This window comes from Pongo pygmaeus, chromosome 15 (assembly GCF_028885625.2).
Source record: "Pongo pygmaeus isolate AG05252 chromosome 15, NHGRI_mPonPyg2-v2.0_pri, whole genome shotgun sequence".
Taxonomy (NCBI): domain Eukaryota; kingdom Metazoa; phylum Chordata; class Mammalia; order Primates; family Hominidae; genus Pongo; species Pongo pygmaeus.
In genome coordinates, this window is record NC_072388.2 from 70,183,741 (window position 1) to 70,760,456 (window position 576,716).

A 576,716-nucleotide genomic window follows, 5' to 3' on the forward strand; every position below is an offset into this window, starting at 1 on the left:
ACACTTTTAAACAACCAGATCTCAGAAGAACTCACTATCACAACAACAGCACCATAGGGGAAATCTGCCCCCACGATCCAAGCACCTCCCACCAGGCCCCACCTTCAACATTGAGGATTACAACTGAACATGATATTTGGGTGGGGACACAGATCCAAACCATGTCATTCAGCCTCCTCAATTTCTCCTTACCCTAGAGTCATGAACTCTAAGGTCGCCACCTGTGGATTCAGAGAGAATGAATCAGCACCCCTGACTAGATATCCCAGCCCCTGAGGATGGAGCATAATTCCCCAACCCCAGAAGAAAGTCAGTTTATTTTCTAAAGCAGATCAGCCTTCCTCACTCCTGATTTACTTGGGATAGTAACTGGATATGACCCCCTGTTTTGATTAAGACATTGGGTGTTGGTTTCTGGTTGTTTATTCCACAAATTACCCTCTTCTGGAGGCTTGACCCATCGTAGGCAGGCCAGATACTGACCAATCTGTTCTAATGGAACTAATACTCATAAATTCTCTCCCTTTCCAGCTCTTACCCAACTGTTGAATGAGCCAGAGAAAAAGTATTTTAATTGGATTCCTGATTTGATAAGATTTCATGTGTTCCCTTTGAACACATAAAGAACTTCCTCTACTTCCTCTCCCCCTGCTTTCCCACCTTGTACCAAAAAAAAAAAAAAAAAAAAGAGAAAGAAAGAAAGAAAGAAAAGGAAATCATTTTGGAGGAGGGGGTCAGGAGAAGGAGACTGTTCTTTCAACCAGAAATGTCTCAGCACCTGTGAGTTAATTTAGAAATGTATAGGTAATTTCAGAGAGGAGAAGACTTAGTACAAATTATATTTCTTCTAAAAGCAACAATTGCTTTTATTTAATGGATATGAGGAAGAACTTTTTGTTATCTGTGCCTGGAGTTATTTGCTTCAATTATCTTGCTGGTTTTCAATTGTCCCTCCTCCTCCTCCTTTGAAAGAACATTGAAAAAGGAAACCTAGTTCTCTCCTAATGTGTCAGATGCCTGTAATGTCACAAAAGAAAGGCATCTAAAAACTGTTCCTCTGTGGGAGTGGATATAGGATCCTTGCTCAAATAAGCTTATTGGGTGCTAGCATCACACCTGAAAAGGCACAGGCTTGAGCATCACACCTTTAGAGAAGTGGTTCTCAACCCAATTTGCACATTTAAATCACCTGGGGAGTGTGTGCGTGTAGACACACACACACACGCACACACTTATTTCCTGGGCCCCACTCTAGAGAATCTAATTCAATTAGTCTGAAGTAGGGCCCAGGCATTGGTAGGTTTTTTGTTTGTGTGTTTGTTTTTGAGACGGAGTCTCACTCTGTCACCCAGGCTGGAGTGCAGTGGCGTGATCTCGGCTCACTGCAACCTCCGCCTCCTGGGTTCAAGCGATTCTCCTGCCTCAGCCTCCAAAGTAGCTGGGACCACCGGCATGTGCCACCACACCCAGGTAGGTTTTTTTTTTTTTTTTTTTTCATATTTTAGTAGAGATGGGGTCTCTCCATGTTGGCCAGGCTGGCCTTAAGTGATCCACTCACCTCTGCCTCCCAAAGTGCTAAGATTACAGGTGTGAGCCACCATGCCCAGCCTCTAGTGATTCTTATGTGCATCCAGATTGAGAAACGCTGCTTAGAGCTTCAAGAAGTTTGCCCATACTTATCTTCATTACCCTGTGACCCAGTTAATTTTCTTCTGAAATTCAAAAGGGGATCCTTGAAGCTAGTTGGCTATTTGCAGCAGATGACACTCAGCTGCAAAGAAAAAAGGAAATGCAAAGAATAAAGAAAATGAAACCTGTAAGGGCCAAAGTTCTTAGATGCAAAATGTTCCAATCAGAACAATGGGTGAACTGCAGTCTGGGTACGCTGGTTCACGCCTGTAATTCCAGCACTTTGGGAGGCCAAGGCAGGTGGATCACTTGAGGTCAGGAGTTCGAGGCCAGCCTGGCCAACATGGTGAAACTACATCTCTACTAAAAATACAAAAATTAGATGGGCACTGTGATGGGTGCCTGTAATCCCAGCTACTTGGAAGGCTGAGGCAGGAGAATCACTTGAGCCCAGGAGGTGGAGGCTGCAGTGAGCCAAGATCAAGCCACTGCACTCCAGCCTGGGTGATAGAGCATGACTCCATCTCAAAAACAAAAAAACAAAAAAAGAAAGGACGTTAGGTGGGGGAACTGTGATGATGTGATGCTGCTTCCTCTCTCTTATCCTCTACACACACACACGAGAATGCTCATGTCGGCACACATGCTGCACGTGCACACACACACACACACACACACACACACACACACAGAGTGACATGATACAGCTCTACACACAAACTCCAGATTTGTCCCACCTGGCACAAAGCTCTGAAGCAGTTGACGTCTGTTTGTCAAAATGGTCTTCTTGCACTTACTGGGCTACAGGTGGTCTCAATGCAGCAAAAGGTTGTATTTCATCTTAAGTTACTCGTTTGGAATTCCAATATGTGTTTTCGTAAATAAATGGTGTAATCATGGTGATAAATTTCCATAGTACAACTGAAGTACACAATGTATTCTAGAATAATTACGGTGGAGTTAGAGCACTAACAACATAGGTTCGCCTCACTGGATTCCTATGACACCCAGGTATTCTGTACAATAACCATTGCAGAGGCAGGAAGAGTGACATGCATGTGGCACTACTACTGAATGGCAGTAATAGAGGGCAAGGGAAAGGCATGAACAAGCTCAAGGGTGAGAGCTGAGTGAGGCTTTGTAGACCAAAGATAGGAAGCATAAGAGCTGAGTTTTAAGATCCAGGTTATAGAATGGGTTTCTGTGACTGGGGTGAGATAAGATGGGGGCTGCCTGTTTAGGAGATCATAAACATATACCAGGGGATATTTGGAGATCTTAGTGAACCTCCAAATTTATAATGGGGAGCTGTCTGTGGAGGCTCCTAACTGTCTTCCAAGTCACATGTCCATAGAGAGTTTTATCTGATTTTTGTGCAGATCCTGGTATCCCTGGACCGTGTTTTTCAATTTAAAGAGAAAGTTTAATCTCAAATGTCATTTTTCACAAAGAGATAAAGTGTTTATTACCAGGAAGTGGTGAAGACTGCAGTGAACTAGAAGAAGATACCCCGCTTAAAAAGGGTAATCATTGCTCAATTCTAGCCAAAGGCTGCCAAGATGGGCTGCATGCCCAGTTCTCTAATTTTTTTCCTAAGACAAGCCAGAAATATAGATCTTAATATTTTATTTTTATTTTATCCTGGAAGTCCTAGCTAATGCAATAGGACAAGAAAAGGAAATAATGCAGCACTATTCACAATAGCCAAGATTTGAAAGCAATCTGTGTCCATTAATAGACAAATAAAAAAAGAAAATGTGGTACATATACACAATGGAGTACTATTCAGCCATAATAAAGAATGAGATCTTGTCATTTGCAACAACATGGGTGGAACTGGAGGTCAGTATGTTAAGCGAAATAAGCCAGGCACAGAAAGGCAAACATGGCATGTTCTCAGGTATCTGTGGGAGCTAAAAATGGAAACAATTGAACTCATGAGGATAGAGAGTAGAAGGATGGTTACCAGAGGCTGGGAAGGGTGGTGGGGGGTGGGGATGGTTAATGGGTCCAAAAAAATAGTTAGAAAGAATAAATAAAACCTAATATTTGTTAGCATAATAGGGTGACTATAGTAAAAAATAATTTAATTGTTCATTTAAAAATAACTAAAAGAAGGCCGGGTGCGGTGGCTCACACCTGTAATCCCAGCACTTTGGGAGGCCGAGAAGGGCAGATCACGAGGTCAGGAGATCGAGACCATCCTGGCTAACATTGTGAAACCCTGTCTCTACTAAAAATACAAAAAATTAGCCAGGTGTGGTGGCGGGTGCCTGTAGTCCCAGCTACAGGGAGGCTGAGGCAGGAGAATGGCATGAACCCGGGAGGCAGAGCTTGCAGTGAACTGATATCACATCACTGCACTCCAACCTGGGCAACAGAGGAGACTCCGTCTCAAAAAAAAAAACAAAAAAACCCCAAAAACTAAAAGTATAATTGCATTGTTTAAAACACAAAAGATAAATGCTTGAGGGGATGGTTACTCTATTTACCTTGATGTGCTTATTACACATTGCATGGCTGCATCAAAGTATCCCATGTAACTCATAAATATATACACCTACTATGTACCCACAAAACTTAAAAAAATTTTTAAAACAAAACAAAATGTATACAGATTGGGAAGAAATAAATAAAACTGTTTACAGATTACATGTTAACTTGCCTATGTAGAAAATTCAAAAAATTTCCTGAGGCCGGGTTTGGTGGCTCACGCCTGTAATCCCAGCACTTTGGGAGGCCAAGGCGGGTGGATCATGAGGTCAGGAGATCCAGACCATCCTGACCAACACGGTGAAACCCCGTCTCTACTAAAAATACAAAAACAAAATTAGCCGGGCATGGTGGCGGGCACCTGTAATCCCAGCTACTCGGGAGGCTGAGGCAGGAGAATGATGTGAACCTGGGAGGCGGAGCTTGCAGTGAGCCGAGATCGCGCCACTGCACTCCAGCCTGGGCGATAGAGCAAGACTCTGTCTCAAAAAAAAAAAAAAATTTCCTGAAATGAATAAATAATTATAACGAGGTTGCAAGACATAAGGTTAATATACAGAAGTCAATTGCTTTCTTATTTGCCAGCAATGAACAACTGGAATTTGAAATTGAAAACACAATACCATTTACATTAGTGCCAAAAAAAGAAATACTTAGGTATAAAACTAACAAAATATGTATAAGACTAGCAAAATATGTATAAGAGCTATATGAGAAAAACTATAAAATTCTGATGAAAGAAATCAATTAAGATATAAATAAATGGATAGATATTTGATGTTCATGGATAGAAAAACTCATTATTGTTAAGATATCAGTTCTTCCCAACCTGATATATATTGTGTTGTGATTCAACACAATCCCAATCAAAATTCCAGCAAGTTATTTTAAACTGATTCTAAAATTTATATGAAAAGGCAAATGACCTAGAACAGCTAACATAATATAAAAGAAGAACAGGCTAGGTGTGGTAGCCTGTGATCCCAACACCTGTGATCCCAACACTTTGGGAAGTTGAGGCAGAAATACATTTGAGGCCAGGAGTTCAAGATCAGCCTGAGCAACATAGCAAGAACCCATCTCTACAAAACTGGTTTTAAAAAATTAGTTGGGTGTGGTGGTGTGTGCCTATAGTCCTAGCTACTTGAGAGGCTGAGGTGGGAAGATTGCCTGATAGCCCGGGTGACAGAGCAAAACGCTATCGCAAACAAACAAACAAACAAACAAAAACCAACAACAACAAAGCCAGAAGGCTAACACTACTTAACTTCAAGGCTTACTATAAAGCTACAATAATCAAGACAGTGTGATACCAGTAGAAAAATAGAAAAATAGATCAGTGGAACAGAGCCTAAAACTATATCCATAAAAATTTAGTCAAGTGATCTTTGACAAAAGAGTAAAGGCAATTCAATGGAGCAAGGATAGTCTATTCAAAAAATGGTGCTGAAACAACTGAATGTGTACATGCAAAACAAAACATAAAACAAGCATAGACACAGATCTTACACCTTTCACAAATATTAACTCACAGTAGATCACAGAACTAAATGTAAAACACATAACTATAAAAGTTTTAGAAGATAATATAGAAGAAAATCCAAATGACCTTGGGCTTGGTGATGACTTTTTAGATACAACACCAAAAGCATAATCCATGAAAGAAAAAAAATGATCAATTGAACTTTATTAAATTAAAAACTTACGTTCTTTGAAAGATATTGTTAAGAAAATGAAAAAGACAAGCTGTAGACTAGAAGAAAATATTTGCAAAATACATATCTGATATAGGATTTGTAATCCAAAATTTACGAAGAACTTTTAGAACTTGACAATAAGAAAATGAACAACTTCATTTTAAAATCTCAGCAAAAGATCTGAACAGCTACTTCATCAAAGATTATATACAGATGGCAATTAAGCATATGAAAAAGGCTCATATGCCTTTTGGTATTGTCCAAAACACAGTGTTTTTGGTATTGTCCAAAACACTGACAATACCAAATGCTGGCCAAGATGTGGAGCAACAGGAACTCTCATTTATTGATGTTGGGAATGCAAAATGACACAGCCATTTTGAAAGACAGTTTGACAGTTCCTTAAAAAACTAAACATTGACTTACCATATTGAGAGGTGACAGCGTGCTGGCCGTCCTCACAGCCCTCGCTTGCTCTCGGCGCCTCCTCTGCCTGGGCTCCCACTTTGGCGGCACTTGAGGAGCCCTTCAGCCCACCACTGCGCTGTGGGAGCCCCTTTCTGGGCTGGCCAAGGCCGGAGCCCGCTCCCTCAGCTTGCAGGGAGGTGTGGAGGGAGAGGCGCCAGCGGGAACTGGGGCTGCGCGCGGCACTTGCGGGCCAGCTGGAGTTCCGGGTGGGCGTGGGCTTGGCGGGCCCTGTGCTCGGAGCAGCCGGCCGGCCCTGCCGGCCCCAGGCAATGAGGGGCTTAGCACCCGGGCCAGTGGCTGCGGAGGGTGTACTGGGTCCCCCAGCAGTGCCAGCCCACCGGCGCTGCGCTCGATTTCTCGCCTGGCCTTAGCTGCCTTCCCGCGGGGTAGGGCTTGGGACCTGCAGCCGGCCATGCCTGAGCCTCCCACCCGCTCCGTGGGCTCCTGTGCGGCCGGAGCCTCCTCGACAAGCACCACCCCCTGCTCCACGGCGCCCAGTCCCATCGACCACCCAAGGGCTGAGGAGTGTGGGCGCACCGTGTGAGAGTGGCAGGCAGCTCCATCTGCAGCCCCAGTGCAGGATCCACTGGGTGAAGCCAGCTGGGCTCCTGAGTCTGGTGGGGAGGTGGAGAACCTTTATGTCTAGCTCAGGGATTGTAAATACAGCAATCGGCACTCTGTCTCTAGCTCAAGGTTTGTAAACACACCAATCAGCACCCTGTGTCTAGCTCAGGGTTTGTGAATGCACCAATCCACACTCTGTATCTAGCTACTCTGGTGGGGACTTGGAAAACCTTTGTGTGGACACTTTATATCTAGCTACTCTGGTGGGGATGTGGAGAACCTTTGTGTCTAGCTCAGGGATTGTAAACGCACCACTCAGCACCCTGTCAAAACAAACCACTCGGCTCTCTGTAAAATGGACCAATCAGCAGGATGTGGATGGGGCCAGATAAGAGAATAAAAGCAGGCTGCTCCAGCCAGCAGTGGTAACCCGCTTGGGTCCCCTTCCACACTATGGAAGCTTTGTTCTTTCGCTCTTTGCAATAAATCTTGCTACTACTCACTTTTTGGGTCCACACTGCTTTTATGAGCTGTAACACTCACCGTGAAGTTCTGCAGCTTCACTCCTGAAGCCAGCGAGACCACGAGCCCACCGGGAAGAAGGAACAACTCCAGACTCGCCGCCTTAAGAGCTGTGACACTCACCGCGAAGGTCTGCAGCTTCACTCCTGAGCCAGCGAGACCACGAACCCACCAGAAGGAAGAAACTCCGAACACATCCGAACATCAGAAGGAACAAACTCCAGACGCGCCACCTTAAGAGCTGTAACACTCACCGCGAGGGTGGGCAGCTTCATTCTTGAAGTCAGTGAGACTAAGAACCCACCAATTCCGGACACAATATGATCCAGCAAGCAACACCTAGGTGTTTCTCCAAAGGAAGTTAAAACATTATGTCCACACAAAAACCTAAACACAAATGCTGTAGCAGCTTTATTCTTTTGTTTTTTTTTTTAGATAGGGTTTAAATCTCACCCAGGCTGGAGTGCAGTAGCTTAATCATGGCTCAGTGTGGCCTCAACCTCCCCAGGCTCAGGTGAGCCTCCCACCTCAGCCCCCCAGGTAGCTAGCTGAGATTACAGGTGAGCACCACCACACCGGCTAATTTTTTTATTTTTTTGTAGAGATGGAGTTTTGCCATGTTGCCCAGGCTGGTCTTGAAGCAGCTTTATTCTTAGCTGCCCAAAACTAGAAACAACCAAAATGTCCTTAAATAGGTGAATGATAAACTGTGTTACAGCTATACAATGGAATATTATTCAACAATAGAAAGAAATGAGCTATTCAGCCCCAAAAAGACAAGGAGGAAGCTTAAATGCATATTGTTAAGTGAACGAAGCCAATCTAAAAAGCCTACATACTTTATGATTCCAACTTCATAACTTTCAAGGAAAGACAAAAATATAGAGACAGTACAAAGATCAGGAAAAGGCAAAACTATAGAGACAGGGATTCTGGGGCAGGGAGGAAGGGCTGAACAGGCAGAGCATAGAGCATTCTTAGCGCAGTGAAACTATTCCGTATGATGCTGTAATGGTGGGTCCGTGACATTTTGCATTTGTGAAAACCCATAGAATATACAACACAAAGAGTGAATGCTAAGGTAAACTGTGGATTAGTTAATGCAAATGTATCCCAAAAATGTTGATAACTGGCCGGGCGCAGTGGCTCACACCTGTAATCCCAGCACTTTGGGAGGCTGAGGTGGGCGGGTCACCTGAGGTCAGGAGTTCGAGACCAGCCTGACCAACATGGAGAAACCCCATCTCTACTAAAAAAAATACAAAATTAGCCAGGCATGGTGGTGCATGCCTGTAGTCCCAGCTACTTGGGAGGCTGAGGCAGGAGAATCGCTTGAACATGGGAGGCGGAGGTTGTGCTGAGCCAAGATCACACCATTGCCCACTCCAGCCTGGGCAACAAGAGCGAAACTCCATCTCAAAAAAAAAAAATGCTGGTAACTAATGTATTTTTCTAAATATGATGTAAGCCAACAGTGGAGCCAAACAAACTTATCTAAGGTCATTAATTCTCTGAGACTTTAGGCTTTCACTCCTGTGTGACTGATTCTAGAGAGAATAGCAAACAAGGCTGTGTTGAGATGTGTTAGGATGTCAGCTAGTTACCCTCATCTACAAATGACACTCCTGTACCCCAGGAAGCTCTTACAAATTCATGTCTCAGGAAGATTATAAGTTACAGCATGTCATCAATTTCCTAGGCCACTTGTGAATGATTAAAACCATGGGTGAGAACAGTCAGCTATGTTGGTACACCAGGTTAAATGTATGTTTGAAGATGAGCTATTGGCAGTAAGAGATGGAGGTTGAATTGTTCATGGGACCAAGAAGACCAGCAGATAGAAAAGGAAGTCGATTTGCCTGACAAAGAGTGTCTTCAAAGTTTTAAAATAGAGTGAGAGATGATTTTTTAGAAGGAAAGCACTCCAGTAAGGTATCTATCAGTTCACTGCAATGAACTAAATGCTTTTCACCTACCTTATCCAATAAATGTCTTGGGCATTGATCTGCATTTTGGGACTCTGCTCCAGGAAATTGAAAGAGACAGAAAAGCAAGTGACATTTGCAGTTGAATAAAAGGAATCAAGTACACAAATAACTAGACTTGAAGATAAAAGTCACAAAAGCATATTCTCTACAAAGGGGCAGAACCAGGCATCCATCGAAGGAAAAAGAAAAAAGCCTTCAAGGAAGTAGGGCGTTTTGAAAGAGCCTTGAAGGGTTGGTAGGATTTTTATAGAAGGAGACCAGACAAGATGACAGTCCAGGTCAACAGGACATTGTTGGAAATGATCCAGATCAGTGAGGACAAATATTAAGTGATGCAGTACACACAGGGGGTAATGGAAAGTGTGGCTGATGGGTGAGATTTGGACATTATGGAGAGAGTTTTGAATGCAGGCTAAAGCATTTGCACTTAATTTGGTAGGCACTTAGCAGGCATCAAGCACTAGATGGGACTCAAACTTTCCTTTTCTCTGTCCTTGGGCCTGATGGTGATGGAAAATGCCCATTCTTCCCATATGGATCTTTGTTATCTTGTCTTCTACTCTTGCCACCCTTCTTATCCCCTTGCTTCCACTTTCTCACTCTATGCCTGACAAATTTCAGATCTCTTTCTAGCCTTCTCCTCTCTTCTAGGCAAGGAATAATGGCTGTGGCCTAATCTAATTTCATTCTCCTTTGCCCTGTTTTTAAGGATTCTCTGGGATGTTCCTAATATCCCAACCTAAGCCACCAAATAAACCATTCTCTGATCTCTGACTTAAAATATATATATATTCCCTAACAAGTTAACAGTACCATCAAGAGATGAAAAAAGCATTTGCTATGTGGTTGAGATGACAGATAGTGCTGGTAGGCCCATGATGGAGGGCTTCCTGTCATTAGCTAGAGGGTAATAGTTGACGCAAACCTAGGAATGAAACACAGTCAGCCAGCCTCAGGTGCAGCCCTCTTCCAAAAGCAAACAACCTCTTAGAAGGTGTGCCATAATCCCTATTTTATGCATTTTATATGCATTTATTGAGTGTGTAATCTGTACCAATTACTGTGTAAGTTTAGGGGATGGAGTTATAAAAGACAACGTGTCTATGTAGCTCACAGCCTAGAAGGGGAAAAAATGAAAATATCGCAACAGTGTGGTAGGTAGTGTGATGATGTCTAGAGCTATGCTTCTTAAATTTAATGTGTATGCAGAATCACCTGTGCATCTTGCTAAAAGCGCATTCTCCTTCAGTAGGCCAGCCTGCATGTCTAACCTGAGGCACTCAGATAATGCTTAATCTGCAGGTGCTGGACCACATTCAAAGAAGCAAGGATCTAGAAAAGTTCCCAAAGAACAAGGGAACTTCATGATCATATGTGATCATAGCAACAGATGAGTTTTCTTTTTTAATGTGAATTCTCCAAAATAAAAAGAATTATTTGGGAGGGGGATACGTAATATGAACCTACCCAAATATAAGAGGACAAAAGACAACATAGGATAAGGTAAGTCTCCCTCCTACTTTTTGCTCCTAGCCAGGCAGTTCCCCTTCCCAGAAACAGCCACCATAACCAATCTTTTTTCTACCCTTCCAGAGTTAATTTTTTTAAATATACAAGCATATACAAATATCCTTTTTTAAAAAATCACTAGACCCAGATTTACTAATATGTACTTTATCAAGTTAAAAAATATATTTATTGGCCAGGCCTGAGGGCTCACACCTGTAATACCAGCACTTTGGGAGGCCAAAGCCAGTGGACCGCTTGAGACCAGGAGTTTGAGACAAGCCTGGGCAACATAGTGAAACCCCATCTCTACCAAAAATACAAAAATCAGCCAATCTCATAACCCAGACCAGCCTGGGCAACATAGAGAGACCCCCATCTCTACAACAACAACAACAACAACAACAACAACAAATTAGCTGGACATGGTGGTGTGCCTATAGTTCAAGCTACTCAGAATCCTGAGGCAGGAGGATCTCTTGAGCTCAGGAGTTTGAGGCTACACTGAGCTATGATCACACCACTGCACTTCAGCCTGGGTGACAAAGCGAGATCCTGTCTCTAAAAAGAAAAAAAGTAAATAAATAATGAGGGCTAGAGTCAATTGAACATTTCGAAAGCTGAAGGAAGAAAAAAAAAAAAAATCTCCTGCCAACCCAGAATTTTATATCCAGCAAAAATATCCTTCAAAAATGGAGGTGAATTCTGAAGACATTCAGATTTGTTTTTAATGAGAAAAGTTGTTAACAACAGAACTGCACTATGAGAAAGGTATTTCTTCAGATTACAAAAAACAAACAAAGAAACAAAAAACACATGCTGGAAGAGCACCAGAAATAGTAAATATATGAATATGTATAACAGACTTACATCAGTTCAGGTCCTCCAAAAGGCAGATGCCAAGATGGACCTAGATGTGCATGAGATTTACTGAGGGAAAACCTGTGAAGGATAAAAGGAAGTGGAAGGAGGAATAGGGAGAACCTCAGATGGCAATGTAAGTTTGACATCTGAAAAGTGAAAGGGAAGGAAGGAAGATTGTGTAGAAGTCTTACTGCAGTGCAGCTCTGAGAAAATCTTTTCCAGCCAATCAGAATCTCTGGAGTAAAGAATACCCATGAGAGGAGTCCCACATCAGCCAAGAATGGCCTGGCTCTAGTACCTCTGCTATGCTCAATCACTGGCTGGGGCATAGTATGGCTTTGGCATGAATGCCCCAGCAGACCTGCAAGCACAGCAACTGTAAAATATCCACCAGCTGCTCTCCTCACAGCAGGGTTCTTGAAGGGAAGTCTGAGCGACACTTTCATGGCTGCCACTAGACTAGGATTAATTTTTTTCTTATCTTATTTTTTAAAAGTCATATGACTCTGTAAAGTAGAAGTTAAATCACTGTATTGTGGGGTTTATCATGTAAGTAGATAAAATATATAGAATAATAAAATGAAGGATGGGGAGGCAAATGGAACTATAGTGTTGAGGAATTATATGTTACATGAAGTAGTACAATATTAACTCTAAGTAGGTTGTGATAAGTTAAAGATACATATTTGTAGCCCAAAAAAAACCACTATAAAAAGTAATACAAAGAAGCATAGCTAAAAAGTCAATGTGGGAATTAAACTGGAAATGTATATATTTCCTTAGCCCAGAAAGACAGGAAAGGAAGAACAAAAGGACAAAAACAGATTAGGCAAGTGAAAAGCAAATAGCAATTGTTAGACCTATATTTGATCATATCCATAAATGCATTCAGCATTAATAGACTAAATACTCCAACTAAAAGAGACAGTCAGACTGGATAAAAAAATGAAGACCCACCCCTATAGTGTCTATAAGAGACAGACCTTACATGTAAAGACTCAGATTTAAAGTAACAAGCTAGATAAAGCTTTTTCTTGCAAATAGTGATGTTACTCATGTACATATTTATGGATAAAGTCCCAGCAATGAAATGACTGAATCCAGAGAATGTGCACTTGTAATTTTGATCATGTCACCATAAATAGCATATCAACTTATCTTTCCACTCGGTGTATGGATAGCATACCTGTCTCCACATACTCTTACCAACAACATTTTCAGATTTTTAAGTCTTTGCTAATCTGAGTGATGAAAAAAAAAATCACGGCCAGGCGCAGTGGCTCATGCCTGTAATCCCAGCACTTTGGGAGGCCCAGGCGGGCTGATCACAAGGTTGGGAGTTTGAGACCAGCCTGGCCAATATGGTGAAACCCCATCTCTACTAAAAATACAAAAATTAGCCGGGTGTGGTGGCGGGCGCCTGTAGTCCCAGCTACTCAGGAGGCTGAGGCAGGAGAATCGCTTGAACCTGGGAGGTGGAGGTTGTAGTCAGCCGAGATTTTGCCACTGCACTCCAGCCTGGGCAACAAAGCGAGACTCCATCTCAAAAAAAAAAAAACAATATCATTGCAGTTTTAATTAGCACCTCTCTTATCATTAATAAATTTTACAATAATGTTTACTTTTTTCATTTGGTTAAAAGCCATATGTAACTCTTTATGCATACAGTTTATATTCTTTGCCCATTTTCATATATGTGTTTGTTTTCTTATTGTTGTGTAGGGACTCTTTATGTGAGACATATTTCAAATTTTTCTCATTTATCATTTGTATTTAGATTTTATTAATTATGTTTTTTGACACGGAGAATTCAAAAATTTTCACATGATTGTATTTAATAGTCTTTCTAAAATGGCTTCAGTGTTTTATGTCATGTATACAAAGACCTTCCCTAGTCCATACGATTTTTTAAACCTCTGATCTTTTGGTTGCAGTGCTGTGTGGATTCAGGCAGGAATCCAACTTCTTTTTCTCCCCCTCAGACCTGATAGGTCACCAAAAGTTCTTTTTCTAGAATGCTTGTGTAATGGCCACAGATGATGAGGTGCTGTAAAGAGCCCTGGCTGAGCCGTAAGGGGAAATGGAGGCTTCCTTAAAAGGCTATATCTGATCTGAGTCTTGAAGAATATGTAGGAGTTAGCCAGACAAATGAGGACTGGAGAAATGAGTCATTCAATCCAGCTAAAGACTGGAGTTTGAGGGAGGAACAGCAGGAGAAAACTTCAAGAGATGAGCACGGTGGCCTTGGATGCCATGCTTAGAAACTTGAACTTTATTTTTTAAATGAAGGGATACCATTGAATAATTTTTTAAAGGCAGAGAAGGTAACATGCTTGGATTTGTATCTTAGAAAGATGATTCTGGAGCTGAGTGCAGTGGCATGTGCTTTGTAAGACCCACTACTCAAAGGCTGAGGTGGGAGGATCACTAGAAACCAAATGTTCAAGACCAGCCTGAGCAACATACACACCATTTAAAAAAAAAAATGTGTGGCTGGGCACTGCGGCTCACACCTGTAATCCCAGCACTTTGAGAGCCCAAGGTGGGGGGCTCACCTGAGGTCAGGAGTTCAAGACCAGCCTGACCAACATGGTGAAACCCCATCTCTACTAAAAATACAAAAATTAGCCAGGCACGGTGGTGTGCGCCTGTAATCCCAGCTACTTGGGAGGCTGAGGCAGGAGAATCGCTTGAACCCAGGAGGAGGAGGTTGCAGTGGGCCGAGATCGCGCCATTGCACTCCAGCCTAGGTGACAAGAGCAAAACTCCATCTCAAAAAAATAAAAATAAAAATAATGTGTAAAAGAAAAAAAAAAGAAAGATTATTCTGGTAGCAATGTGGAAAATGTACTGGAATGGGGCAAACCTAAAGGCCTACAGAGCCCTTTTAAGTGAAAGTAGCTCCTTGTGAAGGTAGCCTGCCCTATATCTCTTGGCTGATAAGTGGTTGAACTGGGCCTGAAACCAAGTAACTGACTTTGAATTATTTCTCCATAGTTTAGACAAAACAACAGACAATTTTAAGACAAGGGTAAAACCTGTCAATGAGTGGTTTAAAGTGTGCCTATTTTAAAGCTCAAATCTAGTGTACTTGAACTCCAGCAAACTCATCTGAAACCTGAGTGTACAGCAATTTCTAAGTCAGTTCAACTATAGGATCTCTTAGTTGGAAGGAAGCCCAGAGGTCCCTCTCCCACCCAGGACAGGAATCCCTTCTAAAACACACCCAACAGATGGCTTAAGGCGCCCTGTGTGAACACTCTTCACCTTCAAAGGGGAGCTCATAGGCCTCCCGTTCCTCTGCTGGTCAGATCTAAACTTAGAAAATTCTTTCTCATGTTGAGCCAAATTCCTTCTCTCTGTAACTTTTACCCATCAGTCAGCAATGTCTTCTGAGTCCTCATTCCTCAAGGGAAAACCATTAGGTTCAGAGACAGTAGGCAGTAGGAAATGCTATGGTGGGGCTATGATAAAAGTTTACAACGTTTAAAACATGCCAATGGATGCCCAACAACATGAATGTACTTAATGCCATTGAACACTTAAAAATGTTTACAATGGTAAAGTTTATGCTATGCATATTTTGCCACAATTAAAAATTTAAAAAAATACTTTTCAAATATACTAGAATGATATGCTGACCAATTAAAATAACATGGCAAGATGCTTTGAATGTTAAATGTCTGTAGCTCTTCAGAATGACACTGGGTTTTTATGTTGCTTCCTCTAATTCATTCTTGTTTTTCATCTCATAACATTTTCATAGTTTACTCCCATCCCTTCTGTCTTTCAGCCAGGGTCTCAGTCTACCTTTGAGAGCCAGGTTGTTTTTCTCTTTTTGGCTGCCTCTAAATCAATCTTTCTTTTCCTTCCTTCCTTCCCTTCCCTTCCCCTCCCTTCCCTTTCCTTTTCTTCCTTCCTTCCTTCCTTTTTTTTTTTTTAAATTTGACAGCGTCTCGCTCTGTTGCCCAGGCTGGAGTGCAGTGGCACGATCTCAGCTTGCTGCAACCTCTGCCTCCCAAGATCAAGCGATTCTTTTGTCTCAGCCTCCTGAGTAGCTGGGAATACAGACATGCACCGACATGCACCACAATTCCCGGCTAATTTTTGTACTTTTAGTAGAGATGGGGTTTCACCATATTGGCCAGGCTGGTCTTGAACTCCTGACCACGTGATTTGCCCACCTTGGCCTCCCAAAGTGCTGAGATTACAGGAGGGAGCCACCACGCCTGGCTTCTTCCTTTCTTCCCTTTTTTTTTTTTTTTGGTCTCACTCTGTCACCCAGGCTGGAGTGCAGTGATGCAATCTCAGCTCACTGCAGCCTCAACCTCCTGGGCTCAATTGATCCTCCCACCTCAGCCTCCTAACTGCCTACACTATGGGCATGCCCCACCACATCTGGCTAATTTTTTTATTTTATGTAGAGACAGGGTTTCATCATGTTTCCAGGCTGGTCTCAAACTCCTGAGTTCAAGCAATCCACCTGCCTCAGCCTCCCAAAGTGCTGGGATTACAGGTGTGTGCCACCACAGCACCTGGCCTCCCTCTAAATCTTGATGGTTTGTTGGATCATCTGAACTTGCTTTTTTAAAAAAAATCTAAATTGGGATCATTAGCTCAGTTATTTCAGGGCAAAAATTATGGCACTTTGAACCCAATAGTCCCATGTTGCCAGTTCCACAGTTCTAGAGAAGCAAAGATTTTTTTTTTTTAATTTCTATTCTTAAGATCTTAATCTTTGTTGGAAGAAGCCCCAAAATCTTAAGATCTTAATCTTCATTGGAAGAAGTCCATTTTTAAAACAGGAATCTGAGAGAACACTCATAACCCAAAGCAATCAATGATAATAATGACATTTTTAACTGGCTCATCTTATTAATCCATTAACCAATTACCTGGTTGTAAGACTAGCTTCATTTATGTGACTTTAAAATTTTTGGGCTACATAAGACATTTTACTGTAAAATTCTTGCAATGAGTTCATCTGAGTTTTTCTGTGGGGACAAAATCAGTCATGACCTCTGCTCATCAAACAGCATAATCCTTGCTGTGCTGCTGCTCCTCCCAGCAGTTGGGACCTCAAGTCTGTGGGATTGCTTTGTGCCCCAGCCATCCTCAGCCTCATTAGCTCTGTGGCAGCTACTGTAGCCACAGCCTCAGGGATGTTTGTTTGTCATTTACAGAGATAGATAATTTGAGCGACACAGGATTAACTAGCAGACATTTAACATAACAATTGACCTTCATTTGGCAGAATATGTCAAAAATTTAAAACTTTAAATTGCATGCAAAATGTAACAACATCTTCAATGTTAAATAACGTTTTCTATGAAAAATACCAAATTTGTATTTGAATAGTTCTACTGCTTATTCCTTCCTCAGCTTTCTTTCCCTTTTAAAAACTAACATAGGTACCTAAGGGAGATAAAGGTGATTTTCTGTAATTTCTATTTCTCAAATTATTATAATATTTTTGGTAAACCTTGATTCTTTCTGAAACCGTATTTTTAGAATATACCGTAAGATAGATCCTTGTATATCTTCCCTATAAGGTCTTGTTAAGTAGTATGTTTTTTTGAAAATTGTTTAAAAATGACTTTCAACTTCTGGTAATGGCAGAACAGCTTGGTTGGACTAACCCTCCTATAAAAAACAGTTATAAAACCTGGAAAAAATGTTTAGAAAAAAAGAACAATTTCAATATACTGGAGATTTATCCAAAACAAAGTGGCAAGAAGTTCACCTTTAAAGGCAAAATATATGTTGTGAGATTTGCAAGTCTGCAACTTTTTTACCTGTGTGCACTCACTAATCCATTGTCTTGAGTTGTCATGGAATCAGATTGGCTAGAATTAAGGGGTAAATCCTAGAAGGGAATTACTGCAGGCACTGTAAGACCCAAAATCTATCTTTAAAAAATCCACCCAACTTCTTGACTGGTCCAGAAATAGAAAAAGAGAAAGAGTGAAACAAAAAAGTAGCAGCTGGAAGCTGACCTGAGCAGAGAATTCAACTGCTGCTGACTGCAGGGAGACAAAGTTTGGAATTTGAGTCCAGCCAAGTTGAGAAGATTACTCTTCAAAGGAACATAATGGAACTCAGAGTTTCTATATTGTAGTATCCATTATAACCAGCATTCAACTAAAAATCACAGAATGTGCAAGGTAACAAGAAAAATGTGACACATACTCAGGGGAAAAAAAGGAACCAGAGATGACCTAGATGTTGCTATAATAAATAGACAAGACTTTAAGGCAGTCGTTATAAATATGTTCAAGAATTTAGGAAAAATTTGGTCATAGCAAATAAACCTGGTGGGGGAATCACAGAGGAGAAATAGATACTATTTAAATAGAAGCAAATGGAAATTTTATAGCTGAAAAGTACAGTAAGTGAAATGGAAAATTCATTAGATGCTCTTAACAACATCTTGGAGGCAGCTGGAGAAAGAGTGAATGTGAGGGTAGATTGATAGAGATTATTCAATCTGCAGGATATAGAAAAAAGTCCCAAATATTTGGAAATTAATCAATATGTTTATTTTTTAAATCCATGATTTATTTCACAAGGGAAACTAGAAAATATTTTGAATGGAATTATCATTAAAATACAAGATAGCAGAGCTGTATGATGCAGGTAAAGGAGTGCTCAGAGGAAATGTTATACTTTTAAGTGTCTATATTAGAAATGAAGAAAAACTTAAAATCAACCATTTATTCATCAATTGATGAATGAGTACATAAAATGTGCTAGGTCCATACAATGGAATATTAATCAGCAATAAAAAGGAATGAAGTACCAACACATACTGTAACATAAATGAACCTTGAAAACATTATGCTAAATAAAATAAGTCGGTCACAGAAGACCACATATTATGGGATTCCATTTATAGAAAATGTCCAGAATAAACAAATCTATGGAGACGAGAATTAGATTAGTGGTTGTTCAGAGCTGAGGGATGGGTGGAGTGATTGAAAAGAATATACGGTTTCTTTTTGGGATGATGAAAATGTTCTAAAAACTATTTGATATTGGTTGCACAACCCCATGAATGTACTTAAAATTGTTTAATTGTATACTTTAAATGGGTGAATTGTATGGTATATGAATTATATCTCAATAATGCTGTTATCCCCCAAAATTATCTAAATTTTTAACATAATAAACTAGAAAGAAAGTGAGCAAATTAAACCCAAAATAAGTAAAAATTAGGAAATAATAAAGATAAGAGCACAAGTCAATGAACTAAAAAACAGATGAAAAATAAGAGAATATAAATCAAAAGTTAATTCTTTGAAATGATTAATAAAAGTAGTAAACACCTAGCAAGACTGATAAAGAAAAAAGAGAAAATATAAATTACCAATAACAGAAATTAAATAGAAGATTTCAGAAAAAATCCTAAAAACATTGTGGTGATTGCATGACTGTGTAGATGTTGCAAAACTCATTAAATTGCACATCTAATGTGAGTGAATTTGGTTGTATAGAAGTTACACCTCAATAAAGCTATAAAAGAATAAATCAGTGTAATTCATTTGATTAATAGAATAAAGAAGAAAAACTATATGATTATATCAGTTGCTGCCAGGTCTCTAGGCTTCAAGAGAGAGGACTCTCTAATGGATTAAATCAGTTTATTTCAGACTGATCTAAGTCTCTGTCTCAATCACTGGTTGATAAGAGCACCCCTGTGTTTCTCCACAACATGAGATCGTACCTCTTTCAAGGGCCAACTTACCACATCCCATCAAGTTTCCCCATACTCTGTAATGACCACTTCAGCCCTGCCCTTACCCAATTTTCTTAGTCATTTTAAAAGGCCCAGATGAACCTCAAGATTTTCTTGTGTGGGCAATTTCTGTCTTAGCAGGGTTCTAAGAACTAGTCAATGACTAATAGCTACTGCAGTTTGTTGACCTTGTTCCAGCAAAATCTATACTATAAGCACAGGTCATTCCATTCAGGGGATTATTTTTCTCCTGCAGTGGTTATGTGTTATGACAAAATGAAGTTCAATAGCTAATTGTGCGACTGGGCAAATATCCAAGAAGCATCAAATAGGCATAGACTAGGACCTGTGGGAACCTTGCCTCGGGTCCATGACAAAGAACAAGAAAAGCCTGAGATTGTCTTTAAAAATGCAACCTGAAGACACAGTTAGTTCTTACTTAGCAAAGGAAAGAAAGGTGAAAATAAATTACCTTTGCTTCTGTGTTATTCACACTGCTGGAAACCATAAAAAGGAGGCTTCATTATAATTCTTGAAGGTTCTATTAATATTAGTGGATAATATAGTTTTGTGGCTTTCTAGTGCTCCAAGCTTATTATTCTGAGCAATACTGCCCCCAACCAATTTCCGGCACTCGCAATGTTAGGGCTTCTGAGCAGAATCTTGAGGCAAGATAGAAAAGTTTTTCCATGTGTCTCCATGTGGGTTAAAGACCCAGTGAGAATACATAGAAAAGCAGTAGAGTACAGGGTTTAAGAAGATAGATTTGATATCAGGCAAACCTAGATTCCAGTTTCAGTTCTGCCAATAATTAAACATGTGGCTTTGGAAAAGCTGTTTAACCCTTCCAAGACAGTTTCTTCATCTCTAGGATGGGCATAATACTACCACCTACTTTACAGGGTAGTCAGAATTACATAAAATAATTATTGTAAAGGGCATTTGACAGTATCTGACAAAGAGTGAAAGAACTCATACTACTATTTATTTCTTCATATTTACATATATTTTATGCTAGGGAAATTGGCACTCAGGTATGTTGCCAGTGAGAATATAAATTGGTACAGTTTCTTTGGAGGTTAATTTGTTAGTTTATGTTAAATTTTTAAAATCCCATAGGCTTTGATATGATTTGGCTGTATCCCCATCCAAACCTCACCTTGAATTGTGGTTCTCATAATCCCCACATGTCATGGGAGGGACCTCGTGGGAGGTAATTGAATCATGGGGCTGGTTACCTTCATGCTATTCTCATGATAGTGAGTGAGTTCTCACAAAATCTGGTAGTTTTATAAGATGCTTTTCCCCCCACTTCGCTCATACTTCTTGCTGACGCCATGTGAGGGACACGTTTGCTTCCCCTTCCGCTGTGATTGTAAGTTTCCTGAGGCTTCCCTAGCCATGCTAAAGTGTGAGTCAATTAAACCTCTTTCCTTTATAAATTACCCAGTCTTGGGCACTTCTTTATAGGCAGTGTGAGAACGGACTAATACAGTAAATTGGTAGCACAGTGAGTGGGGTGCTGCTGTAAAGTCACCAAAAAATGTGGAAGCAACTTTGGAACTGGGTAACACACAGAGGTGGAGACAGTTTAGAGGGCTCAGAAGACAGGAAAATGCAGGAAAGTTTGGAACTTTCTTTTGGAACTTCCTGGAGACTTGTTGAATGGCTTTGACCAAAATGCCGATAGTGTTATGGACAATGAAGTCCAGGCTGAGGTAGTCTCAGATTGAGATGAGGAACTTATTGGGAACTGGAATAAAGTTGATTCTTCCTATGCTTTAGCAAAGAGATTGATGGCATTTTGCTCCTGGCTTAGAGATCTGTGGAACTTCAAGTTTGAGAGAGACAATTTAGGGTAGCTGGTGGAAGAAATTTCTAAGCGGCAAAGTGTTCAAGAGGAAGCAGAGCATAAAAGTTTGGAAAATTTGCAGCCTGACAATATGATAGAAAAGAAAAACCCATTTTCTGGGGAGAAATTCAAGCTGGCTGCAGAAATTTACAAAGTAACAAGGAGCTGAATGTTAGTCATCAAGACAATGGGGAAAATTCTCCAGGGCATGTCAGAGGCCTTCGCAGCAGCCCCTCCCATCACAGGCCCAGAGGCCTAGGAGGGAAAAATGGTTTTGTGGGCCAGGCCCAGTGTCCCCCTTCTCTATGCAGCCTCAGTACATGATGCCCTGAGTCCCAGTTGCTTCAGCTCCAGCCATGTCTAAAAGAGGCCAAGATACAACTCAGGCCATTGCTTCAGAGAGTACGAGCCCCAAGCCTTGGTGGCTTACACATGGTATTTGGCCTGTGAGTGCACAGAAGTCAAGAACTGATGTTTCAGAACCTCCGCCTAGATTTCAGAAGATGTACGGAAATGCCTGGATGTCCAGGCAGAAGTCTATTGCAGGGGCAGAGCTCTCATGGAGAACCTCTGCTAGGGTGGTGCAGAAGAGAAATGTGGGGTTGGAGTCCCCACACAAAGTCCCCACTGGAGCACTGCCTAGTGGAGCTGTGAGAAGAGGATCACCATCCTCCAGACCCCAGAATGGTAGATCCACCGACAGCTTGCACTGTACACCTGGAAAAGCCATAAACACTCAAGATCAGCCATGAAAGCAGCCGGGAGGTGGGCTGTACCCTGCAAAGCCACAGGGGCAGAGTTGCCCCAGGCTGTGGAGCCCACCTCAAGCATCAGCATGACCTGGATATGAGACATGGAGTCAAAGGAGATCACTTTGGAACTTTAAGGTTTAATGACTGCCCTATTGGATTTTGGATTTGCCTGAGGCCTGTAGCCCCTTTGTTTTGGCTAACCTCTGACATTTGGAATGGGTATATTTACCCAATGCCTGTCCCCCACTTATATCTAGGAAGTAACTAATTTGCTTTTGAGTTTACAGGCTCATAGGTGGAAGAGACTTGCCCTGTTTCAGAGGAAACTTTGGACTTGGACTTTTGAGTTAATACTGGAATGAGTTAATACTTTGGGGGCCTGTTGGAAGAGCATGATTGTGTTTTGAAATGTGAGGACATGAGGCTTGGGAGGGGCTGGGGGGGACTGATATGGTTTGGCTGTGGGCCCACCCAAATCTCATCTTGAATTGTAGATCCCATAATCTCCACATATCTTGGGAGGGACCTTGTGGGAGGTAATTGAACCATGGGGATTGTTACCCTCATGCTGTTCTCATGAGAGTGAGTGAGTTCTCATGAGATCTGATGGTTTTATGAGGGGATTTCCCCAGCTTTGCTCGTACTTCTCCTTGCTGCCACCATGTGAAGAAGAACATGTCTGCCTTCCCTTCCACCATGATTGTAATTTTCCTGAGGCCTCCCCAGCCTTGCTGAACTGTAAGTCAATTAAACCTCTTTCCTTTATAAATAACCACATCTCAGACAGTTCTTCATAGCAGCGTGAGAATGGACTAATATAGGCTTCAACCCTGCAATTTCACTTCTAGTTGTCCATATCAAAGAAGTGTTCATAAGTGTATATTTAACTCTAAAAAACTTGGATTTGGTACACTGATAAGCTTAACAAACATACCTATAGACAACATTTCCCCTGTGTCCTGTACCATGCCAGTACGAACTGGAAGAGTAGCTTTATTAAAAAATCATTAGCAGCAGGTTTCTTAAACTTCCAAGACAGTCAGTCATTGTTCCCTGCTATTTTAAAAATGCATATTATGTAAGCCTTAGATTGTAGAATAAGGAATCTTAGAAATAATGTAGTTTGACTAGCTGCTCTTATGGATCAGAAAACTTTAGGCCCACTGAGGTAAAGCAACCACCTCTGGTTACCCAACTAGAAGATGACAGAGCCCCATATGTCTCCAAACCATACTGTGTCCTTTATACTGTCCACAATTTCATTCTTCCTTGTTTTCAGTGTGGCAGGCATAGCTAGTTGTTTATCCAATATCTATTCTTCATTTTTTCCTTCCTAAGAGTAAAAAATAATAGCTTACCAAAATGCTCTTGTAGCCAGACCTAGTTCTGGCCAATGAAATGTAATTGGAAGCCTATTGGGTGGGGCCTTTCAGGAAAGCTATATTTTCCTGATTTAAAAAGAGAAGGATCTTACTGGCATGCAATTTCTATCCCCTTCTCCATGTTTTCTCTTGAAATGAAGACATGATATGTGGCATGTCAGCAGCCATATTGTCCCTATGATGACAAAGCCACACACTAAATGCTAGTAAGGCAGAAATATAGGAGTCTAGGGCACTGACGACATTACACGGCCCCTGCATCAGCCTTGACTGGCTACCTCTTGTCACTTTTTGTTATGCTGAAAACATAAGCCCCTTTTTGGTTAAGCCACTGTAATTCTGTTTTCACTTTCCCTTTATTTCCCAAGGAGGATGGAGGCTGTGGGGTATCAACTCTGCTATATCTAAATTCATGTTGCCTTATTCATTCCTGTTTCAGAGGAAGAAGAAATCATCATTCCCCCTACCCCAATTTAACAATTTCCATCTCTTTCTGCTTCTTTCCATTTCCTTCTTTACTTAACTCACTCTATCTTTTCATACCCTACTCCTAGCTCTAAAAACATCCTCTGACTTTGCCTTCAGTTTTCCCTCCCTTACGAAATACCATTCCTTTGTTTCACTTCACATCTAAAATTCTTGGCAGAAGAGACTCCAGAAGCCTGCCATTTCTATTGTAAAAAAATGAATTATGGGCCAGGCGTGGTGGCTGCTCACACCTATAATCCCAGCACTTTGGGAGGCTGAGGCAGGTGGGTCACCTGAGGTCAGGAGTTCAAGACCAGCCTGGCCAACATGGTGAGACTCTATCCCTACTAAAAATACAAAAATTAGCCGGGTGTGGTGGTGCATGCCTGTAGTCCCAGCTACTCAGGAGGATGAGGCAGAAGAATCGCTTGAACCCAGGAGGCAAAGGTTGCTGTGAGTTGAGATTACACCAGTGCACTCCAGCCTGGGCAACAGAGCCAGACTTCATCTCAAAAAAACAAAAAAATTATGAATGCCCTAACCTAAGGTCTACTCCACTACTCATTTCATCTGAACTTTTGGAGCCTTTGCCATTGTTGACCCACCTTTCCCCTCTTAAACTCTGACCTCTCTTGTCTTCATGACACCATTTTCTCTTACCTTCCCAACCTCTGACCCAGGCTCCTTCTGTGGCTCCTCTTTACCTGCCTTTCCTTAGGTGCTAGGGTCCTCAGGTGTCCTCCTAGACTCTCACCTTCTCATTCTATGCCCCTCTGAAGGAAGCTTCTTTCACTCTCATGGCTCCAATTACCTTGTATTTGCTAATTTTCTCTAAAACTATTTATGTATCTCCTGCTGTTGTTGGCTTTTTTTCCCCCTGAACTTCGGATCAATATTTTTAATCACCTTGTAGATACTCTCCGACTTCTCCTGAAACTTCAAACTCAGCACATTCAAAGCCGCAATCTTCCCATCCTTGACCAAACCTGTCACTGCTGTATTTCCTGTCTCAGAAACTGATCATTGTGCTTCCAAGCATCCAAACCACTACAATCAACACACATATTCCTAAAAATCAGTGTATTTGACAAACTTGATCAATAAAAAGCACAGGATATATGGGAAAAATGGGCATAACACTCAAAAACATCATCAATGGCACTTAAAAGTGGTGGAACCTAATGAAAACAGTAGGATGGTCTTACACATGTTAAATGGTTAATAAAATAATAAAATACATAAATAACACAATAAACATGGCACTGTAAAAAGACCTGAAGTTTGCCTGTGGAAGAGGGCATCAGAAGAGCTGCAGTTTGTGGATTATTGTGAATTAGTGGAAGGAGGATTACCAGAAATCAGGCTAAAAGTTGTAACGTCAGATGTGGATGGATGTAGCTCCTGACACACACGGTGAACTGAGGTAACTGCTAGATGTTTGTTTGAGGTGTGTGCACTGTGTGTGTTCTGTGTATTTTTAAACTGGGTGCAGTTTTCTTCATACACTTAGTGTTTCTTGAAGGACGAACATATGCATAAGTATTCTGAAGTTCAGATTTCACTCAAATTTTTCTCTAATATATCAGTAGGACTGGAGCAAATTTAAACTTGCAAAACAAGCTTTATAGTCGAACTGATGGTATCTTGGAAAACTCAATTGGTTCATCCACAACAGGCACTTGGTCACTAATTCCCATGATTTTTGCTCCTATTAATGTGTTTCTTCTCCATTCCTGCCATTGCTGCTCCAGTCTAGATGCTCACTACCTCCTTTCTGTACTATTGCAACAACCACTTCATGCTCTTTCCACTACAGTGCCTTGTCTTACCCACGTTGGTCAGGGGCTTGGGAACGCCACACCTGTAGCAGTGTCCTGGGCCAGCACCAATCAGTAAGGGCTTCTATTGTTTGACCAAGCTATGATACACGATTCCTGAGCCATTTGCTCATTGTAAGATGGGCAATTGTAGCCTCATAAAGGATTGTTGTGATGATTAAAGAGAGAATCTGTGGCAACCATCCACATGGCTTCTAGCACATAGTAGACATTCGATAATGGTTGTTCTTGTTCCCCCTTCCTATTTGTTGCTCAACTAAAAATATGATTTAAAAACATTAAAAATATAAACAGTGACTCTGTATTTCCTGTAGGATTAAGCCAAATCATTTGAGAAAGGCTTCTAAGACCCTCTCAATCTGCATTGAACATGGTTTTCAGCCTCATGCTCTTTATCCCCAGCGCAAGTCACTTAATTTTTGTTACCTTCCCAACTGTTGCCTCCCTCCCTCACCCATAAAAAACAAACAAACAAACAAACAAACAAAAACCTTCGGTACACCCTCTGAACTTCCACCATGTAATGTACAAATACCTCTCATACAGCATTTCCCAGTCCTGTGTAGCAGACTATTTGCTGCCCAGCAAACACCCAGGGCCCCCAACCCATTCTCCTTTACTAATATAACTCAGTTTTTTTCCAGGTGTCCATTGCTTCCCCATGAGACTCAGGAATGGTGACATCGTTCCCCACATTAGAGGCAAATCCTAACTAGTATGAGCCAATCAAAATTATCTCATTCCCCTTGCCAGTGATGAATTTTGGAATAAGCATGTCAACCACTATTTCTTGGAAATAAGACATTAGGGTATGTCTGCTGTGGAACTGGTGAGAAAAGCTCCCTTTCGTCTAAGAAAGAGATACAGGACAAAATGGTTATATTTCTTGCTTTACATGTTGTGATGTTGGATGTGATAGCTGGAACTGCAGCAGCTCTAGCCTGGATTAGATGCCAGTACACACAGAGCAGGACAAATCCAAGACTATTACAGAGAAGAAGAACTGGAACTTTATGTAATGCACATGATACCTGCCCTACCTCTGAACTAATTTATATTTTATACAATAAATATCTTGTTGTTCAGGCCACTTTGACCTAGGTTTTCTGTCACCTGCAGTGGAAAACTGGTATTAGATTTATTTATAAGTCTCACTCCCTGGTAATGTTGAGAACCCCAGAGGTCTTCAATTTTATATCCTCAGCACTAAGAAGTACATGACACATACTAGATGGTCAGAAAATATTTTATGGATGGATGGATCAGTGGATGGATGAGTGGGTGGGTGGATGAATCTTCTGGCATTCTGCCTATTGTACTTTCCAGTGTTTACCTCCTTCTCAAATATCCTGCTAACCATGGAATCTTAGCATTAGATAAGAAATAAAGGGAAGGCAAGGTGTCTAGACAAGAAGTCCAGAAAGCAATAAAATAGAAAAGCAGCCAAGAATTTATACTGGGAGTGCCTTAAGGTATCAAGGGAAAGAACATGAGCCTTTTCCTGGGGACTTTATTGCAGGGATGTGGAGGGGGGATGTTTCTATTGGCCACCCAACCCTCCTTCTTTAGCCAATTTCCCCTTTCACCAGAGCCTCAACACCAACACTTCAAGCACAGTTGTATATTCCACAGGTGAAGGGAGGAAGTGGGAATCCACTAAACCAACAAAATCTGGAGGTATAGCCTTCTGATGAACTAGCCAGATACAAGGAGAGAGCATAATCACGATATGGAACTGCTACGGCTTGAATATATCCTCTCCAAAATTAAGGTGTGCCCAATGTGATGGGATTAAGCAGTGGGGCCTTTAAGAGGTGATTGAGGTCATGAGAATTCCTCCCTTGTGAATGGGATTAAGGCCCTCATAAAAGAGACTTCATGCAACATTCAGCTAGCTTGCTCTTCTGTTCTCTGCCATGTGAGAACATGGCATCCCTTCCCTTCAGACGATGCAGCCCTCAACAGACAAGTGAACCTGCTGGCACCTTGATCTTGGATTTCCTGGCCTCCAGAACTGTGAGAAATAAATTCCTCTTGATTATAAATGGATATAAACAGGTATTCTCTTATAGCAGCATAAAATGGACTAAGACACTTCTATAGAGTAGTTGCTATACATAAGGCATTCTCTCAATTTGCCTGCATCATCTCATTTGGTCCTCACTGCCACCCAGTAAAATAGGAGCTATGACTTGCCCCACTTAACAGATGAGAAAATTGGAGCTTCAAGTTTAGATCGTGTACCCATGGCTAGTAATTGGTAAATGTAACTCCAGAGCCTAGCTATATACTGCTCAGAGAAATGGATGCAAAGCTGCCTTCCAAGTATCTTCCTCAAATATTTTTAATCTGTTTCCTGCTGCTATAACAGAATACTAAAGACTGAATAATTATAAAGACAAGAAGTGTATTTAGCTCATAACTCTGGAGGCTGGGAAGTCCAAGGGCATGGTGCCAGCATCTGGTGAGGGTCTTTTTGCTATGTCATAGTATGAAGGAGGGCATCACATGGTGAGAGGGAAGGAGCAAGAGAGATGGAGAAAACTCGCTTTTATAACAAAGCCACTACCTCAATAACAAACCCCCTCCTATGATATTGACATTAATCCATGAGGGCAGATGATTAAGTTTCCAATATATGAACTTTTGAGATACACATTCAAACAATAGCAAATTTAAATTGGTTAGAAGTCCATTTTGCTTTGATTTTGAACTAGAATTTATTGAGCAGTGATATGGTTTGGATCTCCATCCCCACCCAAATCTCACTGTAATCCCAATGTTAGAGGTGGGGCCTCGTGGGAGGCGATTGAATCATGGGGGAGGATCCTTCATGAATGGTTTAGCACCATCCCCTCTGTGCTATTCTCATGATAGTGAGTGAATTATTGTGAGATCTGGTTGTTTAAAAGTGTGTAGCACCTCCCCTCTCTTTCTCCTGTTCCAGCCATGTCTTACTTGCCTGCTTCTCCTTTGCCTTCCACCGCGATTGTAACTTTCCTGAGAACTCCCAGAAGCGGAAGCAGCTATGATTCCTGTATAACCTGCAGAACCAAGAGCCAATTAAACCTCATTTCTTCATAAATTACCCACTCTTAGGTATTCTTTTAATTGCAGTGCAAGAATGGACCAATACAAGCAGCTACTAATGTGTTTGACCTTCTATATACCTTATTTCATATATCCTTTAGACCTAAGTGTTATCCACTGAGAACATGGTGATCCAGAGGGGTTTAGAAACCATACCAATGTCATCCAACTAGTAAGTGACAGAGTTGCAATATGAACCCTGGCCCACCTAAATTCAGCATTCTTTCCAGTGTCCCACAGCTGCTTCCATTGTCAACTCTGGCCTGAAGACGACAAGCTGTACATAGGAAGGCACCTATGCATTCTATGCAATCCAAGTAACAGGGCCCACATTTTATAAGAAAATTGGAGAATAATGACTTGTATTCCTAACTCACTGAAGGGCCGGCCAACCAGTCACTGAGGAGCCCAAAACCAGGGTCAAATTTTCCCTAGAGACAGTGGTGTGCTCTAAACCGGTTCCCCTCTGGTTTTAAGTGTCTCCTCTACTACTCAACCCTTAAGTCTCAATTTAATGCCATTTTCCCCAGGAAGCCTCCCCTGGGTCCACAGACTAGGTCACACCTGTTACAGATTTCTAAACACTGGGCACTTCACTTTCCAATTATTACCCATACATCACCTGCCTTCTCCACTAGGCTGTCAGCTTTCTCACTCCTTATGGTGAAGGATAGTATTCTCCACACAGCAGCCAGAGCAATCCTTCTAAAAGGCAAGTCAGTTCTTACCACTTCTCAGCTCCAAACCTTGAAAGGCTGCCCAACCCTGTCAGATAAACTTCTAAGTTTATTCTCTCTTCCACCACTCTCCCCACTCTTACTCCACTGTTGCCACACTGGCTTCCCTGCTTTTCCTTTGATATGGCAAACACAGCCCTGCCTCAGACCATTGCAGGTGCTGGTTCCTCTTCTGGGTAAACCACAAGATCCACTCCCTTACTTTCACCGGGTCTCTGTTTAGATGTTACCTTTTCAGTCTGGGCACAGTGACTCACGCCTGTAATCCCAGCACTTTGGGAGGCCAAGGAGGGCAGATCACTTGAGCTCAGGAGTCCAAGACCAGCCTGGCCAACATGGTGAAGCCCCGTCTCTAATAAAAATACAAAAATTACCCAGGTGTGGTGGTGTGTGCCTGTAGTCCCAGCTACTTGGGGAGGCTGAGGCAGGAGAATCACTTAAACCCTGGAGGCAGAGGTTGCAGTGAGCGGAGATCGTGCCTCTCCAGCCTGGGTGATGGAGTGAGACTATGTCACACAATCAATCAATAATCATAAAAATATAAATGTTTGTTACCTTTTCAGAAAGCCCTTCACTGCTCACCTTATCAAACAAAACCCTCATCCCTCCAGTGTCTCTCCCCCTTACACTGCTCTATTACTCTTCTTAGCCCCCATGACCACATGACAAACTTTAAACTTCTTGGTTTATTGGTTTATCCTCTGCTCTCCCTCTAGCAGGTGGGCTCCTTGAGAGAAGAGTCTTCATCTATTTTGATGGCTGTTATGCCCCGGCCACCAAGAACAGCACCTGGTTTACTAGTGCTTCCTTCCTAAAAACGTATTCAAATACTAAATCCTAGAAAGATTCATGGAAGAATCTTGAAATGGTTCCGGTACACTGCTTTTTTATTTTTAGTGACATTGCCTCAGGGTGATACATTTACTTTTATTTTCTGGTAATATCTTTCTAGCATTGGTCATCCTACTTTTTCACTAATTCACCTTTTTGAGGAGAAAATAGTCCCCTGGGCCATAGTGCCAGCACTTATAAAGTATAGTTCACAGCAGCTTTTGAGAAACCTGTAAATCTGCCTGTGCTTTGCCACATGCTGAGGAAACATAAAGGCATTTTAATATCAAAGGTCAGAGGCACTGTTTCTTTTCTCTTTTCCTCAGAAGAAATTACTTTTAGTTTAAAGAACATACCCAAGTAATTTCCATCTGTAAACAAATGGAGTTTGAAAGTGAATGTATTCACATACCCATATTTGCTTAGTACAAGCCAATACAATTTTTTTTCTCTGTTCTTTCTTGTCTTACTTAAGTAATGGATAGTAGCAGGGAGTCAAGGAAGGGGGAGCTTTCTGGGATTCCTGGCACTTGGATATGATTCCAAATAATATAAATCAAGCATGGCCAGGCACGGTCGCTCACGCCTGTAATCCTAACACTTTGGGAGGCTGAGGCAGGTGGATCTCTTCGGGTCAGAGAGTTTGAGACTAGCCTGGCCAACATGGTGAAACTCCATCTCTATAAACAAACAAAAAAAATTAGCCAGGCTTGGTGGTGGGCGCCTGTAGTCCCAGTTACTCAGGAGGCTCAGGCAGGAGAATCGCTTGAACCTGGGAGGCGAAGGTTGCAGTGATCCGAGATCATACCACTGCACTCCAGCCTGGAAGACAGAACGAAGACTCCGTCTCAAAAAAAAAAAAAAAAAAAAAAGATCAGGCTTGAGTATGTGCATGTGGTGACGGTGGTGGGGTTGGGGCAGGAGGGATGGAGTTCACATACCTGAGAAAGGGAGAAGAAAAGAGAGGAAGGAGGTAAAGAGGAAAGGAAGGAGGGAGGGCAGCTGATTCCTAACATGCCATGAGGAATGCCGTCTCAACGTTAGGATAGAACCAGGCCCACTTCCCACCATAGCAGCTGACCAACTATTTCATGGGCCATCTCTCCTTCGCCCTGTCTTCAGTTCTGCCATGACTTGCTGAGTCTGCTTGGAGTTCTTTAAGTTTTTCATGGCTCTGCTTCCTTACTGTAAAATGAAGTCTGTGCCCCTGGATAACATGATGATTAAGTGCGCAGGACGTAGAGCTAGCTGGGTTCTAATCCTGGCGCCTTAACGCACCAGCTTTCTGATGTGGGGCAAATTATTTAATCTTTCTTAGTCCAAGCTCTCTCATTCGTAAAACGGGGGAATCATGGTACCCAACTTTGAAGATTGTCATGAGGATGAAGTGAAGGTTTAAAAGTGTTTGCCACATAGTGAACATTCAGCGTTATCTACTATTATTATCCTTTTAGGAGCTAGGATGCTTTTGGCTGCAAGAAACAGAAAATAGAACTAGAAGTGATTTAAATAAGTGGTTTCCAAATTTTTGTGATCACTAAAAATATTTTTTCTAACCTGCTCTCTAATAAATGCATGTTTTAAAATTATGTCCTTAAATAATTATATTAATATTTACATATATAATAAAAATTTTAAAAGAAAAATATTTATTTATTTATTTATTTATTTTTGAGATGGAGTCTCGTGCTATCACCCAGGTTGGAGTGTGGTGGCATGGTCTCAGCTCACTGCAACCTCCACCTCTCGGGTTCAAGCAATTATCCTGCCTCAGCCTCCCAAGTAGCTGGGACTACAGGCATGTGCCATCACACCCAGCTAATTTTTGTATTTTTATTAGAGACGGGGTTTTGCCATGTTGGCCAGGCTGGTCTTGAACTCCTGACCTCAAGTGATCCACCTGCCTTGCCTCCCAAAGTGCTGGGATTATAGGCGTGAGCCACTGCACCCGGCCCCTAGTAGGGGTTTTTAACCTGCCAGCTATAGTGACAGAGGCCAGCACGCTCATTTCTTCTTTCCATAGAAATACCATTTTCCTTGAACACAGTACATCATACTCAGTTCCCGTGGCCCTAGTTCACCATGCCCTCTGGGAGGGACACACCTATCATGCTGATGGACTCCGGGCTCTACTCTCTGCCCTGTGATCAGCCCCTGCCATTTTGTAACATCCAGAGTTTCTGCTTTATTCATGAGACACATAGCATTTTCCTATTAAACCCACTAGCTTTTTTCCCTCCTCTTTCCTTTGTTTTCCATTCACATTTTCCAGACCTTGTCCAATCAGTAAGGCCAGCTTTTTGCCATCACTCCAGGCATAGTCTTCAGAGAGATAGAGAATGCGTATTGATGCAATATGACACATGACAGAGTTTGCTATCTTCTTCTCTTGTCTCTCCAAAGTGCACATACCCTACTTAGAGTCTGTGAGTCTTTCATCTCTGACATGTTGATGGCTCCTGAAATCATTGTATGGTGACACTGCTGTGGTCCCCAAGCCTGGACTGAATAGTCAGTGCAGGGCAAAGGGTCGGCATTCACATCATTGCCAGCCTCTTTGTCATTGCCTGCACCAGCCCTTGCCACTCTTCCTGATTCATCCCCACATTGGCAAGCCTCTGAATAGGTGCGAGTTCTCAGCCAAGCTGCATTTAGAAGGGTCTAAAAAATACAGACCCAGGGAAGAAGAGGCACGGAAGGGTCAAAGGCACCATTTCAAAGAAGGGGAATTTTGTAACATAATGCAGTGGAAAGCCAAACTTGAACATGAGTCCCAATTTCATGATTCATAGCTATGTGACCTTACGGTTCTCTAAACCTGAATTTTATCACTTGAAAAATGAAGGTTATGATATCTCCTTTTGGGTAATTGTGAAAAATAAGTAAGATAAAGTATGTTAGCAGGCCCAGCCTAATGTTTAGCATGCATTAGGCACTTAATACATGCCAGCCCTCTTTCTCTTTCCAGTCTTTAATATAAACCGATTGCCCAGGTTTCGATCAGTATAGAGTCATATTCTTTCACAGCTGGCAAATATGATTAGTTGCCCAAGAGTTATTCCATGGTCTCAGACTATAAAACGAAAGTGGCTCAAAAGAGAGGGAAAATATCAGAAATGGGAATGTGACAAAGCAGTCATTGTATTGCAACTGCCTGTTCATTTGTCGATACCCTTCAGCTCCTTGGGAATGGAAGCCAGGTATCCCCAAGGCTTAGGCCCTGCCCCTGTTTAGCACACAGCTAAGCCCTGACAAATCTTTTCTCCTTTCTTTTTCGAGGCAGGGTCTCTGTTGCCCAGGTTGGAGTGCAGTGGTGCAATCATGGCTCACTGCAGCCTTGAACTCCTAGGCTCAAGCGATTCTCCTATCTCATTCTCCTGAGCAGCTAGGACTACAGGCACATATCACCACGTCTGCCTAATTTTTAAAATTATTTGTAAAGATGGAGTCTTGATATCTTGCCTAGGCTGGTCTCAAATTATTGGCCTCAAGTGATCCTCCCACTTTGGCCTCCCAAAGTTCTGGGATTGCAGGCAAGAGCCCCTGTGTCCAGTCAATATTTTCTAAATGCATGAAGGAGACTGGTGAGGAAAAATGGGGGAGAAAACAAAAAAATTAAATGTGATTACGCGGGCAGCATTATGAGAAACTTAGGTATAAAAACTAAACAATATTAGACAAGGAACAGAACTAAGTCTAAAAGCCCAAAGAGAATTAGAAAAGATTAGCACACATACTTGGGGGCGGGGAGGGTATGTTTAAAAACAACAAGAGAAAAGAGTAAAAGTATAAATGCATGAGAGAGAGAGAGAGAGAGAGATTAAGAGAGGGGAGTGATATTCACAACTTGGAAAAGCCACAGGAACTCTAAAACCTAGATACCTGATAGGGCAAGTCCAAGCACTTTGAGAGGCCAAGGCCGGAAGATTGCTTGGGCCCAGGAGTTTGAGACCAGCCTGGGTACTATAGTGAAAACCCATCTCTACAAAAAATTAAAAAATTAGCCGAGTGTGATGGCACATGCCTGTAGTCCCAGCTACTCCCAAGGTTAATGTGGGAAGGTCACTTGAGCCCAGGAGGTTGAGACTGCAGTGACCCATAATCGTACCACTGCACTCCAGCCTGGGTGACAAATGAGACCCTGTCTCAAAAATACTAACAAATCAACAAAATGTAGCCTGCATCTACGTATGGGACCCAAATACAGAAAACTGGTCAAAGTAAAGATGCTCTGGGTATCACAGAGGTGACAAGGCCTCCTGCATCCTACCTCCCTCTCTTCCCCAGGATGGGGCACTGTGTTGAACCCTATTGTGGAAACCACCTGAAATGGTTTGGCTCTGTATCCCTACCTAAATCTCATCTTGAATTGTAATCCCCAAGAGTTGAGGGAGGAATCTGGTGGGAGGTGATTGGATTATGGGGGTGGTTTCACCCATGCTGTTCTCGTGATAATGAGGGAGTTCTCATGAGGTCTGATGGTTTGAAAGTGGCAGCTTCCCTTGCAAGCTCTCTCTCCCCTGCCACCTTGTGAAGAAGGTCCTTGCTTCTCCTTTGCCTGCTGCCATGATTGTAAGTTTCCTGAGGTCTACCCAGCCAAGTAGAACTATGAGTCAATTAAACCTCTTTAGTTAATTACTCACTGTTACCTGTGAGTCAATTAAAACTCTTTACTTAATTACCCACTCTTAGCAGTGTGAGAATGGACTACTATACAACCTCTATAGGTTACTGAGGTGGACATCTGCTGAGTAAATCACTCATTAGCTCCTATAAAGGGAAGCAGTGAACCCCAGAGATCAGCAAGCAAGGGTTCCCCAGGAGAGAGCAAGGCCAGATCAACCTTGTTTCCTTTTCTGTAGGCTGTTGATGGAATGCTACAGTAGAGTTCACCTGCATTTTAGCTACATATTTGTCACATCTCTCATTATAACCTTGCAAACAAAATGAATGTTCTTTAATGATGCCATTAATAGATGCAAAACTGTTAAGACCATCCCCAAAGGTTGTTGGTTATAGAGTTAATGCAAACCTTGGGGGAATTTCTAAGGGCCTGCCAAGGGGCTCTTCAGTTCCTTTTTAGCATTTTAATCAATAATGCTAACAATAATTACTTTTTATTAAGTGCCTAACATATGCTAAGCACTTTAATTCTATAAAGTAGGTATTATTTTTTATCACCACTTCATAAATGAGAAAACTGAGGCTTGGAAAGAACAATTAGCTTGTTCGACATCACATAACTACTAAGTAGAGGAACCAGAACTTAAACCTACGCCTGATGGACTCCAAAACTGTTACAACTAGCTAGATGAGGACACTGGTGATGCTCTTATGACATGAAGCTATAACCAATGCATCAGATAATAACATTATTATCCAAAATAGCCACAGTCCAGAATGATAGACAGAATTTAAAATAATGAACTTAAGTGGAAAGAATAACTGAAGGTCTAAAAACAAAACAACAAACAACAAGGGAATAAAAGTAGCTACACAAATACCAGATGGGAGTAAGACAGCTTAACAGCAACACATATTAAAAAAAAAAAAAAGGCTTAGCAGTTTTAGTTACAGAATAATGGGTAAATGGTGAAATACAGCTGTCAAAAACATTAACATGAGCTTGAGCCATATTAATGAAAAGAGGGTCCAAAACAAAGGAAGGCCAGGACCTGCTGGGCCCTGCTTTAATGAGACCGTAGCTGCAGTGTTCTGTGCAGGGAATCGCATTTTAAGAGGAATGGTGATAAATAGAAATGATGAAGATGGAGACAGTGTGGAAAGGATCTGGAAACACTTAGCTTCAAAACGTGAAGACAGTGGAAACAGGAGAGATATTTTCAGACATATAAGGGCCATTTCTCAAGTTGCTACTTGCAATAGGAGCGTATTCTGTACTAGCTGAGAGAAGCAGCCTGTAGGGACATTCTGGCTTTGTGCGTCTTCAACATTTATGACCAAGAGGAGCCCCAGGACCTGGCTACCAAATGAAGCTTCTAACATTAATCTTCCAAACGAGTCCTTGAAGAGGTTCAGATAAAGACAAGAAGAACTGGTTTCCAGATTAATATGCAAATAATAAAACTTGCCCTCTCTAAAACAAAAGAAACACATTTAAAAAAAAACTTACCAATCAACATACAGTTTTCATTAGCAGCAACCAAACAAGGAGAAAAATACAATTTCTTGCCAGAAATTTTGAAAAGGCTCAAGAATAGAATCCAGTCAGCCAGGCAATGAGTGGGTAAACTATGGTTGAAAGTGGGGGCTGGGGGGAGGGAGGAAGAAAGGAGTGTAGGGGAAGAACAAAAGAAAGAGAAAGGAAACTGTCACAATGCTTAATCCTAGATGACAGTGAAAAAAATATTTACCAAGTTCAGAGGGAAAGACTTGTGACTTTAGAATTTTATCCAGATTACCAGTATGAAGATTATCAGTATGAAGGCTACAGGTGGAGAGTCTCAAGCATGCAAGAATTCAGGGAATACATTACCATGCACCATTCTTGAAAAAATGCCTTGTTGATAAAGTTGTAATGCAGTCAACTAGGAGATGAATCAAAATAAAGAAGTAAGAAATGGAAATGCCAGGGTAAAAGAATATGAAATTATCATTAAATCACATGGGATTTATGCTATAGAAGTGAACGCAATGCAAATATTAAAACTTTAAGAAGGTAAAATTAATATGGTCAAAATTGAGTAGTATTAGGAGAAGGGGTGGGAACAAGTTATGAATGTATACTATGAAGTCCAAATATCTAAAATTGAAACGTGTTTATGAACACTCCAACCTATTATGTTTTGTCTTTTTTAAAAATAATGTTTTCTGGCCAAGCGCGGTCGCTCATGCCTGTAATCCCAACACTTTGGGAGACCAAGGCAGGTGGATCACTTGCGGTCAGGAGTTCCAGACCAGCCTGGCCAACATGGTGAAACCTCATCTCTACTAAAATACAAAAATTAGCTGGGCGTGATGGTGCGCACTTGTAATCCTAGCTACTGGGGAGGCTGAGGCAGGAGAACTGCTTTAACTCAGGAGGCAGAGGTTGCAGTGAGACGAGATCATGACACTGCACTCCAGCCTGGGTGACAGAGCAAGACTCCAGCTCAAAAAAGAAAAAAAAAAAAGTTTTCTCCTTAATTGTAAGGAACTCTTAGGAAGTAATATATTTGAGTGGTAAAGATATATTTATCTGAAGTTTGGCTCTTTTCTATTTCACCTTAATTTCTTCTTTCTTTTTTAAGTAGTAGTAAATTTAATAGTTTACTAAAAATAGCATGTATCTTACAGTAGATGCAATTGATTGGATTATTTAACATCTCTTCTATCCTTAGTCTACTGTGTTTTCCTGTGTCTGTATTTCCAGACTCCCTTGCAGCTTTTATTTCAAAGAGATTCAGTAGTCACCAGTCAGATGCACTTTTGTGAGACTAGAATTCAGCAGTTCAGTGAAGAAAAGATGATGGCAAGCGAGACATCGGTGCTGGAGCTCCAAGAGTTACGCCATGGCTCTGGAGCCCATAGTTCTAGTGGGGCTTCTTGACTCCTGGATTGAAGCTAAGGTAACCCCATGGTTCCCGGAGCCATCACTGAAGTGGTGGCTTCCTTGTGCCCGGATCACACTGAGGTGGTGTATTCATTACCTACAGCTGTTGAAACAAATGACCATATATTTGGTGGCTTTAATTTATTCTCTTACAGTTCTGGAGACCAAACATCCAAAATCAGTATCCCTGGGCTGAAACTAAGGTGGCAGCCAGGCCAGGCTCCCTCCAGAGGTTCTAGGGGAAAATCCATTCCTTGCTTCTTCCATCTTCTTGTGGCTACCAGCACCCCTTGGTTTGCAGCCACATCACTCTCCCTCCATCTTCAATCACCTTCTCCTTTTCTATCAGTGTTTTTTTTGTTTGTTTGTTTTTGGTTTTTATTTGTTTGGGTTTTTTTTTAGACAGTCTTGCTCTGTCGCTCAGGCTGGAGTGCAATAGCCTGATCTCGGCTCACTGCAGCTTTTGCCTCCTGGGTTCAAGTGATTCTCGTGCCTCAGTCTCCTGAGTAGCTGAGATTACGGGCACCCACCAACACATCCAGCTAATATTTGTATTTTTAGTAGAGACAGGGTTTCTCCATATTGGCCAGGCTGGTCTCAAACTCCTGGCCTCAAGTGATCCACCAGCCTCAGCATCCCAATGTGCTACGATTACAGGCATGAGCCACTGCACCCAGCCTCCTTTTCTATCAGTGTTAAACATGTCTCTGCCTCCTTTTTATAAGATACATGTGATTGCATTTAGGACCCACTATGATAATCCAGGATAATCCTATGTCAAGATTCTCAATTTAATCACATCTGCAAAGACCCTGTTTATGCACAATGTAATATTTGCAGGTTCTAGGAATCAAAAAATAGGTATCTTTTGGAGGGCTGTTCTTGGCCTACCACAATGGCATAATCCTAGAGGCTGAATTTGGGACAGTAGCTTCCTGTTCCACAGATTCCTGACTGTGGCACAGGTAGACACTGCCTGACACACCAGTTCTGCAGGGTTATTCTGGGAGTCATTTCTAAAAGCCCAAGCCTGAAGCCTACTCCCCCAACCCTTCCATAATTGCATTTGTACCCAATGCCCTGCCTACTTAAACTACAAGAGTGCTTCTGTTATGTGCAACCCTGATGGATATAGACAATATGATCACATGTTGATACAATTGTTTATATTTCTCTATATATACTGTACCTGTATATACGTATAACTGGGCTACACATCTACTATGCTAATATATACAAAGAACAAACACTGTCTTTTTCAAATTCTGTTAGAAAAATAATTTTTATGTGATGCAGAATCAAGGAAAAATAAATAAATGAATGTTCTGATATTCCTTACAAGCTCCTTCAGCCATGCAGCAATGGTTGTTTTGGTGGCTGGAATACAAGGCAAAAGGGGGCCAAATTTTATGGCAATTTGTTAAAGTTAATGGAATGAAGTCAGGAGTTCATTGAGGTAAGTTTTCAGTCCCTTGAATGTCCTCTCCTTCTCCTTGCTCCTGTCCTAGGTATAGTCTGCCTTTATAGGGTAAGGTGGATTATATGACATCATAGCAGCATCAGTGGGGACAGGAAGACAAGGTCCTCAAATCCATGCTCAATCCTCCCAACATCATTGATCTCTGCTGTGAACTGGCTGCTCTAGGCAGTGTCCTGGATTGATGGCTTCTGAGATACCTGCCACTGGAGTTTATGGTCCTGCCCATTCATCTCTACATTCAGGCTTCTGCCTGTCCACCAACCCTATCGACATCTCTGCATTCTCTGCCCTCAGACATGCAAGAGCTTCTGGGTCCTCTGAAGGCCACATACAAGCCATGGGGGGATAAGAAACACTACCTCAGGTTAAATGATCTACATATTTGTAGATAGTTCAGTTACCTACAGATAGTTCGTTTAGTTATCTGTAGATAGTTAATGCTGCTGCACTATTATCTTGTGCCACGTTGAAGGTGGGTGAGTGCAGGGCTATGCTAGAGACTGATACCTCCTTGCAGTGTTTTGGGGGAAGCCCTGGAGTTCCGAGTTCCTGCACTTCCTTTAGCTATCTGGATGCTTTAAGACTCCCTTCCCTGGCTCACACCTGTAATCCCAGCACTTGGAGAGGCTGAGGCAAGTGAATCCCTTGAGTCCAGGAGTTCAAGACCAGCCTGGGCAACATGGCAAAACCCCATCTCTACAAAAAAATACAAAAATTAGCTGGGCTTGGTGGTGTGCACCTAGTAGTCCCAGCTACTCAGGAGGCTGAGGCAGGAGGATCATTTGAGCCCAGGAAGTTGAATGAACTGTGATCACACCACTGCATCCCAGCTGGGGAGAAAGGACCCTGTTAAAGAAAGAAAGAAAGAAAGACTCTCTTTCCTCCTTTCCTGCAACCAAGTTCGGTTCTAAGGGAGGTCAAAAACCAGAACCTTGTGTCTAAGCTCCTCAATCCATGTCTGATTCTTCCATTTCTGCAGCCAGAAGGGGCAGGTGTGGGGTTTCCATTTCATCTGTAGCACATCCTTCTTCTGACATGCTCTTCCTAGAGGAGCCAGCCTCGTGGCATGAGCCGTGCAGGAGGGAGGTCCACTCTATGCTAGAGAAGAAACTGGTCAGAGCCCTCCAGGGCTAGTCCTGATGATAAAGGGGAAGATAATGTAGCTTAAGCATTCTTTTCTCACTTGAGCATGTCTGTCTTTCATGAAGATTTTCTTGTTTGAAATTAAGACGTCAAGGAAGTTAGCTGTGATCAATGTTCCCTGTTCCAAGTAGTACCTGTTCTTTACCAGAACAATAAGTCTCATAACTCAGTAAGTCAACCCTAAGGGTGGAAGGCTACTGAGGAACCAATTAAGAAAGAAATTAGAATGAATCAATTTAATACTTAAAAATATTATCTGTTAACTTATGTATTAAAAGATATCTGAAATGATATTAACCAAATTTTCATCATGGTTACTTTTGGATTCAGGCAATTTTGGTGTATTACTTAATTCTTTGTACTTTTGGTTGCTGCTTGAATTTTTAAAAAAATAAGAACTAGGCTAGCAAAAATGTCCTCAAAAATTTGATTTGAATCTTTTTTCTATGCAACTCCTTCTCCCTCACCCCCAAATCAACAACTAGAAGGCAGGTATGGTGACGTGATCCTGTAGACCCAGCCACTCAGGAGGCTGAGGCTGGAGGATCACTTGAGCCCAGGAATTCAAGACCAGCCAGAGCAACATAATGAGACTCCATCTCTAATTTTTTTTTTTTTAAAGAACTAGCATAATACAGACTCTCCATGATTCTACATTCACTCATTCACTAATTTATTGGGCAACGATCTACTGTGCTCCAGGTCATCTGTTAGGTATTAAGGATTCAGAAATAAATGAATGTCATATTTGCCTTTTAGGAAACCACAATTTAGCGGAGAATACTAAGCACACAACTCTAACACATTCTGGCAAGTATGATTTGTGAACCCCAAATATCTAAGACAGGTCTCAGTCAATTTAGGAAGTTTGTTTTGCCAAAGTTAAGGAGGCGTGCCCATGACATAACCTCAGGAAGTCCTGACTACATGTGTCCAAGGTGGCCGGGGCACAGCTTGGTTTTCTGCATTTTAGGAAGACATGAGATCAATATATGTAAGATGCGCATCAGTTCCATCCAGAAAGGCGGGACAACTCAAAGCAGGGAGGGGGCTTCCAGGTCATAGGTAAGAGACAAACAGTTGCATTCTTTCAAGTTGCTGATTAGCCTTTCCAAGGGAGGCAACCAGATATGCATTTATTTCAGTGAGCAGAGGTGTGACTTTGAGTTCTCTCTGTCCTTTCTCTTCAAGGAAATTCCTTGTGAGAGAGGTATGTAGCTTTTAAAAAATCTTAGTAGCTATCTTTTTTAGGAATAGAATGGAGGGTAAGTTTGTCCTAAGCAGTTCCCAGCTTGACTTTTCCCTTTGGCTTAGTGAATTTGGGTTCCAATATTTATTTTTCTTTCACAGATTACATGATTTTATGACTTTACCTTCGTGAAGTATTGCCTCAATTTCACAACATACCTTTCTTAAGCATCCACATGTGAGCCAGGCCCTAGGCTAGGTCCTGCAGACAGAAACACACCAGGGCACTGGCAGGACTCTCAAGCCAGCATGACAAACTTCCCCCAAAGACCGCAGGACAGAGTTTACGAGTTTCACCTTCCACCTCCACCCAGTTGGTCCACTTGCAGGAAGTGAAGCTGTTCTAAAAAGTCAGAAGTGACAGATCCTGTGTCATAGGACAAAGAAAATGCAGGTGACAGGATAGGCAGTTGCATAAAGCTTGGCTGGGTGTTACCAGAAAGGTGTCCCCATCCAGACCCCAAGAGAGGGTTCTTGGACCTCAGGCAAGAAAGGATTCAGGGCAAGTCCATAAAATGAAAGCAAGTTTACTAAGAAAGTCAAGAAATAAGCCAGGCGAGGTAGTTCACACCTATAATCCCAGCACTTTGGGAGGCCGAGACGGGCGGATCACCTGAGGTCAGGAGTTCCAGACCAGCCTGGCCAACATGGTGAAACCCCGTCTCTACTAAAAATACAACAATTAGCTGGGTGTGGTGGCATATGCCTGTAATCCCAGCTACTCAGGAGGCTGAGGTAGGAGAATCGCTTGAACCCAGGAGGTGGAGGTTGCAGTGAGCCGAGATCGCACCACTGCACTCAGCCTGGAAGACAGAGTGAGACTCCATCTCAAAAAAAAAAAGAAAAAGAAAAAAGAAAGGAAAAAAAGTAAAGGAATAAAAGAATGGCTACTCCACAGGCAGAGCAGCAGCATGGGCTGTTCAACGGAGTATATTTAAAGTTATTTCTTGATTAAATGCTAAACAAAGGATGGATTATTCGTGTGTTTTCTTGGAAAGAGGCAGAGATTTCCTGGGACTGAGGATCCCTCCCCTTTTTATATAGAGTAATTTTCAGATGTTGCCATGGCATTTGTAAACTGTCATGGTGCCAGTGGGAGTGTCTTTTAGCATGCGAATGCATTATAAATTGGCATATAATGAGCAGTGAGGACGACCAGAGGTCACTTTCGTTACCACCTTAGTTTTGGTGGGTTTTGGCCGGCTTCTTTACCACAACGTGTTTTAACAGCAGGGTCTTTGTGACCTGTGTCTTTTTTTTTTCCTTTTCTTTTTTTTGAGATGGAGTTTCGCTCTGTTGCCCAGGCTGGAGAGCAATGGTGCAATCTTGGCTCACTGCAACCTCCACCTCCAGAGTTTAAGTGATTCTCTTGCCTCAGCCTCCCGAATAGCTGGGATTACAGGTGTGTGCCACCACACCCGGCCAATTTTTGTATTTTTAGTAGAGACGGAGTTTCACCATGTTGGCCAGGCTGGTATTGAACTCCTGACCTCAAGTGATCTGCACCCGCCTCAGCCTCCCAAAGTGCTGAGATTACAGGTGTGAGCCACAGCGTCCAGGCTGTGACTTGTATCTTGTGACCTCCTGTCTCATCTTGTGACTAAGAATGCCAAACCTCCTGGGATTGCAGTCCAGCAGGTCTCAGCCTTATTTTACCCAGCCCCTATTCAAGACGGAGTCACTCTGGTTTAAATGCCTCTGACAATGGCTCTCCAGCCACAAAGGAGGAAGTGATTAAAGCATGGAGTCAGAGTTTTTCTGCACTGTTCCACACAGAAGGGCTCTCTTCAAACACAGTTTCCACGTTGAGCTGACTCACTGGCTTCCTCCTCCTACAGTGTCATAGTTACCTCTCTTCCAACTGCACTGCTGAGCAAGTGCAGAGATTGCTTGTTTCAAGGTAGATTGTTGAAACTTTCTTTCGTTTCTCATTTCTATTTCTAGGCATGTCACTGACTTGCTGAGTCATATTTGGCAAGCTCAGGATCTCTTTTTTCCTTGTTTTTCCATCTGGATAATATGATTTATAAAAAGCTCTAAGGCATTTTATTTGGAAAAACGCATAAACATATAAAAATAATAGTGTTGTTTACCAAAAGACTTTTATCCATACATAGTTCAATTAAAACATTATCTGGCCAGGCATGGTGGCTCACGCCTGTAATCCCAACACTGTGGGAGGCCAAGGCAGGAACATTGCTTGAATCTAGGAGTTTGAGACCAGCCTGGGCAAAATGGCAAACCCCTGTCTCCACAAAAAAATTACAAAATTAGCTGGGCATGGTGGTGCACAGCTATACTCTCAGCTACTCAGGAGGCTGAGGTGGGAGGATCACCTGAGCTGGGGAGGTCAAGGCTGCAGTGAGTGTGACTGCACCACTGCACTCCAGCCTGGGCTACAGAAAAAGACCTTGTCTCAAAAAAAAAAAATTATCTCATCATAATAAAATATTTTTGTCTAATTTGTTCTTCACTGAGTGTGAAAGCTCCTGGAAAACAGATACAACTTGTTTCCATATTTCTATTCCCAACACTCCGCATGGTATGATATAACGAAACTGGATATTCTCTAACTGGTCCTTGAGCCCAAGGGGAAATGCATGCATGTTGGCAAACAGCTTAGAAATGTCATGAAGTTTTGTGGGTGCATTGGGGCATCTTTTGAGTTTCAAGTCTATATCTCTCCTCTGATTTCCCAAACGTGTGATCCAAAAAAATTGTTAAAAACCGTAAAGGATGTCCTTAGTATATAAACTGTCAATTCCTGGTCACTCCTTGGAGGTACTGGCATTCTGGAGGCATCTACACAATTTCACAACAATTGTATTGTCCATGTAATACCAACTTCAAAGAGAAGAAATTCAAAGAAAATGAAAAGCTGAACACTGTGATCATCTTGCTGACACTGAAGTAGGAGAGAGGCAAGAGATAGGAAAATTATCACTTAATATTAACATTATGCCCCTTAGCCACATGGCAATATGGCTGGGTTATTTATTTTAATTTAATAACAATCAAGCGATTGTAAAACCCTCAATACAGTATCTTGCAAAGAGAAGATACTGAATAAATATTTGATGGTAATACGAAGGAAGCAAGATGAAACAAAAATAAGATACTGTAAAGATGTTATCATAAAGACTTAGCCAGAACTTTTTTCATAAATATTTTAAGAATATTTTTGGACTTAGGTTATAAATATGACTTCCAAATTGATAATCTTATAAATTTTTAAAATAAAATATATGGAAGAGAGCAACAGAAAGTATATCAACTTTGCTACTTTTATGTAACTTTATTTGTAGCTTTTAAAATAATCCACTTCTTCCCATTAAACCAAAAGTGCCTTGAGATTGGATCCACATTTTGTTTTTTTCTTTCTAACTTCCAACATTTCATATTGAGCACAGGACTTCAGGACTTCATTTTCATTGGTGCTTCAGCAACGTCACTTATTGGTAAAGATAAATGAGAAGTATTCAGTTATGAATAAGTTGTCAGAGATGTCTCTCATGTGTGAGACTGTTCCATTTCCCAAGGATTTCTCTCATTTCTGTAGTAGGGTGTATGACAGCCCATATGGAGTCTACAACTAGAATCCAGACTGTGTATGCAATACGGAGATAGATGTCCCACACCTACTTCCTGGTTTTGGAACATGAGGAAGCCACTCAATTGGACTGTAAAAATTTAAATCTATATTTGTTTAATCATGCAGAATATTTATTTTTAATCTTATTATTTAAAAAATAAAACAGATACAAAAGGCCAGGCACGGTGGCTCACACCTGTAATCCCAGCACTTTGGGAGGCCGAGGTGGGTGGATCACCTGAGGTCAGGAGTTCAAGACCAGCCTGGGCAACATGGTGAAACCCCGTCTCTACTAAAAATACAAAAATTAGCTGGGCGTGGTGGCACGTGCCTGTAATCCCAGCTACTCAGGAGGCTGAGGCAGGAGAATTGTTTGAGCCCGGGAGGCGGAGGTTGCAGTGAGCTGAGATTGTACCATTGCACTTCAGGCTGGGTGACAGAGTGAGACTGTCTAAAACAAACAAACAGAAAAAACAGATACAAAAGACACATGAAACAAATGTATAGCCTAATGAATTATTATATGTCCAACTTTCTTATAACCAACACCAAAGTCAAGAAATAGAACTAGGACAGCTATCCCGGAAACCCCTCCACATATCCTGTCTCAATTACAGTCCCTCCCTCCATCCTTATCCTCCTATCCCAAGAAATCACTATCCCGATTTTTATAGCAGTGGTTCTCAAAGTGTCTAGAATCTTGATAGAAAAGCAAATTATTGGGCCCCATCACAGACCTAAGAAATAAAAAACTCTTGGAGTGGAGCCCAGCAATCCATGTTTTAAATTTTTTTCCAGGTGATTCTCATGAAAACTTGAAGCTTGAGAACCACTGTTTTATAGGAATCACTTCCTTCTGTTTCTTTGTCATTTTATCACTAAAGTATGCACTCTTAAACACTGTAGCTTATTCCTGCCCATTTTTAAAATTTCATTTCTTTTAAGTCTCTTTCAATATAAAGTTTTCCCCTTCAGCCCCTTCTTTTCCTTACAATTTACCTGTTAAAGAATCCAGGCTGTTTGACCTGTATCGTTTTCCACAGTTTGGCCTTTGCTGAGTGTATACTCATGGTGCAGTTCAATAGATGCTTCTCTCCTCTATTTCCTGCAAATTGGCAGCTGGATCCAGAGGTTAATTGGATTTCAGTTTGATCTCACTGGCAAGACTACAGGTGATGTTCTGTTTTTTCAATCAGGAGGCACATGTTTGTCTGTCTGTGATGTTAGAAACTGTTGATAATGCCTAAATCCATTAATTCATTGGGGGTTTACAAAGTGGTGATGTTCTAATTCTATCATTTCTTTTTCATTTTTCATTTATTAGCTAAAATCGTTTTTTGTCGGGGTTTTTTTTTTTTTGGTTTTTTTTTTTTTGAGACAGAGTCTTGCTCTGTTGCCCAGGCTGGAGTGCAGCAGTGGCACAATCTTGGCTCACTGCAACCTTTGCCTCCTGGGTTCAAGTAATTCTCCTGCCTCAGCCTCCAGTAGCTGGGATTATAGGCACCTGTCACCATGCCCAGCTAATTTTTGTATTTTTAGTAGAGATGGGGTTTTACCATGTTGGCCAGGCTGGTGTTGAACTCCTGAGCTCAAGCGATCCACCAGCCTTGGCCCCCCAAAGTGCTGGCATTACAGGCATGAGCCACAGCACCTGGCCTAAAATACTTTTATAAAGAGATGTTTCCTTCATCTACTAATCCAGTGGTACAATTTATATAGAAAATGCCAGTAAATGCTTGATTCCTATTTTTTTAACCAGTTTTCAAGATAATCAATTAGTTCCCCATCAACCTCCAAAGGTGACCAATTATTTTTAAATAGCATTTTGGACTCATGAATTTAAACATATTTGGCAGGATTTCAATCCACTGCAGTTATTGTCATTATTGAAGCTCAAATCCTGCCATCTTGGACTAATAGATGCCACTTCAAGTTGGTTCCTGGGTCCTTTTGCGAGAACTATTTGGAATAATAATACATTCCAGGTTCATTTGGTACATTTCCTACCCTAAGTCACTTCTTTAAGAAGGCCTGGCTTCTTTCAGAGTGAATAGACATTTCAAGACCATTATCTAAACTCTAATGGAGCCCATTTTGACAGGGTAGGACATTGTTGTTAGGCCTTTTCAATTAACAAAGTTATAAGTGTGTGTGTGTTAGTTATTTAGTGCTGTGTAACAAATTATCTCAAAACATAGCTTCTTAAAACAACAATAAAATTTATTACCTCCAACAGTTTCTGTGGGTCAGGAATCCAAGAGTGGCTTACATGGACGGTTCTGAAGTCATCTGAAGGCTTGACTGGACTGGAAGATTCACTTCCAAGGTGGTATACTCCAAACCTGGCACGTTGGTGCTGGCTCTTGGCAAGGCCCTCAGTGGCTCACCATGTGGACCTCTCCTCAGGGCTGCCTGAATGCCCTAATGTCCCCAGAAGCAAGTGATCAAAAAGAACAACGCAGAAGCCACAATGTTTTTTATGATCTAGCATGGGAAGTCACACCCTGTCAATCCCATGATGTCCTATTGCTTACACAGGTTGGGGGAGGGGAAGGAAACTACATAAGGACATGAATGTGAAAAGGAGAGAAACATTAGGGACCATCCTGGAGGCTGGTTGATATTTAAAGATAAAATACTAGCAGAGTGTCATGGCTCACGCCTGTAATCCCAACACTTCGGGAGGCCAAGGCAGGAAGGTCACTTGAGGCCAGGAGTTTGAGAACAGCCTGGGCAACATATCATATTACAAAAAATAAAAAATAAAAATAGCTGGGTGTGGTGGTACATGTGTAGTCCTAGCTACTTGGGAGGCGGAAGGCAGGAGGATCACTTGAGCCCAGGAGGTCGAGGCTGCAGTGAGCCATGACCGTGCCACTGCACTCCAGCCTGAGCAACAGAGTAAGACCCTATCTCAAAAAACAAATAAACAAACAAACAAACTCATAAATTCATGCTGCTCCTTCCAAGTCACATTCAGGACTTACTTAACTTATTCCACATTATAGGTATAACTCTTTTCATACTGAGAATCCTAGCAATTAGAACATCTCATAATTGCCAATCTATTTTTATGTTGCTTTGGGTATTTGAAGAGGCAAACACCAAGATGGGATTAACCATGCAAGAGCTTTTGGTAGGGAAATGTCTGGAAAGGGCAAAGGGAAGGAAACAAGAATAGCAGAGATGCAATGCAAGTCTAACACTGAGAAAGGGACCAAAGAAGGGAAGCAGATGGATAGGAAGAGCCTAGACTGCAGTTCAGTTCTAAGAAACCTTTGGCCAGGCAGAGGGGAACTCCTGCAGCCACAGTCACCTGCTGCAGAAGTCCTGCCTCCGGTAGGAGCAGATCCGCACTAATGTACTGCTCTGCTCATTCAATGGCTGGGAGCAGCCCTGGGGGCATGGCCCCAGTGCCAACTCAGTAGGTGGAGGGGGTGGTTCCAGAACATGGAAGCTGGGGCTATCACTCAACTATGTTCCCAAAGGCAGCATATTTGAGCCGTGCATTTCCCAGGGTGCTACTGCCTCATCCCACCTTATACACAACAGACTCAGTGTAACAATACCAATCCCACTGCCACCAAGATGATCCCTGAAAAGAGTTAAAATGCTTTTGTACATGCTCTCTCCATACCCTACTCCCCTGCCTTGTAAAAATATTTCCACATATTTAAGGTTGCAGAATATGGCCATCGCATACATATTATTTCCCCTTTAACCCTCATTTTGTGATGTCTGAATTTTTTTATTATTTATTTATTTATTTATTTATTTATTTTTTATTTTTTTTTTCCTTTTATTATTATTATTATTATTATTATTATTATACTTTAGGTTTTATGGTACATGTGCACAATGTGCAGGTAAGTTACATATGTATACATGTGCCATGCTGGTGCGCTGCACCCACCAACTCGTCATCTAGCATTAGGTATATCTCCCAATGCTATCCCTCCCCCCTCCCCCCACCCCACAACAGTCCCCAGCGTATAATGTTCCCCTTCCTGTGTCCATGTGTTCTCATTGTTCAATTCCCACCTATGAGTGAGAATATGCGGTGTTTGGTTTTTTGTTCTTGCGATAGTTTACTGAGAATGTCTTGCTCTGTTGCCCAGGTTTGAGTGCAGTGGTGCGATCTTGGCTCACCGCAACCTCCGCCTCCCAGGTTCAAGCGATTCTCCTGCCTCAGCCTTCTGAGTAGTTGGGACTACAGGCACCCGTCACCAGGCCCGACTAATTTTTGTATTTTTAGTAGAGGCGGGGTTTCACCATGTTGGCCAGGCTGGTCTCAAACTCCTGAGCTCAAATGACCCACCCACCTCGGCCTCCCAAAGTGCTGGGATTACAGGCGCGAGCCACCGCACCAGGCCTGACATCTGAATTTTTACAAATCCTTCTGTCAGGCTAAAGTTATACACATGCTCTCCCTCTACCCTTACCATAATCAGTAGAACTTACACTGATTTCAGCGTACCTGTTCATATTTGAGAAAGGATCTGTAGTTTATAATTCTGATGGTAACAGTCCAGTTACTTTTACTGCTGTAAGTAAATGTAATAGACCTATGACCCTGAGACATTTGGCCTCACATGTGACCTCAAAGCTAGAGTTAGATGATACAGAGTTAATCTGACAGCTCAGTTGGTGGAAGCTCAACCTGTGACCATCTTCCTGTGCTAGGGTAACTCACACTCCAAGGCCCAAAGCAGGGATGCAATATCTATGCGAATTTTTTAGCTAAAATAGAAGACTTGGAGGAGGATATGTCGTGGATTTCCTTCCATGACCCACAGACATCAGGAGAGTGGGAGGGCCAGGGGCAGAGTGTGGTTCAACCCTTCTGCTGCATTAGAAGTACCTCAATGGAAAAGTTTGAGAAGCACTGATCTATATATGGCTCAGGTATTAGACAGAGCTTTTCAGGTTTTTAATCATTATTTAAATAACAATAAGTGAAGATTCATAAAGAAGCCAACGCCACAGAGCAATTATTAGAGGACCCCAGGCTTTAGTCTGGGATTGTCTTCCCCCTCCTTCCCTATTCATGACCCCAGAGTTTTCACAACACAAAATGGCTCCATGAATCAGTTAAGTACACAGAGACAAATCCAGGCAAACTCAAATGAGTGAGAAGAATCCCATTAAGATTCCCAAGATGAGAACCCTCTGTGAGAAAGTGTCATTGAATTTTTTGATAATTCCCCCCTCGGATGAATACGTGGAAAAATTACAAAGGATTTCTTTGGCTTCTGGTATGAGAATTTCTGATTACCCTTTTCCTCTCATTTCCTTGATCTTTACCAAAACACGAATGATGCTGGCCTTGCAGATGCTGGTGATTTGGTTCAGCATGCCAAGCAGGCTGCGGTGGAGACCACTGTGGGGAGTCTTGGAGGGCAAGGCAACGCTCTCCTGGCATAGGAGTGACAACTACCCAGACAGAAATCTTCAGTCAGTGCAATCATGTCCACTCCTGGTCTAAGTCCCATCTTGCCCCTTAGATTGAAGAACAAGAAGGAAAAGGATAAAATAGCAAATGGGCTTCTAGCTTTGGCTCTTAGTCTCTCCTCTGGGCGATACTCTTCCCACTCAAATCAGACACTTCCCACCTGCCAAGAAAACTCTGGTGCTAAAATATAATCAGATTTGTAAAAAACAGAACATGGGGTGATTATTTTAATTACAAAAATCTTTCATTTTCCAAGAAGAACATTTGACAGTAGATTCCTTTAAATAACCAAGTCCCTTGGCATATTTAAAAGGAGATACAAGGCCAGGTGCAGTGGCTCATGCCTGTAATCCCAGCACTTTGGGAGGCCGAGGTGGGCGGATCACCTGAGGTCAGGAGTTCAAGACCAGCCTGGCCAACATGGTGAAACCCCGTCTCTACTGAAAATACAAAAATTAGCTGGGCTTGGCGGCAGGTGTCTGTAATCCCAGCTACTCGGGCGGCTGAGGCAGGAGAATCGCTTGAACCTGGGAGGCGGAGGTTGCAGTGAGCCGAGATTGCGCCATTGCACTCCAGCCTAGGGGACAAGAGCGAGACTTCATTTCAAAAAAAAAAAAATAATAATAATAATAAAAGGAGATATGACTGACAATGCATGACATGTGTGGAGCTTTTTTGGAAGCAGATCCCATACAGGTCATTGGGGTGGCCTTGCCATGTAAGGACAACCCTGTTTCACCATGTTGGCCAGGCTGGTCTCGAACTCTAGGTGAACCAAGATGGTATTAAAATAGCATTTCTAGAATCAAAGTGGAGAGAAATTGTCTTTGAACATCCAATGTCTGATTCAAGCGTTATGAAAACAAGGCTCTGCTCTTTAACCAATGCTTGTTTAATTCAATGTGGCCTGCAGTTACAATCTTGTGCAAGGCCTAGGAGTTTAAGCCCTGGAGGTGGACTGCCTGGATTTAAGTCTCAGTTATGCCAGTTACAAGTTCTATGACCTCGAGGAAGTTATTTAACCTTTTTGAGCCTGTTTTCTTACGTGGAGAATGAATTGATATGAACATTAAATGTGGTGATATAGTAAATGTGATGACATATGTAAAACTCCATCTGCTTGTCATGCACTAAGTTATTAACTATGTTAACGCCTGTTAGATGAGCAGGATGCCATCCTAAAGGCCCAGCAAATAGGAGGACAGATGTCCTCTTGTGTACTGATTACAGGATCCATGCACCAGGGGAGGGCTTGCAATGCAGCTTTTCTTGTTATCTAATTGGCACTGAGAGTGCTATTCTATATTAGTTAGACTAAACTCCAAATTGATGTTTTTAGCTAACATCTCCTTAAACTTCAAATGATCAATATCAAACAACTCATCTAGAACATCAATTTCTATAGGACACTAACACTTCCAAGTGACTCCGTGGAGATGTTTGTTAATTAAAATCAGAAAATCCTCATGTGATATATCAAGGCTTTTCTATGACTAGAGCAATTGGAAACATTTGTTAAAAATTCTTTTTAAAATGCCCTGGTTAAAATGATTTCTGCTGTAACCTACAGCAGTGGTTCTCAAAATGCGGTTCCTGGAGCAGACTCACCTGGGAACCAGTTAGAAATGCAAATTCTTAGGTCCCACCCCAGACTTATTAAAATATGGCAATCTGTGGTTTCATAAGCTCTCAGAGGTGACACTGATCCATAGCACTGATGGCATAAGGATCCATGCTTCCCACTGCACACCCTCGCTCCATTCCTGAGAGATCCCATTCATGAAGTGGAGCATCTTTCCCATTGAGTCTGGATGAAATCTCAGAACGCTTTTCAACACAGTGCCAAAAGTTGCTACAAATCAATCAAAGTTTGCATGTCTGGTCAGGCTGTGGTGCTCTGAGATCTCAATGAAGCATTCATTCAACTACTTGACTTTCTCCTAGAGGAAAATTATGGCCCTACCGAAATAGGTTAGGAGACCCCCTCAAGACAATAAGAAAGCAAGTTGGATTTCTGAACATTTATAACCAAATAACACCCCTAACATATGCACACCCAGTCACTACAGCATATGAAAATTTCCTCAACTAGCAACATAGGCACAATGTCTATAGTGCAGGCTCTTTCCAGACAGCTCAATCTCGATGTAATTGCCATCGTCAAACCTTGTTAAACATCCAATCGTGGAGTATGAAAGACACATGCTATCTACCTATTTATCTGCTTCTAGTTATTCGAATATGCTATCTTTTATAAAAAACTAGATCACAAAAAATTGAACTTCATCCCCCTTGGGCTGTTCCTCTCACCAAATAAAACTACCTTTTGAAAAAAAGACTTTGAGATGGCTTTCAGTTGTACACATATGCAATAAGCCAATTAAAGAAAAAAATAGAAAATCAAAAGTTGGCAGAATTACAGAGATACATGTATACCAGGACTCTCGGGGAATGTGGTTATTGTGGTTAAACATTCTTCTTAGCTCTAAGCTATAGAGATATATGATGGGTTAAATAAAATTATCAGGGTTATGAAATGTATTTACACTCCTCTGATGAGACTTTTTTTTCTGAATATAGATACCAAGAGTCATACATGCTGTTGCCATATTTGCTTTCCTGTTATTCTGTAAGCCTTATGAATTTCTCCTTCTGCTTACTTTATCTGAAACCTCAGTCATCAATATTCAGTGTAAATGGGCCATAGAGCACGAGATCAACCCGTATTTAGACTTGTCCTATTTTATCACTGTCTGTTTGTTGCGGTGGTTCATTATTTGATGTATGGAACTTTCAAAAGTTTCTTTTTAAAAAATGAAACTTCATTTATCTTTGACCATATTGACTAATACATTGGAATTAGCTTGCTACAAATCTTCATTGAATGAGGTTACTTCTTTAATAGCATTTCTGACAGATGGCCATTGCTGTTAGTAACAGCAGTTGACATCCTGGGAATTTAAATATTCAAACCAATTCAACAAGAATTTATTTAGTAATCTATTATGTGTCATAAATGGTGTGGCTTGAGCTTCAAGGCATGCTGGGAGGTCCTAGTTGCAAAAAGAACTTGAACGAAAGCCAGCCAGGACCACAACCCCAGCCAGGCCAAAGTCTAAAACCAAGAAGTCTGATCTGGTAGAATGGGACACGATGCAGGGCTTCTGAGCAACAAACAGCACTCGTTCTTAGGGGTCAAGTCTGAGTCCAAGAACAGAGATAACTATTCTGATTGCTGGAAGTTATGATTGAGAAAAAGACTGGCAGAAACTAGGTGAATTCATGGCTTCTATTCATGGCTGGACTTCAGTTCTACTGGGAATCTGGAATGGATACCAGCTGGTTGAGGCTATGGAGGAAGGCTTTAATGGGATGTATACGTTGCTGCCCAAAGACTAATTTCCTCCTCAAGCAAATTAGACATTGAGTATAACGGCTACAGATTACTTCCATGATCCACTGTGGCATACACCATTATCTACCCTCCAGCATCCAGGACTTCTTTACTTTTCCTTGTTCTGGCCAGCAGTGTGTCCTACCCCAGGCAATGAGTTATGAAAGGACTAAAGTATACTCATGGCAGTCCTGTTCCCTGACTTCTTAGCCTCCCTTGCAGCAGGCGGTGCCACATGACCCAGCTGTAACCAGGGAGACAGAGGAGAACTTGGCTGGAGATACTTTGGGGAAAGCTTTTGTTTTTCTGTTAAAAGAAACAGGACTGGCCCAGCCCTTCACCCTTTCTTTATGACTTTCCTACAAGCTTGTAACCAGCAAGAAAAGGCCAAGTAAATCACAGAGATGCCTGCTCTACCATCAGTGAACCACTACCATCAGTGAACCACTAAACTAATGTCAGCAGCCACGTGTGTCCTGACTGCTGCTACGTAAGAATTATAAGCCCATTTGTTTAAGCCATCAATAGATACACTGGTATTCATAATGGAAAGCATTCCTAATACCCCCACTTCCTATGAAGATGGAAATCCTGACCTCCATCACCTTTGGAGACCATGTGGCAGAAGATGGGAATGGACATGACACTCTGTGCTAGGGGCTGAAGGCATGGAAATGTGGGTGGCAGAGATCCTGGCCTAAGGACCTTGTAATTTCATTTGAGAGGGCAAACTTAGGGTAGGGTCTCATCACACCCCACACAAGTCGTTTGCTCTAGCCCAGCAGACCATATTTTAAGATAAACCTTATTTGAGATAAGCCTAGGACAGTTAAGATACTGGAAAACTGTTATGGAAGAAATGGTTGAAGTAAGAGAATTCTAGCAATGAGAATGTGGTATAGAGAAGGCATTCCTACATTAGGAATGCCTTCATTATATACTTTACCCTCACTATACTAAATGGCAGTTTAGTGGGACAGAGTCGTAGCTGGTCCCAATCTGTGTTCTAGCCCCTGTTAGCTATCTGTTCTTGACAAACCCATTAAACCTCACTACCTCTCAATTTCTTCATTATCTTTTTTTTTTTTTTTTTTTTTTTGAGATGGAGTTTCACTCTGTCACCCAGGCTCGAGGGCAGTGGTGCGATCTCGACTCACTGCAACCTTTGCTTCCCAGGTTCAAGCAATTCTCCCACCTTAGCCTCCCAAGAAGTTGGGACTTCAGGTGTGTGCCACCACACCAAATGAATTTTTGTATTTTTAGTAGAGATGGGGTTTCACCATGTTGGCCAGGCTGGTCTCAAACTCCTGACCTCAAGTGATCCTCCCACCTCAGCTTCCCAAAGTGGGATTACAGGTGTGAGCCACCATACCTGGCCAGTTTCTTTATTCTTAAAATGGGGACAATAATAGTATTTACCATATATATATAAAATAAATGAAATAATCCATGTAATGCATTCAACTCAATGCCTGGAACACACTAAATAATCAATAAATAATAATCAATAAATGCTATTTATATTATTTTGAGAAGTAGCTAAGTACATGGACTCTGGGGTCTGAATACCTGGGTTTAAATCTTGCATTCACTACTTACTGCCTATATAATCTTGATTAAGTCTCAGTTTTCTCATCTGTAAAGGGGGAGTAATGATAGCACTGACAGGATAGTTGTGAGAATTAATTCAAATAGTGCATGTAAAGCACTTGGCATGGTTAAATACCCAGTAAATGTTGGCTATTATTAGCTACACTGTGAGCAATATAAAAGATGTATAGGACCTACTTCTTGTTTGCAAAATGCTTATTATGTTAGTTTCTAAGAAGTAATGAGAGGCAGGGTTCAGTGGCTCACACCTGTAATTCCAACACTTTGGGAGGCTGAGATGGGAGGATTGCTTGAGCCCAGGAGTTTGAGACCAGCCCGGACAACATTGTGAGACCCCATATCTAAAAAGAAAAAAATCATGGTGGCACATGCCTATAGTCCCAGCTACTCAGGAGGTTGAGGTGGGAGGGTCACTTGAGCCCAGGAGGTAAAGGCTGCAGTAAGCTGTGATTGTGCCATTGCACTCCAGCCTGAGCAACAAAGCAAGACCCTGTCTCAAAAAGAGTAATGATAATTAAATAATGATGTATAAGCATGAGGAAATCAGGGAGGGGAATAATCACTGAGGATGGAAAGGTTAGGAATAATACCGTGGAGGAAGCTGGATTTAAGGTGGGCCTTATGTGATAGGTAGAGTGGAGATACTTGAAGAAATGGAGAGAGGATACGGGATTATTATATTTTTCTTCAATTTTTAGGAGACTGCTTTACACATGTCATTTATTCTTCTTTCTTCTAGCCTCATCTTCCTGGAGTAAAGTGAATATTTTAATAATGTGATTTAGGAAAACACAACATGTGAAATAGGGTAGCCCTAATTTCATAATTGCTCATCCAAACAAATCTAATGATATTTTAAAGATCATTTGTACAATATGCAGTTGAGACCATGTCTATAGCAAAAAAAATAAATAAAAATGAAAAGTAAAAGAGTACAGGGACTGGTATCAAGAACTACTAGGCATATGATCCTGTATATAAATTATGTTTAGCAACGATGACAACAGAGACATATGTAGCATACAGGTACTGGGTTTTTTTCTGTGAAATACGGATTCTGCTTTTGGAAGGAAATCTATCAAGAGTTCTCTGAAACAGGCTGGGTACAGTGGCTCATGCCTGTAATCCCAGCACTTTGGGAGGCTGACGCAAGTGGATCACCTGAGGTCAGGAGTTCGAGACCAGCCTGGCCAACATGGTGAAACCCTGTCTCTACTAAAAATACAAAAATTAGCCAGGTTTGATGGTGTGTGCCTGTAGTCCCAGCTACTCGGGAGGCTGAAGTAGGAGAATTGCTTGAACCCAGGAAGCGGAGGTTGCAGTAAGCTGAGATCACGCCATTGCACTCTAGCCTACACAACAGAACGAGACTCCATCTTAAAACAAAACAAAACGAAAACAAAAACAAAACAAAAAAGGGAGTTCTCTGAAATAAACAGACATTTCTATTTCTAGAATGAGGAATACTGGCTTCAAAGACTTCGGTAGAGGACTCAAGACTTTTCCTAACTTACCCATCCCAATGTTGCTAACTGTATCTCCTAACATTCTTCACACACCCACGGATTGTGGCACTAGGCCAGTCTCCTTGAGGTCTCCCGAATGCATCCCGCTCTCTTACTGGGCTTGTTACCAGCCAGTGCCTGCCATAGAGTAGGTGCTCCAGAACCACTGGCCAGAACCACATCCATTTCTTACATGTGCTGTTTTGCCAGCCTGGAATCCTTTTCTTTGTCATCTCTGTTTAGCTAAAGCTTGTGCATGCTACATGAGGCCTTTTCCTACCACGTGAGTCCTCACTTATCCTTCCCTTCTCTAAACCACAGCAGTTGTCATTTGCATCACTGATGGGAACAACTATGTGGCTTCCAACTACTGGGCTCCTGCAGCCATTTCTCTGGTCCCAACCACCTCTCAAGTTTTCCTTTCCCTTTTCCAGTATGATCTAGGTTTTCCAGGCAAAGAGAGCAAAATGAGCAAAGCCCAGAGACCCAAGAGAACATGAAATTCAGGGAACAGTTTGTAGGTTAGTGATCTTGATGGCCATGCCCCTACGAAAACATGCCTAAAAAGAACCGAAAAGTTTCTCCATAGACAAAATCTCTTTATGATATTTTTGCTTCAAGAACACAGTAGTCTATTACAGTATGACCATACTCTCTGGAACACTTGCTGAAAATCTGAAACCTTAAACAATTGTGACGTATCAGTCTATTAAGCTAAGTGGCTTTCTACCTAACACCTCTGCTTCAGGGCTAAGCAACATCCCAGCTAGAAGCCTGCTGAACTAGAAACATTAATTTTCCTTTTCTCCCAAGAAGATGATACATGAATGCTGTGCCCTTACTTCATGATCCTAACATTCTGCTACAAGGGTGAGCTTTCTCTGATTTGTGATTGACAAGTTTGCCAGGGGTGATAACTGGCCTAATCACTTGCCTTATAGATGAGAACTGAAGCCATTTGGAATTTATCCCTCTATCACTAAGCTCTGACTACAGTTTCTTCTTCGCATGCACAAGAGCTATTCCTCAAAGACGTTATCTTTGCCATTTATTTTGCCCTCTAACACTTCAAGCTTCAATGCGACATCACAATTTATTTGCATGCCAGGTGTTGTTAGGTAAACAGACATTTGAATTACGAGCAACTGGAGACTATTAGACAGTGAGTTTTCTCTCTTTTTCATTTAAATTCTCTCTTTCTAAAATTTATTCTAGGTTTTGCTGACATGTTTTGTTGGAGAATTACTGAAAGGTTGTGAATAGGAACTACACAACATACTGGCTTTGCCTCTACGCTATAGGAGTGTGTTAACTTTCCTCTGTATTCCCAGAGTCTTACACTGAGCCTGGTCCTTACTACATCTTCTATTAAATGTTTAGTGAATAAATTCTGTGATGGATTAAAGATGGCTACATATTCTTTACTACATAAGCAGGTGATGTAATTGGATCAACAGAATATGGCAGAAGTGATGTTGTGGCAGTTTTTGGGCACTGGAAGCTTCTACTTTCTGTCCTTCAGAACACTTTCTCTGGAAGCCCTGCCATGTAAGTCTGAATACCCTGAGACTGTTTTGCTGGAGAAGCCAGTTAACAGTCCCAGCAGAGTTCAGCCTTCCATACATCTGTCCAGGTGCAGAGGGGTGACTGGAGCCTGCAGACTGTTAGCAGAATACCACTTGGAACAGAAGAATCACCTGGCTGGGCCCTGCCAGAATTCCCTGACCCGCAAAATCTGTGATATAATAAAATTATTGGTTTTTTAGTCACTTAAGGTTTAGATTACTTTGTTATATAACCATAAATAACCACAACAAAATCCTGAGGGGGGCTCCATGTATACTATTCAGCACCCCAGAGATCAACTCATGTATTCATAGCTACTGTTCACCCGACTAGAGCAGGATGGTACACACATGAGGAGAGTTGGGCTGATTTACCACAACTAGTGGTGGCTAGTAAGGGCTGTTTCTCATTTTGTGAGTTCTTGGGCAGCATAGACCAGGGAACCTGACCAACCTCAGGACACAGATTTCAAATAGGATTCTATCTAGCACTTTAGACCCAGGACGACTGAGCCCTCATAATTCTTTCTGCTGATTATTGGAAGAGTTAATCACTCGATAGAACTAACATTTCTAATAGAATGAGATTAGATGGAAATTAGATATAAGACCAAAAGACTCTTCATGGTGATGATGGAGTGAGAACCACTAGATTAAATGAACATAAAGACAGAGGGCAGATGCATTTCCTTTCTCACCCAAATGGTAGGTCCTGAGAAATACTGTTGCAAAAAAACCCAGAAGTACAGATGGCATGAAGAATAAGAGAAATCTGAGCACACAGGGGAGGAGGGTCAGTGAAAATTCATTCTGTGTGTACTTGAAATTTCTGATTCAAGGGACCAGAACACATGTTATTAGCATTTTCAATTTTTCTGAAAATTGAAGAGAACAAAAACTGAAGAGAATAACTCAGAAATAAAATGATGACAAGATAATTGTTTAATATGAAAATCCTTGGGTGGAGTACTAAGAGACTTTCATTTCAGTCCCAACACCTGGCAATTGATTGGACTTATTCTTAACTCAGTTTTCTTGTTGTAAAACGACACCACTCCGCTTTCTTCATGGAAATTATGTGGGTTGGATTGCAGGAGAGAAGATAAAAAGTGGCTTAGAAGGAAAAATAAAGAATATGCAATTAGTAAATAGTACCAGTTCTTCAGAAGTTTGGAATAAAAACATTTTCCTCTTCAAACACATAACCTCTTTTTTTAGATTAAAGTAAACAAATCACTCTTTTACTATTACACAACTGCTGATTATTAAGTTTATATAAAAATTAACTATAATTATATAATGAAAGACAAGTAAATGAATCAGCAAGACATGAACAGCAACATTGTCTGAGAAGAATTCACCATCTAGACTGATTCTGTTGCATCTTGGGCTGGGTGTAATCCTGTAAAAACACACAGGATGTGAGATGAAGGCCAAATCAGCTGGTAATCAAGTGGCACCTCTTCGGGCTGAGAGTACAAAGGAATCCCTGGAAGAGGCACTGGCAAATTGGTGGACTTGGTGGCAATGGCTGATAGCAGCTCTCTTGGGCCATCGGGGGGACTTCATAGTCTGGTAGTTAGTTGTTTTACCCAGCAAACACATACCCCAAAAGAGAAGCCTTTTCTTTTGTCTAATTAATAGGTAGTGCCAATGGAGATACTAATGTTTCTCAAGCTGTCCTCTGCAGACCCCCTGCCCCTAGAGGGCTTATTAAGGTTCAATCCTGGGACCTATCCCAGATCAACGAAATCAGAACCTCTGCACCAGGGGTGAGGAATCTATATTTTAATAGGTACCCAGGGTGCTTTCACTGAAAATCTCATAGTTTAAGGACTGCTGCACTCTCTTGCACAATGTGACTGTCCACAAATATGCCATGTTCACCTCATCTTCAGTTCCTTTGCTTTTTCTCCCTCCAGGAACACTCCTCCCTTCTCTACTTTCTTCACCCCATGGGCTAAGATCCACTGGCTTCCTGGGGCTGTCCCCAACTTCTTGATCTCTTTTTCATGGACTCTAACTATGCTACTTAATCCTGTCTTATCCTACTTTGTAACCTCTTTCATGGGTATAGTAAATCCCCCTTCATTCCATTAATTCCATTAATTCCTGCCCAGGGCAGAAAGATCCCGCTTTAAATGGTTTCCTTCTCTGACAAGACCTGTCTCCTAGCCACTTTTTTATTTTTAAATAAATGCTTTTGCTTCCTGAATTTCAGTACAATAGAAGGAGTGGGTCTTAGAGCTCCATAAGAGCAGAAAGTCCTGAGGAGCAGATGTCTTCCAGAGAAAACGGGAAAAGTTCTCACTCCACCCCCACCACTGCACTGTTGAGCTTCACTGATTGGATCTCAAGAGATACAAGATTTTTTCTATCACTATTGATTCTTTTGGTTTTTCCCTACATTAACCCCCTCAGCATCAAAATAAATTTAAACTGAAGACAGTGTTTGTGCCTTTTCCCCAACTATATTATAATCTTAAGGGCTGAAACCTAGTCTTAATGCTTCTTATATAATTCCTCCACCCTAGACATTTATTATTGTCTGTCCGCCCTCTTCCCTGGGAACTGCCACCCCCTCAGTCTTGTCATGATTCCTCCATGACATTTTATGCAATGTGCCTCCAGGCTCCTGGTCACAGCTGATTGGTCTAGAGGTGGGCACCTGATTTAAAGCTGTGTCAGTCAGTTCCTTTTCTCCCCAGGTATTTTGAAAACTGGGGAGATGTTTGAATTCAGATTGAGCCCAGGAGATATTTTCCCTATGTGGACCAGAAAAATGGAGGAAACTATTCTTTAGAAAGAGAGAAGAATGCTGTACATAGAGGCAGATGCAGAGAGGAGCACATGAGTGATTGAGGGGGTTTAGATGGGACTGTATTTCTATCACTGGGTATCTTTTGGAACTCACAGTTTTCAGAATAAAGCCCCCATTTTATGTTAAGCTAGTTCTGGAGACTTCAGGGAAGACTCAAAGGGCAAGGGAAAAGGGAGCTGTGGATAGCCTCTAGATAGCCAGTCCACAGGATCTAAGGAAACACGTATGATCTCGTGTAATCCTCAAAAAATCATGTGTTTTTACGAAGCAATCATTATTATTCCCACTTGAAAAATAAGAAACGAAGGCTTAGAGGAGTTAAGTAACTTTTCCTAAAACCACTCTGTTACTAAGCTGGAGGTGGGCGTGGGACTTGAGGCCAGCTCCATCTGACTGCACCATGCTGAACTGTCCTCAAGTGAAGGCCAATGGGTGTGATGCTGAGGGCTCTATTCATTCTTATTTTATATATATTTTGAGACAGAATCTCACTCTGTCACCCAGGCTAGAGTGCAGTGGAATAATCTTGGTCATTGCAACCTCTAACCCCTGTGTTCAAGCAATTCTCTTGCCTCAGTGTCCCGAGTTGCTGGGATTACAGGTGTGTGCCACCACCCTTGGCTAATTTTTGTATTTTTAGTGGAGACGGGGTTTCACCATGTTACCTAGGCTGGTCTCAAACTCCTGGCCTCAAGATACCCACCTGCCTCAGCCTCCCGAAGTGCAGGGATTCCAGGTGTGAGCCACCGTGCCTAGCCTATTCATTCTTGCTCCTATACTCTCATGCCAAGCTAGGGTAATTTGAAAAAATTCTACAAGCCAATCCTGAGTCCTGGTGTTGATCCCAACTCCATATGCTTGGCAGAGACTGTGATTTGTGCTGCCCTCTATAGGAAGTATGGAATGCGTAAATGAACTGCCCAGCAGCTCAGAGACCTAGAAGCTGGTTGTTCTAAGAGGTTGTAAGAGGAAGCAGCTGGGAGCAGCAGTCCTAAAAATTCCACTGCCAACAAGAACAGCTGGTATGGGCTGGCCATGCCAGAAACAATGATCAAGATCCACTCTAGCAGTGCCAGTCACAGCCAGCACCAGATAACAGGAGGTGTCTGTGAGAATTGCTCAGAAGTCTTTATCCCTCTCCATCCTACCAGTGAGTTATGGTCACCCTTGATATTTCAGATGGGGTTGTAGAACGGGGTGTGGTAGGGACAGAAGAGGGGAGAAGAAGGTAGAGATCATCCTAAGAAGAGTAAAACAAACGGGAAGGGAGAGAGGTTCAGCAACTTTGAGCAAAAGTCTAGACCTCAGATTCTTGACCAAGAGCAAACAGACCCCCGAAGGATTCCTGACCAGAAGCAAACTGACTCTTGAAAGAGGATAACACATCAACACACAAACTTTTAGTCTGGAGGGATGGCCTCTTAGCCCTCTCCTTTTGTATTTAAAGAAAGAGAAGTCCAATTAGCCAGGTGGGTGGTGCGCAACCTGTAATCCCAGCTACTTGTGAGACTGAGGCTGGAAAATCACTTGAAACCGGGAGGCGGAGGCTGCAGTAAGGTGAGATCGTGCCACTGCACTCCAGTCTGGGCAACAGAGTGAGACTAGTCTAAAAAAAAAAGAAAGAAAGAGAAGTGAGAAGTCCAGAAAATTAAATAATTTATCTGACTCAGCTAGGTAAAGATAGAGTCTGAATTAGCGTACAGAATAGAATTCAAGCCGGGCTTGAGGTCTAGTAGATTTTCCTCTACAACACTCGGTGCTATTTTCTTTGTGTAGCTATAGGATAACTAAAAAATTACGTGGAGTGGCCTTGGCCATTTCTCATACTTGAGTAGATATACTCATCACTTTTCCCCACGTGAAAAGAACAAATAAAATTCCTTTAAAAGGCTTTTAAAAACTTCATCTCTGGAAAGCTATTTGTAAAAATCTAGGATGAGTGCTGAGCTGCTGAAGGTCCTAAATATCTCTGAACTATCAGCATACTCATTCTTGTCCTCGTTTCCCTTAAATAAAGGCTGTGATGACTTTAATATTCCAGTCGTTCTCCTTGGCATGCCCGCAAACAAAAACCCTCATTACACATGTTTCCTGTACTCAAGAACATGCAAAGCGTGATTTCTCCTGCGGAATCTCACCGCGCGCTCCTTGGATGCCACAAGGCAGCTGTAGCTCACGCGCCCCTGCAGCTCCTGGGTTCGTGTGAATGTCGCCTCCACTCTGGCTGGCAATGGAACAAGCCAGATGGTCTTGGGAGGCCTCAGCCCACCGCTTCCAAGTCATGAGCAAGCCTCTTTTCATTTCTAGGGATTTTAAAAAGACAAGAGAGTAGAGAGAGGACTTTTAAAATTCACCTTCCTTCCTTGACACCTTCTCTACTGTGAAATCTGATGAAAGGAATAAAGGGGAAAGGGCTGTTTGGAAGGGAACTTCTGGCTCCTAAGAGAATATTGAAGTTATTTTAAATGGTTCAAACAGCTTCCTAAAAGGAAATATTAATAGTAGGATGAATAAAAAATCTTGAAATGGTTCAGAGACAATTAAAAAATATATATATGTAACTGGGGTGGTTGCAGTGGCTCATGCCTGTAATCCCAGCACTTTGGGAGGCCGAGGTGGGTGGATCACCTGAGGTCAGGAGTTCGAGACCACACTGGCAAACATGGTGAGACCTGTCTCTACTAAAAATACAAAAATTAGCCAGGCATGGTGGTATGCACCTGTAATCCCAGTTACTTGGGAGGCTGAGGAAGGAGAATTGCTTGAACCCAGGAGCTGAGATTGAGCCACTGCACTCCAGCCTGGGTGATAGAGCAAACTCTGTCTAAAAAAAAAAATAAAATTATAAGTGTAATAGCTTGTGTTGATGTCTATAATATAGAGGAAAAGGTCAAAAGTATTGGTGGGCCAGAACTTTTCATCCTTTTTGGGATTTTTATTTCATTTTATTTTATCCATGTTTATAAGAAAATTGCCTGAAAACCCAGGAAGGGCATGAGTAGCTCAATGGAAAATGTTTCAAAAGAAAATGCCTATGACAAGGAAAGAAAGTTCGTGAGGGTGCATTTTAATTAAAATGTTATCTAGGCAGGGCACAGTGGCTCACGCCTGTAATCCCAGCACTTTGGGAGGCTGAGGCGGGCAGATCACTTGAGGTCAGGAGTTCGAGACCAGCCTGACCAACAATGGAGAAACCCCATCTCTACTAAAAATGCAAAAAAAAATACAAAAAAAAAAAAAAAAATTAGCCAGGCATGGTGACAGGCGTCTGTAATCCAAGCTACTTTGGAGGCTGACGCAGAAGAATCGCTTGAATCCAGGAGGCAGAGGTTGCAGTGAGCTGAGATTGTGCTACTGCAGTCCAGCCTGGGCAACAAGAATGAAACTCCTTCTCAAAAAAAAAAAAAAATTATCTAAATGCATCATATTAGCAATTATAAGCTACTGCTTGCCAAATTTGTGATTGCAGTTCTAATCTCTTCTCCAACCCATGGATTTCTAAATCTCATGCTTCTAATATTCTATGCATCGTAAATGCAAATTTGAATGTTTCCACCCTTGCTAAAAATCCTTCAATGTCTCCCTATTGCCTACAGAATAAAGCCCAAGTCCTGAATATATCACACAAGGCCCTTGTGACTTGTCCTCATTCTCTCTAGCTGACATTGGTGCATAAGACCTGGATTGCCTCTATCCTATACCCCTATAACTTCACGGCTCAAAAGGCTCACAAAGGCTTCCTAATATCAAGGTGCTTTCTGAGCCAGAAAGCCAGGTAAGGGATTTTCCACTCCATCAGAATGGGAGCCCTGATTCTGTTTTGCTGTTAAACTTCATTCTTTCATTGCACATTTATGGAGTGTCTATTTTTGTCAGGAACTGTATTAAATTATAGGGATTTAAGAGCAAACAAGACACATATTATGACTACAAAGAGCTTACATACCTGATTAAACACTATTAGTTTCCTATTACTGCTATAACAAATTATCACGAATTTGTAACTTAAAACACCACCATTTTATTACCTTAATTTCTGGAGGTCAGCAGTCTGAAATGAGTTTCACTTGGATAAAATCAAGATACTGGCAGGGCTGCATTCCTTATGAAAGCTATAGGGGAGAATCTGTTTCTCTTGCCTTTCCAGCTTCTAGAGGTTGTCTACATGCCTTGGCTTATGGTCTCTTCCTCCACTGTCAAAGCCAGTAATGTAGCATCTTCAGATCTCTTTCTGACTCTGTTTCTGTGGTCACATCTCCATGTCTAACTCTGACCCTCCTACTTCCCTCTTATGAAAACCTTGTGGTTACATTGAGCCCACTTAGATAATCCAGGATAATCTCTCTATCTCAAGATCCTTAACTTAATCATATCTTTATAAAATCTCTTTTGCCACATAAGGTAACATATTCACAGGTTTTGGTGATTAGGATGTGGACATCTTGGAGGGTAGGGGTGTTCTCTTTACCACACCCTGCTAGCAGTTTTATTTTGTCTGAATGAGCACTATTGGCTTATATGAAAAACATGTGTTGAGTGCCTACTATGTGCCAGGCACTGTTCTAGGTGCTAGGAATCCAGCAGTGAATAAAGCAGACATAGAGTTCCTGCCCTCAGGGATCTTACCTTCTAGATGAAAGACAGACAATAAACCAACAAACAATTAGATAATATGTCAGGGAGTGATAGACTTCAGAGAGCAATAGAACTGTGTGGGGAGTATGAGATTGGGGTGATTGCTATTTTGTAAAGGGTGACTGTAACAATCAAGGTCTAGTTAGGAGAATGGAAGCTGTTCTTGATCATTCAAAAAGAGGGAATTTTTATTTTTATTTTATTTTTATTTATTTTTTTTTGCGACAGGGTGTCTCTCTGTCACCCAGGTTGGAATGAAGTGGTGCAGTCTTGGCTCACTGCAGCCTCCACCTCCTGGGCTCAAACGATCCTCCCACCTCAGCCTCCAGCTAATGTTTTTATATTTTTAGTAGAGACGGAGTTTGGCCATGTTGCCCAGGCTGGTCTCAAACTCCTGGCTTCAAGTGATCCGCCCTCCTCAGCCTCCCGAAGTGCTGGAATTACTGGCATGAGCCATCGTGCCTGGCCAAAATGAGAGAATTTTTATACAGGGGAACTACACGGTGGATGGAAGAGCTGATAAATCAACCAGGGTGATGAGGGAACCCAGAGTTCGTTTTTTTTTTTTTTTTTTTTTTTTTTTTTTTGAGATGGAGTTTTGCTCTTGTTGCCCGGGCTGGAGGGCAATGGCTCAATCTCGGCTCACCACAACCTCTACCTCCCGGGTTCAAGCGATTCTCCTGCCTCAGCCTCCCCAGTAGCTGGGATCACAGGCATGCGCCACCACGCCTGGCTAATTTTGTATTTTTAGTAGAGACTGGGTCTTTCCACATTGGTCTGGCTGGTCTCCGACTCTCGACCTTAGGTGATCTGCTTGCCTCGGCCTCCCAAAGTGCTGGGATTACAGGCTGGGCCACCATGCTCAGCTGGAAACCCACAGATTCTTAACACCAGAAAGCTACTATCACCCTCCAGCTGAAATTATATCAGAGCCTGGGGATGGTTCTCACCCGGTGGAACCTGGGGCCATGGAGGAGATGCACTTGCTACTAAAACTCTGCCTGAAGCAGACAGAGAGAGGAGCGGAATGGCTTTCACTTGTCTATTCCATCTGTCCAAATTTCTGTTATGCATCCTGATGGCTGAACCCAGCTGGAAGCCCCTGACAAGGCGTGCTTGAAAACATGGCCCATGGGGTTCAGCCCTACTGCAAGGTAGAGCAGGACAAGAGAGAGCACCCAAGAGCAAGCAGGCAGATTACTAACAGTTACCTCTGTACAGACATCTAAACAGACCCAGAAAGTGCATCATCCACATATTTGGGGAAAGAGCTCTCCAGGCAGAGGAAAGACCAAATGCAAGGCCTGGAGGCAGTAGAGCACCAAGTATAGTCAATGAACAGCAGGAATGCCAGTGTGGCTGGGGTAGAAAGAGGGAGGGGAGAGAGGGAGGGATTGGTGGTCAGAGAATATACAGTTCCTGGGCCAGAACATGAACCGGGGCTTTTTCTCCGAGTGAGGTGAGAGGTCCTGGAAGCTTTGTTAGCAGAGAAGTGACAAGATTAGACTTACTCATGCTCCACACTTTGGATCCTGTGTGTAGAACAAATTATTGGAGGGGAAATGCAGGAGTAGGGAAACCGACTAGGAGACCAGTAGAGAGACAATTGTGATAATCCAGGTGAGAAATGGCTTGAATCAGAGAGGTGGAGCTGCAGTGGGTGGAAGTGGTTGGATTCTACACATATTTTGAAGAAAGGACCATCAGAATTTGTTGATGGTATGGATGTAAGAGAAATAGAGGAGTCAAGGATGATTCCAAGACTTTTGCTCTGAACAAAACCTCTGAACTTCTGGGGAGATATCCTTAACAGAGTTGGGGAAGACTGCTGGAGGAAACTGTTTTTTTTTTTTTTTTGACACAGTCTTGCTGTGTCGCCAGGTTGGAGTGCAGTGGCGCGATCTCGGCTCACTGCAACCTCCGTCTCCCAGGTTCAAGTGATTTTCCTGCCTCAGCCTTCTGAGTAGCTGCAACTACAGGCACGCGCCACCATGCCCAGCTAATTTTTGTATTTTTAGTAGAGATGGGGTTTCACCATGTTGGCCAGGATGGTCTCGATCTCTTGACATCATGATCCACCTACCTCGGCCTCCCAGAGGGAACTGGTTTTGAGAGGGATATCTGGAGTTCAGGAGGGCACTGGTTTTTGGGGGAATACTTGGAGCTCATCAGTTTTAAACATGTGAAGTTTGAAATACCTAGGACATAATCAATTGCAGATGTCGAGTAGCAGATGGATGTACAAATCTGGAGATGGGGGAGATGACTAGCCTGGAGGTGTAAATTTGGGAGTATTTAATGTATAGATGGTATTTAAAACTATCAGACTGGTGAGCTCACCACAGAGTGAAAAGAGACCATAAAGAGATGTCTGAAGTCTGAGTCCTGGAGCCTCCTATGTTGAGAGGTTCAAGACTAAAAAGACCAGAAAGGTAGGACAAGAACTAGGATAGACTCTGGCTCAGAAGCCAAGGGAAGAAAACATTTCAAGAACCAGCATGGTTGACCTCTTCCCTGCTGCTGAGGCCTCCAGCCAGGTGAGCTTGGAAGTTGAGCACCAGATTTAGCAATAAGACAGTCACTGATGCCCCTGAGAAGACCTGTTGCTGTGGAGTAGTGGGGGCGAAAGGCTGCTCAGAGTGGATTCAAGGGAAGGGAAGGATAGGAATTGAAGACATCAAGCATGGAAGAGCCTTTTGAAGATTCCAGTTATAAAGTGAAGCAGGGGGAGACATAAAATTTAGGAAGCATTTTAGTTTTTACCACGGCAGATATTCCAGTATGCTTGTAAGCCCTTAGAAGCGAAGCAGTAGAGAAGGAAAATTTGCTGATTCAAGAGACAGTGGGGACAGTTGCTGATTCAATGTCCCTGAGTTAGAGGCGATGGCACTAATGCACAGACCGAGAGGCTAATCTTGGCTAAGAGCACCAAGAGTTCATAAGTGACAGGAAGGACAGAGGAGTATATGCAGACAGATGCAGGTAGGCTGGTAGACAGAGTGGTAGAGAGGGTATGTGTGTTCAGTTCTCTTCTGATTATTTCTATTTTACCAACAAAAGAGGGAGCAAGGCCATTAGCTGGAATTACTAGGCAGAGGTTTCATTAAGGAGGAGAAAGTGTGAAACAGTCCTTTAAAGAGGAGGGAAGAGTACAGAGAAGTATAGTAGTTTTGCTGTTAATTGATTAACAGAATGTTAATTGGTTATGAAGTAGTTGGTGTTTTAAACTTGTAACGAATACTACTATGTAAATGAGAGAAGGGACATTTGCTAACAAATCCAGTATTCACATAAACAGAGTTACACCAATAAGGCTAAAACAATAACACCCTAAAATTAAAACAACATGGGATATCATTTAATCCTGAATAATTTTGAGGGCACTTTGGACCTTTGTAATGATTTAGAGTAATCTTTCTAAATATCACTTAGAATAACGCCCTGTAGATGTACAGCTACTGGAGTTCTGAATAGGCCAGTTAAATCAGATTTTAAATGTAAAACATGCAAATGTGAGTCTGTGTTTATAACATTAAAAAATACATAGAATTTGTTTGTATGGTAGGCCTCTGTGTCAAAATTCATTCTATATTTGGTATACTCTATACATTGGGGTGTTTTGTTGAGTAGAATAACCAGAGAGAAATGAATTCACCTGGGTTTTAACGAACTGAGAAGCAAATAGGGAGGGAACAACATAGCAAATGACTAGATGGTCTTATCATTAGAAAGGTTACATATCCTTTCTGTTGGAGGGCAAAGGGAAGGGGTTGAGCAGAGATGGGTAGAGGAGCCAAGGGAGTGGACAGGAAGTGGACTGAGATCTAGTCTGTGCTCTTGGCAAACTCTCCATTCCCCATTTCTCTCTTCTGCTGCCTGACATCTGCTATTTTGAAACGTAGGAAGGTCAGGAGGATACAGCAGGAGTGATTGACCTAGAGAATGTGCAGTTGGAAACTAGGCTTTGGTAGCTTTCACTTTTTATCTCCTTTAGAAACACGGATGAAAGTTCTGCCATCAGTGAGAGATAAATAGTAGCCCAGGGCCTTGAAAAAGCAGTTTTAGATCCTGGGACAATTTCTACTATTTTACTATGTCTGAAGATTAGGGAGGTTATTTTTGTAATTTGAGGCCAACACCCATCTCTTGAGCCTTATAAGAAGCACTGAAGAATGTTAATAGATTTGGCTAGCATTTGGGTCAATTATTTCAAATGGCTATCTGGGAGTCACAAAACAGATGGCCCTGAAATTGTACTGTGTTGGTGGATGTAGATTGGCAGCCATCCTTTAAGGGCAAAATTATGTTAAAAGCTAAGCCAGAACAAATGAGCAACAACTGATTTATAATATTTTGCAATGTTATGAAAAATGGTTCCTTAAAACAGATTCACAGGACTGATGGTGATGTTCCATTGTGTTTCTTTGTGAAAATGTGATATTAAACATACCAGTAAATGAATCTGAGGCCCTCCCTCCTTCCCCCCCTTCCTTCCTTCCTGCCTTCCTTCCACAGATCTAGTCTTCCCTCCTTCCTTCCTTCCTTTCCTTCCTCCCTCCCTCCCTCTTTCCTTATAGTAGTTATTTTGGGAGTATGGATGTATTTAGTTTGGGTCTTTGGTTTTAATTAGAATATTTATTAAATAACAAGGAATCTGCTTTGAGTTAGTGTAAAAGCAAATCATGAACTATAGATTACCTTTGAAATTACTGTAACATGGTCAATTTTTTGTTGTTTTTGTAGTTGGGACAAGATGAATTTTAAAATAAAATTGTCAACATTTAAAGAAAATTGTCAACATGTAGCTACTCTTTGTGAAACTGACCTACTATACGATGAAACTTTTTTTATCATTTGCTGTAAAAGGAAAATTCGTTATTTATTGGAAAATTTTATAGGTCTAAGAGCTCTTATATGAAATATACATATACACACACACACACACACACACACATATACATATGTGTATATATATTTAGATACAGGATCTCACTGTGTTGCTCAGGCTGGAGTGCAGTGGTGTGATCAGAGGTCACTGCAGCCTTTAACTCCTGGGCTCAAGTGATTCTCAAGCCTCAGCCTCCTGAATAGCTGGGACTACAGGTGCATGTCAATATAACTAGCTAATATTTTTTATTTTTGTAGAGACAGGGTCTCTCTATGTTGCCCAGGATAGTCTCAAACTCCTGGCTTCAAGCAGTCTTCCCACCTGGGCCTCCCAAAGTGCTGGGATTACGCATGTGAGCCACCATGCCGGCCAGCTATAGAATTTTAAAGCTGTAATAACCCAACATGTGGGGTACCCCCCACAGATGAAGAATCAGAGAGATTAAATAACTTCTCAAGGAGACTCAATTATTAGTGGCACAGAAAAACGTAAACCCTAGTTTCCTGACTTTGTCTAGTATCACTTAGGTTTCTAATACACCAACTTTCATTGACAGGATTTAAACTTGCAAGTGATTTAAAAGTTTTGACTGTCTAGTCCTCATATGCTTAGGTTCATGCTTTAGGTTTCTAGTTCTGCAGGACTGAGTTAAATAATGGTTTCCCCATGTTCATGGATAGGAATTTTAAAAATTGAGATATAATCCATATACAATGAAATCTATTTTTACTCATTCATTTTGAAATCTAAAGTTTAACTTCTATTCACAATATCCATTTTACTTAGGCAGTGAGTATATAATAACCCTCACCTCAGAAAAGTTTCTACAGTTAAAAGACACAGGCCTGAGGAGAGTTCACCTTCATCCTTAACAGCATTTTGGAGTACGTATAAAGGCGTCTGAGGATGCCTAATAATTAAAAAAAAGTTCCCCTCCCCATGGTGAATAGGGTTTTTACGAGAAAAATATGGAGAAAGCAGAGATTATTACCATTGAAAAAGACAAGGTGTTAACAGAAATGGGAGGGTAGCTTAATAGAGTCCAAACTTGACTGTACTCTTTAGGGTAGGGCCAAAGGCAAGTACCGAGGACAGGTATGGACTGTTGCGTTCAACTTTTTAAAAAAGTAGCCAATACCTAGTATGGACCAAGCCTATGGAGGCGCTGAGAATACAGAGATGAATGAGCCAGTTCCTGAAGGAGCCCAGTCTGCGTGTGTGTACGAGTTGAGAAGAGGAAGAGGGAGGGAGCATGGGGGGTGTGGGGATGGAGGAATGAGATTGAAAGAAAAGGCCAAAAAACTGAATATATGGTAGAAATTTGGGGTGCAGATATGTGCTGGCTTCTAGGCAGAAACCTGTCCCAGAACCTCTTAATACATTAGTCTCACTTGCCAAATTTGGCCAGATATCATGACCGTGGTCTTCCAGATATGCCCTCTTGAATCGGTTTAAAAATTATCCTTCCGCAACCACCCCTAGCTTTCCCCACCGCCAGTGCGCTGGGCAGGTTGAAAACTGCACCCACGTTTGCAGCCTCTGCTCTCCGCAGGAGACAGGAATCCAGGGCTTTGCCGTCGTCATAGCAACCAGAAGTTCCGCGGTCCCCTACCCTCCCGCGACTTCTTCCACTTCCTCCACCCGCAGGGCCCAGCCACCGCTTCTCTCGCGAGACTTGTGCGCCGCGCTGAGCCGCTCCGTGGTGATCTCACCCGAGACTTGGGGGAGAGGGAGGAGTGAAGGAGGGGAAGGAATGGGGCGGGAGGCGGGGCGGGGAAGGGCGAGTGAGGCGCCGCCACTGCCGGCAACTTTGTGAGTGAGTTCAGTGCGTGCGTGTGCGAGTGAGCGAAAAGTCAGTGCAGCGCCGAGTCCCCGGCTGGAGGGTCCCCGGGGAGGGCCAGGTCTGGGCCCCAGAGGCCGCCCCCGCAGCCACTCCATCCCCTCCCGCCTCTGTGGCTCCCTCCCCATTTCCTCCCCCACTGGCCCTTGGGGCCTTCCCGCCCCCGTCGGCACTTACCTGTCCCCTCCCCCACGCGGTACGCACCTCCTCATTCCCCCCCCCGCCCTCCGCAACCTCGCGCCCACCTCGGACCTTCGGAGCCCGGACCCCCGCACTTGCTCCCGTACTGGCCGCCCCCTCGGTTCTTTCTCCTGCTGGCGGGCGGGATGGGGGGCGCTGAGCCTCGGGGACGCGAGCGGGGGCCCGGGCGCCTAGACAATAGTTGATGCCCGAGGACGGGGGCACCTCCGTCTTCCCCTCCTCCGGGAGCTCGGCCCCCGCCGGCCGCCCGCCAGCCTGCATTCCGCGTCTCCCTCGGAGCCAGGCTCGGGAATTAGGCTAATTCCACCCCCGCCTCCCTCGGGCCCCCCTCCGCTCCGCGCTCGGCGCCCGCCCCGGGCCGGCCTCGCCGCTCTCCGCAGAGGAGGCGGCGAGTGAGCGCGCGCCGGCCGTCTACACGGTTTCTCTTTCTCCCCAGGGAGAGCGCGCGGCGGACGTGCCCGAGACGCGCGGCGGCACCGGGAGGCCGGGCCGAGCGGTAAGTGGTCCCCGCGCCCGGGTCCTGGGGGGAGCGGGGGTGCAGGACGGCTGACAGCCCCCTGCCCTGTTTCTGGCCGGGGTTGGGGTGCAGGGCCCGGAGCAGGACCCCAGGAGACTGGTTAAAGTTTGATTTTCGATTTGGTGGCTTGCTGGTAGCTTAGCCCGGCGGGGGCGAGTCCGGCTCCACCGCGACCGGCGCGCGCGCACGCTCCCCAGAACCCGAATCTGCACAACTACCGGGCAGGCACCTCTGCGGGAGGCCAGGAGACCCGCGTCCCGGTCCGGGCGGTTGCATCCATCCCGCTGAGCTGGTCGCCACCTGGCGACCCTTCCCCTCCAGTCACCTGGGTGAGCGCTTTGCAGCCTCAGCTGGAGTAGGCAGGCCGAGTTGGTTGAGTTGTGGGAAATGGAGACGAACAGCTCGGTGCCCGAGGGTGGTTAATTTCCCCTTTGGGGGTCTTGGGGACATGAAATTTTGGGATGCTCTAACCTGCTTTCCAGGGAGCGAGTAAACCGCGAAAGGGCTGGGAAGGCGTGAGGGTGCCGCAAAAAGAACTTTTCCTCCTTCGCCCCATCTGTTACCAGCTTCTCTCCTGACCTTAAAGGAAATTTCCGAGGCTCTTAAATCGCTCCACGGCATTTCTAGGTGGACCAGTAACCGTGTTGGGCAGGTTGAAATTTCATCGCGGTTTGGAGAACAGAGAGACATGGGCAATGGCTCACTTCCAAGGAAGATGTTTAGCTAAATTGTTGGCATTCGTTTTCTAAGGGAAGTATTTGGGGATTGATGGCTCCTAGACTACGTTTACCTTATAGATTTTATTTTTCCTGACGGGTAGTTTAGAGGCAGCATTCGCTGAAATGCATACTACCTGTGAAACGATCATGTTTCTAAACTGGAGCCAGCGATGTGATGCAAATTTCAGAATAAAGGTGTCGACTTTCATCAGGTTCCAGGTTTATCTGGATGGACTGGGATTGGCGTTTCCTCTATAAAGCAAACCTTTCATGTTGAAACTCTGAGTCAGACTCTTAAAGCCATTGTTTTTATGCCGGTACTCTGTGGGAGTTAAGTGTCAACTTTCTCCTGTTTTCTCCTATGGAGTATCCGTCCAAGGCAAAGATTCTCTGACTGAATCTTTTGGAAACGTGCAAGGTTAGATCATACTGAATTCTGCAGCCAGTTTAGTAACAATATTAATTTTCTATATAATCCTGATTTAACGACTTTCATTTTTCTCTTCGTTTTTTGAAAGCTGCAATTAAGCTACCTTTACCACGATTTAAAAAAGAGGATAATATGGAACAGTGGTAATAACAGTAGGTCTCAGCTAATTTATTATGGCCACTGATGTGTCCAACTATTAGATGACGTCCCAGTTATTAACTACAATATTAATATTAAAACATTTTTCCCATGGAATCAATTATGCTAAAGCATTAACAACAGTGCATTTAAAATGATGAGTGATTGTTTCCACATAAATGGTTAGAGGCAAAATAAGAGATTTGGGGGATGAATGGCTTTATGTCTCTGACAACTAATTTTCTTATTAATGCTTAAGTAAAGGACTCTTGAAGTTGACTGTCATTTGATTTTTCTAGTTGACTGAGTGAACAAGTTTGGTGAGTGGCTTGAGACAGTAGGTGTTGCTGTTGTTAGCTTCTCTGCAGTTCCTGCTTCTGCTCCTCGAGTTTGAAATTGCAATTCTGGTACAGTGAACTTCTAAAATCTGAAGTATCAGTCAGTGATAGTTGTGATTTCATTGGAGGATTCTATGGCAAGGTTGACTTAAACTCCAGGTAATAATTGCAAAGCACCTCTCTGATACTTTGTATTGAGATTCATTTAACTCTTCTTTTGTCTCTGTCCTTACACTAGTATTTTCAGGCTTCTGCATTTGCTTTGCTTTTGCTTTGAAGTATGTGTGTAATTTTGGTATAGTGCCCCCACCTTGATTGTTTAGGAACTTAAAAAACACCTTCTAGTGAGTTTATTGAAGTCATAGATTGAAGATTGCTTGAGATTAGCAGTTTTGTAGACTTTGGGGGGATCTTGGTTGAGTTGTGATGTATATATGTTCTATCTTAAGTTGCAATCTGAATTTTTAGATAAATGACTGTTTTTCTTATTTTAAAAATCTCTTTGAGCTGTGAAATGGGAGGATAAGGAGAGCTGAAATGGTATGAGAGTGGAATTTGATGGAAAGTTTGTCATGATTAGTAATATGACTGTGTGCCTCTTATCAGTCCTTACCATTGTATTATCATTGTTATTGGTCCGTATCAGTGCACAAATGAAGTATGAATATCCTGAAGATTTTTTGTTGACATCTCAGATTTGAGCCTTTTGGTTCACTGACCGTATTAGATTTTCTCTATGGAAGACAAATAGACTCATTCTCATAATAAAGAACTAGAGCGCTGATAGAGCACGCTTTTTTTTTTCCCCTTTGGATCAAATCATGGAAGTTCAAATCTGAAAATAAATTCAGAAATTTCTTTTTTTCCCCATGGCATCCTTATATTCCTAACCTTTTGAGTGGTGAGTCAAGCAATATTTATTGAGTGCCGCTATCTGGCAGGTGCACTTCTGGTTTCTGTGATTACAGTGATGAACGAGAGTGTACCTGGCCGCATGGAACTTGTAGTCCAGTGGGACCGTTTGTAGTAATATTTCCTGGTTTGGAGTTATGATACCTTGATGCCCCCGTAAAGGTTATACATAATAGGCAATTGTTTTTGAATTTTAATATATTTTAACATTTTGAAATAATGTAGCCTAGTATTTGTCCTCAGAAGGTCTGGGTTTCAAATACCTGCCCTGCCATTTTCATTGTGAGATATTGAAAAATAATTGAACTTCTTTCTGAACTTTACTGTTGTTTCCTGCAGAGATGGGCTCAAGACTTGCTTCACAGATGAGCTACAAAAATTAATGAGAATATATGAATGAAAGTACTTTGTAAACTATACAGTCTTATTTGTAATAGGGTTTTCTTACTTTTTGTTGGACAGATGGATTGTTGGAACTAGGAGGGATTTTGACTCATTTGGCTCATGTTTCCCATTTTACGTATGAGGAAACTGAAGCCCAGAAAGTTGAAGTGATTTGTTGAAGGTTATAGAACTGGTTAATGACTAGGCAGTGGTTGGAAGACAGGTGTCCATATTTAATTGTACTCGTTTCTTTTCTTTTTTTTCCTACCTTAGAGCCTGTTACCTTAAAATTTTACTACTTTCTCCCCCCACTTAAGAGTTCAGTATTTATTAAATATCCAAAATGAGGAGATGCAAAACTTAAGGAAACGAACGATCTGTGGTAAGGTTGTAAAGCTATGAAAACAACATTGGTAACCGAGCTTCATAGTTAAATGACAAAGTTACGGAAAAAGAAAATATGAGTTAAAGTTTCTACGTAGTAGAGCCTGTAGGCTTTTTTGTTTTGTTTCATTTTTAAAGAAATCTTTATTAGCTCAGAGCATAATGTACCCTTTAGCTCTTTAGAAAAGCTAAACTCAGTTTATTTTGGTTCATCTTTTTCTTCTCTTTTTAAACTCATTTCCATTTGCGGAAGAAATTAGGTGTACCATCCTTGTTTCTGGACCATGGCCAACTAAATTTTAGACCTTTTTTCTCAGTGACATGTAAGGGTAACCAGAGATTGGGGCTGGGGGTGTTAGGTGGAGAGATAAAACAGGACATAAAACAGGAACATGTAGGAGCTTCCTGTTGAAAATGGGAGTGATTTATGTTGTGCCACCCTATCTTCCAGTGGAGTAATCTGAGCCAGCAGAGAAGAAACTTCCTTGCTGGTTGGGTGAATGCCCTTGAGGTGAGGGGGCTTTCTTCTTCCGGGAGGGATAAGCATTGTGGTATTCTGCCATTGCTCACACAGAAGTTTGGGTCTTATTCTACAGACAGACGCAGTAAAATAAGGGTGTTCCACTATCCCTTAAGACTGACAATCCGACCTTCTATCTGCTGCACTTCTACTTTTTTGGTATGGGAAATAAATTGGCCTCACTGAATTTTTGCTTTTAGTTTTTTTCTCTGCCTAGCTAATCAAAAACAAAAACAAAACCCACATGCTTTGATGACACCTTGCTTTCAAAGGTTATATTTAAATTAATTATTCTTAAATGATAGCTCATTTATTTTTATTCAGTGGACTGTTGATGAGCTCTGGAGTGAGTCTTAGCATGGGAAAGATTTGTGGCTTCTGGGTCTTTTAAACATGAATGATTTGCATAAAGGACAGAGCAACACAGTGATTTGGTTTGTGATCGTGAGGGTACAAAAAACCATCAGGGCAGATCTTTTAATGGTAGGTAATGTTCACCAGACAACAACCATTTTCTCCTTTTATTCTGGCCCGGAGAGAGTAAGATAACCCCATTTGCAAATAGAACAGAGTGTTTTCTTAAAGGCGTAGAGAGATGACACCAAAATGACATGGAGGGATGTCAGGAGCTTCTTTAGCTGGCCCGTAGTAAGTAGTAGTGCATTGGTGGGTGTGCCACAAAATCAGGTGAAGCCATTTCTCTTTGCCTCTGGAGTCTGGGATGAGAAATTTCAACCTGTAGATTTCCAATTTGTTGCTTGTCATGTTGCACTAAGTTCTCCCTCTAATTAGGGTTTAGTATGCCTAAGCTTAAATTGCGGGAAGCAGGCAATTTCATAATGTTAGATTTCCTTTTTTCCAATTCAGGAGAGGCAGGAGAATGTGTGCTTGTTACGAATGCCAGCTTGGGGAGGGAGAATTGCTGGTTCACACAAACTCAGGGGTCACTCAAAGGCATCTTGAGCAGAACTGACAGCCAGTGCTGCTGCCATTGGATTCCTTTTTTCCTCTTTCCTCCCACAGAGCAGGTCTAGGTTAAATGAATTTCACAGATATGAAAGTTAATTGTGGTTATTTCTTTTCTCTTTCTACTTTTTCCACAAAGCCTTTTACCAAAGCTATGAACAGGTATAGTCATTGATGGTTTTGTGGTTCAGCAACTTGCTTTTTTTTTTTTTGAGATGGAGTCTCTCTGTGTCACCCAGGTTGGAGTGCAGTGGCACGACCTCGGCTCACTACAACGTCTGCCTCCTGGGTTCAAGCGATTCTCCTGCCTCAGCCTCCCGAGTAGCTGGGATTACAGGCATATGCTGCCACGCCTGGCTAATTTTTATATTTTTAGTAGAGACAGGGTTTCGCCATGTTGGCCAGGCTGGTCTCAAACTCCTGACCTTGGGTGATCCGCCTGCCTCAGCCTCCCAAAGTGCTGGGATTACAGGCAGGAGCCACCGCACCTGGCCGACTTGCTTCTTTTTATAATGAGTTCTGAACTGCTCAGAAAAAAGCTATTGAGAAAGAAAAGCAACGGGCTGTGTGCCAAACGATCATGTTCCTATAATCAAGACTTGACTATGGTCGGTGTCGTTTACTCTGGCCTCCATGTTATCTTTCTGTAATTCATTTTCTTCATATTGTAAATTATTTATCTAGATAGGAAATCTAATTTGCTTTTTTTTTTTTTTTTTTTTTTTTGATGGAGTCTGTCACCCAGGCTGGTGTGCAATGACACCATCTCTGCTCACTGCAACCTTTGCCTCCTGGGTTCAAGCGATTCTCCTGCCTCAGCCTCCCAAGTAGCTGGGATTACAGGCGTGTGCCACCACACCCAGCTAATTTTTGTTTTTTTAGTAAAGACGGTTTTGCCATGTTGGCCAGGCTGGTCTAGAACTCCTGACTTCCAGGGATCCTCCCGCCTTGGCCTCCCAAAGTGCTGGTATTACAGATGTGAGCCATTGCGCCTGGCCTAATTTGGTATTTTTTGGGCTCATTGCCTTTCCTTTAATAGTCTCTAGCTCCCAGAATTGATTGAACCTTTGGTTTTTTGTTTTTTTTTTGAGACAGAGTTTTTGCTCTTGTCATGCAGGCTGGAGTGCAGTGGTGCGATTTCGGCTCACTGCAACTTCTGCCTCCCGGGTTCAAGCGATTCTCCTGCAACAGCCTCCTGAGTAGCTGGAACTACAGGCACGTGCCACCATGCCCAGCTAATTTTTTGTATTTTTAGTAGAGATGGGGTTTCACCATATTGGCCAGGCTGGTCTTGAACTCCTGACTTCAGGTGATCCGCCTGCCTCGGCCTCCCAATGTGCTGGGATTACAGGCATGAGCGCCCGGCCTGAACCTCTATTTTTACATTTCTTTTCTATTTTACGTTTCTTTTCAGTTCTTGATGCTCATTATCAGTTGTTGATGCTCTGAGCTACTAACTGGGCTGTGGTATCCCATGTCTTCAGGAAGAGAGAGTCTGCTTATTAGGAGGTGCTTATAAGATATAGAAATATAAATTAATAGGATGTCCTAAAATTTTCACCAAATTTGACTTTTATTGCTTGCTTCACCTGTATATACCTAGGAATAAAAATGGAGTCAGTTTTTTTCCATATTCTTGCAAGAAGCGTGGGGCTGTGGCTCTGAACCATACTGCTTGACTTTTAAAGACTTTTCAAAAACACATGTTCTTGAAATGTGGGTTAAATGTGTAGTTGATTTAACTCTTCCCTTTTCCCTAACCATACTTGTAGCTGCTCCACTGAAGACCTCAGAAGCTTCTGCCAGTACGCTTTCCCAGAGCCTAACTTCTTAGTAGCTGGTATTTGACAAACGAAGAGAGTGCTCTGTATGCGTACGTGTGCGTGCTTGTATGTTTGTTTGTGTAGTGGGGGGCAGGTTTGACTCCTAGCTCAGAATGTGCTCTTGTGAAACATGTTAGGAGGCCTGAATATGGTTCCTAAACCATGTCTCTTTTCCAGTTTGAGAAATGCCTGTGGTTCTTCAAAGAGTCTCAGTGTTGTTTTATTTTTTAAACTAGGATCTTAATGATGATCCTTTGTAACAGCAAGCAAGGTATAGTAAATTGCATAACAAAATAATGTTTCAGTAGATAAATGGTAGGTTACAGAGAGCTGTAGGATTCACAGAAAAGGCTTATTAAAAGTTCAGAAACCTCAGCCTAATAATTGCTTTGGGTAAGATTGTTCTGAAGGCCATTTTCAAGGTGGTGGTTAAAAGTAGTGATTTTCTGTGGTTTGGGTGGGATGTGTGTTTGGGGAAGCAGTGAGTGCTTGGGTAGAGAATCACAGTGAACCTTGAGGCTTTTCTCCTGGGGGAGAATGCTAGATATTGAGGTTGATGGGTGATTTGAAGAAGCTCAGTAGGTGATTCTGTTATGCTTCTCACCCACCCAGTTGAAAACACAGTGGCTTTTATATAATTTTTAGATCTCTGCTTGACAATAAGGTAAATAAGTAGTGGACTTAAACCAGAATGCAGCCAACTGGGGATTGCAGAAACTTCATTTTGGATGGGTAAAAAGGAGAGCCTCTGGATCTTTTGTAGAGGCCCATTGATTCAAAAAGATAACTTGGAATAACTCCTCAAATGACTGCTAACAGTTTAAAGGGTCAGGCTGCTTAGACTCCTGCAGTGGAGATGGGACATGTACATGCAATTTGATAATTGTATGTTGGTACTTCTTTTAAAAAAATTGTGGTAGAAACACAAAAAGTTGACCATTTCAACCATTTTTAAGTATATAGTTCAGTAGTATTAAGTATATTCACCTTGTCGTGAAACAGATTTCCAGGACTTTTTCATCTTGCGAATCTGAAACTCTGTAAGCATTAAACATTAGCCCCCATTTCCACCTCCCACAGACTCTGGCAACCATCATTCTTTCTGTTTCTATGAATCTGGCTACTTTAGGTAACCTCATATAAGTGGAATCGTAGTATTTGTCTGTGTCTGTATTATTTGACTTAGCATAAAATTCTCAAGGTTCATCAGTGTTGTAGCATGTGACAGGATTTCTGTCTTTTTAAAGGTTTAATAGTATTCCATTGTATGGGTATACTACATTTTGTTTATCCATTTATCTGTGGATAGATATTTGGGTTACTTCTACTTCTTGGCAGTTGTGATTGTTGCTATGAACATGAGTGTGCAGATATCTCTTCAAGACCCTGCTTTTAATTATTTTGTGTATATACCCAGAAGTGGGATTGCTGGATCATATGATAGTTTTATTTTTAATTTTTTGAGGAACCTCCATACTGTTTTTCATAGTTGTACCATTTTACAATCTCATCAACAGTTCATAAGGGTTCTAACTGCTCCACATCCTTACCAATACTTATTTTCTGTTTTTTTAAAAAAATTAATTAATAAAAAATTTTTCGAGACAGGATCTCCCTCTGCCACTCAGGTTGGAGTGCAGTGGTGCGATCTCAGCTCACTGCAATGTCCACCTCCCGGGCTTAAGCGATCCTCCTGCCTCAGCCTCCCGAGTAGCTGGGACTAATGGTGCACACCACCACACCCAGAGCTAATTAAAAAAACAATTTAAATAGGAACCATCTTAATGGATGCAAGGTAGTATCTCATTATGGTTTTGATATATGTTTCTCTGATGATTGATGAGGTTGATTGTATTTTCATATTCTTGTTGGCCATTTGTATATTATCTCTGCATACATGTCTGTTCAAGCCCTCTGCCCAGTTTTAAATTGGGTTATTTGATTTTTTTTGTTGTTGTTGAGTTGTAGGAGTTCTTTATATATTCTGGATATATATTTTTTTCCTTCAGCATTGTGTTTTACTTTTTTGGGGAGAGGCTAGGAGGAGGAAGGGGTGAAAACGGTCTCATTGGAGTCTCCAAAGGGTATGAAACCTCTGGTAGTACAAGGATGGGGTGAGATGGCCAGGCAGGTCAGATGGAAAATCCCCAAGATTCTTTTGGCTACTTATTTCTATAATTAAAATATGACAGGTGGAAAGGACTAGTACATGGAATTCAATAAATGTCAGTTGTCTTTCCTAACTAGGTTCCTCATGGGCTAGGTTATGCCTAGATATCATCATCCTTCTCTGAATGAAGCTCACCTAGAAAACTAGGGAACTAAAAGTGCAATACAGTTTGGGTAATGCAGTTGGTTAGCTGTCTCCCCATCCTCCCTACTCCACTATTCCAGGGAGGGGCTGAAAGTAGAAGTGGCTCCCCTGAAGTCTAGTTAGCATGTCGTGGGAGAGTCCACATGAAGGGCTGTGGGCTGTAACTCTCTAGTGCACAGTCCTCTCTTTTTGGCGATGATAATTGTAGGGAAAGAAGCGGACATGCATGCTGATTTCACCAGCTGTCTTCAGGATCTCAGCAGCCTTGCTGTGCTCAATATCTTGGAAATCCACATCATTCACAGCTAGAACTTGGTCCCCTTCCTGAAGTCCTGCTCTATCTGCATCAGGGTCAGGAATCACCTTGGAGATGAAGATGCCTAGCTGGGAGGCCTTTCCTCCTCAGATATTAAATCCCAACTGAGCTCCAGGAGGCTTCTTCAGTGTGATGGTTTGGGGTGGAAACTGGGTCAACTCGTTGTAGTCTGGGTGGGGTACCCTCTCATGAGGAGGAATCCGTCCTGGAGGATTGTCATAGGCAGGCAGGAAAACCACCCGGTAGTCATCATAAGGAATCTGGCTGTCCATCTTGGGCAAGGCCCAGTGGGCAGTCCCTGGCGACCTCAGGCTTCACTCCATATTGTAGATATTAACACCTTATGAGATAGATTATTCGCAAATATTTTTTTCCACTCCAGGTTGCTTTTTTGCTCTGCTGATTGTATCCTTTGTTTGATGCACAAAAATTTTTTAGTTTGATGTAGTCCCACTTGGCTAATTTTGCTTTTGGCCATATCTAAGAAGTAACTGCGAAGTCCAAAGTAATGAAGCTTTTTCTTTATGTTTTCTTCTGGAAGTTTTATAATTTAGGTCTTAAATTTAGGTCTTTAGTCCATTTTGGGTTCATTTTTATGTATAGTATAAGGGTCCAACTTTTATTCGTTTGCATGTGGGTATCTTATTTTTTCCAACACCATTTGTTGAGGAGACTGTCCTTTCCTTATTGAGTGGTCTTGGCACCCTTGCCAGAAATCATTTGACTATATATGTGGGTTTATTTCTGGGCTGTCTATTCTATTGGTCTCTTTGTCTGTTTTTATGCCATTATCACAGTTTTGATTGGTAATATGTTCTGAAATCAGGAGGTGTAAATGGCACTTTTAAGTTATGCTGTTCTAGATATTGAATAATAAAAAAATGACATTAAACAATTCAAAGAATTTTTCCTGTCTTTGAAGGATCGAGACACACTTAGAGAATGAGGTAAGATGATTTTAATGGCAGAATGTGTGAGGCTACCAATTGGCAAGGAGCATAGTAAAAGCTGTGTGTCTAGCACTTCCGGTTTGCAAAGTACTTTCACAGATATAGAGTCCAGTGGCTTGGGAAAGCTTCAAAAAGGCAATGAATCTTGAATTATCACAACAGTCAGATGTGTACCTTAGTGGGTATTCATACCCAACACTCTGTGTCAGTTGCATCACAGTGATAGAGAGAAATTATTATAAGAACTGTCACTTGCGGTAATTTTTTCCTTGATGCTGTGTTGTCTTTCCTTTTCCAAGCCAGTAGTTTCAGATTTCCTGTATCTGCTTGTTGAATAGCAGTGGGCCCCATATGAAGGTAGAATACTTAACCACAGCACTGTTTTATATTTTGGATGTGTTAAAAAACGAAAACAAAAACAAAAACAAAAAAACAGAAAACTGATCTGGCTGGGTTGTACAGGATGAATTGAAGGCAAAAGATTGAAGCCAGAACAGCAAATTTAGTGGCTGCTATAGTAACTAATTTCGGCTACTTAAGAAATATTTTCTCATCATCTTAATACAAGGATGGGGATAATTTTGGTTGAGTATATTATTTGAAGGGACATTTGGTAGAATTTCCATGGAGGAAAAATGTAGTATGCTTGTATGTAGTAGGCCTATCATAAAGATTTGTTTATTAGTGACCAAATGAATTTGTATCTGCAAGGTATTTGAATGGTGACCAAATGAATTTTTGTTTGCATAGGTGGGTCTCTAAGGAGTAATTTATTCACTTTTCCTGTAAGTGTTTATTGAATCCCATTATATGCCAGGCACTGGTGGCTGCTGCTGGTAAACAGGATACATGGTTCCTGTTCTTGTATAGCTGATACTCTTCTAGTGACTTATGTGGCCCTTGTCAATGTTCTGTTCCTCTCCTCTGGTTGGATTTTTCTTTTAGTCAAAGGCCACCTGTTTTGGTGCAAAAACAATTGCAGTTGTTTATGGTCCTATATTAAATATTATTTATATGTATATAGATAAATAAACAGTCAACTGCATTTTGGTTTCCAAGGAGATATATCTTGGCAAAATTTATTTTATCAAGTGCTTTTCTAAGGAAGAGTACCAAAGGAAACTGGCTGTAATGCCTTTTGGTTAAGATTTTCCTGAGGACCCAGATAGGGTTTTTAAATCTTGGTTTCTTCTACTCCCACACCCACTCCAAAAGAATCTGGAAAGCTAGTTATGACTAATCCTGGATTTGATATTGATTGTTGGAGCTTTGAAGAGTCATGTAACCCTTCTGGATCTTCATTCATTCATTCATTTCTTCATTCACTTAATAAGTCTTCATTGTTTACCTGTTATGTGTCAAGTAATCCTTCTTGGTAAAAGGGAGAAAATTGAGGGTTGAATTCAGTTTTCTTTAAGACCTACTGTAAAAATTCTATAAATTTATTACTATGATTTAGTAAGATTTAGGCCTTTTTATAGATAGTAGAAATATTTTTGAAAGAACTGAAGAAAGAAATTTAGAGTTTTTGTTTTTAACTCTAAAATATTTTAGTGAGAAAATTCTATAATGGTGGATAATTTTAGTGTTAGTTCATTCTGAGCTGAAACCAATCAACATTTAAACTCAGCTCAGAGTTTTTCTTTTTAATTTTGGTAGTAGACAATTCTGAATCTAACCTTTCTGTTGTTATGGGTAGCACCATGGAAACTTAATGCCTGTTTCAGATGATTGATATAATGTGTGTGTAGGAGATTTGGAAATGCTTGTTACCTCTTCTAGGTGCTTGGTTCTGAATCTTTTAGACTATGGTCATCTTTATGTGTAGTCGTCTTGGGATAATGGTAACATCATGTCACTGAATGCAGAACAGTCACACTGAAGATCTGAGTGCCATTACTGTGATAATTAAGCAGCTATTGCTCATGCTGCCAAAAAAGTAATATTCAGAGTTCCTAGTGTGAGATTTCATGGCTTTATAAAGTGATATTTTCATTTTAACTTGTTGGAAATTCAACATAGTATTGACTATACATGAAAAGATTCAGTTATGCAAAGTAAAATGTAAGAATTTCCTCCCATGTGGATTGTTGCTTTTCGTAAATCTGGTTTCAGTGTTACCAAAGAACAGTGGAAGATTTGTTCTAGTCCTGGCTTTACTACATGCTAGTTGTGTGACTTTGGCTGTCTTTCATTTACTAATCAGCAGTATCATTATGCGCTTTGTAGATGGCAGATAACGTTCTCATACTAAGGATACATCAATAAACAACTCTGAGTGCGATGGGAAGCCACTGGAGGGTTTTGTACAAAGGGTTTTGGTCTGACATCTTTAAAGAGTGACACTCTGTTGTGTAGGGGAATAGAATGGGGAGGAGTGCAAAGGTGGAAATAGGGGGATGTTAGAGGTTTCTAGCAATGCTCTATAGGTGAGATAATGATAGCAGCTGTGGAGGTGATGAGAAGTGAGTGGTTTCTGGATATATCTCAAATGGGGCTAAAGTGATTCACTGGTGGGTGAGATGATGTGGAGTGTGACAAAGAGTGTCCTCAAGGATGACACCGAGGTGTTTAGCCTGAGCAACTGGAATAATGGGAATGCCATTTATTGAAATGGAGATGCCTGGAGGAGCAAGTTTGGGTGTGGTATTAAGAGTTGATCTGTGCATGTTGGGTATGAGATGCAAGTTGACTTGCCAAGTGGAGCAGTCAGGTAGGCAGCTGGGCAGGTCTGTCAGTCTTCGTGAGCTTTAGTTTTCTCATCTGTGAAGTGGGGAAAGTGTCTGCCCTTCTCAGAATTCTTGAGATCAAATGAGAAAAAAAAGTTAAAACTTGTAAAGCTGTGTCTTATATTATTTCTGGAAAGTAGACTGGCTACCATCTTGTGTCGTTTGTGGTCTCTTTTGCACTGTTTAACTCATAGGCCACATTGTATTGTGGAAAGTTAGCATATGCCCTCCAAAGCCTGGTTTCTGTCCCAGTAGATGTGAAAGCTTTCTCTTTGATCCCTCATGCAATTCCTGGGCAGCTTCTGGGAGAACTTGGTATGTATGTATTTCAGTTATCTCCAGGGTGTCAGAGGGCTTCATTTTGTGTAGAGCCACTACTTGAGAGTGTGGTACCAGACTTGCCTCTTAATAAACATAGCTTTGGGCCAAAGTAATTTTTTTAGGTGGGAGGGTGTTGTAGTAGAAAAATGGCTCTTATCTTTCTCAAATTCTTTATTTTAGGCTTTTTCCATAACTTGAATCCATTAACAGATAGGGTCTAATAGGTCTGATGATTTAGGGAGACCACTCTTCATGTTTCTTGATTCAGAATACTTATATATTCTAGTTTTTTTGACTGCTTTACATTTTTTTTGTAGGCAGGTGAAATACATTAAGTCTGTATTTGAATCTATTGAATTAAAATTCGCTTAGGATCCACCATGTTGAAAGCATCAGTCTTGTATTTTTATCAGTGGCATTTTGAATTTATTAAATGTCTGTCATTAGAGGTAGTAGTAAATAGTTATATATTTGAAATGTAGTACTTTTATAATCTATACTTTCCCACCAGTTGATTGTTCCTTTAAGAATGTCTTGGCTGGGCGTGGTGGCTCACGCCTGTAATCCCAGTGCTTTGGGAGGCTGAGGTGGGCGGATCACGAACTCAGGAGATCGAGACCATCCTGGCTAACATGGAGAAACCCCATCTCTACCAAAAATACAAAAAATTAGCCGGGCGTGGTGGTGGGCGCCTGTAGTTCCAGCTACTTGGCAGGCTGAGGTAGGAGAATGGAGTGAACCCAGGAGGTGGAGCTTGCAGTGGGCCGAGATCGTGCCACTGCACTCTACCCTGGGCAACAGAGTGAGACTCTGTCTCAAAAGAAAAAAAAGATGTCTTTAGCCAACAGATGTGATGGTTTTGGGTTCTTCTAATCCACAAGCAGTTTTGAACAGAAACACTGTCACTCTTCACTGCTGTCCTCATTTGATTATCAGTCAGCAAGGTTCCACTGGGCATCAGCAGTGTGTGCCCATTGCAGGTCCTCTGATTTAGAAAGGTCTTGACACATGCAGTGAATATAACTTGATGACTGCCATCTAAGTAAGTATGGTAACCATTGGAATACCATCTAAGTAAGCATTCTAAGTGTTCAGTGGAAAGAGAATGGTAATCGCTTTAATAATGAAGGCCTCAGGGAGTTAGGAACCATGTTTTTCAGGAGATATCATGGGGGCAGAAGTTATTTTGGATAGTTTTCTTATATGTTTTGAGCAAAAGGACCTCTCTCTACATGAGGGTTTTTGTTAGGTCTTCAGATTTATAAAATAGGTTTACCCATCCGCTCAGTATTTGTTAAGTTACGTAGTCTTTTGCTTTTCATTGAATTGGCTTACTGTATATTATTTTGTTTCAGCCTCTAAGAAACTGAACCATAGGCACACAGTATATTACTTGACATAATTGTTCATAATTGTTGAAGAGAAACCTCAAACCTTGTCTTTCCTTTTTAAGTACATATTAGAAAATTTTGGTCAATTGTAAGAACTAATTTAAAGGGGATCTATATGTTTAAATCTGTATCTTTTTCATGCTTAATTTTTCCCCCTAGAAGGAACATGACTGTCTTAGTCTTCCTAAAGTATCTTTTAGGCTTTCCAAATTGTCTGATGGCTTTTTATTTGAACTTAAGTGCAATAGTTGCTTTTATTGGAGAGATGCTGAGCGTCTGAAGTCGCAGTAATTATTTATGTACTCCTAAAGTTTTTTTAAATAACAACTTTATTGAGTTATAATTCTGTATTTAAATTAAAAAGTCAGTAGTTGTTAGTATATTCATACAGTTCTGCAGCTATCTCTATAAACAATTTTAGAACATTTTCATTACCCCACAAAGAAACTACAAACCCATTTGCAGTCACTCCCCATTTCTTTCCAGCCGCACCCCTCCTCCCTGACCCTAGCCCTAGGCTACCACTAACCTACTTTCTGTCTTTATAGATTTGCCTCTTCTGTGTGTTTCATATAAATGGGATCATATAATATTTTGTATTTTGTGACTGGCTTCTTTCACCTAGCTCTGTCAAAGCACATTTTTTGCAAGCGCTTTAACTTTGGTGGTAATGTTACAGATTAAGGATTCAAAACCAAATATTCCCTGTCTGCTGACACAGAAACTACAACCTGTGCTGGGACTAGAGAAAATAGCAAAACGACCAGTTACTATGTGTGTTTGTAGAACAGGGAGTGAACTTTGAAGCTTTCATAAAATAAAACCACCCTAGTACTAATCCACCAGTGCATTCAGTACATGTGATTGCGTAATTGTTTTACCGCACCTTTCCAGAGTATTATCCTGTTTTTCCCTCGAATTTCTTGCAGCTCTTAGAAGTCATTTCTGATTCTTCCCTTTGTTTTACTTTTGCTCTGATCTGTGACCAAGCTTTATCATTTTTTTCCCTTTGAATTGATTTTATTTTTCAGCTTTTGCTCTTAGTTTTATTGTCACCGTCTTAGAGTGGACCTTGATCCCTGTATCTAAGCAGCTGTATCTAAGCCTCCTTTCTGACCCCTTTGACTCCCGCTGTCCCATTCTCCAGGCCATCTTGTCTAATCATTCTTTCTAAGGGACCACTTAGTTACATGTGCCACCCTGGAGGAACTCAAGGGGCTCTAATACTTTGCTACATCAAAGTCATACTTTCCTGCTTGCTTTTACGACATTCCTGTTTGGTCTCTCCGTTTTTGGCCTCTACCAGACTATGTCTTTGCCTTCCTATGCTAGGACTTTGCTTTGTCCTCTTCTGTCCTATTCTGATTTTTGAAAAATCTTTAGTTCGTTTTCGGTTTTAGTTATATTTAATTCAAAAAGTATGGAGGCCAGGTGCGGTGGTTCACACTTGTAATCTCAGCACTTGGGGAGGCTGTATCAGTCTCTTCTCACACTGCTAATAAAGGCATACTTGAGACTGGGTAATTTATAAAGGAAAGAGGCTTAATGGACTCACAGTTCCACATGGCTGGGGAGGCCTCACAATCATGGCAGAAGGCAAATGAGTAGCAAAGTTATGTCTTACATGGCAGCAGGCAAGAGAGCATGTCCAGGAGAACTCCCCTTTATAAAACCATCAGATCTCATGAGACTTATTCACTATCACAAGAACAGCATGGAAAAGACCAGCCTCCATGATTCAATTGTCTCCCACCGGCTCCCTCCCATGACACGTGGGAATTATGGGAGCTACAATTCAAGATGAGATTTGGGTGGGGACACAGCCAAACCATATCAGAGGCTGAGATGGATGGTTCACTTGAGCCTAGGAGTTTGAGACCAGCCTGGTCAACATGGTGAAATCCTGTCTTTACAAAAAATACAAAAAAATTAGCTAGGCATGGTGATGCATGCCTGTAGTCCAAGCTGTTCAGGAGGCTGAGATGGGAGGATTGCATGAGGCTAGGAGGTTGAGGCTGCAGTGAGCAGAGATAGTGCCACTGCACTCCAGCCTGGGCAGCAGAGTGAGACCATGTCTCAAAAAAAAAAAAAAAAAAGTATGTGAAACCTACTAATTTCCTCATTTGTTGCTTTATCACTCTTATACCCTTCCCTGCATATGGTACTCCTTACCAGTATCTTGTCTCCCTTTTCCCTCTGAGCACCAGCCCCTGAACACTAGTTTTATCCCTGTCTTTCTCATCCTTCAAGACCCACCTTCTTCATTGAAGTCTTGTTGGTTACCATAACACAGCCTGATTTCTCCCTTCTCTGACATGTTGTTGTATTGTGTTGCGTACTTAAAGAGCCTAGCACTTAATGATTAATGCATAGTTCATCAAGAGTGTTTAGCCTGGAGAAAACTCAGAGGGGCGTCATCCTTTGTCGCAGGAGTCAAAAGTCCATCATGTGGAAGGAGGAGAGGTTACTTTTTGTCTTCTCAGGCCTCACAGGACAGAACCAATGAGTAGAGTAAATACAGATATTTGAGTAAACATTAGAAAGGACTTTGCTGGTCCAGGTGCTTGCAGTTGTGATAGGCTGTGTTCCCATCGTTGGAGGCCCTCACGCATAAGGCTGGATCATTTCTGGACAGGGTCGTTGTAAAGGGCGTTCAGATGATTCACATGGGCTCAGTTACACTAGTGATTATCACAGTCATCGAGTATCACAGTCATCCGGGGGCATTTTAAATACACAGATTCTCAGTCTCCACCTTGAGAGTTTAGGTTGAGCAGTCTGTGAAGCCAGGCTTGGAAAGTTTTGAATTAGGTGGCTCTTTTAGTCCTGAGATCCTAAGAGGCTCATTTGGTTACCAGATTTTTATTTATTTTATTTTTATTTATTATTATTATTTTTTGAGACAGAGTCTCACTCTGTTGCCTAGGCTAGAGTGCAATGGTGTGATCTCAGCTCACTGCAACCTCCGCCTCCTGGGTTCAAGCAATTCTCCTTCCTCAGCTTCCCAATTAGCTAGGATTACAGGTGTGTACCACCACGCCCGGCTTATTTTTGTATTTTTGGCAGAGATGGGGTTTCACCATGTTGGCCAGGCTGGTCTTGAACTCCCAACCTCAAGTGATCTGCCTGCCTTGGCCTCCCAAAGTGCTGGGATTACAGTCGTGAGCCACTCTACATAGCCAGATTACCAGATATTTATTGAGTGCCTGTATTATATGGCAATATAAAGTTTTTAGTTTTTGCCTTCATGGAGCATAGAGTCAAGGGAGTAATGCAGACAGAGAGCTGAAACCATGTGATTTCTCCTCAGGTAGGTATAGATTCTCTGAGGATAGAGACCATTTCTCTTTTTTTCATGGTTCTTTGTTTTCCCCAGAGGAATGGGCACTTTGGGATTCCTTCTTGACTGGCAAGATGATTAACCTGATGTTTACTGACAAGCCTTCCTTGTGGTAGGGCTTAGTACTATGTTCTTTATCCAAATGTTTTCTTTTCTTTTTTTTTTTTTTTTTTTTGGGGGGGAGGTACAAAGTCTCACTCCGTAGCCCAGGCTGGAGTGTGGTGGCATGATCTCGGCTCACCGCAACCTCCGCCTCCCAGGTTCAAACGATTCTCCTGCCTCAGCCTCCTGAGTAGCTGGGATTACAGGCACTCACCACTTCACCTGGCTCATTTTTTGTATTTTTAGTAGAGACAGGGTTTCACCATGTTGGCCAGGCTGGTCTTGAACTCCCGACCTCAGGTAATCCACCTGCCTCGGCCTCTAGAAGTGCTGGGATTATAGGCGTGAGCCACCGTGCCCGGCCTATCCAAGTGTTTTCATACAACTTAATGTCTTGGTTGAGAAGGAGCCACTCTATCATTTGTTTCATGGCAGGTTCTGGCTTTAGATTTTGTTGCTTCCGGTAATTAATATCAGCTATCATTTATTGAGTAACCACTGTGTCAGGCACTTTGTGTCACATTATTGCTAATCTTTATAAACAAGCCTATAAGATAGACATTAGGACTCTGTGGGAGCCAGGATATTGAGTTCCTGTTACAGAATTTCTGCTTCTCTTAACATAGATTGTAGCAGCTACTGAGTTGAGGCGTTATCTAATGCAGTCATCTGTTGGGACCAGAGTAATTGCAGTCATATTTTGGCTGTGTGCATAAAGCGTATTTTGTTGGGAATGCCAGAAAGCCTGTCTGCTTATAATAGGTAGCTATGACCACCACCCTGTTAAACTTATAATTCGTTTTAAACACTATGCTGCACTGATAATAAAAGATCATCTGTTTCTCCAGTGAAAGGCTGATCTTGCTACTATAGTTTTAAGCATGGTATATGGTTTATTATTCATTCATGTTGTGCCCAAATGGAAAGTCAGGGACAGTTTTTTTTTTTTTTTTTTTCGTATCTTTAACAATGATCTGGATTTCACAGTTAGTGTGTTACCCATTTGGTGGTTTCTTTTTCTTAATCTGTTGTAGGACTTTGGCCTGTCACGGTGTCGGCCCTAGTGCCCAGTTAATAATGATCATAAATATCTTTTGCTGAACACCACCAGTGAATTCATTCTGTGTTAGGTTCTTTACTTATTCCATCTCATTTTATCCTCATGAAATTCCTGAAAAATAGGTATTATCAACATTTAACAGATGTAAGGAAACTGAGAAAGGCTAAATAACTTGTCTAGCTTTCAGTTGCTTCCCTAGCTTTCCGGTGCTCCCCTAGTTTTCCGATGCTCACCTTACTTTCTGATGCTCTCCTGTTTGCCTGAGGAGACTCAGACATGGTTTGCATAAGAGTTAATACCATTTCTTTTTCTTTCCCTCATTTCCTCCTATTGTAGGCTTTACTGAGAAAAATTTGATGTTACCTGAGGTCAGGAGTTACCATCCTGGCCAACATGGCAAAACCGCATCTCTACTAAAAAACCACAAAAAAATTAGCCAGGCATGGTGGTGCATGCCCATAGTCCCAGCTATTCGGGAGGCTGAGGCAGGAGACTTGCTTGAACCCAGGAGGTGGAGGTTGCAGTGAGCTGTGGTTGCACCACTGCACTCCAGCCTGGATGACAGAGCGAGACTCCGTCTCAAAAAAAAAAAAGAAAAATTAAGTGGTAGATGAATGAACTTTTAGGAGGTGAAGATGTACTAGTATCTCAGACACCTAGAGAAAAGTCATGGATAGTGTATTTAAAGTAGTGCTTGTCACTGAATGTCCTTTCTGGCCAACAGAACTTACTGAGATGTGGGGAGCAACTTCCACAGTGGGCTGACACCTGCCGAGGGAAGTGCAAGGCCCAGGATTGCAGATGCTTTTAATATGAATAGCTAGGTGAAATGTAAATATATATAGTTTGGTGAAATAAATGCAAATCTTCACTAAGTTTGTAATAAACACAGAGTTTTTTCTGGTAAGAACACCTTCACGTTACTTCCCAACTTGAGCAAGACAGGAAGCTTGAGACATTTATTTTTTGGGGTGAAATGCTTTCTTTCTCATCTTGCAGCATGGATTGTGTTGTGCAATTGTCATCTTGTCATTGACTTCTGCCTATTGCCCTAAAATTATCGGGCTGTCATCAAGTCAGCATCTGCTTTGTTTTGAAATACATGTCTTTTAAGAGCCTGGAGGCATGTTAGAAATATACAGATTTTTTTCTCCCCAACTTTTGTTTTAGATTCAGGGGTACAGGTGCAGGTTTGTTACATGGGTATGTTGTGTGATGCTGAGGTTTGGGCTTCTAATAATCCCGTTATGCAGGTACTGAGCTTAGTACCCAACAGTTAGTTTTTCAACTCATCCCTCTCTCTCTCCCTCCCCTCTCTAGTAGTTCCAGTGTCTATTATTGCCATTCTTATGTCCGTGAGTACCCAGTGTTTAGCTCCCAATTGTAAGTGAGAACGTGTGGTATTTGCTTTTCTTTTCCTGCTTTAATTTGCTTAGAATAATGGCCTCCAGCTGTATCCATGTTGATGCACAGGACATGATTTTACTCTTTTTTTTGTGGCTGCGTAGTGTTCTATGGTGTATATATACCATATTTTCTTTATCCAACCCATCGTTGATGAACACCTCAGTTGATTCCGTGTCTTTGCTGTTGTGAATAGTGTTGTGAGGAACATGTGAGTGTATGTGTCTTTTCAGTAGAATGACTTGCTCTTCTCTTCTTTTTTTTTGGAGACAGGGTCTCACTTTGTTGCCCAGGCTGGAGTGCAGTAGTACCATCTCTGCTTACTGCAACCTCTGCCTCCTGGGTTAAAGTGATTCTCCCATTTCAGCCTCCCGAGTAGCTAGAACTGTTGTTGTGCCCCACCATACCTGGCTAATTTTTATATTTTTTGTAGAGATAGGGTTTTGCCTTGTTGCCCAGGCTGATCTCAAACTTCTGGACTCAAATGATCCACCTGCATTTTTGGGGGACATTTTTTGTCCCCCAAAGTGCTGGGATTAGAGATGTGAGCCACCGTACCTGGCCTGTTTTCCTTTGGGTATATACCTAGTAATGGGATTGCTGGGTTGAATGGTAGCTCTGTTTTAAACTCTTTGAGAAATCTCCAAACTGCTTTCCACAGTGGCTGAACTAATACATTCCCACCAACAGTGTATAAGAGTCCCCTAGAAATATACAGATTTTTAAAGAGATGTTGATGGAAGTGAAGTTAATTGAAAATACAGAGAGTACAAGTGTAAGTTCAGTCTTGGCTTTTCCAAGTATTCATCTAGGAAACTGTTCAGTTGATCAGACAGAAATGAAATTGCTGGTAAAGTTCTTGTAGTTAACTTAGATTATGATGGGAAAGGAGTACATTTTTTTATACCTGAACTTTTCTATTGAGTTTTGGACTGTGTATGTTTTTTGAATTCAGTATACCCACTTTAAACCTTACGTACAGCTCATTTCTCCAAACCAAATATTTGAGATTTCTCTTTCATGTTTATAAATCCTCAAGATTTTTGCTTTGGTTTATTAGATAAGGATTTTTGGTGGTGTAATAACTAGGTTGGGTGGTTTTATCTTAATCTCTCATTTGCTTTAGTATTTAGTTTTATTTAATCTCCTAAGAACGAAGATTAATTTTAAAAAGGATTGTTAAACTTTGGTAGCCAAAGAAGGCCACGATGTGCGTTCTAAATGGCAGAGAGCTCCAAAGTTATTTAATGAATTCCACTCCTGGCGCACTCATTTATAGCAAGATGTGCAAGGACCTTAGCCTATTTATCATCCTGTTCTTGGTTACCATTGCAGCAGTAAATCACCTTGATTGGTTCACCTTGTCTTCACATTACAGACTTTTCATGTTGAACTGCTTAAGAGTGTTTGAAAGCTACCTTTTAAATAATGTCCTATAACCACAATAATCCAACAATATTGAGGACATGCCACCCTCAAAACCTTGGTCCACCCACCATCAATCCACAAAGTCCATTTCTAAATATTACCTAATATTCATCATCCACTCAGCAAATACTTTTTGAGCTGTTTCGTGTCAGGCGCTGGCTGTGGATGAACTATGTGTTTCGTAGATAACACTGCAGTTCTCTTCTCAGGATGCTTCCAGCTAGTTGGGAATTCAGGAAGAATAGAGAAAAATATCTTATCAGGAGATGAAGGAAATAATTTAAATGTACCATCTTTGATTTTTTTCTCTTTATATTATGGAAGCAGTACATAAGACTTTGTGGAAAATTTGGAAAATACAGGAAAGTATGGAGAAGAAAAATGTCATCCATCATTCTGCCACCCAAGAATAACCACTGTTACTACTTTCATGTTTCTTGTCTTTAAAAAATGGCTTCTAAAAACAAGCAGAACAGAGCTCTGTCCAGTAAAAGGCTTTAAGGTGAAATTTGATAAGGGAAAGGAAAAAAGGCCCCCAGAAATGTTTCTGCTGTTGTGGGGGACCATGATGTGGAAGCAGCATCTTGGGGAAGGGATGTCTGGGAGTTCTCAGGAAGAAAGTATCAGGGAACAAAACCAAGAACAGTGTTTACCTTAGATTTCTTTGTGAATAATTTCCAAGTTACAAGTGTGTTGTGTTCTAAAACTTGATGAGGTGGTAATTGGCATTCCAGATGCTTTTCTCAGATACTAATCTATGCTAGATGAGTAAATGGAGTTTTCCCTCTAGGACAGAATATGCGAGATGGTTTTTAGATTGCAGTGTCCACTGCGTGTCCATGGTTTAAGGTTGGGAGAATTTATAATAGGAGGAGCAAGGAAAAAAACTTTTTTTTAAAAGGGTCTCTTAGGTACTAGCACTTTTTTTTGAAGTCAGTGTTTCATTTAATGTTCATAGCAAACATTTGAAGGAAGCATTTCCCTCATTTTTGTAGTTTAGATTTAGGAAATGGATTTAATTGCTTGTTTACAGTCATAGTGTTTCATATTAAGTGGTAGGGGCACATGCAGGCTTTGGAACCAGAGACCTGGGTTCCGCCCTACCACAGTGATCTCAGACAATTCCTCAACCTCTTTCTTAATTTTTAAAAGGAAAAGATGATGATGCTTAACTCAAGGTTATTATAAAGATGAAATGAGACAATGTATATAGCACCCTTCCCACAGTTTAGATTTAGGATCAATGAGTGAGAGCTTTTAGGATGTCACTTGTAAGGCAGCAGGCCCAGTGCCTGACATATAGTAGATGTCCAGTAGATGTTGGACCCAGGGCTTCTTACAAGCCCTCCCAACTTCTCAGGTTTTTAAAAATTTCTGTCTGTCTGTCTGTCTATCGAGAGAGATGGGGTCTCACTCTGTTGCCCAGGCTGGAATGCTGTGGCGTAATCTTGGCTCACTGCAACCGCTGCCTCCTGGGCTCAAGTGATCCTCCCACTTCAGCTTCCTGAGTAGCTGGGACCATAGGTGTGCGCCACTATGCCCAGCTAATTTTTTGTATTTTTTGGTAGAGACGGGGTTTTGCCACGTTACACAGGCTGCTCTCCAACTTCTGAGCTCAAGTGATCCGCCAGCTTCAGTCTCCCAAACTGCTAGGAGGTGGCGTGAGCCACTGTGCCTGGCATGCCACCTTTTCAATTTTTTCTAGTGTCTTTCTCTTGGATTTTGAAGGACCTTAATGGAAAGATATATTTCATTTGAATTATCATGGTGGATTCTTGGATTTGTAAAATAAATGTCATCTGCACTGCACAGGAAAATTCCATCTCATCAGTAGTTTTCTTTGAAAGGTCATCCTGAACATTTTCCCCTGAGTGTCAGTGGGGAAGGCTAGGGGTAGGAAAGCTAAGAGCTCAGGTGGGAGTGGGGGAGAAGGAGAGCAGGAGGAGTCAGTTTCCTGGCATAGTTTGCTACCTACCCGCCTTAGTAAGGACTATACTATGGCCATGTGTGACTGGGATTGTAACTGAGCAGAGGTTAAGAGGGCACTGTGTGGGAGACGGGTACTATGTGGAAGATATTTGGTTCTCCATGCATACTCATGCTCTTTCATGCACTTATTCAGTCATCAGACAGTTGTTGATGCTTTCCTATATGCAGTGCACTGTGCCAGTCCTTTGGGATTCAAAGGATGTCCTCGCCTCTGTAGGATTAAGCCAAGGTGATAGACAAGTAACAGAAAGTTAGAGCTCAGTTTTAAGTGCCAAGTCAGAGGGAAGCTAGGGAGCTTTGCCAAAGTATATTAAAATTATTTTTCTGTATTTGCTTCATTAGACCTTGAAGGCCAGGACTATGTCTTTGCAACTTGATTTTTCCCAGAACTTACTCTTTTTTTTTTTTTTTTTTGAGATGGAGTCTTGCTCTGTTGCCCAGGCTGGAGTGCAGTGGCGCGATCTCAGCTCACTGCAAGCTCTGCCTCCCGAGTTCACGCCATTCTCTTGCCTCAGCCTCCTGAGTAGCTGGGACTACAAGTGCCCGCCATCACTCCTGGCTAATTGTTTTGTATTTTTAGTAGAGACGGGGTTTCACCGTGCTAGCCAGGATGGTCTCCGTCTCCTGACCTTGTGATCCGCCTGCCTCGGCCTACTAAAGTGTTGGGATTGCAGGCGTGAGCCACCGCGCCTGGCACCCAGAGCTTACTCTTACATGCATCCCTGAATAAATTTGTATAATTTATTATTATTTTTTTTGAGATGGAATCTCTCTCTGTTGCCAGGCTGGAGTGCAGTGGCGCGATCTTGGTTCACTGCAGCCTCCGCTTCCCGGGTTCAAGCAATTCTCCTGTCTCAGCCTCCCGAGTAGCTGGGGACTACAGGCGCTTGCCACCACGCCCAGCTAATTTTTGTATTCTTAGTAGAGATGGGGTTTCACCATGTTGGCCAGGATGAACTCGATCTCTTGACCTCATGATCTGCCTGCCTCGGCCTCCCAAAGTGCTGGGATTATATAGGTGTGAGCCACCACGCCCAGCCAAATTTGTATAATTTTTAACCTGACACAGAGACAAGGTAGTTTATAAATGGTGTGTTTAAACTATATGTGTGGAAATCTCAACCCTGTGACTGGAGACATCTGATAAGTCTTAGACTTACCGGTAATTTCATTTTTAGAAGCTGGAGGTGGAAATTTGACTAGTTAATTCATGCTGAGAACTTTGGGTGAAACTGGCTATTTTATTTTTGGGGTTTCGTCCTGATAGAAGTTGTGCAAGACCCTCTTGCACATGAGATTTTTAGAAAGGTGTCTCATGAAGCTCAGAGCAAAGATGGTATTACCTCCAAGGCCAGCAGAACTGTAGAAAAGAGTATGGTTTCATCGAGATGTGTGGGGAGCACCAAGAAACAAAAATTGTGATTGTATGATTGCAAGTCATGATGGTAAGCAAAAGTGGGGATGGCTTCTAAAGAAGTCAACAAAGTGTTCAGGGTCATTGGAAAAGAAGCCAGATTTTAAAAAAGGTTATTGAGATATAATCCACACATTATACAGTTAGCCCATTTAAAGTGTACAATTGAGTGGCTTTTAATGTATTCACAGCTGTGTGTAACCATCACCACAATTTTAGAACATTTTCATTACCTCAAAAATAAATTTCATGCACGTTAACTATCACCCTCCTGCCTATCTTTCTATCTCCCTAGCCCTAAGCAACCACTAATCTACTTTCGGTCTCTATTGATTTGTCTATTCTGGATGTTTCATGTAAATTTAAGCAATATGTAGTCTTTTTTTTTGAGACAGTCTTGCTCTGTTGCCCAGGCTGGAGTGCAGTGGTGTGATCTCGGCTCACTGCAACCTCTGCCTCCCAGGTTCAGGCGATTCTCCTGCCTCAGCCTCCCGAGTAGCTGCGATTACAGGCACACGCCACCACGCCTGGGTAATTTTATTTATTTATTTATTTTTTTGTATTTTTAGTAGAGATGGGGTATCACCGTGTTGGCCGGGCTGGTCTTGAACTCCTGACCTCAAGTAATCCACCTGCCTTAGTCTCCCAAAGTGCTGGGGTTACAGGCATGAGCCACCATGCCCAGCCAAAATGTAGTATTTTGTGACTGGCTTCTAATAATGTTTTCAAGGTTTGTACATGTTGTAGCATGTATCATACTTTATTTCTTTGTATTGTCAAGTAATATTCTATTCTAATAACATTTTGTTTTTTTCTTTTCATCAGTTGATGGACACTTGGGTTTTTCTACTTTTTGGCTATTAAGAATAATGCTGCTTTGCAGGTGTAAGTTTTAATGTGCACATATGTTTCCATTTTTTCTTGGATATATACCTAGGAGTCGAATTGTTGACTTATATAGTAACTCTATGCTTAGTAACTCTAAACAATCAAGCCTTTTGAGGAAGTGCCGGACTGTTTTCCAAGGTGGCTGTACCATTGTCCATTTCCACGAGCAGTGTATTAAGGTCCCAGTTTCTCCACATCTTTGCCAACACTTGTTACTGTATGGCTTTTCTTTTTCTTTTTGCTGTCATAATAGGTGTGAATGACTTTTATTTCCTTAATGACTGATGATGGTGAGCATCTTTTTATGTGTTTGCTGGCCGTTTGTAGATCTTTGGAGAAATGTCTGTTTACATTTTTTGCCCATTTTAAAGTTAAGGTTTTTGTCTTTTTTTGTTGAGTTGAAAATATTCCTTATATATTTTAGACACAGATCTTTTATTAGATTTGCAAAATGTTTCACTCTGTGGGTTGTCTTTCTATTCAGGAGGCCAGACTTTAAGTGGAATACAAAAGAGAAAAGGGCATATAGTAAGCATGAAAACAAAAGAATAGGCTGAACTGCTACAAATATTTTAGACAGAGTATACCTAGGGTGACCAGTGGCTTGCAGGAAAAAAATTTGAAATTACCACAGTGATTTAAAAAAATTTTTGGAAGTATAATCCACATCAAGTACGCAAACTGTAAAGGTACAGCTTGATAAATGATCAGAAAATGCATACACACATGTAACCATCATACAGGGTCAACAGAGACTATTACCAGCGCCCCTAAGAGCCATCTTCTGCACCTTTGCAATCATTAGCCCTCCTGCACCCCAAAGATAACAGCTCTTTTGACTTCTGTCACCATTGATTAGTTTTTATATATTTTTTGAAATTTGTAGAAATGGGATTTTACAGCATGTTTTCTTTTGTGCCTGGTTTATCTTGCCTAACATGTAAAATTTATCCATGTATTTCCTGTAGTTCATTTTCTTTAGTCAGTAGTTTTCCGTTGTATCAATATCCAACTCTTTATACTGTCTTCTCTTGATGGATGTTTGAGTTTCAGTTTTCAACTTCTGGTCATTAGGCCCTTTCTTGCATGCATGTTGAGGTGCACAGGGGGCATGCCTTCCCATTAGGTATATGTCTAAGAGTGGACTTGCTGTATCATAAAGTGTATTTGTGTTCCGCTTTATTAAAGTGTATGCAAATTAGTTTTTAAGCTTTAAAACAAAGTGATAACTAAAAAGAGGCTAAACCCACTGTTTAATTTTAACAAAAGGGATTTCAGAGTAATCACTCCTTTTTCTTAGTATCTTTTATGGTAGGAAAGTATTTTTCAGACAGAGAAGGTTAGAATATGAAAGATGAGAGTAAAGCAAACAAGTTCTTACTCACTTAAAATAACTAAGAATCTCCAGGCTGAAATGGATTCTTCCCCAGGATACTGAAAACTCTACCATTAATTTGAGGAACCGCAGTTGGGAAACTTCGAGAACTGATAAGGTGAGAGAAGCTCTTACAGGGGCAAAAAGATGATACCTTTTCCTCATCCATCACAAGGGTTGTGGTCAACACTCCTGTTAGCAAAAGACAGGTTAGCAAGAAAGAAAGCATGACAGATTTGTTTAACAAAATTATATATGACATGGGAGCTTTCAGAAATGAAGACTCAAAGACCCAGGGAAAACTGTTTCTATGCTTAGATTTGGTAGAGAATCATGGCCATGTAGTAATGTGATTGCACAAACAGGGAATGATCTAATGGTAATAAACTGAGAGGGGAACCCAGCAAGGCCTGTCCAGATTCTTCTCAGCCTCTCTGTGTTGAGCATTACTTTTCTGCTGGGTGTAGGGCAGAACCCTTCTGGAATAAGGGTCTTATGATCTATTTTCAGGTAAGATGGGTTAGAGAATTCCTTTATGACCATACTTCACATAGAAGGCAGGGGAAGTGACCTTGTTTCTGGGGCCCCTCCAGTTTCCTTCAGTTCAGAATCCTTTGGGGTAATGTATTCTGAGCCCTGACACTCCTGAAATCTGAAGGTTTACATCAGTGTTTTCATTTTTTTTCCCTAAAGAAAGGAAAATATATTTTTTTTCCTAAAGAAAGGAAACTAGAAAAAGTTTCATGTGACTTTCTGACAGAATTTTAGTATAGGTTTAAACAGGTGATTTGATAGCACGAGAGAAAAAGGTAGTGGTTACCAGGAGCCAGGATGGTTTCAATATTACAAAAAATTCACTGGGTTTCTAATTACTGTGGGTTCCTGGTACTCCTGCTGCGGGGGGAACAAAGGTGAATGTGAAGTTCTAAATTTAGGAGGTTAGCTTGTAGCTAGTATCCTTAGTGCATTTCCTTGCACATATTTTTTGATGGCCCAAGAGTGGGGGAAGCAGACGCATTAGTAAGTAATCCCCAAATACAGGCAGAGTGCCTAGGAAGCTGGTTAAGGAGTGCTCTTGTGACACTGGGGAGGATGTGGAGAATAGGACATCTTTTGAAGAGGTGATACTGCTTCTAAAATCTGAAGAGACTAAGGGAAGATAGAGTAGGGTGGGGAGGGCGGGCAGGTGCTGAGGCTTGGTTATAAGAGCATTTCTGCTAGATGGAGTAAAGTGATTATGAAAAAACTTTTCAGAAGTGGGAGGTCTCGAACACCTATTCGTGATCACAGACTTCGTGATCTGCCTGCCTTGGCCTCCTAAAGTGCTGAGCCACTGCGCCTGGTTAATATGGTGAAACCCCGTCTACACACACACACACACACACACACACACACACACACACACACACACACACACACACACACACACACACACACACACACACACACACACACACACACACACACACACACACACACACACACACACACACACACACACACACACACACTCTTAGCTGGGCATGGTGGTATGTGCCTGTAATCCCAGCTACTTGGGTGGCTGAGGCAGGAGAATTGCTTGAACCTGGGAGGTGGAGGTTGTAGTGAGCTGAGATCGCACCACTGCACTGCAGCCTGGGCGACAGAGCAAGACTCTCAAGACAAAACAAAAAAAAGTGGGAGGTATTGCCACTGATTGGCTTTACCCGATTGGCCACTGATTGGCAAAACCTAGTGAGGTTTTGCCTATTATGCTAAGGACTTGGGGCTTTTATAGGCCTAGGGGAGCCCTGGAAAGATTTGAAATATCCAGGGAGCAGAATGATCAGATTTGCATTGAAAAAGTTTGCTCATAATGTGGAAAATGTACTGATCTGGTTCCAGGGACATAGGAAACTCTTACAAGAGTGAAGTTAGGGATTGCAGTGGTCCTAAGTCCCCCAGAGGGACTTAGGAGAGACTAAAATAAGTCATTCTGTGCTAATCTTGTTTTCTTTTAAAAATAGATTCTGAAAAGTTTAAATAGGTTGTTAGTTAAGGGAATGCTGTCTTTTGATTTCAACAGAATATTTAGTTTAACAAAAGGCTGTTCTTATGAACAAGATGGGAAAATATGATATGGGTATTAGGTGGATTTGTAGCTTGTTGAATAGTAGATTTGATGGATCTGCACAAGCTGGGAGAGAAGCATTTTGTCCTGTGCTGTTGCACTCTATATTTGATTTCTGTGAGTTACAGCTTTGATCTTTGAAATAGTTTTATTGTTAACAAATTTACATGTGAAGTAAAGTTAGAAAGGTAAGGTAGTAGTTGACAAATTACTCTCCAAGTTTAAAATATGCCTTTATAAAATTTCAAAGAGGTGAAATTGGTTGTAGGGGTTGTGGGGGCAGAAATGCTACTCTTTAGGTTGCAAGTACAGTATAATTACATAAACAGATAAACAGTTTATCTGTGATACTAAAATTTCATGGGAGAGGGTGATTAAGAAAAAAATGCCTAAAAAGTCTCTTTAGGGGTGCAGTGATGGAAAAAAGTTGAGAACCACAGCTTTAAAAGAAAGCTGTTGAAATGGCTAGCCAAAACTTGGAATAGATGGAGATAGTTGAAAATTTCTACATTTAGGACTCGACACTAAAGGTACCATGATAGGTTAGGAATATTTCATGATTTATGTTTATGTGAAGAAAAAAAATGGAATTAAATCCCTTTGTTACTTTTATTTGCTTCTAAACAGTATGAGTCAGTAGGGTGGATGTGACTGAGAGAAAGGTTAATGCAGCCTTAGCTTTCATTTATAAAGTTCGGTGTGAATAGAATTCAGAGTGTAAGAGTTTCCTATATGGTTTCCTAATATGGTTTATTATACCATAAACTGATCAGAACCTGATCTGGAACTTGGAAGATGAGAAGTCTCAAAACCATGTTGAGAAGAGTTATTCAGACAGAACAACAACCAACTTATTGTTTAAATATAACAAGACAACTATAAGAATTTATGGCTTGAATCCACAAACATAATTAAACAATTGGGCAATGCTGTATAATTAATAGATTAATTAAATCTATATCGAGTGCCTACTATCTTCCAGGTGTTATTCTAGCTACTGGGGACTCTGTACTCAGCCAACTGGACAAAATGTCTGTGTTCATGGAACTCACAGGTTAGTGGATGGAGCCAGACAGTAAACAACATAAGCTTGTAAAACATATCTAGTATGTGAGATAGTGTGCTAGGTATTAACAAATGTGCCAGAGGAAAAATAAGTAGAAAAGGAGTATGATGAACAATGGGACTGGTGGAAATATTAGAGTGGCCAGAGAAGGCCTCATTGAAAAGGTGGTTTTTTTTTTTTTAAAAAAAAACAAACCTTATATTGTAGTGTAACAAATACAGAAAAGTGCAGAAAGCACAAATGTACCATGGGATGAATTTTCTGTCTTTTTCTTTTTGAGACAGTCTCACTCTGTTACCCAGGTTGGAGTGCAGTGTTGTGATCATGGCTCACTGCAGCCTCCCTGGGCTCAGGTGATCCTCCCACCTCAGCTTCCTGAGTAGCTGGGAGGGTTGAATTTCTGCAAAGTGAATACACTTGTGTAATCAGCACTCAAATTAAGAAACAGAATTTTAACTGCCCCTTAGGAGGTCTGGTTACCCCCGCTCCCAGCTGAAGCCTTGCCTCCTGAGGACTCACACCATAGGTTACTGTTGCTGGTTTGTGAGCTTTATATTAATGTCATAATGTATAATATAGTCATTTGTTTCTGGCTTCTTTTACTCAACATTGATTTGGTGAGATCCATCTATGCTCTTACAAGTATTTGTAGTTTATTCATTTTTGTTGCTGTAGAGTATTAAATTGTATCATGATACCACAGTTTACTGTCTTCTATCTCTAGCTAATGAGTAGTCCTGCAGCAAACATGCTTGTATATTTCTTTTTAGTGATGCCATCTACAGGGGATATAATTAGAAGTGGAATTGCCAGGTTATAGGATATGTGTACATTCACTTTGGTAGATACTGATAAACAGTTTTCTAAAGTGATTATATTGATTTGTATACCTATTAATGGCACGTGAGAGCTCCACAGACATGTCAAGATTTGGCATCTCCTGCCATTTAACTTTAGCTGTTCCGGTAGTTGTGTAGAGATGTTCCATTGTGGAAGACTAATGCATTTAAGCACCTTTTCATATTTATTGGCCATTTTGAACCACTTTTTGATGTGATAGAAATGTTCTGTATTTTCATTGTGTTGTGGTTAAATGACCATATACATTTGTGGAAACCCACAGAAAAACTGTACACTAAAAAGAGTGACTTTCACCATATGCAAATTATATGTCAATAAATAAAATGACTAAATACCACGTTCATTATTGATTTATAGGAATTTTAAAAATATATTCTGGATGAGTTCTCCATTGTATATGTGTATTGCACATCTGTTCTTCCACTTGCTGGCTTGCCTTTTCAGCTCTCTTAATGGTGTCCTGTTTTAAGAAATTTTAGTTTATCTCAAGGTCACAAAGATAAGGATGAATTTCAAGTAACCACTTGAAGAAGTAAGGTCACTAATCATACAGGTGTCTGACCTGGGGGAGACATTTTAGACCAAAGAGGCAGCAGGTGTGAAGAACACAAGGCCAGGTGCCTAGAAGGGCATGGCTAGTAATGGAGGAGCGGAGATGAGCTGAGAGAGGCATTGAGACAGCAGGTGGGGCTTGCTGAAGAATTTCCTCTCACTGAGTTGGCACTCCTGAAGGGTTTTAAGCAGAGCATTGACATGGTCCTACCTAGGTTTTAACAGAGTCGCTAGGCTGCTGTGTTGAGAATAGCCTTCTGGGAGTGGGGCTGAAGTAGGGAGCCAGTTAAGAGGCAGTGGTGGTGGTCTGAGGGAGTGATTATGATGACTAGACCTGGTGGTGGCAATAAATGGGATAGTTGACTGTTGGTGGGTTTTCATTGTGAAGCTGAAGGATATGCTCATGGTCTGGAACTGGAATGTGGAAGAAAGGAGAATGGCACTAGGTCTTATTTTAGTATTTTTATTTTTTGCCTGAGCAACTGGAAAGAGGGGAATTGGGAAGTTGGAGATGGGGAGAAGGTGCAGAAGATGTGGAGTAGTGCCAGCCATCTGCTTGTATTTTACAGATGTAATCTTAATTTTTTTCAGCATTTTATAAAGAAAGGCCATTCGAATACCAAAAGAATAGGAAAGACACAATTTCAAAATAAAAATCAACCATTTAAATTGGATAAATTTAGCCTTATGAAATACTCAGACAATTTTTTTTTTTCCCATTTCTCTGAGGACCTACAGATGCAGGTATTGTTTTGCAAACCAGCTTTGGGAATCACTGATTTGTGGTATTATGCGTGTATCCTTTGATGTTGATACTATTAACAAATGAGCATCATATCCTTAATCTTGCAATAAGATTATGATTAGAGTCTAAACATGATAAAAAATTAAAGTAGGCCATGTGTCATTTCTGGCCTAGAGATAACTTCATTTCTTTTTTTTGAGATGGAGTCACCCTCTGTTGCCCACGCTGGAGTGCAGTGGCCATCTTGGCTCACTGGAATCTCTGCCTCCCAGGTTCAAGTGATTTTCCCGCCTCAGCCTCCTGAGTTGCTGGGATTACAGGCGCCCGTCACCACACCTGGCTAATTTTCCTATTTTTGTAGAGGGGGGGTTTCACCATGTTGGCCAGGCTTGTCTCGAATTCCTAACCTCAAGCAATCCACCCGCCTTGGCCTCCCAAAGTGCTGTGATTACAGGCGTGAGCCACCGCGCCTGGCCCGATACTTCATTTCTTAAAAAAAAAGAGTGTGTGTGCCAGGTGCAACCAGAGGACACATATGGTACATGTGTAGTCGTAGTAAAGCTTGAGAGTCATCGTAGTAACTACTTTGCAGACATTCCCTATGAAATTTTAACATGTTTTTGAAGTAGCCAAGCTCTAAGTTTTCCTAAGCAAGTTGATTTGCTTTGTTCTTAGGGAAGAATATAGTTTATGTTTTAACTTTTGCATATTCCCATTCTCCCCACCATCAGTGCTAAAGCTAAGTGCACTATAAATTGTTTGATAAAAGCCATTCAGGGAGCAGGAGGCAAGATGGGGTACTGCGATGACAAAGGGAGAGCTTGCTGAGTGCCTGGAGACCCAGGGCCTGGGGGGCACTAACATTAGTGAGACTTGTCTTGAATCACTGTGCCGAGATGATGCATACTTGTGCTTTGGCAGAGCCTTGAGATGCACTGAATCATTATCAGTGTCATTAAGGGCCTTCAGAATTGTGTAAGCGATCTTTATAAAGTTTTGCCTTTGAGTATTACCTGAAAAGTACCTTGTGTAGTTTGACAGTATTAGTCAAAGATATCAAATGTCCTTTGTAAGATTCTGTTGCCACTTTAAGGACCAGTATTATTAACAGCTGATTACTTTTTCCATCTTTGCCAAGTAATTGTATAGGACTTAATCTTTATACCAAGAAGAGAATTTTAACATGCCTAATCACTTCTCAGTGCTTCCAGTCTGCTTTTAGTATTAGATAATAGTGTCCTGTTTTAGTTGCCTGATGTGTCTGTGGTTTTAATGTGATTATCTTACCCTGAGGGATGGAGAAAATCAGTGAAAAGTTCACTGCTGCTTTGTGAATTAAGTTATGCCTTGGCACGAAGTACTGATCATTTTGGCATTCAAATACAGCATTAGATCACCTTGCCTGCAGTAGGGGAATGTTCTGAAAGTGCTACCTAACACTGCAGGATTCTCCATAAACTTGAGCTGGTATAGAAAATGATGTTTGTTGTATCCTCTTCTCAAATATCTTGCCAAGTTACTGTCATCAGACTATTGATAGAAAATTAGTTAGGCAACCATTTTCTTCTCCTTGCATGGCAGAGGTGATGAAATTTATGAGAAAGTACATATAAGGGAAGGTTCGAAGTGTTGATTGTGAATATAAGCCCTGGCTTGAAACAAAGAATTCTTGGCTTATATGGTGGAATGTTCTGTGTGTTGTTTTCTTTTCAATCTCAGCTCTTGTATGTGGAAATAATGAAATGAATATTTGCTATGAGTGTTAGTTGGGGTTTTTTGTTACAGATACTAAGAGTTATTCTAGTAGTATAAGCAGCAAGTGATTTATTAAGGGTGATAGCTAGTTTAGCAGATTGGGCAGACTGACAGAAGAGACTGTACTCTGAGTTTCTGGGAATGGTTGCCAGTTCTGCACTGTGGAACAAGCCTACTGAGGAGCTGCTGCTCCTGTTAAAGTCAGGGTGCTGCAAACCAGGAACCCAAGCAAGACTCACCCCCCTTCTTCCACTTTCCCTACGTAACTCCGTTCTGAAGGAGCCCCATGTGGTATGTCTGGTTGGTGGAACCTAATTAGCATGTCTGCTTGTATACCCCCAATTTGCTTATTTGCTTTCTTTTTTTAAATTCTATATTGGGAAGTGAGGTTTACACAGTAAGGAAGTAGTGAAAACATAACAAAGATGATTTGGGGCTCCATGAATAACAGATACTTATTACAGTACCAATTTAAAATAATATAATGTTAATTATAATTATAAGCAGTATAATAGTAATCAATAATATAAGCTTTTAAGTGAAACTTTTAAGGAAATCTACTATTTAAAAACGTACTTTTTGGGCGAGGCACGGTGGCTCATGCCTGTGATACCAGCACTTTGGGAGGCTGTGGCAGGAGGGTTACTTAAGGCCAGGAGCTCAAGAACGGCCTGGGCAACATAGGAACTATGACTTTGTCTCTACAAAAAAAAAAAAAAAAAAAAAGCACACCTGTTGTCCTAGCTACCAGGGAGGCTGAGGCAGGAGGATCACTTGAGCCCAGTTCAAGGCTGCACTGAACTATGATGGTGCCACTGTACTCCAGCCTGGGCAATAGAGTGAGACCATGTCTCTACAAAATACAGCAACAACAAATACTATTTCACTGAGGGGATATATAAAGAATATTTTATGGTTGTGTTACTTTAAAATTCTATTTAAGCTAGCAGGGGTATGTTGATAGGAAAGCCAAAGACAGAGAAATTCCAGGGTTTTTTTTTTTAATCCTTGGTGAATACCACTGCAAGTCAAGACCCATTCTTGTGAATTTGTTTTTCTGATCAGAGAGAGTTGAGACTTTATGAATCAGTCAGTATAAATTCATTAGTTATTTGAAGAATATTGAAGAATGAAATTAATATGAATCTGATGGTGGGTTAGCAGAATTACAAATCATAACATTATTATAATTTAAAAAAAATTTATGTTTTAGAGACAGGGTCTTACTCTGGTCTCCTAGGGGGAAGTGCAGTGGCGTGATCATAGCTCACAGCAGTCTGAAACTCCTATGCTCAAGCTTAGGTGATCCTCCCCCTCAGCCTCCCGAGTAGCTGGGACTGTGTGTCACCGTGCTTGGCTAATGTTATAATTTTTAATAGATGGCTATTTATCTGAAGTTTTTTTGTGTGTGTGTGTGAAAGAGAGTTAGTCCTAAAAGGGACTTCGAAATCACATGGTCCAACACCCTGATTTTTATAGTTGAGGAAACCAAAGCCCAGGGCCTGAAGTGATTTGCTCAAGACTATATAGCTGGTTGGTGGTAAGGCCGCCTGATTTCATAGCCTATTCATTTCCCACTAAACTCTCTAGGAAAGCACAGGTTTCTCCACACTGGGAAAAGCTCCTGGATTCCCCGTACTGGGATTTGAGCCCTGACGTAGTAGTCAGGATGTCTTAGTGGAGTTGTTGGTTGATAATACTAGTGCTCTTTTGTTTTTTTGAGACAGAGTCTCACTCTGTCACCCAGGCTGGAGTGCAGTGGCATGATCTCCGCTCACTGCAATCTCTGCTTCCTGGGCTCAGTGATTCTCTAGCCTCAGCCTGCCAAGTAGTTGGTGCTGTAGGCATGAGCCATCAATGCCCGGCTAATTTTTGTTGTTGTTGCTGTTGAGACACAGTTTTACTCTGTCACCTAGGCTGCAGTGCAGTGGTGCCATCTTGGCTCACTGCAACCTCTGCTTCCTGGGCTCAAGCAGTTCTCGTGCCTCAGCCTCCCAAGTAGATGGGATTACAGGTGTACACCACCATGCCCAGCTAATTTTTTTTTTGTGTTATTAGTAGAGATGAGGTTTTGTCATGTTGGCCAGGTTGGTCTCGAACTCCTGACCTCAAGTGAGTGGTCCACCTTGGCCTCCCAAAGTACTGGGCCATAAGCCACCGTGCCTGGCCTCTATTTTTTGTATTTTTGTAGAGACGGGTTTTGCCATGTTGCCCAGGCTGGTCTTGAACTACTGAACTCAAGGTGATCTACCTGCCTGGACCTCCCAAAGTGCTGGGATTACAGGCATGAGCCACTGTGCCCGGCCAACACTGGTGCTCTTTTATGTTTCAAATGAATAGTGGGACATTTATTTTTGAATTTTGAGGAAAATGAATCAGAGAAGTAAGAATTTTGTTCAAAACAACACTTAGGGTAAAAACACACTAAGCATACCTAATTGAAGTTGTAAGTTTCACTTGGTAAAATAAGCTGCAAAAACGAAGGGGGTTTACACACAGTTCTCTTCTATTTTAGTCTTCTGGGTTGTTTATAAATTTGCTCATACATAACTCTTTTGCTAAAGCATTTGCCATTACGTGTATAGTCGGTACAAGTTAAGAATTACTAGGAAACTTCAGTCTGGCTCACTTCATCATCTCCTTCATGTCTTTGCTCAGACACTGCCTTTGTAGTGAGTCTTACCCTGACCCCATCCTGTTTAAGACTGAGCCCACCTGCCCTCCATTCATTCCTGAATCCCTTTTTCTTAACAGCCTGTCCTTTTTGTTTGCAATAGCACTGTATTAGTCAATTCTTGCACTAGTATAAATAAATACTTGAGACTGGGTTATTTATAAAGAAAGAGATTTAATTGATTCATGGTTCCACAGGCTGTACAGGAAGCATGACAGCTTCTGGGGAGGCCTCAGGAAACTTTTAGTCATGGCAGAGGGAAGCAGGCACGTCTTGCATGGCTGGAGCAGGAGGAAGAGAGAGAGTGGGAAAGTGCTATACACTTTTAGATAACCAGATCTCGTGAGAACTTGAGAACAGCACCAAAGGGATGGTGCTAAATCATTCATGAAGGATCTACCCCTAAAATCCAGTCACCTTCCACCAGGCCCCACCTCTATCACTGGGAATTAAAATTGAACTTGAGATTTGGGTGGGGACACAGATCTAAACCATATCAAGCACGTATCCCCTCTGACCTTATGGTATGGTTTGGTTGTGTACCCACCCAAATCTCATCTTGAATTGAGATTCCAATATTCCCCACGTATTGTGGGAGGGACCCAGTGGGAGGTAACTGAATCATTGTGGCAGGTTTTTCCTGTGCTGTTCTCATGATAGTGAATAAGTCTCACTGATGGTTTTATAAAGGGCAGTTCCCCTGCACATGCTCTCTTGCCTGCTGCCATGTAAGATGTCACTTTGCTCTTCCTTCACCTTCTGCCATGATTGTGTGGCCTCTCCAGCCATGTGGAACTGTGAATCTACTAAACCTCTTTTTCTTTATAAATTACCTAGTCTTGAGTATGTCATTATTAGCAGCATGAGAACAGACTAATACACCTTATATGTACATCTCCTCCATATAATTTGTCTATTATGGTTTCTATTTATGGTGTGCCATCTTCTTCAGTAGAGCATATGAAGGCAGGGACTTTTGTCTGTTTATATATCCCCAGGACGAAAAATAAAAAGTGCCTGCCACATAGTAGATAATAAATGTGTTGAATGAATGAACTTGGCAAAAGCAGCTACTTTCTGGGATTCCTACTGGTAAAATGACAGATTCTCAGTCCTACTGGTTGTTTTTTTAATTGACTTAATTGAGGATGGCAAAATCATCAGTTGGTATATAAAGAAAATAAGTGCATGAGTTGTGTTGTATACAGTTTTCTGGAACCTCCTTGCTTGTTTGGCAATAAACAGGGAACTCAGATTCAGATGATGAGTCATGAGATTATGCAGATATTATCAATGGAATTGGTTCTTTAGATATTAAAATCGAGAGTACTAAATGATAAAAATGCATACAGAGATTCTCAGATACAGACTTGGACATGTAGCTGGTTTTTAACATAAGTGGTTTAAAAGGTTTTTGTTGTCAACATTATGGCCCAAAAAGTTGAGTTTCAGGGTATGAGGGTACTGTGGTGATGGAGGATGGATGAGGAAGGAAGTGAAGGCATCAAGATCTCCCATCTTGCGAGAGTTGAATGGTGCTTTGGGGTCATCTAGATGTGAGAGTACATTTCTACTAATCTAAACTTTTTACAAAATGCTAAAACATGAGACAAAGCGATAACATTTAATGAAGATAAAGCTTATAATGTTCTAAAGGTTTCAGATAAGCTGATGGTAGTCTTCTCTTGAGTTCTAGGGTGTAAGGTAGTTTATGAATGGTTATTTTTATTATCTAAAGATATATTTGACCTTTAGAATTCAGTGACAATAAAGATGATAGATAATGTGTTAGGAAGATATTAAGAAACCTAGAAAATACTATAGAAATCAGATATGCCAACTTTTTATATGAGCCTAAGTCCAAAGCTTACATGACCTGCCCAGTGTCTATCACACAGCTAGTTAACGGCAGAGTTGGGATGAATTTTTGTCACAGATTTTCACTGAAGTATCAGTAGGAGATGAATGTACAAGCCTCTCTTTGGAGATAACCCAGGGAGCAATTATGAACTTGTTTTGAGGTCTGCATTTTATCTTAAAAATTTCAAAAGTCACGCAGTTATTTCATCCTATACAAAGTATTTATGTCTTTCTCTTTTTATGTGTGTAAGTATGTGCATTATTTTAGTCTTGCAAAAATGTGCTTACTTGAGGAATTGCCTTTTGGAAGTTGAGAAAATGAACAGAATGGGAGATCATTGTTGATTATTGTCTTAGAAGAAGTGTCAGCAAATCAAAGTTTTAAAGAAACTGAAATGAAGAAATGTATCTACTTGATCTGTTCTAAAATTACATTAGAGGAAATTAATGATAGCACAGTGAAAATAACTTAGAAGATATTTTAAACCTTAAGAAAGGATTGTTATTTATGCCATTCTTTGTAAGGGTAGTAAGACATCATATTTTGTGTCTTTTTGCTAGATGTACTGCTTTTGGCAGCAGTTTTTGAAAAGAGAGATGATTTGTATATATAGTTTATATATATTTTTTTTTCCTGAGGATAAAATTATACTGGTATGGAGAAAGACAGCAAACCTCACTGTACCCTTCCCCCTTCACTAGGGATATGATAAAGGTTTTTACTTCTTAATCTTTTATGTAAATTATGCTTTTGCAGCACATGGTTAAATGAGATATTGATCATGCAACTGAGTTGTAACTCAATTTTAGTATACTCCAAAATGTAGTTTTTACAGTTGATAAGAAAGCAGGTGTACTATTAGGAGCACTGGGCTGGCAGTCAGGAAGTTTTGACTTAATTTTATTGGTAAAATTAAGAGTATTACAGTGGTATGGGGTATTGGGTCTTTTTTGGCTCTACAAGCTTATGGTCTGTATTTGTTCATGATATGCTTAGTGCTTCCATACAGATACTTTCTAAAATTCACATTTACAAATAGTGTGTGTGTATTTCACATTTCAGTGGCTCCATGTAACAACAGTTCCCTTGAGATGACTGTCTGAGAACCTGGGCCCCTCACTTTATGCTGGTCAACGGGTTTTCCCATGTGACTACCAGATAAGTCATTACGTAAGAACTTGCTGTGCAGTCACTGGTGGCCTGTCAAGGGCCTTTTTCTACTACACGGGGTGAACTGTATGAGCCTTTTAGCAGTTTTTGAGAAAAAAGCCTCCTGAGACCTGAGGATTTTTAAGTGGGCCTGGAATCTTTAGGAACTGGACAGTAGCTACCCCTGAGCAGTTTGCCATGTGGGGTCCTTACATCACCATTGGAAGCAGCTGCCTGAATTTTTATTGTCTCGCACTAGCAGGTTTTCCAGTGCTTTAAGGATTTAAGATTCAGTTGGGCAGCAGTGAATGCACAATTGTTTTACCATGCTAGTATCATGTACTAGTGGTCTTTTCTCACTGAAGGCATACTGTTGTGTGTGATATTTTCAGTTAAATGTGTCACACTAGCTAATTTAGTAGCTTTAGGTGGATATGCAGACATACCCTATAGAAATATTGGATTCATACTCCATTCTGGCAGAGTCACATGTTTAGAAGTTCAAATGTGGTCTCTGTTGGCAGCCCGTCATGGCAAATGGTGAGTGCCGTGTGGCTGGGGAAGAGATGCCGCTGTGGTCAAGGTAATGCCTGGAGCCGGCATGTGTGTTGCCACTGGAGTTTCGTACTTGAGAGATGAGTTTGCTGTTTTTTTAGAAATCAGCTGCACAGTCAGAGATAGCTTTAATGTCCTTGAATTATTTTGTGATTTAGCTCTTACTATTTTTCACATCTTTTGGATTTGAAGTTTTAAAAAATGGGCAGTTTGATCAAGTATGGTGTAGATAGAATAAACCAAAGGTTCCCTGTGAAAGACTTCCTTTGAGGCTAGAGAAAGCCTTTATTCCTCTTTCATTCCACTAAGGTATGGCAGTGTTAAAGCAGATGGAAGGCTGGGGTTTGAGCTGAAGTTGTGTGAAAGCTTCACCAGCCAATTGGCTGACTCTAATGGTGAGACAGGAAGAACCACCCACGTTTTCCATTTTGGATTTGAGTCACAGAAAACAGGTTTCCTGCAGAAACCATTTGGCTTTAACAAATTTACGGAAATTTCATCTTTGATCAAATTGATATTTTTATCTGCATTGTACATGTATCTCAAATTAATTATTTCCCCTTTTCAATCTTTGCATGTATTTCAGATTAATTATTCCCCCTTTTCAATCTTTAGGTGAAATTTCCAATTGAAATATCCTGTAGTGTTGACTGTAGTCTAATTTCCAAGATTTTTATGAAAAGTAGAATCAAAGGACTGTACTTTCAGGTAAAGATGTAGTTTCACTTTATCTTAATAATTCACAGATACTTTTGCAGGAGTCTGGAGTTTCTCAGGCTTCTGTAATGGAAGTATCGGTGAATTGTTTGAAAGGTGGCAAGTTGAATTCTCCAGACAGATTTCTATGTGTTTGGTATTAGCTGAGGTGTTAGTGGGGTTGGTTACTTAAAACAATTAGAGAAGCAATATGTAATGGCAGTTACGCACACACGCACGCACGTGCGCGCACACACGCACACACACACACACACAGTCTCACTCATTTAAAATGGCTTATAAAACTGTATTTACCTTTTTTAGGAAAGGGATTATCCTTTCTTCTAATACTTATTACCTTCATCCCGTGATTGATTGATCAAGCTGTCATCAGTCAATCTGTTTTCTGTTTGCTTAAAGCTTAAAGACATGGATGGTTTTAAGAATAATTTCTCTACCTCTCTGTGGCATACCAAAGTACTATAATAGTTCTGGGTATGAGAAGACTGTAGAAAAAGATCTGTACTTGAAATAATTTGGAATTTACAGAGCTTGTATTTAGAAATGAGTTTTCCCCAGGAGGAAAGGGAACTATGCCAAACAAAGACAGAAACAACGTAATCACCCTCCCCTCCCATCCAGAAAACCACATTGCATAGAAAAAATTGTGCTGAGTTGAGATTGTCATAATGTTTCTGGATACAAGTGAAAACATATTTTAGAGAAGTAACACATTGGCTTTTTAAACAACTACCTAATTTGCCTAATTGATCATGAGGTACTGAATCACTTGTAAGTTAGTTTTTGAGCCTCTTTAGTATGCTTAATTTTCAAGCTCAAAATGTGTAAAGGTCAATTTTAAATGATTGTCATCTTTTGAAGAGGGACATTGGCAACTGAGTAAATAATCCACAAATCACTGATTAATAATGTGTTGTAGGATGACTCCTATAGCAGATTTAATTTCCTAACTATATTACCAGTTAACAGAAATTAGTCTGCAAAACTTGAATGCACCAGCAAAGTGTCAGCCCAGAAACGGGCTTGGGATTTATAGCAAGGTACAGATGATGTGTGGACCTATTTTCTTTCTAGTCCCGGGATCAGCCTTAATCAGATCCTGTAATTACTTCTTTAATAGTTTCCCTCCATCAATTCTTCTTTCCTGTTTCCCTTGCTAGAACACTTCAGGGCCTCCTCCTTATCTACAGCAGTGGTTCCGAAACTCTCTTGGTCTCAGAAACCTTTTACGCTGTTAAAAAATTATTGGGGACTCAGGAGAGTTTTCGTTTATGTCTGTTACATTCATGACTGTTTACTGTATTAGAAGTATTAAAATGGAGAAAATGTAAAACCTAAGAATATACAAGCACACATTCCTTAGTTGCAGAATGATGGCATCATCACAGTCATGTGGCTTCTGGCAAACACTGTACTCTTACGGGAGTGAAAAAGGCAAATGACGTTATTTTTGAAAGTTAGATTTATCAAGGTTTAATTCATATTCTGGGAAATCCACCCTTTTTAATGTAAACACATATGGTTGTAAATACAGTGCAGATATGAAACATTTCCATCTTTCCCAAATGTTCCCCTCCCCAACCCCTGCACCCTCTGACCTATTTTCTCTTCCCACCCTTAGTCTGGCCGTTTCATGACTGTCGTATAAATGGAATTATACAGTATATAGCCTTTTGAATCTGGCTACTTTCATTTAACATAAGACATTTGAGATTCAGTTGTGTTCTGTGTGTCACTAATTTATTTTTATTGCTGAGTCCTGTCCCAGTATATGAATATATCACAGTTTATGCACTTACCAGTTAAAGGATATTTGGGTTGTTTCTAATTTTTGGTGATTATGTGTCTTGGTTTTATTATTAAAATAATTATGACCTTGCAGACTCCTCAGAGCCCTGAGACCTCTTGCTGAGAACCTCTGGCCTACAGCACATCATCTGCATATTCCAGCAGAACATCAATTTTTTTTTTTTTTGAGACAGAGTCTCACTCTGTAGCCCAGGCTGGAGTGCAGTAGTGCGATCTTGGCTCACTGCAACCTCTGCCTCCTGGGCTGAAGCGATTCTCGTGCCTCAGCCTCCCCAGTAGCCAGGACTACAGGTGCATGCCACCACGCCCAGCTAATTTTTGTATTTTTAGTAGTGGATGGGTTTCACCCATGTTGGCCAGGCTGGTCTCGAATTCCTGGCTTCAAGTGATCCACCTGCCTTAGCTTCCCAAAGTGCTGAGATAACAGACTTGAGCCACCATGCTAGGCCAATTTTTTTTTTCTTGTTGCCCAGGCTGGAGTGTAGTAGCGCGATCACGGCTCACTGCAGCGTTGACCTTTTGGGCTCAAGTCATCCTCCCATCTCAGCCTCCTGAGTAGCTGGGACCACATCACATGCCTTGCTAATTTATTTTTTTGTAGAAACAGGGTCTCACCATGTTGCACAGGCTAGTCTCGAACTCCTGGGCTCAAGCAATCCTCTTGCCTCAGCCTCCCAAAGTGCCCCAGCTCATCCCATTACAGGCATGAGCCACCCTGCTGGGCCCAGAACATCTTGAATTACTTGCCTACGTGTGCTGTGGCCCACTGTCGATAATGCCAAAATCTAGCTCAAGAGTCTCCTCTGCACGGCCTTTTCGAAGCCTTCTTTCCACTATTGCCCATAGGCACTTTGAGACCCTGAGGTTATTAGTCATGACTGCCTTTGCGTCATCTTTGTGCCTTTTCTCACTGCTCAGTAGTTGTTTGATGACATGGTAGTTTCTCAGCTTCTCTCTATCCCAGTGGAGCATACAAGTTTAGTACATGTTTGAATTAATAAATAATAATTCCTTTGCATTTCTAAGGCATTTTGTTGTTTATATATTATTGCATTCTTCCTTCATTTCAACTATGTGAAGTATGTAGCACACATGGTTTTTAACATCTTTTATTTTTATCAGGCAAGGATATTAAGTATTTTTTTTTTTTTTTTGGCAGGGTCTGGCTCTGTTGCCCAGGCTGTCGTGCAGTGCTGAGATCTTGGCTCACTGCAACCTCTACCTCCCTGGCTCAAGCCATCCTCCTACCTCAGCCTCCTGAGTAGCTGGGACTACAGTTGTCTGCCAACATGCCTGGTTAATTTTTTTTTTTTTGTGGAGATAGGGTTTTGCCATCTCGCCCAGGCTGGTCTTGAACTCTTGGGCTCAAGCCATCCTCCTGCCTCTGCCTTCCAAAGTGCTGGGATTACAGGCATGAGCCACTGTGCCTGGCCAAGGCTACTAAGTCTTAAAGCTGTGGTTCTTGAATAACCTGGAGAGCTTTTAATGGAAGTCCTGATAGCCCAGACCAATTAAGTCTTAGTCTCTAGAGGTCAGGCCTGGGTAGTTAGTATTTTTTAAAAGTGTCACTGTTGAATCTGTTGTGCAGCTACAGATAATTACTGTTGTGGAGTTTGACTTATCATGAAGTGTTAGTGGTGGTGTAGTGAAGACTAGAATCCAGGTCTTTTGATCCTGTTCTACTGCCTTTTCCTCTGCACTTTGAACTTTCACAGGAACCAGAAGCACTGCAGAGAGAGAGAATGCCTTGGTATAGATGCCAGTGTTTGCAGTTTTTGGAGGTGCTGTAGTATAAACACTGAATTTAGAGTCAGGACCATGTTTCTGTTTTGGCTCTGCATTTATTATTTTATTTTATTTTATTTTTTGAGATGGAGTCTCGCTCTGACGCCCAGGCTGGAGTGCAGTGGCGTGATCTCTCACTGCAAGCTCCGTCTCCTGGGTTCACATCATTCTCCTGCCTCAGCCTCCCGAGTAGCTGGGACTACAGGCGCCCACCACCATGCCCGGCTAATTTTGTTTTTGTATTTTTAGTAGAGATGGGTTTCACCGTGTTAGCCAAGATGGTATTGATCTCCTGACCTCGTGATCCACCCGCCTCGGCCTCCCAAAGTGCTGGGATTACAGGCTTGTGGCTCTGCATTTATTAACTGTGGATTAATAACTACTTGAGTGTGTTCTCTCTTTAAAAGTAAGGACACTACTGTAATTTCTAAAGCTTATTGTGGGGATCAAGTTAAGTAATATGTTAAAGGATTTTTGTAAAGTATAAAGTGCTTTTTAAAACTTACTTTTACTCAGTTTTAACCTAGTGTGTTTATTGGTTTACTTTCCTTGGGATCTATAAGTTACACAAGAAATATATAAATATGGTCTCACTGAAATCATCAAATAACACAGAATTATGCAGAATAATGCCCAGAGGTCACTGTTAGTTGCATACTTTGAATCCTTTGGTATGCATTTAAGTGCATAAATATGTATGTATGTGACATACATTTTTTTGGTTGTCTTAACATAAATAGTAATACTTTGTGTGTTTGTGCCTTTTTATTTTAGACTTAACAGCATGTCTTTGATCATTCCATGTAAGGATATGTAAACTTCTCTCATTCTTTTAATAGCTGTATACATTTTTTCATATATTCCCATTGGATGGACGTTTAGCCTGTTTCTAATTTTTCACTTTTATAAAAAAGCTAATAAACATTCGTTGCTTTTTTTTTTAGATGGAGTCTCGCTCTGTCTCCCAGGCTGGAGTGCAGTGGCGCCATCTCTGCTGACTGCAAACTCCGCCTCCAGGGTTCCCGCCATTCTCCTGCCTCAGCCTCTCAAGTAGCTGGGACTACAGGCGCCCGCCACCACGCCCGGCTAATTTTTTTTATTTTTTAGTAGAGACGGGGTTTCACCGTGTTAGCCAGGCTGGTCTCGATCTCCTGACCTCGTGATCTGCCCACCTCGGCCTCCCAAAGTGCTGGGATTACAGGCATGAGCCACTGCGCCCGGCCTTTTTTTTTTTTTTTTTTTGAGACAGTTTCACTCTTGTTTCTCAGGCTGGCGTGCAGTGGCGCCATCTTGGCTCACTGCAACGTCTGTCTCCGGGGTTCAGGCAATTCTCCTGCCTCAGCCTCCTGAGTAGCTGGGATTACAGGTGCCCACCACCACATCTGGCTAATTTTTGTGTTTTTAGTAGAGACGGAGTTTCACCATATTGGCCAAGTTGGTCTCGAACTCCTCACCTCAGGTGCCCCCTCCCCCCCTCCCCCCGCCTCGGCCTCCGAAAGTGCTGGGACTACAGGCATGAGCCAGCGCGCTGGCCTTGCTTTTTTTTTTTTTTTAAATTAAAACATTAGTTAATTCTTATTAAAAGATTTATTTCCAGGGTATTGGGGGTTAAGTAGTAAATGTCTTCTGTGTGAAATCTTAAACCTTTTTTACTCAAGTCAGAATAGAACTTAGACTTTTTCGTTGTTAGAAAATACACTAGACCTTTTCTGGGACAGCTTTTATGTTTTTTGTATATTTTGTTTGTTTTATTTTTGTGGTACTCTCGTTTCACTATTGGGATAGACTTTTAAAGACAGGTGTGTGCATTGCTTAGGTGTAACTCCTTTAGCGTGACTGCTGTATAATTGCCCTTCAATAGTAACACCAACACAAGAGTAAGGGGCAGTACTTATTTATGGTGGCTACTAAGAGCTTATTATACATATATGTACTAAGAGCATACATTATCTCATTTCTTCATGCGGGTGTTACTCAGGTGAAGTTGAAGCGTTTAGAAATGGAGAATCAGAAAGGCCAACTTGCTTGCCCAAGGTCAGTTATGAATCTAGGATTCAAAGGTCTTGCTTCCAACTGTGATGCTCAACAGTCTCCCAGGATTTTGCCAAATGAGAAATTGTACCTTGTGTCTGTGACATCACAGTTTAGTTTCTATGTTCTTTATATTTGTATATCTTGTTTTTAAATAGTAATAATTTAACATAAGCAGAAATAGTCCAGGCTCTGCAGTATCTATTCTATAGAAAGTACTTATAATAAAAGCGATATACATTAATACTATAATATAAAGGCAAATACTTAATGAATTTAATAATAAGAATGGTATTTTGGAGTGAAAGAGGCCACTAAATGGGGGAAGTTGATCTTTAATTCTATTTATTAAATAACAGGATGACCTTGATAAATAATGCTGTTTTCTCATTGGTGACATACTATTAGACTAAGTAGTTCACTTTATATTTAATCAGCCATTATCCTAAGTATTATTAGTGTGAATAAGAAATACTTGTTAGAACATTGGGCAGTGGTAATCAAAATGAATTTCGAAGTGGAATTGTAGTAATGCTTGCCTTACCTTGAGTAATGATAAGGAGAATATTTCTGTAATGGATTGTTTATTCATGAAAGATGAAAGATTAAAATGATCTGTCTGTACTGATGAAAGTAACAGAAGGCAGCCTCCAAGTTTATTTTTATTTTTATTTTTTTAGAGACATAGTCTTGCTTTGTCACCCAGGCTGGAGTGCAGTGGTGTGATCTCAGCTCACTGCGTCCTCGACCTCCCTGGCTCAAGTGATCCTCCCACCTCAGCCTCCCGAGTAGCTAGGACTACAGGCATGTGTCGCTACGCCTGGCTAATTTTTGTTTTGTTTTGTTTTGGCTGGGACAGGGTTTCACCCTTTTGTCCAGGCTGGTCTTCAGCTCCTGAGCTCAAGTGATCCACCTACCTTTGCCTCCCAAAGTGCTGGGATTACAGATCTGCAACACCGTGCCTGGCCAGAGTCTTCAAAGCATATTAAAATATCTATTATTATTTTATTATCGGCATAATTGAGTGTTTTAAGGAGCTATGGATGGTTGTTTCTCAATAATGTTCACTATAATTGGAGTTTAAGCAAAGGTATGGTTTCACATGTATTCTTTGTATACTCTTGTGTCACATTTCACTTGAGTGGTAAAATAAAACAGTTCTAAGTGGCATAGTCTAGAGGTCAGGTGATGGCGTCAGCCTCTTAACCCTTACTTGATCTCCTTAATGCATCTTAAGTTTAACATGATTGCTGAATGGTTGAAACAAATCTGTTGATGAACTCTGAGACTTATTTGCTGAACCCTTTATTGTATTAAGAGGTTAGAAAATATGAGAAACCACAGTTCAGATATTATGATACTGTCTCGTTCATGGTTTTAATTTTTTAAAGGACATGTTTTTGGTCAGTATATACTGGGTGATTGCCTGACAGAAGAGAATGAGTATGCTGGCTAACCTTCCTGTGTAGACTTGTGCACTCAGAATTAGTCTGCTTCCAGGAAGCAATTGGGTGGTAATGACTTTTAGTTGCTATCAGTATGCATAGATTCAAATAAAACCTTGGGCATTCTGCTCTAAACAATACATTTAAACAGAATTCTTAATTTCTTCTTTTTCTCCCATATCCAGATTAATTTACTTGAATAGATTCAGAAACAACATTATACTTTATTGCCATCTACAAGGAGCTGTTTTTTGAGATGACATTCCTCTTAGAGGAATTTACTTCTTTTTCCAAAATTTACAATTCGCTATTTCTGTCTGTGTTCTACATTTAAATTTTCAGTACGTAGAATTTAAATATTCATGTACATTCTGTCCTAGTGACTAAGGAGCATTATGTAAGGAATTTTTCTTCCTCTTTCAGTATATTGACATCACATTCCTTGGCCTGGTATTCATTTTGCGTTTGTATTTCAGTGTAATCCTAACAAGTCCATTCAAGCAGTAGTTGAACTGAGGTCAAGTGGTATTATGGTTGTTTGGCAGGATATAGCCATAAACACTTATTTTTAAACACAGCATGGCCTGGGGTGTCTGTAATATTCAGTTGCATAATCACAGATTATGCTTTACAAACACAGGAATAAGTACCTGGGTCACATAAATCTTCAGTGAGAAATTGCTCCAGAGGATGGAGCCTACATCTGTAGAGTTCCCTTGAGTGTTTTCTTAGGGGTATTAACATTTTTCATTTAATTGAAATGTTTCTGATTGGATGTAACTGTGGATAGTATTTTAGAATTTCCAGATAATCTCCTGCCAAACATCTAAAGGAGTGGGTTGAAATGTTACCAGTGTTGGGCCGGGTGCAGTGGCTTACGCCTGTAATCCCAGCACTTTGGGAGGCCGAGACAGGCGGATCACGAGGTCAGGAGATATCAAGACCATCCTGGCTAACATGGTGAAACCCCGTGTCTACTAAAAATATAAAAAATTAGCCAGGCGTGGTGGCATGTGCCTGTAATCCCAGCTACTCAGGAGGCTGAGGCAGGAGAATCACTTGAACCCGGGAGGTGGAGGTTGCAGTGAGCTGAGATGGTGCCACTGCACTCCAGCCTGTGCGACAGAGCAAGACTCCGTCTCCAAAAAAAAAAAAAAAAGTTACCAGTATTGGACGGGTGCGGTAGCTCACACCTGTAATTCTAGGACTTTGGGAGGCCGAGGTGGGCGGATCACTTGAGGTCAGGAGTTTGACACTAGCCTGGCCAACATGGTGAAATCCCGCTTCTACTAAAAATGTAAGCAAATTAGCTGGATGTGGTGGCTGGCGCCTGTAATCTCAGCTACCTGGGAGGCTGAGGTGGGAGAATTGCTTGAACCCAGGAGGCTGAGGCAGGAAAATTGCTTGAACCCAGGAGGCAGAGGTTGCAGTGAGCTGAGATCACATCACTGGACTCCACCTTGGGTGACAGAGTGAGACTCTGTCTCCAAAAAAAAAAAAAAAAAAAGTTACCAGTATTTAAAAATGTATATACTTTTCAAAATGTTATATTTTTTCTCCTCTCTTCTTCCTTCCTGATACCTTTGTGATTTGAAAGCTATTTAAAATGAAACCCTGGTTGGGCTCAGTGGCTCATGCCTGTAATCCTAGCACTTTGGGAGGCTGAGGCAGGAGGATTGCTTGAGGCCAGGAGTTCAAGACCAGCCAGGGCAACATAATGAAATGTCCCTACAAAAAGTTAAAAAAAAATCCTTAGACTCAGTTCACCCTCTGCACACTGGCTGGAGTGGAGTTTAGAGTCATTCTGTTTTAAATGACTGGTGAAGTGTCCATTCAGGGCAGCTCTGCTATGAACGCAAGGAAGTGGTCTTTGGAGCTCTTGTGTAGTATTTGAAAGTACTTCGTGTTACTGCAGACAGCCAAAGAACTGAAATAGAATGCCTGTGATCATGTTTAGAAGATCCCATGGGCATATTGTATATTCTTTAGAATGCTGTCAGTATTTTTGACAAAATTTTTTTACTTAACTGCCGTTTGCAGTATTTATCAGGAAACAGGAGATATTTGATATAGGACTGTTTTTGTAGTCTTTTAATAAATGCTTTTATTGAACGATTCATTCTTCAATTTATAAGAGTTTTAATTTTTTGTAATTATTTATATACTCTTACATGTTTTATTCCAACTAATTTTGTCGGTAAACTCATTTGGAGAAACCGTATTCAGTTAAAAGTATTTTCTTGATAGAGCCTTCAAGGTTGCACGCTAGAGATTTTTATTTATAGTATTTATTATTATTTTTTATAAATCTATAGTTTTATTAGGACAGAAACTGACAATGTGGTATGAAGTTTACATTTAAACAAAGTTTTCACAGAAATCTAAAGTATATTATTTTTAATTTTTACTTTTAGTAAAGTGGTCATGCCTAGTTTAAATTGTAAATAAATAGTAATACAAGGCTTGGAAAGAAAAATTCCTATGCTGTATGCTTCCTGCTTCTCTCTCTGAGGCAACCGTTTCGAAAGTTTTTTTTTTTTTTTTTTTTTTTTTTTTTTTGCTGTTTCTAGTGGCATTCAGTGCCATATATCTAAATAATATATTTTCACTCCTATAGCCTGTAGTTTTTAATTGCAAACATTACATTTTGACTTCTTCCTATACAAGATAAGGATTTGGCTCCTCCTACTTCCCTTTCCCCATCCTCTCAATGATAATTTTACCTAAGTTTTGGTCAAGCCATCATTCAGTATTTACAGTATTATCATTTGAATGTTGATGACAGTGGCCACAGAGTTTTCAGTGATCATAATTTATTTCTCCAACCTTTTCTCCAATAGAGACAGACCATTTTATTTGCTTAGCTTTCTATTTATCAAACAATAATTTTGTTCTAAATATTCTTATAGAACTATAACAACTCAAAGGGTAAAACAGATTAGAGAATTCTTCAGTTCTGGTTCTCTTGGCACTGTCTCTTTCGGGGTTCTGTGTCCTGTTGGTTCTGAGCTGGTTGCTTTCTACCCTCTGGGGAGCTGCCATTTTGGGACTTCTTTTTACCACCGTCTTGGGGATTCTCTTGGGCTTTTTCCTTTGGTGGACCTTCTATTTCCTAGATTCTATGTGGTCATCTTTCTTTATTTTCCCATTTTGGTGGGAAAGAGATATATAAGTATTAATATATACCAATATCCATCTGCCCATGAGTGGGATTTAAAGCAAACTTTTATTTCCTATTGTCTGCTGCTAATAAGTAAGAATATACTTGATTTTTTTTTACATCAGCTTTGTATCCTGCAATCTTGTTAAATTCATTTCTTCTAATAGTGTAGTTGTTTCTTAGATTCTGGAATTTTCTACACAAATGATCATGTTCCACAAATAAGAGATTTTACTTCTTTATTTCTGATCTTTATGCTTTACGCCTCTTTTTGTTGCTTTATTCCAGTATAGTGTTGACTAGAAAGTGGTGATATCAAGCATTCTTGCCTTACTCTTCTCAGGAGAAAATAATTCAGTCTTTTGCCTTTAAGTATTAAATTAGTTTTAGCTTTTTGTATTTGTCCTCAGTTATTTGATAAAGTTCTTTACTCTTCTAGTGTGTGGAGAATTTTTATCATGAATGTCTATTGGATTTTGTCAGATACCTTTTCTGTGTCTATTGGACTGATCCTGAGCATTTTCTTCTTTAATCTGTTAATATGATGTATTACATGGATTGATTTTTAAATGTTAAACCAAAAATGCATTATTGTGATAAACTATGGTATACCTTTTTATATAGTATTGGATTTAATTTGCTAAAATTTTGTTAAAGATTTTTGTGCCTCAGTTAATGGTCTGTGATTTTTATTTTTTGTTCAGTGTCAGCATTATGCTAGCCTTATAAAATGAGTTGGGCTTTGATCCCTTTTCTGTTTTCTGAAAAAGTGTATGTAGAATTGGTTTAATCTTTTTCTTGAATGTTTCATAGAATTTGCCAGTGAAATCATATGGACTTAGAATTTCCATTTTCGAAATATTTTAAATAACAGATTTGATGTCTTTAAAAAATATGTGGCTACTTAGACTTTTTCTTTCTTGTGTCATTTTTGATAGGGTCAATTTTCCAAGAAATTTGTCCATTTCATGTAAGTCGTTGAGTTTGTTGGCATAGTTAAACATTGTGTTCTCTTATAATCTTCTTAAATGTCTATAGGATCTCTGGTTTTTTGGTTTTGTATTTCCATTTCTGATACTGATGATTTGTGTGTTGTCTCTTTTTTTGTTGATCACTCTAACTAAAAGTTTGTAGGTTTTGTTGATATAGTACTTTTAAAGACTCAGCTTTTGGCTGTGTTAATTTTTTCTGTTGTCTTCTTTTCATTTCAGTGACTTCTGTTTTCTGTTATTTTCTTCTTTCTATTTTGGGTTCAGTTTGCTCTTTTTCTTGTTTCTTAAGGTGGAACCTTAGGTAACTGTGGTAGATCTTTCTTATTTTCTTTTATTAAGCATTTAAAATAAGACGTGTTTTCTATTTGTTGCCATTTGGTTCATATGTTTTCTGATTTCCTTTTTGGTTTCATTTTTGACCTATGAGCTCTGGAGGTGTGTTGTTCCATACATTGGGGATTTTCTTAGATATCCTGTTGTTATTGAGTTCTAATTTAATTCTGTTGTGGTCAGAGAATATTTGTGGAATTTCAATCCTTTTTTTGAGAGCCCACCATATGATATGATCTGTCTTGATAAATGTACCATGTGCGTTTGAAAGGAATGTGTCTTTTTCAATTGCCACATTTTCTGTGAATGTTAATTAGGTTGATAGTGTTTTTCAGATCTTCTAGGTCATTCCTGATTTTTTTTTTTGTCTAATTGTTCTATCACTTACTGAGTGATACATTGAAAATCTATGATGATTTTGTCATTGTCCTTTTTTTATTGATATGTCTGTTGTTGCTTCATTTATTTTGAGATGTGTATACATTCATAATTGGATGTCTTCATGAATTGTCTCCTTTATAATTATGAAATGTTGCTTTTCATAATTATACTCTTGATGGTAATACTCTTTATTTAAAAGTTGATTAGAGTGTGTGGTGAGGCTGGCATTCCTTTGCCTCTGGATGATCTGTTTGGGCCCTGCCATTTCAATGGGAGTCCCCTTATTGATCTAGTTCTTCTCGTTTTCAGCCTCACCGCTTAGTACCTCAGTTTCTTAGCCGTTCTGAAGTTCTATATCATGAATAGTTTGCTTCCTCCTGGTGACTTCCTCACACTTTGTTTTCAGCTTTCTCCAGTTTGCTAAATCAATTGCCAGTTATTTGTTGGTTTTCCATCTGTCAGAATTTTGTTGACATCTCATATACTGTTGCCTTTTTTTCATATTTTTCTGTCATGTTCTTTGTTGTCGTTTCTGGAGGGAATGGAGGTAAGCGTCATCCACTTACTTACATTACATTAAGACTTTCTTTCTTTTCTTCTTTTTTTTTTTTTTTTTTCTGTAAGAGACTGGGTCTCACTCTGTTGCTCAGGCTAGAATACAGTGGCCTGATTATTGCTCACTGCAGCTTCAAACTCCTGGGCCTAAGCAATCTTCCCACCTCACCCTCCCAAGTAGCTATGACTACAGGTGCAGGCCACCGTGCCTGGCTAATTAAATTTTTTTTTTTTTTTTTTTTAAAGAAATGTGGTCTCGCTATGTTGCCCAGTACTGGCCTCAAGCGAGTCTCCTACCTCAGCCTTCCAAAGTGTTGGGATTATAGGCGTGAGCCACTGCACCTGGCACAGTAAGGCTTTTAATTGACATACATTGTTGTTAACCTGATCTTTAAAATATAAAACAGTAATTCAGTGTTATCTTTTGCCATGTAAGGAAAAAAGTGCATGTGTGTGCGCGCGCGTATGGTGTCTATTTCAGTGATTTGAAAACTAATGTATTTCTTGCTGTAGATTTCGTTTACATTAGAAAGTATTAGTGTTGTTTACTTTCTTTGTGCTTCGTTTGGTAGGCATTGAGCAGTATTTTATACATTTTCCATTTTACAATTTTAATACTGTCTTTTTTTTGTTATGGGGCTATCACATAAAATGTTCTTGTAAATGATTAGCAATTTTTTGTGTTTTGATAATTTGTTATTGCCATATTCTTTCAAGTGCCTTCTTTTTGAAAAGAAGACCTATTATATAGAATACAGGTTTCTTTGACCTAGGATTTGAAAGTCACAGAGTTGCCATTTTAATCTAAGTCATGTAAATATACTGCTAGTTTCTTCATCCAGAAATGTAAACTTCACAGTCGTTAAGGGTATCTTACTTGTAAGGTAATAGACAGAAAAGGGTTTAAAAACATACCTAATGTGGGTAAAATTGTGTATGGAATAATTAACATACTTTTGGATAGTTAGGAATTAAATTATTTGTGTTTATGTCCTTTGATAATTGAATGCTTCTTGTAGATAACTTTTAGTTGAATATCCTTTGTGGTGTAAAACTTGTCCCATGCTTTGTAAAATGACACTGGTCTTAGAACTTCTTTATATCCCAGATACAGTCCTGCATGAAGGTAGACAGCTGCCCAAATGTGGTACTTAAATGCTCAAGAACTTACAGGCCTCTAAATTGCTCCATGTTCAGTCTGGTACTTTGCGATGCATTCCAAAGATTCCTGTTAATTGCCCGTTGTTACTGAAGAAGTTGTATCCTGGGATGTTATCTGCCTTTGGCCTCTGGACAAAAATTTGATTTTATCTGGAGAACAAGACTTTAAGAGAATAGGATACAGGACTGTTAAGTTTTTTGGATAGCAGGGTAGAAGAAATCTAAAATCTATGCAATGTCAGGGTTGGTAGGCCTTGATAGAGAGCCATAGCTCTTAGCCTTGGGAAGCAGGGAAATGATTCCAAGTAGAGTAGGGATACAATATCTATTTTTCAGGCCTTTTAGATCCAACCCTGTCTGATCTCTTAATCATCATAATACTTACGTAGTTATTGTCATGTTTGAGTATAAAATCCATGCACTTGAAGACCAAAGATCCAAGTACTAGCAGCTTAGCAACACTTATATGCTGCCCATGTAAGCCTCTGAAAGCATATTTCACAAGTGAGGAAAAGTAGAAGTTTCCCACCCTTAATGGGAAGAAATGAAGGAAAAAAGGAATATTAATAATTGACTATTACCCCCATAGTGCAATTGGCATTTGGACAAAATGTAAGACATTCATTGATATGACTTATTTTATTTTTATTTTTTTTTTGAGACGGAGTCTGGCACTGTCGCCTGGACTGGAGTCCAGTGGCGTGATCTCGGCTCACTGCAACCTCCGCCTCCCGGGTTCAAGTGATTCTCCTGCCTCAGCCTTCCGAGTAGCTGGGATTACAGGCACCCACCACGGTGCCCGGCTAATTTTTTGTATTTTCAGTAGAGATGGAGTTTCACTGTGTTAGCCAGGATGGTCTCGATCTCCTGACCTCGTGATCCGCCCGCCTTTTCCTCCCAAAGTGCTGGGATTACAGGCATGAGTCACCACGCCTGGCCCCAATATGACTTATTTAATGAGTTTGGAATCCCCCTCACCCCGCCCTTCATATTCATATATTTGAAAGAAGCTAGATTATAGAGGAAAAGGTAAATTTATAATGATTTTGCTAATTTTGTGATAATGGTGATGGGTATATTAAAAATAGTTTAAAAATGGAAAACAGAGTTATGTAACTGAATGTTTGTATTTGTTGACATAAAGTATAAACAGCTTTAGCGCTTGAAAAATCGGGTGGATTCTTGTTTTAGAAGCTATTCCAGTGAATTCCCTTTCATTATGATCTTTTAGTCCTAGAAATATTCAAAATAATCTTTATCATAAAGTAACATTATTATTGAATTGAACAGACTTACTTTGGTACTTTGTTGGCAGCTGCATTGTGGTGATTTTCTATATTTCTGATAGACTGTGTGTGCTGGTCAGGTTGTTACTTCTTGGTGCCCTCTTCTCTGTGAATATATTTCTGGTATGATAACCTTACTATCTTTCTATGCCTAATTCCTTTTTGAATCCATGATACCCATTGTAATATTATGAAAATAACTGCATTTACGTATTTTAGAGACGGGGTAGTACTGTTTGAGTTCTGCTTTATCCTATTTTCTCTTTTTTTGTTTAAATTTTTGAGGTTCTTTTTAAAAGTCATCAGTACTGCATAGTAAATGAAGAATGTCTTTGAATTCCTTGAGTGTGCTTAAATGTGAGAATGTTTCTACTTGTAAGAGGAAGCCAATCCAAGTTAACATTTTTTTCTGCTAATTAAAGTTTAGAATTTTAATCAAGTAATACTTAGCAATAATTATGCTGTCTAGTTAGAATAGTGTTAGAGGACAGTGGTAATTTCTGGATTAGGTGCTCTTCCCCTCTGCTTTCACTAGGGAGAAAGGCGCTAAGCTAAGAGTTCTGTGCAGTTTGATGCTGACATTATTATTGCATAAGCCAAGTGTTTGGGGTGGTTCTAGACTAGCTTTTCTTTACTTGGGTGGTAGAAAACATAACCAGATGAAATAGGCTTTAGAATCTGGATAAGCAATGAATGTGATATGGAAACTTTGTCCCACCTTTTGTAAATACATAACAGAAAGATAGCAAAAGCCTAAACAAATTTACATTAGAACTTGTTCAGAGAATTTAAGAAGGAAGGAGAGAGATTCGTTTAGCCAGTAGCAGTCCAAAGGTGACTCCATTTTGGCAGTTGTCGGTCACTTTAAGAACACCATCTTGTTCTTGACTTTTCTGCAGGAGTCACTAACGACTGAGCTGTGTAGAATTGCTCTCAGGGTTTCTCCCTTGGTAAGGGTTTTTTTTTTTTTTTTTTGTAATTAGGATGAATCGCTTGATAGACATTATAGCACTTTTAAAAGCACCAGTCTGTTCTTAATTAAAGGAGAGAGTATTTTTATTTGTTCAACAGCAAATATTGAGTGCCCATATGTGAAAGATCAGTTCTCTGGGGAAGACCAAGATCAGTAAGATATAGTTTCTGCTCTTAAAGAGTTGTAGCCTTGTCGAGGAAATCAGAAGTGACCATAATCATAATACAGTGATGGGTGCCCCAGAGAGGCCCAGCAGAATATTCTGGGAGTTTAAAGGATGGAGAAACACCGATTTCCCCAATGAATGGAGGGAGTGAAGGCTTCATGTGGGAGGTAGTATTTAAGCAGTGTCTTACTAGGTGGGACTTGAACCTATGAAGAGTTTTTCAGATTGAGGCATGTGTTGAGGATAACAGCTTCAGATTGCTACATCATCTAGTGAGGAAAATAAATGATAATAATGCTAGTGTTTATTGAATGTTTAACTTGTGCTGTTTTAAGTGTTCTTATATTATCATTTCCTCATAACAATAACATAGTAACCCTATGAGATAGGTATTATTGTCATCCCATTTTGCAGATGAAGAAATTGAGGTTAAGAAACTTGAAACTCTGACCCTAGACTGGTCCTGGAGAGTTCACTCTTACTTGCTATGTTATACTTTGGTAAATGTAGCAAAGCTGGATGGGGTTCCATTTATATAGAGTCTCAAATGCCCAGATGAATAATTTAATATATTGGAAGATATTTTTAAAATGGTTCTGTGTGAAGGTTTTAAGCACATCCTCTCATTTCTCTTAATATACCATGCGTTACTGCCTTTGAAATGCCTTCTTCACTGTGTTAGTTTATTTTTGCATTGCTATAAATATCCAAGACTGGGTAATTTATAAAGAAAAGGGGCTTAATTAGCTCATGGTTCTGCAGGCTGTACTAGCATGGCACAATCATTTACTCAGCTTCTGGCGAGGGCCTCTGGAAGCTTACAATCATGATGAAAGGGAGAGGGAGGAGAAGGGGTGGTGGGGGTAAGACAGAGGGGGGAGGTGCCACACACTTTTAAACAACCAGATCTCAGGTGAACTAACTGAGCCAGAACTCACTTATTACCAAGGGGATGGTGCTAATCCATCATGAGGGATCCGCCTCCATGATCTAGTACCTCCAAGCAGGCCCCACCTTCCACACTGGGGAACACATTTCAACAGGAGATTTGGAAGGCATGAATATCCAAACCATATCACCCACTTTTCCTTATGAATTTCTACTTATTCTTAACTTGTTTGCTTGTTTATTACCTATTCTATGGGGCTTTTTCAATCACTCAGGAGGACGGGCCTTTCCGTGGGCTCAGGTGGCACTTTGCTGGTTCTTTTCATATAGGGTTTGTTAGGTGGCAGGGTCATTATGTGCTTGTTTTTTTTCTCAGCCAGACTGCGAATTACTTGAATTCTGCCTGTACATCCTTTTCATGTCCCTGGTGTTAGGCACAGCATTATTGCTGAATAAAGATAAGATACATCCAACAGATTGAAAGGGAAGGTGATGAATTTTCAGATGTCATGCTGACTTTTTTCTTTGCTTTCTTTCTGAGTTGCAGGTGTTTAAAATCCCTAGGGAAGAGATAAAGTGATTTATGTTCAATACATTGGTTCCTTTCAGAATGAAGGAGGGAGATTATGCTGGGTTTGTGTGGGGCCTGGGTTTGGGGCTTGGCCTTGAAGGCCTAACATTTGAGTTGGCAGAAGGTACAGGGGCACACCCAGCCGAGAGAACAGCATGAGTGGTGCACGGGAATGGGTTCAACATGAAACGACACCACCCGCCTTGAAACTGGAGCTTCTGGACTTTTCTGCTACACCCGATAGAGCCTTTTATGGCATAGAGAATCTCTCAAAAGCCTTGATTTGTTTGTAGTCAGCCAGAAAGATGTATGGGCCAGCAAAACATTTGTCATGTTGTGGTTTGAATTTAAGGTAAGTTTCTAACACATGGAATATGAAATTCAAATACTTAACATGCCTTTTTTGGTGGTAAACTGCTATTGAAATATGGGCCCATTTGGTCTAAATTAAACTCATTCTTTAGATATTCTCTAAAATCTTAAAACTGCCAGTAATCTCACATTTAACTGGCCTGTCTTCTGTAGTCAGCCTGACCCACGTTTCCTTTGACTGTCTCCTTCAGATCAGTAGGGACTTTCAGCATTGCTGTAATGGACTTGTGTTGTTTAATTCAGCTTTTTGCTCTTTATCTGGAAGCACTCTGGCTGTGATATGGGGAATGAAAGGTATTGAGGAGAGTCAGGGTTAATCGGACTTGTGGAGAGGACAGCGATAAAGGACTCTTGTAATAAAGGAGAATGTTAGAATCCAGGAGAGGGTGTCATTGTTAAGACACATCTTTCAACAGTTGGAAACCTTTTAAAATATTTTTAAGGCACAACCCAGAGTACTAAAAAAGGATGCCTTGAAACTACTGATGCCCCAGATTAAAAGCTTTCTCGCTCAGAAGTTCTGATTAAAATTGGTCGTGTTCTCAGAAGTGCCCAACAGGGTAGAGACAGTCTTCCTCAACATGGTCAAGGTCATAACTCACAATTTTACTGACTCTGATTATTCTGGGGACCATAGGCCCTGCCTTTGGTGGAGTAAGGACTAAAGGAAAGTAGGTAGGTGTGGGTATGGCCTCCATCCCAGAGTCTTCTCTACAACAGTTGCTGGTTTTTAGTTTTTGCTGCTGATTATTGTAGAATTTAGTGCTATAGATGTTGAAACAAAAGCTCCTCGAGGGTAGGGACTTGGTTTTGTTCCCTAATAAAACCTCAGGGTGTAGAATAGCTCTATCCAATAGATGTACGCTGTGCCTTTATTATATTTAAATATTTCTAGTTGCATTAAGACAAAGTAAAAAGAAAAGTGAATTTAATTTTAATAATATATTTTATTTCATCTGATTTATGTAAAATATTATCTCAACATATAATGCATATAAAAAATTATAGAGATACTTGACTTTCTTTTCTACATTCTTTTTTTTTTTTTTTTTTTTTTTGAAACAAGTATTGCTCTGTTGCCCGGGCTGGAGTGCAGTGGCGCAATCTCGGCTCACTGCAACCTCTGACTCCCTGGTTCAAGTGATTCTGCTGCCTCAGCCTCCCGAGTAGCTGGGATTACAGGCATGTGCCACCACGCCCAGCTAATTTTTGTATTTTTAGTAGAGGCAGGATTTCGCCATGTTGTCCAGGATGGTCTTGATCTCCTGACCTCGTGATCCGCCCACCTCAGCCTCCCAAAGTGCTGGGATTACAAGCGTGTGCCATCGTACCCGGCCTGCACATTCTTTTGTTTTCAGAATCTAGTGTATATCTTATGCTTACTGTATATCTCAATTTGTGCTAGTGCCATTTCAAATTCTCAATGGCCACGTGTGACTACTGCTTATCATATTGGACAGTGTGGTGACTATATTAGTCAGGATTCTCTAGAGGGACAGAACTAATAGGATAGATGTATATATAAAGGAGAGTTTGTAGGTCCCACAATAGACCGTCTGTAAGCTGAGGAGCAAGGAAGCCAGTCCAAGTCCCAAAGCTGAAGAACTTGGATTCCAGTGTTCGAGAGCAGGAGACATCCAGCACAGGAGAAAGATGTAGGCTGGGAGACTCAGCCAGTCTAGTTTCTTCACGTTCTTCTGCTTGCTTTTATTCTGGCTGTGCTGGCAGCTCATTAGATGGTGCCCACCCAGATTGAGGTTGAGTCTGCCTTTCCCAGTCCACTGATTCCAGTGTTAATCTCCTTTGGCAACACCTTCACAGACACACCCAGGAACAATACTTTGCATCCTTCAATCCAGTCAAGTTGACACTGAATATTAACCATCACAGTGACTATATCTGGTATATGGTAGATGCACAGTAAATATCTGTAAAATGAAGAAAGGAAGAAACAAAGGGAGAAGGAAAGGGAAGGGAAGAAGAAAATGGTAACATTTCAAAGATGAATAAACAGATGAACACTGTTTTACTTGTTTTGGTGTGTCCTGGCAGCTCTTGACTAGAAGATAACTGAATGATCCTTTTATTTTTAGTTTAAAATCATTTTCAAATGTATTATCTCATTAATACATACCTTCAGTACCATTGATTTAGACAGACCAAGTTGATCTGCTGAGGCTGTGTAAGGTTTAACCAGTATCCAAACTTGAGTACTTTCTTCTCGTTACTGTGAATTTTCTCATTGGTTTGTGTTAAAAATCTTCCCTATGAACAGTAGCTGGCCCTTAGTTACGGATAGATATTAAAAGAAAGACTGTGGCCGGGCGCAGTGGCTCACGCCTGTAATCCCAGCACTTTGGGAGGCCGAGGCAGGCGGATCACCTGAGGTCAGGAGTTTGAGACCGGCCTGACCAACATGGAGAAACCCTGTCTCTATTAAAATTACAAAATTAGCTGGGCATGGTGGCGCATGCCTGTAATCCCAGCTACTCGGGAGGCTGAGGCAGAAGAATTGCTTGAACCAGGGAGGCGGAGGTTGCAGTGAGCTGAGATCGCGCCATTGCACTCCAGCCTGGGCAACAAGAGTGAAATTCTGTCTCAAAAAAAAAAAAAAAAAAAAAGACTGAGTAAATATTGTTAATATAGAACTATTTAAAAATAATTGACTAGGCCAGGTGTGCTGGTACGTGCCTGTAGTCCCATCTCCTCAGAAGGCTGAGGTGGGAGGATCCCTTGAGCACAGGAGTTCAAGGCTGCAGTGAGCTATGATCATGCCACCCTGTCTAAGGAACAAAAGAAAAAAATAGCTAAAGGTCACATCTTAAAGTTTGTCTTTAATTCAGTAATCAAAGACATGATTACTGTAGCCAAGAAAGGTGTGTGTGTGGCTTCTGTAGGTGTTAACACAGGCTGTCTGAATAACAGAAGGCACATAAAAATTTGTTAAATAAAAAGACTTTATGAAAAGGTATGCATACATATGTTTCAAACTATTCTTCTAGATAACCATTTCACCTCTGCAGAAGTTGTTCTCTAGCAGGAATGTGTTACGGTTTCTGTTCTACACGTGGAGAATTGTCTTTTATATAGAGGAAACTACTTAACCAGCATCGTAACCCTTCGTTGCTGAAGTTATTGGATTTCTTGTTTCTTGAGCCATTAAAATGGTTGGTTTTACTGTGCTTAACATTTAAATAAAAACCTAAGGCAGATGCTTTTGGTATGATTCAATTTGTTATGCTAACGATGAATCCAAGTTAATTTCTAGAGTATCGGTATGATACGAAGACATTGCATTTCATCTTCCTTTTGGATAAAAGCCAAGACAGATCACTCTGCAGAGCAAGGTGTGTTGTTAACTGAGATATCAGTGCACAGCACATACTTCATACAAGGTGTTCAAATATTTGAATTTGTGAGAAATGACTCTAGTGTGCAGAAAATGGCATTTATTGAGAAGGCCTAAAATATGATTTTTAATTTTCCCTAAGTCAGTAGATACTGCAAAATACTTTGTTCATTATTGTTCATTTTAGGATAATGTACCACAAGTGTGAAAAAGTAATGCAAAAATTATTCAATAAAAGATACAGACGCAGGTTTTTGTCAAAGCAGAATCTACCACCTAGACTTTAATTAACCCAAGCTACAAACAAAGAAGTTAAGTCTAATTTATCTTACGTATTTGGGAGATCATTCACAAGGAATTATCTACAAAATCACACGAATATTATTATCTACTGTGTACATTAAGGATTTAAGAGTGCATAGCTTCTACACATACTTTAGCTTTTCTTTTCATAGCCTGGGGAAATGCTATGAATGCACCTGAGATTTTAACATAATTGAAGCTTACCCTTTCTGTGTCAAATTCCAGACTCTAGAGGCACTTTGTTGGCCCACACGTCACATGTGCTCTTCTTTTTTAATAGGATAACTTAGGATCCGCATGGATAGAGAGAATGAGAGGCTAAAGATATTTCCTGCAGAAGATGGTAGAAGCTTAAATACACGATTACATGAGTGACAGTCTGAAAGTCTCTGAAAGTGGTTCTCAGCCCTGGCTGAACATCAGAATCATCTGTGGAGCTTTAGGATCTTAAAGCTGGCCAGATTTATTTGTTTTTAAATCAAAACCCTCCCTAGTGCTACCTACATTTTAGCCAGGATTCAAATTCTTCATTGAAGAGCTTTCTGAGGTTTCTTGATTCTGTAGTGAGGTTTCTTGATTCTGTAGTCATAGTGTGTCATACGTATTTTTTACTACCTTACCTATATAAATAGGTTTTTAGTTTTTGTTGTTGTTTGGTAGAGATAGGGTCTTGCTATGTTGCCCAGGCTGGTCTCGAACTCCTAGGCTCAAACATTCCTTCTAGCTCAACCTCTCAAAGTGCTGGGATTACAGGCATGAGCCACCGTGCCTGACCTGTTTATTAGAATTGATTTCTGATGAATCACCAAAGATTTGTCTGATTGTTTCAAAGATAGGAAGACTTGATAAAGGGTGAGATAGGGCTGGTTCCTCTGCAGGAAGTCCTGAGGGAAACAGACCCCTAGGAGATGGGTAGATAGTTGTAACTGGAGGGAAGAAGGACCAGTGGGTCAAAGCTTAGGGCTTTTAAGAGGAAAGAAAAATAAGTTGTACAAGGCATCTGTCTAGATGGCTCAGTGGGTAATAGATTTAACTAACTGGAAACTGTGCATTCCTTCATAGTTTCTATGTTTCCCTTTTGCCACCTTTGACTAGTTAAGGAAGATACATGATTGATGATCATTGCTCAGAAAATCTTTTACTTCTATTTGGATTTCTAAGATAGTACCATTTGTAGGAAATCTGACATCTACTTAAAGTGGTAGTTTTTTCCACTACTGTTTTTTATATTTTGTGTAGTCTTAGACATAGAAGGGCACTTTAATCTCCCATTTCAGATTTCCTATAGATTGCAGGGGACAAGTGAGATGTTTCATGTTTAGGAATATTGAGTGTATTTTTCTTCATTTCTTTGGTAATAGGCAGTGTTTTGTGGCATACTTCTCAACTTTTTAATCAATTGGACTAAAGTGTGTAGCAATGTAGGTAATAGGTCTTTGTGTTCCTCACATTTAATAGAGACTCGTCGTCAGGAGCCCACCCTTTCCTCGGTCTGACATGCTGACTGTCAGTGTGGTGCTGTGTTTCATCATCTGAAGGGCTCGGAGGAGAGTGGGAAAGGGAACAGTTAATATTCACCAGACAAGTGCATTCGCTGGTACTGGTTTCTGATTTTCTAGTATTACCTGTAAACATAAGTCCTTTGTCACATGTTGTCAAGATTTCCATCTTTCCAAAAAGGAGATTAGAGAGTAAATGCAATTTATGAAGATTGGGGTAGGATGATAATTTGTAATTTTCTTTGGGACTGAAATTTCTTATCCAGCATTCCTTATGCTTATACCATTCAAATAAAGTATGACAGTGAAAAAATGGTCCAGAAACCTGTTTGATAAAACCTAAAGACTTAAAATGATACGGCTGTTTCATCCTAAATGAGTTAAGCAATCCAAATATTTTCCCCTCTGATTATAAAAATCTTTATTATAGAAAAATTGGAAAGTACAATAAAGCATGAAGAAGAAAATAAAAATCACCAGTAATCCCACAACTCAGCAGCAACTGCTATTAATATTCAAACTATTTCCTTTCAGGGTTTTTTGGAGGGAGAGGCAGCCATACTCTTGTATCGTGTTTATGAACTTAATATTATGAGCATTTTCCCATGTACATAGCTATTCTTCAAAAACACGGTTTTTATTGGTTGTTTTGGTGCCCAAATATTTTTCTTTAGTTTCAATGTTATTTAAAACACCATTCATAATCCCAGCACTTTGGGAGGCCAAGGGAGGTGGATCATTTGAGCTCAGGAGTTTGAGACCAGAGCCTGGACAACATGGTGAAGCCCTGTCTCTACCAAAAAAAGAAGAAAAAAAAAATTAGCCGTGCATGGTGGCATGTGCCTGTGGTTCCAGCTACTTGGGAGGCAGGAATGGGAGGATCACTGGAGCCCGGGAGATGGAGGTTGCAGTGAGCTAAGATCGCACCACTACCCTCCAGCCTGGGTGACAGAATGAGATCCCATCTCAAAAAAACAAAAGCAAAAACAAAAACCCCACCATTCAGGAATCTGCTTGCGTGTCCCTTCCTCCACAACACCTTTTCTCCACAGAGGAAGTGAAAAAAATCTCCACTGGCCTTCTATAGAATGTTGATTTTGTTGCTGCGGTGACAATATATCTTGCTTCATGTAATTTTTAAATATGTGTGTCTAATTCTTCATCTGACATTTATTGAACCCTTCCTTAGGAATAGACACTATACTAAGACTTCACAGGACAATGACAATGGAAAGGAAATTGGGGGAAAAAAAAAAAAAGCCAACAAAAATTAGTTTTGTGCCTGTATTCAGTATCTCTTTTTTTTTTTTTGAGACAGAGTCTTGCTCTGTTGCCCAGGCTGGAGTGCAGTGGCCTGATCTTGGCTCACTGCAAGCTCTGCCTCCCAGGTTCATGCCATTCTCCTGCCTCAGCCTCCCGAGTAGCTGGGACTACAGGCGCCCGCCACACGCCCGGCTAATTTTTTGTGTTTTTAGTAGAGATGGGGTTTCACCATGTTAGCCAGGATGGTCTCGATCTCTTGACCTCGTGATCCGCCCGCCTCGGCCTCCCAAAGTGCTGGGATTACAGGCATGAGACACCGCGCCCAGCCGCATTCAGTATTCTTAGTCTATAGGCTGGGAATGTAGACATTACTTAAATAATCACACATATAAATGTTAAATTATAACTGTGATACGTGATTTGAAGGACAAGTAAATGCTGCCTGTGAGAACAGTTCATATGAACAAGGATTAGGTGTTTTATTTGACAACAGATTTAAAATGATCCAGGTCCTGTACTTCTGTAAAGGTCAGTGCTAGCCAAGAAATAGCATGTTCTGCTCCGAGAACTTAATGTGCCTATGATACTCTACCATGATTAGAGAACATGGGGGTTCTTTTTGTCTTCTTCTGACCAACTAGAGTACATTCTAAAGAGTGACTCTCTAAGGAGAGTACATTTAAGGCGAGAGGGAGACAGTTTCAGACAGGAATTCAAGTGATGCCAGGTTGGGAGGACTGTAGCAAGTGATTCTGAGGAAAGAAGGCACAGGGAGGACATTGTCGTTGTCCAGTGTGTAGCAGTAGATCAAGGTGTATTGAGCAGATTCTTGCAGAGGTGAGAAGTAGACTGCTGTACTGCTTCTCTTTCCATTCTAAGATTCCACGCTGTTAAAGATTATCTGAAACCATTCAGCATCAGGTGGGTAGAAGAGGACACTGAGGATGATTTTCAGCCTATGTCCATTTAGATTTGGAGGAAGAGTATCCACTCATTCTCCCTGCCCTCAAGTCTCAACTGTCCAAGCAAGAGGAAGCCAGAGAGGCTTGGGAAGTGCAGGAAAGCTACAACTCCCAATACCCATTATCTTCTGAGGACAGACATGCTCTGGTGCAGGCAGATGCTTCAGGAGTTCCCCATAATCTGTAGGATGGAAGCTGAGTGCCTTAATATGGCAGAGGCCCTCTGGATGTGGCTTCTGCCTTCCCTGTTGATCTCTTTCTTCTCACTCACCTGTCACTGAGCCTTGTTTGTTCTAGTGGTAGTGAAGTCCTTGCATAATGTGATTTCTTGCCTTTCAGTGCCCTTGCTGTTTCTTCTCCTTAAACATTCCTCTGATTTGCTGAATACATTCTTATTTTCCTCTCAGGACTAGCTTAAAAGTTAACATCTGTAGAGTTTTTCTGCTTTACTCGAGTTGGTTACTTCATAACACTTACCTCTGTTACAGTACTATTGAAACTTTTTTTTTTGAGACGGAGTCTTGCTCTGTCACCCAGGCTGGAGTGCAGTGGCGCAATCTCGGCTCACTGCAAGCCCCGCCTCCTGGCTTCACACCATTCTCCTGCCTCAGCCTCTCGAGTAGCTGGGACTACAGGCGCCTGCCACCACGCCCGGCTAATTTTTTGTATTTTTTTTTTAGTAGAGACGGAGTTTCACTGTGTTAACCAGGATGGTCTCGATCTCCTGACCTCGTGATCTGCCCGCCTCGGCCTCCCAAAGTGCAGGCGTGAGCCACCGCGCCTGGCCGAAACTTTTTATTTAGCTTACTCCCCTAGACCATAAAATCCTTGAATACAGGGACTATGTATCCTGTTTAACTTTTCAGTGCCTGAAAGCTCTCAATAAATGGCCCATTCTGGGCATTCAGTAATTTTTTAGTGAATGAATATAATTCTCACTTGCCTTACCATATTGATACTTTATTGTGGCTGTGGCTTTGGAATTTAACATCATGAGATATAATAAATACATAGTTGAACTTACCGATTGGTTGATTTAAACCTTTGAAGTTTGTAAGAGTGTACTTCTCTTGACTCCCTTATTAAATATTCCAATAGGATATCAATATATGGAGGGGCATTCCTAGTTTCTAGCAAGACCACGTTGTATTTTGGATTACCTTCTTTTAATAGTACTCCTTAAAAATTGTCAAGTTATTATAATATTTTCAATAATAAACACATCTTAGGTCTAAAAAAGGGTAAAATGAGGCTAAGGAAAATTTAAAATAAGTAATTGTGTAAAGAAAGATGATATTAATATGCATTTGAAAGTGCAGGAAATCTGGTAAGAAATGTTCCAAATTAAATTGGGTGTACACTGTGGACAATTAAAGAACAGATTGTCTTCTGATATGTTGTGGAGCTCATAGTTTGCCAAAGCCGATTTGTAAAATCCTATTGGACCACACTCATGCTAGCAGGACTTGATTTAGTAATAGCTTTGTGGCTGGGCGTGGAGGCTCATGTCTGTAATCCCAGCACTTTGGGAGGCTGAGGCAGGAGGATCAGATGAGGCCAGAAGTTCAAGACCAGCTTGGGCAACATAGCAAAACCCAGTCTCTATCTTCCCCACACCCGACCAGAAAAAACTTTAGCCAGGATTGGTGGCATATACCTGAAGTCTCAGCTACTTGGGAGGCAGAGATGGGAGGATCACTTGAGTCTGTGAGGTCAAGATTGCAGTGAGCCATGATCATGCTACTGCATTCAAGCCTGGGTGATACAGTAAGACCCCATCTCTAAAAAAATAAAAAATAATAGCTTTGTAGTTGAGTAACACCAGTGGTCTGGTTATCCAGGGCTGATCAGATCCTGGAAAATCTGATATGCTTAAACAGAAGTTTTAGAGTATTGATGTCTACTAGAAAGTCACTTGTTAACAAGCAATGAGAGGTAAATTTTCAGGCAGACAAGTATTTGATAGTAGAATAAGCAAACCCTGTTCCTAGCTGGCTAGATTGCTAGGGCAGCATCGTTATCTTCAGAAAGCTTCTGGGAAGTATGCGCTATCAAAGCCAGCAAGGGCGGAGGAAGGTGTTGACTTGCTACCCACATTTTCTTCTTTATCCCCTGCCAGCATATCAGCCTAGATCTCTTCAGAGAGTTGTTCTACTGGGCACTCATCCTTTCTCCCATAGCTTCTGGCTGATTCTAATCAAAATAGGGTGTGCCTCCCCTATTACCTTAAATAGTTTAAATTTCTCCATTCACCACTTAATTATACAGCATTAATTTCCAAATGTCCATTCATTAACTGGAAGCCTCTATTACTATTATTTTGTAGCTAGAAAATGGTTTGTAAAATGGTTTGAAGTTACCAGAATATTATGTCATTCATCTCCTGTTGCATTTATGTATTATTCTCTAGACTTCATGAATGATACTCAGATCTTGTTCATAAGAGAGAACTATCTTGCTTGAGAAATGTCTCTGGTGTGACCGTCTTCCTCTGTTCAGACCTTTTCACCTATTCTCCAGCCTCTCCTGCTATATACATCCATTGTAATAATGTTTATTTAAAATCAGCAGTGAATAAAATGACCTCATCCAAAAACAAACTGTTTAACTGTGTATTTGAGTTTAGTGATCTGGAATCATGTTTGAATTAAGTGATGTGGATTCCTATTGCAAAAAGCATTGTAGATACTCCTGAAGTTTGTAGTTGAATAATGTGCCCAAGGTACCATCTAAAGTTAAGATAAACTTAAGGTGACCTGCTACTGACTTCACCTGATGGATAAGCAGTAAGGAGAAGGATAGTTAAAATAATTTGTATGATTCATTTTAATACTAACTCAAAAGAAGAAGCTATATTAGAGCTTGTTAAAAAATTATTTTCATCATTTCAATTATGGATAAAAAATTTGGGTGTTATTGTCATGTTTAATAATGGGGCTGCATTATATAATATGATGCAATTGAAATAAGAAAGAGAAAATGTATAAAGGCATAATTATAGCCAAATGTGCAGTTATTTTGGTCTCTTAGTTTGGAGAGGGCCCTTAGGAAATTTTTCTTAAAAAGAGTTTGTAATGATTCATAATTTCATCAGATCTGCAAAATACACTTCAGATACTTTCAAGAAAGAAGCTTTGACATAATAACGAAGAAAAATATGCATAATTTTGGCAAGTGTGCAATTGTCAGCCACAGAGCATGTGTTGTTTTGTTTTGCGTTTCACTGGACTGGCAGAGTCCAGTTTCCTTTTTGAGTTGTACATAGGCTCATACTATGACTGTTTATGCTGCTAACATAATATGATGAGTGAGGCTTTGGGATTGATGGTTAAAAATGACTCAAAGCCTGAGTGTGGTGGCCATGTCTGTAAATCCTAGCATTTTGGGAGGCTGAGGTAGGAGGATCATTTGAGGCCAGAAGTGTCAGACCAGCCAGGGCAACATAGCAAGACCCTGTCTCTACAAAAGATAAAAAACAATTAGCTGGGGGCAGTAGGGCTTGCCTGTAGTCCCAGCTACTGGGGAGGCTGAGGTGCGAGGATCACTTGAGTCCAGGAGTTTGAGGCCGCAGTGAGTTATGATTGCACTGCTTTGCTCCAGCCTGGGTGGCAGAGCAAGATCCTGTCTCTTGAAAACTCAAGAGCTGGTCCTGCTGTAGACCACACTAGGATTCCTTTCACTGAGACTCCTCTTGTGGGCTTGAAGACCAGGACTGTGTCAGCACCAGTGTTGTTTCCCTTGGCCCAGTATATGGAGGGATTTACATTTATTAAGTATGAAAACTATGCGCCAGGTACTTGCTAGAAACTCTATATATGTTATTTTAGTTAAGGCTTTTTACAACTTCAAGATTAAGGAATTAGTCTACATATTTCAGCCACCGAGTAGTAACTTGCCCAGGGACAAAGTAAGGGTAAGTCTGAAACTTGGCTTCCCATCCAGGTCTGATGATGGAGCTCATGCCTTTTACATTCCACTGTGATGTCCTGTGCTCCTTAGAGAAGGGAACATAGTAGCTTGGAGAATATTTGTTGTCGTCTCTTGCTTAAGGTGTCAGGATCTCCTTCTGTATGCATGGTCCAGATCATTTAAAAAAAAAAAAAATCCTTCACCCATCTAGCCACTTACCCATTTATGCATGCATCTAGTAGATATTTATTGAGGACTTATTCTGTGCCAGGTGCTGTTCTAGATCCCGTAAATATGCTGGTTACCAAGCCTTCTCTGCCCTCTTGAAGTTTATACCCAATTATCTAAAGACTTATTATATAGTGATTTTGGGGAAGAGGGGAGTGTCTGGGTTCTGAAATCAGTTCACTTGGGTTTCTCAGCCCAGTGCCAAACTTTTAGCAGACCTTCAAAATATATTAGTTTCTTTTGCCTCACTTATTTTTACCTAATTTTTATGCTCCTGGCCAACTATTGTCCCCTGTTTGTTCATTTACCCTTGTACTTTGACTTGTTGACTTGGGTTTGTGTGTTTTTTCTCAGTTCAAGATCAGTCTGTTAATCTTTAGAAACGAGCATGTCCTGCAAAGCAGTTTGGTCCAAGTGGTCAGTTATCTGAGGTTGAATATTAAGAAGGTGGTATGGTAAAACTGATACAATTTTTTGGTAAAAATTTTTTTTTGCTCTTAGGCATTCACCCTAATTACATTGTGTATCTATAATTTTATGTTGTTTTGAGTAGCGTTGTTAGTAGTTTATCATATGTTATATTATGCTATATGTGTCATTTAAAAAGGTTTACTATATTTAAAAATGCCATGTAATCAGTTAATGCTAAAACTCATTAACAAGAGCATTAAAATTAGATTCTATTATAAAATTCATTGAGGAAATGCTATTCATTATGGAGAATCTTGAGTTCCATTTGTGGAATGTTTCTTCTGTAGAATATCTTATATTTTTTGATAAATTTAAATTATTTACTGACGTTTTTTAAGGTAAACTAAATGGACAAATTTCAAAATGCCCATTTGGAGCTGAGTCTCTTTCTAGGACTGGCCTCTGTGTGGCTAATGGATGATTCTGACTGTTGAAGATAACTATTAATAACTTCAAAGGTCAGTCAATTGTAATCTTGATAGAAATACTGTTTTTGAGAATAGTGTATTTATTTTATGATGGTGCAGTTTCTTTCTTTGGACAACAGTATAGCCATCTTCTCCAGTCCTTCAAGCCAAGGATTTTAGTTGACTTTGGTCCGATTTTTCCTCCATCATGACATATAATTGTTTTCCGTGTGTTGTCAGTTTTCTCTCTTAAGTCTCTCTTACATTCATTTCTTTCTTTATTCCCACTACCCCAGTTCAGATCCCAGTCATGTCTCACCTCAAAAATTGCAGCAATCTTATTACTAGTATTTCTTTATATATATAGTAGTATCTTATTACTAGTATTTCTTTATTCAGTATTTTTCCTCTTTCAGGCTGTCTTTCACAATACTATTGAAATTTTTTTGGGGGGTGGGCGGGGAATGTGTGTGTGTGTGTGTGTGTGTGTGTGTGCGCACATACAGGCACATATGGTTTTGATTGTGACAATTTCTAATAAACCTTCCGGTAGCTGCTCACTGCCTGCAGGCTAAGTTAAGCTCCTGAGCAGGTCATTTAAAAACTTCCTGGAATCCTTCCAGCCTTCCAGTGCCAATGCCTCAGTCTCTCTCCTTGCCTTTCTAGTTGCTTCCAGCAAATGAATTATTTTCTTTGCAGTTTGGTTGTTAGTGGAGTAGTGCTTTGTTAGTATTATTTGCCAAGTATTCAGACTTTCTTTTGTTCAGGCAGCCTTTTAATCATAAAAGCCACTATTTCATCTTGTTTGTACATCTTATGTAAGTACACAGTGAGGCATTTTTAGTATCTTAGGTGGCAAAGTTTGTATTCTTCTTTTAATTGACCTTTATAAGATGTGACAAATTCTCACATAGAGTTTCTTTTTTTCTTGAAAGGTTGATGGCCTAACTGGAATTAAATAACCAAAAAAAATATATATATTTTTTTTGAGACGGAGTCTCGCTCTTTTGCTCAGGCCAGACTGCAGTGGCGCTGTCTCTGCTCACTGCAACCTCTGCCTCCCGGGTTCACGCCATTCTCCTGCCTCAGCCTCCCGAGTGGCTGAGACTACAGGTGCCTGCCGCCGCACCCGGCTAATTTTTTGTATTTTTAGTAGAGACGGGGTTTCACCGTGTTAGCATAAATAACCAAAATTTAATTGCATTTCTTTAGACTAATTTTCAAAGGTTATTATGTTCCAGGTATTACTTGAAAGTTCTGAACTATTTTTATGCATAAGATTATGTTTTCACTACAATCATGGCAATATTTTTTGTCAACAGCAATTCACCTAGTGAATGTTGATACTTTGGGTCTGAGTGAAAATGAATTGTAGCATTTTCTTTTACATTAATAAATACCATCCTCACTTAAACTACCTGATAGAATTACAAGTCCTCCAAGTTTCATTCAGATTAATGTATTCCCTGTATTTAAAAGTGGATAGTTACACATGAGCAGTGACTCCGAGTGACACGCCTTGTGTGACTGACACTCTTGGGATGCTGAGATTTGATGATCATCTTAGTAATCTCGTAATGATTGATAGCACACAAGTTCATGGATGCCAGAAATGATGTAGAAGTAGGCACCTGAGTTCCCTGGCTTTCTGAAGGGTGAGGCCAAAGCTAGATGACAGACACCAGATGGATAGTAAGGACAAAGTAGAACTTCGTGGTCTTTTGCTGTCCTTGAAGTGGTACCTATTTACACTTTGTGTCCTTGCTGCTTTTACATATCCTTCTCTGTGAATTAGGTTGTGAACTTTTCAAAAGGAAGTTCAAGATCATCATGATGTTTGGAGCTCCACAGCTTTTTGCGCAGAACCTTATACCCAATAGATGTTTCATAAGTGTTTGAATTAAAGTAAATACATAATCTTAAATAAAGTAATAATTGCACTTTAATTAAAATCTAATCTGTTTGGCTGGTGAGGGTGGAGATAGATCTCAGCTTTCATTGAGGAGTGGCAAGTAAGTTTAGCACTTATTTTTGAGAATAAGGAAATGTACAGCTGAAATCATGTCATTTAGGACTGACCACTATGATGCTCATAACATGTTCCTTGATGCATATTCAAGTCCTGTTTCAGCTGTGAACTTCTGCTTTTCAAGTTTTTGTTTTGTCACTAACCGAATGTTTCTTAAATTCTAGTGAAGGGAAGAGGGAGGCAGTTGATGATGTTTTTATTATTCACCCCATCTGTTTCCTATAAATGAGAGCAGTTTCCACGTAGTGCCTTTTGCCTGTGTAGTCAAAAGCACCATACAAATGTGGGCTCTGGTTCTTTCAGTGAGAAGAGAGTTAAGAATGCACTTTTGTTGTTGTTGTTGTTTTTGAAACAGGGTCTTGCTCTGTTGCCTAGGCTGGAGTGCAGTGGTACTATCGTAGCTCACTATAACCCTGAACCCCTGGGCTTAAGTAATCTTGACATCTTAGCCTTCTGAGTAGCTTGGACCACAGGTGCACACCACCATACCTGGCTAGGTTTTAGAATTTTATTTTGTAGAGATAGGGCCTTGCTATGTTGCCTAGGCTGTTCTTGAATCCCTGGCCTCAAACCATCCTCTCTTCTCTGCTCCCAAAGTGCTGGGATTACAGGTGCAGGTATAAACCACCACACCTTTTATTATTATTATTATTTATTTATTTTGTTTGAGATGCTTGCTCTGTCACCCAGGCTGGAGTGCAGTGGTGCAGTCTCGACTCACTGCAACCTCCACCTCCCGGATTCAAGCGATTCTCCTCCCTCAGCCTCCCGAGTAGCTGGGATTACAGGTGTGTACCATGACACCTGGCTGATTTTTGTATTTTTAGTAGAGACGGGGTTTCACCATGTTGGCTAGCCTAATATCTAACTCCTGACCCCAAGTGATCCACCCGCCTCGGCCTCACAAAGTGTATTTTTTGTATTTTTTTTTAAGAGTTGGGATTTCACCATGTTGCCCAGGCTGATCTCAAACTCCTGGGCTCAGTCTCCCTGCCTGCCTTCACCTCCCAAAGTGCTGAGATTACAGGCATCAGCTGAGCTACCAGACCCAGCCCAAGAACTCACATTTTAAAGGTCTGAGCTTGCCATTAATATATCTTCTTGTCATCTTAATACCAAAAGTGACTTTTCTGGTGTGAAAAGTAGGTGGCATACTTTGTAAGGTGCCTTGAGAACCGGTGCTTTTCTCAGGGGGATTAGGACTATCTGTTCTGGAATTGTGCCATTTCAAGAAGTAAACCTACTTATTTTCACTTTAAAAATGGATTGAAGGCATCCACATAAACCATCTCAGGGGACTTAAGACTATTTTGGCATCATTACATAAAGCATTTTTTATTTTTTTATCCTATCATATGGCACTTTTTATGAATTCATGCTTTGCAAAGGAGCAAATTGAATCTTAGGGAATGTTTGGTATTCACGTCAGCAGTGGCTGCCTTGGGTGGTCAAGTGGCACAGATAAGGCTGGAGGAATGTTGAGATTGTATGTATGTGTTTTAATTGATTCAAATATACTAGGAGGAATGAGTGTTGTATTAACCTGTATAATATATACATATATATGTTAATATATGTTATATATGTTAATATGTATATATGTTAATATATACATATTAAACATTACTGTTTTTAATTTTAAAATATTTCAAACAAACTGGAAAGGATAAGGAATGATACAATGCCTTCAGTTTCATCAGATCTTAATGTTTTATCATATTTGCTTCAGGTCTTAAAACATGTTGGAAAAAGTTGAAGCTCCCCTTTTCTACCCTCCTGATCCTGTGCTTCTATTGGAGTGCATATCACTTGATGGCTTCTAAGACAAATGTTAAATTCTTGTCAGATTACGCAGTGAGTAGTAGAGTGGTAGTTTCCTTTAGGGAAATGAAATTTATGTACCTCCCATTTTCAGGTTGCACTTGCTGCAGCAGCCTCCACAACGAAGGAGCAGTGCTTCCAAAGAGGTTTAGTGAGCATGATATGGGGTCATTGAGCAAAATGAGAAGAGTATGTATTTTTAAAAGTAAATTTGATTGCTTGTGGGTATTCATCTTCTGATTTGTTGTTTAGCTTAAGCAACATTTCAGAGCCACTAAGTAGTTTGTTCAGATTACTGTTAATCAGCTCAAATGCCCAAAGAGTCACTAAAACTGATGTTTTTCCAAGATGATTTTGTGCTGTAGTTTCCAAGGGTGTTCTTCTCAAGTTACACCGACTTGGCTGGTTTTAGTAATTTTCCTTGAACATTGCCTCCAAGTTATGGGATTCTGAATACCTCTCTTTTACTTTCTTTATTCTTTTTTGGATAAATATAAAATAAAAAGGCTGCTTTTTTTTTAGTGTTACTTAAAAGCTGTCTGATTTAATTGTATGACATATTTTTCTCTGTTGTTCGTCTGTTTGTTCAACTCTGCAGTTATATTAAACTTTATCATGTTTTACAATCAGCATTTAGTTTTGATAGGTTCTAGAAAACAGAAAGAAACATACCTGTCCTGAAATGTAGCTTTTTTGTTTGTGCTCTAAAACATTTTTCTTTATGTTACTTTCCTCAGTTAGTGTTCCCATTTAACCCAATATTTTTTAGCAAAAGTTATATTTAATTAAGGCAGATAGGCATAACTAAAAATATAAAATGTTAAATGAATGCTAAGAAAAAAATTAACCTTTGGTAAGTTATATATCATAATTAAGGAAAAACCAGAAAAATAGAAATAAAAAAATTTACCAGTAATCTTATCACTCATAAATATAAGATTTTTTACTTGTGTGTTTTTCCAGTTTTTTTCTGAAAAAATATAAAATACGCATTTTAACAGTTTGTTGTTAATAACATGCATTTTTATATAACATTGTCAACAGTAAACTTATAATTTATAAATTATGCCTAAATTACAATTATTGTAAATAATATAAGGTGGAGGCTGCATAATACAATGGTAGAAGCTTAGGCTTTGTATCAAGCGACTTAGGGTGGGATCCCTGCTTGTCCCGTTATTAAGTTAGCTGTATGACGTTGGCCAAGTTACTTAACTGTTAGGAGTCTTTTCTCAAATCAAAAAAAAATATGGGTAATAATTACCTTGCAAGACTATTATAGGAATTAGATGAAATAATGAGTCTCATTCATTCATATAGTGCTGAGAACAGACTGAAAATTAACTTATTATTGAGAGGCAATATATTGATGGCATTGTATAAAAAAGGCAAGGATTTGGAATAGGATTGTCTTGGGTTTAAATAACAGTGCCACCACTTCTTAATTTATCTTGGGTAAGTTTGTTTTTTTTTTTTTTTGAGACAAGTTTTCTCTCTGTCTCCCAGGATGGAGTGCAGTGGTGTGACCTCAGCTCGCTGTAACCTCCGCCTCCCGGGTTCAAGTGATTCTCTTGCCTCAGCCTCCTGAGTAAGCCATCACACCTGGCCAATTTTTGTATTTTTAGTAGAGACAGGGTTTCACCATATTGGCCAGGCTGGTCTTGAATTCTTGGCCTCATGTGATCTGCCTGCCTTGGCCTCTCAAAGTGCTGGGATTACAGGCATGAGCCACCGTTCCTGGCCTTGGGTAAGATTTAAAACTTCACTGATTATTATACTCCTTCCTAAAATAGAGATAATGCCCATGTCCTAGGATTGTTATATTGATTATATGAGGTAAAGAATATGTGCCTGGCATATTGGAGACACTATCATTATTATTTATTTATAAGGGAAGTTACTTAATTGGAAGACAATTAGATATTTGCTATTTAAATTAATATCAAGGAGGAAGCTTCTAGATATCCTAGATTTTATTTTTACTATTATAATAGTATTTATGGTTATTGAGGACTGTGTGAATAGTTTTATAACTGCTGCTGTCCCCCTCTCCCTCCACATTTGGAATAGGTAGCCATCTTTAAAATAACATGTAAAGATGCATGTTTTTGAGAGACCTTCACATGAATAATGAAAAGCTTCTGAATATAATTATATATATTGAAATATGTGCCCCTATTAATGCCACTCATATGTTCATTGTAGATCATCTGTCTCCATTCTTCTTAAACTGGGTATCTTTCATAGCAGTGCCAAACAGACTTTTCATGTACTTCTCTGCCTCAATATTTTCTTTTTGAGTTTAAGTTTTAGAAGTACCAATTCATATTCCTTCTTTTTGCTAGCACAGTGTACCTATTAGTTATTTACATATATGTATAATGAGTTTGAAAAATGTTATATAAAAAGAATCTTGGCCTGGCGCGGTGGCTCACGCCTGTAATCCCAGCACTTTGGGAGGCCAAGGCTGGTGGATCACGAGGTCGGGAGTTTAAGACCAACCTGGCTAAGATGGTGAAACCCCGTCTCTACTAAAAATACAAAAAAATTAGCTGGGCGTGGTGGCAGGCACCTGTAATCCCTGCTACTCAGGAGGCCGAGGCAGGAGAATCGCTTGAACCCAGGCGGCAGAGGTTGCAGTAAGCCGAGATTGCACCACTGCACTGCAGCCTGGGCGACAGGCTGAGACTCTGTCTCAAAAAAAAAAAAAAAAAAAAATCCTTAATCATACTGTTTTCACAGTCTACTTTTTAAAAATGGCTGTCCTTTTTATCGGTTTATACTTCAGTGTTAGATCATAGAAGCAGTACCCTCCAAAATTAAATTCTGAGTAATTTTATTGTGAGGTTATAGAAAATGAGCTTGTGGATGGGTGAGCTCAAGCCAGCTGTGCAGCTTGTCTGAGTTGATGGTCTGGTTTGTAGTCTAGTTGCCAGTCCCAGTCCTCTGCTCACACTTCAGTATGATCACTGTATTTCTTCCTGTAGGCCACCTGGTGCCTTGCCTCTGAAACTACTGTTTTATATCTATTATAGGATGAAGCTTACTTTCCGTTGACTACACACACACACCCACCCACCCACCCACCCACCCACCCACATCACAGTGAAGAGACTGTTTTGGCTTCAGTTAAAGTCAGTAAATTAATACTTAAAATTTATAGATTCATGACTTTTGCCAGAAAGCTAAAAATTCTGTTTTGAAGGTTGGCACTCAGGGTTGTAACTATAGTCAACTTTTTCTAAATTTGCATTGGATTGGCTTGCTTAAAAATAACTTTGGTAACCAAAAAGCATTCTTTTAGTATTTTAGGATCAAGATCAGGTAAAGGCAACTCACCTTTTATCTAAAAATTTTAAAAGCATGTCTGGGCCAGGCGCCGTGCCTCCTACCTGTAATCCCAGCACTTTGTGGGCAGATCATGTGAGGTCAGGAGCTCGAGACCAACCTGGCCAACATGGTGAAACCCCGTCTCTACTAAAAATACAAAAATTAGCTGGACTTGATGGCAGGTGCCTGTAATCCCAGCTACTCAGGAGGCTGAGGTAGGAGAATCGCTTGAACCCAGGAGGTGGAGGTTGCAGTGAGAAGAGATTGCACCACTGCACTGCACTCCAGCCTGGGCTACAGAGCCCAAGGTTCTGGGGGGAAGAACCATTTTTCCCTTTCAAGTTTATTAAAGGACAAAATGTTTTCTGATTTCACTTAAGTTATACATTTTTATTGTAAGTTTCACTACTAGGACCAGCCTCACAGTAGGCATGTATTAACTATTAACTTGTTACAGGTCTTGAATTACATTTAGCATTGCAAGGGCGTCCATTTAAATTCTGTTATTTGATCCTAACAATAATTTTGTGAGTTAGCTAGGAAAGGACTTCATTTTACAAAGAACTTAGTAGAATTCCTTGGGCACCATTAAATGATGATTCTGGGGTTTGAATTTAGGATGTCTAGCTCCAATTCCATACTTCTTGTGCAGTGTCATGCTGCTTTCCCATACCGATCTGCAAATGTTTTGGTTCTTGGTATTGTAATAGTTCATTTATTCAACAGAGTTTTAATGAATGTACAATTTTAAGCTCTAGGCATTTAAGGATGAATAAAAAGACAAGGTTTCCACCTTGAGGAAGACTCAGTAAATAAATAAACAAGTATCAAAAGTAATTATTGTGCCTATGGTAACAATGATTGGTACATAGTAGGTGCTCAGTAAATGCTTATTGCACAAATGAATGAGTGAGCAAAGTGGTAAAAAGGTAATAACAAGTGAGGGTAGCTGCTTAAGTAGATAGATTGACCAGGAAAGGTCCTTCTGAGGAAGTGACACCTAAGCTAGGCAAAGAGCGTTTTTGACAAAAGGACCAGTGCAGGCTGAGGACCTGAGGCAGGAAAGAACTTGGCTCATTGGAAGGCATCAAAGATGGCCAGTGGAACTAAAGTGAGTATGCTGGGGAGACAGAGGTTCCAGATGAAATTGAAGAGAAAGAACTAATCATGTAGGTCCTTATAGACAATAGCAAGAAACTTGGCTCCTACTCTAATGTTGGGGGACAGTTCTCCACTTGTCTCTTGTGTTTGTACATTGACTATCTTTCTTCTGGATCATCTTTTCAAGGATGATTTGTATAGTGAATGGCCTTGGAAGAGAAAGAGAATGTCCCTTCTGGGGTAAAGGCCAGGCAAGCTTACTGCCCATTACAAAAGATTTCAGTTCACTAAGCTCAGAGTTACTCTACTGTGACACAACCTGCTGTTGTGCTGAGGTCATCTTATTCTCTTTGTGTCACCTGCTGGGAATTGAGGCTTAAGGGACTAGCACCAAAAAATACTGATACTTTGGCCACTGCTACTGCTGTAATGATGTCCTTTGTCTCTGACCCTGGAGTCTCATTTCTTCCGCAGGCATCTATATAGTTATGTGGCAGGCTAACTTGTTATCTCACATGTAGGGCAGAATTTTTACATTCTTCACATTTCTTGATATCTGAGGCCATGGGAAGACGTTAGAGGCTTTTAAGCAGGGGAGTAATAAGATGTAGTTTACTAACCTTTTAACAAGTCAGTCTGACTACTCTGTGGAAAATGATCATGGGCAGAAAGAAGATTAATGAGGAATGGGGGGTAGCTGTCTAGTTGAGAGATAACAGTGGCTTCAACCAATGTGAAGACAGTGGAGATGGAGAGAAGTAAAGGAGTTAAGATGCTCTTTGGGAGGTAGAATTTATAAGTCTTCACAGAATGGATGTGGGGTGTGAAAGAAGAGTGTAAATGAATTGAAGGTTTTTGGCTTGAGTAACTGGGAAGATGAACTTCTGCTGAGATGGAGAAGCCTCAAAAATGAAGATAACTAACCTATAAAAATTTCTAATATGCTGTATATATTGCAAGGTTATAATGATTATATGGGTGCCACCGACATCTTTGTCATCACTTCTTTGGCTTTTTTTTCAGCCATTTCATTTGCTTGTCTCTGTCTTTGCAGAAATTTTATGTTTAGAATTGCAGGGACAGGAAGAATAAGAATAATTTTTATGACTTGGGGTCAAAGAACCATTGTGATGTGCTTTTCTGGGAAGAACACCTTTCTTGTGTCTTCATGGGTTGTCAAATCAATATTTAAGATAAGAAATACAATTCTTGTGGTCCCTTGATAAGAGGGTTGCCTCAATAACAGTAAATTAGATTACCTTGGGGGGATTTATTTTTTAATAAGCCACATTGATTTTTACCCAAAATTCATTATCTAGGAGTTTACAAAGAAATTCTTCAGTATGTTTCAGGATTTTCCCATTTTTGAAGTTGAAGTAATATGTTTTTTCTTTTCTTTTTAGATTTTAAGTTTGTTTTAAAGCTGGGCTATTCTCCTTTAATTTTCAAGGATAATTGTTAGTTGTGTTGTGACCACTTAAGCTTAATGCAGTAGGATGAACGAAACAAGTGCCTGTGGATGAATTTATTCAGCATTCTTCATCGAGATATTCTTTGGGATAACTTCTTATCTTTATAATGCCAGATGCTGATTTCATTAGCACCTGATCACTTTTCATAAAGAAAGTAACTAAAGTAGCTGGGCGCGGTGGCTCATACCTGTAATCCCAACACTTTGGGAGGCCAAGGCAGGCAGATCACCTGAGGTCAGGAGTTCAAGACCAGCCTGGCCAACATGGAGAAACCCCGCCTCTACTAAAAATTAAAAAAATTGGCTGGGTGTGGTGGCGTGTGCCTGTAATCCCAGCTACTCAGGTGGCTGAGGCAGTAGAATTGCTCAAATCTGGGAGGTGGTAGAAAGTAACTAAAATGCTTTTAATAAAAAATACTCCTCACCTTGTACGATTGTCTGTTAAATGCTTTCCATTTTTATCTAGTGAGATTTATTTTTGATTTTGCTTCTCACCTGCTTATTGTATTTAGAGGATGAATTTACATGCCTTTGCTTTGATATACTGTAGACGGTTTTAGGCTGCATCACGAAGTTTGCATGAGTTTTGAATTTTCTTTTCTTTTCTTTCTTTCTCTTTTCCTTCCTTCCTTCCTTCCTTCCTTCCTTCCTTCCTTCCTTCCTTCCTTCCTTCCTTCCTTCCTCCCTCCCTCCCTCCCTCCCTCCCTCCCTCCGTCCTTCCCTCCCTCCTTCCCTTCCTTCTCTCCCTCCCTCCTCACCTCCCTTCCCTCCCCTCCCTCCCTTCCTTCCCTCCCTTCCTTCCCTCCCTTCCCTCCCCTCCCTTCCTTCCCTCCCTTCGCTCCCTTCCCTCCCTCCCGGGGGTCTCACTTTGTTGCCCAGTTTGGAGTAGCGGCATGATCAGGGCTGACTGAAGCCTGGAACACCTGGGCCCCAATGATCCTCCCATCTCAGCCTCCCAAGTAGCTGAGACTACAGGCGTGTGCCACCACACCTGCCTGAGTTATGTTTTTTGTAGAGACAAGGTTTCGCCATATTGTCCAGGCTGGTGAATTATTTTTATGCCATTTTGTATGTCCTTTTATTTCTTTTATTCTGTAGCATTTTCTTTGGTGTGTGGCCTTGTTTCTAGACTTTTTCTTTTTAGAAAGGAAAGGTTGATAGCAGGGGGAAATGGAGCTTAGCAGGATTTTTTGTTTTGTTTTTTTGGTAGGCGAGGCTAGGCTTAAAATTATCTTGGATTCAATTATATTCCACCAATGATGGAAAGTCAACAATGGAAAGACTTGATTCCCTTTTAAATATAGTCTTAGAAAGGATGAACTAAGATTACAAAATCATCAGTGCTGATCATGAGATTTTTCCAGGTGATGTGAGTTGTTATTAATGACTTTGGTGGGTTCTGGAGATACCTCTACCAGAAATGCAGTTAGAATGCAGTTATTTCTGATGTTTTGAGAAGACAGTAATTTTTTTTTTGCTTCTGTTATCTTTTTATATAGTTCCATCTTTTTAGTTTTTAGAAATCAGTTTTAAAACATCCTCAGATAGTAGAGTGGTATTTAAGCTTCCCAAGTGTCTGGTCTTTGCTACAGAGCAGCATTGTTCTGCTTTCGTATTCCTTTATATGAATTCTTCAAAGAGACTCAAATTTTGTCACTAATTTCATGTTTCATGCTGTGGGCTAAGCAGTTTATAGTTTTACCATATTTAGGCTAGGTTTAGAATTTTACGAATGGTTTGCTGGTCTTCTCTCTCCTGTCCCCCAATTTCAGAATAAAAGAAAACAAAAACAACTAGTAATAAGATTTTCCCAGGGCCTTTACTTAGTAACTGAATTGGGCCTGACTTGGTAGCCTGTGGAATGTGATGGGGACTCTCGCTCGAGGATTGTTAACATTGCTCTTGCAGTGCCAAGCAGAGCCCAGGTTTGTGCCTCCACCCCCTTTCCCCTTTCCTTGCTTTCAGGAAGATTTTTTTCCCCCCTGGTTTTGGAACTACACTTGCCCTTACTCACAACTCTCTGGGAAGTGGTTTAGAAGTGCAGTAGGAATCTCTTCCTTAGAAGCCACCAGTTGGTTCAGAATCACAGCTGCATTTCTCCTGCCTGTGTTTTCTCTGTGTTGAGGAAGGGAGTGAGCCGGAAGAGGCTGGAGTCAGACAGCTGTGGGCTTGCATCTGAGCACTTGCTTATTAGTTGTGTGACCACAGGCAATGGGCTTAACCTTTTTAGCCCTCAAATCTCTGATGTAAAATCGGGATCCTCCTAAAGACTTCCTCATGGTTTGGTGAGGCTCAAATCTTGTATGTCGAGGAACTCGTGCTTAGCATTTGCAGGTTTTACTTTGAAGCTACTGTGTGTTCCCCTGTGATCCCCTCATCCTCTTTCCCTCTGGAAATAATACTGTCCTGAACGCAGGTTCAACATTCTGTTGCTTTTTAAAGTGAGTGTATCTATAAGTAATATAGTCTTAGTTTTGCCCATTTGGGCTCTGTAAAAATGGTATCTTCTTACATGTAGTCTATAAATAAGGGTGCCTCATTGGAACTAGGTGAGTGTAGAACTCTGGGCTCTCCACTTGGCCTTTGATGATGGGATGTGGGTGTGGGGTTGAAGATTTTTTTTCTGTGGTGTGGCTAGAGTAGAGTGGTTTTTGTCTAAAACTTTTTGTTTTGCCAGGCCACCCCCTTGTGGGTCCTTTGGTTAGAGAGACTGGCTCTTTCTGATACGGGATCACAGGTGGGGAAGGCATTATATGACATGTGGTGTGAGGGATAAATCCAATAAATAAACATTGAAGTTAATGGGAGCCAGATTTACTACTCTTACAGGGAAGGGAAAGGTGAAAACTAGGTTTCACCTTTAGTAAAAGGATTGGGTCCTTTTGGAGAAAGGACCTTTTAGTAAAAGTCCTTTTTAGTAAAAGGATTGGGCTACTTGGAGAAAGTCAAATCTGGTCTGTAAAGTAGATGACTATATAACATCAGTGTTAATTTCTGGTTTTTGATGGTCATCATTGTAGTTTTGTAGGAGAATGCCCTTGTTTATAGAAATTACTCACTAAACTCTGGGAGTGATAGGCTATCACATTGGCTACTTAGTCTCAAATAGTTCAGGGAAAAAAAAAGTTACCTGTAGTGTTCTTACAACATTTTTGTAGGTTGGTCTGAAGTTATAAAGTAAAACAAAACAAAACTTTTCATAATTGACTTAGTAACAGAATTGTTAGCTTATCAAAGTCATTTATAAGGTTTACGGGGCTTGCTTTTTGGGCTGCTTTGTCTTGAAACTACCCGATCATGGTGGCCTTCCTGTTATTATACTTCTTGATTTGTCTTTCGGTATGCGGTTTTTTAATATTTATAATCATCACATTAATACATTCTTGGCTCATTATTTATTTCCTTCATCTGTTTTGCCTTTGTGCCAAACTGCTTCTTTGAATGGAAAGTGTAGTTTACAAAAATATGGCACCTCATTGTATTCAATGACAATGCTGTATTTAATTTTAACTTACTTTGTGTATGCTATTCTTTTCTTCTCAATCCGCTGGTGAGCCATTAAAGCAATTTCTTTCTTATTTCATCACACTATGTCTACCTTAGTACTAAGCATATTTCAGTAGGCTTTTAGTTTACTTTTCAGAGTGCTAGGCTGTTGATTGCCTGTCTTAGAATTTCAAATTTTCTGAAAGTATGAGCAGGGTGAGGGGCATTTGGTAGAGTGGTGGATGTGATGCTCTAGCTAATTCATAATCTAGTCAGCTCACATACATATTTGTGAATGGTTGGCCCCTAAACGTTTAGGGTTAAACATATGGGTTGAGTTTTCCTTATCCAAAATGCTTGGGACCAGAAGTGTTTAGGATTTTTTATTTTTTTGGATTTTGGAATATTTGTAGTATACTTACTAGTTCAGCATCCCTGATCGGAAAACCTGAAATCTGAAATGCTCCAATGAGCATTTCCTTTGAGCACTAAAAGTCACGTTGGCACTAAAAACGTTTCAGATTTTGGAGTATTTCCGATTTCATGTTTTCAGATTAAGAATACTCAGCTTTGGATGAAGATGGTTCTACTCCACAAAATTGTGTGAGTCAGCGTGGCGGGTAAGGGTAGCTATAGGGAGAAGGTTCATTGTCAGAATACTGTTCTTTCTGTGATAACATTACATGCAGATTGTCTCTTTGGCAGAATCTCCCCTTTTCCTTTGGTACAGAGAACCATAGGTTAAATACATAGAATTCCTTCCCCCCTCCCTCCATACCTGTCTTTCTTTGAGGCGACTTAGATCCATCATAGGGCTTGTTTTCCTTAAATAGGCTGGAGGTCAAACTTCTCTTTAGCAGTTATACTAATTTTCATATTTCTCAGAATGATCAGGGAAAAGAACTTTTGAAAACTCAGGGTGGTAGTTACATTGCACTTTGTATACGCCCACGCATCAGACTTTTCTTTAGCATTTTGTTTTTTTTTCTTGCTGCTTTTACAGTGTAGGTGGCCTTCTCCTGATTGCTTTTGACAGGAAATTGAGCAACCTTTCTTTTTTGGAACTGAATATATTTTACTGCTAAGAGAGGGAAAAAATGTTTATGTTTTGAAACTTTATTATGAGTTTTTATTTAAAGACTAACTTAAATCTAGAAAAAGGGGGTAGAGGTTAAATTTCATATCATGCACTACAACTTCTGAACCTTCCTAGTAATTTCTGGGCTTTCCTTTCTTTGTAGCATTGCTTTGTTCTCTTAGCCACTGATGGATATTGAAAAGTTGTCCTTGAACATGTCATTATTTTTCTAGCTCTTAACTGGGGCTGCCTTCCTCAGTTGTCTTCTCTCTGTAGTGGAGGTGTGGTAGTCTCTACACTGATTTCACAGGCACCTTGAATCTAGAACATATGTTAGCCTCTTCTACTCCATTTCAGCTTTGGATAAGCACAGCATTCAGCAAAGCTTCCCAAGGAGTTGGCTGGGCCAGAGGTTGCAATGAGTGGGAGCTCCTGATTGGAGTCCTGCCTCTGGCACAGATTCTACCTGGACTGCCAGACCTTCTGGTGCTTTGGGGTATGAGCACTGGTCTTTGCCCCACTACCCACAGCCCCTGGCCCGCTTGCTGCTTCGAGTTACTGTGGTTGAGCCTGTGTAGACTGAGGATTCAGAAGACAAACTCAGACTTTAATTAGAATAAGCCCATTTGCCACATATGGAAATCTTGTTCAATTAGAATGGAGTAATTCTGATGGAATCTTTCTAAGTGTGTTCATAAATCCTGTCCTTTTGCTTGAGTTTAAAATTTGCATGTTTATTCATGTTCCTAAGTGGATTACTACTGCATATCAGCTGCTAGGCATGTCTTATTTATATAATTAGTTATAGCTCATTGGTTAAAGATTAACAAAACGAAGTATGTATTTTGAGTGTTATAGATTTCTTCACCTATTCTATGGGTGCAAGCTGCAGGCCAGTTGTGTAAAAACAGCAAGTTTTGTTATCTTAGATATCTGACTCTCAGAATATCTTTTAGAGCAAGCTTGTCCATCCTGCAGCCCACGAGCCACATGTGGTACAGGATGGCTTTGAATGCAGCCCAACACAAACTTGTAAACTTTCTTAAAACATTATGAGACTTTGTTGCAATTTTTTTAAAGCTCATCAGCTATCGTTAGTGTATTTTATGTGTGGCTTAAGACAATTCTTCTTCCACTGTGGCCCAGGGAAGCCAAAAGATTGGACATTCCTTCTTTAGAGGTTTATTTTACCCACGGTTTTCTTCTGATATTTGTATGATTTGGTTGTGGTAGTGTAGGAAAGGCCTGTTGTGGGGTCTTACCAAGCTCTGTTCTACCGTATTACATGAGATCATAGTGTGAGGGTGTGATAAGTCCTTGGTAAGTCTTGTTTGAAGTGCTTTTTTATTTAGCTGAATAAAAGGTGGGAGGCCTAATGTCCAGGGTGATAGGCTGGGAAGAGGAACTTCCCCTTTTGTCTTCAGTAGGAATTGGGAATATCTGTGAGTGAAACTAAGTTCTCATTATTTTTATTCTTCTTAGCTTCTATTTTATGTGATTGGGAACAGAGTTTGGCAATTACATGGTTTGAAATAGTGTTTAAAATTATTTATTGGAAGCTCTTATGGACGTGTCTAACTTATTTAATACATTTTAGAAATTGCTACATGTGCTGTAGATGATTACTATTGGGCATGTATTGGGCATGGGTATTCTTTTAACCAATAAGCTTAGCATTCATAGGAAATACAACTATGGTGGGAGCTTAGTAGGTGATCTGAAATGAGCAGTGTGAGAATTGTGGAATTTCCAAATATGTAGTGTTTGGTTTCTTCGGAACAGGGTTTCTAAACCTCACCAGTATTTTCGTTTTAGGCAGGCTAATTCTTTGTTGGAGGGGACTGTCCTGTGCGTTGTATGATGTTTAGCGACTTCCCTGGTTTCTGTGTATTACATGCCAATAGTGTGCCCACCCCCCCTTCACTTGTGATGACCAAAAATGTTACCACATGTTGCAAGATGTCCCCTGTGGGTACAAAATTGCTCCCTGTAGAGAACTAGTATTTTGGAATAGTGATTCCCATAGGCATGTGATGGACCAACTCATCAAAATCACTTTGTTGTTGTTGTTGTTTTTTCTTTTATACATACAGCTTCCAGGGTGAGATCTTTGAGTAGCAGTCTGTGGACAGACTGAATGAATAGCCAAGCAAGAATTTGTTGTTTAAGTGGGAATGGCTGTTGGTTGGCTTAAATTTAAATATGTGTTGAGGCGGGGCATAGTGCAGTGGCTCACGCCTGTAATCCCAGCATTTTGGGAGGCTGAGGCGGGTGGATCACCTGAGGTGAGGAGTTCAAGATTAGCCTGGCTAACATGGTGAAACCCCGTCTCTGCTAAAAACACAAAAATTAGCCGGTGTGGTGGTGCACACCTGTAATCCCAGCTACTCAGGAGGCTGAGGCAGGAGAATTGCTTGAACCCAGGAGGCGGAGGTTTCAGTGAGCTGAGATCTTGCCACTGTACTCCAGCCTGGGTGACAAGAGCAAAACACTGTCTAAAAAACAAAAGCCCAATAAATGTGTATTGAGCTGCACATAAAGATATTACCAATTAAAGAAGGTTTTAGAGACAAAGTATAAAATTTCACAGTTGTGATTTGATTAGTAGTGGTGATTTTTTTTCCCCTTTTACTTACTATGAGTTATAGTTGTGTGTTTTTCAAAATTTGGAAATAACTACTAATAAAGTTCATAATTATTTTAATCTAGGTTTTGAGAGATTACCTGAAGTTGCACTCAAAAGCAAGATATACTACTAGCTTTGAAATGGAATAAGGTGAGTTGGTGAATTAGTTCCAAAGTCACATTGCGGGGAGGAAATGTCACTCAAACTGTCATTCTTAGAAGACCTGCTATTTGGCCAGGTGCTGTGGCTCACGCCTGTAATCCCAGCACTTTGGGAGGCTGAGGCGGATGGATCACCTGAGGTCAGGAGTTTGAGAAGAGTCTGACCAACATGGTGAAACCCTGTCTCTACTAAAAATACAAAAATTAGCTGGGTGTGGTGGCACACACCTGTAATCCCAGCTACTTGGGAGGCTGAGGCAGGAGAATCGCTAGAACCCAGGAGGTAGAGATTGCAGTGAGCCGAGATTGTGCCATTGCACTCCAGCCTGGGGGACAGGGCCAAACTCCGTCTCAGGGAAAGAAACAAAAACAAAAACAAAAAACCCTGCTATTTATAGCAGAGTTTTGATTTCTCAAATGTCCAGTATTTTCTGCCCACTGGCTTTTCCCTTTTTGAAGTGGAAAAGGAAAATATGGGAAATGCTTGTGCAGTTTTAGTCATTGATTTCTGAATTCAGTGTTGTCATATTCGCAGATGAAATAGTTTGGATAATTTTCTGGCTACTTAAGAAGGTTTTCTGTTACATATTTATGTTTTCCCTCCATAGTGAATGCATTAAAAATCTTCTCTATGTTTCTTGAAATTTGATGAGAGCTTATACTTCAACCCATGTTCTAAGAATCTTGTTAACTCTAATGCATTGGTATATAGTTTGGGGTGCCAAGCTTTTCCTGAATAATTGAGAAATGATCAGATGATCTACCCTTTGACTGACGTATACTGGTATATGCATTACTATTGCTGTTCGAGCGACTGTACTGGCTTACTCATTTCTTAAACATTTTAAACAATTACAAAAGGATATTCTTTTATTGAGAAAAACAACAGCTTAATGCAGATTAAGGGAGACGCATTTTGTACAGGCCAAAAATACTGTCATATGTTAAATTCTGGGGTTGTGTAGGTTTCATTATACTTAGCCTTGATCTCAGCCAGATGCTGAAACAAAGACCTTGGAGTTTTTCTCTTTTGTTGCTTTGTCAGAAGAAAATTTCCTAAGGAGTCAGCTTTTCTGGAGTGACTGCATCCTATAATGGATGGTCAAGTTATCTGAGCATCTCCCCTCCATAAACCTTTGTGCAGAGCTTAGGGGATGGGTAATTGGAGCACTGCTTTTAAAGTGGCTTGCTATTTGTGACCTTCCTTGACTTTCAGTAAGGGAAATTTGGGAATCATTATCTCTGAAAATGTTTTTAAAGTACATTAGGGCACTTTTCTGGGTTACATTTATTTGACTGTTCCCAGCATCATTCTTCTTTAATAGAGGTGGAATCTAAGATTTTTAGATATCTGTAATTTTTAGCCATTTGAAAAATCCAGGCTTTTAATAGCAACACAACTGAAAAACTGTCTTTGAAAACATAACGTCTTTGGAACTGTCAAGAATTGATTAATGGTGAAGCAAGCAGCCTGCAGGAATGCTCTGTGAATGTAGCTCTGCTCAGGTACTTTGAGAGGGAAGAAAAATCAGTACATATTATTGAGTGCCCTGTGATTTTTACCTCAATCTTGGAAGCTGTTTTTCTAGATATACTTTTTTTTCCCTCCAGAATAGGTAGATGTTATTGAAATGTGCACCTTCAGTGCAGTTGTCAAATGTCTTAATTTTTTTTTTTTTTTTTGAGATGGGCTCTCACTCTGTCTCCCAGACTGGAGTGCAATGGCATGATCTCGGCTCACTGCAACCTCTACTTCCCAGGTTCAAGTGATTCTCCCGCCTTAGCCTCCCAAGTAGCTGGGATTACAGGCGTGTGCCTCCACACCCAGCTAATTTTTGTATTTTTAGTAGAGATGAGGTTTTGCCATGTTGGCCAGGCTGGTCTTGAACTCTTGACCTCAGGTGATCGGCCTGCCTCGGCTTCCCAGAGTGCTAGAATTACAGGCGTGAGCCACCATGCCCGGATGTATTAATGGTATTTTAATAATAACTCTTGGTTGATAAACTTGAATATGACTTTTTTGAGCAGGCACCTTAAGTTCTATATACTACCGTGAGGCCAGGCACTTGTTTAGCTTCTGTGTCATATAGCTACACCTTGTATTTTGTTCTTTTTTTTAGTGTAATAAATCTATAGTTTTATTAACACAAAAACTGACAGTGTGGTATGAGGTTTACATTTAAACAAAGTTTTCACAGAAATCTAACACATGCCTAAAAAGATTTTACAATGTAGCTCTAGATGCAAGTCCAGGCAATATCAAGAACTGATAGATCTCATGACTCAAGACAGAGCATTTTGGGTTTCAGTTACTTGTTAGGATTTCATAAAAATGGTTTTTTTTTTTTTTGTGGGTTTTAATACACCTTGTCTTTTCAATTGAGTTGCTTTGTTTGATAACTTGAACCTCTGGGCACTGAAATATCTTCTTTTAATAGAAGTGATATCTGGTAATGCTGGTACAGTATCTCTAATAGGTCAGGTGGGAGATTCTTCTGTTATACATCCATTCTTACTCAGGTCTCCTCAGGCAACACAGGAGGAGGCCATGACTCAACAGTTCTCCCAACCTGTTGGTGACATGACTCTTGGCCTTCTAAATGTATACTTCCTTCCTAAGTGCTATTTCTCTACTTAAGGGATATCTAAAACAATTTCTATACTCTAAAAGAAAGAAAAATCTACACACACATACACACACACATGCATGCACACACACACAACCTTATATATATGTAGTTTTATGTGTACCTTATTAAATCCATCATTCTTTTTTAAATTATTTTTTGAGCAGCATTATTCTAGAATATAAACACTGAATTGAATAAGCATACTTTTTTCTTTCCCTTTAAACACAATTTTAAAATACAGTTTTTAAAATTAAATAGAGACATGGTCTCACTGTGTTGCCCAGGCTGGTCTGGAACTCCTGACCTCAAGTGATCCTTCTCCGTTGGCCTCCTGAAGCGCTTGGAATAAAGGCATGAGCCACCGTGCCTGGCCTGCATGTAACTTTTGACTCCTCCAGAACTTAACTAGTAATAGCCTACTGTTGACCAGAAGCCTTACCAATAACATAAACAGTTGAATAATGTGCCTTTTGTATGTTATATGTATTATATACTGTGTTCTTACAATAACGTAAGCTAGAGAGAAGAAAATGTTATTAAGAAAATCCTAAAGAAGAGAAAATATATTTGCTATTCATTAATGGAAGTGGATCATAAAGGTCTTCATCCTCATTGTCTTTGCATTGGGTAAGCTGATGAGGAGGAGGGAAAGAAGAGATTGGTCTTGCTGTCTCTAGTGGCAGAGGTGGAGGAGGAGGAAGGGGAGGCAGGAGAGGCAGGCACACTTTTGGTGTAACTGTTATTGAAAAAATCCACTTTTAAGTGGACATGCACAGTTGAAACCCATATTGTTGAAGGGTCAGCAGTGCTAGACAGTTTTATTTTCTAAATGCTAACTATAATATAGTATAAAAATATTAAAAATGTATAGTAGCTAGGGGATGATTATAGAATCTTCCTTTCATCTTTGGCTGTGACTAGTTTGAATTGAGTTTGACATGGCCTGAGGTCACTTCAGAATTATTTTGTTACGCGTTTTTATTATCCAAAGCCCATTTCTTTGTTCTTAAAGAAGAAAATGATATGAAATCCTTTAGCCTAACAAACATTTTTATCAGCCAATAGAACGGTGATTTGACTCTTTCGTATTTACTAATGCTATTGTACCCTTTTTCTCTTCAGTAGGAACAACTTATTCTCACTCATCTCTTATTTTTATGTTCTCCAGAACATAAGAGAGCAGCTGCCCATGCCAAATAGTTACCTCTTTTAAACTCATTCTAGTGGAGCAAATGGTAAGAGGTATTTGAATTAAGTTGTCTTTGGAGGGGTGTGCGTTATTTCTTAATACCTGATTATTTTTTTGGGCCCAGATCTGCATGGGTATGATTGTCTGTAGTAGTATATTGTAATTTTATAACGGTACCATGTTGCCCACTTTCTTGACTGTCTCATATATTTAAAATTTGCTAATAGTGGATTTGAACAAAAGTCTAAAGGAAGGAATCAGAAAATAAAGAAGAGAGAACATGAACTGTGTGGATGTAGTTGGAGGTCAGGGTAGGAATTGTGCAGAGCTCAGCCCTACCCACTACTGCCCCTATTTGCCTTAAAAAGTTCGGTGGTGTGAGCATTTTTGAAGACCTGGCTTCTGAGACAGCAGGTCACAGGGCAGAACTGGAGAAGAAGCTTGGGAGAAGCTTGCATTTGCCAGTTGATCATGAATTGCTAATGTTTCTCAAAGGGCTTAGGAAACAGTGATGGGGATTTTATTTTAAAACCTGGACTTTATTTTAATGTTTGTCAATCCCTAAGCATATTTTATATATAAAAGGAAGTTGTAAATGTCTTCACTAGTATTTAAGTGCCTTTCCCCAAAACCATGTATGGAAAATTAAGGCCATATGGTGGGTAAAGTCTTACATGTGGGGAAGTTCAGCATGCCACGTTCTGAAGCTTTTGGTGCTCCTGCGGGGAGGGCTTTATTGTATCTTCTTGGAAAAGATTTTTAATAAGCAAGAGAATGTAGCGTTGAATGTCCTTGGCTTGAAGGCCATTACTACTCACATCTGCACAAAATGGGCCAAGGTCTTCAGTGAGTAGATGATAAGGGAAACACAGTGGTATGGGTGGGCAGCCCTTCTGCGTGATATCAGCCTCTCAGAGCAGGGGTGTTTCCTGAACCGTTGCTGTCTCAGCACATGACTAGCCTTGAGTTCTGCCTGTAATAGTTTCCTTAATTAAAATGGTCTGATTGGCACTCTGGATGAGCATTCAGTAGATTAAATAGTGAATGGTTGCTGAAGAGCTGACGGACTTTGTTTTCTTTCAGGGTTTTTTTTTTTTTTTTTAAGTCTGTAACTTAATTCAGTAACTGACCCTTGTCTGCTACCGACCAGTGTTTTTTTCCAGTCAACTGAAAAGTAAATGTTTTGAGAAATTGACTAGGTAACATTTGATAAACATCTGTCTTTGTGTAGGGACTTTCAGGGCTGTTCTGGCCTGAAATGAAAGCTTTTGGGCCAGGGGTGATGGCCCACACCTGTAATCCTGTAATTTGGAAGGCTCAAGGAGGATCTCTTGAGACAAAGAGTTCAAAACTAACCTGGGCAACATAGTGAGACCCCATCTCTGAAAAAAAAAAAAATTATCTGGACATGGTGGCATGCACCTGTAGTCCCAGCTACTTGGAAGGCTGAGGTGGGAGGATTGCTTGAGCTTGGGAAGTTGAGGGTGCAATGGGCCATGATCACACCACTGCACTCCAGCCAGGGTGACAAAGCAAGACCCTGTCTCAAAAAAACAAAACAAAACAAAAACCTTAAAGCTTTTGTAGTTTTAAGGTAGATATTCTGCATCTGTTGACATTGTTTCTTCCCTGGATTTATTAGTGGAAAAATTAATTAAGCAAATAATTATTTTATATCTATTATGTAGAGAACATCTTGCTTAGTATTAGCCAGGATAGAAATATGAAAAAGAAATGCCTCCTTGTAATCAAGTTATTTTTCTAGAGGAGAGTTAGACATAGTTGGAAATGGTCATAATAAATGACCAAACATAATAAGGCCTTTAGTAGAAATATAGGTAAATGCATTGAGGCATTTATAGAGGGAGGATTGAATCCATGAAGGTGGCATTATTTGAACAGGGCATTGAAAGCCCATCTAACTGTCTGTCTGCCTATCTACCCATCTATCTGTCTACTAAAGGAGTAACATTTGGTTTTTTAGGTAGCCAAAGCAACTCATCTTTGTTGTGTAAAATCTTGGATGTTATTAATGGCACACAGATCAAAGTAAAAATCACCTAATTCCCACCAGATCATTCAGTCTTCACCACCCAGAAGTAACTATCTCTGCTATCACTTTTACTTATTATCTATGGAATTTTCCAAACATACATAGAGGTAGAGAGAAAAGTGCAGTGAGCCCGCATGTACTTATCATCTAGCTTCCACAGTCATGGACAGGGACATTTTGCCTTTCTGTCTGTCTTTCTCCTGCTTTTGTGTTTTTTTTTTTGTTGGAGTTTCAGATATTATACTATTTAACTTATAAATACTTCAGTCATTTTTTGTTGACAGAGAAGCATTTAAAAAAATAGCAATGTCATCACCATTAACAAACTTACTATGTACACTAGCTAGTCATGTAAGCCCTAGTCCATGTTTTTCTTCATTGTTTCAAAATTGTCAGTTTACCGTTGGTTTGTGGGAATCAAGATCCAAGCAGCCTTCACACATCGCACGTGTCTCTTTTAAGTCTTTCTTAATGTGTAGCATTTTCCCTTCTCTCCCTTTTTTCATGTAATTTGTTGTGGAAGAAATGGGGTCATTTGTCCTGTGTCACTTTAATAGTTTTCTTTCATTTTTGTTCTTCTTTGTGATCAAAGATATGTTTTAAAAACAAAATTAAGATCATATTGCGCATACTGTTTTATGAGCTACTTTTTATACTTAACGATTGAATGAGGACATTTTTCTATTATTTACTCTTCTTCAATAAGTTTTTATTTTCTGTTAAATCTTATGGAATAATAGTAACTAAAATGAGAAAGATGTAGTTGATTATATTTAAAGTAAATCTGGCCAGGCTCACGCCTGTAACCCCAGTGCTTTGGGAGGCTGAGGCAGGAGGATTGCTTGAGGCCAGGGGTTTGAGACCAGCCTGGGCAACATAGTAAGACCCCCATCTCTACAAAAACGAGAAAAAAAAAAGTAGGCAGGTATGGTGGTGTTTGCTTGTAGTCTCAGCTTCTTGGGAGCCTAAGGTGGGAGGATGGCTTGAGCCCAGGAGTTGGAGGCTGAAGTGAGCTATAATCACACTACTGTACTCAATCCTGGGTGACAGAGTGAGACCTTATCTCTTAAAAAAATTATAAAATAAAATAATAAAATAGGTAAAGCTTACATTAATGATATGTATTATAACAACAAATTGGTTATTTCTTTCCTCCTTGACTCCCTCCCTCCCTTTCTTCCTTTCTTTTTTATTCCAGTAGCTGTTACGGTTGGATATAATATTGGAGATGCAATTCCCTGGATTGAAAGTCCATTTTGTTTTTCCTGGGGAATGTAGAAGACGGTTGTGTAAAAGACAGCCTGCCTGACGGTTCCTTGACAGGTCTGAAAGTAGAGGGAGGTAAATGGTGCTCACCTAGGCCCTGATTTTCTGGAGATTTACCGCAAGAAGGGGACCCTTATAATTATTGTTGCTGAACTTTATTAAAATGTTAAGCTTACCTTCTCATATAAACTAGGCCACTGTAATCCCAGCACAGTGGGAAAGGATTCTTAGTCATTAAAATGGAGTATGACATTTTTATTTAGTGATGCTAACATTTTTAACAGTTGTATATGAGGACATCTTTCAGTTATTGTGAAAGTTTTAGCCTGGGAAAGAGATATGTGTGTTGGCTCATACCAATAATAATTATACCAGCTGAAGCTTCATGTGGCCATTTAAGTAGACAGAGTCAGCTTCATTTATGATGTTATAATTGTTCCTATGGTAGTTTGTCTTCTTCCATTTGATTAGACCTTTTGTAGTTATTTTAACTTTTGTTTGTTGTTGCTTTTTCCTTTTTTAAAAATGTGAAACAATACATATAACATCTTAACCATTTTCACCGTACAGTTCATTGGTATTAAATACATTAATAATGTTATCCAGCCGTCACCACCATCCATCTTCATAACTCTTTTCATTTCAGTAAAACTGAAATTCTGTACTCATTAAACAGTAACTCCCCATTCCTACCACTGCCCAGGCCCTGGTGTCCATCATTCTGCTTTCTGTCTCTATGATTTAGGCTACTCGAAGCACTTCATATAAGTGAAATCATCATACATCATTTGTCTTTTTGGTGACTGGCTCATTTCACTTACCATAATGTCTGAAGATTCATCTGTGTTGTAGCATGTGTAAGAATTTCCTTCTTTATAAAGCGGAATAATATTCCGTTGTATGTGTATACCACATTTTGCTTATCCATTCATCCATCGATGGACACTTGGGTGGCTTCTGCCTTTTAGCTATTGTGAAGAATGTTGCTGTGAAAATGACTGTACAAAAATCTCTTTGAGACTCTGCTTTGAATTTTATTGGTAAATACCCAGAAGTAGAATCATTGGATCATCTGGTAATTCTATTAAAAAATTTTCACGAACTGCCATAATCTTTTCTTCACAGTGGCTGTACCATTTTACATTCCTACCAACAGTGCACAAAGATTCCAGTTTCTTCACATTCTTGCCAATACGTATTTTCTGGTTTTTTGATAGTTGCCATTGTAATGGGTATGAGGTGGCACCTCGTAATTTTGATTTGTATTTCCCTAATGCTTAGTGATGTTGAACATTTTTTTATGTGCTTATTGGCCATTTTAATATCTTGTTTGGAGAAATGTTTATTCAAGATCTTTGACCATTTTTGAATCAAGTTGTTTGTTTTGTTGTTGAGTTATAGTTCTTTATATAGTTGTGATGTTAATCTCTTGTCAGATATATGAATATGATTTGCAAATATTTTCTCCCATTCTGTGTGTTGCCTTTTTTAGTCTGTTGATAGTGTCTTTTGATGCACAAAATTTTAAAATTTTCATGAAGTCCAATTTGTCTATTTTTTTATTTTGTTATATATGCCTTTAATGTCATATCTAAGAAAACATTGCCAAAGCCAGTGCTGTATAGCTTCTACCTTATGTTTTCCTCTGAGAGCTTTATAGTTTTAGGTCTTACATTTAAGTTTTTCATTCATTTGAGTTAATTTTTGTAAGCAGTGTTCACCTAACTGTATTCTTTTGCATACGCAGTTTTCCCAGCACCATTTGTTGAAAGGACTGTCCTTTCCCCATTGAATGGTCTTGGCCCTCTTGTCAAAAATCATTTCACCATATATGCAAAAGCTTATTCTGGGCTCTGTATTCTATTCCATTGGTCTCTAAGTCTGTCTTTATGCCAGTACCATATTGTTTTGATTACCATAGCATTGTAGTAAGTTTTGAAATCCGAAAGTATGAGTCTTCCTGCTTTGTTCTTTTTCAGGATCATTGTGGCTATTTGGGTCCCCTAACATTTCATGTAAATTTTAGAATTGTTTTTCTTATTTATGCAAACATATTATTGGGATTTTGATAGGGATTGTATTACATCTGTAGGTTGTTTGGGGTAATATTGCTATCTTAATAACAAGCCTTTCAGTCCTTGAACATGGAAAGTGTTTCTATTTATTTCTCTTTTAACTTCTTTCAGCAGTGTTTTGTAGTTTTCATTGTACAAGTCTTTCACTTCCTTGTTTAATTCCTAAGTATTTTATTCTTTTGATGTGTTTTTGTAATGTCCTTTTCAGATTGTCCATTGATAAATATATAGAAATGCAACTGATTTTTGTGTGTAGACTTTGTCTCCTGCTATGTTGCTGAATTCATTTATTAGTTCTAACAGTTTTTTGTGGAACCTTTTGGGTTTTCCACATGTAAGATTATATCACCTGTGAACAGAAGTAATTTTACTTCTTTTCCAGTTAGAATGCCTTTTATTTCTCTTTCTTGCCTAAATGCTCTGGTGGAACTTCCTGTACTAGGTTGAATAGAAGTGATGAAAGCATGCATTCTTGCCTTGTTCCTGATGTTAGAGGAAAAACTTTTATTTTAGTCTTTCATTATAGACATGATGTTTGCAACTGGTTTTTCATATATTGCTTTTATTTTATTGAGGTAGTTTCTTTCTATTCCTAGTTTATTGAATGTTTTTATCATGAAAGGGTGTTGAATTTTGACAGATGCTTTTTCTGCATCAATTCAGATGGTCATGTGGGGTATTTCTTCTCTTCATTCTGTTAATGTGGTGTATGATCTTTGTATGTTGAGCCATCCTTGTATTCCAGGAATAGATCCCACTTGGTCATGGTGTATAATCCTTTTACTATGCTGCTGAATTCAGTTTGCCAATATTTTGTTGAGGATTTTTGCATCGGTATTCATTAGAGATAATGGTCTCCAGTTTTCTTGTAGTATCTTCATCTGGTTTTGGTCTTAGGGTAATACTGGCATCAGAGAATGAGTTAAGAAGTGTTCCCTCCTCTTCAACTATGTGGAAATTTGAGAGGGATTGGTGTTAGTTCTTTATTTGTTTGGTAAAATTTACTAGTGAAGCCGTCAGGTTCAGAACTTTTCTTTTTTGAGAGATTTTTTTAATTACTGATTTAATCTCTGTACTAGTTATATGTCTTAGGTTTTCTGTTTCTTCATGATTTAATGTTGGTACATTTTGTATTTCTAGGAATCCAGTTTATCTAGGTTATCCAGTTTTTTGGCATACAGTTCTTCATAGTGCACTCTTATAAGCCTTTTTATTTCTGTAGAATCAGTAGTAATGTCCCCACTTTCATTTTTGATTTTAGTAATTTGAATCTTCCCTTTTTGTGTGTGTGAGTACATCTCAGTAAATATTTGTCAATTTTGTTGATATTTCCAAAGAACCAACTTTTGTTTCCTTAATTTTCTCTGTTGTTTTTCTTTTGTTTAGTTTATCTCTACTCCTTCTTTCTGTGAGCTTTGGATTTAGTTTGTTCTTAAAGTTAGGTTTTTGGCTTGAGATTTTGTCTTTTAATGTAAACATTTATAGCTGTGAATTTTCCTCTCAGCACTGCCTTTGCTGTGTCCCGTAAGTTTTGGCATTTGTGTTTTCATTTTCGTTCATGTCTAAGTATTTTCTAATTTCCTCTGTGATTTCTCCTTTGATCTATTGGTTAAGAATATGTTGTTCAGTATCCTACAGTTTTGTGTTTTATGGAAATAGTTTTACTTCGTATTAATTTCTAACTTCATTGTGTTGTAATTGCAGAAGACATTTTATGTGGCATCTTTGAAAATCTGTTGAGACTTAATTTGTGGCTTAGTATATGGCTTGTCCTGGAAAATATCCCATATGCATTTAAGAAGAATGTGTATACTGTTCTTGGAGTGTTTTGTATATACCTGTTAGTTTAGTTGGTTTCTTGTGTTTTTTGAGTCCTCTGTTTCCTTATATCCAGTCCAGTTGTTCCATCCATTATTGAGAATGGGGTATTGATGTCTCCAGCTATTATTGTAGAATGGTCTATTTCTCTCTTTGGTTTATCAGATTTATTTTAGATATTTTTATAGTCAGGTGAATAAATTTTTATAATGGTTGTATCTTCTTGCTATATTGTATGTTTTGTTAATATATAATGTCCTTTTTTTGTTTAATGTAAGTGTTTTTGACCTAACAACTATTTTGTTAGGTATTAGTATAACCATCCTTGCTTTCTTTTGGTGACTATTTGCATGAAATAATCGTTTTATTACTGCACTTAGAATCTGTTTGTCTTTGGATCTAAAGTGAGCCTCTTGTAGATAGCATATAGTTGGATCATGTTTTTAAATTTTTTAATCTTTAAACACGTGTCCTTTGTCTGTCAGAGGTTGTTTTTATCTGTTCTACCATTCTCTGTCTTTTGATTAGAGAGTTTAATCCATTTACATTTAAAGTAATGACTGATAAGGAGGCACTTTTGTCATGTTGCTGTTTGTTTTCTACATGCCTTGTAGCTTTTTGGTTCCTTATTTCTAGCATTAACTGTCGACCTTTGGGGTGTTTTTTTTTTTTTTTTTAGTGAAACCTTAAAAAATTTTTTTTCTTGTATGTATTCTGTAGGTATTTTCTTTGTGGTTATCATAGGAATTACATTTAACATTCTAAAGTCATAATACCCTAATTTGAATTTTTTTTTTTCCCCCCAAAAACAGAGTCTCACTCTGTTGCCTAGGCTGGAGTGCAAGTGGTATGAACTTGCCTTACTGCAACCTCTGCCTCCCAGGTTCAAGCGATTCTCCTGCCTCAGCCTCCTGAGTAGCTGGGATTATAGGCGTGCACCACCACGCCCAGCTAATTTTTTTGTATTTTTAGTACAGACGGGGTTTCACCATGTTGGCCAAGCTGGTCTCAAACTCTTGACCTCAAATGATCCGCCTGCCCTGGCCTCCCAAAGTGCTGGGATTACAGTTGTGAACCACTGCACCCGGCCTGAATTTATACCAGCTTAACTACATAAACTCTCTTCCTCTAATAGTTCAGGCACCACCTTTTTCACTGTTGATGTCACAGAATTACATCTTTATACCTTGTGTGCTCAAAAACATAAAGTAATAATGAACTAATAAGAGATTAGTGCATTCGTTTCTTAAACCATGTAGAAAACAAAATGTGGCATTATAACTAATAGTACTACCTTTTAGACTAAATTTTTAAAGAAATTTAGTCTCTTAAATCACATAGCGAACAAAAAATGCAGTTACAGACTGTTTTTACAATGATACTTTCATAATTGCTCATGCATTTACTTTTATTGAAGTCTGTCTTTATATGGCTGCAAGTTACTTTTTAGTGTCCTTTTATTTTTATCCTGCAGGGACTTCTTTTATCATTTCTTGCAAGACGGGTCTAATGGTAGTAAACTTTCTCAGCTTTTTTTTTTTGTCTGAGAATGTCTTCATTTTGCACCCACTTTTGAAGGACAGTTTTGACAGAATAACATTCTGGTTGATAGGTTTGTTTGTTTTTTGCACTTTGAATATATCTTCCTACTGCCTTTTGCCCTCCAAAGTTTCTGATGAGAAAACTGCTAATAATCTTAGGAGGATCCTTTGTATGTGATGAGTTACTTTTCTCCTGCTGCTTTCAAGATTCCATCTTTGTCTTTAGAAAGATATTATAATGTGTATCAATGGGGGTCTCTTTGAGTTCTCTTGTCTCCTTTTGGAACTCTCACAATGCATGTGTTGCTTAGCTTGATGGTGTCCCATAGGTCCCCTGGCTCTGCTCACTGCAGTCTTCTTCCTGTTTCATTTTCATTGGCCTATCTTCAGGTTCACTGATTCTTTCTTCTGCATCCTCAAATCTGCCTTCGATTCCCTCAGTGGATTTTTCATTTCTATTGTTGTGCATTTCAACTTCAAAATTTTTTTTCTAGATTTTGCATCTCTTTATGAATATTTTCATTTTGCTTATGAATTTTTTTTTTAAGTTTCTCCACGTCTTCCTTTAGTTCTTTGTTTATCTTTAACCTGGTTGTTTTTGTCTAGTAGATCTGCCAACAGGTATTTTTCAGGGTCAGTTTTTAATTTATTTTTTCCTTTGAACGGGCAGTATTTTCCTGTTTGTGTTTCCTGTGATTTTGTTGTTGTTGTTGAAAACTGGACACTTTGTTTTTTTATTTTTATTTTTTTTGAGATGGAGTTTCATTTTTTTTTGAGATGGAGTGCGGTGGTGCGATCTCGACTTACTGCAGCCTCCGCCTCCCAGATTCAAGCGATTCTCCTGCCTCAGCCTCCCAAGTAGCTGGGACTATAGCTGTGTGCCACTGTGCCTGCTAATTTTTGTATTTTTAGTAGTGATGGGGTTTTGCCATGTTGGCCAGGCTGGTCTCGAACTCCTGACCTCAGGTGATTCCCCCCACCTCAGCCTCCCAAAATGCTGGAATTACAGGCATGAGCAACCATGCCTGGCTGAAAACTGGACATTTTAATCTCATAATGTGCCAACTCTGGAAATCAGATTCTCCCCCTTCCTTATGATTTGCGGTTTTTTTTTTCTTTTTTACTGGTTTTATTTTTATTTTTATTGTAGGCTGGTCTCTGTGCTGAGGATCAATCTGATGTGTAAATTTAAGGTCTTTTCCGATATTTTCTGAGTCTGCACCTTTCCCTGGCCATGCATGGTCACGTTCTAATTTTCCCCACATATATGGTTGCTTTTGAATGGCCTAGTCTTTAATGCCTGGTCCTTGAAAGGGGTAAAGAGAAAATTGAATGGGGGTTGGGGAGAAGGGCTCTGGCCTGTTAAATGCCCTGAAGTCCCTTTGGCCAAAAAGGAGGGGCTTACTGCAAGAGGGTAGGTTCAACAACAGTGGCCTCTTTGCACTTTTGTGATCAGAAGCAGGAGTCAGCCATTAGAGCACAGATCCCTGATATTTAGAGGGCAGGGTCCTTTTCGCCCATCCTGGCTCTTGCCAGCTGTGTGCAGACTGCTCTAGGAAATGTGTGCCCAGCTACCTGCCCCAGGACTTGGGGTAGATGATGGGTAGCTGCAACTACGATAAGAGCCAAAATTAAATGAAAATAACCTCAATGAACTGTGGAAGCCTTCCCCTAGAAGTTGCAAGTTTTCCATAGATTCCACAGCTCCAAAATAATTATTTTGGATAGATTCTGCCAGTGCATCTATTGTCTGGGCGGGAAGACAGATTCCTGATACTTGCTACTGTGTGATCATCCCAGAACCTGCTCCTCAATTTCATTTTAATTTAGTAATAGTTACTGAGATATTATTTTTATTTCACCATATTATTTAATCCCAAGTCACTTGATAACATTATGTTTTTGTGAGACATTTTTTCAAAATTAATTTTTTAATAGAAGTAATAAATGAGTCCATTTATAAGGTTTGAGTGCGTGTTTCCTCCCCACTTCCCTCGTCCTGGTTCTCTGGCTTGCTGTCCACTGGTAAATAGTTTGTTGATTTGGTACTTTTATTTTTATTTATAATATAAAAGCATTGTATTTTTGTATTTTAGAAACTTCACATAATTGCCATTGTATTTAATATCTGTAATTTTTTTTTTTTGTTCAACAACTTGCTTTGGATAGCTGTTCATGTGGATTCATATAATCCCAGTTCATCCTTTTTAACTGCTGCCTAGTCATGGGGATTGATTTGTTTTCTTTTTTTTTTCCTTCATTTTTCCCATTGCTGAACTTTTAGGTTGTTTCTGATAGTTCCTGATTATAAACAAGGCTGCAGGCAACATCCTTGTCCTTGGCTCTGTGTATATGGGCATGTTTCTCTATGCAGTTGTCAGGTCATGGGATATTGTAATAGACACTCTCGAATTGTTTTATCTAAGTGGCTTCCATCAGCAGAGGATAGGTTCTTTAATCCTATATGTTTATATGTGGAGAAATGGTACAGGGTAGGATCTGTGTTTGAAGACCTGACGTATATTTACACATAGGTAGATCTCATTAGCTTTATAACATTTGGCTTTGAAGTTTAAGGCTAGTTTTATTCATTGCACTGTATTTTGCTATCAGATGTGAATTTATTTAGAAATAAAGAATTCTGCTGTTGAATAACTGCAGGTAAATTACTATAATTACCATTAAGCTTTTATGTAAAAGTAACACCTTGTTTTAGAATCTGTGCATTGGGGGTAAAGCTAGGTGTGAGGGTTGTCTTAAGTGCTTCTGAAGTTTAGAAGACTTCTTCAGTTAACTGCTAGTCTGTTTTCTAATGGCTGAGGGATGTGTTGTATATTCAGCATCACACCTACCTCATTATGGACACCACAGGCAGAGGGAATACATAATTAAATGAGAGCTACTGCTGGGCAGAAATAGGCTCACCACCTCCTCTAGTTTCCCTTAAAGGACTGTTGGTTTCAAAGTAAGGAATGGTATTTATTCTTTTCCTTTTTTTTTTTTTTGCATAGTTGTCTGGTATGATGGGGAATATTTCTTTCTTCCTTTTGATCTTTTAAGAAAATAAAAAACTGTAATACTTATTTTATCAATAAATTATTTTCAGAAGGTTTGGTTTTTGAAGTTATCAGTCTTCATATGCCACTTCTTTCTCCACAACAGTTGTGTCTATTCCATTTTATCTCTAAAATCCTCTAGCTGGAGATCTCATCAGTATTCTGAGCCTCACTCTATTCATCTAACAAATGGGGCTAATAAGCCAGGAGCCCAGCAGGGTTTTTGGGAGCATCAGGTTGTCAGTGCAGTGCCTCATAGGAAACAAGCTGCGCAGGACCAGCAAAATCACTTAATCCAGCCTTCTCCTATAACAGATGAGAAAACTGAGGCTGAGTGTCACATAATGTGTAGCTTCTCTCCCTTTTGTTTGTACTTAACTAATACCTTTCTCAGTTGTGGGATTGCTTTGCGACTCTGCTTCTTGAGAAACCACAGGGGCAGCTTTTGCACAGGCATTTTCCTTGCTTGCAATTTCTCTTTCTTTTCACCACCTGTCAAGTCACCTTGCCCTCCCTTTGAAACACATTCAAATTCATTTCTTCAGGGAGGCTTTTCTAGTTCATCCTTAAAGATGGGTATTATTTCAAATCCTGATCAACTCAGTTTTATCCTTCACTGTGGAAATGTGGAGGACCTATTATTGATATTATTATAAAGGTCCTATATAGATATACGTATACACTTATATGATATTTTTTGTTATTTAGGGAAAAAAAACTTCTTGAGAACAAATTTGTTAGCAGCCCAGTGTTATTTGTGTATTTTGAAAGGGACAGTTTCAGTTGATGAGATAATTAAATGCACAATATGCATTTAGCATGTTAACTCCTACTCACAGATCCTTGTTCTGCTTTTCATACAATCAGCTTTCAAGCTAGTAGTCCAGAGCTAAGGATTATGTTAAATAAGTTAGAAGAAAACCACCCACTGCTAATTCACGTCTTTTCATATGGGTGAATATTCTTGCAACTTTCCCCTTGTGTGCTTTCTTCCACACTATGAAAAGAGGCAAATAAAGTAAAAATGTCAAGTAGCAGTATACACTCCTAAAGATAACTCACAGAAGTAGTTATATGTGGACTAACTAGTACATAAAAGATTACATGAGCCTGGGTGTGGTGGCTCTCAGCTGTAATATCAGCACTTGGGAGGCTGAGGCAGGAGAATCGTGTGAGTCCAGGAGTTCGGGACCAGCCTGGGCAACATAGTGAGACCTAGTCTCTACAAAAAAATACGAAAATTAGCTAGGTATGGTGGAGCATGCCTGTACTTCCAGCTACTTGGGAGTCTGAGGTGGGAGGATTGCTTGAATCTGGGAGGTCAAGGCTGCAGTGAGCTGTGATTGCACCACTGTACTCCAGCCTGGGCAACAGAGGCAAGACAGTGTCTAAAAAATAAATGAATAAATAAATAAATAAAAATAAATCACATGAAAGCCAAGTTGAACTTCATAATCCTTAACATGAATGAACTATAAGGGCCAAGGGAGGGCTCCTCTTGGCCCCTCTGAAGGTTTGATAGAAAATCAACTCAGAAAAGGCAGATTAATTGGAGAAAAGGCATGCAAATTTATTTAATATGTGTACACAGAAGCTTTCAAAATGAAAACCCAAAGATACAGGGAAATTGTCTATTTTTATGCTTAGGTTCAACAGAGTATAGACAGCCATGTAGAAATAGGATTTCACAAAAAGGAGGTGATTAAATGGTAATCAGTTGAGTGGGGAAACTCAGCAGGGCCAGCTAGGTGGTGCTTCTTGCTTTCTTTCTTCTTTTTTTTAATTTTTGAGAAAAGGTCTTGTCTCTGTATCCCAGGCTAGAGTACGTTGGCATGATCACAGCTCACTGCAGCCTCAAACTCTTGGGCGCAAGCAATCCACCTATTTCAGCCTCCTGAGTAGCTGGGACTATAACCTGTGCCACCTCGCCTGACTAATTTTTTATTTTTTGTAGAGATGAGGCCTTACTATGTTGCCAGGTTGGTCTTGGAACTCCTGGGCTCAAGCAATCCTCCTGCCTCAGCCTCCCAGATTGTTGAGATTACAAGCGTGACCCACTGTGCCTGGCCTGCCTGTCTAGATTCTTGTTGGCCTCTCTGAGCATGAATTCCTTCCCTCGGGGTCTGAGGCACAACCTTCTCTAGAATGGGGGCCTTACAACCTACAATCACACAAGGTAGTCAGATAATTTCTTTATGGCCAGTATTTACACAGAAAGGTGGAGGGAAAGTTACAGTAATGTATTTATGTTTTATGACTAGCTCTGAGGAAAGGGGTTTCTGGTTTCTATGACCTGCCTTGGGAAAGAGGGATTCCAGTTTCTATGGCCAGCCTCAGCAGAGAGTGGGACTGAGAGACAGGAGGGCAGGAGAAGGTCAGAGAAAAGCGTTTGCTTCTGAGACCTTCATTTTGGGGTATGGTTTTCTGTACCCCAACAGAATGAACAATCAAATGAATGTTTGATTGTACAACATGCACATTTTTATTTAATTTCATAGTACTGAATAAATCCTTTTCCCATTCATTTGCGAACTGCTTTTGTATGCCCCCGATTTGTAATCAAATACTATTTTGTTTTTGTGGCTGGGCTGCTATGGAAATAGGAAGTAAACGTTACAGGTAGCTCTTCCACTGAACATGCACAAATGCATGTGTTGATGTGTGTTTATATGAAAGGATTATAAGATCTTTTGCTTAGGGTGTGAATGGAAAGGGGTATAATAGAGTTTTATACCTGGAAAGAACCTTATTTGTTATCTGTTTGTAGGTGAGAATGGATATTTACAGAGATCAGGTGGTTTGACAAGGTTATTCTGCTGTATAGTGTTAGAGCTAAGGCTTAGAACTCTGAGTTTCTGGAGTTAGAGAGCACTCTTAATGCTTTGGGAGAAACTTAGCAGTATTCTTTTTACCTATTCAGGGAACTCAGAGTCTATTTCCTGAATTATCTTTTGGATTTTAGATATTTGGAAGATTAGATTATCAATGGAGTTTGAAGGTAGACTCTTGTCTGGATATTATTATTATTTGAGGTAGTGCCTCGTTCTCTTTTCCGGACTGGAATGCAGTAGTGCAGTCACAGTTCACCGTGGCCTCAACCTCTCGGGCTCAAGCAGTCTTCCCACCTTAGCTTCCTGAGTAGCTGGGACTATGGGTGTGCGCCACCTCGCCCACCTAATTTTTGTACTTTTTGTAGTGACGGGGCTTCACCATGTTGCCTCGGCTGGTCTCAAACTCTTGAGCTCAAGGGATCCTGCCACCTCAGCCTCTCAAAGTGCTGGGATTACAGGCGTAAGCCACTGCACCTAGCGCTTGTCTGGACATTCATAAGCATGCTGTCCATGAGTTTTTTTTTCCTGAGAAAAGATCATCGAAGACCAAAACTTTGTCAAAATCGGAGTTTTATCACATTCTTACATTGCAAAATAAGGCACTTTTCATTGAAAAGGATTTTAATACCTTCCATGGAAAACATTCTTGAAAATCCAACGCAATTTCATAGTTTCACCTTTTCAAATATTGACTTTAAATGAATTATGCCCAACCTTTATTGTAAGGATTATATCTTATCTATCTTTATATTCTCTACAACCCCTAGCACAGAGCAAAATGTCTAGAAAGTTGGAAGGTAGTATATTTAAAATGCCTCTCTATTTTCCCACTTAAATTCTTAGTGAGAATTACTTCACTTCTCTTTGTCCTTTGCTTTTCTCTTCCATGTCATTGTGACTAAGGATCAAAGGAAACCCTTAGAATTGTTGAGACATTTGGAATACAAAATTTCTCACTAATTAAAAATTGGATCACTGGACCAGAACCTATTAATTTTGGCTTTCATTTGTTGAACTCTTTCTGTGTGGTAAATATTTTTCAGATTCTTTGAGTACAGAGATGAGTTTGACAGCCTCTACTGTTAAGGACCTGAAATCTAGTAGATGAGACAGATCTCCTGTATGTTTAGGTGCAGTAATGGATATATTTTAAAAGTGTTGAAGCAATACATATACTCTTGATGTTTCTTATTAGCAATATGTAGAAGGATATGAGTATCACAGATGAAGTAAGTTTAATCACAAAGTAATTAGATTTTTAAAAAGCTAAATTTTATGTTTTCATATGGATGTTACAAGCCCATGGAATAATATTCCAAGGTAATACAGTGAAACTAAACTGTATAAATTTTATTCAGATTTCACCTGTTTTTCTGTTCCTGTCCTTTTTCTTTTCCAGGATCTAATCGAGAAATGCCACATTTCATTTATATGTGTGCTCTTTTTTTTGTTTGGTTTTGTTTGAGACAGGGTCTTGCCTTGTTGCCCAGGCTGGAGTGCAGTGGGACAGTCATAGCTCACTGTGGCCTTGAACTCCTGGGCTCAAGCGATCCTCCCACCTCAGCCTCCTCAGTAGCTGGGACAACACGTGTGCACCACCATGCCCAGCTAACTTACTATTTTTTTTGTAAAGTCAGAGTCTCCCTATGTTGTCCAGGCTGGTTTTAAACTCCTGGGTTCAAGTGATCCTCCCACCTTGGCCTCCCAAAGTCCTGGGATTACAGGTATGAGCCACTGTGCCCAGCAATATGTATGCTTCATAGAAATTTATTTTTACACAAATGGTAGCATACTGTACTATGCTTTCCTTCTGTTTTATTCCAGTTTTTACCTAGTCTCTTAATTTGTTTCTCTTAATTGACTTTAAGTTGTTTCCAATCTTTTGATATTATTAACAGTGCTGCAGTGGCTATCCTTGAGCTTGCAAGTATGCAGTTTATATGGAGGCATTTCTGGGTGGAAGAATATATTCGTATCTTTATTGCTAAACTGCCTTCTTTAAACATTGTATACATTTACACTCCTCTCAGCAATGTATGTGTTTTTCTTTTTTCTTTTTTTTTAAATTATACTTTAAGTTCTAGGGTACATGTGCACAATGTGCAGGTTTGTTACATATGTATACATGCGCCATGTTGGTGTGCTGCACCCATTAATTCATCATTTACATTAGGTATATCTCCTAATGCTATCCCTCCTCCCTGCCCCCACTTCACGACAGGCCCCGGTGTGTGATGTTCCCCTTCCTGTGTCCAAGTGTTCTCATTGTTCAATTCCCACCTATGAGTGAGAACATGTGGTGTTTGGTTTTTTGTCCTTGTGATAGTTTGCTAAGAATGATGGTTTCCAGCTTCATCCATGTCCCTACAAAGGACATGAACTCATCATTTTTTATGGCTGCATAGTATTCCATGGTGTATATGTGCCACATTTTCTTAATCCAGTCTATCATTGATGGACATTTGGGTTGGTTCCAAGTCTTTGCTATTGTGAATAGTGCCGCAATAAACATACGTGTGCATGTGTCTTTATAGCAGCATGATTTATAATCCTTTGGGTATATACCCACTAATGGGATTGCTGGGTCAAATGGTATTTCTAGTTCTAGATCCTCGAGGAATTGCCACACTGTCTTCCACAATGGTTGAACTAGTTTACAGTCCCACCAACAGTGAGAAAGTGTTCTGTTTCTCCACATCCTCTCCAGCACCTGTTGTTTCCTAACTTTTTAATGGTCGCCATTCTAACTGGAGTGAGATGGTATCTCATTGTGGTTTTGATTTGCATTTCTCTGATGGCCAGTGATGATGAGCATTTTTTCATGTGTCTGTTGGCTTCAGCAATGTATGTGTTTTACCTCTCCCTTGCAGGTAGTGTGTGATTTAATAATTCCATTTTACAAATTTCATAGGTGAAAAAATGGAATTTTATCACTGTTTTTCTGTGCATTTCTCTTGTTATAAGTGAGGTTGAACATGTTATCGTGTGCTTAACAACAATTTCCCTTTCTGTGAATTGACTCTGCCAATTTATCTATGGGAATAATCTTTTTATATAAAAAGGAAATTAGCACTTTGTGATAGGGGCTGCTAGTTTTTTCCAGTGGGTTTGTATTTTGTCATTTATGGTAATTTTTGCTATATCTGAATTTATTTTTGGATCATCAGGTTTATTACTACTCTACTTCATGGTTTTGGGATTTTATGTCTTACTTAGGTCTTAGGCTCTTCAAGATTATGAAAAAATCTCTTGCTTTTAATACTTTGTGGGTTTTTTTTTTTATGTTTAAGACTTTAAATCAATTTGGGATTTATTTTAGTGTTAGTTGGTATCCTATCCTCTTTTTCATGTGGCTGTATAGTTGTACCAGCACCATTTATTGAACAATTTATCTTTTCTACACTGATGTCACATTTTATCTTATCAAATTCCTGAAGTCTTTTTAGAATGTTTGTTGTATCCATTGATTTGATGGCTTGTTCATGAACCAGTTTTAGACCCTTTAAATTATTATATATTTATAACATATTTTATACTATCTGGCAAATATTAAAGCTGGTCTTCCTTATTACTCTTCTTTTTTATAATTGCCCTCATTGTTCTTGTTTATTTTCCATATAAACTACAGACATAGCTTCTGAATTTTTTTTTTTGAGACAGAGTCTAGCTCTGTCACCCAGGCTGGAGTGCAGTGGCGCGATCTCGGCTCACTGCAGCCTCCATCTCCCGGGTTCAAGCGATTCTCCTGCCTCAGTCTCTGGAGTAGCTGGGACTACAGGTGCGTGCCACCATGCCTGGCTAATTTTTTGTATTTTTAGTAGAGACGGGGTTTCACCATCTTAGCCAGGATGGTCTCAATCTCTTGATCTCGTGATCTGCCTGCCTCGGCCTCCCAAAGTGCTGGGATTACGGGCATGAGCTGCTGCGCCCGGCCAGCTTTTGAATTTCTAAAAGAATATCCTGATAATCTTATTGGGATTCCGTTAAATTTACTTATTAATTTAAAATTTTTAAAGCCTTGATACTCTAAGAATTTGTTTTGTATAGCTCAAATATTTCTCATCTGCTTTTTAAAAAAAGTTGATTTTACAAAATTTGCTGGGAGTGGTAGGGGCGGCTCATGCCTGTAATCTTAACACTTTTGGAGGCCGAGGCAGGAGCATTGTTTGAGCCCAGGAGTTCGAAACCAGCCTGGGCGATAGTGAGACCCTGTCTGTTAGAAACTACATATATATTTTACAAATTTATTTTTCTTTGAGACAGAGTCTCGTTCTGTCACCCAGGCTGGAGTCCAGTAGCATGATCTCGACTTGTTGCAACGTCTGCCTCTCTGGTTCGAGGTATTTCGGGGTGCCTCAGCCACTTAAGTAGCTGGGATTACAGGTGTGTTTCACTGCACCTAGCAAATTTTTGTATTTTTAGCAGTTTCACCATGTTGGCCAGGCTGATCTCGAACTCCTAGCCTCAAGTGATCTGCCTGCCTGGACTTCCCAAAGTGCTGGGATTCCAGGCGTAAGACACCGCGCCCGGCTTATTTTACAAGTATTTCATTACTGATACTACAGAGAGCAGTTACTCATCATACTACCTCCATCACAACAAACATTTCTGTTTTCCCTTTACTTTTAGTGATGCTGAATCATATTTTGGGGGCTTTATTATTATATATTCTGTAATTAGCAAGGCGTGATGCATACAGTAGGTAAAAGTTTAGAGAGCTTGTCCATACCACTGTGGGATCCTCAATAGGAAGTAATTTGGAAGTATCTATTGAAATTTAAAATGTACACATGCATGCACTGTAACTCTTTAGTTGTTTACTCAGCATCTATCCTAAAGAAAACATGGGCGGTGACTCACATACTGTTTTTTTCAGTACCTTCTGTCACCCTTGTTATCTCCTTACATTTTAGCCATTAAATTCTGTTAAAGAAGATGTGAAACCTTTCAGAAGTGGTTCATAGCCCATGCTGTGCACTTTTAATTTGATTCTCTACCTTACTTTTTAGTTAAAAAAAATAAAAAACAAAACTCTTGTCACCATAGTGATTCTTTAGATGTTAGAATCAGCTAGGTATGCTTTTTTTCTCTCAAACTTCTTTAATCATCACCCACATTTCGCCCCAGTTCCAATAATTTCCTCTTTCCCTGTTGAAAATCACCGTAATGAGCCTTGGCCCCCGATTGCATGTCCTTGATGAGTGTGTTGGGGACAAAAGTACTCTCAATCCCCTGTGGCCTTCCTGCTCTTGTTCCCACTCCTGACCAGCCCACATAATGAATCCTGTTCTCAAAGCTAAGATCATCTCTACCCACGTCAGCAGCATCTTTTGTTCTTCATTCCTTTTTCATCCTTATTCCCAGATCTCAAAATATTGCTCCCAATATCTTTGCAGTCTTTTACTTTCATTCCAGAGGTTTCAACAGTATACATTTATGCACATGTGGTAAAAGGACCACGGTTGCTTTGGTGCCAAACAGACATGAACAAAAATTGCACCAGAAAACAGAAAAATTGTTTGTGCAGAATTCTAGAAAAAAATCCTCTTCCCTGTCTCCGCATCAGGTTGAAGGGGAAGAGGAGAGGGCCATCTGGGAATCTGGGAATTAAGGAAGTAAGGAGGTAGAATTGGAATGTTTAAGCCACCAAGTAACTATTAGATTGGTGTCTGGGTTTTGGGTCATGCTCTCATGTGCTTCTGCCTGCAGCTTACTTGCCTCCCTTTTGGGCTGCTTGGAAAGCCGTGGGCTGGTTACTATGGGAATTGATGGGTGCTGCTGGCAGTGAGAGAAGGAAAGTACTTGGAATTGATACAGAAATACTAGGAGAGCAGGTTTTTTTTTTGCCCTCTGCTTTCCTGCTTACTGTTTTTTGATTTGATTTAACTAATGTGGTTTTAGCTGAAGAGAGCCTTTCTAAGAGCTCACCTGTGGTACCCTAAGGAGGAGTTGAGCTGTCATTACTCTAACCCAGGAAGACCTCATGGAGAGGAGGGCAACACAAAGGATGGCTAGTTTCTTAAATGAATTTCTGTTTCAGCAACTGGCTTCTCAGGCTTCATTGAACTCAAAATTAAACCCAAGCCTCTTTTTATACTGTTAAGAAATGTGCTGCAGACGGGGGCGGGGGAAGTCAGTATTTAATTATCTCTTCTTCACTACCGTCTTCTTTACTACCACTCCTCTCCCTCTTCTTCACTGCCACCACCCCTTGCAAGGAAAAGGTAGGTGGAGCATTCTGTGTTTGTCATAAATTTAATGATTCTGAAATGTTGGAGATAGAAAACAGATGTTTTAATGGGGTGATACCCACATTGAAAAGCATCAAGGTCAAAATATATTTTATGAGTCAACTTTAATTTGTTTAATCTAATAACTTAAAACCTTCTACCATAGTATATGCTACTTTATTTTCATAACTACTCATGAGTATGGAATGGAAAACATTAATTTATCTTTCTAAGAAAAGTATTTGGCTGGAGGAGAAAAGAATATTAAAGTGTCATGGACATTATAAAATTTGGTAGCACAGTCTTTTTCCCCTACATTTTTAGTTTCAGTTCACTGTTTTCTATTGTTTCTGAATATTTTACCACTAATGAAAACCTTATTTAGGTAAAACATTTTCTTTTGATTTGAAAGATTTTTGTTGAATTCCTTGTCCAGATGTGAGAGAAGTGTCTACATCTATTCAAACTTTAACTTTGGGTCTTAGAGGTGATGAATCACTTGGCAGAAGAACCATGAGATGTTGAATAATCTCATGATTTAGTTGACTTATTTTTAGAAACCACTCCCTATTAACTCATTTAATTCCTGTTATATGGGAAGAGGGACAGGGAAAGGATTGGAAGAAGAGGTCAGTCATATACAGGCCTTGCCCTCCTAAAGCTTCTGAACTTATTTTTTGTTTGTTTGTTTTTTGAGACAGAGTCTTACTGTGTTGCCTAGGCTGGAGTGGCGCCATCTCAGCTCACTGCAACCTCTGCCTCCCAGGTTCAAGCGATTTTCATGCCTCAGTCTCCTGAGTAGCTGGGACTACAGGCGTGCATCACCATTCCTGGCGAATTTTTTTCTATTTTAGTAGAGATGGGGTTTCACCATGTTGCCTAGGCTGGTCTTGAACTCCTGAGCTCAGGCAGTCTGCCTGCCTCCACCTCCCAAAGTGCTAGGATTACAGGCATGAGCCACCGCCTAAAGCTTCTAAACTTGTAGCATAAGTAAGATGATGAAAAAAAATAAAATATGTCCAGGTACAGTGGCTCATGCTTGTAATCTCAGCATTTTGGGCAGCCGAGGCAGGCCGACTACTTGAGTCTAGGAGTTTGCGACCAGTCTGGGCAACATGGTGAAACCCTGTCTACAAAAAATACAAACACTAACTGGGCATGGGTGGGTGCCTGTAGTCCTAGCTACTCAGGAGGCTGAGCGGGGAGGATAGCTGGAGCCTGGGAGGTCGAGGCTGCAGTGAGCTGAGATCACACCACTGCACTTCAGCTTGGGTGACAGTGAGAACCCATCTCAAAAAAAAAGGAAAAGTAAAGAAAAAGAAAAATCTGAAGTGAAGAGTATATTCAGATAAGAAAGAATAGTTCAGTTTCCACGGAGTGGTGTATATGTGGAGTGGTATACAGAGAAATGGATTTGAAAATTTAGGTTGGAATTGACTTGTCTAGGACTTGGATTGCCTAATCAAATAATTTTTACCCTTTTTATGTAGGTATTGAGAAACCATTGATGGTTTTGGGGTAGGTGAAGGTGCGTGATACCTCTTTTTTCATACTGAACTTGAATTTTGTCTTTAGCTATATCTTTGCATAAAACTGAAATTGTTTCTAAGTTCTTTAAAAGATATCACTAAGGAAAGTTAAGATTCAGTGTAAAAAAACAAATTTTAGACTTACTATTTGGGAAAGATCATTAAATCTAGTTGTTTGTTTAATGAATTATAATTCTGATGGTATGAATTTTCAGCATCTTGTTACCTTGGTGAGTTCATGGCTTTGAGATGACTGGAAACATGGTGTTGTCTGTTTGAATAATGGAATTTCTGCAACTTATTTTACATACACAGCCTCTAAGTCTGCCACTGATGGAGGTTATTTATGGATCTGTTTCTGATCCAAAGTCTTGCAGAGGGAGATTTTCCCATGGAACATAGGCTGGCCAAAACATTTAGATGGGACCCGGTGTGGCCTTCCCTAGGCTGGCTTCCTTAGTCCCAGAAAAGAGCCAGCTTCCTAGTGGCCTCTGTCCTTGTATTGCTGCCCAGCAGTTCCCAAAGGATCTTGGGTTGAACCTTTAGCCATCTAGATTATTTATAAAAACATAGCCATCATACTGCTATTTGGAAAGGATTATACTTTTATGCTTCTTTTGAGCTTAAAGTGGTGGCATGGAGGGACATAGTCTCTAAGATTCCTGCATTCAGGTACCACATCTGTCATGCTCATTATTGCCTCTCCATGGCAGAGTATAGTGCTTGGGACAAGTAAGTACTAAATAAATGCTTGTTGAACGAACATTGGATAAATCTCGGATAATTGTTCCTATACAGTAACTACTGTAGTGGATGGAAAGACTGGCCAAGTTTTTGATTAACACTCCTTTCTCCTAGTTCCTTAGGTTTTAGTTAGTGATAAAGATTAAAACTTTTTTTGATATGTTGCTTTAAAATGTTAGTAACACTTTAAAATCCTTTTTAGATAATAAAATAACCATGTAGATCAGGAGTAACTTAAAATGTATGGCCAGGTGTGGTGGCTCCTGCCTGTAATCCCAGCACTTTGGGAGGCCAAGGCAGGCAGATAACCTGAGGTCAGGAGTTCGAGACTAGCCTGGCCAACAGGGTGAAACCTTGTCTTCACTAAAAATACAAAAAATTAGGTAGGCATGGTGGTGCATACCTGTAGTCCCAGCTACTTAGGAGGCTGAGGCAGGAGAATGGCTTGAACCTGGGAGGCTGAGGTTGCAGTGAGCTGAGATCGCGTCACTGTACTCTAGCCTGGGTGACAGAGCAAGACTCTGTCTAAAAAAGAAGTAACTTAAACTGTAAAATCTTGTGGGCTAATTTAAAAAATTCAGAACATATAGTATTGACGTTCTCTTCCTTTTGCATTAGAAAGGGTCAGTATCCCAAATTATTTAATAATGTATCTCCTTTCCAGCCAAGATTTCATTTACTTGATTCAAAGCCCAGAGTATAGATGGAAGTATGAGAAGGTTTGCCAAAGCATGGAAGAGTAATGAGATTTTTCCCCTGGCAACTTGGAATTTATTTTTTTTAATTATAGTAATTAACATGAAAAATGTTATTTTGTTAACATCTAATGAAGAGAAAGTTGAAATAAATGGAGAAATTTCTATAAATTTTTTTCTTTGTGTTGTACTTTTTTTCTTTTGTCTATAAATATTAAGTTTTTTTTTTTTCTGATAGGGCAAAATAGGAAAATATGAGAAAAAAGTGATTGTTTAAAGATTTGATAATTGGCTAAGTGTGGTGGCTCATGCCTGTAATCCCCGCACTTTGGGAGGCCGAGGTGGGAGGATTGCATAAGCTTAGGACTTTGAGACCAGCCTGGGCAACATAGTGAGACCTTGTCTCTATAAAAAAATGATAAAATAAAAATTAGCCAGGCATGATGGCATTTGCCTGTGGTCCTAGCCACTTGGGAGGCTGAGATGGGAAGATCACTTGAGCCCAGGAGGTCAAGGCTGCTGTGAGCTATAATTATGCCATTCTGCTCCAGCCTGGGTAACAAAACAAGACTGTGTCTCTTAAAACAAACAAAAAGATTTGATAATCATAAAAGAGCCTATGTTTTTGTGACTTCTTACATTTTCTTAAGGATAATGTATGGCATGTTGCACATTGAGATGGTTATTGGAATATCATTTAGAAACCTCTGGACATAATTCATGTTGGAACCAGTTTACAGGAGTAAGTAGGGAGGTAAACTTTGTGCTTACAGCGCTTGTGTTCAAAATGTCCTGAGATTTGGTTTTTATTCTGTAAGAAATTTCAGTGTTACTCTGTCTGAAAATATTTAGCCTTTCAGAATTCCATTTTATAATTTTGTAGTCCAGTATCTAGTGTGAAGGAGGTAATTGTTGCATCATACACAAGACTTTAGTGGTATTGTAGGTACTTGTCTGTTGCTGATCATATTTTTTATAAAAGTAATTTTTGGGGCTAATCAATACATGAATTCTGGAAACTGGTAACATTTAATCATTGATAAAGAATTTTATCTTTTTGTACTTGTTTGTATTTATAGTTCCTTGTAATCCTTTTTATGGGCTTTTGAATAAATATAAAATGAAATTGGTTTCCAAATGGAAGCCACTTATCAAGTTGAAGCAGAGATGTTGCCAGTATTTAATGTACTTGAGATGACATGCAATAAGACCTTTGGAAAACCAACAAGTGTGCTTCCAGGAGCCCTTCCCTAATAATCTCTGTCTTGATGGAATTATTTTTCTTGATGGTAATGAGCTTGTGTTATGCTAAGCAGGTTAAGCAGAATAATTTCTACTCTGTAGAATTTAGACTTTTAAAACCCAGACTCACAGTATTAGATGGCATACACATATATCTGCAACCATAGTTGCAGCAACACTTTTCTGAGAAATAAAGGAAATCACTAGGGATAGCTTCTGTAACAGAGGTGCCACACTGTCCCCCACTGGGGACCCACTGTCATCCTCTTGCTGCAAATAACTTGCATAGGAATCCCCCTCTCCACAGGTCTGTGGAGTACATTCCTTGGCACCTGCCTAGGTAGGAGGGAGAAGAGCCTAGAGTCACACATGTTGTATCTTGGACCCATAGGAGATAAATAATATGTGAAGTCCAGACAGTCTTGTTTTTCTTCATTTATTAGTTTCTGTCCAGGCAGTCCTATCACAGCCACTAAAGCAAAGCAGAACAAAACATTTGTGAAGGTTAGATGTCAGTGGTGTTAGGATGTTCCATGTCTTATGTTCAGTTACCCTGAAGTCTAGTTTCTGCATATACCTAGCAAGTACATTAGCCAATTCACGTTCTCGAAAGTAATACCGATTGTTGCCTCTTAGGTGCTCAGAGCCTTTACAAATAGCACGGAGCTACAGCCCTTCCCACCTCTCTGTGAACACAAAGAATGATTTCATTTACTTCAATGAGAACACTATAAAATTCTCAATCAAATTAGCATTCACTCTCAAAAAATAAAAGTATTCCATTCAGTACTTTTTTGGGGCGTTATAGGATAGTGTTTTGAAATCAGAGCAACTTCAGAAGAAGGTAAAAAGTTCCCAGACTCTCTTAATTCATGGTTCTCAGAATAGGGAATGAATATCCACCGAATTTTGCAATGCCTGAGACCATTTCCTATCTACCGTTCCCAGATTGGCATTTCTTTTGCTCATCCTGGGAGCTTGGTTGTGGTTTACTTTTTTGTAAAGACAGTAAGTGTTCTCAGTGTGACTGTGAAAAGCAAGACTGACCTCTTTCCCTTTGGTTCCTGGAGAATGGTGTCATGAGGTGTTTTTGAGCCAGGCCCAGGTAGGTGTCTGCTGCTCCCTCTTGGCACTGAGAGAACATAGTTGGAGTCTTTAGACTTTGTACCCGCATGCTGTTGAGTTGGAGTTTTTGTATTATGGGAAGGAGTCACAAAGGATACTTTCAGCTTTGGAATGTTATAAAGAAGCTGATGAAGTGCTCTTTGCCACTAAAGCCTGTATAGGGAGCTACTAGCTAGTGCTTGTTCTGTGCCTAGAAGAGACAGTTCCTAAACATGGGAAGATACCTCCACCCCAGGACCAGGTGGTTCCAGGCTGAGCAAAAGCTAACAGATTCCACATTTAAGTATAAAATATTTGTGATATGAACTTTAGAAGCATTTTATTTGGAGAAAGAAAACATGTTCATATGAAATAATTATAGTTAGTGGAAGACAACATGCAATCTAATTGCTTCATTGACAGTTTCTACTTATCCTGGCATAAGAAAAAAATCCATTTATTAAGCTGAAAATCTTCTGATGTCATGGAAAGAAGGAAAACTTTGTTCTTTCAAAATTGTGACCTCCTGTATATTTCCTGATATGTAGAGAATTCTCAATTGTCTGAGGCCTTGGTGAGAGTGTAGGATTAGAATCAGAATTCACTTTTTTTGTCTTAAGATGAGAGAAGTCATCAGCTGGAGCTCAAATTTAATCTTGTTTAGCTACACAGATCACTGTTTCTTTCTCGGGAATTTTATTTTGAAATAAAGTCTAAGTTTGTTTTTTTTTTTAATTCTTGTATCTAGAAACAAAGTCTGATTTTAGCCTGGCAGAATTTGTCTGTACTAATTTTAGTTTTTAGATGTGCATGGGAAGAGAGACTGGATAATCTCTCTCACATCGGTTGTACTGGTGGTTCACTTAAGTGCATATGTACTAGATGGAGTCATGCATTTGATATTAGTATTACTTACCCAATTATCTCTCTGAAATGTAAAACACTCTTAGTGTAAATATTTTCAAGATTTGTTGATTGTAACATTTGGATGACAAATATTTCTTACTCGAATTACTACTTTTGCAAAATACATCTCTTTCAGTTATTGTTGTTGTACCAAAGTAAGTAATTTAGATATTAGGTAACTTAACAGAATTGTTAATTGAAACCAAATTGTTATGTTTATTTTATTATTTATTTATTTTATTTTTTATGGAGACAGAGCGTTGCTCTGTCGCTCAGGTTGGAGTGCAGTGGCCCAGTCATAGCTCACTGCAGCCATGACCTCTTTGGGCTGGAGTGCTCTTTCATCTCGGCCCCCTGAGCAGCTGGGACTACAGGCATTTGCCACCATGCCCAACTGATTTTGTTATTTTTGTAAAAGATGGAATCTCACTGTGTTGCCCAGGCTGATCTTGGACTTCTGGGCTAAAGTGATCCTTCTACTTTGGCCTCACAAAGTGTTGGGATTATAGGCGTGAGACACCATGCCTGGCTCACACTTTTTGTTTATTTTAAAGGAATTGTTTTTTACCAACTAAGTAAGTAAAAGAAGCTGATTTTAGCTAATTCAGAAAATAGAAAGGGATCAAAAAACCATGATCATTTGGGTTTCTAATATTTTTTTCTTATATTTCTTTTACTCTTTTTCTGTGCATATGTATTTTCTAAAACAAAATTGGAATTCTATCGTATATATGTTTTGTATTCTGCTTTTTATGTTTAGCATACCTTTTGAATTTTTTATCTTATTTAAATAATTTTTAGAGGCTGGATATGGTGGCTCACACCTGTAATCCCAGCTCTTTGTGAGGCTGAGGCAGGAGGATCGCTTGAGCCCAGGAGTTCCAGGCTGCAGCTGAGTTATGATCATGCCACTGCACTTCAGCTTGGGCGACAGAGCGAGACCCTGTCTCTAAAAATATAAAGAAAGAAAGAATTTACTATTTCATCTTGTTATATATTTGTGTAATCACTTGTTACAAATCAATCTTCAGTGTTTTTTTGTGTGCGTGCATTTTTATATAAATACTTGATGGTTTTCCTAGGATAATTATCTAGAATAAGAATTATTAGGTCAGAGTGTCTGAATGACTTTTTCTGTTGCAGTCCCAAATTCTCTTTCTGAAACAATAAGGGGTGAAACTCTTGCCTTTTCTTCATCTCTTCTTGACAAATCATATTTGAAAATACATTGCCAATTGAGTTAAGTAGATCCTGCAAATAAAGTGAGATGGGCTCTGTTTTTTTTTTTTTTTTTTTTTTTTTTTTTGAGACAGGCCCTTGCTTTGTTTCCCAGGCTGGAGTGCAGTGGCATGATCATGGCTCACTGCAACCTTGACCTCCCAGGCTCAAGTGATTCTCCTATCTCGGCCCCCTGAGTAGCTGGGACGATAGGCATGCACCACCATGCTCAGCTAATTACATTTTTTTTTTTTTTTGGTAGAGATAGGGTCTCACTGTGTTTCCCAGGCTGGTCTTGAACTCCTGGGCAAGTGATCCTCCTGCCTTAGCCTCCCAAAGTGTTGGCATTACAGGCATGAGCCACCACACTTATCCTCTGTTAGCTTTTATGTTAGTATTGTAGTGAAAGGAAAATTTGTAGGATATAATAAAGAACAAAGCTTGAAAATCACTTTATTCAAATGTTCATAGCCTAAATAAGAGGCAGTTTAGGTCTACTCAGCTGGATTTGCTGTGGGACCCCTAACAAGCCTATGGTGCTATGGTGTACTTGGGTTTCTCAGCTCACTTTAGGGTTGCCTTTTAAAATTGATGGCAGATGCTTCCTAAGAGTTCTGATTATTCTGCCAGTGCAAAATTATGGGGATGCTATTTGGTGTCACTAGGTAGTGGATACTTTACTATGGTTTACTTAATCTGAGTTTTTAAAAGCATGTACTGCTGATTTTTTTTTTTTTTTTTTTGAGACAGGGTCTCACTCTGTTGCCCAGGCTGGAATGCAGGGGCATGATCTCTGCTGACTGCAGCCTCTGTCTTCTGTGCTTAAGTGATTTTAGTGCCTCAGGCTCCTAAGTAGCTGGGACTACAGGTGTGTGCCACCACACCTGGCTAATTTTTTTTGTATTTTTTTTGTAGAGACGGGATTTTACCATGTTGCTCAGGCTGGTCTCGAACTCCTGAGCTCTGGCAACCCGCCTGCCTCTGCCTCCCAAAGTGCTACGATTACAGGTGTGAGCCACCATGCCTGGCCTACTATTGATTTTTTTGTTAGAGTGGTATCCAGAGTATTCATTTAATGTGCATAGTTATTTGACTAATGGCTCATTGTGAAAGTTCATGGTTTTCCAAGGTTTGTTGAGCCCCTCTATTCAGTGACAATGCAAGACATTTAGCTTTGTGTTCTGTGGCCAGAGATATTTTCTTGTGGCCTCCAGAACAGTCCTGTGAGGAGGGTGATGGAGCAAGTGGATGTCATCTCTGTTTTGTAGATGAGGAAACTGAAGGAACTTGTCTAATGCCCCTTGGCTATTACATGGCAGCTGCCATTCTTCTTTCTCTTAGTTCTCTTTCCTTTATTTTGCACTTTTTTTTTTTCCTACACTTCCATCGCTTTCTTGGTTGTCTTTCTGGTAGTAATAACATCATCCACACCAATGATTATAGTAATAACTGACCTTTATTGATCAATCAGTTGCCATGTGCCACAGAGTTTCCTAAGTGCTCTCATGTATTGACCCTCACCTCAATCCTATGGAGTAGGTATTATCCTCTTTTTAGAGCTGAAGAAACTGAGGCCCAGAGAGGTTAAGCAACTTGCCCAAGGTTTATGGGGCTAGTTGTGTTCCCAGGCTTCTAACTCTAGCCACTGGAATTCTATATTCTGAAAACCCTTTGACATTTATAACAAGTATAACATGAATTTTCAAGTTGGAATAAAGAGGACATTTCTGAAATGGGCTGAAATAAGTGGAATTGGGGAAAGCTGAAGATGTTTTGCATTAATGTGTTATGTTTCCCGTGAACTGTAGCCAAGAGACTCTTCATAACAGCCTGAATTTCAAGTCCACTTGTAAGCCAGGTGTTGTGGTACAAGCCTGTAGTCCTAGCAACCCAGGAGGCTGAGGCAGGAGGATTGTTTAAACCCAGGAGTTATAAGCTGTAGTGCTCTATGCCAGTTGAGTGTCCCTACTAAGTTCAGTATTTCCTGGGAGTGGTGGACCACCAGATTGCCTAAGGGAGGGGTCAGCTGGCCCAGGTTGGAAACTCCTGTGCTGATCAGTAGTGGAATTGTGCCTGTGAATAGCCACTACACTCCAGCCTGGGCAACATAGCAAGACCCCATCTCTTTAAAAGAATTGTTTAAAAAAATGACAACAGTGTTAATAGAGCTGTTTACTCTCTTAGTTTTCACATTTATAAAGTTAGGCCTGGAGAATAAAGTCATTACAATGAGAGACAGGTGTTTGCTCTTTGAGTCAGCCTGCTTCTCCAAAGTAGGAGAGCTGGTTGATGGCAGGACTGGGTGACCTTCATGGTGATTAAAGCCAGAGGGACAGCAAAAGGCTGCTGCTTTTTCAGGTTTCCTCTTTGGTTTGCCAAGGCCCTGTTTTAAATTACCTAATTAGTAAGACTACTTTTCAAGGAAGGAATCAGGAAATTTAAACTCTAGTTATGGTTTTAGTTCAGCTTTGTGTGGTTGGCTTGATAGCTGGGAGAATAAACCAGATTGGGCTTTTGTTTTTTTCTCTGAACAAATGAAGTTCTCTGGGGAAGAGTAATTGAGACAAGGGGCAGAATTCTACCTGGTGAGTAATTTACTACTGAGCTCCTAGGGAGCTGAATTCACCTTTTCCCTTTTCTTGTCTTTAAGATACAGCTAACATTAGTCACAAGGCTACACCTCTGGTGACAGGGATGCCTCTAGGTCCTTATTTTTGTTCGGATAATGGAGCACCTGGAAGTTATGTGATTTTTAATAGAAAATCAGGAAATATTGGTATACTTAATTCTATCTTAGGAACGAAGAATGATTTTACTGGCAGAAAAATGAACACAGTTTTATGTACGTAACATAAAATCACAACTGCTGGCTCAGGGTTGGAGGTGAGGTGGAGGGACTGTCTCAGTTAAGCATGATTTATTAATGTTATTATGAATTCTTTTAGATCCAGTTTTCTGCTACTGTTCTATTTGTTCTGCTATATGAGCTTTGTTGGTATTTGCTTGTAGGTATACTTTGGCAGATGCCAGAAGGCTAACATTGGGAGAAAGATCTTAAAATTGAGAAAATTCTCCCACTAATTTGTTCTGTGAATCAGGAAGAAAACACACATTGACTCATTTTTTTGAACAGGAACTGTCTTTTTCTCAGATCTTTTAGCTTATTTTTTAACCTTAAAAATGATATATGTTCATTTTAACAATGCAAACAGTAAAATAAAACTTAAAGAATAAAGTAAAAATTATCCCAAATCCTAAACCCAGAGATATATCTAATATTTTTGCTAAATATGTATTTATATAATTTTTCTATTACGATTATTTACATTCTTGATAATGTGTTTATGTGTTAATATACAGATATGCCAGAAATAAATATATATAACTTTATATTTAGATTTATATTCTGTCATATTTCTATTTGGAGGCCTTACTGATTTTCTCATCACCCTTGTACTGATAAAATAGATTTAATTTACTTCCTAAGGTGTCAGTTTATAGCTCGATAGTGTGTTCTCTAAGACTGTACTCATTTATATAAAAGGATTTAAAATCTTTGTAATAAACCTATTCATTAAACAAAACTTAACAGAAATGAGTCATTCTGGGTAGCCAAATTTTCTATATCATTAAGTGTTCAGCTAGTTAATGAATAACAAAGATATCTTGACTATTGTTGATGAAAACTTTTCTAGATTACAGACTTTTAATTTATGGCTCTGTCTAGTACTGCATTCAACTTCGGAGCCATAAAAAGTTTTATTCTAAAATATTTGAGAAATTATCAGAGAGATGTAAATTAAAGCTGCAATGAACCTCACACTTGTTAGAATGGCTATTATTAAAAAAGACAAAAATATAGCAGGTGTTTTGAGAGGATGGGGGAAAAGGGAACCCTTGCATACTGTTGGTGGGAATCTAAGTTGGAATAGCCATTATGCAAAACAATACGGAGGTTCCTTAAATTATTAAAAATAGAACTACCATGTGATCCAGCAGTTCCACTACTGGGTATATATCCAAAGGAATTGAAATCAGTGTTTGAAGAAGTATCAGAATTCCCATGTTTATTGTGGCATTATTCATGATAGCCAAGATATGGAATCAATCTAAGTGTCTAATAACTGATCTGTGGGTAAAGAAAATACGGTATATATACACATTGGAATACTGTATAGCCGTAAAAAAGAAGGAAATGCTTTCATTTACAATAACATGGATGAACCTGGAGGACTTTATGTTAGTGAGATAAGCAGACCCCTATGCCAGCAGAACATAATGTTGCGGGAACAGGAAGCAAAGCTTTTGCTAGTGGATCACTAGGGATGATGGTGAGTGGTACCTCTTCCACTTCCACCCCTTGATTCCTGGACCTGTGAATCCTGACTGTAGGAGAAACAGTACCATATATTATTGGACACTGATTCAGAGCATACATGGCCTTCTGGAGAACTTTGCCCCACCTCTACAAAGTATTGTCAGCTAGTTGGCATTGTAATTGTGACTTCAAAAGGCCATTCCACCGTTCTATCAATCCAGCTGCTTCAGGATGATTGGGAACATGGTAAGACCAGTGAATTCCATGAGCATGAGCCCACTGTCGCACTTCGTTAGCTGTAAAGTTAGTGCCTTGGTCAGAGGCAATGGTGTGTGGAATACCATGTTGGTAGATAAGGCATTCCATGAATCCACTGATGGTAGTCTTGGCAGAAGCGTTGCATGCAGGATAGGCAAACCCATATCGGAGTTAAGTGTCTATTCCAGTGAGGACGAACCTCTGCCCTTTCCATGATGGAAGAGGTCCAGTATAATCAACCTGCCACTAGGTGGCTGGCTGATCACCCTGAGGAATGGTGCCATATCAAGGACTCAGTGTTGGTCTCTGCTGCTGGCAAATTGGGCACTCAGAAGTGGTCGTAGCCAGGACAGCCTTGGTGAGTGGAAGTCCATGTTGCTGAGCTCATATGTAACCTCCATCTCTGCCACCATGGTCGTTTTGTTCATGGGCCCATTGGGCGATGACAGGGGTGGCTGGGGAAAGAGGCTGAGTAGTATCCACAGAATGGGTCATTTTATTCACTTGATTATTAAAATCCTCCTCTGCTGAGGTCACCTGTTGGTGAGCACTCTCATGGGATACAAATAACTTCACAGTTTTTGACCATTCAGAGGGGTCCATCCACATCTTTCCCAAATTTCTTTCATCCAGTTTTCCAATCATCCTTCATCCAAGTCCCTGACCATCCAGCCAAACTATTGGCTACAACCCATGAATCAGTATATAATTGCACATCTGGCCACTTCTCCTTCCATGCAAAGTGCACAACCAGGTGCACTGCTCGAAGTTCTGCCCACTGGGAAGATTTCCTTTCACCTCTGTCCTTCAGAGATGTCCTAGGAAAGGGCTGTAGTGCTACAGCTGTCCACTTTTGGGTAGTGCCTATATATCATGCAGAACCATCTGTGAATAGGCCCTAGTCTTCTCTTCCTCTGTCAACTGATGATAGGGAACTCCCCATGAGGCCATGGGTGCAGGCTAGGGGAGAGAAGGCAGGGTGGCAGGAGAGGAGCCCATCGACATTTGAGCCACTTGCTCATGTAACTTACTTGTGCCTACAGGATGTGCTCCAGCGCAATCACGTATATACCACTTCCATTTGATGATAGAATGCTGCTGTGCGTGACCCACTTTATAGCTAGATTGGTTAGAAGGCACCCAGTTCATGATAGGCAGTTCAGGTTGCATGGTGACTTGATGACCCATAGTCAAATGTTCAGTTTCCAACAAAGCCCAATAACAGACCAAGAGCTGTCTCTCAAAAGAAGAGTAGTTACCTGCAGAAGATGGCAGGGCCTTGCTCCAAAATCCTAGAGGCCTCTTCTGTGATTCACCTATGGGGCCTGCTGAAGGCTCCAAACAGCATCCACCTCAAGCACTATTGGATCTGCTGGGTCATATGGCCCAAGTGGCAGAGCAGCTTGCACAGCAGCCTGGACCTGTTGCAGAGCCTTCTCCTGTTCTGGACCCCACTCAAAACTGGCAGCCTTTCGGGTCACTTGATAAATGGGCCAGAGTAACACACCCACCTGAGGAATGTGTTGCCTCTGAAATCCAAATAGGTCCACTAGGCATTGTGCCTCTTTCTTGGTTGTAGGAGGAGCCAAATGCAGCAACTTTTCCTTTACCTTAGAAGGAATATCTCGACAGGCCCCATACCACTGGATCCCTAGAAATTTTACTGAAGTGGAAGATCCCTGAATTTTGGTTGGATTTATTTCCCATCCTCTGGCATGCAAATATCTCCCCAATAAGTCCAATGTCTTGCTCACTAGATCCATTCAGCATAATGTCATCAACCTAATGGACCAGTGTGATATCTTGTGGAAATGAAAAGTGATCAAGGTCTCTCCGAATAAATTATGATACAAAGCTGGAGAGTTGATATACCTCTGAGGCAGGACAGTAAATGTATATTGCTGGCCTTGCCAGCTGAAGGCAAATTGCTTCAGATGGGCCATATGGACAGGAATGGAGAAAAAGGCATTTGCCAAGTCCATGGCTGCATACCAGGTACGAGGAGATATGTTAATTTGCTCAAGCAGTGAAACTACATCTGGTACAGCAGCTGCAATTGGAGTCACCGGTTGGTTAAGCTTACAGTAATCCACTGTCATTCTCCAAGATCCATGTCTTCTGCACAGGCTAAATGGGATCACCATCCCTGCGTCTTTCAAGTCCTTGATGGTGGCATTAATTTCTGCAGTCTCTCTAGGCATGCAGTATTGTTTTTGATTTACTATTTTTCTAGGTAGGGGCAGCTCTAATGGCTTCCATTTGGGCTTTCCCTCCATAATAGCCCTCACCCTACCAGTCAGGGAGCCAGTCTGGGGGTTCTACCAGCTCTTAAGTATGCCTATGCCAATTACACATTCTGGCACTGGGGAAATGACCACAGGATGAGTCCGGGGACCCACTGGACCCCACTGTAAGTCGCACCTGAGCTAAAACTCCATTAATTACCTGACCTCCATAAGCCCCTACTTTAACTGGAGGACTACAGTGACATTTTGGGTGCCCTGGAATCAGCATCGGCTCAGAGCCAGTGTCCTGTAGTCCCTGAAATGTCTGATCATTTCCCTTTCCCCAGTGCACAGTTACCCTGGTAAAAGGCCAGAGGTCTCCTTGGGGAAGGATGGGAGAAAGATTCACTGCATAAATTGTTGGTAATGTAGTGGGGTCCTTCCTCAAGGGGACCCGGCCTCCCCTTCATTCAAGGGGTTCTGGGTCTGTAAACTGGCTCAAGTCTGGAAATTGATTGAGGGGCCATAATTCTCTGTTTTTAGGATTCAACTTAGTCTTTTGTCCATTTGACCTAGAAGTTTTCTGCTGATATAAATTAAGTAGAAATGCGGTAGGCTTCCTATCAATTTCACTTTTAGGAACACCATGATTAATTAGCAAATGCCAGAGCTTTACGGGAGTCAGATTATTCTGATTGCCACTTTGCCTCTGCTGCCCATTGTGGTAGCTATGCCCGCTTGCCTTTGATGGTTGAGTGCTGCCACTTACTTGGCCCCTGCCACTTCGCAATCCAGTTATTCCCATTGTAGTTAAATTTAGTAGTTGAGTGACTATGCTTCCCACCATGAGATCTGACATACAGAGAAGAGCGATTACAGTGCTTTTCACAGATGCAGGTGCTGCCCTCAGCAATCTGTTTCACAAGGCATTGGTCAAGGGTATATCTTCTGGACCTTCCCAGCTGGGATGAGTAGGTCTAAACGGACTAATCCACTCCACCATCCCAATCTCCCTAAGCTTTTGGATCCATTCCTCTACATCAAACCAAGGGAGATCAGGCATTTCCAGGTTGCTCACAGTGGGCCATCTTTTAATCCATATTTCAGGTAACCACGCAAATAAACTATTAGAACCTTTCTTAACTCCCCGAGCTGCAACATTAAAAGCAGAGTCCCGGCCAGGCATGGCAGCTCACGCCTGTAATCCCAGCACTTTGGGTCGCCAAGGTGGGCGGATCACAAGGTCAGGACTTCGAGACCAGCCTGACCAACGTGGTGAGACCCTGTCTCTTCTAAAAATACAAAAATTAGCCAGGCCTGGTGGCACACGTCTGGAATTCCAGCTACTTAGGAGGCTGAGGCAGAAGAATCTCTTGAACCCAGGAGGCGGAGGTTGCAGTGAGCTGAAATCATGCCACTGCACTCCAGCCTGGGTGACAGAGGGAGACTCTATCTCAAAAAAAAAAAACAAAAAAACAACAACAAAAAAACCAGAGTCCCTACTTAGTGGGCCCAATTCATTAAATTCAGCCTGATCCAACTCTGTGCTCCTTCCACTATTATTCCTTACTCTCAATATCCACTCCCATGCCTGTTCTCCAGATTTCTGTTGATATAAATTAGAAAACTCAAACAGTTCTTTTCAAGTGTAGCGCACCCTGTCATGGGTCACACTCTCAGCCTCACCTCTAGGGGCCTGCCGGGACTTTAGTTATAGGTCTAGAAGCAAACAGGGGTGTTGGGGGTGGCTCCTGAGGAGAATCAACATTATTTTTCCTGGCAACTGCCTTAGGGGAAGCCATCACTGTTGCCTCCGGCCGCTCAGGGTTTATCTCCTCAGACAAAGGTGGAAAGGCTGATGGCAGCGTGGGTCAAGGTGGGGATGTTGGCACTACTGGAGATGGGGAAGCTGTTGCTTCTGGCAAAAAAGTTTCCTCAGAGTTCACAAACTTAGTGTCCCCATTCCAAGTTGCAGGATCCCATTCTTTTCCAATCAATGTCCTCACTTATACGGTGGACACCTGATGAGGCTGTATATGCAGCTTTTGTTGCAGGTCAGCCATTTACATGATAAGAGATTGTTTCTGTTTTCCACAATTTCAGCTCTTTCTCTACAGCAGATAAGACTCCCACTCAGGGCAATCTTAGCAGATTTGAGGCTCAGTATCTGCTTCTGAAGCCAGGAGACAGAATCCCTGAGTTCATCATTTTCCTTCATCACTTTGTCCACCGAACTTAGGAGCAACCAACCAGCTTCATTATGTTCCTTGGTTCTCCACATATGGTATTATGTAGTCACCAAACTCCTTGCTACTCACAGTGGTGAATCAGTAGTGTCAAATGCATTTATTTTGCATAACTCTAAACAGTTCGTGCCAAGGACTCTCAGTGTTATCTGTACTGTTAGAAGTAGAGTCTTTAGCATTTTCATATTAAGCAGCCAACTCTAGAAACCCCGAAACCAATGAAAGAACTCCATCCTTAACATTCTGTTTCTCTAGAACCACTCTTGGTACCAAAATCTGTATTAGGGTTCTCTAGAGGGACAGAACTAAGGGGAGTTTATTAAGTATTAACTTACACGATCACAAGGTTCCACAATAGGCTGTCTGCAAGCTTGAGGAGCAAGGAGAGCCAGTCAGAGTCCCAAAACTGAAGAAGTTGGAGTCCGAAGTTCAAGGGCAGGAAGCATCCAGCATGGGAGAAAGATGTTGGCTGGGAGGCTAGGCCAGTCTCGCCTTTTCACATTCTTCTGCCTGCTTATATTCACTGACAGCTGATTAGATTGTGCCCACCAGATTAAAGGTGGGCCTGCCTTCCCCAGCGCACTGACTTAAATGTTAATCTTTTTTGGCAACACCCTTACAGACACGCCCAGGATCAATATTTCACATCCTTCAATCAAGTTGACACTCAGTATTAACCATCACAGGGCTTCATATATTGAATGAGATCATGTCCAAGTCAGTGTACTTTAGGGGTGTTTTGAGCAGGGCAGAAAGAAAGCTAATGCTACCACCAAAGAGAGCTCTGCTTTGTTACTGGACTGCCATCCACTAGAATTTATGATTAAACTCATTCCTACCTGCTGTTTTCTAGGGGAAAGACTGTTGTTTATTTTTGGCAGAGCATACGAACACAGTGAGGACTACTGGGAGACTCACTTGAAGACAGGCGGATTGCATCTGAGAGGTGGTGTTGCCCACACTGCAAATTGTGCTTGTGTCTGTGTAAACAGCAACGAAAACTGGCCAGGTTCATAGTACCCTTTCAAAGTGGAGTTCTCTAAAGAAACATTAGCTTCAGTTGATAACTCTCAAAGAAACTAGGACAGTTCCCAGGCTGCTCTGTATTTGTGTAGATAAACAACAGGCATTAATAGAGCCATACTGAAAAAAAAAAAAAAAAACTGTAATAAAATTCACTGTGTTCTAATTGTGTCCTCGTAGCAGCGTTATGTTTTTTAACCCCAAAATGGTACCTAAAGTGGAGATTTGTATGCATTATGAACTAAATACATTTTCTTAAGTAGTATTTGTTGTGTTTAGGGTTTGCCACTATTTCTGACTAAAATGGATGTTCATGGTCTCAAGCACATTGACCAGTTATCTTTTAATAAACTATGTTTTATTGTGCACAGAACCAATGTAATGGCATTAGTTATTTGTTCTTTCAGTTTATTTTGATAACAATTTTCTCTTTCATAGTAGTTCTCTCCATTTAATTGAATTTGGGCATGTTATGTGAGTGCTTTTGATCTATAAATTAGTCATTAATAGATGTAGTACTGAAATGATTTTAGGGATATAACACAAACTATTCTATCTCATAACTCTGACACAGTTTTCAACATTTCTAGAGAGAAATTTTCCTGCCTGCTTGGAACAACACTTTCAATTGTCATGTGAAAGCAATTCCATTGCCATTTCAGTGTCCAGATTTATGTCAGCATTAATTACTGTCGCTGGGGGATTCTGTGAGCCAACATTGTATGTGTGTGGATATTTACAAATGCACCGTTGGATTCTTTGTCGTTCAAGTGAATGTTGACTATTTACAGGTAAAGAACTCTCTTGTCTTTGTAGATATCAGGTTATTTGAATCAAGTAATATTTGCCTATCTATTTATACATTAATATGTTTAAAAAGAAATTTCTCCAAGAAGAAGCATTCGTCATTCACTATTTGTTTGATGAGATGACACTTACATTCTTATTGTGTAATCATAAAATAGCTAATTTTGTTGTGTTTAATGCCAAGAGCAGATGCACTTTCTAATAAAAACAACATGCAAAGCCCAAATCTAAGCACTATGTAGAAGCCTATTAAAATCTTGGAGTATTTTTTTGTAATTTAAAAATGTAATTGTGGTTTGCATTGTGCCCAGTTTTCAAAAAAGTATGTGATTGGTGCCACAGCTTAAAAACCGAAGAAGCAAAAATTGTCCCTTACGTTTTTAAGTATAATGTGTCATTTGAGAGACAATATCATGCCTAGAGGTTTAGTGCATACCTCTGGCACCAGACTGTCTGGATTCAAATCTTGACCAGGCATGGTGGCTTATGCCTGTTATCCTAGCCCTCTGGGAGGATGAGGTGGGAGGATTGCTTGAGGCCAGCAGTTCAGGACCAACCTGGCAAACATAACTAGACCCCCATCTCTTAAAAAAGGAAAAAAAAAATCTTGGCTTCTATCATTTACCAGCTTTGTGACCTTGGGGTGTGTGTGTGTCTGTCTGTCTGTCTGTTACAGGGGCTTCTCCTATAATCAGTTGCAGTTTTTAAAAATTGGGTCTTTTATTTCCTGATCTGTCAATGACTTTCGTAGAGTAACTTTCTTGAGTATTGTTCTAGACCCTCTAAGGCAGACAGAAGAAGTAAAAGGCATTGTCTCTACTTTGAAATCTAGAGTCATATTTAAATAAGTACCCAAATGGAGACAGATACTGTTAGTTCATTCTTGCGTTGCTATAAAGAAATACCTGAGACTGGTTAATTTACAAAGAAAAGAGGTTTAATTGGCTTACAGTTCTGCATGCTGTACAAGCATGGTGCCGGCATCTGCCCAGCTTCTGGGGAGGCCTCAGGAAGCTTACAATCATGGTGGAAGGCAAAGACAGGGTGGTGGTTTCTCACATGGTGAGAATGAGAGCAAGAGAGAGATTGGCAGGGGTGGGTGCCACACACTTGGGAAAAAAACAGATGTTATGAGAGCCCACTCACTCCAAGGGGATGGTTTTAAGCCCCCATGATCCAAACACCTCCCACCAGGCCCCACCTCTTAACACTGGGGCTTACATTTCAACATGAGATTGGGACAGGGGCACATATCCAAACCATGTCACATACAGTTCAAAGAATTATAGCAATGTGTAAGTAAAAAGATCTTAATCTTTTGCAGTAAAAACAGAATGAAGAAGTATAAATGGTGAATTTTCATCTTGGAGGACAGGAGCTATAAAAAGCCATCATGAAAAGTCTCAGCTTTGTATCTGGGAGAAACACATGATGAAAACGAGCTTGTTATGTTCTTTGTTCTCTTGTAGGCCTAGTCATTCATTTTGGATGAGTTCTAAGCCCTGGTTAACAATCTCCCTTGTTTTCATCTGTAGCTCTTATTATACCACACTAGAAAGCAAGTACTCTAGCCCAGTTCCCTTACTTTCCAAGTCTTTTTCCATTTTCAAGCCATTTGTGTTATGTGCTGATTTTGGAATGGTCTGGAATGCTCTCTTCTTAACCTCAGCCTCTCTGAGACCTTACCCATCCGCAGAGTCCACTGGAGTCTCACCTCTAAGATACCTTCCCCAGCCACCTAAACCAAGCCCCAGCATCCCCAGCATCACTTTAGTGCTGAGTTATTATTCGGAGATGGGGTGAGGGGTTGCTAAATCCACATGAAAACTCTACATACTGTGAAGTGCAGTACAGATGTGAGAGGGCAACACTGTTTTCCTTGCATTATTATTTTTGTTTTACCTGTTATGTGTTTGTTCTGTCATCCCCTTCCCCCACATTATGACCCTCCTAGAGGTCAAAAGCTTTATGTTTCTTAACCCATCCCCAAGTGCAAAAAATAAAAAAAAAATCAAAGCAGTACAGAGCTGGAATGAATGAGTGAGTGAACTGAATGATGCTCTCTCTGCCAATCGTAGCGAAGATATCTAATGTGCATGCTGTTAATGTTGGCAAAAGAGCAAGGGTTTTGTTCTGGAGGACTTTGGTGCAGGTCTGGACTTTACTACAGTGTGGCATTGGTCCCCCTTTCATCCATATTCTCGTGAAAAATGAGGAAGGTGATGTTGCTGTATACCTCATAGGGCAGTGTTTATGAGGAGTAAAGTGACATTTGTGGAAAAACTATTCTGTTGCTTTTCAAGTGCTTATTAGTTATTTCCAATAAAAACAAACATGAGGCAGAACTTCGGTCAAGCGTTGGAGAATTCATAAGTCATGCTCCGTCATAACCAGGAGGATGGTGTGGTCATGTGAGTGGGATGGGAACTGAAGGGAGACCTGACTCTGTCTTCTGCAGCCTGGCCAGTCCTGAGCCTGGGGCAGCAGCATTAGTTCGGGTTGGGGCTGGTGGTGCTTGGCAGACCCTTTAACTGTGTCAAGGGAGCTTGATGAAGAAATTCTAGGAGCTTTGTAAATACTTGGGTATTCAGATTGAGACAGGGAAATGATTAAATCTGTAAGGTAACATTTCTTCACACCAAGTGAGGAGCTTTTGGGTAGGGCCTTATGTTATGAAGAACCTTTGAATGTAAATGTGAAACTGGATGACAGTTACCAAATTACAGCCACCCAGCTACTTTCTCTCTCTGTACTAGAAATTTATAGTAGATCCTGATAAGGACATGTTTGTAAAAGAAAGAAGTAAAGTTAGCAGCAATAGCTTGCTCTAGTGACTTTGGGATTTTGAATCTGGACAACCTCATTTTTAATTCCTGTCTGCTGTGAATTGCTATCTGGCACTTCAGCAGTGCCCAAACTTTTTAAGTGACTGTGTAACTGGGGGCATTGCAAGAAGCCACCTGCAGAATGATTTCTTACATGCCCCCAATGAAAAAATATACATATCTAATGTTAATTCAATCCAGTTTTCCAACTACTTGCAAGAGTTGTATATAACAAAGGGAGTGGGGACTTAGTGGGTGATCACCTGGCGGAGCTGCTTGTAGGTCATTGGATGTTTGCATTAGGAGCTCTGGGTTCTCATGATCTGGGGTAAATGATGTAAACTTTCTGTACCTTAGGGCCCATATTTATAAAATGAGAGTGTTGGGGCAGTAGTCTGTTCCCAAGCTGTCACTATTATATAGTTTAATAGGGGTTGGAAGATTTTCTCCTACTCTTCTAATTATATATGGAAAACTTCCCAGAGGACTCAGAGTTTTTTTTTTTTTTTTTTTTGAGACAGAATCCTTGCCCAGGCTGGAGTGCAGTGGCGTGATCATGGCTTGCTGCAAGCTCCGCCTCCTGGGTTCACGCCATTCTCCTGCCTCAGCCTCCCAAGTAGCTGGGACTACAGGTGCCTGCCACCACGCCCAGCAAATTTTTTTGTATTTTTTTAAATAGAGACGGGGTTTCACTGTATTAGCCAGGATGGTCTCTATCTCCTGATTTTGTGATCCACCCGCCTGGGTCTCCCAAAGTGCTGGGATTACAGGCGTGAGCCTCCGCACCCAGCCTCTGAGGTTTTTTTTAGAAGTGTTTTCCACTTAATAGTGTGAATTGGGCCAGGTGCATTGGCTCATGCCTGTAATCCCAGGACTTTGGGAGGCTGAGGCGGGCAGATCACGAGGTCAAGAGTTCTAGACCAGCCTGGCCAACATGGTGAAACTCTGTCTCTACTAAGAATACAAAAGTTAGTCGGGCATGGTGGCATGTGCCTGTAATCCCAGCTTCTCGGGAGGCTGAGGCAGGAGAACTGCTTGAACCCAAGAGGCGGAGGTTGCAGTGAGCCGAGATTGTACCACTGCACTCCAGCCTGGGCAACAAAGCAAGACTCCGTCTCGGGGGAAAAAAAATAGTGTGAATTAAGGACTTGCTGTGTGTCAGGGACTGTTTTGGGGGCTGGAGGCACATCCTTGAACAAGACAGGGTCCTTTCCCTCTAGATGCTTACATTTTAAGGACAGAAGACAGGGAAACACTCAAACAGAGAGAGGTGACAGGAATTACTGTTAGATTGGATATGGAGTTACAAATGGGAAAGCCAAGGACAACTTACTCATTTGGCCTGAGTGGCTGTGTGGATGGTAGTAGTGGTTATTGGTCTGGTGGACAGAACAGGGTGGGAGTTGGATGATCCACATTCTGTTAAGTTTGACATGCTTGGGAGAGATGCTGTCTAGAGTTTTACATTTCAAAGTCTTCAGTCTGTAGATGGCATTTAAATCTTTGGGACTGGGTGAGGTCAGCTAATTATTGAAATTAGATAGAAAAGATAGGAGTGCTCTCTGTTTGTCTGTTATTGGTGTATAAGAATGCTTGTAATTTTTGTACATTGATTTTGTATCCTGAGACTTTGCCGAAGTTGCTTATCAGCTTAAGGAGATTTTTGGGCTGAGACAATGGGGTTTTCTAGATGCACAATCATGTCATCTGCAAACAGGGACAATTTGACTTCCTCTTTTCCTAATTGAATACCCTTTATTTCCTTCTCCTGTCTAATTGCCCTGGCCAGAACTTCCAACACTATGTTGAATAGGAGTGGTGAGAAAGCGCATCCCTGTCTTGTGCCAGTTTTCAAAAGGAATGCTTCCAGTTTTTGCCCATTCAGTATGATATTGGCAGTGGGTTTGTCATAGATAGCTCATACTATTTTGAGATACGTCCCATCAATACCTAATTTATTGAGAGTTTTTAGCATGAAGCGTTGTTGAATTTTGTCAGAGGCCTTTTCTGCATCTATTGAGATAATCATGTGGTTTTTGTCTTTGGTTCTGTTTATATGAGGGATTACATTTATTGATTTGCGTATATTGAACCAGCCTTGCATCCCAGGGATGAAGCCCACTTAATCATGGTGGATAAGCTTTTTGATGTGCTGCTGGATTCGGTTTGCCAGTATTTAATTGAAGATTTTTGCATCAATGTTCATCAAGGATATTAGTCTAAAATTCTCTTTTTTGGTTGTGTCTCTGCCTGGCCTTGGTATGAGGATGATGCTGGCCTCATAAAATGCGTGAGGGAGGAGTCCCTCTTTTTCTATTGAATGGAATCGTTTCAGAAGGAAACTCCTTGTACCTCTGGTAGAATTCGGCTGTGAATCCATCTGGTAGTTCCTCCTTGTACCTCTGGTAGAATTTGGCTGTGAATCCATCTGGTCCTAGACTCTTTTTGGTTGGTAAGCAAGCAATGGGGAAAGGATTCCCTATTTAATAAATGGTGCTGGGAAAACTGGCTAGCCATATGTAGAAAGCTGAAACTGGATCCCTTCCTTACACCTTATACAAAAATTAATTCAAGATGGATTAAAGACTTAAACGTTAGACCTAAAACCATAAAAACCCTAGAAGAAAACCTAGGCATTACCATTCAGGACATAGGCATGGGCAAGGATTTTATGTCTAAAACACCAAAAACAATGGCAACAAAAGCCAAAATTGACAAATGGGATCTAATGAAACTAAAGAGCTTCTGCACAGCAAAAGAAACTACCATCAGAGTGAACAGGAAACCTACAAAATGGGAGAAAATTTTCGCAATCTACTCATCTGACAAAGGGCTAATATCCAGAATCTACAATGAACTCAAACAAATTTACAAGAAAAAAACAACCCCATCAAAAAGTGGGCAAAGGACATGAACAGACACTTCTCAAAAGAAGACATTTATGCAGCCAAAAAACACATGAAAAAATGCTCACCATCACTGGCCATCAGAGAAATGCAAATCAAAACCACAATGAGATACCATCTCACACCAGTTAGAATGGCAGTCATTAAAAAGTCAGGAAACAACAGGTGCTGGAGAGGATGTGGAGAAATAGGAACACTTTTACACTGTTGGTGGGATTGTAAACTAGTTCAACCCTTGTGGAAGTCAGTGTGGCGATTCCTCAAGGATCTAGAACTAGAAATACCATTTGACCCAGCAATCCCATTACTGGGTATATACCCAAAGGACTCTAAATCATGCTGCTATAAAGACACATGCACATGTATGTTTATTGTGGCACTATTCACAATAGCAAAGACTTGGAACCAACCCAAATGTCCAACAACGATAGACTGGATTAAGAAAATGTGGCACATATACACCATGGAATACTATGCAGCCATAAAAAATGATGAGTTCATGTCCTTTGTAGGGACATGGATGAAATCGGAAATCATCATTCTCAGTAAACTATCGCAAGAACAAAAAACCAAACACCACATATTCTCACTCATAGGTGGGAATTGAACAATGAGAACACATGGACACAGGAAGGGGAACATCACACTCTGGGGACTGTTGTGGGGTGGGGGGAGTGGGGAGGGATAGCATTAGGAGATATATCTAATGCTAAATGACGAGTAATGGGTGCAGCACACCAGCATGGCACATGTATACATATGTAACTAACCTGCACGTTGTGCACATGTACCCTAAAACTTTAAGTATAATAATAATAATAATAATAATAATAATAATAATAATAAAAGAAAAGACAGGAGTGCTGGAGACCAGGCCTACCTGACTCCAAGCCCTGGGGCCCAACATTTGGAGGCTGGGTAGAGGAGGAAGGTAGAAGCAGTTCAGGGCCTCTTGTGTTTATATCGCATCTTCATACACGTAAGGGTTAATAAATATCTTTTAAAATAATGCTAAGTGCCTGGTGCTGAGAGATGAGAGCACTCTTCAGGGACCACCTCCTCCTGCGAAGTGCATGGATGCCCGCCACCCTAACTGCTTTGGGTCAGGCAGCCTCCATCTGGACTTTCACGTCCTTCTGTGTCAGCTGGCTGACTTGAATATTGATCAAGAGTCAATTTTGTTTGTAGCAAACCCTGTTGTGGTCAGTAGGACTTGTTGTAATTGTGTAATTAAAGTGTTATGTTATCTGATTAAATCAGTATTATTTTTCTACAAAAATATGTTAAACACTTTGGAAAGCTTCCAAAGGCAAGCCTCAAAAAACAAACAAACAAACAAAAAACCCGAAAACCCACAAACTCAAAGCTCCTATTATAATATGTTACTTGTGGTCATGATGACTATAAAAGATTGGGGGGAATAATTAAACTACTCTAAGCATTCTCAGATTGCTTCTTGAGAGCTTTGAGTTTGTGCTGTACTTTAATAAAAAGGGAAATTGAAAGTTGTCATGATGCTTTTTTGGGTGGTTTGTATAAGAATGACTAGACTAACAGTCATTCAGGAGACTGATTATTCTTAGAAAAGGCCTTGTCCTTACATTACAAAGTTGGTTAATGAATGTATAACATGTTCAGTTTAAATAAAATGTCTGAGATATATAGTGTTTCTCAGTTTCCAAACCAAGTATCATCCTATTATCTTGGTTAAGTGAGTTTTTACTATATGAACTTTGTAAAAAATAATCATCTAGTACGTGCCAAGAGCCCTAAAAATGGTTGTCTTGCTAATATCACTTCTGGGACTTTATTCTATGAAAACTTAAAAAAAAAGCAGGGTCTTACTTGGTCACCCAGGCTGGAGTGCAGTAGTGTGATAATAGCTCACCGAAGCCTAACACTCCTGGGCTCAAACGATCGTCCCACCTTAGCTTTCTGAGTAGCTGGGACTATAGGTGTTAGCCACAGCACCTGGCTTAATTTTCCACTTTAAATGGGTGTTATTTCTCTAATTACATGATAATTATATTACAATAATGGATGACATGAAACTTTAAAGAGAGGCTTTTTAAATTTGGTTGCTGTTGAGTGTTGGTGCTTCACAGAATGACTAAGAGAGACCATGAATGAAAACAGTACACATTACTTTCAGCTTTCATATATAAGTGTAATAAGATATAAACAAAATTACCTTTAATTAAATGTACATATAAAAATAAAATTGCTTTTATCTGTACAATAATTATAATATATAATTAATATATAACTAAGTCTAGAAATAAAATTACTTTTAATCTTCATAATCATTGTTCATCATTTATAATAGTTATTACCCTTTATAATAATGAAGATAGTGGAACAAAGTGGAATTTTCCTTAGTTTAGAAGTAGTCTCAGAAAGGTTTGTTCCCCCACCTCCTTTACACAGCTAGTACTGGCATAATTTGAGCCCAGATTTTCTGATCCAAATTTATTGGTCTTTTCATTTCTAGCACTGCTCTTTGGTTTTTTCTTTCATAAAGTTAGGTGCGAAAAGGAGGAGTAGTGGGGATCTGCCTTAAAAATCCTATATGTGGAACTACTCATGGATAGAAAATAAAAGGTTAAACTGGATGAGATACAAGTCTGTCTTTGAAACAGGGAGGTCATTCTGGGCTTTTTCTTTTATATAATGGTACTTTAAAAATGCTGAGGAAGGATTTGGGTGATGTGGTCAAAGTGATGGGGGAAAAATAACTTGAGAACAGAAATGTTCTCAGAAGGAGTCTAGAACTGTGTTTTCCCAATAAGTGCATTTGCTGAAGGATGGGAAGAAAATATTAGAGCTGTCATTAAGCTGTTCTAAGAAATAAGCTAAAATGTACTAATATTTAATATTTGGTTGAAACTGGGAACCTTGCTCATGTCATCTGTCAGATGACAAGTGTCCTATTTTGAATGCAGCTGTCCTGGGATTATGTGGAACTTCCATAGTGCAAAGGGTCCTGCATTCCCTTGTTTGCTTTCAGCCTTGTGACGTGCTACATTTACTCATCAGACTTACAGATTATGTTAACCAGTTTTAATTAAAGCAACAGCTACAAAACTGACACTTGGCTTATGAAGATTCCTACAGAGAATTATGGGTTGAAGGTAACGTAGATAATGCAAATACAAATGAGCCGTAAATAGTTGGCAGAGCTGAGACTTCTCCCAGTACAAGCTATGATCAACTATGAAGTTAGCTGGAAAGTGAATTTTGTCTAAGAAAATTTAGTTATTTTACATGGAATTGTCAGGCACTTACAAAAATCCTCCAAACTCACGGTGATTCTGCTGTTGGCCAACTGGGAGTGTGCCGAGTGCTTCAGTGGACCAGTGGATAATGCCCACTGGGAGATACTGTCCTTTGCATGTAATTAACTTTCTTTTCTAATTCATTCTATTCTGCAGCTGTTTGAGTATCTCTTAGGTCCAGGCACCATGCCAGGGTGATAAAGAAGACAAAGCCTATAAGGAGATCACAATATAAAAAGGTTTCAATCTTGTGCCAAAATTATAGAATGGCAGTTATTTAGTTGTGAGGGATTTGTGGAGTAATCTCAGTTCAGCCCTGTCATTGTTTAGGTGAGGACATCTCTGCTGTGCACCACACTGCTGATCAGTCCCTCCTATCAGTACGTAGGACCCATCAGAATCCCTCCCCTGATTGGTATCTCCGGGCTTCACATAATAGCTTCCAGTTTTTCCTCTCTTCATTTGGCTATTTATAGTTGATTCTTAATTCTGATTTTCTAACTTGCATTTTTGCCAGTAGGCATTGCTAATATATTCCAGCCTGAAAAGAAACCCTTAAATTTCAGGCTCTAAATCATGTAAAATGAATGAGTTTTCTTAAGAACATTTTGTGTGTGTAGGTGTGTGTGCATGTGTGAAATTCTGACTGTCAATTTTCTTTTGAATGTAGAATGTCTTTGCTGGCCACTCAGACTAATAGAAATAATAGCATCTTAGGCAACAGAAAGGAAAGCACTGCTGCGAAGGTGTCACTTGACATCCCTGTTCATTGTTGACATGTAATAAAAAACAGTGTTCCTTGTGCATGTGAGCCAAGGTTTGGTCATGTGCAACCAGGTGATTATTTTTAAGTGTATGTCTGACAGAACACCAAGAAGTACCAGTCTTTAAAGGATGCTATAGCATATACTTCAGGCTTGAAATATTGTAATAAAAGCAGGTTTGTTAAATGCTCATCTGTTCCTGCATACTGTTCTCTAGCAAGCTAAACACATCAAGAAGCAGTCTCTCCCATTTAGAAATAACTAGACTTTCCTTATGTTTGTAACTGAATTTTTTTTATTAATTGGTGAGAACAATGTTGTTGGAAAGTTTAGTGTACCTTTCCCCCTCCTCCTTTTTGTGGTGATGGTGGTGGGGGATTAGGCAATACCTTCAAACAGTAGGATTTTTCCTTGTATTGGAAAACCAATACAAGTCACTGTCATAATTTTTGGCAAATTATGTCAGGAGTAGAGGAAAGGGAATTCTTCACCTATCTTGATGTTTCAGTATTGGGAACATTTGAAAAATAGAGAAAATTAGAAAGAAAAAAATTATCCATAGATTCTCCATTAAAACAAAAATTCTGCTTTCAAAATGTCTTCCAAAGTAACACATTTGTGGTTGTTTTATGAATTGAATGGCCAGAGCTATGTACATAGGACACAGCTGAAAAAGGGAAGATGCAGCCAGTGAAAGTGGAATGAGGGGCAACATCTGAATTGCCCTTTTATTGGTTATTATTATGTTTGTTTGAAAAAGGCAAAAATGCCTCCAGTGGAAGACTAATAGTATTTGGACAGAGAGAGTGCAGAGTTAAGAAATTATTTTATCATAGCGTTTTGAACCTAGGCTGGATCATTTTTGTTTAACAGTGTAATTGAGAGCTGTTCCTCCCTTTCACTTACTCCATTGAGGAAAGCATCATTTCTAGCAGGAGGTTTACAGTGGGGTAGGTCAAATTCGGGCATGTTGTAGAGGCACCGCAGTTGTGGTGGTCTTGATGACACAGTGCAAATGCTTCTGATGAAACTAGTTTCTGTGACCTTTTCCTTTTATGTACACACTGTTCAAGTTTTAAAACAAACTGTATGTGTATTGGGTGCTTCCTGTTGAGGAAATGGAGGAGGTATGTATAACCCGGTGGGGGTAGAGATGGGCCTGGATTGTAGTGGACAAATTTTGGATGACTCCGAGTTCATGCATCTGTTTCCCGGATGTTTCACCTGCTTTGTAACATCAACATCTCAAAAGCCAGAAGCCAAATGGCAGGAACTGTTGGGCTCTGTTGAACATTAGCGTTCTTGCTGTTAAACAGTCATATTTTTGTGGCTGAACAGTTAACTTGGAAAGAAATGGTTTTGTGGTATCTCTAAAAATATTTTATAAGTACACTGGTTTAAATAACACTTAATACTACATTGTTCCATTGTCTTTAAAACTCATTTCTGTGGCAGTTTTCAGTACCATATTTACGTAAGTTAGTCATAAAATATGTTTTTGTAAATTTGAGGTATTTTAATGTTTTTTTTTAAACTTTTTTGTGCCTCTGAATAACAAATCTGTCAATTTGTTGGTTTTATTTATTTATTTATTTATTTATTTATTTTTTGAGATGGAGTCTAGATCTGTCACCCAGGCTGGAGTGAGTGGTGTGATCTCAGCTCACTGCAAGCTCCGCCTTGCGAGTTCACACCATTCCCCTGTCTCAGCCTCCCAAGTAGCTGGGACTACAGGCGCCTGCCACCACGCCTGGCTAATTTTTTGTATTTTTTTTAATAGAGACGGGTTTTCACTGTGTTAGCCAGGATGGTATCAATCTTAACACGTATAGACATGTGTAACTACCTCATAACTCTTCTACCCCGCTCAAAAAGTTTCTTTGTGGGCCGGGCATAGTGGCTCACACCTATAATCCCAGCACTTTGGGAGGCCAAGGCAGGTGGATCATTTGAGGTCAGGAGTTTGAGACCAGCCTGGCCAACATGGTGAAACCCCATCTCTAAAAATACAAAAATTATCCAGGTGTTGTGGTGTGCGCCTGTAATCTCAGCTACTCGGGAGGCTGAGGCAGGAGAGTTGGTTGAACCTGGGAGGTGGAGGTTGCAGTGAGCTGAGATGGTGCTACTGCACTCCAGCCTGGGCAACAGAGCAAGACTCTTTAAAACAAGAACAAAGAAGTTCTTTTATGTTATACTGTCTCCCCACCTTTACCTCCCATCTAACACTGATCTGTTCCCCATCTCCATAGTTTTCTCTTTAGGAAAAAAAAAAAAAGACGGGTCTCACTGTGTTGCCCCGGCTGTTCTCCGATAGTGTTCTCTCTGGGATGGTGTCATTTATGTGGAAGTATAGGGTAGACCATCTCTAATTAATTAATTAATTATTTTAACAGATGGGGTCTCACTGTGTTGCCCAGGCTGGTCTCAAATTCCTGGGCTCAAATGATCCACTCACCTCAGCCTCCCAAAGTGCTAGGACCTAGATCATCTTTTGAAGCTGACTTCTTTCCCTGAATATAATGCCTTGGAGGTTCATACAATTTGTTGTGGATAGTATAGATACTTGGTTCCTTTTAATAGCTGAGTAGAATCCCTTTGTATGAAGGTACTGCAATTTATTTATCCAGTGTCCTATTGAAGGACATTTGGTTTTGTTCTACTTTGGAGGTATTAAAAAAAAAAAAAGCTACTGTGAACATTTGTGTTTTAGTGTTTGTGTGAACATAGGCTTTCCTTTCCCTTGGGTAAATTCCTAGGAGTGGGATTGCTGGATTACATGGTAGGGGTATGTTTAACTTTCTGAGGAACTTTGAAATTATTTTCCAGAGTATTTGTGTCATTTTGCATTTACACCAGCAATGTATAAAAGTTTCAGATGCATGGCATCCTTGACAGCATTTCCTGTTATCAAGGTATTATCAGTATTTTTTATTTTACTCATTTGAATGGATGTGTAGTGGTGTGTCATTATGGTGTTAACCTGCATTTCTCTAGTGGCTAATGAGGTTGAACATTTTTTCATGTGCTTACTTGCCATTTGTATATTTTTTTTGATGAAGCATCTGTTCAAGTTTTTAAATAACCACTTTTTAAATTGCGTTTTTCTTGGTTGAGTTTTCAGTTTTATTTTGTTTTTATGTATTCTGGATACAAATTATTTGTTGCATATGCGATTTGCAAATTTTTTTCCAAGTCTATACCTTATTTTTTCATTTGCTTAGTAGTGTATTTCTCTGAACAAGAATTTTTAATTTTGAAGAAGTACAGTTTATCATTTTTTTTAAAGTACAGTGGGGGTGATTTCCAAGAACTCTTTGACTAACTAAAGGTTATAAAGATTTTATGTTTTCTCTTAAAAGTTTTATAGTTTTACATTTAGATATATATGGTTTATTTTGAATTAATATTTGTGTAAGATCTGTTTTAGGTCGGGTTTCCTTTTTTGGATATGGATATCTAATTATTCCAGCACCTTTGTTGAAAAGACAATCTTTCTCCATTGAATTGCCTTTGCACCTTTACCAAGAATCAATTGGTTATATTCGTGTGAGTCGATTTCTCCATGACTTCCTCCTTCCCTGGGATTCCCCTTTTTACTTTTCCAGCCACAGAGATGAGACATTAGAATAGGACAGTGTACTTCCTGTGACTGCTTGCATTTCGGGCCAAGAGGCAGGAAGATAGAGGAAAAAAGCAGCAGATGTTTGCTCCTACATCTTGAGATCATAGCTCCTCTGATCAGAGAGGAAGGTTCCTTTCCCTCAGAGTTTATGTGACTGTTGTCCCCGCTGTCCGCCACCACCAGGAATTGCCTTGGATTGGGAAGCAAGAGAATTAAAAAAAAAAAAAGAAAGAAAAATGGAGTGTTTCCCCCATTCTCTCCAGATTTAGGAATTCCCTTTTCTGCTCCTCTAGCTAAAACTCAGTTTGTTCTGTCTGTCCACATCCTGGTATGCCATGTCTAGCTGCCTTGAGTCCAGGCTGATGATTTCTTAGGGAAAAAATGGGAAGCTCATTGCCAGTTTGGTAGTACCTTGAGATTCATTCTTTTTCCCTAATCAGCCTGCTATCATTTACTTTTCAGACCCCTCAAATAGCTGCTTATAATCTTTCCAGGTATTATAACTGCATTCAGTAGAGAAATGAGATGCAGTGTCCTTCCTTCATCCTACCCAGGACCAGTACCCCTCTTTTTCTATGTATGTATATATGTATGTATGTATGTATGTATGTATGTATGTGTATATATGTATGTATGTATTCATTCATTCATTCATTCATTCATTTCTAGAGACAGGGTCTTGCTCTGTCACCCAGGCTGGAGTGTAGTGGCACAATTATAGCTAACTGGAGCCTCAACCTTCTGGGTTCAAGTGATCCTCTTGCCTCAGCCTCCTGAGTAGCTGGGACTACAGGCATGTGCCACGATGCGGGGCCAATTTTTTTTTTTTTTTTTTTTTTTAAATAGAGACAAGGTCTCACTATATTGCCCTGGCTTGTCTTGAACTCTTGAGCTCATGCATTCCTCCTGCCTGGGCCTCCCAAAGTTAGGATATTACAGACATGAACCAACACACCTGTCTAAACCCCTGTTTTGTTTTGTTTTGCTTTGCTTTGTTTTAAGACAGGGTCTCCCTCTGTCACCCAGGCTGGAGTGCCGTGGTGTGATCATGATTTACTGCAGCCTTGACCTCCCATACTAAAGATATCCTCTTGTCTCAGCCTCCCTAGTAGCTGGGACTACAGGTATATGCTACCATGCTGGACTAATTATTTTTTTTTTAATTTTTATTTTTAGTGGAGACAAGCCCTCACTATATTGTCCAGGGTGATCTTGAACTCCTGGGCTCAAGGGATCCTCCAGCCTCAGCCTCCAAAAACGCTGGGATTACAGGCATGAGCCATTGCGTGCAGTCCTCCTCTGTTTTTAAATACAAAGTTTAGACAAGTGTTTTTTTTGTTTTTTGTTTTTTTTTTGAGACGCAGTCTTGCTCTGTTGCCCAGGCTAGAGTGCAGTTGTGTGATCTTGGCTCACTGCAACGTTCACCTGCCAGGTTCCAGCGATTCTTCTGCCTCAGCCTCCCAAGTAGCTGGGATTACAGGCGTTTGCCACCATGCCCAGCTAATTTTTTTGTATTTTTAGTAGAGACGGGTTTTTGCCATGTTGGCCAGGCCAGTCTTGAACTCCTGAGTCACCTCAGGTGATCTGCCCACCTCGGCCTCCCAAAGTGTTGGGATTACAGGTGTGAGCCACTGTGCCCGGCCAGACTAGTGTTTTTCACAAATTGCACACATCTTAAAATAATAGACATTCTGTTTCTCTTAGTCTTTTTTTTTTTTTTTTTTTTTTCTTAAGAAGTCGGCTGTGCACAGTGGCTCACGCCTGTAATCCCAGCATTTTGGGAGGCCTAGTTGGGCGGAACACCTGAGGTCAGGAGTTTGAAACCAGCCTGGCCAACATGGTGAGACCCCGTCTCTGCTAAAAATACAAAAATTAGCTGGGCTTGGTGGTGGGTGCCTGTAATCCCAGCTACTCAGGATGCTGAGGCAGGAGAATCACTTGAACCCAGGAGGCGGAGTTTGAAGTGAGCCAAGATTGCACCACTGCATTCCAGCCTGGGCGACAGAGCAAGACTCCGTTTCCAAAACAAAAAAACAAACAAAAAAACAAAGGTCATTTTATCTTGGCTGAATTAATATATATTGTGTAAAATACAAGAACAAAGTAGAAACCTTTCAGTTTTGTGGAAATTCTGTGCTAGGATCACAGTGGACTCTTTTCTTGCTTTTCCTCTCTACTAAAAAAATTAACAATTTAAAGTGAGCATTTTAATACCATATGTAAATTTACATTTAGTGCTATTTGATTTATGGTGCAGAAATGCACCCAGGACACCTGTAGTCATTCACTATCCTATTTACCTTGTGGTTCTCACCTTTTGTTACTTTAAAAAATTTCTAATTTTAAGTCTTTTATATCCAATTATTGAGTTGCCTTTGAGATGTGAGTTGATATGTTTTCATTCTGAACCCCTTGCATAAGTTAAGGCGAATTAGAGAATATAGGGAATTCCGGGCTGGGAGTGGTGGCTCACGCCTGTAACCCTAGCACTTTGAGAACCTGAGGTGAGTAGATAGCTTGAGCTCACGAGTCAGAGACCAGCCTGGGCAACATGGCAAAACTCTATCTGTACAAAAAATACAAAAATCAGCCAGACATGGTAGTGCATGCTTGTGATCCCAGCTACTTGGGAGGCTGAGGTGGGAGGATGGCTTCGGCCTGGGAGGCAGAGGTTGCAGTGAGCTGAGATGGCTCCATTGCACACCAGTTGCACTCTAGCCTGGGTGATAGCCAGACCTTCTGTAAAACAAACAAACAAACAACAACAACAACAATAGCAAAAAAAACATAAATCCAAAAAAAAAAAAAAAAGAGAGGCTAATGATTAACATATTCATTCTCTACTGACTTTTTAAAAACATGGACTAAATATAATTATCCAGACAGCTGGTGAAAAACAAATATAGTTCAGTGGATTCCTAGTGAAAACAACTACATGGTCTAAAAATTAGCTAATTTATTTTAAGTCATTATTTATCAGTAGAAAACCATTAAAAATTAGTGAGGGGGAAACTAACTGTAGGTGATCATAAATCTCTTGAAGTCCACCCCAGGAGGCCATGTTAATGGAGTCACAGCAGGATATAGGAGTAGACAATTAAGAAGGTGAAGTTTAAGGTAATTAAGAATAACTCACATGGCATTTTAATTATAGAAAACGATAATAAAATACAAAGATGGAAGATAGTTGGATAATCCTATGACATCCCTTTATAGATATATAAAAATGGTAACTGATTGGTCTTTTTATGCTTTTAGTATTTATTTGCCACAAAATGGCAAGTGTCACAGGGCTTGGACGCTGCCCTCCTAAGTGTTTGCCATGCTTTTGTTACTTAAGACTAATGAGACCATTGGGACCCTTTATGGAGCTCTGTGCCAGGCCCTGTACTGAGCAGCTCACATAGGTTATGCCATGTCATCCTCAGGAGAACCCTGGGAAGCTGGTCCTGATGGGCAGGAGAAGAAACAGGCACAGAGAGTAGGTAAGTGCTAAGGATTCGAATCTACAGGGTCTGGTTATAGAGCCTTTGCTCTTCAGCTTTTAGCTATAAGATCCCCTAGTTAAATGGGGTGAAAGACTGAGAGGGAAGGGATTGGGAAGACCAAATGAAACAGTGAAGGGTATTTTGACCAGAGGTGTAGAAGCTTCAAAATCAAGTCCTGGGTTTAGCGATTACCCAGTCTCAACCCAGGAAAGAATGGGAACAGTCTCAGTTCGAGGATTCATTATGCCACCAGAACATTTCTTATGCCAATTTTTCCCAAGTCAGTGTGGTATAAGTAGCCACTTTTTGTTGCCACTTTTTCCCTGAGTACATCTCTCTCAGTAAAAGTGTGTGGAAATGCACCTCATTAAATCTGTGCCGGGGACCAAATCCAAAGAAAGACTTAGACAGGATTAGAGAGGAGAGAAGAATTTAGTACTTTTTTCATAGGGATGAATTAGGGCTCTGATGTATTTAACCTCTTAAGCTTTCTGAATGATCTTATGGAGATGAGTCCTTGTCTGGGTTCAAAGAATTGACTCCTCTCCATCTTCTCTCCCTCTCACCCAAATTGAAGTGCTTTTAGCCAGCTGGTAGATTTTATACTTCTGGAAAAGAATAGGACCCGTAAGGAATTGAGGAATGGTGTTAACATCCTGTCCAGATGGATATTTGTGCCTAGATGTTCATGTTTATACACATTTTTGTGTGTGTGTGAATGCACAGGCAGCAGCCAACTCATAGTCAGCCAGACAACTTGTGTGGTATTCTTCTTTTTTACGAACAATTTCAGCCGACAGCTAAGCACAGATATAATCCTTTATGATATCCAGAGATTTGTTTTACTCTCTTTGATAAGAGACTTCATACTTGCAGGCCAAAGACATTCAAGTCTTTGGAGGGAAAAGTCTTAAAAGTGGTCAGAATTTGAGGGCTATTAAAAGTTTATTCTTTACCTAAACCTAAATATTTGTTTTAGATGGTAGTTTACCCACACCATGCAGAAAAATTATAGATGTTTGGGGTACAGTTTTTCTTTCTATTAATAACAGATGATTATAATTAGAGGCATTTGAGCATGAAACTGGTAGTGGGGAACGTGCTCTGTGGTATTTTAGGGTGAAGTTGCACATTGCTCTTTGTGCGCACATTGCTCTTTGTGAAAATGTCTCCTAATTCATCTTTCAGATACAGTGTTGCTTACAACATTGTATCATGCATTCATTGTGAGACTTCAAAACCAGACCACTTGATTCTATTCTTCTGGAGCCATTGATAATTATTGGGAGACTACATTTGTATAAAACCTCTGCAGAAATCAAGAGAGGCCCAGCTTTATTGTAATTTTAACAGTTTGGGCAAGTTTAAAATGTGAGTTATGTTTCTGTAGCCTTATTCTTGCTCACCTAGACTACTGATTTACCATCCCATCCCACCCCTGCACCCATTTCATTTTCTGCATTGCCACCAGAGTTTCTGTACAAAAAGCATGTCTAACCATGTCACTCTCCTGCTTAAAACATTTCCAAGGCTCCTCACAGCTCACTGGAGAAAGTTCAGGAGTCTTCATTTGGCCTTCAAGCCTTGTGATGGGAACCTTGCTCAGCCATATCATCTATCACTTCCTGCTTGGAACTAGGCCCTTCTGATACACTATGCTCTCTGTCACCTGTAAGATTTTACTCCTTCCCTCTGACATCGCTAGGTTGGGCTGCATGCCCCACCTGTGCACTCCGTAGCACCCTGTGTTCGCCTCTTTGGTTGCTCATGTCTGTACGATGTTTGTCTGTTCATATGAGGAAGCTGTGGATTCCTCAAAAGCAGGGGGCTGTGTCCTCATTATTTGTGTTCCTCTAGCCTGCTGCAGAAACGGACACATATAATAGACACTATCCTCAGTATGTCTTAATGCAGCCTTGAATGAATGGTGGAGTTGCTCTTTGAGGTTGTGAGTTCTCATCACTACAGGTGTTTCATGTAGCAGCTGAGAGGACACTGTTGCTTAGAAGTCACTCTGCCTCTCATTTTATTTGTTATTTTGTTTGATGCTTTTAGTTGGACAACTTTTTTTTTTTTTAACTTTCTCATCTTTTTTTTTTCCTTCTTAAACTTTCTCATCTTTTATCTTTGATACTCAAATAAGTAATCTAGCTACTTAAATATTTAAAACCCTTTAAGTAATTCGCATCATATTAATAATTATAAAATGCCCATTATTTGTCAAACATTTTGCTAGGTTCTTTATATATATTAGCACTAATTTTTCCAACAATGTTAGAAGGGGAATGATTTCATAGTGTATCAGAAGGGCCAAGCGTTATTTTCATTTTATGATTTTTAGGAACTGAGGCCAGAGAGAGGGAAATTAATCTGCAAGGTTTTACCTGCAGTTGGTGATTATTAGAATCAGGATTGAAATCTAGGTTTGAATCTGGACGTGATACTCATTTTGCTATCCCAGAAAACTGATGTTTATGTAACAACTTACCGTACAGTAGGAATTCAACAGTTGTCAGGTAGTAGAGACTTGACAGTAGGCTTATTGTTAGTTTGGCAACCAATATTTGAAATAGAGAGGAATAATCATTTGTTTTAAAAAGTGAACAGAGCTAAAAATGGAAATGGAATTACTTTGCTTAATGCCTCCATTTGGATTTTGTTCCTAGCTTTAAACAAAACCTATGCTTAGAGTTAAGTTAGAGTAGGGAACATGATCCTGACTCTTCTGCAGTCAGTAGACTTCCGATTCTGCACAAAGACAGGAGTTCCCTCCCCTTACTCCATCCCAGCCCTGTGGAATTACTGTGTTTAGATGAGTGTAATTCATTGCCCATGATCCTTTAGCTATTTTGGAGGGTGGGAATAGAGAAGAGGTACAATAACGTTACCACAAAAACCAAATGAAATGTGTCTCACTTATCAGGTGAGTTGCCATAAAGCAGCTCTACCTTTTAAAAATAAAATGACAGGATATCAATAGCAGAAGAATGCTACTACAGTTAAGTCCATGAAATCCTGTGATGATGGGCAGTGGCAACCAGGTATTCATTGAGAGAAGGGGTCTCCAACCCCTGGACCACAGACCAGTACCAGTCTGTGGCCTGTTAGGAACTGGGCTGCGTAGCAGGAGGTGAGCAGTGAGCAGGCGAGTGAAGCTTCATCTATATTTACAGCTGCTCCCCATTGCCCATTACCACCTGAGCTCCGCCTCTTGTCAGATCAGTGGTGGCATTAGATTCTTATAGGAGTGCAAACCCTATTGTGAACTGTGCATGTGAGGGATCTAGGTTACGTGCTCCTTATGAGAATCTAATGCCTGGTGATCTGTCACTGTCTCCCGTCACCCCCAGAAGGGACCATCCAGTTGCAGGAAAACCTGCTTAGGGCTCCCACTGACTCTACATTGTGGTAAGTTGTATAATTATTTTATTATGTATTATAATGTAATAATAATAAAAATAAAGTGCATGATAAATGTAATATACTTGAATCATCCTGAAACCATTCCCTACTGCCCCCAGTGTGTGGAAAAATTGTCTTCCACAAAACCAGTCTCTGGTGCCAAAAAGATTGGGGACCGCTGGTTTAGGGCATAGACCCCCAAATTGATTCTTATCTAACAATTCACCTGGCTTGTAAAACACAAGGAAGCTTTTGTAAATTGCTTGCATTTGTTGTTGTTGATGTTTAACTTCCATTTCCCCCCCCACATTGCCTATACACCCTCTTTCCAGAGATCTTTCTGTTGGCCCTACTCACTCTCCCTAATTCAGCACCCAGAGTAGATCAGATGTTTCAAGAACTGGGTGTCTTTCCTGCCCAAAGAAAACATTGGAAAACATTTATTTTGATTTAAAAAGATGTTTCATAATCATACGGATGTGCGATTTAGACAGAAAAAGATAGTGAATCATGAAATATTTTTAATACCCTAAATGTATTTGCAACTGTTTTTTGCCAAATCTTACCATGTGTACTTTAAATATTCTCCAGCATCTGCAATGAAATTTCTGTGTGACTAGTAGAAACAGGTATCTGACTATACAGGGTTCGATTTTCTGTGGGGAAACCACTTGGGGTGGTGGTTCTATCAAGTCATCAGGAAGGGACACAGGCTCCTGGCTTTCAGCCTTTTTGGTGTAAGGCCTTTGTCCCCAAATCCACAGGAGCTCCAGCCTAGTTGTCTGCAAGAGGAGGGGAAAGGAAAACAGGCAAATGAGACTTTCTGGAATCTCTACCCGTTGACTTCTACTTGAAACTCCTTGGCCACTGCTATCTTCAAGGGAGGCTCAAGTGTGATGTTTAAATGGGCACTTTGCCAGCCCAAATAAAGTGATACTTCTATTGCTAAAGAAAGGAAGCGGAGTGGAAATTGAGTTTGAAAAAGTTGACTTTCTGCCATCAAATACAACTTTTATTTTTTAAGTCATGAATCTCCCTAACCATCTTGCCAAAATTTAGAGTGAAGGGTGTTATTTAAGAGTATTTTAAAGCAATATTTCAGCTTTGGACAAATTATTTCCCAGGTCATTTCTATGCTTTTATAAAATTCTTAATGCACCATTATTACTTTCCAATAAGTAATCTTTTAAATCTATAAATATTATTCAGGGTTTAAAAATAGAACAGGATTGATATTACGTGCTACAGATTAATAAATTTTTTCATGCCTCTTCTAAAGGCGCATGTTTTAGAAATATTTATGTAAAATTATCCGGTTTTTCTTTCTCATAGAGGCCCTTCTTTAGATAGAACTCTTGAAAGCTGTCTCCCTAGCATGTTAAGAACTGCTTTGGGTAGCTACACTGATCCAGTACCAAATTCTGCCATCATCTTCTGATGGCACGGTGGTCTTTCTTGCCTCTGGATTTTTCTGCCTGGTAAGTTCTCTGCATGAAAAGTTCTGCTTACTCCTCTTCAACCTGGAAACTTCTGTTGATCCTTCAGGTTTCACGTCTTCTGCTCAGCCTTCTTTTCACGTACATGCTGTTTTCCTTCCCCTCTCCATCACCTTTTGACTGCTTTAGTGGCTCAGGTGCTCTTGGCTGGTTCAGTGGCTTAGGTGTTCCTACTGAATGTTCCCTGGTCTCTGCCTACCGCATCACAGAGAGGAAGTTAAGCAGTGGTGATATGGAGAAAATGAGATAGTTCCTGTAAATACTCCAGACAGCGCCTGACTTCTCATAGGGAGCACGCATTCTGTATATCCATCATTTTTTCACATTGCATTGCAGTAACTTCTCTGCTTTTCTCAGTGATAAATTCTTGGAGGGCAGTTGCTATGGTGTGTTAGAGCTATTCCTGGCATCGTCTATGGTGTATAGGGCATGGTAGGTACCCATTAAATATGTAATGAATGAGTGTGCATGGGTGAGCAGGAAGAGGAGAAAGGAAGACTACCTAGAGCTCTCCAGTGTCCACTTTCACTCTACTCAGCCCTTGGGGACATGAGGAAGTGAGATCTGTGGATCCCAGAGGTAAAGAATGAGGTGAGAAACAGTAGTTTTCCACCATGCTTTGTTATATTGAATGAGCTGGACCTCATGCAGATACCAGGACATAATTGAGAACTATAATTATCTGTCATTGGAAGACTCAGTGTAGGAGATCTGTATTCATTTGCTCAAGTTGTTCATTTAACACTTGAATATCTGCTATATGCTGGGTTCTAGAGCTGCAAAAGAGAACAAGAGTAGTCTTTACCTTTAGGATTTTCCAGGGAATTGGGGGAGACAGACAGATACATACACATACACCCCATCCTCAGTGTGTAGGTGCCATGATGAATCAAGGCTTTTGATGCAGATGCTATGCTTTCACTTCTCATGGTCGATACTTTTTGAATCTTAAAGTCTGATTGTTCAGATATCTAGAAAAGGAGACGTCTGGCTTTGCTCTGCCCTCTGACTCACTGTATTGGTTTATCTTTAGGCATGGTGGAGGGGGCCGGAACTGCTGGCTAATGAGAGAAGGCAGACCTTGTTAGTGACGTGTACAAATGGGCACATCTGCTATTTTCACTTTCATTACTGATTATTAATAGTTTATTAAATGGAGTTTACTGAATTCCTATTATTTTGGCTTAAAAAATATATATATATAATTTATGTAGTTCTATGTTTATAGATGTGTTTTCAGAGGTGTATTTGTTTTAGCATTTCACTCTGTCCTGGAAGTGATTTTTCAAACGTGGATATTAAAATTGGTAGGACATAATTTCCCAAGTAGTACTGTATGCTAGTGCCAACCTTATACCACTGCTGTAGTACCCATGAAAAATAATTTTTAAAAAGCTGTAAAAGTTCCCAGTGCTTTGAGGCTTCTTCAAAATTGAGAATGATGAAAATTTCCAAAATTATCAGTTGGTGCCATAATTATCTCTAAGAGATGTTGTAATAGGAAATTTATGTTTTCCTTTATTTTCCTGTTTCTGAACACAAAATTCAAAAGAAAACTCTTTCTTCATTGTCATTGAGACTCTCTTGGTCAGTGTAGGCTATGAACTTGTACTTTGTGAAGAGAAGAGTACTGTGAGGAAGCTTGAAAATACTGTAGGTTTTTGTTGGCATCTTCTTCTGGATGGTATTCATGTACTCTGCACGCCACTGAAAATATGCTCTGTTTTTCATAAAATATGCTCATTCTTTTATACTGAGCACTCGGAAATTGGTTTTCCCAAACCATCTTAGTGGAGAATGGCCTGCTTTTATCAGTTATGTGAAGAAGTAAATTCCAGGCTCCTCAGCTGCAGGATGGCTCCTTGTTCACAGCTGCTGCTCTTGCCTCTGTGGAAGACGCCTGCTGCTAAGAGAATCTTTGTGTGTTGTGTATAAAATGAACTTTGTTTGGACCATTCCACAAGCAACTTAAACTGCTTAGGAGTCCAGCCAGACATTCCTCCCCAGTTGATCATTTAAATGGAGGTCAAATTTAGAACCCAACTTATATTCGTTTAAAAATAGACATTGCCTTTAGAAAACTGACCTTTGGTACATTTGGGGCCTAGGGATCTGATAGGCTATCTCTTATGATGCACATCGCTCTGTTTTAGACTCTGAAAGGCAGTATGCCTTTGAAGCTAGATGAAGTCAGTGTGCTTATAACTTGGGACCCAGTCTGTGTGCTATACATCTGCTTCTTCAGTCCACACTCATTACTTCCAGGAAATTCGTGAGAAGATGAGAGATTATTCATTATAGAATTGAGTCTGGTTTCGCTACACTAATTTTATTGGATATTTTCCAGTTTGACTAGGAAAGGTTAGAGAACATGGAAAGAAAATTTAACAGGTTAATTTTAAGGTAATAAGACCATTGTATTGATATATTCTTCAGTGCGATTTAGGTGAGTAGGAATTTTTCCTCTGGAGACTGCATAAATCAGGGATGTCCGATCTTTTGGCTTCCCTGGGCCATACTGGAAGAATAAGAATTGTCTCAGGCCACACATAGAGTACACTAACACTAATGATAGCTGATTAGCTTAAAAAAAAAAAAAAAAGAAAAAGAAAAAAAGAAAAATTGCCAAAAAATCTCATAATGTTTTAAGAAAGTTTATGATTTTGTGTTGTGCCGCATTCAAAGCTGTCCTGGGCTGCATGTGGCCCGTGGGCTGTGGGTTGGACAGGCCTATAAATGTTGTTAAATCTACAAATGAGAAAGGTAAGACTAGTGGCAGCTCTCACGGGGCTGGAAGTCAGTTTATCACATGTTGCAACTTAACATTATTCATTTATGCAAGTGAATAATCAGTTATCAAAATATGGAGGGATTCTTTCAAGCCTCATTTATCACACACAAGTCTAAGGTTTACATAGAATGTGTTAAACAGATACGTTAATAGGGTAAGATTGGAGTAGAGAAGGTTATTGCTAACTTTTTAATTATCAGAGAAGTGAACATATATTGAGCTTGCATAGATATAGTTAAATTATTGCCTAAAATTTCAACTAAAATTGAAACAAAGTAGTAATAAGTTATTTTGATTTCATTAAATAATAACCTTGAAGGACAATATTTTTTTTCTTCATGATTTAACAGTGTTACTTAAGCATTTATTTTGATGTAGGAAAACCTATATTTATTTCTGGGCACCACTTTTCTTGTAGTCTTAATGATTATCATCTTAACCAACACCTTTGTATAATAGTTTCCTTGAGGCTGATGATACCTTTTAATGGTGTCAGTGCTTAACATTATGTCTTTTTGGTACTTTTCAGCAACACAAAATTATATATTATTTTGTGACTGTGTCTGTAATTTTTTTTTACATCAAAATAAGTGTTTTTAAAAAAGAAAAAATGTGGGTTTTTTAACTTGTATTTTATTTATAAGAGGATGTATTGTCCATGTTATTATAATAATTGATGTGTTTCCAACAGAGGACCTCTGTGAATATTTTTGCATTGCCCACACAGGTGATGTGTGAACATCTCCAAAATTGTTGTGCCATTAACCAGCTCCCACAAAGTGTCATAAAGCAACATTATTTGAAACACTTGTGGAAACATTTTGAAGCATTTATCATTTTTTCTTTGTTGTATACCCATTTGAACAAAATCAAAGTAATTGCTTACAATGGTTATTTTTTCATAATAATATAAATGCTTAATCTATAAAAAGTAGAATTTCTTTATAAAGATGACCTCAAGTTTTAGCTACCTAATATCGTACATACATCGTAGAGAACATTTTCAAAGGTAGTGGTTTAATAGGAATGAAGATGCCTCTTCCTGATACTGGGAAGTTTGCTTATTTAACTTAGTGGCAATGATATTTATCATATCCTAATATTTTATAATGCTCTATATATCACTGAGTGCTTAAGTAGTTACCCTTTTTAATCCTCAGAGTCCTCCCTTCAAACAGACAGGATGTTCATATTTAAAAACAAAAAAATTAAATTCACCTATTAATATATTTCTAACTCATTGGAAAGGAAATGTCAACTACCAGTTGATTTTCAAGAGTCTCTTTAATTTCAGTTTTGTTTTTCCTTCATTACAGCAGGGTACTCAAGCAAACTGAATGTGGCTCTTGGAAACTCTGAGCTATCTTTGGGTGCAGTTCTCTGAAGTTTAAATTACGGTTGTTCCTTTTGGTGATCATCATTCATTCCTCTTTTTCCCCTTGAGCCCCTTCTATGTGTCAGGCCTAGGTTCTGGGGACACTGTATATCTCCAAACTGACATTGTACTTATCTTCATGGAACTTACTGGCTTAGTGGAAGAGAAATGAAACAAATATGGACATATGAACTGTAATAAGTGCTCTAGAAGCAATATAAGCGGTAGTATTAGGGAGCAACCTGTTTGTTGTTGTTGTTGTTGTTGTTTTGAGATAGTCTCACTCTGTCATCCAGACTGGAGTGCAGTGGTGCGATCATGGCTCACTGCAGCCTTGACCTCCTGGGCTCAAGCAGTCCTCCCACTTCAACCCCACAAGTAGCTGGGACAACAGGCATATGCCACCACACCCGGGTAATTTTTGTATTTTTTGTAGAGATGGGGTTTCGCCATGTTGCCCAGGCTGCTTCTGAACTCCTGGTCTCAAATGCTCAGCCTGCCTTGGCTTCCCAAAGTGCTGAGATTACAGGCGTGAGCCACCGTTTCAGGCCTAATGTTTTATTTCAAACACACGCACGCACGCACACACACACACACACACCCCTTCCCCCCCCCCCCATGAAGAGTTGGCATTTGTAGGCTACATTTTCAGTAAATTGTAAATGAAGAGAGTTATGAGAATTTACCTGATAATCCTCATTTATTATAGTTCAGGTTGTGTGTGTGGGAAAAATGCTCTCCGGTTTCTGCTAATCCAAGTCTGTCAGCACCATCTCCCCTCTGTCACCTAATGATCTGACTGTATTTCAACCTGTGTAATGGTGAGGCACCACGGTAGCCAGCATTGGCCGAGACGCCGTCCTTGACAGCCTGTCCATTGGCCTGTCCTTGACAACAAGGTCTTTGTTTGGCTATGTTGGGAAATATTGGCTACTACCAGGGCTGAGTGCAAAGAGGGTGGTATAGTAACTCAGTTTTTCGTGCTAGCAGCCTGATGGCACAGTTACAGCAAGGATTTGGCAGCAAGGAGCAAGTACGGATTCCTTGAAGTTTCAAGGGGAGATGAGGCAGGAGAGAATTTAGAACTGTGGTGTTGATTTTATTAGTTTAGAAGTTTTAATCTTCAATATAGCCATGTTTTTTTCCAACAGCATAAAGGGTCAACTTGATGCCCTGTTAAAAAAGAGCCAGAAGTGGAGTTTACAGGTGACAATTTTAGTGTGTTCCTTTTCTTTAAGAAAAATCTTTGACTCTGAAAGAGCTTGACGGAGCTGTTTAATAGTGTGGACATCTGTTGAGGCAGATAGCAGTTTTGTTGGATATAGATCATGTTAATATAAACTCTGGATATAAACAACCTCTGCTGTCTGCTTCAGACTTGAAGACTTTGTGATAGGACCAGGCCTGTGCATTAGCTCTTTAGTGGTCAGAATATTCGTGAGTGAAAGCCGCTCTTACTTTTCAGAGACAGGAGCTCACTCTCTCGCCCAGGGCACAATTATGGTTCACTCCAGCCTCAGTCTCCCAGGCTCAAGCGATCCATCTCAGCTTCCCAAGTAGCTGGGACCATGGGCATGTGCCACCATGCCTGGCTAGGTTTTTTTTTTTTTAATGTATGGATGGGGTCCACTCTGTTGCCCAGGCTGGTCTCAAACTCCTGGGCTCAAGCAATTCTCCCACGGTGGCCTCCCAAAGTGCTGGGATTACAGGCATGAGCCATTGTGCCCAGCCAGTAAATGGCATTTTCATACATTTACCTCCTTTTTTGTTGTCCTGGAAGGCAGAATCTGGGATCTCTTTTACTTCTGTAACTGTTTTCCAATTTCCAAATCAATTTATATCAAAAGAATATATCTGTGGTGCCTGCCCCTTTATCCCTCCCCCGAAACATAGGTATTTATTTTTTTAGAGACAGGGTCTTGCCCTGTCACCCAGGCTGGAGTGCAGTGGTGTGACTGTAGCTCTGTAGCTTCCTGCAGCCTTGAACTCCTGGGCCCAAGCAATTTTCCTGCTTCAGCCTCCTGAGTAGCTAGGACTACAGGTACCCAAACCCTCCATGCCCCCAGTTTTTTTTTTTTTTTTTGTAGTGATGGGGTTTCACCATGTTACCTAGGCTGGTCTTGAATCCTGGGCTCAAGCAATTTTCCCCACTCACCCTCCCAAAGTGCTGGGATTACAGGTGTGAGCTATTGCACCTGGCGAAAGTAGTTATTGAAGAACTACTTGGGCAGATGGGAGGTCTTGTTTTACTGCTATGTTTGTGAACAATACAAATTCAATTAGTTTTGTGTATGTGACTTCTAGGGACTAGAGAAACAATTAAATTGATTGACCAGAGTGACTGAGGAGACTTTCATCATGTTTCTCCAAGGACATTATGTTGAACAACAAAAAAAGTACTTTGACAAAGTATCATCACCAAAGTATCCCTCCTCAGAATATATAGCACAGGCTGGAAACTTGGATTATTGTTACTTCCCTAAAAGCAGTCAGTGGAACAAAGTTTATGTATGTTCTGTTAGCAGTGAAGCCGATACTATAAAGTCTATATGATTTTATTCGAATGGATTAAGAAAATTAACATGTGTTTTTATTTGGAAAACATCAGATATTTTATGAATAAATTTTAATTCAGCAAATATTTGTTTTTATTAGTCCTTAAAGGATAGATTCAGGATTTTGTTTTTTTAATATTATGAAGGAACTTTATACTCCTGATCACTGATAATGTGGGCAGGCCAGCCTGAAGGGACTCCGTGGTTCAGTCTTTACCATGCAGTAGCACAGGGGCTTTTGCTTTTAAACATGAGTTCTCTGATTGGGTGGTGCATGTGTGAGTACTGAAAAATCTCTACAATTGAGGCTTTGAAAGGTTATCAGTTTTACACCTTCTTGTCCTATTCAGATGCCTTTAATTTTTGTTCTGTTTTATTTTGTTTTGCCTTCTTGTAACAGTTAGAATCTTCATTGGATTGTTGAATAGAAATGGTGACAGTGGACGTCCTTGTCTTGTTCCTGATGTTAGAGGGAAAGCTTTCAGTCTTTTACTGTTGGTATGATGTTCGTTCAGGCTGAGGAAGTTCCCTTATGTTCCTGGTTTACTAAGGCTTTTTTTCTTTTTCTTTTTAAATCATTAGTGGTGTTGAATTAAATTTTTCAAGTGCTTTGTCTGTATATATTGATATAATCGTGTGGCTTTTTGTCCTTTATTAATATGTTTTATTAAATTAATTGACTTTTGGAGGTTATAATAATTGATTTTTGGATGTTAAACCATACTTGCTAGGATGAATCCCATTTGGTCATAGTATCTAATTGAGATTTTCTTTTCTTTTTTTTTTTTTTTTTGAGACAGGGTCTTACTGTGTCACCCAGGCTGGAGTGCAGTGGTATGATCTTGGCTTATTGTAGCCTCATCCTTCTAGGATCAAGTGATCCTCCCACTTCAGCCTCAATAGTAGCTGGGACTATAGGCACACGCCACCTCATCCAGCTAATTTTTAAAATTTTTTGTAGAGATGGGACCTTACTATGTTGCCCAGGCTGGTTTCTCCTGCTTCAGCCTCCCAAGTAGCTGGGACTACAGGCGTGCACCACCTTGCCTGGCTACTTTTTGTATTTTTAATAGAGACGGTGTTTCACCATGTTTAGTCAGGCTGTTCTCAAACTCCTGACCTCATAATCCGCCTGCCTTGGCCTTCCAAAGTGCCGGGATTACAGGTGTGAGCCACTGCACCTGGCTCAGGCTGGTCTTGAACTCTCGGGCTCAGTTGATCCTCCCACCTTGGCCTCCTAGAAGTGCTAGGATTACAGGTGGGAGCCACTGCACCCAGACAGAGGATTTTTTAATTGAGAATTTTTGTTTGTAAATTCCTGCGGAATATTGGTTCATTGTTTTCTTATTTTGTAATGCTCTTGTCTGGCTTTAGTATTGTGGTAATATAGAATGAGTTGGGAAGTGTGGTCTCTTTCTCTGTTCTCTAGAAGAGTTCGTGAAGAATTGTCATTGTTTCTTTATGTATCTGATAGAATTCCATGGTGAAGCCATCTAGTCCTGATATTTTCTTTGTGGGAAGATTTTTAATTAGTAATTCAATTTCTTGTTTTAGGTATATTGAGATTTTGTGTTTCTTCTTGAGTCAGTACTGGTTATTTATGTCTCTCTAGGAATTTGTCCATTTTATCTAATTTGTCTAATTTGATGGCATACTGTTTTTATATTTTCTTTTTATATATTTAAAATATATTTATATTTTATACTGTAGGGTCAATAGTGATGCTCCCTCATTTATTCCTGATTTTGTTAATTTTGGGGGGGATAATTTTCTTTTTTTCTTGGTCAATCTAAATAAAGCTTTGTCTATTTTATTTACTTTTTCAAAGAACTAGCTTTTGGTTTTATTGACTTTTGCTATTTTTCTATTTTCAGTTTCATTGGGTTTTGCTCTAAACTTTAACTTCTTTCTTTCGGCTTGCTTGGGGTTACTTTACTGTTTAGTTTCTTAAAGTGAAGATGATTGAGATCTTTCTTATTTTCTAAAATAGGTTTAAGTTTAAAGCTATAAAATTCTCAGCTGTGAGCAGTGTTTCACACCTGTAATCCCAGCACTTTGAGAAGCCAAGGTGGGAGGATCACTTGAGGCCAGGAGTTCGAGACCAGCCTGGGTAACATAGTGAGACTCCATCTCTACAAAAAAAAAAAAAAAGAAAAAAAGAATCAGTTGGGTTTAATGGCATGTGCCTGTGGTCCCAGCTACTTGGGAGGCTGAGTTGGGAGGATTGCTTGAGACTGCTGTAGTTAGCCGTGATCTTGCTACTGCACTCTAGCCTGCAAGATCCTGTCTCAAAAAAAAAAAAAGCTATAAAATTGTCTTTAGCCACAGCTTTAGCTGCATCCCATAAATTTTGACATGTATTTTTGTTTTTATTCAATTTAAGATATTTTTTAATTTTGAGCTGGGTGTGGTGGCATATGCCTATGGTCCCAGCTACTCAAGAAGCTGAAGCAGGAGGATCACTTGAGCCAAGGAGTTCAAGGCCAGTCTGGGCAACATAGCGAGGCTCCATGTCTAAAAATAAAAATTATATTAATGATGATAATAAATATATTTCTTAATTTTGCTTGTTATTTTTTTTTTCTTTGACCCGTGGGTTGTTTGGATGTTATTGTTTGATTTTCAAGCATTTGGAGATTTCTCAAATTTCTTTTGATTGTAGATTTTAATTCTTTGTGATCAGCAAACATATTTTATATTATTTCAATCCTTCTAAATTTGAGACTTGTTTTGTGACATTGCAAATGGTCTAACCTGGACCTTAAAAAGAATGTGTATTCTGCTGTTGTTGGATGAAGTTTTCTATAGATGTCAGTTAAATCAGTATGGTTAATTATACTGTCTAGTGTTTATACCCTTGCTGATGTTTTGTCTGGTTATTCTATCAATTATTTAGAGTGGGGTTTTTAAGTCTTCAATTATTGATGAATTGTCTCTCTCCTTTCAGTTCTGTTCATTTTTGTTTCATTTGTTTTGGTGCTCTGTTGTTAGGTTGCATGTAGGTTTTTAATTATTATATTTCACTGATGACCCTTTTATCATTATAAATTGTCCCTCTTTTTCTCCAGTAATGTTTTTATCTTAAAGTAAAAAGAGAATCCTTTAAAAATGATCCTGGGCTGGGTGCGGTGGCTCATGCCTGTAATCCCAGCACTTTGGGAGGCCGAGGCGGGAGGATCATGAGGTCAGGGGATCGAGACCATCCTGGCCAACATGGTGAAACCCCACCTCTACTAAAAATACAGAAATTAGCTGGGCATGGTGGCACGTGTCTGTAATGCCAGCTACTCAGGAGGCTGAGGCAGGAGAATCACTTGAACCCAGGAGGCAGAGGTTGCAGTGAGCTCAGATCACGCCACGGCACTCCAGCCTGGGCGACAAGAGCAAAACTCCATCTCAAAAATCAAACAAACAAAAAAACAAAAAACAGATCCTACAGTTTTATTTATTTTTATTAAGATGGGGTCTTGCTATATTGCCCAGGCTGGTCTTGAACTCCTAGACTCAAGGGATCCTTCTTCCTTGGCCTCCCAGAGTGCTGGGGATTACAGATGTGAGCCACCACACCTGGCCCATACCATTCTAAATGATCATACATGTATACAATTCCAGGAATTTAAACACATGTATGGATTTTTGTGACTTTCATTATAATAAAGATTCAGAAGAGTTTTGTAACCCCCTAAAACTCCCTCATGCTACGCCTTTATAGTCATCTCTTTGCCTACCTATAATCTCTGGCAACCACTGATCTGCCATCTATTCCTGTAGTTTTTTCTTTTAAAGAATGTCACTTAACTTAATAAATTGGGATGTTATATAAGTGGAGCCATACAGTATATAATCTTCCAAGACTAGCTGCTTTCACTAAGCTTGCCTTTGAGATTCGTCCAAGCTGTTGCATGTATCAGTAGTTCCTTTTTGTTGCAGGATATTCCATTGTGTGGATATACCAATTTGCTTATACAATCACCTGTTGAAGGACACTTGAGTTGTTGCCAGTTTTGAGTGATTGTGAATAGAGCCGCTATAAACATTTGTGTCCAGGTTTTTCTGTTAATGTAAGCTTTCATTTCTCTAGGATAGATGCCCAGGTGCGTGATTTCTGAGTCATAGGGTAAGTGCTTTATGAGAAACTGCCAAACCACTTTCACGAGTGACTGCATCATTTTTCGTTCCCACCAGCAATGTTGGAGAGTTCTCATTTCCCATTCTTGCCACCACATGGTATTGCCAGTTTTTAAAATTTTGGCCATTTTAATAGGTGTGAGTGGGATCTTCTTATGACTTTAATTTGCATCTCCCTAATGGCTAGTGGTGGTTTCATACATCTTTCATGTATTTGCCATCTTTATACCTCTTTGGTGGAGTGTCCTCTTTAAGCTTTAAATTTTCTATGTTAACCTTTTCTGAGAAATCTTATTTTAGGTACACTTAAAAATACAATCTTTTCTTGATAACAAAGTCATTGTATGAACTGTAATTTTCATGTGGGTTTGAAATTACAGGGAAGCTAGCAATGACTGTTGAGTGGTGTCAGGCTGCTGATGTCTCTTTCAGGCATTCCTTTTCTGCTGTTAGCATGCCTGATTCTGGCAGCGCTTCCACTTCCATTCGATTTTTGGTTTACTGCTTTTATGAAATGATCATGAATAAGGCTATAAGAATCATGTTTGGAAAAAAACAGTGAAGTGCTTCTCAGTAAATCCCCCAAGAGCTCTTCTCTAAGAAAAGTACATAAACTCTGTAACATCTGTTTTAGTGCTCCTCCAAACTGGGGGCCCTGAAATTCATCTGAGGAGTCTGTGAGTGTGAATCTGTGTGTGCAGTGAGCATTGTCTACGAGCTGAATAAACAGTATTCCTTGCAATACGTATTCTACTCTTTTCAGAATTATATGGATGCTGTTGAACAGTCTTGAGTTTGGGTAGTTTTTGTTTTTTCTTTATGTAATTTGCCTACCAACTCTTTTGCTGCTTTTTCTAGTCCATGATGTGGTGAGTAGAATTTTTCAGATGGAGCTTTCTTGATAAGTGAGGTATTGCTGTTTGTGACTAGTCAGGACAGGATGAAGTAGGCTTTTTGTTTGTGCTGTTTAACCATAGTTTATCAAATGTTCTTTACAAAGCTTATATTAATTTATTAATTTTTGATGATGTAGTATTTTTATACTTTTGCTGAAAAGCATTTTGGGAAAATTGGGATACTTCAGATTCTTCAAATGATAGGGTTTATATGATTTGTCATTAACACTAACCTAACAAGTGACAAGAAAAAGTGTGTTCCTCAAGTTGTTATTGCATAAAAGAAACATTTAAATCATGGTTTGCAGGGTCGATTCTTTCCCACATTCATCAAGTCATTTCGATGCTTTTATTATAAATAAAACTTGATTAGTAGACTGTTGGTTTAATCAAAGATTGTAAAAATAGAAAAGGAGGTGGCACGTGCCTGTAGCTACCTGGTAGGCTGGGGTGGGAGGATCACCTGAGCCTGGGGAGGTTGAGGCTGTAGCGGGCTATGATTGTGTCACTGCATGCCAGCCTGGATGACACAGTGAGAACCTGTCTCAAAAATATATATATATCTATACAGAGAGAGAAAAGGAAACTCTTCCTATGTATGTAATTTATATAAGCACAACATCTGCTTGCGTATTGTTGACCAGATTTTTTCTCAAGTTTTTAAAGTACTTTGCTGCTTTGCATGCCTCATCCTGTCAAGCAAGTTCTTGTTTAAGGAATATATAATTGTATCATAATATGGTAATTTGTTATGCAAATATCATATCTTAAATTATCAATCTAACAGCTTTATTTTCCTCAGTTATTTTTGGTTCTCATTTCAGGATGTGAAATAGGATAGCAATAGAAATTAGCAGAAAGAAAAAAAGGTGATTGATGTGCTAAATAATCATTGCCCTAATTTTAGTTATGAGATATTCAGGGGTGTAATTTGTTTTGGGGGCCTTTTTTGGTTTGTTTTGTATCACATTTACTTAGATTCTCAGTTTCTTCATGATATTAAAGCAAAACCTGTCTTAAAGAGCCACTGTGCAAAATTGTTTGAATGAGAATAGAAATTTAAAATTGTTTAATTGAGAAGGAGGTCATTGATACGTGTCCCACCAGAAACCAGAGATTCAGTTCCTAACCATTTTTCACTAAAATAAGCCCTAAGGTTCTTTTTCATTGAACAATTATACCAAATTTGTTAGAAATTAAAATCTTTGCATAAACTTCTTTAAAAATCTATTATAAACATGTTAATATTAGTTGAATTAGTCTAAACATTCCTTTTTTTTGACATTTGGTGGTAGTGTTTGAGTGTCATTGAGATTAACTAGATAAAGGAAGACATTGATAAGTTGAACATTAAAATTAAGAATTTCTCTTCAACAAAATAAAAATTAAGAGCAAAAAGGCAAGCTACAGAGTGGGAGGAAATATTTGCAGCACATACATCCAACAGAGCACTCATAACCACAATACATAAAGAGCTACAAATCAATAAAAGCCTGACGCTCCCTCCCTCTTGCCTTCCCCCAGCCAAAGATCTAAGACTTGAAGAAGCAATTCACAAAAGAAGATGCTCATTTGAACAATAAAATTAGCCTCTTAAAAGGCCCTCAAAATCATATGGTGGAAGCGCAAATTAAAGCCACAGTTGTATTATTATATTCTTACCAGTAGAACAAATGAAAAAGATAACCCCAATTGTAGAGCAACTGGACAACTCTGCTCATGGAAGTATAAATTGCAACTTATACACCCTGCTAGTGGGAGTAAAATTGCTAGAACTTTTGACCCAGCAGTTCCACTACCAGGTGTACAGATCCAATGGAAACACACACATCTGTGCCCCAAAGAATATGGCAAAAGTGTTTATAGCAGCATGATTTGTGCTTGCATCAAACTAGAATAGAACAAAATGTTCATCAAAAGTTAGAAGGGTGCAGGGTGCAGTGGCTCACTCCTGTAATCCCAGCACTTTGGGAGGCCAAGGCGGGCGGGTCACCTGAGATCGGGAGTTTGACGCCAGCCTGACCAACATGGAAAAACCCCATCTCTACTAAAAATACAAAATTAGCCAGGCATGGTGGCGCATGCCTATAATCTCAGCTACTCAGGAGGCTGAGGTAGCAGAATTGCTTAAACCCGGGAGGCGGAGGTTGCAGTGACCCGAGATCGTGCCATTGCACTCCATCCTGGGCAACAAGAGCAAAACTCCGCCTCCAAAAACAAAACAAAAACATTAAAAGGCGCCGAGTGCAGCGGCTCAGGCCTGTAATCCCAGTACTTTGGGAGGCCAAGGCGAGAGGGTTGCTTCAGCTCAGGAGTTTGAACCAGCCTGGGGAACATAGTTAGACGTCATCTCTATAAAACATTTTAAAAATTAGCTGGGTGCAGTGGTGTGCACCTGTGGTCCCAGCTACTTGGGGGGCTGAGGTGGGAGGATCGCTTGAGCCCAGGAGTCGAGGCTACAGTGAGCCATGTTCAAGCCACTGCACTCCAGCCTGGGTGACAGAGCAAGACCCTGTCTCAAAAATAAATCAATAAATAAGTAAAAATAAATATATATGAAGAAAAAAGATAAATGGAGAAATCCTCTGTGGTATTTTGCTTTCCATAGCAACAAAGATGAAGTTCACAATGTGAAACAAAAGAAGACGTAAGAAAGTGTATATATTCTATGACCTCATTTAAATAAATTGCTTTTCCCATGTTGTAAAGTGACCATACAAAAACAGGCAGAACTAGTCTGTGGTGCTGGAAGTCATAATGGTTGTTAGCATTGGAGGTTACTGAGGACTTATGAGGGTAGCTTCTGAGGTGTTGGTAATGTTCTCTTTCCTGATTGAGTAGTAGTTACAGTGGTAGGTTCAGTTTCTGAAAGTTCTAAAAGATGTACATGTAGAATTTGTATATTTCAGTTTTTATAAAAGCTTCATTAAAAAATTAATTGAAGGCTGGGCACAGTGGCCTCATGCCTGTAATCCCAGCACGTTGGCAGGCCAAGATGGGAGGATTGCTTGATTTCCAGGAGTTTGAGACCAGCCTGGGTCTCAAACCATGGCGAAACCCCGTCTCTACAAAATAAATAAATAAATAAATAATACAAAAATTAGCTGAGCATCTGCCTATAGTCCCAACTGTTTGGGAGGCCAAGGTGGGAGGGCCACTTGAACCCGGGAGGTAGAGGCTGCAGTGAGCTGCCAGTACACTCTACCCTGGGCGACATAGTAAGACCCTGTTTCCAAAAAAAAAAAAAACTTCATTGAACATAGCTTTTTTTTTTCCTTCTGTATGTCATATTGTAGCCTGGTATGCTAACAAGTAATTAGAATTCTTCAGTATTAGCCATGATTGTTCTTAAAAACCATTTTACCTTCATGGACTGATGCTTTTATTTGGCTATTTTGGTTTTACTATTATGAGAGCCTTTGAGATACTCGAAAAAATAAAATATATATATATATATTTGAGACAGAGTCTCGCTATGTTGCCAGGCTGGAGTGCAACCTCCGCCTCCAGGGTTTAAGTGATTCTCATGCCTCAGCCTCCCAAGTAGCTGAGACTACAGGCACACGCCACCGCGCCTGTCAATTTTTTTTTTTTTTGTATTTTTATTAGAGACAGGGTCTCACTATGTTGGCCAGGCTGGTTTCAAACTCCTGGCCTCAAGTGATCCACCCGGCTCAACCTCCCAAAGTGCTGGGATTACAGGCGTGAGCTACCACGCCCAGCCTAGATAGAATCTTGAGTATTTTAAAGGCCCAGAAACAAAAATTTTTGGCTATTAGCATAGAGTATATTAAATATGAAAACTTGTCAACATTTAAAACATGTTACAGATAACTAAAATAAAATACTCTTATTCCTAGTGACCCATTTAATCCAGAGAGACTATTTTTCACCTACATTAGTACAAATGTAGTTGTGATTTAATATACTTCTCAGTTTTATCATCCTTGTGTTCTCGTAAGACTCCTCTAACACCATGTTCTGCCACATGTTAATGAAGTTCTTTATGTTTCTTTCCCTGTTATATTATGATTTTTCTTAAGGACAGGAGCTGCTTTTTAAATTTCTCCTAGCATAGTGCATTACTTAAATAGAAAATATTATCTCCATATTTTATAGAAGACTTAGTAATAAAATTCCAGAAGTTTCGAATTCTTATGCATGTCCCCCCTTGCTGTAGGACAGTTAGTTGCAATTCTTGCATGATGTAACATGAAATTTTGTAGTCATCATGTCCCTGACCTCTATTGAAAAAATATACTTGATATATGTTAGCATGATGAACTTTGTATGTCTGAGTGTAGCTTCAAATGGTGTAGATAGTGTTATTTAAAAATGGGAAGATCTGGAGTTCTTATTTCTAATAGTATAGCTCATTTTATCCTAAGAACAATGCACATGAAAGTAAATTACAAAGTTATACAACTAGAAGGTCATGATGGAATTTTCTGGCATGTTACCTGTGTTCGTTTTGATGCTGAACCCATGTGTATATTCAGTCACTTTTAAATGTTCTCTGAGTAAATTGCTGTCCTCGATAAGCTGATTATGCTGAAGAAACATTTTAAGATGCTGATTTCATTGACTTGATTATCCTTTATATTTCCAACAGTATAGGCAGAAGTAGAATACATTTATTGGTTGGCAAATTCAGTTTCCTTATTGTAAAACGTTTAAAAATTTGTGGTGCATCCAGTTCAGAGTGGCTAATTGTAATTATGGTAATTGTCAAAGATGCTTGACGCTGTAAATGTTTCACATATTTTTCTTTAATGTTTCTAGACAACCCATTTGTTGAGATTAAAACATCAAAAAAATGGTCACTAAAATTGTTAATATGTATGTATATATATTTATTTACTTTTGTAAACTATGTTGGAATAATTCTATATTTACAGAAAAGTTGCAAATGTGTTAATATGTATTAAATTGCCCTGAGTGATAGTTACTTATCTAGTATTTCTCTTAAAAGTTTAATATTTTTTTTTTTTTGAGACAGAGTCTCACTCTTGTCACCCAGGCTAGAGTGCAGTGGTACAATATTGGCTCACTGCAACCTCTGCCTCCTGGGTTCAAGCGATTCTTGTACCTCAGCCTCCCAAGTAGCGGGGATTACAGGTGTGTGCCCCCAGGCCTGGCTACTTTTCTGTATTTTTTGTAGAGATAGGGTTTTGCCATGTTGACCAGGCTGGTCTCAAACTCCTGGCCTCAAGCGATCTATCTGCCTTGGCCTCCCAAAGTGCTGGGATTACAGGTATGAGCCATCGTGCCCAGTCCTAAAAGTTTAATATTTTAATAAAAATATTCTTGCCTCTGATCTTTGTTCAATAGAAAAAATATTTTGAAGTTTTTGTGTTTAAATGAAAGTATACTGTTTTCGTTATCCTTTTTCCTTAAATGTCATTTTTCCTGTGCTGTAACATGACCGTTACTCACATGGAGTGCTGTGAAATGTGTATATGTAAGATTTATGTTCTGCATTTATGAGCATGAATAAACGTTACTGAATCAGGACCATGGGGATCATTTAGTTATAGAATCAGAAATCTGGTGAAATGTTCACAGTTTCCTATTTTTATAAAACAGAGTAGTTTAAAACTGCATATGCCAGCTTTCCGCTCTCTATTCTCTACCTCCTTTTCTGTTGTAGTTATATAGTAACACGTGAGGGCAGTTTGTAAGGACCAAAAGATACCATATTTTTAAAAATAAAAGATACCTTCTATTGTAAGGCACACCATTATCTTATGTATTATTAAGGAAAAAAATGCTCTGTGAGGAATTGAGTTGAATCTGGGAAAATTTTTTAAAAAGAAAAAAATGCAGCCTTCTAAACTATAGTACATTGCTAAGATGCCAGGAAATATAAGATGCGTACTGATTTCAGTGATGCTGAAGTGAAGAAAAATGTGAATTTTAGATCCATTCCAAACATTCCCTGCTCTAACAAAATTATTTTATTTGGGGTTTAACTTGGGACTTCTACCTTTTTTAGAAGTCAGTAGAGAATCATTCATTTGAACTCTGGCTTGCTTTTTGCTAAAATGCTGTTGGAGACATGTTCTAATCAGTATGTCTGATTTTAAGAAGATATGAAAATTTTTAATGAAGGATCACTTTTGTAGACAAATTTGAGTGCTTTTTGGGAGCAATGAAAAGCCATGTTGTGCTTCATATAACCTGAGTTCTTGTGTTATGTGGCCTCCAAGAGCCATTTTGTAGTTTTCATTCTCCTTTGCATTTTCATTGTTTCTCTTTACTGACCGTTCACTTTCCTTAATATTTTGTAGTTTAAAAAACTTTTCTCAACCTTGATTCTTTTCCAAACTATCACCGTTCTTTCATTCCTTGCCCAGGTGATCAACAATTTATTTCCCCGCATTGCCTGGGTCACTCACAGATACTTCCCCACCTCATTTATTTAATAAGCAGTGCTCTGTGTAAGATCTGTGTCTCTACCATTTTGCTGAAATGCCTCTCTCTTAGGTCCTTAGTAGCTTTCTAAGTTTCTAAAGCTGGTGACCTCTTTTTATTTCATTTGTCAAAACTTATCGTTACTGCTGTCTAACATTGGGATCTCACAGCTCTCTCTTTCTTCTTTTTTTTTTTTTTTTAGCACTGTCGCTATAGTTTTTTGTCTCTGTGCCAATCTTGTTATCCCATGATGCCTAGATTTTGTTTCATCTACTTTATTATTAAAATAATATTGAAAAATAAAATGCTCCATAAATGTGTCACTCCAATATAATACTTATTTGAATTTTGAGTTTTTCCATCTTTGTCTTGGCCTAGCTTTTCATTCTTTACCTACTGTACTTTTAATCTTGGTAGGTATATTACAAGTTGAGCATCTCTAATCCCAAAATCGGAAATTTGAAGTGCTTTAAAATTTAAAACTTTTTGAGCACCAACATGATGCCACACGTGGAAATTTCCACACCTGACCTGATGTGACAGTTTGTGCTTCATTGATGTTTCAGTGTACACAAACTTTGTTTTGTGCACAAAATTATTGAAAATATTGTATGAAATTACCTTCAGGCTATGTGTATAAGGTGTATATGAAACATAAATGAATTTTCATGTTTAGACTTGGGTCCCATCCTTAAGATATCTCATTATGGATATGCAAATATTCCCCCCTCCCCCCAAAAAAAAATCCCCACAAAAACGTAAATTCTGAAATGCTTCTGGTCCCAAGCATTTTGGATAAGGGATACTCATCCTGTGTTCTATTTTCCACCTTAACATGGTATCAGTTATTTTTCCAGGTTTGCACATGTTGTCCCATTATTGTCACATGAAAGAACAAAAAATTGTAGGTTATAGTTTTGGTGCACCATAATTTTCTATATATGTCTATTGTTGGATAATTGACTTGTTTCCAGATTGTTTTGCTTCAAAAACATTGTAGTAGAATGTATATTTGTTCCTATAACCTTTTGCTTCTGTTGTATTATTTACATAAGATCCTTTTCTAGGAGTGCCATTAATTACTTGTCCAAGCAAATACATACGTATATATTTTTGGAGACAGAGTTTTGCTCTTTTTGCCTAGGCTGGAGTGCAGTGGCGTGATCTCGGCTCACTGCAACCTGTCTCACAAGTTCAAGTGATTCTCGTGCCTCAGCCTCCCAAGTAGCTGGGATTACAGGGGCGTGCCACCACACCTGGCTAATTTTTGTATTTTTAGTAGAGACGGGGTTTTACCGTGTTGGCCAGGCAGGTCTTGAACTCTTGACTTCAGGTGATCCACCTTCCTCGACCTCCCAAAGTGCTGGGATTACAGGTGTGAGCCACTGTGCTGGGCCAAATGTACAAAATATTATTTTGCTAATTTATTAGTTGTACAATGATGGTACTTCATTTTTGCTTTAATATTTATTTTTGTGATTGTTAATAAGGGTGTTTTTACATGTTTAATATGGAATTTATATTTCTCTGTGAATTCTCTCCATATTATTATCTCACATTTATCTATCTTGTAATCTATTTTCTTTTTCCTTTTTTTCTTCTTTGACACAGGGTCTTGTCTTGTTGCCCAGGGTGGTCTGGAACTCCTGGGCTCAAGCGTTCCACCCACCTCCGCCTCCCAGAGTGCTGGGATTACAGGCGTGAGCTACCTTGCCTGGCCTGTTTTGTAGTCTAATACAAAAGCCATAGCAGAGATACCTATTTTATATTGTAGAATTTGTAAATTATGTTCTTTTTAAGCCTAATGTGCAGAGATATTATGCTTATTCACAGTCTGATGGCTTTTGCAGTGTAATGCCTTAAATTCTTACCTTCTAGGTTAAATGGGCCTTTTTGCTCTCCTCATGACATAAAAATTTAGAGGAAAACTTGGTAACTTTTTCACTTTATTAACTGACCATTTTTGTTAATATGACAGCACGACGTACTCTCATACAGTGCAGCATTGGAGGGAAATTTTGTTGTTGATTTGTGCCTAATATTTTTTTCTGCCTGTTTGTTTCATTTGAAAGTGTTTTTAACATGTAAGATAAAATTTGTCATATGATAATTCTGGTCAATGAAAAATGTCTTCTAAGACCTTGATACAACATTTACATTGACAGTAATTAAGACACTCATCTTTCTGTGTTAACCTTAATCAATTGATGTGTAGTTCAGTTTCGTGGGTAGTTTAGACTTGAATTTGGTTGTTAAGTAGATTACTTTACAGTGGACCATGATCTCTTTCTATGGCTGGAGTGTCACAACTGAATGAATTTTTGCTGTAATCTGTGCACCATCAATTTAACTCATTTTGAAATCTGTCTTGACTATCTCACTCCTTGTACTTCCTTTCTCTTACTGTTACTTACCTTTCAGTTTCTTATACTGACTTGAATTATGGTTATTTCCTAAAGTTCCTTCATTATTGCCATTTCCTTTTAATATGTTTTTTTTTGTGAGCTCAGTCTTCTTTCATTTTAACATATATCAAGCTCCCCTAAAGCTATAACTCTAGCCCTGTCAGCCTTCTCTTACCAGCCAGAGGTCTGTGTTTTCAACTCCTTTCTTGACTCCATCATTCTGCAGCAGACTCACAAACTTAAGTGCCTGCAGGGGCCTGGCAAACAATGGCAATGAGTAAAAGCAGGCCTTGGGATAAGAGAAAATGTTTTTCTACTGTAAGAAAAAAAGACGGCAAGTGGGACAATAGATGGTAACCGGCATAAGCTCAAGGTAAGGAAGACAGTCTTGGGGACTGTGGAGAGGAGAATGCACGTTTCATGCTGGCCGTTTGGCTCCAGCCACCATTGCTGTTTGGGAATGTGGCCTCAAAGCTATCAGATCTACCAGTTTTTCAAGAGAAGCTGTTAATCTGTATTTTCATTTTAAATACATGATTTTAAAAAATGGAGTTGAATTTCTGTAAAACACTACATGGGCCAAGGAAAATATGCTCGTGGACAAAGTTCTGTATACAGGCTCTTAATTTGTAATCTCCTCCAGTAAAGGTGGCACTTTAAGTTTGGTATGTTACTAACTATCCCTCCCCATTTTTCTCTTGTTTCTTTGTTCATATAATAGACCATCCATTCAGCTTCTTAACACCTCCTCACCTCATTACTTCTTTATTTGGAAAAGGGATCTGGGTCATGGGAAAGGCTTTTTCTAATTTAAAGGAAGTTTGTACATGTTTATAAGCCGAAGAGAAGCCAAAGAAGTGATTTTAGAAAGAGAGAAGATATTAGAATATGGTATGTCCACTGGGGATGGCATCCAGGGTAGAGAAGCCAGCCAGACTTCCAGGAGCTGATGCTGATTCACCCTGCATGCTTTTACTTCTGAACAATTATGTTTTAACCAAAAAGTCTTCTTTTTTCTTTTTATGCATATCATGTTTTGTGGAATTTCTTGAGGGAATTTATTATACTTTAAAAAAACATAGTCTTTATTTTTTGTATGAATTTTTTTTTAGGTATTCTTGAGTTCAGTACTCCTTTCCATGTTGCTGATTTTCATGGAATGAGTAGTGATTGTCATAGATTTATTTGTAGTCAGTGGTAGAACTAAAAAGTTGAATTCAGCTTTGCTGTAAAGACTCTTATTCACCTGGTAGTGCGTGTAGACTCTCATTACAGAAGCCATGGTGAGTGTACCCTGTTGGGTAGCATAGATTTTCCCATAAGATGTGTGGGTTTTAATTCCCTCGCTCACCATCCAAGGCCTGCTGCGTCTCCCAGAATCGGCTGACATGGTTAGTTATTCCTGGATTCTGCTAGGAAAATTTATCTGAAGGTCCATCCTCTTACTTGTAAGGAGTTACAGTTCTCTTGGCCCTATGGGGTTTGTCCTCATGCTGTTTCCATATGCTTTCTGTTTCTCAGAATTTCTCACTGGTCTGGTCTGGGATTTCCTGTACTTCATGAATTTGTGTTTTTATTTTCTTATTAAGTTGAGATAGGATGGAAAAAAGGTAAATTTTTAGGTTGTATTTAAAAACAAAATCTTTCAACAAATTTGAACGTCTAATTGGTTTTTATTAGTTATTCATGAACTGGGAAGCATACGTCTACAAATTTGGAGCTCCATTGTGCATGGCAGAACAATTGTTTTTTTGTAAGGTAGCTTGAGGAAGATCAAGGAAACAGGCTGGGCACGGTGGCTCACACATATAATCCCAGCACTTTGGGAGGCTGAGGCCGGTGGATCGCCTGAGGTCAGGAGTTCTAGACCAGCCTGGCCAACATAGTGAAACCCTGTCTCTACTAATAATACAAAAAATTAGCTGGGCGTGGTGGTGGGTGCCTGTAATCCCAGCTACTAGGGAGGCTGAGGCAGGAGAATTGCTTGAACCTGGAAGGCGGAGGTTGCAGTGAGCTGAGATCACGCCATTGCATTCCAGCCTGGGCAACAAGAGCAAAACTCCATCTCAAAAAAAAAAAAAAAAAAAGAAAAAAGAAAGAAGAAAGAAAGCTCAAGCAAACAGTACAATATAAAAGAGCAGATTTGTTAACATCAGGTTATTTCAGGTTACTTTTCTTGTAAGGGTTAAAGCAGAAGAGACAGGAACTTCCGTATCATGCCAGTTCAGGTTGACTGGGCTCTTTTGGATTGGTTTCTGTGAATCTCCTGGGTTTTTTTGGAAACACTGGCCTGTTTGGGATTTATCTGTTAATAAAGTTTCGACTTGACACAAGTGCCCCCACTTTGATATGGCCTGCTGGAGCCTAATGCAGAAGCTCGGTTCAAAACAGTGGCCTCCCATAAATTTTATTTAACAGTTCTTGGCAACTTTGAACCAAAAATCTTTTCTCTTTATACAGGTTGCTTTTTTGTTTCTGCTCATGCTAGTTCCCCTTAATCCCCCGCCCCCCCCCCTTTTTTTTTGAGATGGAGTTTCACTCTTGTTGCCCAGGTTGGAGTGCAATAGCACGATCTTGGCTCATGGCAACCTCTGCCTCCCAGGTTCAAGCAATTCTCCTGCCTCAGCCTCCCAAGTAGCTGGAATTACAGGTGCCCGCCACCATGCCCAGCTAATTTTTTGTATTTTTAGTAGAGACGGGGTTTCATTATGTTGGCTGGGCTGGTCTTGAACTCATGACCTCAGGTGATCCACCCAGCTCGGCCTCCCAAAATGCTGGGATTACAGGTGTGAGCCACTGCGCCTGGCCTAATCCCCTTTCTTTATGTACAAATCTCGAACATAATATACCATTTACTTTTAGTATGTCTGTGACATTGCTCATAAGATTATCTGGCATAGAATGTTTTTGCCCTATTGTTTTGCCTGGGAATTATTGCCAGGGGTGCATATAGCTCAGTAACTCAAATCAGGGCCCAGTACCACTTCATAGGCATGTCACCTTTGTGAATTGTGTATTTAGCTCCTCCATCCCTCCTGAGAATTATGGATAATAATAGTATGTGCCAGTTAATGTTGGTATGAACCAATCGATGAGACAGTCAAAGTAAAACATTTGGGACATAGTCCTGAAACATTATTAGCTTAAAATGGTTGGGTGAATAAGTATGGGCCTTGACAGCTCAGCTCAGGTGTGGCATTCCATTTCACTTTGCCTGATTTTCTTCCAGCCCTCCTCCCCTTTCCCCAGATCCCACATCAGAACTAATGTTCCTCTGTCTTCCCCTGAAATGTTTTTCATACAGAGAGTGTAGTACACTTACCATTGATCTACTTTTCTTTTAGTTAGTTGGGGATTATTTCAGTCATTATGTATGATCTTTCAGTAAACAAGGGATGTCTTTGTTCCCCAGGTGAATTGAATTAAAGTGCCTTTTTCCTTGTATGACTTTAAATTTAAAAACCTTTAAAACTCACAGTGTTTCCCATGTTGCCTAGTGTGACATAAGAAGTATATGTTTAGTCTCTGACCCGGGTTCCTGGCACAGATCTAAAACTTCTAAAACTTCTTGACTGATAGGGTATGATGGGAGCATTTTCAGCCCTCCTCCCCCGCCTTTCCTTTTGAGACAGGGTCTCACTGTTGCCCAGGCTGTAGTAGAGTGGTGTGAACACAGCTCACTGCTGCCTCTACCTTCTGGACTCAAGCAGTTCTCCCGCCTCAGCCTCCCTAGTAGCTGAGACTACAGGCATGGGCCACCATGTCTGGCTAAATTTTTTATTTTTGTTTTGCAGAGTTGGGGTCTCACTTTGTTGCCCAGGCTGATCTCGAACTCCTGTGCTCAAGCAATCTGCCCACTTTTGCATCCCAAAGTGTTGGGATTGCAGGCATGAGCCATTGCTCCTGGCAGGAGCATCTTTTGTTACAGTATTTGGTCTTAGTCCTTGGTTCCTGACACAAGAGCTTCGAAGACCCTTGACCTCTCAGGAGTGATAAGAGTGTCTTTTTGTATATTAATACAATGACCAGTGGTTGAAAACCCCTGAACCACTTTAGAATGGGGACTGGTTTCCTGGGTAATCAATCATGTGAGTAGAGGTTTGGAACTTTCCGTCCCATCCCATTAGCTCCATGGAGGAAAGATGGGCCGGAGGTTTAGAGAGTTTTCCAGAAAACTCTCCAAAAGGACAGCCTCAGAGAGCTTCCGGGTTGGTGAACACATGTAGGTGCTGTGCCCCGAGAGGGCTTGCCTCCCCCCTTACCCCACGATATGCATCTTCCATTTGGCTGTTCCTCACTTGTATCTTTGTAACAAACTGGCGAAGGGAAGTACCTGTTTTCTGGAGTTTTGTGAGTCCTTCTAGGAAATTCTCAAACTCAAGGAGGGGGTCATGGGAAACTCCCTTCCCACCTCCCACGCAATTTATTTTCTGTAGGTAAGAAATACCTGAGGCCTGGACTTGGTGATTAGCATCTGAAGTAGGAACAGCCTTGTGGGATCTAAGCTATGAGGACTAAATTCTGACCTTTTTGTCTCTTGCCCAAATTCCTACAAGGGTCTGGGGAGTCACTCTCTGTAAATCATAAAATCTCATCAACTGGGTTTTACTTAACTAGCCTGACTCTGGCATAATATCACATGACAGATAAAGGAGGAAATGGAAATATTTTACATTAAAATATGTTCTTTCACGAGGTCAGGAGATCGAGACCATCCTGGCTAACATGGTGAAACCCCGTCTCTACTAAAAATACAAAAATTAGCTGGGCGTGGTGGCACGTGACTATAGTCCCAGCTACTCGAGAGGTTGAGGCAGGAGAATCGCTTGAACCTGGGAGGCAGAGGTTGCAGTGAGCTGAGATCGCGCCACTGCACTTCAGCGTGACGACAGAGCGAGACTCTGTCTCAAAAAAAAAGAAAGTTCTTTGCCATATTTTGACATGGCCCTGCAATGCCATCTTTTGTGTGTGTGGGGAAGCCGGGGTCGTGGGGGTTGGGGGCGGGTGGGAATGTGCATCTATAAAGAATCTCTGTTAACTAGATCTTTCCCCTTCCAGGCCCTCCCTATCCTGAAGACATTAGCTGAGAGTCTGGCACCTTTTAAAGGTCTGATCATCAATTGTCTCTCTGGGCAGCCACCTATGAGACTTCATCTATATGGTAAGAACCTTTGTCTCCAAAGCTCCTTATCTTAACTCAGACACTCCTTTCTGTTTATTCCAGGTCTTTAGATAATAACTCCTTCAACCAGTTGCCAATCAGACTTTGAATCCACCTGAGACCCACTTCCCCCAACCCCCTCAAGTTGTCCCACCTTTCCAGATCGAACCAGTGTATACCTCACATGTATTGATTGATGTCTCGTGTCTCCCTAAAACTAAGCTGAAACCCAAACACCTTTGGCACGTGTTCTCAGGACCTTTTGAGACTGTGCCTCAGGCCATGGTCCCTCATGTTTGGTTCAGAATAAATCTTTTCAAGTATTTTACAGAGTTTGGCGTTCTTCATCAATAGCTAATTCTAGGTAGACAGTATCACCGTAGAATTGAACTGTAAGACATCTGATTGGTGTCTTGATGTCTGCCAAGAATTGGACACTTGGTTGTTGTGGAACTCCCCATTCCCTATTTGATGCTTTGATGTTGGAATTTGTTGGTGTGTGTAGAAGAAACATAGTGTTTCTTTTTACCTAGTGTATCAGTCAAGGTTCTCCAGAGTGTGTGTGTTTATAAATACAAATATATTTATATGTGTAAAGAGAGAGAGAGAGACAGACATTGAAACAGATATTGACCGATTTTTGTTTTGTTTTGTTTTAGAAGCAGGGTCTCGCTCTGTTGCTCAGGCTTGTGTGCAGTGGTGCAGTCATAGCTCACTGTAACCTCAAATTCCTGGGCTTAAGGGATTCATTCTCCTACCTCAGCCTCCCAGGTAGCTGGGACTAAAGGCACGTGCCACTGTGCCTAGCTAATTTTTAAAGTTTCCTATAGAAACGGGGTCTTGCTATGTTGCCTAGGCTGATCTCAAACACCCAAGCTCTAGTGATCCACCTAGGCTTCCCAAAGGACAGGGGTTACAGGAGTAAGCTACTGAGACTGGTCTGACTGATTTCAAGAAAGAAATTGGCGAATAAGCCAATTAGGAATGCCAGTTAGGGATGGCAAGTTAGAAATCTGTAGGTCAGGCTAGAAACTCGCAGATATTGATGCTGCGGTCATGACGCAGAACTTCTTCCTTGAGAGTCCTCCACTGTTGCTCTAAAGGCCTTTCATTACTGGCGGCGAATCTGTACGGGTCTGCAGCAACCTCAGTTCTTGCCTCCTCAAAAAAAAGAATTTGACTGAAGGGCATAAGGCAGAAGAAGAGACCGAGGCAAGTTTTAGAGCAGGAGTGAAAGTTTATTAAAAAGCTTTAGAGCAGGAACAAAAGGAAAGAAAGTACACTTGGAAGCGGTGCAGTATCTGCAAAGATACTGAGGGCGACTTGAAGGACAAGTGCGGGGTTTGACCTTTTGACTTGGGGTGTTATATGTTAGCATACTTCCAGGGTCTGGCGTCCCTGCTCCTCTGATTCTTCCCTTGGGGTGGGTTGTCTGTATGCACAGTGGTCTGTTAGTGCTTGGAGGGGAGCATGTGCAGTGTGTTTACTGGAGTTGTATATACGCTTGCCTGAGGCATTCTTTCCTTACCAGCAGAATGTCCCTAGAAGGTCATACTCTGCCATTTTGCCTCTTAATGCACATGCTTGAGGTTATTCACCCACCCCTTGAGAACTTATTAGGAAGCTGCTGATCACCAGTTTCAGGTGTTTCTTATCTATAGGGAGACTGCCTTTCCCTGGTGCTACCTGCGACTTATTATTATTTTAGTGAGGCAGTGTGACAACTGCCTGTCTACCACTTGATGGTTGCCTAACTTTCCTGGGAGTGTGGGGGCCCAGTCCTGCCCTATTTGTGTCTGACTAGCTGCCCTCTCTGACACTCTGATGAGGCTCACCCACATTGTGGAGGATAATCTTCACTTAAAGCAATTGATGGTAGATGTTAGCCCCCTCTAAAGAATACTTTCTCAGCAACACCTAGATTAGTGTTCTATTAAATAACTGAGTGCTGTAGACGCTCCACGTTAACATATAAAACTAACCGTCACACCTAGTGTGCTCTCAACCAGTGTAAAAGACGCTGTGTGCTAAGGATTATATCAATAGATTTTAGACTATAGATGCTGATGTTATCAAACATCCAAATGAATGTTTGTGCTTCAAGTTCTCAAAAACATTTCTGTTTTTAGTGACAGGAGATCATGTATGGTGATGGAGAGTTCTGTGCATGTTTATCCTATTTGTCTGAGGAGGCCGTTCTCCCCCATTTTGAGTAGTTAAATATGAAAGTTATGATTTGAGCCTGTTTCCTTCATGCTTATGTTTAGTGAAAAGATCTGTATGTTGGCTAAATTCCAAAAATTTCATAAAGAACCTGATTATTTAGAATTCAGGCCAAATACACAGTTGTTACTGTAGAGAGGAAAGCAAACATTGCTTTCTGATTTGTTCAGAGTGCTCTGAAGGAGAGAATGGAGAATTCGTGCAGCAAAATTACGGCTTAATAAATTCAGTGACTGCTAAGCTGATACACTTAGTACATACCCTTGAGAATGAAAACTAATGGTTTGCTGAAACATATCTCTAGTGTATTCTGTAGCAATTCATTTTTTCTGTTAACCTGTATAATTGCTTCTTACATAAGTAAAGATGTCACCTCTACTTAAAATGAGACTCTCTTCTATGGGCTATGAAACTGGTCATTTTGAAATAGTGCTGTTAGAAAGCAAACAATGAATTAGAGCTGAATCAGCTAGAACTGTCACTTGATGTCTCTATGTAACTTACCATCTGCTTTAAAGATTTTGTACATACTGTCACCCATATAATATGGTCCATAATATTCTAAATTCTGAACATTATTATATAACATTTCTTTTTTTTTGAGACGGAGTTTTACTCTGTCGCCCAGGCTCTACTGCAGTGGCATGATCTCAGCAACTTCCACCTCCTGGATTCAAGCCATTCTCCTGTCTCAGCCTCCCAAGTAGCTGGTACCACATGTACATGCCACCAGGCCCAGCTAATTTTTTTGTTGTTATTTAGTAGAGATGGGGTTTTGCCATGTTGGCCAGGCTGGTCTCGAGCTCCTGACTTCAAGTGATCCGCCTGCCTCAGCCTCCCAAAGTTCTGGGATTACAGGCGTGAGCCATCATGCCCAGCCTATTATATAGCATTTAAACCCAAGAAAAGTAGATAGTTATCTTTGATATCAAATTTAACTGTTTATGATGTTTTCAAACTGTTAAAATGTGTTAACTTTAAGTGGTATAAAGAACCCTTTGCTTTAAGGGTGGTTACTAGGCCTCTAAGTGCACCTCACTCTAACTTGGATCAGGTCAGCTTGGCAATGGTGACACCAGTGCTGATTGAAATCGGAGGCATCATGGATAGAACTCTAAGCATTCTGCTCATGTGAGGTTGTTTTTGGTTTTGTTTTAAAATCCAGTTATATTGATTTGAAGAGTTTAATTATTTTGGTCAAAATTATGCTGTTCTTAAATACGTATATATTTAAATGAATTTATACTCTACTTGATCTGAGCCTAAGAGAAACAATCTCACTTGTCCCTGTAGCTGACTAATAAAATAGCAGGATTTTTTATTAACCTTTTTTTTTTTTTTTTTTTTTTTTTGAGACAGGGTCTTGCTTTGTTACCCAGGCTGGAGTGCAGTGACACCATCGTAGCTCACTACAGCCTTGATCTTCTGGGCTCAAGTAATCCTCCCACCTCAGCCTCCGGAGTAGCTGGGACTACTGGCATGTGTCACCATGCTTGGCTAATTTTTAAATTTTTTGTAGAGATGAGGTCTCCCTGTATCGCTCAGGCTGGGCTCAAGCAGTCCTCCTGCCTCAGCCTCCCAAATTGTTGGGATTATAAGTGTGAGACTTACTTTTTTAAAAAAATACCTTTTTTTTTTGGCCGGGTGTGGTGGCTCATGCCTGTAATCCCAGCACTTTGGAGGCAGGCGGATTGCTTGAGGTGAGGAGTTTGAGATCAGCCTGGCCAACATGGCAAAACCCCATCTCTACTAAAAATACAAAAGTTAGCCTGGTGTGGTGGCGGGCACCTGTAATCCCAGCTACTTGGGAGGCTGAGGCAGGAGAATTGCTTGAACCCGGGAGGTGGAGGTTGCAGTGAGCCGAGGTCTCATTGTTGCACTCTAGCCAGGGCAACAGAAAGAGACTTTGTCTCAAACAAACAAACAAAACAAAAAAACATTTTTTTTTCTTTTAAAAAACCACAGTGTGAATGGTGCTTTCTCAAGAGTTTTAATTGAAGTTTGGGAGTGTAAGTACCTTCTATAAATAAAAATGACATCTGTGGTTTTGTTTTATTTTGTTTAATCTAGTGTGTGCCATGGACTCACTATCATTTTCAAAACTGGGGGATCACGTTATTATATCTTGGTGGACATAATTGTATATGTCTTGGAAACATCTAGAATACCGAGTGCAAAACTTTTGGGAAGCTTTTAATGACTATTAAGTGATACTGACCCAGCCTTCAGTAAGCTTGTAAGGTAATTAAAAATTTTTTTTTTTGTTTATTACAAATTTCTTTCAGCATAGATACTGAGGGACATTGTCCCCTTGAGTTTTTTCACTTGATGCATTTAACATCATGGTTCACTGATTTTCCTGCAAGCAAAGCCACATTCTGTTTTCTTATTTTACTGTTGAAATTTGAGTTGTTTACAGTTTTCTGTGGTTATAAACAATTATATGTGTTTCTGGGCGACACGTCTCTCAGTGAACATAAATTTAAGAGTGAAATTGCCGGATGGTAGGATATGCTGTACCATCTGCCTACCTAACATCTTGACTGCCTTTCAAAGTGATTGTACCAATGTACATTCCCACCAGAGCATCTGAATGTTTCCATTGCCCCACAGCTTTGCCACATTCTTGACATTGTTTGACTTTTTAAATTTAGTCAAGCTAGTAGTGTGAAAGGTGCTTTTCATTTATATTTTCCTAATTACTAAGGAAGGAAACTGAGCATCATTTTTTTGTATTGAAGGACTTTTTGTATTTTGTAAGTTTTATATATTTTTCTCTTGGATTGTTTATCTTATACATTTATAAGAGTTATACACTCTGGATACTTACATTTTGTTGATGATATGATTTTTAATTTGTGGCTTATCTTTTTATTTCCTTCATGGTATCCTTTAATGAACAGAAGTTTTTTATTTTAACATAGAATGAGGCCAGCTGCAGTGGCTGGACGGACACAGTGGCTCACACCTGTAATCCTTGCACTTTGGGAGGCGGAGGTGGGTGAATTGCTTGAGCTCAGGAGTTAGAGACCAGCCTGGGCAACATGGCAAAACCTCATTTTTACAAAAAATACAAAAATTAGCCAGGTTTGATGGCTCACACCTGTAGTTTCAGTTACTTGGGAAGCTGAGGTGGGAAGATTGCTTGAGCTTGGGAGGTGGAGGTTGCAGTGAGCCAAGATCATACCACTGCACTTCAGCCTAGGCAACAGAGGGAGACCATCTCAAAAAAAAAAAAAAAAAAAAAAAAAAAAAAAAAAAAAAAAAAATTTTTTGTATTTTATTTTTTAAATGCAAGTCTTTAGTTAAATTGGGATTTATTTTTATAGAGAGAGTGGAACAGGAATCTAGTTTAATTTCCCTCCCCATGCATAAACACATTTGCAAGTACCATTATTAAATAATTCAACCTTTCTCCATTAACCTGGAAGTCTCACTGTGTTATAATTAATAGTTGGTATGGCAGATCCCCTCATTACTGTTGTCTTCATGTGTAGTATCTTGATTTTTCCTGGGCTTTTGATTTTTCATGTGAACTTCACATATAGTCAGCTTGTCAAGTTTTTTTCTTTTTCTTTACTTTTTGTTACTAGTATTGGTACCATTGATTGGAATTCATCGAGTTTTTAAAATGTCCTGCTGGATGTAATGGTTCACGCCTGTAATCCCAGCACTTTGGGAGGCTGAGGCTGGCAGATCACTTGAGCTCAGGAGTTCAGCACCAGCCTGGGCAACATGGCAAAACACTGTGTATTAGTCTGTTTTCATGCTGCTGATAAAGACATACCTAAGACTGGGAAGAAAAAGAGGTTTAATTGGACTTACAGTTCTACATGGCTGGGGAGGCCTCAGAATCATGACGGGAGGCAAAAGGCACTTCTTACATGGCGGCAAGAGAGAAAATGAAGAAACAAAAGTGGAAACCCCTGATAAACCCATCAGATCTCTTGAGACTTACTCACTATCACGACAATAGCATGGGAAAGACCAGCCCCCATGATTCAATTACCTTCCCCAGGGTCCCTCCCACAACACATGGAATTCTGGGAGATACAATTCAAGTTGAGATTTCAGTGGGGACACAGTCAAACCATATCACCCCATCCCTACAGACAACTAGAAATATTACCCGGTTGTGGTGGCACGCGCCTGTAGTCCCAGCTACTTGGGAGGCTGTGGTGGGAGGATCACTTGAGCCCAGGAGGTTGATGCTGCAGTGGTGAGCTGTGATTGCACCACTGCAGTTCAGCCTGGGCAACAGTGAGACCCTGCCTCAAACAAAAACAAAAACCCTCCTAATAAAATCCTATGGATGTAGATATATGTGTAGATTTATAACACACATGCATTTATATTCCCTAGCACTGCCCATTGACAGTGCCTGAAAGTATCCCCCAATAACAATGAACATATCTGGCACCCTAATCTTGATTTCTAAATACAGTTCTCTAATAAAAGGAACCAGTAGTCCTTGGAGAAATGAGACCAAAACATGTAGTTTCAGAAAATGAGGAAATGATTGCCAGATACAGCAGCTCATGCTTGTAATCTCAGCTACTTGGGAGGCTAAGGCTGGAAAATTGTTTGAGGCTGGGAGTTTGAGACCAGCCTGGGCAACATAGCAAAACCCTACCTCTAAACAAATAAATTAAAAAAAAAATAGCCAGACATGGTATCACACACCTGTAATCCTAGCTACTCAGGAGACTGAGGCAGGATTATTACTTGAGCCCAGGAGTTTGAGTGCGTTATGATCACACCACTGCACTCCAGCCTGGGTGACAGAGTAAGACCTAGTCTCTTACGGAAAAAAAAGATTGATAGATTATAATAGTGATTAATTATAGTAAACAATAATAGTAATGGATTATAACCCACTGAATAAATTGATGAATAACATAAATGTAAGAATGAATAAATGATTAGCTGGGTGTGGTGGCAGCACACACCTATAGTCTTAGCGGCTGAGGACAGGAGGATTGCTTGAGCCCAGGAGATCGAGGCTGCAGTGCACTGTGATTGCACCACTGCACTCAAGCCTGGGTGACAGAGCAAGACCCTGTCTCAAAAAAATTAAAAAACAATTTTTTTTTTAAATAATGAAATGCGTTAATTGAAAGCTTGATGAGGTACCAGATATTTATATAGTTTCAGATTACCTCCATATGAAATACTTACTAATTACAAAGGGGGAAAGAATAAATTACAGTGGTGGAAGCCTGGCAGATACCACCTTAATCAGTTCATCAAAATGAACATCATTGGTAAGAATACAAATCAAAATTGTGTGTCACTGATAGGATGCCATGAGAACACAGTATTGTTTCTGTGATATTCTTGCTAGTGTTTTTGCTTATTATTTATTTTTAAATAAATGTTATTTTGAAGTATGATATACACACAGAGCACAGATCATAAGTGGATAGGTCAGTGAATTTCAAAAATTGGACTCATCTATGAAACCAGTCCCGAGATAAAAAAAATGAAGTGTCACTCTAGAAACCCCTGATGGGACTCCTGCGAGTTATAGCAGTAATTAGTTTTGCCTGGTGTTGAACTTGCTGTAAATGGAATTAGGTAGTATATACTTTTGTATATGGCTTTTTTCTTTCAGCATTACATGCATAATTCATGTTGCAGGTAGCAATATTTCATTACGTTTATTGTTACAGTATTCTGTTATATGGAACTCCTCAATTATTATTTTTCTTTCCTTATTATTATTTATTTTTGAGACAGGGCCTCGCTCTGTCACCCATGCTGGAGTGCAGAGGTGTAATCTCAGCTCACTGCAACCTCCATCTCCCAGGCTCAGGTGATCCTCCCACCTCAGCCCCCCGAGTAGCTGAGACTACAAGAATGCACCACCATGTTTCATTAATTTTTAAATTTTTTTGTACGAATGGGGTTTCGCCATGTTGGCCAGTCTGGTCTCGAACTCCTGGACTCATGCAATCTGCCTGCCTCAGCCTCCCAAAGTCCTGGGATTACAGGTGTGAGCCACTGTGCCCAGCCTATCTTTTCTTTCTGCTGTGGATGTACACTGCAGTTGTTTTCAGTTTTGGGCTATTAGGAATTGCACTGCTATGAACATCCTTGTTTATGTTGTAAGGGAGAAAGATTTCTTTTTCTTTCCAATGGCTAGGTACATGGCTGACATCCTATCACAAAAGACAGATTAACAAGAGAGAAGCATACGAATTTATTAATATAAGTTTTATGTGACACAGGAGTCTTCAGGAATTAAGACCCAAAGAAGCAGGGACATCTCTGTATTTTTATGCTAAATTTGATGATGAGTGGACAGTTGTGCAGAAGTCTGATTGGGCAAAGGGAGTATGAGGCAGTGGTAATAAACTAGGTCTATTTGTTCAGCTGCTCTGTGTCCCTGTGTCTTCAGAGATAAGGGCATTCCTTTCCTGCAGGTATAGGGAAGGTACCTGTGGAATGAAGGTCTTATGACCTACTTCAGAGGAAGGCTAGAGAATTCTTTTATGGCCTACTTCATAGTAGAAGGACAGGAGAAGGTTGCTTCTGTGCTTTTCTCAAAGCTAAGATGCCGTATTTTGAAGTAGCGTGTGCTGAACCCCATTAGTGTCTTTTGCTACAAATATGTGTCCGTTTATGCTGTCTACCTAGGTGTGAAATTGCTGAGTTATAGCATATTCCTGTATTCAACTTTAATAGATGCTGCCAGTTTTCCAAAGGAGCCGTATCAGTTAACACTGCTACCAAAGGTGTAAGAGAGTCCCATTTGCTCCACATTCTTAGTGACATGGTTTTAATTTCAGCCATTCCAATGGGTAGGTAGTGGTACCACATTGTGATTTATTTATCATGACTAATAGGGTCAGTCATCTTTCATCTGACTGTTAACCCTTTATTTGGTTGTCATCTTTTGTGTGGTATCACCATTCATCAGCTTTTTAAGTCTGTCATCTGGGATCATTTTCCTGCTGTGCAAAAGTCATATAATTTAGTGTGTGTCTATTGATGGTAAAATCTTGGTTTTGTTTGCCTGAAAATGTTTATTGTTCTAGAAGGAATTATCTCTAGCTATATAATTCTGGGTTGATAGTTCTGTCTCTTAGTTTATTGAAAATAATAGTTCTCTCTCTCTTGTGGCTTCCATTGTTGCTTTTGAGAAATAAGCCGTCACCTTAATTGGTGTACGTTTGTAGGTGATTTTCTTTTCTCTGCTGCTTTTAAGATTGTTTTTTATTTAGTGGTCAGTATTTTTACTTTTATGTCTCTTGGTATTGATTTTTCACTTGCTTCTTGTTTGCTGGCCTTTCTGGATTCAAGGATTGGTGTCATTTATACCAGAGAGTCTCTCCATTATCTTCTTCTAGTACAGTGTGAATATCCCTAATCTGAAATGCTTGGGACCAGAAGTGTTTTGGATTTCAGGTTTTTTCAGATTTTGGAATATTTGTAGTATACTTTCTAGTTGAGCATCCCTATCTGAAAATCTGAAAACCTGAACTCCAGTGAGCATTTCGTTTGAGCATCATGTCAGCACTCAAAAAGTTTGAAGTTTTGGACCATTTCAGATTTCAGATTTTCCTATTTGGAATGCTCAAGTTGCACTCCTTTTAGGCAGATTTTAGGTCTATTCACTCTATCATCTAAGCTTCTTAATTTCTCTCTTTTTGTTTTTTTTGAGATGGAGTCTCCCTTTGTTGCCCAGGCTGGAGTGCAGTGGCACGATCTCGGCTCACTGCAACTTCTACCTCTCAGGTTCAAGTGATTCTCCTGCCTCAGCCTCCCGAGTAGTTGGGATTACAGGCTCCACCACCATGCCCAGCTAATTTTTGTATTTTAAGTTGAGATGAGATTTCACCATGTTGGCCAGGCTAGGTGATCCACCCGCCTTGGCCTCTCAAAGTGCTGCAATTACAGGTGTGAGCCACTGTACCCGGCCTTAATCTGTCTTTTAAGGTTTGCATTTTTTTATTTGAGAAACATTCTGGGTAATTTTTCAAGGTCAGTCTTACAGTTCACTGATTCACTGTTCATCTGTGTCCATTCTGTGATTTATCCACCTAATGAATTTTTTTAAAGTTCAGTTATCACATTTTAAATTTCTCAATGGTTTGGTTCTCTTTCCATTCTGTTTGGTTATTTACAGTCCCTTATTTGCTCATATTTTCAAACTTCTCATTTATACGTATATGCATATGTGTTTTGTTTTTTAACATATCACACTTTGTCAGCTTTAATATTTGGCATAGAGAGAAAAAGGCCTGAAACTAGATTTTAGATGAAGGTTATGACTCAGAATCCCTTGTCTATCCATATTTTTCTTTTTTTTCGCTTTTTGTTTTGACATAATCTCAGAATTTAAGAAAAAAAAGTTAGATGTGTCAAACAACTTCCATCTACCCTTTGCCCACCTTTCCCAAATGTTAATATCTTGCATAACTATAGTAAAATTATCTAAATCAGGTAATTAACCTTGATAGAATACTGCTAACTAATCTCTACACTGCATTTGTTTTTTGTCAGCTGTTCCAGTAATGTCTTTTGTTTGGACTGTGGTCCAATCCCGGATCAAACATTGCAGTTAGTTATGTTTCCTTATTTTCTTTAATCTGTGGTGTTTGTCACATGGTGGTTTTTCTACTTCCATTATCCTTTTTGCATGTATCCATTAAAATTTTCCTATAAGAAAGAGCTTGGCCTTCTCTTCCATGTACTTACACATTTAGTTATTTATTTTTTATCACTATGGACTTGTGGATGTTTGTTTTATCCTATGGGTTATAATCCTTTAAATTGTTCCAGATGTGGCCTCTTCAGTTTGGTTCCACTTTCCTTTTAAGAAGTCCCCAGCTTTTTTGAGTACTTCCTTACTTTTTGGCACCACAAGATATTTCAGGCTCACCTGGTATTTTCCCTGTCCCAGTTTTGCAGCCAGACATCTCTCCATGTAGTCCTGGTTCTTTTTATTGAAGGCTGGTGTTTAGAAATCACTGTCTGGGTGCTAATTGTGCTATTAAGATGTAGTTACCCTTAGGCTGTCTCAGAGGACAGAGCTAGGAAATGAATATATGTATGTATATACATATCTACGTTTATCTGTTCCTGTCTATTGAAATACATGTTAAAAATCATGATTTCATAGTGATACCGCTGATTCAAATCTAACACCATGGAATTCACTCTAGCCTTTCTCCTTTCTGTATTTGTTTTGTCTCTAGCCTCAGTGTCTATTGTAGTCAAGATACTGGCTTCCACAGTGGTTAGTTCTTCTGCATTCCCTTCAGGGTGGTCATGTGGTTATGTTATATATTCCTAATGCAGTTTAGTTGTTACTGTTTATGTTTCACTTTAGGTTCCCCTTATATACTGGTTGATATTAATTGTTTGCTTTTTTTATTTTGTGAAACATTACCATGGTTCTAAATGTCAAAACTATGCAAAAAGATATATTTTGAGACATGCCACTTCCCCCTCTATTCCTTGTATTCCATTCTCATTTCCCAGTTCCCACTCCCATGGTTCCATAATGCTTGTAAGATAAAATTCAAACTTCAGTGTGATTGACAAGTCCTTTCATCATCTCAGTTTTATTCATTTGTTTATTTTTAAATAGAGATGAGGTCTCACTATGTTGCCAAGGCTGGTTTCAAACTCCTAGGCTCAAGTAGCCTCCTGCCTTAGCCTCCCAAAGTGCTGGGATTATAAGCATGATCAGCTGCACCTGGCCACATCTCAGTTTTAGCTTGTCCTTGTACATCACATTCTGGTTGTCTCAGATTTCTCATTATACCTCAGATATGACCGACTCATTCATGTCTCCATGCACATGTTCTCTCCCTCTGCTTAGAGTGATACTTCTGTTCTCCTAACCTTGCCTATCTGTAATCATTCAAAACTTATTTCCATTCTTACCTCTATGGGAAGACTTCATTTCCTTATTTTCTATTCACTTGCCTTTTACTCTCCCTACATTTAATAATCTTGCTCTGTCACCCAGGCTGGAGTGAAGTGGCATGATCATGGCTCACTGCAGCCTCAACCTCTCAGGCTCAAGTGATCCTCTTACCTCAGCCTCCTCGGGACTACAGGCTCACACCACCATGCCTGGCTAATTTTTGTATTTTTTGTAGAGATGGGGTTTTGCCATGTAGCCCAACTGACTTTTTTTTTTGAGATGGAGTCTCACTCTTGCCCAGGCTGGAGTGCAGTGGTGCAATCTCGGCTCACTGCAGGCTCCACCTCCTGGGTTCAAGCAATTCTCCTGCCTCAGCCCCCTGAGTAGCTGGGACTACAGGTGCCCGCCACCACACCCGGCTAATTTTTTTGTGTTTTTAGTAGAGACAGGGTTTCACTGTGTTAGCCAGGATGGTCTCCATCTCCTGACCTCGTGATCTGCCCGCCTCCGCCTCCCAAAGTGCTGGGATTATAGGCGTGAGCCACTGCACCCGGCCTGTAGTGACTAGATTTCAATTATTTTCACCTTCTTTTCTTTATTTCTTCTCTTTCCATTTCACTAATGACATAAGCCCATACAATAGAACATAAATCCTTATAATGTGGAAACATATCGGCTTAGAAAGTCAAGACTGTATCATTGCCACGTTTGCTACTTCACTTGAAAAGTTGAAACTTCCTGTCTATTTAATCTGTTAGATTGGAAGAAATTGTTGTACCAGAAATAAATCCCTTCATCAGTCTTTTAAGAGCCTTAGTAAGCTTTTAAATTTTCGTTATTTTTAATGTCCAAAAGGCAAGTTCAGTGACCTTCCAAATTGTGTTTCTAAGCTGTTTGTGTTACTTTTTAAATTCTGTGTTGCTTACTTAGCAGATTATGTTAAAATGCAGGGACTTATTTCTACCAGTCTCTTCACCCATCTGTTACTTTCCTTCCTCCCTCTGTATTGCGTTTACCTCCTGCCACTCCTGTGTATGCTATCTAATCATAGCTCGTTCTCAAGTCCTACATGAAACTTGGAAGAGGAGTTTAGTTGCAATGCAGACATTACACTGTAGATGTGAAGGGAGAGCTTCAGGAACTTGCTTTATGAGGGCACAAGGATTGCATTGCATCAGTGTTTGAATCCGGGTATAGCATGCTATGAGAAAGCATCCACTTAGTAATGTGTCCCATATTGTTTATTTATAATAATTACTGAAATGTTTTACTTTTTTTATTCAGAATGAAGACAAGTACATCAGAAATTTATACCTTAATGAATTTTTCCAAATTGAACATAGTCGTGAAACTACCACTCAAATCAGGGAATCTAATATTATTAGCCCACCAAATTTCCCCCCCTTTCCTTCTCCCAGTCTGTATTTTCCCCTACATCCTACACTCAGTGGAAACTATTATTCTGACTTACATAGTTTTACCTATTACTGAACTTTATAAAACAGAATCATACAGTATATTCTTTCATGTGTCTGGCTTCTTTGTCTCAACATTATGTTTGTGAGATTTATCAGTGTTCTTGTATTAGTTATGGTTCATTTATATTCATTGCTGTGTAGCAGGCAAAACTAAGGCTGGTGGACTTGCTGTTTTTGTAAATACAGTTTTATTGGAACACAGCCAAGCCCATATTGTCTGTGGCTGCTTTTGTACTCCAAAGACAGGTTTGAGCAGATGTGACAGGGACAATGGCCTGCAAAGCCTGAAATATTTACTATTTGGCCCTTTACAGGAAAAAAAAAAAATCCTGATTCCTGCTCTATAGTATTCCATTATATGAATATTCCACAATTTGTTACTGGGTTTAGGCTGTTACAACTAACAGTTATTGGAAAATTATTGTATGGGATCTATGTATGCACATTCCCAGGAGGCATTTACCTAGGAGTGGAATTGCTGGGTTGCAGGGTATGTTTATATTCTGCTTTATTGGATACTGCCAAACAGCTTTATGGTTTATAGTCCCATCAGCATTGTTGAATTGCTGCACATCCTGAGGCTTGGTGTTGTCAGATTTTAAAATTTCAGCCATTTTCATCATTATGTACTTTTATTTCATTGTAGTTTTAATTTGTATTTCCATGGTGATGCATGAAGTTGAACACCTTTTTATATGCTTATTAGCCATTTTTATATTCTGTTTGGGTGGCTGGTCTTTTTCTTCTCCCTTCAGAGACAGAGTCTTGCTCTGGTTGGGATGTGGTGATGCAATTAGAGCTCACTGCACCCTCGGACTCCTGGGGTCAAGCGATCCACCTGCTTTAGCCTCCGAAATAGCTGAGACTATAGGCGCACACCACCATGCCTAGCTAATTTTTTATTTTTATTTTTTAAACCAAGGAAGATGTTGAATTTTTTTTTGTAGTGACAGGGTCTTGGTATGTTGCCCAGGCTGTTCTCAAACTCCTGGGCTCAAACGATCCTCCTGCCTCAGCTTCCCAAAGTGCTGGGATTACAGACATGAGCTACTGTGCACAGCCGTCTTATTAATTTGTAAGGAGTTCTTTATATGTTCTGAATCAGTCCTTTGGTAGATATATGTATTGCAAATATTTCCTTCTGTTTTGAGGCTTCCACTTTTCTTTTAATGCTTTAAAAATTTTTTTAAAAGCTTATTAACTATAATGAATACAGCAACATGGCTGAATCTCACACACACTAGGGCAAGTGAAGTTAGACACTGTATTTGTGGATACATGGACAGTGATCCTCAGCCTTGTCATCATATTACCTGGAAACTTCATTGTCTTAAAGCTTAGTTAGACTTCTGTGTTTTTCAGTCCCTCTTAATTGAAAGTGTGGTTTGTTATATAGTTATGTGGCCTGAGGTTTGGATAAGGACAGAGTTCTTATCTTTTCTTTTTTTTTTTTTTTGAGACAGTCTCACTCTATCGTCTAGTCTGGAGGAGTGCAGCAGCACACTCTCAGCTCACTACAACCTCCGCCTCCCAGGTTCAAGCGATTTTCTTGCCTCGGCCCCCATAGTAGCTGGGATTACAGGCGTGAGCCATTGTACCGGCTATTATCTTTCCCTTTTGAATATTAAAAGCAATTCCAGGGTCTTAAGAATCTCAAGTTCTGTGGGTGTGTTTGTTCAGCACTCCATGGTGTGCTGAATATTCATAGATTTTACTAAGTAAGATGATGCAATGTCAGATATTGGAATCATATTTTTGCATTTTTTTCTCCTGAGAACTGTCTCCTCAGATCTTCAAGTTAAGGAATTTAGAAAATGAAGCTGATTTATCTAGCTTTAAATTGCATTGGATTGAACAGGTTAGTTGTGTCTTGTAGTGCGTAGACTACATGATTTTTGAGGTCTGTTTAATCATTCTGTTTTTCAGCTGGGTGCAATGTCTCACGTCTGTAATCCCAGCACTTTGGGAGGCCGAGGCAGGTGGATTACCTGAGGTCAGGGGTTTGAGACCTGTCTGGGCAATATGGTGAAACCCTGTTTCTACTAAAAATACAAAAATTAGCTGGTCGTGGTGGTGTGCGCCTCTAGTTCCAGCTCTCGGGAGGCTGGGCAGGAGAATTGCTTGAACCTGGGAGGCAGAGGTTGTAGTGAGCCAAGATAGTGCCCCTGCACTCTAGCCTGGGTGACAGAACGATACTCCATCTCAAAAAGAGAAAAATAATAATTCTGTTTTTCCCCCTTTTTGTTTCAGCTTTATAAATAGCAGTCCAGGGCAACAGTACTTGATAAAAAGGTATTTTGTTTGTTTTGGTTTGTTATGGTCAGCTCTACAAAGATGCATGTGACCTTAAAAATATTTAGAAATGTTATAATACTACAGACAGGCCGGGCGTGGTGGCTCATGCTTGTAATCCCAGCACTTTGGGAGGCTGAGGCAGGTGGATCACCTGAGGTCGGGAGTTCAAGACCAGCCTGACCAACATGGAGAAACCTCGTCTCTACTAAAAATAAAAAATTAGCCGGGCGTGGTGGCACATGCCTGTAATCTCAGCTACTAGGGAGGCTGAGGCAGGAGAATCACTTGAACCTGGGAGGCAGAGGTTGCGGTGAGCCAAGATCACGCCATTGTACTCCAGCCTGGGCAACAAGAGCGAAACTCTGTTTTAAAAAAAAAAAAAAAAGAAATATTATAATACTACAGACATTTTTCTCTAATGTCTAGTTTAAAAGCAACTGTTTACCTTAGAAAGGCTGGTTTGCCTCTTCTAGAACAAAGATAAGACTTGTGAAAGTTATACAGCTATTGTGTTTTAGTGAAATTTATTGTGCACTTAACCAGGTTTTTTTCTAATTTTATTTCAGGTTATACCTTATTGGTGTGGATGTTGTTGTCTAAATTTCGGTAGCCATGGCACAACAATATAGTAAGTACTATGCCATACTTCCTATGACCTACCTGCTTTACAAAGTGTTGATTTTCTGTGTTTAAATTTCTGATTAGTGAAATGAAAACATAGAAACAAAATTTTAAAAAATCTACTTTTCTCAAAGAGATGAATTCATTTGTTATCTGCTTTTTGAATCTATAGCTTTATATACAAATACAGTGTAATAGTGATTTATTTCGTATTCTGATACAGTATTGCTCAGGCTATTCTCTGTAAATAGTACTGACTGAACATTAGGGTTGGATCCGTATCATGCATCCTATCTATTCCTCATGTTATGGGGTTGAAGAACTGACTGCAGCTCGCCCTGATTGGGAGCAATCTCATTTCTGCCTTGTCCATGATTGACTCATGAACTCTGGCTACATCAGTGAGTGCTGAGTGTTACGTGGCCAGGAGGATGGTTTCAGAGATGGTCCTGTAATGCTTTTCTACCCAGCGTGGCCAATGTGGGTTTGCCTGGAGCTTCTGGCAGAAGGTCTCTCATGGTTAGGACAGAGCTGCCTCTTTCTTCTGGATGTTGTTGTGTGCTGGTGTGAGGTCTTGTGTAGCTGCAGCGTTCTGGCTTCCGGACTGAGTGAGAAGCCACACAGGGTGGAGGACGGAGTCCAGAATCGCAAGGAAACCAGCCCTGAAGCTTGCCCTTTCTCTGACGTCCAAGCATTTGAGCCAATACATTTCCTTTTTATTTAAGCCAGTTTGAGTTAGGAGCCAAAACAGCCCAAGTGATTCACTTAATCTCCATTTTATTTTTAGTAATCCATTAGTTTCTCCCTGGGGAAATGTGGGAGTAATTGCAAAGCAAGGCAAAATAATACCATTAAATTAAACTGGCAGAGTGTGTTGGTGTTGACTGGCATACTCTTCACTCTTAACAGTTAGCAGGTAGTGATTTAGTATTCAAAGACATGAGAATAAAATATATCACTTTCAGATTCTCCCCCACCCCCCACCCCCCCAGAAGGTTTTGTGTCCTAATCAACCAACTTGTGCTGTGAATGCTAAAAAGGGTCTTGGATGCTGGCAAAATCATGCCTTTGTATAGGTAGATGCATATTTGGCAGTGCAGACTTGTTCTTTGTGTTTTCTTAGAACAGTCTATACCCTTCTAATTCCTTGTTTTCGTTCTTGAAAAATTAGTAGGAATATTTCAAATATAAAAAGCATATAAGGTATAACACAAATATCCTTACTCCAGCTCCTTTTTGATTAGCAGAAAAACAAAATCCATGTTACCTCTCCTCAACACTCTATAGAGAAATCGAATGTTTACCAATTCCATTGAACATTAAAAAACCCAGGATATTTCTCCCTAACAGCAGTTCCCTTTCTCTATCCCCAAGAAGCCACTATCCTGGTTTTGGTCTTTATTATTCCCATGCATTTGTTTGTGCTCTTCCCACATAGTGTATTGTATGATTTTTGGATGCTTTTTAACTTGGAGTAAATGTAGATGCTATGTGCATTTATTACTCAAAATCATAAGGGAGTTTAGAATAAATTGAGGATCACTGAAAGAGGCTATAAATCTGTTCTTAGGTACTTGTGAAAAGATCTATTATTAGGTATCCTAGTGATCTGTGGTAGAATGTTTTAGATTTTGAATGGTCGATGAGTTTGAACCAACATGCTGATAGCTTTCTGTCTTATCTACTAATACGAAGCACTTTTCTCTGGTAATTGGCCTACCATTGAGTCCACTCTCAGTATCTACTTCTACACTCCTGTGCGGGTGTGGAATGTGCAGGATACTTACAGATCAATTGTGTCATTAATGAGCTTTTCAGAGTGTGTTGGTCGCTGTTTCATTTAAATAGCTCTGTTCATTCTGTAGTCCAAATGATGCTTCTGGCATCATTTTTCTGCATTGTGAGAATTCGCCATTATGCCTACAAAATTTACTTCTTTTTTTTTTTTTTTTTTTTCCTAAATTTGTCAGTTTGTCACTATGTTACTTTGTACTGGTAGCAGTAGTATAGAAGAGGGATCTACTCCTAAGAACTGGCTGTCAGGTTGCACCTCGAAATAGTACTGTACATCAGTCAACTGGGAGTCTCCTTGGAAATCTTTGTTGTGCCCTTACGTCCTTTGTGACCCAATATTGGGTCTTAGGGATCATTTTGTATCTTGTTCTTGTGTGAAATGTATCTTTTTTTTGTTGGCTTTTGCTTTTGTTTTTGTTGTTTTGTTTTTTGAGACAGGGTCTCACTCTGTTGCCCAGGCGGGAGTACAGTGGTACAATCTCAGCTCATTGCAGCCTCGACCTCCTGGGCTCAAGTGATCCTCCCACCTCAGCCTCCCAATTAGCTGGGAATACAGGTATGATGAACCACCAAGTTTGGGTAATCTTTTGTATTTTTTGTCCGCCTCAGCCTCCAAGAGTGCTAGAATTACAAATGTGAGCCACCATGCCTGGCCTGAAATGAATCTTAAGTCATTTAAATTTTGCATTCAAAAAACTAATTCCCTTACTATTGGGGGAGTCATATTACCCTTTGCTCTTGTTTGGAGTGTTGCCTCCATGAAACTGAATACTCAGTTCCATTCAAAAATCATTAATCCTTTCAACTTGGGAACCTAATTACTGATAAAGTATCAGAGAAAAATTTACAACAATATAATTTCTGTTTTTTTTTTTTTTTCTGGGTGGCATTTTTACTTAAATGTTTAACATTTGAAAAAAGTGAACTCAAAAAATTTTTTCCCCTTTAATTTATACATATTATATCCATGTCACAGGAAGGAAAACATTAACATCTTTTGTTGAAATTGTTTGACGATCTTATACTTTGTGAATGCATTTGTTGTTGTGTAATATGTTTTGTGTGCATTTTCTTTTTTAAAAAATCTGTGTGTTATAGTTAGGTTTTAAGGGGAAAAGCCTTTTGAAAATTTTCTTTGAAAAATCAATTTGGTGAACTGATATTACTCTTTTTTGTTTGTTGCTTGTGGAATGGAGTCTTCTTCTTTCTTATATATGAAAGGACTTGTATATATATTAAAGGCATACAAAAGGACTTGTGTAAATATGAAAAGTGGTACAAAAACTTGGCTTGTTTTTGTACCACCAGATGAAATGCTGCCTTTGTGGGGAACGGCCCCCTGGGCCGAGGGAGCTTCTAGACACTGACTCAGATCTGTAATTAGGTCTTGCTCTCCGCACCCTTGTTGACTTGAAAGCACTGGCCATAGACCATTTAGTCTGGAAAAGCAATACTACATGAATCATCTAAATTGGCACAAATTATCCAGAATGCTACTAAATGTTTTCTGCTCTTCTGTGATTGAGAGAATTAGAAAAGGAGACTTGTTCTTTAAAAGTATTATAGAGGGTACATACACAATGATGAAAGTAAATTTTTTTTCCCTGGATAGAATGAAAAGCAGTGGAATATTTGACATTTGTAAGCAGTTCTGATCTCATGGGTCAGTTTTAGGAGATTCCTCCATGATTCCCATACTATTTTCCTTTGTGAGAAGGTAGGAAGTGTGGCCTGTCTTCCAGCTCCCATTTATTTCTCCACTCAGACCTTTTAGACCTGTCTTGCCGTCTGCAGCCTCTGCTTAACCTCTACAGGGTGGTGGAGGCAGGGGAAATCCTGGAAGTGTATATTGTATCTGTTTCGCTTCCTCCTAACTAGTCTCACAAATCAGTATCTCAGTATTTAGAATGGAAATTTGATAACTCCTCTCTTCCCTTTCTCAAAATGTTGGGTGGGTAGACTTATTGAGACCTGTTAGGTACCTGGCAATGAAGTGGGTGAAAGTCATTTTTTTGATGTGTTTGCTAAGTAGTAAGTTGACAGTGTTTCAATTTATTTTTAAAAAATCAAAAGTTTTCTTTGTCTCAATTTACTTTATAATAAGACTTTAAAATAATTATATTCTAAAGTTGAAGGCATTTATAAGTCACTTAGGAATAGACATAAAATGAAGACTTTTCCTAGACAGAGTACCCTTTTTCATTTTTTTCTGATAATTTATTAGGAGTCTTTACCAGCACTTCTCTCCCAGCACTGTGTCTGCTCTAAATTTAGAGAAAAAGGACAAGCAAATTTATTCATTCAGCAGCAAAAAGGCCAAATTTTCAACTTGTAATGTGAGTTGGCTTTTTAATATGTGAATAAACCCTTATTTTCATGTTGGAATATATGTGAGCAGGCATCTCAGAGGAATGCGTCTTTGGCAGTAAGTAGAAGAAAGCCACAACTCACTATGTAATTTTGTGTCATGAAGGCATAACTGCCATTTTGTGTCTGCGGTTGTATGTGCACATGCTTGTGATTCAGGTTGTCTTTGTTAGTATAGGGCATTGCTATTTGTCAGACCTTGCCACTTTCATTTTGGAGTTGTTGAAAATCACATATTCAAATTATAAAGTTGTTAGAACATATGCTGAGTTAAATTGAAAGACTTTAGAGTGAGTTTCTAAAAAACTGATTGGTAAAACATTTCATCAATCAGTACCCTTGATAAAATTCCTTATTAGGTGGGTAGGTGAATATTTTTTCCCTAATATAAATTACAAAAACCTTCATGTTAGGGATTTAGGCTGTGTTTATAAACAGTGCCAGTTTGGCTGAGTGCTGTGACTCATGCCTGTAATCCCAGTACTTTGGGAGGCCGAGGTGGGAGGATTGCTTGGAGGCCAGGAGTTTGAGACCAGCCTGGGCAATATAGTGAGACCCCGTCTCTACAAAAAATAAAAATAAGAAAAGAGTGCTAGTTCACTAAGAGTTGTGATCCTGTTTGTCACAGACCTTGCTTAGTACCCAGTTAACCTTTCACTTAATCTCTTTTGGCAATTGTAAGCCAAGAGACCATGCCTTAGTACCAAAAACAAATCACCCAACCTCATTACCCTTGGTTTGCATTTGTATAAATAATTGGGTCATTAGCCAATATGTAAATGGAGGGGCATGAAAGGTTGACCTTAGTGGGAATTTAACAATACTTTATGGCTTCTAGATTAACTCGGGTAAATTATTTATTTATGGCAGCAAATATCTTTTGTTTGTGGGTGCAGTGCTGTAAGACCTCAATCAAGACTTCTAGAGTTCTTAATGGGTAGGAAAATATCTAAAGGAGTTTTATGCATGGTTATATCTTATTCGATCTAGTAACAGATGCTTTCCCAATTTTGTGAATGAATGGTAATCCCTGATGAAAGCTTCCCAACCTCATTTTAAAAAAAAAATTCCTTCTCAAACCAATTGAATAAAATTAGTCTGGCCTATGGAGTTAGGTGCCCCCTTTGTAAAATGGAAAGCTTTACTAAACAGTGTGTGCAGAGAGACCATCTGTCTCTATTTCTATCTGAATATTTGGCTCCTTCCCTAAATTTGATGGTATCCCCATTGTATTACTATGCAGTGGCCTCAATTTAAAGATGGAGAAGCCAATGTACATTCATCTGTTCTGCATGTGTATAGAGTCTGTTGATCGTAAAGATTTAGGCCAAGATCCAGCATTCATTGTTACTATAATTTGATCCTTAAGTTGTATTTTGATGATCACTTGGAATAACATTCAGTTGTATTCGTTCAGAGCATCAAGGAAAATCTCATTTAATACGCTATTCTCAACAAATGTTAAAAATAACTGTTACAAAAATAATACATACTAGTAAAAAAGTAGAAAATGCAGATAAACATAAAGACAAAAATGAAAACCATCTGTAATTTTACCATCCAGAAGTGGCCATTACTAACATAGGCTAATAATAGGTTCTCACAGAACACAGAGCACACCATTGAGAAGGGGCAGGGGGACCCTATGCCAATGATTAATAAGGGACTGGCTGGAGATGATGACAGCTAGAAACTCTTAAATACCTATGTATGGTGTGTGTTAGACTTAGTGTCTTCTAAACTGGAAGTATTTATTAGCTGTGTTCATTTTATTTAAGATAAAAGAAAGCGCCTCTTGAAGGAGTAACTGCCCTATTCTGGTTGACTTTTGTTTCCATTGATTTTTTAGGAAGTGTTTTTCTTATGCAGGGCATGTTTCTCTATGTAAGCATGAATTTTCCTCTTGATTCTTAAGTGAAGGGATAATATAAAATGAGCTGCTATATAGAAAGAGTAGAATAATAACATACTTTTAAAAGGAATGCCTTCTGCTCCTCTGGTGGAAAGATAGTAAAGTCAAGTCACCAGAAGCTGCATGTGGTTATTATCAAGGGATGACTGAATGTCAGAATCCCTCCTACCCTCCTAGGTTTTTTTTTTTTTTTTCCCCCCTTTTTCTTTTCTTTTGAGACAGAGTCTTGTTCTGTCACCCAGGCTGGTGTGCAGTGGCACAGTCTCAGCTCACTGCAACCTCCGCCTCCCAGGTTCAAGCAGTTCTCCTGCCTCAGCCTCCCGAGTAGCTGGGATGACAGGCATGCACCACCAGACCCAGCTAATTTTTTTTTTTTAGTAGACAAGGGGTTTTACCATGTTGACCAGGCTGTTTTCAAACTCCTGGCCTCAAGTGACCTGCCCATCTGGGCCTCACAAAATGCTCGGATTACAGGCATGGGCCACTGCACCTGGTCCCTCTTAGATTTTTAAAAATGGTTTTTAACATAGTGTATCTGTCCTCTGGTACATCCTATCTGATGTCCCTCTTCTTCTGTCTGTTGCCTCGCCATCCTACGGCAGCTTCGTGTAACTTAACAATGCTACATTGTAAAATCTAAGGAATTCTGTGCTAAGATCTCTGATTATTCCACTAACATTCTCTCATCCTTCAATTTACAATAGCTTTCAAAAAAAAAAAAAAAAAGAGTCTGGCTTTCAAATCATTACACTACAAAGGTTTATGTAAGGAACAGTCATCTCCCTGGATATGAAAGTAGTTCTCCTTTGTGCTGTTTTGATGGCTTCCGAGTGCTTGTTTGTTGGTTTCCTTCTCTGATGCTCAGGATAACTTAGTATGCCACAACCCTCTTAACTTCCAGTGGGCTTCTTTTAAGTGTCTATGCTTAACAGAAGCTTTCTCTATGAGCAATAATGTACTTCAACCAGTTGGTCAGTGATGATCCCCACAGTTTGTTGTCTTGAAGCCATTGTGGTATAAACAGAGCAAATGATGAGAGCTTTCTCCTCTGCCCTCTCTTCCAAGTAAAGAGTGTAAAAGTTGTTTTAAAGGAAGTCTGCGTTTTGTGGTATCATTCAGTTTTGGAACAGTGTCTATTTAGATTTTAGCTTGGAATTCTTTTGGAAACTCCACCCCTGGAAGAAAACGATTTTTAAAAGAATGTGTTTCAGCAGCTGTTAATGTCAGCAGCAAGAACATAGCACTGTCTTGGAAGATCTTTTGGTTATACAACAGTAGCTTGCTGGATTTCACTTCTGCAGTTGCAGTCCCTTCCATTGAGAGACTGATTTAAATTAGGCGAATATTGCCAAGTTTTAAATTATAATGTTGTATTGTTGGAAAATGCTCAAATTTTGATTCTCTGGTATTATAATGTGTTTTTAATTTTAAGCATCACATTGAGATTTTAGCATTTAAATATCTGAAGGAAGCGATACGCAAATTTTAACTTGTTAAAAAATATTAATACGTAGCAGTTGTTTCTTTCTTGCCTGTTTTTCTTTTATGGGATATTTAGATTTTGTATGGTCATATGTAGTAGTTCTGAACTCTTGTCTTTTTATGCACAATGTTAGGGTTGTGCATGGGTTGGTTTTCTTGCACAGCTCTCATTAGATTTATTTCAGTTACCTATTCTCAGCCCTAATGGTAGTGACATCCCTGTTTATTTACTTCTTGGATTCTTACCAAGTTACGACATGATCTCTTTATCCTTGGGCTACTGATTCTATTAAGTTTACTATTTCTTTTATTTATTTACTTATTTTTTTGAGACAGAGTCTAGCTCTGTTGCCCGGAGTGCAGTGGCGCGATTGATTTTGGCTCACTGCAACCTCCACTTCTTGGGTTCAAACGGTTCTCCCACCTCCGCCTCTCTAGTAGCTGGGATTACAGGCGTGTGCCACCAGGCCTGGCTAATTTTTGGTATTTCTTTTAGTAGAGACAGGGTTTCACCATATTGGCCAGACTGGTCTTGGACTCCTGCCCTCAGGTGATCCAGCCACCTCAGCCTCCCAAAGTGCTGAGATCACAGGCATGAGCCACCAATCCTGGCTAAGTTTACTACTTCTACACAAAGACAGATTGATAGGTTTTTGTTTTAGATGAGCAATTCCAGTGTACTCTCTTTTCAGAGGATTTAGATACAGTATTTTCAGTTGGCCTCCCATTCCTCCTTCTCATTCCTTCAGAGTGGGCGAGTGGGCTATCTTTTTTCCCCTGCATCTTCATTTCCTTTTCTCTCTCTCTCTTTTTTTTTTTTTTCCCTTGAGAGAGAAGTTTTACTTTCTTCTAAGTGGAGGATGGTAGTAAAAATCAAGTTCAGGTAAAGAATGAAGTTGTGGGCCAGATTTGGGAAGAAAATGAGAGAGAAAAAGAGTTCAGGTGAGGAATTTGTAGTCTTAAAAAGTAAAATCTGCCACTGTTCCTTTAGCTGTTTCTGTGTGACCCTGAATTGTACCAGGTAACTGCCATTTTCTCATCAGGGTCTGAGGATGGTGTTTGAGCAATAGCTAGCTTGTCAGTGTTTGTTTTTATAATATATAGTCAGTTAAGAGTTTGACTGACTTGCTGATTTGTTAACTGCAGGGAGAAAAAAAGGCTCACTCTCCTTTCTAATTTCCTACCAGATGAATTCCTCCTTCATCAGTTCTGTGAAGAGGCTATGAAATAATTTGAAGAGTTTTTATTTTTAATAATTGAATCTTCTTCTGTACTGTTATACACTAAGATCTCCCTTTTTCTCAAAAGGAATGAGAAGTTATTTTCCCTTCAGGTTTTAAGGTAAGAATTGGTCCCAGCGAGGTGATTTCTAACTATTCTTACTTTTTTTTTTTTTCAGTCTTCCATAAATTAGCTGAAATAAAATTTTGTTCTGAAATTTTACCAAATTCTTTGAGATTCTTGGAGTCCTCTAGAGGTGGTATGGAGCCACAGCTTGGAATAATTGCTTTAGGAATAATCCTTCCACCTGGTACACAGGGACATCATCCTTTGTAAGGAAGGCGGTTAAATGTGTGTAGTCTGGCAGATTGGGATCTAGACTCCTGAGTGTGTCTCTTCTGCCTTCTTTAGTTTGCTCTTTCAGATCTCTCTGTCCTTATTGCCAAGTCAGGTCTCTAAGCTTCATTGTCAAGTTCAATGTCTTCCTAAGGTTGTAATAGAGGCAGGGTCTTGGTGCTTTTTGGAGTTTGTGTCTGTTTTCTGGTGTTTGCTGGATACAAGATGGCAGAGTAGTACCATTTCTGTTGCAGTGCTTGATAAATGACCGAAGAAAGGAAAAAGGAGAGAAAGAAACAAAGAAAATCTGATTTCTTAAGTAGTTACAGTCTGTTCTTCAGACTCTTTTTAGTTTGTTTTGATGGTGTTTATTAAATGTGCACATCATTAACTGCAGTCATGCAGGGTTGCTTTCAAATCTGGGAGAACAGTGGTCTACAAAGTAGCTTCTTAGTATTTCTTAACTGTTTTTCAGCACAAGGGAAGATGCACTCATTTTGATTTCCTTAGTTTTTTCCTCCAAGAGCAGAGAGCTGCATTGTTTTTCCTGTGGCCTTTATAAAGCCATGTGGTCTGTTTGGAGGACAGTCAGTGCACATCCCATTCAAGGATGCTCTCTACAGTCCTTTCTGCTCCTTGGCCCGTTTTCCAAAATGAGGTAATGAATACAAAAACACTCTCTCATAAGCTGTAGAAGTGTCAGAAATGGAGGAGGATATTGTCTTTACTATATTATTCTTTGCTTGTGTGGCCTAGTGTAAATATTCTCTATTCACTACATGCTCTCCATTGGTGAAATGGCTGCTTTTGACAATACTGTTTCCAGAGAATAGCTATTTCTCGATTAGGCCAGCTTGGAACTTTTACAATGGAAAACTATTTGCACATTGAACAAATATGACATATATTGCATTAAAATGAGTTGCTGGTATTTCATAATATTTACAGGTTGAAGAATCACTGCCCTTTATATGTGGCAGTAAATTTCTTTTGGCAGTGACCATGAAGTTCTTGGCCACATGAAAAATAACTGACCAGAGAGTCTGAATCTAACTTCCTATTCAGAGAGGACTATTTCTCTGACAGATGGATTTTGTAGCCTTTGTCGAGCTTTTATATAAAATAATGCTTTTTGTTTTGTGATTTAACTCATTGCCCTCAGGCTTTTCAATTTGTATGTGTTGATCTGAAAAGCTCTTCTCATGGAGAGATGTGTGACCTGGACTACAGGAAATATAATTTGCAGGAAGAGTTGGGGAGGGGGGCATTTCCTTCCTCGATCTCCCAAAATAGCCAAGTAATTAAATCTATTACTGTAGCTAGAAAGCAGAACTATTGTCTGTATTGTCAGCAACACCCTAAGGGTGAAGAGAAGCTGCCTCTGTGCAAGACATTATCTGAGCAGGCGCCTCATCCAGTGGGACGATGCCATCCACATTTGGAAGCAGGCTGAGAAATGCTTCAGCATTGGCAGCAACTCCTCATCAGAAATGCTCTCTCGCATTTTGTAGTAAACCTGTGTTGACTCTGGTGGGGAGCTCTAAAAATACCTTATCATGGAGATTTGACATTTCTTATAGCAGCTGATAGTTTACATTGACAAGCCCCTTGGAATTGTTTCAGAACACTAATAGCTTGCTGTCAGCAGCTAGTTCCTCTGAGGGGAAGAGCTGGGCTGATCCTGCCTCTGTTGTAAGACTGCCTGATTAGAGGGACATTTCTGAGTTCATGTCCGTTCCTTCATTTCCAGTACATACTGAAATCAAAATACCATGAAAGGCTGATAGAACTGATTCACAGAATTTGTTTTTAGGAATTTTGGATTTTTTAAAGTACAGCTAGGCCTGGTGGTGGCTCATATCTGTAATCCCAGCACCTTGGGAGACTGAGGTGGGAGGATTGTTTGAGGCCAGGAGCTCAAGAGCAGTCTGGGCAATATAACAAGACTGCATCTCTACGAAAAGTAAAATTTAAAAAATTTTAAAACTAAATAAAAAGTGCTGTGTTATAGCTAGGACAAACAAAAAAAAGGTTGTGTCATTTAACTTGGAAGTGATGTCTTTGCTAAATGAGAAAAAGAATACAGTGACAAGGGAAATACTTTCAATCTGCTGAAAACATTCTGACTCTTGTTAGAACAGAATTTTCCTCCTCCAAGAGAGATGGTTATTTAGACATGACATTGTTTGAAATTAGGGCAAAATCATGTAGTGTTTTAAAAAAGTACTCAAATATACAGTGAAAAGAAAGTCAAGCTGTAACACATTAATCAGAACTTATTCATGCTGGCTGGGCAGGGTGGCTTAGGCCTGTAATCCCATCACTTTGGGAGGTCCAAGCGGGTGGATTGCCTGAGGTCAGGAGTTTGAGACCAGCCTGGCCAAGATGGTACCCCAGCTCTACTAAAAAGAAAAAAAATTAGCCAGGTGTGGTGGCGCACACCTGTAGTCTCAGCTACTCGGGAGGCTGAAGCGGGAGAATTGCTTGAACTCGGGAGGTGGAGGTTGCAGTAAGCCAAGATTCTTCAGCCTGGGCGACAGAGCGAGACTCCATCTTTAAAAAAAAAAAAAAAAGAAGAAGAACTTATTTATGCTATATGGAAGGTAATTTTTTCTCTCTCCTTCTGGTGAGAATAATTTGCTGCTCCATGTGAGGTGAGTTAGTTCCTTTATTGGATCATTTATTAAATGTTAAGTTCTGCCTATAGATGAATACATTAACCAAGAGGGCATGTTTTATTTTTAGAATAATTGACTAATGTAAGGATTCTAATGTTTATTATATCTATAACAATTCCACTTTAACGATAAGTAAATAAAGGCCCAAATGCCTAGTTACTTGTTAAAAGTAGCAAAACAAGTCATTCAAAGAGCAAGAAACAGATGGGCCAGTGCATGTTTCTTTCTGTAAAAGTTAATCTCAGCCGGAAGTGGCAGCTCATGCCTATAATCCCAGCACTTTGGGAGGCCAAGGTGAGAGGACTGCTTGAGCCCAGGAGTTTGAGACCACCCTGGGTAACATAGACCCTATCGCTACATAAATAAGAATTAAAAAATAAAAATTAGCCAGGCATTTTGGCACACACCTGTAGTCCTAGCTGCTTGGGAAGCTGAAGCAGGAGGATTACTTGAGTCTAGAAGGTCAAGGCTGCAGTGAGCTATAATTATGCTACTGCATTCCAGCCTGGGTGACAGCGTGAAACTCTGTCTTGGACAACAGCAACAGAAACATTAAGGTATGTTGAGACAATGCATACATCATTCAAAACAGAGATTCTAGTGCCAGTTATTCTCTCATTATTTTTAGATAAGTATTGTAGCCATTGCACAGTAATAGCTCAAGGCTCCCCATTCCATATATTTCCCATTGGGTGGCACAAAGGAATTGTAAAACACCTAAGGATCAGTAATAACTTACTGACTTTGGGGTTAAGAGACAGGAAGAAATAATGGCACGACCATGGATCCAACCTGCTAGAGAATGGACTTACTTCCCAGTCCCACAACTCCTTATTTCTATATTTTTATTTTTTTAGAAACAGAGTCTTACTCTATCACCCAGCCTGGAGTACAGTGCACAGTCGTAGTTCACTGGTAGCCTTGAACTCCTGGGCTCCAGCTCAAGCTGTCCTCCCCACTCAGTCTCCCAAGTAGTTAGGCGTGCACCACCATGCCTAGCTTTCTTCTTCTTCTTCTTCCTTCTTCCTTTTTTTTTTTTTTTTAGAGATAGAGTCTTGCTATGTTGCCCAGGCTGGTGTGGAATTCCTAGGATCAAGCAATCCTCCTTCCTGCCTTGGCCCAAAGGGATTACAGGCATGATCCACTGTGCCCTGCCCCTTCATTTCTTCTGTGTTCCATTCTTAACTTTATATGTTTCTCAACTTTTATGAAGTCCTACTCTTCTCTGTAGCAAACCTCTTTGTTCTGTCTTTGCCAGTCCCTCTCTTCTCTGGTATGTGAATTCTCTAATTGTGTCATTCCACTTACTCCTCCTTCCTCATCTCTTCATGCTTTTTCTTTGTCTGTAAATCTTCTCTGGCTCTTTCCTGTCCTCTCCAGCAGCCACTGCCCCACCCACTCTCAGATCTTTTCCATTCTCTCTCTTCTTGCTTCCAGTATATCACAAAAAGTGAAGGAGTGGGAGAATTACCCCATCACTCTTTTTTATCTTTATTCTTAATTCTTAAAAGTTCTTTTTAAATTTGGGTATTATATATATCCAATAAAATGCAAAGATCTTAGTTGTCCTTTAAGATTTGGGTTTCTGATTATTGGCTGTTAGGAATAAGATTGCTATAACATTCTTGTACAAGTCATTTTGTTGACATGGAATTTCATTTTTCTTGGGCGATACCTAGGAATAGAATAATTGGGTCATAGGATAGCTGTATATTTTACTATGTAAGAAACTGCCCAACTGTTTTTCTGAAATGGTTGTGCCATGTTATAATTGCACCAGCAATTCATGAGGGTTCCAGTTGCTCCGCATTTCTTACCAGTATTTGGTATTATCAGTTTTTAAACAAACTTTTAGCTCTTCTGCTGGGTGTTTAATAGTATCTCATTATGATTTTAATTTGCTATTTCCTGATGACTGATTTTGAGCATCTTTTTATGTGCTGATTGGCCATTCATGTGGTCAGGAACTTTTTTTTTTTTTTTTTTTTTTCTGCAGAGTGTCTTTTGCAAGTCTTGACTGTTTTTCTAAATGATCTTTGTTGTCTTTTAATTGCTGATTTGTAAGATTATATATGTATTCTAGATATGATTTCTTTGTCAGATATGTATATTATGAATACTTTTCCTTGTCTGTAGCTTGCCTATTCATTTTCTTAACGATGTCTCTTGATGAATAAAAAGTTTAATAAGTCCAATTTCTTGAGTTTTTTTCATGGTTAACGCTGTACCATGTGTTACCTAAGAAATCTGCTTAGCCAATATTGGGAAGATATTTTCCTGTGTTTACTTGCAGAAGCCTTAGGGTTTTGTCTTTTACTTTTAGGTTGATAAACCATCTCTAATTTTTTTTTGAGTGTGAAATGAAATAACTGTTAAGGTTTACTTGCACTGTTTTCCTGTTTCTATCTAGTACCATTTATTGATAATACTGTTCTTTTCCCATTGAGCTGAGTTAGTTCTTGGTTGAAAATCAGTCGACTATATGTGTGAGTCTCATCTGTTCCACTGGTCTCTTTGTTCTTAAGTCAATTATATACTGTCTTGAATACTGTAGCTTTATAAAGGCTTCAAATCAGGTAATTAAGTTCTCTAACTTTATATTTTTTTTAATTTTTATTTTTAGAGATGTGCAGTGGTATGATCATAGTTCACTGCAGCTGTGATGAATCCCTGGCATCGAGTGATCTATCTGCCTCAGCCTCCCAAGTGTCTAGGACTACAAATACACACCACCATGCCCAGTTAATTTTTATTTTTGTAGAGGTGCTGTCTCACTATGTTGCCCAGGCTGGTCTCAAACTTGTGGACTCAAGCAGTCCTCCTGCCTTGGCTCCCCAAAATGCTAGGATTATAGGCATGAGACACTGCACCCAGCCTCATTCTTGCCTTTTAATTGCTTTGTATATTATAGATCCTTTGAATATCCCTGTAAATTTTAGAATTGTTTGTCATTAAAAAAATAAATAAAAGCCAATTAGATTTTGACTGGGATTTCATTGAGTCTGTTTTTCAGTCTGTGGAGAATAGACATTTTAATAATACTGAGTATTCCATTCACGAACCTCTTCACTTCTCAGCAGTGTTGTCTAGTTTCAATATAGATGTTTTGTACATCTTTCATTAGATACAGATTTTCATTAGATATACTGGATTTTTTGTGATCCTTTAAGTAGTGTATTTCAAATTCCGTTTTGTTGTTCACTTGCTAGTACACAGACATAACAATTGCTGTTTGTGTATTGACCTGATATCCTGCAAACCTCCTAAATTCAGTTGCTAGTTCTAATTGTGTATGTGTGTGTGTATGTAGGTAATTGTCATATGTGATCATGATTGATTCTGTTAATAATGACAGTTTTATCTGTTCCTTTTCCATCTTTATACATTTTAAAACTCCTTTTTCTGGCCCATCGAACTAGCTAGAACTTGCCGTGGAGTGTTAAGTAGGAGTAGTGAAAATGGACATCTTGCATTATTCCTGATCTTAAGAAAAAAGTATTCATTGTTTCACTGTTAAGTCTCATATTTGGCTGGGTATGGTGGTGCATGCCTGTAATCCTAGCACTTTAGGAGGCTGAGGTGGGAGAATTGCCTGAGTCCAGAAATTTAAGACCAGCCTGGGCAACACAGTGAGAACCCATCTCTACAAAAAATAAAAAATTAGCCAGGATTGGTAGCACATGGCTGTAGTTCCAGGCTGTTGCAAAAGGTGAGCCCGGCAGTTCGAGGCTGCAGTGAGCTGGGATTGTGCCACTGCATTCCAGCCTGGGAAACCGAGCAAGACCCTGTCTCAGGAAAAAAAAAAAGAGAGAGAGAGAAAAAGTCTCATACTTAGGTTTTTTACACTGTGGCTTCTGCTCTTAAAGCCCTATGATTTTGTGAGCTCCTATTTTTAAAGTTCACAATGTTCAATGTACATATTAAGCTTTCCTGTGTTTGTGATGTTACTGCGTTACTCCCATTTTTCTGTTTTCTGCCTCTTTTTCCAAGCAGTTACCTGTTGCTTTTTCCCCTTGGCTCTTCTACCTTTGCGAACATAGCTTCTTCTCTTTTACTCTCTTCTCTCTGTATTCTTTTTTCCTTTTCTTTCTTTTTCTTTTTTTTTTTTTTTTTTGAGATGGAGTCTCGCACTGTCTCCCAGGCTGGAGTGCAGGTACAGTGGCACAATCTCAGCTCACTGCAACCTCCGCCTTCCACGTTCCAGCGATTCTCCTGCCTCAGCCTTCTAAGTAGCTGGGATTACAGGTGCACGCCATCACGCCTGGCTAATTTTTGCATTTTTAGTAGAGATGGGGTTTCATTATGCTGGCCAGGCTTGTCTCGAACTCCTGACATCAGGTTATCTACTGTGCCCGGCCTGCATTCATTTACTTTTAATGAATTCCTTTTTTAATGAATTCTTATTTATCAAATATTTATTGAGCACGTACAATATGACTGTGTTGGTATCTGAAGCTATACAAGTTGATGAGACACGGCCTCTGTCCTAAAAGAGCTCACCGTAAAGCATGGAAAGTAATGGATGCTTCCTTGGACCTCTTTGGAAGGAATGGACATCTCACTTGATCTGGTGAGGGTCAGTGAAAAGGCCTACTGAAGGAGTTGATTGTACCACTTATTTTTGCTCCTTTTGTGCAGTCACCCAAGATTGAGGATCGGTTTTCTTTTTTTCCTCCACATGTGATTACACCTCTTCTCAATTGTTTTCATGCCACAATTTCCAAATCCAGCCAGAAGCGTAGTTGTCAGAACTATATTGTGGTGCTTATTGTCTTGTACCCTATGTAATTTTTGTGTAAAGAGCTCCCCTAATAGCTCTTTAGCTCTTGATGATAGTAACTTGTTTCTCTTGATTTTTAGAAATTCTATAGAATGTTATATGTGTTAGAAACTCAAATGTTTTTGAATGAATGAACTAATTGAATTAACTTTCATTTTTTTGTTCATATGTGTCTTATATTTCATTATTGGATAGATTCGTAAGATTCGTAACTTAATATGAAAATAACTTTTTTTTTTTTTGAGATGGAGTCTTGCTCTGTCGAGGCTGGAGTGCAGTGGCACGATCTCGGCTTACTGCAACCTCCACCTCCCAGGTTCAAGCGATTCCTCTGCCTCAGCCTCAAGTAGCTGGGATTACAAGTGTGCACCACTACACCCGGCAAATTTTTGTATTTTTAGTAGAGACAGGGTTTCACTGTGTTGACCAGGCTGGTCTCGAACTCCTTACCTCAGGTGATCCGTCCACGTTGGCCTCCCAAAGTGCTGGGATTACAGGCATGAGCCACTGTGCCTGACCTGAAAATAGTTTTGGATTGTATTAATTTTCTAGAATAATTATTTTGTTCAAATAATAATTATTTTGTTCAACTATTCCTTTGGGGGGCTTCTTTCCTTCCACGCTGCTGGACAGTAGGATGACTCTCTAACTTGCTACTCTACCCAGAGCAGAACCTTTCCTTAAATAACAAATGCTGGTGAGCTGCGCTTCAAGATTCCTGTCTTGGGCTTTTCATTCCATTTCTTCACCCAAACCGATATCTGTTGCTTCATTTTTGTTTGCCATGGTGAAACCCCATCTCTAGTAAAAATACAACAACCAGCTGAGCGCAGGTGGCACACGACAGTAGTCCCAACTACTTGGGAGGCTGAGGCACGAGAATCACTTGCCTCTCTTATTCAGTAGCTCTGCTTATTCTTGTAAAGCCGTAATGGCATCACAGGATAGATTTTATTTTTCAGCAGGTACCAACTAGTGATTATTTTCAGATAATTCAATTATAAAACCATGAACAATGCCTTATTGCAAACGTAATGGTTATGTGAGGCATTGTTTAGTGATTTCATTGGAATGAAGGTGAAACAAAGGCATTTACATTTTTTTCAAATTGAATTATGTATTTCTTTCAGGCAAACGTGTGCTACTTAGTATCCATTAAATATGGGGGCATATAGCTTAATTTTGCTTAAGTGTAAGGTCAGAAGTCTTTAAACTCAACTATGTAATGAAGTCTGCTGTCAGCGTTTTATTTACTAAATTTTTATCATTTACAAAATTTGAAATAACTTTGAAAGATAAATTGTCTTTTATCACCAGGAGATTTTTTTTTATTTATATCCTTGTGGGGAGGAGTGTGATGATCATATTTAGATATCAGATAAAATCAGTGTACATGAATATGTTACATGTGCCTTAAAAATGTGGTTATCAACTTTGAATCAACAGAAAAGTGTTTTAAGTGTAATTTACATTAGGATGTTTACATTTCTAATATTCTTAAGAAAGTAAATGTGGTATTTAGTATAAAAATGAAATGAGGCCGGATGTGGTGACTCACACCTGTAATCTCAGCACTTTGGGAGGCTGAGGCGGGCGGATTGCTTGAGGCCAGGAGTTCCAGACCAGCTTGGGCAACATGGTGAAACCCCATCTCTAGTAAAAATACAACAACCAGCTGAGTGCAGGTGGCACACGCCAGTAGTCCCAACTACTTGGGAGGCTGAGGCACAAGAATTTCTTGAACCTGAGGGGCAGAGGTTGCAGTGAGCTGGGATGGCTCCACTGTACTCCAGCCTAGAGACTGTCTCCAAAAAAAAAAAAAAAAAAAGTGAAATGAAAAGGCGTGCTTATATGGTGAGATATAGCTTAAAGTTTATTTGACCATGAGCAATTAAGCCTTATCAATTCAGAGGTTACTATTAATTGTTTATAATTTTAAACCCAAGTCTGCTTTTTCTGTTTTCCTTACATATGATTAAAATGCTTCACTTTTATTAAACTTAATAAGAGTTTAAAATAGTTCAGCATTTAAGTGGTTTTAAGTGCTGGAGAAAGATTTGGAATGCATTTTTCAAGGGTGACCTTGGTGGCTTCCTTGGCCTTCCAGGGGGCCCACAGTGACAGGTCCATTTATCAGTAGATCGGGATTACTAGGTGTAATTTATTCCCATTAATTGCCTGTCTCTGGAATTCTACCTTCTCATTCACCTCATCATCTAGGGGAGAGACTACTTTTTTTTTTTCTTTTTTAAATGCCGAGATTTCTTGTTCTCCCTAGCCATGATGCTTGCCCTCACAGAGAAGGAGCTGTCCCATATGTGAACCAAGTAATTCTGCTGACAGCCGTTCCAAGTCCCAGGATCTCTTTTGATTATTTCTGATGTTTTATTTATTCTCTTGTTATTTCTGCCTAGATTGGCCAGAAAGAGTTCAATTTGAAGGTCAGCTGCAAACATTTCGTATTTTTAATCACAAGTTGGCCAATTGGGAGGTTTCTAACCAGTTCCTTGAAATAGGTCACCAGACACATTGTACGAATCCCAGAGTTTAATGGGCCATCTGTTGGGTCACTCTGGTAATTGTTCCTTTTTATAAATTCCAGTGTACCCAGTTAAGTTGAAGCAAAGGTTGTTAGACTCTTAATGTGCTGAGCAGTGGGACCCTCTCAACTGAAACTTGCCCTCAGAGAGTTTTTGTTGACTCCATTTCTTCTGTATTTCTTCCTCAATAGTGAGAGTTTGGTTTTTTTTATTGTGGAAGTTGACGGTCATGCTTGCTGAAGATAATTAGAAAAGGGGGGAAGTAGTACTGCTTGGTAATAGGAAAAATGAGGCCAATCATTTGGCTGTAGCAAAAGTGGGATTTCTTTGCAAAAAAGCTTTGGACAAGGCGAAGGGAGCTGGGTGCGGTGGCTCACATCTGTGATCCCAACACTTTAGGAGGCAGAGGCAGGAGGATCACTTGAAGCCAAGACTTGGAAACCACAGCGAGACCCTGTATCTACAAAAAAATTTCAAAAAAATTAGCCAGGGTGGTGGTGCGTGTACTTGTAGTCCCAGGTACTTGGGAGGTTGAGGTGAAAGGATCACTTGACCCCAGGAGTTTGTTGCAGTGAGTTGTGATCACGCCACTGCACTCCAGCCTGAGTGACAGAGTGAGACACTGTCTCAAAAAAAAAAAATTTTTTTTAAGTTTAAAAAAGCCAAAAGGAAATGATGGACAATAAACTTGTTCCATGCAGCTGGGTTTCTCTGTGACTCTTAGGAGAGGACCTCAGAAAAGGTATAGTGTGTAGTAGTCTAGAGCTGAAGTTATAAGCAAAGCAGTTTGTTAGCTCACTGAAAACATCTGAAATGTGCATTTTACTTGGTGTTTCTGATTTTCTGGTAAGCTCTGGAAAGTGAGAGTCAAAACATGGAGTCCCAAGTCTGAAGGGCAGTGAGTGTGTTGATGGAGAACCAGACTGAGGCAGATGTCTTTCAGTATATTATCTGTGAAAAAGAGAAAGACAGGTCCATTCTGGGCTGGTTTCTCTTCTCTCTCAAAGCGATGTTATCTAGTTGCACGACTTGAAATATTCTCTGTATGCTTCTCTTTTTCCTAACTCTGCTTATCCAGCTCTTCAGACTTGTATTTCCAATTGCTTTTCTGATATTTCCAACTTTATGTCCAATAGACATCACTAATTTAACATGGTCAGCGAAGAACTGTGATCAGTCCCAGCACTTAGGGAGGCTGAAGCAGAAGGATTGCTTGAGCCCAGGAGTTTGAGACCAGCCTGAGCAACAAAGCGAGATTCTATCTACAAAAAATAAAGATTAGCTGGGCATGGTAGCATGTACCTGTAGTCCCAGCTACAGCTAGTTCCAGCTAGTGCCTGGGTCATTTCCCTTTCCTCTCCAGCCACATTGGCCTTTTTTACCTTGGACACGCTGTTTGTTCATATCCTAGGGTCTTTCCACTTGGTCTTCCCTCTGCCTGGAACATTCATGCCTTGTGTAGCTGATTCCTTTATGATATTTAGTCATTTAGTCATATCATCTTAAATGACTTCTTTGCAAAGAGGCCTTCCTTGACCAAATCAGTTGAGGCTGATGTGGGGGGATTGTTTGATCCCAGGAATTCGAAGCTGTAGTGAGCTGAAAAACAAAACAAAAACCTTGGTGTGTGTCTAGGGTAATGAGCTCATCATTGTTTCCTGGGACTTTCTTGGTTTTGACACTGAAGTCTCACATTCTAGGAAACCCCTTCTTCCCAGGCAAACCAGGATGGCTAGTCTCCCTATTTATAGTCCTTAAACCTGTTTCTGTCTCACTTGGAATTCCTTGGGAGAATCATCGGTCCAGTTGCTCAAGCTAAGCATTCAGCAGTTATCCCTGATTCATCTCTTTCTAAACCCATCGGTAACATATTTCTTAACCACATCTAATCCATCAGTATGCCTAGTTGGCTCTACCAAAAGTGTCCAACTCTGTCTGCTTCTCTGCATCTCTGCTGATCCCACCTTAATGCAGGCTGTTTTGATCTTGAGCTGGGTTATGTCATGAGACAGTGATGTGGAACCTGCAACCTTTCACGTTGTTCTTAAAGTCCAACCCTGTACCAGGCCCTGCAAGCTTCCTCACAGCCCCACACCATCTGTCTTGTCTTTTCTGGGTCATTTCCCTTTCTCCTCCAGCCACACTGGCACTCTTTACCTTGGACACGCTGTTTGCTCATGTCCCAGAGTCTTTCCACTAGCTCTTCCCTCTGCCTGGAACATTCATGCTTTGTGTTACTGATTCCTTCATGACATTTAGTCATCTTATCTTAAATGACTTCTTCACAAAGAGGCCTTCCTTGACCAAATCAGTTGAAAGTAGCCAGCCAGCCAGCCAGCCGCTCTTGATCATATTACTATATTTTAATTTTCTGGATGGCACTTCCAGCTATCTGACCTTTATCTTGTTTATTGATTTGCTTGTTCTCACTCTCCCCTACTAGACTATAAGCCCCTCAAGAGTGATGGCTTTGATTGCTGTACCCACCATGCTTTCCCCAGGCTTTAGGACAGTTCACAGAACAAGGGCCAGAAAATGTTATTAATTGTAGTAAAGAATAAATGTATCCTAAGCCATTTAATTAAAACTTTGAGATCTTGAAAGTTTTAGCAAGCAAGAACCAATAAGTGGACATTAATTGTACCATAGCTATTATTACTACCACAAAAGGTACAGAATATCATTGATATTATCTTCATTTAATGGGTTATACTGATTTTATGTTAGCTAAAATTTTAGGTTTATTTACAAATGTGTTTTCTCGTACCCTGTTTCTTTTAAGCTTGTAATTTATTGAATGGTTGAACTTTTCTCCTGCAGCAGCTTTTGAGTTTGTATCCTTAGTATGAAAGTTCAGTCATTCCATACATCAGTCTGTGGGGACTACAGATTGCCTTGGAGCCTTCCTTACTTAACTTTGACCTAAGGGACTGTCTTTTGGAACTTGAGTGATTATAAATCTGCACATTTCAATGTCGAAAGTATTTCTAAGCCAGGGTCTCAACCTTAGGACTTTGGCATTTGGGGTCAGATAATTTTGTTGTGAAGGGCTGTGGAATTACATGTTCAGCTGCATCCCCGGCCTCTACCCACGAGATGCCAATAGCGCCTCCTCAGTTCAGATTGCTGGTATCTCCAAATGCTGCTCAGTCTGGAGGGCAGAGTCTCCCCCATTGAAATCCACTCTTCTAAACAATGAATACTTTTTCTTCTATTTCCTTTATACTGGGAGATAATAATTTTTAAAAAATCAAATAGAAATCTGGCTCAGCTTTTTTGGTGGGGTGAATGTAGCAGATTTTTAAAAGCTATTATAAGGAAAGATTGTTCATCTTCCACCATTACTAAGTTATAAGAATCTATTTTCAACTTGTATGTTTCTATAATTCCACAGTACGCTTTGTGTTAGGAACCCTAAAATATTCTGGGGGAATTTGTTCTTTCAGTGTTTCTATATTTTTCGCCAGCTCCCATCACCATGGAGCTAAACACTTTGAGACATGTTAAGTTAAAAACAGTAGTGACAGAAGAGGAAAAAACATTTTGCTTCTGCATTCTTTTTTCCTCTCTTCTCTTCCTCCTTACCTCAGTCAGCCAAATAGGGTATTAGTTTGAATGTTTTAATTGGATGTCAAGATGGGAAAGGCATGTTTTTCAGAGCTTATTTTTTCTTAGGAAATGCTAGCAGTATAATTTGAACAGACCTATGAATTGATATTCTGAGATAAGGTAAAATATACCAGGAATGTGTAGGGAAGGAGACTTTTTCCTTGGCCTGCACCCATTTTATAGATCTGTGTGCTTCAAAGATCCCATTGTATTGTTTAGGTAGGACTACTCTACATCATATACAATTCTTTTTTTTTTCATATGGAAAACAAATATCAAAATGTATGTAACCTAGTTTTTAGTGTAGAACTGATTGATTCATTGAATAAATGCAATTCTTGTCAGCTTTCTTAAATTGAGACCTTAGCATAGTGTTTTATATAAAGTAACTAGAGACAGACTATTTTTCAGGTTGTGGTTTGTGTTTGAAATTCATGTCCTCATCCAGGTACAGACTTTGAGCTTTGGCCTATCTGAATGGAATATTGCGTTCAGTCCTTTCAAATGTAGCAAGGATGAATATAAAATTAGAGAAAAAAGTTTTCTTTCCTAATATTTACGACCTGTAGCATCTTCTGTTAGTTTGTAGGAACATGGTACTGATACGTTATTTCTGTTCAGCAAAGGTAGTTTAGAGATTTTTTTCTGTTTAAGATACAGTATTTTTTTTTTCTGAACAAATTAATGTCTTGATATTGAACCTTGGCTTCACTGTGCTCAAACGTTCAAATGTTAATTTAAGGAAGTTTAGATGCCTCGTTTCTTTTTAAACAGTATTACTGCTTTCTTTGCACACATGAAGCCATATTGAATTTAAAAGCAGATGACCTTAAAGAAAGTCGTGCAACTTAAACACCACAGACTTAAAAATAAAAAATATAAAGATTTTTAAAGAAGAAAGTTAAAAAAATGTATCTGCTTTTCTGATGTAGGCTGGTGAGAAAAGATGTTCTTTTTCTGTTGCTTTCAGTCTTTAGCTCCCTGTCAGTTCTGCCCCACTGTGAAACCGAAGGTGTTCTCAGCATTCTTGAGTAACACTTCCCACAGGTGACCTTCTGTATAAAGAGAGCTTGTTGTTGTTGTTGTTAACTTCTATATTGATAAGAAGAAGATAACAGTTCACAAATTACAACATCCTGTGATTTGATTTTTCATAAAATTTTTTGGTGAGGTTTTGGGAATTTCATTCTTGTTCCCCTGATCTGCTACACTCGGGCTACCACACTTTTTATAATATTTATTGCTATAAGCATAGTTTGGGAGCATTTAGGTTGTTTATAGCTCCTTGCTATCCTAAATAATGCTGTGATGAATGCTTTTTTTGCACGGAGTTTTGTCTTTTGAATTGTTTCCTTAAAAAATACTCAGGAATAAAATAACTGGAAAATATGTAAGCATTTTAAAGGCTCTCGATACATATTCCTAATTAAAAAAAAAACAACAATTTCACTCTTCCAGTAGCTAATGAGCACATTATATAAAAATTAATATCTCTTATTTTTCTTAAAGCATACTTAAGGGCCCTACGATTTTCAGATTGTAAATAAGCATTGGCTTCAACTTTAAGTCTCCAGCTGCATTAGCCCCTAATAAGAGAGTCAGACTGTTCTTTGAACCTTTGAAGCCAGGCATTGACTTCTCCTCTGAAGCCAGGCATTGACTTCTCCTCTGTAGCTATGAAAGTCCTGGATGACATTTTCTTCTAAGAGAAGGCTGTTTCATCTATACTGAAAATCTATTGTTTAGTGTAGTCACCTTATCAATCATTTTAGCTAGATCTTCTGGATAACTTGCTGGTGAGCTTGCACTTTCATGTTATGGAGACAGCTTCCTTCCTGAAACCTGATGAACCAATGTCTGCTGGCTTCTAACTCTTCTTCTGAGTTTCTTCACCTCTCTCAGCCTTCATAGAATTGAAGAGAGTTAGGGCCTTGCTCTGGATTAGGCTTTGGTTTAAGGGAATGTTGTGGCTGATTTGATCTTCTTTGTCTCCAGAACACTAAAACTTTCCATCTCAGCAGTAAGGCTGTTTTGCTTTCTTATCATTTATGTGTTCACTGCAGTAGTACTTTTACTTTTCTTCGAAAACTTTTCCTTTGCATTCACAACTTGGCTAACTGGTACAATCCTAGCTTTCGGCCTCTCTTAACTTTCAACATGTCTTCCTCACTAAGCTTAATCATTTCTAGCTTTTGATTTAAAATGAGACACCTGTGACTCTTCCTTTCACTTTCAAGTTTCGCTTGAACTTAGAGGCCATTCTAATTTCAGTGTTGTGGTCTCAGAGACTAGAGAGCCCGAAGAGAGGGAGGCAGATGGGGAATGGCTGGTGGGTGGAGCAGTCAGAACTCAAACGACATTTGTTGATTGTTTGCCGTCTTCTGTGAGTGCAGTTTGTGGCATTCCCCAAAAGATTAGTAGTAACATCAAAGATCATAGATTACAAATCACCAAAACAGATGTAATAATATGACAAAGTTTGACATATTGTGGGAATTACCAAAATGTGACACAGAGACAGGAAGTGAGCACATGCTGTTGGAAAAATGGCACTGACAGGCTTGCTCAATGCAGGGTTGCCTCACACCTTCAATTTGTAAAAAAACACCTGCAAAGTGCAATAAAGTGAAGTGCCATAAAATGAGGTGTGCCTGTATTGTATTTATTGAGCAGAAACATTTTTCAAATGTTTAACCAATTTTTTCTTTTGTGAATTGCCTACTGTTTCAGAAAAACTCTCTCAAACCGTGTCTTTCCTCTTCTTTCATACCACCATGACAGTCATCAACACAGAAGACAACTTCTGTGACAAAAGCTGTGTGTTTTTTTCTCCACATGCCAAACAGCGTACACTGGCTGGATGTCCTCAATTCAGTTCCAACACTATCCACCCTAAGATAGTGTCAGATTCCACAGGTTGGGGGCTCAGTCCCCAAGACTGCCCCTTATATCTTCGGACATCATTGGTAAGTCCAGGCCTCCAGACTTCTGACTGACTGACTTTAAGTTGGTGTTCCCACAACTCTGTGTTTAGGTTTAATTAATTTGCTGGAGCAGCTTACAGAACTCAGGGAAACATGTTTACTGATTTATTTAAAAGGATATTACAGAGGATTCAGATGAAGCGTTGTGTAGGACGAGGTATCAGGGAAGGAGCGTGGAGCTTCTGTGCCCTCCTTTGGCATGCCACCTTCCAAGAACTTCTATGTGTTCACCTCTCCAGAAGCTCTTCAAACCTGGTCCTTTTGGGTTTTTATACAAGGAGGCTTTATTACATGGCCTGGTTGACAACCGTATAGAAATGTGATTGGACAAAAAGCACATTGTCTAAACCCAGCAAGGCCTGTCTATTCAGCCTTTTCTTGGCCTTTCTGTGTAGCTTTCCTTCCTGTAGGATATGGAGCAGGACTCTGTGGAATGAGGGTCTTTTGATCCACAATCAGATTAGAGTCCTGCCTTGGGCAGGTGAAAGGACAGGAGGTCAGAGAGAGAGAGAGATTCTGTTTCCTGAGCCCTAAAGTACCCCAGCATTATAACAAGGACTATGGGAGTTAGGAGCTAGGAACTGTGGACAAAAACCAATATAGCTATCATAACACCACACCCATTTATACTTCTTTTCCCATTTTTCTTTTGGAGTCTTAGTATTTTATCTTCCTTCACAACTCTTTGCATATATTCAGTGTATTCAATCTGTGTTGTATTTATTGCATTTTTTAAACTAGTATTTGGTTTGCCTTTTAATGTACAGATGTTTAAAAGTTTCATGTACCCAAATCTGTCAGTGTTTTCTTTTGTGATTTCTTTCATTAGTTTTGCTCGTGGAAAATGTTTCCCCATTCGATATCACATTTTTTCCCTGACATTTTATTAATTTCAAACTAAGTCCTTACCACCCATTAATTTCATAAGAAAAGAAATCCACTATTTGAGAATTAGGAGCACTTTGCTACTGATCATGGTTACTACAGGTTGTATTTTTGTAGTTCTCTGCTCAAAGGGGCCGTTGCGCTAATTGTTAACTTCTGGCTTTGATGTGGTACTTGATACGTGAGTGCCTGTTTAATTCTGTGTTAATCCGTGTTTCTGTTACATTTGGATCGTTGTGAAAGTACCTTATTGAATACAAATATGAAAATGAACAAAGTAAAATAAAATTAAACTAGTCATGATTGACTCCTGTGTGAGTTCATACTTTAAGAGGCCCAGAAATTATGACTCTTTTCAGATGTAACTGATATAAAAAAACCTACCTCACTTTCCTGTGATAGTTGTGGGTTGTAGCATTAGGCTCAAGTTGACTGCCAACAAAATGTAAAGTACTGTCTTTTGCATAGTTTATGGTGATAACTGCTATTTTTCTAATTTGTACAAGTTCAGTTTTTTAGAAATATATAAATCCATTGAAATGAAAATGCTTCCAATTTGCTGGAAAATGAATATTGCTAACTTACATCGTAGGTAATTATTAAGTGTTGGTTTGTAATACGTAAATCAGTTGTCTCATGATTTTTAGACCAAAAACTCACTTTTAGAAGTAATATTCTTGTTGGCATTCCAGGTGACATAGGTAAAAAAATATTTTATTGAATTTAAAGCCTAAGTACGTAATGATACTCTTACATCATGTGTTTGTTTATTGTCTGTTTCTCAAAGTAAATATAAACATTTTTAGGGCAGCATTTTCAGCACGTAGAATGATGCCTCAAATATTTATGGAATAATGGATATTTGTTGAGTGAATATCAGGGCACGGACGTAAAAGTATAGGAAAAAGAAATACTTCTGCTTGAGTACCTAGAATTTACCAGCTATTGTATGAGACATTTGGTGATCTCGTGACTATATAGAGAGCATTGTTTTTCTAAAGATGAACCTGGTTTTACCTTTGCTGTTAATTTTCTGGATACATCAAGAGTGATAGGTTTTTAGGAGACAGTAGGAAACTACAGACAGTGGAGAGCTCCATCATGTTTCAAGGTAGATTTCTCTTCTGGGAGAAGGTTACTAAAGGGCCTTAGCTAACCACTCTCTCTGCTTTCACTTGGCTGTAACCAGAGCTGTAATCAGAAATGGCGTGGAAGGCTGGTGAAAGCTGTGGTTGCTGTTGAACGGGCATATGTGCACTTAGGTAGTTTGCTGATGTAGGTTTAGTTTGTGAATCTAGATAATCTGGGACTGTCTTTTTAATTTCCTGAAGCATTTTGTTTTTGTTTTTTTAGAGACAGGATTTGCTCTGTCACCTAGGCACAGTGGCACAGTCATGTACAGTGTGTACATGTACAGTGTGTACAGTGGCACAGTCATGGCTCACTATATACTCAAACCTCCAGGTTCAACCAAGTCTCCTACCTGAGCCTCCTAAATAGCTGAGACTACAGGTGCACGCCGCTACACTTGGCTAAGTTTCTTATTTTTTGTAGAGACACGGTCTCGCTGTGTTGCCAAGGCTGGTCTCAAGCTCCTGGCTTCAAGTGATCCTCTTGCATTGAACTCCCAAAATGTTGGGATTACTGGTGTGAGCCAGGGTACTTGGCCTTGCCGAAGCATTTTGAATGCATGCAAACTAGCAGCAGATGTCAACATTTTCATTTTCTACTCAATCGTAATTTCAGCTTTACTTTTTTTTTTTTTTTTTTTTTTTTTTTTGAGATGGAGTCACACTCTATCTCCCAGGCTGGAGTGCAGTGGCGCGATCTCAGCTCATTGCAACTTCCGCCTCCCTGGTTCAAGTGATTCTACTACCTCAGCCTCCCGAGTACCTGGGATTACAGGCATGCGCCACCAGACCCAGCTAATTTTTGTATTTTTAGTAGAGACGTGGTTTCGCCATGTTGGCCAGGCTGGTCTCGAACTCCTGACCTCAGGTGATCTGCCCGCCTCGGCCTCCCAAAGTGCTGAGATTATAGTCTTGAGCCACTGTGCCCAGCCTCAGCTTTACTTTTTGTAGAGAAAGGCATCAAAAGGAAGTTTTTCCAACTTTTCTTAATAGTATGTACTTTTTATAGATTTTCCCCTGCCCAGTGGCATCGGACTCTCCCAGAAAAATTTTATGCCAGGATTGTTGTAAAATATTGTCAAGCATTCATGATTTTATCATTTATGGCGGTAAGGGTCTCATAGAGATGTTATGTGAAATACTGTAACATTTTCTTTACCTGCTAAATAAGTATAGAGTAATAAAAAGAACAATTGTTTTTAAAGCCAAAAGATTTTGACCTAGTTCCTGATTTATCATGAGTATGCTTTTAACCTGATCTATGGTTGTGAACAGAATAAAAACTTTTCTACATTTTTTTCTACCAAATTAAAATGTAATTCTTAAAATTTCCAAAAGCATGTTTTCTAACTATTGAAAAAATAAGTTCATTCCCATTCAAAGTAGAATTATATAAACTTTTTTTTTTTGTATAAAGTTTCACTTCATGTTACTGAACTGGACTTGATATGGAAAACTTGTCCTTGAATAATCATTGAAAAATAGGCTGGGGGAGTGAGACTTTTTCATTAACACACTAAATTTGTGCTCCATGTGTAAGATATTTGTATATTTTTTAGTGGACTCTGATTGTAACTGAATTTAAAGATGCATCTTAAAGACCCTACTGTAATCTACCTACCATTAATGTGTTCATTCGTTTCTTCATTCTACTTGCAAACTTCTGTTTAAACTTTATCTTTGATCAAAATATTGTCTACTTTTGGTAAAAATTAAATTGTAAGTATTTGTGAATAAAATTCATATTTACCTATTCAGATTTACTTGTGTCAGGAATGCAGTCATCTGCAAGCATTAGAAAACCTCTCTAGTAGCGTAAGCAAAGGGAAATTAATTCTCCCACATACAAAGTAGCCCCAGAAATCAACAGTTCAGGGCTGCTACACACATGTTCAGTGATGCCACAAGGGACCCTGGAGCTTTTTCCTTGATTCTGTTGGTATCTTTCCTCATGCTAGTCTTATGAATGATAAGATGCCTGTTGCTCTTCTAGGTACCATGTACTCCAGGAGGAAGAAGGGGGAGTAAGAACATAGCAGGTAAAGACTAGGTAAATCAATCCCTTTTTATCAGGAAAGCTAAAGGGTGCTGCAGACTTCTGTTTACTTTTCATTAGTCCTGATTTAGGACTAATCTATTCCTGACTAGTTACCCCTAAACCAGTCCATGGCCGCAGGGCAAAAGAGTCCATTAGAAAATTTAGAAAGTTCCTGGTGTGTCTTCTAAGACACACCAAGGTGTCCCACACCCACCTGAACAACTTGAGAATCTGTTGTTAGTAAAGAATTGGGAGAACAGCATGGGTTAGTTAATGGACTGTGTCTTCCATACCTGCTGGAGTGAGGACAGTATGTATTAGATAAACTTAGAAGCCCTATGCATTTTGACTTCTTGATTCTTTGTCTTCTGGAATAAATTAGGGATTTTTTTTTCAGGTTCTTCAGATATTTTTCTGTAGTCATACATATCCTGTCATTGTAGGGGATGATTTAGATATTAGGATAGCAAATACTGTGTTGTAGAGACTTCCTTAATATTAAGTATATGATGAAATGGGAATTGAGTCATAACACTCTAAAATTGAAATTTGAAAGCTATGTAATGAATTTATGCTTTCTAAAAGGAGTTCTTTTTAGTAGCTCTCTAGAAGATTAATTTTGTTTTATTTGTAATTAAAATGGCTTGAAGATACATTTTCAGAAAACATGGGCAATGATCATCATATATATACATTTATATTCCACTTTTTAGGCTTAACGTATCATAAATTTTTTCCCATGTAGTATACTATTTTAAAAATTGCTTTGGTGTCACAATGTACTTAATCATTTCCCAGTTATACATTTAGTTCCATTTTGTGCTGCCATTAGCAATGCTATAATTGCATCTTTATATAGGTTATTTTTAATGTTGTATATTACTTTCTTTAGATTCTTCATATTTTAATGTCTTTTGAAGCATTTAGCTGATCGCAATCCAATAGCATCGTACAATCCAATAGCATTAATTCGCAGTGCCCACCAGCAAGATATAAAAATATAAGTTTTTCTGTCAATTTCCCCAGCATTGATTATTGGCAATTAAAAATTTTTTTGTTAATTAACAAGTGAAGAATTACTTTGAATTTCTTTTATGGTAGTAAGGCTAAATATTTTCTTTCTTCTTGAGATGGAGTTTCATTCACTCTTGTTGCCCAGGTTGGAGTGCAATGGCATGGTCTCGGCTCACTGCAACCTCCTCCTCCTGGGTTCAAGCCATTCTCCTGCCTCAGCCTTCCAAGTAGCTGGGATTACAGGCATGTGCCACCACGCCCGGCTAATTTTGTATTTTTAGTAGAGACGGAGTTTCACCATGTTGACCAGGCTGGTCTCGAATTCCTGACCTCAGGTGATCTGCCTGCTTCAGCCTCCCAAAGTGCTGGGGTTACTGGCGTGAGCCACCGTGGCCAGCCCAGGCTAAATATTTCCTACTTATTTTTTTTCCTCTTGTAAATGGCATTCTCCTGTTCTTGATTAGTCTGTTACTTTCTTAAGTAACATAGTATATTTTTTCACTTTGTAAAATGACACATTCTTGGTGTAGAATATTTGTTAGCCATAGATGTCACCTCACAAAGATCTATTAATAGTTTTTCTGAACAATTTGTGTAAACTTTTTATGTAAGTAATTATATATTTTATTCATAATGTATATACTATGTTGTCTCAATCTATGTGCCTGATAGTGCATTAGACTCTTGGGGATACTGTGGTCAGTATAACAGGTATTATATCTATGACATCAGAAAAAAAAGATACTTTTGTTTATTTTTCCCTAATATTTGTATCATTTCATTTTAGGACATAGTAAATTACCCAGTCTTTATAATAATAATCATTTTTTGTTGTTTAAAATAAGTGTGTTTATCAAAAATAGAACCCATAACAAACTTCATGTAGAATTTTATTATTAAATGCTTACTTTTTGTCTGTTAAATGATAGTTATACTTTTTTCATGTTTTAGTTATAGGGATTATTAACAGATTTACTAATATTGCCTAAAACTTCATTTGTGTACATCAATAATGTATCCAAAGTTGTTATTAAAGTGTTCAGCACATAATAAATGCTCAATTAATAGAATAGCTTTTTCAGTATCTTGCGTGTTAAGATTGGAATCCTATTTAACCCAGAATTCGTTGGATAACCTGCTAGTTTTTATTTCATGTTTTGTTATTTGTATTTTTTTCTATGTGTATGGAACATACAATGTGTGACTTCTTAATTTAATCAGGAAATTAAAATCTCAGCTCACTGCAACTTCCGCCTCCTGGGTTCAAGCAATTCTCCTGCCTCAGCCTCCCAAGTAGCTGGGATTACAAGTGCCTGCCACCACACCTGGCTAATTTTTTGTATTTTTAGTAGAGGTGGGGTTTTGCCGTGTTGGTGAGGCTGGTCTTGAGCTCCTGACCTCAAGTGATCCGCCCGCCTCAGCTTCCCAAAGTGCTGGGATTACAGGCGTGGCCCCCTTTCTTGCTTTATTATTGTTCATAGCACTTTGTAGCATGTCAAAAAATGGTATTTATTTGTTGTCTGCGTGTTTCCCTAGACTGTAACTCCATAGAAGGCAGGCAGGGACTTCTGTCAGTTTGACCAGTGCTGTAGTCTGGGTACTAAGAATAATACCTGGTGTAGAGTAGACATACAATAAATATTTGTCTAATTATGGTGATTCGTTTCAGTTGATTTCTCTTTTTACATCTCAGTTTTTGTCTTGATTTTATTTATTACTACTTGACATAAAATGTCATGTTTTAGTACAAATACGTATTTTATCATAGCATCTAGCTTGATGTTTTTCTTTTAAACTTGACAATAATAGTACCTCCTCGGTTTTTTTTTTTTTTTAAACACGATTTTGTTAAATATCTTCTTTAAAATTTTTTCTGTCTTCTTTTGGTTTGTACATCTTGGATTTTGTATTTTCTTTCTTAATACAAACTGAGGTTCTTTTAATAAGTTAAAGTAATTTGCTTTTGTTTTTGCACTTATGTTACTAAGGTGTTTTTTAAAACGATGACTCCTTAAGAATTACAGTCAGTGCCTTTTGATTTATTGGACATGACATTTCCTTTTATATCTTCAAATGATTTTGAGTGTAACATCTGAACTAAGCCACTTCGCGTGACCTATTTATCTCATTGCTTCTGTTCTCAATCCTATTATTATTCTGTACTACCTCACAATGCAGTGGATTTTGATTCATTCGTTTCTGCTGTAGCACACACTGTCTTCTTTACTGAACTTCTGTCTCCTAGGTTTGTCCTATTTTACCTCAGAGTTTCAGCTCCACTGTTTTCTTTGTGAAAGTTTTCGTAACTCTCCAGCAATCTTAGGCAGTCGTCCTGTGTATTCTTACTGCACTATGTGTATGTATATTTCCAGGCATTTTCTTCTTATACTGCAGTGTGCTTTCCACAGTCATACAGAAAGTGGCATACAGAACATGCTCAATAGATATTAGTTATGTTTTTTTCTCATTTTCCTTTTTTATTTTTTAAAAACTGGAGTCTCACTCTGTTACTCAGGCTGTAGTGCAGTGGCACGAACACAGCTCAGTGCAGCCTCCACCTTCTGTCTCAAGGGATCCTCTCACCTCAAATTCCCAAGTAGTAGGGACTACAGGCATGCACCAGCATGCCTAGCCAATTTTTAAATTTGTTTTTTTTGAGATGGAGTCTTGATATGTTTTCTAGATTGGTCTTGAACTCCTGGGCTCAATCGATCCTCTTGCCTCAGCCTCCCAATGTGCTTAGATTACAAGCATGAGCTGCAATATCCGGCCTTATTTTCCTTCTTAGTACTATTTTCTTTTATAACTTGAAGTTATACTCTCTGTACTTTTCTTGGGTATAATGTGCATAAATGAATTTATTTCTGTGACTTTTTTCTTCTTCTTCTTCTTTTTTTTTTTTTTTAAACATACATGGAGGTCTGCTTTTGTTTCAGCAGGTACTCCATTTAGAAAAATGTGCAGTCTTCTTCCTCTTCCTTGATGTCCTGACTTCTTACCCTCGACATTTTCTTTTTTCTTTTTTTTTTTTTTTTCCTAAGACAGAGTCTCACTCTGTCGCCCAGGCTGGAGTGTGGAGTGCAGTGGCGCGATCTTGGCTCACTGCAACCTCTGCCTCCGAGGGGTTCGGGCAATTCTCCTGCCTCAGCCTCCCAAGTAGCTGGGATTACAGGCATGTGCCACCACACCTGGCTAATTTTTTTGGTATCTTTAGTAGAGACGGGATTTCACCATGTTAGCTAGGCTGGTCTCGAACTCCTGACCTTGTGATCCGCCCGCCTTGGTCTCCCAAAGTGCTGGGATTGGAGGAGTGAGCCACCATGCCCGGCCATCCTTGGCATTTTCTTTCCTCTTCTTTAGCTCTTTCTCCGCTTAGTGTAGCTGTCCACTTAATAGTAAAATAAGTACTAGTTACTTTCACAGGTTCTTACCGTTACTTTTCCATACTTTAAATTCCTCACTTAAAGGTATATTTTTGGTCTTTTCCCTTCATCCTCTGAACCATGCCTTCTGTTTCTGTCCCTATAAAGAGTACTTGGTTTCACATGATCAGATTGACAAAAATTTTAAGTTGTTGGTGAGAATGTGGAAAAGAAAAGTGTGTCCTCTTCCGAAGAACATTGGCTCTTTTCTGTTTGTTAATATTTTCTTCTTTTGGAGTTTGTATTCGGAAATTCTCATTTTTATCCTAGTGTCTTGTTTTTAACGTTTATCCTAATGTCTTCCATTCACGTGATCTCTCCAACAATTTTCCCTTCATTCTGTTGATCAATTTTTGTCTGTCTTATATAACACAACCTTTTCAGTTGGGTCAGGTGTTGTTTTTGTTGGTTTTCTTCTTAGTAATTTGCTAGGCTCTGGAGACCTTGTCTTACAGGAGACTTTTTTGAAGTTATTTTCCTTATGTGCTCTTAATTGCAGAGATACTGAATTTGGTTTTGGGAAGGGGGTTGGTAGGCCTGCCTAGAGATTTTACTGAACGTTCCACCTTTCATGAATTTTGTAATCAAGCAAAAATTAATTGCATTTCAAAAATAATTTTGAAAGTATAATCTCTTTTCCATACTAAAGTCATGCAGTAAGAAATGTAATAATATAATCTGTAACAAACTCCTTGCCATGTGCTTTAGTGAAGGTGGTGGATTATATGCAATAGTCATTTGGGTTGTCAAATCCTGTATCATTGCATAAATAAATATCCACATATGGTAAGATCTACTCCTCCTTTAAATATTCTGGCCATGTTTTTATAACTTCCTTACTGATCTCTCATTACTTTTAATAAAAATTATGGGGTGTATGTAATTTCGTGTGTATTACTTCCAAAGTAATTACAGTTTTTGGAAAACTCCTTTATAGCAAATATTTATAAAAAGAAAAATCCTTCCAAAAAATTAACTTTTTATTTTTCCATATTCCTCTGAAGTCCTTGTGCTTTTGCATATATAAATATATGTTCACAGAGTAGAATGTAATATATTTATTTTTAAATTTAACATTATATCTTAAATTTAGGCCGTGTTAACTACTAGCCAACTCAATAAGACAACAAAAGAAAACATTGTCATTTTGAAAATGATATGAGTGTCTAACTAGGGAAATTAAAGAGAATCATCAAAATATTAACTCTAATAAGACTTCAGTAAGATTACTGGATATGAAGTAAATAAACAAAAAAACCCAATAGTTTTGTAGTACACCAGTAACGGTATATTAGAAAATATGATTACATGAATGATCTTAGTCACAAAATAAAATATTATAATTTACTTTATAATAACCTAGCAGAAGATATGCAATGGCCTTATGAATTAAAAGTTATTAAAGCAGATCTAAATAAATAGGAGCTGTATATGTTACTGAGTGGGAAGTCTCAATATTAAAAATAATTTAATGTTCCCTAAACTAATTTATAAATTTGTGCAATTCAAAAACGAAACAGCAAAACCAAGAGTGTTTGGCATGAAACTTGACAGTGATTCTAAAATTAGCCGAGGAAGTAGAATTAATGAGGTTAGCAGGATGTATTATAATGCTGTGGCATTTGAATTGGTGTGGCATTGGCACACGGAGAGAGAAATGCACCATCAAAACAGGAGAGAGACCACAAAAAGAGACCTCCACATGCCTCCACATGCACGGGAACTTGTTTTTGACATTGTATACAAGTCAGTAATTCAAAAGTATTGATGGCTATTTAAGAAGTAGTGGTGGGACAGTATGATAAAAATATATTCCTGTAAATTCTAGATGAATTAAAGCCATTTAATCCTATTTTAAAGGAACATTTCTAAACTTTTAGAAGAAAATATGGGAAGACATCTGTATGATATTGGTGATTGGGAGGCCTTTAGAGCAAAACACCCAATTATAAATCTTACCATGTTAAAATTTTCAAATACAGATGTATAAAAAAAATACTTAAAAGCCAACACAAGGTACAGACTCTGAGAATAAAGTCAGACATATATGTCTAATGAAGGGTTAATATCCATAGTATATAAAGGAATTCTACCTTATCAGTAACAATGAAGAAAAAGACCTATTAGAAAAATGGACAGAACCTAAGTGGGTAAGATCAGTAAACAAATTAAAATTCTCTAATTATCAGGGAAAGCCTAATGCAAGCAACAAGATAACACTTTATATCCTTATATTAGTCATAATTTAAAGCAAAGCTGTGGCAGCAAGCAGGGCCCCCCCAACATTACTGTGAGTTGTAAAATTGTTACAACTTTGGAGTGAAGTTTGACTTTCTCTAAGGATGTTGAAAGATGCTTCAACTTAAACTTTCAGCAGTTCCCATTCTAGAGCTCTCTAGAGAGACTTTTGCATGTTTCTAAAGAAGATGTGAAAGGAAAGTTCCTCCTATCATTGTTTTTAATAGCAAAAAATTGGAAATCTAGACATCAGTCAACAAATTCTGGTGTATGCAAAAAATGGAAAAACAGAAGCCTTTTATAACGGATCTATAACTTTTTGTAGCAACATGGAGAAATCTTGATAATAATTTTTTTTTTTTTTTAAGTGAGGGAAAGTTGATGTAGAAAGTAAAGGAATAAAAGAATGGCTACTCCATAGGCAGAGCAGCAGCATGGGCTGCTCAATGGAGCATACTTATAGTTATTTCTTAATTATATACTGAACAAGGGTCAGATTATTCATGAGTTTTCTGGGAATGAGGTGGACAATTTCCCGAACTGAGGGTTCCTCCCCTTTTTAGACCATATAGGGCAACTTCCAGATGTTGCCATGGCATTCGTAAACTGCAGTAGTGCTGGTGGGAATGTCTTTTAGCATGCTAATGTATTATAATTAGCATATAATGAGCAGTGAAGACAACCAGAGGTCACTTTGATTGCCATCTTGGTTTTGGTGGGTTTTGGCTGGCTTCTTTATCACAACCTGTTTTATCTGCAAGGTCTTAAAGACTTGTATCTTGTGCTGACCTCCCATCTCATCTTGTGACTTAGAATGCCTAACCTCCTGGGAATGCAGCCCACAGGTGTCAGTCGCATTTTACCCAGCCTCTATACAAGATGGAGTTGCTCTGGTTTGAACACCTCTGACATACTTCTCTCCTCCCTTTTACAAGGGAACCCTTAATCCTAAGGGTTGTAGAGGGACAAAAATCCATCTTTTGCAACTTCTTCAGGCCGAATAGGGGTGATGATATTCTTGCCAAACTGTTAGGGTGTCTCGTATCCAGGGAAGAGAGGAGCTCAGTCAGAAAGCATCAGTATGGTGAGGGCCATTCACAAGCCTGAGTTCTGACAAAAAGTGATACCCAGAGTTGACCAATTGGTGTTACACTGTTTCCTTTGGGTCAGAGGTCTGCTTAGCATAGTTCTTCCTTGGTTCGATAGGAAGATGTTACTGGAAAGTGGTCCCAATCCAGACTCCAAGAGAGGGTTCTTGGATCTTGTGCAAGAAAGAATTCGAGGTGAATCCATAAAGTGAGAGCAAGTTTATTAAGCAAGTAAAGGAATGAAAGAGGAATGGCTACTCCATAGACAGAGCAGCCAAAACCTGATAATTTTGTGTGAAAAAAGAGTTGCAAAAGGATATATTCCAAATGATACCATCTATATAAATTTCATAAACACAGAGTACTATTATGGGTCCATTTCTGTTTTGTAAAAGTTTAACAAAATGTGTGTGGGAAGAATGCATACTGTCCTTGGGAAGAAAGTTCCTCTGGAGAGGCCAGGAGAAGCATGGGATGGGAAGTTGATATTTTAGCTATATTCATAATATTTCTTCCCTTTTTGATGTGCAGCAAACTTGACAGATTAATAGTTATTAAATCTGGATGGCTGGTATGTTTTTGCATGTGTCAAATATTTTATAGTCAATAGTTTTCAGTTTTATCGTGTAGCAGTTTCCAGTTAAATATGTTGGATTGAACTGGTGCAGTTATTTACTTTCCCTCCTCAAGCCCTATGCCAGTGTTACTCAAGGAATATAAAAAAAATATATGAAGACAGGTAAGGGGGAAAGACATAGGAGCAGATTTGAATGATCAACACCATTTTTGTCACCAGAGAGAGGGGCATGAATTTTAATTTAACTAATTTAGTGACGTGAAAAGAGTGGCTTGAATGGCTTTACTGAGGGATTCCAAAAAATGTTGACTCTCTGCAACCCCAGGATTGGAGGGCCCCAGGTAGCTGGGAGGATTGCACTAAGCGGTGGAGTTAGTTTTAAGTAGATACTTGGGGTCCTTTCCCTAACCGTAGTGTAATTATAGAGGCTCTGGAAATAGGAATTATTTGAAACTTTTTTGCTGAGATTCATTCCCAGGATGCTGGCAGTCAGACGGGAAGTGGAACCATTCTTCTTCAGAGACACTGAAATGTATCCTAGAAATGAACTACAAATATGGCATTTGTGGGTCCCCCAGTATAGAAGGGGAAACCCTCTGTCTGATTTAAGAAGGAATGGAATTTATGGTAATAATATTTAGTAGCTTGTAGAATCACTGCAAAGGCTGTAGAACTGGGTTCGAAAAATAGGAAAAACAAGGGAGGCCAGGTAGCCAAGACAACACTCGTTCCCACAAGTAGGCTGGTGTGGCGTTGCCCATGAACACTGGATGTCTGGCTTGACATTGCCACTATCAGTACTTGCCTGAGGGTGCCAGTGTGCACCATTGGCACTGCTTGTGCCACCACCTTCCATGTAAATGGATTCGCCTCTTTCCTGCTTTCTTTAGACACTACTGTTGATTCAGAGTCCAGGACATGCATGTCTCATTGGCTGAGGGGCTGATTGTGTGTCTGCACCCTGTCTGTAAGAATGGCTGCGTTAAGTAACATTGTGGCATTTTTAGCTTCTACTATGGAAGGCAGATTTTGTATAAGGAAAGGAGAGGTGATTCCCTGGATATAGATACAAAGTTTAGAGGATAAGCAGATGTTAGGAAGTCATAGTGTTTTCCCCTCTATCCAGTTTCCCCAGGTAAACCAACTAGATCTCTACTTAGTCCCTTTCATGAAGTCTGCTTAGTAGTCAACAAGCCCTGCCTCACACAGAGCTTCAGTCTACTATTTTTTTCTTTTTTAAAATCCATTTATCTTTATTTATTTATTTATTTTTGAGATGAGGTCTCACTCTGTCACACAAGTTGGAGTGTAGTGGCATGATCTCGGTTCACTGCAACCTCCACCTCCCAGCCTAAAGCAGTCCTTACACCTCAGCCTCTCAGGTAGCTGGGACCACAGGTGCACGCCACTACACCTGGCTAAAGTTTTGTAGTGATAGAGTTCTGCCGTGTTGCCTAGGCTGGTCTTGAACTCCTGAGCTCAAGAGATTCAGCCACCTCGGCCTCTCAAAGAGGTGGGATTACAGATGTGAGTCACTGTGCTTGGCCCAGTCTGCTATTTTAATGCGTCAATTTTAAATACAAAAGGATAGCCAGTTGTAGCAGACATATTAGCAAAACTTAGCATGTGAAAGACAGTGATGAAAAGAAAACAGAAGAAAAGTAAATTTGGGGAATATAAGATACTGAAGATGAAATGGAAACATAAAAAATTAGTTTATTAGAAGGATAAGAGAAAATACTGCATTCATGAAACAAGAATAGAATGATTTTTTATTTTATTTTTTTGAAATGGAGTCTTGCTCTGTCACCCAGGCTGGAGTGCAGTGGCACCATCTCAGCTCACTGTAACCTCTGCCTCCTGGGTTCAAGCAATTCTCCCTGTCTCAGCCACCTGTAATCCCGAGTAGCTGGGATTACAGGTGTGTGCCACCACACCCAGCCAATTTTTGTATTTTAGTAGAGGCGGGGTTTCACCCTGTTGGCCAGGCTGGTCTTGAACTCCTGACCTCAGGTGACCCAGCTGTCTTGGCCTTCCAAAGTGCTGGGATTATAGGCATGGGCCACCGCACCTGGCCAGAATGATTTTTTTAAACGGAAGAAACAGAGAACACAAAATTTCTTCAAAATTGAGCCCAAGAATCAGTGTGAAAGATTAAATAGTCTGGTCGGAAAATGATGTTTTAAAAAGTCTCTGAAATACCTAAGAGAAAAAGATAAAGAAATGGAGGGTGCAGGAGAAAAAAATAAGAAAGTGTTCAGGTGGCCCAGTGTCCAATGAATAGAACATTTACAGAATGAAAGAACAAAGAATGGGAAGGAAAAGGAATTAATCAAAGAGTAATAAAATAAAATTTTACTCAACTGAAAGTTGAGAAGGTCCACTGAGTGTCCAGTACAAAGACCATAAAAAGAACCACACAAAGACTACTCCGGTATTAAACAGATGATCCTAAAAAAATCCAGAAAAGAGCATATAACATAAAAAAAAACTGGAATCACAATATTTTGGGCTGCTTAGTTCCAACAGTAAAAGCTAGAAGTTAATGAAATAATACCTTTGTCTTAGTCCATTTTCTGTTGCTTACAACGGAATACCTGAAACTGGATGGTTTGTTTGTTTGTTTATTTATTTATTTATTTATTTATTTGAGACTGAGTCTTGCTCTGTCGCCCAGGCTGGAGTGCAGTGGCACAATCTTGGCTCACTACAAGCTCCGCCTCCCAGGTTCACACTATTCTCCTGCCTCAGCCTCCGGAGTAGCTGGAACTACAGGCGCCCACCACCATGCCTGGCTCGGGTTGTTGTTTTTTTTTTTTGTATTTTTAGTAGGGATGGGGTTTCACCGTGTTAGCCAGGATGGTCTCGATCTCCTGACCTCATGATCCGCTCGCTTCAGCTTCCCAAAGTGCTGGGATTACAGGCGTGAGCCACCACACCTGGCCTGGATAGTTTATTTTTAAAAGGAATTTATTTCACACAGATGGAGGCTGAGATGTCCAAGGTCCAGCTGCTTATGGTGGGGACTCTGCAGCGTCCCGAGAAGGCGATGGAGGGCATCACATGCTGAGGGGCTGAGCCTCCTAACATGCTAGCTCAGGTCTCTCTTCCTCTTCTTATAAAGCTACCAGTTCTACTCCCATGATAGCCCATTAATCCATTAACCAATTAATCTGTGACTGGATTAAGCATTCACGAGGACAGCTCTCATAATTCACTCACCTCTTAAAGGCCCCTCCTCTCAATACTGCCACACTGGGGATTAAGTTTCAACATGAGTTTTGGAGGGTACAAATATTCGGACCATAGCAACCTTGAAAATTCTAATGGCAAATGTTTTACTACCTGTCGTTTTATGCCCAGCCAACCATCAGTCAGATTAAAGCTAGGCATGCTAAGATTGAAAGCTTTTACCACCCACGCACCCCTTCTTAGGCAGTTACTAAATGAAGAAGGTAGTGGTCCATCCAGGTGAGGGAGTGAACTAAGAAAAGAAGAAATGAAATCTGGGACATGTGGGATCCATCCAGGAAAGAAAGAAAGGAACTGTCAGGATGGTGATTGGTGGGATGTTCCCCGGAATACCTCTTCAGGAGACCTAGAGATCAGCAGCTAGATTGGGGCATGAGAAGAGCCCTAGGAGAGAGGTCTTCAGGGAAGAGAAATGGAATTGATAGGAACCTGTTGTTTTTGACTGTGTGGAAACAATAACAAGATTTTTTTGCTTCTTATGTTGTATGTAGGAAAAATTAAGCGTAGGTATATAGAAATAAAGCAGATGAAAATAAACGAAACAGTTACTAAGTTCAGGAAAAGTAAAGTAAGCAACTGAGCAAATATAGCCATAGTAACATAAATCCTAATATATATAGCTATGTGATATAACTAATATACACACAGGTGAACGTAAATACATAAATAGGTACATAGAATGGGGTAAGGAAATGGGAGAGACACTTAATGGAAGCATGCTAATTTCTCATCTTCCACAACAGGACTTCAACATTTACTATATAAGATTGACAAATTAAAAAGTAGCAATATGAACCTGTTATTTAGGAATAAGGAAATAGTGAAGGAACCAGTGCTATGTATTGAAAGTGGCTGTGGCTGTTCCTGGGACTGAAGAAGATGGAGTCAAGCAGTATAGGTTTCCCCCACTTTATATGCCTGTGGTACTATTTGCCTTTAACTACTATGTGTATTACTTTGATAAAAACATAAACGAATTAAAAATAAAATAGCATTGCAGTAAGTATCTTTGGACAATTATTACAGATTGTAAAATCACTTCTCAGTGTTTGTTTTACCACCATTTTCCTATTCGAATGTGGCCGACATTTATGATTAAGCCTCTACTAAGGACTAAGTATCCTAAAATCAAATAAGATGCAGTTCCTGGCCTGAAGCACTTACATTTCAGTGGGTGGCGCATCAGAAAACTGAGCATTCACAGTGTGTCCTGTTTGATTGTCTTTTGGGAACCAAGGATGTGGAGAAAGTTTGGGACCTCAAGAGAAAGAGTGGATGTCTACAGCTGCACAAGGAAGGGCAAACCAGTAGAGCTCCTGGGACCTGCTGAAGGAGGAAAGATGCCCGAGAGCTGGGCAGAGGAAAATCCCTCCTGCTTTCGACAACTATGCATTTCCAAATGTCGAAAGAGAGGTTGCAGAGCTCAACAACATGAATATTTTCTGGCTTACCTGCAAATGGTTTTTTTCTCCCCCTAAAAGGAAACAATATCCATTATCTCTAGCGACATGTCTATTTTAACTTTGTCACTGTTAACAGTGGTTACTGGCATTCCAATACTTTTTCCTAATGCGTATAGTGTTGTTTTGATTTGTATGACTTTGATGCTTATTATACTCAGAACAGTAGATGGGCCTTTTCTTGTGCTTGTGTTCTGTCAAAGAATTTTTCTTAGTTCAACATATTCTTTCTTTAAAACTTGTTTTAACTGCAGTGATGCCAGAAAGTTTCAAAAAGACAGTTCCTCACTTTTTCTTGGCAGCAGATCTGGTGTTAGAAGGTAATAACACATAGTGAAATCATGATTTATTTAAAGTAGAAATTATGATTTCTACAACAAAAATCTTGATTTTTAACCACCATAAATTTCCTGTAGTAATCCCAAGGGATGCCGTAAAAAGAATAAGGTGGGGTAGGGGTGGGAGTGGAAGGGGTGGACAACTTCCTGAAAGAGAACATACCCCAGTGCAATCTTGAAGGAGGAATAAGAGTTAGAGGAGTAAAGGGTGGATAAGAATAAAACAGGAGGAGGAAGGAAGAGAATTGAATGGAGTTGTGTTCCAGCACAAGTTACCACTTGGCTTCACCTGAAGTCTCATGAGAACCCGGTGCATTCAAGAAATTTTAACTGGTTTCCTTTCCCTTTGACTGGAGCCCAGGGTTCAGGAAGCATGGTGGGAAGAGTGTGGAGAGATTGGGCTGTTAATTAGGGAGATTTATCTTGCACTTAGGAAATTCTGACATTGCAAAAACAGAGAGGCTGTCTCCTTGAGGATTTAAGCGAAGGAGGCTAAGACTCTTGTGCTCATATGCACCTTATAAACAGTCTTGAATAGGCAAAGTGATCAGTTTTTAAAATAAGCATTATTGCAGACACACAAGACTATGTTTTAAGATCAAACTTACTATTCTAGTTAGAGGATTTATTTTACTTTGTCACAAAAATGAAAAGGTTGGCAAAAAAAAAAAAAAAAGACTTCCTGCCACAAGGTTTTATCTTTGAACACTTTATTGGTTTGCATTTTGATTAATTTTTTTTCTAGTTAATAAGAGTTTAAATGATCAAGTTAATACATTTGTGAGGAAAATCTCACTTAGAAATCAGAGATTTTTAAGTTTAGGGGATTAGATTAAAAATAATTTTATTTGAAAGTTAGGCATAAAATGTATGTATATTTGCATATGTGCATAGTTTTTAAAAAAAACTGGAAGGATGTGGTATGCATTAAAGAAAGATACTTTGTTTGCTCCTGCTTTCATTTCTGTTGACAAGTTGCCAGAATTATTTGTATAGGGCTTCTATTTTCTGAACCATGATATAAATAAAGGATTCAAAATGTTTCCAATATGAAGCGTTTCATCCAGTGTTTTTACGTCAGCTTTGAATGGGAGGAGGTCCTTTGCTGCTTCTGAGCATAAGCGGATTCTTTGGCTCTTAATCATCCAGCCCTTTGCCTTTATTTTTCTGGCTCTGTAAATACTTAAGTTGCTGCAGAACTGACTGTCCCTTGCACTGGATCCTTTCTCTCCTCTGCCCTTATCATTCAGTGTCTTACTGTCTGTGCCCCTAGCCCACACACAGTGCCTGGAAGAATATGTATACTATGAGGAGTGACTATCACTGGGCTTGGGATTGGGACATGTTGAAGAAGACGTATACTTTTCACTTTTTCTGCACTATTTCAGTTATTAAAATTTTCAGTAAGCATATAACCGGGTTCAAAAATGACTGAAAAAGGGCAAAGGAGAGACTTGTGTGGGGAGAAAAATTATTTGAGGATGAAAGATAAAAATTATTTTGACCATCATTAATTTGATGGTAATTGTTTTAAATTTCTGGTTTCAGTTGTCTCTCCCTTTAATGCTGTATTAACCACACTGCCTTCCATTGTCCTGTGAGAATGTGTTTATTTGCTAGGATTTTAAATAGTCGATTCTATTGTGGATTAGTTTATCTTTTAGTTACTTCGTTGTGACCGTGTCTTATCCAGTTCTGTGTCACTTCTTGTTAATCTTTTAAGAGATTTGCTCCTTTTTATGCCTGGTTTTCATGCTCCTTTGATGAGTGGATTGGGGGGAGAAGGTCAAACCCACTATTTTTCATTCATTACTGTTGTGAAGGCTCTTTAAGAGAGAAAGATGAAGCTGAAACCTGTATTAAATTTTGCTAATGTGGACTTGTTTTTGGCATTTCTCCTTCAACACAGATATGTGTGAAATAACCATGATTACATTTTAGATTACAATAGAAGTTCTGATAATTTATCAATTAATTTCCATTCTATTTTAGCTGAAAGCATATAACTTTTATTTCTAGTGATTACATTTCAAGGGTACTAAGCTTAGGTGCTTTCAGGATAAGGATTGGACAGATCTTTTCCTCAAGAGCCTGAAAGTCTCACTGGGGAGAGAAGACTGAACCACAGGTAGACTGAATCTTGAAATTTCAGTAAGTAGCAGAAAGGGAAGCGTTTTTAGAAAGGAGGGTGCCCTGGTACAAGGAACATGGCTTAGGGATCAGACTCTCGAGCAGTGACCCAGTCTCGTCTAAGCTGCTGGGTCTTCATATACAAACTGCAGTAGATAATAGCTCTTTAAAGATTGCTTTAGCAAGTTAGTGAGATAATGAGCAGTGCCTGATGCATACATAACTGGTTACAATGGATGGAAACAGATTATTGAACAAGCATGCTCTGAAAGGACAGCATGGTGCAACAGGCAGGGTAAGAGTTGGGGAATGAGGAAATCTGGATGTAAACCTGGACTTGCCCCTTGCTATTTAATCCTAGGTGGACTTACAGTTTCTGGCTACTACAGGTGGAAAATGATGGGCTCAGACAAGGTATTCTTTATAATTTACAGTTTTAAATTGTCAATATTGAATTCTTCATGCAGGCTGAGTCACTTGGTAGAGCTTTATGAAGAGGGCACAGTGGTTTGTCTAGGGCAAGCCTGTTTCCTTCTGTTAATATAAGAAGGAAGCAGTTTGTGGGCAGGTGCCAGTTACTCTTGAATTCCAGGCCTAAAATCCAGGCCTAAATAAGAAAATAATGGCATGGGCCAGGTGCAGTGGCTCATGCCTGTAATTGCAGACTTTGGGAAGCCGAGGCAGGTGGATCACGAGGTCAGGAGATCGAGACCAGCCTGGCCAACATGGTGAAACCCCATCTCTACTAAAAGTATAAAAATTAGCCAGGTGTGGTAGTGGGCGCCTGTAGTCCCAGCCACTCGGGTGGCTGAGGCAGGAGAATCGCTTGAACCCGGGAGGCAGAGGTTGCAGTGAGCCGAGATTGTGCCATTGCACTCCAGCCTGGGCGACAGAGCAAAAAAAAAAGAAGAAAAAGAAAATAATGGCATGGCAGTTGAGGAGCCACTGAAGGTTTTCAAAGTGACGTGACTACCATAGCATTTTTAAAAAGTTAAAGTTAATTATCAGTAAATACTTTTTCTCTCACTGTATCCATTTCCACAGGATGTAGAAATTCATGCCCGAGTTGGACTGCAGAAGTGGTACACAGGCTATAAGGGAGCCTTTTTTTCTTTTATAATATATTTTCAAAGTAGTTTTTCTGCCATAAATTTTGTAACCACTAGCCCAGTATTGAGAGAGAGCCTGCTATATAGTGAGCACTTTTATTTTTTTTTGGAGACAAATCTCACTCTGTTGCCCAGGCTGGAGTACAGTGGTGCGATCTCAGCTCACTGCAACCTCCGCTTCCCATGTTCAAATGATTCTCCTGCCTCAACCTCCCAAGTAGCTGGGATTACAGGCACATAGCACCACACCCAGCTAATTTTTGTATTCTTTTAGTAGAGGTGGGGTTTCACCATGTTGGCCAGGCTGGTCTTGAACTCCTAATCTCAGGTGATCCGCCTGCCTTGGCCTCCCAAAGTGCTGGGGTTACAGATGTGAGCCATTGCGCCCAGCTGCACTTTGTGTTATACACAATTTGCTTAACTTTATGACTTGTTGGGCATGTCTTTTTTTTTTTTTTTTCGAAACGGTCTTGCTCTGTCACTCAAGCTGGAGTGCAGTGGTCCGATGGCAGCTAATTCCAGCCTCAACCCCCTGAGCTCAAGCAGCCCTCCCACCTCAGCCTCCTGAATAGCTGGGACCACAGGCACACACCACCACGCCTGGCTAATTTTTTTTATTTTTTATTTTTTCTTTCTCCGAGACGGAGTCTTGCTCTGGCACCCAGGCTGGAGTGCAGTGGTGCGATCTCGCCTCACTGCAGCCTCCGCCTCCCAGATTCAACCAGTTCTCCTACCTCAGCCTCCCAAGTAGCTCGGATTACAGGCACACGCTATCATGCCTGGCTAATTTTTGTAGTTTTAGTAGAGATGGGGTTTCACCATGTGGGCCAGGCTGATCTTGAACTCCTGACCTCATGATCTGCCCACCTTGGCCTCCCAAAGTGCTGGGATTACAGGCGTGAGCCACTGCTCCCGGACTTTTTATTTTTTATTTTTTCGTAGAGACAAGGTCTTGCTTTGTTGTCCATGCTGGTCTCAAGCTCCTGAGCTCAAGCGATCCTCCCTCCTCAGCCTCCCAAAGTGCTGGGATTACAGTTGTGAGCCGCTGCACCTGGCCTGGCCACTCCTTTACCTCTCTATGCTCTTTCTTCCTTCGTAAAATGGAGGTACAGTTAACCCTTAAATAATGCAGTGATTGTGGCACCAAAACTCCCACCCTGCATGCAGTTGAATATTTGAGTATAACTTTTGATTCCCCCAGAACTTGACTAATAGCCTACTGTTGACCAGGAGCCTTACTGATAACATGAACAGTGAATGAACACGTTTCTATGTTACATGTATTATATAGTGTGTTCTTACAGTAAGTAAACTAATGAAGAGAAAATGTTATTAAGAAAATCATCAGGAAGATACATTTGCAGTACTTTACTGTGTTTGTCGGTACTGTAAATTTACTTCACCTGTCTGATGTGGCAGGCAACTGCAGCTGCAGACTTCAGTCCATGGTACAGATCAAACAATCCAACTCTTCCTTATAAAATCCTGACTTTGCTTCTTGGGAGCACTTTTAGCATCACTAGTGGGACTTCATATGGGTCCCATGGTGTTATTTGGGGTTAACGTATTTTACTAAGTGTGAAAAACACACCAGAACCACGAGAGGTCACTTTTTACTCTGACATGAAGTTTGTCAGAGAGAGGAACTGCTCACCTGGAGAGGATTAGTTTTTAATCAGAGAATTGTAATACTTGAGCTCACCACAATAGCAGCAGGATATGGCTATGAAATTATTTTAGGAGTACAGCATGTATTACAATTAATTGTATGCAGTTATGATTGAATATTACATCTTTACATTTGTTTACATTTCTCTCAGCTGCAGACCACACCGTTTATGATCTTTCTGTGCATAAGTTGTGATACATTTTAGCTCCTTAAGTAGATTTATGTATTTTCTATGGTAGTAAATGATAAAATAGACTAATATCTTACATGTATTTTCTGCATTCGTGACATTCTTAACTTTTTATTGATTTTTTTCTATATTTCTAGGCTATGTAGTTTTTTCAAATTGTCACAATTCTCCAAAATATTTTTTAGTGTATTTATTGAAAAAAGATCTACAGATAAGTGGCCCCCCCTGTCCAAACCTGTGTTGTTCAAGGGTCATCTGTACTCCTGGAGTGCTGGTGAGGACTGAAGGAAAGGAATGAGCATGTGTGAGAAAACGAAATGGGTGACAGAGTCCTGCTGTCTTAGATCCCTTGAGGGAGAGAGGTTATGCTCAGAGATAACGGTACAGTCAGACAGACACAGGAACCATCTGCAGTCTGTATTTAAGGACGTGCTAAGGCAATGTGGAGTTATTTTAATTTTTTTCTCTTACGTTCTAGGTTCTTGGGTGGTATTTCAAAATCTGCTAAGGGAAATGTGCTTACTGTTGATATCAATCATGATTAATAATAGTTTGGATATTATGTTCACCCATTGTTCTTATGCTCCTTTCTACTTTTTTCCTAAGCTAAATTTAAACGTGTTTTTTCAAGTGCAGTTTCTTAAATTCTTTTTGGAACATAAATATTCAAATAAGAAAACTGCGCTATCCTTAATAAAGCCATTTGTGGTGTTCCTTCCTACTGAGCCCCCTCCCGTTTCCTACATACTTGTCTTCTTTTTCCAGTTAGATAATAGAGACTTGAGGGTAGAGATGGCCCCCTGTGTCACTGACAGTGACTGTCTGAAATCGCCAATGTTAGCAGCCTGAAAATTTGTCTTAGAGATGCAGATTCTCTGCTGCGTTTTTTACAGAGTTCATTATATGGGGATCAAAGGCAATTTTCATGGCTTATCTAATGTAAATCTGACTTCATTGCTTTCTCTTCTGCCCTCAAAGGAGAAAATCAGTACTACCAGGTTCTTCTTCCCCAGTGTGTGATTCCTTGACCACTGATACCACGTAGCACTTTAGTAAAGCTCTCCAGGGTGTTGGTGTGAGTCCACATAGAGACATTCTTCAGATTTAGCCTCAATCCTGCAGAAGGAGGACTGTGAAAAGGACAGAATATACATAGGAAAGTAGATGCTTCCCAGGAAAGGGGAACTAATGATGGCAACCTGTGCTCTGTGTAGGTACCCTCATCTGATTTTCCTAGGTCACTACAGTCTTGGGAGGGGACAAGGTGAAGGCTGCTGGGGACAAGGGAACTTTTTTGTCAATATTAAATATAAGGAAAGCATCTGTAAATGAGGAAATATAAGCAATTGTGTTAATCATCTATGTGAAATATTCAAATCCTATAAATACTGCTAATCTTATAATCTTTAGTACTCTCTACTTTATACAGCCTTCTTTGATTTCATTTTAATTAGGGGATTTAGCACAAGAACATCTTACAGGAAGGACCTGACATCTGTTGGATTTTTACTTTTTTGGTGATTTGAATGGTTGGAGGTTTAACAAAGTGTAGTATCTTAGAATTAGTATTTAAACGTGTGGTCATCATACTGCATTCCCAGATCATATTTTATATTTTTAGCAACAGAAAGATGGCTTTTTTTCTTATAAGTTTTGTTTCTGATTATGAAGGTGACACATGTTCATTTCAGAAAATAAAAAATATAGACAAATAAAAAAACAGAAATTACTCATAATCAAAAGACAAACATTGTCAGTCCTTTGGTGAACTTACTTTGCCCTTTTAATCTGTCTGCCTGCCTGCCTGCCTATCTATCTATCTATAACATATCAAAATTTGTGATGTATTTTCAGTTTCTTTTTTATCCTGTATTCTTCTGAAATATGGGCCTGTTTGTCCCCAGTTATGTTCAATAGGATGCATGATATAAAATGTTTGATTTTTTTTTTTAAGTGAGTCCATGGTCAAATCAGTTAAGAAATTTCTTAGTTTAATAAAATTAGTGGTGGTGGTGGTGGTGTTCTCTGCTTTTTAATAAAAATAATGGGAACTCACTATGTTACCCAGGCTGGTCTCAAACTCCTGGGCTTAAGAAACCCTCCCACCTTAGCCTCCCAAAGTGTTGGGATTACAGGCGTGAGCCACTGTGGCTGCAGATTTCTTGGAGGCTTTAATAGACCAACATATATCGAGATGTCCTAAGCAAGGTGATATACAGTGTATTACTGCCTTATTTAATTATAGAATGCTTTTTTGTGGGTTACTTGAATTTGAGCATAGTTTGGGAAAATAGACAAGCACTTACCCCGTGTGCTGGATATTTACTGGTTGTCCCAGGGCATCTATTTCTCACATTCCTCTTTCCCCAGATATATTTGGTAATAAGTTATTTAATACCAGATTTGATTTGATAATCAGTTGTTCAGTTTACAGTACTGGGTGAATAAGTTTTTTTAATGTATTTTAAATGTATGATAGTTGTGTTTTATCATAAAATTATTATGATAAAAACACTCATTTACTACTTCGGTCTCATCTGGTCTCTTGCTGTCCTGATGGGCAGGCATGGAAACTCTCGATGCCCCCAATGAATTAGTGAGCTTTTGGCTTGTTTTCCTTTAAAGTGCTATTATAACTTACCACACCTCAAACACTATTTTCCTCTAATAATTCTGTTTCACTTTTACCTTTCTACTTACTACCTTTTACTCCTTTTGCCCTTCCTACTTTAAGCTGTTCCAACTTAGGTCTTTGGTATTTTATTATGTGCTTATTGCATGAGATTAGTCATATTTAAATGTAAGAGATGAACATTGACATGTACTTCAGTTCTCCTTCATTTTGCCAGCTGTTGAATCAATTTACTACTTACCAATTATTCCACCATGGGTTGGGTGCACTGGCTTACTCCTGTAATCTCAGCACTTTGGTAGGATCCCTTGAACCCAGGAGTTAAAGATCAGCCTGGGCAACATAGCAATACCGTATTTCTACAAAAAATTTTAAAAATTAACCAAGCATGGTGAGGCATGCTTGTAGTCCTAGCTACTCAAGAGGCCAAGGTGGGAGGATCACTTGAGCCTGGGAGTTCAAGGCTGCAGTGAGCCATGATCATATAACTGAACACCAGCCTGGGTGACAGAGCAAGACCCTGTCTCAAATAGTAATAATAATAATTATTATTATTCCACCATGTAACTTGTTCCAGCATTCTTTATCATTCTTCTGCCCTCAAGCTTTCTGCCAAACTTTTGTGTTCTTTCCTTCACCTTCAGCTATACAAACTATATTCAAGCTTAACAAAACCTTAGAAGCGTAACCTTCTTCACTGAACTTTTTTAGCTACGAGGGTGAGTGGGAGGGAAATGTGATTTTCCCTTTTGATCCTTCCTCTGTCCAAACAGGCACGTTTTAAGTTGTTTTCTTATCTCTAAATTCAAATACAGCTTTATCATGTTACATGTTTTGTATCTATAACTTTTGTATTCACTTTGTTAATTTTACCAAAAGTTTTTTTGACTCGACTTTGTTTCCATCAGTGCTGTCTCTTTCAGAGAGTGAACATGAAGAGAGCAGGAACTAGATTTATCAACTGTTTTTCTCAACTCTTCCTGCTTTTTGTTGAAGGGAGAATACAGAAATGAAAGGAGGTAGAAATTCCATTCTAAAAAGTTTTACGCTGATTCATAAATCTTGAATTATCCATGACATTGCACTAAGATGTGTTTCAGGCTAACTTGAAAGAGTGAGCCATCCCTTCTGTCTGAGATGCGACTTTTATGTAATGTGAGTGGAATTCAGGAAAGCCAAGAAGGGATGTAAAGAAAATAGTTTGCCTTATTTGATTATCTTAGCTCATCTAATATTCAAGTACTGGGAAGTCATATTTTTGTTTTTAAACAGTGTTCTATTACATTCTGAAGTAAGAATATTTACAGGCATTCTAAGTCTGTGTACACAAGTTCAAAAACTATTTCTATTTTTTTTTTGTTGTTGTTTTTGTTTAAGAGCCTGGGTATTACCATGTTACCTAGGCTGGTCTGAAATTCTTGGGCTCAAGCCATCCTCCTGCCTTGGCCTTCTAAAGTGCTGGGATTACAGGCCCAAGCCACTGTGCTGGGCCTGGAAATTTTCATAAATACTTCTGAAGTGTATATGTCTGGATTATTGGGGCATTTGAATAGTTATTCATCAACACGGTTCCTTCTACTGCCCTGAAACATTGAGAGCTGGCCTTGTATTTTAGGCTATACCACTTAAAGAATCTGAGAAGATCTCATTTTGGAATGTGGAAGTATTTTATGAGGAATGCTACATCTTTCTGGTGACCCTACCATATTGCACTGTAATTCTTTCACAACAGGAACTGTAGTGTTCCCCCAACCCCACCCCCTTCGCACATCTTCTTCTTGTAACCTTTAAACTGCTCTTTATGCCCTTGGCACAATGTTATTTCTTTCATTCTATTCCTTGAATTACTGTGCTCCCTTCCTTACCACTTAATCATTTCTTGAAAAAAATTTTTTTTTCATTATTCTGCTTGTTGGTTATGTCATTGTAAAATAGATAAATAAAGAAGATATCAAATGAACACCAACCTCTATTTTATCTGGAGTTTAATGGAGAAGATCATGACCAGATATTTGGAGGTAACAGCATAGAGATGATATTTAAAGCTGCAGGCACCTACAGTATCACCAGACAGAGTACTGGTTGCCATGCAGATTTCCAGCCAGTAACTTAATTATTCTGCCTTTGTTCAGCTGCACAGACAAATGTGATCCAGCCCAATCAACACTCTGCTTTCCACAGTGATATTATTACTCCAGTGGACCCATGCTTCTGTCTCATCCTAATACACTCATTGCTCACATGCATCCTGATAGAAATACCCTTTATACCCCTTTCCAGAAGTATGAAAAATGGCAAGAGAGATAAACCATAGACACCACCCTGCGATCACTAGCTTTTCAGTGGACCCCAACTAAAGACTGAGTAGTGGGCAAAAAGAGGCAAGAGAAAATGAAGAAGCACATGGTTATCACAGAGGTCCAGAAAAGAGAGGTTCAGGATGGAGGATGGGTTCAGGAGTGCAGATGCTTCACAGAGCCAGAATGACAAGGGATTTTTGGCAATCAAGAGATCCCATAAGAGGTTCTGCTTTCAGCATTCTCAGGGACTTGATATTCTAAATGGCTGACCTACTATGGTACAACTAGTCCCAGCAGGAGACAGTTCCTGTTATTAAAGAGCTTACAATCAAAATGGAAAGTGTATAGGAAGGAGGCATGACCCATGCATCCCCTGTCATCTTCTTACTTGTCTGTGTCTCCCTGCTACACCTGAAGCTTTCCTTGAAGGAGGGACTGGTGGATGTATGGTCCATGCTCTGAAGACACTACAGAAACATAGAGGGTGATTTAGAAGAGAGCAGGAAGCATTTCTTCTGGAAGAATGGTGGGTTAGGTTGTGAGAGATCTTGAGTGATGAAAAGACTTTCAACTAGTTGAATTGAACTCATTGAACTAAACTATGGGCCCTCTAGATGGAATTAGTATTCTAGCTACGTGGATCTACCATAGACTTAGATAGTATCTAGAGCTGTAAAATTAAACATGTAATAAGGAAAATTTTTATATAGCCTGCTCTTTCAACAGATGGAGGTGACATGCTGTGAATTCGTATTGCTCTTCTGTTTAATTCTATTGCTTTTTACATATTGGTACTTAAGCAGGTTTGCTGATATTTAAGAGAGTTGCTAATCATTGTCAACATAGGTTTGCTGTTTCAGTCAACCCTAAGGAATAGATGTGAAGGTATTATTGATATGTCATCATATGATACACATAGATGGTCAGCATTATTTTTGACTGGTAGTTTAATAAGTGCAAAGCATGTATATTTCCATATATGCTAGTCAGTGCCCAAAGTTTATATTGTACCCTAAAGGATTTTGATGCTATAAATAAGAATGAGAAAAGGGAGGGAGGGAGGGAGATGTAAAATGAGAGGGAGAAAAAAATACATAGGAAGGTCCTTATGACTGAAAAAAAAAATCTGTTATTCAGCATAATTGCCCATCTCGAACCTCATCAGTTTTTACAAGCCATTAAAACATGGCTTCTCTCTCTCCCATGTGCTTATTTATATTTTGAAATGAAAAGAAAACATTGAGTCGTTGTTGTATAATGTAATGGGAGTCTTGAAATTTCTTTTGAATTGGTAAGAAATTTTTATATTTAAAAATAAGATTTTATAAACTCATTAAAAATATTGGAAGTATATGAGATGGTTTGGAAGAGAAATACTGATGGTGGAGACTGAGCATTTCCAAGTCAGTTTTATTTCTTGTATTTTACTGCCAGCTTTTAGTTTCCTACTCTAATGGAAATAACTTCACATATCCTAGGAAAGACAGTTCTGCAGTAAAGTATTTTCTAAGGCATATGAAATGTGGCAAGAGTTTTTATCATGGTGGGATTCGTGTGTTGTCCTGTTAGAGAATGAATGTTTGGGGAATGAAAGATGATTTATTTGGATTTCTGTGAGGTTGAGAGAAATGTTGAAAGCATCTAATTTTTATAAGAATCGACTTAGAAGTATTATTTATGCTATGTAGAGTATTCATTGAAATAATAGCTTTTTGGGAGATGTTGAACAGGTGTTTGCATTTTGGTTCAGTTGATTGATTTTCCTTCCATTTTATGAGAATCACTTCTTGAACCTTTGCCGTGGCCATACATGCTATCCTTTGATATCCTCGGAAGCAACAGTTAGCATGTTTTGTCACTTGAAGGGTTATCACTGAAACAGGAACATGTAAAGTTCTGGAATGTAAAGGGAATAATAGCAGTCTGACAGTAGAAGTATCTAGAAAGCTCAAAAGCCAGGTTTAACTAGGTAGCAGTGCAAAACTATTATGCCTTTTACAAAAGATAGTGAAGAGGAGTGCTAGTGAAAACAATTGGCATTTATCTGAATGGCTCCACAGACCCAGCCAGCATGAGCCCAGCCAGAGCTCGCCTGGCCTTGCATTCTGCAGGCAGCATGCATTTTTTTGAAACACCCCTACATGTTCCAGCCTTTAAATAGCAGCGAGTCTTCTAAAATGATGCTGTGTGCTGCAAGAGAAATGAAAGCGCCTGCCTTGGAGGCAGGAAGCCGACTAGGGAGATGCTTAATTATCGTGGAAGTAAGTGCTTGTTACCATTGAGTGGAAAGTGCAGCAAGTGCGGGTCGTCCTCGGGTGTCAGAGCCGTGATTTGTAGACAATGCCGCCCTGTCAGCTCAGTGCTGGTTCAGCAGCATCTTTCCAAACATGTATTTGGCAAGAATTTAAAGGCCACCTCTTGTGTAATTTGTGGAGTCTTGGAAAAGGAGCCTCTGCCTTTCTTTTCAGAATGTACGCAACCATGCAGAATTTTGTACTCAGAATCTGTGTCTCCTGCCTCCTGCCTGACGTGCTCATGAGGAAGTTCGTTTCCATGCCCGTCACCTGGAAGGATGCTAACAGTTCTCTGTAATCTGTTGGGGATATGGAGAGGGCCACCCAGAGCTGTGTTTTGTTTCTGCCGTCTTCATAAATTAGCACTGATGGGGTGGAGTAGGTTGTACTGCATAAGGAAATGCAGGCATTTTGTTCATTAGTGAGATACTTCTAGCTTTTAAGAGTACAAGAAACTAAGGAGAGCTTGGGAAGAGGTGGTGGTGAATGCTGGATTCATTCTGCAATATCCTCGTCTCGGTAAGTAACAAAGTAGAGGAAAATACAAAAGAGTGCTAATGGATATAATGGCTCCGGGAAAACCCTTTTTATTTATTTTTTCCTGCTGTATTTGTTTTTGCCAACTATGTTAAGCCTTTGTAAGGAAACAAAAAACGTGTATTGATTTTGGAATAGAGGAGTTAAAAAGTGATTGTTGCAGCATATTCAGTAAAGTCATTTTTCAGTTTTTACTTTTGTCAAAAAACTGTGTTGCTCTAATTATCTTATTCACTTGGTTACATCTCAAACTTCTGGTCATCATAGTAGCTCATGATGTTCTACATTTTTAGAGGTCATTGGAGCAAAAGTCTGTACTTTGGGTAGGAGCCATGATATCCAGAACAAGATGTACCCCTCCCCCTGCCCCCCATTTTATGAAACAGTTCAATTAAGATGAAGTCTTAATAGTCTTTTTTTTAGAATATAAATTATGGATTTTGTCAAATGGTTTTTACTTTCTTCCTTTATTTCAAACCTGTTTTACTGAAAATATGGATTGTGGGACTGTGAATCCTAATCCATTACTGAGTCTTTTATTTTCATGTGTCTGGTTTTGACAATTGCATGTTTGTTTTTAGATGTATTTATCTGCTAATTCAAATTATCCTTTTCTCTTTTAGAGAAAGCATGGGATTATGGCAGCCACAGAATCTCAGTAATACAAGTTCCATTCAGTTTTTTCTGAAAGAAAATCCTCTGTTAAAGTGAAGCAAAGAAACTGTTGTGGATTATAACGTTTAGAAGTTCCAAATTTTCAGTGCTTTACAAATAAAGCATCATTTAACCTTTTAAATGAAAAAGATTAAGATCTCATGCAACTGTTGTATTTTCTGGAAGCCATTCTCCAAAAGGGAAGTGCACATTTAAAACACAGATATGATGGTCCTTGCTGCAGGGATTTAAGTCTACTTGCTTTTACATCATGACCAGCTTGAAACGGTCACAGACAGAAAGGCCTCTTGCCACTGACAGGGCCTCTGTTGTTGGCACAGACGGCACCCCCAAAGTCCACACTGATGATTTCTACATGCGGCGCTTCCGGTCCCAAAATGGCAGCTTGGGATCATCAGTTTTGGCTCCTGTAGGACCCTCCCGAAGTGAAGGTTCTCACCATATAACCTCAACCCCCGGAGTCCCAAAGATGGGGGTAAGGGCAAGGATTGCAGATTGGCCCCCAAGAAAGGAAAACATAAAAGAATCTAGCCGTTCAAGCCAGGAAATAGAAACCTCAAGTTGCCTTGATAGCCTGTCCTCCAAAAGCAGTCCTGTGAGTCAGGGAAGTTCTGTTAGCCTCAATTCCAATGACTCAGCCATGCTGAAAAGCATACAGAACACACTGAAAAACAAGACAAGACCGTCGGAGAACATGGACTCCAGATTTCTCATGCCTGAAGCCTACCCCAGCTCCCCCAGAAAAGCTCTTCGCAGAATACGCCAGCGAAGCAACAGTGATATCACCATAAGTGAACTTGATGTGGATAGCTTTGATGAATGTATCTCACCTACATACAAGACTGGACCATCACTGCACAGGGAATATGGTAGCACATCTTCAATTGATAAACAGGGAACATCCGGAGAAAGCTTTTTTGATTTGTTAAAGGGCTACAAAGATGACAAATCTGATCGAGGTCCAACTCCAACCAAGCTCAGTGACTTTCTCATTACTGGTGGTGGCAAGGGTTCTGGTTTCTCTTTGGATGTTATAGACGGGCCTATCTCACAGAGAGAGAACCTCAGGCTTTTTAAGGAAAGGGAAAAACCACTCAAGCGACGTTCAAAATCTGAAACTGGAGACTCATCTATTTTTCGTAAATTGCGCAATGCCAAAGGTGAAGAACTTGGGAAGTCATCAGATCTTGAAGATAACCGATCAGAAGATTCTGTCAGGCCCTGGGCATGTCCAAAGTGCTTTGCCCACTATGATGTCCAGAGTATATTATTTGATTTGAATGAGGCAATTATGAACAGGCACAATGTTATTAAGAGGAGAAACACCACCACTGGAGCTTCCGCAGCTGCCGTGGCATCCTTGGTCTCTGGACCTCTGTCTCATTCAGCCAGTTTTAGCTCCCCAATGGGCAGCACAGAGGACCTGAATTCCAAAGGAAGCCTCAGCATGGACCAGGGAGATGATAAAAGCAATGAGCTTGTAATGAGCTGTCCGTATTTTCGGAATGAGATAGGTGGAGAAGGGGAGAGGAAAATCAGCCTTTCAAAATCAAATTCTGGCTCCTTTAGTGGATGTGAAAGTGCCTCCTTTGAGTCTACCCTTAGTTCCCATTGCACAAATGCAGGAGTGGCAGTACTTGAAGTGCCCAAGGAGAACTTGGTGTTGCACCTAGATAGAGTGAAAAGATACATCGTGGAACACGTAGATCTGGGTGCATACTATTATAGAAAATTTTTTTACCAGAAGGGTAAGTAGAGATCCTTTATTTCTTACATTTTCTTTTGCAGTACTTTCTGAAGAAAAGTACTGTATATTAAGATATTTATTAGCAGTGTGACATAAGATTTGCATGTCTTCCTTATCTTTCTTGATGGTAAAATAGCTAAATAACCATTTGCTCAATTTATTTCTTTTTGCATTTTTTGAGTTACTTTCTCCTTTCAGATATATAAATGTCTTGTATGTTAAATAGTACTTTTACAAATAAAAAGCCCCTTTGACTTAGCGGTTGAAATTATAGGCTTTGTTGTATAGTAGATTTGCTGTGTCACCTTTAGGGATAAATGTACCAAGTTGAAAATATTTGAAATATAGCTATTGTTTAAGGATTGCAAAACAGTTTTAATGCTACTTTCATTTTTTATCACTTTCACAGTAAGTACAGGAATCATTTCTTTGCTGCTTCAATGTTGTCATCAGTAGGTGGGAATTATAATATATTCCTGTCCATTTACAGGAAGTATTGTGAAAACAAATTACATTATTTGACAAAAGTCACAGAGCCAGTAAGTCTCAGTGCCAAGAATCAAATCTAGGTCTTTGAGTAGGAAAGGCACTGAAGAGAGAAGTACCTTTGACATAAGGGCCACTTCCTTTCTAATCTTTTCTTTGAGTAGGAGAGTAAAAAAAAAAAAATGTATATATATATACACACACACACACACATATACACACGTATATATACACATATATATTTGAGATTATACTTCACAGTTTTATCTCATACTTTTAAGACCATTGTGATTTACTGAAAAGTAAGTAGTATAAGTGAACTCTTACAAGCTTTTTGAGCAGCGTTAATTAAGGAATGAGTTTAAGTCATCCAGGTAGGCAAATGAGGAAACAGGATGCTTATCTACGAAGGATATACCTCTGTGTTCCATTAGCTAGATCAGTCATCTCTGTAGCCAAGTGAAGAGGCCTGTGGCGAGAAGCTCCCTGTCTGCAAACTACTCCTGCAGTGTTTTGATTTCCACTGTTTTGGGGTTTTGAATGGTACTTAAAATTATTCTTTTGAGTGAAGTTTAGTTTCAAATATAGTACTTATAGCTTTATAACAATTGCTTTAGAATAAAGCATATCTTAATATTATTACATGATAGATCCCATTCCAGAAGGCTTGTTGACGGAAACAATCTTGTCTCGTGACTAAATATCCATGTCTCATTCCTACATATCTATAGCGTGGGTCTTGGAATCAATATTGTATTGCATACCCTGATGTCATTTTTAAACATTTATCTCCTCAGAATAATTTTCTGAAGTTTATATTTTAGAAATTACATCTCTGTTACACTGTCCTTTAAGGTACAGGGTTTCTCATTCTTGCCAACTTGGCATTTGGGGGTGAGATGATTCTTTGTTGGGGTGGGGTGGAGTAGGGGCTCTCCTGTGTATTGTAGGATGTAGGATGCTTAGCAGCATCCCTGGCTTCCACACTATTAATGCCGGTAGGTTTTCCTCCTCCCTCTAGTTGTGACAGCCTAAAATGTCTTCAGGCATTGCCAAATGTCTCTTAGGAGGTAAACTAACCCCTAGCTGAGAACCCCTGCTTTACTGTACCTGTGCAAATTTTCTGCAGGTGTGTCTGAGCTGTCGCTAGGTGGAGGCAAAATGGCCTCCACCCAAAACTGACACTGAAACATATTAGTTATAATCTAATTTATGTAATAATGGGTACATTTTTCCTATTAGGCAGTATAATAACATTATTATAATAATGAACACTTTGGGTACTTATTGTGTACCAGGCACTGTACTAGGCATTTGCTATGCCACATTTTCTCATTTCAATCTTTTGATGCCCAGGAAGGTAGGTACTATTGTTAACCTTATTTTCCAGTTGAGAAAACTGGGGCTTAAGTGATAGGCTCTCATGGAGCTAGTAAATGTTGGATCCAGGCTGTCTGAACAGAGTCATGTTCTTAATCACTGTTCTCTGATCTCTGCTAGGTTAAAGAGATGGAGAATCTTAAAGTATTTTATCTTTCAAAAGTCTGGAATAAAAATGTGAATGCTTAGATTCCAGATTAATCCTGTTTGTTCATAATAACCTCATAAATCTAATGGCCACTAAGCCAGTAGTTACTAATTTGAAGCATGGAAAATACCCTCTTACTGAGCATCATTGGAACTAGTGAATTGAAAATATCAACTCAAGCAGGGAATTGTTAAAAAGTATACATTCAAACTGTTTTATTATCATTAACACATATAAGAATATGTTTGCCAAACTCTTGTGAGGCCAAGGGCTTTTCTTTGACAATGATTCAACTCTTTTAAATTCTTCATTGTGTTAATAGGCTAAACCATAAGAATAAAAACATAGAGACTAACAACATAATCTGAGTACAAAATCTTAGATTTCATAATTTTTTTCTCATTTTTTCGTAGCTGTCCTGCCCACATTTAATCCAACAGCTTTCTCTTTAATGACTTGCCTTTATTAAGTTTGTATAAAGCCTTAGTTTTTAATAGGAACAACATTTATCTTTTGTACTCATATTTCATCAGCTTTCATAATTAAATTTCATAATTAAAATAGCAAGTCAGTTGGTATAAACAGCCCACTTTTTGTCAGCATGAGGTCCAGCTGGCGGGAACAGAAAGTATGTATGGCACTAGGGATCACCCACTAGATTGCTAGTGCCATTGGGTATTCGTCAGCATGGTTTGCAGGGAAATGATGAGCAGTGGTTAATCCGGGAAGTTGTTCAGTGGAAGTCAGTTACACAGAGCGCTTACTGTAAGAGCTTTTCTTGGGCCACACAACTTAGAATTTTCAAGTCAGACAGGCAGTTTGTTACAGTATGATAATATACCACAAATAGTGGCTCTGGATAACAAAATTTGGAGCAGAAATTAAGCTCTGTGAAGTATAAACTGTACATTTTAAAAATTGTTATTTATACTTTTATGTAGTATAAAACATATCTAAACAAACAACTCTGTCTTATAATAGACAACTTTGATTCACTGAAATTAGCAGACTAACTCATTTTTCCTAATCAGAACCTTAAAGCAAGTCTTCTTGTTGAAGGAGTACATCAGTGTCAGATGTAATTTATCCTCTAGCACCAAGGTGTGGCACTGCTGACCTGGCTGTCACTCAGCCTCTTATCACCGGGTAGTTTCCATTTGGCTGCCTAATGCATTCCTGACTTCACTGTGGCTAAGTCTCAGGTGGGGAGGGGGTGGAGGGGAAGTACTTTACTAAAGTATGCTATACAGCTGATATTATATGTAAAAATTAATCATATTTGGCTGATGAAGCTATAATCACTTTTTATTATTACATTGTTTTCACAAACATTATTTTACAAATTTAGACTTCAGAGGATATTTTAGTCCAACATAGAAGCCAGGTCCATTGCTGGAAAAATGCTGGATCAATAGAGGAATCCCATTGTTTGTATTTAGTAAAATAAGCAACATGCCTTCGATGCTTTTCTTTCCAGTCCTTTCTCATTCACACTTCTCTTTGCCATTTTGCTAGTGAGTCTATGTTTATATTGAGACCCAGGATTAAATGACAGTAATAATATAGCTAACATTTATCGTGTTACTTCTTTGTACTTTATTGAGTTCCTCACTTAATGCCCATTGGACCTCAAGGTGGATCTGTCCTGGTGATAGAAGTCCAAGTGATACAGGCACATCTTCCTTAGGGAGGCACAGACTAGGCAGTAGGGCTGCATTCAGGTTAACCTGAATTACTTTTCTTCCTTTGAGTATGTATATGTTTTGTGTTATTTATTTATTTATTTATTTATTTTTTGAGACAGAGTCTCGCTCTGTCACCTAGGCTGGAGTGCAGTGGCATGATCTCGGCTCACTGCAATCTTTGCCTCCTGGATTCAAGCGATTCTCGTGCCTCAGCCTCCCAGGTAGCTGGGAATACAGGTGTGCAGCACTGTGCCCAGCTAATTTTTGTATTTTTAGTAGAGATGGGGTTTCACCATGTTGGCAAGGCTGGTCTCAAACTCCTGGCCTTAAGTGATCTGCCTGCCTCGGCCTCCCAAAGTGCTGGTATTACAAGCGTGAGCCACCGTGCCTGGCCTTGTGTTTTCATTTAGATAGTCACCATGATCAGAGTACTAAGGAAATTTATAAGTGGAAAATACTAAGTTATAGAATAATTATAATGTTGCCTATATCCTGCATAGCTTGTTGAGGAGGAGACCCTTTCCAAGCCATTACTCATCTTGGTTTCTGTGGCCCCACAGGACTTCTTCAATTTTGCACCGAGTGTATAATTGTGTATGAAGTATGTTCTCCTTGAATCCTATACAGAGGAATGCATTAATGAAGACAGAGGAGCCCATGGGCTCTTGGCAGTGGCATTTGTTGCTTCACTGATCAACAGTGTTGATAGGCTTATCTTCATGGTAGGTGGAGTGTTACTCTCAAAGTCAAGTTACTGAAGATGCTGTGATAGGGAAGGGCCTCCCTCTACTGCACACTGCCCAGGAGAAACACAATATGTGGTCTGAAGCGCATCTAAGAATATTTTCCCATTCCTTAAAAGAGGGGAGACTAATGCTTATGCACCTAAATATTCTTTGGATAACTGTAAGCCACCAGATTTGATTGTTCTTACTGTTCACCTTCCTCCTCCTCCTCCTCCATTCCAAAACACACACAAATCAGGTTGAACAGTGATAGAGGAGACAAAGCACATTTAAGTTGCTGTTTTCTGTCTTTACCTCTCACCCTCTTGTAATCAGCCATCTTTAACATAGTTTCTTTAGAATACCACATTTATCTTGATTTGTACTGAAGTTACAGCTTTAGCACTCTCATATACTCTCAATTTTGCTATCAAGAGCTGTTCTTCAAGTTCCAGTCTGTCAAATAAGCATCATTAAATAGCTGTTAGAAAATTTAGTGGATTATTTTTAGTGCATATAGAACATCAGGGAATATGATTAGCTAAGTATATTTCTAAAAATATGTGCTTATTTTGTTTATTCAGTTTTTTTTTTTTTTGCTTTTTAAAAAATCCTTCTGCTATGTAAATATTAGGCTTGAGAAAAGTACCATAGAATGCCTTACAATTCGGTGTTCTTTAAATATAATTATTCTACTTCTAGTTTTTTGATGTGGACAGTTTTAGATTTCAGATAAATGGTAAACTCCAAGGTCAATAAGTCTGTTCTGCTGAACCATGTTGTGTTCTACACTGTTGAATTTAGCAGTTATTTTCTGCCAAAATGAATTGAATGGTGAAAGTTTTTATACATATGTAATAATTAATTGTTTTAATGCCCTTGCCTTTCATTTTTTTATTGAAGTATTTTTCAATGTAGTTTCATTTTTAAACACTCTATTTATATATAATCTATGTAATTCATTCGAAGGTGGCTCTCTATGTATTCCCTCACAGGGAGATTTGAGGCACTAAATGCCTTCCTGAGAAGCTAACCTAGGAGTGTGTTTTGCTGCTGTCCTTTTATCTGCTCAGGGCTTCCAGAAGCAAGAAAGCTAGTAGGTATTGTGGTTTTGTGTGTTTGCTCCTTGGAAAGCAGAGGTCCTCTCCTTTCTTCACTGTGATCTCGAAGTCCCAGCGTGGCTCAGCTGCACCCTGATCTGGAAGGCTTTCACAGTGCCTGAGCCTCTCAAGCCAGAGGTTTTTGGAAGCTGCTTAAAAGGGCGTGGGCTTCAACTGCTCCTACATGTGTTTTATTTTAAAATCAAGATAGGCCATCAAAGACCACACCAGTTCAACACTTGACTTTATTAAAGGTCAACTTTTTAAGAGCCAGTCATATAAAAAGAGTTTGTTTTGCAGTAAAGCTGGTGATGAAGACATTTTCATTGTGTCATTCATCAGCCCCTTTAGAAAGTTCACGTGAAAAATTTATTTTAGAATTTGATGCCAGAAGTTGAAACTGGTAGCTACCAAATGCCTGCCTTTCTGATGATAGGTATTTTGTGTGTGTGTTTTGTTTCACTGTATCTCTTGTTTTACTTCAACTCCCAGAACCAAATTAGATGCTCAACTATACAACTTTGATTATTAACACATCTGTTTCCACTTTCATCTTTTATTTTCCTATTCTGTTTCATTAGCATGATTTATATATATCCTGTATCATTAATGACCTCAATTCTTTTTGGAAAAAGATGATTAGCCTACATTTATATCCAAATAAAACGCCTCTGTCCCCAGGCTTTCTCCTTGGTTCCAGCTGCATTTCTCACCAGCTGTTAATCTGCCTCTACCCAGATGGCTATCTCTTTGGCATCTGTAACCCATGTGCAGAGAGATTTGGAGTTCACCATTTTTTCCCCTCCTCATCATTGCTCTCCTTCTGTAAATTAAAGCTTCTTTGATGCCTCCTTTATCTTCATTGTGTTCAACCTACGATCTCTAGTCTACCTTCAAATTGCAGGTAACTTCTGTTCCTTATGTCCTATTCCCAATTCTTTATGTAACTTCAGGGCCTCATGCTTCTTACCCAAATTCTAGGTTTCTTAGTCCCTTTATAGTCTACCCTACTCAAAATCTAACCTCTTGTCTTTGCCAGATAGTCCTTTATTTAATCATGTAGCAAACATGTGGGTCATCCGAGAGGCAGATGCTGAGACTATACAGGACTGCAAGTGGTTAGGGGCTTGGATGAGAGTAACTTAGGTCTGTGAAAGATAATTTCGCAGAGAAAGCCTTCAGTCCTTCAAAGGAAAGAGGAGACAAAGGAAGATTAGGCAGAGAGAGCCTCAGACCATGATGCAGATCTAACAAAGTGTCAGTCAATGCAAAGGGTCAAAAATGAGCATTAGAGAAGCATTACTAGAGCATTACTCCTTGTTGGGGAGTAATAGCCAGGTCCTGTTACTCCAGCATGCTCAGCTGTTGACTAGGGGCTGCCCAGGAAGAGTGGGGCCCAGCTCAAAAATTGTAGTAGATTTGAAGGCACTGCATCCAGAGTCTTTTAACTAATCCTGTTTCTTGTGACCGAACTGGTTGCAGGTTCTTTCTAGAAGGGAAATCAGAGTGTTGCACCAACATACAAAAATGCATTATCCAATTTACTATTGTCAAGAGTACCTTCATTTTTTTAAAGTAGTTTTAAAAATTAAAATAACTGCACATTTATTCACTCATTTATCCATTTGTTCAGGCATTCAAATAATATTTAGCATCTATTTTGTGCCAGATACAGTGTCTAGAGGAGAACAAATAGAGATACACCTCTGCCTTCATGGTATTTATAGCCTCCAATTAGTGCAGTTAAGATGAATGGGAAGCTATTAAACAGAGGTTTTATAAAAAGTCTTCTACAATCTCTTTGCTTCCTCTGTTGGAACTCTGTTTTGATGGGTGGTGAACCGCTGGACTTTTCTTCCCTTTTTTTTTCTTTTGTAATTTCAATTTCTTTTTATTTTTGTTCTATACTCATCAGTTTCATCTTATGACAAGCAGTTGTTATGTAGCTCTGTACGTTCTATCAGTCCTTTCAGTGAATTTTATTTTTAGCAGTCATATTTTTAATCCCCCAATAACTCGGTTTTTTTTTTTTTTTTTAGACAGTCTTCCACTGTCGCAGGCTGGAGTGCAGTGGCGTGATTATGGCTCACTGCAGCCTCAAAGTCCTGGGCTCAAGGGATCCTCCCACTTCAGCCTCCTCAACAGCTGGGATCACAAGCGTGCATCATCACGCCTGGCTAATTTTTTTAGGTTTTTTTTTTTTTTGTAGAGATGTGGTGTCACCATGTCACCCAGGCTGATCTCAAACTCCTGGGCTCAAGCAATCCTCCCACCTCAGCCTCCCAAAGAGCTGAGATTATGGACGTGAGCCACCGCGCCCGCCTTATAGTTATCTTTCATAATCGTTTTTTCTTATATAACCTCCCCTCCCATTTCTCTATTGGTATTAATTAAAATTTTTTTCTAAGTTCTTTTTCTTGAATAACCTGTATCTTCCTGTGTGTATATTTTACTTTTCTTACTTTTCTTGTTTTTTCTTCTTCATGCTGTTAGTTGTCCAGTGATCTTTATCACATTTATGAATAAAGGCTGAGGTGGCTTATTGTAAATGGTTTGGGTTCCCCTGCAGCTCCCCAGCTGATCTCTTCTTACATAGGAGAAGTAGTGTAACCTTTCTATAGGAAGGTGTCCCTGTGGAGTAAGGGAGCAATGATCAGGCTGCGGGATAGAAACCCACATGTGTGTCAAAATTAGAAGAGGTTTATCATGTTCCACTCCTGCATGGAGCTGAGTTTCCTTCCCCTGCCTCAGGGTATGCACTGGAATAGATTACTCTTCCTTTCCTCTCTTGCCTACCTGACAGGCTCCTGCCTGTCCTCCAGGGTTATGCAACCCTCTGAACCCCTCTCCTGCCAGGTTTAGATGCTCTCCCACCACTGACCTGACCCACCCTAGCACCTCTTGTTCTGCATGATGATTTCTATGCTGCATTAATTCACAGCCAGCCTAAGCATGCTTTGAAGGCAAGGGCCACAGAATAGAAGGTCAGGTTTTACAAATGAATGAATGTTTGTTGCTGAACAAGGTCTAAAATTTATTGAGTTGAGGAGCCAATGTGTCTTGTATTCATAGCATCAGGAAGAAAAAGGTAGAGGAAGCCGTCTGTGTATATGGCCTTGTGTTATACTCCAGACACTGAATAATATGTTGCAGTTCCTCTTCCTCTCTTTTCAGGAAATGAGATTACAGACAGGTCTGTGTGTGGTCATGGTGGTTTTATGGAAATTTACCAAGACCACCAATTGATCCCCAAAGGCACAAAACGCCATCACAGAGACTGATTTTTACTGTTGTAAACTTTACTGGACACAACTGATGGAAGCTAAAATCAGTGAATGACTGTTTAAGGAGAAATGAGAGGAGAAGCAGGATTTGCATGATCTCCAGGTATCTCCCTTAAGACATTTGTAAACTACAGGAGGAAAGATAGTAACTTTACGGTGGAGAAACCTGGCAGACACAGCCTTACCTAAGTGAATCAAGGTTGATATGAACCTCAGGATGCACGGAGAAGGACACATCATTTCTGTAGTCCTCTTGCCCAAGAGGCACAACCCCAGCCCAGTCACTTGAAACTACCAGACAAACCCATATTGAGAGATAAATACTCTTCAAAGCTGTCAAGGTCATGAAAGACAAGTAGACTAAGGAACTCTTAGAATCTATAGGGGATTAAAAAGACATAACAACAAAATGCAACATGGGATTCGGAATGAGATTGGGGGGATTCCACATAGTGGAAACACTGGCGAAATTTGAATAAGAACTTTAGTTAATGGTATTGCACCAATGTTAATTTCCCGGTTTTATTTGCGAGGGAGGATATCCATCACCTTGAGTATCATTTCTATGTGTTGGGGACATTTCGAGGCCTCTCTTCTAGCTATTTTGAAATATACCAGTAGATCGTTGCTAATAACTATAGTCACTCTAATGTGCTATTGAACATTAGAACTTTTATTTTCTATGTTTGTACTCATTAACCACCCTCTCTTCATCCTCCCCCACTTCCACCTACACACCCTTCCTAGTCTCTGATATCTATCGTTACACTCTCTACCTCCATGAGATCAAGTTTTTTAGCTCCCACATATGCCTGAAAACATGCAATATTTGTCTTTATGTGCCTGGCTTATTTCACTTAACATAATGATCTCCAGTTCCATCCATCCATGTTGCTGCAAATGACATGATTTCATTCTTTTTTTTTTTTTTTTTTTTTTTTTGAGATGGAGTTTTGCACTAGTCTCCCAGGCTGGAGTGCAATGGCACAATTTTGGCTCACCGCAACCTCTGCCTCCCAGGTTCAAGTGATTCTCCCGCCTCAGCCTCCCGAGTAGCTGGGATTACAGGCATGCGCCACCATGCCTGGCTAATTTTGTATTTTTAGTAGAGACAGGGTTTCTCCATGTTGATCAGGCTGGTCTGAAACTCCTGACCTCAAGTGATCCACCCGCCTTGGCCTCCCAAAGTGCTGAGATTACAGGCATGAGCCACCACACTCAGCGATTTCATTCTTTTTTTTTTTTTTTTTAATCACCAAATAATGTTCTGTTGTATATACATACCACATTTTCATCATTCATTCATTGATGGACATGTAGGTTGATTCCATATCTTTGCTATTGCAAATAGTTTTGCAATAAACGTGTGAGTGTATGTATCCTTTTGATATGTTGATTTATTTTCCTTTGGATAAATACTCAGTAGTGATTGCTGGACTGTGTGGTAATTCTGTTTTTAGTTTTTTTCCATACTGTTTTCCATAGTGGCTGTACTAACCCATCAACAGTATATGAGTTCCCTTTTCTCTGCATCTTCACCAACATCTGTTGTCTTTTTGTCTTTTTAATAATGCCCATCCTAACTGGGATAAGATGATTATCTCATTGTGGTTTTGCTTTGCATTCCTCTGATAATTAGTGATGTTGAGCATTTTTTAAATATACCTATTGGCCATTTGTGTGTATTCTTTTCAGAAATGTTTATTCATACTTGTTTTAATAGCATTATTTGTTTTTTGTTTTTGTTTTACTGTTGAGTTCCTTGTGTATTCTGGATATTAGTCCCTTGTCAGATGAAGAATTTGGAAATATTTTACCCCATTAAACTCATGGTTTCTTCACTCTTTTGATTGTTTCTTTTGCTGTACAAAAGCTTTTTACTTTAGTATAGTCCCATATGTCTATTCTTGTTTTTGTTGCCTGTGCTTTTCAGGTCTTAGCCATAAAGTCTTTGCCTAAACCAATGTCCTGGAGCATTTCTCCTTTGCCTTCTTCTAGTAGCCTTATAGTTTCAGGTCATATGTTTATTATGTCTTTAATCCATCTTGAGTTGATTTTGTGTATAGTGAGAGACAGGAGTGTAGAATTTTCCCAACACCTTTTATTGAAGAGGATGTCCTTTCCCCATTGTGTGTTCTTGACACCTCTGTCAAAAATTAGTTGGCTGTAAATATATGAATTTTTCTGTATTCTGGATTCTGTTCCATTGGTCTTTGTGTCTGTTTTTAGACCAATGCCATGCTGTTTTGATTACTGTAGCATTGTAATATGTTTTAAAGTCAGGTAATATGATGTTTCTAGCTTCGTTCTTTTTGCTCTGGATTGTTTTGTCTGTTCTGCCTCTCTTTTGGTTCCATATGAATTTTAGGATGTCTTTTCTATTTCTGCAAAGATTGACATTGGTATTTTGAATGAGGATTTGCACTGAATCTGTAAAATGTTGTCATTTTAATGATAATAATTCTTCCAATCCATGGGCATGGGACATGTTTGTTTGTGTATTCTTCAATTTTGTTCAACAGTGTTTCGTAGTTTTCCTTATAGAGATCTTTTACAACTTTGGTTTAATTTATTCCTAGGTATTTTTCTTTTCTTTTTTTTTTTTGTTTTTGTTTTTGTTTCTGTTGTAGATGGGATTGCCTTCTTAATTTCTTTCTCAACTAATTCATTATTGGTGTAAAGGAACACTACTGAATTTTGTGTTGATGTTGATTTTGTATAATGCAACTTTATTGAATTTAATGATCCAGATCTAAGATTTTTTTGGTGCAGACTTAAGTTTTTTCTAGATATAAGATTATATCATCAGCATAGAGGGACAGTTTGACTTCATCTATTGTGATTTAGATGCCTTTTCTTTCTTTCTTTTACCTGATTGCTCTGGCTTGAACTTCCAATACTGTATTGGAGTGGTGAAAGTAGACATCCTTGTCTTGTTCCAATTCTTAGAGGAAAGGATTTCAGCTTTTCCCCACTCATTGTGATGTTAGCTGTGGATTGGTCATATACGCCCTTTATGTTGTTGAGGTCTGTTTCTTCTATGCCTAGTTTGTTGAGAGTTTTTATCATGAAGGGATGCAAAATTTTACCAAACAATTTTATGTGTGTTGGGATGATCATATGGTTTTTGTCCTCCATTCAGTTGATGTGATATGTCATACTTATTGAGTTGCATATGTTGAACCATCTTTGCATCTCTGAGATTAATCCCACTTGGTTATGGTGTATTATTTCTTTGGTGTGTTGTTGGATTCAGTTTGTTCGTATTTTGTTGAACATTTTTGCATGTATGTTCATGTGGGATACTGACCTGCAGTTTTCTTTTTTTGTTGTGTCCTTGTCTGGTTTTGGTATCAGGGTAATAATGTTGACCTCATAGAATGAGTTAGGGAGAATTCCATCTTCTTCAGTTTTTTGGAATACTTTGAGGAGAATTTGTATTCTTTGGAAGTTTGATAGAATTCAACAGCAAAGCCACTGGGTTCTGGACTCTTCTTTATTGGGAGACTTTTTATTACTGCATGATCTTATAACTTGTTATTGTTCTGTTCAGATTTTCTATGTCTTCTGGATTTGATCTTGATGGGTTGTATGTGTCCAGGAACTCATCCATTTCCTGTAAGTTTTTTAGTTTGTTACTGCCTCTGATCTTTTGTATTTCTGTAGTTATCAGTTGTGATGTCTCTTTTTTCATTTCTGATTTTATTTTGGTCTTCTCCCTTTTTTTTTTTCTTGGTTATCCTACCAAGTGGTTTATTGATTATATTTGTCTTTTCAAAAAAAATAACAACTTTTTATTTTGTAGATTTTTTTCTATTGTGTTTTTAGTCTCTATTTTGTTTAATTCTTCTGTGATCTGTTATTTCTTTCTTTCTACTAATTTTGGGTTTGGTTTGTTCTTTTCTAGTTTCTTGAGGTACACCATTAGATTGCTTATTTGAAATCTTTCTCTATTTTTGATGTAGTTGCTTATTATTATAAAATTATCACTTAACACTGTTTTTGCCGTATCCCATCGGTTTTGTACATTGTATTTTGGTTTTCATTTGCTTCAAGAAATTTCTTCATTTTCTTTTTAGTTTCTTCTTTGACCCAGTGGTCATTCAGGAGCATGTTGTTTAATTTCTATTTATTTTTACAGTTTATAGAGTTTCTCTTATTATTGGTTTCTAGTTTTATTTCATTGCGGTCTCAGGAGATACTTGATATTATTTCGAGTTTTAAAGTTTTGTTGAGACTTATTTGGGTCCTAACATACAGTCTATCTTGGAGAATGTTCTATGTGCTGATGAAAAGAATGTGTATGCTGCAGCTACTGAATGAAATATTCTGTAAACGTCTGTTATATCCATTTGGTCTATGTGTAGCTTAAATTCAGTGTTTCTTTACTAATTTTCTGTCTGGATGATCTGTCTAAGGATGAGAGTAGGGTGTTGAAGTCTCTAACTCAGGAGTCCCCAGCCACTGGTCTGTGGCCTATCAGGAACCAGGCTGCACAGCAGGAGGTGAGCAGCGGGTGAGCCAGCATTATCACCTAAGCTCTGCCTCTAGTCAGAACAGCGTCGGCATTAAATTCTCATAGGAGCGGAAATGAACCCTGCTGTGAACTGTGCATGTGAGGGATCTAGGTTGTGCCCTCCTTATAAGAATCTAATGCCTGTCCCCTGTCCCCACCATCCGTGGAAAAATTGTCTTCCACGAAACCTTTTCCTGGTGCCAAAAAGGTTGGGGACCACTGCTCTAACTATAATAGTATTGGAGTCTTTCTCTTTAAATCTAATATTTTGTTTATATATCTGGGTGCTCTGGTGGTGAGTGCAGGTATGTTTAGAATTGTTATATCCCTTTGCTGAATTGATCTATCTTATATAATGGCCTTCATTGTCTCTTACTTTGTTTGACTTAAAGTCTGTTTTATCTAAGTGTACCTATTCCTGCTCACTTTTGGTTTCCATTTCCATGGAATACCTTTTTCATCCTATTACTGTAGTTTGTATGTTCTTCAGAGGTAAGATGAGTTTCTTGTGGACATTATATAGTTGGGTCATATTTTTTTTTTCCATTCAGCCCATCTATATCTTTTCTGTGGAAAATGTAATCTATTTACATTCAAGGTTATTATTTATGGGGGGGGGACATATTTCTGTCACTTTATTAATTGATTTCTAGTTATTTTGTATATCGGTTTCTTTCTCATATTGTTTACCACTGTGATTTGGTGGTTTTCTTTTTTTTTTTTTTTTTTTTTGAGACAGGTGCTTACTCTGTTATTTAGGCCAGAGTACAGTGGTGTGGTCATGGCCTACTGCAGCCTTGAACTCCCAGGCTTTAAGTGATCCTCCCACCTCAGCCTCCTGAATATCTAGGACTACAGGCGTGTGCCACCATGCCTTACTAATTAAAAAGAAATATGGCCGGGCGTAGTCGCCCATGCCTGTAATCCCAGCACTTTGGGAGGCCGAGGCAGGTGGATCACGAGGTCAGGAGTTCGAGACCAGCCTGGCCAAGATGGTGAGACCCCATCTCTACTAAAAATACAAAAAAATTAGCCAGGCACGCGCGTGTAATCCCAGCTACTCAGGAGGCTGAGGCAGGAGAATCGCTTGAACCTGGGAGGTGGAGGTTGCGGTGAGCCGAGATTGCGCCACTGCACTCTAGCCTGGGCAACAGAGCAAGAGCAAGAGCAAGATATATATATATATATAAATTTTTTTTTTTTTGAGACAAAGTTTTGCTCTCTCAGCCAGACTAGAGTGTAGAGGCCTGATCTCAGCTAACTGCAACCTCTGCCTCCCAGGCTCAAGTGATCCTCCTGCCTCAGCCCCCTGAGTAGTTGGGACTATGGGCACATGCCACCACGCCTGGCTCACTTTTCTATTTTTTATAGAGACGAGGTTTCACCATGTTACCCTGGCTGGTCTTGAACTCCTGAGCTCAAGCCATCTGCTCCGGCCTCGCACAGTGCTAGAACAATATAGGTTTGAGCAACTGCACCTGGCCTTAGCTAATTTTTTAAAAAATTTGTTTCTAGGGATGAAGTCTCACTGTGTTGCCCAAGCTGGTCTCAAACTACTAGGTTCAAGCAATCTTTCTGCCTCAGCCTCCCAGAGTGCTGGGATTACAGGTGGGAGCCACTGCACCTGGCCAAGTTTGGTGGCTTTCTGGAGTGGTAACATTTTTGTGTGTTTTCATGATGGTAGTTATCATTCTTTCACTTCCAGGGCTAGGACTCACTTAAGCATTTTTTTTTTAGCACTGAATTTAATACTAAAAAAAGATGAGTTATCTAAGCTTTTGCTTGTCTTGGAAAGACTGTTTTTCCTTCATTTATGAAGGATAACTGCTGAGTATAGTAGCCTTGGCTGACAGGTTTTTTTTTTTTCTTTTCTTTTTTTTTCCCCCAGCACTTCTAATATATCTTCCCATTCTCTACTGGCTTGTAAGTTTTCTGCTTAGAAATCCACTGTTAGTCTGATGGGGGTCCCTTTATAAGTGACTATACACTTTTCTCTTGCTATTTTTGTCTTTAGCTTTTGATGGTTTGACCAAAATGTGCCGTGGAGAAGACCCTTTTTTATTGTTTCTGTTTGGGGATCTGTAAGCTTCCTGTATCTGGATATCTAAATCTCTTGCTAGACTTGGAGTGTTTTTATCTTACTGTTTCATTAAATATATTTTCTAACCCTTTGATTTTCTTTTCACCTTCTGGGACTCTGAAAATTTGAATATTTGATTGCTTTATAATGTCTCATGTCACATAGGCTTTGCATTTTTTTATTCTTTTTTTGCAATTTTTGAGTGACTGTTATTTCAAAAGATCTGTCTTCAAGTACTGAGATTCTTTTTTTTCTGCTTAATCTAGTCTATTGTTGATGCTTTCAAATGTATTTTGTATTTCATTCAACGAATTCCTCACTTCCAATATTTCTGTTTGTTTCTTTTTATAATTTCTCTTTGGTAAATTTCTCATTCATATTCTGATATATTTGTGTTGTTTTTCAGTATTTGGTTGTATTTCACTGAGCTTCCTTAATCAACATTTTGAATTCTTTTTCTAGGATTTTGTGTACTTCTTTTTGATTGGGATCTGTTGCTGGAGACTTAATTGTATTCCTTTTAAGATGTCATATTTCTTAGTTTTTTCATGGTTTCTATGTCCTTACATTGCTATGTATACATCTTATGTAACAGTTGCTTCTTGCAGTTTTTTGAGTTTACTTTCATGGGGATGGACTTTTTCTGAAAATGTATCTGTAGTGCTGGTTGGGTAGGGCATTTTGACTTTGATTCTGAGTGCATGTAGTAGTATAGTCTTTGTATAATGTCTTTGTCTGTAAACAGCATAAGTGGTGTCTGTGATTTCCTCAGTGACTTAGGGTATAGTTGTTAATGGAGGCTCTGCTCAACTTTTGCTGGTGCCTAGGAGGTGGGCCAGTCGTCAAGTCCAGTAGTAGCAGTGTTGGACTGAGTCTGTGTGTGTCTGGGCCTCAGGACAGCAAACACCAGCATTTGTGCCAGCAGGTCCTGGCAGGTTAATTCTGGGGCTACAGATAACTTGCTTGGATACCAGTAATGATGGCAGTGGGCTGTACAGTTGTTAGAGTCCTGGGCCCTGGGAAGCAGGCATGATAGGGGTGATAGCAGTAACAGTGGTGGGATGACCCTCTGAGTTCTAAGTGGTGTGTACTGGTGTTGGCCGTGGCTATGGTGGGCCGAGAAAGCTTGACCTCTGCCTCCTTGATGGCACATGAAACACTGGCTATGGTGGGCAGGGGCTGAGTTATCCCCAGACCCCTGGAAGATTGCTCAGGTGGGGATGGCAGTGGCTGCTCTGTGGCTGTGCTCCTGGGGATGGCGGGATTGCTTTCAGTAGCAGCAGCCACATGCAGACGGGTGGAAAACATGCCCTTCCCTTGTGCTTCAGCCCCAGTGATGGCAGCCCACAACAAAGGCACCTGCAGGCCGTGAAGTCTGTCTGGGCATGTGAAAATGGGTGATCTTCCTCTGCTGGAGGAAGGGGGGTTGCTGCCAGGTAGCCCATGCTTCAGCCCTGGTGGTAGCAGTTTGTTGTGGCAGTGGCTGCATATAGGGGATGTCGGTGGGGTTCCAGGAATGTGGAGATGCAAGTGCTGTTGATCCCTAGGGCAGGGTGCAGTCTCTTTGGGACTAGGCTGTCAAAATGGTGTCATTATGCATGCTGTAGCTGCATAGGACTCAGGAAGATATGTTGGACCAATTGTGGGCTTCGTCCTGAGCAGTGCCCTGGCACGGTTTCCAGGCATCTCCTTATATTTGTTTCAGGGCCTGCAAGGGTCATGGGGCTCTTCCATAGCTAGGATCACAGTAGTGAGTCCACAATGGAAATGTGGCTCATGGGGGATCTCTCACTTACCCTGCACTGGGGAGTCTCTCCCGCTCCCAACCAGTCCCAGCCAAGCAGGTTCAATTTCCTGGTTTTGACAATGATTATTGTACTGTATGTCGTTATATAAGATGTTAGCAATGGGGGAGTCTGGGTGAGCAATATGGAAATAACCTGTACTATTTTTGTAACTTTTCTCTAAGTCTAAAAGGTGTCCAGATAAAAAGTTAAAACTTTATTTTTTTCAGGCAGAAAAAAAAATTAAAAACAAATAAAAATCTTCATATACAGTCATATACATGCATAAACACAGGAACCATAGAAGATGTGACACCAAAAGATTGGCCAGATGATTGAAGCTTAAATAGCACCCCCTTCATAGTGTAGAGGGAATTGGGGGATGTAGGCAATTGTGAGGGTAGTAAATGATTTTCAGGGGGAATGAATGAGCCCAAAGAATAGATAATGTCCTGGAACAAAGCTCCTCTGAGTTCCAGGGGGAGGTGACAGGAAGGTGAGGGGCAGAACTTCACTATGAACAATGGTGGTTTTAATTTGCAGATAAACTCGCCCAGGTAATTTCCAGGGACTTCCCTCAGCATAATAGATGAAAAGCCTGCATGGTGTGGTGACTATTAGTGTTTTCTCTTTTAACATTTTTGCAACTGTATTTCAATATGCTTCGTGTTCTGCTTTGTATTTTTATTCCATGCACTTTAAAACATTATTCTGGCCAGGGGGCAGTGGCTTACTAATACCAATGCTTTTGGAGGCAAGGTGGGAGGACTGCTTGAGCCTAGGAGTTCAAGACCAGCCTGAGCAACATAGTGAGATACCATCACTACAGAAAATTGGCCTGTGATTTCAAGTGGTTAATCTTTCCTGGTTATCTGATGTGATTCTTAGGGAGGGAGTTTTAAGACAGTTTCACTTCTTTTGGTAAGAAGTTTCCTCAGTCAGATAAGGAAATTCCAGAGTCCCTCCCTTTGCTTTCAGGGGAGAAACTAGAGAAGATTTAGAAGGTCCTTGGTTCTGAGACAGCTTCTAAGGCTTTTCAGTTTCTTTAATTAAAAAGTGCCCAGCATGCAAAAGCACCATACTTTGGGGTATTGTTATCTGTGCCCCAACACCATCCACATAAAAAGATCAAAGCAACTACCTTGCTTGCTGATTTCCATATTCCAGTGAGTTTCTGTGCTCTTTCTTTGGCATTCTCGAAACAAAGGGCCTTTTAGATCTGTTATTTCAGTACAAGTTGATGACACACATAATCAAGCTTGCCACCTCTTTCCCAAATGTATACCTCATTGTATCTTCAAACAGTGAGACCCTCATTCTGAGCCCTGAAATTAGGTGCTCAAAAAAAATTTGCTTTGTTGCATCAGTTCCTTTTCTAGTCTTCTAATGAAGCTCCCTCCTCTGTATGGTGAGCCCATTAATCTGAGCATCAAGGCAGTGAGAGGAGACATCTTCCTATTTGCATTCAAGTCAAGTCTGAGAGAAGCATGAGCAGAAGCCATCTCTAGGACTCATGTGAACATTTAGTCAACAAATAGGTAGATTTTGCTGAGTGTTTGGGACACTGCATGGTCCCTGTCCTTGTTAGCAGTAGTGACTTCTGCCTTAACTGAATTTCTGGCTACCTGTTAGAGACTTCCCCCTAAATCCTTCAAAAGCCTTTTCCATAGGAAGACATCTTGCTGCAATATCCCTGGTAAGGAGGTATAAAGGGTGCTTTAAATATAAGGAAATTCATTTAGATACAAGTGTTTCATTGTAATTTCTTTCATTTAGATGTTAATTTTTTTTTCCTAAGCTAATGTTTGAATCGGTATTAACATTAAAAATGAAAAGTTGCCTTAATATGCAACTTTTAAACATTTTCTTTATAGTCATTGACCATTTGCAAACCAAATGCATTTTTTATACTTAAAAAAAAAAAATCTTCTGGCCAGGAGCAGTGGCTCATGTCTGTAGTTCCAGCACTTTGGGAGGCCGAGGCAGGCAGATCACGAGGTCAGGAGTTCGAGACCAGCCTGACCAACGTGGTGAAACCTCATCTCTACTAAAAATACAGAGGTTAGCCGGGCGTGGTGGTGCATGCCTGTAATGCCAGCTACTTAGGAGGCTGAAGCAGAGGAATCGCTTGAACCTGGGAGTTGGAGGTTGTAGTGAGCCATCGCGCCACTGCATTCCAGCCTGGGTGACAAAGCGAGACTCTGCCTCAAAAAACAAAACAAAACAAAAACAAACAAAAAACTTCCAATTATAAAAGTTATGTATGTATATCATTATGGAAAAAATAGAAACTATAGAAAATTAATTTTCGGGAATGCTATTGATTTTATTTCTGCCCCATCAGTCTTAATACATGCATACTCCTTTTTAAAATAAGGAGTCTTAAATACAGTTTTATATTTTTGTCCTGCTTCTGTATTGGGCCATGCCATCTCTTATTTAAAGTTTTTCAGCTGTTTTTTCCAATTCTTGTTATAATAAATAATGCTTACATTAGCTGGTCTTAACTTTTTGTTGTTGTTGCCGCGTTGATCCCGATAACAGTTTAGTGAAGCCTACGAACTCTCCTTGGAATAAATTTTTATTTATTTATTTATTTGAGAGTGGGTCTTGCTCTGTCACCCAGGCTGGAGTGTAGTGGCATAATCACAGCTCACTGCCACCTTGATCTCCTGGGTTTAAGTGCTCATCACACCTCATCCTCCCAAATGACTGGGACTACAGGTGTGCACCACTGTGCCCAGCTAATATTTTATTTATTTATTTATTTATTGAGATGGAGTCTTGCTCTGTTGCCAGGCTGGAGTGCAGTGGGGTGATCTCAGCTCACTGCCACCTCCACCTCCTGGGTTCAAGTGATTCTCCTGCCTCAGCCTCTCAAGTAGCTGGGATTACAGGTGTGCGCCACCATGCCCAGCTAGTTTTCGAATTTTTAGTAGAGAGGGGGTTTCACCAGGTTGGCCAGGATGGTCTCCAACTCCTGACCTCAAGCAATCCATCCACTTCAGCCTCTCAAAGTGTTGGGATTACAGGCGTGAGCCACTGTGCCTGGCCAAATCTTTGTAGTGATGGTATCTCACTATGTTGTTCAGGCTGGTCTTGAACTCCTAGGCTCAAGCAGTCCTCCTACCTTGACCTTGATTAGTAAGCCACTTCCCCTGCCCCCCCACCCCACCCCACCAGAATAATGTTTTAAAGTGCATGGAGTAAAAATACAAAGCAAACCAAGCATGTTGAAGCACAGTTGCAAAAGTTTTAAAATTTTGAGACACAGTAATGGATGTGCTTCTTTCTTATTTCATGAAAAAAAGACCTGGCAGCAGCTCTGTTAATTACCATCATTTCAAAGTAGGGGTGAGTGTAGTTAATATTCTGATACGTCTGCAACAACTTTAATGTAATATTAAACTGTGATTTCTATTGGTGTCAAAGTCACATGTACAACTAATATTGTTTGTTGTCTGCATTTATAATTGATGAAAACACTAAATTTCAGTTAGAAGTTAGTAAAAATAAAGATGCATTTTTTTTCAGTCAAGTTTATAGACCCTCTAATTTCTGTTCCTAGCCGCAGCCTTGTTATATAAGTTTTTTCCACATATCTAATTATTTCCATAAGGTGGAGCCCTGTAAATGAAATGTGAGCTTTACAGGAGCCTTGATTTTTATTGCCAAATTGCTCTTAAGAAAGCTTAGACCAGAAAGATCCACTGATATGTTTAAGACTTGTAGTTTAACATTCTCTTAACTACTTTGAATATTTACAGTTTATATTTTTGAACATTTATTAAAGACCAACAAAAGACATTTTGTTTCTTTGATCACTAGTGAGTTTCAATTTTTAAAAATATAACTATTGGCCATTTGTCATTGACTTACAGCAAGCAATAAAAAAACTCTCATGATTCTGCTAATCTTTGTCCTCCCTTTATTTAAAAATAATTTTTTTATGTACAGAAAAGTTGGAATGTATGTCCTTTTGTTTTAGATAGGGTTTTCTTTGTATTTTTTTCTTTAATCATTTAGATGCAATTTATTAATATCAACATAACTTCATACTAAAGTTTGCCTTTTACTGAAAAGTTAGAGGCCTATTAGGTGCTACTTTAGATACTGTTTAAAACCTCCAAATTCCATGTAATCTTGGCAAATAGATCACCCCACTGTTTAAGTGTTACCTATGGGAAGAAGAAATGGAACGTCAGCGTACTATGCACTTTGTAAATGTGAGCAATTACTCTTAGGCAACAGTAATTATAAGTTTAGTGCCATGCTTTGGGACAGAATTCTGGCATGTGGCCAGTCCTGTTTAAATGTCCCCATCCATTACTCTGACCTGCTTTCGATTATGGTGCGAAGTCCTAGGCTGTTTAGTTCTCATGGAACTTCCACCCTTAAAATTAAGATGAGCCCTTTGAGGACCAGAAACTGAGAATCTGAGTGGTGCACTTCCCAGAAGGAGAGCCATTCTTTAAACAGTTGGCCTCTTATTATGTCCACTTTGGCAGACCTGTGTTTCCTTTTAACAAGATAATAAATTTCTTTATTTTTAACATTGAATTCTCCAATCCTTTAGCTCTGTCCTCTCTTTCTTAGTCATTAGTCAGATTAAGATGTAAGAAGTTGGACAAAAACAAAACCTGAAAAATTTGAACAGTGAGTGGTTTTCCTAGTTGTTATTTTAATTTAATTTAATTTAATTTAATGTTATGTTCTGGGATACATGTGCAGAACGTGCAGGTTTGTTACATAGGTATACATGTGCCATGGTGGTTTGCTGCACCTATCAACCTGTCATCTAGGTTTTAAGCCCCATATGCATTAGGTATTTGTCCTAATCCTCCCCTTGACCCCACCCCCTGACAGGCCCCCGTGTGTGATGTTCCCCTCCCTGTGTCCATGTTCTCATTGTTCAACTCCCACTTATGAGTGAGAACGTGCGATTTTCGGCTTTCTGTTACTGTGTTAGTTTACTGAGAATGATGGCTTCCAGCTTTATCCATGTCTCTGCAAAGGATGTGACTCACTCTTTTTTATGACTACATAGTGTTCCATGGTTTATATGTGCCATATTTTCTTTATCCAGTCTATCAGTGATGGGCATTTGGGTTGGTTCCAAGTCTTTGCTATTGTAAATACTGCTGCATTAAACATATGTGTGCATGTGTGTGTCTAATGAAAATATTAAACTGATGAAAACATTGAGGGTCAAATTTTATGTTGTTAACTGTACTGATAGTGGCACACATGTAACCAACCAAGTAGACTATTTAAAAAAAAATAGTTTAAATGTTAAAAATGGTGAAATAATTTTAATTTAAGCTATTGAAGTTGTCACTGTTCCGTTCTTTGACCTGCTGATATATGATGAAGCCCAAGTCTGTCTGCTTATTACTTGTATATTTAGCATCCCCATTATACATTGACTTATGGTGTTTTTTTCTTGGGAAAAATGGAAAAGATTTTATTTTTCTTTCTGTGTGATCAATGAGGGTAATTCTAAGATTTGGATGTGAACATTTTTGTGACTTTAACATATCTTGCCGTGTTGCTTTCAGAAGCAGTTGATACCAATCCACAGTGCCACCAGCAATGTATGAATATATTACATCTCTATCAAGGGCTGGTTTTTTATTTCAGAAACATTGTTTTTTATATTGGTTTAGGCATGAGATAGTAGCTAAGTTTTATTTGCTTTGTGTTTCTTTGATTCATGTTTATGATGTCTATTTTTTCTATTAAACAATTTAAATTAACTATTGTAAACAGGTGTTTTAAGCAATAAATTATAACTTTACAGATTACTTGTAAAACTATATTTTTACTGTTCATAATTACATTCAGTTCAGATTATGCTATAGATGTCCTCAGGGAAGTATGCAACTGAAATATTAATACATAGCCTGCAGACACCATGATAACCAGTGCAAGTGACAAAAAATTGATAGTTAAAGCCCTGTAACTCTTGTAATCGTAGTTTCCTTTCCCCTTCACAAGTAAAACACCAAGCTTAACTTTCTTTGCCTCGTACACACATGCTTATATATACCTTATAATCAGGTGATTGGACTGTACCTGATCAAATTACTTTGAGCTTTGAACTATTCGTTGTTTCCCCTCACTAAGAATGTGAAATTTTTATTATAATCATTATTGTGAAAGTATCAACCAAAAATAAACGTATTTACCTGGAATATTTTAATGATGGCATAATTATTTATTGTTACTCTTTGTACCATCCTGGTTAAAACTCAAGAACCAGAACTAATAAGAAAACTTCAGACTAAACATTTAAATGTGAGGAATGGAGTAGGTGGAAGGAAGTCAACCGTATATGGATATAATGTTAATCTCTCCCCCTTTCAACAAAACCTTAGCTAAACAGCACATCAAGAAATAAAGCATTATGTCTCATCTGACTAGATAAATAGTTTATTCCTTTAGGAACCAAGTTTTATTTAATGTTTTTTTATTCATAATAAAATTTTAGAAACTTATGGGAACATAATATTGGGTGTAATGGCTAAGTAAATGAGCTTTGAAATCAGCAGTTAATATGTTTAAATCTGGTACTGCTATATACTACTTCTGGCTAAGTGACTTATCTTCTTTAAATCAAAGTTGCCACATGTATAAAAAAGAAGGAAGTACCTTTTTTTTTTTTTTTGGTTGATGTGATTATTAGAGTACTTGGCAAAATGCTTTGCTTTGCTGCATTGTATCATTCTAATATAGTGATTGCTGTATTGGTTTTTGGTATGCTGGCTCTAAAATATTCTAATTTCTGGTGGTTTAATACCTGTATTTCAGTTCATCCATCAGAAGCTTTATCCACTCTACTTGAGTCTCCAATTCCTCTTCCCTTCCCCTGACTTTCCTCATTCTGAATTTCCTCATGGAAGTCTTCCTTGCCTTTCTTTAACGCACTTCATCTGTAACTCCGCTGTCCTTACGCCCCTTCCCTGCTAAACTTTTCACTTCAGAAGAAAGAGAAAGACAATTGTGGATCTGGCTAGAAGAACACTTTGTAATTATGGATATCTTCACTAGTGAACAATGGAAGTCGATGGCTGATAGAAAAACAAATTTAAAATGCTACGTCACAGAGCAAGTGTAGACACACTGCCCAGGGACTAGGGGCCTGAAGGAAGGAAGAGACTGCAGTCCAGTATCTTCTAGCTTAGAACTCAAAATTGTAGGCATATGTTGTGGCTCATGCCTGTTATCCTAGCACTTTGGGAGGCTGAGGTGGGAAGATCACCTGAGGTCAGGAGTTTGAGACCAGCCTGGCGAATGTGGTGAAACCTCTACTAAAAAAAATTAAAAAATTAGCTAGGCGTGGTGGCACATGCCTGTAGTCCCAGCTACTCGGGAGGCTGAGGCAGGAGAATTGCTTGAACAATTGAACTCCTTTAACCCAGGAGGCGGAGGTTGCAGTGGGCCAAGATCATGCCACGGCACTCCAGTCTGGGCCACAGAGCAAGACTCTGTCTCCCAAAAAAAAAAAAAACTGAAAATTGTGATGCATAGTGATCTGCTGAATGAAACGCTTCTGTACCAGAGGGTTAAATTTAAATAGTACATTAGGATTTCGAATAGAATAAACTTATGTTCATATGGAAAGAGTTTTTTCTATACTTCTGTAATCCTTAAGAAAAAGAAATGACGGGACAAAAACAAACGTTTTACTGTAAAAATAATTTTTTTTCAAGTTCAAAGACTTTTGAAAAAGTAGAGTCTGGTGATGATAGTGGTGAATTTAGCGTGGGGGATTGGACTGGAGTCTCCATCCATACCAATAGAACTGATACTGATGAAGACTGGCTGGAAAAGCTATTTGGAAAATAATAGCGAGAGCTCTTTTTTAATGAAAAAACTTGACACAAGTTCAAAAATATCTTCCTAGCGTTATCTAACCAGAGATGGGTATGTTTGAAGCTAGAGTATGAAGAAAGTGTTGGAATTTAGTTTATAATTATCCCATCACCATTCCCCAAATTCAGAAATATACTTCATTAGCAGCTGGGAAAAGTTACAAAAAAATGTAGTCAGGTTTTGATGATGACACACAAAAAGTTTGAATTATCATTAATTTTACAGTTTTTATTATTAATAAAGTAACCTTATTAACACAATTTGTATTTTATCTACCAGTAATACTAAATGATTATGTTTAATATTTTTAGTTTATAAATTTATATTTTATTTACATTTTTGTAATGTTTCTATTTTTGTTCTTGAGATATATTAAATATTTGGTTTTAATAATTTGTGTTGTTATGAATTCATAACACTTTAAAATAAAGTTATTAGTATCAATATCCAAAGGAAACACTTTCATTTTCTTCCAGTATTCAGTCCCTCTTTTCAAAGATGTCTATGTCATACTTCAGATGAGACCTAAAAATTAGAGGACCTAGCCAAATAAAGAGGGGTTATGGAAAGAATGTTCTCGGCAGATTTTTTCAGATGATAAAAGACTGTGGGTTTGAGCACCTGAAAGAGAAGTTTAGTATCATTGGTTCTCCAAATTTAAGAGGGTGAAAGGTCTGAGCTGAGGCTGGAGTGATTGACAGTGACAGGTTACGAGAACCTTTGGGAAACCATGAAAAGGGTACAAGAACCTAAGTGTTTTAAGTTTCGTAGTAGTTGGGCAGATTTGCATTTTAGAAGGATCATCTGGCGGTGTGAATAAGTTGGATAAAAACAAACCAGTTAGAAGACTACTACAAACACTCCAGGCAAGTGATGATAGGATAAATCAATGGCAGTGGGATGAGAAAAGATGGATTTGAGAGATGTCCAGAAGCTGGAATTCACAGAGCATGTCGGTGGGCCTGGCATGAGCAACTGGGTGAATGTGGTAGCAGTTGCTGAAATAGGGACTGGACGGGGAGCTATATAGGTTTCTGTGGGAAGGTGATAGGTTCACTTTTGCAGATGTGCATGGGACAAACGGTTCCATTAGGTAAATGTAAAGATCTCAGGCTTTGGCCCGGCACAGTGGCTCAGGCCTGTAATCCCAGCACTTTAGGAGGCCAAGGCGGGCAGATCACTTGAGGTCAGGAGTTCGAGACCAGCCTGACCAACATGGTGACACCCCATCTCTACAAAAAATATAAAAAATTAGCCGGGCATGATGGGGCACACCTGTAATCCCAGCTACTCCGGAGGCTGAGGCAAGAGACTCGCTTGAACCCAGGAGGCGGAGGTTGCAGTGAGCCAAGATCACACCACTGCACTCCAGTGTAGGTGACAGAGTGAGACTCTGTCTCAAAACAAACACATAAACAACAACAAAAACAAAAAAAAGATCTCAGGCTTAGAGATGTCTGGAGAGGACATGTAGACCTCTGAGAGTCATCAACATTGAGGTGGCAGTTGAAGTTCTGAAAGTAGGTGGATTATTCAGATGGGAAGAGGGAGGAAAACTGAGCTAGAACAGCCAGAGCAGTAGAAGGAAAATCAGAAGCGGGTGATGTCATAGGAACAAGGAAGTAAGAGTGTTTCTAGAAAACATGAAGTGATCATCTGTGCTAGATGTTATGGAGAGTTTGAGCCAGGTAAGGACCAAAAGTACCATTTGTTTTAACTTTAAGAAAGTCATTGGTGACCCATGCAGTGGAAGTCAGATGATAATTCTGAAGTGAGGAATTGGACAGCTATTTCAAGAAGTTTCCAGTGGAAGAAAGGAAAGAGGAGATAATTCTTTTGTTCTGACAGGTGGTAAGGAGTTAAGAATAAATGTGAGTTTAAAGGTAATTAAAGAATGATGGGAATTAGCAAGTCTAGAGGGAGAAGTTGAAGATAAAAAAAGAGGGTCATCAAGGCACCTGAGTCCCTAGGAAGGAGGAATGGGCAAATGGGAAGTGGGGGTGGGGCTTTGGATCATACAGAAAAAGAAGCTAGAGTCTGGATGCTGATGAATTTGTGTGGATGGTGATTAGGTTTGCATCTGAAATGGCTTCTTTATTTCCTTTGTGATGTAGACACATTGTCATTTGCCAAGATTGAGGAGAAGGTAGATGAGGGGTGGTTACCGGAAAATAGAGCATGATTGCCACATCTGCCCTGGAGAAACGGAGAGAGTTGTTGACCAGGGAAAGCTTGAGGATGAGGATGAATTGAGGTTATTGATGATGAATTTATAGTGGCCCTATATCTGGGGATTTCTCCAGCAGCAGAGAACTGCCATGCCACCTGCCCATTGTGAGATATGTGGGGTGTACTTGAGGAGTTCCTAGAAGTTGGTTTTTTTTAGAGTCCATGAAGTACAAGGACCAGGTAATGAATGTGACTCACACTCTGATGCATCCACTGTTGATCTGTGCTGCAGCGGTACAATATCCTCTGAGGTTATCAAAGCATGTTTAGCTCTTTGCTCCTTCAGTAAATGGCCCCAGACTGCTGTCTTGTTTCTCTTTAAGTTCTTGTCTGCTTTTTTATACTATTTCTGTCTCCTCCCTTTTCTGTTTTCTTCCTTGTTGTCAGTTGTTCTATCATATTGCTGTCTGCATGCAAGTCTGTATCAGCCCTACACCCTGGACTTTGTCAACACCTGGAATTATCACACCTCTGAAATAAAGCTGTGAGCTTGAAGACCAGACAACCAAGCTTATTAGAATTGTGTGCAAAGTAAGAGTAAATAATCTGAGTGTGATTCTCATGTGCATAAGTGTCTGTACATGAATTTTGTGACATTTAGTGAGTTATTTCTTATATATATGTTTGTTGCTTGTATTCCCATTGTGTTTTTCTTCTTTTGAATTTCCATGGCTTATGATAATATTCTTAGAGAGCCCTCAACATTTATGATTGTAGCTTTTGTAATTGTGCTTTAGTACCTGCAAAGTATTTTCATATGCATTACTTAAATTTTAAACTACATGATTCGATATTTATGCTATTTTTTCTTATTATTCTCATGGATTTTCAAATACTTATATTTTGTATGGAAATAACATGTATTTTCAAATGTGTATGCATTTTGTGTGATAATGAGATATTATGTCACAATCCAGTCATTCAGCCGTGTCAGATATAAATGAAATACAATAATGTATAAATGAAATACAATAATGTAAAGTAAGCATTTTGGAAGTTTGAAAAACAAATTATCTGTTCTAGTTTTTCATATATTTTCATGTTTTGTGGACTTCCTCATCTGTGAACATCTCATGTATGTATCAACAGTTTAAATTTTTAAAAGATGTATATGCACAGTAAATATCACTTTTCAACATTTTCTATAAATTAACTTAATTTTGATCCCCATCTTTCTTTTTGTCAAGAGAAAGGTAAATTCAGCGCCAGTTCTTTGGAGGCTTGTGCTAAGGTTTGGGGCCTTAGGCAAAAGGCCAGAACATTGAAGAGAGGCCCTAGGCTCATCAGTCACCTGGCCACACAAGTTACATTGGCCCTGCACTGTGGGATACTGTGCTATGGCCCAGAGCCCTGGGTCCTGCCTCCCTGGGGACTGTGAAGCTCTTTCCTCTGAGCTCCTACTCCACCATACACAGGCTACCTGGGAGCAGAGTGCTGCGCAGTGACTCGCAGCACACATCTCTCTCTCCAATCCAGGGACGTCTTTTTTAATTTGGTGGAATCCCCCTTTCTTCAAACTCTGTTCTCAATATGTTTAGAATGTTTTTGAAAAACAAAAACTAAAAAGCCCTGACACAAGTCTTCTCTTAGGCAAGGAAGCATGCACAAATGTAGCCTATTTAAATGGTGGGAGATAGGGAGAAAATACAAATTTATTTTGAGAAATAGTAGAGTAGTAATCTGTAGAGTAGTAAAAAGCTCAACAGGCCACCCGTGTTCAGTGTTATCTTCTCTGGAACTAAACCTGTGTAGCCAAATCTTTGTTTTTATAACTAACTGAAGAATATTAATATTTGTTAGATGTTTACATTTTATTGATAAAATTTCTGAGTGACAACCTTAAATACTGAGCAGAATGTAACATTTTCAAAGTGTTAGATAGATTTTCTAACTTTGTTTTGTCTTATTTTACCTAAGAACACTGGAACTATTTTGGGGCTGATGAGAATCTTGGTCCAGTGGCTGTGAGCATTCGAAGGGAAAAACCAGATGAAATGAAAGAAAATGGATCTCCGTACAACTACCGAATAATTTTTAGAACTAGTGAGGTAAGTTGCAAATGAAAGAGATTTGAGGTTTAACTGAAGTGGGGAAAAAAGCAAATAGTAGCAGTAGCAAAGCAATTAAATTTAATAGCACATGGTTACAGCTGTCTTTGGAATAAGCAAAGTCCCCTTTCATTTATTCTGGTGGAGATCGAGGTGGACAAGATGGTTAGATCTGGATCCCTTCTTTTCTTCGGACTCTGAATAGATGCAATCTATGAATGAGGAGTTTTGATTCAGAGAAAGATATGTCCATTAAGTGTGGCCCAAGGAAATTGGAGCCCTGAGATCCCCAGTGGGATATTGTGTATCCTGCTTAGGGCTACTGGAAAGCACCAAGCCAACTTGAGGAGCCAGGGTATTAGGTATAAGAGAAGGCCACCGAAGACTTAATTCACTCTTCCAAGCTCTTGCTGGGCTCATGTCTTCGCCCAAGAAGAAGGAGGGAAAGAGATTGTTGACTTCTTCCACTATCAGAGTGGAGGAAGACCACTATCTTTGGGACCCGTTGTCTGAGACCTAGAAGGTACGTTCTTTGAACCAGGGGCTAATTGTAAGTGAAACAGGCTGTTAGAGCTCTTTAGGAATCTAAATATACACAGTGTATGAGTTTTTATTTTAAAATGAAGTTTGGGCTAAAAAAAAGACACGGAAAAATAAAAAGAACCCACACAGCATTTTTTTTTAAAACACCTATGAACAAGTTTGGGACTATGAGGTTCTCCTTTTTCTTTGTAAACTTGTATAATTGGGCCACTTATCAATTTATTGCCTCTCAGTTGCTAATTCACTTTAGGATTTTTGTTATGCATTAATACTTAATAACCTTGAGTCATCTGGAAAATAGTGGTTTTGAAACTAGTTTAAATAGGGCATTTGGCTTCATTTCCCCCAATGAATGCAAAGCAAGTTTCCGGGGTTGGCATCACTTAGTAATTGTTCCTAAGCCTGAACTCCGGGGAAATTAAATATAGGACTTTTAAAGACAAGACTTAAATATCTAATGTGTTGTTTACACTGGCCAGAGAGAAATGAACTAACATACTCTCATATGCTTTTTCTCCATGGCAAAGCTAATCATTAAGTGGTGTAAATTCTTTTGTTGAGCACAAAGGCACGAAGAACATCATGTTCTGTGTTTTGGAGAAGTATGCAGGTAGTTGCTCCTCTCTAGCTTCCCAGATCCTACCAGTTTTGTTTGTTTGTTTGTTTGTTTGTTTTTGAGACAGAGTTTCGCTCGTTACCCAGGCTGGAGTGCAATGGCGCGATCTCGGCTTACTGCAACCTCTGCCTCCCGGGTTCAAGTGATTCTCCTACCTCAGCCTCCCGAGTAGCTGAGATTACAGGCATGTGCCACCACGCCCAGCTAATTTTGTATTTTTAGTAGAGACGAGGTTTCTCCATGTTGGTCTGGCTGGTCTCGAACTCCCGACCTCAGGTGATCCACCTGCCTCGGCCTCCCAAAGTGCTGGGATAACAGGCGTGAGCCACCACACCTGGCCGTTCCTACCAGTTTTTAGTGATACTCTGTTATCTTACTTCCAAGTATTTTTGTCTTTCCCATTCTCTTCTTTTTTCCTTCCCAAGGCCACTGATTTAAATACCCATCATATTCTTCCTTTTCTGTGTTGTTTTTTTATCCACCTAAATTCATTTCCTTATCACTTGTTCATCCCATCCTTCATGCCAGAGGTTAAAGTTTCCTATGATTCTTTCTTTCTCAGTCAGATCCTGTCACTGGTTTCCACGAGCTTCCCTTCTCAGCATGTCTTGCAGGCTCTCCACATCTGATCCCAGCCCCTGTCTCCTACCTGAGTATCTGTCCTAAATTCTGCTCTGATCTGTGAACCACACCAACTCTTACCTTTCCCACCTCTGTTCTTTCTGCTTTACTCCCTTGACCTGAAATGTTCTACTTGAGTTCTGTGGTCATAAGATTCTGTTCTTCTCCAGCTAACCCATTTGAATAAGTTGTGTCCCTTGGGTCTGTTTCCTTAGCCTTTGACTGAAAGTTTCAAGTCAAGTGTTCAAAAAAACCATTACCACTTGTTTTTTATGTTCAAATTAATGTTCACTTTATGACAACTCCATTACTGCATTTTCTCAGGCCAGAAACCGTTAAAGCCACACTTTATTCCCATCTTCTCCCTCCTGCCCCTGAGATCTGGTCTGTCAGCAACACTTGTTCATTTTGTCTTCACAATATGCCCAGAGCTCAACTGTTCCCACCCTCACTGCCCAGTCCTGGTCCTGGTCTTGCTCTGAGAACTGGTCTCCCTGCTTCTGTGCTGAAGCCCTGCCTCCTTTTGACCCAAAAGGCTTCCTTTTGAAGTGTCATTCAGATCTTGTCATTCCTCAGTTCAAAATCCTTGAAAGCTTCCTCATCTCCCTCTGAGAAACAGCCACTGTCTTTGCTAGCCTAGGAGACCATGCTCATCTGTTTCCCGGTTATCTCTCTGCGCCTCTTCCCTGATAACTCCTCCTGGCTCGGTCTTTTCCCGCCACACTGGCCTCCTTCCTACCTGGGCCACCTCAGGACACCTCTGCCTCAGGGCTCAGATGCCCGTCATTCCTCCCCACTGCTGTGTTCTCTGTCAGGCTGCCTCATCTCCATCTGGCCTTTACTTAGAAACCACAGAGACCTTCCTTAACCGCTGAATCTAAAATTTCTACTCCCCTCCCATTTCATATCCAATTCAATGCTTTATTTTTCATTAATACTTAACACTGTCTTCTCTGTTACACTTAGTCATTTTGTTTGCTTTTAATTTCTCCCACTAGAGTGCAGGCCTCGGGAGGGTGAGGGCTTCTGTCCGAGTTGTTCAGTACAACATGCCCGATGCCTCAAATGGTGCCTTGCCTCCCTGTTTCTCACCTCCCTCCTTCCCTGTCTCCTTTCATCCCTTTCTCCATGTCTTTCCTCCTTTTCCTCTCTTCCTTCCTTCCTCCCTCTAATGTTTATGTAATTAATTACCACTAGGTTTTGTATAATTTTTTTCTTTCTAATAATAAATAATCCATAAATTTGATTTAATGGTAATATTGTATTAAGACTTTTGATAGAAATGTTTCCAGATACTGGTTCCTGTCTGTAGCTCCTGCACTTTGAGAGATAGTTCCTTCACTTTTTTCACTGAAGCCCATTTACCTATTACAAATGAGATAAGACTTAATTTGTATCAGGGACTTCTCATGTTACTAATTTCTCATGCAGATAAATATGACAAGAAAAAAGAAAACATGACAGTGACACTCTAGTTGCTTCAGTAAGCGGCAGCAAGATAACAGAAATACAAACAAATCTCTTTCATTTTAGTATAAATAAACATTGCAAAACATAAAAGAAGATATATACCTTTGTAGGCATGACAGTTTGTTTATGAGCAAAATTTTATGGCATGTGAGTGTTTTTAAGCATAGGAACACAAGGACTTATGAGGACTCCATTCTTATTTCTGGAAGTCATTAAGAAAAATATCAGTAATACTAGTGATTCGGATGTAAAAAATGAGCCATTGTTTTTCTCATCTGCTTTGGCTTTCATGAGTTAGCTGCTTTCTGTGGCTCAGGATGCAATGACTCGAATTTGGTCTTGGCTTCTAAATTGAGAACACCCCTAGCCTTTGTGGCTCCCTATTTCAAGCTGTGTATTTTCTTATGAAGAAAAGAGTCAGATAACTGAGTTAGCCATTTTCCATGATTTAAAAACAAAATAAAAACTATTTGTGTCAAATTATACATTAATAGGAAAATGATTTTTACTTGTTATTTGAAAAGGAATTGTTTATAATGAAAGAAAAAAGATACTCATTCTAACTACATTCTCTGCCTCCAGTTGCTTCCTCTCACAGTTCATCTTATTTGCAGCTTAATTTCTGAGTATACATCATCCCCCTACGAACACGTCCTGTGCTGACCTGTAGGAGCCCAATGAGGCGTGTACCACTCAGTCAGCTTCAGGGTCTTCTGTGCACCCCCAGTTCGCAGCTGCCTCATCCATTTCTCCCTGTACTCTCCTTGTGTCCATCTACAATAATCACTCTTTCCCACTTACTCCCTTTTTTCCCAATCTCCATACCTTTGCTTATGTTCTCTCTTGACATTTTCTTTTTGTAGAAATTGTTTCTCTATTTCATGGCTATTTCCTAAAACCCCCCCTTTCAGTGGGGCCTTTCTTTATGCCCTGAGCCACTGTGGTCCATTCTCTGCCTTTGGACTGTCTGAGGTCCTGACCTGGTTATGCTTTGTTGGGTATACTTGTCCTTCTGAGATTGCAGTGTGTCTTTCTGACCTCTTACCCTCATATTTGACAATCCTCAACTTGCACTCCTAGCTTTTGTAGCTCCTGTTGCTAAATGGAAATGTATTCAGTTTGATGAGTTTTCTCTTCTTTCCCCATGCAGTAGTTAAATTAGGTTAACAAAACTTTGCCTTGTAGACATTTTTGGAAATTAAGACTACTTTAGGCTTCATGTCTGGTTAACCTTTCTCTGACACAACATCATTATGTAGGAAAATGTCTTTGTTTAAGGTATTAATGGAGGGTATTTTAAGAAGAGAAGGTATTTTAAGAAATAAGAGAAAATCTAAAGTAATTTCAGCTGCTGTTGCCTGTGCTGCTGTACTGATGGTGATGATTGTCCGGTGGCAGCAGCATTTGGTAATATGAATAGTTTATGCTTGTCAGCCATGCATTATGAAGCTTAAAACTTTATCTCCCCCTTTTTATAATTCAAAGAAATATAACATCCAAATTCTAAGTATTTATTCTTCAGACATTGCTCTGGGATTCTGCCTTCTTAATTTCCTAATTAGTATGCATAGTGACATTGTATAGCCATATAGAGACCTTGATCTTTACTAATCTCTTTAAGGAAATGTTATTTTTCGTCTTTAAATAAATATCCTCAGAAGTCTTGATTGTGTGCTCCTTTGGACCCACCCTGGTCTTGAAAGCATTGGTTTCATTTTTCATATTAGAGTAACCTACATCACTTTTCTCATTCTTTCTCCCTCACTGGCTTTACCCATCAAAAATAATTCCCTAGCTCTGTGAGGAGCCCCACAGTCCAGGCCTGCAGTGCATGTACATGTGTTCAGGCATCTCACATCCCAGAAGCCTCACCACAGCACCTGTCTCTCTTGCAGCTCATGACACTGAGAGGTTCGGTCCTGGAGGACGCCATTCCGTCGACAGCCAAGCACTCGACGGCCAGAGGCCTGCCTCTCAAAGAAGTGCTGGAGCATGTGGTTCCCGAGCTCAATGTCCAGTGCCTGCGGTTGGCCTTCAACACGCCCAAGGTCACAGAGCAGCTCATGAAACTGGATGAACAAGGGGTGAGTTTGCCTTTCTGAGGAGAGCATTCTTGCTCAGGTTTACTGCTAGGCTTCCAGAATACAGACCTTAATGTTTCTTGTTTTGATGGAGATAACTGATACTTTTTATTGTGAAAGACACTCTCTTTGCAATTACTCCTTTTTTCTTAACTCTGAACTCTGAACATTTCTCATCTGATGAAATTCTGTATGTCAGAATTTATAAATGAGGCACTTTAAACTACGTTAAATTCTTTTGATAATCTTCCATATGTACGGTAAGTTTTTCAAGTGTCCGAGAATAAATAATAGCAGTAATCATGATAATGTGTTAATAACAATACAGTAATAACAATAATTAATAATGAGCATATTTGCAAGCCCCTTTTCTAAGTGCCTTAAATACGTTATCTCATTTAATCTTCCTACCCTGTGAGAAAGGTACTATTACTATTTACATTTTAGAGATAAGGACTCTGGGGCACACAGAGATTAAGTAATAAATCCAATTTCACACAGTTAGTAAGTTTTGGAACCAGGGTGCAAACATAGTCTGCCTCAAAGTCTGTGCCACTTCACCGCGCTGTTCTTAAAAGCTTAGAGTTTCAAAGTCTATTAGTACCGCCAAAGATATATTCTAGCCAAGATTTTTAAATATAAAAATGTAAAATTTCACATTCTGCTTAGAGTAATTTGAGCATATGGGCTAATTTTATAGATAATATATTTATATACTCTTACTTTATTTCTTTCTTTTAGCATTTTAGCCATATTGCATCCTAGTGGTGGGTGGTAGTAGTTTTAACATTACATTTAAAAATTACTCCAAAAATAAAATTGGTTCAGGTAGTTTATTTATTTCTTTTTTTCCCCATTATGTTCATTTTTCACAGAAGGGTCCAGCTATTGAATGTCATTTTGTGAACAAATTTGGATAGGATTTCCTTAATCAAAAATTCAAATTTTATTAAAATGAATGGGAGTCCAAAAAATCAGTTTTAAGGTATATTTATTATTTTAATTCAGCCACTGAGAATATATAATGAAGCAATAGTTAGATGTCTCTTTTCTCTCTTCTCTTCTCTTTTCTTTCTTTTTTTTTTTTTTTTTTTTTTTTTTTCTGGAGACAGAGTTTCACTCTGTCACCCAGGCGGAGTGCAGTGGCGCAATCTCAGCTCACTGCAACCTCTGCCTCCCAGGTTCAAGCGATTCTGTTGCCTCAGCCTCTCTAGTAGCTGGGATTACAGGCATGCGCCACTGCGCCTGACCAGGTGTCTCTTTTCTAATCTTTGCCTTTTTCTATCCATTTCACTTTTCATAATGCACAGCTAATATCTATTTGACACATATATTTAGAGAATGCTGTGAGTATCCATGTTCATAATGTGAAAATTTGTTGCCGTTTGAATTCTTGAAAAGACTACTGATGTATAAACTTAACTTTTTTTTTTAAATTTTATTACTATTACACTTTAAGTGTTAGGGTACATGTGCACAATGTGCAGGTTAGTTACATATGTATACATGTGCCATGCTGGTGTACCACACCCATTAACTCGTCATTTAGCATTAGGTATATCTCCTAATGTTATCCCTCCCCTCTCCCCCCACCCCACAACAGTCCCCAGAGTGTGATGTTGCCCTTCCTGTGTCCATGTGTTCTCATTGTTCAATTCCCACCTATGAGTGAGAACATGCAGTGTTTGGTTTTTTGTCCTTGCGATAGTTTACTGAGAATGATGATTTCCAATGTCATCCATGTCCCTACAAAGGACATGAACTCATCATTTTTTATGGCTGTGTAGTATTCCATGGTGTATATGTGCCACATTTTCTTAATCCAGTCTATCATTGTTGGACATTTGGGTTGGTTCCAAGTCTTTGCTATTGTGAATAGTGCCACAATAAATGTACGTGTTCATGTGTCTTTATAGCAGCATAATTTATAGTCCTTTGGGTATATACCCAGTAATGGGATGGCTGGGTCAAATGGTATTTCTAGTTCTAGATCCCCGAGGAATCACCACGCTGACTCCCACAATGGTTGAACTAGTTTACAGTCCCACCAACAGTGTAAAAGTGTTCCTATTTCTCCACATCCTCTCTAGCACCTGTTGTTTCCTGACTTTTTAATGATCGTCATTCTAACTGGTGTGAGTGGTATCTCATTGTGGTTTTCATTTGCATTTCTCTGATGGCCAGTGATGGTAAGCATTTTTTCATGTGTTTTTTGGCTGCATAAATGTCTTCTTTTGAGAAGTGTCTGTTCATGTCCTTTGCCCACTTTTTGATGGGGTTGTTTGTTTTTTTCTTGTAAATTTGTTTGAGTTCATTGTAGATTCTGGATATTAGCCCTTTGTCAGATGAGTGGGTTGCGAAAATTTTCTCCCATTCTGTAGGTTGCCTGTTCACTCTGATGGTAGTTTCTTTTGCTGTGCAGAAGCTCTTTAGTTTCATTAGATCCCATTTGTCAATTTTGGCTTTTGTTGCCATTGCTTTTGGTGTTTTAGACATGAAGTCCTTGCGCATGCCTATGTCCTGAATGGTAATGCCTAGGTTTTCTTCTAGGGTTTTTATGGTTTTAGGTCTAACGTTTAAGTCTTTAATCCATCTTGAATTAATTTTTGTATAAGGTGTAAGGAAGGGATCCAGTTTCAGCTTCCTACATATGGCTAGCCAGTTTTCCCAGCACCATTTATTAAATAGGGAGTCCTTTCCCCATTGCTTGTTTTTCTCAGGTTTGTCAAAGATCAGATAGTTGTAGATATGCGGCGTTATTTCTGAGGGCTCTGTTCTGTTCCATTGGTCTATATCTCTGTTTTGGTACCAGTACCATGCTGTTTTGGTTACTGTAGACTTGTAGGATAGTTTGAAGTCAGGTAGCGTGATGCCTCCAGCTTTGTTCTTTTGCCTTAGGATTGACTTGGCGATGCAGGCTCTTTTTTGGTTCCATATGAACTTTAAAGTAGTTTTTTCCAATTCTGTGAAAAAAGTCATTGGTAGCTTGATGAGGATGGCATTGAATCTATAAATTACCTTGGGCAGTATGGCCATTTTCACGATATTGATTCTTCCTATCCATGAGCATGGAATGTTCTTCCATTTGTTTGTATCCTCTTTTATTTCATTGAGCAGTGGTTTGTAGTTCTCCTTGAAGAGATCCTTCATGTCCCTTGTAAGTTGGATTCCTAGGTATTTTATTCTCTTTGAAGCAATTGTAAATGGGAGTTCACTCATGATTTGGCTCTCTGTTTGCCTGTTATTGGTGTATAAGAATGCTTGTGATTTTTGTACATTGATTTTGTATCCTGAGACTTTGCTGAAGTTGCTTGTCAGCTTAAGGAGATTTTGGGCTGAGACAGTGGGGTTTTCTTAGATATACAATCATGTCATCTGCAGACAGGAACAATTTGACTTCCTCTTTTCTTAATTGAATACCCTTTATTTCCTTCTCCTGCCTGATTGCCCTGGCCAGAACTTCCAACACTATGTTGAATAGGAGTGGTGAGAGAGGGCATCCCTGTCTTGTGCCAGTTTTCAAAGGGAATGCTTCCAGTTTTTGCCCATTCAGTATGACATTGGCTGTGGGTTTGTCATAGATAGCTCTTATTATTTTGACATACATCCCATCAATACCTAATTTATTGAGAGTTTTTAGCATGAAGCATTGTTGAATTTTGTCAAAGGCCTTTTCTGCATCTATTGAGATAATCATGTGGTTTTTGTCTTTCGTTCATTTTATATGCTGGATTACATTTATTGATTTGCGTATATTGAACCAGCCTTGCATCCCAGGGATGAAGCCCACTTAATCATGGTGGATAAGCTTTTTGATGTGCTGCTGGATTCGGTTTGCCAGTATTTTATTGAGGATTTTTGCATCAATGTTCATCAAGGATATTGGTCTAAAATTCTCTTTTTTGGTTGTGTCTCTGCCCAGCTTTGGTATGAGGATGATGCTGGCCTCATAAAATGAGTTAGGGAGGATTCCCTGTTTTTCTATTGATTGGAATAGTTTCAGAAGGAATGGTACCAGTTCCTCCTTGTACCTCTGGTAGAATTTGGCTGTGAATCCATCTGGTCCTGGACTCTTTTTGGTTGGTAAGCTATTGATTATTGCCACAATTTCAGATCCTGTTATTGGTCTATTCAGAGATTCAACTTCTTCCTGGTTTAGTCTTGGAAGAGTGTATGTGTCGAGAAATTTATCCATTTCTTCTAGATTTTCTAGTTTATTTGCATAGAGGTGTTTGTAGTATTCTCTGATGGTAGTTTGTGTTTCTGTGGGATCGGTGGTGATATCCCCTTTATCATTTTTTATTGTGTCTATTTGATTCTTCTCTCTTTTCTTTTTTATTAGTCTTGCTAGCAGTCTATCGATTTTGTTGATCCTTTCAAAAAACCAGCTCCTGGATTCATTAATTTTTTGAAGGGTTTTTTGTGTCTCTTATTTCCTTCAGTTCTGCTCTGATTTTAGTTATTTCTTGCCTTCTGCTAGCTTTTGAATGTGTTTGCTCTTGCTTTTCTAGTTCTTTTAATTGTGATGTTAGGGTGTCAATTTTAGATCTTTCCTGCTTTCTCTTGTGGGCATTTAGTGCTATAAATTTCCCTCTACACACTGCTTTAAATGTGTCCCAGAGATTCTGGTATGTGGTGTCTTTGTTCTCATTGGTTTCAAAGAACATCTTTATTTCTACTTTCATTTCATTATGTACCCAGTAGTCATTCAGGAGCATGTTGTTCAGTTTCCATGTAGTTGAGCGGTTTTGAGTGAGTTTCTTAATCCTGAGTTCTAATTTGATTGCACTGTGGTCTGAGAGACAGTTTTTTATAATTTCTGTTTTTTACATTTGCTGAGGAGAGCTTTACTTCCAAGTATGTGGTCAATTTTGGAATAGGTATGGTGTGGTGCTGAAAAAAATGTATATTCTGTCGATTTGGGATGGAGAGTTCTGTAGATGTCTATTAGGTCCACTTGGTGCAGAGCTGAGTTCAATTCCTGGGTATCCTTGTTAACTTTCTGTCTCGTTGATCTGTCTAATGTTGACAGTGGGGTGTTAAAGTCTTCCATTATTATTGTGTGGGAGTCTAAGTCTCTTTGTAGGTCTCTAAGGACTTGCTTTATGAATCTGGGTGCTCCTGTATTGGGTGCGTATATATTTAGGATAGTTAGCTCTTCTTGTTAAATTGATCCCTTTACCATTATGTAATGGCCTTCTTTGTCTCTTTTGATCTTTGTTGGTTTAAAGTCTTGTTTTATCACACACTAGAATTGCAACCCCTGCCTTTTTTTGTTTTCCATTTGCTTGGTAGATCTTCCTCCATCCTTTTATTTTGAGCCTATGTGTGTCTCTGCACGCGAGATGGGTTTCCTGAATACAGCACACTGATGGGTCTTGACTCTGTCCAATTTGCCAGTCTTTTAATTGGAGCATTTAGTCCATTTACATTTAAAGTTAATATTGTTATGTGTGAATTTGATCCTGTCATTATGATGTTAGCTGGTTGTTTTGCTCGTTAGTTGATGCAGTTTCTTCCTCATGTCAATGGTCTTTACAATTTGGCAAGATTTTGCAGTGGCTGGTATCGGTTATTCCTTTCCATGTTTAGTGCTTCAGGAGCTCTTTTAGGGCAGGCTTGGTGGTGACAAAATCTCTCAGCATTTGCTTGTCTGTAAAGTATTTTATTTCTCCTTCACTTATGAAGCTTAGTTTGGCTGGATATGAAATTCTGGGTTGAAAATTATTTTCTTTAAGAATGTTGAATATTGGCCCCCACTGTCTTCTGGCTTATAGAGTTTCTGCCGAGAGATCCGCTGTTAGTCTGATGGGCTTCCCTTTGTGGGTAACCTGACCTTTCTCTCTGGCTGCCCTTAACATTTTTTCCTTCATTTCAACTTTGGTGAATCTGACAATTATGTGTCTTGGAGTTGCTCTTCTCGAGGAGTATCTCTGTGGCGTTCTCTGTATTTCCTGAATCTGAATGTTGGCCTGCCTTGCTAGATTGGGGAAGTTGTCCTGGATAATACCCTGAAGAGTGTTTTCCAACTTGGTTCCATTCTCCCCGTCACTTTCAGGTACACCAATCAGACGTAGATTTGGTCTTTTCACATAGTCCCATATTTCTTGGAGGCTTTGTTCGTTTCTTTTTATTCTTTTTTCTCTAAACTTCCCTTCTCGCTTCATTTCATTCATTTCATCTTCCATCACTGATACCCTTTCTTCCAGTTGATCGCATCGGCTCCTGAGGCTTCTGCATTCTTCACGTAGTTCTCGAGCCTTGGCTTTCAGCTCCATCAGCTCCGTTAAGCACTTCTCTGTATTGGTTATTCTAGTTATACATTCATCTAAATTTTTTTCAAAGTTTTTAACTTCTTTGCCTTTGGTTTGAATTTCCTCCTGTAGCTCAGAGTAGTTTGATCATCTGAAGCCTTCTTCTCTCAACTCATCAAAGTCATTCTCCGTCCAGCTTTGTTCCGTTGCTGGTGCGGAACTGCATTCCTTTGGAGGAGGAGAGGCGCTCTGCTTTTTAGAGTTTCCAGTTTTTCTGCTCTGTTTTTTCCACCATCTTTGTGGTTTTATCTACTTTTGGTCTTTGATGATGGTGATGTACAGATGGGTTTTTGGTGTGGATGTCCTTTCTGTTTGTTAGTTTTCCTTCTAACAGACAGGACCCTCAGCTGCAAGTCTGTTGGAGTTTGCTAGAGGTCCACTCCAGACCCTGTTTGCCTGGGTACCAGCAGCGGTGGCTGCAGAACAGCAGATTTTCGTGAACCACGAATGCTGCTGTCTGATCGTTCCTCTGGAAGTTTTGTCTCAGAGGATTACCCGGCCGTGTGAGGTGTCATTCTGCCCCTACTGGGGGGTGCCTCCCAGTTAGGCTGCTCGGGGGTCAGGGGTCAGGGACCCACTTGAGGAGGCAGTCTGCCTGTTCTCAGATCTCCAGCTGCGTGCTGGGAGAACCACTGCTCTCTTCAAAGCTGTCAGACAGGGACATTTAAGTCTGCAGAGGTTACTGCTGTCTTTTTGTTTGTCTGTGCCCTGCCCCCAGAGGTGGAGCCTACAGAGGCAGGCAGGCCTCCTTGAGCTGTGGTGGGCTCCACCCAGTTCGAGCTTCCCAGCTGCTTTGTTTACCTAATCAAGCCTGGGCAATGGCGGGCGCCCCTCCCCCAGCCTCGCTGCCGCCTTGCAGTTTGATCTCAGACTGCTGTGCTAGCAATCAGGGAGACTCCGTGGGCGTAGGACCCTCTGAGCCAGGTGTGGGATATAATCTCCTGGTGCACTGTTTTTTAAGCCCATCAGAAAAGCTCAGTATTAGGGTGGGAGTGACCCGATTTTCCAGGTGCCATCTGTCACCCCTTTCTTTGACTAGGAAAGGGAACTCCCTGACCCCTTGCGCTTCCCGAGTGAGGCAATGCCTCGCCCTGCTTCGGCTCGCGCACAGTGCGCTGCACCCACTGTTCTGTGCTCACTGTCTGGCACTCCCTAGTGAGATGAGCCCGGTACCTCAGATGGAAATGCAGAAATCACCCGTCTTTTGCGTCGCTTTCGCTGGGAGCTGTAGACCGGAGCTGTTCCTATTCGGCCATCTTGGCTGCCCTGAAACTTAACTATTTTGGAGGCTGTTTTCCAGTAAATATTCTGAACATTTATACTAACAAAGGAGTAGAAAAATGATGTTTAGGTCCAACTTTATTGATTCGGTCATTTCTACTACTGTGTTTATCAAGGAGAATAAAAATATTTAGACATTGATAATATAGTCATATACTTAACATTTGAAATTTCTATTACAACAGATTATTTTATGTAAAGGAGATATTTATTGCCATTTTCTTTTGTTTTAGCTATATTAAATAAAAAATGAATACTCTGGTTGTAGACATTATGGGGATTTCTGACACATTTTATGTCCTCTGTTAGTGATGCCAAGTGCTGGATCACAGATGGTGCTGATCTGTGATAAATATTTTATAGTCGTATCCACATGGGAAAGATAAGAACACTATAAAGAGTTGAACTCAAAGTTTATTTAATTCACAAAACTGGCCATTATTTTGAAATTATGGCCTTCCTATTCTTGGAAGCATTAAAATGTCCCTTCATAAATTATTAATTATCATATATGATAGTTGTTTTATTTAATATCTTTACTAGGCAAAATTAAAATTTGGCAATCAGTCAATCTCTTCAATTTTACTTTGAAAGTAAGTGCCTTAAATATGTCATCCCGTTCAACAGGAGTATTACTATTAGACAGTAGTTTTTTACTAGACAGTGGAATCCAGAGGTTCAAAGCATGTTATTCTATATGAATAGCTCCATGTCTGGACTAAAGAGCACCAGGGGTTAGCCTCTGTCTTTTTTTATCTCCATACATAACAGCATTCAAAGCCTGGATTGTACTGAAATAAAGCAGACGACATGCATACTTAGGCTTTTAGTCTTGGGAGTAATTTTTTTGGTAGGAAATCTCATTAATGCCTTGGAATTATTTTGAGAAACTGATTATTTTGGTGCCTTTACAAATACAGATTTTAAAAAGGAAATGCTTATAAGTGCAGTGGATTATGCATATGAATCATTGCAAAGCATTTTTAGTTTCCATCTGTGTCGTCATATTTTAAAATTTCCAGCTTTGTGTGTCTTTATATTTAAAGAGATTCATAGTGTGTTACAAGGAAACTGGACTCATCAGAAGGAGCTTTAAATCTCTTTTTACATTTGGTTTAAATTATTCTTTTAATATATTTTATGTTTTTATTAACTGTCTTACATAACCATGCTTTGTAAAAGAAGACACAATTTGTTTCCTATATTGTGGCATTTTGCCTTTCAAATCTTTGGTGCTTTAATTCCTCATTTTACCACTATCAAAAGCTAAAGTGAACAGAAAAACAAATTAAAATTTTATCTATTAAATATAAAAGAAAGCACTGCACAAAAATCTAATAATTTGTTTTTTTATTTAACTTGACGATGATATATATGTGGGAGCTGAAGTATGCATTTCAATTCCTGAAGAAACTTATTTTAGAAAATGAACTAATTCTTTGTAGCTTGTCCAAGCTTTTATATTCTCCATCCTGATGCCTTTCTGGGACTTTCACTACTTTTTTTTTTTTTTTTTTTTTTTTGAGACAGGGTCTCTGTTACCCAGGCTAGAGTGCAGTGGCGTGATCTCGGCTCACTGCAGCCTCTGCCTCCTGGGCTCAAGCAGTTCTCCCACCTCAGCTGGGATTACTGGGGTGTACCACCACTTCCGGCTAATTTTTGCATTTTTAGTAGAAATGGGGTTTCACCATGTTGGCCAGGGTCTCGAATTCCTGACCTCAGGTGATCCACACTCCTTGGCCTCCCAAAGTGCTGGAATTACAGATGTGAGCCACCGCGCCCGCCTTTCACTACTTACTGATGCCCATGTCAGTTGTTAAAATGGCAATGAGAAGACAAAACTAACCTCCTAATATTTTCACACTGATAAGAATTTACAACACTTGATGCTTTAGAAAATTTGTGTTCTTACTGTCAGGCACCTTGATCTTCACTTACAGTACAGTTGGGGGCATCTCATGATAAAAACAAATGAAATAAATACATGTTTCATTTTACTATGTTCTAATCACTTTACTGGCATAATCTGATTTAATCCTCACAGCAACCCTGTGCAATAGATTCCAGCTATTGGCCTATTTTACAGTCAAGGGGATTAAGGCATACAGAAGTTCCCAGAGCTGTTTTTCTTAGCTGTCATCCCTTAATAGTCCTGAGCACTGAATATAAATTTGCATAATACTGCTCTTCAGTTTTAAGATTTCCAAGATCCCATTTACATATCTCGAATTACTTTCTTTTTAATTTCTTTTTTTAAAATCGGTTATCTTTATTTTTTAATTTCTAACTAGGAATTCAGTGTAGAATATTGGAATATTCTGATGCTTAAAACTATGCTGTAGGCTGGGTGATGTGATTCACACCTGTAATCCCAGCACTTTGGGAAGCTGAGGCAGGAGGATTGCTTGAGCCCAGGAGTTCGAGACCAGCCTGGGCAACATAATGAGACCCCCGTCTCTAAAAAAATAAATAATTTTGAAAACTATACTGTGAAGTATTAGGAATTTTATTATTTAATCAAGTCAGCTTTTAGATAATGTGGAAAATTCAGATACTTTTAAATTTGCCATATCAGAGCCATTTTTCTTCAACAGTCATTTAAAAATGCCTATATTTCATCTACTCTGTGCAAGGGGATTGAAAGATGATTATGTCAAGCCCTGGTTTAAGGCGTTCCCACATGTAAAGCACTTAGTACAGTGCTGAGCATGTGATAAAACGTTGAAGAAATAGGAGCTGTTGATAATAAGATAATAACTTGTTAGTAGCCCTTTACATGCATTATCTCATTTAATCTTTATACATATCCTATGAGAGAGCTTCTGTTGTAGTTGATATATTATGCTCACTTTCACAAGTAAGCAGGACTGTTTCAAATCCAATAAATGCTTTTTAAGTATGACTCTGCAGGTTGTTAAATACTGTAGAGAACAAAATAGGCTAGTAAGACATAGTCCTTATCCATGAAGGAGACAGGGTCATAAATTACTGTAATGGATGTCACGGTTAATATAATAAATCTAATAAGAGAATTGCAAACAAAGAGCATGGAGGTAGAAGCCAATGGGGACAAGTCATAATGGTTAACTGGATCAGAATGAGATGGGCCTTGGAGGGGAAGAAGATTTCATCAGGCCAGGGAATAAGCAGTTGGGTGGTCCATACTCAGAACAATAAGAACAAGACTCGGAAGGACAGAAGCACACAGTGCGTTCATGAGGCAGCAAGGAATCCCACTGAGCAGGAGTGTGAGGCACATGTAAGGGAGTAATAAAAGTAGATGATTTTTTTTTTGAGATGGAGTCTCACTCTGTTGCCCAGGCTGGAATGCAGTGGCGCGACCTCGGCTCACTGCAAGCTCCACCTCCCAGGTTCACGCCATTCTTCTGCCTCAGCCTCCCAAGTAGCTGGGACTATAGGCGCCCGCCACCATGCCTGGCTAATTTTTTGTATTTTTAGTAGAGACGGGGTTCCACCGTGTTAGCCAGGATAATCTTGATCTTCTGACCTCGTGATCTGCCCGCCTCGGCCTCCCAAAGTGCTGGGATTACAGGCGTGAGCCACTGCTCCTGGCCAAAAGTAGATTATTTTTATTGATAGTGACTAGGCCAGACACTGTGTGAAACAGTTTCCATGAATTATTTTAATTAATCCTCAGAATGCTTTGATACTATTATTGTTCCTGTTTTATAGCCAAGAGCGCTGAGACACAAAGACCAGTCACAATCAGTCTGTGCAGGCTGGTCTTGAATCCAGGCGCTCAGACTCTAGAGCCTGCATTCTTAACCAATACATCAGCCACCCTGTCCTCTTTTCCCTCCCCATGAATGGAAGAAGAAACTGGAATTATATTGCTGCAGACTTCAGTGCCCAGTATTCAGTGTAATATGTTAAACCCAAATAAAATTGGAATGGGTCTGGTTTATAAATATTTAAGGTACAGTTGCTAGTTTGCAGTACAGAAAATTGGTAGTTCTGTTTTCATTAGGAAATGTCAGGTTTCATGTACACGGTAGTGACTTTGCCTAAATGAATCTTCACTGTTTTTCTAGATTATTAAAAATGCAGTGAAATGAAAATATTTATTGGGTTTCAAATTTTAAGAAGTTATCCTTCAGGTTATTGAAGTTAGAGTAAGGGAGAAAGTGATCATATTTAATTTAACTCTGCAATAAATATCTCAAGAATGGATGTAAGGAAATGAGCAGTGTTTATGTGGTAATGAGTAGCATTGACCCTTTGATTAAGGACATGAATGAAATTCTCTGCTGACTTCGCCTATTCATTGCCTTGCTGCATTATTTTATTGTGAGGAGAAATGAGTTTGACTAGCCATTTTCTCTTCGATTCAGGCAGCTGGTTTTGAAAAATGACCCATAGGGGAAATATTTTTTCCAAAACTGATTTTCTCTAAATGAAGCTTTGGCAGAACAATTGCCATTCCTAGAATTTTAATCGTCTCTTAGATTATGATATTAGCTAATGCATGTTTAGAGTTCAGTTGGCTACCAAATTGATTCCAGACAACTGGTGGATCCGTATGTACATTTTCAGGAAGGAGATATCCACCATGGCCATCTAGTCAGGGGAAGAAATCAGTGACATCTGTAGCTTTGTCTTGTGTGTTCACAAGTAGTGATCACCCAGTGCTGGCCTATCGCTGTTCTTTTGCCTGGCTGAGGCTGGATTGGATGACAGGATAGAGTACCTTCCAATGAGAATATTCTGTGATTAATGGGACTGATAGCATTAGCATTTGGAAGACGTGGCTATGGTAGGACTGCAGTTTGCAGTGAGAGAACACAGCAAGACTAAGATCACATTTGAGGACTTTGATCACGATTCAGAAAGATGCAGGAACTGGTGGCAAACATTTCAGTCTTCTGGATTTTGAATTGTGGATTGTGTTTTAAATTCAGCTTTAAAATAAAAGTTAAACAAATTTCTTTCCTATAGGATTTATCTGAACTAGGCAATAGTTTCAAATGGTCCCAAAATCAAAGCAGTATGACTATGTTTACATTCAGGGGTTCCATTTCTACCTGTTCTTATGACCCTTTTCTCCCCTGCCTTGTAGTTAATCACCTTATTCGTTTCTGTATTTCTGTTTCATTATGCAGATACCACCAAATATGCATATGCAGCTTTATTTCACCCCTTTCTTTTATTTATATATATATATATATATATATACTTTAAGTTCTAGGGTACATGTGCACAACGTGAAGGTTTGTTACGTAGGTATACATGTGCCATGTTGGTTTGCTGCACCTATCAACTTGTCATTTACACTAGGCATTTCTCCCAGTGCTATCCCTCCCCCAGCCCCCCAGCCCCCGACAGGCCCGTGTGTAATGTTCCCTCCTTGTGTCCATGTGTTCTCATTGTTCAGTTCCCACCTATGAGTGGGAACATGCAGTGTTTGGTTTTCTGTCCTTGTGATAGTTGGCTGAGAATTATGGTTTCCAACTTTATCCATGTCCCTGAAAAGGACATGAACTCATCCTTTTTTATGGCTGCATAGTATTCCATGCATTTCACCCTTTCTTATACAAAATATAACAGGCTGTAGACACTTGCTTTTTTCATTTAGGAATATATTTTTGAGATTTTTTTCATCAGTACATAGAAAGGTTTCCCAGTATTTTTACTACTGCATAGTATTTCATTGTACTGCTGTGCCATAGTTTATTTAATCACTTTCTCTATTGATGGGCATTTATGTGTAGATTTAAGTCCTTTTCTCTTACAAACAGTACGCAATGAAGACTTTTTTCTGTAGAATTGAAATTCATCTCAATGTCAAAAAAATCAGGTACATTTATTATCAACTTAATACCCAATATGAAACTTTTTATCTTTGTGAGAAATTTTGCACAATAACATTATTAGATAAAATTATTGTGTGTGTGGATTATTTCCTTTACATTATGCCAAAGATAAAAATAGGTTAGAATATGCCTGTGTACTTATATATAAATAATTTTGAAAGCATCTGTCAGATTTTTTCTTTTTACAACTTTACTATTTAGTATCCATATGTCATTTTTTTAAAGCAGTTGGATTTTTGTTAGTAATTCCCAATGAGGATATACATTTTCTAACTGGCATTTTTTGCTCTCAACATGGAATTTTTCCAGTTTCTTTGTCATTCTTTTTGGAGGACAGTATAGAAATTTATCTTTAGGAAGTAGTTAAGAGAGTTATGTATAAGAAGAACAAATCAAAGCAAATAATGTGAATTACAACAATTTTTTTTGTTTGTTTTAATGACCAAGGTCTTTACTTTCAGTAATGGCAAAGTTGCTTATTGCAGACCAGCCCATCCATTGAGAATAACCAGGAAAATTGAACAAAATATTTTTAAAACTAAGTTTGGACTCTGGATTCTGGAAAGATGGAGTAGATGTATTTCTCTGCATTCTTCCTGCCAGGTACAGCCAACAACCTTGGACACATGTATAAAACAAACATAAAATGGATCTGAAAGGTGGAGAGAAGCAGCAGGCTGGTTAGGGACCTTGAGATCTCTGGAATGGCATAGCTGTGAGGTCCCTGGGTTTTCTCTTTGCTCATATATCCCAGTCGTGGGCTGAAGAAGTCAGCAAACTGGAAATGCCTATAGGCACAGCCAAAATGTCCCCCAAACGTCTGTTCTTTTTAGCAAAAGGACCAAAAAAAAACCAAACTTAGAAAACTTTAAAACAGGAACCTCTCTACTCCAACTGCACACTACAAAAACAAGCTGACAACAACAACAAAAAACCCACAGCCTTCCCTCCTCCCTAATCCTTGCTGAGGGATTATTAGAGAAGGCTAAGTGAGGAACTTTCATCCCTGTGGAGTGGTAATGAAGCGTCCCTCCAGCTCCCCACTGTGTGGCATCCGAAGAGGCCTGGTGGAGAGTCAGGACATTTTTGCACACCCAGCAGTAACGGACGGGGTCTTCTTCCCAAAGTGTCAGTGAAAGCCACATGGGGAGTAGTAATCAAGCATGCCTGATCCAACCAGGGCAGTATCAGGAGAGACTCAGCAGGGAGCTGGAATTGTCGCCACTGCCTAGCAATACAGAGGTGTTGCTTTCCCTTAGGTGTCATGGAGGGAACTTGATGTTCAACCCCACCTAGCAGTGACCTTTTCTCCATACCAGAATGGTAATAAAGAAGGCCTGCTAAATAGAGGATTTAAATAAGATCCAGAGTCTCGTAAGTTAATATCCAAAATGTCCAAAATTGAATTTAAAATCACTGCTTATACCAACAACTGGGAAAATCTCAACTTGAGGGAAAATTCAATCAACACATGCCAACACTAAGATGACACAGTTGTTAGAATTATCTAACAATGATTTTCTGACAGCCATCATGAAAATGTTTCAGTGAGCAATTACAAGCATGATTTTGATTTGATTTGATTTGATTTGGAGATGGGGCCTCACTCTGTCGCCAGGCTGCAGTGCGGTGGCTTGATTTCGGCTCACTGCAACCTCCGCCTCCCAGGTTCAAGCAATTCTCTTGCCTCAGCCTCCCAAGTAATGTTTGTATTTTATTATTTTTGTATTTTTAGTAGAGACACCCAGCTAATTTTTGTATTTTTAGTAGAGACAGAGTTTCACCATGTTGGCTAGGATGGTCTCGATCTCTTGACCTTGTGATCCTCCTGCCTAGGCCTCCCAAAGTGCTGGGATTACAGGCGTGAGCCACTGCACCCAGCCACAAGCATGATTTTTAAAAATGAAAAAATAGAAAGTCTTAGCAAAAAATTGAAGGTATTAAGGAACAAATGGAAATGTTAGAACTGAAAAATAGAACAACCAAAATGTAAAACTCAGTAGATAGGTTTTTAGGATGCTAGTGGACCTGGATGTGGGCCATTGGCAGTCTACCAAAAATTATAAATTCTGAAATGTAAGGTACTTCAATGGGCTAGACACCCTAGAAGCCCCTGTCCCCAGAGACAAAATGGAAGGGACAGAGGAAAAACTCAGTGAACTTGAAGATAAAACAAATAGAAATCACCAAATCTGAGCAACAAAGAGTAGACTGGGGGAAGCAAATGAACAGAGCTTCACGGTTTGTGGGGCTATAATAAAATATTTAACAATTGTGTCTTGGAAGAAGAGGAGAAAGATGGCAGGCCTTGAAAAAGTATTCAAAGAAATATTTGGTAAGAAGTTTCCCAAATTTGGTCAAAGGTATAAAACCACACATAACAGAAACTGAGCAAATCCCAAACAGTATAAATCCAAAGAAGTCCACAGCAAGACACATCATAGTAAAATTTTTGAACACTAAATACAAAAAAAAAAAAAAAAAAAAAAATCTTGAAAGAAACAAAAGATAAGTGACATGTTACCTATAAGGGAAGAATGACTGGGCACGGTGGCTCATGCCTGTAATCCCAGCACTTTGGGAGGCAGAGGCAGGTGGATCACCTGAGGTCGGGAGTTTGAGACCAGACTGCCCAACATGGCGAAACCCTGTGTCTACTAAAAATACAAAAAATCAGCTGGGCATGGTGGTGGGCACCTATAATCCCAGCTACTCGGGAGGCTAAGGCAGGAGAATTGCTTGAACCCAGGAGACGGAGGTTGCAGTGAGCCAAGATCGCGCCACTGCACTCCAGCCTGGGTGACAAGAACAAAACTCCATCTCAAAAAAAAAAAAAAAAAAAACCACCTATAAGGGAAGAACAATTTGAATCACAGATTTTTCATCAGAAATCATGGAGGCCAGAAGGAAGTGGCATGATAATTTTTCAGGAGATGAAAGAAAAGAACTGTCAACCCAGAATTCTGTGTTCAGGGAGAATATCCTTCAGGAATGAAATTGAGATATTCTCAGATAAAGGAAAATTAAGAGAACTTGTTACCAGGAAACCTACCCTTAAAAAGTAGCTAAGTTGGCCGGGTGCGGTGGCTCACGTCTGTAATCCCAGCACTTTGGGAGGCCGAGGAGGGTGGATCACGAGGTCAGGAGATCGAGACCATCCTGGCTAACATGGTGAAACCCCGTCTCTACTAAAAATACAAAAAATTAGCCAAGCGTGGTGGCAGGCGCCTGTAGCCCCAGCTACTCAGGAGGCTGAGGCATGAGAATGGTGGGTACTTGGGAGGCGGAGCTTGCAGTGAGCAGAGATTGCGCCACTGCACTCCAGCCTGGGCAACAGAGTGAGACTCCGTCTCAAAAAAAAAAAAAAAAGTAGCCAAGTTATCTAAACAGAAAGGAAGTGATAAAAGAAGGGATCTTGGGAGGGCACAGTGGCTCATACCTGTAATCCCAGCACTTTGAGAGGCCGAGGCGGGTGGGTCACCTGACGTAAGGAGTTAGAGACCAGCCTGGCTAACATGGTGAAACCCTGTCTCTACTAAAAATACAAAAAATTAGCCAGGTGTGGTGGTGGGTGCCTATAATCCCAGGTGCTCGGGAGGCTGAGGCAAGATAATCACTTGAACCCTGGAGGTGGACATTGCAGTAAGCTGAGATCACGCCATTGCACTCCAGCCTGGGCAACAAAACCGAAACTCCATCTCAAAACAAACAAACAGAAAAAAAAAAGGATCTTGGAACTTCAGAGAGAAGGAAAGAGTAAAAATTTGGGTAAATACTTTTCTTAATGCGTTTCCTAAATTATTTTGCCATTTGAAGCAAATGCTATAACAATGTCAAATGTGCTTTTCAAACATATGTACAAGAATTTTTAAATATAAGTGTTTTATAAATGGGGGAGAGTAAAGAGACTAAAGAGAGGTAAAGTTTCTACACTTCGCTTCAATTGGTAAAACGTTGGTGCATGTAGATATCAACTACATAGATAAAGATATATATAGTAATACATAGAGCAATCACTAACAACACTTAAGTTCTAAGAGATACATTCAAAAGCCCTATAGATAAATCAGAAAGGAATTCTAAAGAGCACTCAAGTAATTCTCAGAAAGACGAGATAAAATAAATGAAAGATAGGATAAAATGACAGACTTAAACTCTAATGCAGAAATTAGTTCATTAAAAGTGAAAGATCTAAATATACCAATTAAAGGACAGAGGTTGGCAGAGTGGATTTTAAAAAGCATTATCCAATTATATAAACTATAGACTTACTTGAAATATAAGTAGTTGAAAGGAAAGAATGGAAAAAGACCATGCAAACGTGAATCAAAGGAAAGCTATAGTGGCTTAATAACGTCAGATAGTAAACTTCAGAGCAAAGAAAATTAACAGAGGCAGAGAGGATCATTACATAATGGTGAAGAGGTCAGTCCACCAAGAAGACAGCAATCCTAAATATATATGCATCAAACAGAGCTGTAAATGTGAAGGAAAAAAACTGATGAAACTAAAAGGAGAAATAGGTAAATACACAATTACAGTTGGTGATTTTAACATATCTCCTTCAACAATGGAAAGGAAAACTAGACAGAAAATCAGCAAAGACATAGAACTTCACAACATCAACCAATAGGATTTAATTGACATAAAGCACTTTACTCACAACAGCAGAATACATGTTCTTTTCAGTTGCACATGGAATGTATGCCAAGATAGACATCCTGTCCCATGAAATAAACATCCTCAAATTTAAAAGAAGTGAAATAACAAAAAGTATATTTTCTAATCAAAATGGAATCAAACTAGAAATAACAGAAACATAATGGAAAAATCTCTAAGCACTTGGAAACTAAAAAACAGATTTCTGAGTAACCAGTGGGTCAAAGAAAACACTTCAAGGGAAATGAAAAAATATATGTACACTGAATGGAAAGGAAAAAACAACATATGAAACTTTGTGGGATACAATTAAAGCAGGCTGAGGGGGAAATTTACAGTACTAAATGCTGCATTAGAAAAGATAAAACATCTCAAACCAGTAATCTAAGCTCATAACCTTATATGACTAGAAAGAGAAGAGCAAAATAAATCCAAAGCAACTGGAAAGAAGGAAGTGGTATAGATCAGAAATCAATGAAATTAAAAATAGAAAAACATTAGAGGAAATTAATGAAACAAAAAGCTAGATCTGGCCAGGTGAGGTGGCTCACGCCTATAATCCCAACACTTTGGAAGGCCAAGGTGGGCAGATCACTTGCGATCAGGTGGGTGGATCACTTGAGACCAGTCCTGGTTTCACCATGTTGGCAATGGTGAAACCAGGAGTCTTCTAAAAATACAAAAATTAGCCGGGCATGGTGGTGCAAGCCTGTAATCTCAGCTACTCAAGAGGCTGAGGCAGGAGAATTACTTGAACCTGGGAGGCAGAGGTTGCAGTGAGCTGAGATGGCGCCACTGCACTCCAGCCTGAGTGACAGAATGAGACTCCATCTTTAAAAAAAAATTAAAAAAAAAAAAAAAAGCTACATCTTTGGGGTTTTAAAATTTTTTTTTCATAAAACCCAGATCCTGTGTGTACACGCGTGCACACACACACACACACACACACACACAAGCTAGATCTTTGAAAAGATGATGAAATTGAAAATCCTCTAACAAGACTGACAAAGAAAAACAGACAATACAAATCTTGTCAACACGGTAGTCCCTCAGTACTCATGGTTTCGCTTTCTGCAGTCAACTGTGGTCTAAAAATAGGAGAGTACAATACAATAAGATATTTTGAGAGAGAGAGAGTACATTGTACATTCACTTAACTTTTATTACATTGTATTGGCATAATCGTTCTATTTTATAACTAGTTGTTAATTTCTATGTCTGATTTATAAATTAAACTTTATCGAGTTGGGCTCAGTGACTCACACCTATAATCTCAACAACTCAGGAGGCTGAGGTGGGAGGATCATTTGAGGCCAGAAGGTCGAGATTAGCCTGGGCAATATAGTGAGACACTGTCTCTACAAAAAATTTAAAAAAAAATTATCCAGGCTTGGTGGCTCGTGTCTGTAGTTCCACCTACTCAAGAGGCTGAAACAGGATCAATTAAGTCCAGAAGTTGGAGGCTTCAGTGAGCCATGGTCAAGCCACTGTACTCCAGCCTGGTTGACAGAGTGAGACTCTTAAAAAAAAAAAATAAGAACTTTATCATAGATTTTTAGGTAGAGGGAAAAACATGGTATATAGTTAAATAGGGTTCGGTACTATCCATGGTTTCAGGCATCCACTGAAGGTCTTGGAACATATCCCTCATGAATACGGGGGTACTACTCTATCAGGAATGAAATGAGATATTACCACCAACCCCCCCCCCATAGCAACAGTGTATTAAAGAAATACCGTATACAGCTGAATACATATAATTTTGACAAGATGAAATGGGAGAACTCCTCAGAAAACAGTCACAACTCAGCTAACTGAAATAGAATATTTGAATAGCCCTATGATTATTGAAAAAAATTGAATTCATAATTTTAAAACTCCAAAAATGAAATCTACTGGGCCAGATGGTTTTCCTGGGAAGTCTACCTAACATTTAAAGAATTATCACCAGTTCTGCACAATTGCTTCCAGAAAATACAAGATAAGGAACATTTTAAATTTAACTTTGTGAAGCCCTAATACCAAAGCCAGACAAAGGTAGGAAAAAAGAAAACTACTGACCACATCCCTCATGAATGTACATGTAAAATTCCTTGAAAAAAATATTAGCAAATATAGTAAAGTAGAAAAAAATTTTGTAGACCACGACCTAGTTGGATTTATTCTAGAGATGCAAGGCTGATTTAGTATTGAAAAATCAATTAATGTAGCCCATCGTACTAACAGACTAAAGAAGAAAAATCAAGTGATAATATCAATTGGTGCAGAAAAAGCATTTGATAAAATTTGAACTTATTTATGATAAAAACTAGGAATACAGAGGAACTTTCTCAGCTTGATGAAGAACATCTATAAAACTTCTATAGCTTGCATTATTCTTAATGGTAAGAGACTGGAGAAAGGGAAGGATATGTGCTGTTAACACTGCTATTCAACATAGTACAAGAAGTTCTAGTCAGTGTAGTAAGGCAAGAAAAAGAAAAGGCATGTAGATGCAGCAGTGGAAAAATAAAACTTCCTATTTCAGATGACATGCTGGTCTGTTTGCAAAACCCTAAGGAATCTATAGATAAACAACCTGGAACTACAAAATGTGTTTAGCAAGCTTGTATGATTCAACATCAACTTACAAAAATCAGTTAGATTTCTTTCAGTGAATATGTGGACATGAAATTAAAATACACCATTTGCACTCCCTAAACAAATAAACAAAACTTGGAGCCAAACATGATAGCCTGTGCCTATAGTCCCAGATACTCAGGAAGCAGAAAGATCACTTGAACCTAGGAGTTCAAGACAAGCCCAGGCAACACAGTGAGATGTCATCTAAAAACATAAACAAAAGCTTGGGCATGCATCTAACAAAACATGCATAGGACTTGTATTTTGAAAACTACAAAACCCTGATGAACGAATCAAAACCCTAATGTTGGGCATGATGACTCACTTCTGTAATCCTAGCGTTTTGAGAGGGCAAGGAAGGAGGATTGCTTGAATCCAATAGTTCAAGGCCAGCCTGGGCAACATAGTGAGATCCTGTTTCTACAAAAAAATTTTAAAAATTTAACCAGGCATGGTGGTGTGCATTTGTAGCTCCAGCTACTCAGGAGGCTGAGGCAGGAGGATCGCTTGAGCCCAGGATTTCAAGGCTGCCATGAGCTATGATCATCCTACTATACTCTAGCCTGGGTGACAGATTAAGTCCTGTCTCTAAGAAACCAAAGACCTAAATAAATGGAGAGGCATACTATATTCACAAATTGAGAGAGTTAACATATATTAATCATCTCAGTGTTCTCCAAATTGATACAAAGTTTAACTTCTTAATTTTTATCAAAATTCCGGCAAGGTTTTTTTGTAGTTGTAGACAAGATTATTCTAAGGTTTACATGAAAAAACAAAGGAACTAGAATACCTAAAACAATCTGAGAAAGAGGAATTAATGTGGGAGAAATTATTCTATCTGATTTCAAGACATGTTATATAGCTCCAGTAGTCAAGACTGTGTGGCATTGCTGGAAGGATAGACATGTGGATTGGAGGAACAGAATAGAGAAACCAGAAATAGCCCCACACAAATATATCTAGCTCATTTTTGGCATAGGTGTAAAAGTAATTCAGTGGAGGAAGGATAGGCTTTTCCAACAGTACTGGGACAACTGGACATCCATAAACAAAATAATGAACCTTGACTTTTTGAGTTTTTTTGTTTTTTTGTTTTTTTGAGACTGAGTCTTGCTCTGTTGCCCAGGCTGGAGTGCAGTGGCATGATCTTGGCTCACTGCAACCTCTGCCTCCCAGATTCAAGCAATTCTCGTGCCTCAGTCTCCCGAGTAGCTGGAATTACAGGTGCATACCACCACATCCGGCTAATTTTTGTATTTTTAGTAGAGACGGGGTTTCACCATGTTGGCCAAGCTGGTCTCAAACTCCTGATCTCAAGTGATCTGCCCGCCTCAGCCTCCCAAAGTGCTGGGATTACAGGTGTGAGCCACCAGGCCCCCGGCCTAAACCTTGACTTTTAAGCATCAAAAATTAGTTCAAATGGATCATAGATTGAAATCTACAAGTATTAAATTTTTTTGAGAAAAACGTAGGAGAAAATCTTTGGGACCTTCAGCTTGGTTAAGAATTCTTAGATGTGGCACCAAGAGCTTGATCTAGAAGGAAAAAAAAATTTTTGAGAAATTGTAGTCTATCAAGATTAACAATATCTTACAGTGCTTTTTCCCTTAGACATTTGCTGATAGGTTAAGAATCTTGGGGCTTTTCCATCTAGCATAAAGCAGCAGATAAAAAGTTAGGAGACAGATCAGAGCTTTTAGTGATCAGATCAAATCAGAACTTTTATAGGGCTTTGGAGGTTACAAATTGAATTCAAGGCTTACTAGAGAACTCAAATCTGTAAAACAATTATATTGAAATTCATTTTTTTTTCTTTTTCTTTGAGATGGAGTCTCACACTATTGCCCAGGTTGGAGTGCAGCGGTGCAATCTTGGCTCACTGCAACCTCCGCCTCCTGAGTTTAAGTGATTCTTGTGCCTCAGCCTCCCAAAGAGCTGGGATTACAAATGTGTGCCCCTACGCCCGGCTAACTTTTCTATTTTTAGTAGAAACGGGGTTTCACTGTGTTGGCCAGGCTGGTCTCGAACTCCTGACCTCAAGTGATACACCTGCCTTGGCCTTCCAAAGTGCTAGGATTACAGGCATGAGCCACCACACCCAGCCTATATTGAAACTCTAAAACTAAAAAACCCTAAAGTTAGACTCATTTAAAAGTAGGTATGTTTAAGAACATATTGGACACAGTAGAAGAGAGAGAACTGATGAAGACATTACTAGAAAAATTTTAACTAAAGAATGGAGACAAGAAAACATAGAAAAATACAGAAAAATGCCTGAAAGGCATGTGGGTAAAAGCAAAATATATATATGATTGAATATCCAGAACAAGAGGAGATATTTATGCATTATTTGGCAATAAAAGCAATATTTGAGGAAATGCTGGTAGAGATTTCCAGAACTGATGAAAGACAAGCATTAAGATAAAAGCAAGGAGTTCTGTCCACCCTAAACAAGATAATCTAAAAAAAAAAAAAAAAAAAAAAAAAAAAATCAAATGTAGGCTCATAGTAAAAATTGCTGAAAATAAAAGAAAAAGAGAAAAATCTTTAAAAATAGCCAGATGGAAAAATACCTTTAAAGAACAACAAGACTGTTAAACATTTGCTGGGCTATAAAGCCTAAAGAAAAAGTAGAGGCTGGGCGCGGTGGCTCATGCCTGTAATCCCAGCACTTTGGGAGGCCGAGGCGGGCAGATCACGAGGTCAGGAGATCGAGACCATCCTGGCTAATATGGTGAAACCCCATCTCTGCTAAAAACACAAAAAAATTAGCCAGGTATGGTGGCGGGTCCCTGTAGTACCAGCTACTCTGGAGGCTGAGGCAGGAGAATGGCATGAACCCGGGAGGCGGAGCTTGCAGTGAGCCGAGATGGAGCCACAGCACTCCAGCCTGGGCGATAGAGCAAGACTCCGTCTCAAAAACAAACAAAAAAAGTAGAAGGCAGAAGACATTTCTAAAGTGCTGAAAGAGTAACCCTCACAATGAATTTTGCACCAAAAAATTTCTTTAAAATATAGGCAAAACTAATTTATAGTAAAAGAAACAAAATTAGGACAGTGGTTGCCTGAAGCTGTTAGATGATGCAGGGATGGAGTGCAAAGAGGAACCAGGAGCTATTGGGGTAATGGCAATGTTCTGTATTTTGATCATGTTGGGGGTTTGTCGGAAGTTATTAAATTATACGCCTTGCATTTACTCTTCAGAAATCATACATCAGTAAAGTTGATTTAAAAACTGAAGGCAAATTTCTGCTTCTTGCTAAGATTAAGTAAGAGGGACTGCATTTAACCTTCCACCTGAAACAACTTAAAAACTAGACAAAACAGTGAAACAATGGTTTTTATATTGTTGGACATCAGGCATTGAAGGACATTGATTGCCTGGGAGATGGGAAACAAATGAGGTTAACCCTAAGATTGCACCAGCTTTCTGCCTGAAGAGAGTTTCCAGGCTACAGTATAGGCAGGGGGTACTCAGTTGAAGGCCATAAGCCTCCCTGATTGAGATTGAGATCTGAGTCCAGGGAGGCTAGAATTCACAGAGCACAAAGTATTAGGGAGGAGAGAGCCGTAAACAGTCTACCTCTGGTGCGAATAGTTTCAACTCCTACAAACCAGACTGGAAAACTTCATAATTGACATGGCATTGAGTAGAGCCTCGGAATGCTTTTGCTTCAGTAGTGGGGCAGAATTATCCTTAGACTAAACACTGCTGTCATACAACCAAGAGTTTAAAAGCAAGAACTAAAAGGCTCAAACTCTTGCCAAGTAATTTAACTATGAATCCAGAACAAAGTCAAGAATACTTTATAGGAATACAACAATATCCAGCACCCAACAAGGTAATATTCATAATGTCTGACAGTCAATCATTTAATTAAAAGCTACAAGCAGGAGCATATGACCTATAGTTGGGGAGGGGATAAAATAATTAAAACCACAAAAATGACTCTGATGTCTTTTTAATGTTTAGGAAGCGGGAGGAAAGATTGAACATTAAGTAGAAATCTGGAAAAAGAAAAGTTTTATATTTATAGATATGAAAGCTACAATATCTGAGTTGAAAAGTACACTGGATAGAATTAACAGCAGATTAGACATTGTCAAAGAAAGGATTAGTGAACTTGATGACATAGCAATAGAAACAATTGCAAAAAAAAAAAACCCAACATCAATGTGCTGTGAGACAACTTCACCTGACCTAATATTCATATAATTGGAGACCCCAGAGGAGTTAGGAACTACCTGAAAAAGTAGTTGAGAAAATAGTTCCAGATTTTCCATGTGATGCAAGCAGACCCAAGAAACTCAATGAGCCCTAAGAATAAGAAGCATGCAGAAAATGACACCAACACATATCATAATCAAATTGTTTCAAACTCGTGATAAAGAGAAAATCCTAACAGCAGCCAAAGGGAAACATCTTGATTTTCAGAAGAAAGGTTATCAAAATAAACAATGAACATAGGAAAAGTTAGATGACTTTTTTAGTCATTAGAGAAATCCAAAAGAAAGCATAGCAATACAGTTCTCAGATGTTTACGTCTCAGAGTCCCTTCACCCTTTAAAAAGTTAAAGATCCCAAAGAGCTTTTGTTCATAAGACTTTTTTGTGTTTACCACATTACAATCAAAACAAATTTTAAAATGTTATTTTTAAATAAAATGATTACATGTTACATGTTAATATAAGTAACATGTTTGTGAAAAATTTTTCTAAAATGAAAAACTAGCGCAAAGAAAGTATTGTTTTTGCAGATCTCTTTAATGTCTGGCTTAATAGAAGGCACTTGGACTCACATATGTGCATCTGCTGTCAGTCTGTTGCAATATGTTATTTTGGTTGGAGTAGATGAAGAAAATCTGTCTTCACAGAGTTTATGTACTTGGAAAAAGAAGGACTTTCATACGGCCTTTTCAGATAATTGTGGATATTTTCCTTTGATATAACACCAAAACTCAACAAATGGTAGTTTTTTTGTGTGTGTTTTTTTCTTTTGAAATGGAGTCTCGCCCTGTCACCCAGGCTGGAGTGCAGTGGCGCGATCTTGACTCACTGCAACCTCTGTCTCCCAGGTTCAAGCAATTCTCATGCCTCAGCCTCCTGAGTAGCTGGGATTACAGGCGCCCACCACCACGCCCAGCTAAATTTTGTATTTTTAGTAGAGACGGGATTTTACCATGTTAGTCAGGCTGATCTCAAACTCCTGACCTTGTGATTTGCACACCTCGGCCTCCCAAAGTGCTGGGATGACAGGCGTGAGAGCCACCATGCCCGGCCAACAGATGGTAGTTTCTTAAAGGTTAATAGCTATGTGGAATCTGAAATCATGAGTTAATCTGAAATCATTCTGTTAAATTAAAAATTCATTGACTTTCATGCACTTTGAATGAATCTTTCTTTTCTTTTTTTTTTTTTGAGACAGGGTTGCACTCTATTGCCCAGGCTGGAGTGCAGTGGCACAATCATGTAATCATGGCTCACTATAGCCTTGCCCTCTTGGGCTTAAGCCATCCTCCCACCTTAGCTTCCAAATCCTGGGACTACAAGCACATGCCACCATACCCACCTAATTTTTTAATTTTACGGAGACAGGGTCTCACTGTGTTGCTCTGGCTGGTCTTGAACTCCTGGCCTCAAGTGATCCTCCCGCCTTGGCCTCCCAAAGTGCTAGGATTACAGGCATGAACCACCATGCCTGGCCTTGAATGAATCTTTTACTCATGCCTGATTTTGTAATTTCATACAGCAGTCATTTGGAAAAATTGGTTCTCTTATGGAGATTTTGTAAGTGTTTGCTTAGTTTACAATAATGAAAATATTCCATTGATCTTATTAGAAAAAGAGTTAAGTGTTGGGAAGCCCTTAGGTTCATGGTGATAGGTATAAGTTTCCAAAAATTTAAATTTTGCTTTAGAGCTTAAATTCCATTATGTCAGGAAATATTGTCAGTTGTTTTTCCTGAAGTAACAGGCTCCCCTTTATATTTTCAAGACAATATCTCCCAAATACACAAGCCTGAATAATTATAGTTTGTCTCTTGTTTGTTCTTTCATATGAAAATAGTGATTTTAGTGAGGTTTTTATTGCTGCTATAACAAATTACTCCTACTCAGTGCCTTAAAACAACGTAGATTTGTTATTTTACAGTTCTGTAAGTTAGAAATTCAATATTGGTGTCACTGGGCTAAAATCAAACTGTGTCCTTTCCAGGGGCTCTATGAATCTGTGTTTGGCCTTTTCAGCGTCTAGTGGCTGCCCGTGCGCCTTGGCTCATGGCCCTTCCTCCATCTCCAAAGCCAGCAGTGTTGCATCCCTTTGACCCCGCCTTCATTGTCTTTTCTCTTTTGTCTCCGTTGTCTTTTTCTGATGATCATCTTGTCTTCCTCTTCCACTTTTAAGGACCTTTCAGTCATTGGGCCCCTCTGGATAATCCAGACTACTCTCCCCATCTGTTAATTGGCAATCTTAAGTCCATCTATAATCTGAGCTCCCCTTTACCATTAACATTACATATTCACAGGATCTAGGGATTAGGAAGTAGGTGGGTTTGAGGAGAAATTACTCTGCCTGCCAGTCTTCTATGAAAAAGACACAAAGTTCATCTTGCAACTCAGTTAAACAAGTGCTTTTCCTTGAGAAAGCTATCACAAAGCACTTTAGTAGGCAACAGATGCTTTATATATATGCTCCATTTCATCACATGCAATATTAAAAAGCATATACTCAAGTGTCTAGATTTAATATAAGTTAATATTTTACTGCTTCATCAAGGACATTCTTAACTGGTTTTTATTTGGGGAAGGGGTGAGTGTATAGTGGAGAAAAAGAATGCAAGGAGTGCTGGTATAGTTTGGCGCCACTGCTTGATTCATGCAAAAGTGCCAGCAGTTTGACTCACCATGAGTGCATATGTCTGTGGAAAATACCAGATTGACTCTTAATAGTGTTTTGAAGATAGTTTTGATGTCATGATCCATCACTTCCCACAAGAAGGTTCTCAGAGATACTCAAGAGTTCACAGTCCACACTTCAAGAACTGTTGCACAATGAAATACCTCATAGTGACTATTTTAAATTTCTAAATTTAGTTAGGCAATAGTAGAGGCTTCATAAGAATGTAAGAATTGAGTTGTTCTCATGGTTTGTGCTACCCCAGTGGCCGCTTTCTGGCCATGATACCAGGGAAGATGAGGTAAAATGCAAAACTTCTGAAGAAGACTCTGAGAACTTGGTTATTCACATCTCTTTCTTCTGGTACAGGGCTGTGACTTTATCGTCCATCTTTACAGGAAGTTACGGCTGTTTAAGTCAGATTGCACTGTCTGTTTCTTTCTTTCTTTCTTTCTTTTTTTTTTTTTTTTTTTTTTTGAGACGGAGTCTCGCTCTGTCTCCCAGGCTGGAGTGCAGTGGCGCAATCTCGGCTCACTGCAAGCTTGGCCTCCCAGGTTCACGCCATTCTCTTGCCTCAGCCTCCCGAGTAGCTGGGACTACAGGTGCCCATCACCATGCCCGGCTAATTTTTTGTATTTTTAGTAGAGACGGGGTTTCACCATGTTAGCCAGGATGATCTCAATCTCCTGACCTCATGATCCACCCGCCTCGGCCTCCCAAAGTGCTGGGATTACAGGCGTGAGCCTGCAGTGTCTGTTTCTTAACTCTGTGTTAAAGTGCCTATTTTATGAGAGGAAGAGCAAATTTATGTACTGTTGTTTCCCAGCTGTGGAAGCTCACATCACTTTTAGTAAGTGTTGAAAGACCCATTTACTTTGTTGAGATTCAAGACCTTCATCTCAAATATAGCCCTTGTCCCATTGGACTGACCACCATCACTTTTGTATGTACAAACATTTATTGAGTGCCCAACACTTCCTCAGTGCTTCATATGAACAGCTGATCTGCAGGCATGAATTATGGCACCATTGCTAAATGACCCAGAGGTTATCCAAAGCAAAATGCTAAACTGTGGATAAACCTATCCTGTTCCCAGGAGGGCTTCTGGTGTCATCATAACTCTATTTGGTCATTACCTTAAAGTATTGTATATGTAGATCCATAAGCCCACATAGGTATGTTTGTGTGTTTCTCAGACAATAAATACTGTTTTATATAACCTCAAAGCAATCCAAAATCCCCACATCATGGCTTTACAATTCCATGTACATTAGCTCCTTCTCTTAGAATGTTCCTGATTACATTTACTTAACTTCTGCTTGTCAACATCTCATTCTGTCCGGGAGCATGGCTGCTAAGGATTCTAGGAGCCTGAGTTTGATCTAATTGGAGTGGAAGTCAAGATACAGTCATATTGTTACCTTTGAGGATACAGCAAGTGATATTTGACACGGTTTCAAACCAGAGGAAATTTGACATTGTAAGGAATTTCCTAATCCTCTTAAAGGATCATTCCTTTCACAACTGGAAAAACCAGTTTGTTCTGTCAGCAGGTGGAGCTCACTAGGGTATAGAATTCAGTCAAAAGAGGCACACTGTCCTGTCCTTGAATTCTGCTTGTCCACTACTTTGGGGGAAGTTTTCTTATCTTCTTTCTGCAGGAAACTTTTTTTTTTTTAATAAATGAATCTAAATAAATGAATCCTTTTGAGTGTTGCACAATGAAATCTTAGGCCTCTAAGAAGTTTTAAATAGGCACCCACAAATTCAGTGTTGCTGTAATGCTTTCCATTAGTCAGGGTGACTTTTGTTTTACGCTGTTGGAAGCGAAGGCTGTTCTGGAAGGCATAGCCAGACAGCGGGTAACTTAAAGCCCCTTCCTGTCTACAGATTGCTTGATCTTTTTGTTCTCCCTGGAGGGAGAGAGTCAGGTAATGTTCAGCCCTGGAATCTGGCTGTATTAAGGACTTCTTTTGTAATAGACATCGAAACTATCTCTCCCTTTTTATTTGTTGAGACCTAATAGGGTACTTAGCTCAATTCTAAAGCCAAGATGAAACCTTTACCTGTGGGAGCATTCCCCTCTAAGCATTAGCCACCTTCAGCCATTAGAAGCAGGCCAGCTAAGAAAGGGGTTAAATGTCGGTAGTGTGCAGCAAGTTTTACCCTGATTTTTTTTTCTTATGTGTGCTATACAAAAATGAACTAAGTCCCAAATGTGTGCCTGTTCATAATCAAGGTAGCAGTAGGTCAGATTGTATGCTATTTTAAAAATATTCCAGGACAGGCACAGTGGCTCATGCCTGTAATCCCAGCACTTTGGGAAGCCAAGGCAGGTGGATCACCTGAGGTCAGGAGTTCAAGACCAGCCTGACGAACATGGTGAAACCCCATCTCTACTAAAAATACAAAAATTAGCCAGGCCTGGTGGTGCATGCCTGTAATCCCAGCTACTTGGGAGGCTGAGGAGGGAGAATCGCTTGAACTCGAGAGGCGGAGGTTGCAGTGAACCAAGATTGTGCCATTGCATTCCCGCCTGGTCAACAAGAGCGAAGCGAAACTCCATCTCAAAAAATATATATATATCTAGGAACTCTCCTGTCTATGCACAATGCAAAGGCTGTTGAGCTTTCTCGTCAGCTAACCAGGGTGCAGGGGAGGGAGACGAAGCAAGCAAAGGTGTTTTTTTGTTTGTTCGTTTGTTTTTTCCCCTATGACATTTTCTGTTATCACGATTTGAACCATTTGATTTGGAAAGCTGAAAATGGTAGTTCAGGTTCATAGTCCCTTAATATAAAGTGGCAGGGCTGGCTGTGTTTCAGAATTGAGGAATTTTCAGATTTTAGAGGGATAATAAAATGTATGACCCATATAGTAATATTCCCAGTGAGATCTGGGGCAGTACCCCGCAATCAGTTATGCAGGGGAAATATGAATATTCACACAAAGATGAATAAATTAAAAGTACTAATGTCAGCCCCGTATCAAGTTTTGCTGCCAAATGTGTTTGCCTAAATTTGGTTTCCACCTTTCAACTTCAGAATTGCAAATAAGAAGTTGTAGACATATGTTGCAGCGGTTGTCAAAAGACAAACCTGGTGGAGTGCTGGTGATAGTTAATGGAGCTAAGTCACAGAACTGACTTTGTGATCTTGTGTCTCTCCCTATTGTACTAGTTCCTCTCTCTTGCATTCTCTGATCTCTTTGCTCATCTGCCAAACAGGGGTAATATTTGCCTTGTGGGCTATTGTGAGAGTAAGAATTTAATGTATGTTAAACCCTGCACATAGTGCTTGGCATATGGTAGGTATTCAATAAATGTTAGCTATTAAAATTTCACCTCTTCCCTTCCCCCTTTTATTAGATAAAACCTTACTGATGCAGTGGTTGTAATGACACTCTGGAAATAGGATTAAATGATAAGAATTGTCCCAATGTCATTGGAGAATTCAAAGTCCAATTTTTTTTTTTTTTTTTTGAGACAGAGTTTTGCTCTGTTGCCCAGGCCGGAGTATGTGGTACAGTCATGACTCACTGCAGCATCAATCTCCCGGGCTCAAATGATCCTCGCACCTCAGCCTCCCGAGTAGCTGGGACTACAAGTGTGCACCACCGCACCTGGCTAATTTTTGTATATTTTATAGAGACAGGGTTTTGCCATGTTGCCCAGGCTTGTCTCGAACTCCTAGGTTCAAGTAATCTGCCCCCCCTCAGCCTCCCAAAGTGCTGGGATTACAGGCATGAGCCACTGTGCCCAGCCCAAAGTATACATTTTTATGTTGAAAACTCATTGCTTGTTAAATGATCAGTAACACCTTAAAATTTGTTTGTAAAATGACTGGACTTTTCAATGATGAATAAATGTTTTGATTAATGTTATAAGTAAATCTCTTAATCCTTCATTTTAACTGCATTTGAGGAAGAAATATTTGCCATGAGCTGATTTGCCATTGTGAGGCCTCTTTTAAAGTTTCTCTGCAGACACTCATCCTTTGGAAAACTATTTGAAAGAGAAGTTGCTCTAAGTACAGTATTGATGATAGTAGTGCTGCAACAAAGATATAAGCAAGGTTTATAATTTAATATATTGGGAAAAGGGTATTGGGAGATAAGTCTTTTCTAATTTTACAAAAAAATACTGCAAAAATATTAGTGGACCTTTTAGTGCAAAACAGTTTATTTAAAATATGTTTTATAAAGTAGACCTCTGCTTTTAAATTTGTAAAGACCTCCCTTTTAAAAGGGGGGACACCGTAAGAAAAGAATTGCCTTTAGTTACCAGGATTTTTTAATAACCTCATTTTGTACTTTGTAATTGATTAACAGAAATTTCCTATAGTACCAACAGATCTGTTTAATGATGCATGATCTTTACATGCAGGAAATTTTCATTTATTTTTCTGGCCTTTTCTCAATTCATGAAGTTTATAGATACTTGTTCCACTTTATTTTTGGATCAAAGACGGAAAACACAGAAGGATTTCAAGAGAAGAAAGATGTTAGCTATTTTCTGGGCATGTGCCCTATAGGACCTTTGGCATTTGAGTGGGACAAAGTGGATCTGCCTTTATTTATATGCATTGTATTACCTGCCTTCACAGCTGAACTACCAGCAGAAAGTAGGCATCATGTACTGCAAAGCTGGACAGAGCACTGAAGAAGAGATGTACAACAATGAGTCAGCTGGCCCAGCCTTTGAAGAATTCCTTCAACTATTGGGAGAGCGAGTTCGGCTCAAAGGATTTGAGAAGTATCGAGCACAGCTTGATACCAAAAGTAAGAAATACTTACACCCTCCTACTAGGCTTATTTTCCTCCTGTTGTACTGTTGTGCATCTGCTAAATTATCCGTAAGACAACATTGCCATTTATTGCAGAAAACTGCTGGTGATGGGGGAGAGAAAGCCAGAGAGGGAGGATGTAGCACCAGAACAGTTGAAGATCATAACCAAAGTAGCTAGAATTAGACTCTAAAAAAAATAGTGTTGTCAGAGGTGTGTGGATGGAATGGGGCAGTGACACAGATCATGCAGAATTGCTCTTGGATAAGCATTGTGTAAATTTCATTACATTTAGCCAAATGTTAGGGTGATTAAAAACTCCAGAAACTTACAACCATCTGAGTGTAAGCCTGGAATTTTTGACTTCCATTAATTCATTTCATAGTCTTCATGTTTATCTATGTAGTCAGCCTTTGTTTTTGTTTTTTTGTATTCTTTTTATATCTAGGGTTTTTGTTTCCATTATTATTATTCACAGTCTACTTAATCTCTGAGAAAATAGGCTTTTTAGCTTTGGTATTAGTTTAGCTCATAAAATGTGTTGATTAAAAGCATGATAACGAAACGATCTGTTTAACTATGGTGCGTGAACCTAAAAGGTTGTCCATGCCCAGTCCCCAAGTTGTCAATAAAATAGTTACCATTCTCAAATGCCTATTTTGGTTAGCTGGGACTAACCAAAGAGTGTGTTGACTTTTGCTATGTGTCTGTGTGAAAGCAGTTTTAAATTTTATCTTTAAATTCATCCATAGACACTTGTGACCTGTTTTTCTTTGAGAGGGTCTTTGGATTAGCACATCTGTATTGCAGTCTATAGTAATCTCTCTGATTTTCTGTACAGGAAATTAAATAAGGAGTTGAGTCATGAAAACAGAAAAGCATTCATAAACTCCACTGCAGGGAAGAATTTCCTGTTGCCATGGTTTTCTGTTGCCAACTTGGAAACGACATGCAAGAGAGACTATTAAAACCCATAAATAGCCTAGCTGCTTAAATATTATTTTAACATTCTATACTCTGCTTGCAACTGCATAAAGATGTTAAATTTCAGTATGCCCTTAAACTCTTTTTATCCAGGTATTTTGATTCACCCTGTACAGTTCATTTATGTTGCCCCCATTTGTTGTGCTGTATAAATTATCACTACCACAAACAGTTATTGAAAGGATCTGGGAAGAGAATGTGTAATAAGCTCAGTGATACTATAAATGAATGGTCAAATTGGGAGTTGATAAGATTGTGTGTTATCTGTGATGAAGGGTGATGTGAGAAATGTATAGCTAGGGTATCGTTAAGCAACATGACATGTAGTAAGGCAGTGGAATACACAAAATAAGCACTTTGTGTACAGTTTGCCCAATTATCCCAACAACTGCAAAGGCTAGAGGGGGATGAGCCTGGATTACCAAACAGTCTCTTAATGTAGTTTTGGAATTATATAATACATTCAACAGGGAAAGATTGTTTTTCACTGAACTACTCTCCTTTAAGTAGTTCAACTTTATGAGGCATGTCTGACCTTTCAGGGCATATTTCCTGAGAAGGATTCAAAGAAAAGTGTCTTTTTCTGTCCTTTTAAAATGTCACATTTCCTAAAATGAATGAAAAGTAGGAAAGTATTGCTACTCTGAAGCCCCAAAGAAGACAGTACGCAAAATCATCTCTTTTACTCCAAGCTTATTAATAGGGGCAAAAACTAGAGTCTATTCACTATGCCATTTAAACCTGCATTAAATAATCACAAACCACCAAAATAGGCAACAGCCAGCCTCTGTACACCTCAGCTGCCTCCTGCTGGACTTGACACTACTAGAGATAAGACTTCGTTCTATGTGCTGTGATGTAATCTCACCATACTTAATCTAACTTTATTTTGTGTCAAGAAACTTTGAATATAATTCTTTTTCTAAAAAAGTGCTTTCAGAACAAATGTTCAAGGATCATTCCCACTGTAGATGTCACTTGAATCTATGGGTTTGTAGTTTTTATCAAATTAAAATACTATTTGCTGTTATTTCTTTATTTTTTCTGTCTTAACCTCCCGTCTCTCTGAGACTCCAATTACATGTATGTTATATCACTCACTGGTGTACCACAGGTTAATGAGGCCCTGGTTTTTTTTTCCCCCCAACCTTTTTTCCTTCTGTGCTTCAGTTTGGATAATTTCTATTAATATATCTTAAAGCTCCTTGTGTTTTTCTTTTCTTCCATGGTGTCTTAATTCATTGTTAATCCTGTCCAATGAAATTTCCATTTAAGATATTGTATTTCAGGGCCAGAAGTTGCATTTGATAATCTTTTTAAATGTCTTCTATTCTTACCTTATTAGGTTCACGCTGTCCTTCAGATCCCTGAACACATTTATAATAGTTGTTTCAAAGTGTTCATCTGCTAATTTCATCATTTCTCTCATTTTCAGTTTCTTTTTTTAATGGAGTTCCTCTGTATATATTTTACTTCCTCACATGTCTGGTTGTTTTTGATAAGATATTGGATATTGTAAATGTTTCATTGTTCAGTGTCTTAATTTTGTTATCTTCTTTAAGTGTTGAGTTTTGTTTTGGCAGGCAGTGAAGTTACAGAACAGCTTGATTTTTATGAGTCTTACTTTTAAGCTTTGTTAAAGCATACCTAGAGTAGCTTTTACTCTGGCTAACTTAGCCCTACTACTAAGGCGTGACTTTTCTTGCACCTTAGTACTTGAATATTCAATGAAGTGTCTACTGTGGCTGTTCAGAACTCTGATGTCTCCCAACCCAGTGTGAACTGTGGAATTGTTTGGCTTATAATTCGTTGGTAGTTGTTCTTTCCCTAATATTTTGTCTTTGCTTGGCTTTTGGAATTTATGCATATGCATATGCAGCTTACTATCCAACTCAAGACTCAGAGGGACCCCTATTCAGATTTCTGAACCTTTCATCTGATATTTCTTTCTCTTTGGTATTCTGCCTAGCAAATATCAGCCACCTCAGACTTCCTGAACTCGAGTCTGTCTTGGCTTCCCCCTTCAGTACCCTGCTCTGTGTCACTGTCCCACAAGTACCTCAAGGTAGAAAGCCCAGGGGTCATAGGGCTCATCTTCTGTATTCTTTTTTCTCAAGGATCACTATCCAAGACTGCCTGTTGTTCAATGTCTGCAAACAGTTGTTTCGGCTATTATATCATTTTTTCTAGTTATTCACAATGGCATGGTGAGTGCTGTATCAAGCACTTCATTATGGCTGGAAGCAGAAGTCCCAGATACTTTTGATATGTATGCCGTCTCGTTTAATTCTGACAAACCTGCTAGATACCAATTATCCCCACTTTACAGAATTGGCTTCTTTAGATTAAGTAACATGCCCATGGTTAGATAGCTAGCAAGCATTAGGAAAGTAGAATAGATTCCAGTAGTGTGGTTAATGAAGTGTTCAGAGAAAGCATAAATGTAGAATGAAGCACAGCAAAGCCCCAAGACCAGCCTTTAGCCTATGTCTTCCTCCCTCTTAAGCCCTTGAGCTAACAGTACGCAAACCAGCTCATGAGATAGCTCTACTTCATGCATTATCATCATATTCATTTCTTAGTATTTTTGTAAAGGAGGACGAGGCTCAGGGAAGTAATGAACTATTGAACCATTTCTTCTTTTTCCCAGTTATCTGTGCAAAGACCATCTCCACATTTCAGAAATAAGGATTTGTAGCAAACAAGCAAGCTATGAATAAATATGTCACAGGCTGGAACAATTCTGCAATGAAGAAATTTTTAGTAGGGGATTTTTCCTTCTTTTTTGTTTTCTTATTTGGATGATATAACCTAGATAATTACCATTCTCTCACACTACAATAAAAACAATAAACTTCCCACCGAGCAGTTTGTTATTTGAAAGCTGGAGACCATCCTCATTTTGAGCTGTGTACGTGGATTATTTGGGGAAATTATTTCCTGACTGAGGCTTGTTTGTCAAGTCAGTACACAGGAGACTTAGAAGCCCTCTGTAAAAGCTTCAAAGCCCTGCCTTCATTAATTTGCAGCAATGTTAGTGACTGTTTGTTTTCTCCTCCGTTTTTCAGCAGTGTTATAAATGCAGTTGAGGTTCAAGATCTTAGAAGAGTTATAAGACTTTTCATAAAGAAAGATTTGGAGGCAGATCATGTGATTGTCAAGGTGACCTATATAATGCTTGAATTTACTTATTAAGTTTTAAAGCTCTGTACAAATATGAAGTAGCATCATTCTTTCATCCTTCTTCTACAAGCACATTGTCCCTTTAGAGTTGCTCAATAGGCTCTTCAACCAGATAAAAAAGCATTTTTTTTTTCATTTTCCTGATAGTCATTCTCTTAAAACTTTCATAGTTTCAGGGTTTCATGGTCACTAAAAATATTATAATAAGAGCATTGGATGCTTTATTCCTTAGTAATATAGTAAGCAGTCTTCTTTTAAAAAGTACAGATTCAGGAGGACATGTCCGGGTTTGTTACAGGGGTATATTGCATAATGCTGGGGTTTGGGCTTCTAGTGAATCTATTACCCAAATAGTGAGCATAGTACCCAGTAGGTGGAGATTTTGAGGTGGAGTAGGGTTTTCCAACCCTTCCTCTCAACCTTCCTCCCCACTTTTGGACTCCCCAGTGTCTGTTGTTTTCATATTTATGTTCATATGTACCCATTGTTTAGCTCCTGCTTGTAAGTGAAAACATGCAGTATTTGATTTTCTGTTTTTGCGTTAATTCACTTAGGATAATAATGGCCTCCAGCTGCATCTGTGTTGTTGCCAGGGAGATGATGATGTTCTTTTTTACGGCTGCATACCATTCCATGATGTATATGTACCATGTTTCCTTTATCCAGTCTACCATTGATAGACATTTAGGTTGATTCCATGCCTTTGCTATTGTGAACAGTGCTGCAGTAAACAAATTAGTGCAGGCACCATTTGATAAAATTATTTCTTTTCCTTTGAGTAGATACCCAGTAGGGAGACTGCTGGGTCGAATGGTATACCGTTCTATTGTTAGTTCTTTGAGAACTCTCCATACTGTTTTCCATAGTGGCTGTATTAATTTACATTCCCGTGAACAGTGTATGTATATATTCTTTTCTCAAAATCCTTGCCAACATCTGTTATTTTTTGACTTTTGAATGATAGCCATTCTGTCTGATATCAGATGGTATCTCATTGTGGTTTTAATGTACATCTCTCCAGTGATTAGTGATGTTGAGCATTTTTTCATGTTTGTTGGCTGCGTGTATGTCTTCTTTTGAGAAGTGTCTGTTTGTGTTCTTTACCCACTTTTTAATGGGGCTGTTTGTTTTTTTCTTTGTTGATTTGCTTAAGTTTCTTAGAGATTCTGGATATTAGTCTTTTGTTGGGTGTATGGTTTGCAAATATTTTCTCCAATTCTGTAGGTTGTCTGTTTACTCTGTTAATTATTTCTTTACAGCAAACATTCTTTTTGCATTCTTTCTGGTAAAGTTTAGTACCTCTATGATGTGCATAGTAATTTCAGGATTTTGGAATTCTTTTCTTCTTGGAAAGAAAAGTTTCATTATTTTAGCCCTAGTTTCATCTCTGAAACTTCTGAAACTATTCCCAAACTGTTGAAAATTACCAGCAAAACTCTATGAATCTAAAAGACCTCAGAAAAAGGCTGGTCAGATAGCATACATTGTGTGAAATGAGACATGCGGAGGACAGAGAGAAGGGGCTAAAAGTAGAAAAACAAATGATCTTCAGTGTTTTCTTCCCCAGCAGTTTTTCTCTCTGGCAGTAATCCTTTTAGAACTAGACAGGCATATAAAGCACAATGTAATAAATTAATACCAATAACAGTCTTTTTTTTTCTGGTTCATTAATTTTGCTTAAAATTGACTTGAAATGCATGTATAAGTACACGTCAGTGGTGACACATTCACTTTAAAGTTTTAAAATGTACTAATCCGTTCTATACATATTTATAGAAAGGGTTCTTGACAGTAGGTAAGTTCTTCACATTCAAGACCTGTCTTAAATAGTTCAGTTGAATCCTTTGTTGTAGTAATACACAGTTTTTTTTGTTGTGATGGTCATTAATACTTAGAAGATATTTTTCTTGGATATTTATATGTTGTTACATAGTTTTCCAATTTTTGAAAAGTAGTCTTTGCTTTGTTCTATTTTTGACTATTTTTAAGCCTTCGCATTTTATGTCAGCTTCAAAATTAAGATTCTCCAACAAGCTCAAGCTTGAAACTCAGAGCTCTAGAATATCTTTAGAAAGCTGTCTGCAAGCCACAGTTGTAGTCTATTCTTAGAGCAGTACCTAACGGCAGTGGAGTTACTGCATTAGAGCTACCTGGGAGTGTCTGTGAAGAATAGATTCCCCTGTGAGGCCCTATACCCACTGAGGAGTATTTTAGGGGGTGGGCCCTGGGAATCTGCCTCTTAATTTAGCTCCGCAGCTGATGCTGTGCATACTAAGTTTTGAGAACTACTGTTGCCTTTTGGTATATGTCAGAGACTTTGTCTGAGAGCATCGTTCTCTAAAATGCCATCAAGTGTTTTGGTCCTCAAAAAATAGGGTCAAGGCCAGGCATGTTGGCTCACGCCTGTAATCCCAGCACTTTGGGAGGCCAAGGTGGGTAGATCACAAGGTCAGGAGATTGAGACCATCCTGGCCAACATGGTGAAACCCTGTCTCTACTAAAAATACAAAAATTAGCCAGGCATGGTGGCATGCACCTATAGTCCCAGCTACTCAGGAGGCTGAGGCAGGAGAATCGCTTGAACCCAGGAGGTGGAGGTTGCAGTGAGCCGAGATTGCACCATTGCACTCCAGCCTGGGCGACAGAGTGAGACTGTCTCAAAAAAAGAAAAAAAAAAAAAAAAAAAAAATTGGGTTGATAGAGGGTTGAGTTTGCCTACAGTGAATGTACTTCTTTTCCTTTTGCAACCCCTAAGTACAGATCCTTTGAGTCTAAACAGGTATTCCCTTTCAGTTGGGAAGTTAATAACTTTTTTCGGCAGCCTCCAGGTATTTGAGGGAACACTGATTCTGAAACTTTGTTAAGATAAAGGCATAGAGGTTTTTTTTTTCTTAAGGAAAGTGAGAACACAACATGCTTAAGTCTTAAAAAAATTGTTAGACATTGCTGTGTGACCTTTGTTCTTCAGTGTTAATGGTCTTCTTAAATTATTGTCTTTTTTTTTTAAGAACAAAACAAGTCTCTTGCTTGAATTAGAAGTATTAGAAAAATGTTTCTTAACTTGATGTGTGGACAGAATTCAGGGGTCTGTGAACTTGGATGGGAAATAATTTTTTCTTTATTTTCACTGACCCCAAGTTGAAATTTAGCATTTCTCTTAATTATGGCCATAGGCAGTAAACCACAGTAATTCATTTACCTGTGATTTCACTGCCAATAGAAAGCACAGATATTTTCATATTATATTATTTGTTGTTGCAGACATCTCAAGAGTATTTGTGCTCATCATGTCTTCAGCATTATAGTAGATATTAGACCAACTGCTAAATCTTGTTATATAAATCTTGTGCATTCATATTTAAAATTACTTGATACTGTGCGCTTCGATATAATTTCTTTCGAAATCTTATGTTTTTTATTGTATACTTTTACAAATATTATTCTGAGAAGGGATCTGATCCATAGGCTTCACTAGACTGCAAAAGAGGATCAAATACAAAAAAAATTGGAAGAACACCTGTCTTGTCTAGAATCTTTTAATCCTAAATCATTTTCTTTTCTCTTCTTTTTTGAGATATTTCTCTTAAATAAATTATTTTTCCTGTTATAGTCATCTCATCATTATATTTTTTTAACTGTAGCTGACTCCACTGGAACCCATTCTCTGTACACAACATACAAAGATTATGAAATTATGTTCCATGTTTCTACCATGCTGCCATACACACCCAACAACAAGCAACAGGTAAGAGATCCTCCTGTTATCTGTGTTTTCACCCTTGTTTCATTTCCTCTAGAAGCCTAAATGGCAAGTTTGTAAAATCTTAAACCAGAATTTAGTGCTGCACCTGTCACAGCAGCGGGAAGCTTTGTGCTTTGTGGAAGTAAGGAATAGCAAATGAGCTGAAAACAAGTGATGAGACACAAATTTTAGGTTAACAGCCAGCTGGATGCCTTTGTGAATTAATCATTTGCTTTTCACCCACGGGGATTGAGGTTTTCATGAAATCTGAGGAACAAGTTGAAATCATTGGTGATTACATGACTCTGCAGGGTTGCAAAGAACATCCATGAGTGGGTGAAGTTTCATCTCAAGAGGTCAGTGCACAGAGTAGGAAAGTTCTGAGGTTTCATTATAGATTTCAAAGGAGATATAAAATACTAACTTGGAAAAAAGTCAGATGTCAACAGAATGATATTCTTCCTTACCATGTTCATTGGGAGATAGCAAAGAACATAAATAACAATTGCGTATGGGCACATCATACACAGAGCTTCTCTTAAAATGATCTAAAAGCTCAATGCCCAATTACTAAAGTGTAAGTGAGGTGGTAAAATGTGGAAACTAAGCGGTGACAGATTGTTACAGAGCAAACTGGAAACTGGCACTATTGTTTTAGGGAATATGTGGTAGTTGATTTTTAAAAATATTTTAAATAATAGCAAATTGAAATTTAAAAGAACGAGAGAGCTAACACACTCTTCTTCTAAAAGTTATTACAAACTTGAGCAGTCCAGTTTTACTTCTGACCTTCAAATGGATATGGATTTTTGTTTTTGTCAATTGTTGTGCTAACAGAGCACAGGCCAGCTGCAAAATGAATCACATCCTCTTTCACAGAAGTTAACCAAACACTGATCTAATCTAACACTTTATCACTTTAGGTTTGATTAAATCACAAATCTAGGTAACAAAGTTTTGCCTTTCATGATTGCTAGTGTAATAAAAAATAGGGAGCAAAGCAATGAATCAGCTATAAATCTGAAGTAAACCTGTTTTAAGATAAACTCCCTGATCTGTACTCTGTTGATAATTTGTTTTATGCAAATTCCAGATTTTAGCTCTCTTTGAAAGAAAAACACCATGCTAAGAAAGGCATAATAAACTTATTCTGACCAGTCAGTAGATAAAAAATTTAAGAACATTAACAAAATGATCCTTAAAGAGAGCATAAAGGCTTATTCTGCCTGATCACTTCGAAGAGAAAGATGAGATTTGCAAGGGTAAAAAATTTAGTAACAAGATTGGATTGATTATTTGTAACTAAATGAGTTGAAGTGGTAGGCAGAGAAAGCGGGCATTTAAATGGCAGCTCTCTAAATTATTTAATTTTGGAGTCCAATCAAGGCAAAAACGTTACGGTCCTAAATCAGAATGAGAAAGAAATTGGTACTGCAACATATCAAGAAATTTTCACTCTCTAGCCAAAAATATTTATTTTCCTCTATGTAGATTACTTTATGCTTGGAAAAAAAAAAAACAGGAAAAATGTATCTTTAAAAATTCTTTTGCAAGTATTTTTAATAAAATGTTATTTTTCATTATATGTAGTATAAGATGGAAAAATGGATTTGTTTCTATTTGGGTCCTTTATTAAGACATTTATTTTTATATGTCAAGCCATATTTTGAAGAAAGAATAATATTACAGAAAATGACATCATTTATGCAGGAATGGCATAACATGTAGATAAACAGTATTTGTTTTTGGTATGTCCAAGATCTTGAGTAGATTAATAATCTTTAATTATTGGTATGTTCTGTAGAGCAATCAATACACACCAGCCTTTATTTTCATAACGTCTGTTTGTGTATCATATTTAGAAATGAACTCAGAAATAAACTGCTTCATTAGAAGACAATTTGGGATGCTTTCAAATTCCTAAGGTTAAAAGTACATTTCCTGAACATTCTAACTCCCAATTCACAACCCTAATCTAAAAGGCTATTATTTCTCCCAGCTGGCAGCCAATACTAGATCACTGATTTTACTGGTATGCAATTTGTATGCCTTAATGTCACTAGAGAATATTTTTTTAAATACAAGTTTTATAAGTACAAGCTTATGTCTAATGGATAGTTTATGTAAATGTCACACTTAGTTGTTTTTCTTTTTTAAGAGCCTCCGTACAGTAAGTTTGAGAAACACAAATTTTGTTCTATTTTTCTTTACACTATTGAATTAACTGCTGAAAGACATTGACCTAGGATGATTGGGGTGCCTGAGTTTGAAAGCCACCCATCCAAAACCCACTGAATGTGAAACAGAGGGTGTCCCTAAGCAGCTTTCATTGCAATTAAAGAAGCTGTTTAAACCTGAAATTTACCTGCTTTTAATTGTTGCAACATTCTGGAATATTATTCTTTTCTATATGCCCAGCTTGTGACACAAAACATATATCAGAGAACACCTTAGTCACATTTTCTTTCAATGAAGCCAATTAAACCAGAACATAAATTACATTGTAATTATTTCAGCCATTCTCATCTCTAAAAATCTTCCCTATGGCATGTGTTTTTCTTATGTGAAAATGGAACAAAACTGTTGTTATAGAAACTGAGGGTTTGTAGATGTTGGGACCTGGCATAATATGCCAGATATTGGGTAGATCTATTTGAATGGCTGTATTTTTTATGCAAATTTCAGAATATTTGTTTCTGTGTTCTTCCTTAGAGGCAATAAGGCAGGTGAAAACATTGACAGTACCTGTGTAGGTTACCTACCTTAATGTGTACTGATTAGGAATGAATGTTTTAAATACAGCTATATAAGGGAATTGGGGCGGCGGGGGAAGCAAATTACTGTTATTTATGTTGGTTGCTTATTTTTTCTTGTAGCTCCTGAGGAAGCGGCACATTGGAAATGATATTGTAACAATTGTTTTCCAAGAGCCTGGAGCGCAGCCGTTCAGCCCAAAAAACATCCGATCCCACTTTCAGCACGTTTTCGTCATCGTCAGGGTGCACAATCCATGCTCTGACAGTGTCTGTTATAGGTACGTATGGGTGTCACAGCAGGGGCTCTGTGGATGTTGGCTGGTTATCACACAGAGGCCCCATTCAGCTCTGCATTCTAAAGTGGCGATGGGAAGTCTATTACTATTTCTTTTTGTCTTTAAACTACGCATGCGGATGGCTGAATTCACATGATGATGTAATCTGGTGGCATTGACATTACCCAAGCATGTTGGTTAGACACCTGCCGTTTCCATTTGCACCTCCTCCTTAGGTGATGTCCTTCATCCATACCATCTGGTCACCAACCAACTAATTACTCATATTGCTAATTATATTTTTCTTTTGGCATGGCAAGAGCAGAGAACGATTATAATAAATAGGGAAGAGAAGTTAATTTTTTGAAAAGCATTGTTATTAAAGAAGCCTAAATCCTTGCCTCTGACTTACTTGATTCACGTTAGCACTCTGACTACAAGCTTAGAAGCGCTTCTGTACTTTATTTAGCATTATTGAAATTGTTTCAGTGTCACTTGTTGACGTAGTCACATGAGTATCAGAATTCAGACCTCTATCTGCAGAGACCTTTCTTTGTAAGAATACTAGAGAGTTGGGAGTTGAAGGGGATAGGGACCTGTGATGCTAGCTTGATATGGGTGTAGTGCCAGAATGTGTAAGGGTAATGTTCTTGCATTTGTAAGATGTTTTTAATGTGCATCAGTTCCTTTCAAAATATGGACATTAGGCATATCTTTCCATCCCTAAAAAATGTTACCTGCACAGAAAGTGACCTGTGCAGATTGACAGTTTGTGAGATCCACAGTTGTATATTTCTAGGGGTAAGGCAGATTAATTCTAGGAGTAGAGTAAGCGTAGCTTAGGGAAAAAAAACAAGTAGAGGTTGTGTTGGTCTCCTGCTGGCTGTCACCATCCTTGCACATATCCTAATAACTGCATTGGTTGAGCTCTTGTTATAAGCCCCAAACTATTCTAGACATCTTACATGTATATCCCATTTAATCTTTAAAACCTATGAGGTAGGTACTGCTTTTATCTCCATTTTCAGATGATGAAATTTAAGCCAGGTCACTTGCCTCGGGTTAGCTGGCTGGTGTTGAGCAGAATTAGACAGGAATGCAATCAGTGTGATTCTAGAGCCCAGTCTCTTAACCATGCTGCTATGCCACCTCTCTCACATGCTGGGAAAGCTGGGTTTTTCACTCTGAGCTCCCAACACAGAGGCTGTTCCAGAACTTCTCAGGTGCTGAGCCTAGGTGAACACCCAAGACCAGGGAGGTCTGTAGTTTCCTAGGGTTGGGGCAGAACCCCCACCAATGAAGACCTAGATCTGAAACCTCTTATCAAGGAAGTAGTGTCTGAGAGCTGCTCTGGTTAGCTGTAGAATGAAAGCACAGAACAATTGACTATAATTGGGATGGATAACTATTTGCATTTAGAAAATGAGCAGTTAAAACATGCTATGTACTAGATTCATGCAAAGGATTTCATACCACTGGACAGGTAGAAAGTTAAGCCCATTTTGAATGGGCACTCCAAAGTTTGGGGAGTGGAAAGCTATGCAGTTTCTTTTAAAGAGAGTTTCTTCTTTTCAAGCCTTTGTCTAAATCAGTACCATCCAATGGGACTATAATGCAAGCTACATATTAATTTTACATTTTCTAATAGCCAGATTTTTTTTAAAAGTGCCAAGATATAGATGAAATTAATGTTGACACTGTTTTTGACCCATTTATACATTTTATTTACTCAGTATATCTAAATATTATTTCAACATGAATTAACATGTGATTTCGGCATTTAACAATTATTGTGACATCTTACATGGTTTTTTGAACTAAGTCTTTGTAACCTGAAGTACATTTTAGACTTACTGCATATCTCAGTTAGGATGCTAAATTCTCTTTGGTGATACTTGATGTATATTTAGATTTCATAAAATTTACAATGAAAAGGTAGATTTAATATACCCAGATTCTTCCAAATGGACTTTTAAAAATCTTTAAAATAACAGAATTAAGTATCCGTTTTTAAATCATATATTAATTAAAATTTAATATAATTTGATATTCCTCGGTCACACTAGACGCATTTCAAGTGCTCAGTAGCCACAGCTGGCCGTGGCCACTGTAATGAACCGCACAAGTCTTAAACAGACTGCTAAGGGAGGTGTGTTCGCCTTCTTCAGTGCTTTGTTTTTTTATTTTTATCATCCCTCCCCTGAAAATTAGGATTTTTGCTTTCTCTCTCTTATATTTAATCTGTTGCCTGGAAGGCCCACCGTTTGAACCCCATCATTTAACGCTAGGAGTCTTTGCAGGGAGTGGGATACTGAACACCCCTGCTCAAGACATGTGGGCAGGTCTGGAATTTCCTAGTTACCAGGCTTGTTTGAAGGCCCAACACACAGCTTTTAAGCTGTGAATTTTGGCCTGTTTATAAATCCAAGAAAACTTATCAGTTTGTAACATCACTGAAAGAAATCACAAGAGATTATAGAGTAGTAACCTTTGCCTATTGTAAACTTTAAAGATCAATAAGTTTTTGCCATCCTTCTCAAAAGAGGCAGGCACACCTCCTCAGGTATGTGGTGATGTCAGGAAGTGTTTGAAGACACAGAATAAACAGGACACCTTTCTTCAAGCCTTTAATGTTGGGGGGAGGCAGGGTAAGGACGAGCTTATTTTCTCATGAAAATAAATGTATTATGAGGTAGAATAGAAAATATCAATTTTCAGATAAAACATGGGTCTTCAAAGAATTTTTACACCTGTGAGTTTTTCTCAAACCCCAGCCACTCCCCGAACTGCTAGGGATATGAATTTATAGGCCTGTTTTATTAGGGGTCGTTTGGTGGAAAAACTTAGACATGGGTTAATTTATACTCATTTTATTTAAATCTAATTTAATTTTATCCCCAAGTGATATAGCTAGAGTAACTCAAATGCTTTTTTAAATTTATTTTTTATTTTTTTATTTTTGTGGGCACATAGTAGGTGTATATATTTTTGGATTACATGAGATATTTTTATATAGGCATGCAATGCATAATAATCACACCAGGGTAAATGGGGTATCCATCACCCCAAGCATTTATCCTTTATGTTACAAACAATCCAGTTATACTCTTTTAGTTATTTTTAAACGTGCAATTAAATTATTTTTAGCTATAGTCATCCTGTTGTGCTAGCAAATAACTAGGACATATTCATTCTTTCTAACTATTTTTTGTACCCGAAGTGCTTTTTAGCATTTAAAACCTCTTGGTCCCAACTTTCTCCACCATGAACACACATATTTATTTACTTACACCTACCTGGTGTCTGAACTGTGGAAAGGGGAAAAGTTTCCTTGAAAGAGTGTCCTACAATAATAGTGCAGGGAGGTGTGGGGTCATTACAGGCTGAAGTTATATGGATATTTATGAGAAGATGGGATTTGATGTGTGTGTTAAAGCATAACTGGATGGAATTCAATGGGAAAAAGAGAAACCATTCTAGGAGTGGTCAGTGGAAAGTAAAGAAGCCTAGAAATGGGAAGGAGGATGGAAAGTACAATAAAAAGGCTACTAATGCAGAAAAGATGACCAGGCAGTAGAGGCCTCCAGAATGCTAGGCCATCATTTCAACACTACATAAGTAGAATTCTAGGAAAAATTATCCAGTGTTACCATGCTAGGTAATTTGTACACAGAAAGATAAATTTGGAGACTGTCATTATCCATTTATTTTTCATTAGTTCTTTATCCAGCCCTTAGCATATATGTGCTAGACACTACTCTGGACCCTGGGATATAACAGGAGAACAAAGAGAGAAAAATCCCTATAGTGGATCTAGAGATGAGATCTCAAAATAATGTGGTATTATACCTCCCTGGGGACTAGAAAGCTTATATAGGAATAACTGACTAATTCAGACTAAATGCAGAGGCCAGTTAATGTGAGTCATCATATAGCCAAGAACTCAGAAATCAGTCACTAAGTCTGCATACTAAAGCTTATCCCATAACTGATAAGAGAGCCCTCCAGTCTCTATTGTTTTATTTGTATCGTTGCAGTGACCTTAATTATCTGATCCCAGTTGATAGAGAAGATTAGAAGCAACAAAATAAAAAAAGAAGAAGGAGCTGTTAATAGCGAGTATATACTGGAAACAAATATTTGTTTATTGATAGAGGAGATGCTGAAAAACTATTCATATCAAAGATATGAATTCAATAAGCATAGCAATCTGGGGCCATTTGATTTGGGGGCAAACAACCAAATACAGTAGTTCCTCCTTATCTGTTGGGGATATATTCCAAGACCCCCAGAGGATGCCCGAAACCATGGATAGTGCCTACCCCTATATATACTATGTTTGTTCCTATATGATAACGTTTAATTTATAAATTAGGCACAGTAATATATTAACAGTAATTAATAAAATATAACAGTTGTAACAATATACTTTAATAATAGTTATATGAATGTGGTCTCTCTCTTAAAATACCTCATTGTACTATACCATGGCTAACCGAAACCACAGAAAGTGAAACCGTAGTTAAGGGGGAACTATTGTGTGCTTCAGTCACTCCTGAGGGCTTCGCTGTGGAAACACAGTATAAAATAATACCATTTTTCAACAACTACTGAATTAATGGATTTAAGCATTGATCATCAAAGGATGCAAATACCATAAAAAGAGACAAATATGTGCCTCATAATGGAAGAATACAACCTCACCTATGAATTATTTTTGCCACCCCCTAAAAAAAATTAAATCTGATCAAGCTTCCAGAAAAGCCAATTTATAGGAAATACAAAAGACAGAGGAACATGTTTGTAGTTGACAAAATTCAGACTCTGAATAACTTTGCAGACAAAAAGCCCCATTTCTTCAACAAGTAAGTTGCAGGAAATAGTGAGGAAGTGGAGGGGAATCTATAGAATAAAACATTTTTTAAAGCTAAATTAATTGCAATGTGTGGATCCTATTTGGATCCCAATTTAGACAAAAAGACTATAAAGAAAATCTGGGACATCCTAAACAATTGTAGATTGGAACATTGACACACTATTTGATGAAATAAAAGAGTTGTTATTCATTTTAAAACTAGAATAGTAATAAGTAGTCATAACAAGGACCCTGATTCTTCAAAACAAATGTTAAACTGTGGTCAGTAGGTATGTTTAGGAAGGTAGAAATATGTGTTATTCCTCTCAGAGAGGTTTCCATACCCGGTAATTAAAATGTAATAACTGTTGAAAGGAATCCATATGATATAGTACAAAAAGCACTTGGAATTAGACCAAATTGTTAAACAGTGCAGTGGGAAGTTGCTTGACATCCACTTAAAATCCTATTAAGTAAAATGTCTAGCATAGGCAGGGAGGAAGTGTGATGCATGTCCATTAAATGTCTCTGTTATCCTCTTTCCTCTCTGTAAAAAAAAAAAAAAAAGAATTTGCAAGCTTCAGCTGAGAAGAAGAAAAATCCAAGTAGGTCAAGTGATATAAATTTCTTTAAGAAGGTCTATTTCAAGCCTCAACTAATCAGCATCCCTATTGTCCAGTGCAGCTGACCTTTCTAAGACAAGAATCTGATTATGTCATTTATTGTGCTTAAAAGCATTTAGAGAAAAGTTCAGACTTGCAAGCATAGCTTACTGCATGGGGGCTTCAGATTTGGCCTCCTGTCTCTCAGTCTCATCTACCAGTCTGCACCCCATGCCTACCTCACTCCTTTGGAGCTACTCACCACTCCCCAGAACAGCATGTTCTGCCCCTCTGCTCTGCACATGCTGCTCCTCTCACACACTCCCCTTTCCCTCCATCTGATGAATTCCTGCTTTTCTTTTTTTCTGAGAAGCCTCCCTGGACCTCCCAGGACTAAAGTGCCTTTCCTAAGTGCTACCAGTAGCACCCTGTACTTCGCAAGTAGGAGACTCAAATCACTGGCTGTGGCTCCCACCAGACTTTGAGTTTCTGGAGGGCTGAGCCCGGGACATCTTCAGCCTTGATCCTCAGCAAAGGCAAAGTGCCTAGCACATAGTAGGTACTCAGTGACTGGTGGATCAATACTATTAGAAATCGAAAGAATGATTGGCACGTGTTTGATCTTTCCTGTCCTTTGCCTGGATCTGCTTTCTTGGAAGCTGCCCTGGCCAGTAATCTGATCCAGGCTCCAAGAAGAGGAAACTTCCCTCTCCCATTTGATGTTTTCTGTGTCACCTTCCTTTTAAATTTTAGGCTGGGGATTGTTGATTATTGCTGTTTTTCCACTGTGCTTCCAAAGTTCAAATGTCTTTTATTTCTCAATTTTTATCCACTAAACTGTTCAGAAGTCTTTGAAACAGGCCGGGCGTGGTGGCTCACACCTGTAATCCCAGCACTTTGGGAGGCTGAGGCAGGCGGATCATGAGGTCAGGAGATCAAGACCATGCTGGCTAACACAGTGAAACCCTGTCTCTACTAAAAATACAAAAAATTAGCCAGGCGAGGTGGCGGGCGCCTGTAGTTCCAGCTACTGGGGAGGCTGAGGCAGGAGAATTGCTTGAACCCGGGAGGCAGAGGTTGCAGTGGGCCGAGATCGCGCCACTGCACTCCAGCCTGGGCAACAGAGTGAGACTCCGTCTCAAAAAAAAAAAAAAAAAAAAAAGTCTTTGGAACATTTTCATGTGTCAGCTTGAAGTTGGCTTTTGATATCAACACTTGTTATTTCATTCAGGCTCTTTGATGCCAACCAATGTTACATGGCCCATATTGACTAGAAATAGCCTCATCGTCTCTTAGGCCAGTGACCCATGTCGATGGTCCCTTTTAGCAGGCACCTCAGGAGTAGGAGGTTTGAAAGCACTTCCTCAGAGGGAGTAAGTGTGGGTTTGTCGTGGAGCACTCTCTTGGCTGTCCAGAAGCTTACATTCCAATCCTGGCTCTCTCTAACAAATCTGGGCAAATCCTTTTACTTCTCTGTATCTGTTCCTGGAGAAGTGAAGAATTTGTACCAGCTGCTCAACCGGAGGTTTAGGCATATGTCAAACCACAGAATACAAACAAGACACCTTCCTGGTCGCTCAGTGTACCCAAAGATTTTGGAGTGAGAAGATATTTTTATATGAAAATGAACACAAATATTTTTCAGTAGAATGTAAAATCGAGGTGAATTTTCAAATGAAACCCAAGATTTTATTGAAAGAGTTTGAGGAACATTGAGTTCTCTTAAGTTCCCTTCCTGTGATAACTTTCCATCACTGTTTTAGCCTCTAGCTCTGTCTGTCTTGTCATCTAGATAACCCTGCTGAGTAGAACATTCCAGTCCTCAACAATGCTGGGTAAATAAAGCATGGCTATGATTTTAAAGCATGTATTATTTCCAAGAAGACACAGAATTGCCAGCTAGGCTAATACACGTACAGCCAAGCAGAGGCCCTTTGGAATCTGCTTTTAAAAATACCAAGAACCGTTTATAATTAATATATCTTAAGTAACTACATGCAGCAAACTGAGATTCTAGAAAGGCTTTTTTCTTACAAAGTACTCTGTTTAGCTTAAACCAGGCCTTATTATCAAGAGTTCAGAATTTGTGGCATCTAAATTAATGAGCTTTTAACCTTGTAGAAACCTTGCCAGTTTGATTTATCCAAAACAAAATCATTTATTTGAAAAGAGCATTCCAGGGTATCATCTTCCTCATCTTCTGTAAGGATTCTGACTATGCGAAGCTGATTTCAGTGCCTGTATCATTTACCTCCCTACCACAGTGAATCATTGAAAATTATATGGTAAGGATTCAGTTCTTTTCCTCACAGTTCATTATAGCTGTTTCTAATTATTGGTAGGTTTTCAGTGTATGTTTGTCTAAAGTTCTATCAATTAATAAATGGATCTGCAGAAAGCCAGTTAGTTTAAGGGGCAAGTAGATGGAGGGTGCTTAAAATCACACCCCCTGCTAAGCATTTTGCTCTCCTTATTTAAAATAAAATCACAGATATTTTCTGAGAAAGAATAACAATTTGAGTGAAATAGCAGATGAGAAATTGCCAATTTTAAAGTGAAAGATATTAAATATTTCTGGATTCTTACAGGATTCCACTTAGAAAAATCTAGCAAACCTGGATTTCAGCGTCTTTTGCTTGACTTTAAGAGAAAAAGAACACAATCAAATTAAAATTATACAACTGTCAGCGTTCAAGTCAGGCAGTTCACAATAGACAAGAAAAATTGCCTTCCTAATACATATTGGTATAATTAAGCCATATGGAAGTCTCTGAATTCTCTCCTCCAGTTAGAAAATGGAGTGTTGGTTGCCACTGTTCTTTGTCATGAAGTGAACTAGGTAGTCTTTTAAAAATACACTTGTGAAACCAACAGATAGGCCATCCCATGGCATCTTCTGAGCGTGTAGCTTTTCCATTCCACCAGAAATATAATTTGCCTCCTGAGGTTGCTGATTTTTATTTTTCTTGTTTTCACAAGAAATAACTATTTCTTGAAAAACAAAGCTGAATATCTTAAAGCAAAACCTTCTTAAAGAAAAAGTAAAACAGAGCTCTTCAATTTTATTTGAAAGATGCATACTCTCTGATGATGCCATTTCTATTCCAAGAGTTCAGAAGAAACCGATTTTTTTTATTGTTTCCCTAATACTAAGTATAATTGCATAATTTATTTACTTTTAATTTGGAAAGAGCGATCTTTGATGTGTTAGAATCATTTCCAGTCATGTCAAACTTTACTAAAATCGTGGGACATGATATAAAACACTCAACCTCTCTGTTTCTATATCAACAACTTCCTTTGTTGTTTTAGGAGAAACTTACTTTTTTTCCTTTTGAGGTTAAAAATAATAGGTTATTACAAATGTTCATATGATCCTTTTCTTAGGCCCAATTTTAGGAATATATATTCAGAAGAAATGACTGGAACAGGCTTTCTTATATCAATCTTGCTTAAAGGAATGGGAGAAGGAAAACATTTTTCTTAGAAATAGATTATCAGAATAAAATACCGAAAGGACCAAAGAATAGCTCAGTTTAAAAATATGATTTTAAAGCGTTGTTGCTATTACATAAAGATTCTCATACTGTTACTCAGATTCCAATTTTCATTTTAAAATTATGCTTTTAATCTGATTGCATAATGCCTCACACGTAGGCCAACAAATACTAGCTAAGTTTTATTGAAATTTAATTCATTTCTTTTATGGCATGCATCTTCTGATATTTTCAATTTAAGCTATCTACTTATAGGCATCATATCTAAAATGGAGAACACATTTGTGTTCTCACAGAATGTATGCTTGTTCTGAAAGATGATGTGGTTACAGTAACCTCCCTTGAAAACAATTAGTAGGTATTTAAAATGTCTTATACAGAATATTACAGTAAACCTATTTTTTCCATGGAGTTTTGGTCAGTTTCCTGTCTGGTAAAAAAAAAGTTAATAGTGTTAGCTTTTGGGATTTTGAGAGGTTTGTTTTTGGCCTAGAAAAAAGTTTATGTTGTGTAAATCCTAAATGTGGTTGAATGAAAAAATATGCTCGTATTAAGCAGAAATATGTATTGTTTCTCATGGAAAAATAAGCAGCTATTTTGTATCTGAGGTACATCTTTGTCTTTGAGAAAGTATATTTTATTCTGATGTTGTGAGACTGAGAAATACTGACGTGGCTCTCTTTGATCTTTGTCTCTCAGTGTGGCTGTTACCAGGTCCAGAGATGTGCCTTCCTTTGGGCCTCCAATTCCTAAAGGGGTCACTTTCCCTAAGTCAAATGTGTTCAGGGACTTCCTTTTGGCGAAAGTGATTAATGCAGAAAATGCTGCTCATAAATCGGAGAAGTTCCGGGCCATGGCAACTCGGACCCGCCAGGAATACCTGAAAGATCTGGCAGAAAAGAATGTCACCAACACCCCTATCGACCCTTCTGGCAAGTTCCCATTCATCTCTCTGGCTTCCAAGAAGAAGGAAAAGTCTAAGCCATATCCAGGAGCCGAGCTCAGCAGCATGGGGGCCATTGTATGGGCAGTCCGAGCTGAAGACTACAACAAGGCCATGGAACTAGACTGCCTTTTAGGGATCTCCAATGAGTTCATTGTGCTCATTGAACAGGAAACAAAGAGCGTGGTCTTCAATTGTTCCTGTAGAGATGTGATAGGGTGGACTTCAACTGACACCAGCCTCAAAATCTTCTATGAACGAGGAGAATGTGTTTCAGTGGGGAGTTTTATTAACAATGAGGAGATCAAAGAGATTGTCAAAAGGTTGCAGGTGAGTCTCTCCTTCCTATTCCTTACATGTAGTTTCTTTTTCATAAAGCTTTCAATACAGACTAGAGCCAAGTTACTGAACCTTGCGCTCTGTTATTAGCTCCTCTGAAAACTCCCTTGACGTGTGAAGCAAACAGAGTTTATCTCATGCTTGTGTTTTCCATGGATGTTTCGGAAAAGTAGAACAAGCTGGGGAAGACACATTTACTCTGTGTGTGTGTGTGTGTGTGTGTGTGTTCGGAAAAGTAGAACAAGCTGGGGAAGACACATTGTGTGTGTGTGTGTGTGTGTGTGTGTGTGTGTGTGTGTGTGTGTGTGTGTGTAGACACGTGTGTGTGTGTGTGTGTGTGTGTGTGTGTGTGTGTTCGTGTTCAAAACCCATTTGCATGTAACCTGTTCCCTGGTGCTGCAGCCCAGTCATCTGGTGGTGGTGTTGAAAAGAATTGCTTGAGTATCTGCTGCCTTGAATTTTACAAAGGCTAAATGAGTAGCAGTATATGGTTTCTATTTACTGCCAGCTCCCTGTAGGTCTCTGGTAGAGGTTTCCTTGTAACTTCAGGGAAGCCATTGGCTTTTTGGATGCAACAAGTATATTCCTTTTGGCCTAATGAATAGGAGACTAGTGAAGAAGAAATAACCAGACTGCTCTTCAGCTGGCAATAAGGTATTCAGAACTAACCCTGCTTGCAATGATTTTCCAGTTCCATGTCCACCACTTAATACCCTATTGCTTTAAACCATAGTATCTTTTATTTCCTTGTCTAGTTTGTTTCAAAAGGCTGTGAATCGGTGGAGATGACTCTGCGAAGAAATGGGCTAGGACAGCTTGGCTTCCATGTCAACTATGAGGGCATCGTGGCAGATGTGGAGCCCTACGGTTATGCCTGGCAGGCAGGGCTGAGGCAGGGCAGTCGCCTGGTGGAGATCTGCAAGGTGGCAGTAGCCACTCTGAGCCATGAGCAGATGATCGACCTCCTGAGAACGTCTGTCACGGTGAAGGTTGTCATCATTCCCCCCCATGATGACTGCACCCCGCGGAGGTAGGTCTGAGGAGGCAGCTGTGGGCCTGAGACTTGAGTGCAGGGTTTGTGTATCATGTAGAACATCTCTTAGCAGGTAGTGGAGTAGGGTGTTGTGAAGAACAATAGATTACATGTGATGCTGAATGTTTCATCCATGGAGTCTGACTCAGGACGAAGCTCCCTTTCAGTGTGTGGTGACAGCAGCTGGAAAGAGTGACTAAATGAGACCATTCCCAGGATTTACATCACTGGATTTATAAAGTTGCCATGACAGATAGAGAAGTCTGGTAATATCCATCTTAAGAATCTTCCACTAGGAACTGAGAAACATTCAATACTTAACATTAAAAGACACTCAACATCTCAAATTGTCAGATTGCTTTTCTTTTATGTTCCATAATGCTCTTATTCTTTTCTCTCTCCCAATTGCTGCCCAAAACTCAGCAATTGTTTGGACCTTTGCTGTCTTAGTCTGGCAGCCGCTTTTCCTAACTGTATCTGCATGTGCTAGGGTTTGGCTTCAGGTGAGCTGCCCCTGCTCATGGTGCTTTGGCATTTTGGTTCCTAGTCTTTTCCAGAAGGGAAAACCTAAGAGCTCCCTGCCTCACCCAACCCCGACAGCTCCTGCCAAGCCAGCAGCATTGTTGAAAATTTAATTTCTCTGTCTCTGGGAGGCTTCTTGGTGGAAGAAATTTAATCAACTGTTTATTTTCTCCTTTGGACATGCACATGCTATTTTTGCTAGTTTTTAAGATCTCTCTTTTTATTTTATGCCATTATTTTCTAAGAATTTCTCTTAAGCTTTGGCAATTGATTCTTAGGCTTTCTAAAGCCAAGACAGTGTTCTGTGTCCTATGTTGCCACTAAGATGACCAGTCCTACAGCTGAGCTCTCATGGATTTGTGAATATCAGATGGTAGAAAGTTAGTGGTTATGATGGGCTATTTGTGTCTTTTAAAAAGTAAAGAACAGCAAATATATATGTGTGTGTGTGTGCGTGTGTGTGTTTTATATACTTTGCTCAGGATAGTATTTCCTAATACTGCTTACCTCCTAGATGGCCTGGGGATTATGTATATATGTCAAAATATAGAAAAATTCCTTTGTCTGATAGTTTGAAGAACTGCCTTTGGGATGACTGTATTTCCTTGGAAATCAAAATATGAACTTTTAATTTCACCTGTTTTGGAGAGGAGTAAATATTCAGAAACTGCCCTACCCACATACCCTGCCTTAGTTAACCAGGTCTAATGAACCTTATTAGCCTTTTCTGGTTTCCCCAAGCATATCATCATTAAATGTTGAGTAACGTGCTGAACTGTGATTTAAAAAATTATGTGAGGTGGCTCAGAAAGGCAGTGGGGTTCTTGCTTATGACAGTCTCCAGTCTTGTTGCACTCCTTGTCTTGTCCGTTTCTCTGCTGTCTCTCCTTCAAATTGTCTACTTTATTGCTTCTGAACAGACAATCATAAATGGGAGAAGATAGCCAAGCTTTGTAAATTGTCAACCTTAATTACCTACAGTAAAGAGTTACAGATGTTAGTCTAAGGACTGTCTACTGAAATATGGAGCCCTTGACCTTATGATGCCATCTTGCCCGCTCAGAAGTCTTTCCCTTGTATCTAGGCTCCCAGGTTTATATGCGGGAAAGGAGAGGGAAATGGGTTTGTGTGACTGTGGGTGGGATGAGACAACAGTACAGACATGGAAATTGTAAATAGCTGTTACTAGAAAGATGGATAAGAGGCCTGGACCTGGATAGATGGAGCCGTGATAGGGGGAATGCTAGACTAGATCTATTGTGGTGGGTCAGTGAAAATAACTAATGTACTGAGTTTTTTACCTTAATATGCCAGGCCCTGAAAAAAGCACTTTTTTATGGATTAGTGCATTTAATTCTTATAACAACCCTCTCTTGTGATACTGTTAGTAGCATTCCTGTTTTAAAAGAAACCGAGACTCAAAGGTTAGTAACTTGCTAAGCTCATCTGACAAATTTAGGTCTAACATCAGAGTCTAAGCTCTGAACTGCCACGTTGTGTGCTTAGAGCACAGATCCTTTCCTTATACACCAGAATCAGTGTGACGTGCTGGTGAGTTGGCTTTCTGCTGGGGGGAAGAAAACTTTATTTGTAGTATTTGCTGATTTCTGTGGTGCAGATACTCCTACTGTGGCTGGCTGCAGGCTACCGATGTGATGTCACTGCAGGCAGCATTGGGGTAGATGGGATGATTACCAGCTCCAGCACACCAGGGAGTGAATGAGCTGTCACACTGCTGTGACACTCTCAGGCCTTCCCGGAGGAGCCAGTGGAGCTGCCAGTGACATGTTGTTTGGGTGCTAGGAGGGGAGGCTGGGGGAAGGATTAGTGCACTGCACAGCCCCACCAGCTGGAGGGAGACACAGGGCCCCTTTCACTACAGTTTCCATCTGAAAAGCCATACAGTTTCCATCTGAAAAGTCAGACCTGGGTAGGGCAGATGGGAAATGCCTTGATGCCTTTGGAGGGCTGAAAGCCTGCTCCTTTCTCCTTCCTTTAGAGATAACTTCAAAGGGAACAGCTGAAGCATTAACACCTTGTTACAATTTTCAACAAAATATAATAATGCTCTTGTGTCATTTTTTTCTTCTCCTCTGCACTTCACACTCCCACTGCTGTTTTTGTAGCAACTAATTACTCTGTTCTTTGAATAGTCGTTCTCCTTTGTCAACTGGGACTTTACCACCAGTCGCTGCAGCTGCAGCGAGAAGCAGGACAGGCCTCCTTGAGGCAAGCTGCCCCTCTGCCCCTCAGTCTGGTGGTTCTTAGGGTGGCCAGGACCCAGAGAGGGACACAGGCAAGGGGGTGGGGGAGGTGATGACTGTATGTAATACAGACACCCCCAGGATCTAATACTAACACAAATGGGTTTGTGTGTTCACATGGGAGAGTCATTCATTTTGAAAATGCAGCTTTTAAAATATATATAATAGTTCAACAACAAAAAAGTAGTACTTAAATAACATGTAAAAGCCTGTAATCCCAGCAGTTTGGGAGGCCGAGGCTGGTGAATCTTTTGAGGTCAGGAGTTTGAGACCAGCCTGAGCAACATGGTGAGGCTGGTCTCAAACGATTCACCAGCCTTCTCTACTAAAAATACAAAAAAAATTAGCTGGGCGTGGTGGCACATGCCTGTAGTCTCAGCTACTTGGGGGGCTGAGGCAGGAGAATCACCTGACCCAGGAGGCAGAGGTTGCAATGAGATGAGATTGTGCCATTGCACTCAAGCCTGGGCGACAGAGGGAGACTCCATCTCAAAAAATTAAGAATAAATAAGTAAATAAAATAACATGTAAAACAAGGCTCTCTTCCCTGTTCTTGGAAAATATGCACGCCCCTTTATGAATTGTTGCCAAACTACAATTTTTTTTAAGAGAAGAAAGGACAGGGACAGTATAGCAAACTTTCTGAGCCCCTACTAGGTGCCAGGCATTTTCTATTTTTTTTTTTTTTAAGTATATATACTTAAGTTCTAGGGTACATGTGCACAACGTGCAGGTTTGTTACATATGTATACATGTGTCATGTTGGTGTGCTCTACCCATTAACTCGTCATTTACATTAGGTATATCTCCTAATGCTATCCCTCCCCCGTCCCCCCACCCCACGACAGGCCCCGGTGTGTGCTGTTCCCCTTCCTGTGTCCAAGGGTTCTCATTGTTCAATTCCCACCTATGAGTGAGAATATGTGGTGTTTGGTTTTTTTGTCCTTGTGATAGTTTGCTGAGAATGATGGTTTCCAGCATCTTCTATGTCCCTACAAAGGACATTAACTCATCCTTTTTTGTGGCTGCGTAGTATTCCATGGTGTACATGTGCCACATTTTCTTAATCCAGTCTATCATTGTTGGACATTTGGGTTGGTTCCAAGTCTTTGCTATTGTGAATAGTGCCACAGTAGACATACGTGTGCATGTGTTTTTAGCAGCATGATTTATAATCCTTTGGGTATATACCCAGTAATGGGATTGCTGGGTCAAGTGGTATTTCTAGTTCTAGATCCTTGAGGAATCGCCACACTGTCTTCCACAATGATTGAACTCGTTTACACTCCCACCAACAGTGTAAAAGCGTTCCTATTTCTCCACATCCTCTCCAGCACCTGTTGTTTCCTGACTTTTTAATGATCACCATTCTAACTGGTGTGAGATGGTATCTCATTGTGGTTTTGATTTGCATTTCTCTGATGGCCAGTGATGATGAGCATTTTTTCATGTGTCTGTTGGCTGCATAAATGTCTTCTTTTGAGAAGTGTCTGTTCATGTCCTTTGCCCACTTTTTGATGGGGTTGTTTGTTTTTTTCTTGTAAATTTGTTTGAATACTTTGTAGATTCTGGATATTAGCCCTTTGTCAGATGAGTAGATTGCAAAAATTTTCTCCCATTCTGTAGGTTGCCTGCTGACTCTGATGGTAGTTTCTTTTGCTATGTAGAAGCTCTTTAGTTTAATTAGATCCCATTTGTCAATTTTGGCTTTTGTTGCCATTACTTTTGGTATTTTAGACATAAAATCCTTGCCCGTGCCTATGTCCTGAATGGTATTGCCTAGGTTTTCTTCTAGGGTTTTTATGGTTTTAGATCTAACATTTAAGTCTTTAATCCATCTTGAATTAATTTTTGTATAAGGTGTAAGGAAGGGATCCAGTTTCAGCTTTCTACATATGGCTAGCCAGTTTTCCCAGCACCATTTATTAAATAGGGAATCCTGTGCCCATTTCTAGTTTTTGTCAGGTTTGTCAAAGATCAGATGGTTGTAGATGTGTGGTATTATTTCTGAGGGCTCTGTTCTGTTCCATTGGTCTATATCTCTGTTTTGGTATCAGTACCATGCTGTTTTGGTTACTGTAGCCTTGTAGTATACTTTGAAGTCAAGTAACATGATGCCTCCAGCTTTGTTCTTTTTGCTTAGGATTGTCTTGGAAATCTGAACTTGTATTTTGTATCCTGAGACTTTGCTGAAGTTGCTTATCAGCTTAAGGAGATTTGTGGCTGAGACGATGGGGTTTTCTAAATATACAATCATGTCATCTGCAAACAGGGACAATTTGACTTCCTCTTTTCCTAATTGAATACCCTTTATTTCTTTCTCCTGCCTGATTGCCCTGGCCAGAACTTCCAACACTATGTTGAATAGGAGTGGTGAGAGAGGGCATCCCTGTCTTGTGCCAGTTTTCGAAGGGAATGCTTCCAGTTTTTGGCCATTCAGTATGATATTGGCTGTGGGTTTGTCATAAATAGCTCTTATTATTTTGAGATACGTCCCATCAATATATAATTTATTGAGAGTTTTTAGCATGAAGTGCTGTTGAATTTTGTCAGAGGCCTTTTCTGCATCTATTGAGATAATCATGTGGTTTTTGTCTTTCGTTCTGTTTATATGCTGGATTACGTTTATTGATTTGCATATGTTGAACCAGCCTTGCATCCCAGGGATAAAGCCCACTTGATCGAGGTGGATAAGCTTTTTGATGTGCTGCTGGATTTGGTTTGCCAGTATTTTATTGAGGATTTTCGCATTGATGTTCATCAGGGATATTGGTCTAAAATTCTCCTTTTTTGTTGTGTCTCTGCCAGGCTTTGGTATCAGGATGTTGCTGGCCTCATAAAATGAGTTAGGGAGGATTCCCTGTTTTTCTATTGATTGGAATAGTTTCAGAAGGAATGCTACCAGCTCCTCCTTGTACCTCTGGTAGAATTCGGCTGTGAATCTATCTGGTCCTGGACTTTTTTTGTTGGTAGGCTATTAATTATTGCCTCAATTTCAGAGCCTGTTATTGGTCTATTCGGGGATTCAACTTCTTCCTGATTTAGTCTTGGGAGAAGAGAAGTTTAGAGAAAAAAAGAGTAAAAAAAAAAATGAACAAAGCCTCCAAGAAATATGGGACTATGTGAAAAGACCAAATCTTCGTCTGATTGGTGTACCTGAAAGTGGCAGGGAGAATGGAACCAAGTTGGAAAACACTCTTCAGGATATTATCCAGGAGAACTTCCCCAACCTAGCAAGGCAGGCCAACATTCAAATTCAGGAAGTACAGAGAATGCCACAAAGATACTCCTCGAGAAGAGCAACTCCACGACACATAATTGTCAGATTCACCAAAGTTGAAATGGAGGAAAAAATGTTAAGGGCAGCCAGAGAGAAAGGTCGGGTTACCCACAAAGGGAAGCCCATCAGACTAACAGCAGACCTCTAGGCAGAAACTCTACAAGCCAGAAGAAAGTGGGGGCCAATATTCAACATTCTTAAAGAAAAGAATTTTCAACCCAGGATTTCATATCCAGCCAAACTAATCTTCATAAGTGAAGGAGAAATGAAATCCTCTACAGACAAGCAAATGCTGAGAGATTTTGTCACCACCAGGCCTGCCCTAAAAGAGCTCCTGAAGGAAGCACTAAACATGGAAAGGAATAACCGGTACCAGCCACTGCAAAAACATGCCAAATTGTAAAGACCATTGATGCTAGGAAGAAACTACATCAACTAACAAGCAAAATAACCAGCTAACATCATAATGACAGGATCAAATTCACACATAACAATATTAACCTTAAATGTAAATGGGCTAAATGCTCCAATTAAAAGACACAGACTGGCAAATTGGATAAAGAGTCAAGACCCATCAATGTGCTGTATTCAGGAGACCCATCTCACGTGCAGAGACACACATAGGCTCAAAATAAAAGGATGGAGGAAGATCTACCAAGCAAATGGAAAACAAAAAAAGGCAGGGGTTGCAATCCTAGTTTCTGATAAAGCAGACTTTAAACCAACAAAAATCAAATGAGACAAAGAAGGCCATTACATAATGGTAAAGGGATCAATTTAACAAGAAGAGCTAACCATCTTAAATATATATGCACCCAATACAGGAGCACCCAGATTCATAAAGCAAGTCCTTAGAATCTACAAAGAGACTTAGACTCCCACACAATAATAATGGGAGACTTTATCACCCCACTGTCAACATTAGACAGATCAACGAGACAGAAAGTTAACAAGGATATCCAGGAATTGAACTCAGCTCTGCACCAAGTGGGACCTAATAGACATCTACAGAACTCTTCACCCAAAACCAACAGAATATACGTTCTTCTCAGCACCACATAGTTGGAAGTAAAGCACTCCTCAGCAAATGTAAAAGAACAGAAATTGTAACAAACTGTCTCTCAGACCATAGTGCAGTCAAACTAGAACTCAGGATTAAGAAACTCACTCAAAACTGCTCAACTACATGGAAACTGAACATCCTGCTCCTGAGTGACTACTGGGTACATAACGAAATGAAGGCAGAAATAAAAATGTTCTTTGAAACCAGTGAGAACAAAGACACAACATACCAGAATCTCTGGGACACATTTAAAGCAGTGTGTAGAGGGAAACTTATAGCACTAAATAAATGCCCACAAGAGAAAGCAGGAAAGATCTAAAATTGACACCCTAACATCACAATCAAAAGAACTAGAGAAGCAAGAGCAAACACATTCAAAAGCTAGCAGAAGGCAAGAAATAACTAAGATCAGAGAAGAACTGAAGGAGATAGAGACACAAAAAACCCTTCAAAAAATCAATGAATCCAGGAGCTGGTTTTTTGAAAAGATCAACAAAATTGATAGACCACTAGCAAGGCTAATAAAGAAGAAAAGAGAAGAATCAAATAGATGCAATAAAAAATGATAAAGGGGATATCACCACCGATCTCACAGAAACACAAACTACCATCAGAGAATACTATAAACACCTCTACACAAATAAACTAGAAAATCTAGAGGGCTTCGGGTCTTTATAGCCACAGGATAGGGGCGTTGTGGGCCAGGGTGGTTCTCGGAAATGCAACATCTGGACACAAAGGCAGGAGTGCCTGTCATCAGCTAGATCCATGGGGGTGGAGCCCTAGCCAGGGACCACGCCCTCCTCTACCCAGCTCTTCCCTTCCCTGCTTCATATCATTTAAAGGGAACGTGCTGTTCTCTTCCCAGCACTTCCGTATCAGCAGCTTCATTTTTATTAAAACAGTGATGAGAATGAGGCTGGGAGAAGTTCAGTTGCTGCCCAAAGAGTGAACGGAACCAGCTAGCATGACAGCCCGATGGACACAGTCCTGGTATACTTCACTGGAAAACCTCCCTGGAGTGACCAGGCTCCTTATGCAGGACTTGCCTGATTCTCACCCCCTTGCTGTCACCCCTCTGCAGTAGGTAGCCAGCATCAATAGATTAGTGTCTGTGACCTCTGGGTCTTCAACATCATTCCCATGACAAGATGAAAAGTACCTGGATGAACAGACTAAATTGTGATGTTCAGGATGGTATTGCATAGAGTGGTCAACGCTTTATTCTGTTGAGGGCCACTAGCTTATAGTTCTTAAAGAAAGCAATTAAGGGCCATTCAAAATGACAAGCTAAAAACAAACAGGTTACATAAGACCAAATTACCTCTTAAATAAGAACAGGTCACAGCATTTTTTCTTCATTTTAAAAATCCAGTATTTTAAAGTGCTAAAGCATACTGCTTTAGAGTGAAGAGGGCAATTAGAAATCATTTGGTTCAGATCTCTCATTTTTCAGATGAGGAGTTTTGATTCAAATAGTTTATGTGTTTTCTCCAAGCCAGAGTCACATGGCTTATAGGGACCAAGCCACCCTCAAACATGAAACTTTTCTGACTCGTGAGTCCAGTGTTGTGATGTTCTGTTCAATTTCCTAGTCAACCATTTCTCTATATTCCACAGGGTCTTAAGGAAAAAGGAGAGAGTTATGAGAAATAAAAGATTAAAAGAGAAAGAATACAAAGACTGAAAAACAGAGTAAGGAGATAGAGTAGCTTTTCCATTAATTTAGGGTTTCAGCATGTCACCTCTTATCACTTTTAGCATTGACATTGTAATTCCTACTGGCCATAGCCCTTTAATTGGGTTTTATAAAAGTTGTTGAATTTTCCTTGGCGAATTGGAATGGTTTCATTAATGACTAAAATAAGACTAACCTACATAGTCTTACCTACATAGTATGTATTAATTCTGTGGGTTCAAATCCTGGCTTTGCCACCTGCTGGCTGTGTAAGCTTGGGCAAGTTAATCTCTCTAGGCCTCTATTTCCTCCTCTGCAAAGTGGGGATAATGATAGCATCCACTTCATAGAGTTGCTGTAAAGTGGCTAAATTCATGCCTGGCCCATTGTAAGTTATAAGTATTATTAGAGTTACCATTCGTCAACCCAGAATTTTACTTAGAATGATATAATAAAAAGCATTTTATGAAAGTTTATGCATAGCATTAAAAGCCAGTTTTTATCTGCGTTCTTCAGTCTGTTGTATACTTCTTGATTCTACATAACATTCTTCTGTTTTGCAGAGATAAGTAAGAGACCAGGAAGCCAGTGATGGTTACCCTGGCCACAAAAGGCAATCAGAAATGGCGAGTAGCTAAAGTTTAGCTCTGCAGAACCTTCTGTGCTTATTCATTGTTTATGAATGAATCTTCTCTCTGCTCAGACTTTATCATACTATATTTGGCCATTGTGGGATAGGAAGAAAGTTTCTAGTTATATGTTATGAGTGGTGGAAATAAAATGTAGACTGTGGGTAAGAGAGCGGCTTTGGCCAGAGAGGCCTTCTAACCAGTTTTCATACTAAATGTTAAGCAGTTTAAAAGACTATTTCAAAGAGTGTTTGAAGAAGCCCAAAGATAAAGTAACTTGTCTGTTTGATATTATGTTATTACTGTTATTGTGTCTGTTACCATTATCATTATTTATTTTATTATCTGCCTGATGCAAAATGGACTTAAAACACCTATGAAAGTACTTGTGAGCTGGGCACAGTGGCTTATGCCTGGAATCCCAGTACTTTGGGAGACCGAGGCAGGTACATCACTTGAGCTCAGGAGTTTGAGACCAACCTGGGCAACATGGCAAAACCCTGTCTCTACAAAAAAATACAAAAATTAGCCAAGCGTGGCAGTGCACACCTGTAGTCCCAGCTACTCAGGAGGCTGAGTTGGGAGAGAATCACTTGAGCCCAGGAGGTTGAGGCTGTGGTGAACCTTGATCACGTCTCAGCACTCCAGCCTAGGCGACACAGCAAGACCTTCTCTCAAAAAGAAAGAGAAAGTAGTTGTACAGTATCAAAATAGTAGCTTAGCTAGGGAATTGGAGGTGGAAGAGGTAGTAGTGAAAGCAAAACATGGTCTAGGTGAAAATTTTTGGCAAGTTGGTGCCCAAAATACATAATAATAAAGTTCTGTACATGTGCTGGTTCCTAGCAGCCGACAGAAAAGAGCATAGATGATGATGTTCTTTGAGTTTACAAGTTGAAACAAGAGCATTGCTGAGGAGAAGCAAAGCTAGTCCAGATTTTGAGCAGAAGTGAAGTTTTTCCATGGATTATTATAAATTTTAGTCAATATTCCTTTGGTAAAATGTAACATTTTTGCATTGTATTTACAGATCCAGAATATTAGATCTCTATAATATGCCTTATTTAGTCAGAAATGAAAGGCTCTAGTCACAAATGAAAGACTCTAAACTATACCACAGTGTATTACCTCTATGAACAACCAAAAAAGGGTTGCAATGGCATATTTTTGTCATAAATATCGGAATCAAAGCTTGAAATTATATCAGAGCCTAAAGTAGTATTCGTTAATATTAGAGAAAATGTTCTATTAGAGAAAAGGTTTTAATGACATAGGAGTCATTAACTACTAAAAGTAATGTCAAATATGCCATAAAACAATGTTTTACAGACTGCAGACCGTAACTCTCAAGTAGATTATCAAATCAATTTAGGACATTGTGCCCAGTGTATTTTTGGATGAAGTGTATTCATTCAGAATACAGCAAAATGGAAGACATGAGAGGAAGGATGCACATCTGTGTGTATATATGGTGGTGCTGTGTCCCAGTGTGAAATGTATGTCTTAGGTTGTCATCCAGAAAGTGTGAAAGCCATTGCCATGAAAATATAAAAGGGATAGAGTGGAGCCTTGGGCGGAGGGTCAGATTAAGGTCACCCTTGGCTTTTGGGGCATTTGGGGGACTGGTAAGGAAACCCCAAGAAGAAGGTACTCCTTGGAGATGTGGGCTGTGACTGAGTCAAGTAAGGATGGCAGCAGACGCCATTGTTCCTTCTGAGCACATGCTCCAAAAGTGGCACTTTCCAACAACAAAAAGTCTACTGAAGGTGGGGGAGAGGATGCGTTATGGAATACACATTTGAAATGTCGGGAGTCAACACTGAGATATGTAGACAAGGTCATGAAAGAGTGGCACCTTCCATTGTCCTTATTCTCCTGCCAGCCAACTATGTAAGCCCTTCCACTTTGCCCCCCGTCTCCATGTCTCACCTTCCCTCCCCGCGCCTTCAGCCTTATCCACGTCAAGACCAGGCCTTTGGCTGGACGCCCTTTGGGCCTGCACTGTCCAGGACAGGAGGCATGTGGCTACACAGCACTTGTGATGTCGCTGGTCCAAAGTGAAATGGACTGTAAGCTGCTCGTACACCCTTTCGGAGCCCAGTCGCAATGTGCAGTGGCGGGAGTGTGAAGCTGTGCATACACCCTTTCAGAGCCTGGTCACGGTGTGCAGTGGTGGGGGTGTGAAGCTGCTCATACGCCGTTTCAGAGCCCAGTCACGATGTGCAGTGGCAAGTGTATGAAGCTGCTTATACACCCTTTTGGAGCCCAGTCATGATGTGCAGTGGCAGGTGTGTGAAACTGCTTATACACCCTTTCAGAGCTCAATCACTATATGCAGTGGCGGGTGTGTGAAGCTGCTTGTACACCCTTTTGGAGCCCCAGTCGTGGTGTACAGTGGTAGGTGTGTGAAGCTGCTCGTTCACCCTTTTGGAGCCCAGTCACGATGTGCAGTGGCGGGTTGTGAAGCTGCTCATACACCCTTTCAGAACCCAGTCGCGGTGTGCAGTGGTGGGTGTGTGAAGCCGCTTGCTTCCATTGAGACTTCATGCTCTCAGGTATGCCCCTGTCATGCTGTCCTGCTGGCCTTTCCTCCTCAGGTCTCAGTAGTTTGGCCACCCCCAGGGTGTCCATGGGTCCCATTGTTTTTTAAAGACTCCATGTCTTGCACTCAACAAGTTGGGATTGAGTAAAGGAAAATACCATTGTAATACTTCCTTGGGTTCTGGTTTTTGAAAAGAAAATAAGTATAGGGCCCAAAGATTGAAAGGTGGTTTGAAACAGAGGGTGAAATTGTGGATCCATTTGTAAGTGTTAATGAGAATCATTGTGGTTCCACCAACAAGAAAAAGCAGTATCCGTTGTGTTTCTCCTTGTGCCTTGCCCCTAATAGGAGTTGCTCTGAAACCTACCGCATGCCAGTGATGGAGTACAAAATGAATGAAGGTGTTTCATACGAATTCAAGTTTCCCTTCCGAAATAATAACAAATGGCAGAGGAACGCCAGCAAGGGGCCTCATTCACCTCAAGTCCCGTCCCAGGTGCAGAGTCCCATGACCTCGCGGCTGAATGCTGGAAAAGGAGATGGGAAGATGCCTCCTCCAGAAAGAGCTGCCAACATCCCTCGAAGCATCTCCAGTGACGGGCGCCCACTAGAGAGGCGGTAAGTGTGCCTTCAAAGGTTTGCTCTATCTCTCTCTGCCCCAAATATAAGTAACACAGACCCATAAGCACTAGTTTTAGGCCTTTTCATATTTTACTAGAAACAAAGAATTAAACTGAGGTGCATACCATAGTGGCTTTCAAAGCATGGTAGTGTTCCAAAGCCATAAGGATGAACAGAGATTGATTCTAGCAAAGCCTTCAGCTCTGCACACTGGTATTTGTGCTTTGCTCTTTAATTTCCATATGATTATCAACAGACGTCATTACTACATGCTTAGTGGCCCTGTGGATTAGAATTTAGCAGACTCTTTGAGGTGACAGTGACCATATATCATCCTTGACAGATGATATAAGAGCAACAGAAGGCAGGTTTTTGGTTGAATAACTATGTTTGTGTCACTTTATTAATAAAGGATTATGCGGAAGGAAAACTAGTATAACACAAACATATTTTTCACTACTCTGAAAATAGGAAAGAATAGTGAAGAGAAGACGATACATGGAGATAAGTTAAAACACTTAGTCCTGAGTAAAATAAGCCAGAGGGAGAGGGACTGAGGGGTCCTAGAAAGTAAGAAACCAAAGGTTGTTGTTAAATTGAAAGCCATAGAGGGTTCCCTCCCAAAAGGTAGTGGGTTAACTCTGCCTTTACAAGGTTGCCCTAGCACTTTTGTCTAGAGTTAAGAGTAAACTGCAGCACTTTGAACTAGAGTCCAGGCCTAAAATTAAACTAGATTAAGTGCTTTCAAAACGGGAATAGAAGTTGGCTATACAGATTTTAAGTAATTGCACTATGAATTTGGTTACCTCAAATCATGTACACTAAAGCAGTTTAATTGAATAATCTGCTAGTGGTCTGCTAGAAGTCATCTTCTTTTTTTTTTTTTTTTTTGAAACAGAGTCTCACTCTGTTACCCAGGCTGGAGTGCAGTGGTGCTATCTCGGCTCACTGCAACCTCTGCCTCCCAGGTTCAAGCAAGTCTCCTGTCTCAGCCTCCCAAGTAGCTGGGATTACAGCGTGAGCCACCACGCTTGGCCTAGAAGTCAGCTTCTTTCTTTCCATCCACTATCCTTTCTCCATCTCTTCAGGATTGCCTTAATCACATCTCAGAATGTTTTTGTGAAAACCCTTAGACCTGGGGAGAAGTCTGTATTCTGGGAACTATGTTGGGAAGAAGGGAGGGTCCACGTGGAAGCCAAAACGTGAGCCTGACTCATCTGAGCGGCAAGAACCAGGTCTGGCAGGAGCAGGATGCTGAGGAAAACGGTTCCCAGATACACATAAATCATCACCGCTCCAGTTTGGGAGCAGAGAGCAGGAAGCTTTAGAAACCACACTATGAAGTCTTTATCTTAGTCTGACTTTTGAACTGTTGCATAAAACATTGTCACTTAACTATTTTAGGTTACTAGGACACTATGTAGAAATAATTTAATAAAAACAGACAATTAAAACAGACAAACCAAAAACATAGTCATCTTTCTACAACTTCTCATTTCATCCTGGAGATCTATTTACAGAGCCTTGCTATTTATTTCAATAAAAGTTTCGTCTCCCATAATGGCCCCATTACCATCTGGACTCCTCTCTCTTTCCTTATTTTGAGGAGGAAAACATCCAAGAGACCTCTGAGTAAATTCTTTGTTCGACACATTCCAGGCTTGGCTGCCTCTGAGGTGTGTGCTAACTGGAATTCGTTATTTGGCCCACATTTTGAAAGATGAACCCAGGAAATCATTGTATAGAGAAGGACCTTTTCCCCCACCTCAGTGCTGTTTTCTTTCTCTCCAGAACAATCAGCAGGCTTTCACAAGTGAAATTGGCTTTGTGTCATTTCCTTTATACAATATTCCATTTGAGAATGTATTTTGATTCCATGTTGAATTTAATTTCTGCAACAGAAACTAAAGCTCCTTGCCAGTCATACTGACCTTCAAAAGGGAAAATATTTTTTGTAGCTGAGTATCATATTTCGATGGGAGCAGCTTTCAGTGCTAGAGAATGCAGAACTCCATGTTTTCCAGATGTAGATCCTTGAGTTCTAGAGGTAATTTCTGTGTGTACTTGTGTCTGCCTTTCTTCTTTACTCCACCCAGAGGAAAATGCATCTCAGTAAGTGCGCCTTCTAGAAGACCGTTAGAGTAGCTTGTGACTCTCTGAGCTGCAGAGGTGAAAGGGCCATAGGTGGGGCTGACGAGGTTTTCAGGAAAATTTAACCTCTACTCACTGCCCCCTTAGTCTATGGTATATATTCAGTACACTAGACTAGGATTTCAGATCTTAGGATGCAGGGCTTAGATGACTTGTGAGATCTCAGTCCTACAGTTTCCAGGATATTAGGATGATTTGGCTCATCTTCATTTTGAAATGTGTGGTAATTAATTTCAAATTAATATCAATATGGATATTCTTTTATGAAAATTTAAAGTTCAGTTTCTTACCCCATCATTCCTAATTTTTAGTAAAAAATATCTTTTAAGTTTTAATTTTGAGGCATAAAGAGAAGGTACTATAGATTGAATATCCTAATCCAAAAGTCTGAAATCCGTAATACTACAAAATCTAAAACTTTTTGAGCACTGACATGATGCTCAAAGGAAATGCCCATTGGAGGATTTCAGATATTCAGATTAGGGATGCTCAACTGCAAGTGTAATGCAAATATTTCAAAATCCAAAAACATCCAAAATTCAAAACATTTCTGGTCCAAAGAATGTAGGATACGGGTTACTCGTGTTTGAGAAACTTTGTTTTGCTACTGTGACTCCAGGAATATTTGAGGATAGAGCAGATTCATGACTTTTATCAGAAATACTTCCTCAGTCCTACTTGAGTCCCCAGATGCATAAAGTTCACCTTAGAATATAATTCCCTTCATGAAATTTAGTAAAACATAACTGAAAACTTCAAGCCTCCCCTTTATAGTCCTACTGAGAACAAAATACCTTATTGAGATACAGAAGTGAGGGGTACCGGGGCACCCCTCGTCCATCTGATTCTCCCCTGCATACTGGTGCCGTCCTGAGTGCCATTTACAATTTGTACCTTGTACTCACCAAGTATAATTTGGACCTTTCAGAGGAATCATAAATCATGAAAATAAATGACAGGGTCTGCCAGACCTTGAATCTTGCCTTACCAGTAATGGTGTGGCATAATATTGTGACTAAAGAATGCTTTACAGTTGTTCATTCCATTCATTGTTTCTCCCGTAGGTTAGGGAAATTGTGTTTAACCACAGAGAAACCAGCTATACTTAAGCTCAAGTTAGCAGCCATCTCAAGTCTACTCCTCCAGTGCTCCCCAAATCTGCCCACTTCAGTAACCATGGATGGATCCAACACAGTCCATTTTGGGTGAAAACACTAATTTACTGCTTGTAGAAGCATAGTTTTTCTCTAATTTGTATGTAGTATCCCAGACTTAAAGGTCATTGGGAACAAAAAGAATAAATCTGCGTAATATTTTTCCTTTAATATCAAGGTCAGGATTTTTATGACATACTGAAGTATGTTGGTGTTTTGAGTTTTAATAAAAATTCTTTAGTTGGATGATGTTCTTTATACATAGTTAAGAGAAACTGACACAAGAATTGATAATCCATTTGGCATCTAAATAGAATAAAGTCTAATTTCTGTTTGGTTTAAATATATGAGTTTTATGCTCTCCAGGTGGCTTTCTGATTACAGAATTCTACAGTATTTGTGAGAGTAGTATTTATTAACAGAATTAACATTCGTTCAACAGAAATAGGTAATATGATACGGTCACTATTTTGGCCTCAAATTTACCTAGAGCTTAAGGGTAGGATTGAAATAAAAATTGCTGGCTGTGGCACACTGAACTTGATACATTACTGTGTTTAAACATAATGCGGGATCAGCAATAAAACCCTGATCTGTTAATATGCTTATAAAAGTTGAGCTATTTGAGGGGCTTTGGATAAACAACAGACATCTTAGCATGTAAAATGATTTTCTTTTCTCCTTTTTTTAGGCTATTATTACCAGCCTTTATGTAAATATTTGATGTTAGAGCTCACTGAACACTTGGTACTTCTGAGTTTTACCTGGATGTCATTGTCACTCCCCTTGAGACCCCTGCACTTAACTCTTAAGAAGCTGGATGGGGGGCCTTTTTTGTTCATGCAGTTATGGCAGCTGCATCTGCAGCCTACCTCCCTCCTTCCTCACAGACACCAGCACCATATAGAGTGTGAATATCGTGGAAACAAACTTAAAAGAGTTCTCCTCTCAGAGAGCATAATAGTCACGTGACCATTCAGTCTTGATTTTTAAGGAAATACTTTCTAAGTTTGTTATACGGGATCTAAGCTAATCTTCCACTGTCATTTTCTGCTTTCAGACAAAACAAGCACCATTTAATGTTTACTCTTCTTTTGTTTACAATATTAACTGTGGTTAGAAGTTTCAGGACTTGTGCTTTCCAAATACTGGCCCCCTCCATCACAGCTTTGTGCCCCACGAGGATCCTGAAATCATGCAACTTTTGAGCTTCACTGGGAATGCTCCAGCTAGGTCCCCATTGCCCATTGACTTCCATATTTCTTTTCATTTCTTTAATTATTATTATTATTTTTTTTTGAGACAGGGTCTCACTCTGTCACTCAGGCTGGAATGCAGTGGCATTGATCTTAGCTCACTGTAAACTCAAACTCCTGGGCTCAAGCCATCCTCCCACCTCAACCTCCTGAGTAACTAGTACTGCAGGTGCATACCACACCACACCCAGCTTATGTTTTTAAATGATTTTTTTTATAGAGACAGTGTCTCACTGTGTTGCCCAGACTAGTTGTAAACTCCTACCTAGCCTCAAGTGATTCTCCCTCCTCAGCCTCCCAAAGTGCTGGGATCACAGGTGGGAGCCACTGCACCCAGCTGACTTCTACATTTCTAAAGCTTCTGGACGGTGTTAGGTCCTTAGCTTATTTGATACCATTCACTACTCCCTCCTCCTTCAAATTACATTTCCTTATCTTCCAAAATGTATTCCTGATTTTTTTTGTATCGTCAGCTCTTTGCACCTATCTCATCACCCTGAAATTTGTGTTCCCCACTTCTTCCTCATTTTTATTTGAATCCCACACTGTGCAATTCTTCTAGAAGGTTCATCCACTTGAGCAACCTCAACTGTCATGTGTATGTGGGCAGTTCCTTAGCTGATCTGTTTTGCCTTGGTCTCTTTTTCACTTTTCATATTCCTGACTACCTACTGAACATCTGCACTTGAAAAGCATGAAAGTGTCTCACATTCACAAGTTCAAGCTGACTTGACCCTCACATCTGCCCCTCCTGCCTCTTCCGTCTTGTGTGTTACCCACCTTGGTGGACGGCTTTGCCATCTACCTGAGTATCCAGAGCAGAAGTAGGATTCGTTATCAACTTCCCCTCAGCACTATCATCCCATCTCCACACACGTTCCTGCCATTGCCTGAGAAGTTCTCATTTCGCACTAAGTTTCTTTTGCTTACCTAAACTGTTGCCAACAGCCTCTAGGTATGATTACCAGCCTCCCACTGGAAGGATGAGCTAATAAAAATGGAAATACTCCTCAGGCTGTGCCTTTCATTATAGCCCTTCCATGGTTCCACACAGCCTTCAGGATCAAGTCCAACTCACCAGCAAGTTTGCCTGTGTTGGCTGGGTGCTGTGGTTTATGCCTATAATCCCACCACTTTGGGAGGCCAAGGCTGGTGCATGGCCTGAGTCTAGGAGTTCGAGACCAGCATGGGCAACATAGTGAGACCCCATATCTACAAAAAATAAAAAAAAAATTAGCCAGGTGTGGTGGCACATGCCTGTAGTCTCAGCTACTTGGGAGGCTGAGGTGGGAGGGTCACCTGAGCCTGGGCATTTGAGGCTGCAGTGAGCCGTGACCGCCCCATTGCACTTCAGCCTGGGTAACAGAGTGAGACCCTGTCCCTCCCAAAAAGTTTGTCTACGTGGACTTGCCTTTCCCTTTTCCCCTGTCATCGTCACCACCCCCATCCCTAGGCATGTGAGTGGCTCTCTCCTCTGCAAGCACTATGTTCCCCTTGATGCCTTTTTAGGAGCTCCTCTGCTTGGTGCACCTTCCACTCCTTCTTTTGACTGCTGAAGTCTTGCCATGCCTCCTCCTCTGACAAGTCGCCTTTAATTTCCCCAAAACACTCTCCTCCCATTTCTACCTTAATCGCCCCACTAGGAATGTTCTTACCACCACATGGCTTCTTCACTCACGAAATTGATGAAACTTCGCTTTAATGTTATTTGTCCGTTTCTTTAAACTTAGCCTGTCTTATTCATCTTTGTATTCCAAATACCAGCCACAGACTCTGGTATTTAATAGGCTCCCAATGCTCTTTTTAAGAAGAGTTTCCTCAACTTAGTATGTCCACACTTCACATGGTAGTCCAGCTTTCCACACTAAGAGTTTCCTCTACTTTCCATTTGTGGTAATGACCCTTTAATATCAAAAGGGCTTATTTAAGCAGCTGGGGACAGTATTTAATCTATCTTGGAGAAAATAAACCAATTTCCTTTTATAAAAATTAGATGATAGGTAAAGGGAAAGCACTTGATAGTCTGATAAAGCTATAGCATTAAACATAGATTTAAGTAGAATTATTTGGTTTTTGTTCACTAAGTTTAGAATACTTCATTTTAAAAGTATATTGCTGGTAGAGCTTTTCTAAAATTGACTCAAAGTGAAGTGCAAGATCTTGATTGACTCCTTCAAAAGGTTTTAGTTGGAACTGAATTCTGGTGGTGTATTTGTCAGCCAAGACAAGGGAGAAAAGCAGAGGGCCGCATTTGACTTAAAGTCACCGGACTCTGAAGGCTCCTGTTTTCCACTCCTTGCAGGAAACGGCGTACTCTGGCATCCATGTCAGGATTAGAGTTGATGTGATTTGCAAGTTCACATTTTTAGATGATACTGCAACAGTGGTTCCTATTCAGGCATTCAGGAAATGGGCACAATGGCTTCAGCTTGGCACACCTCCCAGTTCCCCGTCGATTACAAACTCCAGAGTGGCCCAGAAATGCGAGGAGAATGCTCCAGTACTGTGTCCAGCTCCGGCTCTTCAGTTACTTACTCATCATTCCTTGGGCCTCGAAAGTAGCTATTCTGCACTCACCCTAGGGAAATGTTTCCATAACGGCTTCCTCTCTGCAGGGCCACCTGTGTATTAGTGTGACCTGCCTGGAAATTCCTAGAAGCACCAGGAGAGTAGGCTGTGCCATCCAGGGGCCATGATTTCCATCCTGGCTACGCTACTGGGAGTGTGTGGCAGTGGGCAAGGTCCTGTCCTTCTGCACTTTAACATCCCCATGACTCAAGTACGGCCCCACCTCTTAGAGTCTGTGAAGATTAATTGGGATAATACAGGTTCAGCATCCCTTACTCAAAATGCTTGGACCAGAAATGTTTCAAATTTCAATTTTTTTTAATTTTGGGCATATTTGCATTAATCCTATTGGTTGAGCATCCCAAATTTGAAATCCAGAATGCTCCAATGAGCATTTCCTTTGAACGTTATATTGGCGCTCAAAAAGTTTTGGATTTTGGGGCCAAGTGCTGTGGCTCACACTGGTAATCCCTGCCCTTGGGGAAGTCGAGGCAAGTGGATCACCTGAGGTCAGGAGACCAGCTTGGCCAACATGGCGAAACCCTGTCTACTAAAAACACAAAAATTAGCTGGGTGTGGTGGCGGGTGCCTGTAATCCCAGCTACACGGGAGGGTGAGAGAGAAGAATCACTTGAACCTGGGAGGAGGAGGTTGCAGTGAGCCGAGATCACACCACTGCACTCCAGCCTGGGAGACAGAGCAAGACTCTGTCTCAAAAAAAAAAAAAGAACAGGATTCCCATGATCTAGTCTGAACAGCTGGTATGAATTATGTGGTTAGAAAGCCAGCAGTAACTCTGTTCACAAAGTACACAACAGGAAGCGATGAAAAGACAGGCACGAGTTGCTTGAAGTTGAACACAACTTGTTCAAACTACTCTGGATATAGCACCCAAATTACATCGCCTTGAATCATTGTAGAAATTTTTCTTTTTCTTTTTTTTTTTTTTTACATAATTTTGGAAGAATCCTAGTTGATATACACGGCCGAAGACAGAAGACTTTAACTTGGTCCTGTTCTCTGGTTGGATAGCATTTTAATTGCTAAGTTGTGGTAAAATGCTGTGCTTAATTATGGACTCAAGCATTTAATTTGTCCATCACTGCTGCTGTTTGAAATGCTCTCAATTGTTTATAGCTCACTGTTTGCACTTGGGTTACTGAGGGCCTTATGTCCTTGTACATATCTCACCTTGGAATAAAAAGTAAGAAATAGAATAGAGATTTAATTAATCTTACCTAATCAGTTAGGAAAATATTTTACCATCAACTTCTCACTTAGAATTCCATACCCATAAGTTGATAAGTTGTAATCAGTCATAATCTGGAGTGATCAGTTTAATAAGAATCTATTAATGTTGGCACTATATATGTCATCCTGTGAGTTGATTCATGGAATAGGTGTGGTGGAGGACAGGGGTGGTTGTGTTAGAAATCCATGTGTGTGTGCGTGTGTGTATGTGTGTGTGTCAGCTCTCTTTTCTCTTTTAGCCTGGTGTGAGACTGCTTCTGGAAGAATGAAGGACGTATCTTGGACCATCTCTTCCTAAATGTCCAACCCCTTCAACTCTTTGTTTTCACTGCAGTGAAATGCATTGCATATAAATGAAAAGCTGGTGTTAAGTGTAGTCAAAAGTCTGTGGAAGTAATGTCTCTGGATGGTGATGATCATTACTTTTTCAATTGCGCATGCTTAGTACAATAAAAAAAAGCCCTGGTGTTTTATTTCAGCAGAAGGAAGTCCCAGAGGATGTTTAGTATCAGTTATTTTAAAAGTGTTTAGTTATTTCTTGACTAAATTTATAAAAATATAGAGAAGAAAATCTTCTGAAATTAATGCTAAAAGATTTACAGAATTCCTCTCTGACAGTGACCAGATCATTCTTTAAAAAGAATATTGCCTGTATTCAACAGAATGGAAAAATCTCACAGCAATTGAAAGAGGTATTAATCTTTGTCCTCTAAATCTATTCGGGCATTAACATCAGACGTTTGGGGCTCTTTAAGACTAAGCAGAAAGATCTGGATTTATCTCAAAAGAGAAGAAAAGACTCTTGTGATCTTGCTGTAACTTCACTGGACTCAGCAACTCTTAAAACAGAGTACGCTTGTGAGGTGGGGTGGGATGGACAGAGATCCAGGAGATCAGTGTGCTTGTTTTCCTGTGTGAGCCAATGTGAGAGGTACTGCTCCCAGTTCTTGAAGCACCTCTTCAAAGTGGCAGGATAGCAATCAGCCCATCTTCCAATAACGATCAGCCTCAGGCTATCTCTGCAGAAGTGGACTGCCAGTACCCAGACAGGCGGCGGTGCCTTCCACTCTCCCACTAGGTCTGTTCTCAAATAATATTTGTGTGATAGTATCAGATTCAGAGTATTTGGAAAAAATAGTAAGTCATCAGAATAAGGGCTAATTCTGAATTTTTCTTTGCCTACCATGCATACATCTAGAGTCATAAAAACATTTGGGTGGCATTCCATCAGTTGCTCTATGTGTGTTCTATGTGTGTGAACAGTCAGAAAACAAAGCCACTATTGAGTTATATAAATGCAAGAGAGGGATGGGAATGAATGCCAGCCTTCTGGAAATGCTATTTTTTCACTTTGGGATAACTCCAGTAACCAAATAGAATTTTCTGATACATTTGCCAAATAAGAAAGCTGAGGTTGAGAACTAGCCTGCGATATCTTAGCTTAATATACGTTTGGAGAGCAGGGTAAGAAAAGCAGCCTCTAAATACAAATGTAAAGGTTACATCTTGACTTTCCTTTGGAATTATGTTGTAACTTCCTCATAGAAGCATAAACATTTTAACGTTCACTGTAAATATACTTCACTGGCATTACTTGTTTACCCCTAAGTCAAAAAATCATCAGACCCCTACACGTCGCATTAATCTTCACTGGGTTAACATTCCACTGCTGTCTCCTTTTTTTCTAGTTTTCTGTTAACACCTCCTCCCCTTTGCAGTAAGTCAAAGCAGCTATGAAGTGAAACTCTATTTGAAGTTTCTCTCTATTAGGTGTGTATAAGAGCCAAACACTTCAGGTTGAAAGGAATGTGGTATTTTGTTATATTTGGATTCACGTCATTCCTTAAGCCTTACTTGGTTTTCATGTTCATAACCAACTCCTCCCATTCATACCCCTTTCAGATCACCTTACAATTAATTACTTTAGAATAATAATGAGAAATTTGCAACATGTCTCAGTGGAAAAGAGTAAAGAGAAACCCATGTTATGGTACCCAGATAAATGTCTTGATCTTCTCTTATCAAAATACATTACCTGAAGTAGAAATGAGCTAGTATCCCACTAGTATGGGGCCCCGCCATACCTGCCCCACGCATACCCTACTTTGAGATCTGGCAACCTAATTACAGTGCCAGTGGGTGGTTGGCCCGTATTTCTCACAGTCTGTATAGCAACAGCGAGATCAACGATGATAAAAGGAAGACTTTAGAAACCCTGCCTCTTCTCACCACATTTCCCGAACACTGACATCCCAAGTCTCCCTGTTTGCCCCATTTCACACTAGTTAGAACAGGCATTGTCCTAAGTTCTCTCACCATCATATGTAAGATTGGTGATACTCACCTTGGTGTCTGGGCTTAGACATAATTCTATCACCTGTAACTCCATCCCTTTTTCTTGCATTTTAGAAGGCATATTAACTTTCAGTCTGTTACAATTGCTTTTATTAAATTATTCACAAATTTTGGCACTTCATTATTAGTGACCAACTGTTGTTCAAGTGATCTAGCCACACCATAGTTGAGAACTCCTGAGTTGGGGTATCGGACATAACTATGGTACTTGTCCTGAATCCACCTTCTCTTCTTCATTTTCTACACCACTGATAGGGATTCTCCTTCATTCAAAACACATGTTAAGCACTCAGAGCTGTAAAGATAAATAAGGCTCAGTCCTGGCCCCTTAAAGACAGAATCTTAATTCACATTAAGGGAGACACACATAAAATAACCATTCTATACGGCATGGTGTAATGGTGCAAAGAACAGATTGTCATGGGACTTGAGGAGATTCTAATCTATGAATTCAAAGCTATGATGTTGACATCAGGCCTTTTTATATGAGTAGCAAAGGAAGAAGGCATTCCAGGCAGAGAGAAAAAGATGAATAATAGTGTGAATGGGCGGAGTCTGAGAACTGGGACACCTTGACTGTCTCTAGAATGTAGGATGCATGGAGCCATTAATGGGGATGGAGATGAGGATGGGGTTTGGTCAGATGGTTCAAGGCCTTAAAGAGGGTCCCAGGGATTTGGTCCTCTATCCTGTAGGCAAGGGGAAGCTTTGAATAGGCTTTTAGCAGTCAGTTGACTTGGTGGAAGAGGGTGGGTTGGGGCTGCTGGAGGAATGGGGTGGAGAGAGCCTGGAAGTTGAGAGACCTGTCGGGACACTTGTACTGACCCAGGCTGCAGGTGAGAGAACTCAGAAGCCCCTCAGCAGGTTGGAAACTGGATATCTTCTTTGTCTTTGTGTTTTCAGGACCAGCACCAGGTGCCTCACACACAGTTTGTGCTCAGTAAATAGTAGTTGAACTTAATTAACCCAATTGACTGTGGAAAGTAAAGAAAGAGGAAGGAAAAAAAATGGCTTCACCATGTTTAGCTTGACTAGTCACATGACTTGCAGTCTCATGTTGTCCTGTGAATAAAGCCATTATGTGGTACAAAAAAAAAAATGATGTTTATCTTGAGATAACAAATATAGGAAGGATAGTTTGGGGTATTGGAGAGTGGGATGAAACGTGTTAGTCTTGAAAAGGTCTGATTTGGATTGCTGGTGAAAGGTGTCCAGTCAAGATGTTTAGGAGACAGCCAGAGACAAATCTGGGCTCTCAAGTCAGATCTGCCTCTTGGGCATGGATTAATTTGGGAGTTGTACTTTTTAGTATCTATCCTTATTCTTTTTCTATTAGCAAAGCTTCTCAGCTTCCTATACTTGAAGCCCCATCCTGCCCTACTCGGAAGATAAATAGGTTCACTGTGGGACAGGGCCTCTGCCAGTGAAGCAGCTTCTGTCTCAAGGCGTCAGAACTTTGACTTGTCTTAGGATAGCTTTATGTGCAAAGTTTGAGCATGCAAACCCATTGTAAACTGTCTTATAAAAAACAAACAAACAAACAAAAAACAGGCCTTCTCTAGGGGACAGCAGTAGTTTAGCATGGAGTGCAGTGGGCTTAGAGTCTAGAGACCTGACCTGTTGTGAACTTGAACGATAACTTAGATTTCACTTCCTAAGTTATAAAATGGAAATGACCTCCCCTGCTACAAGAGTCGAGTGATTTGTGCCAGCATTTGCTTCTGAAATAAAATACCATTGGTACTAAGGGTTAGCTTAAACCTAGTCACAACTGTCAGCACAGCATCACTTACTCATATCCCTGTGGTTGCCATGTTGCCTGCTAGAGTAGAGGAGGTAGAGGGGAAAAAACATGTCTGTCCTGACCACAAAGCTATGGTTTCTGCCTTGACAGCCAGTTGGCAGTGTGAAGGACCCATAACTTTAAAAACAGATACATGAGGTGCCCATGTGGTGCACTCTTCTACTGTGATATTATATACATTCAGTAACTCTAGTTAAATTCAACAACTGCAGTTTTAGACATTTTTTCATGGAGGTTTTTATATAGTGATACTACTACCAACCAAAATTATAAATACTAAATAGCAAAATCTGAATATTCATTCCAGACTGTGAATAATAAAATTGGAAAACAAAGAAGCATACAAAAAATGTACCAGTGTTACTATGGTCATATACTCTGGGAGGACTAGTGTAAGAAATTGGAATTAATTGCTATGTTAATGTCACTTGGGTTCAATTGTCTTCTGCTCTGCCATACTAGGAGACTGCATAAGTAATTTAGCCAATTGAATTCTGGCACCTTTTGGAAGCATACATGTTTTCTAGATCTTTTTTTCCCCGTTATTTTTTGACACTCACCCCCACCCCCTCCAAGGCAGTTTTCCAGCTGTTCCCCTAGGGAGTCATTTTATGGGGAAGTTTCTTTTGTAGGCTTCCAGCTGGCTTCATTTTCACTATCTCCATGAAGTCACTGTTTTTGTCACATTTATATGATATTATCCATCGTGTGTTGCCTTGGGATTTTCCCTTTGAATTGTTGACTTCATGTTTTTGTGTTGCACATGCAGGCTGTCTCCTGGTTCGGACATCTATGTGACGGTCTCATCCATGGCTTTAGCAAGATCCCAGTGTCGGAACTCTCCTAGCAACTTGTCTTCATCCAGTGATACTGGTTCTGTGGGGGGCACTTACAGGCAGAAGTCCATGCCCGAAGGGTAGGTATGCGTTTGTCCCATTGTACATGATCCCTGTTGGCATCATTTCTTTCATCTGTACTCAGACATGTAAAATGACTTCCATTCAGCCAGCCTTGATCAATTTGTAGACAAAAGAGAAAACGTAGTTAATAATCCAGATAGAAAAATGGCTTCATGGCTGGTTTAAACTACTTCTTAGGAAGTTTATCATCCTGTAGCCTCTACGAAGAACTAAATAGCAAAGAAATCAAATTGCATTAGTTTGTCCATTGTATATATTGTTTAGTTTCACAGTTCAGATTTTGTCACTTCTTATTTACTCCAAAGTAGAAAAAACACCTGTACAAGTTTTAGGATGGGAATGAGAGGCAGTTAAAAAGCAAAACTGTTTAAAAGACATAGGGCCTGTTCTACCCTCCTTGGAGATTTATTTTTGGACCACATACTTTGAGGAATTCTGACCAGGCAGGGCAGGTCCAAAGAGAGGGCCCCAGTAAATGAGGAGCTTGGAGACCATGTGGGAGAAAGAACTGAGGATGTGCAAGCTGAGGATGAGAATTATGGAGGTAAGGAGGCCACAGTAGCTTTCTTCCAGGACTCTTAGATTAGGGATCAAATTTGTCTGTGAGGGCAAGGGAGGCCAGTAAATGAAAGTTATAGAGAAGAAGGGTCCAGCCCATTTTGAGGAAGATATTTCAAAGCTGTCAGCCTGCTCTGGGAAGAACTGGATGGCCTCATGAGGCAGAGTCCTTGGTCACTGAATGTGTTTCATATGTCAGCCAAATAATTACTTAAAACTCCTTCAAATCTAACTGTGACTCTTAAACTACTAAATGCTTCTCTGAACAAAGAACAATTAAGCTCTTCAAAAACAGCACCAAGTAAAATTTAGAACAAGTTTTATCTTAGCTCTTCAGGACTGGGTATCCCTTATACTCTGGCATACAATAAATTGGGGATGGGGGGGCATACATGAGAAATGAAATTAAAAGTTCATCAGATGAAAATGTTTTCCAAAGCAGAGTTTAAGGATAGTTTTACCTTATTGTTTATTTAAAACCAGAGGACCAGAAAAATGTCCAGCTTTAAGTTCAGAGATTTAAAAGGTTCAGAGGTTTAAAAGTTTACACTGCTACCAAAAAATAAAAGCAAGCTGGGCACTGTGGTCCCAGATACTTGATAGGCTAAGGCAGGAGAAGATCCCTGGAGGCCGGGAATATGAGTCCAGTCGGACAACATAGGCCTGTCTCTTAAAAAATAAAAAAGTAAAAGCATGATTAGAATCCATTTCTAACTGGCATCTCCATGCCTTTTAAAAAAGTCTTAATACAAATTTAGAATAGGATCATAAATAGGTATATTTACTCTTATGAATGAAACAAGGACCCTTAGGGAGGAGATGGCAAAAAGTGTAATTGTGAGTCCTTTTTTTAAATGACCACTTTAACCAATTAGAAATTTTCATAAATCAAGGTTTTTATTTTTGATAAGTGCTACATTAGTATGTGAGATAGCTTTGCTTAGTGAGCCTTGTGATGGGGTATATAAATGAAAAGCATTTGTGAAACAGTAACTGGGGGGATGATATAATAAGAGTTTTATTGGCTGGGTGCGGTGGCTCTCGCCTGTAATCCCAGCACTTCGGGAGGCCTAAGCGGGTGGATCACAAGGTCAGGAGATTGAGATCATCCTGGCTAACACGGTGAAACCCCATCTCTACTAAAAATACAAAAAATTAGCTGGGCGTGGTGGCGGGCACCTGCAGTCCCAGCTACTCAGGAGTCTGAGGCAGGAGAATGGTGTGAACCCGGGAGGCGGAGCTTGCAGGGAGCCCGAGATTGCGCCACTGCACTCCAGCCTGGGGGACAGAGCGAGACTCCGTCTCAAACAAAAAAAAAAAAAAAAAAAAGTTTTATTAAGATAAATGTTTTTCTAGACCCTTCTACTTTGCGGATGCTTTATGTAGATTTTTCTCCTTGGCTTCTTATAATGGAATTGCCGTTTTACACATAAATTGAGGCAAAAATTCGGTGACTTTGTTCAGTCATATTGGGTGGGGGTTGGAACTTGGCCCCAGGTCTTCCTATTGTTTATCTCCTGCCTTTCTGTGCACCACTTACTGGTTTTACCCATACATGTATCAGCCTATAGCAAGAAGACACCCCAAGAGCATCAGTTCATCCAGGCCCATCTCAAGCCATCCTCCCACCTCAGCCTCCTGAGTAGCTGGGACTGTAGTGGCCACCACATCCGGATAATTTTTTTATTTTTTGTAGAGCCTGGGGTCTCACACTATTGCCCAGGCAGGTCTTGACTCTTGTCCTCAAGTCATCCTCCTGTATCTGCCTCCCAAAATGCTGGGATTACAGGCATGAGCCACTGCTCCTGGCCCCTATTTGGTCTTTTATTGTATAGATTATGCGTAAGTTCATTAGTAACCACATATAAATTAGTAAATTTCCATATGAATGTTTATATTCTACACTCTGGCACTTTTTCATGGGCTCAGTCAGTATTTACTTTGTTGATATTGCTAGTCAAGGCATATGCTTTAATTAAGCATGTATTATTATTTTACAAAGGGAAAAATAAAACTGGCTCATTAAATAGCTAAATGTTCTTTCCAGAAATAAACGTTTGCCTTTATTTTTTGCCAGTTTACCTGCTTCCAAATTGCCCTTCCCAAAGGCAGTTTAAAATTTATACAGTTTGAACATGGTTTCTACATGATCTAAATGATAGTAATCTTTGTATTTCAGACCACAAAGCAAGTACTCAGAAAATACTTGTTCCAAGAACCACTGACTTAATGATTTAGTAAACTACCAAGTTAAGAGAAACAAGCCTCCACAATATACTATTTGGAAGATATATATGGAATATTAATATTTAGATTGTGAACTTTTTCTTTTGGCTGTGAATAAGTCTGAACTTGGCTGTACAAGGGCTTAGAAAATTTTTGTTTCTTATACTACATACCTTAGGTTAGCTCAGTCCTAATGACTTCCGCCCTCATTGTTACAAGTTTGTTTACATAGCATGCATACCTTTTTGAGCAGAGTGGTGTATATTGACCACAGCATACACATTTCCACACCCACGTAAACACGAACCAGGGTGTGTATACAAGTACAGACACATAAGCAAAAACCAGTAGTGCCTGTCATTAAAATTTAGTTCATTACACCCAGGACTGCCTTCCCCTCATGGGTAAGGTCCCTGATGTTGTCTTTACCTTTGTGGAAATCACCACAGGTTTGGAGTGAGTCGTAGATCCCCAGCCTCCATTGACAGGCAGAACACCCAGTCAGATATTGGTGGCAGCGGAAAATCCACGCCTAGTTGGCAAAGAAGTGAGGATAGCATTGCTGACCAGATGGGTAAGTAATCAATTTCTACAAGAAGAAAGTTGCTTTTATTAGGTGACTTAGGTCACCTCTTGATGATGTTATCAAAACATTGTTATAAAAGATAGCCCTAGTTAATAAATATGAATTAGAATTAAGTCTCTGTTAGATTATGTATAAGTGAAAGCAATAAATAAGACCTAAGAGAAAAGGAATTCTAAGTGACCCCAAATTCAAAAGTGGAAAAGTGATAGGAATTATTTTGAGCACCTAGATTAAAACACCAGACTACCAGACTAAGTACCTTCCTCCCCCTTGTTTATTTGTTTTTGCCTAGAATAAGTGCCTTGAGAGATTGCTTGGTATACTTAATGTCAAGTTAAAAAACAAAACTATGAACAAAGTGGAAAAGAGATACGATTATTGTTTAGTCACATCTGTAGCTTGCTTAGAATCTCTTTCCTCCCTGTTGTGCTTTTTAAAAAAAATTCTTCTCACTCTGCTATTAAGCTGTCAGCTAAGGAAATGTCTTAGCAGTATGAAACAGCTGGGTGGAAGAGACTTGCATTAGCGAACTTGTGCCCGGATTTCTACTGCATAGCCCTTTCTTTCTTTACATGTGTTGTTTCACAATGACACCATAACACTAGTTGACACAATAACATTTTGCCATGAAACAAGATTTTCAACAGGAGCCTCAGGGATTTGGTACCAACACAGTTGGTGCATCATTAACTTGAATCTAGATTGTTAGACTGTTGGGTTTTTTCCTCCTTTATTTAATCTCTAGTTGCATCAGTGTAGGATAAAAAGGTGTACATTTCAGGGCTGAAAAAGATAATCTTATAAGACAAGACCCATCTGTTAATCTTCTCTGCAAATTCATTGTTTTGTCCTGTTTTAATGACTGTGCCCAAGTAAATGTACTAACCATGGACATAGAAAGGAGTGGAGATGTGTTCCACTAAGACAGGGGTTGAGGAAGAGAAATGGAATTCCTAGGTTCTGAAGATATGCTTTGTTCCAGTAGCTTCAGTGAGATGTGCCTTGTTATTGAAGCCATCTGTCATTCTCCACTCTTATCCTACCCACCCCCACACAGAAAACCTGAGCATATTCTGATCTGCTTTTCTACTCTTGACAGAATGTTTTAAATCCCATATGTTTTGATACTGTTGAGATGGTAACGACACATGTGAAAAGGATCCCTTCTTCAGCGTGACTTTAGCGGCTTTTTTTGGCTCCTAGTGCAGGCTTTGAACAAGGCTGCCAGCAAGCCCTTTGTGAGGCATGCAGTGTCATGCCTCCCACTCTCGGGAAGTCACACAGAGTGAGAAGGGATGGAAAGGGTAATTACAAGGTTCTTCCTAGACCCCTGTTCATTCTCTCACACAAACCTCCCTCTAGTCTTTTTTTCCCTGCATCCACTTTACTTTAGTGGCATCCCACTCTTAATAGATAAGACTTAAAAATGAGTGGAGATGAATTTTTAAAACCTATTTGTTCATCTTTTTTGTAAGGTATACGTTTTTTTAAAATAAGATACCTCTGAAACCTGCCAAAGAAGCCTTTTCACCACAGTACGAGAGGTCCAAGTGGTGGCCTTTCACCATAGAAAATCCAACCCTTCAAATAAAATATTAAAATAATTTTTAAAATAATTTTTGATATCCCAGCATTCCAGAAAAATAACCCAGCCTTTCCTAACTGGCACATCAGAAGGAATCAGAAGGCTTAGCTGGTATAAGCCATTCTAGGGAGAAGTCAAGAAAAATAATTGTTGCATTTTTATTACTCAGTACCCAATATTGAGTATATAATGGGCTGACCATTCTCTACTCAGTTTATAAGAACAACATTCTCTAATGACTTGCACTGATTGAGAATGTTTATGAGGTTCTTATTGGTTAGGCATCAGTGTGTTATCAACAGGTACCCTCCTGACAGTGGAGACAGGAGTTTAGCCTACTGACTTGGCTCACTTATCTTTATGGCTGTTCGATTTTCTGCCTCTGCTTTTGGAAATGGTTGAGAGTCAGAGTCAAGGAGTATTTTGCCCTGTCCTCTACATGTTAGGAAGGGTGTTTCAGAGGCCCAGGGTTCTTGCTATTAGCTATAGTGGTGTTATGGAGGATAAATTCTTTATCTCTCACTTTTGGAACCCCATCTTGAACACCAGCTTGGAGTCCAAAAGGAAGCAATTGTTTTAAGTAAACTAGTTGCTGTGTGTCTTTTCTGTTGTGCTCAGCTTACAGTTATAGAGGACCTCAGGATTTCAATTCTTTTGTCCTCGAGCAGCATGAATATACAGGTAAAATATTTCCAAAGTGTCATGGTAAGTAACACGTGATTGCATCCATGCCTGTCTAGGTAATGTAGACCAAGCTAGGTTAGCCACACTTGGCAATGAATGAATTTCATAAATTTAATTCGTATAATCTAAATTTTTCCCCCAAACCAAAAGTTGATTCTGAACTTTGCTGCGTTGTTCATGGCCTTTGGTTTGGTGGTACTTGGCTATGCTAATGTGTATGACGTGACAAGTTGTCACCAGCTGCAAGCTTTATCCATCAGCCACTTAAGTTTCTGACCTGCTGTCTATCATGTAGACTCTTAACAAGCTTACTGCTGAAATGCAGAGTTTGCTGGTCAGTGAACTGAAAGATGCAATGGCAAGCCATCTTCATTTGTCACCATGTGCTTGTTTCTGCTTAGTGCCTGCACCATAATGTCCTATGCTGTATTCCAGAGCCAACATGCCATCTCCCAGCAGTATCAAAGGTACTGCCAGCTTTCCGAGAGAGCCCCAGTGGGAGATTAATGCGGCAGGATCCAGTGGTTCATTTGTCTCCAAACAAACAAGGGCATGTAAGTTAACTGTAAACTTGAAGTATTAGATTCCTAGCAGTGTACCTTCCTTGCACTATGAAAATGCTCTGCTCTTTCCTCTGCATGGCCAAAGAGGAAATCATTCTGGCAAAGGGTGGTCGTTTGCTGCCATGCCCTTGCAGTTTCTGCTGCCATGGCCTTTAGATTGCTTTGAGATAAATTGTAACTCCTCATTGCTGTGCTTCTGCCACCCCCACAGGTCTGGTCATCTGATTCAGTCACTAACAATCCTGAAATGTTAGGAGTGGAAATGTGTTAGAAGTTGATTTCATTTGCTTACACAATTGCAAGCATGAGATGTGATTGGAGCGTCAGTCCTGCTCCAGCCATGAGAGGACTCCAGCAGGACCGATGCTCCAACCATATCTTTGATTCTGCTGCAGTAGAGGAGGTGTAGGAGACAGACAGCTTCCCCTATGCCTCCTCTACCTCTTCTCTTATCTTTCATAGCCATACACATTTCATCCTTTCGCTATAGTAATACACAATTCCTTCTCACCTACAGTAAAATTGGGAATATGAGGTTATCATTTTCCAACCCCCCTCTTATTTTTTTCCCCACTCTTCTTCCCTGATACTGCTATTGGGACGGGACACCCTCCCCATGCAGTTGATTTCCTTGGTGTGTCTGTTCACTGGAATGTGTATGTTTATATTCACGTCATTCTTATAGAATGAGGAAATATTGTATTTCATGCTTACTAGTTCACTATGGAAGATGCCCAGAGAACTTTAAATGAGAGATGCATGTAAGTTTTGCTATAGAAAAATGAATATTGAAGCTAAAAAAAACAAGGGAGAGTTAGCATGCCCTGCGCTTTTCTCTGAAGAGAAATGTTTACTGAGGAAAACCTTTCTATGAGGAAAATATTTACTGAGGCGAGTTGTGACAATGTGATATTGTCACAAATCTACTTGTAAATGATAGATTATCCCAATTTATCTATAAATTTCCCCTCCCTCATTAATAATTTTTATACTGATTACATGGTAAAATAATATTTTGGGCACATTGGGCTAGATAAAATCTATTATTAAAATTAATTTCACTTGTTTCTTTTCTACTTTTTACTAGAAAATTTAAAATTACATACATGGTTCCCATTATGTTTCTGTAGAAATGGATTATATACTTTACACTCTTGATACATCTCAATTCAAACCAGCCATGTTAAAAGTACTCAATAGCCACACATGACTAAGGGTCACCAGATTTCACAGCACAGGTCTGGAACTAAAGAAGTTCTGTCCTATTAAGAATAAATGAAGGCTTTATTACAGCACTTAGTAAGTTGTTATTGAGAAAAACTAGAGTAACACCAATAAAGTAACTGTTATTGATTCTTTTTTCAAGGGGAAGAGATGTTTCACTTTGAGATGAAACTGGTGGCTGGGTACGGTGGCTCACACCTGTAATCCTAGCACTTTGGAATGCCTAGCACTTTGGAATGACCTCGCTTGAGGGTCAGGAGTTCGAGACCAGCCTAGCCAATATGATGAAACCGTCTCTACTAAAAATACAAGAAATTAGCCAGGTGTGGTGGCACACACCTGTAGTCCCAGCTACTCTGGAGGCTGAGACAGGAGAACTGCTTGTACACGGGAGGCAGAGGTTGCAGTGAGCTGAGATCATGCCACTGCACTCCAGCCTGGGTGACAGATCAAGACTCCGTCAAAAAAAAAAAAAAAAAAGAAACTGGCATGTCCTACTCCTGCCCTTCCCCTTAGCCAATGAAGAGCCTGCTCCTTCCTTCCTCCACCAAAAGACACACACACATGCACACACACACACACACAAACATGCACAGTTCCTTCTCTCCTCTTTTAATCTCCAGCAATCATCTGGACTTCCCGCCTCCCTCTAATTTAAAATAATATTTTATTCAGATATCTTTTAAATTCTTATTTATTTGGGAAACTCTATAAAATGTTCTTTCTAAGCATCTAAGCCAGCATATGGAAAGAGTTCTATATGCTTTTTAAATTGAGATATAATTCACATACCATAGTATTTACCCATTTTAAAATATACAATTGAGTGGGTTTTAGCAGTATATTCACAGAGTTATGCAGCCAGCACCGCCTGATTCCTGGGCATTTTCATCACCACCACCAACTGCTTGTCGTCCCCTGGGAGACCTAGACAGTTACCAGTTTCTCTCTCTGGATTTGCCTACTCTGGACATTTCATACAAATGAAATTATACAATATGTGGCCTTTTGAGCCTGGCTTCTTTTGCTGATTATGTTCCCAAGATTCATCCATGTTGTAGCATGAATCAGTACTTCATTCCCTTTCATAGCTGAATAATATTCCATTTTATGGATATACCCTATTTTTTAATCCATGTATTAGTTGATGGACACTTGGATGTTTTGTTTGTTTTACTTTTTGATTATTATGAATAATTTGGCTGTAAACATCCATGTACAATGAAACATGCATTTCTATTTCTCTTGGGTGTATACCAACGTAGAATTACAGCTGTTTTCCCATAGTTACCACCCCGTTTTGTATACCCAACATTGCCAACATTCATTATCATCTGGCTTTTTTATTATAGCCAAAGTGGCATCTCGTGGTTTTGATTTGTATTTCCCTAATAACTAATGGTATTGAATATCTTTTGATGTGCTTGTTGGACATTTGTTTTTCGGTGTTTTTTTTTTTTTTTTTTTTTTTTTTTGAGAAATGTCTATTCAAATCATTTGCCCATTGTTTAATTGGGTTATTTGAAGCACAAAAGCTTTAAATTTTTATGAAGTCCAGTTTATTTTTTTCTTTTGTTTCATATGCTTTTGTTGTCATAGCTAAGAAACCATTTTATAACTGGAGGTCCTGAAGACTTACACATATGTTTTCTTGTAAGAGCTTTATAGTTTTAGCTTTTACATTTAGATCTTTGATCATTTGTGAGTTTATTTTTCTATATGGTAAGGATCCAACTTTATTCTTTCTTTTTTTTTTTTGAGACAAGGTATCACTCTGTCACCAAGGCTGGAATGCAGTGCAGTGGCACAATCTCGGCTCACTGTAGCCTCAACCTCCTGGGCTCAAGCGATCCTCTCACCTCAGCCTCCTATATAACTGAGACTATAGGCAGGCACCACCATGCCTGGCTAATTTTTGTATTTTTTGTAGAAATGGGGTTTTGCTGTGTTACCCAGACTGGTCTTGAACTCCTGAGCTGAAGCAATCCACCTGCCCTGGCCTCCCAAAGTGCTGGGACTATAGGTGTGAGCCGCTGCCCCAGTTCCAACTTTATTCTTTTTTACATGTGAATATTCAGTTGTCTCACCATCATTTCATGATAAACCTAATTTTTTCCCCATTGAATTACCTTGGTACCTCTGTATAAATTTCACCTCAAAGCATGTCTTAGAAGGCTGTCTCCTAAACAGAGGCTAATTGGGGAAGGAGCTCTCTCTAGGCATAAGTCTTATATTCAGCCTTCTATTTACTCTGAACAAATAGGGCTTTTAGAATTAACATGCTTTCTAATTACAATCCCTTTGGAAATGTCATTTCCTTTCTCTTTTAAGATATTAAAACTTTAATGACAATTTAAATTTCTTCCTGACTAAAATAATCTCAATAGTATTGATACTTTAGCTTAAATCAAATAATGAAAAATAGATTTAAAAAAAAAAAACACGTTTCTAGTACTCTTTACCATGGATACTTCTGGATGGACCATAGTGACATAGGTTCCCTGTCTTACTGTGACTAGTCATTATTGGAACTTTTAGGCCTTCAGAGCTCTATAACTAGAAATTAATCACAGTGTCATTTCTGTTATTCTCTTGTTCAGGAAGCAAAACTTTGCACTCAAATAAATCCTGCTTCTCTTGCAGTCTGATAGCCACTACTCGAGCCACTCCAGTAGCAATACTCTCTCCAGCAATGCGTCGAGTGCCCATAGTGATGAGAAGTGGTACGATGGGGACCGCACAGAATCCGAACTCAACAGCTATAACTATCTGCAAGGCACCTCTGCTGACAGTGGCATTGACACCACCTCTTATGGCCCCAGCCACGGCAGCACAGCCTCGCTGGGGGCTGCCACATCGTCACCTCGCTCAGGGCCAGGCAAGGAGAAAGTGGCACCCCTATGGCATAGCTCCAGTGAAGTCATCTCCATGGCAGATCGGACTTTGGAGACAGAGAGCCACGGCCTGGACCGGAAAACAGAGTCTTCCCTGAGCTTAGACATACACAGCAAGAGCCAAGCCGGCTCGAGCCCTCTGACAAGGGAGAACAGCACCTTCAGTATAAACGATGCTGCTTCCCACACAAGGTAACCACCCTTCCCCGCTGTCTCTCTGATTCCCAGCCCAGACCTAAGCCCAGTTCCCTGGCCTCAGCCTGCTTTACTTTGCTCAATAGTGTATAAGGAAAGGAGGTTTTTCTGCAGTGACAATTATTTTTATATGTTTAATGCGCTTTATTTGCCTTCAAAATACTTTAATCCTGCAATTTTAGTGCATTATTTTAAACTGTGAGAAAATTTTGCAGATTTATTCTTTTTAAAGTTGGATTTGGTTTTTAAAACAATGTTCCTGGCTACCACAATTTGAGAGGAAATTTGTAATTTTGTAATGTTGGCTTTCGGTGAGTGATAGGGAATGTATACTGGGACAAGCTTTTGAAGACTATGTTTTTAAAATATTGACCATATTTTTAAAAGAAAGGGGTCTTTTCTGAGTAACAGAGCATCATTTGTGATGCCAAGCACGTCCTTTACGTGCCTCTCAAGCCGAGAACCTCACTTACCTGATATTTACATGGTAACTTTTTTTCAGTAATTGGCTCCTGGCAGCGATGGGTTGAGAGTGGGGGATGTCCAACAGAAACGTGTAGCTAAAATTAGACACACCTTTCAGAATAGGAAAGTACACATTCCCCTGTATCCTTGGAGATCACACCTCTAGATAAAATAAATACTATTTGTCGTTTGCTCTTGATTGGAGTCTAAAATCCCCAATGTGACAAGATCCACATAGGGAAGAAGCATTCCATCACTGTCTTTTTAGGCCTGTTGATCTCTGTGTGGTTTCTCCTTTTATCTTCGATTGTTGTCAGTCATTGATCAATGTGTGAGAACATCTAACCTTGCTATCTTCTGGGTCTGCTATGATTATGACATCAAGAAAAATAGTAGAGGCTGAGCGTGGTGGCTCGCGCCTGTAATCCCAGCACTTTGGGAGGCCGAGGTGGGCAGATCACTTGAGGTCAGGAGTTTGAGACCAGCTTGGCCAACATAGTGAAACCCCATCTCTACTAAAAGTACAGAAATTAGCTGTGCATGGTGGCGGGCACCTGTAATCCCAGCTACTTGGGAGGCTGAGGCAGGAGAATTGCTTGAACCCAGGAGGCAGAGGTTGCGGTGAGCCAAGATCACACAGCTGCACTCCAGCCTGGGCAACAGAGTGAGATTCTGTCTCAAAAAAAAAAGAAAGAAAAAGAAAAGTAATAGAGAGGCTTAATTTAGTTTTTATTTTTCAAATGGAAATCTAGGCACATAATCTGTCAGTAAACCCCAGATAACTTTAAGGAGAGAGGACATCCTCTACTTAATTTGGATTGCTTTCACTTGACCAGCTAAGTATTTTGTTTTCTCATGGAGTCTCTATCATTACTTATCATTGAGCTTCCCTTCATTTAAAATGTCAGGCCCCATGGTATGAAGCCTTTCACAAGTTTTGTTTCTGTTTACCGCTACCACATTGCAGACCTCAAAATGATGGTGATAGGTCTGGAAACTCCATGGCTTCCAAGCAAAATGAAATTGGGAAAGTAGTCTCAGTATTCTTGAGTACTATGTATTCTGTTCCACAATTCAGAAAGTAGATTGTTTGATTCAAATGGTATAAGAGATGTGTTTGCCAAAGTAGAACAGGAAGTGGGCATCAGATGCCATAACCATATAGACAGAATCACACAAGACAGAATGATGACACTTGCTGGCTGTTCTTGGCACATCCCCATCTCAGTAGACTGTGCATTGACTTAGAACATTTTGCAGATCTGAATAGTTTCTCTCTGGTTTTTAAGTTTAGTTTGACTCCTATTTCTTTGGTTTTCAATTTGTCATTTTGAAAGGAGGATGCCTTTTTTTAAGAATGTCTTCCATCTGAAAATATTTCTCTGGTCCAATGTGATGGCAGAAGAAAGTTGGTTATAGAGATCTTGTCTCAAATGGCATCACCATGGAGTGAGATTGGAAAGAGCTGGGCCCCTGAAACCAAAGCACAGAATGTGCGGCTGTGCCATTATCTAACAAATCCCAGGAGATCAACAAAGCTCCCTGAAAAAAGCACCTGGGTTTGCATTATCTGAATGTGCTGACTGGAGCTGCCTGAAGGCCTCAAAGGATTATCTAAATTTTCTGCTTCTAACTGGAAGAATGCAGAATCATTGAAATCATCCTTTAGAAATAACTCTCCTATTGAAAGTCAAACTTACTAGAGAAGAGAAGAATGTGGCCATTCAGGGAGGATGGCAGAGCTTCTCACCCACTCATTTGAGTCACATTCATTTCTAGACTCTGGTAAGTAGGGATGTTTTGAGACTTTGGTATGTTGATCTTGGCAGAGTGAGTTGGATAATCAGAGCTTTAGCAGCCTGCCTTTTCTGGAGGAAAGGGGACTTAGCCACCAAATGCACATTGCTATAGAAAAACTAAAATCACAGCAAATTAGAGTGTTTGTGTCCTCAGAAGACAGGAACAGCAATTAATGTAGAGATATCTTGACAGTGCTTAAAAGAGCTTGTACCTGGGACTCAGTGACAAAGTCTAAATTATAGTGATTAAATTTCACTGCATCTTTCTGGCTGGGCTCCATTCCTACCTCCTCTGTCCTCTAGTCTCCCTCTTGATGATCATGCAGATCTTTTGTAGCTCCTCATGAGAGCTACATTAATACAGGTTGGTAATTACATAGAGTTGCTATATTTGAATGTCATTAAAAGAAGCCACACATACTGATAACTTTCTATAACTAAAAATGTCTATTAATTGCTCTAAATTATTGCTCCCTAGAATATATGTGTATCTTTATGAAGCTTGGAAATTTAGGGAGAACATTTATTTTATTTTATTTTTTGGTAATGGCTGTTTCACGTTCAGATCTTAAAATGAACCACTGGAAAAAAAAAAATGATTAGTGGTAAGCCTAGGAGAGGTGAAGATAGTAGTAATTGAAGGACATTCTTAGCAGCAGCATTCATTTTCTTCTTAGGGTTCTGGCCTTGGCAGTAGGCAGTGCCAGTTTGTGTGGCAATCAAGGACCTCCTCAGTTAGTCCAAAATCCTCTAGACCTGCTGACCAATGCTGTTTCTGATGTTGGAGCTTAATTTAAGACCACACATGAGAAAGCTAAAAACCCTACCTCATGCTTGCACATAGACATCTCTTCTGTAACTGACTGACCTAACTTGTTTTGGTGTCCACGATTGTTAGCCAGCCATTCTCCAGGTCTCCTTCCTCTTGCTTCCCTAAGGCCCCCTCAGACACCTGTAGCCAATTAGTACCCACTTATGTGATCACATATACCTTTTTACTGCCATCCAGTCAGTACAAGAGGATTTTTCACCCAATATGTTCATCCTAAGTATATTTGCATAGGCCGTGCCAACATGAACATAATAGATTGATACTCAGTACATGCCAATGAGCAGATAGGAATAACTAGCTGGGCACGGTGACATGGGCCTATAGTCCCAGCTGCTCAGGAGTCTGAGGCAGGAGGATCATTTGTGCCCAGGAGTTAGAGGTCAATCTGGGCAACATAGCGAGACACTGTCTCAAAAAAAAGAAAGAATGACTTTTCTTTATGTTTTTTGCCTGATGACTCAAACCAGTTCAAAAGTTACATAAATCCTCAACTCCTGGCTCTTAGAAAACCACTAACTATTTTGAAGGTTATTGTACAGATACATCAGTATTTGCACAGAGCTGCAGTGCTTATAGGTGTAGGTATGAGAGCATACATAGAGTCTTTGTGTAGCATGAAGTCTTAGTAAACTGTCATGTCTACATAAAAGTTTTTAAACTCTATGAAGTATGACAAGGAAGAACTTTAGAACAGCTAATATGCAAATATCAGTCAGGATCTAGATATATGTTGGTCAGTGTCTGACATTATCACTGGAAGAATTGGTTAAAGACCAAGAAAAATGCATGCCCACAGTTGTCAACACAGTTCAATTTCATGAATGTGCTTTTCCTGGTTGATCTAATAAGTTAACTGTTCATGCCACAAAAGCTGTATGTTTCTTGAGAGCTGAGTAAAAGAAAGGCTTCTTATGTGTGGTTTACATTGAACATTAGGACTGCCTCAGGCTACTCTGGCACACTGGGCTGTCTGTGTGCCTCTGTGTATGCCCTGGTATGTTTAAATTTTGTTCTCTGCACCCTCATTGGCATCCTATGTATGTGAGAAATATGCCTTCCATCTTTGTTTAGAAGTTACTCAGTTGTCTTTATCTGTAACATTTCCTTCTCTAAATCTTTTCTGCCTGGAATTTTTTTTTTTTTTTAGTTACTAACAATTAATTGCCTCTCTTTTATATTTTTTCCTTAAGATGCGAATGTTATTTTTCTAAATATTATGGACTAACTCAGAATTTGAAAGTTCACCCTCTAAAATAACAAAACCAGAACTTCTCTTAAGAGATGTGGTTGACTCTGTTTGCCTTAGCCTAGGTTGTGGGTATGGATCATTTTAATTGGCAATTTTTGCTTTGTGTCACCCCACACAATGAACATTCACGATTATGTTCTATGTTGCTGTTACATGGCAGAACTTAAGCGATCTTGCCACACCTCTTCCACCTTTTGGGGGTGGTTATTGTATCCAGAACCAGTTACTTTTAGTAACCTCAAAGACTGAAAAATAGAACCACTGAGGAAGAAATTTCAAGTGAACCTTGAGAAAATGAGCCCTCTGTCAAGCCACAGATGCTTGATGCAGATCTCACCAACAAAACATTTTTTTGCTTTGTTCTATGAAGCAACTAATCCATTCATTCAGTTGATGTAGCAAGCCCAAATTCTTCAAGTGTCATTAAATCATAAGGCCAAAAGGAATTCAGAAAGGGTAGAGAGCCCATTCTTTGTCATATGTAAAGCATTCTACCAGGATGAGAATTCATACAATTGCTTTATTGGGGTGGGGGGAGGGGAGGGAAATAATCTCAAGAGATTTCACAGCTTTTCTCTCTCTCTCTCTTTTTTTTTTTTTTTAAAGACAGGGTCTCTTATTCTGTCACTCAGGCTAGAGTTCAGTGGTGGCCCTGCAGCTCACTATAGCCTCAACCTCCTGGGCTCAAGTGATCCTCCCACCTTAGCCTCCTGAGTATCTGGAACTACAGGCATGCACCACCATGCTAAGCTAATTTTTAATATTTTTGTAGAGACAGGGTCTCATCATGTTGCCCAGGCTGGTCTCATACTCCTGTGCTCAGGCAGTCCTCTCACCTTGGCCTCCCAAAGTGCAGGAATTACCGGCATGGGCCACTGAGCGTGGCCCACACAACTTTTCTAAATAATTTCAGTATATGATAAGTCCTCTCCCTTTTCAATATTTAATTCCATTCCTCTAGCTACAGCTCAAATACACAATTAAGGGAGAATAAATGTTTTTTTATGAGCTGAGTGTTTTCTAAACATGAAGATTTTTGACATCTAAGATTCTGAGAACATGTGTTGGCCCTGCTTGCCTTAACCTAGTTATTGGATATAGATTATTGACTATAACATGGTCATTTGCAAAAAAAGAAAGAAGGAAAATTTGGTATAGCTCTCTACCCCCAGGCAAATTGAGAGAGGAACGTAGGGAAAATAGATTTGGAGCCTGAGACCCTGGTTCAAGTCTCAGTTCTACCATTGATCAGCTGTGTGGCCTGTGGCCAGTTGTACCATTTCACCTGGCTTGTCCCTCATCTGTAATCTAGGAGATGGCATATTGGCCATGGAATACACCATAGGATTTTAAGGTGCACAAATTAAACAGATACAAGCACATGGTGACAAATGAAGATGGCTTACTGTTGCATCTTTCAGTTCACTGGCCAGCAAACTGCATTTCAGCAGTCAGCTTGTTCAGATTTGACACAATAGACAGCAGGTCAGAAACTAAGTGGCTAATGGATAAAGCCTGCAGCTGGTAATGTGCCATGTCATACACATTAGCATAGCCTAGTACCACCAAACCAAAGTCCTGTTCCACCTACTAAATGGCTGTTTTTATATGTTTGTTGAAAATAAAAAAGATTATCAAGTGTATTGCAAACTGTAAATGTCATTTTAAGACCAAAGGTTTTTTGTCATTTCCTTTTGTAAGCTGTTCATCACCTGTCTTAACAATTTTCTAGTGACTTTTCTTTTAACAAGCAGGTATCTCCCACAGCTCTTATAACTACACTTTGTGTGTTTCATCCTGTAATCATATTTTCTCTTCTCAAGCTTCTGGCTTTGTTTTCTTTATCCTTTTTAGATGAAAGACGTGGACATGACACTCTTCTCAGCTATGCCCAATAAAATGATAATGTTCATAGATATCTTGTTAGCTCCTTATTAAATAGCTTAGCATTACAGGCTTTTCAGCTTGTGGTCCACGGTGATCCCTGAGGCTGCTTCTGCTGCATATAGCTAGCCACTCATTTCCCTATGCTATATGTATTAATATGCCCTTATACTGTTAAATATCTGCCTTTTATAGGTGGACAATTTTTCTTTACTGCAGTCACTTGGATATCTTCTTTGTCAACTTAATCATCCCTACTTCACTTGTTTTCCCCCGAGTCCTTTGAAATTAGTGTCTTCTAAATTGTGTTCCGTACTGTACTCTATTGGATAGAGTACAGAATTGGCTAGTGCTGAACACAGTGGGAGGATTCCTCCTTAATCATTATCCTCCACATTATCTGTCACCCAAAGGCTTGTTATTTGTACAAGCAATCACAGGAAACCCGATCAGCTCTCCTCCCCTTGGTATTAGACCAGCATTCAGCCATTGCCCAGATTTTGCCACAGCCATTTGACAGGTGACTAATTGCTGCTCTCTGCTTCCTGAAAATATCATCTTTAGCAGGCCAAGCTTGTCTAAAACCCCCTTGCCATGCCTAAATAGTAGATGACTCCAAGTGTTCCCATCAGCAGCTTTCTACAACACAGACAGTGGCTGGCAGATGTTTTTCACAGGATATGATGATCTCAGTGACAATGCAGGAATTCACAGCGGTCTCCCCAGGCCTCATAGGTTCAGCACTCTGGGCCTTGATCGATGACATTCAGGCTTCCCAATCCTGTGTGTTTCATCGCTTGGCAAAGTCAGCAAATAGATGTAGGTCCTCCTTAAAGCAGCACCTGCTGAGAGTAGCATGTTTTTTGCAGATTGGTCATCTAGCATCCCCTCCTATAAAGCTTCGCCACAGCTGGGAATGTAAAATCACCAGGTTGCTGTACATGTGGTCCATGGTTTCATTTGAGCATCAGGTCAAGATGAGAGGTTTGGACAGATTCAGGCTGTCCCAGATCCTCGGTAACCTCACTGCCTCTCTTTTCTTTTCTTCTTTTTGAAACAGTCTCGCTCTGTTGCCAGGCTGGAGTGCAGTAGCGTGATCTTGGCTCACTGCAACCTCTGCCTCCCAGGTTCAAGTGATTCCCTTGCCTCAACTTCTCGAGTAGCTGGGACTACAGGTGCATGCCATCATGCCCGGCTAATTTCTTGTATTTTAGTAGAGACGGGGTTTCACCTTGTTGGCCAGGATGGTCTCGATTTCCTGACCTCGTGATCCACCCACCTCGGCCTCCCAAAGTGCTGGGATTACAGGTGTGAGCCACTGCGCCCGGCCTCTTTTATATGGGGTATCATATACTTGTGTATCCTCTCTTCCTTTTCAAAATTAACATCCTGACATGGCCAGACAGAATCTAAGGTTGTTCCTTTTTAGGAAAGGAGAAATGCCCTATAGCTTATAGAAAAATTAAAGTTAGTAGTTTCTTCATGTAGAATTTAGAGACACCTTGAGTAAATTTCTAGTGATTCCAATTTGGCCATACTCAGTTAAACTCACTTCTTATACATTGAGAAAAGTAACAGATACGGCAGTTATTGTTTCCTGTTACATCTAATGCTGTTTTCCTTTTGTTAGATATTATTGGTTCATTCCCTTCTTACGTAATTCCTATGACGAGATTTAACTCTCTGTGAGTAAAATGAAATTGCAGCCTATTAAATTAACATGAAATTTCCAGGATAATGAAAGAGCCCAGCCACACAGCTCCCCTTAAAAAGTATGAAGCTGATAGCTTCATGGTAGTTGTATTGTAATTTAATCTACTTCAGAGATTCTTAGGTGAAGTGTATGGGTGCACATCCCTTGACGCAGTCTCAGGCCAGTGGGTTGGTCAGCTGCAAGGAGCCCACCCACAGCTGTGCCCAGAGACAGACTCATTTTAGAGTGGGAGGAGTTGAGGGGCTAATGCAGTATTCCTTCAACCCAAAAAAACATGAGAATACTTTGGAAGTGTGTTAAAATACAGATTTCTGGGGCTCTGGAAGATCTACCACAAGCCCAGGATTCCCCCGTTATATCAGTACCTACAGGTGGCCACGTTCTGTGGCTTGAGAAACACTGCTGCCGCAACTTCACCTTCTTCACCTAGACAATATGGAACTGGATTTTGACCGTCATAACAATGTTATAATTCAACTGGATGAGAGTGAGCAGTAGGCCTCAGTTGGTGTGAACACTTGGAGGACATTTTACCTAATCTTCCAGGCATCATTCCTCCTTTACTAAATTAAATATCTAGGATTGGGACACAAGAAAGTATGCTTTAGAAGAGCTCACAGGTGACGCTCACAGGCCTACTGAATTAGAGGCCGTGTGTACTGAAGTGCACAACATCATGCTGTGAGTTGTGTGCATTAAAGAAGAAAGCCATACCAGTGAATTGTTCATTTGTTTCTCTCGTACCTTTGTGCCTAAATCTAATCAATTAAGTGGGGCTGTCTCAATTATAACCACTAGTGAAAAGAAGTGCACTGGCATTTCACACCTGGGAGCTAGTGTCAGCCCATTGTGTTGATAGATAAAACCAAGAATCGGGGTTGATCTTATTTAACCAGTTATCCTTTTAAGAATACATGTGAAAGCCAGGTGTGGCAGTGTGCACTTGTAGTCCTGGCTACTTGGGGGGCTAAGGTGGAAAGATCGTTTAAGCCCAGGAGGCTGAGGCTATAGTGAGCTATGATTGCACCACTACACTCTAGCCTGAGCAATGGAGCCAAGACCCTGTCTCAAAAACAAAAACAAAAATTAAGAAAATCATAGCCTTATTTTGTCTTTTTTGGGACTTTATATAAATGGAATCATACTATCTGCATTAATTTGTGTCCTGTGTCTTTAAGTCAACATTATGTTGCTAAGATTTATCCATGTGTTGCAGGTAACATTAGCTTATCTCCATTGCTATGTTATAGTTACAGTGTGAGAATATAGCAGCTCATTTATCCACCATACTGTTGATGAACATTTGGATTGTTTCCAATTTTGGATATTCAGAATCTTTGCTTTTTTTTTCCCCCTCTTCTTTTTATTTTTTTGAGATAGAGTCTCATTTTGTCACCCAGGCTGGAGTATAGTGGTGTGAACTTGGCTCACTGCAGCCTCAACCTCCTGAGCCCAAGCAATCCTCCCACCTCAGCCCCCCAAGTAGCTGGGTCTACAGGCACACGCCACCACACAGGCACACCTGGCTAATTTTTTTATTTTTTATGGAAACAGGGTTTCGCCATATTGCCCAGGCTGGTCTCAAACTCCTGAGCTCAAGTAATCTGCCCGCCTCAGCCTCCCAAAATGCTGGCATTACAGATGTGAGCCACTGCACCCAGCCAATATTAAGAATTCTTGTACATGTCCTTTTGTACACATACGTATATGTTTCTTTTGAGTTTCTAGGAATGCAATATCCATGTCAAGACTATACATATGTTCAACTTAGTAGGGTCTCTGAACTAGTTTTCCAAAGTGGTTGTAACAAGTAGCACTCCCACCAGCAGTGTATGAGAGCTCTAGTGCTTCACATCCTTTCTGGCACTTGATATTATAAGTCTTTTTAATGTAGCCATTCTCGTAGGTGTGTAGTGGTCCTTCATTGTGGTTTTAATTTGTATTTTCCTAGTAACTGATGATGTTGAGCACCAGTGTTTATTGACCTAGGCTCACTGCAACTTCCGCCTCCCGGGTTCAAACAATTCTCTGGGCTTAGCCTCCCAAGTAGCTGGGACTACAGGTGTGCACCACCACACCCAGCTATTTTTGTGTTTTTAGTAGAGACAGGGTTTCATCATGTTGGCCAGGCTGGTCTCAAATTCCTGACCTCAGGTGATCTTCCTGCCTCGGCCCCCAAAGTGCTGGGATTACGGACATGAGACACTGCACCTGGCCTATTGTGGGACTTTTTAATATCAAAATAGCTTCAAATTTACAGAAAAGTTGCAAAGATAGAGTTCCCATAAACTCCTCACCAAGTTTCCCCTGTTGGCATCATCTTACATTAGTGTAGTACATTTATTATAGCTTGAGAATCAATATTCCTTCAGCACTTTAAACATGTTATCCCACACTCTGTGGGCCTGTAAGGTTTCCACCAAGAAGTTTGCTGCCAGATGTATTGGAGCTCCCTTTTATTTTATTTGCTTCTTTTTTCATGCTACTTTCAGATATCCTTTCTTTATCCTTGACCTTTGAGAGTTTGATTAATATATGCCTTGAAGTAGTCTTATTTGGGTGGGATCTTTTTGGAGTTCTGTGACCTTCTTGTACCTGGATATTTATATCTTTCTCCAGGTTTGGAAATGTTCATTATTCTTTTGAATAAACTTTGTGCCCCAATCTCCTTCTCTCTCTACATCCTCTTTAGGGCCAATAATTCTTAGATTTACCCTTTTGACAGGACAGGCATGGTGGCTCATGCCTGTAATCCTAGCACTTTGGGAGGCCAAGGCTGGCAGATCACTTGAGGTCAGGAGTTTGAGACCATCCTGGCCAACATGGTAAAACTCTGTCTCTACTAAAAATACAAAAATTAGCCAGGCATGGTGGCGGGTGTCTGTAATCACAGCTACTTAGGAGGCTGAGGTAGAAAACCTGGGAGCGGAGGTTGCAGTGAGCCAGGATAGTGCCACTGCACTCCAACCTGGGTGGAGACTGTCTAAAAAAAAAAAGAAAAACAAATTTACCGTTTTGAGGCTATTTTCTAGCTCTTGTAGGCATGTTTCATTCTTTCTTATTCTTTTTTCTCCTGTGACTGTGTATTTTCATGTAGCCTGTCTTGAGCTCACTAGTTCTTCCTTCTGCTTGATCAATTCCACTGTTGAGAAACTGATACATTTTTCAGTTTGTCAATTGAATTTTTCAACTCCAGAAATTCTGCTTGATTTTTAAATTACTATTTCAATCTCTTTGATCTCTTTGTTAAATTTTTGATAGAATTCAGAATTCCTTCTCTGTGATATCTTGAAGTTTATTGAACTTGCTCGAGGACAGGTATTTTGAATTATCTGTCTGAATTCTGTGTCACTCTGGGATTGGTCACTGATGCCTTATTTGGTTCATTTGATGAGGTTATGTCTTCCTGGATGTTCTTGATGCCTGTGTACATTCATCAGTGTCTGAGCATTGAAGAGTTAGGTATTTATTCCAATCTTGGCAGCCTGGGCTTGTTTGTACCCGTCCTTCTGGAGAAGGCTTTCCATGTATTCAAATGGGACTGTTGTGATCTTAGCTTGTGGTCACTGTAGCTGTATCAGCACTAGGGGGCGCCCTAAGTCCAGGAACACTTTGACTCACCAACTCCAAGAAGCACTGCCTTGATGGGCTTGGACAAGATAAGGGACAATTCTCTGGGTTGTTAGGCAATGTCTCTCTCTCTCTCTCTTCCCTCTCAGAAGGAGTCTCTCTCTGTGCTGGGTTGCCTAGAGTTGGGGAAGGTGATTCAAGCACTCCCATGGCCACCACAGCTGGCACTGCACAGGGTCAGACCTGAAGATAGCACGGTACTGGGTCCCACCCAAGGCCGGTGGTGACTGCTGCCTGGCTGCTACCAATGATTACTCAAGGCCCAGAGGCTGGTTAGTCAGCAGGTGGTGAATCCTGCTGGGTCTGGGCCTTTCACTTCAGGGCAGCAGACTCTCTTCTGGCCCTGGGTGGGTCTGGAACGCCACTCAGGAACAAAATTCTGGAATCGAGGGCTTCAAGATTCCGCCTGCTTTATTTTCCTGTGGCTGAGCTGCTACTCAGGTTGTAAGACAAAGCCCTCTGTACTCTTTCCTTTCCTTTCCCCAAGTAGAAGGAGCCTCTCCCCAAGCTTCCCTGCCTGGAGTTGGAGGACTGGTGGTGTAGGCACTCCCTTGGACACCATGGCTGGTGTCACATGGGGTCATGTGCACCCCAAGTCCACTTCTTCCTAGACCAGTGCAGCTCTGGGGCTTGTTCAAGGACTGCAGTCCCTGTGGCCTGACTGCCACTCATATGTATTCAGGGCCCCAGGCCACCTTGGTCAGCTGGTGGCAGAACCAGCTGGGACTCAGCTTCCTCCCACTCTGGCTGAGAATTCCCCTCTGGCCCAGAGCTGGTCTAAATGCTCTGTCCGTGGGTGCCAGCAGAATTCTGCTCAGTGTTGTGCTCTGCGGTGACAGGCCAGCAGTGAGTTCCAATGCAAAGTCCCACAACCTCTCCTTCCCTGACGTGCACAGATTCTCTCTCCAAGCTGCTGTGCCAGGGGTGGGGGAGGGAGCATAGGCGATGCAGGACCGTCCTTCCCACCCTCTTCAGTGGCTCTTTCCCCTTGATATGATGTGACAAGCAGGTACTGTGATCACTCACCTGATTTTGGATTCTTATGAAGGTGCTTTTTGGTGTGGATAGTTGTTCAATTTGGTGTTCCTGTGGAGCGACAGTTGTTAGAGGATTCTATTCAGTTATCTTCCTCCCCAAGTCAGTATTGATACAGTATTATTAACTAGAGTCCATACTTTATTTAGGTCAGAACCATTCGTTTTTGACAAATGAAAGTGCCATCGAGGAACGCTTTGGGACCACATACTGTTAATTAAACCTCAAGTAAAAATAACTGAAAGTCTGTTGTAGCAAGAGTCAGCCATCTTTGGTCTCACCCCATGCTGGAGAACTCAGAAAGGCTCAAAAAATGTGGTCCTGTGAGACCACTGGGCAGGAAGTATGAAAATCCTACAGTTAAAGGCCTTCCACTTTTAACATGAGTTTTAGTCAACTAAAACTCTCATCACTTATTCTGAAAATCTTGCCTTTTTCTGTTCTGGAACTCTTGAAATCCCTGAGTTTTGGACTCTTTAGTCATGCAGACTTTAGTTTTATAATCTTTTTTATTTTTGAGATGGAGTCTCGCTCTGTCACCCAGGCTGGAGTGCAGTGGCGCGATCTTGGCTCACCACAACTTCTGCCTCCCGGGTTCAAGTGATTCTCCTGCCTCAGCCTCCCAAGTAGTTGGGATTACAGGCGCATACCACCATGCCCAGCTAATTTTTGTATTTTTAGTAGAGACAGGGTTTCGCCATGTTGGTCAGGCTGGTCTCGAACTCATGACCTCAGATGATCCACCGGCCTCAGCCTCCCAACGTGCTGGGATTACAGGCGTAAGCCACCCCGCCCAGCCCTAGTTTTGTAATCTTTAACCAATGTTGCCCTAGTTTTGTGATCTTTAACCGATGTTTGAAATACATCGACGAGCAGCTTCCAGAGCCAATAGGAATGTCAGCTGCCATGGGGAGGGAGCGCTCCCTGTGCCCCTTGGCCTTGGATGTGAGTCTGAAGAGCCATAGCCCTGCTTGAGTCTCCTCTCCCCTCCTCAGCTTGGTCCTAGAGAGCATCATCACAATCCCTAGTTGTGAGGAAAGCAAGACAGAGGCATGGAGACGGTAGACCTTTTACTTCTCTTTCTTCTGTCTCTTGCCACTGCCAAACTTCTGTGACAAACGTCAGTGGTGCCAATGTTAAAAAAGTGAAAAAAGTTGAAAGTGTCCCTGACAGTCTTAAGTATTTTTAGTTTTTAAAGTGCAGACTAAGCCCTAGTGGTCATCTGTCACTTTGAGAGCAGACATATAAATTATGGTGAGAAAGCCAGGAAGGCCAGCCAGGCATCGCCGTTAATAGTTCATGAAAAATTCACTGTTGTTCAACCCAGCCATCACCCGTACCCCGGACAGCACTTTTATAGCTGACATAATGATCCTGAGATACACATGTCTTTGCCCTGCTTCTCCTCAGTACCATGAGCTCCCGACACTCTGCCAGCCCAGTGGTTTTCACCAGTGCCCGAAGTTCACCTAAAGAAGAGCTTCATCCGGCTGCCCCCTCACAGCTCGCACCATCCTTCTCCTCCTCTTCCTCCTCCTCCTCTGGTCCTAGGAGTTTTTACCCTCGCCAGGGTGCTACTAGCAAGTACCTGATTGGATGGAAAAAACCCGAAGGAACCATAAACTCCGTGGGATTTATGGACACGAGAAAGTAAGAGTTACTTTGCTTCCCTTGCTGGTGGCTTGCTTTTAACAGGACAGAGAATAGAAAACCTTGGCGTGATCCCTTACAACAAAAGAGGCCAGGCTAGGGGGTTGGCAGGAGTTGGTCTGTTGGTGGGATTATTATTTTTTTTCCTAAGTAATATTTTCTTAAATTATTTCTCTGCCTCATTCCTTAAATAAGATGTATTGCAAAATGTTAGGATTTGAGAATCTTAGATCTTGAAAAGAGTGTGTTTGAAGGATACACTTCAGAATAATTGCCCCTCTGGTGCTAAGACCATATTAGTCCCTTTGATTATATTAATCACAGCCTTCCCGTGTAATTCTTAACTAGGCCAGTAGGCACCAGAGGGAATATTACAAAGTGAGTGAGTACCCATGAAAATAAAGGACTTTTTGACAAGGTAGTACAGCAAAAAATTAAATGATTCATTCAATTATTTTGTTTTCGTTTGTGCAAAGGTTGCATTTTGGATGTATACCCTGTGGTCTTTTAGTAAATCTGTTGCTAATTTTGGCTTAGTAAAACTAATAGCTTTATTTAAAAGAGTGACTTATTCATCAGATTTTATTTTGTGTTTCAAATTGGTTTTGTTTCTTCAGTAAGCGTTTATATGAGTAGATTCTCATATAAACAGAAGTAATTATCTGTTTCTCCACATAATATTTCTCTATTGACTTATATTGACTTACATCCTTTAGAGCCCATCGTGCCCTTGAGCCAACCTTGTTGAGTTGGTATCTATCATCTCTTCCCTTTTTTTTCCAGGCGTCATCAGAGCGATGGCAATGAAATAGCCCACACCAGGCTGCGTGCCTCAACCAGAGACCTCCGGGCATCTCCTAAGCCAACCTCCAAGTCCACCATTGAAGAAGATCTAAAGAAACTAATTGATCTTGAAAGCCCAACTCCTGAATCACAGAAGAGTTTTAAGGTACAAGACAGAGCTCAGGTTAGATGGCAATTAGAAACAAGCCAGACATGATGGGGCTGTTAACCATAGTCACACTTTCCAGAAAGTGTTGGTTACTGGCTGCTCTTCACTGAGTCTCACTTCCTGCTATCATCCCATTTCCCTGATAACTGGTCCACAGTGTTTGACAGTGCTCTGTCCCTGCAACCACATCTCATTAGTCATGGTTTCTATTAACCTGGTCCTACCCCTACAGCTGTTTATTCTTCTGCTGTATCCTGCTCAGAGTGCGTGACTCCCTGAACATCACTTATGTGATATGACTTCTTGGAAACTGTGCAGAGACACCTGTGGCTCCTATGGAAAGCTAGAACGTTTTCCATAAGGGTTTTACTGTCTTCTGTCCAGAGGGTCCTCCTCTTCTCAGAAATGGCCCCATTTGCTCCTGACCCTGTCTAGCAAACCTACTGGCCATATATAGTATTCTCTTCACTCAGAGAAACTGCCTGATAGATAGACAGTTGCTCTCATTGCCACACCCCCAAAAGGAAATGTACAGCTGCTGCTTCAATCCAGCAATCTAAGTCTACCTACACACCTTCAGAACTTTCCAAACTCTCTTGACTTCATAAAGCCTTCTATTTTATGCTCGGAATTCCAGACTGTAAATGTCTTCTCTAAAACCCAGTCTCTCTGCACCAAGTCCTGAATACCTGTCCAGTGTGTACGTTTTTGTGTTGTCCAGACCTTTATGTGACCACATGGAAAGGTTTGTGTACTCATCTCAGCTTGTAGGACCTTTGGAAACTCACTTAAGGCTCTCTCCTTTCTTCTATAAAGTGTGGAGTCTCACGCCCCCGGGGATTGGAATGGTTGTTTATTGAGCTGGGCCTGAAGTTACGTCACTCTGAGTATAGGTATTTCTGTCTGAGGTCTTCTGAGTCTCCTAGGAGAAGGGAGTGCACCCCCAGAAAGGTCATGGCTGCAAACTTTGAAGTCTTCTGTTCTCTAGGTTCTTAGGTGGATGATTTGTAGTCTATTTGAAGAGACTAGAAAGCTTTAAGAAGAACCTTGAGAATTGAATTGATTGAAATGGAAGCTAGAATATTTCCTAAACCACACACCAGCTTCAGACTGATCAGAGTGCAAGAGGCATGGCGGGTGGAGCAGCTGTGTGGGGCTGCCGCCCTCAGACTTCCCCAGCACCATGCGAGCGTGTGTGTGTGTGTGTGCTTGCATCTCCCCAGATAGGCCGGATAAACCCCCTAAACCTAAAAAATCAACATTCATAGGAACTGAATGTACCCCCAAGGACCACTTTAGAGTTTTGTAGAGAAATAAATGATTTGTTAACATGATTTATGTTAACATGATTTATGTTAACAAATCATTGTACAGATGTAGCCATTCTTGATTTCTGTAATTTCCATCTCATAAGCCAGCACTTAACAGTTCTGACTCATCATTCAGGGCACAAATGGTTTCCTTAGCAACCTTGCGAAAGACAGTGCTTGAAACTTCTTTCTTTATCCATCAAAACCCAAAGAGGTATATTAAAATGTTCAAGTACCAGTTTCAAAATAAAAATTATTTCAGATTTTTCCTTTGAGGTTAAAGGGAAATAAAACCTGCCCTGAATGGAGTTTTTCTTCCAACTCCTAGTTTAACATTTTTGGCAAGGGGCAAGCTCAGAGCCTTCGTTCTTTTGATTTACTTATGCAGTAGAAATAATTGAAGGCAAATGTCTGATTTTGTCCTTATTCCAGGTCTTGGCTTTTATTTCCAAAATGAATTACTTTAGCATTCCTATTTAAAACAGGAGTGTGCTTTCTTTATGTTGTGACTGTATTACTGTGAGACTCTGCGAAGAAAGTGCTTCTGCTGGCTAAACCATCACAGTGAGAAGGCTGTAACAGGCTCAGGTTTTCTCTCTCCAGTTTCATCTTATTTGAGCAGGTTTAGTTTCAGATGAGTTCAGCTTAGTAGCTCCCGTTGTCTTCTGAGAGTCGTCATCTGAATGATGGAGGCTCTGCTGTGTCAGTAAGGCTGGCATGCCCTTGAGAGGTCTTCCAGGCCACTCCTGGCTCAAGGCTCCGAGCCACTGCCTCAGGCTTCAGGATACTAGGTGTCATGGCCAGCTCTGGGCTGTGACACTCCAAAGCCACTCGTGCCACATTGATTTTCCTGGATAGCCAGTGCTACCTATGAGTTTTTGTTAATATTGAGTGGCAGGGTCACTCCCAGGCTCATTTGTCAGCAGAGCAAGGACCTCAAGAACAGTGGCAGAGCTACAGCACTCTAAGAAACCTCACTGGCAAGCAGAGATGGGATAACGTTATTTTCCCCAAGGGTGGCATACAGTCTGACAAGTGAGCAGACAGTAGTGCCAGTGCTCTCAGGTATATACCAAAGGAGGAGGCTTCGTGTGGCTCCAGTATTTAGGAAGAGCTTCTTGTGAGTGCAGGTGACACATGTCACTAATAGCCAGGGGCACTGAAAAGAATGAGAGAACAGGAGACTGGCATGAAGCAAAACGCCACTTCTCCAGGCCCCATTCCTCAACTGTGAGATAGAGGACCAGAGGAGATCAGTGGTGCCCAACCAGTCTTAAAGCTCAGGAAGCCTTCTTTTTTTTTTTTTAAATCACACATGGAACCCCATTATATAGAATTCAGACAGTAGAGTTTCTCTTATGGGAGGGATGGGATGGTCTGGACTCCTGGGTCCCACTTGAACCTCTCCGTAGCAATGGTGCTATAAGGAACCCTTAGGGCCTCCTTGGAGCACAAGTTACAACCAGCCCCCTTCTCGAATGTCCTCTGAAATCCCATCCAGGTGTGATCCCACTTCCAGTGCCATCCCACTCCACTGTGATTCTTTCCGAAGGGCTGGCAGCACCAGGCAGCGCTCCTGGGCAATCCCAGGTACAACCTACAAGGCAGGCAGGGGCTGCTCTTGGGAAGCAGATAGTTCTGCACACCTTTAAGACTGGAGTTGAAGAGGATGGGGCAAGGGGCCATCTCAACATTCTTGGACAAGGCTGGGTTCTCCTACCTTTTAATGTGCAGAACGCCTTCGGGGTAGGTTGCTTCCTCTGCTTCCTGCCCTGCCTCCCTTCAATGCAGGGTGTTTTAACTTTTCATAGGGCACAGTGCTTAAAGAAGCTCTTCAAGGTAGCTGTTCATGGCCTTCAAGCTCATTAACATTTCCCAAAGAGGCTGAAACTAGAATTGGCGGAGGATTTCACACCTGTAAAACCATCGGGAGGGATACTGGAAAAGGAAATCCCTTTACTGAAACCAGGGGTGCTGAAAACTATTTAGCAGCAGTTTTTCCATACAGAAATCTGAGATCTGACCTGGCAGGCAGGAGCCTTATGTGATAGTCCCAGAACTTTGCAGTTGGAGATGTTTTATTTGGCTTTATTTTTAATCTGGTTTTATTTTTTAAGAAAATTACAGTTAGCAGGCTATATAATGGCTCTAATGCTACTCTTCTCCACAAAAAGAGAAGGGAAATTGTCACTTTCATTCTACGTTCTCTCTCTCAAAGCATTTATCACAGCAATTTAGTTTCTAGACAAGTACATATGTACCTTGGATTTAATTCATCATGAATTTTTTTAAAGTGAAAATAATTTTTACCCAGTTGGTCACATCTTGGGTGTATTCACAATGTGTTTGATTCATAATCTTTTGGTATTTATGCAGCAGCTGTGCATACCACATTGAGGGTAGCCTGGACCTGATTCACCCCTGGCTTGTTGAGCAGAAGCATGCTAGGCCCTGTGTATCCACTGTATTTCTGGGTCTGTAATCAGCCCACTAAATGGAGCATTTGCTAAATCATTCTCTCTCTGCCCCTTCAAAGTGTCATGGGAAGTCCCAGGGTGGCTTTCAAGCAGCAGTGACACCCTCCTCACATCTTCACCTGTTCTCCACATCATTTTCCCTGTCGAGGCAGACAGTGGCCTAAGAGGAACTGAATAAGGATAACTTTATTGTTCACGGGTCAAATGCTCTGTTGCCTTTCAGGTTGCTATATTTAAGGTATCTGCTGTTCTCAGTGAAGGGATACTCAGAAGCTTGCTATTTGCAGAAAAAATCTCAAGTAAAATCAAATTTGGTCACAAAGGCAAAAGATGTCAATAGAGATACATCTGGAACTATTTGTCATATATATTTAAATATATAATTATTTGTCATTTATAAAGCTGACTTCCCTGTTCTTTATTTTTTGAGACAGTCTCACTCTGTTGCCCAGGCTGGAGTGCAATGGCACAGTCATGGCTCACAGCAACCTCTGCCTCCCAGGTTCAAGTGATTCTCCTGTCTCAGCCTCCTGAGTAGCTGGGATTACAGGCACGCACCACCGCGGCTGGGTAATTTTTGCATTTTTAGTAGAGACGGGGTTTCACCATGTTGGCCAGGCTGGTCTCAAACTCCTGACCTCAAGTGATCTGCCCACCTCGGCCTCCCAAAGTGCTGGGATTACAGGCATGAGCCACCGCACCCAGCCTACCCTATTCTTATTTCATGAATAGAAGTGCATCTTCAAAAAATGAATTTTCTCCAAAACTCATGAGATTTATCTACCTCGATAGGTTCAGTTGGTGTAAGTTAGTAGTTAATCAAGAGCTACCTGCTATGTGAGTTAAAATATTTTGATGATCAAATACCCTTGTTCCCCAGCAAGCATGTTATCATCTGACAAGCTTGTCAGGATACCTTCCTGGCACTGTGGCACTCTCTTCCCCCAGGGGCCATAACACCATTTCATCATGCCACTGACACCTGCCATTGTGCTCAGTCCAGTGTTTTGTTTAATCCCTGTGGTAATCCTGAGAGGTTTTGTGCTCTCGTTGTACAAATGAGGAATTAGGCTCAGAGAGATTGTATGATTTGGTCAGAGACACAGGATTCAAATAAAATCCACATTTGTCTGATCCTAAAGTCTTGTTTTTAACCACACACGATCTTGATAGATCCACTTAATCACATACCTGAATCACGTAGGGAGCATTGATAGACCGCAGGCAGCATGCCGAGCTGAGGAAGAATGACCAGGAGTTCTTGGGTTAGCTCCTTGAGGGTGCAGAAATAGACAGTGGGCCCTGAAGCTTCCTTGCTAGGGGTGTGTCTGGAGCACTAACTTGGTTATCCCACCTTCCCCAACCTTGGTCTCAGGGATCTGAACCAGAAAATTGACTTTCTTTTGTCTTGATCCTGTTTTTCAGTTCCACGCACTCTCCTCTCCTCAGTCTCCTTTCCCCAGCACCCCCACCTCACGGCGGGCCTTGCACAGAACACTGTCGGACGAGAGCATTTACAGTAGCCAGAGGGAGCACTTTTTCACCTCCAGGGCGTCACTTCTGGACCAAGCCCTGCCCAACGACGTCCTCTTCAGTAGCACGTACCCTTCTCTCCCCAAGTCGCTCCCGTTGAGGAGGCCTTCTTACACCTTAGGAATGAAATCGCTGCATGGTAAGTGGTCTTTCAGCTGCAGCCTGGACAGCCCTGTTGATGATGGTCAGTGTCCCCAGACGTGGCTGCCACTCGTGCTCAGAGAGGGGTCCTGTATCCATGCTCAGATGGTCTCAGCTCACCCGCCCCTTCCTCATTTGCCCTCTCTCTCCTGTAATCCCAGACCACCATAGTCACCTGGGTTGCTTGCTAGAAATAACAGATTCCCACACTGGACCCAAGACCTCCTGAGTTTGAATCTCCGAAAGAGTAGTCTGGGAATTGGTATTCTTAGCAACCATGCCAGCTGCTGTTATGATTGAGCAAATTTGGCTAGCACTAGATTAGTTATTTCTTAGAGAGTTGTATCCACTGCTTCCTGTAGCTACCATAAGAACCCAGACTTGCCATTGCTGTCGTTCTTTCCCAGGCTGTAAGGAAATTGCCTGTGGTGTCAACCACTCATTTGTTGACTCATTGATTTTTTCATGCAGTGAGCAGGCAAGCATTATGTAAGGAAAAGGCTTGTGGATAATGGGTACCTCCATGTTCTTGCACCTGGTCCACATATGCCTTGTTTGCTTTGTGACCCAACTAGATCCCAGTTTTATTAAGGGCCATGTTCTGGCACTCGGGATTTAAATTTGGTTTTTCCCTTTTTCCTGTCTCTGTCCCACCCCATTCCAGGGCTCTACACCTCCCCTCATAGCTGTGGCCCAGCACAGCAGATGCCTGTCACGGAACCAGTGTTCTTGATCATTTGCCGGATGCACTGCTGTCACCCTTCCTCCCTTCTGTCCTTTTTCCTTTTGCGAACTCTGCTGCAGCTTTTATATCTCTGGTGTCCATTCATACCTATGTCTCTTTTCCTTCTGCTGCTTCTCTAGAACAGTAATTTCTTTACATCTCTTGCTTTTGCTTCCTTATTTTTGAGCTCTCAGCCCACGCTCATGAATGTTCCTCCATGTCTCTGTCCTACTCACTGCTCAGCAGCACAGTCCCACCCACCCTGCTTGCCCCTGAGGATCATGCCAGCTTCCCCTGCTCCTTAAATCTCCTTAAATAAAGCTGCTCCATCCACCTGCAGCTTAAAGCTGGGTTCTCTTTGCGCCAGGAAGTCACCTCCGATGAACCAAGGTTGGCACATGAAATGACCACTTTTTGTCATCAGACTCCAGAACAAGCCTTCTGGTAGTGACCTCCTGCCCCTAACCTTTTTCTCTTCTTCTCTCCCTACATCGGTGTCAGTCTTCCCTGAATTCCATTATTGCTGCCTTACTTTGATTGCTCTCTTATTTCCCTGTACTTTTAATTTTGCCTTTGCAGTGTAAAGGTAACCTTTGTGAAGTCTTCTCTGCATGTGTCATATCAGAGTAGGCCCTGAGTAGTAGAAGCCTACATTCCGAAAGAGCAGCCCAGAAATCTGCCTCCCACACATGGTCATTGTCCAGACGAGGAGTCCTGGGATCAGAGGCCCCATGTGAGTCCACAATGGAAAGGCAGGGACAGGCGGCCCTCTCTGAGCCCCTTCCCATCACTTTTTCTTGTTTTCCTGAATAAGATAGCAGCTGCAGTGATTTCACCTCCTAACCAGGTAGTCCTCATTGGGCTGATCCCTCAGCCCTGCCTTGCTTGGTGACTTCCACTGAAATGTGTTTGGGGAATGAGGAAGGGTGACTTCTTTTATCCCCCACATGGAAATTCGGGCCCCAGAGATAAAAGGGCAGAAGGGTTGTGAGTTACACACAGAATTATCTCCCCTCCTGCTTACCCTTAGTAGGAGCACGTTTAAGTAGAACTGAACATTTAATATCTTGCAGTATTTGTTAACTTGCATTTACTCATAATTTTGCTAATTTTAAGCACAGTAATAACCAGCAGCTGTACTTCAGAGAAGTTCTTTTTGTAATTTGAAAGGGAAAACAAAGCACTTAATACACTGGCTTCCCGGGCTGTCATAATACATGAAACTCTCTAACTCCTGGTAAACAGGTCTTTCTGGAGTCACTTAAATACTCTAGCTGAGCATTTAGCTTTAGCTGTGTGTTTGCATGGACCTGAGTGTCGCAGTCACCTTCCAGGGGTGCTCCTTCTCGTGGAGTGGTGTGCTCTGCCCTCACTTCCACCCGGCGTCTGCCTACTGAGGGCATTTCTATGTCATGAGTGTCGTTTCCCCTGGACCCCAGCAGCCCGCCCTTCCTGTTATCTGCCTGCATGAACCTGAGCAATAGGAGCTGCCTTCAGTGTTCAGGGTGGGTCATTCTGCCCAATCCTCCCTGCCCCAGGCTAAGCAGAGCTTAGTTGTTAATATGTCAGTTTGTTGTTACGATGGTTTAATATTTGTATTCAACAAAATGTCCCCTTAGGAAGAACTTGGGATGTTAGACTGCTGCAACCCAAAATTGATCCGAAGAATAGCTCGTGTGATGACTACATCCTTGGGAAGAATAATGCCATTTCTACCCCTAAAATCACCTTCCTGTCTTAGCTCTGTCTGAGTAACCTAGCACACTCACATCCCTTGATTTGCCCCTCACACCCCCTTGGACACCTTTGACCATGGAACCCAGTGGGCTGCCCCTGAACAGCAGACAGGGCAGGCATGGGCTTTCTGTCCCTTACCACTCCCGGGCCATAATAATGGCCAAAATAAACCCTATTAAACTGGGCGTGGTGGCTCACGCCTGTAATCCTAGCACTTTGGGATGCTGAGGCAGGCGGATTACGAGGTCAGGAGTTCAAGACCAGCCTGGCCAACATAGTGAAACCCCATCTCTACTAAAAATACAAAAATTAGCCGGGCATGGTGGCACATAACTTTAGTCCTAGCTACTTGGGAGGCTGAAGCAGGAGAATTGCTTGAACCCTGGAGGCAGAGGTTGCAATGAGCCGAGATCGTGCCACTGCACTCCAGCTTGGGCTACAGAGTGAGACTATGTCTCAAAAAATAAAAAAATAAGCCCTATTGTCCCCTCTAATAGGAAGAAACATCCCTGGTCTGGCTCCCAAATCCAGCTCCCTGTTGAAGTAGGCCTCTTCTTCCCGGCCCAAATCCCTTGACTCTGTGCAGGAAAGTAGATGCTAGTGCTGCTCAGGCCCTGCCGTGTACAGACAGCTCTCACAAAAGCAGACTTAGTGCCTCCGTGCAAAACTAACTTTGCCATGACTCGTTGCTGGAAGGGAGATGATGGGAGGTTGTGAAAAAATGAAGACAGACTAGAGGAAGCCCATTCCTATTTCAAGTCAGCTTTAGAATAGCCACTAACAGCCTGCTAACCTGGACATCGATAACAGTTGCAAATGGCTTACAATCTATTGTGGTAACAGGAAAGAGGTAAGTTTTGAGTGGCTCTCCCACAGGCACAAGAAGCATCTCATTCCTCCTCCCTTCGTGCAGGAGAGTTCTCGGCCTCGGACAGCTCCCTCACTGACATCCAGGAGACCCGCAGGCAGCCTATGCCTGACCCTGGCCTGATGCCCCTGCCTGACACTGCTGCAGACTTGGATTGGTCCAACCTGGTAGATGCTGCCAAAGCCTACGAGGGTGAGTCCACTGAATCCACACAGGACAGCCCAGGATCCTGCAGCAGAGTGAGCAGTCTCCATCCACTCTACTTCTCTGGACACACTCACAACATATGTGCCTCACCAGATGAGCTACCAGTTACTGAGCATTCAATCGGGACCAGACCCTAAGCTGGACACTTAGGCACATGTTTTATGTAATCAGATGCCACCTGGTGTTTCCTCCACAGGATTCATAACATGAATGCCTCACCTCCTCCGTATATGAGAAGGGCAATGGGTAGAGGAATCCCAGCTGTCCCTTGACTAAAAAGAACATGTATCCAGAGAGGATCTTTCATCACATCGCAAGACGTTGTTGCTAAATGTCACAGTGCCTGCCCTGCTTGGCCACGCGCCTATCCTGACAAATGTGGGGCGCCTCCTTTGCCGTTCTCGCTCGTCTCCGTGCGCGGTCGCACGTTGTCTGTCCGCATTGTCTCCTTGCCAGCCTGCTGGCCGTGTGCTCGCTTTAGGCTGGCGGTTCTTAAATGCAGGTCCTCAGACTGGTGCTGATCTTGCCTGCTGTAATGAAAACACAAAAAGTAGTTCAGTATGTGTGTGTTGACATAAGATTGTCAGCTGGGTTTTTTGTTTTGTTTTTTGTTTTTTGAATGAAGACTGACTTTTTTCTAAGTTTAAAGACCTTTCTAAAATTTTTATTCTTTATAAAATTATAGCAGGTGATTTTTTTTTTCTGTTTTTGCTGTTGTTGCTCTTAATTAGGAGAATTGAAAATTGCTATTTAGTCAAGTTTTAATTTGGGGGAGAAATGTACTAGGCCACAGAATCTGTAAGTCGGGCAACCATGGAATGGTCAGCAGCAAATCCTTTTACCTTCATGCTGTTTATTTAGCAGATGGAAATTCCCAGTTCTAACTTGATTTTTCAATTTGTTGGTTAATCTCCCTCACATACAAATGGTAGAAGTTTTGGTTTCTAATGGGAGATTATTTTAAATTTGATTTAGTTTTCTTGGCTTAAGTTTTAACTTGGTATGTTTTGGAACACAGGTGGTATGGATTTATGTTAAAGCCAACCAGAGTGTCCAGGAATCTTGTGGAAAACATACTTCAAGAAGTTTTAAGCATAATGCTAGCTCTCGAATGCATTTATTTCATTGCTGAGTGGAAAGCCTTGGTCTGGAAATTTGGCACAAGGACTGTTTCCAGAGAAACATTTCATAGAATGCTACAGTGATGAGCAGGGAAGAAGGGGGACTAGAAATTGACTCACAAATGTTTTTTAAAGGGAAATTACATGGCTACAATCCTCTTATAGCTAAAACAGTCATATTTTTCCCTGTGAGGGTTGGGAAATACTAGACATGACAGCCAACTAGACCACTTGTTGACTTTGATAGATAGGGCCCAGGGATGTGCCTCCAAAATACTAAATGGTTTCTTCTCTCCTTTCCAGTCCAGAGAGCCTCGTTTTTTGCTGCTAGTGATGAAAACCATCGCCCCTTGAGTGCTGCATCCAACAGTGATCAGCTAGAGGACCAGGCTCTGGCCCAGATGAAGCCTTACAGCAGGTTGGTCCCCGTGCGAGGGCAGCACTCTGCACCTTGTGTCACACCTGCCAGTGACTGCATCTGTGGGGAGAGGAGATGGAAGCCACACGGAGTAGCTGAGTGAAGCTCATCACTGCAGGGCTAGACACTTTACATTTTAGTCAGAACGCTTTGTAACTGAATACTGTAGACATAATTAAACAATTCTTGATGACTTATACGGTCATAATAATGAATATTCATTATTATTTAATGTCATAATACACTTATGCCCTCAGGGCCAGTTGGGGCAGGTAGGAGAGACCATTTGCTCTAAGTATCCCTGTGCTCTGTGCTGTGTAGTCCTGCAGTCTGGATTTTCAGTCTCTTCCACAGTGTCGCTGATGGTCATGCTTATACGTGGGCTTGCTGAGTCCTAGTGGCCCCCAGTGTGCTGCTTCACATCTATGTGTTGGAAAGCTAAATCACCAGGATGATTAAGATGGTATGAAGGTGAAAAGTAGGCAATAACTGAGGTCCTAAGGGCTTCTGAGCTAGGAGCAGGGACTTTACAACTTCTGTTTATGCAGAGACCGACTTTTCTGTTTTCCCCTTAGTTTCAAAATGGTGAGGTTGCTAGATTTATGTGTGCTAATTTCTGTATGTTAAAGCATCCCATCAGTCAGGTGTGGAACATTTAGTAAGCACTTCTTATTGCAGAATAATTTCATTCATTTGAAATCTCTTCCCTTAAAACCCTTTGAGGCTGGGAGCGGTGGCTCATGCTATAATTTCAGCACTTTGGGAGGCCAAGGTGGGCAGATTGCCTGAGCTCAGGAGTTTGAAACCAGCCTAGGCAACGTGCTGAAACCCTGTCTCTACTAAAAATACAAAAAATTGTCTGGGCATGGTGGTACACACCTGTAGTCCTAGCTACTCAGGAAGCCAATGCATGAGAATCACTTGAACCCAGGAGGCGGAGGTTGCAGTGAGCCGAGATCGCACCACTGTACTCCAGCCTGGGCGACACAGCGAAACTCTGTCTTAAGAAAAAAGAAAAAACCTTTCAAGGGTGATTAAAACTCCAGGTATCTAAAACTTGGTCAGAAACGGACAATAACAGGAAAGGCAATTGAAGTAAATGGCACAGATAAACTGGGGCTTGCCATTGAGGACTTCTCTGAACAAGTCTGCAAGGAAGTGCTCTCAACGAAAAGGCACAAGAATAGGGGATCATTTGTTATGAGTGTAGGAGAGAGGCCGCACTTACCTCTGGCACTGCTGGGGTGAGGAGAGCAGCAATCAGGCTGACTGCTGAGAACTTTAAAAATACATATCCCAGAAGCGAGCCCCAAATGTGCCTTGTTAGGAAGGAGCCTCCAACAAAGAGAAGTGTGAGTGAGCCAAGACTTTTCCTGAAAAAGGATTATTAAAAAATCAGCAGATGAGGGTGATGACAGCCTCTTTCCTTGGGTCAGCGTGGACTGAACAAATGGAAATGGAGGTGAATAGACAGAATGCTCCTGAGTGTTGCTGCAGTCCTGATGAGCTGCAGTGGCTTTGCGAAGGATACCACTGCTGCCTGGCCCCAGCCTCATTGTGTCTGTCCAGCACCACCCCTTTTCTACCACATCCGTGGCCTTCAGCCCACCCAAAATCGGACCAGCCTGCCGTACCATACTATGCAGTTACGGACTGTAGCTGACCATGTCCTTTTTCAAACCCATTCATTGTCAGCTTTTCATTGGCCTTCCTGCCTTAGAGTTTGGAGGTCATGGTCACTCCATCAGCCCACAGCCTTGCCACACTCTATACCACGGTGGGTTTTGCCTTCTGGGGCCTCTTGTAGACTTAGGATTAGCAGAAGACATCAACACAGTTCATTTGAGGTCAGGAATTCTAACTTGAACCTTTATTTTTAAAGTAAAGAATACCTTTTACTCCATGACCTAGAAAATTCGGAGTCACTTAGCTCTTTCCCGTTGGCGCTGGGAAGAGGCTCTGCATGTTTTCCCGATGGAAGACTTTGGGTTCTCTGTGGTGTGCCCCTAAGGATGTATAGCTTGGCTAGGAATCAGGAAAATTTGGCATCTTGAACTCAGGTAGAGGAGAGTGTGGCAAGAAAAGTTGTCAGTTCCTCAGCCATAGGACCCGCAGGGTGAGAGCGTGCCCAGCCATGCCGTCTGTCTGGCTCGCTGGCTGGCCTGCTGTACCCCAGCTCACACTTCTTTTGGTACTCCACTAGCACGGCATGATTAGCATGCCATAAACAAAAGAAAACATGAGAAAATGAGAAGAAAATGGTTTTTTGATCAGACTGGGACAGAATTTAAGACATTAAGCCTAGGCTAACAAGATACTTAGACCAGTGGTTTGAGATGTAGGCATGATACCTTAGCTGCAATTGCATGAGTAGCTAAGACCACACACTTGGGGACCAGAGACGACCTGCCTATCACATCAGCTCCCCAGCTTCCTTCCCATGCACAGGGGAGTAACTCCTCTGTCAAAGCCCACTAGAGAGATCCCAGAGCCTCCCTGGGAATCATTTTACTGTTTGACAATTACATCTGCCAGAAAGTACCTCTTGTGCTGCCAAAGAGACCATTTTCACTATTGTGCTTCATTCTTTAGTCGTGAGGACGCAGCATCTTTAACAAGGGAAGCTATTGTTTGGCTGCAGTTCAAGCTTTTATTACCTTTTTTTAAATTACCATTTTCTTTTTTAAAGTAAAAATACTCATTGGGTCGCCATACTGAGTAATTTCACATTGAAAACCATTTTATAAATACAGCCTCCTCAGAGTAAAAAAAAAAAAAAAAAAACCCAGCCATGGAGGCCCCTGCCAACATGGTGTTTTGTTTCTTGTTCCCAGCAGTAAAGACTCCTCTCCCACTCTGGCTTCTAAAGTGGACCAGCTGGAAGGTATGCTGAAGATGCTTCGGGAAGATTTGAAGAAGGTAAACATGTATTCTCAAAGCAAATTGTCCAGTCTGTACAAACTGCCCTTGAACCATGAGAGCCCTTTTTAAGTAGCGTGGTGAAATAAGACATGGGTGTCTTCCCAGTGCCTGCACGTGTTTGGGGCTGCAGGGATCTCAGTTGCCACCGGAACACACAGCGCGAGGAGGCGTTCGGTGTCTGGTGTACAGAAAAACTGTTCAATAATTTGTGAAAGGCTTTGAACCTCAGCTAGCCCCATCTGGGTCCTCTTCGGGCCTCCCCACTCCTTGTGTAATGTGTCAGTAGCCCAGACCCCCATGTAGTCGGTGTTATTGGGGCTTTTGCACCAAAAGAACTGAATGTTTTGTTTTTTGGGTGGCCTTGACTATATCAAGACATCAGCCACCAACACAATTGTCTAAAATTTAAGACAATCCTGAGTAACAAGGACGTTAAAATACACATTAATGTACTTACATTCCAGGATTACTTACAGCTAACCCTGCAGGGTTGAATCTCTCTAGAAGCCCTGCTCCCTGAGCTTAGAGTGTCTTAGCACCTGATACCAGTCCGTTTAGACAGGTGTTTGGAGGAACGAAGAATAGAAATGGACAAAAGATCAAAACGGGTCCATAGCTGCTACTCAGAAGAGCTGGGCAAGGTGGGGCCAACACCTCTTAGCTTTTCTACTTCACTCTGCCTCCCAGGAAAAAGAAGACAAAGCCCACCTTCAGGCAGAGGTACAGCACCTGCGAGAGGACAACCTGAGGCTACAGGAGGAGTCCCAGAACGCTTCGGACAAGCTGAAGAAGTTCACGGAATGGGTCTTCAACACCATAGACATGAGCTAGGGAAGGCTGAGGAGGACAGGAGAAGGGCCCGGACACTCCCTCCAGCGAGTGTCCTGCACCCCTTATTTCCTCCGTAGAAAGCATCCTCAGAGCACCTTCCCCGGCTTCCTACTCTGCCCCCTTTTGGGGAGTGCACAACACAATAGTTGCAGATCAACAATCATCACCTGCCTTTTGTAGAAAAGAAAAACAAAAAAAGTAAATAAAAATTTTAAACAGTGAAATAAAAGTTTAACTGCTAAAATGTGAATGTCTTTATTTTTTTGCACAATATCTTTATCTGTTATGTATTTAAGAAGAAACTGGGCCTTGGACCAGGGCGCCCCCTGGCCCATCCGCCTCTATTCCCGTCAGCTTTCTTATCAACTTCAGGTAACCCAAGCTTTCCCTTGTTATTCTAACAAATGTCATTATTCCTAGAAAAAGAATGTTTTTATAACTTGTTTGGGGAGTAGAGAGGGATATTTCCTTACCTTCTTCCCTAAAATGCCTGGAGAGGGAGTTGCTTTGAGAAAATGCCTACCTCCCTTGAATGACTCGTGCATGAGCTAGTGCTGTTTGTACCTGTCCTCCAGAGATCAGCAGGACCGGAGTTAAATATTTAACAGCAAGTCTGTAAACCAGAGCAGCTCTGACAGTGCCTGCAGGCCATACCCCTTCTCAGTCCTGCATTGTGAGGTCATTTCCTGCTTCTCCCTTTCCCCAGGAAGATGGTCCCACTTGTGCTGCAGGACTCTTTTTTGTTTGGCTTAATTGAGCCCCACTAAATTGGAATCAATCTCTCTTACAGCTTCCTGGCTCCAAACAATTGATTTCAGAATTCCCCCAAACTAAAACCTTATCTGTCTGCATTTTGAATGCATTTTGGTCAAAAGTGTACGTCATTTTTAAAGATTTTTAAAGATAAAAATGTGGCACAATTGGTTTTTTTAGCTTGCTCAAAATGACCATATCTCTAAATTAATCTTTCTCTCCAGAGCAAGACTTCACCAGTATTTGTAACTAGGAGAAGCTAACAGTGAATGTTTAATTGTGAATTTTAATCCTTGCTTGTTAGGAACAATGACTGTGATAGTAGAATGGGCTTTTGAAATCTGCATGTCCCAGTGTGAAATTTCAGCACGGCATTTTCTGCATCCTTTCATGGCCATCCAAAGGATTCCGCTGCAGAAATTATTGATGTGCTATTTTTCCTGTCTTGTGATGCAGGCTGCTTCGGGCCCTTGGGTCACTCTTCCAAGGCTGCTGTAGAGCACAGAGACGGGGCTGGCCAGTGTTGACTGACCTGAGGAGACCCCTTTGTTTGTTGCCTTCATAACTGTCACTAAACCGACCCCTCTGCCCTTTCAGTGGCAACTCTGGTCTAAGGGAACATTCAGCACTCTAGCGGCATCTGATTGGAAGTTCCCTCCCCCAAGTAATCTCAATTCCTTCCTCTCTCCATCCCTGAAAGAATCAGGATGGATTTTCCTCTCTTCTCCCCGCTACATTCACTACCAGATTTTTATGCTACAGTTTCATTCTTGATTGTGATTTCTCCATGGGATTTTTTTTTTTCTGGTGACATTTCTATCATGGAAATAGGAAGATTTCGGAGTGCTTTGTAAAGATTTCAATTCTCTGTCTCTTTCTCTCTTTGACTTGTATGAAGGAGATTGTACATTGCCTGATATCTCTTTGTAAATGAGAAATATTGCTAACATCCAAGCATTCTGAAGTCTTGCTTATCCTTCTGAGTTTAGTTCTCATTTTGTTTTACATTTTGTTTGGGGACTTGGGGCAAGCTATTTATTAGAGTTTTGCAACAGAGTTCTTGTTTGAAGCCTCTAAAGACTACTTGTAAAATTCAAAGAATAAAATTCATTTTAAACGCTCTTTTAAAACACTTTGGTATTATTGCTTGAGGTTTGCTTATTTGAAAGACCACCCAATAACTCATTGACCCTCCTTGCATCCAAATTTTTTCATCAAGCTTTGTTAACACTAATGATGATTCTTGAAAATTTCTGTCCTTCTCAGAATGTTAATAAACTTTTTTACTCTGTCCACATGTCGATAGAGAATTACTATTTTGCCTTCTCTGCTTATGATTTAATATTTGCAGAGCACTTCCTAAGTAGCTTCCTCTTCATTATCCACGCATGGATTTTTCATAACATTGTTATTCTCTGAGACCAGCACATTTTTGGGCTGCATCTTCTAGCTCTTAATGTCAGATGTTGTGTGCCCAGGGAATACAAATGCCTGTTAATATTAGGCTGTGCAAAATATAATTAGAAAAGTTAATCTACTGAAAAAAAAATCAGTGCATTCCAAAGTCAAACCGAACCAATTTTTTTTAATCCACCACATCACTGTTCCTCTCCAGCGGCGCAGCTAATTGAGTGCTGACAGTAGAGTTTCTTACTTTTATTTGGTTCAACAGTTCTACAGATTCCAGAGTTCTTAGACTAGCATAAGAATGGATGCCACAAAATATTCCAATTAACAAGCTAAAAAGGTCTGTTTAGACCATGATTCCCACATGGTTCAGAGGGCTTATAAGTTATTTCTGTAGGGCTTGGCACATGGGTTGGGAGCCCCTGGGAGAAGGTGCTGTTGGGCCTGCATTGATGGAAGATCTTCATCCATGAGCTGACTGGGAAGGCCAGTTGCTTGCGCTCCAGATCTGGTGTCGGTGATAAGCTGGGTTGGATTACTAACTCCTTAGGTGGGGATAAGAACGATAGTCCAAGGGCAAAGAAAACAGGCCCAGCAAACTTACACTGTTTGCCTCTAGTTAAATGTAAAATGATGATCTGAACCCAGATTTCAGTCTCACAGTGCAATGTTTCAGTAACTATGAGGTGCTATTTTCCCACAATAAACAAAGTGGATATTAAAGTGCAAGATGGCACACATGGGTCAGAAACCCAGTGAAGACTGGCTGGGTGTGAGGGCTCACACCTGTAATCCTAACATTTTGAGAGGCCAAGTCAGGAGGATTACCTGAGCCCAAGAGTTCAAGACTAGCCTGGGCAACATAGTGAGACCTCATCTCTGCAAAAAATAAAATTAGCTGAGCATGGTGGCACATGCTTGTAGTCCCAGCTACCTGAGGTGGGAGGATAGATTGAGCCCAGGAGGTCAAGGCTGCGGCCAGCTGGGATTGCCCTACTGCACTCCAGCATAGGCGACAGGGACCCTGTCTCAAAAAAAAAAAAAAAAGACTTGGGTAGTGTTAAATATGACCTGTGTCCTGTGTGATTTTAAAAGAATAAAGATGCCACAGTAATGTTGGATACTTTTTCTATGTATGAATTTTGTCACTAATGACCCTTCCATAGGCATCATCTTTTGAGAAAAAGACATTTGACTTCAACTGGGGCTTAAATCCCATCCATTACTTACCATCTGCGTTCTTAGGAAAATTACCTAATCTCCGAGCATGGTTTCCTCATCTGGTAAAGTAGTTACAGCCTCATGTTTTAAGAATTAAACAGAACCAGACGTGTAAAGGCAATGACTGGCAACTTGTACACACTCAATAAACATCGAGTGGCTTCCTTTGTCCTACATCTCTGGTACGTTCATGCTTTCATGTTGTTTTTCCAGAACAGAGTCCTGAGCTATTAATAGCAGAAGTTTTCAAATCCTTAGCAGTGAGTCTAGACCCCTACTCCCCTACTCCCCAACAAGCACCAGGTCATGTCTTTCCTTAAGTAGAATTGCTTAAGGGACGGAAGAGTCAGAATGAGCTCGTCCACTTTGCTTAATATTGGTCTGTGCTTTTAACCCTTTGCTATAAACTTTAGAACAGCAACTCAAACTTGAGCTTGCATCTGAATCACCTGGAGAGTTTGTCAAAACACAGGTCACGTGGCTGCACCCTCAGGATCAGTGATTGTGCAGGTATTAAGTAGAAAATATTTAAATTTTCTACAAGTTCCCAGGTTATGCTTTAGAAGAATAGGGTTAACAGGAGAATAGCCATAGGTGCCAGCATCAAAAGAAATAGAAACTAAGGTATGAGGTATACTGTGTCCAGACAACTGAGTATTATGTTGACAAGTTAACTGTCCACAGACTACCTTGCAGAGGGAAACAGGCTTAAATTGTAACTCGAAAATTCAGTTAGATAAAAGAACTTTATTTCCCTTTTTTACTAAAATGGTGATTCAGAGCCCCCTGTGCATGAAACTTGACTATTTTAAATTCATGTGTTACCTAGATGGAGCTAGAATTCCTTTACCACCATTAATTATATGAGACTAGGTACCAGGTTAGCAAGGGGGTGACCTTGGCGCTCTCAGAGTGGATGACAACTTGGGACGGCAGAGCTGCTGAGGAAAGCAGGGCCTGGGGTGGCAGGTGCAGAGCCCCAGAGCCAGGCCCGCAGTGTTGTAGCCACAGGGGATGTGGGGTGAGGTGGGGTTGGCGGGGGACAGAGATGGGGAGACTTGGTTCCAGGCTGAGAATGTTAAATTCAAGTCACTGACTTCCACAACCAGCCCAGCCTATTCACCCAGTCTCCAAGACTGCCCTCATCCCTGTCCCACATGGTTCAGAAATCTTTACTTCAGGGCCCATGCTGCACAATAGCCTGTTTTCTCTGCTGTTGTTCAAAGAAAAGACGGAAGGAGTTGCGGCTCCTCTGTATCCTTTACAAAAACTGTGGCTCAAACACTCCAAGACAACGGCTGTCTTTTCTGAGAAGATAATTATCACCTTGGGGTTTTCATTCCTAGTACCTGGCCCCCGCTATTGCTCCTCTCTGTGGATCCCCCTCCTCTCCTGGGCCTGCCAGCATTGTGCTCCCTTGCACCTTGTCAGATTATGCCCTTCCGGTCCTCCACCCTTTCAAATCAGACATCTCCTTCTGTCTTGCCTCTGTGTGTCTGAGTCATCACACCTGAGACCCAAGAGAGCATTCCACCTTCCCTTCTGTCATTACATCTCTCATTATACCCTTTCAGTTCCACTTGCCTTCAGTCCTGTGAACAGGCATCTCCCAAAGTTCCTTCCGTTACTTACTCTAAATTAGCGCATCTCATTATGCCTCTTAATCAGCTCCTCTGCCAGGCACAGCCCCACCTTTAAACACATGCAGCTCATTTTATCCTTCCATTTGTATCTCTCATGACCCATTTTCAACCTGAATGATCTCCTAGACAAAATACCCTAAGCTCTGGGTACCTTACTCCCTATCTTTATGTAAATGTATTCCTTCAAAGATCTCATCATATGTTCTGTTGATGCATCTATGATTCATTTTTCTTACCCAAAGTGCCAAGTCCTTTTAAGTGGCTCGAACTCCCTATACATTAGATCTTGATAGTGCACCCCTGAATCTCTAATAAGCTCACCCAGTCGTATCTCCTGTGCAAGACTGTAATTCAGCATTTAAGAAAAGCATCACAAAATGGCCATCTGCCAATAAAATCCAACTCTTTTGCAAAAGTATAAACTGCTTGGGAGGAGATGGTTTCTCCAGTTTGCCACTGATGCTCCCACTCCATATTGCCTTAAGTGTTCCCAGCTCACTGCACACATCTAGGTAACTTGCCTGGTAAGAAGGCATTTGAGTTGGTGTCCTCTGAATCCCATCACCAAAACCAAGGAAGCCATTTCCTTCCCCAAACAACACCCCCATCATAGGCCCACCCACCCTCACCTACCCTGTGTTCCTGGGAGTGAAATACATTTAAGAAGGGAGTTTTATGCCAATTCAAAGAGCGAACAATAAATTACTAATAAAGTTGCAGGGAGGTGGTCCTTTAGTCACTTGTCTTAGTGAAAAGGTAGGATGGATTTGTAAGTGACCTAGTAATTTTTTTAACGAGCTTAAGGGTATTTGAAACAATTACTTCTCATAAGAAGCTTAAACATTGCTCTGTAATCTTAAGACAATAAATATGCTTAGCAAACTCTTTTTTTTTTTTTTTTTTTTTTTGGTTAGTACAACGATAAACTCATCCCAATGTAGGTACATTTCAAATTAATGAGGCTGTGCCTATTAAAACATGTGCCATAAATGCTGCCTAGCTTAATATAAACAACGCTAGCTGGAGTGGGAGTGAGGACTTCATTGACAGGCACTGCCAACAAGCAATTCTACTTAAAAAAAGACAAGAACTGGTGCATGTTGGAGAGCAGGGGTGTGGACTCACTGCTCACTAAGGATTTGAAAAACTGGTGTGAAAGACAAACTGGCGGCCGGGCATGGTGGCTCACACCTGTAATTCCAGCACTTTTGGAAACTGAGGTGGGCAGATCACAAGGTCAGGAGTTCAAGACCAGCCTGGCCAAGATGGTGAAACCCCATCTCTACTAAAAAATACCAAAAAAATTAGCTGGGCATGGTGGTGGGCACCTGTAACCCGAGCTACTCAGGAGGGTAAGGCAGAGAATTGCTTGAACACGGGAGGCAGAGGTTGCAGTGAGCTGAGATGGTGCCGCTGCACTCCAGCCTAGGCGACAGAGTGAGACTTCATCTCAGAAAAAAAAAAAAAAAAAAAGACAAACTGGCCTTGATCTTTGTGGCCCAAGAGGCAAAATAGGGACCAGTGAATGCAAGTTATAGGGAACAGATTTTGTCTCCAAGGTAGTTGATCAATGGTGATTGGGTGGTGTCCTGAGCTTGAAGTAAAAACCAGCTTTAAGAATCACTTCCCAAAGAACCTATCTCTTCACCTTTTTTTAGTGGACACTTGCTGTCTTTAAATAAACTTAGAATCACAAATCACAGAATCAAGATGGAAAGGATCTTTAAAGTTTATATATTCTATCTCCCAGCCCAGGTTCCAAGCTCCGCTTCACTGTCCCGCCACATGTTCAGCCACCGGTCTTTGGTTACGCCAGTGATGGGGAACTCTCTACTTCCTGAGGCTGCACACTTGATCTTTCAACTTCTCTTTTAAGTCCTTCCTTTTATTCAGGAGAAATCCATTTCCCTTTAGTGTTTGTATTTGAGACAGGGTCTCTCTGTGGCCCAGGCTGGAGTACAGTGGTTTGATCATGGTTCACTGTGACCTTGAACTCCTGGGCTCAAGCCATCCTCCTGCCCTGGCTTCCCAAAGTGCTGAGATTACAGGCGTAAGCCACCATGCCCGACCTCCCTTTAATTTTTACAACTACTTCCAGTCCTATCACTTCAAGCTATACAAACAAATATGTTTCTCTTCCCAGATTATAACCACTAATTTTTTAGAAAATGTCAGGTCTTCCCAATGTTATGTCTTCCCCAGGATAAAAATTCTCTATTTCCTCTACTTTTCCTCATTTATCATGGCTTCCAGCCCCTTTTACACCATAATATAATCATATCTAACATGTATTAAGGAGACAGTCACTTTGTGTGCATTATCCCTTTGAGTCCTCACAATAGCCCTGTGAGATGGGTGCTATTAATGTCCCCATTTTACAGAACAATCAACAGAGTCCTAGAGAGGTTAAATAATTTGTTTGCAGTAAAATAGCTGGTGAATGGCAGAGCTGGGATTCAAACACAGTCCTCTGATTCTAGAACCAATATTTAATCTGTATTTTCTCAGTCTTACTGGTCTCAACCTATGAGTCCCCTGCATGGCCTTGTTGCATGGAGTTTTGCCTAAGAGATCTAGATAGCAGCATCATTGGCACAGGGTTGTAAATGGGGTAGGGGTTAGGGAACAGGAAAGCCAACAAAAGTGTACCTTAAGGCCAGAGGACTCAGAGGAAACAACCTCTCCTGGGAGGCTCTTAGAGGAGAGGGGCCTTTAAAATGCTTCAACATTCTCTCTTGGCCAGGCATGGTGGCTCATGCCTGTAATCCCAGCACTTTGGGAGGCCAAGGCAGGCCGATCACTTGAGGTCAGGAGTTCGAGTCCAGCCTGGCCAACATGGTGAAACTCCATCTCTACTAAAAATATATAAATTAGCTGGGCTTGGTGGCGGACACCTGCAATCCCAGCTACTTGGGAAGCTGAAGCAGAAAACCTGGGAGCAGAGGTTGCGGTGCCAAGATAGTGCCACTGCACTCCAGCCTGGGTGACAGAGTGAGACTCCATCTCAAAAAAAAAAAAAAAGAGTGCTTCAACATTCTCTTTCATTTAATATAGAGGTTCCCTCTATGAATTTCAATTCAAGGAGATAGCTTCCTATTGAATTCCAGGCAAATCTGAAGGTAAAAGAGGCTTTGAGAAACTCAAACAGTGGTTCTCAGACTTAAGAATAAGTGTGAGTTATTGTTTTAAGCATCAGCATCACCTAGAGAAGTTGTTAAATTCCTATTTCTGGACTCCTGGCTCACAGATTCAGTATTAATAGATCCAAGCTGGAACCATACAGCCTTCATTTTAATAAGTGACCCTAGTGTGTATGACTTGTGTGGGCAGTGAACTACTCTTCAAGGAAACTCTGTCCTAAGCTTTCCAAAGCCCTTGGCCAGCTCTTCTGAGCCAGGGAGCAGCATGTTAAGTTATGGTAGGTGAGGGTGTTGTCGGGCTTCAGATTTGTGGATGCTTTGCCACTCCTCAATAGGTGAGGAATGTCTGGCCAGAATGGTGCTTTCATGAGAGAAGGACAGAGGGACCTTCGGAGCAGTCATTTACTCAGTGGCTGATAGTTCTTAGCCTCATCCCACACTACACCTGTGTTTGCCTTTTTTTAAACTAAGAAGCGTTTGCTTAGTGGAAGCCAATTAAAATCTTTGTTTCAAAACCAACTTCTAAATATTGTACATAACACTCTTCCCTCCTTAGGACAAACTGCAACAATGTTAATTTTACACTCAGGTCTAATCAGATCTCATTATTGATGTTGCTGTAATACCGTCTGCTCCTGGTTCTGTATCATTATCCTTGAGCAGGTAGGAGGCATGGATTTCAAAGTTGGTCCCTGTTTTCAGCAATTTAAAGACAAAGAGGAGATTTCCAGTTTACACCTTGAAGCCCATCTGTCAAAAAACTGTGCCCAAGGTCCTTGCAGTCCACTTGCTAAAGCAACAGATTAAGAGGAACAAAACAAGCCCAGATCCCAAGTGTAAACCCCAGCAAAAGCCCAAATGCCTTCTGACTGCCTGCCTAGGGTCCACAGAGAGGCACGTGGGAGTCAGTGCTCCTGGTCATGACCTCTTCCTTTAGCCAGTGTTCTGGTTATCTATAGCCACTTAAACTACTTCATAATTACTTGCTTAAAACAAGCATGTTCTTATCTACTGTTTCACAAGTTGGGAATTTGGGCAGGGCTCAGCTGGGTGATTCTTCTGCTCCATATGGCATTCACTGGGGTCACTCAGAGGTATTCAGCTGGCAGCTGAGGTGGCTGGGAGAGCCCAAGGTGGCTTCACTCACAATCTTGACACCTCAGTGGGGACAGTGGAAGAGAAGGCTGGGCTCAGCTTGGCCCCTTTCCCTCTCCATGTAGTCTCAAAGCCCGCATGTGCTCTCTCTGGCAGGGTTGTTGGACTTTCAACATGGTGCTCAGGGCTCCAAGAGCCCAAAGTAGAAGTTGCCAGTCTTGCAGTGGTGTGATCTCAGCTCACCACAACCTCCGCCTCCCAGGCTCAAGCAGTTCTCCTGCCTCAGTCTCCCAAGTAGCAGGGATTACAGGCACACGCCACTATCACCTGGCTAATTCTTGTATTTTTAGTAGAGATGGGGTTTCAATATGTTGGCCAGGCTGGTCTTGAACTCCTGACCTCAAATGATCCACCTACCTCGGCCTCCCAAAGTGCTGGGATTACAGACGTGAGCCACCATGCCCGGTCAGAAGTTGCCAGCCTTCTTAAAAGCTCAGTCCAGAAATGTCAGGGTGTTGCTTCCTCATACTTTGTCAAGGCCAGAGTCAAAGAAAGGGGAAATAGGCCCCTTCCCTCAGGAAGGGGCTTGTCAAAGAGTTCATACCACCTCTCATCTGCCACAGTCAGCCTCTCTCCTCTGTCTCTACTACAATCGACCCCATTCTCCTTTCAGACTCCTCACTCCTCTATCAGGATCAGAATACCAGAATTTCCATCTAGAGTTATAAAAAACCCAGTCGAGTACTAATCTCACCTGAGGGAAATTACCCCATTCCTCAGGTAATCTTGGGAACAGGGCAGGCCTTTGGAGCATCTGTGCTGGACAGTGAGGCCCTCCTGTTCCCCACTCCTCTCATTGTCCTGGTTTTCTCATTGGCTTTATCTAAGTACCATGGTTTGCCATCAGAAGAGACTGGCAGAGGAAGAGGACATCAACCTTCACCCCGGCCCCTCTTTCCACTGAGACCAAGAATCTCAGTCCAGAAACCCCATGGCAAAGGCTGACAATTGTCACAGGTTCCAAGAGGGTCTGATGCTGTGTGACCTCCAGGCTCACCTGGCTCAGTCAAGCTAAGGACCAAGAAAGAGCAGCTCTCTATGCCAGCACTTCATTCCTAAGAATGCATGGTTTGCTATATATTTGGGGCAGCCCTTACCACCTCCAGAAGACCATGTAAGGTCTAGCAGAAGGACAAGAGTACAAAAGGCAGTCAGGAGGCAGCTAGTGTGAGGCAGTACGAGGAAGCCCCAGCCAGCGCAGCGTGAGTCTGGGAGTCAGCTACATTGTCGAGCTTCCTCCTCTGTAGCACCAGTGACAGCCACTTTATTACTTCTGTTGCCAGGGAAGTGATGTGCCAGGATTCACGTTTGCAAGGCCATGGCACTCTCTGCCTGGTCACTTAAAGGTACTGGGAGGCAGACTGGCTGCCCTGCCTTCTGCACCTTGAGACTGGGTGTGAGCTCAGCCTTGGGAGACCTGTCAGCTTCAACCCCTCAACATCTCCCTCCTGTGCTCAGCTACATGCCCTGCCGGCTGAGCCCAAATCCTCAACTTGACAGAGAACTGGCCGTAGGGTGCAGCAGGAAGTGGAATCAAGAAAAGCCCTCAGCTGGAGGGAAAGACACAACCACAATCCATGAGCCACAGTGAACGTCTCCCGCATCACTGTGACGCTCTAAGAAAGATGCTGTTCAGAGGGGGAAGTGACATCCCCCTCCCCTCATACTTGAATCTTCTCTACTTCCCAGCCCTGTCCAGCCAGTCTCTGCTTCCACAGCTTCTGTGCTGTCAGAAGGCTGAGCCTCTCTTAATGGGGGCGACATTAACCACTGCCCCAGGTTAGGGACAGCCTCCTTTGGTCCAGCTGTGGGCCTCCCACCCCTCCCCTCTGATTGGCTGTTCTGCAGTGCGGTGGTGGGAAGGGGTCCACGTGGGGTAATCAGATAGGGGCCAAGCATAGTCCTTTCCTCAAAGGCAGGGAGAGCATAATTGTCAAATCTCCTTTGAGGCAATAGGAAATACTTGCAATCATTCCAGGTAGGCAGCAAAGTACACAAAAGCATTGAGTTTTCAGTATTTTGACCACCTGAATATTCGTATCCTGCCCATATTGCATTCTGCAGTAAGGCAGCTCCAAGAGTTGCAAGGTTCTGTTACACTAAACCAAAATCTGCCTCCATCTAATTTCCACCAGATAGTAACAAAAGGTACACTTTCTGAAGCACTTCCCATGCTTCTGGCACTTTCCTGGGCACTTCGCGGCTGCCATCCCGTCCTTGAGTGGCTCTGGGAGCTCAATTGTCCCATCATCCCTTGGTTGAGGAAGCTGAGGCTCAGAAGGGCTAAGGAGATTGCTCACCCACTTGGCTGGATTTGAACACAGGTCTGTTGGATTCCAATGCCCTGGGCCAATGTGGCTCCCAGCCTACAGGGTCTGGTTCCCTTCCCCTTTCCTGAGGCTGTCCTTCCCTGTTTGGAGGTGGCTGACTTATCCTCTCCCTCTCCCAGCCTCTTCTCCTGGACCAAGCATCTTGGGCTTCCCACTGCTGCTCCCTGCCTTGGCCTCAGTCTCCCACCCTCCTGGGCTCCTTTCAAAGACAGGCAGAAATGAGCACGGCATTCCGGCACTGGTACTGGCCCTCCAACTCTGGATCCAATATCCTTAGGATGCATGCAGCCTATGATTACCCCATTTTTTTGGCGTCCTGTCTCACATGAGCTCAGAGGCGATCCCAACACCTAAGGTGTTTTCGCCTGTGGTGTTTTGGGGTTATTTCTTCTCCATTCAAAATGGAAAGGAAAGAAGACATGTATCTCAGTTAAATCTCATCTTACAGATTCGACCGATTGTTTTAGTCTGCTGAGTAGTTTGAACAATGCTGATGCTGTCATTTATCACAAAGTGTGCTGTTGGACCTAAATGTGAGTCATATGCCTCTGAGAGGACCCCGATAACAACACTGACTGGCTGAGGTCAGGCTCTGTGTCCACCACCATCCAGGATGCATCATTTTATTTATTTGTTTTGAGACAGGGTCTCACTGTCACCCAGGCTGGAGTGCAGTGGCGCCAATCTTGGCTCACTGCAGCCTTGACCTCCTGGGCTGAAGCGATCCTCCCACCTCAGCCTCCTGAGTAGCTGGGAGGTGCTAACCACCACAACCGGCTAATGTAGAGATGGGTTTTTGCCATGTTGCCCAGGTTGGTCTCGAACTCTTGAGCTCAAGCAATCCACCCACCTCGGCCTTCCAAAATGTTGGGATTATGGGCATGACCTGGCCTTGATGCATCATTTTAAACAAGCCTCCTTGGCCAGGTGTGGAAGTTCATGCCTGTAATCCCGACACTTCGGGAGGCTGAGGAGGGTGGATTGCTTGAAGCCAGGAGTTCAAGACCAGCCTGGACAACAAAGTTAGACCCCAGTCTCTATGGGATGGGGTGAGGTGGGGGGTTTGGGGGAAGAAACAACAACTAGCAAGGTGTAGTGGCTCACACTGATAGTCCCATAGTCCCAGCTACTTGGGAGGCTGAAGGGGGGAGGATCCCTTAAGCCCAGGAGGTCAAAGCTGCAGTGAGCTGGGATTGCAGCACTGTGCTAGCCTGGGCAACACAGAGACCCCATCTCTTGAAAACAAAACAAAACAGGCCTCCTTGAGAAGTGTCATTCCACCTGTTATGAATCCAGGCTTAATCCAAAGCCCCTACTCTCACTTCTCCTTCCAGGTTCCCTCCTGGCTCCGCTGCCCCTCCCTGATCCTTCAGCCCCAGACATCCTGTAGTATCTGAGTGAGATAGAGGCAGACTTTGGCTCCTCTGATAAACTTCAGCAGTGTGGATCTCTCTGCCCCACGTCATGAGTGATCAACGTTCTTCTGTGGAGACTCCTGGCGTCCAGTTGAAAGTTGTGCGGCTGAGACCTCCGCGGTGCCACAGAGAAGATAGGTGTGGGGGCTGCACGGGGCCTTGAAAACTAACCAGATACCCCAGTGGAGAACGCAGGAGGGAGACTGGGCGTTCCTCAAAGTCCCGAGTGGCACAGCTGTTAGTGTTCATCTCCAGAAACCCACAGCACCTGCCCCCACGAAATCTGTGGCGAACACGAGCAGGAGGTGCAAATAATTCTGACTCCTCCGCGGAAGAACAGGAATGAGAAAGCCTGGCCTGGCCGTGGGTTGCTGGGTGAAAAACAGCATTGCATCCGACGTGTTAGTTCATTGCAATAAATGGGTTCAGCTCCTCTCTGGAAATATTACTGTAGCACAAAGTACTTTATGAAAGCCTTTTTAAAAATCAGATATTATCAGATAGTTGGTTAAAGAGCTGATTAACTTATCAAAATGTCTGCCTATAGACGAGGCACTTGGGGCGCTCAGCACAGAGACCCCCATACCTTTTCCTGAGTGCCCACAGGGTAACCGTTCTGAGGGCCGAGGGGAAGAGGCGACATGCAAGTTCCCGCGGAGAGGAAGAATTGTTTATGGCAAAAGAATCCCAATGGAAGGTAAATTCCCTCTGATATTACACCGTGAGTCTCTGAGAAGCAACACCAGGCTTTAATAGACAAACGCGGTATTTCCTCCTGATTATTTAATTGGCACGGGAGAGCCACGCAGGTTATGAATTTGTAAGAAAACCCCAGCGGGCCCTGTTTCTGATCCCTTAGGAGGCATTCATTTAAGAAAACTTGTATTTTCTGTGTGCCCCAACTTGCACGGGGGGGCGCCAACAAGCTCTGGGAAGAGATGGGATTTCAGAAGCCGGGCCTCAGCGCCAACCGCGGGCTGCTGGCTCCCTCTGCTGTCCGAGTCCTCACTTGCGTTCAAGTGAAAGGGCGCGTTTCCCGGCTGATTCTGTGCCAGGAGAAATCGTGAAGGCAAGAAGACTGGGCTCAGAGCCAAGGGCCCTCCCTGGATTTGATAGCTCCTATTTCGATTCGAGCAGGACCTGCAGCCTTGTCAGTGTCTGAGCTCATGGGTAAGGTTGAGAGTAACCATTCACTGGCCAAGTGGTGCCCCCCACCCCTGGGGAGGAGGAGCACAATTTCTTTCAAGGACTTTTCTGGGTACCCGGGGTGGGGAGTAAAGAAGGAGTCTCTGGAAGCAAAAGGGATCTGAGAGGCCTGGGCAAATGACACTGGCTTTGCTTGAATCTGGAAGGCCAGGCGGAGGAAAAAGAACTTCTGTTGCTGGGCGTGGTGCCTCACGCCTGTAATCCCGGCACTTTGGAGGCCGAGGCGGGTGAATCACTTGAGGTCAGGAGTTCAAGACCAGCCTGGCCAACATGGCGAAACTACCTCTCTACTAAAATACAAAAATTACCCTGGCGTGGTGGTGGGCGGCTGTAATCCTAGCTACCCAGGAGGTTGAGGCAGGAGAATTGTTTGAACCCAGAAGGCGGAGGTTGCAGTGAGCCGAGATTGCGCCACTGCACTCTAGCCTGGACGACAAAAAAATCTGTTGATGGTTCGCATTGTTTTCTGCCCAGAATCCCCACTGTCCTCTCCTCAGGCTGATGGCAAAACTTCTCCCACCCAGATGACCTCCCTCCACCAACACCTGAGAGGCCCTCAGGCAATCTGATGCGAGGCCAGGCCGCTGGGTCCTCTGGCAGGGACAGTCTCCAGAAGCAGGAAGGCAGGTTGCGGAAGCGGCAGTGCTGTCCGGTAGGGAAGGCCCCGACGTCCGCCCTTCCCCAAACCGTGGGCTCCCCTCGCTTCCAGGGGTGGAGGAGAGAAGAGCTGGAGAAACGTGCCACGACTCAACCAGATTTATTTCCGTGGTGGATTCTGATTTTATTGAACAAAATGAGGTGAGAAATATCACATTTCTTTTCTTTCTTCCTGCTTCAAGTCAAATCTAATCTGGCGAGGCTGGAATACAATTCTTTTCATGACAGAGGCTCTCTCTTTCCCTCTCGGGGTCCTATCGGGGTCCTATCAAGGTCCCGGGGTGCAGGCAGGAGAGGCCTCTGATTTCTGGTTGCCATTGACTGGTTTACGGACCCCTCGTCCTCACCCCCGGTCCTCAATGCCCTCCTGTTGAGCCAGGTCGCGGAGGTCACTGCACAGGCTGGGGCCGCCTCCCCTGCTGAGTTCAAGCGGATATTCCCCTGAGGCCCTGCCACATCGCTGGGACTGCTCAGAACCTGGAGACACCGGTCCCCTTTCTGAGCGTGGGAAACTCTCACATTCCATTCTAGTCTTCCTGCCTCCTGAGCCCAGACCTAGGCAGACTCATCCCAGAGAAATGGGCCCTCACAGTGGCACCCTTAAACCTGGACAAGAGGGGCACCGTGTCCCTCTTATGAGGCCCCCATATCCCCGGGGTGCACAATGTGTGAAAGAATGCCTAGCGTTTCAGTCGCTCAGATGTGGCCCCTGGAGCTGGCACAGGGTCACCTGTAACCCTAAACAGATGCTTTCCTCAGGAACACGGTTCAGGCCTCAGAGAAATTGCCTTTTTTTTTTTCTCGTTTTTTGAGAGAAAGGGTCTCACTCTGTTACCCAGGCTGGAGTGCAATGGCACAATCACGATTCACTGCAGCCTCGACTTCCTGGGCTCAATTGATCCTCCTGCCTCAGCCCCACAAGTAGCTGGAACTACGGGCGTGTGCTACCATACCTGGCTAATTTTTGTATTTTTAGTAGAAATGGGGTTGCATCATGTTGGCCAAGCTGGTCTTGAACTCCTGGTCTTAAGAGATCCGACTGCCTTGGCCTCCCAAAGTGCTGGGATTACAGGCATTGGCCACAAAGCCTGGCCTGAAATTGCCTTTCATATCTTTCACCCTGTGTCTTCCAAACAAAAGGTGGCTGTGACAGAGCGGCTTGAAAGTTTAGAGGCTCTTCTGCTCAGAAACGTGGAAAGGATTTAAGTATTAGAAGTGCCTAGGGCGGAGGGAAGACAGATTAATTCACTTGTCAAATACTTTCTTCCAGCATCAAAGCACAACAAAGTGTTGCTTCTCAGTAGTGCTGAGTCCTTTCTCTTGCTTCTCTTTGTGTTCTAATTCCTGGTTTCAGTTCTTTGATATTCACAACAGGTACGTATGGTGGCTGAAGGGCGCTTTGTGATATTAAACAATACATATTCCTCTTAAATGTGTGTATGTAAAGGCTAGAGGTAACATGTTTGAAGCAAAATGTCGATTCTTTGTATTGTTAACTCTATAGAAAATGACCACTAGAATTTAAATAGTGCTATTTTTATAAAAATGTTTAAGATTTAATCTAAATTCAAAATATTAAATAAAAATTTCAGCTTTTAAAAAAGCTTGATTTACTTTATGTTATTTAAATTTTGTCTTTTATTTTCTTTAAAAAATCTTCTGAATATTTTTTATTTTAAATAATAGAAGCAGGGTCTCACCATGTTGTCTAGGCTGGTTTTGAACTCCCGAACTCAAGTGATCCTCCCACCTCGGCCTCCCAAAGTGCTGGGAGTACAGATGTGAGCCACCTTGCCAGGTCTGTCTTTTAATTGAAAATGTGTGACTGGGCACAGTGACTCACACCTATAATCCCAGCACTTCGGGAGGCCAAAGTGGGTGGATCATTTGAGATCAGGAGTTCGAGACCAGCCTGGCCAACATTGTGAAACCTCATCTCTACCAAAAATACAAAAATTAGCTGGGTATGGTGGCACATGCCTGTAATCTCAGCTCCTTTGAAGACTGAGTTGGGAGAATCGCTTTAACCCGGGAGGTGGAAGTTGCAGTGAGCCAAGATCACGCCACTGTACTCCAGCCTGGGTGAGAGAGCAAGACTCCATCTAAAAAAAAAATAAATAAAATAAAATGTGTGACTACTCGAGAGAAAAAAATTTTTTGAAAACATAATTTTAATATTTTAATTTTTACACTTATGGCAATTCATGTTTTTGATTAGTACATTTTAAAATTGTATGCATTCAGAATACAGTTGCATTGAATTTTTTTAGGTCCTGGATAATATGTGAATAAGTCAAAATAATAAAAATAGAAAATATGGCAGTGGAGCTCTGAAAAGAAAACAGATTGAAAAGAGAAAAGAAAGAAAATCTTCAGAGAAATGGACTGCATGCCTTTTTTTTTTTTTAAGGCAAAGTCTCACTTTGTCACCCAGGCTGGAGTGCAGTGACGCGATCTCAGCTCACTGCAACCTCCACTTCCTGGGTTCAAGCAATTCTCCTGCCTTAGCCTCCTGAGTAGCTGGGATTACAGGTGCCTGCCACCACGCCCAGCTATCTTTTTTTTTTTTTTGTATTTTTAGTAGAGACCAGGTTTCACCATGTTAGCCAGGATGATCTTGAACTCCTTACCTTGTGATCCGCATACCTTGGCCTCCCAAAGTGCTGGGATTACAGGCTTGAACCCCTGCGCCCGGCTAACTGCATACACTTTTAACAAGTGGAAACACTAACAAAAGTGAGCAGGCTTGCATATCAAAAAAGCACTCACGCCATTACTAAACTGACAAGGAAGACTTGATAAACAGCCAAGGTCAAAGGTTTCAACAAAGACAAGGAAATAGGTGTGAAGGCCTGAAATAATATTATGTGTTCAATGTTTAGCTAAGTAAGTGATGTTTTTGATGATGACCACAGATTATTTACAGAATATTTATAGAAAACAAGGAATAATCTTAAAACTTACTAGAAATAATTTTGAAATTTGATGCCAAAATGGCTGAAACAGGCTGAAAATTAAAGAAATAGTCCCTTTCCAGAATGGAGAATTCAGAACGAGAGTGTTAGTTATGAGTAATAAAGTGAGAAAAGAAATCATGCATATAATATATCCAAATCAACTAGATCATTCTAGAGACAAAAGACACATTGAATCACTAACATGTATTACATATACATCACTGAACTACCAGAAGAAAACAAGGGCATTGAAAATAGTGAAAGTATTTAATTGGTTTTACAAATATTGTAAAAAATATTTTTAAGTGAAGAACTAAAAAACATCTCAACTTTGGGTGTTGATTTAAAGCGGAGGTGTTTATATAGAGGGCTAAATAGTAAGCACTTTGGTCTTCACAAGCTGGACTGAGCCTTCAGGCATAAAGAAGAGGTCCCAGGATAATACCAGGGTCAGCCTATTCCAGACAGAAAACTTCAGGAAATGCTGAAAAGATCACAGGATCCTTAGCCCCGGATGCTGGCAGGGTTCCTGTTTACAACGGTGCCATGCTAAGGGACTTCTGTCCACTTAGAGACCGAATCTAAATTTCTCAACATCCTGTTTACTGCCTGCCACTAAAAGAACAAATTAGACATGCCTGTGGCACATGACATTTTATAATCTCTTATTGGTGTTGCATATTTTCTTTGTGAATATTTTAATGTTTTTATTATTTAATTGAATTTCCATATCTTTTAAAAGATCCAGGCTATCTGACCAACCAAGTTGATGCTTTACATTGCAAATTTAGTATAGAATAATTTTTGGTTCTTTAATTTTTTTCTTAGGTTTCTTTCTGTGGTCCAACCTACCACCCTCATATTTCCAGAAGAAGGAACGTGAAATGAAAAAGGAAAAAAGCCCTTACAACATCATACGAGTTTCTCTACCAGCACATCATGCTGGTGTCCTAAAGAAGCCAGACAGCAGAGTTAACGGGTACAAGTTTCAAAGTTGTCATCATATTTTATTCTGTGTTCAAAACCACTTTTGTGATTTCCCTAATAACACATGCAAAGTCTCCTTTGAAGTTACGGAAGAGGGGGCGGTGTGTGTGTTCTCTATTTTTCTTTTTTCTAAATGTACCGATAGGCTGGCCTGGGCTGGGATTGGATAGAGAAGTTCAGAGAGAAAAGGCAGAAACCAGCCGTCTCTTGAAGTTTGCCTGCTGGTCTCCTAGCAACTGGTTTCTTGTTTGAGGCATATTTGAGCCACATAGGGAAGACTCAGAATGCTGTAAAGGGCTACAGAATTGCTCTCCCACTGGATAATGAAGTTGGTTTTAGTTACTATAATATAAACACTACATTTAAGCAGCAGTGAAGGAAAGCAGGAAGTTTGCAGAATGAGCTTTTCTGAGTTACTGTATCTGCTGTTGTGACAAGAGGAGCAGGCATGTGCCAGGGGCCACCATTGACTTCTGGCTTGCAGGAGGCTGAGTCGCTCATTCAGCTTTGTCCATGCCCACAGGGGCCAGGCAGGCTGCAGGCACAAGGGAGTTAAACAGGCGAGACACTGGAGAGCAGAGCTGGGCCTCGAGGGAGGCCGCTGTGTGAACTTGTAGGAGGCATTCGCTCCTGGAGGTGCAAAAGCCCACGATGTGCTTGCATGGCTCTGAGAGCAAGACCACAGGCATTTAGCACCTGGGTCCCTCACCTGCCTTGCCCCAGGCCCCTCTGGAGAGGGCATGTCCCACCTAGAGTGGCATCTGCAGCTGAATGCTGCCATGTGAAACAGAGCCCAGTTACTGGACCACTTGGTAAAGAAACAACAGAAATCTAGATTTTTTGAGGAGGGAGAGATGAACTGAAATCTCCCATTAAAAAAATATTTCAGGCCAGGGGCGGCAGCTCACACCTGTAATCCCAGCACTTCAAGAGGCCGAGGTGGGTGGATCGCCTGAGCTCTGGAGTTCGAGACCAGCCTGAGCAACGTGGTGAAACCTTGTCTCTACCAAAAACACAAAAAATTAGCCGGGTGTGGTGGTGCACACCTGTCATCCCAGCTACTTGGGAGGCTGAGGTGGGACGACTGATTGAGCTTGGGAGGCAGAGGTTGCACTGAGCTGAGATCATGCTACTGCACTCCAGCCTTAGTGACAAAGTGAGACCCTATCACAAAAAAAAAAAATATATATATATATTTCACTCAAACCTTCTCATTCATTTGAGACACAAGGGCCAAAATTTGAACCACGAGTCTTTGCTTAAATCTTTTTTGTTGTTTGTTTTTTTGAAACAGGGTCTCGCTCCGTCATCCAGGCTAGATAACAGTGGTGCAATCATGGCTTGCTTCAGCTTCAACCTCCCACCTCCCAGGCTCAAGCCTCCCTAGCTGGGATCATAGGTATGCACCACCATGCCTGGCTAGCTAAAAAAAAATTTCTTTTTGTAGGGATATTGTCTCCTTATGTTGCCCAGGCTGGTCTCTAACTCCTGGGCTCAAGTGATCCTCTTGCTTTGGCCTCCCAAAGTGTTGAGATTGCAGCTGTGAGCCACCATGCCTGGCCAACTCTTTACTTAAATCTTTTCCTAAATGGTCTGGCTAAAAACAAAAAACTTTTCCTATTCCAGTTCTAAAGCCATGAACCCCACCCCTTTCAGGCAGGCAGGTACACTTGGCTTGTTCAGGGTGACAGAGGCTTTCCAGTTCTGCAGCGCAGGCAGTGAACCCTGTCCCACCAGACACAGGGGGATCCAGCTCTTGAATGTCTGTCTGCCACTGGAGCACAGATTCTTAGTAGAGAACTGGGTGAGGGGAGTGGCAAAAACTGGATGATCAGGGCATGCCATCAATATTTATATAAGTGAAGAATCCAGTGAGGGAAAATAATAGCAAAGTGAGGGAATAGAGAGTGTGTATACATTTTGAGGGTGGGCAGTGGTTTAGCCACGGGCATAGCCAAACCTGTGAATCCAGATGCTTTTGGATAGGTCATGGAAGGCCAACTCTTCCATTGAGAAAAAGTTTAAAAAGCGGATACGTTACAAAGGTCATATTTTTAATGGCACCAGAGAGTTACAGAAGCTATAATACAAGGATAAATGGACTAAATTTTCAGGAAGGGAAGAACTGTCCGGAGATGAGTAGACAATGCCTACCTGTTATTTCCCCCTAGGGCATTCTCTGATTCTGGGCTGGGCTAAGGATCAGAGCTTGACTCCAGCAAAGGCCACCTGCTTGGGTGGGTATGGGGTATACAGTAAAATCAGCAAAAGTCTGAGTGGTCCTGTTGAGTTGGGCTGCCCAAAGCAGGAATTTTCAGAGCCTCAAATACGTGGCTAGGTTCCCCCATGAAACACTTTCTGAATTCTGAGGCTATCTGGGGGATTAAAGAGTCAGGTAGTATGTTTTTTTTGTTGTTTTTTTTTGTTTTTAATTAAGTATTTATTGATCATTCTTGGGTGTTTCTGGGAGAGGGGGATATGGCAGGGTCATAGGATAATAGTGGAGAGAAGGTCAGGAGATAAACACATGAACAAAGGTCTCTGGTTTTCCTAGGCAGAGGACCCTGCGGCCTTCTGCAGTGTTTGTGCCCCTGGGTACTTGAGATTAGGGAGTGGTGATGACTCTTAAAGAGCATGCTGCCTTCAAGCATCTGTTTAACAAAGCACATCTTGCACCGCCCTTAATCCATTTAACCCTGAGTTGACACAGCACATGTTTCAGAGAGCACGGGGCTGGGGGCAAGGCCATAGACCAACAGCATCCCAAGGCAGAAGAATTTCTCCCAGACAGGGCGGCCAGGCAGAGGCGCTCCTCACTTCCCAGACGGGACGGCCGGGCAGAGGTGCTCCTCACTTCCCAGAGGTTGGGTGGCTGGGCAGAGGTGCTCCTCACTTCCTCCCAGACGGGGTGGTGGCCGGGCAGAGACACTCCTCATCTCCCAGACAGGGCAGCCGGGCAGAGGCGCTCCTCACTTTCCAGACGGAGCGGCCAGGTAGAGGCGCTCCTCACTTCCCAGACGGGGCGGCCGGGCAGAGGTGCTCCTCACTTCCCAGACGGGGCGACCGGGCAGAAGCGCTCCTCACTTCCCAGACGGGGCGGCCGGGCAGAGGGGCTCCTCACATCCCAGGCGATGGGTGGCCAGGCAGAGACGCTCCTCACTTCCTAGACGGGGTGGCGGCGGGGCAGAGGCTGTAATCTTAGCACTTTAGGAGGCCAAGGCAGGCGGCTGGGAGGTGGAGATGGTAGCGAGCCAAGATCACGCCACTGCACTCCAGCCTGAGCAACATTGAGCATTGAGTGAGCGAGACTCCCTCTGCAATCCCAGCACCTCGGGAGGCCGAGGCGCGCAGATCACTGGAGGCCAGGAGCTGGAGACCAGCCCGGTCAACACGGCGAAACCCCGTCTGTTTTTTTTTTTTTTTTTGAGACAATGTCTTGCTCTGTCTCCCAGGCTGGAGTGCAGTGGCGTGATCTCAGCTCACTGCAACCTCTGCCTCCTGGGCTCAAGTGATTCTCCTTCCTCAGCCTCCTGAATAGCTGGGATTACAGGCACATGCCACCATGCCGTCTAATTTTTGTATTTTCAGTAGAGATGGGGTTTCACCATGATGGCCAGGCTAGTCTCGAACTCTTGACCTCAGGTGATCCGCCCACCTCGACCTCCCAAAGGGCTGGGATTACAGGCATGAGCCATGGTGCCCAGCCATAAAGAGTCACATAGCAAGTTTTATTATTTTGTTTTATTTTATTTTGTTTTGTTTTGTTTTGTTTTTTTGAGACAGAGTCTTGCTCTGTTGCCCAGGCTAGAGTGCAGTGGCACAATCTCGGCTTATTGCAGCCTCCACCTCCCAGATTCAAGTGATTCTCTTGCCTTAGCCTCCCAAGTAGCTGGGATTACAGATGCCTGCCACCATGCCCAGCTAATTTTTTATATTTCTTAGTAGAGACGGAGTTTCACCATGTTGGCCAGGCTGGTCTTGAACTCCTGACCTCAAGTGACCCACCTGCCTCGGCCTCCCAAAGTCCTGGGATTACAGGTGTGAGCCACTGCGCCTGGCCTTGAGCCACCACACCCGGACTGCATGTTTTAAAATGTAGAGTGAAATATCTTATGATCTGGAGGTGTTTAAGAAATGAAAATGACCAGGTGGAGTTGAAATGAAAACAAAAAGGCAACAGATGAAAACTACAGGATGCTTGCTATGTTGACACAGATTCTACCAGCCCTTTTACCTAGGAGCTAATTCTGGGAGCTGCTACAGTGTAAGAATCCAGCCTTGCCCCTAAGCCAGCTGCTGGAAGACAGATTATAATATTTAGGAGAGACTAGGGTGATACCATTGAAGACTAGACAGGCCTCAAACAGATAGTCATGCTCCGTGTCAAGAAATGTGCCAAAATTTGCATCTGTGGGAGTCTAAAAACCTAAGCTTTAAAACCCCTGAGCTGGGTGCAGTGGCTCACGCCTGTAATCCCAGCACTTTGGGAGGCCGAGGGCAAGGCGGGCGGATCACCTGAGGTCGGGAGTACCAGCCTGACCAATATGGAGAAACCCCGTCTCTTCTAAAAATACAAAATTAGCTGGGTGTGGTGGCGCATGCCTGTATTCCCAGCTACTCAGGAGGCTGAGGCAGGGGAATCACTTGAACCCAGGAGGCAGAGGTTGTGGTGAGCCGAGATCGTGCCATTGCACTCCAGCCTGGGCAACAAGAGCAAAACTCTGTCTCTAAATAAATAAATAAATCATAAAATAAAACCCCTGAAAGGCAGAACAGAATCTTTTGTAGTCTTTTAGGGCTAAGGACACAAGCACTTGCCAGGTTCTCAATTCATAACCCAGGAAGATCACATCCTAGGAACAGGGGTAAATGAGGTAGGCTGAGTCTTACCAAAACTCTTACTAAATTGTATCAAGGCCCCAGTTCAGCTTTGCCTCTCATCAGATATGCCTAACAGAGGAAAGGAGGAAGGTAGCACCATCTGGAGCCTTTAGGTCTTTAAACAAAATGGCTGGCATAAAATAAGAAATTTCTAAACATGTAAAGAACCAGATCATGTCACAGATAACTAAGTTAAAAAAACCATACAATAGAAATAGACTCACAGATGGGAGAGATATTGCAGTTAACAGATAAGAGCTTCTAAATAACTGTGATTAATATATTCAAGAAAACAGAAAAAAGTTGCACAAAATAGATGACAGAATAGATAATTTCACCAGATATTTGGAATGAACTCCATAAAAATAAGAATCGAATGGATATTCTTTTTTTCCAATTCATTTTTTTTTCCTTGGGTAGTCTCTTGAGTCAGAGTAGGCTCAGAGACTCCCCAAATGGACCTTCTAAAAGTATATCTAAAAATAAGCATTCAGTAAATTTGTTTAATGACAGATTGTGCATGTAGTTTAAGGCAGGTTGTTAGAAAATATTCAAAACAAATGTAGAGAAAAAATGGAAAAGTAAACAATAACAGCATAACAGACGTGGGATAACTAGAGTCTCAGAGACAGCAGGAAGGGGGAATGGATAGAAGCAATATTTAAGGAGATTATAACTGAAAGACATTAACCCACAGATTCAAAAGGCTTACTGATCCCCAAATAAGAAAACTGCAAACTCATGGAGTAGAGCCGTCTATGCTGTTTTTAGATCTAGACTTGGAGGAATAGAAATACATTTATTTAGGGGTATCAACCATCTTTAGTTAGAAATCCTTGATAAATGTCAAGAGACTCTATTTTCACCTTTTTCCCAAGGCACTTTGTACAGTGAAACCTCCCTATTTTGCCTTGCCTTTCCCTTTATATGGAATGATTCCTTTAATCTACCTGTTGAATCTCTTTTCATCCTTCAAGACCTATTGGCATGGGATCCTTATTTCTGCTGCTTCTGTTTGGGTAGAGGGGAGGCCACTCCTACTATATTCACCAATTGGGAATAGTATTGCAGAAACACTTCTGATCTTTCTCTCTTTGTCTTGGCTTCATCCCCTTATGGAAAAAGGCATGATTTCTTTCACTGGAGAGCTGGAGAAGTCTGACACCCCCTCCCACATTCATGCATCTCTATCAGGTGGGGCCAACATGCTCACATGTCTCCCATACACGGTCTCCCTCTCTCTCCTGTTCTTGGGCTCTATCTGTGCGAGGCAGTCCACACTCCTGCCTGCCATTGGCTGGATAACAGTCTGCCCTGCACAGACGGTTTCCACATGGCCTTCATATGTGTGTAGTTCCTTAGGTCTAGATGATGACAGAAATGTGAGAAAGACTTCTTTTTTTTTTGCCCCTTGGCCCAAGCCTTATCTTTGAATCCAGGTTCACATGCAGGCACTGTTTTAATCTTCATTGCATTTCTTTCTTGGTTTCTTCCAAGGCGATAAGAGTGAGGTTTATGATCACTCTTAAAACCGCCATAACTGAGGTGGGCAGATCACTTGAGGTCAGGAGTTCAAGATCAGCCTGGCCAACATGGTGAAACCCCATCTCTACTAAAAATACAAAAATTTGCCGGGTGTGGTGGCACACACCTGTAGTCCTAGCTACTTAGGAGGCTGAGGCAGGAGAATCACTTGAACCCGGGAAGAGAAGGTTGCAGTGAGCTGAGATCAAGCCACTGCACTCCAGCCTGGGAGACAGAGTGAGACTCCATCTCAAAACAAATAAACAAACAACAACAACAACAAAAAAACCCAATCAGACACATTTCAAAAGTTATGTCTTCTAAGGATAATGTGCTTCTCTCTTTGTGGAGCCCTTTATGATAGCACCATATTGTGGGGTAATTATTTCATAATCTAGACATCTCACCCACTAGGCTCAGGCTCCTTGAGAACAGGTAACATGTCTTATTTTTGTTTCCTCACATCACCTAACAGCACCCAGCACATCCTAGGTATTCAATATTTGTTTACGCAAGGAATTCTGGAATTGTACTGAATATCACTATGCAAGAATCACTAATGTTTGCAAATTATTCTGTGCTCGGTAACTGTTTTCAATATCAGGTTCACCTTTGTTAATTCAGAGTAACCAGGAGCGGGCTGTTTAAAAAGTTTAACTGTTACATAGCACAATCGTCGTCTCTAAATGCCAATATTTTAAAATATTTTTACCTTTTCGAATGTAAAATTTCAAACATATAAAAGTATATAATTTTATGATGTGTATATCTCTGCTCTTTGAAATAGAATATCTTGAGCATAATACAATTTTTCAAAGGACCATGACTCAGGACTGGAATTCGGTTTCTATAGAACAGAAAACCCCTGCATGGCTATTGAGATATAAGTTGCTTTGCACCTGCCTTAAGTGATTGTTGTGATTTTCAAATTCAGGATTTTCTCTCTTCTCCCTTTCTGTTATCTGATACTCATCACATCTGCCAGGGGCTTACCTCCAACAGCCAGTTAGCTACTTCTAGTTTTGCATTGGCTAGGCAATCAGGTAGCTAGGACTGGCATAACTATGTGTTAAAAAAGAGTAAAAAAGATTCCGAGTGAGAAACTCAGAATGGCTGAGCTTTGGAGTGTAGATCTCCCACAGCCACACTGATTGTCTACTCTGCTGGGTGAGATCCGTGTCTGTCACCCCCACACCGAGATCCCTCACAGGTGCTGGGGGCTGGGGGAGGTGCACGAGAGAAAGGGAAAATCCTGGCTCTGCAGGAGGTGCAATTTTGTAAAGAGGTAACAAGCATGGGGGAGGGGGAGGAGAGACGGTGAAAAGACAGCTGTTAAAAATACTTATGGGAGACAAATCTGATTTGTTGTGCCGTATTTATAGATGAGCTCACACTTTGAAGCAACTCTGAGTTAATTTACTTTAAACCTCTTAAATACAGTATGACAGTATAGTTTAGCACCCTGAACTGAGCAGTCAGCCTTCCTAGATTGACGCTTTCATGTGTAAGGCTGGCTTCAAAATGAAACTAGAGTCCTCTGGGGAATCTAACACAAAAGGAATTTGGTTTATTTTTCAAAGCAACACAATTTTTAATGGCGCTTACTGGGGAAATGAATTATTACCTTGGAAATCACTTAGGTTGTTGTGGCCAATATTACATATACACAGATGTTGACTCCACTCTCAAATGGGATTTTTATAGGCAGTTTCTGTCAACAGTGTTATACACAAAGCAGGAAAAGTAAGGGAATAATGTGAATCTTTATTTCTCTTTTGTATTTACATTGTAAAAGGTTTTGTTTTATATAAAATTGATGTAGTTTCCTTTAAACTTTTCTTTGTAATTTACACTTGGTAAGTGTAGCTAGGTGTGGTTTTACTGAATTGAGAGAAATTATTCTGTTTGTCCTATGAAGGGTCACTTGCAAGTCTCTCTTAGTAAATATAAAGAAAGTTGGCCTCATTGGTCTAGAATTGAGAATAACACGATTCTAGAGTGTTTTGGGGGGCCTAGAAAATGCTGCCTTTTCCCATGGTATGAAATGAATTGATGTACTAGTCTCTGTGATTTCCTCCCTCCCTCCTTCCCTCCTTCCCTCCCTCCCTCCCTCCTTCCCTCCCTCCCTCCTTCCTTCCCTCCCTCCCTTCTTTCCTTCCTTTTCTTCCTTTTATTGTGATATAATTCACACACTATACAATTCACCCATTTAAAAAGTATATGACTCAATGGATTGTACTATACTCACAGATATGTGCAGCCATCATCACCAAAGTAAGCTCTAAAATATTTTCATCACTTCAAAACAAACCAAGATCCCAAATCCTTTCCCTATTATCTCCTTATCCCCCTACCCCCAAGCAACCACTAATCTATTTCCTCTATAGATTTGCCTATTCTGATATTTCATGTGAATGGAATTTTATAATATGTAATCATGGGCAACTTGGATGGATGGTTCTGGTTGAGGGTCTCTCATGAAGTTGCAGTCAAGATGTTTTCTGGGGGGTACAGTTATCTGATGACTTACTTGGAGCTGGAGGGTTTACTTCCAAGATGGCTCACTCACATGACTTTTGGAAAAAGACCTCAGTTCCTCACCATGTGGACTGCTCTATAAGGCTACTTGAGTGTCCTCACAATATGGCAGGACATATTGTCCTGCCATAACTCTGCCCAAAGCAAGTGAATAAGAGGAAATGAATACATTTTATGACCTAGTTCAGAAGTCAGACATCATCACTTTCACCAGCATATTCTATTTCTTAGATGTAAGTCACTACACCCATACTCAAGGGGAGAGGAATAGCCTCTACTCCTTGGAGGGAGGAGGACCAAAGAATATGTGGACCTTTTTAAAAACCACTACAGCAAGCTTGCTGGACTAGAGATCAATTTTAAAGTGCCACTTCTTTATATCAGCAATGATTAACCAGAAAATAGAACAATAATAACACACTATTCACCATAGCATCAAAAAAAATGAATTTAAGAATTAACCAAGAATACCAAGTCCTCTATAAAAGATATAAAAAAGATCTGATCAATGGAGAGAGATTTCATGTTCTAGGATGGGACAACATCATATTATGAATGTGTCATTATCTCCTCATTCCAACTATCAAAACATTTAATGGTCTGACAATGAAGATCCAATTTGAACTTTTTGAGGATTTTGTGTTAAGCTTTATGTTAAAATTTATATGAAAAAATTCATAGTCTAAAAATAGCTAAGAAAATTTTAATCGGTATAAAGAGGGGCGCTTGTCCTATCAAATATAAAGTACATCACAGAGCTATAATCAAAACAAAATGAAAAAGAGTGTGATAATGGTATGAGAACAGTCAAATGGGCTGATGGAACAGAAGAAAAAGTTCAGAAAGAAAGACCCAAATATATAATTGAGAAATTACTATAAGATAACTGGGATGCCACAAATTAAGGAGGACTCATTAGTTTGTCTGACAAATGGTGCTGGGAAAAATGACCCCTACATGGTGAAAAACACAATTAGTTGCTTACCTAACATGACATAAAAATATGGATTCAAAATGGATAAAAGAGCTAAATAGGCCGAGCGTTGTGGCTCATGCCTGTAATCCCAGCATTTTGGGAAAATGAAGGGGGCGGATCACCTGAGGTCAGGAGTTTGAGACCAGCCTGGCCAACATGGTGAAACCCTGTCTCTACAAAAATACAAAAATTAGCTGGGTGTGGTGGCGGGTGCCTGTAATCCCAGCTATTCGGGAGGCTGAGGCAGGAGAATCGCTTGAATCCAGGTGGCGGAGGTTGCAGTAACCTGAGATTGCGCCATTGCACTCCAGCATGGGCAACAAGAGCAAAACTCCATCTCAAAAAAAAAAAGCCCTAAATATAAAATATAAAGAACTAAATATTAAAAATAAACAAAAAGAACTAAATATTAAAAAGTTTAATATGAAAGAACTAAATATAAAAGGTTAAACCATGTAGGTAATAGGGAATATATAGATAATATTGTTTTGAACTAAGCATAAACCTTAAAACAAAAATTATATTTGTTTAAATCATAATTATTTCTTTTTAACAAAATAAAGCACGAGCACCTTTTGATAGAATGAAAGAAGGTGTTTGCAATGTTGAAAACTGAAGAGGAGATTGAAATCTAGAACAATGGTTTTCAAACTTCAATAGGCATTTGAGGATTTTGTTATCCTCCTGATCTGATTCAATGGGTCTGGAAGGGAGCCATGGATTCTACATTTCTAACAAGCTCCCAGCTGAGTAGCAAGAATTTAGAATATATAACAAACTTCCCAAATCATGAGGAAGTGACAGAAACTTCAATAGAAAAATGGACAAAGGTCATGAGCTCATGAGTTATAGACAGGAAAACTCAAAAGGCCACCAAACATATGAAAGGATGCTCAAGCTCATTGATTATCAGATACAGAAAAATTAAAACACAAGATATTATTTTACAGATATCAGAGTGTCAAAGATTAAAGAGCTTGATAATTACAATTATTGGCATAGATTTTGGGAATACAGAAAACATTCATGAACTGCTTGTGGGAGAGTGGACTAGAATAGCCATTTTGCAGAGCAGTCCAGGACTGTTTGGCAACAGTAAATATATTCATATCATATGTACAGCCATTCTAGACCTGGTTATATTTTCCAAAAAATTTCTCACCTGACTTCATAGGAGAAATAATTATTTATAAAGATGTTTACTAGAGTATAATTTATGGTGCAAGGATTTAGAGGCTCTCTGGAGGTCCAAAGCTGAGAAAAAATGGATAGATATCTGCTTTAGAATATGCCCCATGCTTTTGAATCAAAAGACCTAATGTTGTTAAGATAACAATACTCATCTAATTGACCTACAAATTCAACACAATCCCTATCAAAATCCCTTTTAATTACCTTCTCTGTAGAAATTGACAAGCTAATCCTAAAATTCATATGGTGATGCAAAGGGCCGAAAATAGCCAGTTGTGTTGGACATGGGACTTTTGGCATAGTGGAGTGAGGAGCTTGTAAATCTAACAGCTAATATCTTAATGATGAAACACTGAATGTTTTTTTCCTAAAATGAGGAAGAAAACAAGGATTTTTTCACTTCTGTTCAACATTGTCCTGAAGGTTGTATTCAGGGTAATTAGGCATGCAAAAGATGTAAATGGCATCCATACTGGAAATGAAGAAATAAACCATCTCTATTGGCAGATGACATGATCTTATATATAGAAAATCTTCAATAATCCCCTTAAAAATTACTGTAACTAATAAACAAGTTCTGCAAGGTTTCAGGATATTAGGTCAACATAAAAATAAATTGTATTTTTATGCACTTGCATTTACCATTCCCCAAACAAAATTAAGAATACAATGCCATTTATCATAGCATCAAAAAAATGAAATACTTCATTCTTTTGTGAGGAATAAATTTCACAAAAGGAGTATAAAACTTATACTCTATAAACCACAAACCATTGTGGAAAGAAATTAAAAGACCCAAATAAATGGAAAGACATCCCATGTTCATGGATGAGCAGATTTAATATTATTAAAATGCCCATACTCTTTAAATTGATCTACAGATTCAATGCAACCCCTATTAAAATCCCAGTTAGTTATTTTGCAGAAATTGACAGATTCTAAGATTTGTATAAAAAATCAAGAGACCCAAAATACCCAATCTTGAAAAAGAAGAATGAAGTTGGAAAGTCCCTGATTTTAAAATTTACTACAAAGCTATAGTAATCAGGACAATGAATTACTGATTAAGATAGACATAGATGGCGAGAGAATATAATTGAGAGATAAACTGTCAAATTTATAGTCAATTGTTTTTTGACAAGAGTGCCAAGAAGTCAGCAGCCTTTTCAATAAAGATTAAACTGGATATTCACATGTCCAAGAAGTCAGTAGCCTTTTCAATAAAGACTAAACTAGATATTCACATGTAAAATAATAAATTAGGACCCATGCCTCATACCATATACAAAACTCCAAATGGAATAAAGACCTGAATGGAAGAGCTAAAACTGTAAAATTCATAGAAGAAAACATAGGCATAAATCCTTGTGTCCTTGGATTAGGCAATCATTTTTCAAATATGACACCCAAAACATAAGTAACAAAAGAAAAAACAAATATATTGAACCTCATCAAAATTCAACTTTTTTTTTTTTTTTTTTTTTTTGAGACAGTGTTTCACTCCCGCACCCAGGCTGAAATGCAGTGGTGTGATCTTGGCTCACTGCAACCTCTGCCTCCCAGGTTCAAGAGATTCTCCTGTCTCCGCCTCCTGAGTAGCTGGAATTACAGGTGTAGCTGGAATTACAGGTATAGCTGGAATTACAGGTGTGTGCCACCATGCCTGGCTAATTTTTGTATTTTTAGTTATCGAAATAACTATTTTATTTTTGTATTTTGTATTTTTAGTACAGATGGGGTTTCACCATGTTGGCCAGGTTGGTCTCAAATTCCTGACCTCAAATGATCGGCCCGCCTCAGCCTCCAAAAGTGCTGGGATTACAGGCATGAGCCACTGCACCTAGCCTTCCCTATTCTTATTAATAGGGAAGTCCTTTATTCTTCAATATGAAGATTCAACATTATTCTTGGGCAGGCCCCATGCAGTTTTATGTATACTGATAACTTCATAGAAGAGTCTGGCTTCTCATCTTAACTTCTTCCTCTGACTTTAGGAAGCTCAGCCAGCTACACTTCTCTCTTGCTGACCCCAGTCCTGGAAGAAAACAAGTTATTTTTAGCTTCCCTCCCTTTCTGAATGCAGTTTGGAAGTTTCCCCTTTTCTTAAACCTCCTCCCACCTGGAACTAGTTTCTCTCTCGGCTGCTTCTCACCAAGCCTAGACTCTCATAAGTTTTCTTTCCCTTAAGCGCTTTATCTGAGGCCAGATCTACCTTTGGATTAATTTCAAGTACCTTCTGCTTAATAATTAGCCCTTACCATCTCTGACAGACAAGGGGAAGAATCTCACATTGGTCCAACCCTGTCCCCAGATTTCTGGCTAGGGTCACATCTCCTGCCCCACCCCAAGAGGGCCACCTTGTGCTTTCCAACACTGTTTGTTGCCCACAAATACATTTCTTACCCATTAATAATTTGCAGACTCTCTCTCACCCCTCTTACTGTTTATATGGATTTGTTCTTACCTGCAACTAGACGTACATTTCTAACACCCCAGAACCAGAGAGTTACTCATTACAGAAGGCTGAAAACCCCAGATCTGTTCTTAGAGCCACCGCACCCGGCCTCTGACTTTGCTTTGACCTTTTGGGGATGATTTGCCTGGGTGTCAGGAGAGAGTAGGTTGATATCAATCATTTAGATGCAAAAAAACAAAAAAACCAACACAAAACCACTGCTAACCTGAGGCACTGGAGAACTCTAATGAAAATCTCTTTAAAGAGAATTATGAAAGGCAGTGATTATCTTGCTAAGTAAAATCCCTATTTACATTGTCTTCCACAGTAGAAAAAGTCTTCTCTGAATAGGCCAACATCCTTTACATTTCATTTGGATGAAAAAACATCAGAATATATAAGATAAATGAGTAAAAATGGTTCCTCCAATTCATTAATTTATTTGACACTGAGAATAATAGCTTCCAATACAAGTAATACTATGCGATGTCTTGAGCCTATGGAGTTAGACATTTGGTTATATGATTATCAATGTTTATTTGCATTCCCCTTTGTGTATTCAAATCTTAATTTTATAGATTATATTACATTTAGAGATTTATATCATATTATTTTTAATGCAAATGTAAAGAAGCACACTGTAATTAACCCACGAGGGATTCTTTATGGACCGACAACAATGGATCCTGTGTTCCAGGATCACAAAGTCCTAAAGACAAATGGTGGGGCTGAGCAAGCTAAGCCCTATTAAAGACATGAGCTCTCAGCAGGGGGGTGGTGGCTCACGCCTGTAATCCCAGCATTTTGGGAGGCTGAGGCAGGCAGATCACTTGAGGTCAGGAGTTCGAGACCAGCCTGGCCAACATGGTGAAACGCTGTCTCTACTAAAAATACAAAAAAATTAGCCGGGCGTGGTGGTGCATGCCTGTAATTCCAGCTACTCAGGAGGCTGAGGCAGGAGAATCGCTTGAACCCAGTGCTACTGGGGGGTCCTTGCTCCCAGAGCTCCCAAGATGGTGGCGGGCCACTTCCAAGATGGTGGCAAGCCTTGTGTTCTCTGACCTGGGGTTCTTGGCCTCACGGATTCCAAGGAATGGAATCTTGGGCCATGCGGTGAGTGTTATAGCTCTATTAGAAGCCGTGGGTCAGAGAAGAGAACCATGGAACCCGGTAACTAGTGTTCAGCTCAGTTAGGATGAACCTGGGCACTTAGCTGTGCAGGAACAATGGCAAGCCTTTAGCCCAATCAGGAGCAGCAATGGGTGCCTCGTTGGATCAGGAGCACAGTGGACACCCTGCCAGATCTGGAGGGATGGAAGTCAGAGGCAGGTCTGCGGGGGCGGCAAACAGCAGCGGTGGATGGCAAGCGAAAGCTCAGCTTGAGCCGTAACAAACATGGACCAGAAGAGAGTGCAGTTGCAAGATTTAATAGAGTGAAAACAGAGCTCCCATACAAAGGGAAGGGACCCGAAGAGGGTAGCCGTTGCTGGCTTGAATGCCTGGGTTTATATCCCAATCATTGTCCCTCCTGCTGTGCTCTCAGGCAATAGATGATTGGCTATTTCTTTACCTCCTGTTTTTGCCTAATTAGCTTTTTAGTGAGCTCTCTTTACTACCTGATTGGTAGGGTGTGAGCTAAGTTGCAAGCCCCGTGTTTAAAGGTGGATGCGGTCACCTTCCCAGCTAGGCTTAGGGATTCTTAGTCGGCCTAGAAAATCTAGCTAGTCCTGTCTCTCACTGGGAGGTGGAGGTTGCAGTGAGCCAAGATTGCGCCACTGCAGTCTAGCCTGGGTGACAGAGTAAGGCTCCATCTCAAAAAAAAAGGACAAGAGCTCTCTTTCTACCTAAGGAAAATTTGGGGGCCATGTAGTAGCCTTGTAGTCAAATCAAACAACTTTGAATTTCTTCCTGTTCATTTCCTAAGCCTCCTAATTATTTCTCATCCCGGGAAGGAAAGGGAAATTAGATGTTCTTCTCAGGAGGAAGCTGGAGTGTGATCTTCAGCCCAAGTTAGCTGTGAGAGGGGATTCTGCGGTAATTAGAAGAAGACAAGGGAGGGCAAGGCAGCCAGGCCAACAGCCCACCCTCCGCCTGGAGGCCACCTCAGGCCTGTGGCTCAGGGAGCTGATGACCGAAGAGAGGAGGTGGAGCACTGGGCTCCTGCAAGATCTAGACGTGGCTTGGAAACAGCAGCATCTCCGGTGGAGGACAGAAAGACAGCACATGTGGGGCCAGCTTTGAACCCAGCAACCAGGACCCCAGAGAGCACAATAAAGATGAGCTTTACTGGGTGCCTCAGAGATGGATGCAGGAAGTGAGGAGGCAGAGCAGATGCGGCTCCCTGGAGGAGGGGCTGGAGATTTGCGAGCCTGCCGGCAGCAGGGAGAAACATCCTAGTCACAATAAAAAGCAGGTGGAGAGGCCCTTGACAAAAGGGCAGTGGAGCTGTATTTTTGGATTTCCAGAAGCTCCTTTGACATGCAAGGGCAGTGGGGTGTGATTTTGATGTTGACTCATATGTTCATTCCCAGGAACCCCTCTTTGTCCTGTCTTTTCTAAGAACATCGGCATCAGTCAGACATTTGTTCTCAGGGGAGAGATTTTGGAATACAGTACAAACGGCAAAATAAAAACCCCACCTGTTTCTTGGATTTTAAATTTCCAGACTTTTACATTTCCAACTGGGAGGAAAATTTGCTTCAATACCAAAGCCAAAGTCTGCACCATACACAGCAGGCCTGGAAGGAACCTGGTGCCGTAACTGCCATGACTCCGGCCCTAAGTTTGTTCAGGATTCTGCAGGCAGAGGAGAGCTGGGGGGAATGACAGCCCAGGTGCTGGAGTGTGGCCCTGTGTTCTCCCTCATACCCCACTTCTCTGGGGACTAAGTCTGGGGGACAGATCCTCTTTAAATTCAGGGATCCAGAGGGAGAAAAGACATGTACTTCTGGTCCATCTGGTACTCTGTGAGCCTCATAGATGTGATGAGAAGGCAGGAAAGGGTGAGAAGGTGGCAGGGTAGGGAGGGCTTAATGCTGGCCAGCCCTGAGTCCTTTTGGCCCACAGACGCCAGGGCAGGCAGCCAAACCTGCAGGATGTACTTGAGAAGGTACAGATGAGAAAGGAGAAAGGAAGAAACCAGACAGGCAGGCAGTTAGGGTGGGTCCTTGGCTGAGTTATTTCAAACAAAAGAGCAGCCTGCAGGCACAGATAAGGGAACTTGCACAGGGGGGCTTGTCTAAGACATGCTCATAGCCGCACAGATAAGAAAGGCTACACAGGTGACTTGCCTAGACATGCCCTCAGTGGAAAATTCCATCCCCTGAGACATGTGCAGTAAGGGGAACAAAGCAATATGGAGTAACTCAAGCTAAGGGTCTGCGTGAGCACTAGGAGGATGGGGTGGAGCTACCAGAAATGTGTGCCTTATGCAAATAAAATGCCCAGCCCTCATCAGTTTCTTATAAAGCCTTTGCATTCAACTGTAACAACAGTAACCCTCTTCCAGGTCTCTTCTTTGCAGCGGAGAAATTTCTTCTTTTGCTTTTTAAGCTTTGCTCCAACCTCACCCTTGGTGTCCATGCTCCTTAACTTAGTCATGAGACAAAGAACTCTGGGTACTACCTCAGGCAATGAGAGACTGCTACATTGTGGTGCATTGGCGAGACTGTAACACAGACATGAGCCTTGGTGTGGGAGAGAAAGGTGGATTCACAGCTAGCAATAGAAATGGGAATGGTCAGACACCTGAAGTTGCTCTTCTGTGCAGGACTCTGAGTGTGGAGGACAAAAGATGAAAACCCTTTGGGATTGATGGTTTTCCACCTGCTTCTCCTGGAATCCGGAGTTCCAGATGTTTATTTGTTCACCTGTTTGTTAGTTGGCTTGGTTATTATTTCAATCATTCATTTCTATTGATTTCAGCACCTACTATATTTCTAGAGTTTAAATCTTCTATTTGCTACCAAGCTAGCTCTTTCTAGCATTAAGAGATGCTCCCTTGTCTCATCCTGGTGTGAAAGGAAAATAAATCTTGGGCCCCCCAAATCACTAAGATAAAGGGAAAATTCAAGCTGGGAACCTGCCTCCCATTCTATTCAAAGTCACCCCTCTGCTCACTGAGATAAATGCATATCTGGTTGCCTTCTTTGGAGAGGCTAATCAGAAACTCAGAAGAATGCAACTATTTGTCTCTCATCTACCTATGACCTGGAAGCCCCCTTCCTGCTTCGAGGTGTCCTGCCTTTCCAGACTGAACCAATGTTCATCTTTCATATCTTAATTGATGTTTCATGTCTCCCTAAAATGTATAAAACCAAACTGTGCTCTGACCACCTTGGGCACACATCGTCAGGACCTCCTGAGGCTGTGTCACAGGCGCGCATCCTCAACCTTGGCAAAATAAACTTTCTAAATTAACTGAGACGTGTCTCGGATATTTGGGGTTCACACTGGAAAGTGGGGATCAGGTCTGAGTGGTCCTACCCATATGCTTCCCTGTTTTTGGATAACCTGGTCATACTCACTTTCAAATGGAAAGGTGAAGATTTAAGAAATTTCAAACCATGGAAGAAGAACCTTTGTGTGGACATTTTGAAGAGAAGGGAAACATATGTTATCTCTCTTTAGAGGTTTCTACAGCCGTGAAGTTACTTATGAAAAGATGTGAAGGCGCATCTAATTTTCTGAAGTCAAAGACATTTAAATTCTTACCTTTCAGACAAATGGACATTTAACTCCTTTATGGATCTCAAGGTCACAAGGGCTCAGAGAAAAGTTCCAACTTCCTTTTAACTACGAGTTCCTTGACTTTTATTAAGCTTCTTGGTCCTGAGCCTTTTGAGCAAATAAGGCAATGGCTGTGTCCCAAGCATATCTAAGAAATAAAGACTTCACACGTGGGGACTCAGGAAGAACCGTAGAAATGTAAGCAAAGTAGCAGTTCCCTGAGGCTGTTGAGAGCTGCTTTCTTCAAGCTCGTTTTATTCTTAGACTTCTCCAGGGGAAGGATGGGCAGTAAGCAGATTTATAGACCATACCTTAGGTGAATAATCAACCTGACATTGTCAGAAAAATCTATTAACATAGCAGTACACACTGCAGACATTTCTACCTCCCACTTGTAGAATACAATAAAAGGTGATTTTCTACACATTCCCAAAGAAGAGTATATCATTTTCAATATTTCTTTTCTTTTTTCTTTTTTTTTTTTGAGACAGAGTCTCACTGTGTTGCCCAGGTTGGAGTGCAGTGGCTCCATCTCAGCTCACTGCAAACTCCGCCTCCTGGGTTAAAGTGATTCTTCTGCATCAGTCTCCTGAGTAGCTGGGATTACTAGCGTAATCCCATGCCCAGCTAATATTTATATTTTTAGTAGAGACAGGGTTTCACCATGTTGGCCAGGCTGGTCTCGAACTCCTGACCTCAAATGATCCGCCCTCCTCTGCCTCCCAAAGTGCTGGGATTACAGGTGTGACCCACCGTGCCTGGCCTCATATTTATTTTCTTACTGTAAAGAAAAAGAGAAGTGACTGAGATATTTTGCCTGTGAAGGTGCATGGATGTCTGGGTTAGTCACTGTAGCGGTTGGAGCAACAGTAATGAAGCCAAGGGTTTAGTCTGTCCTTAAACCTGTTAGCTTCAGTGTCTGGCCACAAATAATCCTCCTAATGTGACTTGCAAATGCCAAGCATTGGTCCTGAGAACTGGTGGAGAAGTACAGATGGCTCAGTGTGTATCTGTCACCCCCAGTGGGGAAGTAATACTGAGCGCATGCTGATAGCTCATTCTCGGCATGGACAAATGGCTTCCTTTCTGGTTGTGTTGACAGTCGAAGGTTTTTCTTATTATAAAAAGATGCTCTTTAAATTAATGTTTGCTTTTGCTCTGATGTGAGAAGAGGAAAAAAAAGTGTGAATTGCAAAGACCCTTTCCAGCTGAGATGAAACAAGAAGGATAGGCGACAAGCTGAGAGGGCATCTGTGGTTTCTGCTTGGCCACAGATCCTGGGGTAGCAGAAAGACACCTTCATTCCATTACAGCAGTGATGGTGCAGATTCAGAAAGGAAATGCAGACCTCCAAGGTCATGGACTTTCTCTGAGAAGAAAAAAGAGCTAATGAAGGAAGCCACAAAGAGATGGCAAGGGAACCAAGGCAGGAATGAGTCTGTCGATAGCAATTTCCATTGGCCTTTGTTATGCGCAAGACAAAGAGGCGACATCTAAGCCTGAGTCCTTCAAGGACAATCATAAACCAACAGAGCTTTCCCAGGCTTCTGCAGTAGGTTCACAGATTAACTGGGTCAGTGTCTCATTTGCAACTCAGCTGGTGAATGATTCTCCTGCCCTTCAGACATCGTTTGACAGTTTGTTCTCTGTGCTTTGAGGAATCCATGAAGACAATTGGTAAGTTGAAGAGTGCTAATCAGAGAATAGTTAGTGTCAGCTGAGAGCAGATCTCTTGAGAAGTCAGGCAGAGCCTGAGCCTCAGCCTGAGCAGGTCCATACATTTGATTTTGGTTTGTGTGTTCAGAGGTGAAGAGGCCCAAAGTACTGACTCACATTAGTCAAACTGACAAGACACAAATGCAAAAGCCTCAGTAACAATTCACTAATTTGGAGCAAGAAATATAACAGTCGACATACTGTATCAGCTAATTAGCACGTTGACTTTCTGGAGGGATAGAAAACTGAAAATGCCTATGAAGCAAGGTAGGTAAAGAAATGAATTGAGCAGGTGTGAGGTGAAAGGGAGTTGTTGGGAGTGGGCTGAACAGGGGATTCTATTCCCCTTCTAAAATATGCAGCCAATATAATCTCCACCTAATTCTTGCTACTCAGGGTTTGATGTGGCCAGACCTGATTTTTCAGAAGTTGGAGATTCAGATTTATAGGAGCCATTTCCTGATTTATAAATATTAGCAACCAATTTATAAAAGTTTTAAAAATCATTGTGTAAGACAAACCTGCCAGAACATTTCTCATTTGCAACCATGAATTACAAACAAAAGGCTGCTTTGGGAGCCAACTTCAGGACAAGGTGGGGTAGTTGGTTGACTTCAGTGGTTACTGTCATCAAACCGACAGCCTGATGCATCTGCTTCCAATACTGAAGACACGTCAGACAGGAAGGGCAGAAGCCACCTCTTCAGCAGTCGCATTTGTTTCCAACCTTCTAGCTTTCATTAAAACCACCAATCCCTCTGCTAGCACAGGTTCTTTGTTTACATTGTGGAGTTTGCTAACTAAGCCTCTACCTTTCTTTTTTTGATTTTGAGACAGAGTCTCGCTCTGTCGCCCAGGCTGGAGTGCAGTGGCGCAATCTCGGCTCACTGCAAGCTCCGCCTCCCGGGTTCACGCCATTCTCCTACCTCAGCCTCCCAAGCAGCTGGGACTACAGGCGCCCGCCACCACGCCTGGCTAATTTTTTGTATTTTTAGTAGAGGCGGGGTTTCACTGTGTTAGCCAGGATGGTCTCCATCTCCTGACCTTATGATCCGCCCGCCTCTGCCTCCCAAAGTGTTGGGATTACAGGCGTGAGCCACCGCACCCGGCCAAGCCTCCACCTTTCTATACATGTTCTGGGACTGCATTCTCACTCCCGAATTAAGTTTTACAAATCCTTTGCTTTTTCCTAAGGATCCTCCTAAAAACCCTGCATTGTGTCCACACAGAAACACAATCTTCTCCATTAAGGACTGATTTTTCTTGTTTAATTTCCCAAACGTAACAATGACAATATTATAATATATTCAAGAAGCATTTATTGAGCAGCCACATGGAACTATTTCTAATGCTGGATGTGTTAGAAAACAAGCCAGAACTCAAGGAACTTCTTTTTTTTTTTTTTTTTTTTTTTTTTTTTTTTAAGACAAGGTCTGGCTCTACCACCCAGTCTGGAGTGCAGTGGTGTGATCTTGGCTCACTGCAACCTCTGCCTCCTGGGCTCAAGTGATCCTCCCACCTCAGCCTCCTGAGTAGCTGGGACTACAGGCACACACCACCACACCCAGCTAATTTTTATGTTTTCTTTTGTATAGAAATGGGGTTTCACCATGTTGCCCAGGCTGGTCTCGAACTCGTGAGCTCGAGTGATCTGCCTACCTCAGCCTCCCAAATTACTGGGATTACAGGCATGAGCCACTGTGCTCGGCTGGAGCTTACTTTGTAATCATTGCTAACATTTATCAAGCTCTTCCAGTGTGCCAGGGTCTGTGTGAAACATTTTATGTAATTATTTAATATTCAGTTCAACTCTACAAAGTCAATATTATAATGATCTTTGTTTTATGGTTAAGAAAACTGTGGTTATTCAAGATGAAATGACCCCACCTCTGCTCTCCCAAGAGGCACCATGCTTCCCTATCTGTCAACCTCAGTATCTAACTAGGTAGTGATGACACAGCTCCTTCCCACAGTGCTGCCATAGGAGCAGCCTTACTGGATGATAAGTGACTTTTTTCTGATGGAAATTCCACATATGTGTTGAAGATCTTTCAAATTTATGAGTTATTAATAATTATTGAGATACCATTTATTGAGTGCTTACTTTGTGCTGGCTTCCATGCTAAGTACTTTATATACTCTATCTAATGAGATCAAAGCTATCCTCAAAGCTATCATGTGAAAGAGATATTACTACCCCTTTTTAGAAGAAACTGGAGCTCAGAGAAGTCAAATTTGTCCAAGGTTACCCAAAGTGTCATTGCACATCCCTGGAGGGGAGTGACCTTGTGGTTGATGGAGTTAGGCAGTACATGGTCTATTCAGTTGGTCACACAGTTAAAACATGGTGGCTGTGAGAACTGCCCCAGGGCAAAATCAATGAGATTGGAATACAACTGAAGGGACTGATGGAGGGGAAGAAAACTGCCAAGGAAAGATTTCAGAGAAACCCCCTAAGAAGTGGGAGATGCCATCAGCATGTGGGAATAACCTCTCTGACATCATAATTTTGCCCATGGTCAATACTACCTGCCGGAAGGGCTGCCTCAGCTGATAACCAGCCACAAACACAAACAGCTGGTTGCTTCACCTGCAAGGTCATTAGAGTCTTCCTGAACTGTTTGAATTGTTCAACTTCTTTGATCTGACTGACTTGAGAATAGAATGGACTTTCCTGATTGGTATTTTGACATCGTGTGAACAAGGTGAAATAACTAATTGGTTTTCAGATTCAGAAAGTCTAGGTGAAGATAGGGCTCTTTTCTTGAACAAGATGGGGAAAGAAGAGTCAGAAAGTTATGCACATGAGGCTTTCCCTGTTTATGGTTTGTCCTATTGTCCTAGCTGGGTTTGGGGAAGGAAGCATTTTCTTAAGGCTTAAAAATAAACAAGTAAGTAGGATGTTATCAAAAGCCATAAACTAAAAGATTCCCTGGAGAACAGCCAAACAGGATTCTTATCAAGGTGGGGCAGCCTTCCTGAGCAACCTGTCAAATCAGCAGCATGTCAGAACGGATGGCAAATGGAACAGGCAGCCTGGGAATTCTGAAATGTTAGATCTGGAGGGTGCCTTAGGGACAAGCTAGGCCACTGCCTTTATTTTATAAATGAAGACAAAACTTACGGACCATAGCGATAGAGTGACTTAATCCCAGGTCACACAGCTCATGATAAAAATTAGGGTGATGGTTTCCGGAAGCTTCTGGTCTAAGCCAGAACAACATTTCTGCTATCCTTCAGAGTTATTTGGTACTAATTGGGGTTTTAAAATAAATAGTTGATTTATTAATGTTATAAATTCAGAAGCTTAGTTTTTCTCTAAACTTTCATGTTCTATATATGTCTTATATTTTTATTTATCAAATAATCCTATTTAACCCAGTTAATACAATTCTTTTAAATCTTTTAAACATATTTATAAAGGTAATATATCTGTTTTTATTTTAAAAGCTTTTAAAATGTCTAAACAAAGTAGCAGTTTTCCTAAGTATTTAAACACTGCTAACAAATCTAATAAATCTAGCAGGATTATCAGTGACTGTCAATCTCAAATGTTTCAGTAAAGTTGTAAAATTCTCTCTCTCTCTCTCTCTTTCTTTTTTCCCAAGACAGGGTCTCACTCTGTTACCCAGGCTGGAGTGCTGTGGCGTGATTACAACTCACTACAGCCTCTACCTTATTGCCTTATAAGCTTCTGAGGCAACACCCTGTTGTCCCCAGACAACTCATCCACAGGTCACATACAACCAAACATGATGTCATTGTTCTTCCATGGAAAATCTTTTTAAAACAATGAGATTTCTGATTTTTTTTGTTTTTTGTTTTTTGTTTTTCCTTTTTTGAGAAAGGGTCTTGCTCTGACACCCAGGCTGGAGTGCGGTGACATGATCATAGCTCACTACAGCCTCACACTCCTGGGCTCAAGAGATCTCCTCGCCTCAGCATCCCAAACAGCTAGAACTACAGGTGTGTGCTTCCGTGCCTGGCTAATTTTAAAATATTTTTGTAGCGACAGGGTCTCACTGTGTTTCCCAGGCTGATCTCAAACTTCTGGGTTGAAGTGATCCTCCTGCCTCTGCCTCGCTAAGCACTGGGGTTACAGATGTGAACCACGGTGCCCGGCCTGATATCTGATGTATCTTAACACTTCATATGAATATGAAGTTTGGAAGACATATTTGGATGGCCCAAAATAAAAGTTATGGCCGGGCGTGGTGGCTCATGCCTGTAACCCCAGCACTTTGAGAGGCTGGGGGCGGGGGCAGATCACCTGAGGTCAGGAGTTTGTGACCAGCCTGGCCAACATGGTGAAACTCTGTCTCTACTAAAAATACGAAAGTTAGCTAGGTGTGGTGGTGGGTGCCTGTAACCCCAGCTACTCAGGAGGCTGAGGCAGGAGAATCGCTTGAACCCGGGAGGTGGAGGTTGCAGTGAATGGAGATCACGCCATTGCACTCCAGCCTGCGCATCAGAGCGAGACTCTGTCTCAAAAAAAATCATAATAAAAATTAAAAAATAAAAAATAAAATAAAAGTTATGTGATATGCCTCCATTTGACTCTGGAGGGTCAATTTTACTTTTGAGGTCCTCAAAGAGCTTTGCAATCACCCTTCAGAGAAGCAGAAACTCAAATACAACAGGAAGCCCAAGTGGCTTCTGGCCAGGAGTAACCTACCATACATGTACTAGGAAGCTGTGAACAAAGAAAATAAGCAATGGAGGTGCGGTGGCTCATGCCTGTAATGCCAGCACTCTGGGAGGCCGAGGCGGGCAGATCACCTGAGGTTAGGAGTTCGAGACTAGCCTGGCCAACATGGTGAAACCCCCTCTCTACTAAAAATACAAAAATTGGCTAGGCATGGTGGCAGGCGCCTGTAGTCCCAGCAACTTGGGAGGCTGAGGTAGGAGAATTGCTTGAACCCGGGAGGCGGAGGTTGCAGTGAGCCGAGATAGCACCATTGCACCCACCCTGGGTGACAAGAGTGAAACTCTGTCTCAAAACAAAACAAAATACAAAACAAAAAACAAGAAAATAAACAATGGTTTCAAATATGAATCCCAAATCAAAACTCACTTTGAATTGCAAGTGTTGATTTGTAACTGAGCTGCTTCTCTCATGAGTGTACCTCTGGGTGTGAGGCAGCTGGGGCTGAATGATTGAACCAGGCTTACTGAGTCTCCTGTGCAATATGGGGTTAGCCTGAATTTATTATATATATATATATGATGTGTGTATATATGGTTATAACTTTCTAATTAAAAGAGAATTAAATGGAAGATACTTTAGGTACTTTATTCATGCAAATATTTAGCTGAACATGACAAAATTTGTGAGGGTGTATAGTAGATCTTACGAACTTTTACTACTCTGGTAAAATCCAACCTGTAGAACCTGTAGATAGGGTTATTTTAATCCATCAGTATGGGCCTGTAAAATGTTTTTTAAAAAAGAAGAACCAACATTTAGGAGTGGATGGAAGGCATAAATATACGGATTCTTGGTAATAGAAATACTTGACTACAGAAACCAATGTTCCCACATAGTAACAATGATATAGGAGCTAGAAAGAAATTATTTGGGCAGGTAGTGAGGGTAAAAGAGCCCTCAGTGGAATTTCCCTTTTTAACAAAAAAGAAGCCCCCACATAATTTCCTTTCTGATAAAGAACAGCCTGAAAGATGGAGCTGCAGACATAGATAAGCTGGAAGCTGGAGTGGGTGAATGTCAGCAGCTGTGCCAATAGAAAAGGGCCACCTGGGGGCGAGGTATGTTCAACATGGAAGCTCCATCTTCCCTTTTCTTTGTTACCATGTGTACAGTAAAGAAACAGGCAACATGGCATTGGCCAGGCAGAGAGCCCATCTGCATAATGAAACATTAGGATGTGGGGTGGCCAGATTTTCACGTCCTATGCAAATGGCACACCTAGCCCTAACCAGTTTTTTGTGCCCTATGCAAATGGCACAGCTGGTCCAACCAATCTTTCATGCCCTATGTAAATCAGACACCACCTCCTCAAGCTCATCTATAAAACCCCTTGCATTCCACTGTGGAAGCAGCAACCCACTTCCCCAGGACCCCTTTCTGCTGCAGAGAGTTCTTCTTTTCTTTCACCTATTAAACCTCCGCTCTTAACCTCACTCCTTGTGTGTCCATGTCCTTGATTTCCTCAGCATGAGGCAGCAAACCTTGGGTATCACCCCAGACAAATGACATCACTTCAACAAGGCTGGTGCTGGGTGGCAGCTGCCCCACTGGATGCACTCTCCAGTCCTTCCTAGTCCTTATTATTCTCTATTTTCTACCTGACATTGTAAATTGCTGCTTATCATCACACTCACCTTGTTATTTTTCTTATAGAAGCATTAAGAGAAAGTAGCATAATCCTATCAAAAATGGAAAAAGACCAAGGGGCTGTGTATTTCAAGAAGTAAGAGAGAGCATAATTCTATGTGAAAATAAAGGCCATTCCTATGTTTTTAACACGCAGAGCTTTCTTAAACCCAGCCAGCTTCGTGCACTGACTTGGCCTCTGGGGTTCCTGTTGGCATGTGAATATGCCATCCTTGGGTAAACTATGCTTGGGGTTAAAACCTTTCCATTGGCTTCCTGAAAATAATGATTGTCAGCATGCTATAGCCTATGGCAATACTCATGGCATAGAAGGTGAGTGAACTTTGCAAACTTCAGCAGCCACCCTTTTTAGTTTCTTAAACTCCCTAAGGACTAGAGTCAGCCCTCCTTTGTCACGAAACTTTCAAGCCAGTTGCACTAACTCCACTTCACGCAAACATAATTGTCTTCTCTGCTAGCTTTTCCTTTTCCAATCTTCCTTGAAATAATTGGGTTATTGCACTAGAAGTGTTCCTGGTGAAGAGAGACTTAAAAGCTAATAGAGATATGTAATACAGAAGACTCAGCATTCCCCTAGGAAATTACTGTGGAATATACTTGAAAGGGAAGATATTAAAACTAAGATAATGTTGAATGAGATTGAAAAGGAAACACTGTAATTGGGGAAAGGGAAAAGAAAGTAACTGGAGGGATTTCTTGATTTTAAAATTCATTCTATTAGAGTGATATTGTCAGTTTAGAGAAGGCCCTATTCTTAGCTTTTGACTAAAAGATCAGAAGAAGAAATGAATAGCTCAAACTTCAGTATGTGCAGAAATAGCATTATGGATCACTCATTGTAAAGGGACAAGAAAATTAAATGTTTTATTGCAGTGATGGAAATAGCGTTGAAAAATAGCACATTTTTCAGACAATGAATCTGGTCTACCTAAATTCAGAGGTTTGAGAAGAATGAAAACATTACGTGCTAGAGAGTCACTGTGATATTCTTTGCTTTTACAGGACTGCTCTCTGGAGTGGGAACATTATATAACCAATGCAATGAATTAAAAAAAAATTGACTTCTCAGGTGTAGCCCAAAGCAATGTATTGGTGGCCCCAATCCCAGCTCCGGGCTCAAATCTGCTCTGGGGAGCTACTTTCCTGACTCTTGGATAAAATCTAGGGCAGGCTCAAATTTTTTGGTTACTCTCAGATAAGAAAAAAATCTGGTGATATCAAGTCACAAAATCAGTTGCATCTTAGCAGTTAGGATTAAGTAGTCAAATCTCCAACTGTGTTTAGGTAAAGGTTCTCTTCTTCCTTAGCTCAGACCTGTTCCAAGAAAAATGGTCTGTGATAATTAATTTTATGTATCAACTTGACTGGGCTAAGGGATGCCCAGCTATCTGGTAAAACATTATTTCTCAGTGTACCTTTGAGGATGTTACTGGAAGAGATTAGCATTTGAATCAGTAGACTGAGTAAAGAATACTGCCTTCACCAAGGCCAGTAGGCATCATCCAATCTTTTGAGGGCCTACATAGAACAAACAAGTAAGGGAATTTTACTCTTTTTGGAGGAGGGAAGGGGAGGGGAGGGGAACTTTGCTCTTTCTTTTTGAGCTGGGACATCCATCATACCCTGCTCTTGGACATTGGTGTTCTTGGGACTTTGGACTGGGACCTATACCCTTGGCTTTGCTGGTTCTCAGGCCTTTGGGCTTTGAAACTACACTGCTGGCTTTCTTGGGCCTCCAGCTTGCAGCCTGCAGATTGTGGGACTTCTTGTCCCCCGTAATCACATGAGCCAAACCCTTATAATCTATATCTATATCTAACATGTGTCTGTATATATTTATAGGACATATATATGTATACATAGGGTATATATGATATATATTAGAGACATAAAGATATATAAAATTATTATAAGGTATTGGCTCATGGGATTATAAAGGCTGAGAAGTTTCATTACATATATATATATACACACATACAGTCATGTCTCACATTATAATATATTGGTCAGTGACAGTGTGTAGTACAATGGTGGGTCCAAAAGATTATAATATGGTATTTTTACTGTACCTTTTCTATGTATAGATATACAAATACTTGCCATTGTGTTCCAGTTGCCCGAAGTATTTAGTATAGTAACAAGCTGTACAGGTTTGTAGCCTAGGAGCAATAGGCTATACCATATAGCCTGGGTGTACAGTAGGCTATGCCATCTAGGTTTGTGTAAGTATAGTCTATGATGTTCGCACAATGATGAAATTGCCTAATGATGCATTTCTCAGAACCAACCTCATCATTAAGTGACACATGGCTGTGTGTGTGTATCTGTCTGTCTATCTGTCTATCTGTCTACCTACCTACCTACCTACCTGTCTACTACTGGTTCTCTTTCTCTGGAGAACTCTAACATAATACAGGAGCTAACTGAATTCTTCAAGATTCCTCAACTTAGCACTTACACTAACACTCCCTATCCACCTTCCTCAGTGTGATAACCAAGTTTCTGACCATTTCAGGAAAAGCAGGGAAGAGAGGGGAGAGTGAAGATGTCAAGAGAGGTCTTACCTAACAAGTATGGACATGTGTAACATCAGAGCCAGGATTAGGAATAAAACTTAAGGGGCTCCCAAAACTGTAAACAAAATAAATAACATTTTAATGCAAAATTTTAAACAACTAAAATTAATGCAAAAATCCACGATGAGCAATATGTCAAAATTTTAAACAAAGAATAAGTTGAAATTAATTTAAAAATTATTTTGCATTATCACTTAGTCAAGGGAAATTGTCAAGCACAGCAATTCTCTCAATTAAAAACGAGGTAAGAGAAGAAGTTGATTTTGAAAATATTGATAAGCTTGTGTTCATTAAGGCCAGTAAATTAAAATGATAACTCTATTTGGGATATAAATAAAATATTTAAATTTAAAGTAATGTGGTTTCAATAACTTTGTAATTTTTTCATATTTTTCAACTGTTAATGTTGTGGAAAAAAACATTAAAAACATACATTAAACATATATACAAGCATACCTCATTTTATTGCCCTTTGCTTTATTGTGTTTTAAAGATACCGTATTTTTTTTTTTTTACAAATGGAAGGTTTGTGGCAACCCCGCATCAAGCAAGTCTGTTGGTGCCATTTTTCCAATAGCGTGTGGTCACTTCATGTCTTTGGGTCACATTTTTGGTAATTCTTGCAATATTTCAAACTTTCAGATGATTATTATATCTGTTATGATGATCTGTGATAAGTGATCCTTGATGTTACTGTTGTAATTGTTTTGGGGCTCCATGAACTGTACCCACAGAAGACCAGTGAACTTCATAAATGTGTGTGTTCCGATTGTCCCACTGACTGTTCCCTGAGACAACAACAATATTGAAATTAGGCCAGTTAATAACTCTACAGTGTCTTTTAAGAGCTCCAGAGAAAGGAAGAGTCACACATCTTTCACTCCAAATAATAAGCTAGAAGTTATTAAACTTAGTGAGAAAGGCAGGTTGAAAGCAGAGATAAGTGGAAAGCCAGGCCTCTTGCATCAGTTAGCCAAGTGGTAATCTATAGGAAAAGTTCTTGAAGGAAATTAAAAGTGCTACTCCAGTGAACACAATAAAACATCCTTACAGCTCATATGGAGGAAGTTTTAGTGGTCCAGATAGAAGATCAAATCAGCCACAACATTCCCTTAAGCCGAAGCCTCATCCAGAGTAAAGCTCTAACTCTCCTCAGTTCTATGAAACCTGAAAGAGGTGAGGAAGCTGCAGAAGAGAAGTTTGAAGCTAGCAGAAGTTGGCTATGAGATTTAAGGAAAGAAGCTATCTCTATAACGTAAAAGTGCAAGGTGAAGCTGCAAATGCTGATTTTGAAGCTGCAGTAAGTTATCCAGAAGATCTAGCTAAGATCATTGATGAAGATGGCCAAGCCTAAACAACAGATTTTCAGTGTAGATGAAACAGCCTTCTATTGGAAGAAGATGCCATCCAGGACTTTCATAGCTAGAGAGGGAAGTCAGTAGTGGCTTCAAATCTTCAAGGGACAGGCTGACCCTTGTTAGGGGCTAATGCAGCTGGTGACTTAAAGTTGAAGCCAATGCTCACTTACCATTCCAAAAATTCTAGGGCCCTTAAAAATTATACTAAATCTCCTCCGCCTGTGCTCTAAAAATGGAACAACAAAGCCTGGATCTGTTTACAGCAGGGCTTACTGAATATCTTAAGCCCACAATTGAAACATACTGCTCAGAAGAAAAGATTACTTTCAAAATATTACTGCTCATTGACAGCACACCTGGTCACCCAAGAGCTCTGATGAAGATGTACAAGAAGTACAAGGCATGTTGTTTTCATGCCTGCTAACACAATATCCATTCTACAGCCTATGAGTTAAAGAGTAATTTTGATTTCCAAGTCTTATTCAAGAAATATATTTTATAAGGTTAATAGCTGCTAGAGATAGTGATTCCTCTGATAGATCTGGACAAAATAAATAGAAACCCTGCTGGAAAGGATTCACCATTCTAGAAGCCATTAAGAACATTCATGATTCATAGGAGGAGGTCAAAATATCAACATTAGCAGGAGTTGGAAAGAAGTTGATTCCAACCCACATGGGTGACTTTGAGAGGCTGAAGACTTCAGTGGACGGAGTCACTGCAAGTGTGGTGAAAATAGTAAGTGAATTAGAATTTGAAGTTGGGTCTGATGATAGTGAATTGCTGCAATCCCTCTGTCAAACTTGAATGGGTAAGGAGTTGCTTCTCATGGATGAGCAAAGAAAGTGGTTTCTTAAGATGGAATCTACTCCTGGTGAAGATGCTGAGAACATTATTGAAATGACAACAAAAGATTTAGAATATTACATAAAATTAACTGATAAAGCAGCGGTAGGGTTTGAGAGAATTGACCTTAATTTTGAAAGAAGTTCTTCTGTGAGTAAAATTCTATGAAACCATATCATATGCTACAGGGAAATCTTTTGTGAAAGGAGAAGTCAATGAATGTGGCAAATTTCACTGTCTAATTTTAAGAAATTGCCATAGCCACCCCACCCTTTGGCAACCACTACACAAATCAGTCAGCAGCCATCGGTGTTGAGGCAAGACCCTCCAACAGCAAAAATATTATGACCCACTGAAGGTTCAGATGATTTATAACATTTTTTAGCATAAAGTATTTTTAAAATTAAAGTATATACATCGGTTTTTAGACATGAAGCTATTGCACACTTAGTAAACTAGTATAGTATACTAGTCTATTAAGAAACTAGTGTAGTATATACTGAGAATATCCTGAGGCTAGTATATTACATATATACCTGAATAGACTAGTATATTACAGCATACTAGTCTATTAAGTATAAACATAAACATAACTTTTACATGCACTGGGAAACCGAAAACTGTAGGTGACTTGCTCTATTGCAATGTTTGTTTTATTGATGTGGCTGGAACTGAACCTGCAGTTGTTTAGAGGTGTGCCTGTGTATAGGACATACATTTTTTTCTTTTGCCTCAGGTTCCATTATGGATTGGTGCAGCACCATTATTGATCCTACCTTTATTTAACATTTTGATATTTTGTTCATCATGGATCTTTTTACCTTAATTTTTAAAATATTCTGTCAAAATATTATTTACCTTGATTATTGACTTTTTTCATATCCTCTTAAATTTTGTGCCCACCTGAACTGCTTCATCCCCTTGCTCTAATCCCAGCCATGGCTGGCACCGTGTTTGAAGGTGGACGAGGTAGATGTCTAAAGTTAGCTTTCACCTGGGTAGTTCCTTTCCTGAAGGTGTATATATCCTCTCTACGCACTCATGATTCCTCCCTCAGCCTTTGGATAGCACATAGAACAATTCTGTCCCTCCATGCAGTCCTCAGGCAAGATGTAAGCCATGCCTAAATGATTCTTATGCACTGACAACCTTCCCAGAAAGCAGGGGCCTTGGACCCATTGTTGGTAGAAGTGCACGTTCATCCCAGCCATAGCTCTCCCTTGCTGCCTCCAGCTTCCTGCTTGTTAGATTTTTCAGGTCTATGCCACTGTACACCCCAGGGGTTCATATCAAGCTTCTGGAGTGGTCTCTCACTGATCATGAAATGAAGGAAAGGTAGTCCCACCTTATACCCGTGGGGGAAATTCTCTCCTTTGATCTTTTATCTCTAACATCTGTCTTGGTTTCTCCAGATTCTTACAGACTGCAAGGTGGTTGGTCAGCTAAGACTTGCAAAACTTAAAAACAAGTTTTATTGCAATATAATTTGCATACATTACAACTCACCCTTTTAAAGTGTGCAATTCAGTGATTTTTAGGATATTCTTAGCATTGTACAACCATCACCAAATCAATTTTAGAAGATTTTTAGTCAGCGGAAAAAGAGATTCCATACCCATTTGCAGAAACGCCTTATTCCCCTCACTAGCACGCCCAGCCCTAGACAAGCACTAGTCTACTTTCTGTCTATGGATTTGCCTATTCTGCATCTTCCATGTAAATGGAATCATACAATATGAAGACTTTTATGACTGGCTTCTTATACTTGACTTCTCAAGGTTCATTCATGTAGCACGAATCAGTACCTCACTTTTTTATTGCCAAATAATATTCCATTGTATGGAGAAATTTCTATTCATATTCTTTGCCCATATTTTATGAGGTTATGTCTCTACTTACAATTGTATTTTTTTGAGGTTTTATTTATTATTATTATTTATTATTATTTTTTGAGACAGAGTTTCACTCTTGTTGCCCAGGCTGGAGTGCAATGGTGCGATCTCCATTCACTGCAACCTCTGCCTCCTGGGTTCAAGCGATTCTCCTGGCTCAGCCTCCCAAGTAGCTGGGATTACAGGCATGTGCCACCACCCCTGGCTAATTTTTTGTATTTTTAGTAGAGATGGGGTTTCTCCATGTTGGTCAGGCTGGTCTCGAACTTCCAACCTCAGGTGATCCGTCTTCCTCGGCCTCCCAAAGTGTTGGGATTACAGGCATGAGCCACCACGCCTGGCCTATTACTATTTTTTTTATTTTAATAGGTTTTATTGGGGGAACAGGTGGTGTTTGATTACATGAATAAGTTCTTTAGGGGTGATTTCTGAGATTTTGGTGCACCCATCATGTGAGCAGTGTACACTGTACCCAATGTATAGTCTTTTATCCCTCACTCCCCTCCCACCCTTCCCCCTGAGTCCATAAGTTCATTGTATCATTCTTACGTTTTTGCATCCTCATAGCTTAGCTCCCACTTATAAGCGAGAACATAGAATGTTTGGTTTTCCATTCCTGACTTACCTCACATAGAATAATGGTCTCCAACTCCAACCAGGTTGCTGCGAATGCCTTTGTTTCATTCTTTTTTATGGCTGAGTAGTAGTCCTATATATATATATACTATATATATATAAAATACACATATATTATATATAAAATATATATTATATATAATATATATATATTATATATAAAACATTTTCTTTATCCACTCATTGAGTGATGGGCATTTAGGCTGGTTCTATATTTTTGCAATTGTGAATTGTGCTGCTGTAAACATGTGTGTGCAAGTGTCTTTTTCATATAATGACTTCTTTTCCTCTGGTTAGATACCTAGTGGTGGGACTGCTGGATCAAATGGTAGATCTACCTTTAATTCTTTACAAAATTTCCATACTATTTTCCATAGTGGTTGAACTAGTTTGCATCCCAACCAACAGTGTAAAAGTGTTTCCTTTTCACTACTTCCATGCCAACATCTGTTAGTTTTTTATTTTAAAATTATGGCCATTCTTGCAGGAGTAGGGTGGTATCACGTTGTGGTTTTGATTTGCATTTCCCTGATCATTAGTGATGTTGAGCATTTTTTTTATAGGTTTGTTGGCCATTTGTATATCTTCTTTTCAGAACTGTCTATTCACATCCTTAGCCAACTTTTTGATGGGATTATTTGTTTTTTTCTTGCTGATTTGTTTGAGTACCTTGTAGATTCTGGATATTGGTCTTTTGTCACAGGCATAGTTTGCAAAGATTTTCTCCCCCTCTGTGGGTTGTCTGTTTACTGATTATTTCTTTTGTGGTGCAGAAGCTTTTTAGTTTAATTAAATCCCATCTATTTATCTTTGATTTTGTTGCATTTGCTTTTGGGTTCTTGGTCATGAATTCTTTGCCTAAGCCAAAGTCTAGAAAGGTTTTTCTGATGTTATCTTCTAGAATTTTTATTTTTTCAGGTCTTAGATTTAAGTCTTTGATCCACCTTGAGTTGATTTTTGCATGAGGTAAGAGATGATGATCCAGTATTATTATTCTACATGTGGCTTGGCAGTTATCCTAGCACCATTTGTTGAATAGGTGTCCTTTCCCCACTTTATGTTTTTGTTTGCCTTGTCAAAGATCAGTTGGCTGTAAGTATTTGGCTTCATTTCTGGGTTCTCTATTCTGTTCCATTGTCCTATGTGCCTATTTTTATACCAGTATCATGCTGTTTTGGTGACTATAGCCGTATAGTATAGTTTGAAGTTGGGTAATGTGATGCCTCTGGATTTGTTCTCTTTGCTTAGTCTTGCTTTGGCTATGTGGGCTCTTTTTTAGTCCATATGAATTTTAGGATTTTTTTTTCTAGTTCTGTGAAGAATGATGATGGTATTTTGATGGGAGTTGCCTTGAATTTGTAGATTGCATTTGGCAGTATGGTCATTTTCACAATATTGATTCTATCCACCCATGAGCATGGGATGTGTTTCCATTCGTTTGTATCATCTATGATTTCTTTCAGCAGTGGTTTACAGTTCTTCTTGTAGAGATCTTTCATCTACTTGGTTAGCCATATTCCTAGGTTTTGTTTGTTAGTTTTACAGCTATTGTAAAAGAGGTTGTGTTCTTGGTTTGCTTCTCAGCTTGGTCACTGTTGGTGTATAGCAGTGCTACTGATTTGTGTACATTGATTTTGTATCCTGAAATTTTGTTCCATTTGGAGCTAATTTTTGTATACGGTATGAGGTAGGAGTCTTAATTCATTGTTTTGCATGTGGATATCCAGTTGTCCCAGTACCATTTATTGAAGACTATTCTTTACTCACTAAATTGTCTTGGTACTTTTGTTTAAAATTAATTGACAGTAAATGTAATGGCTCATTTCTCAATTCTATTCTGCATATATATATATATATATGTCTATTTTATGTCAGTATCTCACTATCTTGATTACTGTAGTTTTATAGTGAGTTAAACAATAAGGAACTGTCCAATTTGGTTCTTCGTTTTCAAGATAGTTTGGCTGTGTTGGGTCCCTTGTATTTCTATACAAATTTTAGGATCTGCTTATCAATTTCTGTAAAGAAGCCAGCTGGGATTTTGATAGGAATTATCCATGAACATTGGATATCTTTCCATTTATTTAGATATTCTTTTAATTTCTTTTCATAATGTTTTGTAGTTTTTAGAATATAGGTTTTGTACTACTTCTGTAGAAGTTATTCCTAAGTATTCTTTTATGGTGCTATTATAAATAGAATTGTATTCTTAATTTATTTTTGAAATGTTCACTGAAAGTGTTTAGAAATATAATTGGTTTTTGTATATTGATCTTGTATTGCAATTTTACTGAATTCATTTATTCTAATATTTTTAGTGTATCTTTTAGGGTTTTTTTATATATAAGATCATGCTATCTGCAAATAGAGTTTTACCTCTTCCTTTCCAATCTGGATGCCTTTTATTTCTTTTTCTTGTTTAATTGTCATGGATAAGACCTCCAGTACAATGTTGAATATAAATATCAAGACAAGACATCAAGAGAATACAGTCTTTTACCCTTAAGTAAGATGTTAGCAGTTGGGTTTTCACAGATGCCATTTTTCAGGTTAAAGAAGTTTCTTTCTAATCCTAATTTGTTGAATGTGTTTATCATAAAAGGATTTGAATTTATTCAAATTTTAGTTCTGCCTTTATTGAGATCATCATGTGGATTTTATTCTTATTCTATTAATATGCTATATTAATTGATTTTTGGATATTAAACTAACCTTGCTTTCCTGGGATAAATATCACTTGGTTATGGTGTATAATTTCTTATATGTGTTGCTGGATTGGTTTGTTAGTATTTTATTGAGGATGTTTGTATCCATATTTACAAGTTATTGGTTTGCAGGGTTTTTTTTCCTTCTGATATGTTTGTCTCATTTTGATGTCTGGCTAGTACTGGCCTTATAGCATGAATTGGGAAGTAGTTTTCCCCCCTCTGTATTTTGGAAGAGTTTGGGAAATCTGGTATTACTTCTTTAAATGTTTAGTAAAAGTCAGCAGTAAAGACATCTGGGCCTGGGCTTTTCTTCACAGCTTTTTTTGTTATTATTCAAGCACAATGTCTTTACTCACTATACGTCTATTTAGATTTTCTACTTATTCTTGAGTCAGTTTTGGTAGTTTGTGTCTTTCTAAATATTTTTCCATTTTATCTATGGTATCTAATTTGTTGGCATATAGTTGTTCATAGTGTTCTCTTCTTTCTTTCTTTCTTTATTTAGAGACAGAGTTTTGCTCTTGTTGCCCAGGCTGGAGTGCAATGGCATAATCTTGGCTCACTGCAACCTCCACCTCCCAGATTCAAGCGATTCTCCTGCCTCAGCCTCCTGAGTAGCTGGGATTACAGGCATGCGCCACCATGCCCAGCTAATTTTTTGTATTTTTAGTAGAGACGGGGTTTCTCCATGTTGGTCAGGCTGGTCTCAAACTCCTGACCTCAGGTGATCTACCTGCCTCGGCCTCCCAAAGTGCTAGGATTACAGGTGTAAGCCACTATGCCCGGCCTCATAGTGTTCTTTAATAATTATTTTTATTTCTGTAGGATTGGTATTAAAGTTCTCTCTTCATTCCTAGTTTTAGTAATTTGAGTCTTCTCTCTCTTTTTCTCTGCCAGTCAAGTTGAAAGTTTGAAACTTTAAAATCTTTTCAGGTAACTGACTTTTGTGTTCATTGATTTTCTCTATTGTTTTTCTATTCTCTATTTCATTTATTTCTGCTCTAATCTTTATTATATCCTTCTATTTGTTTTGCATTTAAGTTGCTCTTCTTTTTCCATCATCTTAAGGTAGATTATTGATTTGCAATGAAATTTTTTTTCATTTTTAGAATGGTTTTACATTTTCATATGTTATCACATCATTTAAAAATCAATCGCCTTTATTTAATTTTTTAAAAATTTGTTATTGATGCATAATATTTATACATATTTATGGAGTACATGTGATATTTTATTACATGCATAGACTGTGTAATGATCAAGTCAGGGTATTTGGGGTGCTCAAAACCTTGCACTTATTTTTTTTTTTTGCAAAATACCTCTTAATCTCATATCGAAAATGCAGCTTGTATGTGGGTGCAGGATGGCTATAAGAAACGCATACCTATAGGCTGTAATATGAATTTTTAAAAAGTGAAGTCATTATATGACAACTTAAAGCAAAAGGAAGGTGAAAGATCTAATGCTGGGGAATTTAATGTCTACAAAAAAATGGTTTGACAACTTTAGAAAGAGGTATGGCTTTAAAACAGTGTCAGTATAACAGGAGAAGCAGCTTCCACTGACCAAGGTGCAGCAGATAAGTTACCAGATGCCATTAAGAAAATCATTGAGGAGAAAGTATATCTGCTTGAGCAGATTTTTAAATGTAGATGAAAGTGCCCTACTCTGGCTAAAAATGCTGTGAAGGACATTTATTAGTAAGGAAGATAAGTGAACACCAGGATTTAAGGCAGGAAGGAATAGGCTACTCAACTGTTTTGTGCAAATGCAGTTGAGTTTATGATCAGTATTGCCTTTATATATAAAGCTGCCAACCCCCAAGGCTTGAAGGGAAAAGATAAACACCAGTTGGCAGGCCTTTGGTTGTGCAAGAAGGACTGGGCAATTAGAACCCTTTTCCTTGATTAGCTCCATGGATTGTTTGTTACTGAAGTCAGAAGGCACCTTGACAGAAAGAGACTTCCTTTTTCCCAAACACAATATCTCTAATTCAGCCTCCAGATCAAGGGGTCATAAGGACCCTTAAGGCAGATTAAACATGGTACTCTATAGAAAAGATTGTCAATGCTATGAAATAAACCGCTATAGAGAGAACATCAGACATGTTTGGAAGGATTACACCCTTGAGGATGCCATTATTGTTGTAGAAAAAGCTGTGAAAGGCATCAAGCTCAAAACAATAAATGCCTGTGGAGAAAATTGTGTCCAGATGTTGTATATGACTTCACAGGATTTATGACAGAGTCAATCAAGGAAATCATGAACGAGATTGTGGATATGTCAAAAAAAAGGTGGGATGGGTGAAGGATTTCAAGAGATAGATCTTGGGGAAATTCAGGAGCTATTTGATATCACACCAGAGGAATTAACAGAAGATGACTTGACAGAGATGAGTGCTTCCAAACCAGTGCCAGATGAAGAGGAAGACACAGAAGAAGCAGTGCCAGAAAACAAGCTGGGCCGGGTGTGGTTGCTCACACCTGTAATCCCAGCACTTTAGGAGGCTAAGGTGGGCAAATCACCTGGGGTCAGGAGTTGAAGACCAGCCCGCCCAACATGGTGAAACCCCATCTTTACTAAAAATACAAAAAATTAGCTGGGTGTGGTGGTGGGTGCCTGTAGTCCCAGCTACTTGGGAGGCTGAGGCAGGAGAATTGCTTGAACCCGGGAGGCGGAGGTTGCACTAAGCCGAGATCACGCCATTGCACTCCAGCCTGGGCTACAGAGTGAGATGTCATCTCAAAAAAAAGAAAGAAGACAAAACAAGTTGATTTTACACAATCTGGTGGCAGGATTCTGATTATTCAGGACTGCTTTTGACTTCTTTTACAACATGGACTCTTCTATGAGATAGGCACCAAAACTAAAGCAAATGGTGGAAGAAAGACTGGTGTAGTATAGAAATGTTTTTAGAGAAATGAAAATGCAAAAAGACAGAGATTATGATGTATTTCCATAAAGTTACAGTGCGTGTGCCTGCTTCTCCTGCCTCCCCATCTACCTCCTCCACCTCTTCCACCTCTGCCACCCCTGAGATACCAAGACTAACCTCTCCTCTTCTTCCTCCTCCTCAGCCTACTCAACGTGAAGACGACGAGGATGAAGATCTTTAGGACACTCCATTTATACTTGATGAATAGTAAATACAGTTTCTCTTCCTTATGGTTTTCTTAATAATATTTTCTTTCCTCTAGCTTACTTTATTGTAAAAATACAGTGTATAACACATAGAACCTACAAAGTATGTGTTAATTGGCTGTTTATGTTATAGGTAAAGCTTCTGATCGACAGTAGGCTACTAGTAGTTAAGTTTTCGGGGAGTCAAGAGTTATAAGTGGAATTTTGACTGCACGGGAGGTGGCGGAAGGCAGAGCCCCCAACCCCTGTGTTGTTCAAGGGTCCACTGTATTTGCCGTGTCTCCTTAGACTCCTCTTGACTGTGACAGTTTCTCAGACTTTCCTTGTTTTTTTCTTTTTTTTTTTTTTTGAGATGCCGTCTCACTCTGTCGCCCAGGCTGGAGTGCAGTGGTGTGATCTCAGCTCACTGCAAGTTCCACCTCCCAGATTCACGCCATTCTCCTGCCTCAGCCTCCCGAGTAGCTGAGACTACAGGTGCCCACCACCACACCCAGCTAATTTTTTGTATTTTTAGTAGAGACAGGGTTTCACCATGTTAGCCAGGATGGTCTCGATCTCCTGACCTCGTAGTCTACCCACCAGCCTTCCAAAGTGCTGGGATTACAGGCATGAGTCACCACGCCCGGCCGACTTTCCTTGTTTTTAATGACCTCAGCAGTTTTGAGGAATACTGATCAGGTATATTGTAAGACGTCCCTCTGTTGAAATTTGCCTGATGTTTTTCTCAGTATTACAATGGTGCTGTAGGTTTTTAGGAGAAAATTCACAGAGGTAAAGTGTCATTTTTATCATATCACATTACGGGTACACACTATCAACATGATTTATGACTATACATGTTGACCTTGATCATCTGGCTGAGGTAGTATTCTCCACTGTAGAGTTACTCTTTTTTTTTCTTTAATCCTCTTTCCATACTGTATGTTTTGGGAGGAAATCATTGTGTGCAGTCCACACTTAAGTAGTATGGAGTGATGCTCCCTCCTTTAGGGTGGAGTATCTACATAATTTATTTGTAATTTTTATGGCAGGATATGTCATTTATTAATTTATTAAATACTTTATTTTTATCAGTAGGACTCATGTATATTTCCTTTATTCTTTCTTCCTTTTAAATGCATTTATAGCTATGAAATTCTCTTTAAGCACTGCTTAGCTGCATTCCATAAGTACAAAACTAGTTGTTTTTTTGTTTTGTTTTGTTTTGAGATGGAGTCTTGCTCTGTCGCCCAGGCTGGAGTGCAGTGGCATGATCTCAGCTCACTGCAGCTTCTGCCTCCCGGATTCAAGCAATTCTTCTGCCTCAGCCTCCCGAGTAGCTGGGACTATAGGCACACGCCACCACACCTGGCTAATTTTTGTATTTTTAGTAGAGACGGGGTTTCACCATGTTGGTCAGGCTGGTCTCAAACTCCTGACCTCATGATCCGCCTACCTCAGCCTCCCAAAGTGCTGGGATTACAGGCATGAGCCACCACACCCAGTGCAAAACTAGTTTTTAACCAACTCCTGAACAGGTCCTTTGAAGTGAGTACTTGCTTATCATGTGCTGGAGCTGATCCACAACTTAGACTGAGTGACATTGTAACATCCTGGTACCTTTATGAGAAGATTCTTTGGCACTTTACCAATCCCACTTTAACGAGATCTGCAATAGATGTGCATTTATCTGACTTTTTTTTTTGAGACTGAGTCTCGCTGAGTCAACCAGGCTGGAGTGCAGTGGCACGATCTTAGCTCAATGCAACCTCTGCCTTCTGGGCTCAAGTGATCCTTCCACCTCAGCCTCCTGAGTAGTTAGGACTACAGGCACACATCACTATGCCTGGCTAATTTTTGTACAGGCATGAGCCACCATGCTCCGTTTATTTGGCATTCCTATGATATTAAGCAAAGTCTCAGGGCAAGAAGTATCAAGTGGTTGTGACATAGCCAGAAGTTAGATTTCTGATGTTCATGATGGTTACTTTTAGTTTAATTTAGGCGTATCCTGTGCCACTTGTATAGCCGCAATGTAAGTTAAGCAGAGTAAACATGCATTCCTTCTAGATTATCTGGTTAACTTGGACAAGCATGTGTTACATGTGTGAGGAAGTGTGGAGAGAGGAGATGGGAAGCGGAGAGATGGAGATTGTAAATATTTGCAATAGCCGAGGCCTGGCTCATGGTCCAGAGAGGAGCCCAGGCAGCAGCCCAAGGGCAAAACTCTCAGGACGGCACATGACGTCAGGAGTGTGACAGCTTGAAAAGTCTTCTTGGTGCAAACCCCACAAAAGGAGGGGTTTGAAGTAGGATGTGTCCTGGCCTGCTTCCTTGTTTCTTGGCTTTCAAGTAAACTAAAGTTGGGCTTTGGCTCTTGGAGGACTGACTGGCCAGCACTGACTCCTAGGGGAAGCTGGTATCCACTGTGCCTTGGAGTCTCCCCAGGGATGTGATACCAGCCATGGCTGCTCTGCCAACTTGCTGTGTGACCTTGGGCAAGCTCCTTGACCTACCTGAGCCTCAGCTTCCTTATCTGGAAAACGAGACTGGACGGGACTGAGTAAATGATCTCTAGAGTCTCTTCCAGCTCTAATCTCCTATGTCAGATTTCCTGGCTGGTTTGAGCCCATTTTCCATTATAAAATGACCCCAAGAGAAACCTAGAGTGCTGTTTCTGTATAGCTGCAGTATAAGCTAAGCAGAGTAAACAGATGCATTTACTGTTTTGGGTTTGGTATTTTTCTTCTTTCCTTTCCCTCTCTCCCTACCCTTGCCCATGCTATTCTTCCCTGTATTTTTTCAGAGACCAAAACCTCTCTTAATCTTTAAACTGGGATGACATTGAAAAAGACATGAGGCTTCCCATAAATACTTTAATGAAGTAAAATGACTGTTTTAGTTAGTGAAGGAAACCTCTGCAAACCAGCATGAGAAACAGTTCCTGAGGGCGTGCCTCAATTATGTTTTTATCCAGGGCATTTTCAGTGAACAAAACATAGTTCAATGAAAGAGAAGCAAAGAAAATTTATTTGTACCCATTTGCATTCTCTTCGTAGGGTGATGAATAATTCTGGGAACCATGGTAAAAATTACAACAAAGAATTCTGTTGTGACTCGGTTGGCAAACATCACACTTCAGTTCTTTTCCATATGCAAAAGATTAGGGAAGTGGCCAAATACTGTTAGATTGCAAGAGTTTTGTTTGCTAAAAGCTCACTGAATTTTTCATCGATGTTCTACCTGCCCCTCCTGAAAACCACTGCAATGTCTTTTCTGCCGCATATCAGAAAATGCATTAGTGGCATTTTCTGAACATGGGGAGAGGAAAAAGGAGAAATAGTGTCAGAGATAGTAAATTGTGCAAAAGTAACCAACCTAATAGGTTTGGCAGAGGCGTAGTGTCTGCCATGTCTCAAGAATGGGAGTCTAGGCCAGGCACAGTGGCTCACGCCTGTCATCCCAGCACTTTGGGAGGCCAAGGTGGGCAGATCATTCAAGGTCGGGAGTTCAAGACCAGACTGACCAACATGGTGAAATCCCGTCTCTACTAAAAATACAAAAAAAAATCAGCCAGGCATGGTGGCGCATGCCTGTAGTCCCAGCTACTTGGGAGGCTAAGGCAGGAGAATCACTTGAACTCCGGAGGCGGATGTTGCAGTGAGCCGAGATCACGCCACAGCACTCCAGCCTAGACGACAAGAGTGAGACTCCATCTCAAAAAGGGCGGTCTAGAGTGATAAGAGTACTGGATTTGGAGCCAAAGGCCAGAGGTCTCAATCTGATCCCACCTCCAGAACCTTAGCCCTTCCAACTACAGATCTACCATAGAACAACAAATGAGACTTACTTTACATGATGGTTGTGAATGTCAAAAAAAGAATTGTAAACATGCTTTGAAAACAGTAACTCATTTTGTCCACTGTCATGAAGAGGTCATGCTTCTTGGAAACAGAAATGCATTTCCAACAAACAGGATTGTTGTGAGGGAGGCTGTATCTGGGGACGGTGAGGGCTTGCGTGATTTGTTCCCCATTCTTTCCATGGGTGTCTCTTCCTGCAGCAACATACTTGTAACCACTGAGGCAAGGCCCCAGGGGAATTCCTACAGGGGGACTTGCCTCAGAGGAATTGCCGCAGATGTGGGAACCAGCCTTGGGGACCCAGAATGGGGAGTTATTTGAGGACCTCATGATGCACAAGGGAAGGGCTAACACACCACAGGGGCTCAGAATATGACCACAGCCTGCCTCCAAGGACCATGTCATCCCTCCTTCCTAGCCAGAACATGTGTTGGTCTTAGATGGATGGTTAAGCCCTTCCCTCTCTGAAGGTTCAAATAAACATCCTAAAGAACTACAGAGTCAGATTCGGAGGTCTAGGAGTCACTTTTTTTAGTTAACTTATTTCCTTCTACTGTTTGAGGGTGAACATGGTCTTGTTCTTTAGGCGTCCAGAGTTGTCACTCCTGCCAGCTTTACTCCCTTCCTTCGATTTTCCATCCCCCACCCCATCCCACAGCCTTCCCTCCCTGGGAGTCCTATGCCCCTCCTAGAGATCTTCATTCCTTCTTATGGAATAAAGAAATCCTAACCTCATGTTCCTGTTATGTTGCAAACTCTGGCTTCTTGGGTTTCCATACGATGGTAATGGAGGGTTTCCTTTGCTGACTCTAAGTGGTGTGTGGTGGGTGGGGGTAGCAGAGGGGTAAATTGGCTATGGAAGGAAAAGGAAATGTGGCATGTGAAGTGGTTTTCTGATTCAGTTCAGGTTAGGTGCTCTACCAGCCAAAATTGGGGTGAGTTTCCTCTTAAATTAACCTACAAGGAAACATACCTATGTGTCTCTGGGCAAAACAGATGTATGGAAAATACTGTGTGTGTATGCGGGGGGTGGGGTGCAGGTGGAGAGAGAGAGATAAAGAAGAGGAAGAGAAGAGGAGGAGGAGGAGTAAAAGGAAGGAGAAAGAGAACAGAAGGGAAGGGAATGGGGAAAGGGATCTTAATCCCGTTCTATTTTTAAGTGGAATAATTTTAAATTGTAATTTAATGCCAGGTGCCATGGCTCACACCTGTAATCCCAGCACTTTGGGAGGCCGAGGCGGGTGGATCACAAGGTCAGGAGATCGAGACCATCCTGGCCAACATGGTGAAACCCTGTCTCTACTAAAATATAAAATGAAACCCTGTCTCTACTAAAATATAAAAAATTAGCCCAGTGTGGTTGGCACGTACCTGTAGTCCCAGCTACTCAGGAGGCTGAGGCAGGAGAATCACTTGAACGCAGGAGGTGGAGGTTGTGTTTGCAGTAAGCCGAGATTGTGCCACTGCACTCCAGCCTGGCAACAGAGCGAGACTCCATCTTAAAAAAAAAAAAAAATCTAATTTAAAAAATTTCAACTGAGAGCATAGATAGATGGTTGAAAGCCATTTGAAGTGTAAACTATAATATCCATATGACAATGAGAGACATTCAGAACAAACTCAAGTACGTAATAATTACAGCCGTCTGGGTATGGTCTTGAGGCTCCATAATGAATTTCCGTAATGAACAGCAAAGATAGCACTATCAAATCTATAACAAGTGGATCACATATCTGATTGAATGTTTCTTTAACTCGACCAAAAGGAGTTGGCAAATCAGCACATTTTCACCCACACAACATTTAAAAATAAAGCAAAAGAAGCACCATCAAATATCAGATTCATTCATGGCCTTTTAGTCCAATCAGGAGGTAAAGATGCAGTTGACTTTAGTCTCTCACTCAGAGTTAAGGCATGTCTTTTGAACTTGTAAAAATGCATCAGTCGAGCTTGGCTGTCTCTTCCTGAGTTTAAACACATTCAGTCAGATCCATAGCATAGGGATCAACTAAGTTTTCACCTATTAAGTCTTTCTTAAAGTCTGAAAGAAGCTTCAAGCAATTTTTATTTGCTTTCCATTGTATTATTTCTAGCCCAGACAGCTTTCTTGTTAGCCATAAGACTTTCTGAGACTCTTTCAAAATTTGTGTAATTGATTTTTAAATGTCACTGCAATAATGATTGTTCAATGATCAGTTTTATCATGCAAGAGACATAAATGTTTAGGCTCATTGGTGCTTCCATAACAGTAAAGCCCAGGTTTTAAATAAGCATCTAAGTACATCCTATACTTTTTAAATTGCTCATAGATTTTTACACTGATTCACCTGTTATGGTTTTGAAGACTCATCTTATTTATTTATTTATTTATTTATTTATTTATTTATTTATTTTGAGACGGAGTCTCGCTTTGTTACCTAGGCTGGAGTGTAGTGGCATGATCTCAGCTCACTGCAACCTCTGCCTCCTGGGGTCAAGTGATTCTCCTGCCTTAGCCTCCTGAGTAGCTGGGATTACAGGTGCATGCCACCATGCCTGGCTAATTTTTGTATTTTTAGTAGAGACAGGGTTTCACCATATTGGCCAGGCTGGTCTTGAACTACTGACCTTGTGATCCATCCGCCTTGGCCTCCCAAAGTGCTGGGATTATAGGCGTGAGCCACTGTGCCCGGCCAACTCACCTTATTTTTATACGAAGTTACCTAAGAGGTAGTGAGCATGCATTCAGTTAGCATGAGCCGATGCTCATGTACACTTGCAGACAGAGCTCAGGAGAGGCAGCAGGCACCAAAGCCATGCCATGGCCATATAGCTTAGTCACACCCCAATTTATTTAGCTCATTTCACCTCAAAGGGTCTGAGTCTTGATTTTCTCAGTAAGCATCAGTATTCTCAGCTGGTCAGTGGTAAAAATAGCATCTAACCTGTGTAAAGAACTGTGGTTTGAATACCGGCCTTTTTAGAGAAAGTTGAAAGCTTGTGCTAGCCCATATCTGTATGTGATCTCAGCTAGGAGAAGGCGCTCATTAAAATTTTCAGGCAAAGAATCAAATGGTTGTTTGTTTTTGTGGAGAAAACTTAAGATCTTATGGCAAAAGTAAAGGCATAAATGGGTGAATGATTTCATTGTTGACCTTGATGATAAAAAGTGACTCACTAAGTTGCTTTTCACAACAACATTCTTTTCAAGACTGAATGCTCTCAACACAAAGGCAAAAATAAATATTTTGAAATTGCATTTGATTTGATCTCAAGTAAAAAGAAGTTTGAGAGTCAGATAAAGACAGTCAATTATGGAGACCATGAGTCACTTAAAACTTTTTATCTACATCCAAAATTACAACCTTGCTGGGAAAATAAGGAATAATGTTGCCAGTCATCTTTTATCATGGAAAAAGCCACTTTACCTATGTTCTCTGAGATGGTAAAAAAGCCCAAAGAGGCTCCTTCAAATCATCATGTGACATGAGCAACTTGACCTCTTTACAAAGACACATTTGTTGAGTTTGCATTGACTGAATTTCAGTAGCCTGAAAACATTGTGTTACATTACCTTTTACATATAATTCTGGCATCTCCCCTGGGTAGTTACTGTGATATTTGTTAGATTGTTAAAACAAGAAGTTGTAGCCATTATGTTAGTATAATCTGTGTTTATAAGTATTATAACAGAAAAGAAATTGCTTCTATGGTGAATGTCTTCTAATACATCCTCTTCATGCCCCAGCTGGCTTCTGAACCCAGAATTCCCAGCTCTCTGTCCTGCTGAAGCAGCCCACACTTTTCACTGCTCCGTTTTCTCTGTCACTTTTCCTGTGTTTTTCAGACTTGGATAAGCAGGTCACACAGTGATCACCTCCTCCTTGCAGTAGAGTGAAAAGAGCTCTTCTCGACCCAGGAGTTCTTTGCAAAGTGCTCTCTAAAGTCATTTTTGGCCCATTGGCCCTATTCCAAGTTATATGGTAGGTATATGATAAAAGTTCCTGTTGAGTGCTCTTCATTGCTATGTTTTATGGGCTTTTCCATTCTGGGTACTTGGGCTCTCAATCCAGTTTTTGAAAAGTCTTCTTTCACTGTGGCATTCTCTTTGCCTTTGCTGGTTTTGGGTGTCTGGTATTTTTGGTCTGTGACACTTTTTTTCCTGGGTTTTCAGTAGGTGGTCATTTAAATAATTTCTAGGCTTTCTGTGCTTTTCCCTCTCTTTTTCCCCTCTTTTTCTTTTTAAAAATATCTTATCTTGTAACTCTTCCTTTACATATTTTTTGAACTAGTATCAAATTTCCCTTTTCTAAAACTGAATACCTAGGCAATGGATATCCCTGTGGATAGTGGAGTCAGGGTAGGGATGGGGTTGAATTGTGGTGCGGTTTGTATGTTTGTCTCCTCCACAGCTCATGTTGAAACTTACTCCCCAATGTGGCAGTATTGAGAGGCAGGGCCTTTAAGGCAATTTAAATACTGAGAGCTGATTGGATCATGAGGGCTATGCCCTTATGAATGGAATGGATTAATGGGTTCATAGATTAATGGGTTATCATGGGAGTGGGACAGGTCGCTTTAAAAGAAGAGCGTTCAGAGCTAGCACACTCAGCCCCCTCACTGTGTGATCCCTGTGTTGCCTCAGGACTCTGCAGAGAGTCCCCACCAGCAAGAAGGCCCTCACCAGATGCAGCCCCTCAGTCTTGGGCTTCTCAGTCTTTTTTTTTATCTTTTATTTTTTTTTATTATTATTTTTTTTTGAGACAGAGTCTTGCTCTGTCTCCCAGGCTGGAGTGCAGTGGCATGCTCTTGGCTCACTGCAACCTCTGCCTCCTAGGTTGGGTTCAAGCAATTCTCCTACCTCAGCCTCCCGAGTAGCTGGGATTACAGGCATGCACCACCACACCCAGCAAATTTTTGTATTTTTAATAGAGACGGGGTTTTGCCATGTTGGCTAGGCTGGTCTCAAACTCCTGACCTCAGGTGATCCACCTGCCTCGGCCTCCCAAAGTGCTGGGATTACAGGCATGAGCCACTGTGCCTAGCCAGAGTTTTCAGTCTTTTTTTCTTTGAAACAGAGTCTCACTCTTGTCACCCAGGCTGCAGTGCAGTGTAGTAGCGTGATCTCAGCTCACTGCAACCTCTGCCTCCTGGGTTCAAGCTATTCTCCTTCCTCAACCTCCCAAGTAGCTGGGATTACAGGCACCCGCCACCACACCTGGCTAATTCTCAGTCTTAATGATAGTAAGACATATATTCCTTTTCTTTATAAATTATCCAGTTTTAGGTATTCTGTTATAAGCAACAGAAAATGGATTAAGACAAATAGAACTAACATTTATTATATAGACAATATATACTTTATATATGATTTTATTTTCTCTCACAAATGCTTATGCCTGAGATTATAATAATAGCATTTATTAAGCATTTACCCCCTAACTAACGATCAGGTTTTTTGCTAAGTGACTTGTATGCGCTATCTCATTTGAGTCTTATGACAATTATAGCAGGTGGACTATATTATTTTCCCCCATTTAAAATGTAAGAAAGCTGAAGTTCAGACAGGCCAAGTGACTTGCCCAAAGTCACATAGCTAGTAAGCAGCTGAAGTGAACTTCACACCCAGTCCAAGGCTTTGGCAGCTATGCACGTGATCACACTGTTAAAGAGTGTCCATCAATGGATGAATGGATAAAGAAAAGCGGTAGATAGTATTTTATGGAATACTATTCAACCATAAAAAGAATGAAGTCTGTTATTTGCAGAAACATGATGAAACTGGGGATCATTATGTTGAGTGAAATAAGCCAGACACAGACAAATACTGCATGTTCTGACTTACATGTGGGAGCTTAAAAAGTTGATCTCATGGAGGTAGGGAGTAGAATGATGGTTACCAGAGGCAAGGGGTGTATGGATGAAAGAGGGGGATAAAGATAGGTTTGTTAATGGGTGCAAACATATAGTTAGATAGAAGGAATAAGTTCTAATATTTCATAGCAGAGTAGGGTGGTTATAGTTAACAACTAAGTATTGTGTATTTCATAATAGCTAGTAGAGAGATTTGAAATGCTTCCAACTCATAGAAATGATAAATGCTGCAGGTGATGGGTATCCTAAATACCATGACTTGATCATTACACATTATTGTTACATGTGTAACACATTATTACACATTAATGTTACATTCCTTACATTCCATGCATGTAACCAACTATCATCTGTACCCCATCAATATGTACAGATACTATGTACCAGCTGAAAAAAGAAGTAAATTCCTATCTGTCCAAGATGGCCAAATAGGAACAGCTCCGGTCTGCAGCTCCCAGCGTGATGGATGCAGAAGATGGGTGATTTCTGCATTTCCAACTGAGGTACCTGGTTCCTCTCACTGGGACTGGTTGGACAGTTGGTGCAGCCCATGGAGGGTTAGCCGAAGCAGGGCAGGGCATTGCCTCACCTGAGAAACACAAGGGGTCGGGGGATTTCCCTTTCCTAGCCAACAGAAGACATGACAAATGGGACCTTGAAAACTGGGACACTCCCACCCTAATACTGCACTTTTTCAACAGTCTTAGCAAACGGCACACCAGGAGATTATATCCTGCACCTGGCTCGGTGGGTCCCATACCCACGGAGCCTTGCTCACTGCTAGCACAGCAGTCCAAGATCGAACTGCAAGGTGGCAGCCTGGGCTGAGGGAGGGGCATCTGCCATTGCTGAAGCTTGAGTAGGTAAACAAAGTGGCTGGGAAGCTCAAACTGGGTGGAGCCCACTACAGCTCACGGAGGCCTGCCTGCCTCTGTAGACTCCACCTCTGGGGGCAGGGCATAGCTGAACAAAAGGCAGCAGAAACTTCTGCAGACTTAAATGTCCCTGACAGCTCTGAAGGGAGTGTGGTTCTCCCAGCACGGAGTTTGAGCTCTGAGAATGGACAGACTGACTCCTCAAGTGGGTTTCTGACTCCTGTGTAGCCTAACTGGGAGACACCTACCAGTAGGGGCTGACTGACACCTCATACAGCTGAGTGCCCCTCTGACATGAAGCTTCCAGAGGAAGGATCAGGCAGCCTCTGCTGGTGATACCCAGGCAAACAGGGTCTGGAGTGAACCCCCAGCAAACTCCAACAGACCTGCAGCTGAGGGTCCTGACTGTTAGAAGGAAAACTAACAAACAGAAAGGAATAGCATCAACATCAACAAAAAGGACATCAACACCAAAACCCCATCTGTAGGTCACCATCATCAAAGACCAAAGGTAGATAAAACCACAAAGATGGGGAGAAACCAGAGCAGAAAAGCTGAAAATTCTAAAAATCAGAGTGCCTCTTCTACTCCAAAGGATCGCAGCTCCTCGCCAGCAATGGAACAAAGCTGGACAGAGAATGACTTTGACGAGTTGACAGAAGTAGGCTTCAGAAGGTCGGTAATAACAAACTTCTCCAAGCTAAAGGAGGAGTTTGAACCCATCACAAGGAAGCTAAAAACCTTGAAAAAAGATTAGACGAATGGCTAACTAGAATAAACAGCATAAAGAAGACCTTAAACGACCTGATGGAGCTGAAAACCATGGCATGAGAACTGTAATCCATGCACAAGCTTCAGCTTCAGTAGCCGATTTGATCAAGTGGAAGAAAGGATATCAATGATTGAAGATCAAATGAATGAAATGAAGTGAGAAGAGAAGTTTAGAGAAAAAAGAGTAAAGAGAAACGAACAAAGCCTCCAAGAAATATGGGACTATGTGAAGAGACCAAATCTATGTTTGATTGGTGTACCTGAAAGTGACCGGGAGAATGGAACCAAGTTGGAAAACACTTCAGGATATTATCCCGGAGAACTTCCCCAACCTAGCAAGGCAGGCCAACATTCAAATTCAGGAAATACAAAGAACGCCACAAAGATACTCCTCGAGAAGAGCAACTCCAAGACACATAATTGCCAGATTCACTAAAGTTGAAATGAAGGAAAAAATGTTAAGGGCAGCCAGACAGAAAGGTTGGGTTACCCACAAAGGGAAGCCCATCAGACTAACAGCAGACCTCTTGGCAGAAACTCTGCAAGCCAGGAGAGACTAGGGGCCTATATTTAACATTCTTAAAGAAAAGAATTTTAAATCCAGAATTTCATATCCAGCCAAACTAAGCTTCACAAGTGTAGGAGAAATGAAATCCTTTACAGACAAGCAAATGCTGAGAGATTTTGTCACCACCAGGCTTGCCTTACAAGAGCTCCCGAAGGGAGCACTAAACAGGGAAATGAACAACCAGTACCAGCCACTGCAAAAACATGCCAAATTGTAAAGACCATCGATGCTAGGAAGAAACTGCATCAACTAATGAGCAAAATAACCAGCTAACATCATAATGACAGGATCAAATTCACACATAACAATATTAACCTTAAATGTAAATGGGCTAAATGCTACAATTAAAAGACACAGACTGGCAAATTGGATAAAGAGTCAAGACCCATCAGTGTGTATATTCAGGAGACCCATCTCATGTGCAGAGACACACATAGGCTCAAAATAAAGGGATGGAGGAAGATCTACCAAGCAAATGGAAAGCAAAAAAAAAAAAAAGCAGGGGTTGCAATCCTAGTCTCTGATAAAACAGACTTTAAACCAACAAAGATCAAAAGAGACAAAAGAGACAAAGAAGGCCATTACATAATGATAAAGGGATCAATTCAACAAGAAGTGCTAACTATCCTAAATATGTATACACCCAATACAGGAGCACCCAGATTCATAAGGCAAGTCCTTAGAGACCTACAAAGAGACTTAGACTCCCACACAATAATAATGGGAGACTTTAACACCCTGCTGTCAGTATTAGACAGATCAACGAGACAGAAGGTTAACAAGGATATCCAGGACGTGAACTCAGCTCTGCACCAAGCAGACCTAACAGACATCTAGAGAACTCCACACCCCAAATCAACAGAATATACATTCTTCTCAGCACAACATCGCACTTATTCCAAAATTGACCACATAGTTGGAAGTAAAGCAATCCTCAGCAAATGTAAAAGAACATAAATCACAACAAACTGTCTCTCAGACCACAGTGCAATCAAATTAGAACTCAGGATTAAGAAACTCACTCAAAACCACACAACTACATGGAAACTGAACAACCTGCTCCTGAATGACTGCTGGGTAAATAACGAAATGAACGCAGAAATAAAGATGTTCTTTGAAACCAGTGAGAACAAAGACACAACATATCAGAATCTCTGGGACACATTTAAAGCAGTGTGTAGAGGGAAATTTATAGCACTAAATGCCCACAAGAGAAAGCAGGAAAGATCTAAAATTGACACCCTAACATCAAAATTAAAAGAACTAGAGAAGACCAAACACATTCAAAAGCTAGCAGAAGGCAAGAAATAACTAAGATCAGAGCAGAACAGAAGGAGATAGAGACACAAAAAACCCTTCAAAAAAATCAATGAATCCAGGAGCTGGTTTTTTGAAACAATCAAGAAAATTGATAGACCGCTAGCAAGACTAATAAAGAGGAAAAGAGAGAAGAATCAAATAGACACAATAAAAAATGATAAAGGGGATATTACCACTGATCCCACAGAAATACAAACTACCAGCAGAGAATACTATAAACACCTCTGTGCAATTAAACTAGAAAGTCTAGAAGAAATGGATAAATTCCTGGACACACACACCCTCCCAAGACTAAACCAGGAAGAAGTTGAATTCCTGAATAGACCAATAACAGGCTCTGAAATTGAGGCAGTAAATAATAGCCTACCAAACAAAAAAAGTCCGGGACTTCACAGCCAAATTCTACCAGAGGTACAAAGAGGAGCTGGTACCATTCCTTCTGAAACTATTCCAATCAATAGAAAAAGAGGGAATCCTCCCTAACTCATTTTATGAGGCCAGCATCATCCTGAAACCAAAGCCTGGCAGAGACACAACAACAAAAAAAGAGAATTTTAGACCAATATCCCTGAGGAACATCAATGCGAAAATCCTCAATAAAATACTGGCAAACCAAATCCAGCAGCACATCAAAAAGCTTATCCACCTCGATCAAGTGGGCTTCATCTCTGGGACGCAAGGCTAGTTCAACATACGCAAATCAGTAAATGTAATCCATCACAGAAATAAAACCAAAGACAAAAACCACATGATTATCTCAATAGATGCAGAAAAGGCCTTTGACAAAATTCTACAGCCCTTCATGCTAAAAACTCTCAATAAACTAGGTATTGATGGGACATATCTCAAAATAACAAGAGCTATTTATGACAAACCCACAGCCAATATTATACTGAATGGCCAAAAACTGGAAGCATTCCCTTTGAAAACTGGCACAAGACAGAGATGCCCTCTCTCACCACTCCTATTCAACATAGTGTTGGAAGTTCTGGCCAGGGCAATCATGCAGGAGAAATAAATATAGGGTATTCAACTAGGAAAAGAGGAAGTCAAATCGTCCCTGTTTGCAGATGACATGATTGTATATTTAGAAAACCCCATCATCTCAGCCCCAAATCTCCTTAAGCTGATAAGCAACTTCAGCAAAGTCTCAGGATACAAAATCAATGTGCAAAAATCACAAGCATTCCTATACACCAACAACAGACAAACAGAGAGCCAAATCATGAGTGAACTCCCATTCGCAATTGCTTCAAAGAGAATAAAATAACTAGGAATCCAACTTACAAGGAATGTGAAGGACCTCTTCAAGGAGAACTACAAACCACTGCTCAACGAAATAAAAGAGGACACAAACAAATGGAAGAATATTCCATGTTCATGGATAGGAAGAATCAGTATTGTGAAAATGGCCATGTTGCCCAAGGTAATTTATAGATTCAATGCCATCCCCATCAAGCTACCAATGACTTTCTTCACAGAATTGGAAAAAACTACTTTAAAGTTCATATGGAGCCAAAAAAGAGCCCGTATTGCCGAGACAATCCTAAGCAAAAAGAACAAAGCTGGAGGCATCACGGTACCTGACTTCAAACTATACTACAAGGCTACAGTAACCGCAACAGCATGGTACTGGTACCAAAACAGATATATAGACCAATGGAACAGAACAGAGGCCTCAGAAGTAACACCATACATCTACAACCATCTGATCTTTGACAAACCTGACAAAAAACAAGAAATGGGGAAAGGATTCCCTATTTAATAAATGGTGCTGGGAAAACTGGCTAGCTATATGTAGAAAGCTGAAAATGCATCCCTTTCTTACACCTTATACAAAAATTAATTCAAGATGGATTAAAGACTTAAATGTTAAACTAAAACCATAAAAACCCTAGAAGAAAACCTAGGCAATACCATTCAGGCCATAGGCATGGGCAAGGACTTCATGACTAAAACACCAAAAGCAATGGCAACAAAAGTCAAAATAGACAAATGGGATCTAATTAAACTAAAGAGCTTCTGCACAGCAAAAGAAACTACCATCAGAGTGAACAGGCAACCTACATAATGGGAGAAAATTTTTGCAATCTACCCATCTGACAAAGGGTTAATATCCAGAATCTGCAAGGAACTTAAACAAGTTTACAAGAAAAAATCAAACAACCCCATCAACAAGTGGGCGAAGGATATGAACCGACACTTCTCAAAAGAAGACATTTATGCAGCCATCAGACACATGAAAAAATGCTCATCATCACTGGTCATCAGAGAAATGCAAATCAAAACCACAATGAGATACCATCTCATACCAGTTAGAATGGTGATCATTAAAAAGTCAGGAAACAACAGGTGCTGGAGAGGATGTGGAGAAATAGGAACGCTTTTACACTGTTGGTGGGAGTGTAAATGAGTTCAACCATTGTGGAAGACAGTGTGGCGATTCCTCAAGGATCTAGAACTAGAAATACCACTTGACCCAGCCATCCCATTACTGGGTATATACCCAAAGGATTATAAATCATGCTAGTATAAAGACACATGCACACGTATGTTTATTGTGGCACCATTCACAATAGCAAAGACTTGGAACTACCCCAGATGTCCATCAATGATAGACTAGATTAAGAAAATGTGGCACATGTACACCATGGAATACTATGCAGCCATAAAAAAGGATGAGTTCATATCCTTTGTAGGGATATGGATGAAGCTAGAAACCATAATTCTGAGCAAACTGTCACAAGGACAGAAAAACAAACACCGCATGTTCTCACTCATAGGTGGGAATTGAACAATGAGAACACTTGGACATACGGCGGGGAACATCACACACCTAGGCCTGTCATGGGGTGGGGGGATGGGGGAGGGATAGCATTAAGAGAAATACCTAATGTAAATGATGAGTTAATGGGTGCAGCACAGCAACATGGCACTTGTATACATATGTAACAAACCTGCATGTTGTGCACATGTACCCTAGAACTTAAAGTATTAAAAAAAAAAAAAAAGAAGCAAATTAAAAAGAAAACTAAAAAAAAAAAAAAACCGTGTTGTAGCCAGGGTTCACAACCAGATTGGCCTGGCTGTGATGTCTGGGCTCCTTCCACTATAGCACCTCTGCCTCCCTCATTATCATATGCTATTACATTCAACCCTGGGGTGTGTAATTGAATAGTTTCGTGACTAGTGGCCCATGATGGAAAGGTAATATCCCTACATTCCCTCTAAAGATGTTTAAGCCATCATATGGCTGAACAACTGTAGTCAAAAATGGGTATTAAAAAAGTCAAATGATCTAATGTATTTTGAAGTTTGAATAATTTGCAACATGTTAAATGATATTGAGAGGTTATTTCCATACCCGATGCAAAAGAATCATCAGCCCTGTTTGAGCCTGTTGATGACATTCCCTGTGGGTCATATTGCCCACATTTTTGAAATAGACAAATGTGAACTTGTAAAGGTCTTAAATTCATTCATTTATTCCCTCATTCATTAATCCATTTGTTCAATCTATTTTATATTTATTAAGTTCCAACAATGTGCCAGCTACTATTGTAGGTAATGTGACTATAAAGACAGATGAAGCTGCTGTTTTCTCAGATTGTAGTCTGAGGTTTAAGCAGGGGCTCGTGAACTGGTCTCATGTATGTTTTTAAAAGATCACTCTGGCTGCTAGGAGGAGAATGGGGCAAGAGAGGAGGGAGGTGGACTAGTTGGGAGTATTTTATTGTATTCTAGGCAAGGAATGATGGTAGCTTGGATCATCAAGGGTGAGAGAGGTGAAAGGGATATGAGGAGGGTTCAGGATACATTTTGAAGGAAAAGCCATTTGGCTTTTGCCAATAGACCGGTGGTGGGCAGTGAGAGAGAGAGCTGGAGATGATTCCCAGTTTTTTGACCCAAGCAGCTGGATGAGTGCAAACACCATTGTCCGTGTAGTGGAGCTGTGTGGGAACAACAGGCTTGGGAAGGAGTGCAGATCAGTGTTCTGTTTTGGGGGCTTTATGTTTGAGATGTCCATCAGACATATTCCCGTGGCCTTTTCCAGGTGTGGAGGCTGGGTGGGTCTGGAGCTCAGAAAAGTTCAGGCACTATGTGCAGTTGACTACCCCACCCCAGCTCACTCACAGGTAGATCAACTGGGACCAGAGCTAAGGTTTCTGGCCTCTTTCAGCCAGCAGTGAGTTGACTGTACATCACATGGACCTGGAGGAGACACACATGGTTTCTCTAGTGTGTGCTCCAAAGAGGCACCCAATCCCCTAGTGTCCCTCCCACAGAGGAAACCCTCCAGGCAGAGGACATGGCTCCTAGGGCTCCAAAAGGCAGCCCCAGTGGCCAATTAGAAGAGGTTTTGATCTGCAGACAACCTATTAGGTTACTTAACTTCCCCACCCCCACTGCCTACGCCTGTGGTTGATAATAATAGTAAATACTTTACTTAGAACAGCCAGACACTGTTCTAAGCACTTTAATGTATTATCTTGTTAATCTTCAGTCTCTCCCACATGGAATGCACTGTTACTATCCCCATTTGATACTGAGGCACAGAGTGGTATAGAACACGTGGCCGCAAGGCTGGCCTGGCCTCTGACCCGCTGGTGCTGATGGGCTTCCCTTCCTCATCCCTGCTCCTGCTGCTCCTCCGAAGCCCCTTTCCCTTCCTTGCTAAGCCTGGCACAGTGACGGGGTTTCTGCTTAGACCTCAGGACCTGCTTATTCTCCTCTGACACCTGTAGAGCTGAGGGAGCACCAGCCTCTCTCTCTGCTTTGGTGTCTTCAGTCAAGTGCTATTTAGAAAAGATGAGGCCCCCTTCTAGCTTGACCTCTGAAGCACCCTGGCAAGCCCCAGAGAATTTACTGAACAAAGCCTGACAAAGGAAGTTCCAAATCATGGGAAGAGAAAGCCTCATGGTTCTTAGTACTGGGTACGGCAAGTCCCCTGGATTAGGGCAAAAGCTGCCAAACAAATCTACTTGTTTTTGTTGTGTTTGATCAAATCTTCTTTTAGGGCATTTAGTGAGGTTTAAACATTTTCTCTATATCCTTGTACACTTCTTGTTAAGCTCATTGCTAGTATCTTTATCTTTTTTTATTTTTTATTTTTTTGAGATGGAGTCATACTCTGTCACCCAGGCTGGAGTGTAGTGGCATCATCTCAGCTCATTGCAACCGCCATCTCCCAGGTTCAAGTGATTCTCTTGCCTCAGCCTCCTGAGTAGCTGGGATTATAGGCACATGCCACCATGCCTGGCTAATTTTTGTATTTTTAGTAGAGACGGGGTTTTGCATGTTGGCCAGGCTGGTCTTGAACTCCTGACCTCAGGTGATCCACTCGCCTCAGCCTCCCAAAGTGCTGGGATTACAGGCATGAGCTACTGTGCCTAGCTAGTGTTTTATCTTTTATGTTGCCACTTAAATATAAAAAAATTCTACTGTACCTGCTAACTGGTGGTTGTTTATATATATGAAAACTATAGGTTTTGTATACTTACTTTGCATCCAACCAGGGTATTGAACTCTTTTATTGTAAACAGTGGATTTTCAGGGATGAAATAGATCTATCGTGTTGAGAAGTATTCATATACTCCTACTTTACTATGTGTTTTTATGAAGATTGGCTTATCAGTTTTGTCAAATGCTGTTTCAGCATCTACGAACATGATTATATGATTTTCTCTTTAGAGCTATTAAGATAAATTATGTTAATAGCTTTTCTAATATTGAATAGTCTGAGCATTCCAGGAATAAATTCCACTCTGTCATGATGTATTCATTTTATTTTTTATTTTTAAATTTTATTTATTTTTTGAGACAGAGTTTCGCTCTGTCACCCAGGCTGGAGTGCAGTGGCGTAACCTCGGCTCACTGCAACCTCTGCCTCCTGGGTTCAAGTGATTCTCCTGCCTCAGCTGCCCAAGTAGCTAGGACTTCAGGTGCGTGCCACAATGCCTGGCTAATTTTTGTATTTTTAGTATAGACGGGGTTTCACCATGTTGGCCAGGCTGGTCTCGAACTCCTCAAGTGACCTCAAGTGATCCACCCGCCTTGGCCTCCCAAAGTGCTGGGATTACAGGTGTGAGCCACTGTGCCCAGCCATGTCTTAGTTTTAAATGAGTTGTTGGGTTTAGAATTGATGCCCTTACATGAGACTGATTTATAGTTGGTTTGTTTTGTATACACTTAGCCAGATTTTTTTCATTATTATACTGGCTTTATAGAAAGAATTTGAAAAATTACCTCATTTTTTCATGCTCTGAAACAGTTTGCATTATTAGAATTCTGTTCTTTGAGAGTCTGATAGAATTCCTCTGCTTTTTGATGCTACTTTTAGGGGAGTCAATTCTCATAATTTTCTCTTTTTCTTATAGAATAGACCTGTCTTGATTTTTCTCTTTCTTCTGAGTTAGTTTTATTGTTATATTTTTCCTAGAAAATTGTTCATTTCATTCATATTAATAAGTGTAGTTCTCTTAATTGCCTCTGTATCCATGGCTACTATCCTGTAATTGGTTATTTGGTGTGTATGTACTTTTGTCCTTTCTTTCCTCACTGGCTAGTTAGTGGTTTGTTGCATGTTGCGTTCCCCAGGGGAGAGGACTCCAGGGGGGAGCTGAGTGTACAAATATTTATCAGGGAATGCCGCTGGAATAAACACCTGTGAAAGGGAGGGGAAGGAAGCAGGAGAGAACAGAAGGAGAAGTCTTGCTGTGATGCAGTTCCAGTAAACCTCTGGTGACATCCTGGGTAGCTCTGGAACTAGAATAGCCCATCACTGTTGTTTCCCATTAGGCTGGGATGCCCAGGCTTCTGTTTCTGCTTTGAACAGCTAGTGGAGACACACCACTCCAGAAAGAGGTGCAACTTTGAGTGAGGGGCTATCTGCAGCACAGTGTAGGGGAGCGAAAATCAGCTTCCCGCCACCCTTCTTGGTGCCTTGGCTGGCCTGTGAATTAAACGAACATAAAACAGATCAACAGGAGGAAATTGTATTTAATTATGTGCACATGCTGGGGAGTCCTATAAAATATGAGACTAGAAGAAGGGTCAAGTGATTGAAGCTTAGACAACATCTTGAGCTACAGGATGGAGGGGGAAGCTTATACAGCATGTTAGTCCATCTTGCACTGCTATAAAGAAATACCTGAGACTAGGTATTTATAGAGAAAAGAGGTTTGATTTTATTGCTTTTATTTGTATTTATTTCTTCTGTTTTCTTTTGAGTCAGATGCCTAATTCATATGTTCCTTTTTCTTTCATGTTTATTTTTATAAATATTTTTAAGGTTATTTATTTTCCTCTGAATATGACTTTAGCTATATTTCATAGGTTCTGACACATCTTGGTTATTTTTTTCCCTACAAAGTCTGCAGTTTTTGTTTGTATTTTTTTAGACCTTAAACCTCTTAAGTTGTTTAAGAGTTTTTAAAAATTTGCAGATGAAAGGAACTTTTTGTTTTCTGATTGTTACTAATTTCTAATTTTATTGCCTTTGACTAGAAAATGTTATATGTACTGTTTCTAGTGTAAACCAAAAATAAAATTCTAAGCCCCCTGATATGGTTTGGATCTGTGTCCCCACTCTGTAACAACCCAATCCAGGCAGGACCAGAAATGGCCCAGATCCTTCAGGAATTAAGGTTTGGGTCACCCTACTGCGGGTACCAATTTTCTATATTAGACTGTTCTCGCATTGCTATACATACCTCAGACTGGGTAATTTATAAAGAAAAGAGTATTAATTGGCTCATGGTTCTGCAGGCTTTACAGGAAGTGTGGCACCAGCATCTGCTCAGCTTCTGAGGAGGCTTCAGGGAGCTTTTACTCATGGTGGGAACTGAAGCAGGAGCAGGCACTTCACATGGCAAAAGCAGGAGCAAGGGGTAGGGGAAGGTGCCACAGGCTTTTAAACAACCAGCCCTCATGAGAACTCCCTTGCTCATCACCAAGGGGATGGCTAAGCCATTCATGAGGAATATGCTCCCATCATCCAAACACTTCCACCAGGAGGTGGGAATTACATCTCAACATGAGATTTGGTGGGAGCACAGATCCAAACACCCAACCAACTGAATGGACCCCACCCTCTTGGATAAGGGGATCCCAAAGAAGCTTCACAAATTCGTTCAGACCATGATGGGAAAGAGGCTGGCTCTGCCTTGTTATACCCTCCTCCCTTCTGAAGTTTCGGCACAACTGACTAGCATTGACATTAGAGATCCTAAGACTGACAGAACAGACTCTTTGTAGCAATAAGATACCAAACTCCAACCTGACTCTGGTATAGCATCACATGACAGATAACAGGCCCTAAAGGAAATCAAAGTATTTTACTCCAAAATATATTTCTTTGACATATTTTGGAATGGCCCTAAAAAGCCATCTCTTGTGGGAGAAATTTGCATTCTGTAGAGTGTCTCTTTCCCTTACTAGATCTTTTCCAGAGAGTCTGACACTTTTTAAAGTCTGAAAAGAGACATTTACCATCTATTCTCTCTGAAGCTTGCTATGTGGAGCCTTCGTTTACATAAAAAGAACCTTGGCTGCCACAACTCAAGCATTTCCTTCTGCTGACTTCAACTCTTTAGGCCTTTCAACTCTTAACTTTCTTAACTCTTTCAACCAACTGCCAATCAGAAAAATCTTTGACTCTACTTACTTTTGACCTGTACATCCCTGTGCTTTGAGATATCCCACCTTTCCTGGCTGAATGAATGTACAACTTTACATATATTGATTTTATTGATTTATGTCATTTCCTGTAACTTCGGTCTCCCTAAAATATATAAAACTAAGCAGTAACCTGACCACCTTGGGCACATGTTCTCAGAACCTCTTGAGGCTGTGTCCTGGGCCATGATCACTCATATTTGGTTCAGAATAAACCTCTTCAGGCCAGGCGAGGTGGCTCACACCTGTAATCCCAGCACTTTGGGAGGCAGAGGTGGGCGGATCCCTTGAGCTCAGGAGTTCAAGATCAGCCTGGCTAACATGGCGAAACCCCGTCTCTACAAAAAAATAAAGAAATTAGCTGGGCTTGGTGGCACGCTCCTGTAATCCCAGCTTCTCAGGAGATTGAGGTGGGAGGACCACTTGAGCCTGGGAGGTTGGGGCTGTAGTGAGCCATGATCATGCCACTGAACTTCAGCCTGGGTGACAGAGTGAGGCTCTATCTCAAAGAAAAAAAAAAAGAATAAACCCTTCAAATATTTTACAGAATTTGTTTTTTTTGGGTTAACACTAGTATTTGTAATTTTTGAGGTTTCCTTTGTGGACTTAATATATGATCAATTTTTGTGAAAGTACCATAGGTGCTTGGAGAGGCATATTTTTAATTTTTAGGATACACAGTTTGATGTATATTAATTCAAATGTACCTTATCAATTATTTAAGTATTCTATATCTTATTTATTCTTTGCTCCACTTAATGCTTTTTGGCTCTTATTCTAGCTTACTTTGTATTTAAGATGATGGCCTCTGCTTTTTTTGTTTGTTTGCATCTGCTTTGTGTATCTTAGCACAAACTTCCATTTCCAACCTTGCTACATATATTTTTTCAGGTGTGTATTCTGATTGTTGCAAAGAGGTAGATTTTGTTTAGTGATCCAATCTGAACATCTTTTTATTTTAATAAGTAAATTAAGCCATTTATATTACTGATGTGACAGATATGTTGGGTTTAGTTCTGACATTCTAATTTATGTGATACTTTCTGTATTTAGAAAAGTCTTTTTGCTGTATGTTTTTTTTCTTTGCATTAGTTCTGTGTCTAGTACTTCTGATATTTAGAAAGGTGTCTATTTTTGTTTTGTTCATAAAAAATAATTCATAATTATAATTTTATTTAATGCCCTTAGTCCTTTATTTATTTTGAAAATACCTACTAATTCCTTAACATGAGAAGTGATAACATTAGCATGCTTCCTTTTACTTCCCCTTCCCTTCTTCTTTTTTTTTTTTTTGTTTGTTTTTTCTTTTTTTTTTGGCTCTGTTGCCCAGGCTGGAGTATAGTGGCATGACCACGGCTCTCTGCAGCCTCTACCTCCCAGCTCAAGCGATCCTTCCACCTCAGCATCCCAAGTAGCAACAACTAGAACCACAAGCATGCACCACCATGCCCAGTTAATTTTAAAATTTTTTTGTAGAGCTGGGGTCTTGCTATGTCACCCAAGCTTTGGCATCCCAAAGTGTTGGGATTACAGGCATGAGCCACCACTTATTTATTCCTTGATTTTTGTCAAGGTTCTCTTTCTTAACATTTCTTTTGAACTGTTACATATGCTTATATGTCTACTATTTGTTACGTTTTAAATAATATCTTTGAGTCCCTTTTTTATAGATGAAGCCATCTGTGAACCTAATTTCCCCCTAACTGCTTTCCCTCTTTCTCATTCTTCATTGTATAATTTTTACATTGTCAGGAATAATTACATTTAATATTCCATCCAGTAGCATTTTCTCTGACATGAGGTGTGTCATTTCAATACACAAATTTAAGATTCAGAAGTGATCCTCTGAATTTTACCTTTAAATGTTCTTCCATTTCATTCTCTTGGCCTCTTCTCTTCTCCTCTCCTCGCTTTTTTTGATGGAGTATTTTTTTGCTCTTGTTGCCCAGATCGGAGTGCAATGGCGTGATCTTGGCTCACTGCAACCTCTGCCTCCTGGGTTCATGCGATTCTCCTGCCTCAGCCTCCTGAATAGCCGGGATTACAGGCATGCACCACCACGCCCAGCTAATTTTGTATTTTTAGTAGAGATGGGGTTCTTCATGTTGGTCAGGATGGTCTTGAACTCCTGACCTCAGGTGATCCGCCTGTCTCAGCCTCTGAACGTGCTGGGTTTACAGGCATGAGCAACCATGCCCACCCTCTTTCTTCTTTCTTAATTTTTTATTTTTATTTATCTCATCCTAACTCTCATTTCTTCTTTCAATTAAAAGTATTTTGAATTTCTTCCATATGTTCTCTATGTCTATCATCGTTTTCTCTAATCCTTTTTAGTTATGCCTTTGTTTCCATTTTATCTTATTCTCTTTTAATTTTTATCTTTAGTGTCCTTATTATGATTTTTTAAAACTTTTATTTAGGTTCAGGGGTCCATGTGCAGGTTTGTTATGTAGGTAAGCTCGTGTCACAGGGGTTTGTTGTACAGATTATTTCATCACGCAGGTACTAAGCCTAATACCAAAGAGCTATTTTTTCTGATCCTCTCCCTCCTCTCACCCTCTACCCTTAAGTAGGCCCCAGTGTCTGTTGTTTCTCTTTCTGTGTCCATATGTTCTCATCATTTAGCTCCCACTTATAGATGAGAACATGTGGTATTTGGTTTTCTGCTCCTGCATTAGTTTACTAAGGATAATGTCCTCCAGCTCCATCCATGTTCCTGCAAAGGACATAAACTCATTCTTTTTTCATGGCTACATAGTATTCTATGGTGTATATGTACCACATTTTCTTTATCCAGTCTACCATTGATGGGCATTAAGGTTGATTCCATGTCTTTGCTATTCTGAATACTGCTGCAATGAACGTTGCATGCATGTGTCTTTATGGTAGAATGATTTTATATTCCTTTGGGTATATATCCAGTAATAGGATTGCTGAGTCAAATGGTAGTTCTGTTTTTAACTCTTTGAGGAATCGCCACACTGCTTTCCACAATGGTTGAACTAATTTACACTCTCACCAGTAGTGCATAAGCATTCCCTTTTCTCCGCAGCTTCGCCAGCATCTGCTACATGTTGGCTTTTCACTAATAGCCATTCTGACTGGTTTAAGATGGTATCTCGTTGTGGTTTTGATTTACATTTCTCTAATGATCAGTAATATTGAGCTTTTTTTTCATATGCTTGTTGGTTGTATGTATGTCTTCTTTTGAAAAGTGTCTCTTCAAGTTCTTTGCCTACATTTTAATTGTTTTTTTTTTTCTTGTAAATTTAAGTTTCTTTTAGATGCTGGATATTAGGCCTTTGTCAGATGCTTAGTTTGCAAATATTTTCTCCCATTCTCTAGGTTGTCTGTTTACTCTGTTGACAGTTTCTTTTGCAGTGCAGAAGCTCTTAAGTTTAATTAGATGCCATTTGTCAAAGACACTTTTGGCATCTTCCTCATGAAATCTTTGCCCCTATCTATATCCAGAATGGTATTGCCTAGATTTTCTTCTAGGGTTTTTATAGTTTGGGGCTTTACATTTAAGCCTTTAATCCATCTTGACTTGATTTTTGTATGGGGTATAAGGAAGGGGCCCAGTTTTAATCTTCTGCATATGGCTGGTCAGTTATCTCAGCACTATTTATTGAACAGGGAGTCCTTTCCCCTATGATGTTTTTCTAAAATGCCTGTGTTCCGTCTGCTCCTTTCAAATTTTGCTTTTTTCCCGCTGATATTTTCCCAGATTTCACTAGCTCAAATTTTATCTGCTCCTGAAGTCTCTTCATCTCTATTTCTTACATTTGTTCTTTTTCTTTTTTCTTTTCTTTTTTTTTTTTTTTGAGACAGGGTCTTACTCTGTCACCCAGGTTGGAGTGCAGTGGTGTGATCTTGGTTCACTGCAGCCTCACCAACCTGGACTCAAGCAATTCTCCCACCTCAGCCTCCCAAGTAGCTGGGATTACTGGTGTGTACCATCACTCCCGGCTAATTTTTCATTTTTCATTTTTCGTAGAGATGGGGTTTTGCTATTTTTCTGATGCTGGTACCGGACTTCTGGGCTCAAGTGATTCTCCTACCTCAGCCTTCTGTTCTTTTCCTTTGTAGAAGCAATTACTTCATTAGTTATTTTAATCCTTAACAAAATATTTTCTCATGATTTCCATCTATTTCATGGTAACATTTTCCAATAGTGATTTTATCTTTTGGCAAGTTTTACTGCTCTTTTTCATCTATTTTTTTTCTTATGGTATGTTTGTATCAGTATTCTGTTAGTTTCTTTCTTTCTTTTTATTTTATTTTGTTGTTTTTGAGACAGAGTCTGGCTGTGTAGCCCAAGCTGGAGTGCAATGGTGCAATCTCAGCTCACTGCAACCTCTGCCTCCCAGGTTCAAGCGATTCTCCTGCCTCAGCCTCTCGAGTAGCTGGGACTACAGGTTCATGCCACCACGCTGGCTAATTTTTCATATTTTTTAGTAGAGACAGGGTTTCACCATTTGCTGGTCTCAAACTCCTGACTTCAGGTGATCTCCCCAACTCGGCCTCCCAAAGTGCTGGGATTACAGGCGTGAGCCACTGCACCTGGCTAGTTTCTTTGTTATTACTCACTTTGAATGATATGCATTTTTGTGGAAGCTGTTTGCAGGAGATTCCTCTGGGGCAGATGAGCAGGAACTTTTCAGGCTTTATAAACCAAAGGCTCTTTACTATCTGCAAATATGGCTTATCTGGGTGATTCTTTGTGTCATCCATTTCCACTGTTTCTCTGACCAAACCAGACCTGGGAGGTCATCACTAGCCTTGCTTATCCCAGTTTCTGTACAAAAATTAGCAGTTATTATTGTAAAATTACAATTATTATTGTAAATAAGAGATAGAGTTTTGCACTTTGGGTGAGCCCCTCCCTTGCAAGAAGAGTATTTTGTGGCACTTAGATCTGACACCATTGAACTCTCTTGCAAATCTCTATATTTCTTGTCTTTACTTTCTGCCTGTTGTTAACTGCTTTGTGGCACCTTTTAGGATATATACATACACTTTATTAGCTTTTTTTTTTTTTGAGACGGAGTCTCACTCTGTTGCCCAGGTTGGAGTGCAGTGGTGTGATCTTGGCTCACTGCAACCTCTGCCTCCCAGGTTCAAGCAAGTCTCCTGCCTTAGCCTCCCAAGTAGCTGGGATTACAGGTGCTCGCCATCACACCCAGCTGATTTTTGTATTTTTAGTAGAGACAGGGTTTCACCATGTTGGCCAGGTTGGTCTCAAACTTCTGACCTCAGGTGATCCGCCCACCTTAGCCTCCCAAAATGCTGGGATTACAGGTGTGAGCCACCACACCTGCCCCTTTTAGCATATTTTGAAGTCTGTGAACTCTATTTATCTCCTAGTATAGCTGAAATTGAGTTTGTGGTTTTTTTTTTTATTCTTTTTATTGCTTCTGTATAATTTCCAGGAGAAGGAAAAACATGCTGATTTGCATAACTGTGTTTATGTCAGACATTCTGAAGAATGACCTTCTTAAAATAAAAACCAGATCATGTCATTCCCAGCTTAAAATCCTTTGGTGACTTCATACTTAATATAGAATAAAATCTAAATTTCTTCCCAGTACTAATAAGTCTCTTGTGATGGTCTATGTTTATTTCTGTTTATCTCTCCAACCTCACCTTACATCTGTCTCATGTACAACATGTTCCAGCCACACTGGCTTTCTTGGGGCCTTTAGAATATGCCTGGTTCCTGCCTACTTTAGGGTCTTTGTCCATTAAACCCTACTTTTGTCCTGCCTGCTCTGGTCCCAGAATTCTTTACATTATTAGATCCATCTCATTCTATAGGACCGATCTTAAATAACACATTTTCTGAGATGCCTTCCCTGCCTACTCTCTCCTGGCCCTTGCTTGCTTCTTTCACAGCGCTTAAAATTTATTTATCTTTCTCTTTCCCTTCTTCCCTCCTTCTCTCCCCCTTTCCTGTATTTCTTCTTTTCTGTCCTTATTAATCCCTCCTTTCCTCCCTCCCTCCCTCCTTCCCTTTCTTCCTTCCCTCCTTCCCTCCCTCCTTCCCTTCTTCCTTCCTTCCTCTCTCCTTCTTTCCTTTTCTTTCTTTTTGTGTTTTAGAAGTACAGTGCAGGAACAGTGATTATCTTGTTCTTCCTTTAACTTCAATACCTAACACAATGCCTGTTCATAATAGGTACTAAGAGATGTGTATTAAAGCAATGAGTACATTATTGAATGAATAAATGAAGACTGTTTTCACACATGGAAGTCATATTTTAACAGGGAAATTGATAGGGTCTGTTGTTTACAGTGGAGAACAAATATAGGTTGGAAAAGGATCTGGAGACCCTTTCTTGGAAGGGTTGGCTATAGGAACAAGAAATATTTTATTTTGGAAAAGGAAAAGTTTGGGGATGGATAGTAATAGCCTTCAAATATAGGAAGATTAATCTTGCAGAAAAGCATTTTCACCGCAAGAATCATCTAAGGAGCTTGTTAAAAATATGGAATCCAAGCTGGGCAACATGGCTCATGCCTGTAATCCCAGCACTTTAGGAGGCCAAGGTGAGTGGATCACCTGAGGTGGGGAGTTTGAGACCAGGTTGGCCAACATGGTGAAACCCTATCTCTACTAAAATACAAAAAAAATGAGGCATGGTGGTGGGCACCTGTAATCCCAGCTACTTGGCTACTTGAGAGGCTGAGGCAGGCGATTGCTTGAACCCTGGAGGCAGAGGTTGCAGTGAGCTGAGATTGCGCCACTGCACTCCAGCCTGGGTGACAGAGTGAGACTCCATCTCAAAAAAAAAAAAAAAAAAAGAAGAAAAAGAAAAAGGAATCCCAGGGCTTTCCCTGTATTTGATTTGCTGGGTATGATGTAGGACTAGGGAATATTTTGTTTGTTCTGTTTTTTTAACAAGCACCCAGGTATTTTTTAAGAAAATGGTGGGAAATGCCATTTTATAAGAGGTATAGTTGTCACTGTGGGAAAAACTAGGACTCATGGGCTCAAATTATAGGGAGGCAGACTTGGACTCAACAGAAGGAGATTGTTTCAAACTAGAAGGGCCGCCAAGTGGATGAGGCTGTCTCCCTGCCTGGATTCCAGGAGAGCCCTTCAACCTTCCAGGGGCTAATCCTATAGTAAGTGAATGAGATTCATACGTAAATGGCTGAAATCTTGGGTTCAAGGAAGTGCAAAGTCTTTCAAATGCTTGGGGATAGCAGTTATTGTGAGAGTGGGAAAAGGTAGCAAACAATGAGTAAACAAAACACAAAAACCACACACATATAAAAATAAGGGAATGCTGGGGAAAAGGGAAACAAAATAGTGGATGTAATTAAACTCTCATGCTTTACTGTGAAGCATGTTTAAAAAAAATTAAACCCTCGATGGTCTTGAAGAGCAGAGGAAATCACATTTTTAATATGCTTAGAACCATGGGATAAACAACAAGATTGATGAAGTGAACTGCAGTCTCAGTTATTAACTCGATTAACTTAAAGTGCAAGGGCCTTAGCAATTAGCATGCAGAATCATCTTGCGTTTGCAAGTAAAAAATTATGAGGAAATGGACTGTGAAGTGGAGGTCTCAGGGCTGCAGGAGATGAACTGGCCAGAGCAGATTCATCTGTAGTCAGTAATGCCACCAGCAGTTTTGAAGGGGGAGGGAAGCTTGTGGCCACTTCTGACCTCCAGGTGGCAAGTCAGAAGCAAAAGGTCTGATTTGTTTCTGGATCTCATTGCAGGCTGCTATAGAATTGGAGGCTGATTCTAAAAACTCACTCTAGACAGGCCTGAGGGGGGCTCAGAAAGGTAGGAATGATCATTATTATTGTTTCTGAATATTTATTAAGTCCCTTATATATTATTTAATTCTCATAAAAATCCTGAAAGAAGGATTTAATCATCCCCATTGTCTATTGAAGAAACTGAGGCTCTGAGAGATTGTATAACTTGCCACCCAAAACATAGTTATTCCCTTAATAAATGCTCATTGAGTATTTCCTAGGGGCTAACAAGTGAAAGATCTGAGATTTAAATCTTTACCTAACTCTAAAGTGCATACCCTTTCTTTTAAACAAAGGATTAACTTTGAAATTAACTAATACGCCATTACAAACCTGTAAGAAAAATTCCAATAATTCAAAAGAAATTGGCAAATGGCATGCATAGGCAGTTCACACAAAAAAATTAATATAATGAATGGGGTGTAAAATTGTAAAGACATCGCAGTAAAAGGAATGCAAGAAACAAGCGATGGCATATTTGTTGAGGGACATGTAAGCTAGTGTATCGTCTTTGAAGCTTAGCTTGGCAATATCTATGAGAATTTTAAATGCCCGTTCTATTTGGCCCAGAAATTCTACTCGCTTATGTATATATAAATATATATAAGTATACATTTATATGTATACATAAATAGATATATGTATACATTTATATGTATACATAAATAGATTTATGTATACATTTATATGTATACATAAATAGATATATGTATACATTTATATGTATACATAAATAGATATATGTATACATATACAGATAGATATATGTATACATATACAGATAGATATATGTATACATATATCTATATATGTATATATAAATATATATGTATACATATATCTATATATGTATATATAAATATATCTGTATACATATATCTATATATGTATATATAAATATATCTGTATACATATATCTATATATGTATATATAAATATATCTGTATACATATATCTATATATGTATATATAAATATATCTGTATACATATATCTATATATGTATATATAAATATATGTATACATATATCTATATATGTATATATGTATACATATATCTATATATGTATATATGTATACATATATCTATATATGTATATATAAATATATATGTATACATATATCTATATATGTATATATAAATGTATATGTATACATATATCTATATATGTATATATAAATGTATATGTATACATATATCTATATATGTATATATAAATGTATATGTGTACATATATCTATATATGTATATATAAATGTATATGTGTACATATATCTATATATGTATATATAAATGTATATGTGTACATATATCTATATATGTATATATAAATGTATATGTGTACATATATCTATATATGTATATATAAATGTATATGTGTACATATATCTATATATGTATATATAAATATATATGTGTACATATATCTATATATGTATATATGTGTACATATATCTATATATGTATATATAAATATATGTGTACATATATCTATATATGTATATATAAATATATATGTGTACATATATCTATATATGTATATATAAATATATATGTGTACATATATCTATATATGTATATATAAATATATGTGTACATATATCTATATATGTATATATAAATATATATGTGTACATATATCTATATATGTATATATAAATATATATGTGTACATATATCTATATATGTATATATAAATATATATGTGTACATATATCTATATATGTATATATAAATATATATGTGTACATATATCTATATATGTATATATAAATATATGTGTACATATATCTATATATGTATATATAAATATATGTGTACATATATCTATATATGTATATATAAATATATGTGTACATATATCTATATATGTATATGTAAATATATGTGTACATATATCTATATATGTATATGTAAATATATGTGTACATATATCTATATATGTATATGTAAATATATGTGTACATATATCTATATATGTATATATAAATATATGTGTACATATATCTATATATGTATATATAAATATATATGTGTACATATAAATATATATGTGTACATATATCTATATATGTATATATAAATATATATGTGTACATATATCTATATATGTATATATAAATATATATGTGTACATATATCTATATATGTATATATAAATATATATGTGTACATATATCTATATATGTATATATAATATATATGTGTACATATATCTATATATGTATATATAAATATATATGTGTACATATATCTATATATGTATATATAAATATATATGTGTACATATATCTATATACTCTCAAAAATGATGGGGAGAGCCAGTGATAGTCATGGCACCTTATAGAGAGATGTAAAACTTTGTATTTCTTGATCATTTGCAAATATACTATTTATTTGGAGCCTTTCAGCAACTCTGAGAAGCAGACAGAGCAGGTATTATTCCATCCTATACATAGACAAAGAGTTGTCCACTACAATGGTGAGAAATGACAGAGGCCTAGAATGCAGCTTTGGGGACTCTGCCCAGTGCTCTTCACGACACCAATATTGGGAAAATAGGCATCTCTGGAGGGAGTGTCACCTTCCTCTAGAGAAGGGATAAGATCAAGGAATCATTGTTTAAGTTGATAGGGAGAGGGTCCATTGGGATAGAGTGGGATAGAGTGGCTTGCTCAGCTAGCAGAATAGTTTCTCTAGCTCCTGGTGAGCCTTCCCTTTCCTCCCACCTTGGGGAGAAGACAGCTCTGGGCAAAAGACACTGAACACTCTCACCACTGTTCCTGGATGACCAAAATATAGGTAATTCTTATAGCAGATACTTCCATTGTGGTACTTGTCCCTTTGGATACTCAAAGAGGCTCAAACCTGACTTTTCTATCTTAAGACCAAATAGAAAGAGAGCAGGGGAGTAATACTGAACCAACCTTGAAGTGAGGAAGTCATGGAGATCGTCCTGTGGTTTCAGGCCTCAAAGCGACAGAATCTCATCCTGTTTTCTTCTGTGGTAGGGTTTCAAGTCCTAGTGGCCCACTGGACTCATCTGGAAAAATTTTAGAGCTGGTTCATATTAGCTCATGAAAACCATTCTGAAATTTTCAGGAATTTTGTGAACCAATGGTTGAACCCACCATTATTAAAAAGTATATACACGTATAATTAAATTATTTTAAAAACAAGTAATAAATACTCAAAACTCATTACATCCTGATTATTTTATGCTTATCTATGCTCTTGAGATTTTGTACTTATATCTACTGTATGTGTGTGGTGGAAACACTATCTAATGGTGTACAACTGCTCATCTCTTCCCAATTCCTGTGCTTAGTGATGTCACATCATTAACTTAAAATCGACCATGGTAGGAGTATTTACACCATGGAAATGGGTGAATACTACAACTAAGGCCTGATTTATCATCTTGTTGATTGGGCTGAAGAAAGTTATGCAAAAATATAAATAATGCAGATTAAACTAAAAGTATGCCTTGTCTGTAACCATTACCTTGTGAATAGCACAAAAAGTTGAGAAAATAGTCCTCTAGTATTCAAAATCATTATTTGCTTCAGCAAAGAGTTACTCTTGTTATTGACAAGTAAAAAATTCTGACATAGTTTTACATGTTCCACTTTCATTTTCCTCATTAACACAAATGAAAATATCAACCAACAGTTATGTCCAAACTACACTCACTTATCACTTGCAGACATACTTTATGGGTATAAGAGTTTAGTAAAAATCAGTGATGGCATTCTGTGAGAATCTTTTGGCTAAATGGCATCTATAATAAAGAGTATTATATATTTTACTTTTTTTTTTTGAGATGGAGTCTCGCTCTGTCGCACAGGCTGGGGTGCAGTGGCGCGATTTAGGCTCACTGCAAACTCCGCCTCCCAAGTTCAAGTGATTCTCCTGCCTCAGCCTCCCGAGTAGCTGGGACTACAGGTGTGTGCCATCATGCCTGGCTAATTTTTTTTTTTTTTGTATTTTTAGTAGAGACGGGATTTCAGCATGTTGGCCAGGATGGTCTTGATCTCTTGACCTTGTGATATGCCCACCTTGGCCTCCCAAAGTGCTGGGATTACAGGTGTGAGCCACCGTGCCCGGCCTATTTTACTTTTATATGCAAATTGTGTGTAACATGTCTTTTATATCACTAAAATTCATAATAAACTTATATATGTATGAGCATACAGATTGTTTTTCTTTTGGAGAGCTAGCTATTAAACATTACCACCACACCACTACTACCTGGGAACTTTACAAATCATTCATATCTGGATCCAACCCCCGAAGTTCCTGATGTAAAAATTACATCAGCCTCAGTAATTTTAATGTGTAGCCAAGGCTGAGAACTAGTGCTCCAGGGATTTTTCAAAACTGAATTCTAGAAATTCTAGGTTAGATTATTGGACTAAGACTGGCTTCACAGGAGATACCGATCTCCTTCCTAGGCACAGGTGGCTATGGGGAAGCTTTATCCTCTGACAGGCAGCCAGGCCATTTTTGAATAGGGACGTGCATGCACCCTGCCTTCAAAAAGATTCCAGCTTTCTAAGGCAAGGAGAGAAGGTTGACATAAATGAAATGTGATGGATAACATAGAGCTTAACAAAACTCAGCTCCAGATTATGGGAAAAGGAGGAAAGTGTGAGGATAGGTTTGTTACAGGCACCAAGTTGGCAATAGTAGACCATCAAAGATCTCATTGAAGGAGGCCAGAACTAGACCAGTGCCAAACTTAACATGATTGCACTTCTAACAATTAATAAGACACGTTGCACTACCTACATACTGAGTCATTTTTTTATTTTCCTGAAAAAATTACACACACACACACACAACCCCATTCATGGATGCTAGAGGCAGAAATATCGATCTTTTAGAGAGAATCTCTGCCTAAGTAGGTAGTTTAATCTTTCTCATAAAGAGTCTCTTATT

General features: G+C 40.2%; 2 protein-coding genes, 1 non-coding gene and 1 pseudogene across 35 annotated transcripts; 2 read left to right on the plus strand and 2 right to left on the minus strand.

The window, feature by feature from the left end:
• Positions 1-59,882: 59,882 nt before the first annotated feature.
• LOC129012757 (uncharacterized) lies at positions 59,883-73,650 on the minus strand. Of its 3 annotated transcripts, XM_054448760.2 has the most exons (4): positions 73,388-73,650; positions 63,918-64,082; positions 63,265-63,385; positions 59,883-60,071 (listed from the first exon to the last, which is right to left on the minus strand). In XM_054448760.2, the coding sequence occupies exons 1-3, from the start codon at positions 73,602-73,604 to the stop codon at positions 63,381-63,383; spliced, it is 387 nt and encodes a 128-aa protein (XP_054304735.1). In that variant the 5' UTR covers positions 73,605-73,650; the 3' UTR covers positions 59,883-60,071; positions 63,265-63,380. The 3 variants fall into 3 exon arrangements, 2 of the variants coding, with proteins under 2 accessions (XP_054304735.1, XP_054304734.1); XR_008493705.2 differs by lacking the exons at positions 63,265-63,385; positions 73,388-73,650 and adding an exon at positions 72,831-72,969; XM_054448759.2 differs by lacking the exon at positions 63,265-63,385.
• SIPA1L1 (signal induced proliferation associated 1 like 1) lies at positions 73,018-485,588 on the plus strand. 31 transcript variants are annotated; one of them, XM_063651771.1, is made up of 27 exons: positions 73,053-73,114; positions 73,780-73,839; positions 162,862-162,928; positions 253,344-253,446; positions 269,889-269,950; positions 299,655-299,700; positions 326,573-328,372; positions 357,581-357,711; positions 362,857-363,045; positions 395,248-395,422; positions 403,236-403,339; positions 406,213-406,370; positions 416,021-416,594; positions 417,359-417,633; positions 429,960-430,229; positions 443,541-443,687; positions 446,925-447,049; positions 449,265-449,327; positions 449,766-449,884; positions 453,761-454,203; positions 468,225-468,464; positions 469,248-469,431; positions 474,629-474,875; positions 478,252-478,398; positions 479,838-479,952; positions 482,787-482,871; positions 483,562-485,588. In XM_063651771.1, the coding sequence occupies exons 7-27, from the start codon at positions 326,875-326,877 to the stop codon at positions 483,703-483,705; spliced, it is 5,433 nt and encodes a 1,810-aa protein (XP_063507841.1). In that variant the 5' UTR covers positions 73,053-73,114; positions 73,780-73,839; positions 162,862-162,928; positions 253,344-253,446; positions 269,889-269,950; positions 299,655-299,700; positions 326,573-326,874; the 3' UTR covers positions 483,706-485,588. The 31 variants fall into 31 exon arrangements, with proteins under 31 accessions (XP_063507831.1, XP_063507836.1, XP_063507847.1 ...); XM_063651768.1 differs by lacking the exons at positions 73,053-73,114; positions 299,655-299,700 and adding exons at positions 73,119-73,203; positions 269,278-269,319; XM_063651769.1 differs by lacking the exon at positions 73,053-73,114 and adding an exon at positions 73,119-73,203 and having other exon boundaries at positions 299,655-299,711.
• On the minus strand, positions 82,864-83,382 carry LOC129012758 (PDZ domain-containing protein 11-like; annotated as a pseudogene).
• On the plus strand, positions 147,128-147,198 carry LOC129013432 (small nucleolar RNA SNORD56). Its single transcript, XR_008493909.1, has one exon. It is a non-coding gene; the product is annotated as a small nucleolar RNA SNORD56 (small nucleolar RNA).
• Positions 485,589-576,716: the final 91,128 nt, after the last annotated feature.

Bases quoted from the DNA above. Each gene is read 5' to 3' on its own strand.
- LOC129012757 (XM_054448759.2), bottom strand. From the start codon at position 73,604: ATGCAGGCTGGCGGGCGGCCGGCGGGGGCCGAGCTCCCGGAGGAGGGG. The intron at 64,083-73,387 runs GTGGGCGCGAGG...TAAAATCCCTAG, and splicing joins CCGGGCTCCGAAGGTCCGAG to AAATGAAAAGAGGCTTGCTC. The intron at 60,072-63,917 runs GTGAGATTCCGC...TTTCCTTCTAAG, and splicing joins TGGCATCCAAGGAGCGCGCG to CCACTTTTTATCTTCTCTCC.
- SIPA1L1 (XM_063651761.1), top strand. From the start codon at position 326,875: ATGACCAGCTTGAAACGGTCACAGACAGAAAGGCCTCTTGCCACTGAC. The intron at 474,876-478,251 runs GTAAGTGGTCTT...CCCTTCGTGCAG, and splicing joins AGGAATGAAATCGCTGCATG to GAGAGTTCTCGGCCTCGGAC. The intron at 479,953-482,786 runs GTTGGTCCCCGT...TCTTGTTCCCAG, and splicing joins CAGATGAAGCCTTACAGCAG to CAGTAAAGACTCCTCTCCCA.